This window comes from Microtus oregoni, unplaced genomic scaffold, assembly GCF_018167655.1.
Source record: "Microtus oregoni isolate MIOR12 unplaced genomic scaffold, Mior012 000007F_ref0000211, whole genome shotgun sequence".
NCBI classification, from domain to species: Eukaryota; Metazoa; Chordata; class Mammalia; order Rodentia; family Cricetidae; genus Microtus; species Microtus oregoni.
This window is the reverse complement of record NW_024543066.1, coordinates 20,307,251-20,836,899: the sequence shown is the minus strand read 5'-3', so window position 1 is coordinate 20,836,899 and position 529,649 is coordinate 20,307,251. Positions and strand designations below refer to the sequence as shown.

Here is a 529,649-nt window from a genome sequence, read left to right as displayed (position 1 = left end):
CGCTGCAAGGAATGGGCCACTGTATTTCAATTTCAGTTTCGTTCCTACTCTTCCATAATCAAAGATGACTTTTTCTGTATTTTCTCAAGCAAAAATAAACTGTCTCAGTTTGCTTTCTATTGCTGTCACAAACATCACCAAAAGCAACTTGGGGAGAAAAGGATTAATTTCTTACAACTCACAGTCCACCATGAAGAGAAATCCGAACAGGAACCTGGAGGTAGGAACTGAAGCAGAGACCGTGGAGGAGCCCTGCTTACTTGACTTGCTCCTTAAGGCGGTCAGGTTCCTCTCTTATATAACTGAGACCCCCCTGGGGGGGGACCGCCCATAGTGGGCTGGGCCCTCCCACATCAATTACCAATCAAGAAGATGTTCCACAGACTTGTCCACAGGTTCCGTCTTCCCAGATGACCCTAGTTTCGAGAAGATGCCAGCACACGCGTCTTGGCAGTGCCTTTGTAGAAAATCCAGCAACACGGTCTAAACTGTTCTTTAGCACCAGTTTGCAATCGCCTAGAAAAGAAAAACATCTTTCTCTAGAAAAAGAAACAGAATCAAGAGACAAGCAGAAATACAATGGAGACAAACTCTAGAGTCCTTGTTATGAACAAGTCTGCCCAGGGTTTGTTCTTATCTATTTCAGAATGTTCTTACTTCACCTTTATCCAGTCATCACGCATTTAATTATTCTTATCAAGACTATTCTTCTCAAAGGTGAGCTGGTCTCTTCTGGACCCCCACACTTGGAAGTTCTTTGGAAATTTGTACTTTTTTCTCTCCTTTCTAAGCTTCATTAAAATAGATTTACAAATAATCACTGTTGGCACCTTAAGAGACCTATAGGCATGCAGGCCAGTGGCCCTTTTAGGGTCGTGGATAAAAGGACATGATTCTGCTGCTCATTCACCTTGATCTTCAGCAGGCAATGCCTTGGGAAATGCACAGCTCGCCTTGAAAGAGCAAGAAACTTTATAAGGTTTGGACTCAAGCCCCTGGGGTGCTCTGCTCACAGTGGCTCATGTTGCCATAGGTTGTGTTGATTATGACAAAACATTCTATCCATTATGCTGAAAGATGAACTAACAAGAGCCCACATGCCCTGAGGATGTTGGAAGCAGAGTTGAGTTGCCGGGACTTAATTCCTTCAAACATACGTACATGTCGCAAACGTGCACACATGTTCGCGTCCAGCCAACACAGTTCACAAAATTCACTGTGATCCGACAATTCCTCATGGTGTGCAATCTGTACCCCACTTACCGTGCACATCTCTCGTGTTAGTGGACAAACACATTGATCTCCTGTCTCCAGAAAGCCCTTAGTGTGGTGCAAGAGGCAGCAGCTGCAGGGTAGGTTCAGGGCTACCACCTGAAGGCCATCTGTGGGCCCCAGGGGGAACCTGTCAGGAAAGCTGCAGTTTGGACTGAGATTGGTTCTGTGAGGGAAACACCACTCTCAGAGGGAGCAGCATGTGCACAGGGAGAGAACGGAGGACAGAGAACATTCTAGGAACCGTGAAGGATGAAGTAGAGTGTGGCATAGGGACGAATCATCCCAAAAAGGAAGCCGGGAAGGCAAAATGGGGGCTGGGATTATGAAGGACCCTGTAAAGGTGATGTGTTTTCCCCGTACTCAGGGCAGGAATCAACAAAAGGGTTAGGGTTAAGCAAGAAAAATGACTTTTGAAAGTCACCTTGGCTGCAGCCCTGAGAGGCAGTCGGGTCCAGGTAAGCCAGGAGGTTGGAACTGGGCAGGACACGGGAGTTTGCAGAGCACTGTAATGTGAGAGGAAAAGACAAGAGAGTTGAGGGCAGAGGCGGTAGAGAGATTAGATTGACCATAATAGAACCTAAACTGAGGAGGAGAAGGGACATGCTTGGCACGGTCAGGTAAGTCTAGTGATAGTTTTGGTGGCTGGTCGGGAAGCTTTCGAAGGATTTTTGAGTTAGGCACTTGCATATGATAATAGAATGGAGGACAAAGTCATTATAAGGAGAAGTTCAAAGATATAAAGGGTCAGAGGGGTCACCTCTGTACTTACTGAAACCACCAGGAACCGGGGTTTGAGAGAAGGCTTAGCAGATCAAGAACTTGCTGTGTACTTATAAGGAACTGAGTTCAGATCCATAGGACCCAAATAAATGCCGGGTAGGAGTAGGGGCCTGACTGGAGTCCCAGCTCTCAGGAAGTAGAGACAGGGCAAGCTGAAGAATCAAATTAGCCACATCTGTGAGCTCCAGGCCTGGAGAGAGTGACTCAGAACCATTTGATGACATTGGAAGAATGAATAGCATCTACTGTGCTCCATTCTAATACAGTAATGACCCTGCAGGCAAGGGTTCCCACACTCCTTCTGTTCCTAGCAATAATGGCACAATAGCTTTTTTTTCATATCACCCATAAGCCAAAAAATCTAACACTGTTATTAAAAACAGATAAAGTCAAAAAACTTAAGTATTTGTGGCTTTACAGCTTGGTTAAGAAGCTTGGGGAAAAGTAATAGACTCAAATTGAAAGCAAAATAAGATTTGAATTTACTAATGCAACATCTGTAGCCTCTGGACAATGTACCACTTCTCAGACTTGGGACCATAATATCACTATTGTTTCTAATTCTATATCAGCAGGAAAACGCCAGGCACACACTTTACACTTAATAACCTATCATAATGAGAGGAACGAGTCCCTCACTTCGAGGAGAATCACCTGGTTGGGTGGTAGCAGCCAGATTTTTCCTTAGTGGAAATATATTTCCCCGTGTATAAGTTGTAAGTTGGCAATGTTTTCATCAGCCGAACGTCCTCTCCAGAATCCTGTCATCTAACAGTTTTTACGTCTGTCGGCAATCTTGTCTGAAACAACTATTTCATTGAGTTAAAAACAGGTTTTTTTTGTTTTGTTTTGTTTTAGGGGGCATTGTTTAAAGATAGGATTTCACTGTGTGGCCCTGGCTGTCCTGGAACTCACTCTGCAGACCACTTTTAGAGAGGTAGAGAAAGGGGGACACTGGTCTCCAAAAGAGGGGAAGGTTTCAAGGAGGAAAGACCCACTGAGGCACGTGCAGCTGTCAAAGTAAGGACTGGAAATAGGTGACAAAGGCTGGCTTGAAACAACAGAAAGCAGGAAACAAAGAGGCAGCCCCAGGTGATTCTAATATTAACACTGCAGGGCAGGCCACATACCCAGGAGTCGTTGGGCAGCGCAAAGTGAACCCAGTGGTATTTCTGGAGACTGTGTGTCACAATTGGATTTCTTTGGGCACTTTTGTCTTATTGGTTATTTTAACTTCCTTGGGGGGGGGGTGTTTCTTGGTTTTATTATTGTGTTTGTTTGAACGAGAGAGAAAGAACATAAAATTGAGTACATAGAGAGATGGAGAAGATCTGGGAGGAACTGACAGGGGGAAAACATGATCAAAGTATATTGTATGAAAAATGTTTTTACATAATAAAAAAAGTCGACACAGGAGAGAAGTAATAGTGTTCCTATCTAGCAACTGGAGAGGGTGACAGGACTAGACATATTCTGTTTTGTGGTTTCTTTGTTAACTAAACATATTATGAAGATGGCTTCGGGACCCAGTCAATAGGGTTTGCTAATGGACCACCTGTAGTGTTTAAGGTGGATAAAGAATTGCAGGCTTGGGGCCCAAACAACCAGAATAATGGGGCTGCCAAGCAGAGATGGGGCAGAGAGAGAACAGACCTCCAGTGGATGTCCTGTTTTTAGTCTCCTTATTCCTGTACTCAGTGAGACTCCGTGTCTGGTTCTCAAGGGAAGGTGGGATGGTTTGCCTGCTCCTCGCCAGAGGCCTTGTGCAGCTTCTCCTATCAGGCAGCCACGTTGTAGATGGTTGATTTTCAGCTCCCACACTTTTGTTTTTGTTTTTGTTTTTCGAGACAGGGTTTCTCTGTGGTTTTGGAGCCTGTCCTGGAACTAGCTCTTGTAGACCAGGCTGGTCTTGAACTCACAGAGATCCGCCTGCCTCTGCCTCCCGAGTGCTGGGATTAAAGGCGTGCGCCACCACCGCCCGGCTAGCTCCCACACTTTTGTCAGCTCCTCTTATCTTCTGTTGGTCCCCCCCCCCCCCCCGTGTGTTTAAGTTTCCTATGGTTAAGAAGATTCAGGGCTGGAGGGACGGCTCAGGAGTTAAGAGTACTGCTCCAGCAGAGGACTGGTGCTCGGCTTCCAGCTCCCATACTGGATGACCCACAGCTGCCCATAACGCAAACTCCAGGGGATCCTATACCTCTGTCCTCCACAGGCCCCTGAAAGCACATGCGCACACGCATGCTGAGACACACGCATGCAACCAAAACTAAAAATAAAATACCTTTTTAAAAAGAATCTACTTAAGGCCATTCTTTTGGTATTTGCAAAGCACAGACAATACCGTGTTCTATACAGAGTTCAACTGGCAGCCTCCCTCTTTTGTATTTCTCAGATACAAACTGTGATTATTAATATTTGTGATCAACTTGATTGCATTTGGGATTGCCTAGGAGAACCATCTCTGGGCCTGTCTTTGAGGACATTAACTGAAAAGGGAAGGACCCATCCTGATCATGGGAGTGGGGTCGGGGCTTCAGTGGGATTAAAACAGGAAGGAGGATATAGCCAGGTGAGTGGCAACAATCATTTCTTCCTGCTTCCAGACTGAGTTCAACATGACCAGCTGACCCAAGCTCCTGCCACTGTGCCCTCCCCAATAGGATGGGCCAAAGTAACCCCTTTCCTTGTCAGGGACTTGGTCATAAAATTAACAAACAAAAACACAACACATACAAACATCCTTCCATTCATTCATCCATTTCTGCGCTTGCTTTTTGACAAAATTGATTGCTTTCAATTGCTCAGTCGGTCCTCTCAAAGCTCACCTTGGGTATTTCAGAGTTTCTGCTTTGGGTGAAATGATTGGCATAGGTTTCCTTTGTCTTCACTGATTCTCTGTCCTCTGCATGAAGCACGGCATATTATTTATTACTTGCCTGAGCACTCTCTTCGGATATCAACTTGGAAAAGCCAAAGTATATCATATAATCATTTTTAAACTGCAAAGTTTTGGGCTGGGGCGATAACTCAGCCCGAATTAAAGCATTTTCCACATACAGATGAGACCTGAGTTCAGCCTCCAGAATCTGTCTAGGAGTCAGGCACAGAAGCAGAGGGGATCCCTTGCTGCAGCCAGTCTATCTGAATCGGGGACTTTTGTGATTAAACTAGAGGCTCTACCTTAAAAATTAGTTGGAGAGAGATTGAGGAAAACATCTGACATCCATCTTCTGGCTTCCACCAAGTGCGAAAGCTCACACGCGCGTGCGTACACACACACACTTCAAGGACCACTACTAAGACCTTATGAGTACATATAAATGTTCGTGGGTCTCTGGGCATTTGAATTTGAGCCAATACTGTTGTGGAAGTTATTGATGACAGTAGAGTCACACACACAAATCCATATGTGCATTTGTCATTATTCTGATGCCATTTATCTTAAGTCTCAGTTGAATGAGTACCTGACTCACCTAGGAATCTCTTGGGACCTCTTCATGAAATTTCAGGCTTGGGGGTTGGCAGCAGGGGTATGAGGGGGGCAAATCTAAAAAACCTATTCTTGGAATGTCTTGCAGCAAAGGAAATCCCTCGACTTCCTGCAGAGAACGTCCTAGGCCTGGCCCCTTATTTTAGTGCAGATTTCCCGAACTCTGTGACCCAGGCCTAAGTCCGGAGTAGATCCACCTTCCATTTCATGCCTGACTCGAGTTGGTTTCAATTCCTTAAAGGCAAGAAAGACTAAGATTAAAGATGTACACACAGCGTTTCATCGATCAGGAAGGCTGATCAAACTTTATGTAGAGAGTTGACGTGACCCCCTCATTCTCTACTACCAGGCCTAAGTTTAAGACCAAGAGCTCTCATCTCAGCTTTCCCTGGGTAAGCACATCCCCATGGCCCGGGAACACTCACTGGGCCTGTGTCTGGCTGTCCCATCTCACAGAGAAAAGCTACATAAGCTTAGAGACCTTGTTTATCAGCCTTTTCTTTTCTTCATCAAAACCAAAGAAATGAAGGAGGAGAGGAAGGGAGGAAGGGAAGGAAGAAGAAGAGGAGGAGAAGGATAAAAGGAAGGGAAAGACTGAAGTGATTGATGAGGTTTAGAAAGCCACCATTAACATAAAAGGCATAAGGATCAAATCTGTGGATTAAAAGTAAGTGCATTTTCCTACACTGGATACCCCAATGACGCGGAATACCTGCTTTAGATCCAAGGGGTCTTGTGCTGAGTCTTTCTAGAACTGCAATCCAACACAGAAGAAAAGCCCAAGGGGCAAATATCCCCAAAGTTATACACCAGATGAAGGAAGAACTGGAAATAAAACCCAGGGACTTTTTACTGCCCATGTTGTCAATAATAACTCTGGGGGCCTATAGCGACATTGAAGGATGGAGTCTATTTCTGGTTTTTATGGGAAGATTTTTCTTTTGTGGGCATTTCAAGCTCAAATACTAAAGGAGAGGGGGAGGGATGCACATGGTATGAAAATGACAGCCAGCCGGCAAACACGAGCAACCCTTTAAATGGAAGTGCAGCTCTGTTGGAGGAAGAGCCACAGACAGGAAGTCAGGAAGCAGGCTTCCAGTTTTGACTCTGCCACTAATATGCTGCTAGCTTTTTGGACAAAAATACCTTGATTGACTTCTCTGGGCCTCGGGGTCCTGTTCTGCAAAATGAGAGCGCTGTCATAAACAATGTCTCCTCCAACTGCAAAACTCTATGAGAGCTTAAAGTTTTGATAGCAAATTAAATTGAATCAAAGAGATGGTTATATCATGTGGTACTGAAATTGCCAAAATAATATATCTAATACAATTTTTAGGAAGCCAAAATGGTCACAGGAAAATATATTTGATTAAAAGTAGATACAACAATAGAGGGATTTTTGTTTCTGGCCTTTAAAAAAATCCTGGGGAACCTAGTAAGAATAAAGATAAGGGAATTACAAAAGACAAGCAGACTTAATCATTATATGAATTTAATCAGGGGAAGATTAAAAAAAATCAAGAGGCTCAATATTGCAGGCAGCATCCATAATCATAAGCTTTTTAACCATACACACAAGACATCAAACACATCGCATAAGGAGAAAAAAGGGTTCAGAGTACAAAAGGCATAAAGGAAGGAAGACTTTGAAAAAAACAGTTTCATTACTCACAAAGGGAGAGGGGTGGTGAAGAGCCAAATGAAGAGCCTTGTGCTGGGAAGCATCGCTGACATCCAGGTGGCAGAATCAGGGGAGTGTGGTGGTAGAAAGGATTATTAACAGGCACAAGGCATTCCAGCTGAGCAAAGCACAAGCTCAGATGTTATTGTCTCAAGAGTGTTCAGCGCAAAAGCAGCAAAATAGATGAAACTCGTAGAAGAAATTAAGAGACAAGAAAGTAATAGGAAACAGAGACCGACACAATGCAAAGAAACATTCCAAATTAGGAGAAGCGTATTTACCCAGATGAGGGAAAAACAAAAACAAACAAAAACTCCACAAGCAATGCCAAAGGAATCAGAAGAAAAAGTATAACAATGGAGACAGACTGTAGAAAAATGGCCAAAAAGAAAGGAATGTTAGTGGAACCTTCTAGAAGTATCATTTGTTCTCAGTTTTAGACATGAGTGAGTCTCATTATCCCAAACTTCCTGTGCTTCCAGTTGTCATTGCTGTAATTACTGAAGGGGACATTTTGCATACAGTGATTTGGGGCAAGGAGAGGGGAAAGCAAGGATTACTTACAAAAAATACTAGATGGGAAATTATTTTCCAAGAACAAGCCAGGACCTAGAAAGGGCTGACGTCGTCTGGACAGTGGTGGCGCACACTTTTAATCCCAGCACTCAGGAGGCAGAGGCAGGCGGATCTCTGTGAGTTTGAGGCCAGCCTGGACTATAGGACAAGTTCCAGGACAGGCTCCAAAGCTATAGAGAAACTCTGTCTCAAAAATAAAATTGGAAAAAAAAAAAGCTGATGTTAGAGTCAATCCAAGACCCAGGAGGGAGGAGGAAGATGGCTTCATCAGTAACTCTAGGGTGAAGACACTGGGTAATTTCAGGGAGGAACCTAAAGAACTGAGTCGCACTCCAGACAAGATGTTGTCACAAACCAGGACCCTCTGGGACTGTATGTCATCTACAGGGAGAGGAGACTAGAGAGAGGCTAGGGTTCCATTGGGTGAAGAGCAATCCTGTGCCTCTAGCTTGTAAAGGTGTTTGGTATCTGGTGAGTGACAAAGTACCTTTGTTTCTTTCTATGCTCAGACAGTGTTATGAAATGACCTTGATTGTTCATGGTTTATGATTGCCCTAGAGTGTGTTGCCTGAGACTGGGATTCTGTGAGATGGTTTAGATCTAATAGAAGAATGCCGGGAACGGCGTGCCTCCCTGTGAGAGTCTGGCCTCCTTCTGACTTCCAGGGACTGGTCCTCCCCAACCCCTGTTTCTTTTTTTATTTCTCCCATTTTGGTCAGGCCACTAGATATTAATTATGATATACATGTTTATTCTACTCTCAAGGTGCTATTGATCTGAGTTGTTTTTTTTTTTAAGTTACATTCATGTGATTTTTCTTGATGTTGTTTTAACATAAGATCCTTCTATGCAGCCCCAGGTTGGCCTGGATGTCATGGTTTTCTGCCTCTATATCCCAAAGGGGAAAGAAAAAAAGCTTTGATGCTATTGATTGACATGGGAAAACTATCCTTTTCACCCCATGGTTGATCCAGCATTTATCTTCCTGTTGTGATAACAGTTGTTGAAACTCTGATGTCACAATGACCACAAAGAAGCATTTAAGATTGGTTAGGACACATCAGTCATCGGCAACATAGACAATGATCGGGAGCAAAATGACAATTAGTCTTTATAATAGAGCTTGAAGCCATGGGTCTAGATTGGGAAACCTAGGCAATAAAAACATGGCCCATAATCTACCTGAGAGAGATAGATGGCTTTCTCTTTCAGTGTTGTTACAGGCTGTACTCTGTATCCGTAAGTACTTATGTGGGGGATGGGAGAGCTGGCTGCAGCCCAGCAAGCCTCCCGCTTGGTTGCTTAAGAAAATATAATTGAGGGCAATACAAGTGCCCGTGACAACCAATGAATTTAGACTAATTTCAACTCAGTTCTCTCATTGCTCTATTCCCATGGTGGGATTCATGGCTGTCCGAAGAAGGAATGGGCTCTATTCCTCCTCAAGTTCTCCCAGCTGATTTAAATCGATCTTCTTTGGGGACGAGGGGAGCCGCTAGGTTTTCTGGCTGAGGAAGCATGGAAGAATAGTAGTTTAGATATTGAAGACCCCAACAATTGCTCCAAATGCACAGGATCCATGAATATTTGGTGGAGAAGAACCACCAACGTCCTACTGACAGACAGACGCCACCTGTGGAATCACACAGGCCCCCCTCGAAGCAGATGGAGGTTTCTGCAAAGGTGATACACTGTCATCGGCAGGTAGCCGCAGCTCCAGTTCTTACTCCTGATCACACAGGCTGGGCTGATCAAACTGTAAGGATTGCAGGACCAATGTCTGTGAATTTAGTAGTTGGAATTGATGATTTGAAGGAAACTTGAGTACCAGAAAGGATTTTTTAAAATTTCTTTTTGAAGTGTATAAAGAAAAAGTTTTGTTTATTTGTTTGTTGTTTTTGTCATTCTTCTTAACAGCATCAGTTAAGGGATCACAGATTCACAGATCCACTGGTACCAGAGCAGCAGCTGCAGTCTGGGAAAAAATGGTGGAATAGAATTTTGTTCTGTGATATGGGAGGTCCTTCTGTCTATGTGTTGCTTTTATTGGTGAATGAATAAAGAAACTGGCTTGGCCTATAGCATAGGAAGGTGGAGTTAGAGAGCCACCATGTAGCCCCAATGGAGACAGACGCTGGAACTTTAGTAGGTAAGCCACAGTCATGTGGCCATTCATGGGTTAATAGAAATGGGTTAAATTAATATGTAAAGAGTTGACTAATAAGAAGCTAGAGCTAATGAGCCAAGCAGTGATTTAATTAATACAGTTTCTGTGTGATTATTTCGGGGCTGAGCATCTGGGAACCAACAAGCTGCTCTCTCCTTACTACAGTTCTGATTAAGGGACAGGAGCCCAGGGTATCTGAAATAAAAGGATGAAGGTAAGAGAGACCTGTACTAAGAGGTCTCGTTGATGGAGAGAGCATGGAGACAACATGGAGAGAGGAGGGAAATCAGAAAACAGTCGAGGAATCTGAAAATGTATCTTGTTTCACGACCATGGATAAAACCTGTCCATGCCGAGGGTCTCTCTTTGTTCCACCACCTTGGGAAGTCCCTGTCCATCTCTGAAGTGGGAAATTTGTGGCAGACTCCCGAGAACCCTCAGTTTCAGGTCTGAGATGGAATGGCAGTCTGGGGGCCAGGTCTGTCTTTTGAGAAGTGGAATGGGAATGGAAGAACCATGACCTTGGAGTTGCACTGCTGCGGTGTCCACTAACTATGCCAGATCAGGTCCTTTCTGAGGGGCAGCAACAATTTTTTTCCAGTGTTTTCCTCAGAAGTCTAACCCTTTGTCGTGCAGAGGCCATTTAGAAAGGGATATCTGTCTAGGGATATTAAATCTGGAGCTTTGGAACAGGCCACAAGACCTTAACTCCACTGACACCATGTTAGGGGTACCACTTCGACCTTACCAGCACACAGGGTCTCACACCTGCACAAATGGGAGCAAAGACCTCATCCATCAAAGACTCATCCATAGTTCCAGGAAAGTCCTTAAATGTACCGACCTTGCTTTTTGACTCCTGTAGTTTGGTTTCTCAATGATTAGCTGTTCCTGCTAACCAAAGTGTGTCAATCAGGATGTGGTATTGTGCATAAAAGAAAGAGAATGGTGAAGTTTGGGGCTGCATGATTTGGGCAAGTTCCCCGTGCGGTCACCAGCCAGCACTGTCGACTTTTCATCTGGCTTTCAGAGGGTCTGTGTGCTCTCTGGTGAGATAACCCTGTGACATTTTCATTTGTAATTCATTGTATCTGCTTTCAAGAGGGCAGTTAGTAGTATAGGGCTGCTATAACAAAATGCCACAGACTGGGTGACCTAAGGCAACAGAAGGTCATTTTCTTCCACTGACGCCTGAAATTACAGTACCTCACTCAGAGCCATGAGATGTATGGAGGACCAAAAAGGGATCTACCCTTGCCTCTCCCTCCTTCTGAGGGTTCCTGACAGTCACTGGTCACATGACCTTCCTTTCTATGTGTGCCTTGGTGTACATATTTACAAGGACACCTAAGCTTGAGGTTAGGGCCCACTACTCCCCAGTGCAACCTGAGAGCAACTGGATCACATCTGCTTTGAATAAGGTCACACTGCCAGGTTTGGGCTTGAATATATCACTTTAGGGGAAACAATTCAACCTGGAATAGGTAGGATAAAAGGTTGTGAATAAAATTTCCAAACACAAAACAATTGGTTGCTAGAAAATAAAGGGCTGCTCTGGGGGGGTGGGGGGGGTTGGGTGCTTACAGACATTGGAGGTGGTGCTAATGCTTCAGGGTGGAGGTGGCGGGGTTTGTAACAGCCTTATGACTGCATTTTAGGATTCTGTTAGTTCTCCTGTTTTCTCCCTGGGAACTGTAGATGATGCATTTCGGAGTAAAAGACAAGTTTTTGTTCTTTATTCAAATTACTAGTAAAATGACTGTCCCTTTCAGTTTGGGGATTTCCAAAGCTACAAAATCAAAAGTGAGACTCCGGGGAGACAGATCAGTGGGGAAGAGCCCCTGCTGCTCAAGCCTGAGGACCTGGGCCTGAATCTCTAGAAGACACACAAGCATGGTTGTGCCTGTAACCCCCGTGCTGAGGGAGAAGGAGAAGACAGGGTAATCTCTGGGACTTGTTGGCTGGTCTCCAGCCTAGCTTCGGGTTCAGCAAGAGGCCATGTCTTAAGGGACTAAAGGCAGAGAGGTCCTCCTCTGGCCTCCCTGCATACAGAGACACAAGCACCCACCCGTGTGTGTTCATACACACCACACACAAAAGAATTTATCTGCTCTCATTTTCTCTCTCTCTTTTTTTTTTTCCACAGTGAGACTGGTAGTTCTCTGGCAAAGAGAGGCTCCACTCTGCTCTGAGAAAAATGGACAGTAACCAGTGTGCTCTCATGATCCGGTGAGGGAGCACTCCTGTAAAGTCCATCTGGAGTGTTCAGGGGGCCTAGAAGTTTGATGCTCGTCCATGTCTAGTCTAAATGGTTTTGCCAAGATTGTGTCTCTGACAGGTATGACACATTTTGGAAGCATCCTCAGCAATATCTCTAAAATTAGCCTGCTTATGTTAATCTAACACTATTGCCAATTGATTTCTGCTATTATGTGTAATGTCAAGAGAAGCATTTTTACTAAATTTCATATTCAGTTTTTTTGACGTTATGTGTCAATTATCTCCAAAAGAGCCAAATATTTGTCTGCAATGAGCATCTTATTTTTTTCCATTTTTTTAAAATTTTATTTCAAATCAGGAGTTTGTCTCTGACTTAATAATACCTTCTTCAAGTCTCTTTTTCTGTTTTATTATACGGACACTTTCTTGGTTAATGTGGCCTTTTTTTTTTTTTTTTGACATAATGGTCAACTGAAGTATTTCCTGAGATTCAGGGATTTTGCATTTTGAATGCCTTTCCACTTAAAACATTTAAACAATTATACCTGTGTGTGTGTGTGTGTGTGTGTGTGTGTGAGAGAGAGAGAGAGAGAGAGAGAGAGAGAGAGAGAGAGAGAGAGAGAGATGGGAGAGAGAGGTGTAGGTGCCATAACAGTTGAGCAGAGGTCAGAGGAAAACTTGTGGAAACTGGTTCTCTCCTTCTACCATGTGGGTCCTGGGGATTGAACTCAGGCTGGTGGATTGGTGGCAAGTGCCTTTACCTGCTGAGCCATCTCCCTAGCCTAATTGTCTACTTTTGTGGTAGTTCCCCCACTTAAATAAAAGGATATATATATATATATATATATATATATATATATATATATATATTTTAGTGATGTATGTATGTGTTTGTATGGGGTCTGTTTACATGCTGGTGCAGGTGCCTGAGGAGGCCAAAAGAAGGTACTGGAAGCTGGGCGGTGGTGGCGCATGCCTTTAATCGCAGCACTTGGGAGGCAGAGGCAGGTGGATCTCTGTGAGTTCGAGGCCTGCCTGTTCTACAAGAGCTAGTTCCAGGACAGGCTCCAAAGCTACAGAGAACCCTGTCTTGAGAAGAAGAAGAAGAAGAAGAAGAAGAAGAAGAAGAAGAAGAAGAAGAAGAAGAGGAAGAAGAGGAAGAAGAGGAAGAAGAGGAAGAAGAGGAAGAAGAGGAAGAAGAGGAAGAAGCAGCAGCAGTAGCAGCAGCGCTGGACCCCCGCAGCTGGGCTGTAGGCAGTGGCGAGCCACTTGACATAGGTCCTCTACAAGAGCATTATGTGCTCTTAACTGCTGAGCCATCTCTTCTGATCCATTTAAGTCTTTGTTCTTTTCCTCTTTCCTAGTTGGTATATCTAGGAATGCATAATTAATTTAGCTTTTCAAGTTGATTTGATTTCTAGAAGTACTTTGTATTTCAAAGGTAAATTTGGACCTATATCTGCATAACCTACCTGATTAACTTCCAATTTCTATTTTTCAAAAGAAACTACTCACAGAATTAGGTCAGGGTTGTCTAGCGACATGGTAACAAATCTGTATAAGATGTAGGGCAGAGGTGACTCTAATACAGACCTGAGCAATCATGCAGCCCCTTTGGGTGAAGGGTGAAGGAAGGGAAACTATATCGCTGGCACAGTGATGTTTGATAGAAAAATCAAACCATTGCATGGACTGTCAGGCAGTTAGCTGAGAGATGCTTCATTTCCTCCATCGGGAAGAGGGTGTGTCCATGAGGTCCATTCAACCAAGCGGAGAACCTGGCTCAGCCTCAGCCTCAGGGCTCCAGAACTTCACTGGTGTTGTTGGCACTGCTGCCTAATTCTGAAGTGAGGTGACCGTGTCTTAGCGGCTGAACCAAAGGAAAGACTAAAGATCATAATGGTCTTTGAAAGCTGATTTCACAGGAGTAGAACAGAGGTATCTGAAGATGCGGAGGACAGGGTCGGGAGAGGATGGGGACACAATGACCAACGCATACAGAGTCATAGTTCAGAGAAGTGACTGTTGCCGTTCTAGAGTGATGACAGTACTGTCATCCAAATTTCAAAATTCCTAGAAGAGTGCATTTCAAATGTTCCTGCCACTGAGAATTGAGAAGTGGGGGCTGGAGAGAGACTGCGGTTGAGAGCAAGCACTGTTCTTGCAAAAGACCTGAGTTTGGTTCCCAGCACCCTCATCGGGCAGCTCATGACCGCCTGTAACTTCAGCTCCAGGAGGTCTGATACTTTGTTCTGGTTCCCCAGGCTACCTGCAGTCGGAGGCATATACCCGCTGCCACACACCCACATGTAATTAAAAAATCAAAAAAAAAAACTGTTTTATAAGAAATGACAAATGTCTGAGGTGCTGCATTGCTAAATACCCAGTCTTGATCATTTCACAGTGTGTGCACACATGCACACACCACTCTGTACATCACTAATATCTGTGATTGTGCCGATTAAACAAACTAGAAGAAACGCAAATGGGCCTCAGCTGAGTCTCGTGTAATTGATCAACACTCGCTGAATTCAGATCGTTGATGAACAACCAGGGAAAAGGGATTATGTTAATTGGGCACTCCTGTTTGGGTGCCCAGGCAGAGCTGTATCTGGGTCCCTGAGGGCTTCATGCTTATTTTGCTAGGGTAGAGTTCCAGGAACTAAGGACATAATTCATGGAAAGGGGATTTGGTGTGAGAAAAGGTTAGTACCAATTTCCTGGGACATAGAACCCCACCCCAGGAATGCTCAAAGTCATGTTGTCGGTCTGGGAAAATTCTGAATTACACCATGAGGTTTGCCTCCTTGTGGCATGGCATGGCATGCTACAGACAAGCAGACTTCTGTTATTATTGCAGATTTTAATTTTTCCTTGAAGGCTTTATGTCTCTCCTGAACTCAGCTATGTAATAGAATGCAAAACAGTCTTAAACCTTTACTTGTTTTTTTTTTAAATAGCAAAACATCATCTACACCTATTAGAATAGACTCATGAGGAAATCTCAATTCCTTGAGTTCCCAATTAAGAGCCCGAGAATAGATAACACAAGAGGAGTCTTAATACATGCCCGAGTGAGAGGCCAGGTGCCTTGTGACTTTCCTATGAGAAGGGAAATAAACATTGACTGCCTGGATCTAATAGGGTGCTAACAGGCATGCAGAAACTCATGCCAGTGAAGAGAACAACTTGGGTAGTATTGAAGACAAATGGAATTTGGATTGAGGACCACTGGAAAAAAAAGGAACCACAACCTTATGTATGGACTGTGGTTTTGCATGAATTGATATCTATGCCCTCGAGGGCTTTTTTTTTTTTTTTTTTTTTTTTTTTGCCTGGACAACACCAGAGGATTACAAGGGCTGGTGCAAGGAATAATGAGTCCCCGGTTTATAAAATCCACAGTGGGAGGCAGCCCTTTCTGAACTCTGCTTTGAAGGGTATTAAACAGGAACAGGTAATGATATATAAAAGTCAGCTCACACCTTGAAGGGTTTGGTCCTTAGAGTTCATTACCAATAAAACTCTTGTCCAGAGGTAATCAAAGGCCTGACATACCTCTTTAGACTAGCTCTGGGTCAACTTTTCTTGACTAGCAAAGCACCATCTAAATTACACCACCCAGAGAATGAGGATGTGGCGGGGCGGGGGGGGGAGCCCTTGGCTAGCGTGCCCGAAGTCCTGGATTCCACATCCAGTGTGATAAATAAACTGTGTTACTGGAGAGATTGGTGAGAAGCCTTGCCTAGCATGTGTGAATATCTGGCTTTGCTCTCAGCCCTACCAAATACATAAACAATTCATAAATAAACGAGCAAGACAAGAAATACGCTGTGCTATTGGAGGACCCTGCATGGGAGAGTTCACAGCTGTTTTCAGAAACAGGTCATCTGCAAAGCATTTGTTTAACCGTGCCGTTTACATGAAGGATCCCTCCTAATGACATTGAGTAGTGTGGTAGAGAGAAGTTTGTGTTGACTGGCAGAGGGCCAGGAGTTACGGCCATTGATGAGGAGAGGGAGATTCTGAGCACTCTTGCAAATCCCTGAACAGTTTAATGGCTCCGAGGAAGGTGGATGAAGACCCTGGCAGAACTGAGAGCCGAGCAGGGCTCGCACCTACTAGAACGGTTTGCCTCTGTCGTTGCTTTGTTATTGAAGCCATGTATCCTTGTTGACCTAATGCAATCACTGGAAATTAACCGCGGGGTCTCTTGATTCCACTTTGGAATAACAAGAAGGAAGTGGTAGCTTGGTTTCTTTTTTTTCCCCCTTTACTTTTCTTTCCCTTTCTTTCTTCCTCCTTTCCCCCACTTCCTCTTTCCCATTCCTTTAATAGAGTCTCACTGTATATAACCTAGGCTAGCCTCAAATTCACTATCCTCCTGCCTCAGCTTCGTCAACATTGCTAGCATTAGAGTTTTATCCCACCACTTCCAGCACTTTTTCCTTTTGGCTTGGATGAGCTGGTTGTTTTGCCAGTACACTCCCTGAATATTAAGGGAGGGTAGCTAGAAAATGCCTACGTCAAAGGGTGAGTTTTACATTATCCCCTAGCCTTTGACAGCAATTTGTCCCCCATTTCTAACTTAATCTTTTAAGAAATGGCAAATGCAGTCATATATGTGTAAATGTTTAACATCGGTGGCTCTTCATTCAGCAAAATCCTCTGGAGACTTATCAGCTGTGGCGTGTATCACGGATTGGTTCTTTCTTATTGATGAGTCCATATTTTTAATACTTATTTATTTTGGGGGGATTATAATATAATTACATCATTTTCCTCTTCTGTTTTCTCCTTCCAAACCCTGCCATGTATCACTGCTCCCTTCCACCCCTGTTAACAGCTTCCTCTGATGTTAAAATATTAACAACTCAAAATAGCTTCAGGAAGTCCCTGAAACCAGCCAGACTGCCTCCCAGCAAGAGTAAGCAGTAAAAGCTGAGAGTACCTCTGAGCTAGAGGAAGAGAGCAGCAAAGAAGACTCTGCGACCAGACCAGCTGCCTGGGAGAAGCAGCAACGAGCTGTCCAAAAGAGGTTCGGACCAACAGAGTCACCTGGAAGGGACGCTCTCCAACCTGTTGAGCTGTCTGCAGGCTGTGCAGTGTGCTCCAGAGTCCCAGCTCTGTCAACTGTCACCCATACTGAGGTGGATTTTAGTCATGTGGCTTTCTTTGCATCATTTCTGTTCCTGTAAGTAACCCTTTACCCATATTCCTGTAAGTAACCCCAATAAAACTCATTGGTTCACCAAGTTGGTCTTCATCAAGGTCGTATGTTGTGGTATTTGGTCTGTCATGGGTTCCCTATGCCATATATATGTATATAATGTATATATGTATTCTTAAATACATGCATAGATCCTGCTTAGTCTGTATAATGTTACTCGCACGTATGTTTTCAGGGCTGACCAGTTGGTGTTGGGCAATCATGTGATGTGCTCATCCCTGGGGAAGACCCTTTCTCCTGCTCTCAGTGTTCTCTAGTTGCCTGTGGTTCTCTGTCTAGGGTTGAGACCTGATTTTTCTTGTTCAGTCATTCATTTATTGAAGGGGAGCTAGGCTGTTCCCAGTTACTCATTTATTAAAAGGGGGCTAGGCTGTTCCCAGTTATTTGCTAGCATGAAAAAATGGATATGAACAATCATACATAGATTCTCAAGAAGGAAGTGGTAGCTTGGTTTCTTTTTTTTCCCCCTTTTATTGGGGTTACTTACAGGAATATGGGTAAAGGGTTACTTACAGGAACAGAAATGATGCAAAGAAAGCCACATGACTAAAATCCACCTCAGTATGGGTGACAGTTGACAGAGCTGGGACTCTGGAGCACACTGCACAGCCTGCAGACAGCTCAACAGGTTGGAGAGCGTCCCTTCCAGGTGACTCTGTTGGTCCGAACCTCTTTTGGACAGCTCGTTGCTGCTTCTCCCAGGCAGCTGGTCTGGTCGCAGAGTCTTCTTTGCTGCTCTCTTCCTCTAGCTCAGAGGTACTCTCAGCTTTTACTGCTTACTCTTGCTGGGAGGCAGTAACATGCCCAATTAAAATTAAACACCTCATCCTAACATGGGGTTTCCCCGTTTACTTTTCTAAACTGCCCTTTGCCTGTGTGCCACACCCATCTCCCCTCTACCCAGGGGCGGTCCTTTGTCCCTTCTGGACAAATACCCCTGCCCCTTTCCCCCTGCCCCTACTTCCTTCACCACCACATCCTAGACTGCTCTAACATAGACCATCCGTTTTTCTCCCATTAAAAATCACACCTGCAAGGTCATTTGCTACCATTTTTCTGCCTGAGTCAGAAAGCAGCCACTTTTAACTTTTCTGTGATAACAGGTGTTTGGGTGTGGTTTGTGCCCACCCCCGCCTCTGTTCCAGGGGTGGACCTCCTTCAGATGCTCATGTAAACATGTTTTCACTTAACTAGAATAATGCCCAGGGGTGCAATTATAGAATCATGTGTCAGTTGCATGTCTAGTTTTGAAGTGAACTAGTGTGTGTGTGTGTACGCTCGCACACGTGCTCTTGGGAGCATGCATTTCACAGTGTGCATGTGGAGGTGGGAGGACAGCCTTGTGGAGTTGGTTCTTTCCTTCTCTTTTTACATGGATCCCAGGGATGGAGCCATCTCTCCACTCCACAAGTCTAGTTTTGTAAGAAACTACCAAGCTATTTGCTAGATTTGTTGAGCCATTTTCTGCTGCCATCAGCAATATGTGTGTAAGGTTTCTTCACATTTGGGTTCACATTTGGGTCCACATTTGTTGTTTATTTTAGTTTTCCACTGTGTGTGAAATTGTACCTCACTGTGATTTTGATTTTTCAGGGAGACTGTGGAGATTTCTAGAGCCTTACAAATATTGAGCATTCCTTTATCCCCGAGCTAAGCACCCAGCCCTTCAAATGATGCCGAACTCCATGATTTTACTAGGCTGATGCTGTTCTTCACGACGTGTCTATTCCTATCTTTTGCTAAGTTTTTTTTTTTAAACACATTTATTTTTTAGGGGGCAGCATGCACATGTCACAGTAAATGTTTGGAGGTCAGAGAATAACTTGTAGGAGCTGATGCTCTCATTCCACCGTCTGCATTCCAAAGATCCAGCTTAGATCGTCAGCCTTGGCAGTAAACACCTTTAACTGCTGAGCCATCTTGCCAGCTCAAATTCTGATTGGATCGGTGGTGTGTGTGTGTGTGTATGTGTGTATGTGATATGTGTATTGTGGTATATGTGTGTGTGCATCTGTTTGTGGTATATATGATATATGATGTGTGTGTTGTATTGTGTGGTGTGTATATATATATGTATGGTGTATGTATGTGTATTTGTGGTGTGTGGTATGCGTATGTATATGTGGTCTGTATGGTATGTGTATGAGTCTAGAAAAGACTTCTGAATGCACAAATATTTTCTTCCAGTCTATAACTTGTCTTGTCATCTAATTTGAGTCTTTCTTTTTCAAAGACTTATTTCTAATTATGTGTATGTGTGTGTACATAGGAATGCAGTGGCCTTAGGAGGCCAGAGGCATTGCTTCTTCTTGGAGCTATAGTTACGGGTCATTCTGTCTCGCCTCTGGGGGTGCTGGGAACCACAATCGGCTCCACAGAGCAGCTGCTCTCTTACTGGCCGAGCCCTCTCTCCAGCCTTTTTTTTTTTTTTTTTGGTTTTTCGAGACAGGGTTTCTCTGTAGCTTTGGTGCCCATCCCGGAACTAGCTCTTGTAGACCAGGCTGGCCTCGAACTCCCAGAGATCTGCCTGCCTCTGCCTCCCGAGTGCTGGGATTAAAGGCGTGCACCACCACCGCTCTCCAGCCCTTTTTTTTATAGCATATAAACGTTTCTTCTGTGCTTTATCTCTTATACAGAGATTCCAAGATTTCCTCCAATATTTATCTCTGAAGATTTCTTGTCTTGTGTTTTGCCTTTGATTTCCTGATCTGTCTGGAATTACTTCTCAGATCAAGAACAAGGCCGAGCCCAGGTGCTCTGCTTTGCTTTTCCTGTGGACCACGATCACGCCTACACCATTTGTTGTTGAAGCTAGCTTCCTCCTACTGAACAGCTTTTACATCTCTGTCTGACATTATTTGAGTAGGCAATGCACTTGAGAGGGCGCACAAGCCAGCAAGTAGAACATATCATTGCTCTTCCCTCTGCCAAATGAAATTACTTTCATCTCCAAATGCTCATTTTGGGGTCTGATTGGGAAATTCTTCTTTGATCATTATTGTGACCCTTTTCCTCCCAGGGTGGTACCAGACTCCAAGAGTTTCATGACCCGTAATTCCAGCTTTAGACTCGAGGCTGTATGAATTTCTGCCCTCACTGCTTTCAATGATGAACTCTCATATGGGACTATGAGAGAAATAAACCCTTTCCTCCCCAAGTCGCTTTTGGTCAGGGTGTTTCATCACAACAATAGTAACCCTAACTAAGACAGGTGTGAAACCTTAAGACCCACTTTCTCCAGTCCTAAAGGTGACTTTTCCAAACAGTGCCAGTTAGGGACCAAGTGTTTAAACCCATGGGCTTGTGGAACACATTTCATATTGTAACAAAAGGAACAGTTAGAGATTTCTGTAAAATAAATAAGTAAATGAATAATGTGCAGGATCCATCTATAGGACATCTAAGAGGACTACATCTCCCAGCCTTCCTTGCAGGTAGTCATGGCTTCCAGATGAAGCTTGTCTAGTGAGAAAGAGGTAGAGGCCATCTCTCCAGCTCCCCGTCCCTGTATTTTTGTACTATTTCACATCTAATAGGAAGGTGACGGCAGCTCAGGGAAGGGCGGGGATTAAGTGTCTCAATTCTCTCAGGAGCATCGAAGACAGCTCCCTTCCGCCACAGGGATGGTGTGCATGCAAGTGAAGAGAATTCTGTCATAGCATCCACTTAGCTGGCGGAGACAGTGTATTGCAGAGGCAGCTCAGAGGGCAGAGAAGAAATGGGCCAGTCTGAGGGCAGAGCGCAAGTCTGGTGAGAAAAGGGTGTGGGGAGGGGGCGTTCTGATGGCAGTGGCCAATCACTCATGACTTTCTCCCTACACATTCACAAGCTGCCACTGCTAGGAACATGTTAGGTAAAGAGACATTTGGGAAAGTCCAGAGCAATGGTTCGCAACCTACCTAACGCTGTGGCCCTTCAATACAGTTCCTCATGTTGTGGTGACCCCGGACCATAAAGTTATTTCCATTGCTACATCATAACTGTAATTTTGCTACTGTTATGAATTGGAATGTAAGTATTGGTGTTTTCTGAAGGTCTTAGATGACCCCTGTGAAAGGGTCCTTTGGTCCCAAAAGGGTCGCGACCCACAGGTTGAGAATGTCTGAAGAAGCATAAGTGGTAATCTCAGAGAATGTGCAACCCAGCCTGGGATCCAGAGCTAGGCTCCGTCACTGAGCTAAACACTAACACTACCAACATGACTGACATACGTTATTTCTATGAGAGACCGGCGCTTATTTGTAGGGCTTAATTAATGGACTTCTAGAAATAAAAGTGGAACCCAGAGAGCGACATTTCCTACTCTTGCCACATTAGCGAAGCCTCTGGCTGCTTTCCTTCCTCCCGTTACTCGGATTCATTTACTGGCCATTTAGTTGGTAGGCCAGAAATGCAAATGAACAGATGAGAAAGTCCTCAGCCTCCAAATCTAACTCAGCCTTGTAGCATTTGAATTGTGCACACAGGTAGTACAGGAGCAGGCAGGTCACATACTCCCAAAGCATAATGGCACAGAATATACATTCCTATTCCAAACTGCAGGGAAGGCAACATAGGGAGGAAATACTGGACAAAGGCAAGACCAAAAACAGGCTTGGCAAACTCCGAAGCTCCATGTCTGCTGTCAAAATGGTCTTCACATCTCCAACCCCATTCAGCTTTGTTGACTGCAGAACACTGTTTTCTCTTGGGCTGGTCTACTCCCTGTTAGCAGCTTTCCTCTGCAACTCTCCCACAGTTCTGGCATCTCTAACATTGTGGGTTCTCCACAGCAATCAGGCTTCAACTTTACAGCTTCACACAGTGGCCTCTCGACTAGATCTCCTGACACATGCCTGGCCTCAGCAGCTTTCCTTAGGTGTGGAGGGAGATTCCATGACCCATTTCTTCTATCCTTAACTCTAACGCCAGAGCCATGTGGCAGAAGCTGCCACTTCTGCTGCTTCCTGGGGCGAGAACATGGCCCCTTGGTTCAATTACATCTTCACTAGCCTAAGCATGACTGCTCTCCACTGCCTAAATTTGGCTGTTTTGAAACTTGCTCTGTAGACCAGGCCAGCCTTAAACTCAGAGATTCACCAACCTCTGCCTCCCTAGTGCTGGGATTAAAGGTGTGCCCCTCCACACCCAGCTCTAAGCTTTCCTTAGTTCCTTTTCAGAAGTTGGGAATTTAGCTACGTGGGACCTTGCCCTGAGGTAACCACTCTCTTTATTCCATTTCTTAATTTGATTATGTCCTTGAATACAGAATTTAGGTACATTCCACTTTCTGGTATTCTTTTTCTCCTCAAAGTTTTCATTTTGGAATTTTTCCTGTTCAGCTTGTTGCTTTTTATTATAAATCTTTATAGAGTTATCACTAAAAATCACACAGTAGACTCTGTACTAAGCTCTTTTAAGATTTCTTCTGCCAACGGAATTAATCCAAAATTCTCCACTTTAGCCTCAGGCAGACTCTTTGGACAGGGGCAAAAGGCAACCACTTTCATCACCAAAATATCACAAGAACAATCTCTAGGTAACATAGTAAAATTCTTCTCCTCTGCAGTCTCTTGAGGTAGCCCCTCACAGTTCATCAGATCTGTCCTGGGCTCCCTATCTGGGGAGAATAGACGTGTCTCTCCAAAAATGTTTTTGTCACACAATATAGGCTGCACCCCTCTTCTTTGGCCCTGAGGCAAAAGAAACCCTTCCTGGGACAGGTAAGATGGTTCAGCAGTTCAGATGCTTGCTGCTCTTGCAGAGGACCCAAGTTCAGCTCCTAGCCCCCACATCAGACATTTACAACCACCTGCAACTCTAGCTCCAGGGGATCTAACACCCTCTTTTCCCCTAGTAAACTCCTGCACTTGAACACACACACATGTACACGCACATGCGCGTGCATGCACGCACAACTTTAAGAAGAACATCTCTCTGCAAGTTGCTTTTGTTAGGTGTTTTGTCTCAGCAATGGGCTATGTAGCTAGTTCTCACAGAGAGCCGACACAGGTAGCAGCTGAAGGCTGGGTTGAGGTAGGTATGGGTGATAAGGAGTTCCCCATGTGAAGCTGAAGAAGATGATCTAAAGTAGAAAGATGGAGTCTGGAGGCAAGGATGAAGTCCAGTGATGCTTGTTTAAGGACTCCCAAGCAGGCCCAGTGTGATTGTTGCACTCTGTGGAGAGGAGTGTAATGAGCTACATGGGTGAGGGCTCAGTTGTCCGGAGTCCCACACATTGCTAAAGTTAGCATTTTCTTCTAAAGCAGGAGTTCTCCTCGTGTGGGTTGGGGCAGAGGTGGAGGTTGCTGCTGAATATTCTACAGCAGAGAGGGCAGCCCAAAGTCGGCCAATGAACTTGTAAGATGCAGCACAGAATTATCATTACAATTACTAAAATACATGTGTACAATTTAACCCAGCACTTAGGAGGCCGAGACAGGGAGATGGCAAGTTTGAGACCAGCTTGGGTTATGTAAAAAGACCCAGTGCCCCCAAACCAATCAACTAACCAAACAAAAAAGTAAAAATCCAGTGCAGAAGTCTTTTCCTTTTCTCCGCATTCTAATCATTGCCACGGCATTATTTTTATTTGCTACCCAGTGTTGTTCTAAGTAGAGAAAATCTAAAAAAGTGGAAATGATCAGCATGTGGTGTCCCCTGTATCTTCATATTGCACAGAGCTGGTTTTGAACGACAAATACAAGGATACTTAATTCGCATGTGGAACCCTATTCATATTTCGTAGTTGGCCTGTGCGTATGTGTTTGTTTTTCCAGGAGAGTGGTAAGGGTGCGCAGAGCTTGTGTGCCTGCTGTTCCCTCTACTGCACAGCGGCACACTAACCCAGCCGCTACCTCAAGGAGGAAAAAGTTAAAGGAAGGGAACTGGGAGCTGTCCTGGCTTCCCTCCTCTTCCCTGCCAGGTTGGATCATCCAATAAAAGACAAGATAACTTGTTTAATTTGAATCTTGAGAACAATATAAAAAAATTCAGTATAAGTGCGTCTCATGTTGCTTACCTGGAATTCAAATTTTAACAGACAACCTACTGTTACTAGTAAAACCCCCTTCTGCTCTGTCTTTCAAGCTTGGGGGTCAAATCTAGGGTTTTGGGTGTTCTAAGCCAGCGCTCTACCACTGAGCTTCCCTGCCCCACCAGCCACAAAACTCTGCTTCTGTATCATTGTTTTCAGTAGCTGACAAGTTCAGGGATGGAACGTGAATGAGAGAAGATGTGTTAGCTTAGGGATGGCCATTGCCCCCCCCCCCATCAATTTTTTTTAGAGCATTCAAAGCAAGTTTCCGGTTGGAAAGCATCTTGTAGCTGTGAAGGGTCCTGCTTACTGAGTAAGTTGAGTGATTCTCAATCTGTGGCTCATGACCCTTTGGGTTGAATGACCCTTTCACAGAGGTCACTTAAGACCATCAGAAAACACAGAAATTTTAATAAACATCTACAACATTATGATTCATAGCAGCAGCAAAATCACAGTTATGAAGTAGCAACAGAAGTAATTTTATAGTCGGGGTTCACCACAGCATGAGGAACTGTATTAAAGGGTCACAGCATCAGGAAGGTTGAGAACCACAGGCTTACTCGGTCACGAGTGTAGCACAGTTCTTTCTTGCTTGCTCTGATTGTCACAGAACCTTCATGTATTTTGTGCCCACTAGAATTCTGTGCTCATAGGGCATTGGGACTGTCACCAGTCTGCAAACAGAGCAGCGAGGGCCATGGCTGTGGCTATCAGGCAGGTTCCCTGCTCATAGACATACTCTTTGGCTCTTCTGTATTTAACTTATAGGTTTAAAGATGATAAAGATGGTGACAATGGAGTCTTCAAGCGTTAGGGCCTCCTCTGAGTGTTGTATCTTGTGGGACTGCATCCATTACAAGCCCAGGAACTCAGCCCTACGTCTGGCCACAAATGCCAATAGTACTAAGGTTGAGAAGCCCAGGTCTAAGGGAGACAGGGAGCCTGAAGAATGAAGCTAGAGAGAGGCACTGTGAGCAGATTGTACTATAGAATAATGTTTGTAGACAGAACAGAATTTGGATCCAAGAAGGAACTTGGGAAGTGTAGCTTAGTGGAAACTGGATATGAAAACATCAATGCAGATTGAAACAATTGCACATGGTCCCCTGCGAAGGCACTGGGTGGCATAGTCACCTCACCTTGCTGTGTGTCAGACTGAGATGCTATGTGATGGAGTTGGTGACTTGTGTTCAGCACCCGTGTTGGATGGGAAGTGTTTAAATGCTAGAGTAGTATTCAGTATGGGGAGGCACCACCCCATAGTAACCCACAGCACTGAGGCTGACTGAGAAAAAAGCAGTCTTGTCTCTGTTACCAAGGTTCTCCTAGGTGGCTGTTCACTGTAGTGACCTTTAGGCTGCTGCTCCAACGCCCAGAAACCCTTCTCCCGCTGGATAGCAGCCATTGTTTAAGGGACTGCTCCCAACCCTGACCCTAGAGATGAGAACTCATTAGTCTAAGCTAGCAACGTCAATCCCACCTGTCCAGGTAACTCAGGCCTAAACAATTAAACCTCAATGTCACATGGCCAGAGGGAGGGAGCAGCCAACGACTGGAACCTGGGATTTTTGTCAGTGTTACGGACCTGCTGACTTCTTCCTCTTCTATGGAAACAGGGAGGCCTCGTTGCTACGAGCAGCCACACTGTCATATCGTCACCATGAGACAAATCAATAAAAACCAATACTAGAAGGAAGTCCGAGCCGGGAGTACTGCGCCTAAATGGAGGTACATCACTGGCAGAATTATGTCTGGAACCTTTCTCCAATGGCTTCCTTGCTGCTTTATGGTTTCCACTAGTTTTCAAGTCACTGAATTGAACTCTCTGATAGTCTCAGCCCACTAAAAACCAAGGAGACAGGAAAGCCGTGCTAAGGAACAGAGAGAACAACACTACTAGATGTCGGGAAAGGGCGTGGCTTGCCATTGTCAATTGGTGCACAAGGCAGCCACCGGCTGTGGAGGTGGGGGTGGGGCTGCATGGTTTATCCACCTTCATATATGAAGGACTAAAGTTACGTGGAGGAGATTTCACCACGTGTGCAGAAGACTTCTGTAGGATCAGTGACCTGTTAGTCCTATGGAGCAGTAAGGTCTCTGATGTTAGGGTGCATCTGAACTGGAAGGTTGTGCCCAGTGACCCCCTGCACCCTCAGGGTGTGGTCCGGTTGTAGTCAGAAGGCCTCTCCCCTCCTCTCTGTCTCTCTCTTCTAGTTTCTGTCTTGTGCAGATCCAGTTAGTAGGAAGTGCCCCCACGATTCTCTACCCAATGAGTTATATTTTCTTGGGTCTGGGACTTTGATAAGATTTTCAACTCAGATCATATCATGTTACTATCAAGGGAAATTTTGAAGATGTAATTAAAGCTAATAGTGGCTTGGCTTTGAGATAATCAAAAGGGAGATCATGCAGGTGGGCGCACCTGCAAGCCATTCCTTTAAAGGCAGTGCGTTTTTTTCTGGCCGGTTGAGAGAGATCAGAGAGGCTTGAAGCCTAAGCAGGTTGGAAGTGCCCTTGTTGACTCTGAAGATAGTTAGCTACAAATTGGAGCCCGAGAGAAGCCTTTCCATGCTGAGGGTGACCTGATCAACACTGGCAAGGACGTGAGGCCTCTGCCCTATAGCTACATGGGATGGAAGGCCACCAACAACCAGAAACAACTTAGAAGTAGCTTCTTCCTCAGCCCTGCTGGGCTGACACTTGGGTTTCAGATCAAAAGTAGAGAACACAGACATCTATACGGACTTCTGACCCACGGAGTCGCGAGATGATAAAGGGGTGCTATTTTAAACTCTTCCGTTTGTAGTAATTCATTAGCTAGAATTAGCAGACTAATAAGCCCATCAAGGTGTCAGCCAGTAATTCCTTAAGCGGTTTTTAATTAGGAACTCGGGAGGCAGATGAACCCAAACATGCAAATATACATGCACGCGTATGGGAGGTACCTGGTGGGAGAGGGAGAGGATTTGACTTAAGGGATGTGTTTAGCCCCCCCCCCCCCCCATTTCCTTATGCTACTAAAACTGACGGTTTCAGGAGAGGTGGGATGCCCCCAAAAAAGCAGCAAGGGATTTTTTTTTTTTTAAATCTCTCTGGTTGTGGGAATTGTTCAGGTTTTAAAAGATCATCTTCACCTTTGACTTCTTGTTTTAGTCTGCAAGTTCTGGGAATTCTCCGCGCTCAATCTGAAACAGGTGCAAAAAGCCATGAACTGTAAAAGTTTGTTTTGCTACCAGGCACACATAACCCTCATAGGCAAAGGGGGCCTCCTGAGGGGCCTGTAGAAACATGTCGATGAAAAACATTTTCCTGAGCTACTGGGTGACCCTCTAAGTGACAAAATGCTACATTAGAAGCGGAGTAAACCCAATCTAAAACGCTTATTTCAATTTTATGCATTTTAGAGTCACAGGACTGAAAGACAGATTTTTTTAGAGCGGCTGTGGTGACATAGTGGCCCACTCTACCTTAGAGTCCACGCCAGGCAGTCAGCCATGAGTGCCAGTCAGCCATGAGTGCCAGTCAGCCATGAGCATTGCAAAGGAGGTGTTGTGGTTAGCTTTCCTGCTGCTATGCTAAACACAAAACAGCAACTTGGGAAGGAAAGGGTTTGCATGACTTACATGTCTCCATCCCAGTTCGTCATGAAGGGAAGTCGAGGCTGGAACTCAAACAGAACAAGAGCCTGGAAACAGGAACTGAAGCAGAGACCAGGGAGGAACGCTGCTCTCTGGCTTGCTCCCCGTGGCTTGCTCAGCCTGCTTTCTCACAACTCAGGACTGCCATCTGCCCAGGAGCTGCACCTCCCACAGTGGGCTGAGCCTTTTAAAATTAGCAATTAAGAAAATGCCTCACAAACATGCTCACAGGCCTCTGACTGTGGCATGTTTTGGGCGAGACTTCCCTCTTCCCAGGTGACTCTAGGTTTGCATCAAGCTGACAGCTGAAGTCAAGTATGAGCCCTTTCTTTGTCTGAGACAAAAGAAAAACAAATGTTCTGAAAGCAAACGTGTGGCTTCTGGTTTTCTAGTTGACCACCCAGGGGCGTGTGCTGATGTTGTTAGGTTGGGGAGTCGGGATGCAAGACAAACAGCGGAGCACAGAGGTTTTTTTTTTATTATTTATTTTTATTTTATTTGCATTGGTGTTTTGCCTGCATGTATGTCTATCTGAGGGTATCAGATCTTGGAGTTTCAGATAGCTGTTAACTGCCACGTGGGTGGTAGGAATTGAACCTGTGTCCTCTGGAAGAGCAGTCAGTGCTCTTAACCACAGAGCCATCTCTCCAGCCTCCCCCCTCTCCCCCTGCACAGAGGGTTTTTAAGGCAGTGTGTAGAAAGTAGCTCCCCCCTCACTGTTGGGGGAGGGTGTGAACCTGCAGATGGTAACAGATCTCATGTATATATGTCATATTCTCTCCTTATACCTATGATATACTTGACTTTATAATCTAAGCCTAGAAAGAACCAGTGATAAATAATAAAAATAGAACTGCTTTAACATTATACTCTATTCAAATTATGCGAATTTATGGTGTCTCTCAAAAATCTGTGTGTGTCTGTTGCATGTGTGTGTGTAACTGTGTAAGGGAAGGTGCAGGTGCTTGCATGCTTGCACATACGGAGGTCATAGGTCGGCATGGGTGTCTTTCTCCATTGCTTTCTTCTCAGTTTTGGAGTCGGGGTCTCTCATTGGGACTTTTTACCAGAGAAGCAGACCAGTAACTGCGGAGCCCCAATTACTGGCTGAAACAGCAGTAGATTCAGGAGAAGCTGCTGTGCTGGAGGTAAAACCACAGCAAAGGGCTTCTTTCTTGGTGCTGGATATAAAACCATAAACCTAGACCAGATCATTGTAATAAGAAAAATGTTTTCTAGACATGAAAAGTTTATAGAACAGGAATAACCAACCAACTCGTTCTTTTGTTCATTCAGCTGTTGACTCAGCACCACAGAAACTAATACCCTTTGCGGACCAAAGTCTAGGAGAATGGGGAAAGTTCCTAAGTGTGCATCTGCACCCTGTCTGGTCCTCGTCCTGTCCACAGCCCTCCTGAATTCTTGCCTTCTAGAACATCTAGAACTCTTGCCTTTTCTTTTTTCTGTCAGTTTCAATGCAGCAGTTTCAGGGCAAAGCAGCTACATGGAGACTCTCAGATCAAACCCATCCATTTTCAGAATAAGTCTCTCTTAGTCTAGGGGAAAGGCCTAAGGAGCAAAGATCCTGAAAGCTCCCTGAGGGCCTCTATAGGACCAGACCAAAGTGGGAAACAGTTTTTCTTCTATATGACACATCCATCTTACCATTTCTAATGATGCTCTGTGTGGTTTAAATAGAAATGGCCCCCACAGGCTCATAGATTTGAATGCTTGGTCACCAGGGAGTGGCACTGTTAGGAACTGTGGCCTTGTGGGATGAAGTGTGTCTCTGGGGGTGGGCTGTGAGGTTTCCAATGATCAAGCTAGGTCTAGTGTCTCTCCCTTCCGACTGCTTGACGATCAAATATAGAAGTCTGGGCTCCTTCTCCAGCACCACATCACCCTGTATGCCTCCTTCACAACACCTCCCAAATTTTGGGGGACGGGGAGGATAAATAGGAACCACTGAAACACCTCCATTTGTGGCTCAGACATTTTCTGTGTTATGTGTGTCGGCCATTGCTGAATTCAGGGTGTGAAGCTGAATTTTTACACCCGGACAAAGCAGAATAAAACAAAACAACCCATTCGCTATGATTTACAAATTGCAGGCACCTAATAATAATAGTACCTTGCATTTCTGGAGATCTTTTTTATCGCGATTCTCTTTCCAGACAATAACTAATGAACTCGCCAACTCCCTCTAGGAATAGAGACACATGCATTCCCGCTTAATTTACATGAAATGAAGGAAAAAGACATCACGAAGTGGCGCTCCATTAAATCATAATTACAACCTCAAGCCCAAGGTAGACATATTGAACTAACTCTCCCAGGGAGACTGTGACTCTCATCCATTGGGAACCTTCTACTTTGAGTCTGTCTTTCCCTGCAAAGGGAGAACAAGAAATACGCACATTAAGTTCACCAGCTCAGGGCTCTGGGCTTCGTTTTAGAGCCACACAGCTTTGTATCAAAGGCTGGGGCAGTGGGTGGTCAGAGTCCCCTGCAGGATTCCTTGTCTGCTGGGCCTTCCCTTTCTCTCCAAGACAGGATTCTTGTGTCTTCCCTGGTGCTCCATCTCTCTGTCACTCCTCCTGTCCAATGGGAGGAAATGAACGTGACAGGCGGGCATGGATGTGTGGAGTACTTCCTGTGTGAGGAGGGAATCATGGGCTTTTTACAAAGCGCTTGGAGGTGGACTTCTGGGGGACGGAGCAGCCTTCCAAGAGGTCATGAGCCGTACTTCCTGTCACTGGCCAGTCTCATGGTCCACACAGTCAGCACTAAGGATACTTTCCACATGTCTTGTCACATATAACCATTATTACATGGAAGAGACTCCAGCCGCCAGCTGAGAACATTGAGATGTCTCAAAGTCCTACATTTGTAATGCCTCAGGTTAGATAGCTGCTCCCTGACGAACCTAAAGACTCTGTGTGCTGCCTTCCTATGTGGGTTCAACAGGTAGCTAGAGGGGACTATTACCCTTTACCTGCACCCCACTGCTCAGCCGAGTCAGTGGCCACAGCTCAGACCAGGAACTCCTATCCACATTCCCCCGAGGTGGTCCAGTTTTGTGTCCCAGCATTGACAGCTGTCTGGGCAGTTTTCTCATCTATACTGTGTTGCTAGCATTGGCTCGGAACAAGCTAAACCAGTGGTTCTCAACCTATGGGTCGTGACCTATTAGAGATGGTGCATGACCCTTTCACAGGTGCAGCGCACAGCGCCCGTCTGTGCTCTATGCACTACCATACAGTTTGCCAGCTTCGGGCAAGGGGCTGGAGATTGAAACACACAAACACACACCAACAGAGAGACACAGACATGGACCTTTAGTCACTGGTACGAAGCCCTTTATTCAATAGCACCATGGAGGCTCAGATACCCAACAGTCAGGTGGGCCAACAGGTGAAAACCTTATCCTCTGATCCTCAAGGCCAAGGCAACATGTGCTTTCGAAGCAGAGCTGGTAAACAGCTTTGACACAGCTTTCAGTAACTCAAATCAGAAGTGAAGATCTCTAGCAGGGAAGAGCCGCTGGAGGCCAGGACTCCAAATGGTCCCAACACACAGGGGTTGCCAGAAAACAGAGTTACATTACACTTCACAAAAGTATCAAAATTACAGTTATGAAGTAGTGATGAAAATAATTTTATGGTTGGAGGTCACCACGTGAGGAGGAACTGTATTAAAGAGCTGCAGCATTAGGAGAACCGCTGCTCTAACCTGAACTTTTTTCTCTCAAAGCAATGATAGGAACTGCTTTGGCATGGTCTGTCCATGCCATGCCATTTCTGCCTCCTGGTGTGTGTGTGTGTGTGTGTGTGTGTGTGTGTGTGTGTGTGAGAGAGAGAGAGAGAGAGAGGTTGCCTTTCTAAATCAGCCCACACCATATATATTGAGATAGTGTCTCTCACTCTTTTTTGTTGTTTTTGTTTGTTTTATTGTTTGTTTTTTCAAGACAGGGTTTCTCTGTAGCTTTGGAACCTGTCCTGGAACTAGCTCTTGTAGACCAGGCTGGCCTCGAACTCACAGAGATCTGCCTGCCTCTGCTGGGATTAAAGGTGTGCGCCACCACCGCGCAGCAGGGTCTCTCACTCTTACTCAAGAGCTTGCTGACTTGACTCTTCTTTCAGCCAACTTACTCCGGGAGTCCCCTACCTTTACCTGCCCGCCCCAGCACTGGGGTTATAAGTGGTTTGCCATTTTTGCTCAACCTGGGGAGCCTAACTTGGGTTCTGATGTTTGTGTGGCAGGCACTTTACCCACGGGGTATTTTAAAAGCTAAACTAGAGATGGATGCACCCATACCACTTCATAACTCGGTGCACAAGTATGGCTGGGGCAACAAAGGGTAAAAAACCAAATCAAACCAAACTAAATGGAGAGTTCTCCGGGTCCCCACTGGACATGCTCAGTAGAGAGATGTGCTAATATTTCATAGGATGAATGGCAGAGTAAATGGGGAAGGGCGGGCCAACCAGAAGTGGCAGCCAGTGAGCTGCCTCAGCGAGAGTTCCGGCAATGTGGAAGATCTCAGAAAGTCAGTCTGATGAACCGTGAAGAAGTGCAGGCCCCTGAGATGCAACACATCCCATCTGCATCCACCCCAAGCCTTCCATGGAAGTCTCTGCCGCAAGCAAACATCAGGATGTGGAGTTTCTAAAGGGGAGAGGAGATGAAGACAGCCATGGGAAGCCAGGTGCAGGGAAGGTGCATAGTCGTAGCTATCGGGAAGGGACGTTTGCTTGACTTCATGAGTTTGATACGGCAAGACCTTATGTCAAAGAGGTCAGAGGAGGAAATAATAAGAACTGTGGTGGCAATAATACATGGTTACCTTAAACAAGAAAGAGTGCCTTGCTTTGAAACATCTGGGATTGCAGAGGCATGCCTGGAAGACAGGTGAAGACCAGGAGCACTATGAGGAAGGAAATGACAGGCCAGAGGGCATGCAGAATGAGGAAGATGGGAGACTTACCATTTCAGTGTGCTTCCCAGATTTCACATTTTGGAATCAATCCCAAAGCAACACTGTTGAGAGGCAGAACCTTCAGCGGTAATTGCTTAGTGAAGCTTCTGCCCTCATGAAGAGATTAGTGCTCTTGTCATGGAGTGTTTTCCACATAAAATGAGGAGTTTGGCTTCCACTCCCTTGGGTCTCATCTCGTGACACCCGCTTTCATGCTATGATGCACTGAGAAGGCCTTAGTCAGAGGTGGTCTTCAATGCTCACTTTTGCATTATCCACAACCGTGAGCCAACTAAACTTCCATAATTACCAAGTCTGTGGTACTCTGTTGTAGCAAGATGAAAGAGACAAGGACAGAAATGTTCCAGCCAGTGACAAGTTTGACTGGCAAGACTATGGGGGAGGTACCTGGGGAATGAGAATCTCTTGTGACCAGGTAGACACAACCACCTCTTCACCTTCAGGATGGGAAGCAAGTCAGAGGTGAGTGCTCCAGCCCAGAGGTAAGCACCCTAGTTTAGATGGCTGTATGGAGAAGTTCTGTGAAGCCTGGGCATCATCCGAAGAGCTGGTGTACCCACTGCATCCAAGGGGCCAGATGCAGAGTCAGGACATGGAAGGCTCTCGGTGGCCACAATGAGAATGCAAAGGTAGAGTTGAGCACAAAACCAATGTCCTGGTTACTTTTTAAGCTGTTGTGCCCACATACCTGATAAAAAGCATGGGGAGAAGGTTTATTCTAACCTGCTGCTTGGAAAGCAGAGCCCATCACGGTGGGAAGGTGTGTCAGAACTTAACCGCAGCACAAGTGTGCGGCTGGGCTCCTTCCATCCGGGCAGACCAGGACTCAGAGAAGAGGGAACACGGGCTGCTTCTTCTCTCATTTGTATCCAGTCTGGGGCCCCAGCCTATGGGATGGCCACTCCCATCCAGGGGGTCTTCCCTCCTTGACTAAACTTCTCTGTGATACACAGTCCTGGACAAGCTCAGGGGTGTGTCCTCTGGGTAATTTCAAATCCAGCCAAGTTGGCAATGAAGGAGAACCATCACAGTCAATAACCCCAAACATTTGAAGACAGCCATAAAAGACAGTCATCAACCTCATCTAATAGGAAAGCTTACACCAAAGGAACCTAGTTAATAGAGCAGACAACAAGAATTTGGCACACACATAATTAGACTCCTTGGAGAGAAATAAAATGGTATTACCCCCATAAAAAGGGAGGTTTAGAGAGAGGAAATGAAAAAATGGATGATTGAAATAAAGATCTCTATAAACGGGCAGAAGCAGTGAAGCTGAGAAGGGTGTGGGGGCGTAGGGCTGAGCCAAGGAGCCCCTGACCAGCAAGAGTCAGAAGCTGAGCTCCCAGGTTCCCAACTTTGTTCAACAGATAGAAAGCCAGCAATGGAAGGAGAGCATGCTGCCCGCTGCAGAAAAACAGTGCCCCAGAGGGAGGAGCCCCACAGAGGAAGCGCCTACAGACAGCTGAGCAAAATCGTAAACACAGCTAAACAAAACACTCTAGCTAAACAGTCACATCCAGGTGATAGTTCCGACCTCAAGGATGTGTTTGCAGACTCTGCAGGGCTAGGATCAAAAGACAAAACACCTCAAAGGAAGAAAATTTTATTTTAGATTCTGGTTTCGGAGTTTTTAGTTTGTAGTAGCCAACGCTGTTTCTAGGTGCAGATCATGGTAGGGGGCGCCCAGTGGACAGGTTCCTTTTTTTTTTTCCCTCCCTCCCTCCTTCCCTCCCTCCCTCCCTCCCTCCCTCCTTCCTTCCTTCCCTCCTTTCTTTGTTTTTCCAGACAGAGTTTCTCTGTGTAGCCCTAGCTGTCCTGGAACTTGCTCTGTAGACTAAGCTGACTTCAAACTCATAGAAATCCACCTGTCTCTGCCTCCTGACTGCTGGGATTAAAGGCGTGTGCCACCACCGCCTGGCAAGGAGTTTCTTAAATGGAGCTATCGGAAAGAACCAGAACAAGACAGAGTTTTAAGGATTACTTCCATCAACTAAAAATAATAATATCATGTTGTGAATCCATCCAGGGAGGGATTGATCCATTAGTTAGATAGAGCCTTCAGGATATAGTCACTGCTGGGGACCCCCTTACAGATATACTCAGAGGGGTCTTTACTCACCTCTTAGGTAGTTCTTAATCTAATCAAGTTGATGGGAGAGCTCTTATTGCCGCAGAGAAAGCATGGAAGACAAGGAGAATTACCTCCCAATTTCTGGGGAAAGCATCCCTAAGTTGGAATTCCAAGCCAGGTGTTGCAGTGGGTGTGCATAGTCTCAAGCACTTGGGAGAGTAAGGCAGGAGGACCATTTGAACCCAGGAATTTGAGACTAGCCCGGACAACGTAGTGAGACCACTGTTTAAATTTTAAAAAAAAATCCATAGCAAGCAGAATTAAGACGCCAGAGCACTTGCTACTTGTAGCAAATGTTGTATATCAGTTTCTGAATGTTCAGAATTTTTACATCCTCAGATCTGATCTGAAAGAAAAACTTACAAGAAGCATTACAGGTTTCAATTGCTGTGAAGAGACACATCCACTTCTTGACTATCCAATTCCTGACTATTCTGAATGATTGATTCTGCTATGAAAAAATTCATGTAGCTGTTTTAAATGGATTCTTTTTCAATTCTCTCAGATATATGCCTGGGTGTGGAATTCCTGGTGCACATAGAAACTCTGTGTTTAACTTTTTGAGGACCCAGGAAATTTACCCCAGAAGCTACACCATTTTGCACGCCTGACAGTTGGCTGAGCTTTCATAATTAATAAGTCACATAATAATAGTGTGTAATTACTGGGGAGCCAATGGTCCTGATGAAAAAGTCCAACTGTAGGGGCATAGTTCAACTCGTACATGTTGTCATACCCAGTTGACAAGGCAGCTAGCTTTGGGTAAAATGGAATGGGAACTAAGGAGAAGTCTTATCTATCTAAATCATATACCTATAAACAAAAATAATTTCATTAAAAAATTTTAAAAAGGAGCCGGGCGGTGGTGGCGCACGCCTTTAATCCCAGCACTCGGGAGGCAGAGGCAGGCGGATCTCTGTGAGTTCGAGACCAGCCTGGTCTACAAGAGCTAGTTCCAGGACAGGCTCCAAAACCACAGAGAAACCCTGTCTCGAAAAACCAAAAAAAAAAAAAAAAAAAAAAAAAAAAAAAAAAATTTAAAAAGGAAAAACACAATGGTGGTTAATATTAGTTTTTAACCTGACAGCACTGAGAACCATGCAGGAGACAAGACTCTGGGACATCTGTGAGGATGGTCTAGAGTGGGTTAGTTAGGCTGGCCTGTGAGGATGGTCTAGAGTGGGTTAGTTAGGCTGGCCTGTGAGGATGGTCTAGAGTGGGTTAGTTAGGCTGGCCTGTGAGGATGGTCTAGAGTGGGTTAGTTAGGCTGGCCTGTGAGGATGGTCTAGAGTGGGTTAGTTAGGCTGGCCTGTGAGGATGGTCTAGAGTGGGTTAACCTCTGGCACGTCTCTGAGGGATTATTTGGGTTGAGGCAGCTGACCCTCCTTACCTGTGGGTGTTACCATTCCATGGGCTGAAGTTCCAGACTGCATAGGAAGGAGAAGGGAAGCTGAGCACCAGCGTCCATCTCTCGCTGCTTCCTGACTGTGGATGCACTGTGACCAGATGCTTTGAGTTCGCATTGATGCGCCTTCCCCACCATGATGGACTGGACCCGAGATCTGTGAGCCGAAGTAAATCTTCGCTCCTTTAGGTTGGTTTGGTCAGGGTATTTTTTATCACAGTCAATGGGAGAAGAAACTAACAACAGTGACCGGTGAGCCTTTTGCATTAAATATTTTTATTTGTTTTTGAAAATTTTTGTTTCTGGGTATTTTGCCTGCATGTATGTCTGTGCACCATCTTGTATTCATGGAGGACAGAAGAGAGCATCAGATCCCCTGGAAATGATGTTACAGTCTTGTGGATGCTGGGAATTGAACCCTGGTCCCCTGGAAGAGCAGCCAGTGCCTTTAATTGGTTGAGCCATCTCCCCAGCCCTGCACAGAGTATTTTCAGTTTTTGTCTAGTGTTTGTACTGTGGGAAAGTAACGGTTTGCACTCGAGGATTGCACATTGTGTGAGCGAAGCTTTGGCATGCATAGAAACGAAAACATCTCTTAGCAAGATTGTCCTAGGCCCTCCAAACGCTGCTTCATTTCATCTTCACTCGGAGGCAACACCGTTTCTAACTGGGAACATTCTCAGACTGCTAAGTGTTTCTTTCAAAATCTGGCATCTGCTGTAGAAGCTTCCACGGACACATACTTCTTTCTGGTGGGTGAGAAGGTAATTTATTTGGCAGGTTGATTATATTTAACCAAAAAACCCTGCTGTGCCACATGAGACCAAACATCTCACACTTAAGAAACTCAAGACACTAGGGTGTACTTGAGACAGATGCCAACTTCAAGGTTTACTAAGACATTAAAAAGGCCATTCTGATGATGAGTTAATATTTGTCTCTAAACATAAAAACTTCTTTTAACAAATCCTAAAGGCTCATTCTGTTACAGTACAATAAGAGACGTGTCCATTCCAGGAACTGCGCTGTTTGAGTTTCTTGTGAATCGTAGGAACAGTCATGTATGTAGCTCAACACAGTAAAAAGGCGGTCTGGGAATCATAGGAACAGTCATGTATGTAGCTCAACACAGTAAAAAGGCGGTCTGGGAATCATAGGAAGCCATGTATGTAGCTCAACACAGAAAAAAGGCGGTCTGGGAATCATAGGAAGTCATGTATGTAGCTCAACACAGTAAAAAGGCGGTCTGGGAATCATAGGAACAGTCATGTATGTAGCTCAACACAGTAAAAAGGTGGTCTGGGAATCATAGGAAGCCATGTATGTAGCTCAGAACATAACAAAGGCCATTGATGCTCCATCGTCTTTGTACCTGGGAGTTTTGGATTCAGACAAAACACAAGTTCCCACTAGAAAGAGCCTTACTATTAGACGGATGTGGTACCCACTCCTCCATCCGCTGTGGAGTCATGATTTGGAAGGGGGTTGTTTACTCTGTACGGGAGCAACTTTTATGCTTTGAGGAGACATTGAAAAGGGGGTTTAAGGTTTCACTGTTGGATGCGGCTATGAGCAACCACCAAAGGAAGATATCAGGCTGCAGGTTTGTGGACATCTTCGAAGCAGCCTGGGAAACGAGGCCCCTTAGGGCTTGCACTGCCAACTCTGGATCCACCGCGATGTCCTTGGCAAGAATAGTCATAGGTTTTGGGCAGTATGCGTTCTTTATTAAAGCCACTAGTCTATTAATTGCTTGTGTTAAGATTCTTGTCACACACTCAGACACAGGAAACTGCACACAACTTCATCAGAAAGCTTGATGCCTCATGGAACCACTACTCAGATAAAATAGTGACTATCAACGCAGATTCTGGATATTATGACAATATCTAACCACACGGACAAGCAGACCAGATGAATGTCGCATAGCACAGATGAATCTGAGCTGTTTTAGAGCAACAGGACAGAATACAGAGATATTGGATTGTATAAATACAGCATCTCCATCACTGCTCTGTGGACATTTCCACAAGTCTCATTTCTGTGCAGAACTGACCTGTTTAAATTCCCTTCGGTCCCTTCAGCTATCTCCAGGCTGGTCCCCACGGGAGGCACAGATGAGGGCCCTGTAGCTTGCCTTTGTGACTGTTAAAGCTGGATCACTGGCCAAGTCTGGTGGGAGGTAAGCACCGTGAACTGCTGATGGCTTCCCCAGGACTGACACGCAGAACTGGAGATGGTTTTTGGCCTGACGGTGTTGTCCTTTGCCTCTGGAATACCGAATCCGAGCTGTCAGCCCCAGGACCAGCATGAATAAACATTTCTCTAAGCTAAGTCGGCACCTCTGTAATATGGGAAACAGCTGAGTTTTAAATTCCTTTATTGACTAAGGTCAACTTCAAGGGTGCAACTTGAAACTCTTACAGAACCATGAAAACAAGTAATTGCTCCTCTCTCATAGGAATATTCCTCACACTCTGCCTCAGAAAAGGTGACGGCCAGCTGAGTGTCCAGCTGGTACAGGTCTTCCTAACAAGAATGTGCTGGTACCTAGGATGTCCCCGCCCCAGCCAGGGTCTGAGAGTCACCTAGGGTGACATCTTGGGCTCTTGTGGGGGGAAAGAAGGCAGTTTTTTATTTGAACTTAAATCAGGGTAGGTCTCCCAGTAGCCATTGTACTTGCTGGGGAGAGAACAGGGAGGGTATCTCTAGACCGTATCAGAAAGGGCTTTTTTTTAAAAAAAAAATTAATTTCATGCTTATTTTGGTTAGACTCAAAACATTGGTTTGGAGATGCATGGAAGACACATTGGCCCTGGGTCTAATTAGTATTAGACAAGAAGTAAAAATCCCTATGCGTAGGGCTGTGACCTAGTGGTGTGAAGTTATCAGTTGGATCTGTTCCATCTGTCCAGATGCTGGGGTCAGAATGTTTGGGGTCTAGTTGCATGTCACAAAAAGCAGCGAGTTCTCACGTATGTTGACATTCCTCTTTCCTGGCTCTGACTGAACTTTCCCCGGCAATTAAGTGATTATGTCGAGCTGCCACTTAACCCCACTAGAGAAAACCATTCCCTTTCCCGTGGGAGGTTTCCTCTTTCCAAGTCCCCTGTGATAGACCTTATTTCTGGGGGGACAAGCCTCTCAGAGCAGCTGTCCACCTCCCACCAAGAGAACTTAATCTCCCCATCTCCAGGGTAACGCCCGAGAGCACAGGGAATGGGATGGGGCTGGGGATCTCCGACCCCACCATGATTCTTGCACTGGAGCACTGAGTGGCTACAGTGGTTTTTCATGGGAGGTATCAGGTCATGAACCCCAAGTCACTTCTTTCCCACTGACTTAAGGCCAAAGCTGGGTGGTGATGAGGGCAGAAATTCGGTTGTGATACCTCTTACTGTTCCGATGGGGCTGCCTACAACCAGAAAGGACTCCCAATCCTAACAACACACATGGATGTTGTTGAAGATAGTTCCCAGCAACTATGTTCCCTACGTGTCCTTGCTACTCTCTTATGTACTTGAGAGTGGGGTTGTGGCTACCCTGTGGTCAGTTCCAGATCCCACCAGAAAGTTCTCTCTTTCACATCTCATGCCTGATGCCTGCAGTGTATCTCCTTTGCCTCTTCCACAATAAGGCCTTTGCTACTATCCGATTTGACACTGAATTTACTATGTAGCTCAAGATGACCTTGAACTCACAATTCTCTTGCTTTAGGTTTTCAAGTGCTGAGATTATTACAGGGCTATGTCACCATTTCTGGTATACAGTGATGCTTGAAGCCTGTTGAGTGATGAGGGGACCTGAACACGTGTGATCTATTGATCCTCACGCTCATTAAGTGGGGGTAGTCGGTGATCGGAGCCACACTTCACAGAGGCCAGTGAAGCAGGAAGAGCAGCTTTCTTCAAGGGCTAGGTGTCGCTGGGTGGAGGAAAGTGCTTAGGCACTCAGTTTCTGTTCTGTGGTCCCCAGCATCAGTGACTTCCTGCTTTACAGTTTTATTTCCATCTCTCGGACTTATTCTACTAAAGGACAAGCTACTAAATCTGACTTACAGAATTTGCACCCCAAGAATAACAACACAATCAATCCAGTTCTCCAAGGGGCACATTTTGGAATTGAACTGGAAACCCCGAACTCCAGGGAATCAATTTGAAATCACACAAAGTGTCGATATTCCCATCACTACTAGAAAGGGACTGAGTAATGACTCAGAAAGGGGTGTGTGCATGCTAAAAAGCAGCATCAGGTTCTATGTTCAGAATCACTGACCTCTCAATTACCTGGCCACATTGTGGTACTCATGTTCTCAGGCAAAGGTCACAGAGGAGGCTCCAAGACTCTGCACACACCTTTGGCTATAGTGGATGGAACATCATGCCACTGAGTCACCAACAGTCCTGTGTTGGGGATTTTCTCTTTGCTCATCTTTAAATAAAGAGTTCATAAAGGCTGGTGAAAATTTTAGTTTTCTGAAAATCTGAAAAAGCACTGAGGTCTGATAAGGAAGTAGAATGTCATAGTGATTTTCATCAATAACAATGAGAGCCCCAGGCGTGAAGGATACTTTACATCCTATCTGGGTACCAACCATTTCTCTACAAGCTTTCCTATTTTGAAAGCAAGCAGGAAAGAGCCTGGTTCAGTTTTTCAGGGCCTCATCAATACTTCAGATGCTCTGTGGACTCCTCTATCTTAGATGCTAATTGTTTTTATTTGGGACTAACACCTTAAATTCATCCTTCATGTCACTGTCTTTAAAACTGGCTCTAAGAGATGAACTTTCCGAATCACACACGGAGGTTTAATCCCTCGATTCCCATTACTGCCAAGAGCTGTGACTGGAAATCCCTCTGCAGCTGACCCCAAATTTACCCCTTGGTGTTGAAAGTGCCAATTAAATAATAAAACTGAAGCCGTGGTCAGATGTAATTAGTTTGAGAATAGAGTTTTACAATGTGCCTCATGCCAAGCAAACAAGTTAACCGTTCCAACGACAGACACAACGATTTGGACAGAGAGTACCGAGTTCTCAGATCAGAACTCCTCTGTGTTGCTAGTCAGGATGTGCCCTTCTGGGAACGGGAAACCGTGGAAACAAATGCCAGCTCCAAATGGTTGAAAATGCAGTTTCTGTGGCCAGGCTTCCCTCCCCTCCCTCCCTTACGTTAAAGAATGTCTTTCAAGACTCTGGTTGGTCTAGGCGTGACTGAGAGCGAGGTGTGTTTTGAAATAGGATTCTGACAGCAATAGACTCCAATGGTGTTACCAACAAGTTATCTGACAGAAAGGCAGTTATGGTTTGGAAGGTTGCCCACTTCTGAAAGAGTACTGCTCTCAGCGGTCCCTAGTAAGGACAAGTCCCCTGTCCTAGCCACCTTTGGGAACTAGGTGGGTTTCCTGGTTGGCCACCTCTGCTTGGCTGATGAGAGCTGAACTGAGCTGGCCAACCTTTTGTGTGTTTTCTCTCTAGACCGTGGGGACTGTGTCACGGGTCACAGTGGCTAAGATACCCGAACCTGAGGATACGGACTGGATCAGGTCAAAAAGTCATTTTGTGTCTGTTATTTCTGCTTCTTCAGCTTGGGGAGGAGAAGGAAGAGGGAGGGAGGTAAGAAAACAAGGCTGGCATCCTCACCTACGTAGGTACCAGGTCACGGTCCTAGCCACCGCTGGTCTAATATTTTAGCTCAATCCAGAATTCCATTATTACCTCAAGCAAGTATTGCAAACACGATTCTACCATGTTGTTGAAGTTGGAAAAGCCTGGCACAAGAAGAAGAGCTGACTTGTGCCATGAAAGAGTGTCCATTACAGCAGAATCTCGGGGCTGCCACTCGAGCAGGCATCTAGCCATGCAATGGCCAACAGGAACCTCTCCTCTCTGCTTTCCTCATCAGCACTCTTCAGCATACCCCCCAAAATGTGTGGGGGGGGGGGGAGAAAGGAAGGATATATTTGGGTAAGGAAAATGAAGTACTGAACGTCAACATTAATGATAACGATATCAGACTTAACGATGATGACCCATGGAGGCTACAGAGAAAGCACTGGGGATGGAACACAGTGCGGGGAGCTACAGCATGTGTGAGGCCCCTAGATCAACGCCTGGAAGAAGGTAAAGGAAGGAACAAATAAACAAATGAGGGAAAAGAGAGAAAGGAAGGAAGGAAGAAAGGAAAGATTCAAATGGCCTCTAAATCAATTCCAAGCTGGGAGCCAGAATCCTGCGTTGAAAATATTTCAACTCTAAAGTCTCCTTGTAAAATATTAAGAGAAACTGGTGAACTTCTTCTTTTTTTAATGTACAACTCGATTTCTCTCACGTACAACATAAATCATTTAATGTGTTGTTTGCAACCTTAGAAAGGCAGACATATTCAATCCAAGTCCGTTTATAAATTCCAATTTCGTATGGATTAAAAACTACAGATAAATTAAGTCACAATAATATCCTGTGCATGCATTAAGGCTGGCGACTGCTAAGGTCTCTGGAGTATCTACAAATAGGAAATCACAACGCAGATCACTGGGGCTGAAGAGTATCTACATCATTAAAAAAAAAAAAACTTGCATTTTTTTCCTCTCTTTTTCTTTTTTTGGCGATACAGATTTCAATGGTAACTCTGGAAAACTGTGAAAAATGTTATTTAAAAAATATATATGCATATGCTACTGCACAGTTTTAAGGATGTGATTCATAGATAATGTCGCTGCATTGACTGGTTTTATAACAAGGTGATGTGGACACGCAGTGACTTATACTCAGTATTAGGCACTAGTAATATCTGTCAGGCGTACTACAGGTCTGTCAGCGGTACTGTAGATATATATTTTTAAATGTATGCACTTATACAGAATACGTCTATTTTGTACGGGTGTCAGAGAGGCACACATCACTCTTATACAGCACACACACCATTGCTGCAGATACAGGATACACTTTAGTGCAGAAGGTCTCATTGCATTGCATACCATGTGTTTAATGTAGCACATAACTTGTCACCTGTTTAGTGTGTATTTCCAGTACATTCCTCTCAGGAGTGGGTCCAAGTTCCCATTTGCAAAGTGAACATTTCCAGACACACCTGTCCTAAGCAAACCTTTCTGTCCGGGCTCATCTGCGCAGGACACTCCTATATGCAGAGTACTAAGGCTGAAGTTTGTTAGGGTCACCTGTAAGCCACCCCATTTCAAAGGTTAAGTCTAACATTGTGACAAGAGGTGGCATCTACTCAGGTCATGGGAGAGAAGACCAGTTGGACTTTGGTGGAACGTCTTCAAATAGAAACAAGGGGTAACAAGTGTTAGTTTAAATGGAAGCCCTCTGGAAGGATCCTTCCAGATCTGTGATGGCTGAGCAACCACAGACTTACATCTTCTACACTTAGGCATTATTTGCATCCCTAGAATGAGCATGTAGGACTTGTATAGATGTACGATGTGTCAATTTGCAAGCCAGCCTAAGAAAAGGAACATGCAATGGAGGACTTCCATGGTATCCAATGGAAGATGGCTCCTTAACAGAATTATAAACATGGAGTCCCATCAAGTGGAAGATGGTTTCTTCATAAAATTACCTATCCTGGGCCTGACACACGCTCCATGGATGGGGTGAGACAGGGACAGGAGCTTTACGCTCTGACTGTGTCTCCAGAAGACCAGTTTCTCCACGTTTATATTTTTTAGCAGGAGTGGGGGCAGCTCCCAGTGTGTTCATCACATCTGCACTGGAACAACCAGCCAGCGGCCACCTTTGCAATTTGATGGGGCTTTCCAGGGATGCGGACTGCATGAGTGTCACAACTAAGCCTATAAATTTGGAGAGAGGCAGGACCAGAAAAGCTCCCCAAGGTTGCGCAGAAGCCCTTGAAGGCATCCCTCTATGTGAGAGTTTGAACTTTTCACCAGATTTCACCGAGAGCAACTAGAACAAAGTCCCACTCCTGCACAAAAGGTGATTCAAAAGTTCTTATATTCAGATTTACACATAGGATAGATCACAAACCTGCCAACACTTAGTGAAAGGGGTACATGGATCGCGCTGTAGAGATAAATATAAACGTAGAAATGGTGGGGCGTTCTCATTTCAAGAATCTGAAACCCAAACTGCTCTGAAATTGACAACTCCTTGAGCAGTGATAAGATGTTAGTGGTGAATCCCATACCTGCATCATGGACATAGCTTACAACCGATGCTGCAGACGCTGCCTTCATGGATACAAGGTACAGATGAAACATAAATAAATTTCATGTTTAGACTTGAGTCCTCTCCCCCAAGATACCTAATTATGCATCCACAAATAGTCCATCTTAAAAAAAAAATCTGGCTCAAAACATCCGAAGTCCATGTACAGCTAAAAATTTCAAGTGTTTGAGGGTCAAAGCCAAATGCAAATCCCGTAATTCAGTTTGGTAGGAATCCAAACCACGGTCAGCTGGTTTGTACAATGTTGAATCTGCTTTGGGAGCTGGGGAATGAGGGCAGTCTTATCTGCCACCTACTGAGAAGGCTGACAGAATGGTTATGTGAACAGAACTAAATCCACAGGGAGACGGTGGAAACACAGGACACACACTGTGGGACCCTGCCACCTTCAACAGTGGAATGCAGAGATGGCCTTACCTATCTTCCTCTGGTTGACGTGGTAGAGTAGGGACAAGTAAACCCAAGGACATTAGTTTGTCTTTAAAGTGTGGCAAGATACACCTTGTTGGCAGGACTTGTTTCTTTATACTAATATTTTAGGTCCTCGTATATTTGACAAGAATACTAAGTCTAAGGTATGACAAAACATGAGAAAACAAACTTCAGACAAAAACTGTAAACAAGATGCTGAAAAACTAAATACATAAACTCAAAAAAAAAAAAAAAAACCCAGCGACAACAACAACAAAAACCAACCCAGAAAAAGAACCATGGTCAAGACACACACAGACTAGATGCTCAAGATATATGCAAGACACTCGGGTCGTTGCTGCTCCAGAGTTGTGATCATCAAAGGGACCACTTCCCCTGCACTGGAAGCAGCTTGTTAATGAAAGCCTGCAAAGCATTCTCCAAACTGAGATGCACTTGGGCCTGGAGCCACCCACTGTGTGCGGACAGTGTCACCGCGGCAAACCGCTCCCAGTCTTGTAGGCAGCGGTCAGATCTAGAGATGGCACCGTCTTCGTTTGGCCGAGACAAGGTGCGAGAAAGCTACTGTAGAGAGGAAAGACTTGAGATGCGCTGGCTGATGACAACAGCCACACAGAGTCACAGTGGCAGCAAGAGGAGGCCCCTGTGCCTGGAGGGCTTCTTGCCACAGGGGCGGGCTTTATTAAGAACCAAAATGAGCCGGGCGGTGGTGGCGCACGCCTTTAATCCCAGCACTCGGGAGGCAGAGGCAGGCGGATCTCTGTGAGTTCGAGACCAGCCTGGTCTACAAGAGCTAGTTCCAGGACAGGTTCCAAAACCACAGAGAAACCCTGTCTCGAAAAACCAAAAAAAAAAAAAAAAAAAAAAAAAAAGAACCAAAATGGTCACTGTTGCTTTTGTGGTTGTTGAGCTATCCCCAAATCCTGGTGCCATTTTTATACCATGTGGGGACAAGGCAAGGGAAGTTTGTGGGACTCCGCTGGCTTATAATGTGTTCAGTTCAGTAGCTAATGAGGGCCGGGGGAGGGTATAAGAAGAGGGGCAAGGCATTTGGTAACATGCAAACTAGTGAACTTCTGGCACAAAAATAACTGACTTGTTTCCATTATTCAATTACTCATTAATATACAACAACCAAAAGTAATTGGGGAATTGTATATAATACTGAAAGTAATAATATAAGAGCTAGGTTAAACTCATCCAGCAGTTATGATTTGGTGTGCTGGATCGCACCAGGTTCAGCAACACATGAGATTTTGGTGGAACTGTCTAAGAAGGCAATGGCTTAGCACTGGGGGTGGGATGTGTCTGTGAGAGCGTGAGCACACACGTGCTATGTGGATTTCCTCCAGTGAGGAACCTCTAATCACTTGTCTAGCTTGGGATTATAGGAACCGGACAAAACGTGTTTTGAAGAGCTGTTGATCTTACACACACACACACACACACACACACACACACACACACGCAGAAAGCTTCGTACAAACCCACACCTAACACACATGCCCCATAAAAGAATCACTGTTGGACTCTGAGGAAACGTTCACCGTGGTTTGGGAAATGCTGTGGGCTGGGAATGTCAGTAGCACAGTGTCCAGAAACATTGAGCCACCGAGGAGAGGAGAACGCAGTCTGGCTCAAGGGCATGGTCCCTAGGACAGGTGCGCGCTGCTCCGCAGCCAGTGCAGGCCTTGCTGGGAGTACTGGACCAGGTGTTCCATGCTGCTGTGCAAGGTGACAGGTCCCATGAGCAAGTCCAGGTCATTGAAGAACTCTAGGAGACAGAGAGACATGTGATGGGGGAGGTCAGGGCCTGGATAACTTCAGAAAGAATCCGCTCATCACTTTACGCATTCTCCATTGTTTATGTGGCTCGGCATCTCCCGGGAACAAAATAAAACCCCACATCCCAATAAATGACTGTTTATGGGCTCAAATAGCAAAAGATCTGTATGTTCCAACTACCTTCTTCCGGTAGATAGACGCCTTTCCTCCATGTCTGTGTGACCCAGCTCTCCATTATCCCACCACCAACTGTCACGGCCTGAGCCCCTGAAGGGGGTCCAAAGAGTGGGGCTCCAGGGCAGTCAGGGGTCAGTCAGGGGTCAGGACCAAGCAGCCACCACTGCTGAAGCTGCGTTCTAACTTGGGACAGTCTCTGTTTGCTGGTCTCCTTTATTTTGTACCTAGGTATTTTCTGGGAAAAGTGGGTAGAGGAAGGGAAGGACAAGCCAGATGAATCCTCATGCCCTGCTATCATGGGTGAATCACAGTGCTTCTCGGAAGGAAGTGTCCCAGGCCACTTAGTGTATATGTATGTGTGTTTATATATATACACACACACACACACACAGAAAGAGAGAGGGGGGAGGGGAGGCTCAAGAGAGACTGAGCTCTGCAGGTGGCTGGGAGAAGGAATCCAGGCACAGGACAGAGGAAGAACAGGACAGGTCAGGGTACGGGTGAACAGGACTCAGTGTGTACCCTACACATGTCACTGAGACTTCTGGTAGGAGGCACCTGACAGGTGGTGGGCAGTGTCATCTGGAGCCTGGCTCGCTCGCGGTCTCCTGGACTGCAGAAGACTGTCCCTATACATCTGCCTGCTTTGCTTGCCCACCTGAAATATCCATCTCGGTCCACTCCAGCCATTGAACTCTGTCTTTTTCAAAACCGTCTTCCATGTAAGTTCTTCTAGCAAGCTTCTCCTGGGGGCCTGAGGCCTCCTAGCATTTCCACTGGACTTTCAACCTTGCTTGCCCTTGTGGGTTTATACTATCCTATGATTATTACTATAATCCTGCCAGAATGTGAGCTCGATGGGTAGTCTTTCCTATTGCTGGAGGGCGAGGAGCGAATTGTTCAATTTTTATATATCAAGACACAATGGGGTATGGCAGCTCATGCCTGCGATTACACTCCAAAGACTGAGGCCGGAGGATTATCATGAGTTTGTGGCCAACCTGGGCTACATGGCGAGTCTGAAGCCAGCTTTGGCTACCTAGTGAGTTCCAGGCCAACCTAGACTATAGAGTGAGTCCCTGTCTCAAAAGCTAAAACAAACAAAAACAACAAAAAAGAATCTTTCTTCACTGACACCCCCTGCCCCAGTTTAACTTCTATAACTCTCTCTTAAGCATGTAGTAAGAGCTGGGCAGTGGTGGTGCATGCCTTTAATTCCAGCACCTGGGAGGCAGAAGCCAACCTGGTTTACAAAGTGAGTTTCAGATACCCAAGGCTGTTACACAGAGAAACCCTGTCTTGAAAAACCACACACACATACACAAACACACACAGGTGTGCACAGAGAAACGATTTACTGTAACACTATTTGTCACAGTAGAAGAAGAACTAGAAGCAACAGAGATGACTGAGACATCAGGCTACTTCATGATTCTACGAGCACCATATCACAATAATGTCATACAATTGTGACTGGCCACCGACTGACGACCGCAAAACCTTCCCCTCTATATTTTCCTATGCTCCTCAGTGTAGATGGTAAAAAGCTCGTAATATTCATACTCGTTCATTTCATATATTTGATATTTTTGGAGTCCCCAACTGTGTTCTAGGAACTAGGCTACGTCTTGGGGAGCACAAATTAAAAGGAGATACGGTCTCTGTTCAAGAAGTTCATTGTCTAAACTGGAAAATCCCACGTGTGCACACCTACACCTGCGGGTATTGCCGTCTAATTGACTCCACATTCTCTTCCACAGTGAGGGTAAGAGCAGGTTCATGCAGCAGGTGCCAGTTTTTCCTTCTTCCATAAACCATGAAATCTGATCACTGATGCCCCTGGGGCAGCTTTGGCCCCACCTGGTGGGTTCCCATCCCCCACAGGTTATGCATACAATGCACACACCTCTGTTCTCCTTGGCCAGGTTGTCAGCCATCTCCCAGTAGTCATAGCTGTGGAGGATGCTGTTGGTGATGCTGACGTGATTGGCTGCCATCTGATGAATGCGCTGGGGGATGCTGACGATGGTGGATGGGGACAGGGCATTGGAGCTGGAGAGGCTGCCCTGAGACCCCACGGAGCTGGTGGGAGAAGGGTTGGGAGACATGGGGGATGGGCTTCCAGTGCTCCTGGAAGAAGAGAGGTAGAAAAGCCAGAGTGGAGAGGTTGGGAGCAGGCGAGCCGGGCGGTCCCCCCGGGGTAGCGTATCATGCCATGCATGGCTTTCTGTTTGGGGAAAGTGAACTTACTTGCCACTGGACCCCCATGGAGACGGGGCTTGGGCAGCTTTCGATGAATTCTGCAGGGAGATAAAAATGTGGATAGTAAGTGCCACTGGCTAAGGGTAACCGGGGGACAGCAGCATATTCTAATGTGACTGAGCCAGTAACCACCACCATTGTATAGGTCAGTGTGGAGTCACAGAAACCACACCTGGGCTACAATCACAGGGATACTCTTCCCTCCGTGGAAGCCAGTATGTATGAAGGAGTGTGCAGATGTGTATGGACACATGTGGACACATGTGCCTTACCCAGTAGAGTTTTCTAACAAACAGACTTTAGGCCCAAATCATCCATAATTGCAAGGGTCTGTTGAATGCTGAACCAGACCAATCCAGAGCTTTTATTTTATTTTTTTGAAATGAGTCTAAATCTTCTGGAAAGAGTGGGAACTCTTCCCCACTCCACGATGAGATGATGAGGACACCCTATGTCTAAATTTAGGGATCATTTACAGAGACTTTCAGAGAAAGTGTGTTGTCAGATTCTACTGTTTTAAATTATGAAGTTCAAAATTATCCCTCTTAATGCTGGGTGTGGTGCACACCTTTAATCTCTGCACTCGGGAGGCAGAGGCAGGCAGAACTCTCAGTTTGAGGTGAGCCTGGTCTACGGACTAGGTACTAAAACAGCCAGGGCTACACAGAGAGATTCTACCTCAAACAACAACAACAACCATCAGCACAACAACAAATTATTCATATTAAAGGAATAAGAGAATATTCCTAAAGTGATAAAGTTTCAAATATAATTTCTAACAGAAAATTTAAAAATTCTGACACTTAGTGATACCTTATTATTAGCATAAATATTAGCATAACTAATAGCACTGACAGGTTTCATTATAACATACAATTTTCAGTTATTTATTTTTTTGGTGGTATTGGATACTGAGCCCATATGTTATAGGAAGGCAATCTACCACTCAGCTTCATCTGTAGCCCTTGATGGACTTAGGTAGCCTGATTACATTTCGTGCACTGGGCATCTGCATCAGGCATTTGAAGGTTTAATATTTTGCATGTATATGTATGTTTGAATGTGTGTGTGTGTGTCTGTGTGTGTGAGCATGCCATGGTATGTAGAGGTCAGAGGACAACTTGTGGGAGTCCGTTCTCTCCTGCTATGTGTGGGTCCTGGGGACTACACTCAAATCATCAGGCAGACTGAATGCCAAGTGCCTTCATTCACCAAGGCAGCACACCAGCCCAGCACAAACGTTCAGAAAGTCCTCCCTTAAGCAAGGGGCATCACCAAGTACAGACTATCAGGGGAAGTGACAGTCTCGGTGAGGCTTGTGCTATTTCTCCTTTCCAGGAACGAGCAAGCACTCGGCGATCCCTAAGACAATGTGCTTCTGGCAGAAGGAGCTTCAGGAAGTGACAGGCTGTCCAGTATCAGGGCAGGAGCTGCCAAGATGGCAAGAACTGGTCTTTCAGGCTCTCAGTAGTATAGACACAGGGCGGAATCACAAACCGCCACTTTTCCTGGAGAGAGCTAGAACAGGAATGCCGCTAGGGGATCCCCTCTCCTTTCCTGTCAGAATGGGTGACACGGCTTGCTGATGGGAGACTCCTCACTTATGTTCCTTCTGCTCAGCACTCTGGACAGGAGGACAGAATGTGGGAGAGGGAGAGAGGCCTAGGGGTTGCAGGAATAGTTTAAGAAAGGGTTTTGAGTGGGATGGAAGTTTTCTGGCTCTTGCCCTATCTGTAAGCATCATGACCAAAGCACGTTGGTAAGACTAATGTTTTCTTTTCAGAGACATCTATGTACTGCTAAGGCATATTCTCCACAGTCAAATGATCATTGTGAACCAAAGGCTTCAGGCCTCAAGCAATGTTTAAATGGTCCTTGAAGTCTAGAACCAAGGGCACCTACAAGTACAAAGCTTCAACACGAAGGACATGTCTTGGAGATCCACTAAAAAGCACGTGGTCAGAACTGTAAGAAAAGGACAGATCTGAGATGTTCCCATCATGAAGATGGCTAAGAGGTGGGATGATGAATGCATGCTGTATCTGGTGGCATCTTACGGGCCCACGGTATATAATATATCAAAGCACTGCACTGTACACTATTAATAATATAACCTGCCACTTACAGTATGCTTCAAGACATAGAATTGATGGAAAGCAAATGCCAGTAACTCAAGTAACAGAATCTGGTTTACTGTTCTGTTCTTTTATACATTTTGTTCCTATTTTTGGACTGGATACAAACATTAACAACTATTCTTGATTCCTTAGAAGCTGGATCATGGAATTCAGTGTACTTCTTTATTCAAGCATTTTTGTTTTTAACTTTGCTATGGTTCATCTCTTAGACTCCAAGTTCCTGAAAATCATTCCCCCACATGTGCATGTGTGTTTGAGATAGGCCTCACTCTGTGTGTGTGTGCGTGCATGTGTGAACGTATGTGTGTGTGTGTGTGTGTGTGTGTGTGTGTATGTCTGGCCTGGAACTTGCAATGATTTCTCCTGATTGTGCCTCCAGGGCACTGGGATCACAGACAAGCCCACCATGCCTGGTAGGGAAAATCTCCATGCCGGATCTCATGTCCACGATGACCAGGGGTGCTCAGCAGCAGTCAGCTAGAAAGCTGGTAGGGCACTAGACACAGCCTGGTCATTTGGTCGGTCTCTGAGGTGTGTAGATTGGCGATAAAGGATTGAACATGATGGTCGTGTGCTTGTGTGTAATAAAGGAGTGGTGGAGACAGTGGTGGTGTAATTTCAGACAGAGAAGAAGCCCAGGCGTTTTGAATGAATGACTGACTTCAGGATCGCTTTGCAATGCTATATCCAAAAGGTGATTTTTTTTTTTTTTGAGACAGGGTTTCTCTGTGGTTTTGGAGCCTGTCCTGGAACTAGCTCTTGTAGATCAGGCTGGTCTCGAACTCACAGAGATCCGCCTGCCTCTGCCTCCCGAGTGCTGGGATTAAAGGCGTGCGCCACCACCGCCCGGCCCCAAAAGGTGATTTTTGTTTGTTTGTTTTGTAGTCTTCTAGTGAAAATAATTTCATCCTCTGAGATAAAAAGTTGCCATGGTTGCAATTCAATCACTATCCACATTGCTAACAAAGATCTCTGAGCTATAACAAGCCACATCCTATCTTTAAAAATAACATTTGCATCAAAGATTAAATCAGCTACTAGAGACTAAGGGGAGTGGGTCTCAGTAGTTACTTCCAAGAATTCTACATAGACATAAAGAATTATAGCTGTTCTAAGGACCAATGCCCAGGTCACTGGGGGCGAATAATTGGACACTCTTTGTTTACAGGTTATAAAAATAATGACATGAAGGCAGGGGGACAAATATCTGGGCTCTCAAGGCCCGTTCTCTGAGCTCGACAAGCCGCAGTGTGTCATAAAGGGGGTGACCGTGGAGGACGGAGAGGACAGGGTTAGTCTCAATGCAGTGGGCTGCACAAGGCCTCTCACAGAGAGCTGTCAGGGAGACCGTGCGGCACAAGCAGCCACGGTGCTTATTTTCCAGAAAGTACCTTGAAATAGTCGATCAGTGCTTTTGAATACTTTACAGCGTGGTCCCTTTTGAGTCGAAACATCCGCCAGTATAGGAGAGCCAGGCATCGGTAACTGCGGTAGAAGAGGGGACATGTTGTGTCCTTTGCAGGGAAGCTTCAGAACAGTATTTCCATCACACTTACACATCTAAAATGTTCCCATATTAAGTACATGCACGAGTATTTGATGCTCCTTTCGTTAAAAAAGCATAATTCAAAATCTATAGAGGCCTCCATACACATCTGGCATTTACCGCCAGATGTGTAAGGGCAACTTTCACGGCTCTTTGTTGAGAACAGGGTCAGGCCGCTTTCTCCTCCCACCACCAGAGGGCAGTCTCTCTCCACGAGAGGCCGAGGGAGCGCTAGCCCAGAGCAGGCACCGCTTTATAGGGTGAGCTATTGGCTTCGCAGACAGGACAGCAATTTCACAGATTTTTATTACCTCTGCTTGTTAACGCTTTACTAGATTGTAATGAGTTCAAATAAAGCGCACTGCAAACAACAGAAGTACCAATCTCAGGCTAGTTACGCTCGCCTATCTTCTACAATGTTCTGTATAATTATTTATATCAAACTTATATTCCAACATTAATTATTAATTGCCATAAATTTATTAATCCCATCATGGTACTCCAATAAAGAAAAGGGCATATTTAGCATTTTCCCGAGACTAATTCTCTCGTCCCCCGTGCTTTTCACTCGTAATTCTTCCCTCGGCTGAGATCAGGTATTGACGTGCTAGAATCCGAACATGCCCAGCACAGCCTGATCCAGCTCGCTAGCACTTCAGACTCCAGATGAAATTATGTCAAACAGCTCGAGACTCTTGTGTTGATGTGGCTGTTATACTGTCTGAGACGCCATTTGATTTTCTATCTCTCAGATTAGATCGTGAGCTCAGTGAACCTGCCGAGAACAAAACACTGGCTACGTGGACAAGGCCAGGAGAGACTCAGAGAGGAGGGGCCTTGCAATGTGAGGGATGGGATGGGGCCTTCGGAGCAGACCTTGTGGGGAGTTACCACTGCACAGCCCTTATGACTGCAGTCCTAAGCATAGGAAGATCGATTACCCATTAGCCAGTATGAAAGAAATGATTTTATTATCTAAGTATATCGAGCTGCCCCTCAGTTCAGGGTATCGATAACTCTAATGGATTGTGAGTATCCGTACATACTGATCTGGCATGCAAAGTAACTCGCCAATGATTCTGACCGCACCTAAAGCGTTAAACACAGGAAAAACCACACTCAAATGAATGAGGGAGGACCTACTTGGTTTCACTTATATTTTTACATGGGTATGTGTGTGCATATAAGTATATGTGTGTGCGCATGTCTGTCCATGCACATGTAGAGGTCAGAGGTCAACACTGGGTGTCTACTGTTCTTTACTTTATTTCTCTGGGACAGGGAGCTTGCTGTTTTCGGTTGCCCTGACTGGCGAGGGACCCTACTCATGTCCCGATCCTCTGGTCACTAAGCTTGGGACCAGGGGGCTAGAGGTGTCTGGAAACACAGGGCAGCCTGGCACCCTGCTCGCAGAGCTGAGGATATACTTACCAAAGCGCAGCTAGTTGTTTGTCCTCTGGGGTAGCGTTGGGGCCTGAGTGGGTTTTTAGTCTCATGGCATACCTTAAAAAAAAGATAAAATAAAAAAAGTCAAGAAATTTAGGAGTCCTTTCTGGCTATCAATGGAGCCTCTTCTATGATGGTCTCTCTCCACCCCACCCTCACACGTTCTGTGCCTTTTTTTTAAATTTATGCACTTGTGTGTGTCTGCATGTGGGTATGTGTGAGTGTGGACACCTATGGAGGGCAGAACTGGGTCCCCTGGAGCTCAAGTCCTAAGTGGCTGTGAGCCATTTAATGTGAGTCCTGGGCCTGGCATGTGGGTCCTCAGTACAAGGGGTAGGTGTTCTTAGTCACAGAGCCGGCTCTCCGGCCCCATATGTGGGCGTTCATAGTGTGTTAAAGCTCGCTGACAGTGCTACTGTGGTGACTGGGGAGGACTTTGATGAGGCTGTGCCACTTCCCATTCGCTAATGACACAGTACAAACTCCTCTGAGTGCTACACGCTCAAGAGCCATTCGTCAGCATGGTAAAGCATCCACTTTTCTTCATCTCATCTTCTGCCGAGTCACCGAGAACTTGGATGCCTAATTTACTTTTATCTGCTTACATGAAACTCTTTATCTGATGACAGGGTAGCTGTCTGCAACACGTCTTCCTGTCTAGTTTTCTGTGTACTGACAAGGGTTTTGAGAAGCAAGTGTCTTTCTTGGAGTAGGAGGCCTGTGGGCACTGCTTCCTCTCAATGAAATATCTGCTCACCTGCTCAGAATCCTGAGAGACGAGGCATTGTGTGCAATGGTGAGAGGGTCCCAGATTAACGTCCCATCTCGGCTACTCACAGAGTTCAGAAAGATGTACTGACATCTCAGTGTCTATTTCCTAATCTGTAAAGTGAGACTAATCCACCAGTCACAGAGCAGGCAGAGGTTAGCCCAGCTGGTTTGTGACGCTCTTGGCGGAACGCGTGCTCTGCTGAAAACGGCGGAAACAGTAATGCCATCCTCTTGCTGTAGGTCTGTAGGTCCCAAGTGCATCCCTCTGCAGCTTCCCCAGGGCTCGTCCTGGATAAAACCCTGCCTGTGTGACCTACAGCCCCTGACTGAAGCATGGAAGCCTTTACTGCCCCTTCATCTATAAAATATTATCTTGAGTACCAGATGGTGCTATAAATTTTGTTTCACCCATCAAATATGATTTACAAAACTCCCTGGAAGGAACAGTTTACTGTGTACACAGCCACACTTCTGGTCTTTCCTCCTAGACATGCCGAGAGTGCTTCGTCCACTCTCTCCCTTTTATTGAGAAGTTCCCTCAGTTTTTAAAAAAGTATTTTTTAGTTGTTTTTTTATTAGTTTACAAATAATTAGGTTACATTATGGCATTTTCCAAATAAATTTTTTTGGTGCCTCCCTTCCAACCCTCCCCTCACGCTCTGAGAAAATGAGAGGGAAATCTAGGGATTCCTCCTTCCTCTTTACCCAGTGTCAGCCTGACCTAATGCTGGACAGTCTCTTCTTTCTGTACTTCTACCCTCTCCCATGGTCCCCATTCTCCCAATTTATTCAGGAGATCTTATCTTTTTCTACTTCCCATGTAGATTAGATCCGTGTACGCTTCTCTTAGGGTCTTTATTGTCTAGGTTCTCTGGGTTTATGAATTGCAGGATGGCTTATCTTTGCTTTATAAGTATACTACACATTTTATAATGATGTTATGATTATCTTTTTCTCACCCCTTCTGAGAGGTAGAATGAATGAAAACATTTACGCATTTGAATGGTGAGGACTGAAAGCAGCGGCTTGTGCGATTGGGCAACCCTTCTACCGTGGTCTTAGATCTCCACTTTTAGTCCCTGTTGACTTCTAATTTCCAAGCAGCTTAGAGAGTCCATGAATCCCACACCTACCACTTCCTAGCTGAGGGGACATGTCCCAGCTTACTTTGACATTGTCCCTTCCTCGGATAGTCAAGGCTTTGTGCAGGGGACACCTGCCTCGCCTCACACAGAAAACAGGGAGGCACACCACGTGAAATAAGTTCCTTCCCATTCTTATTTTAGGAAATGAACACTGGTCCCCAGCGGCCGATACTGCAGGCTGCGGTTCTTTTCTTAGTGTTCCCCACATGTACTTCTGTATACGGCCTTCCTGCTTCCCCCCCACAGCTCTGCGGAAGCAGACCTTACCTGATGAGCTCCACCGTCTCAGAATACATGGTGTATGGGGACTTGGATTCCATTGGGCCTTGTTCCATTGCATTTCCACACTCGATGAAGGACAAGGCTGCTTCGGCATAGTTCAAGGCCTTCCCAAACTTCTCCACCTGACCAACACAATCAGAGGTGTCTTCCTTTCTAAGAGGTTTTTTAATTTGTTTTTGTTGTTTTTTTTTTTAAACAAGGGGCAACACCATACAGTTTATATGCTTTGAGAAACCCAACTTTTGAGCTCCAAAACCCCGTGAAATGGAGCTGAGAGGAAAAATAAAAGAAAAAAGAAATAGCTATGTAGCCCTTGTTGCTATCCATAGCTCATTTCCCATGGTTTCAGGTTCCTGTGGTCAGCAAGGTCTGAAAATGTTATGAGGAGAATTCCAGAAATAAATAATTCATGAGCTTATATATTTTATTATCACAGCTCCCTATTATTGCCCTACATTGTTATTAGTTACTAGTTACTGCTAGTGTCTTCCTGTGCTTAGCTGTATATCACAGACATGCATGTATATGAAACAGAGTGTGTAAATCTCTGAGCCATCTGCAGCCTCAGGGCATGCTATGGGAGCTTGGAGCCTACCTCCCTTGGATGAAAGGACCTAGTAAATCCTCGCTAGTTATTTGCTCCAGTGAGGCAAGTGAGTGGAGAAGTCACAGGACACCTTCCTTCCACTTTGCCAAGCTCCCTTTCCTTCTCCCCAGTGGCTTGGCAAATTCACTCCCTGTCCTCTCTCATGGCGCTAAACGTGTGTCCAAGTTCACAGGTCTGGATCCATACTTGGGCTTCATGCCTACTTTTTCCAGCCTCACCAACGATGGTGCAGGGCCCTGATCACTGTCTCATGTTATCTGGGACTCTGCGCCCCCACGTGCGTCACTATTCTCAGGGCCCCACGAAAGGGAAGACGGAGAAGAGATGAATGGAGATTTACCTAAGGTTCTATATTTCACTTTCACAAAACACGACCCAGAGCTGAAACTCAACCACAAGAACCTCTGGGGTTCCCCACACTGTATATATTTATGCTACTCAGCACAGAGGCTGCAGCACAGTCAGCTCAGCAGGACACACCTGGAAAGACCGGGTGTCGCTACTGTCTCTGCAGCAGCCATGAGTTGAATGTGCACCTGAGTTCTCCCAAGTCTCGAGCTACATACGGAGGCTCTGGCCCTAGACACCACTGCTCTAGGAAAGTCACATATTCCCACCTTGTGAAATCACCTTTGTTTTTCCATGATTTGTTCATCAAAGAAACAAATCACATCCCTACTCTAACTACTCTCAGTCCTACTACAAACACAAATAAATATAAAAATAAATCACCAATTTTCATTAACAATGATATCTCTTTGAAAATGAATATAAATTAAATAGCCAAGGTGGTGGTGGTGCAGCCTTTAATCCCAGCACTCGGGAGACAGAGGCAGGTGGATCTCTGTGAGTTCGAGGCCAGCCTGGTCTACAAGAGCTAGTTCTTGGACAGGCCCCAAAGCTACAGAGAAACCCTGTCTTGAAAGAATATTACTAAATAAATAAATAAATAAATAAATTTTTACTCATTAATAAATAAAAGTTTTAACACTTGTAAGTCATACCATATTTTGTGGCAATGCTGTTAAGGAATTAATTTCATTCTAAAGCACTTAATTTTGGGGTACATGTACTTGATTCACAAAAACTCATTCTAGGACCACATAAGACCCTTGGAAAGTGAAAACTGTATACCACAGAATAGCTCAATATGCAAGGCAGTCTGTGATGGACAGAATACCAACAGAGGAGTCTAAAGCAAGAAGATGGGAGGGGGAGAGTGGGGGGGGGGCTGCAGAGCACCAGGGGAGGCTTCAGGGAGGAGACTGAGATGTTAGTGGGAGGACCTGCATGACTGGGCTGGACTTGGGGAGGACACCGAGGGTGTGAGCGGACAGACATGTGGGCTGGCATGAACGAGGTATGATGAGAGGCTGACAAGGGATAGGGAAGGAAGAGTTGGGCAAGATGGAGTTAGGTGAATAGAGCCAGGAAGCCTTGGATGATGGCTTCAGGTAGCAACTTTCACCATATTTAAAATGATGATTTAAAAGTATGATGTTTTTGCCCCAAAGTGGCCATGCATTAATTATTTCCCTTCCTTCCCTTCTTCTCTCTTTTTAAAAACAGGGTACTGAAGAGACAGAGATCCACGCATCAGTTTCTTTGGATGACCTTGGGATTGTGGGGCTGTGTGGACAAGAGCTGTCTCGTGCGACTGTCTCTATTTCTGATACTCACTGGCTATGTCCACATGACCCCAGTGTTCCCTGGCAATTGACGTCAGGTGATAACTGTGTGGTGGACAATGTGAGGCACGTTGGGGGAGCAGCGCTTAGGATTTAGTATCTTCCGCACCAGACTCACATTCTGAAAGGTATCTGAGACACCACCTTTATCTCCAGCCCCCTGACTGATCTTTGCTATGAATCTGAAGGAGAAGAGGACTAGAGTTTCTAGGAAGTAAGGCATCTGTTTGGAAGAGGCCTGGTGAAATCACTGTGTGATCTAAGAAAACAAACAAACCCAAACCAAACAAACTAAAAGTCTCTATTTCTTGTCCAAAATCCTTAAGGTCTCCAAAATAGATCACCCAAGTCAGAAAAGCTATCTTTCGCAAAGATCACGTCATGTTGACTTTAAGGTTTAAGTGTGAGTGACAGATGAACACAGGAAACACTAGTCATCCTGAAAAGAGATTTGTGGGACTGAGCCAAGGAAGAGCTAGCTAGGCTAGGTAGAGAGGAAAATGCAAATTCAATTTATTTCTAATAGCTCCGCCCACTGACTCCACTGGTTCTGGTTACTATTCAAACCTTGAGACTAAATTGAAATATTCATTTATCCAGGGCTTTCTTCCAGTTCGACATTACCGAGTGAAGTCATAATTTATTGGGCTATGAGCCTTTGATTATATAAACATCTTCCCATTTAGCAGGCCCAGCCATCCTTGTAATAGATTTTATAATTACCCCGGCTATATTGCCCCAGTGATGAAGCTGCAGCACAAACACAATTTAGACGAACAAATCTGGAAGGAAAAGGGTCTCACCATCGCATCTGCTTTATGCTTCATCCGTTTAGCTTCTTGCATAAAATAATCTGCACTACGAGGCCTACAAGGAGAGAATATTAGATGCCATTATTGCTTAAGTGCAAGGTCTGTTGAAAATATGCTTCTCTTTCATTCAAACAGAAGGCACAATTTAAAAACTCTGTTTAATATGGAGTCATGTATACTTTTTGCACTTTCAAATTACAGCCTGTATATAAAGTACATTATTTTTCTCCTAAGTTAGCAATTCAAAACCCACTCAATACATGTAGATAGTCTATATTTATAGTTGCTTTAACGTGGTCCCTTAGTGCCTAATTTGTGAATAAGATTTTTTTTTTTTTACTGTAGGGATAAGAAAAAAGTGGAAACCTCTTATTTTGCATAGTCTCTACAGAAAACCATTCCCCTTCAACTTAAGAACTGCAAATATATCCAGTAATCATCTCACGGAAATGTATGAGTGACAGTATTTATCTGTTCTTATGCATGTGTCGTTTATATGCGTAAATAGTTTCTAGAGTTGTGTGCACATACAGTTAATTGTCTTAAAGCCTCACAGTGAAAACCCAAGAACTGTGATGGAGTATGATTATGTTTCAGTTGTAATGGAGTTAATTGTAAAATGATGTCTACCTTGTAACAATGCAAACACGGCATGTATCCTCTAGGGTGCTGATTAGCTAGCTGGTAAACAGGAGCATTAGACGCCTGTATTATTAAAGCAATAACCCTGGCCAGTGCCGATCCTTCTGGGAGATGAGGGTAATTTGTCCTGAGACCGATCTGAACGTGCACAACAACCCTAAGTCACACTACACCACCCATCATCGGTTGGTGCCTTTAAAATGTTTAGTCTAATAGATTAATTTTAAAAAAAACCTTTTACATCCTTTAGATGCCATCAGCATAAACTTCTTTGTATTCCGTGTGTTAGGTGATCAATAAACTTGACCTACTCATAAACAGTAAATAGCAGCCAGGGGATAGGATGTCACCAGAGAGATTAGTCATGGACTGTTTAACCTATTACGATAAGCTTATTTTAAACTGTCTTGTTTTAGATTCTAATGGGTCATTTACCTCACTGGAATACCAGGTAATCAGAACATTCCTTTATTCAAAGAGATCAGAATGCCTAGAGAAACAGTAATGTGCTATGACAAGAAACACGGGTTGACCAAAACATGACATTTTATTCGTCAAAGTGAGAAACAAAATCAGGACCAAAGTTAATAATTAGTTTTGGGTCAAAAACCATGGGATCAACAAAAACAACAACAAAAGGACCTCATGTCCAGCCTTTTTTTCTCTACAAATACTGACAGAGTTGTGGCAGTCTATTGGGACTGATGTGTTGGTTTGTTACCACAAGGAAACGACAACACAACCATACGGTCTCCCGAACGTAACTGTCTGTCTGTGGGCAATTGCGCCCTCCCCATTCTCGTTCCCATGCAGGTCCAAAGCTTTCCATTCCCCTGGATGGTCTCTGGTGTGGCTGAAGGTTTCCTCAGTAAGACGGGCCTGCTGCCTCCACCTTTGCTTTGCTAGCGCATCGCTGAGGGACCCACAATTCCACTTGAATGGCTTTTCAAATGCCTTGACAGTCTTTGGCTACATACCGACTGATGCGAATTTTTGGCAATTTTCACCGTTACTACTTGCTTGCTTTTGCTTTCAAACAGACTTCCTGGAACATTTTTAGATTCACAGAAAGACTGAGTAGAAATTATGCAGTTTCCACGTATACTCTGCCCCACGTAAGTACAACCTCCTTCATTATCAACATCCTGAAGTGACGTGAGTGTAATGGTTCAAAGTGACAAGCCAGTGGTGACAATCAGAAGTCCACGGGTTAGGGATCAATGCTAGATGGTTGTGATCCTGCAGGTTTGGACTCATGACATCCAAAAAGCCACGATCTCCTGTTGAGTCATGACACGCATCTGCTGGTACAGCATCAGCAGGAACAGGCGTGCTGCTGCGTTTGCTCTTTGGCTTCCCATCCCATCACAGACGATCAGAGCTCACCTCTAGCCCAAGCCTAGACTCACTGCTGAGCCTTAGATCCCAGGGCCTACAGCTGAGGAGAGATTAGTTTTCACCGTCTCTCTCTTGTTGCCAGATGTGTTCAGGCTTCCTGTTAAGCGTTCTTCTTCTCTTAAAGACATACCACCCAAGTTGCTTTTATCAACTCTGGTTCTGGGTTCAACTCCTCGGCCAGCGTTTCTCAAATACTGTTTCTGTTGTGTCTCCAGTTCCCAAATCAATCTTGGGGCTTCGTAGGTCAAATCTTAGCTCAGGTTAGGTATTCACCAGGGACGATGAGTAAAATCTGGGGCGGTTCCATCAATTTTGATGGCATGCCACTCCTGTTTGGAAGCTTTGTTCTTCCTTTCCCGTGCCTGGAATATTCTGCTCTCTGCTCAATCACTGAGTGTTCACCAAATCTTATCAGGAACTAAGTCTGACCATTGCCAGGAACAGTTCCTAGGAGCGTCACCCATGCTTCTCACGGTCTTTCCCACATCACAGAGAACTTGGCTATACTATACATCGTGGGTAATTAATTACCTTCCAAGTTCACAGGGCTACAGTCACGGCATGTGGGCAGCTCGGTCCCTGGCGCATTTCAGCAGGAATCATGCTGGTGACCTTTGCGTTCTTCTCCAGCCTACAGTAATCCTTGAATCGTACTGGATTTCTCCCGAGCCTGCGGGAGAGTGGTGCCTTCTGAGAGGGTGCAGCATCATGGCCAATGAGCCGAAGAGTGTCTCCATGGCAACTTGAAATTCTTCCCATCATTATCTGCTCTACACTCTAGTATCCAGGTTTGGTCATTTTCTGTGTGTCCTGTTTTGTAGACCTCACCACTAAAAGATTGTCATTTTAAATGCATATTATTCTCATGGGGAAAGAACCTCTTTTGGTCATAAGCTATGGCATCTTAGACTTCACAGGCTTTCTAATTTACTCTTCGAGATGGCAGTAGCTGATAGCCACTAATGTGGGTTCTTCAATCAATGTTTTTACCTGCAGCACAGGAATGCGCTTTTCAAGCCTGAGACGAGGCTGAGTCACAGCACACAGCGGTGCCTGGAGGGAAGTAACTCATCCCATTTGCTGACCGGATCCTGGCAGTTACAACTGTAACCTGCCACACTAAAAGACAACCCGGTGCCATCTATGGACCATTTACAAACACGCTCGTTAGAACCCCTTTTGCATATAATGGAGGGCTCACTGTACTAAGCATGGAAAATTGCCTGAAGATTGGCCCATTTTCTCCACTCAGGTGCTTTCTATTGCTAGGCTCTTAAATCAGGCCATTATAAAGTCATCGGGACCACTGGGATGCCACTCACTCAGACTGTCCAGGGTGGCTGTGGATGCACACTAACCTGAAGGCATTGCTTTCTACAGCCATATACAAGTCAGAAGGAAAAATGAAATTGCCCTCACTGCTGTCACAGGTACAGAATCTAATATATCAAAGGTTCTGAAATAAAACCTAATCATCTCCGCATAAAATAGATTTTCCATTGAATCTGCCTTTACGTGGGAAAAGTAGAGTTTTTAAACTTCTGTAATATTATCACTCGCATTATTTTTCATAGTTCTTCATGATGGCCATGAACACACGAATAAAAGTGCAATTAAACGTTGTGAACGCAACTGCATTCAGTGGCTGATGGCGGAGCCGGCGCACAGCCATGTGCATCTTTGTTCTGAGAGGTCTCTGTAAGGAAAGCCATCGGTGTACGTTTTCCTTCCTCCTTTTCTTCCACCGTCGCCACCTACAAACACACGGCCTTGGCTCTGAGCCGCTGCAGGGTGCGAGGGACCTGACATATCTCCTAGCACGCGAGCTTTAGAGGCAGCCTTTGCTTTTTGTTCTCCTTCGTGGCTGAGGGGGAGAGAGAGATGAATGGTCTCCCACGGAGAGGCTGGCACACTGCTTTCTGTAATTCCTACCTCTTTCAAAGGCCGTCCTTCCACAGAACAAGTCTGTTTTGTGCAAACTGGCAGGGATGAGAGCTCACTGTGTTTGAACAAACAGGTTCCTGGGTGTGGAGTGATCGGGACAAGGTTTGCTTGGAGAAACTGAAACCCACATCAGACGGAGGAGCAGCAACAATGACAGCCAACGCATTTTAGTCTGATACCCCCAATGCCAGCTGATGTGCCCTCAGGGTGTTACTGTGCCCTCAGCCCTGAAGTGCTTGTTTCAGAAGGAGACTGACCATGGAAGGGGTTAAATAGTTCTCTTTCACACACAGCTGCTTGGTAGTGCTAGCTTGCAGAACTGGGGGGCACATCCAGGGCTTCATGCATGCTGGGCAAGTGTTCTGCCACCTGTCCCCCTCCAGCAGTCACTGTTGGCGGGGGTGTTTGAGGCCGGGGGACTCCCAAGGGCTAATGTTGGCTGTCTGCACACACCCCTGTGGATGCAGGTAGATGGTATGTAAGCCACAAGGATTCGGGCGCAGCTTTCATCCCTACAACCCTGACATGGACTGGAACTCAGAGTGCCAGGAACCTGGCTTCTCAGGAGGGGAGTGCCTTCTTCATGCTCCCCATAGGACTTACAGTATCTTTTTCAAGTTGTGATGGCTAAGGGAGGCAAGCTTTTAATCACTGAAGAAACTTTTATTGAAATGGAGAATCATCGGTCTCAGTGTTCTTTCTTCCTGGGTTGGACATTTAAAACGATCGATTATAGCAAAGCCTGCAGATTACAACAAGAGAGAGATGTCCCTTTCCTCCAACTTGGAGTTTCTCTTTTTGTTTTCCCATTGGTCAAAATAAAATAAGGGCCCAGCTAGAGACATGAAATTCACAATGGAAACAATTCCTTTGCAGCAATGAGGAAAGGGTCTCCCCCAGGACAGCAGTGCCATGGAAAGGCCCCCAGAGTGCCCTGCCTGGCTCTCACATGGCCTATGCAAAAATTCTGGTTGGCTTCCTTTGATTAAATCATGCTGCCAGAGATTCAACCTCTCATATACGGGAATCTTCCCATCCTCTATAAAATTAAAATCCTTTTAGCAAGGAGACTGCTGCACATAATTGCATTACAAATGTCAAGTGCCCACCCCTCCTCCCACTCACATTTTACAAGCTCACGGTCTTCAGCACTGTGTGTCCCAGGGAGTCTTCACTCAGTGCCCGGAGGGTTAGATAGCTCTGCTCCTATTATTGGTGTCGTGGGGACAGATGGGACATTTGGTGGATTGGCTGAGCGCTCTGGTCGTGACTGCCTCTTGTATGTGAAATATGGGCAGGGGACAGCACATCCTTCAGCAAGCAGCAGGCAGTGCTGGCCTCCAGCCCTGCTGGCTTCCAACGTAGCAATATGGCTGGTGGGAGCCGGGGCTTTATTTCCTGCCGCCAAGCCTTTCACCACTTAGCTCCGTGAATTCGGGACTCCTGGATGGAGGCGTCCCATCCCAGATACCTCTCAATTTTCCTTGGCCAAAGCTCCCTTGCCACTAATTATGACACCAGATAATATATAGCTCAGGGCTCGGCACTAATAAGACCCGTATCTGAGCTGCGAGGTGAGGCGAGCGTCGTCACTCCCTGACATAAATTCTCACAGATTTTGTCTTTTAAAGGAAGAGTCTGTTAATCACGCCCGTACCACCTTCCCACGAAGGCTGTGGAGTAGTAGCTGTCACGCTTTCCCTGCTTCTGCTCAATGTCAGGGGAGGATCCACACAGCCGCCAGTCTGCACTCGCCCTTACCAAGAACAAGCAGACCTTGATTCCAGTTCTGAAGTGAGTGCTAGCCCCTTCAGTTCATTTGCATCCCCAAAGCTTAATTGGTAAGAAACACAGGAAATGAGATGTGTAAGAACAGGGATTTAAATGGACTTTCATGCAGGTTCACGGAAAAAGAGAAAAGATAGAAAAAAAAATCCAGGGCTTCCCTCTGGGAAGGATATTTATAATTCAGCCGTGTTTATTCAGTGCTCATTCTTGACAGCCTGGTGGATTCAGTTGTTGTTGGAACTGCATGTTTATTCAACCATTAACAAGTGTTTATAATACAAAAGGATGAGCTTCTTTTTTCATTCTTTCTCTCTTTCCTTCCTTCTTTCTTTCAAGCTACATGATGCAGCTTGAAGAACTAAATGACAGCCTGGCATCTGGTCCTCTCTGGATGACTAACTGGCTCTCCACCAGCTTCTCAGTTGCTCTGGTCCTAATGATCTGGCCCTTTCCCTTGTTTTCCTGGCAGCTTCCCTGTTCGTCTCTGTGCTTGCTGACACCTCAGTGAATATAAGCCAAGGAAAGTGACAGGAGCTGAGGACTTTAGTGATCAAGGAGGCTGTCAGGGCAGACACTGTCAGGGTGAAAGCAGAGGAAAAGGAAGTGAGGAGGGAAGGAAAAAACAGAGCCACGTGGGGAAGGAAGAGGCTCATTGTTGTTGTCTGCCTAGGGATGGTACCACCCACAGTGGGCTGGGCTTCTACATCAATTGGCATTCAAGACACACCCACAGAGACCACCACTTTCACGGAGTCGATTGCTTAACGGAGGTTTCCTCTTCCCAGGTGTGTCAAGTTGGAGCAAATTATGACAGAAGGGAAGGGAGAAAAGTAGGGTAGGAGAAATAGGACAGGAAGGAGGAAGAGGAATAGAAGGGTGATGAGAAAAAGTGGGGAAAGGAGGAGATGTGGTTCTAGCGGTCACAGGAGTGGTCCCGTCCATGTGCTTTTCTCTCCTGACTGTAGGATTATGGCGAACATCATATCTTAGCTGTTGCCTGTACCTGATACTCAGTAGGCACTTAATACAGCAGCTAGACATGCACAACATTTTGCGTATGTCAGTGACTCTGATCTCTTGAGAGATAGCTATTTTCACGGTTTAAAGGAAGAGACAATGTTGGTTCTTTGCCTTTTGGGTTTTAAGGATTGTCTCACGCTAGGCAGTGGTGGTGCATGCCTTTAAACCTAGCACTCAGGAGGCAGAGGCAGGAGGATCTCTGTGAGTTCAAGATCAGTCTGGTCTACAAAGTGAGTTCCAGGACAGTCAGGACGGTTACACAGAAGGCCCCTGTCTTGAAAAAACAAAAAAAACAAAACAAAACAAAAACAAAAACAAAAAACCAACCAAACCAACCAACCAAAAATCTTCGCACAGCTTTTTCTAGATCAGTGGCTGTTTGAATTGCATGTTTATTTTACCACTAGAGATTTCACATCATTTGGGGCAAGTGGCCACAGCTCTCCATGTAATGGGTATTTAAGAGTGCTTTTCTATTTCATTGTACCATATCCCTAATAGAAGGCAGTCCCGGCACAGTCAGCAACCAGAATTACACATCTTGCCTACAGGCAGAGCCTCTCCATCGGTGTAGGCAGGGAACATATTGAGAAACATTTCCCCCTATTAAAAAAATTCAAGAAACTTCAGATTGGCTATAAGAATTGGGTTGCTGCTCTTTCTGACTTAGTCTTCAGTTCTGAACATGGAAGAAGTCATTGAATTAATTCTCTCATAAATTCTTCTTTCTTTCTTATCTTTATCACTCTTCCTAAACCATAGCCCAGAGATGTTTGGTGTTTTGAATATCCCTATGTCTAATACGTCTATTATTAGCTATGACAACCAAACACAAGTTCCACAATGACCTTAAATATCACTTTAATTGCCTCTGTTTTCAAAAATGGCTAACTTTCACAGGGTCAATCACCAGCACAAAATCCTAACCTGATCCGAGGGAAAATGAGCACCCGCCATTCTGCTCAGCAAAGGGAAAGTGAAGGGAGGTAGGTGGAAGAGTAGTTAAGGGAGGGGAGGATTGCGTGCACAGAGTTGGCATGTAGTTGCAGTAACCACAGGAAGAGACCTGAGCCTTGTGGATGTCCATGTAATTCCCCAAATTCAGATAACTTGGCATGTGCTTCTTAAATGAGACAAAGATGTGCATTTGACTTCCAACCCCCAAACTCTGTGCCCTGGTTGATGTATAAAGTAATATTAATACTTAAGAGACTCAATATGGGAAGCTGAGAGAGAAGGAAATACCCCATGTTTATATTAGGGCTGTCAAAGAGTGGGCAGGGGAGCTTGATGCCTGATGCTCCCGAGATGCTGCGTCTTATGTGATACCCCCGAGGAGGGGAGCACAATAGTAGTCACTGATACTATTATTTTCTTCTGAGGAAGGCTGGGAGATGTTGGAACCAGTTTGTATTTTGACTTCCAGGGGGCTTAGGGCTTGTAGTCTGTCTCTGCAGTTGGAATGGAAGCCAGCAGCAGGGCAGGAATCTCCTGCACGAGGTTCCTGGAAGACTTCAGTTATCCTGCCTCACATGGACATGCAACACGCTTGTGGGTCAGCTAACAACAGAACGCAGGATTCAGGCTGAGCTCGTGAAACTCTATCTCCTTCTTCTAGGTGTTTCTTGACCCTCTCCCTGGGGGCCAAACGATCATCAGCATCATCTCAGCCTTTCTGACTGGGATCGTTCAGCCTCCTAAGAGCATGGCTGGACATTCTTAGCCACCATCCCCGCCTTTATCCCTTTAAAATGACAGCGGGTACGGAAGATGCATTCTGTTGTTAGCAGGAGAAGTGGACAAAGGATTCCAGGCTGCTTTTCCCACATAAGGTCTGTTTACACTCTTAACAAAGAGCCTACATCTTGGGAGAAAACAGCCTTCAAGAGTAAACCACTATTATTCTTTTGCTATTATAGTTTACAAAACCAAAAGGACTTTTATTTTCCTGATCGCACAAAGTCACCAACATCCCATAATATATACCCTTGGAAATAAGACTCGCTGGAGGGGCTGGAGAGACAGCTTAGCAGCTCTGCTCTTGCAGAGGACTGGAGTTTGGTCCCAGTATCCACACTGGGCAGCTAATTGCCTGTAGCTCTAGGGGATCCATGAGCGCCCATGCTCATGTAACACATACCCAGACAAATATACATATAATTTAAAAAAAAAAAGACCCGTTAGGGAAGTTTGCCTCAGTTTTTTTTAAGTTTTGGGTATCAATTCCATAAGCCCTGGGGATCCTGCTTATTCAGGGGTGCGTATTAAGTTAGCGCTTTGTTTGAGAGGGACATTTAAATTACCATATCATGCAAGGGCAAACAGCCACATCATAAATAAGAGGATATAATCTTTCCTTCTACTTTCTTTCCTCGCCGCACTAAGAAGGTCCAAACTTACATGTCATCGAAGATCAGCTTCTGCCTCTTGCAGTCCCTGTGGCCATTGGAACCTGGAGACCATGGCTCAGTCTGTGGCCGTGACTTAGTATGGAGGATGCCATTTTCGGAGCTGTTGTGAGCTGCTTTCTAAACAACAAATAACAGAGAAGTCACTGAGACACTGGCCACCTGGCTGAAAGAGCCATCAGACAGCACACCTTTTCACCTACAGAATACTGCCTGTTGACTATTAGAAACGATGGTGATTTTGTTTCAATCAAGAAAAGGTAATACAGGCTGTGTATTCTTTAATCAAAATACTGGGAACCACAAGGGGTTGAATATTTAGTGGATGGAACCCAGGTCTAAGTATGAAACTCATCTGTGTTTCCCCTTAAACAGATAGCAGTTATATATACATTAAAGCAATTATCTGCAGTATGCTTTAAACCAGTTTTGTGATTCTTTTCGGCTCTGACCTACCATAGGGATCAGGTGTGGAATGATCCATTTGCTGAATTACGTTGTTTTCAGCAAGTTTCAGATTTTGGAGCCCTTTGCATTAGGGGTGTCCAGCCTGTACGTGTCTAAGTCTCAGCCTGTACATGAGGACTTCTGCACCTGTTGTCAAATGCTGTCCTCACAGCAGCACCAAAAGGGAGGTTGTATGCTTCTTTTACGGATGGGGAAATCAATACAGGTCAGGTTAGGCAACTTTCTCAGGTGCTAATAGTTAACAGTGTGTGGAGTGAGGGCTTGGGTTCACAGCTTCATGGTGACACAGAGGTAAATCTGCTGAGTGATCACCATAGCAGCATAGCAAGGTGCCCGGCCCAGGACAAGGACCTGCTCAGAAAGCACCACTTAGTGGATGAGTAAGTGAAATAAGCCAATGGCTAAACCTCTCAGCACACCCCAGATGACCACGATACATGGATATGAACGTGAAGGAGACGTCTGCTTTGTTTTAAAACCTGAACAGATAGCTTTTCATCCCGTGTTTCTCTAGGAGAGTCTCTCTGAATTCTTCCTGCCTAAGATTAAAGATAATTGCTTCTAAATGTGGCTGCATAGAAAGGCACCCTTTGAAGATATGCTAAGACTCAGGCTCCCATAGAACCTTCTGCCAACTCTTTTGCATCTTAAATCCATGGGGAAAATGTTAAGTACTGGTCCCTGCCTAAGATCTTTCTTTGCATAGACCATTTTTTTTTGTCCAGGATAGAGTTTCTCTCTGTAGCCCTGGCTGTCCTAGAATTAGCTCTATAGACCAGGCTGGCCTCGAACTCAGTACTCAGAGATCTGCCTGCCTCTGCCTTAACTGCTGGGATAAAAGGTGTGCGCCACCACAGCTTGAAGCATAGCCCTATTCTTAAGCTTTCTCTCTCTAGCCTCACAGAGCCCTGCTGGCTTTGACAGGCACAGGGTGAACTCAGACAGAACATCTGGACTTACAGAATACCCTGGGCAAGACGCCGCTTTTAGAGGCCATGTGGAGGAACTAAATTGATTGTCAGTGATATCTAGAGAGACCTGGGTAAAGAAACAGCTCAGAGAGATTAAGCAACTGGCCCAAAACCACACTGAAGCTAAAATACTCCACTCTCACCCAGGGGAACGTTAGAACCACTCTAGAATGGACGGTGAAGGGCAGTGTTAGAAACCTCCCGCTTTGGCCATCTCACTGATAGAAAAGAGCAGGCCAAGAGCCCTGTAATGTCGGCCCGGGTTTCAGCCCCAAATACACGTGCGCCATGTATTGGTAGGACATTTTCCCAGCACAGAAACTGGCTGGTTTAAAACTCCCAATTTTCGAGTGGATAGGGGATGGAATGGGGGGAAGGTGGAGGGAATGGGAAGAGAGGAGTGGAACTGGGATTGGTATGTAAAATGAAAAAAAAAAGATAGTTTGTTTTCTTTTTATAAAAAATAAAATGAAGCAAAAATTAAAGGAAAAAAACCTCCCAATTTTCTTTGTCTGGGGATGGTGTTATTCTGGAGTCTGAAATAGTTTCTAGAGGCTTTGTAAACAGAAAGGGCTTTGAATTTCCACTGGGCAGGCTTCTTCCTTCGTATTCTGGTGAGGAGAGAGGAGGAGTACATCTCCTCTGCCAGATCTCCCTGGAAGTCGCCTTCAGGGACTCAGCATGGGGCCTCCAACATGTAGGACAGCGTGGTGGGCCGACTCAGAATTTCACTCTAGTTTACTTAGAAGAGAAGGTCATCGAAAAGACAAACCGTGAGGTCTCCGGCATGTGACTGCAGCTGGCTGTCAGCCTTAGGCTTTTTGTTGGAAGAGGCAGAAGTCAACATCCCATTGCCGTGAGGGCGGCTGGAAGAAGTCAGGTCCTCGCTGGAGTATTTGTGTTTACAGGCATCAGAGAGTGGCGAAGTGGGTGACCGGAGCATTTTTTCATTTTTGTTTATTGGTATTGCCAAGCTGAAAAGAGAAACAGCAACAGAGTCTCGCAGTCTGCACAAGAAAAAGGGCCATGCTTCTTGTACAACCCAACCCCCATTTTAAATCTGGTGGCAGGAAGAAGCTTCTTGGGAATTATTATGGCACTAGGACCACAGAACACAATAAACAAATCTCATGCACGGGTTCTTGCCTCTATTAGGACACACAGCAATCTTGACTTCCTGCCAGTGTAAGACTAAGAAGAATAACACATCCACACTTTTGATTTCTTCATCCAGGTATCTACAGACACCGAACGAACAAGCTTTTCCTCACAATGGTGAGCAGCTTGGGAAAGCCAATCAGCAGTCAACAACAGTAACTAAACCCTTAGTTTTTTAGAGGGCACTGGCCAGCATCTGAGCTTGTAGGATATAGTCACAGAATGGCAGTTTTCAAAGACCTGAAGCCACCTTCCAACAGCTAAGTTTCTGAATTCACCAGAGACTGATCAGAATAAACACAGAACAAAGCAACTGGTACCTGAAACCTTATGTTTACCTTAAAGACTACTGTCTATTCTTAAACAGAATTTCTCCAACATCAACCATTAGAGAAGGCAGATTCACTTATATTAAGGTCTTAACAGTGATGATGATGCTTATTGCTAGGGATCTGTGTGTTCTGCATTAGGAAAAAGGATTGTTTGTGGAGGAGATGTTATCCTGAAATAGAGTCAATCACTGCTAACTAAAGAAACACGGAGAATCAATTAATACAGTTTACAAACAACAACTACTACAACAAAATGGTACAACCAACGAAAATTTAGTTGTGACTCGGGCTTATGACAGGTTCATTGTATATGCTGGTTATCAGAGCAAACAAGCCTTTAAAGTCACTTCAAAAAGCAATTTCCTTAGTTGGTAGTCACAGTGGGAACCTCAAGTACTAGCCTCTAAAACAAACAGCAAAGTTTTTTAAAACATCACGCAAATAAATACACGTGGAGACAATTTCTAGTTCTAAAAGTACTGTGTAACATGTTATAGGCAGCTGTTCTGGATGAACCCAAAGTTGTGTCTACTGAAGGGAAGGAGGCTGTTGTTAAGGATGGTTGTGAAAAGCCTAGAAGCCATCATTTCTTGACATCTGAGTGAAAAAAGACCTGCTTCTAAGTATCTATTATTTTACATTCTTTATGTGTAATGAAGAACAAACTGCGACATTAAATATAATCATGGGTATATATGACTGGTGCCTCTTCACTGTTGCAAGTTTACATATTCAAGTGGGCCAAAGAAGCATCCTATGGAGAGCCTCCTAGCTGGGCGATCAGCTCTGTGTTCTCCTGAGCTGGTCAAACAGGCAGTAGAATCACAATTGCAGAGGTTCGCAGATCACCCTTTCCAGAAAGAACTCTGTACATTTTCATTCATGCTGTGTCATTACTTAGTGTCAACAAAACAATCAGATCTGGGAGGCTCTGCCAGGCAGTCATGAGAGCAAGACTTTTGAGGTCCATGAATCTGGATGGCATAAAGTTCCACCCTCCTCTCTCACTAGAACACTTCCTCTAGTTAGAAGCAAGGTTAAGCTGGATCATCTTTGCAATAGCCAAGCTCGTGTCTCAGCAGAAAGCACGGGTCTTTTCTTGCTATACTCCAGTTGTTTCCGACACCTTGCAATATCATTTGTGTTCATTGCTATGCAGCAGTTATGGCTCTTACTAGATGGGAAGGTCATTTAATGCACTGATGAATGCACAAAGAATATTTGGGGGGCAGGGTCCCTTCATGCCTGTTTTCCTAGTCCGTGGGAATGCACAGAAGACCGTGGAAGCCCTGAATCTGTTCCCTCCTGTGCAGGGTTTTGGGAGCATCCTCAAGGTAATCCCCACCGCGCATGGGCCTGTGTGCCTCTGGTCTCCAGCCGCCTCTTTGCCTTTCAGCACTGCTCTACATCTTCCCCCAACCTTTCAGTTTACATTTTTATGTGCTGTGCAGAACCATTAATCTCCCCTTAAAAACCCTCTGTGTATAGTTAGGGAGAGTGAGAAGTGTCTCAGCAGAGGAAAAGCGGGGTCTGTGCTGAGGTGCTTCTAAATGGAAAAGCCTCTAGGACTGATGCTAAGAGACTTGCTTTCATGAATGCCCGAGACCTTGCCTGGCTGGAGGACCATTTATCACAGAGGGAGGTGGTGTGTGGTGGCCCGGTCTGCTCCTTTAGAGGAGTCACTGGGTAGCGGTTTGACCTTGGAAGCACAGATCCTTTTTAAGCCTACAACCTGTCTACACCCACTAGCTTAGGTGTAATTTTAGGTTCTTATGGTCTTATATCCTTGTCAGTTACTATTAAAGTAGTAGCTTGTGAGGTTTGGTTATCAAGTTTTGGGGGGAGAGATCATTGGGGAGCACAGAGTTCAGAGTTGTGTATACCTGGTCATTGGTCTCTGGTTACAGGTAAGGGCTTGATACAGCTTTTGGTTGACTTGAGGGAAGCAAGCCAGCAGACTCAGGTTAGAATAATCAAAAGGATCTTCTATTTCCTCAACACAATGGCTTTCAGATCCGGTGTCCCCATCCAGCTCACAGCTACCTTGGCGGAGGGGGGAGGAACCAGGCTTACCTGTTGATGTTCAGGTTGCAGTGGCTCCCAGACAAGGTGTTATTAGCGGAGGCGGCCAGGCGTGAAGCACTCTCCTTCTCTCCTTGGGCCTTCTTTATCTCCCTGTAGTCATCTTCATTGTCACACTGGGCGGTAAGAAGCAGAAGCCAATCAACTTGGGACTCTGAGGGCCACCAGTGAGCTGTGGGGCACTGCCTGTCACACAGCAAGGCCTCTTGGGTGTCCCCACCCACCTTCTCTAGAGAATGAGGCAAGAGCAAAGCCCCTGGCATAGGCACCATGGCACTCACATGTGCTGGGCTTAGTATGGGTGGCTTGGTAAAGGGAACAACATGAGGTGGCAATCGGAACTTGGATGATGAAAGCCACTAAGTGTGTAGCTCTGCAAAGCAGCTCTGGTCTGGATTACACCGTGGCATCTCTATCACTCATCCCTGCATTCTTGGTATCAGAATAAAGCATACAAAGTGTGTTTCATCTAAGCTCATGAGAACTTCAATGGTGAGAAAGCCCAGCTTCGCCTTGGTGAAAGAAATGCCTTTAGTGACCGGCAAGCAGAGGCTGCTGCCTGGTGTGCTTTCCTTCCAGCTTTCTGGCCCCGAACATCTTCAAGTTCCTTTTGATAAAATAGGACTTGGGATGGGTTCTTGCTACACGGCAGTGTTTGACTCTACAGTGTTAGGCTACAGAGGAAATACACTGCCCAAAGTGCCCCTCCTGGGGAGACAACGAGAGCCATCTCCAGTGTGGTACCCTCGGAGCTGTATGGGGGTTTTCAGGAGAAAGAAAGCAAGTATCAAAGACAGAGAGAACCTGACTCTTAGCTATGATTGTGTCGCAAAGCCTCTGCCAACAGGGGATCCTAGAAGCTCACGTTGTTATCATGGCCCCATGAAGGGTCCAAAGCAAACTGTAAGCCCTTGGATCTCAGGTATAGGGCTTCAGCGGGGCGAGAGCCTGCTCTGTCGGTCTGTGTAGGGAGTCCAATCACCATTTGCCCTTTCCAACCCTGCCATGGAGAATGGGAGGCATACGGAATAACAATGTTCTCTACTAAATGGGAAGCTAGTTCCCCTGGTCTTGGCACACAGGCAATTGGTACAATTGGTTCTGTAAGGTAAAGGTACTTGCTGCCAAGCCTGGCTACCTGAGTTCAGGTCCTAGGGTGCATATGGTGGAGGGAGAAAACCATCACAGGTGTGTCCTCTGACTGCTACATGCATACTGTGGCATATCCATGAGTGTGTGTGTGTGCACACACCCACACCAAGACACACACACACACAGACACATATAAAACACTGAAAACAGGCCTTTGTGTATGTATCAAGAACAAGGGAAGTAGTTGCCTTTTGGTGGTCCTTATTTCTACTTTGTAGAAATGAGCTGTTTAGTGCTATTCTGTGAAGAAACACACTCTATGCCTGTATAACAGATTTCCTTGCTGGTAATAAAGATGACTGTCACCAGGAAGAGACTATGCCTTTGACATAAACCCTTCCAAAATGAGGAATATCTTCATCTTGGCCAGGAAAGAATTCCCTCATAAACATTTTCTTCCAAGTTATCTCATTTAGAACGTGTGTGTGCGTGCACATGTGTGTATGTGCACACGTGTGTGCGCGCACACACACATGTGCACCTGCATGCCTCGGTGCTCATGTGGTCAGAGAACAAAGTCTGGGAGTTTGATCTCTCCTTCCATGGTGAGTCTGGGACTGCTCAGGCCCTCTGAACGGCATGGCCCAAGAGCTGATACTGGCTGAGTCAGTTTGCCCCCACCCACCACTATTAATGAAGGAATTGAAAAGGCTGTAAAATCCATGTGTGCAGAGTCTCTCTTTTTGTTGTTGACAGAACAGATTGCCCTTTGGAAACTGGAAGATGGCTATACAAAACTCAGGCTGATGCATTACTGAGTATGGGAATCTGGGCCCAACAACTGTCTGGGTCCATTTCAACTGACATAACCTTGGAAAAGTCCTAAGTATTCAACAGTATCCTTCTCAGGGACGTTTGCATGTAGTAACTGCTGTTGGTAATGATGGCATTTCAAACAATCCACAAGTAGTGCAACCTTTGGTTTGCTGCTAACTGCTTTTGCTTTGTGGTCTGAATTAGCTTGTGTGTGTGTGTGTGTGTGTGTGTGTGTGTGTGTGCACGCACGCGCGCGCGCCTGTGTCTGTGAGCGTGCATGTACCTGTGGAGGCCAGGGTTTGACTTCGCGTGCTAGCCATCTTGTTTTAGGAAACAAGATCTTTCCCTGGGAACTAGAGCACTGGAGAATGTCCCAGGGGTCTGCCTGTCTTCACCTCTCCATGCTGGGATTATAAGCATGCGCCTCCCTGCCCAGCTTTTACAGGAGTTCTGGGGATCAAACTCAGGTCTTCCGGTTGACTGGGCCAAGTCCTTTACCAGTGGAGGTATCTCTGTAACACTCCAAACGCAGCCATGGAAGGGGTTGTTAAAAGTCCTCAAACTTGGCTTGATGGAGGAAGTATTTCCCAATTTGGAAACCTTCAAAACTGGCTGTGTGTCCTTGAGTCACTGCCAGAGGCTGCCTGGGCTCTCCCATTCTAGAGATGCCTGTTAATCCAAGTCTCACTTGCCCAGTCTATCCATTCCTCAAGTGCCACTCAACCCAAAGACCATTGTACCTACAAACATCCTTCCTCCCCAGAGTCTGATTCCCAGCCCTCCTCTGCCTTGAAGCTCTTTCTCATCACTATGGGAAGGAACACCTGCTGGTTGACACCGCTGGCTGACCTCAGGACAGTGGATTTCATCTTCCACTTCGGCCAACAGCCTTACATTCTAAGAGGCATTTTAGTGGATGAGTGATTCCACTGTCAACATTATCCTGTCCATCTCAGCAAGGAATGGGGTTCACCATATGTTCAGTCTCCCTGTGCTCCATGTTCAGCCTGTATCTGCACACGCAGTAAATGCTGCCCGTATAACCATTTCCTCAGGCTGGGCCAGTACTTCCCTAGATCACTATATATGTATATCTATTACTTATGCAATGGTTGGAGGATACACAAGGACAGCCACCTGAAGCCCAGCCCAGCAGCTTATCTATGGTCTATCTCTAGCCCTCAAGTGCAAAGAGAGCCAGACTGTCCCTCCCAAAGCCTCCCAGCTCCAGGCCTACCTTGCGTTTCCTCTTGGATTTTGGCAAAGTCTTTTCGGCAGGTGTGTCTAACGCATGGCTGGCTGGCGCACTGTCATTGTCCTTGGCTGCAGGAGCACTCAAGATCCCAGGCTCCTGGGACAGGTGTTCTGGGATCCGGGACAGGAGGGTCAGGTCAATTTTGACCCAGAGAGACCTGACCTCATCACTGTCCTTTAGAGGAGAAAGCAGTTCATTCCGGCCAAAGGGGACCAGCGTGTAGAACTGTTCCTCTAGCTCCTTGGCAATGTCACTGGTGGTCCTGGCGTTGATGGAGCCCACAGGGGCCCGGGAGGTGCTGCTGTTGCTGCTACCGGCCTCCTTTAGCCGAGGCTCGCTCCCAGCGGTGGTCTGAGTCTTGGACAGGACATATTCCTCTTGCTCCGATTCCAGGTCCGAGTCCGAGGAGGAAGAGGAAGAGGAAGACTCTGTCTCAATAAATTCCTTGGATTTAGGGACAATTCTGCTCAGCCCCCGTGTGCGCCTTTTTTCACAGGTCACGGAGGAGCGCAGCTCCTTGCGGTGGCTGGTCCTGCTGTTACCACAGGGCCTGGTTTTGGGAGGCTCTGGGGGTCCCACCACACTTGCCCCCAGTGTGTCTGGGGCCACGGGCTCCTCTGGCCGGTGGCAGTTGGCACTGTCCCCAGCTGAGGTTCTCTCTGTGCGCCGGGTGGGCTTCTTGCCCGCTGACCTCCTGGTGGGTGCTGGTGCACTCTCCGTGGGTGCGCTGGGCACTGCAGGTGGCGGGGCAGCTGTGGTCACAGCCACTGCGGCGGCAGGAGGAGACTTCTGCTTTACACTTTTGCTGCCAGGGGCCTTGTTTGCGGTCCTAGGTCGCTGCTCCTCCTTGCAGGCAGTCTTGAGGTCCTTGTCTCTCAGGCTGGCTTGGCAAATCTCAGGAAGTTTCCCGCAGTCCTGGCCTTCATCTTTCACGGGCGGGTAGTATTGATTCCTTTCATTTTGGATCAGAATAGGTGGCTTGTGAGGATTAACTTTGTTTAGCCATTTATCCAGCTGCCACTTGTTAGACGACGCAGGTTCGGCCTGAAAACAAAACCGGGGACAAACAAAACAGCTTTTACAGCAAAGCTCACTTAAAAGGGGCCCTGGCTGTTTTGATCTTGACATTCTCTAAAATTGAACGGTCTAACAACAAACGGTGAAAGGAAGCCCAGGTATGTGGGGCAGCCCTCTGCTGGCACAGAGGATGCCCAGCTGGCCCCTGGCAACTAGCTATCCAGTAAGCAGTTTCAAGTCCACTTAATAAAACAACAGGACAGCCCTGCTTCTTTCCAGCTTACTCCTAGAACTGTGTATGTAGATATACCATTATATATATATATATATATATATATATATATATATATATATAAATGTGAGATTAAATTTGAGATTCTGTTAATTTAATTGGGAAGTAATAACTATGAGGCCCTGAACACTACAACTTTTTTTGGTTTTGACTTGTCATCTTTGAAAAAAATTTGTGAACCCAGGATCATCTCCCCCCATTAGCATACAATTTATATGGAGAAAACAAGTGCTTACTGACAATAGCAGCATCATTGGGAGGGTGGCTCACTGGCAGCAGGGAACACCATTTTCAAATGCACCCGGCATGCCCTGTATGCCTTGGCAGCCTGACTGCATCTACCCTCAGCCTGCTTCTGCCATTTCTTCTGCCACGGTCTGCTAGGAATGTTTGGGCACGGATGACTTCAGAGACCGCTCCTCGAGGCAATTTTGCTAACTCAGAGCAAATCACGGGAGGTTGGAGTTTTCAGACTCTGACCTACAGATCAGCTCATATGGAGGGTGCAGAGTGTTCTGAGACAGAACAGGAAGGGCTGTGTTGATTCCCCTCTCCCTCCCAAAGAGGCCTATAGTTTTGAGTGTGTAAGGACTTAGGTTCCAAAGAGGAGAAAAGTTACGATTTTGCAGAGAACGTTGATTTCTGGAAAAAGCTCACTTATGTACTGCTAGGATTTAATACAGTAAATAGAAAAGATGTCTTCTGTGAATGACACAGGGCAAACATTTATAGAGTCAGAGACACTTTTTTGTTCCCTGTGTGGTTTCTTCTTCTCTGAATCCATGGTGTCACTGCTTCTGGTGCCGGACACTAGCCTAACCCAGCGGTTCTCAACTTTCCCAGGGCTGCGACCCTTTAACACAGTTCCTCATGTGGTGTTGACCTCCAACCATAAAATTATTTTTGTTGCTACTTAACTGTAATCTTGTTAGTTATGAATTGTAACGTAAGCAACTGTTTCCCGATGGTCTTAGGCGACCCCTGTGAAAGGGTCATTCGACCCACAAAGAGTTCACGACCCTCAGATTGAGAACTGCTGGCCTAGAAGAAATGCGTCTGAGTCAGGCCTACTTACCCTGCTCATCATTTCTATCTATCTATCTATCTATCTATCTATCTATCTATCTATCCATCATCTATCTATTTACCTACCTATCACTTATCTGTCACCTATCAATCATCTATCTATCCATCCACATCTACCTACCTACCTATCTATCATCTACACCCTATCTATCATCTGTCTACTTGCCTACCTATTACTTATCTGTCATCAATCAATCAATCAATCATCTATCATTGTGATGGCACGCTGAACCTTGCACCTGCTAGGTAAACAACACTCCTGATCTCCACTTCCAGACTCTGAGCATTGTGTTTTAAACTTGTCAGTCATAAACCTAGAGGCAGAATCAGTCAGATTCTTTGATGTCAGAGGAAAAGTTTGCAACATAGGAAATTCTAAGATCCTCCCTGGCATATCAAGACGTATTTTTCAACAATGAGGTGCATATCGTGAGCAGAGCTTGGGGCTCTGAGTGTAGTTATATATCTAAGTGGGCGAGGAGAGGGCTGTGTCTGAGATACGAGGTTGCTAGACAGGTCTGCAGGAGTTGAGGGCACACCCATTTAGGGAGATGGGAAACCTCTGCTAACATCAGGGGATGGAGCCAGCAGGAACTGGCCACAGTATGGTGTCCACCAACCACAGCTGTGCTGGGGAGCAGGGACATCCTGCTGGTCGCTCTTAACACCGAGATCAGCTTAGTCTCCCTTATTCCAAACACTTTGGGCCATGACTTCTTCAGGTTTTGTGTTATTTTTGGACTTTAGAATATCTGTATGTAATTATGAGATCATTTAGAGATGCAACCCAAGTCTAAACGAGCCCATTCCCTATGATGAGATGCCATACTCAGCCTTAATGAAGGGGAGAGGGGCTTGGTCCTGCCCCCAACTTAATGTGCCAGACTTTGCTGACTCTCCATGGGAACCCTTACCCCCTGGGAGGAGTGGATGGGGGGTGGGGAAGTAAGTGGAGGTGAGAGGAAGGGTGGGAGGGAAAACTGTGATTGGAATGTAAAATGAAATAAAAAATTAATAAAAATAAAAAAGTCATTAAACCATATCTGATGGCATGTGTCTGTGAGTGGTGTGTATACATGCGTAAGTGTGTTTCAGCACACACCACAGCATGCATACAGAGGTCAGAGACAACCTCTTGTGCTAGCACTCATCCTCTACCTTGCTGGAGATAGGGTCTCTGTTGTTTGGTGCTGCTGATGGCTAGCTGGCCTGCCAGCCTCCTTCCATGCATTTTCCTGGGTCTACCTCCCTCCCATCTCTCTGCAGAAGGCCTTGGAGTACAGACATGAGCGGCCATGCCTGGCTTTATGGGGTTCTCAGCTCCTCACCCTTGTGCACCAAGCACTTTACTTACAGGGCTACCTCCCAACCTCCTGGCGGTAATTTTGTACAGTTTTAAAAGCAGCTCAAGGGTCCTGGAGTTTTCCACCTGCGGCCCCATGGTGGCACTCTTTGTGGGCTGCAGACTTTAGAGCATTTGGATTGGGGTACTCAAGCTGTTATCTTCTTGTTGCCTCTGAATGTTATACGTGATTTTCTGCTTTCTTTGGCTGCTCCAGAGAAAGGGAGGAAGAGAAGCCTGCAGAGGATGCCTCGCTTAGACTACAATGGAGGCAAGTGGGAAGATAAGGGACACAGAACCGCTTCTTTCCAAGGGGGCTCCTGAACCTTCTGAAGAGCATCCGAAAGCTAATTTTAGCTCCTTTTTGGCACAGAATCTGGCTGGCCTTGAACTTAATAAGCAGCCTTGAATAGCCTTGAACTTCTGACCCCCTTTCTCCTACCTCCCTAGGGCTGGGATTACATGTGTGAGCTACCACACTGGGTTTACATAACCTGGGGGATGGAACTCAGGACCTCATGGATGCTAGGCAATCGGTCTACTGATTGAACTGCACCTACAGCCCCCTGAAAGCTAATTTGATGGCAAATATGCATAGGTTCCAAGTCTGTCTCCCCAAAATGCTTTGTGCCATGTGGTCTGTGGAAGCAGCAGGGGCCTTGAACAATGGGTTTGTGTGGCAGAGAGGGCTCAGTCACCAGACAGAGCGCAGCACTCAGATACTTGCCGCTGTGTTTGACACTAGGTCCCCCATCGACCCCACGCTTCCACAGCTCTTGTGTGAGACAACACAGAAGTCTATTTGTAGCCTAAACACAGCTGCATGTGGGGAGAGTCTCACTGGAACCTCAGAGCGGGACCATTAACGGCGAATTGTAGAATTTCATACACTTAGGACGGGCCCACTGCCAGATGTACTCTAGGGTCATTTTTTTCCCTCTTGTACTTCACAGCTGAATGAATCAGTCTGAAGTATCATTTTCAACACATCACTAAATCACATTCCCTTTCTCAAGGGTCTACAATAACCTCCTATTGCCTCTTAGACAAAATCCAAATTCCCAGACTGGCATTCAAGAGCCCATCATCTTGGAATCATCTGTCACTGCTAGAGCACCTACAGTGTGCCTCCCACTCTGCATACCTCCTCCAATTTAATCGTTACAGATAAGGAACGCTATCTCTAATTTGTGGATGAGGCTCAGAAAGGCTAAGTGACACGCCGTGGCTGCACGGTTCCCAGGCTCTGCCAGGTGCACAGAGTGGGTTCTTGCACTTGCTGACTCCCCTCCCCCACACTCTGAGTCGCCTTGTGAAAGGGATCTCATTCTTCTGAGAAGCGTCGGTCCTGAACCTAAAAACAAGAGTTTTAGATATGCTTTTCAGAGAAAACATGACTCTTGGCAGACAATGTCTGCTGTTCTCTATGGCACCCAGTGGCATAGCCTTTGGGTGTTTGTTTCACGGGCATGTAACGTGGAGCATCAATGCAGTCTACACTTCTTTCAGGCTAGGGCCAGCTCTTTTTTATTGCCTTACAACAGTCACACCAGGGCTGGGAGCTTGATGGCCATGCTTCTGCTCTCAATCTATACTGTTTATTCCTCAGAGATTAGGGAGAAGTGCTGGAGCCGTGGCTGTCATGGTGGAGGGGAGGCCACTGTGGTCACGGAAGCTCAAAACAATTGAGTGATCTGAGACTTTGCATTCCAGCCCACCACCATGCACTGGTGATACCCAAATCCTGAGGTTATCACTGAGACTTCTGCCCAGGGTTTGGATTTGTTTTCTGGCGGCTCACTGGGTTCTATGTATGACCAGAGCTCTCTGCCCTGATCAGCCTTTGGGCTGATTCACATACAAGCTCACCATGAACATTCCCACTTCATTCACCCCTTTACAGCACACACTGCCATGTGGCTCAGAGGTGCCTGATTAACAGACTGTGCTTCTGTTAGCACAAGCAATGTGCTTCACGTTTCTGCTGACTGTAAAAAGGAATCTGAAGTGGTCTTTTATAAAATGTATTTTCTGCTCAGGTCCTTCATGAAGACCTGTCATGGTCAGATCCACCAGGGAACGGTCACAATGGAAAATGTAGTTTTATAAGAGCAGCATCTAGGGCCCAGAGGTATCCAGTATAAAGACATGACATTAACCTGCTTTATCCAAGAACTCATATGATGTGACCAAGGTCTTTCTGTAGGGACTCTGGCAATCCTGGGCCAGGAATCCCTGTGTGCAGTCAATGTGGCAGCTGCATGGAGAAGCAGATTCCACCCATGAGAAGCATTGGCATGAAAGAGTATATACCCAATGCCAGGAAAAAAAAAACCATGCAAGAAAAACCAAATGAAAGTCAAATGAACAGTCTAGCATAGGGCAGCCCAGAGGGGATTCACAGCTATGTACAAGCTGACAGAGGCTTTTATGTGATGGCACTCCAAAACCTGGCCTGGCCATGCTGGGGTGATTCACAGACGATGAAATGGTTTGCAGCAATCATATGCAGAAAGAACAGTTTGTAGGAGTATCGGTGGGGCAAAGGAGCTTTCTAAGCACTGGCAGAGTGGAGGAAGAATGTGAGGACATCCGAACACGAGTGCTTCCTCCACTTCCATGAGAAGGATGGTCTGGAAGAGAAGTGAGGGCCAAGGCCATTTGCTTCAAGGCTGCAAAAGTTGAGTCTGAGCAGTGGACTGAGGAGTGTGGTTGTCAGAAGCTGGCCTATCACACGAGGCTTGTAATACAGGGCTCTGTGCTGTCTGCTAGGTCGTCTAGGCCAGCCACCTCCAAGAGAAGCAGAGTCTCTCTGCTACCTAGGACTGTGATGCTCAACTCATCCACACTGTCGTTCCTACAGGCTACGTGTCTGTGCTCACCTTGGGTTAAAGGGTGAGGCTTAAAGAACCCGACTCTTACTCCAACAAGTACACACATCCTTTGCAGCAGTAAGGAAGACTGGGTAGTGTGGTTAATGCATTGCTCAGCTCCTGCTTTCCCTCCATAGAGAAGGAAGGAAGTGGAAATCTCATATGCTCTCTCACAATTCAGACTTCAGAGGTCCCCCTCTGTAGCCAGGGACTTCTGAGAGCTTCAGAAAGAACTGACAAAAGCCTCCATCCACCGCCCAGAATTGCAGGTTTGATGCTTTTACAGAGCACATTGCTGCTCTCCAGTCAAACTTGAGGCAGCTCAGGAGCCCTAGTCACTTGTTACTTTAACCAACCAAGTCACAGAGCAAAACCTGGGTAGGAGGCTTCAGTCCCCGCCCCTTTCGATTCACCCCACCCCTGGCTGGTCACTGTCCTGGGATGCAGAACTTTTCTTTCACTTTCTCTCTTTCCCCCTTTCTGGTAAAAGGTACTGAACCCAGGGCTCTGTGAATGCTAGGCAAGTACGCTAGCATGGACTATATGCCTAGCTTTATTATTATTTATAATTCAATATCTCAATGAATTGTAGTAGAAGGTGGATACTAATAAAGCTCAATTACCTCCTGTATTTTATTCTCCTTAATGCCTATACTTTTCTATTTCAGATAATTCCCATTGGAATGCTAGCTCTGGGCCAACGGGACATTTTCTGTCATGTAACTTAAATTCCCAAGCCCAGCCAAGTACTACGGCTGATGGTTCATGCATATTTACTGAATAAATTCTGAATGAATGAATGAATGGTGAGGGGGGATAGTGGCTCAGATTCTGGGAATAGTCAGGGTAAAATGAATAGGTAGTGTAGCTAACTAGGTCTTCGATCTTATGTCTAAGGACAGAGGCAGATACAGAGACACACACAGCTGGGTAGACAGGTGGGAACTCCGTGGAGAAGAGAGAACAAACTTCTGAGGAAAGGCTTGTTTTAGGATGAATGGCGAGTTTGCCATGATGCAGAAAGGGGCCGGAGAGCAAAGAAGGGTTGTGGGGGCATAGAACAAAAGCCTGCACAGGTGTGAGGGGCCCTCTGTGAACTTGGAATGGGGACGTAACTCCTCCAGGGGTGGCACAGGTATGACACGGGGTGTGCATGCTCCACAAGGTGCCCACACCTGCTTTTCACAGGTGAACTTTTCACGAGTGGGTCTGCCTTCGTGTCTCAGGGCCTATTTGGGATCTCGGTCCCTTAGCACAGAGGGTATAAACAAAGCCTTTCACCCAACAACCCACAGTGACGTCAGCTGTGTATATTCTCAAGAGGAGGCAGTTTTATTCATTATTTAGAAACCAAAGTCTGCCCTCACAGCCCCACAGGCCTGAGGACCTGGTTCTCGGCCCCCACCCAAGAATCCCCGGACTCTGAGTTACTGTTTAATTTCCTCCATTCCACTGAAAGTAGAAACAGCAATGGATTTTATTGGTACCTTATAATGTTTTTCTATGAGGCACCTAAATCTTCCCCTTAGATACCGATCACAGCTGTAAAAGGTTTCATTATTATTTGTAGGTGCATGCTAATTTCCCCCTTTATATTTTCACAAAGAAAACACAGTAAGGGCGGTTTTATTAATATTTATAGCCCTTGTTCTTCTGATCCGTGACAAACTGCAGAAAGGTAAGATTCTAAGCATGCCCAACGCATAAAACTCTTTGGCCTGTGATTTATGGGTGGTCACACTTCCCAAGTGACAAACTTCTCTGCCTGGTTATTGCTTGGGATGACCCTGAGGGGGAGACCCCAGCCATGGGTTATTTCCTGCCAGTGATGTTTATAGCATATGTGGAAATTTCTGGAAGCCGAATAGAGATTTTTAGACAGTAAAAGCTGATGCTTTGTCATCACGAGACAGGGAGGAGGGGACACAGCCGGGAATAGAGAGCAGAGTCCCACAGCCCACAGCTTGTTCCAGGTTGGGGGACAGCAGGACGGTGGGGTAGGCAGGCAGTATGAAAGCCAGGGCTGGAGGGTCGCTGGCCTTGGAGCCGGAGCCGGAGCCAGCAGCTGCTGCCTACCTCGGGGCTGGAGCAGTGTGGAGGCTTGCTGCCCTCGCTCTCACTGGAGCTGCTCTCGGTCTCGGAGTCGGATCCAGAGCTGCTCTCTGAGTCGCTGGAGGAGCTGCTGCTGCCGCTGCCGCTGCTGCCGCTGCTGCCGCTGCCGCCGCCGCCGCCGCTACCCTTGCTGGATGGCACAGAACCTCTGCAGTTGGTCTGCTGGGCCACAGAGCTGCCGGTCCACCAGGCCCCCCAGGAAGGAAAGGGAAAGAAAGCCAAATGAGCAAACAGGAAACACCAGCAGGCTGCCATCCTGGCAAAGGCAAGGGGAGGCGCAGACTGCACACATCTGTCAACCAGGACCTAGACTCACACGGCAACCGTCAAGACCCAAAGCAGCCAAAACCAGACAAAATTAGGCACAGAATTAAACCCAGAAGGAGCAGTCCCTTTGGTCACTGGGCACTGGCTAGATGTGTGGCGACTTCAGAGGAAGGGGTTGTACCAGCCTGGCACTTGTTTCAATGTTGCTGCTGTTCTCAGAATGTTTTTTTTTTTCTTCAAATGCATCTCTGATTCTGAACACCTACACAAATTCAAGAAAACCCCAAAACCTCAAAATATTTTGCAAACTGTCAAAAGTAACGTTATCTTTGCTTTAGAGGGAAATGTCAGATGGAAAGGAGGCTGCCAGGAAGGCTACAGGGATTTGCTGTTTCATGGCCTGCTGGAAGCTTCCAGAGAATTTGGGACTGTCAAAAGTTAAATGGCTTGCTTCGTTCTTTTTTTTTTTTTTCCACTGTGGAGTTCAGTGCTGTAGTCATTATGGATGCTGGCATGGTGTGTGAATGGTAGCTTCTGAGTCCTTCACGAAAGAGTGGATGATCCTTCACAAACACATCTTTACATCCTACATTTAAAAGAATCACCCCCAGAACAGTGGCTTTATACAGGCGTCTCCAGCTGACACCCAACAAGAACACATGTGTTAAAATCTGTTACATCGTCCCTTTATGCTCAACGGCAACAGGAAAATCTGATTCGTACTTTCAAACAGTAATTAATTAACCACAAAAATCCAGATATCAAGGATCCACCAAAGAGCGCTTCCGTCACAAATGAAATGCCAGTATTACATATTACTCAACCTTTTCTAGGCCATCTATGAAATTGAACTGAAACATTCCTGGATGAATCCCTCTGAGGTTAAGCTTTAATCTCAGAAAATGCTGGTCACTTTTGAGGTGTCTGTAAGAGTCTGTTTGCCACTTCCCAACTGTGATTAGAGGCTTCTACAGCACTGAACTTCCATGAAGAATGAGGTTTGGGGGCTCCTTAGGGTTTATGGTCTCAAGTGCCAAGGAGCTCAGGCATGGTAAAAGCTTCCTTCCACCCATCTCTTAAATCTCAGAATGCTCTGCCCTAAGGGGAATCTCATAAATACTGGAGTCTCTGCTTCTCTTATGGAAACCACAAGAAAAGAAACCATCCCAGGGAATCTGGCCATAAAAGCACCTTTGTGACTGGCAGAGTTAGGGAAGCTGACTTGAACATGAACACTCATGCTGGCTTCCACGTCTTCCTGCTAGTGCCTTGGTCTACACATACTATCTGCCTGAACCCTTCACCATCACACAACACCTGCAGGCTCAGCGGCAGAGATCTGGTTTCTGGTTTCAATCCTGTCACTGGTGTCTGACGTTGAGGGAGGGATCTGGGATTTTGAGATGGAGAGGAAAAGAGACAATTCATGTTGACTGAATAATATCTTTTCCTCATGAGTGAAATCTACCTTCCAGGTGACTGAATGGTGAAGGCTACTCTCAATAGGATTATTGTCACGGGAGGGGGCTGCTATCAATGGAGCTATGGAGAACCCCTAAAACACACTCGGGTTTTTTTTCCTCTCTCTCTCCCTCACACCCACCACCACCACCACCACCGCCACCGCCGCCGCCACCACCACCACCACCACCACCAACAACAACAACAACAAAAACACACAGAGAGCAAAGGTGCACATAGCCCAGAATATTTTTCCTCATGAAAAAGATGGTAGGGACAGGCAGCAACCACAGAGGTAGATCTCCATGCCATACTCTAGGGTGACATTTCCTGAAGGCCAGGAAATAAAGATGAACAAAGGTTATTGTGATCAGTTTTATAAAATTATGGTCAACGCCCTCAATCAGTACCTGTTGCTTGTTCGAATCGACACGGTGTAGAGTGTACAAGCACAGTCAAGGTGGGTGGGACTCAAATATCTCAAACACACCTTTGAGATATGTCCAGCTTTATTCTGGGGGGACGTGCTTGCTAAGGCCCTGACTTAGTTGACAAGGATGCATCCCTTCTAGAATCTGGCCCAGGTCTGAATACAGGCCATAAAAGAAAAGACCCAAAATGGAAACGAAACACCCTGGATCTCATAGATAAGCTGCTGCCACAGCTTCCGAGTGACAAATGACCAGGGAGGGGTTCCCTGTCATTTCCTGGGATGGTGACATAAATGTTATAGGCTTGAAGGCTAGTAAACACTTGGTAACATCTCAACAAATACGCCTGTTGCCCAGCCACCACCAGGCCTGGGTGATCACTGTCCTTTAGTGGTAGCATCTCCACTGATAGCAGCTGGACTACAGCTATGACCTCACAGGGGAAGCAAGGGACATAAACAGTGCTGAGGCATTTCTCCAGGACAGAGTCCCCTCTCTCCTGTTGTGGAATGTTATTTTAAGATGTGTTACGGTTGTTTAAGCTGTGGAACATCTGTTTAATGATGCAAAGATGAGCTGCATTCTTTCGTGTTGCATTTGTTTAACTCTGTGAAGCTGTGGCTCTTTTCCTGTCTTAAAACACCTGATGGTCTAATAAAAGAGTTGAACAGCCAATAGCAAGGCAGGAGAAAGGATAGCCAAGGCTGGCAGGCAGAGAGGATAAATAGGAGGAGAAATCTGGGAAGAAAGGATAGAGGAGCAGGATAAGGAGGAGGACTCTAGGGACCAGCCCAGATACACAGCAAGCCGTGGAGTAAGCCATGAAGCCAACCTGGTCTACAAAAGCTAGTTCCAGGACATCTAGGACTGTAACACAGAGAAACCCTGTCTTGAAAAACAAAAAAACCAGAAAAACAAAAAATAGAGAAACCCTGTTTTGAAAAACAAACAAACAAACAAAAACAGAAAAACAAAAAATAGAGAAACCCTGTCTTGAAAAACAAAAATCAGAAAAACAAAAAATAGAGAAACCCTGTCTTGAAAAACAAAAAACAAAAAACAAAAACAGAAAAACAAAAAATAGAGAAACCCTGTCTTGAAAAACAAAAACAAAAACAAAAAAAACCAGAAAAACAAAAAATAGTGCTGTTTATACCAAATTCTTTTGTTTGTTCTCCTTCTTCCAGGAGCAATGTCTCTATTTTACATGGCTTTTGATGCTCTTCATGGTTGAGTCCCTATCATGACTCCAGCTTCATTTCAATGAGTCTGCCCTGGATCCTGACCACTGTCCATGTCTCACCATCTTGGTGGGCTACTGCCCATTCAAACTGAGACCTTTGTACATGCTACCTCCCGCTTCACAAGTCCTTTCTCCCTTTCTTCTTCTGGCTTCTTCCTTTTACCCATTCTCTGAGGACTGGGATGAAGTGGTATCCTCTCCTGGTGAGCTTTGCCCAGTGCCCCAGATTCACCTGAGGCTTCCTCCTCTGGGTTTGTCTAGCACATTGCTCATTGAGCTACTGATCTCACCAAGGACAGGAATGGTTATATTATTCAAGCCACACAGATGGACACACACACACACACACACACACACACACACACACACAGCTTCCCTAATACTTTAGGGATGCCCAAGGATTCCATCAAGCTACCACTTGCATTATGGGTTGATAACTGAAAAGTTAGTATCACAGGGTCTAGCAAGCAGCATAGAAGAGAGAAGTATGCAGATCTGACGCCTAATGTTCAGCGGTAAATCCTGGACCCTGGAATTCCCAGTGGGGTAGGTACAAGATTGGAGGGGCTTCTTGGGTTTAAGGTAAGCCCCATTGCCAAGATCTCTCGGCTCTACAGTTGTAACAGTCCAGTGAGGTAAGGTGTTTAGACTTTCCAGAGGAAGGCCTCAGTCTGGTGGTTGGATCAATTGTCCTAATTGAACATAGTGCTAGGAATCTGAAGTTTTAACACATTTTGTTGCATTGTAGCAATGAAGGGCACCTGTGGGCCAGGTCACAGGACTAAGAATCACAGGTGCCCTCCCGACAGCACTCTAGAAGTTGGGGTGGTTCCAGTGAGGACAGACAGACCACGACACTCAGCTAGGGATTAGACAGGCAGAAAACCACAGCAGACTTGTTCTCATGGCCTGCTTGTTTTTCAAGGTATTTATTTATTTTATTTATTTATTTATTTTTTTTTTGTGTGTGTATGTGTGTGTATATGCCAATGCCATGTATGTATGGTTGCAGAGATGGAATTACAAACAGTTGTGTGCTGTCTGATGTGGGGGTTGAGACCCAAACTCTTAACTCTTGCTTTGAAACACTGAGACACCTCTTCAACTTCTATTAAAAAAATTGCATTTTGTGATGATTAGTGATTCGTTCAACACTGTAAAAATATTACAGTGACCTTCCATGTGTCCTCCATGCAGTGGTTACATTTTAGGTAATAAGATGGATCGAAACATCAAACCACAAAATGACAACATCACAACATGGCTCCAGCTCTGTGTTGCATCACAGGCTTGGATTCCTGCCAACACATGGGGATTCCCTCTCCAGGTTCCACCTGGGACTTAGAACCACAGCCTCTTTTCTGCCACTGCCCCGGTCATGCCAGTGCCTGGCAAATACTGATCTCTTTGCACTTCCAAAATTTCATTGTTTTGTAAATAAAACACTCTATAAGGCCTTTGTAAAAATCAGATTTATTCCAATTACCTTCATATACGTATGTCCTTATGAAGCAGGCCCTTTAAAAACACGACCACCACAATGTGCTGAGACCCACTTCAGTTACTGGTATTTATCAGCAGTCTAGTCCTTGTTGCCCAGTTGTATTTCATGGTCATTTAACCACTCATCCATGGAGGGACATTTTGGCTGTTTCTAGCATTGTGCTATTAAAAATAAAATTGCTATCAATACTTTTGTATAGGGTTTTGTGTAGATGTAAAATATCAAGGAATATGCTGAGTTTTAGGATATGTCACTTTTTGGAAAGATACTTTCAAACTATTTGAATACTTAAAACTTCTTTTTATTTTACGTGTTTGAGTATTTTGCCTGCATGTATGTCTGTGCACCATGTACATGTTTGGCAGCCTCAAAGGCAGAAGAGGGCACAGGATCCTCTGGAACTGGAATTATGGATGCTGCTAATCAAATCTGGGCCCTCTGGAAGAGCAGCCAGTACTCTTACCCACTGATCCACATCTCCAGATCTTGAACACATTTTATATTTTCTCTATCTTTCTGCTGTTATTTGGTGTCAGCCTTGGGGGAACTGAGATGTTTATTACTACCTTACTCTGCATTCAGTCTCTGGTAATTTATTTTACTTTCAAGTTGACTTAAGTCTCTGACACTAATATAGTGACCTCTCTCTTTTTAATTTAATTTTTATTTCTTTTAAATTAAAAGCTTAGTTGAAACCCAGCAGTTGTAAATATTTACAAAACACAGGATGATATTTCAACACAGGTGTCCACTATGGAACAGTCACGCCAGGGGAACGGCATTTCTAATGTAGCTTCACCCATCAGATGCAACTTACAAAGTCTGCCAGAGGAAATGAAAGACGAAAATGACTAAAATTCACTATATACGTGCATGAAATTGACAAAGAATAATGAATAAATAAATAAGAATGCCCAAGGGAAGGAACATTTCTTGGAATTATGTTTCACATTTTCTTTTTTCTCTGTTCTTTGGATATGTCAAGGTCCCTTCTCCCCTCATGGAAGACTTCGACTGTCTTTAGCCTTTCGGGTGAATCTGCTGGTTTTCCTGCTGAAGTGTCTGTCATTCCTGAAGGATTTCTCTGGATATAGACCGACAGATAAGACAGTTTTCTTCCTTCAGCACTTGAAAGTGATGTGTGACTTTCTTGGGGCCTCCACGGCTTCACGATCCAGTGTCACTGAAATGGCTTGAACAGCTTTCCCTACACGTGTGGTAGTTGTCTCTCACTGCTTAATTTTTTTTAAAAGACAGTATCTCATGTAGCCTAGGCAGGCCTCAGACCGACTATATAGCTAAGGAGGATGATTCTGATCCCCTGGTCCTTCTGCATCTGCCTCCTGGGTGCTGGGATCATAGGCATGAACCACCACTGCAGGTTTATGCGGCACTGGAACAAACCCAGGCTTTGAGCATGCCCAGCCAGCACTTAACAGCTGAGCAGCATGTCTATACTCAGGAACTGACCTTTGTTGTTGAAAATCTGACTGTTGTATATGCATCTCTGGGCATATGCTACGGTGTTTCCAGAAGAGCCGAGGAGAGATGATGCTGAATGAGGGCCCCAGGCTGAACCAAGGGGCTGGGGGAGTCGACACACTGAGGCCAGCTGCGCCACCTTTCTGCTCACATAGCTACAGCTGACCTCCCTACTGCAGTCCTGCGATTGATGGACTCACAAACCTTCCTCTCTCACACTCATTTGGTCAGGTATTTTTGTGGCAGCAATGACAGAAGTAACTCATGTGCCCCGACTTGGAATTCTTTGGCTTCATCCTACCTGGGGTTCATTTAGTTGTTGAAAAACTACAGGTTTGTTTATTTTTTTTTATTTTTATTATTATTTTTTTTTTTTGGTTTTTCGAGACAGGGTTTCTCTGTGGTTTTGGAGCCTGTCCTGGAACTAGCTCTTGTAGACCAGGCTGGTCTCCAACTCACAGAGATCCGCCTGCCTCTGCCTCCCAAGTGCTGGGATTAAAGGCATGCGCCACCACCGCCCGGCCCAGGTTTGTTTATTTTGTAAAAATTGAAATTTTTATTAAAAATTCAGTTTTTCTTTGAATATTTTCTGAACCAGTTTTTCTTCACTCCTTTTAGGACTCTGATGGTATTTTTGTTGTTGTTTTTCAATTATCGTTCTGCTGGTCCCTGAATGGTCCTCTATCTTCTAGTCTACATTTTTCTCTGCTGTGTCACACAAGCTGAATTTGTAGCAATCCTTCTACTTAGCATCCTTAGTGCCGGGACTACAGGGTATGGGCCACCTACCATGGCTAAGTTTGCTGATTTTATTTTTTTTTCAAAGATGCAGATAGTAATCTATATTATAATCCTAATATTTTATGGCTTTGCTTATTTCTACATTTTCAGGTTTGTCTTATGACACTGTTACTAACTTCATGAGCTGAAGGCTAACTTCAGCTATTTTTTTTTATTAGTCACAGAGCCACTGGAGACTTTCCCTTTGCCTCTTAACAAACTATACCCATGGCTGCAGGCAATCAGCAGGCGTTTCTTTGCTTTTCTTTCTCAATAGTCATCACCGTTCTCAAGCCAAACCTTTGATCAAATGCTTATTTAGATGGCATTTTCACTACAGGATGAACGTTATACTGAGGTTTATAAAGAGAAGAGTAGGAAGGGGCTGTGGATTAGCATGGGAGAATGTCGTATTCTGGAGGAGACCCTGGGAGCTCCGTGAGCAGACGTGGACAAGGTGAGGCGTAGGGCAGGCAGCGTGACTCCTGTACCCAGAACCAGCGGCATGGGAGTTGGTTATGGCTTGGGTGGAGGTAAAGGCCATAAAGAAGACTTATATAGCACTGCGCATGTCCCAAAGGGCCCCAGAACCTTCTGCTGGCCCTGGAGAAGGATAAAATCTGACAGAACCTGTCACACTCAGCAGGAGAGAAATTCAGTAATATAGAAGGTCCATAAACTCGGACATAAATTATGCCTCTTTTACTGCGGATGCTGTTGCAGCAGTTGAGACATTTTTGACACAAACAATAGAGTGAAGGTCTGGCTCAGGCCACTGAGCCGTTCACACAGTCCTGCTGGGAGTGTGGGGCTGTGTCTAGATGTCAGCGTGGGAAGGGCTTGTGTGCATAAAGCTTGACCACTGGTTTCCGATACCAGAGGGCAGAGATGTCACTTACGAGGGTGCCTGGTCACCTCCTAGGTTTGTATCCTTTATAGTGATGAGCTCTCTCAGCTGAGATGGGTGCCACGGCATGGGGCATCTGCCGCAACAGTGCCAAAGCATTCTTGAGTTTGAGAGCCTTGAGTCTACACTACTGACATTTAGGATATGGTGAGGGGTGTTGTCTTCCTGATGGACCAAGATATAAAAACTATTATTTGTTGCTCTGGTCATATTTAAACTATAATTTTACTTTCATTTGGATAGAGGCCTTTATGTCGTCCAGCCAAGAAGAATGGCACTTCATAGATAAAAGGAAGAATACAATAATAAGCAAAATTCCTCGGCTCGCTCCTCAAACATTCTTGGGCTTGTCGACAGTTTTTAACAAGTAATATTCTGTATTAAATATACTACAATACAATGTATATAAAATAATATTTACTAATTTAGTAACTAAGGCATAGGTAAGAAGTGTCTATGTAAGTATTTTCTGTTAATATTCACATATAAGAAAAAATTTATATGGATACTTATGGCCTTACCAACACAGGCCACTCAGCTACAGTCTGAAGGGGCCAGCCCAGAGTCCTGCAGGGTCTTCCCCCATCTAAAATCCCAGTTCAAAGTATGAAATGCTCCGCTGTCATTCTCTGCCCCCGAGAAGTGCAGAAACCCTTCCCAAGGACACACCATCCTGAAGGCGGGGTCAAAACACTGTGTCCTCCTACTGTCCTAGGTTCTAACTGAGAGATGGGGCCAAGAAGCAGCAGCTGTCTTTGAAGACATAGTCACACCCCTTGTATTGGGGACAGTGTGTCGTGAAGTGAGTACTTTAAGGGTGGAATTAATTCTTCTACTGAGTAGTGGTAAGAACTGTGATGGAGCCTGGGACTTGTGAAGAGAGCTGGGACCTGCTAGGACAACTCCTTCTCAGCAGAGAAGGCTGAAGATATATGGGCTATCCAGGTGATGATGAGAGGCCATCTGGGCAGAGGTGAGGGAGGAGGCCACGCCAAGGGCCTGGCCTGGGCCACACTCCAGCTGCTCAGAGCCAGTGGCTGTTCCACATGGATGGACAAACCTCACGTGCTTCGTTTGGCCCACTGTAAGGACAATATGGTTGTCTTCCCTCATTCAGCCGTTTTCCCCTGGCCTTGCGGCTGTTTGACGTGGGCATAGAAAGTCTCTGTTCCATGCTCTTCAGCCACCTGCAGACCAATGAAGTGCTGAGAGACTCTGGGCTGTGGTAATTTATCGCTCTCCTGAGCTTCGCTCTAACTGTCTGGGTTGTCCACCCTGTCTGTGCATAGAAGAAAAGTCATTCTGAAAGACATCTGTAGGAGCCCTGGGTCCTGTCAGTCCCATGTCCAGTAGAACAGCCCACGAAGAAAGATGTCCCTTGAGGAGCAGCTCCGGTGCCTTCCAGCAACTATAACATTGACAGCCACATCCCATTAGATACCTGCTACTCCTGACTTACTTACAGAGTGCTAAAATTTACTTCTATACATTTTCAGTTCCTGAGACAGTGAAGTCCCAGACTGCTGACCAATGGGAACTCTAGACCCCACGCATAACTAAAAATTTATCTAAGATCTCTGACTACATTAAAAAACAGAAAACAAGCCGGGCGATGGTGGCGCACGCCTTTAATCCCAGCACTCGAGAGGCAGAGGCAGGCGGATCTCTGTGAGTTCGAGACCAGCCTGGTCTACAGAGCTAGTTCCAGGACAGGCTCCAAAGCCACAGAGAAACCCTGTCTCGAAAAAAAACCAAAAAAAAAACCAAAAAAAAAAAAAACAAAAAAAACAGAAAACAGCTTCACTGGGATACAGAGCTGTTTGTGGACCATACCATCCACTAACTTCGTTTCCACCACTTCTAATAGAGAGAATGCTGGCATTTGTATGATTCTTGAAAAGTATTTTCAAGCCCCTCTCACGACTTTCTCAATAGACCTATGACTTATGTAGGAAAGCCAGCTCTAGGGCAGAGCAAAGGCTCAAGGGCCTGTCTGTTCCAGGTCAAATACCATGTTACCAAAACACAGAGTCTGGAACCTGGGGCTTGGGCTTGTAGCACCCTGTGCTGTCTGAGGGGTGCAACATTCCAGGCTAATGGGAATCAGTCAGCAGCTTTTCTGGCCCCAATCTGGGTTATTTAGATAATTTTGCCATATAGGGAGGACTAGTATACAGGCTTTTAGAGTCAGACCTGGACAAACATTTTACCTACTTTGCTTAATGGCTCTGTGACTTTGGGGGAAGTTACTTATCTCTCTGAGCCAGATTTCTCATGACTACTAAAGGGTTAATAGTTGAACAAGCTTCATAGTGTTGCTGGGTAGCCCAAATGAGAAAATGTTCTAAGTGTTCTTAGCACCGTGCTTAGCATATAGTTAATGTTATTATTTCTTCCCCTTTATCTATCTATCTATCTATCTATCTATCTATCTATCTATCTATCGAATTTTACATACCCACCCAGTTCTCCCTCCCTCCCCTTATTATTTCATTTTAAACAGAATTAGTATTATTCTTCCACCATGGCAGCTTAACCAAGCAGGTCTTTCTATAGTTTACGGATTGTTTTCTAAACATTTGTTTTCGTTTTGTTTGTTTTGGTGGTAGGGACTGAACTAGGGCCTCCAGAGTTAATAACAAAGGCCCTCTATCATCGAGCTGCATCTCCAGCATTGAGTTGACCTGGTTCTTACCCATACTGTCCATCTGAAAATGTCTTGGAATCCCACTATGCTTGCTCAGGAAGGGGCTTGTGTAAGAATGATTAGCATGGTGCAAACATTTAAGATGCCCAGCAAATGAGCCAGCAACAGTGCCTCTGAGGGCCTCCACGTTAAATCTCAGGGACCTGGATGTTCCCGTGCAAAGCCTGACAGCTCTGATCAAGGATAAAGGAGGCAGTGGGAGCTCATAGCTAGGCAGTGCCTGGATCTTTCTCTGAAATGGTCTGGCAGTTGAAAACCCTCCTCCTCGCTCAAGCTCTGTGAACAAAGCAATTCCATGTCTCTCCTGTGTTTTAAAGCAAATAAAGTCAGCGTCTAAGTGTCGGCAGCATGTGATGTTTAATTTGCATCTCACTCAGGGGCACAAGGTTTAAGGATGGAGGGCTGAGGGGACAGCGAGGGGAATCCAATCACAGACTGAGATCCAGACTTGTGGCTGAATCAGCTCCAGCTGTGATCTTGTCAGCAGTTGTAAACTGAGCTGGGTTCGTTCCCAGGGTGAAGATGTTCAGGACAAACCAGTAAAATGTCACTCAGGTGTGTACTCAGGGAAGTACCATTCTTACGGCCTTTTCAAAGATGAGACAAGTATTAATGATTAGATTGTGTGTGTCTGGAGACAGGGATCAGGGACCATAACCAAACAGAAACACACACACACTGGAGACAGGTTTTGAAACCAGAGGCCCCAAGGGAAATGTTTCCAGGACACACCAGTTTAGAGGCTCATGGTCCTGCCCAGGAAGTAAAGGCCTCTCTGTCTTTCTCATTGCTGCTCTAGGTTTGTGTTTAGGCTACAGCCATCACACTCAGTGGATGGTATAGAGGAAGGAAACTCTGGTTTGGTTTCTCTTATGTAACTCTCTTGCCTCACTGGCTTGAATGTTGTCACACGCCATGACCAAATGAGCTGTATACAAAGTTAGAACAGTGACATTAGCTTAGAAGGGAACACGGCTTCCAGGCTCCGAGAGAGCCAGCCCTTCTGGTTTTCCTGCAAAGAGCTGGTCACGGGATAAGGCGAGTGGGTAGAGATGTTCTTGGCAGGGAATCTGATCTTGGGCATCTTCCTCATGCTGGCAGCCCTGCCATGAGTAAGACAATCTAATCATCCCACCTGCTCAGAACTGCTACGGTTCCTGCGGGAACTGAGAGTATGGGTTCCACCATGGCCAGAAGCTAGTGAGGGGATGCGGAGGTGAAGGGAGTGAGGTGAACGGTGATCAGGCCATGGAGCACTATGCTCTCAAGGGATTAGCGCCATTCCTGAAGGGCTGGATTAGATGTCTTGATTCCTCCTTAACCCACATGCCCATTCTACTCACTCTTCTACCATGCTGCAACATAGCTGCAGGATATCTGCTAGATGTCAGCACCGTGCTATTTGGAATTGCTAGGGACTAGAATCATGAGCCACATAAATCTCTTCTCATGATAAAGTACCAAAGACCAGAAACTATGTTATTGCAGTAGCAAACAGATAAAGACAACAACTGACAGGGTAAGCTTGTCAGGCCTTCCTGGCAAAGACTCCGGCAGAGCCATTCATTCAGTCAAGAGTCTCCATGCCTGGGTTCTAGGCTCAGTTCTAATAATACTTCACTGCGGGTCTCAACTTCCTTATCTGTTAAGAGAAGGGCTTGATTATGTGATTTCTACGGTATTTCTTTCTTCTAAAAGACTTTAAGCAATACATAGTTAATTCCAAACAAAACTAGATTACCCTCACATTAGTTACTTATTCCCAAAGCTGACGGTACTAGAATTTCAATCTACAAGTTAAAGTTAACTTACACTCTTAATTCCTTTACTATTCTCCAGGCAGGCTGCTGAGCAGCTGGGGGACAAGTTAATAGATGACTATAAAATGCTTCCTTGTATTTTCTTCCATACTTGCATATAGGAGCATCATGTAGCATTTAGGCCTATGCCACTAAGTTCCTGGCTTCACGGCTCCTAGGAGTCTAGATAAGAACTGGCATTGCCACCACTGTAAGTACAGTCAGCCCTGTGCACATGAGATTCCACATTCACAGGTCTAACCAATCACAGGGGACTCCATATCCACAGAGTCAACCAATCAGTGATCAAAATATATTAACCCAAACCCTGCATGGGTACCGAACATGTAGAGAGCATTTTCCTGTTAATTCCTAATGAGTGTGGTATGGTGGCCACTTAACACTGCCACTGTGTTATGGGTCACGAGTAATATAGAAAATGTGAAGAACATGGGAGGACGTGGCTATCACATACTCTGCTGTTAGACACGAGGGATTTGAGAATTAGTAGGTGTGGGTATCTGCAAGGGGTATCCCAGAGCTAGTCTCCATGGGTGCGGATGGATGGCTGGATGGCTGTGCTCTGCCTCCCAGATGTAGGCAAAGTGACTTTAGGATCTGTCTGTGGTCATGCTTGACTAGGGAACTTTTACTTGTAGTATTGGGTCAATAAAGAGTTTTCCTCCATCATAAATTTGGTGCTGCTTGTTACGTACTCATATCTGGCTGAGGCACAGGAAGCACAAAGTTAAACCATGTCCCTGTCATTGGGGGGTCTGAAAGGACTGGCAATGTGGAGTCCTACGTGGTACGATGTAATTCTTAGATCTAACTGAAGAAGGGGGAAGAGGACGAGTAAGGTTTGTAGAAAGGAATCCCTGGGTGCAGTGGGACCTGAGCAGAGCCCTAAACTCCAAATGAGAGCAAGAGAAGAGGCAAGCTTAGGGCAAAGTGGGTGCAATGGGAGTGACTTGGAGGCTGTGATCACAGGGATAGCTGTTTGGGGGAGAAACCAAACCTGGCTCAGGCCAGTGAGTGGAATCACTATCCTCTGTCCAGCCTCATGGAACCAATGGTCCTTCTATTTGGAAACATCAGTGGCAAGGAAAAGGGCTGAAAAAAATAAGGTGGGGTTGACTAGCTTTCTACATCGGGTAAAAGAGAAATTCTACAAGTAACCGGCATCCACAGAACACTGGTTTTCATCCCCTGAATACCCCAGTCCTTTCTGCAAATCAGCGTGAGAGTAACACAGAACCTACTTGTTTACTTGATTTATTTATTCTTCATTTGTTGTGTGTGCCTGTGCCACAGAGCATGGATGGTGGTCAGAGATCGAGCGAGGGAGCTGGTTCTTTCTCCCTTTTCACCATCTGAGCCCTGGGGATCAAACTCGGGTCTGGCTTGGTTGCAAGCACCTTTACCTGCTGGTCCATCTCCCACGTCCTCTCAGGTCTCTTAAATCCTATCACTGGGACATTATCAGTGCTCTATGAATACCTGTTATACGGTATTGCTTAGGGAATAATGACCAGAGAAATATGTTTACGATTCATTCAGATGCAGGTTTTTTTCTTCTACATATTTCCACTTGAAGTTGACTGAATTCATGGAAGCTGAACCTGATTTGGAGAGGGGCCATCTTGAGTCAATCTAGTCAGAACACACTGGATGGTATTTCTATAGTCACTGGTAGAGTGGAGGCTCTCCTGCAATTCCTGTGCTTCCTTGTGTGCCCACTCTACCAAGAAATCTACACCTCAGAGGAGGTTAGGGATGAAGGCAGCATCACACAGACTTCTTGCCTGGTCTTCCAGTTGGGCATGACATTTTTATTTGCTATCTCTTTTGTGCTCTCTGGGCTCTCAGTGGTACTGTGACCTTCACACTGGGGTGTATTAGGCTCTTAGATCTGAGTGGGGAGAAGTTCAGTCCCACCCAGCCTCGCACCGAAGTGCAATCATGTAGACATCTAGCAGCAGAACACCGCTGCTGTGCGTGGGCAAAGGTTGCTGGTGGGCCCTGCCATGTACTTATGCCCTCATGAAAAGCGGTGCATGATGGCAGCAGTTACTGTGTAGGATGGACAGAGGAAGGCTAGGTGGGGTCAGGGGGCTGGGCAGGGGAGCTGGTGGATGTGAGGAGAGGCTAATGCTCCGGAATATGCTCCATTGCTGCACTTGACCTCACTTACAAATCAAAGACAAAATTACTATGAATTTCAAGATGGTAACCACGGAGCACTTAGTCAGGTGTGTGTGTGTGTGTGTGTGTGTGCGCGCGCGCGCGCGCGTAGACAGATAGCTGAGTGCAGAGCCCCGTGAGAGTAGAAAGGTATCTAGCTATTCTTGCTGGTAGCCATAGATTTCTTCTGTCTTTGTCTTCCTTTAGAAGCCAGGATCCTGACATACCAGCCTTCTGAAGGGCCCAGGCTCTGTCTAGTGCCTTCCAGCTACCCAGCTGTCTGAATGTCCCTGCCTGCTCACTAAAGCAGGGGTGGGAGAAAACGTCCCGGACTATCTCCAACTTGGAGACAGCTTTAGAAACTCAGTGGAGACAGGGCTTGAAATAAGCTGGCTCTCATGTAATTAAAATAATTATGAATGAAAATTACTACTTCAGTAATTGCTTTATATTATATTTACTACCATTTCCATTGTGTAACTTATCTCATTAATTACTGCTGGAAAAAAAAGTTAGTCAATGAATAATTAATATGATGTGATATCCAAGGGAGAAACAGTGCTTAAGAAACAGACTCTGAAGGAAAGCATCACCCACACAGTCCACTAATGAGGATCTCCCAGTACCAAGGCCATTACCCGAGAGTAGGGCCCTCTGCTTATAGCCCGCTGTGATTAGAGGTCAGGGGGAAAATCTCTTTAGCCTGAACACAACTGGAAACAGATCTAAAAACCTTCAGTGGCTTCTGCTTTATCAGAAGCAGACAGTACTTCGCATGGCTAACTTGGCAAACATACAAATTAGAACAGCACTGCAAATGAACCTGGTGCTGGTGCAGAAGTGGCCTACACGTCAAAGACAGTGGGAGCCTGACGTTTCCTATGAGAGCATATGTTGTGGGAAGGGAGAGGACAGGAGGTCAGCCAGGTGCCCCAAACTGCAACCTCCAGCCAGATTTCCAAACAGGCCCAGCACCTGTAGGGAGCTGAAAATCAGGGAAATCAGTTATCAAGGAAGGCATGGAAAAGCAGGGCGTGCTGGTGTTGTACATATGCCTTGCTACACACCCCTTCGAGATCTCAACACTTCCCTTCCTTGTTTCTTTTCTAAGTCAAACATTTATTATTTTATTTTTTGAAATTATGTGTATGTGTGTGGGTATATACATATAAGTACAAGCGCCCACAGAGGCTATGGGATCCCTCGCAGTCAGAGTCAAAGGGAGACGTAAGGCACCCTCTGTGGGTGCTGGGGACTGAGCTCAGGTCAGTATACAGAGTATACAGTATTCAGAGCAGTGCACACTCTGAATGGTGGAGTCACCGCTCCAGCCCTTGACTTTCCCCTATGCAATTTCCAGCAGAGATCAAACCATTTTACAGAACATTTCCTTTTTGATGGTATTTGAATTGAAACATGGTTTGTATGGGATTTCCAGATGAAATGCAGGACACCTGTTGAGATTTAACAGATGCACATCGGATAGAAGGCAACATCAAGAAGACATTTATACCATGAAATTATCCACTGTTAATGGATCTTGATGGGCTAACTCTGGCAACCTTGAGTTTATGGGCTTTCCTGCTCATCCTGTGTAAAAGTGCACACGCACACATGCAGCAAAGCAGGAAATGAGGGTGAGTGATGCAGGAGGATGAGTGACATGCAGAAACTGCATCACCACTAACTGCCATGCAGGAGACTGCCCCCTTGAGTTTTTGCAAAATGTCCTGTGGCAGGATCCTAGTTGGGATGATGGGTCAGAGTATTAATTACAATTAATGACAGACAAGGAAAGCTTGGGGACCTGGGGATTCATCCTTCAAGTTGCCAGAGTTGTATTTTAAAAACAACTTAACACAACAGTTCATATGTGAACAGTCAGAAGATGAAAGTAGCACAGTGCTGAAATATCATGAGTCCACTCCAAAGCCACGAAACTCAGAGTTAATATGCTTCCTGGGGTTTCAGGATGAGCAGCAAATCTTATGCGACCACTTTCCTACTGAAGTAAAACCGGTTCATGGCTTGATGGCTGAAACACCATCTGGCTACTTCTGATTCACAGGAACAGGCTAGCGTACTTGTGTGTGTGTGTGTGTGTGTGTGTGTGTGTGAGAGAGAGAGAGAGAGAGAGAGAGAGAGAGAGAGAGAGAGAGAGAGAGAGAGAGAGAGAGATCAAAGCAGATTTGGCCCAGCCCAGGTGTACAGAATGCTGTTACTAAGGGGTCTGCAGAGCGCTACAACTGGCACGCTCTGTGGCATGTGGACAGAAAGACAATGGAGGATGCTATCCTATTAGCAATGATGTTGGAATGTAAATTGTAGTATTTTATTGGAAAGAAAACTGTCCCGCTTTCTAGCCTCTGCCTTCCACACTCACACTTCCTGTGATCTTTTACTCATAGTCCACACAATGGTGGGAAATTCCTTTGGAAAGCAAGCCCTCTTCTGTAGACCATATATATTTATTTGTATGCTGAGCACTGAACGCAGGCCTTGCGCATCTAGGCACGAGTGCTTTACTACACGCCTAGGCCACACCTCCTATTGCACTAGACACAGCTGGCCTTTAAAAATGCAGTGTATAGGTGAGGGCTCTACTGCTGAGTTAGCTGTGTGTGAAAACACCACAACAATGTTGTTGCTCCATATGCTAAGAAATGAAACAGTGTCTAGGGTAGTGCCTTTGTCTGTTCAGACTGTTGTAAGCCTTACTGCTTAAGTAAGATACTCACTTCTTGACATTCTGAAAGCTGGAGAGTCCAAGATCAAGGTGCTAATACATATGCTTGTTGGCGAGAGCTCTTTCTGGCATGCCTATAGCCATCTCACTGTGTGCTTACTAAACTTCTTCCTGTTCATGTTTTCTAGTTGCATCATGGGAGCACATGACCTTATTTAAATCTAATTACCTCCCAAAAGCTCTCACCCCCTAATTCTAAGAGACGATGGATGAGGGCTGTAATGGAAGAATTTGTAGAGTGTGGAGGCACAGAAGCACTCAGACAGCCTTGCATGCCCCTGATTCTCTAGTGAACTGTCTGTTCCAGGCTTCACCACCCACTCCCTTTAGGAGGCTACTCTTCTATCCCCAGGAGAAGATCTTTATGAGCATCGTCCTCACCAGGGGAAGTTAAAAGCCTGCTGAAGTATGATGGGGAGTCACTGAGAAGCTTACACAGACAGGGAAGGGTAACACAGGAAGGTGGATTGCCAGTGAAACCCTACAATGGTGCCAGAAAACGTAAGGCCATCTGCAGGAGCCTGTCATAGTCATGAAGAGTTTAGTAGACAGTCTTCATTGTTCCCTCAAGATGTGAGCCAAAATACCAGACGAGAGATTTATTAAAATCTGAGGTGCTATCATACTTTAGCAGCTGTGCTGCTGAGAAGGCCACAAACACTGCACAAGGGTTCTGATTTCTCTACAACCTTGTCAACCTAGTAAAGAAAACCTTGTCTGTACTAATAGAAGGGTAGAGTCATAAATTTGGGTATATGGGCTCACGTGTGCTACTACAGTTTCAGATCCACTGGGACCGGGCCACAGAAGCCAAAGGTACTGAGCTTTGTGAGTCACACACAAGTCTTCTGAGGGACCCAGGTGTTGTTTGTAACCTGTCAGCTACTGATCTGCTTGACTACTGCTGGCAGAAAAGTAAAGGTAAGGAGAATTTGTTGGACGGCCTCCAGGTAACCAAGATGGCAACAGTTGGGAGATTAAAAAATTCTCAGTGGGGACTAAACTTTAAATTGGAGCTGTGTGTGATAAAAATAATTCTGGATGAGAATAGCCGTATTAGTAATTTCTTTTACATGACAATGTTTACTACTGCTGCTCCTTTGAACCTTATCAATCACTGTTACAGTGGTCCCAGGTTGGAGGTAAGGGATTAAGAGGAGAGAAGGAACAGGGTGCTTGATTTTGCTTTTTAGCACCAGCATTTTGCTAGGGCAAGAAAGTCGGCACAGCTGATGGTTGGTCTCCAAAGCAATGATATATGGGTGGGTGTACATTTTGAAAACCTGCTGTATATTTGAATACAATCTGTCTTTCATTCCGAAGTGCTGGTGAATAGATACGAGATCTCCAGCCAGTTGGAAGGGGAAAAATCTCCCTAGGAACAGAAATCTTAGGAGACAATATTGACTTTCTCTTTTTTCCGTCTCACCTCAATCTGTCTAAGCAAGTGGTTCTCAACCTGTGAACTATCTACAAAGACGTTTACATTATGATTCACAACAGTGACAAAATTATAGTTATGAAGTAGCAACGAAAATTTTACAGTTGGGGTTCACTACAACATGAGAACTACAACTTCATTCAAGGGTTGCAGCATTAGAAAGGCTGAGAAACACTCGCTCTAAGCCCAACCAGTGCGCTTTTCAAATGCTTTGTCATCTCCTATTTTAAGTTCAGAGCATGGAAAGACGGCTGAAATTCCTGGACCTGCTTGCTTGGGTGGAACGAGCTAGGTGAGGCATGTTGTACCACACAAGCCTCCATCTAAGTCCATCTTCTGGGGAGGAGAGCTGAGCAGTCCTGGCCCTGGGTGTAGCCCTCTTGTGCACGCTGTGTGTGACTCAAGGAGAGCTGAAGTGTGTGCTGTTTTCAGGACCTGAGTAGGGTGGAGAGGGAAGGAGGTCCCAGGCAACCAGCCTGGGGTGTGGCAGGTCTTCCCTGTCCAAGGACACTTTGCCCTTGTTGTGGGATATTTTGTTCACACTCTTACTTTCTGGAGATTTGACAATAAAGTTAAACCTTGAATCCTGGGGTGGAGTCAGCAACCGGCTGACTGGAATTTGTCATAGAGAAGCCAGCAGTTTGGATAGAGAAGACACACAGGAAAGAAAGGGTGGGGACCTGAGTTTGGCATTTCTTTTTTTTGGTTCTGAGATGAAGGAAGAGACCTGTCTCTTCCAGTGTCTCTGATCAAAAAGCAAGGTCAGCTAGTTGCTACTCAGCCTCTCTGAGTTAGCAGGCTTTCACCCCAGTCTTTGACTCTCGAGTCTTATTGATAAAAACAGCAATAGAGAATTAATTTAAACCTACATATTGTGGCTGTGGCAGAGCTGGGGCCCAGGACTGGAAGCCCCACCAGGTCGCAGCCTGAGTGTCCAGCAGGTAGTGACTGTGGGTCTTGTGGGACCATAGGCAATCATTAAAATATCAGTATATTCGTGCGTAGCTACTAAGCTAAGAGAAAAACATCAGGCCCCTTCAAACCTTGGCTCCAGTGGGTTCCACACCTTACTGTGTTCATTAACTTTGGGTGGCAAGTGATTCAACAGTTTGAAACTTTAGTTTCCCATATGCAAGATGAGGATAGTAACACCCAGAGAAGAAGGTTGTCTGGGGATGATATGGGATGGTGACAGAGATGTCAGCACAGAGCTTGAGACAGCAAGCCAGCATGCGATGCCAGGAGGAGAGAGAACCCAACACCCAGAAGACCATGTACCTTTCCAAGAGAGGACGCATTAACAGCTTCCTTTGTGTTCTTCTTCCTACCACACTGAGGGACGTTCATCCTTTTACAATTGCAGTAGCTAACTCAATTACAGTGACTCACAGAACTAACACTTCAATTTGCCACGCTCATGTAGTGTCTACTGTTACTTGCCTTGGCTTTCTTGAGCTCTGGGATTAGGCAAGCTGAATAGGGTGAGTGTCTCCACTGTAAGATGAAGAGCTGTGACCTCAAGTGGCTCACTGACTCACTGGCTGTGAAGAAAGCGCACCTAGCCAAGGAGAGCTGCATGGGAAGCGGCAGGGCCTCTGACTCTCAGCCTGGGCAGGTTTTCAGAAAGCCCTATTTGATTTGCTATACCAAGGCCAGCAGGCAGGTCAACCTGGCCTGTAATATACAAGAGGGGCCATGACTTTGGTCTCCACAAGCTTGTTTCAACATTTTAGCTGAAATGACTACAGTGAGCAGTCACCCTAGATCCCGTCTCTCAGGATGAGAGGAATAATAATCAGAAAACCATACAAAAGGAAACCAGACAATCACAATGGCGAAGGGGACAAGGCTGAGAAATCCACATGGGATTTGGTAGATCCTCAACACCAGGATGTACTTTGCAGGGTTTTGGTGTTGCCCAGGGAGAGCAGAGATGGACACTGTATGTTGCCTGTAGGAGGAGGATGTGGTGTGGCTGCCAGACACTGGCCTAGGAACCAGCACAGGACAGGGAGTTGGACAGAGAGAGAAAGGTCAGGCTGCTCCAGCCAGTGGGAGCACATTAACCTTTCCTGGCAGCAGGGAAGTTTAGTGGCTCCAGATCACAGTCATCGGAGGCCAGCTAGCCAGTGCAAGTAGCCAGCACCAGCTTGAGGCTGCCTCTGTGAAGGAATGAAAGGAACAGGTCACTGGGAGGGGAGGACTTCTCGAGAGGGGCAGGCTCTGAGACTGTAGTTTCCAGCTGGCTGGGCAGTAAGGTCTAACTGGCTGTGTGATCCCAAGTTCAGAGAGACGCTTGGCTAAAGGACAGCTCTGAGAGGGAAGGGCGGTTATGGAGATGGAGGTCCTGCCTGTTAGGCTCAGAAAGCCAGAGAACGAGGACTCCATGGACTTGGGAGATTTCAAATGAAAAGGAACTGCTGCAATGATTTAAACAAACTCCCATTTTAAACAACTAAGTAGTTTGAGTTTTGAACAAAACACGAAACAATAAGCCCAGCCTATGACATGGCTTACCACACGGTTCTGCATGTTCCTCTCACTGGCTTCCTGGGGCACTGACAGGGACAGCAGTGTTCAGAATCACATGTGCACTAAAGACACAGTGCTTTTAAAGCTGCTCTTGTCAAACAGACTATTGGTGAGCTGGGGAAGACAGCTTAGTTGGCAAACATAAGGACCTCGGTGCCATCCCCAGAACCCAGGTGAAAGGAGAAATCATCAAGGGTACCTGGCCAGCCAGCCTGGACAAACAGGAGAACGCTAGGCCAGTAAGAGATGTTTGCCTCAAAACGTGAGGTAGACAGCTCCTGAGGTTGTTCCCCGGCCTCCATACTCACATAGTCCCCCCCACCCAATACAGTTTCTTATCCCGGGATTCCCTTTGGGTTCTGCTCAACTGATCACACTGGGGGCACTGAGAATGACAGCTACATATGCTGAAGTTCAAAGCAAGTGGGAACTATACGTCATATCTTCACTGGTGGTCCGTTTAAACATTCTGAAACAACTGGCCAGCAACTACCACACTTACCACACAATAACACAGTTCCTGCAGGGCAGTAGTCTATAATCAAAGCAGTTGGCAACAAGGTATAGGGGAGTGTCTCTCTCATAAATATGTACTTATAAAGTTCTATTTTTTAATACATAGCCATGACAGGAAAAATATATTTGTTATACAATAGCTTTTTTTCTTGGCTCTTGTGTTGAAATGCCACATGTACCATTGTGGTGGTTTGAAATAAAATGCTCCCCCAAAGGGAGTGGCACTATTAAGAGATGTGGCCTTGTCATTGTGAGGCAGGCTTTGAGGTTTTTTTCCTCAAGCTTCTCTCAGTGTGACGGTCAGTCAACTTCCTGTTGTCTGTAAGCTGTGGAACTCTCAGCTATTTCTGCCTGCATGCTTCCATGATCCCCGCCACGATGATAATGGACTAAACCTCTGAAACTGTAAGCCAGCCACCCTCAATCAAATGTTTTCTTTACGTGTTGTTGCTTTACAGCAACACAAACCCTAAGACGACCATTTTGTGTAAATTTAAGTAAAATTAAATGAGCCATAAACATGAGACACATAGAACACCCACTACCCTTGGTGTAGAAAGGACAGCTATAAAGGTGTTCAAAGGCACAGGACTCGTAAGGTGAGCATTCAAACTGCCTAGGCTCCCACAAAGCCAGTACGTGCAGTAGGATCAAAAACCCACTGCAATTGTTCTTGAGTTCTCAGTATTCCTCATTGTCCGCTATGTTCAGCTAGTCCGGATTTATCCCATGCTTTTTCAGACCTAGGCCAGCTGGCCTTGGTGAGATCCCAATAGAACATCCCCATTGTCTTAGTGTGTGGGTGCACCCCCCGTGGTCCTGAGTTCCTTGCTCGTGGGGACGAGGCAGAAATCCTTAATAAATAAATAAATTAAAAAAAAAAAAGTAGAAAAGGGAAAACTAAAAAAAAAAAAAAAAGGCACAGGACTTGTGGACCAAGCGACAAAGACTAAGCAAAAAAAAAAAAAAAAAGCCTGTGGTTGAAATGTCATGCCTCTGGGGACTTTATCAAAAGCCTGAGAGGACGCATTCAGCAGCGAGGGAACACAGTGTGGGATGATACTGGGTGAAATGAGCCAAGGGCAGCGTGTTCAATTGTCCCATCACTGAAGCATGAGGACCTGGCTCCCTCTGGCCCTTCTGAGGGTTTACCGAACACAGGGTGAACAAGGTGCCAATCAGCTGTGCTCCTCAGCAGTCACTGTAGCTGGAGGAGCAGGACAAGCAGTGAGTTAGCCTCTGCTTCATCCCACTCAGGAAGGCCAGGGTCACCTCTAATCCTATCCGAGTAAAGAGTGCTTCAGTGGGAACCCAGGACCTCAAAGCCACGTGAGGACACTGATCACTGCTATGTAGGAGAGGCCACCTTGGAACTTCCCAAATTTCCAACAATAGAATGCTTTCAGATTTCAATTCTTCTTCAGATGATTCAGTGTAATGTGATGTGATGTGATGTGATGTGTGTGTGTGTGTGTGTGTGTGTGTGTAAGAGAGAGAGAGAGAGAAAGAGAGAGAGACAGAGACACACAGAGAGAAAGACAGAGACAGAGACAGAGAGTTGGGGTCGGGAGGGAGATGTCTTAGCACTGGGACCCAAGTCTACTTGTAAAGTCAATTGTTTCATATATCCCTTATACAGACATTCTGAAGGCAATTTGAGATGGTGTTTTAGGTAACACTATACATGAAGCAAGGTTTCATAGCAGGGAATCTTCCACTTGTGGTGTTAAGTTGGTGCTCCAAAAATCTTGGATTTTGGAGCATTTTGGATCTGAGATTTTGGATTAGGGATCTTAGCCTGTATCTGCAGACCTATTCACTTTCATATATATATGAAAAATTTATAGAGCAAAATAGAGCATTTTCATATATATATATATATGTATATATATTACTGTGCAAATACATATCACATATTTTAACCATCTTCCTCATACACATCACTGGTACTAAGCAAATGCATGTTGCCACAGACATCACCCCTATTATTCTTTATAAAGGAGTCGAAGTTCCTCTATGTATGCTTCAACTTAAGTCACCCATGAGCTGGGGCTCATGGCAATTTTGGGCATTAACTAACGGGTTAAAGCACTTTCACCCAGAGGACCCTGGGGCTAACTCCTCCCTGGCCAGACATCAGGTGACAAGTCTGTATTAATCCTCAAGTACTCTCAAACCCACTAAACCATTTTAAAGGGCAATTAGTGGCTTTATACAACTAGTTATTTATTTACTCAAAAGCCTGTAACTTCTTCCTGGACTCTCTTCTGCTGCGTGAAATACATGTTTGGGACCTTTTAAACTGTGTATTATTTACCTGATACGACTCAATGGCTTCTCTGGAGCCATTTAGTTTTATTGTGGAAATTAGTACTGGGGGGCGTGTGTAAAAGCTGAGCTTTAGATCCTCTAGCCTGTGGATGCCCCCCTTGTTAATGTCGTGTTAATGCAGTTGACTGGGCTAACGGCCACCCAAGGGCTGTGAGGCACAATTATGTGGTGGCCCTATAGGAGCGGGAGGGGGAGGAGCAAAGCGAAAGGTCTCTGCTTGTGAGTGCCGATGGATATCACAGGGCCCTGTTAAGGACCAGAGAGACTTAGCACATTTCGCTCTGTTCATGGCCCCACACAGTGCTCTTCCTGAGAATGGTGGTTTGATTTTGAAATAATAAGGATTATTTGTTCTACAGTGAGAAAACCAGGCCAGTTCTTGAGCAGTTATCAGGAAGAGTGTCAGAAATTGATCCAGAGGAGTCTTCTACATGAATGAAGATGATGCTAGAGACACCGTTGTGGCCAGTTCGTCAGAGATATGCGTGGACCTCATCTAGGGCCCTAGGGGAGAACAGGCTAGAACATGTTACACAAGAGTGGGTGAGAACTAGCCAGGGCTGTTTGTGGAGACTTGCCGATACCAGCTTTCCTCGGATGGACAGATAAGCTGTTTATCGACTAGTTATGGCTTCCCAACAGACCCGTGTTCTACTCTTCTCTTCTGGGTGCTAAGCCTCTAGGAGGACTTGAGCCAAAGAACATCCCCTGGTACCTGGGTGACAGGTAGTTCCTGAATGCTGTGGCGGTGGGGTTATCTCCCTGCAGGAAGAGGGACAAAGCACCCGTTCTCTATTAGTGCATGTGGTTTGTCCACAACCTAGAGGGAGGCCATGGTCCTTGCCCTGCTTATTGTAACTGGAAAAGTTTAGACCCAGATGTTGACTGCTTTACCCAATTCTCACTGTCCTACTTGCTTTGTTCTGTGATGTCTACCAAAGAGGAGAGAGGTCAGGGATGGCTGGGCCAGGATGCTTGGAGCAGGATGCACACTCTTGGACTATTTGGTTTTAAAACGCATGAGGGGGCTGTGGAGATGGCTCGGCAAGTGAACACACTTCTAGAGTTCAACCCCGGACCCCGCTCACTGTGACCGCCATTCACACACCTTGTGTGTACTTGTGTATGCCCGTGCTCACACACAAACACAAACAAACAAAAATAAGTAAATAAAAAGGCATGCGGTTGGTCAGGATTACATGACGGTTCACACAGAGCGATACCCGCTCTTTAAGATGGGGCTCCCATTCTGAGGAGCTGATGGGATTGCTGTGTGGAGCTGGTTCCACCCCCACCCAACACTGTGCTCTTCTCTGGCCACCCTGCAGCCCAACACTGTCCAAGCTGATGCTTCCTCATTCTCTGCTCCACTCCACTCCCGTCCATAGCCATTAATATAATTTTCCTTCGTGCCACACTTAAAATGTCCCTCAGTTCCCCTTTCTGGGCTCTGAAAGGACTCCGCTACATCACATGCCCTGCCTAGGTCACCGATTTCCTCAAGGCTTGACGGGGGCAGGCAGTCTGCTTACTGAAGTGGCTAAAGGCATCGACTCCGGGGTCAGACCGATTGTTCTGGTGCTCTGAGATGCGGAAGAAAGTTGCCTGAGTCTATTAATAGAAACCCAGATGCAGGAGGATTTTAGGGAAAGCAGTTTAGAATACGAAGCGAAATGGAATCCTATTGACAACAGCGTCTCTTTATAGCCCTAATGTTGAATCCTTTCTTCCTTGCTGAGCGGGCTATGGTGAGGATTAAATGAATAGTATCAATGATGCCCTTAGCATGCTGACACACAACTGTTCCGAGAGAACACTATGCATACCGTACACATACAACTCTACTTTCTTTGCCACGTTCTAAGCACCTGGGGAGTGGGAGCCACAGACAGCAGAATCTGGTGTCTTCAGACACCAGAATATAACCACATTCATTCATTCATTCATTCATTCACTCAATCATTTGTTCATTTATGCATTCATTTATCCACCCAATAATTTCTCCCCTGGTTGCCAGGTAATACTCGAGGGGTAAAGAGATGACTAAGGCAGAAATAACACACGGATGCAAGAGGTGGCTAGGCCTACAGCAGAGGTCCCTGACATTTCAAAGCTTGCTTTGTTGCTTTGTTGCTGTGTGGAGGATAGCAAAACTGCACTGGTTGGACCTGAGTTCTAATCACAGCAGGGCCGCTTGCTTCTGTCATATCACCTGCGCGTGGTTGAGTTTACATTCACCGTTTTAAAAATCTGGTTTTGTTTTCAGGGTTTCACACACCTCTCAGGACTGTTCTGAAGACTATAAAATGATACAGTAAATGGGACAGAGCTTCTACATGCAATGCTCTTTGAAAACGTGTGAGGTGCACGCTATCCCAAATCTTCATGACTAGGAATCCCTTGCGTTAAAGAGACTGGAGAACATGGGCCCCACAGAGACAGCTGATAGTCAGAGCTGTGAGTTTAAAACTTCCTTAAAAGTGCCCCATCTCTTTGTGATGCTTAGCAATCAATTGGGCCAGTGAGATAGCTCAGCAGGTGAAGGTCCTTGCCACTGAGCCTGAGTTTATTCTTCAGGATTTACAAGGGGGAAGGAGAGCATGGACTTCCTCAAATTGCCCTCTCACAGACACAGGACCCATACAGCACGAGTGTCACCCATGATACATAAATAAATACATGTAAAATGCTTCTAAAAGAAGGGACCGATTAGTAGTACACAGTCGCTGCCGTTCTCCTCTCCCATTGGACAGAACAGAACCCGGAGCACCCTTGGAAGCTGGTGGCCCTCTCCAACGCACTAAATTCCCTTACTTCAGCTGAAGCTGCCCCTGTGACTAGACCCCCCCCCCCCCCATCCCCCAGAAGAGTCTGGAGAAGAAGCGCCTGCCAGCCAGTCCCTCCAAACAGGGACATGTTTCTGGACACAGGTCATTTCACATTCCACTCTCTAGGTGGAGGTGAAGTTCCCGAAATTGTAGGCTATTCATCATTTACTCAATTTCTTTCTAGACTTCCCCACGGAAAATAGGACTCCATGCATGAAATTTATCTGAGAAAGGGAAAACTGGAAAGCAGCGAGCACAGGAGCAAGACCAGCCTCTCTTTTCGTAAACCCAACACTCGGCCGGCCTCTGGCTGCCAAAGCCCCGAGCAGAAGCCCTTCTCAACTGATGTACTTCAGGCAGGGCACTGCACCCCACCGAGCATGCTGCATGCGCTCAGTGCGGATGGTGGAATAAATGAATAAATCCATGGCAGTTGTTTGGATTTCAATATAAATGGATCTTGGATCTGAGAATCTGCCAGATGGGCAGACAGGTTATAGCCTGGTGATGTGTCTCCAAAGCTATAAAAATGTAGCCATGGCTGGAGCTGCACACAGGCATTTTAGAAGATGATTATATGCGCAATTTAAGCGCATGGCCATCCCTGCCCTCCAAGTGCCATTGCTTCAACGGCTGCATGGAGGTTGGCTTTCTTGATCCTTCCTCTTCTATTTTTTTTTTTTTTTGGAGACAAGCAAATTTTTTTCCCTCAGCCCCTCACATTTCTAACAGAGTGTGATTTATTCATACAAAATTATGCTCCATTTTTATAAAACCCAAGTTGCTGCAAATGATGCCCGAGGTTCCACAGAAAATATTAATTCCTGATCTGCTGCTATAAAGCATGCCTGCTCTCCGTGCAGAGGCTCTGTCGCCCCAAGACAGATGGAAACAGTCTCAGGGTATGATTAACTTCTTAGTCCCGGCAATTTCCTCGTGCTCCTCTGGCCGCAGACTTCCAGATTGACCTCCAGCTTCTCTGCAAATGAACAGTCGCTCGGATTGATAAATCACACGATCACTTCTGATCAGAGTTGTCTGCTATTTACTACTTCCAGAGAGAAGTTAATCATACCCAAGGCTCTTCATACACGGCATACACATCTTTCCTTTTTAACAGCCCTTTGCATATTCTCCAGGTTACGGATAATGTGGTAGCTTTTGCAGTGTGGACTCTGCACCTTTATACACAAACCAAGTGTCCATCTGTCCCTCTTTCCTTCATCTGTCCTCATACCCAACAAGGGCAACAACCCACAAGAAGAAAAGGCACTTGAGATGATAAGGATAGAACACCCGTGCAAACTAATATCTACTAATTGGCTTATTTATATCTTCAAGAATTTTGCCACCTTTTCCTGCCCTGGTTTACCTCTTGTTTTCATCATTTGAGGACACCAGTGGGCCTCATACTTCTCAAAAACATAAAACAAAAACCTACACTCAGGTATAGAAAAGAACAAAACCCATACCAGTCCATCCTCCTACAACACATGCTGTTGTCTCGGGGGGAGGTCTGGGTAAACTGGGCTGCGGTCCAGTTTCTCACACTGCCTGGTGTACTCTGCTGTGACTATCTGGACTGAACTACAAACAAAGTCCATTGCTAGGGTCGATATCTGATGTGGTTTTTCTAAAGTTAGGCAATGGATGTATTATATCTTTAATGTTCCAAGACTGATTATTGATTATGAGACACCCCAAACTTTCGAGCAGCTGGCCTGGGTATTAAGCTCCAGCACACCAGGGCACAGTAGATTGACTGCAGATAATGATAACGGACTGCGTGCATTTGGAAAAGTTAGAAGAGGGCTAAAGAGATGGCTCCGTGGGTAAAGTCACTAAGCCTGATGACCCCAGTTTGATCTCTGAGACCAAGGTGGAAGGAGAGGGCCGACTCCACACACAAGCATGCTGGCATGGACACAAAATGTAAAAAAACCATTTTAAAAAAGCTAAAGTAAAGGCATATGAATATTTTCAACAAAGAAATGATGTCTGAGGAGACAGATGCTGTAAATTTTTTAAAAATTTATTTTACTTTTATGTGTATGAATGTCTTGCCTGCATGCATATATGTGTACCAGGTGCATGCCTCTTGGGTCCCCTAGATCTGGGGTTATAGAGGGTTGTGAGCCACGATGGAGGTGCTGGAAATCAAAGCTGTGTCTTCTCGTAACTACTTAGATATCTACCCAGCTCCAAGATGTTTTTAATTTAAGTAAAATATTACACAAAGTGCTCATGTATCAACATATCATGCCTATGAATATGTATAATTTAAAATGTACAGTTAAAAAAGATAAACTTCACTTTAAGAAGTTTAGTCTATATGATTAAATATTGGACTTGTGCCTCTTTAGTGGGTAGGATGTGTCTTTAGAAGACAAACCAGGTAACTTTTGAGATTGGAAAGGAGAACCTTTGTAAGTCCTTGGATACTATCACAATCATTAGTACCCAAGAGGCATGAGAACCCCACTCTATCTTAGGAAGGGAATGGGAAACTCGTTCCTTTCCTTTCCCTATAGTAGGCTTTGTTGGACCAGGTGTCAAAGCATTGGAGGGCTTTCTTCCAGCTGACCTTACAATGCAAATCCAGATCTTCCCAACAACCTGGTCAGCAAAACCTTGCTTTTTCATCAGGACCACAATGTCACCCTTGGTAAACATCACTGTACCCATGGGCAGATGGTTAGAAAATGTTTTGGGAGTGGAGTAAGGAGTTCAAGGAAGCATGGTTGGAGCCAACTGGGCGTCTCTTCCCAATTCTAGAATCAAAGAACTTAGAAAACAGGCTAGGTCTGAAAAGGGCTTTGTCATTTGGATAAAAACGGAAATGCTGTGTAACTGTTATGGAATTTTATAGAAAGAAGTGATAATAGGCTAAAACCAAATATAGTTTAGAACGTCAGAAGGGTCTCTATAATTCGGTGTAGGACAGACTGTGATGATTTGCACTGTCAACTCGACAGGAAATAGAATTACTTAGGAGACAAGTTTCTAGGCATGCCTTGAGGGAAGGCCAAAAGCAGGTTAACAGAGGTGTGAAGACCCACCTAAACTGAGGGCAGCTCACTTTCACAGGCTGCAATCCCAGACCAAAGAAAAAGGAGAAAGTGAATGTTATCACTGCTGGGGACACTATTGACTGGCTGTCCCAAGAGCCTGCCATGATGGCTTTCTTCCCATGATGCTAAGTAACTATGAGCTCAAATAAACTCTTCCTTCCTTAAGGTGCTTTTTCAGATAGGTTGTCACAGCAACCAGTAATTAATAGACTATTCCATGCTCTAAAAAGCTACTGTGAGTAGGTCATGATCTGGGGTGATGCGTTCCATTCAAAATCTGACAGACAGAATATCAAGCAAGTCTGGAAAGATGGCTCAGTGGTTAAGAGCACTGCCTGCTCTTCCAAAGGTCCCGAGTTCAATTCTCAGCAACCACATGGTGGCTCACAACCATCTGTAATGAGATCTGGTGCCCTCTTGAGGAAGAGACCTGGTCAGTTGTCCTCATCAATTTAGCAACTTAGACCATGAAACCCAATATGGACAAGTACAGGCTGCCCATGCATGCATGCTTCAGCATTGCCAAGGCATAAATTTCATTCATTTTTTTCATACAATGATGTGGACCCAATGCACAATGATTTTTTTCTAAAAATATTGGTTTGGTTTATTCAAAATGTAAAGTAATATGATAGGAAAAGGCAGCTGCCATGTGCCCAGTTACCATTCTCTAATTTTCAAAAAACTAGAAAATAATGAATCCAAAGAATTCAGTAGGTATTTTTAAGTCCCAATTTTGAAGAAGAGTTTTATAATTTATTTTTTTCTTAAAAACAAACAAACAAACAAACCAGGGCCTTGCTGGTTGGCCTGGAACACAATTATAAAAGCTGCATATGGTGGCACACACCTCAGGAGGCAGAGGCAAATGGATCCCTATGACTTCAAGGCCAGCCTAGTCTACACAGCAAGATTGAGGCAAGCCAGGGCAACACAGTGAACATTCTGCAGATGATTTCAAATGCTCTCATGTAAGCCCCAGAAAACAGAATGTGTTTCAGAGGAGGAAGGGATAAACTTCTTGATGAGCTAAACAAGCCAACCACAAGATCTCAGTTTGCCCACGGCACCCTTATCTACACTTACACATACCTTAAAGGGGTGACCAACCTGCAGCCATGAGCTGTGTGTGCCTAGGGACGGCTACCAACACAACCAGCACAGACTCCTAAGCTCATGAGCTGTGTGTGCCTAAGGATGGCTAGCAACGCAACCCAGCATAAACTTCTAAGCTCACTTAAAACATTTTACAATTGTAACTCAGTTATTTGGTTTCTGAACACAAATTTTGTCATAATGTTGTGTCACAACATCAAAAGGCTTGACAGGCCTACAGGCTTGTAACAAGACTCTCAAGTGGCTCTGAATGTTGAGAAATATGGAGACAGGAGCTTCTCACAATTGCATCACCAGAGCAGTGTGCTAACCCAAGCCATCACTTGGAAGTGAGGCTAGTTACTCTAATTCTGAGTAAAAAGCTTCTGGATTGAATAGTGGAATATCCCTACTATACTGGGGAACAGGGGAACAGAGACAATGGGGACCCCTCCTTCTGGGAGGTCACTAGCTTGACAGGGGATTTAGTGAGAAAATAAGAAAGAGGTCAAAGGGTTCCTCATTAAGATCTAGCCACACTGGCTTCCCAGGGCTAAGGCATTTGAGGAGAAACATTTGAATGTCTCAACTAGTTTCTGATGCACCCTGTACGACTTTAAAGGGAATGCCTATTTTCTTAAAAGATGGTTTGGTTCATTCTAACAAAGGTTGTCATGACGCTTCTCATTGTATATATACATAGTTTTATCAAGTATATATTTTTATATTAGAAACTTCATCCATCCAAAGGGGGTAAATCAGTGATTTGTAGTATATCAACAGTGTTCTAGAAACACTGATATGATATAATATCACAAGCTTTTCATGGTACCTCCCAAAAGGAAATATTACGTGTATTAGTAAAGGTCATTGTATGAATCTAAGCTTCCCTTGCTGTTCAAACCATTTGAGTCAAAGATTCTCATTTCCAAAGAGAAGATAAAAACTAAGAGAGAAATATGTGTAGGGAGAGTCTAATTATGCCACACAGTGAGTTTGGATCCTGGGTTTTTCTCTCTGAGTTTGATCTCTCTGATCAAAAGGCCAGAAGTCACGCGTTTGTGGGCTTCCCAACAGCAGCTCTGTATCACGCGGCAGCCGCTCTTAGAGCAAGCACACTTAGGTGGCTGTCACTGGGTAAAGGTTCTTTAGCCAAAAGAAACAAACTTAGGTTCGGGCCTCCTCAGAGGAAATGCTTTTCACCCACGTGCTCCAGATAATTCACCTAAGCAAGGAGCTGTACCTGGGAGGAGTGCCGGGCTGATCTGGTTTAGCCAGTAACCACACATTCTGAGAGAAAGAAGTCAGAAGGAAGGGTGGGGCAAAGGCTGCCTGGCCAATACTACTGAGGTGTGTGTCAGTCAACTGAGACGCATCACCACACACCCACACACACCTTCGTCTGTTCTAGACAGCGAATCTGTATTTCTCCATTTGGCACTCTCCTTTCAGAAAAAGCAGGGTGCAAATTCCAGTTGAGTAATGCAAGGCAGGAGAAACAAGTCGAGACCAAGAAGTCAGGTGGGAGACCACGAGTGGCTGGCTTATAGGCATACAACTCGAGGAAATCTTATCAAAAGGCAGAGTCCTCTGGGTGAAAAGATATGGAAAGAGTGAAGAAAACACCTCAAAATAAATGAAGTACTTACTGCTGAAAAATGAGCTTGGCTCTCAACCAACTCCAAAGTTCAGAATTTACTGCACCACTCAGGCCTTTCCCCTAAGTTTCTGGTCTCTTGTTTCACGGCACAACAAGGGATTCTTCGTACTTTATGTGAAATACAACAAGACGATTTCTGCAGTAATAAACCCCATGCACGCATGGCAAATCCAGGCACGCAGAATGTTTAACATCCCAGTCCACAGATTCTTTAGGGACAAAATCCGATTATGAATTATATGCCACAATAAATAGGGCTCAATGTTTCATAAAGCAATTTATAGTTCATAAAAATGACAAAATGTACCTGTCAGATAGAGCGCGGAGAGCTGTTCTCTGGGCTGCCTGCTGGAAGAAAGGACGGAGATGTTTATTTAATATTCTGACTTTTAAATTATGCGCTCAATCAACAATCTCAGAAAAAGCCTGTGTCCCACACACATTTTTGTCAAGTAACTGTTAGCAACACAGTAGTAGAAAGCCCTGCTGTGTCACGAAAGGAAGGTTCTGGGTTATCCTGCACCAAGGCACACTTGCCCATAAGAGGCGGAAGTGGGGGAGGTGCTAAGTACTCTTCCCTGGCTATGTGGGGGCAGTCTCGGGAAACACGGCGAAGACCTGAAGTGATTTTTTTTCCTACCCCTTGAAATTAGTTTTCCATTGCTTTATCCTCATTTCCTGTAAGAAAAGAAAATAACTTTTTACCAGCGGAAGTGTAAATCTGTGTTGGCATGTGTGTCTCTGTGTTGTGTGTCCGCTGATGTGCATATGTGAGCACACCTACGGATGTGTGGGCAGAGTCCAGAGGAGGACACTGGTATTTTCCTCTAATGCTCTTTGTCTTGTTCCCCTGACTCACTGTCTCTCAGGGAACTTGAAGCTCTCCATTTTCTCCAGTTCAGAAAGGCTGGTTGGTCATCAAGTTCCCTGGATCCACTCCTTTCTGCTGATGTTGTAAGCATATTGTGGGCATGCTCAGCTCTTTTTCATTTTTGACTGGTTTTGTATTTTGTTTTGTTGTGTTCTTTTACATTTACTAAAGGTCTCCATATTTGGAAAGTGGATGGCTGTCTGGGCAAGAACACAGTATTATGAGATCATTGTTATTTTTAGGCACCGTCATGATGTTGTGACAACAGTTTTGTTTGTTTGTTTTCTAAAGAGCTTTTAGTGACCTGGGGAGCTGGCTTGTTTGGTAGAATGCCCGCTGTACAAGCAAAAGCATTAGCGTTTGGATCCCTAGCATCCTTGTGAAAACACGCACACATGCGCATCTCAATCACTAGTTTAGCCCAACCAAAGAGCTCCAGGGTCAGTGAGAGACCCTGCAAAAGAAAAGAAAGAAGCCCTCCAAAACTGAAATGGAGCGAGTAGGCTGACTAGCCACTGTTGTCCTGTAACCAATCTGGTCTCAAACACAGTCTTCCTGCTGGTGTCACTCAGCCCACTTCAAACTGACCCTCAAGCTGATGGGCTGCCATCAAGACCTGCATTTGACACCTCTGTGCTTAAGCAGGCTCTGTGGATGCCTGTGGTCAATGAGGCTTATCCTGGGCTCCCTACAGACTCACCCTTGGTTCTGACTTGAGGACAGCTTCTCTCAACTCTGCAGCCTCTTTAAGCCTTTTCTGAGCCACTTTGTGATGGTGTATTTTTACATTAGTGTGAGGTATAATGTGTGGTCTGAGAGTTGATGTTAGTCACCGAGACTGGAATGGAGGAACTTGAGATTGTCAATGGGTACCTATCAAGCAAAATTAGGAGCAAATTGCGGCCAACGAGACTGCTGTACTTTGTAAATTTCTGGTTACCCAGTAAATTCCAACATTAAGGAACAACAACAAAAAACATGGATAGTGACTGAAGAAGACACCTGACAGTGAGTGACCTCTGACCTTCACATGTAGGAGCATCTGCATACATGTGTGTACCCTATCAACCATGAGGGATGGGACTAAAGATCCAGTCTTAACTTAAAGCTAATTGACTCTTTTCTTCCTTGCCTGCCTCCAAAGATTCTTCCTGCTGACTTCTAGGACAGGGTGCTGCAAATGTTGATGAGTAGCTGGTTGGAAAAGGATTTAGAGAGCAAAGGGAGACAAACAGAACCAAGAAATGGCTGTGCACACCTGAGGTGCATCCCATAGAGTGGCCCCTGCTAATGACCTTGCAGGATTATGTTGGCGGGTTCTATCCTAAGGTGTGTGGGAAGTCTGGGACAAGGGTGGCTTTCTTTTAGCAAACCCACAGGATGCCGGCTTAGAGACTGGGCACTCACCATCCATTAATGTCTTTTATCATTCTTCCAGTCTGTCAGTGAGCTGAATGTCACTGTACAGTCAACACTATGGGACTCAGCACAACTGCTCAAAGTACTATTTACTTATTTTTAAAATGCTTGATATTTGACTGTACTTCTCATTGTATTTTTCATTATGAACTACTCTACAGAGGACAGTCACCATCCATTAAGAAAGGCAACGAGAATGCATTAAACATTTAAAATCACTCTTAGAAAACAGGTATATGACTTTACCTAAGCAAGGAGTGATTACTGAGAAATTTTTGAGCCTACTCTCCTAAACAAAACCAAATCCTTCCGTTTTGCACCCTGCCTTAATTTATAGTTGGAAAATAGTAGAAGAAATAAACATATATAAAAATATATAGCCAAGAAAAAAAATTACTCAGGTGACTCAGCCTGAGAAACTGGTCGTAAACTAGATGGACGGCCCAGTTCCACTCCTTCAAGAGTCGCATCGCCGTGACCACACTCTCCTTCCTTAATCTCTCATCAGCTTTTCCTCTAGCTTTCCTCTGATTCAGTCTCCGCGGAGCAGCTAGAGAGGGTTCAGAGAATGCTCCACTGATCTTTCCTGAGTGCATTAGTCATTCATGAATGACTCTGAAGCTCAAGTCTCTAAGACAAAACAAGTTTTCTGCCAGAAATAGTCACTCTCCAAGCTCCCCTCAGGAGATGACATCCTCTCTCTGTCTTTATCTTAACAAGGCTGGCGCTCGGAAACATAATCAGCAGATATTCTGGTTCCAGGGTATGCTAAAGAAATTACAAGTCACAATCTGTTATTGAAAGGAAATCGAAGAGGAAATTAAATGCCCCTTTGTAACTGGGTCTAGCACAGGGCAAGTCCATAGACACTGGGGTGGGGGGTGGGGATAAAATAAAAGGAAGGAAGAGGCTGACATTCAGAGGTGGCTCAGAGCCATCCAGTTTTGTGATGTAAATAGAATTTATGCCTGGATTCATAATTAATTTAATGATGTGTAGGCACTGGACGTGGCATAGGTGATGGGAAAAATAGATTAAGGTCTTTATGGTATCTCTTTGAGTCTGGAGGTGGGGCCGCACATGAAAGGTCCACAGGCACACAACACATAACACAAAGACCTGGAGGAAAAAAGAGAGGATGAGTCCAGAGACATGGGGGAGGGAAAAGGAGAGCCATTAGATCAGAACATGGGGGAGGTGAGAAGGAAGGGCTAGATACAGAGAAAACAGCGTGAGAGTAAAAGATGCATCAGGCTTAGATCCTGGCTCAGGGGAGAAACTGTACAAGGTCACTGTGGTACAGCTCAGCAGGGCAGCAGGACCATGGCGGAGCAAGAAGAAGCCAATTTCAGGGGCAACGGAGGTCAAGTGTAGGCTTGTGGTTGTATAAGACAATAGGAGATCATTAAAGGGTTTACATGGACAGAAGCTGGATAAAGCATGCTTGTATATCCTGTGTAACTTCCTGTGGATCTATAATAAAATACAGTGTATATTTTCTGATGTCACACTGGATTCTGTTTTGTGTGGCAATTTAGTTTAGATAAGAAAGGACTAGATGTGAAGTTATTACGAACTATCTGACAGCAATGAAGATGGGGAGAACATGGCTATACTCTGCAGTTCTAATAGAGGGGACTGTCTCTGGTAGGATATGGCAAGGCAGGTCAGAGATGGCACTGGCACCAGATTTCACGCCTGCGCACTTGACGTGAACAGAGACCACTGGTGGAGATGTAGGATGGGGTGTGGGAGTATGGGTAAACGTAGACGAGGTCTTGTGCTGTTAAGTTCAGTCCATGTTGCATGTTTACACAGATGGTGGGTGACAGCAGGAAGTAGTAGACTAAAGTTGTTAAACACCAAGCAAACAGAGACACCAATAATAGGGTGGGAGTGGCAGCTCCGTCAGTGTAAGGACCTATGCTTGCACCCCAGAGCCTGAGGAGGAGATACAGTGGCAGGCACTGATAATCCCAGCCTGGTGGTTTGTGGGGGGACACGTATCCTGGGGCTTACTATTCAACCAGCCTGTCCTAATTTACAAGTTTCAGATAAAATGAGAAACTGTTAAAAAAAATGAAATAAGTAGAAATAAAGGTGAACGAAACCTGAGGTAGATCTCCGGCGTCCTCACACACAGTCCCACTCACAGACACATGAATACGCATGCACACATACCCGCCCCTTTCTCGTACACTGTTCTGGATCCTCACTTTGCTAGTGTTACTCCTCTTGGCGGTCTCCTCCGTAAGCTTCAGTACTGTTCGTTTCTAGAGACGCAGTCTGAGAAGCCTTCTGCTCAGCAGGCTTCCTCCTCATCCTGTTCTGTACCACGGTTAGGCAGAGCCAGGGAGGACAATAACTTAACCTCTGTGTAAGAACACTCTGAGAATGACAGGGGATGCTAACCAGATGGCAGTCGGGGGAAGGAGGAGGAAACTGCCTTGGCCGGGTACCCTGGGTTGTCTGGTTGTTCTAATAAAGACTGGTCTGTATGAACACTGCTCGCTCTTTATGAAACCCACATTGAGTAGTCGTACATGGACAAGGCAGAATTTCAGAGGTGACAGAACTCATCAGTAAAGAAAGCCAACGGCTGAATCAGGGCAGCAGAGGACAAACAACTGTGGCCCTTGAAATTACAGGCAAGCCAACATGTGTAAGGTTTTCTGGTTCTTTCCCGGTGCTTCTCCCCTGATTTAGACCCCACCTAACTCTGAGAGTTTTTTTTGTTTGTTTGTTTTTGTTTTTTGTAATTGTTTCTTTGGCTCGCCACTTGGTGCCCTACTCCTGGGATTCTGGGTCTGTAACAGGATGAAGTACTACTCATCTCTGGGGAGCTTGCCACTTGCGCAAGATGGTATTTTAATTTTGGCTTCCTATACTACCTTTAAGATGATACAAGACAGAGAACTTAGTGCATTCTTCCTCACACGTGAGGGTGTGAACTTCTGGGCATGACTAAGGCTTCTGAGGGGTTAGGGAAGGCATATGTACTTTTGTTAAGCATTTCCAGGATGTTCTACTCCCTGGAGGAGTCATATTCTGAATTACCTATGGCTCTGTTGGGTTCTGCAGGCCATTTCCTTTACAGACGCAGAGTTTGCTGTTCATTTAAGAGAGAATTTGATCTCACCACAACCTCGCCAACAACTCTAGAAGATCACGACAGGACTGCCTAAAGAAGGACAATCCTGGCTGTGTTAGGTCAGGGTAGGACCAAAGGCCACTGGAGAGTAACTAGGATAAACCTAATTGATACATGCTGCTGGATAACAGAGAGCTAAACCTACTGACCCTCTGAATTGAGAGGGGGCTCTTGTGTGAGGGTAGCACCAACGTCTGGATTCTGAGAAAGCTCTGGGAAGACAACAGTGCCTTCTCAGAGGAAGGCAGCACATACATGTCAGTGCATGGCTGCCCACATGTTTACGAAGCCAGCTGAGCCTCTCGGAGAGAGTCTACAGGATGCTATGCCTTTACAGTTCTAGTTCTCGACAATGGGAGATTAAATTTGGAATGTGGATGGTGACACTAGAACACAGGTCTGAATCACTGGCAACCTGAATGCAGCCACAATTTGCACAAGACCCAAATGGTGATGAATTATTGATAACGGTCATTTAAAAATATACCCCAAATTTTAATTGATATGAAATATATTATATTAATGAAGTCCACTGTGATATGTGTTTATGATATATGATATGTGTTTATGATGTTCAATGATCACATCCGGATAACAGCATCTTTATGATCTCAAACATTTATACTTTCTTTGTGTCAGGAATATTCAAAATCTTCTCTATCAGCTATTTTGAAATATGTGAACAATCGTTGTCAACCATAGTTACCTTTATTCTGTTCTAGAACATTTGAAATTATTCCACTTGTCCGAATGTACTCTAGTCCCATTAAATCATCATCCCTCCATCCTTGCCTGAGTCTTCCTCCTGGGCTCCGGTCCTACTACAACTTCACTGGGGCTCTCTTTGCTCTAGCAGTTGGATACTAGGATGAGTCATTTCTCACTCTGTGAGCTTCCAAATGCCTTTGGAGCTTTTACAAACGTCACATATGCTACCTTAGTATGATGCTTTGGTGGAATTCCCTTAACGTCCCGCTGGACTTTGTGGGTATTCATTAACTGTGAATGCAAGCGCAGTCTACACGTTACTTTCTTTCTATATGAAGACCACACAGGAAAGTGAAATAAATACCTTGGTAGCTTTGTTATAACTGCCATCTATGACGGAAAAAAACCCATATCTAAGCCAGAATTTACGTTATATTCAAACTCTTCTACTAAAATATACCCAATATTTGAGAGTAAAAGTAGGTTTGTAATGATCAAGATTATGCCAGTTGTACCTTCCAAACCAATCATGCAGGAGAAAGAGGAAACACTTCCAAGTACATTACTGGTGTTTGAATTTTCACTTCCCATATGAACATAACTCTGCAGCCACTTATGGAAGTGTACACACTCTTTCTAGCACTGCCTTGGACTTTTAAGAACAACACCTTAAGGGGATGACAAACACAGAGACAAGGCTGATCCATCTTCCGCAGAGAGAAATCCTGGCTAACCTGTACCTTCCACACTTCAGGTGTGGTAATGATTGTGAGTAGTACCAAATATGAGCCTTTCCTATCAAATACTATAAAACTTAGTTTTAGGATAAGGAATTAAAATCTTTTTGTCTTCCTCACTTGGTAAGACTTTTATGCAAATGTTTCAATCATTCCAACCCAGTAAGACATTGTTTGCACAAAGACCCAATGCTCTATTATTGATCTTGGTGGCCTGGAACAGTAACCCTTTCTCCCTGTAACCTTTCCACAGCCTCCTTCATGTCTTACTGACCAGTTCTAATTAAATAAGAATGTGAGGTCTAACCCCAGCCAATGGGGAAAAGACACAGCTACTAACTGTTTTAGAATAAAAATCAAGTACACTTTTCTCTTTCAGGGTGTGTTCATTCTTCCAAGCACACCCTACTGATTAAAAGTAAAGTATTTTTTAAGAGAATGGTGGTCTCCTCCTTTGCCACCCCAAAACACATTTCTAATGATTCGGGGGCTCTGTCTGGGAGCCTAGCTCACCTATGATGTGCTGTGGACCCACTTTTAACAACTGTCTGATCTGTTTCTTAGAGATGATTTTATTCCATTCAACACAACCAATGGATTGATAGAACCGGGAGGTGCCAAGAGCCCTTGGATGACAAAAATGGCTTGTCTCTGTGCTTCTCCAGGCTAAGAGTCTCCTGAGAAGAGCTGTGCTTCGGAGATAACCAGCCCCACACATGAAGGAAAATTAGGACAACAAAAATGAAAACAAAAATTTCCAAATGCTATCTGGACCAAACACTCGAATACCTGACTGCAGATAATTCCTTTGCTGCAGGACCTCTCCCCCACCTGGAGAGATGCGACAGTATACGAAGACAGCAGACAATCTAGACGCTGGCATTCCCCCACAAGCTAAGGAAGAAAACAAACACAAATCCCCCAAACTCGGCATCATGGAAGTCACAGCACAAAGGGTCATTCCTCCCAGTTTAAGGAACCTGTTCTGGAGGGAGAATCCCACTTTCATTGCCAGCTAACAGTGCCACTGATCGGTAGGCTGAAGAATGGCCCATGAGCTACAGAGGCTGGTTTCCCTGAGCTTCTAGAATGAAGGGTCTGGGTGGTGGTACTGACATCTGTTAATAACAAAATATTGCCTTAGTTAAAAAAAATATAGCTCCTTGTGTGAATTCTACAGTTTTAGCAAACTCCATGGTTTCCTGTCTTTGTGTTAATCATTTGTTTGCCTACATTCAGTGGATCATCTTTTAATTTTTATATAATTTTTTACATTTTTCAGATTTCCATTCATGGTGTTGAGGTTGAAGTCAAGGCACATTCTTCAGCCTGGGCTTATATAAATCTCACTGAGCCCCAAAGAGAAGGTCTCTAAATCATTTTAGGGAACAGCGTACGAGGCTTTGCACATTTGTGGACAGTGAAATTTAAGTTAACTATTTCAATTTTGGAAATTACAGCTGACTTGAAGTGTGGCTTTCAGGGGCTTCCATTATTTGATAGAGAAATTTTCATTTACTTTGGATGACAGAAAGGTTTTGCTTATAAAATGAGTTACCTAACTGCACGGTAGGGCTGATACACAAACTCACCCTCCTGCTGAGCACCTAACATTTGCTTCCTTGATTGTGTTCAAGTTCAACTTCCTTGAGTTCAGATGGGTACTCGTTCCTAGACAGGTATGACAAAGAGCTGACAGGCAGGTGTCTTCAATTGTACTTCCATACTGAAGGGAAACTATCTCGGCAATACTATCAAATTGAGTGTTTACTCAGGAACATGATTACAAGACTAGAAACAGAACCAAATATAAGCTACTCCCCCCCCCCCGGGTGTTCCTGTTAGGTTTAAAATATATACCATATAGCCTTTTGCATCGTCCTTCAGAAACAAGGCTTTTTCTGGCAATGAAAATTTACTTAAAGTTTTTGTGGTTAAATTAGCACAATAAACATTACTAATGTGTAATTCATCTTGAGCAACAAGCCAGCAGCTTGCATGGACATGTGGAGCTTAGTAGGCATTTAAGACTATTCTTGGAATGATTTATGCAAAATATGTCTAGCTCTTGTTTGGATACAAATAACATCTCTAATACACTTCATTTCTCATGGAAGAGAAACTTGATTTTGGAGCCATGCCCCCCAAACCTGGTCCTGATTACTGCTTCCACTCCTGTTTATATAATTCTACACAGTTTTGGCTGGATCCAAGCTCACATACCAGGGTGTTGGCTTTTATGAATCTCCTGGGATGCGAATGTCACGCTGACTGGATGAACTCTGGCCACAAATCCCAGACAAGCACAATGACTCTATTTATTCAGACTTGGCTGCCTGAATGCAGATTGACTCTGTGTGTAATAAATTTTCACAGGCCAAGAACCTCCACATCAACCAAGCTGAGGCCGAGAACTAAAAAAAAAAAAAACCTCACTGAGAGGAATTGGGCTGCAGAGACCTCTCCTTCCCGGCTGCATTTCATTCCGTGACCGCATCATGCGCTCCCTGACTGACACGCACTGTCAATGCCTTTAAAGTTTTCCTTTTCAATGTTTTCAAAGCTCTGTTTTCTGTTATGCAGTTGCCATATGAAAATGAAACAAGGGGGTGGGGATGAAAAGCAGAAACCTGCTTTTAATAGCTGACCCCGAGCTGGCGTGAGTCATCAGTGACTTCTTCAGGCCTGAGCGGAGAACTGAGATAGGGCTATTTCTCTGCCACTCCGTAAGAGGCCAAATGAAACATGATGGCTGCCCTGTGGAGCTCAGCGGCCCTCACCTGCAGTCTGGACACGCCAGGGGCACAGAGGCTTTGGATTCTTCCTGACAGACAAGATTATTACTCTCTGCATTATAAATAAGAAAATAATTATCTCTTTAGCTTGCAGATTTATGTTAATGACATAGATATCTATTAAATTAATTGTATGCTCTCCAAATATTGATTGGGGATTAAAAGGTAACTTTCCTTCATTGTGTTGAGAAATCAATTAGGCCAGTAGAGAAATTCCCCTCTACAGATTAAATCCGATGATCGCCGTCTGTAAAATTACAACAGTCAGTTTAAGTGGATAAACTACACTCATTTGAAGAGAAAAATGCACTTATATAATTAAAATGAAAAGGCTGCCCAATCTCTGTGGATAATGTGGTTACTTGGAGCTGCAGGCACAGACGTCGCCATTCAGAGTGGATGGCTGTTCCCTTGCTCTCCCTGAGCTCCGGATTTGTCATCTTGGAAACGCTGCGAGCAGCTGACGCTCTCTCAGTTACTGCTTGCCAAAAGTCTCAGTCATGTGTCCCTTTCCTCATGCCTCAGCTGCAATAATCCTGTCTAGAGATTTGCTCTGTCTCATTTCCTAAGCTTTCCCCAGACTCAAGAGGCAGAGATTATAATTTTGACCAGAGGGTGAGACACGCACTAGGATTCCTCTCTCTTCCAAGTCCACCATGGAATTCCTTTAAGGCACAGAACCACTCATGGGAAGTCTTCTGATTCCTTCACAGTTTTCCAGGGGACAGTTAACTGGTGGAATCTACTACATACACATCCAAACCAGGAATCTGTTCTCAGATCTGCTCAGACCTCATCAAGTGAAGGATTCTAAGAGTCTTTATGACAGAATGCTTTCATTTCAAGGGTGTCACAGCCACCTTATAAAGTAAACCTTGCCATAGTTGAGGACACAAAATTCTGTTATCTCTGAGAGATACAGTGAGGAGATCCCATTCTCTTGGCTTTGGTGGTGTCAGCTGGAAATGGCTGAGAAAACCTTGTAACCTTAATAATGCTTGACATAAATGTCAAGCATAAAATGAATGTGTGTAGGAAATGTGTATAGAACTTCCATGCAGATAGTATAGACACCTTTTTCCCCCTCAAGCAGGCATGGTATCTGTAAATTCATGTATAGCTGCCTTATAATCTTAGGTCTTATTTTTCTCCTGTCACTCAACATGTTTATTTAATGTTTGGGATTAGAAAAAATATCTGTGTTTAGTAAGAGAAATAAAGGCAGAACAAAGGTCATCTTTGCTTTTGGATGTTAGTCCGTAGGCCCTTAAATCCCAGTTTAAGCCAGTGTTCTATGTTTATTTATGCATCCATTCAACAGAGAGAACCTCTACTGAGCCAGACAGACTCTGTTCTCAGCGATTTTTCGGTTTTGTTGATAGGAATAGCTACTGTCTAAAGTAAACACATGCACTGTAACCAAAATTAGAATGAGGTCCCCGAGAAAGGGTAATTAATATTACTGAGAAAAGGACATGCCATGGTCTCTCTGAGAAAGTAACTTTATGTACTGTACCTTCAGGAGCACAGGTATCAACTAGGCAAAACACAGAGCAGAGGCCTGTGGAAGCCCTGAGGAAGATGAGCATGGCTTGATGGAAGAACTGAAAGAGGCCCATGAGACTGAGTGCTGGAATAAGCTCAATGAGAAGGGGGAGGTGTGGACAAGACTGGACTGTGGAGGCTGGTAGAGGCCATGGTATGAGCATTTCATTTCTCTCCAGGAGGAATAAAAATCTCTATTTTAGATCAGAGCTTGCTGAACTAAGAGCACTTGCTGCTCTTGTGTGGGACCCATGCTTGGTTCCCAGCACACACACTAGGCTGCACACTAATGCCTGTTAACTCCAGTTCTAGGGGATCTGATGCTTTCTCTGGTCTCCATGGTTACTGCATGCATCTGGTAACCATACAGACAGCAAGATACACATATAAATTAAAAATAATAGTTTTAAAAAATAAATGATTTGATCTGATATGCATTGTAAAAAGATCACTGAGTACCAGATATTACAGAGGTTGGAGAACATCAAGATGACAGTTCACACAAGGCTGGTTTAAATTAGTTAGGATGGAAAGAGGCAGGCAGACTAATATTTAATTTTGGAAGTTACATTTACAGGAGTTAGAGAAGAAAGGCAGATCTGACTGAGGGAGAAGGATGTTATAGTCATATTTTATTTATGTTCTAACAAACCTTGTCTAAAGATCAGAGTGCAAAGCTAGCCACACTAGTTAGTCAAACAGGCCAGGCAGCGGTGGCACACACCTTAAATCCCAGCAGCCACACTAGTTAGCCACAGAGGCCAGGCGGTGGTGGAGTACGCCTTTAATCCCAGCACTAGAGAGGAATATAAGGCAGGATGAGACAGGAACTTATGCTCTTTAGAGTCTGAAGATTTTGTAGAGGTAAGAGCCCTCTAGTGATTGGCTGCTTTGCTTCTGATCCTTCAGCTTGAATCCCAATATTTGTCTCTGGGTTTTTATTAGTCGTGCTACAGGATGTGAAATGCTGTCTTCAGGTCATGCTATAGCCATCACAAAAACCCTGATCTCACAGCAGCTACAGTAACCTAAACTGGGAAGGCCCAAGAATGGGCCTGCCAACAGCCAATCATGGGTCAGAAAGGACTCATGGGACGCCCATCTTTTCCCTGCTGAACTACTGGCAACTGATGAAATCTGGGGGGCAGGGGAGACAGTCATTGTTTTTACTTGCATACTAAAAAGTGAGCCCACCAGTCTCTAAGGCAGAATAAGCATAATACACTACATACACATATGGAATTATTAAATAAACTTAATCAGTAAAAACAGTGGGGGAGTTATGATTTTGTGATTACATAAGAGTATACTTTAGATCCAAATAGAACAGCTTAATATAATTAATGTCGATAATTTAACTTAAATTATCATATGCAAAAACATTGTTTGGAGTCTTTTTGATTACTGTGTAAAAATCATTCATTCTGAGTGTTCCTTTTACAAAAACATAGACAAAGGTTGAAACACAAGACTAAAGGGTCTGACCAGTACAGTACAGTGTTACCAAGGACTGTAGACTGGGAAGTAGACAATAAAATGAACGATTCGGTTGACTTTAGAGAATGTGAATAGTACAACATTAATAATGAGTTTCTTTTTTTTTCTTTTTCTTTTTATTAAAATTTATTTATTTATTAAGGATTTCTGCCCCCTCCCCGCCACCGCCTCCCATTTCCCTCCCCCTCACCCGATCAAGTCCCTCTCCCTCATCAGCTCGATACTGAGAACTCAATAATGAGTTTCTTAAATTGCATTTTCACTGGAAGTATTTCCTGCAAACAGTTCTAGGAAATGTTTAGCCTGTGAATCCTTTCTCTAATATAAACTATCCACAAATTGCGTGCTTAAACCCATTTGTACCTAGCTGAGCCTCTCAGTGGTATAAAATAGAGGTGAAATCATTTCTTTTAGTCACATAGATGAGAAAACGAAATTAGAAGTGCATCTGTTTTACATTTCTTCGATGACTGCTGAGCTCTGGGGATCTGACTGCCTGGCATAGACATCTAGACACAAATTATTGCATCTCCAAAATTCTCGAAGTCTAGGGGTCCCTTATGCTCAGCTCCTCTTCCTCTCTAGGGATGATCTCTGTTTGCCAACTGGGTTCCTAGATTCATGGAGTCTTCTTGTACCCGGTGCCTTAGCTTGTCTCAGAAATAGGAGAAGCCTTCTGTGACCCCATGTGAATGCTTACGTTCTGCTCAGCCACACGTCTTAGTAACGTTCCTCTGGATCTTCTCTCCCCTTGGCTTGCTCTCTAGAAACACTATTTGTATTTGCATGCCTAGACAGCAAATCACACACACACAACATTTCATGACACCTTCGAATCAAGTTCACGATTTCAAAATCAATTCCGTGGCACATGCATTCAGCCCAGTCACATAAAGATGACAGGAAAAAAGAGAACCCTCCAAACTGTCTCTCTAACCTACCCTGTTCGTCCAAATTCAACAAAAGGCAATGTAGGTGACAGGGGCAAATGAAAGGAATGCAGGAAAATCTGTCTTCAGTGTTTTGAAACCTGCTTTAAGATAGAAATGTTTCCTGAGATACAGAAGTGAATGTGATGAATGCTAAGTGGATATTTTTTCACCTTAACTGACTGATCAGGAGACTATTTATAGCCCCCCTGACTGATGTCTCAAGCTGGTAAATCAACAGCAAGGGAGACTATTTCAAGCACATTTATCATTTAAGACAAACAGCCGAGACCGCGCGTGATTATTTTTTATTCATCATCTTCGCTCACCTCTGTGCTCGCTCCTTCTCACTGTTAATAATATCTGTATAAGGCTCCTCAATATTTAATGGTACAGCCTCCCCACTGCATGCTGATGAGTGTAAGGTCACATGTTTGATCTCAAGAAGGCCGGTTATCTTTTTGCAAAAGATGTAAAAAAAAAGGGGGGGGGGATCTGCATTTCCTAGGGAAGCCTGATTCTATCAGTTTTGTTAGAAACACTATTGTTGGTCTCTATGCCATTAAAGGAGAAATCACAAAATGAAAGCTTTTAATGGGAACAGAGCTCAGGACGTTTCAATAGACTGGCCCAACCACACAGAAACTCAGGAATGGCAGCACAATGCCCGGTATCACAGCACAGCTTGGTTTAGGGTCTCAGTTTACCCTCATCTGTGCCTCATGGACAAGATAGCAACACACAAGAAAACCTTACCTGTTCACTCTCTTCATCGTCACTACTTAGTTTAAGGTCATCTTCAAGCATTCTGAAAAGAGGAACAGAGAGATGCAAACACTTAGATTCAAAATCCTTCAATACTGATTTCTATTCCCCCCACCCTTGTATTGCAAGTCCCCTGATGTACTTAGGGAAGAACAGATAGTCACAGCACGAAAATTAACCCTCATGGCAATCACAGGATGAGATGGGGCTCCCTCAGAGTTGGCTGTTGTAGAAAAACAGAACCAAACAGGGACTGTTCCCTGGGAAGTTTAAATTTCATAACTGTTTATTCAGTGTTTTCCAGGCTTAAGAGCTAGGCTGTGTCCTGAGGCCTGTCTGGGGATGATCATGGTAAAGGAAGTGGGAGAGCAAGCAGAATTCTGCTGAGGGCCATGCAGCCATAGTGTTGAGTCACGAGTGACATTTATTCAGGCCCCTCACAGCGTAAGTGCTGGAGAGAATGCCTACTCCAGGATCTGCTGAGTAGAAGGCAGGGCACTTCTGAAGAGTCCACGAGGCCCTTTCCACAGGTCACCATCCACCATGCGCCCTGACCTGCGGCAAGTCCATGAGGGCCAACAACAGACAGAGAAGTGCAACTGTGTACCCTACTGTTCTTAGTGACAAAACACAGCTCCTATCAGTGTTGTTGCGATTAGCTCTTCAGAGTGCAGCTGTTTCAGATTCGTCCCTTGCCAAGGGGATCTTGCTCAGAGATGCACTCTCTAAAATGTGCGCAGCGCACTCAGAGCTGTTTGCCTAAGAGCAGGGAGAGTCCACTGGCGCAAGCCCAGGGCTCCAGACACTGGTCTGGAAGCTGTTGAGCTCTTGTATCTAAAGACCTCAATGTCTTCCTTTAAGTCAGCTTCTGAAGACTGCTACCAAACGTGCCCATCATAGGCAGGTAGTTCTATTTTAATGCTATTTCAGTGACTTTGGGGGTAAAGTGGGGACCAGGGGCTGTCAGGACATGGACCCAGTTATGAAAAGTTTAAGCTCTGGGGGTAGGTGGCATACGGCACCTTGTTCACCCCATGGAAGGTGAAGGGTATACCTGGCGATCCTGCTTTAGATTCCATGAGTCTAAGAAAACGGTTTCTCCCATCACTCAATGTGGGAAAAAAAAAATCCTTTCTATTTGATCAGAATCATCTAGAAAAAACAACTGCAACTGAACATGTGTGTTTTTTGGCCATTATCTCCTATCCACAGGGCAGAACACAGCATTTATATTGTATTAGTTGTTCTAAGTCTGAAGGGAAGATTTAAAGCTATGGGGAAATGTGAGTTCGTTACATGCAAATCCAATGCCATTCTGTAGAAGGGAGTAGAGTGTTCGCAAATTTTGATATCAGAGGAAGGTACTAGAACCAAACAATCCCCCATGGACATCAAGAGACAACTGTATTTGCTTCTGACAATGTGACAACAGGGTCTCTGAACATTTAAGAAACTCACAGAGGTAAAGAGGCTGAGAAATAAGGATGTTACAACGAAGACTACAAACTAGGCCATGTGCTCTCTTTGAAGGTCTTTGTTGATGTCACCTAGTGACTACAGTAGGGTTATGTATTTTAGCTTCTAAAAGTTGATTGAGGTCTACAGAGGTTAGTAAACAAGCCTGCTAGCCCAGTATCTAGGGAGGCCTGCCCTTGGTTGGTCACACAGGCGGAAGTCACTAAGGTAGACTTTAATGCTGTTTAACAACAGCAAAGATGTTGATAAAAAACACATAATAAAATTAAATTTTGAAAAATTGATACCAGAGACCAGAAGCCTAACCAGAGATACCGAGAAGTGGGATTTTACAATCTTGATGCCTACAGAGCTGTAGACTGCTAGATACAGCAGCATGGTGGCTTCACAGAAGAGTGAGAGACAAGTGACCGAGATTCTTGACACCTCCAGGATGCAGGCAGGACATTTTAACGTACAATGAAGTGACTGAGACTTTATACATTTTTTTTTTTACTTAAAATCTGCTAAGACAACAGTTTCTCTTTTAAAAAATATTGTATGTATGTGTGTGTAAGTATGTGTGTGTGCTTGAATGTGTAAGTGTGCCCTGGTGTGTATACTGCAGAGGGCAACTTGCAGGAGATGATTCTCCTTTTCTGCCATGTGGGTTCTATCTAGGGTTCAAGTTCAGATTGTCAGACTTGGTGGCAAGCACCCTGCCTGCAGAGGCAGACCAAGACAGGTGCCCACTGCTCCACTGCTCAGCCTCACCCTACTCAGGTACTGCTACTCCACGGAGCACGGTTGATGGGAAATTCTTGAGATATTTGTCATATGAGGCTCTCTGAAGACCCTTCAATCCTTTATTTAAAGGTCATTTCATGTTGCTCCACCTTAATGGCTTTAAAACAAATCTGAGTTTAATTGAGCTGTTTGATTTTCAGTATTATTTCTATAGCATGTGCTGCCACTGTCTCTACCTATCTCATATTTAAAGCTGGAGACTATGTCTATTAAACATGAATATTGTCTTCATTAAACATATCACATATGCAAATATATATTCTTGCAATTAGTGTTTCACAGTGGCCTGTCTCTTAGAGTTTCTATGGTGGTTATAAAACACATGACCAAAACCAACCTGGGGAGGAAAGGATTCACTTTATCTTAAAGCTTGTAGTCCAGCATCCAGGGAAGTCAAGGCAGGCACTCAAGGTAGGAACCCAGGGCAGGAGCTGATGCAGAGGCCATACGGGGAGGGGGAGTATTCCTTACTGGCTTGCTTCCCAAGGCTTACTCAGTGTACTTTCAAATACCATCCAGGATTACCAATCCAGGGATGGAATCTCCTACAGTGAGCCACACCCTTCCACATCAATCCATAAATTAAGAAAATGCCAAAAACCGGGCGGTGGTGGCACATGCCTTTAATCCCAGCACTTGGGAGGCAGAGGCAGGCGGATCTCTGTGAGTTGGAGACCAGCCTGGTCTACAAGAGCTAGTTCCAGGACGGGCTCCAAAACCACAGAGAAACCCTGTCTCGAAAAACAAAATAATAAAAAAAAAAAGAAAAGAAAATGCCTAAAAGTCTTGTCCACAGACCAATCTGTTGAAGGCATTTTCTCCATGGAGATTCCTTCTTCCCAAAAGACTCTGTGTCAAGTTGACATAAAACTAGCTAGCACAGTTTGCAACTGATACCCTCTGGGAAAGGGAAAATCAGTTTTCTCTAATGGAGTGTACTGGTATATCAACACAGTCCAGAGCAGGCCCAAGAGTAGTCGACCAATACAAAAAGAACTCCATTTGGGCCTGTTCTTTGTTTTGGCATGGTTTTATCTTATAGGTTTTGGTTTCCCCTTTTGGTTTGGAGGGGTGGGAAGTGAAGGGGAAGGGGAAGGAAGAGGGGGAGGAATGTAGGGAAAGGGAAAATAATCAAAATATAAACATATATAAAACTTTAAAAAACCACCTAGCCAACACAGCCTATCTATCAGACAGGCCTATCCATTACAGGCACTCCTAAGCAGTGCACTCCATGCCTTAGAACACTGGAGGAAGTAACAGGCATCTCATTTTATTCCTTCTGAAGTCCTGTGCTCTGTCGGTTATTCTCTACCACCTGGCTGGGTAATTTTCATTAACAAATGATTGCCTTCCCATCTGTGGTTATTTGGAACAGCTTTTGCCGATAGCATTCTGGGGAACTGGGAAGGCTAGAGAAGCTCTTGTGTGGGAGGTGATGACTAACTAAGCACATCCTAGATGAAGATGAACAAGGTGACTTAGCCTGGAGGCAAGTGGAAAACCCAGAATCAAGACGAGGTGGTCCAGATAACCTAGCAATGTCCCCCTGGAATGTATTCTGTTTCCAGGATCTCTACATACTCTGAAGAAATTTGGTTTAAAGTGAGATGGTGTTTGCTCATATGTACTCATTCCCAGGACCTGCTCTGGCTGCTATAGTGGAATTTTCATGATTTGCTCCTGCCATGTTCATTCCTGAGAGAGAAAAGTAACTGCTTCTTCTATTCACCTGCTTGTTTTTAACTAGAGACAATGATATCAGTCTCTTTTCTTACTTATCAAGTGACCTTGCTACAAAGGTCCATCCTCTTTTCAGAACTGCATCTCATTTTCAACCATATATGATCCTCAAAACAGTCACTCTTACTTAGAAAATCTGCCAATCCCAGGTAAGCTATGGGACGATGGGATGTATCCATAATTCAATCAACTGCCTTTTCTGATAGCATCTTTATCTACATGTCATTAATGAAGAGAAATCAAAGACTCAACAGTAGAGGAAGCAGTCAGAGGCACGGTGTGAGATTTGAGGGTGAAGGACTGGGTCTTACGGCAGCTGTCAGGCTGGCCTGCATTTCAGTTTGACGTCTATCACTGACTAGTTCTCTGAGAGCTAGGAAGTCATTTACCCTCTTGGGACACAGTTGCCTCATCACTAAATGTAAGATGGAGACACTCTGAATCCGCTGGTTCTTTCCCTTTATTCAAGTCCAGGCAGACTGCTGGAGAAAGAGAGCATCTAGTCAACAGGATGCCAACAGGCAACCAAGGCATTCAACCCAACAGTCTATAAGGAACTGCATCCTGCTGGTATCCACAGCAGCGAGTCTGGAGGTAGATCTTCCTCCAGGTAAACCTTGGGATGACCTCAGTCCTGGATAGCATTATGTTTGCAGTCCCTGACAGGTCCTGAGCCAGAGCACCCAGCTAAGCCAGACACAGATTCTTCACCAATGAAACAATAACATAATGGATGTTGTCTTGAGGTACTAGCTTGAGGGGTAAATTGTTAGGCACGGATAAGTAACTGGTATGTTAGCAGATAGTAGGTATTTAGTGTGTCTCTTCTTCAAGATTGCCCCCAGTGACTTGAGGTGAACCTTTGTAGCTCCAATTTAAGACATCCAACATTAGAAATAATGTGACACATTTCCTAATAGTGATATTAAAAATAAGTGGGTGAGACTGATATATTTGGTTATTGTCAATACGGTACTTCTGTATCATAGCATGCATATATATAGTGCCCATCAGGTATATGTGGCTATTGGGTAACACGGGTTCATTTACTTATATATTTTTTTGCCAGAAGGTGAGGTGTTCAAATTCCCAGAATGTCCTCAGTTCTTTTTGTCTCAGCTCTCTTAGACTGCCTGATAGGGTGTTTGGGACAAGCCTGTGGAAGTGACGACTTTCCAGAAAGTGTGTAGTAGCTAAGAGGAGCAGAAGGCACACTTCCAACGGCTGCTCCCTTTGCCCATCAGCATCCTTGTGTCTCATGGTGTCTGAGCCAGATGTGTCACGGACTCATCTCGCTGTTAGTTCAAATGGGTGTATGCGTGGCACACCACAATGCACCTGCAAACCATGACCTCACCGAAGAGCCCGGACACGGAAACTATGACAACTACAAGGGGACCATGGGGGGGAAGGAGCTTTGGGCAATGGATTGAGGGGTCCTGTCCTGGGAGAACAGAACTGTAGGAGAGCTTGCAAACACAACCTGCAAAATCCTGACCACCTGGCAATTGAGTCTTTGCCCTTGCTACCCACACTTCATGGACTTCCCGTTTCTCTCGGATGTAATAAAGGCACACTGAGACTATTTGAAATTCTTAGTTTTTTTTTTTTTAACTGTGTTTTCAAGTGCATAACTTGTTCTTTTCACTTGGAAATAGAATTCTAGCTGCAGGAGCTGGCAGCCTGAAAAGAATCAGTTTGAAAAGAGGAACACGCCCCCCCTTTCTTGTGCACTCCATAGTCCTTCCACCTAACCCCACCCCCTGAAATAGCACCCCACAAGTGCCACATGCTGCTTGTGTGCTTCTGAAAATGTGAAGACATTCCGTCTTTTCCATTTAGAGCAGCGCAGACCACGGTGATGAGGTCGCATCTCCCGAACACATTAGACTTTAAGATTGCTTCTTCCTGAAGGAATTACAGGAAAAGAGGGCTGTACGCACGCTATCATTTCCATCAAAAGACAACAGAGGCTTAGAAACCTCACTTTCACAGGAAATGCTTTCTCTGTGTGACGGTTTTAAAATTCCTACCTTTGTTACACCGACTTCTAAAAAACGAGCTTCCGAACTTGGTTTTCCTGTGTTAAAGGACTGAGTTTCTGGGATAAGCGACTGTAAACACCGTATGTATAAGAATATGATCTCTTCCTGGAGGGAGAATAGTGGAGAGTTCAGAGGGCCCAGGCTAGAGGCATAAAATGCATTTGGCTGTACAGATCCAATGACGGACATTTCTCTACTGAATCCTCACTGAAGAGGAACCTGTACTTAAATCAGAGGGGTATTCATGCATATCCATCTAACTCAAGTCTGGGACACTGAATATTAACTCCTATCAGTTAATCAATAAGCTTGGTACCTGTTCTGCTTGCTAACTAATGATCTGTTTAACTGGTAACTCTTGACGGCAAATGTGCATTGGCGTTAGGAGGGTCATAAACGCTTAGGTTAAGATTTGTTCTTCGGTTTCGAAATTACCAGCGTCTGTATTTTTTTGTGGCTGTTGTTATTGGCATGTTAATTGTGAAGAGAGTCCCTAATTAAGGGATTTGTTTGAACAGGTAGGCTGTTAGAATTAGGAAAGAGGACAAAGCATAATCTCTCAATTAACAGATTCATGCACTTTAAGCTCATCACAGCGCCCGAGAATGACATCACATGGTCATTGCTGAGTTTTACTGCACGCTGGAATCCCCTCGGAATCTTTAAAGCATAGTGCTACTGGCTTCCCCTCTTCCTGCATATTCTGACTTAATACATCTGGAGTGCAATCTGAGTGTCCAGACTTTTTAAAGTTCCCTGGGTGACTCTAAACTGTAATGAGGGTTAAGAACACTACTGACAGGATGAGCCAGACACTGCACCAGATGAGCTAAAGAATAGCCCCTTGACCTTGGGGAAAGTCCACCTCAAAGGTTTAGTTGGTTCATCATAAATTGGGATGAATGAGACTCAAGTCTCAAGAGAGAAAACTTGGGTTACCAGTTAACCAAAGTATGTCAACTCCACAGGCTTGCCGAGGGGCTCCCTGAAGGTGTAGGGCAGCCAATGGTGCTTCTAAACATACTGACTTGAGGGCCACATCCCTAGAGTGGCCATCAATATTTTTGATAAACTCACATGGTCAACCCATTTGTTGAAACCTAGTCACCAGCATTGTGGTATGATGATGTGGGAGGTCATTAGGTTATTAGAATAGGGTTATCGTGAATGAGATTATCGCCCTTATGAAGGATCCCAGGGCTGGCCATGCGACACAGTGGCAGATGCCTTGTGTTATATACAAGATCCTAGGTTCAATCTCCAGTTCTCAGCAACACAAGATCAACAAGCAAAGTGCCCAAAGAGCCCTATCATATGAGGACTCAGCAAACATAGGTGCTACCTATGAACTGGAACGCGGGCCCTTTCCAGATGTTCAGTCTAGTTCCCTGACTTTTGGCTCCCTAGCCTCTGTTGTTTATAAGCTATATTGTCTAAGGTACTTTCTAGGATATTTTGTTATGAAAGTCTAAGTGGATTGAGGCACACGCACCCCAAATACCTTAGCTGTAACGGAGACTCACTGCTGTAATTCTCACTGCATGACTTCTCACTTCTGCGCTGAGGCCCTCACTAAGCTGTAGGTAGGACTGAGTGACTCACTCTGCACCTAATTTTGTGTCTAACTAGAACTGTGTACTGAGTTACTTGATTTGCCTTTCCCTCACCTTCTATGTGAGTAAGAGTGTGTCAGGGCTAGGGATGTAGCATTAGTGGCAGGGAACTTGCTTGACATATGAAGCCCTTCAGTTCTATCCCTCCTGCACTTTTAAGTGGAGAGAAAAAGCCAATGCTCTCAGTGAAGCGGTGTGCTCAGGGGCTAGTAAATGGCACAACCCCATTATTACCCAGGAACTAATTTAGGAATTGTGATGCAATTTAGAGTTCTTCAGAAACCACTGGCAGCACAAGAGAATCTGACGTCATTTCCTGGCCTGTTGTTTAGCTTATAGGAGGACACAGAGATTATTTGGACTATCATGACTTCTCCCAACTGGAGAAGTTCTCAAAGTTTCTTCAAGACCAAACAACGCAACATACGGCATTTCAGGCATGTGGAGACGCAACACCATTCTTTCTGTGTCACTAGGGCCAGAGGCCTTGGGACTACATTTCCCAAAAGCCCTATCAACACCGTTGGGTTGCTTGGAAAGTCAGAGAGTAACAATCACTGTTGTTCCCAGGGCAGAGAGGCAGCTGTACCAGTTTCAGCATATGGCTGCCATAACTCCCGTAGAGGATCCCAGCATCACTCTGTGTAAAATACTTGCAGGCATGGTAGGCATCTGAGATTACTGTTAGCAGTTTTCTGCAATTCTTGCATTTATTGCTTCTCTGCAATGACTTTCTGATTACCAATTTCTCCCGATTGGCTCCCTGACCTAAGATTCCCTCGCCCGCCTGATGAGCTTGGAAGCCACCAATTCTTTATGTTAGTGTCTTCCTACTTGAAATACCTCCACAGGCGTCTCTTGTCCAGATCAACTCTGACCCACATGTATAATAAACAGCAAGAGGTTTGGAACCAGAAAGCCTGATGCACTACTTCATGTCCCCATTTTATCATACACTAGCTATGTATCCTTGTCCAAAGAACTTAAAATTGCTCTGCCTTGGTTTCCTGTTTGCCTTCTAGGAATGCCGTGAGAATTACACTGGGAAACAAAGCACATTATATAGTGCTTAGCACACAGTAACCACTCATAACAGCTCGGTATTATGACTGGCATTTTATTACCCATTCCATATTATTACTAACTGTGCTACAGTTTAGGTCCATTTTATTGTTTCCAGCACAGATCATAGATAGCTAATTTATTCACTATTTCCAAAGAATACATTTTTTTTTTTTTAGGAGCCAAATATATGAAGTTGCAAAAGTCTCTGGCTCACTGTTGATTGGGGATAGGCAGAAAAGAAACCTTGTGAGGTGATAAATGATGGCACAGGGCCGTATCTTTTTTCCTTGTCAGGCAATTGCGGCCCTGTTTTCTTTCCTAGTAGGCATATTCTCTGGTTTGTAAGTCTCCAGTATTCTATAATTCTCTTCTGTATCTGCTATAAATTCTTTGGTATCCTTCCCAAGCTGCCCTGAAACTAGCTATACAGCAAAGGATATCCTTTAATTCCTGATCCTCCTGCCTCTGCAGAGTCACAGAAGGACACGGCCCACTCACTATACAGACTATACCAATATTAGCTCCAGCGCGAGTTGCCACTTAAAATGGTTTGGGTCAGAACTGTTCCCTGCACGTGGTGTATGGAAATACTTGGTCCCTAGGTGGTATGCTATGGAAGGCTGTGGAACTCTCGGGACAAGGCCAGCAGAAGAAGGTTTTTAGAGCAGACCTTGGGGATTGTTAGCATGGCTCCCTTTCTGCTTCTTGATCTTTAAAAGGTGAAGGAGCAGCAGCATCAAGTTCCCACAGCCCTATACCAGGCCATTTATCATACTGTCCCTACTATGATAGATAACATTCTCTGAAGCCTTGAGAAAAAATACATTAAGTTGCTTCTGTCAGTCGTTTTTGTCACAGCAACAAGGAGGTAACTAATATACCTGTTTTATGAGGAAAGTTCTGATATCCAAGGCCTAAGATTATCGAATACCTTTCTAATACCTGAACTCACTTAATTTGTATCTTTCCCAACTATATCTTGAAAACAAAAAGTCATCTATCTCCTTGTTTTAGATATTCATGATGCCATTTAACATTTATCAAAGAGCCCAATGTGGTGACACAGGCTTATAATTCTAGCACTTGTCAGAGACAGAGAGCAGAGGGCAGAGGGCAGAGGCAGACAAGGGGGATTGGAGCTCATTTGAAGCTGTGATAACTACATAGCTAGTTTTAGGCTAGCTTGGGTTACAAGAGATAACTGTGTCAAAAAACCAACCAACTAACCAACCATAACCAATCAACCACAACTAACCAACCAACCACAACCAACTAACCAACCAATCAACCAACCAGCCAACCAAATATCCACGGAAGCTGTCTAACCACTTTGTCCTAAGCTGTGAGTGGTCTGTGATGGTGACATTTCTGGAATTGGATTCTCCCAAGACACAGTCACCAAGTGGTCTAGGTTCTGGAATCCACACCCTCAACACGTTCTGCTTCTTGTAACTTGAAAGCTTTTGCACTGATCCACTAACTCTCTCTGCTGCAAAAGTAATAAACTTGTCATTTAAATGTAAAGAGGAGAAAAAGACTTTTATGAACCATATTAAAGAAAATGCATCCTATTAGCCATTCATTGGACTTGGAGATTGGTATATGATCCTCTAAGACGTTCTCATGAATTTGGCTTTAATGTTAACACTTTTGTAATATGTAGCATATTATGTCTGCTACTTCCAGAATTTTTCATTATAAAAGTAATCCAGGTGGCTTGAATATATAAAACTACAATTTGAAAAACCTCATCTATGGAGGGACTAATTCAGCACTTAAAAAAAAGTGAATAGACTTGAAAATTAGGTCAGGTATATTAAATATCCTAAATCTATTATCAGATATATACAACTCGTTTTCGCCAAGGGAAGCATGATTGCTCAGTCAACATGAATCACTTTCCAGAATTTTTGGAGGGGGAGGTTAGTAAAAGAGAACACATCAAACAACCTATATACATTAAGCCCTGTCACACTGATTACAGACAAGGTCCTTATTACAGGGTTGGAAGCAGGGTTCTTTGGAACGGCCATATCTGAGGGTTAGGCAGGGCACAGTTGCAGCACCAGGCATCTGTAGCCCATCCCACATTTTCATATATTCATCGCTGGACTTCCAGAGTGCAGAAGAGAATCTCAAGTGCCAAGAAAATAAAACATGCAGAAAATTTTAAGTGGGCTTGAGGATCTTTGGGACAGATACGGACTTTGGGATAGCAGTGCTTCTGCCTGCTGCTTAGGAAAACAAGCAGGCAGTCTTGAACACAGATTATCCTGGAGTGTAGGGCATGAACCCTGCCTAAATGGGTCTGTTCACTGATGGAGACAAGGAGTGAAAACAGACAGCACTGCAGTTCAAAATGGCCATTTTCCTGTTTTTGGCGAGTCAAGAATCTTGGGGAATATGTTTTGATTAAAACGGCAGAAAATCAATTGCTTTAAGGTCAACACTAAGTAATATCTATTTGTAAAGCTTATCTTTGAAAACCCCTTTCCATTTGAGGCACACTTCTCACCCCTGGGACTCAGGGATCCAGCTCACTCCTTTCTGAGTGAGCATGCAGAGTCCCTTCTGAGTTGTGGCATGGGTTTCCTTCCTGCCTGCTGTGACATTGTTTCTCTATACCCCATGCTGTGGGCATTGCCTGTGAGAATTCACACTGCATCTTGAGAGGCTACTCAAATCCTACCCTGTTCTAATAGGTCTGTAAGCACTTACAACCTATAATTGCACCAAACTACTAAAAAAGAAAACTCTAACAACAGCAACAATGATCCTGAAGGAATGATGCTCCTGGGAGATTCCAGTTACAGTGTGAACTCAGGTGGACAACCGTACCTTCATCTTACATCACTGCAGCAGATGCTCTCAACCATGACCCCGAGGGCCTGCTGGAAATGCAGAGATGGGCATGTCCAGTTGACACCACACAGCACTGGCTCCCATGGGTCCTTAGCACAGGAGCTTGGCCCGCTGAGAACAGAGCCTCAGCAGCTTCTACCTGACATGTGTCATCCCTGACTTTTCTCCACCTTTATATTTTGAAGCAGGGTCTCTCACTTAATCTCCGAGCCCACAGATTCAGCTACTCTACCTATGTGCCTTGTTCTGGGGAACCCCTGGACTCTGCCTCCTGAGTTCTGGGACTGCAGAGGAAGCTGCCCATGGAAGATGGAAATTCAAATTCTTGTCTCTGCGTGTGTGTGGCTAGCACTTCATGAACCATGTACCCAGCCCCCTTGAAAACTTTTACAAGAGTTCCTTGAGTGTTCCAAGTATGGAATATTAAACCCAGAGTAAACAGAAGGCTCTAGAAGATCGTGAAATACAATAACTTGTACAGCAAAGACAAGTGTTCTTAACATAAATTTACTTCTTGCTATTGTAGCAATTTCATCATTGTTACCCATTTTTACATTTTAAACACACAGCTAAATGTATAGGAATAGGCACTTTGTGAGGCTGCTTTTTTCCCCCTTTTCTTTGTGGTACTGCAGCTTGTACCCAGGGCCTGACCTTGCTAGGCAAGCACTCCCCTGAGCTACATAAACCTCTACTCTCACGCTCATTGATTCCATTTGACCACCGACAGACCACACAAGTGCTACCTAAACCAAAGTGCACTCTAGGACAGCAGGGCCACTGGGTTTGTCTGATGAACTAGGGCAAAAGGAGTGAGTGATACTTCTAGTCAGGGAGCCCAGAGGGAATGCTGTCTGGCCTCAGTGTAACACTGCAAGCCTTCAGGCTGAGCTCTCAACACTGTGGAGCATGGGAGAGGCTGTGGGGATTTGCCTGCAAGATGGAGAGGTGTCAGGATCTCCTGAACTGAGGGTCTAGCACACGGCATGGACACATGGGCGCTTAAAGAGAAGACAGAAATTAGTGGGTCAACTGTTGTTATTTCAAAAGAAACTAAGTTTTAGATTTCTAGGGATGTTTTATTAAACATATACTGTCCAATCGCCACAATGATATATTTATTAGGATGCTCTGGCTTTAGTAAAGTATGAGAGTTCATAAAAGCATTCACGGTTTTTCACTGTTAGCAGTGTTCAAAAAATGACATGCTAATTAACACTTTACTAATAAGTTTTGTGTTAAGTGATTTGCCCAGATTGCAGGCTAATGTGCTCTGAGCATGGCTAGAATTGATTAAGCTAAGTCATGATGATAGGTAACATAGGAATAGTACTTATATTTCTCACAGAGTATTGACCTGGCATGGGTTTCCTGGGGATCAGCTCATTTGAAGTTAAGGACTGTTCACACTTAGTACTTTATTTCCACTACTGTCAAGATCTAGCAGCTTTGATGATGCCTTTGGCACAAATAAGCCAAGACTGACACACCAACGTAAGTCCACACCTAATCCTGATTTATTGCTTCTTACCTAATAGTCCCTTTATGTTCTTTCTCCGCTTTGGGGGTGGTGGTAAATAGTATGTTTCTCTTTAAGCTGTCCTCAAACTTTCCTGCCTCAGCCTCCTAAGTGCTGAGACCACACACCAGCTATGACTCTTGGTTCTAATGATCTCTTTCTGTCCCAGGCTCTCCCCAAGACAGAATGTAATACTTAGCCAGCATGTCTGAGTAGGGTCCTCTTAATTGTGATAGCCTCTTAGACTTGTCTGGCTTTTAATGTTTTTGACCATTGTGAGGAAAGACGGCCATGCATTTCATAGAATGCCCCATATTTGGGTTACGTGCTGTTCTTTTCCTGGTTACATTTAGGTGATAGGGTTAAGACGATGACCCCAGAGGTAAGCCGCCATTCTTCCTACATCTGATCAAGGCTGTGATGACCCCATAGGTAAACCACCATTCTTCCCACATCCAATCAAGGCTGCATGTTGTCAGTATGACTTAGCACTGATGTTAAGCTTCACCAAAGAGTGGAATTGGTGTCTGCCAGGATTTTCCACCACCTTAAAACTATGCTTTTACTCCTTCCTCAGACCACACATGGAAGACCTGAGCAAGATTCACACAGAAGGAGAGAGTGATGTATCATCTCCTCACAGGGCCCCACCCACATAAATTATTTGGAATTCTTTCATATAGGATGTTGGTCTATTTCCACGCCTCTCTTCCCCCCATTCACTCCGACATCAATATGGCCTTTTGTATGCTTCTTTTAGTTTGTTTTTTCCCCTGGTGAAGATGGGACCCAGGGCACCATGCATGCTCAACAAGTGCTCTAGCACTAACCCCAGCTCCCGGCCTCTTACATATTTAATTTCTACAACAGGTCGTAAAACAACCCTAGTCAATTGTTTCCAAAAACCCCATTAAGAAGTTCCAGATCACAGAAGAAGTCAATATGCAGAGAATAAAAGGCTATGGGGTCTCAGCCTAAATGGCATGCACCACATCTCTCTGGAGGCCCAAGGCTCAGGAGGGACCTTCACAGACGATGGACTGGAAGAGTCAAGAAGCAGCAGATAATGTCAAGGAAAACAATGTTTTCCTCACAGAACAGGTCAGCTGCACATCTGAACTCACAGAGATTGTGGCAGCATGCATAAGACCTATGCAAGCTGAAGTCAGACAGAATTCCAGTGATGGGGAATGAGAGGAGCTTCATGTCAAAGCCCACCAGTATCTCAGGAGCTGTTGGAAGGGGAGTCAGTTTTATTTAATGATGTGGCCCCTGGTAGATGGATAACAAGCCAGAGCAGGCCCTGCTCATGAGAGTTGTTGGCAACACAAACTGGACTCAATGGGAAAAGAAGAGAAAAGCTGGGTGGATACAGAGGCGATAGTAGAGATGAGAGGAATCATATGATAAAGAGTCATTGTGTGATATTTTCAAAGGATTGGTAAAAACGCTATTTTCCATCAGTCTTCGCTGCCTCTGGTAGAAGCAGGGAAAGGCCGAGAGGAACAGAGCTGGTGTGTGTTACACACAGCTGCCAGGTACAGATCAAAGGATTATGTCATTATCCAGACAAAAGTGCTGAAAATTAGGCCCAAATGGAGCTAGCAAATCCTTCAGATTGTTGACCACAAAAATAGATTCCTTTTCAGATTACAGTTATCCACATGTCCTCACGTACACGCGTATGCTGTCGAGGACATTCAGTTGTCACATCAAATACACACGTGTGCTTGTCCTGCTTGGTCACTTGGGCATTCTCTACTGGTCATGCTCCTTGTAGTTTCTGTGACTCCCCTGGTTTTCCTTCTTTATCCACAACTTCTCATTTGGGCTGCTCCCTGGGAGTTTCTATCACCTGAGGACCTTGTTGCCGGTTCTCATCTCTTTGTATGACACTTGTGACCGCTTTCACCCAGTGCCAGCTCTGCTGAGCCAGCTACACGGGCACCTCTAGACTTTTCTGGAGGCTATAGCCCCTATTCTATCTTATGAGGTAGTCTCAGAAAAATGCTTGGCATAGAATAACCACATAATCGACGTTTGTTGACCAAACAATTAATCTGTATTTGGGTGTGTCTCTTCGTTTTCCTGAAACTGAAATTCATTGCCTGCTTACTTAAAATTCAACTGTCACTCCTGAGTGTTGTATTCAGTGTCACTGTTATCCACCCGACCGTCTACATCTCCTTCCTGCAGACAACACAACTCCTAGTGGTGTCTGTTCCATTTCTCTGCCCCTCTCTGGAAACCCCCTTCTCCTTTTCTTTGGGATACACAGTAGCTCACATGTCACCTCTCACGGTGACAGCTCCCTTTCTCCTTGCTTCCAGTCGTCCCCCTGGGGTCTAGTTCTCATCTTCCCATACTCCACGTGAAACTTAGTTCCCACTGCCTGGCTCCTGAAGGACCACAGCTCTTTCAGCCCTGCCTCACCTGACCCACACTGAAACCACGGCAAGCCTTTCATGGCTCTCATCTCTGCATCTTATCAGTGTTCCTCCTGTCTGACGTTTTCCGTCCTCCCTTTCCTTATGTATTATTCAGAGGATGCCCAAGGGGCACACCTCCCTGCTCGGCGACCTGGATTAATTTCCCTCTGCTGTACACATGTCTGTTAGTGCACTTTCTACCCTATGTTGTAATTATTTGCCTTCCCGTCTCCTGAGCCACAGCTGCCTGCATCTTCCTCCTTTCTGTGTCTCTGGTGTTTGGGAGCTCTGGAGAGTTATCTTGTCACACTCTGAGAAAATGGAGCTGAGGAGCCATGTGAAAAGAAGGAAAATGCTCAGGCCACAGACCGCGACTTCGGGAACCAATGCCCAGAACTAACCCCACGGAACAGCCTGCTCTGCTTTGAAGCTATTACCACTTAGTGACTATCAATAAAATTGCCAACTAGACCTGAAGATTAGATTTATGTAGTATTTATGTAGTAACTTCCATCACTCACCAATCGGAGAGGACTACCTCCCTGAAGCACCCAAAGGGCCAATGAATTTCCAACATAATTTGTGTGGATTTCTCTGTACTACTAAAATTCCCTAGACATATCTTGGCCTTTGCTTGTATATCCCAGATTGCAATCCCAGTCTTTTTTCTGAATACAAATACTTTCATTATAAATTTTATTCTTATTGGTGTTCGATTCTGACAGGGTATTAGCATTTAAAAATAAAATATTTATTCTTTTAAGATTCATATATCTATACTATGTATTTTTGTACCCTTCTCCATTGCCTTATGTATCTTAAAAAATACAATAGCAATCTAGATCTCTAATAGGTCCAAATGGAATAGAATACAATTAAAATCTTAGTAAGCTAAAAATAGTGATGGTAAAGTATGGAAGTCTATCTAAAAGGCTGTTGGTCTGTTTCACAAGGATAATCTTACTGATTGTTACTAAGTAGAAACTTATCAACTGTGTCAACTTAAAAAACAACCAGTGGATGGACCAATCTGTCAATGGTGGAGTCATGCCAATAACAGTAAGGGCTTTTTCAGAAACTGCTGAGAACCCCAGGCCTCCGTGGGCTGTGCACTGAAGACCAAATGGCTGTGCAATGCTGCTCTGGAGTGCAGGGCTGTGCACTGAAGACCGAATGGCTGTGTACTGCTGCTAGGATGTATCACAGAAACAAGTGGGCATGCAGAGAAATGCGACTTTTTTTAGTTAAAATTTTCATAGTACAACCTACGATTTTATAGAAAGAAGTGTGTTTTTTTTTGAAGACTTTATATATGGTGGGGTTTCCTTCTTCCCACTTTCTCCAGAGTGTTGGGAGAGACAGGAGACTCACTGCAGGGGAAAGGCTGTTTCAGAAGGTGTGTAACTCATGTCTATTACTCAGGAAAGACTCTGGTCCTGCCGCGGACTACTAGGATCTACAGCATGGAAAGCTTTAAGGACATTTCTCAATGGTTTTCTCAGGGTTCCTAAAAGAAAGCTCTGGACGCGGTGGTTGGTACTCAGCCTCAAGAGCTGCCAGTGGCGCCTACAGGTGGGGTGAAGTTAGAACAGCTTGGCTCTCCCACAGCCATGTGTGACTACCTGCGCTGCCCTGGCCCACATCCTATTCCTGGAGCAAGGCTTCCTCCTGTTCACATTCAAAGAGGACTACCAACTACTTCCATTCCCAGGGCCCACCTCTAGTGGCTAAGCTTGGCTCTGATCCTTATTGAGCTCTACCATGAGCTTGATACCCCGCTGTGTGCTGAGACACAGAACAGTGCATTCTGCTCGCCTCTTGGCCTTGTCCCTTTACCTGGCTACATGTTCTTCATTCTTATATTTAGACACCCTTATTGGCGGAGTGAGAAAAGGCTACTGGGGGTAGAAGATGGGGGCTGTGTCTGGGGTCAATGAGTGATGTACACAGGATGAGCTCAAGAAGGTTTGGGGGGTTCTCTAGGCAAGGCGAGAAGGGAAGCCTGATCCCATATCCTGTGTGCAGTGTCTTCTCTGCAGACCCCAGTTCGAAAATACACTCCAAGGGCCCACCCCACACATGCTCCCCTGTGCTGTACATAGACCAGACATCTCCATCTCCAGTTAGGAGGGATCTGCTCCAAATCCTATTAGGCCAGTCCCTAGTGTTTCCCTTCTTCTCCAAACTCCTTCAGGATTGAGATCATGTATTAAATGCCCAAATTCTTTAGAGAGGTGGAGTATCAGGTCAATGAGGAGCAGACTCCGTGTAAAATCTTTGAGCCACACCAGGCTCTGGAAGGTGGCTCTGGCATGCCCTGAGCCCTCTATCACAGCTCTTGTCACCTTACACTGAACCCAGTCATGCCTCACCTCATCCTCGGCAGGACACTCTCTTTTAATTAGAGACAATGTCAGCTTATTATTTGTTTTGTTTTTCCACGATTTAGCACAGATCCCAGACAGAGCAGGAACTCAATAGCTGGGCAAATTCCCAACCAAATCAATGGAAATTCACAGACCGCTGTGAATCCACACACAGAAAGGAACTGGGTGAAATAAGAGACAGAAGAGATGAGAATTCTATAATTAACTGTGGCAAAGCTAGCATTGAGTGTGGCTCTAGTGTCATCACCCCAAGCATGGAACCTTAAATGTGTTTGCAAGACAAGTCTTCTTCTCTGTATATACTTCAGTTGGATGCAACTTTCTATATCTATGCACTGAAAAATGATGACAGTAAGGTGTTAAAAAAAAACCAGGATGTGGCCAAATCTAATTGTCATATGGAAACTGTTCACACATTAAATTTTAATCAATGTACTACTTATAGCAACTATACACACACACACACACACACACACACACACACATAGAGAGAGTTAAAACGTTAACATTTTACAAGTCAGGGGGATTTTAACTAAGGAAAATTGGACGGGTGATAGGTGAGAGAGAAATAGCATTACTGATTACACCACACACTTCATCACCCTCGGTGGCTCTGTAGTAACAGGGAATGGAGGCCTGACACATGGCTCAGTGGAAATGCATGTGCAAAGCACAGTTCCATCTTCTCGAGCCCCCATCCCACCAATAACTGTGAGATCCAGTCAAGTGGTTAGCTCATGTTTCCAGTTTGGCCCTGTCCTGTGATTCAAGGTCCTCAGCTTTCTTTATTACCAAGAAAATAAAGTTATTAAAAATATTTTAGGGAATAAAAAGGACCAGACAATTATTTGGCAAAGAAGAAAAGTGCCTAGACAGTTCATTTTATTTCCCACACATTACAGTTTTGGCTAAATCATCCTATATAAAACTCCAGTCTTTTTCATGTTAAATTTACATTTTCATTCCTGAACAGTTTGTTATAACATTCTAGCCAAGAAATTATAGAGGGATATTTTGGTCTTTCAAAGGGTTTTTATGGACTCAAAATAAAATTCTGACTAAAAGCCATGCTTACTTCACTAACTGGACAGCAGATGTAGAGCAGGGGGACACATTTGGTATGTCGTGAGCAGTCAGCCACCGCAGTAGCCAGAGGAGTTTAGCATGCTGGGCTTAAGGGAGGGGAGAAAGGGAGGTGTATGTGAGTGTATGCTGAGCCTGGAGCAGCCAGGAGAAGCCTTGGTGGAAGGGCGACGAGGCTCTTCAGAACAGGGAGTCTGGCTGTGATGTACTGCAGTCGGTACATCTGCTCGTCCCGAATACACGAAGCCCATAGTTCTTATCCCTGGCACCACACAAGCAGACCAGGCAGCACTTGGGAGGTAGAAGCAGAATGACTAGGGCCATCCTTGGCTACATATGGAATTTGAGGGTCAGCTCAGAGTATGAGGTACTGTTTCAAGACAAAACAAACAAACAAAAGGTCCCAGGGATGCCTGGTAATGCCTGGTGATTACGTTGAAGTAACTGATACATGTTACTTCCCATAACCTCTGTCCATTCACACATTGATTGATCTGAGAATAATGATATCTAATAGAAATATAATGTGATATTCCTATAAAATTTTAAATTTCTATCAGGCATATTAAGAAAAAGAAGCAATTTTAATTTGAAGAAAGCCGGCAGAGTCTATGAGTTTTAGATCTGAGGATTCAACCCAACGTAAATAGAAGAAAAAAGGCATCTGTACTGAACCTGATGGCTTTCCCCCCACCATCCATATTCCCTAGACAGTACTATGGAGCTATTTACACAGTATTTACACTGTATTAGGTTTGATTATGATTTGAAGTATACAGGAGGATATATCTATCTATCTATCTATCTATCTATCTATCTATCTATCTATATATATGTTCTATACAAACAGAATTCCATTTTCTGTTAGAAGACTCGAGCATGTTTGGGTTTTGGTATCCTGGAACCAATCACCATTGATAATAAGGATGCCTATACATTTTATTTAACCTCATATAGCATATGTGATCATTTCAACACATAATAAAAGCTATCAATGTTACTGTTTCTATTTTTTTTTCATGTGGCATTATCTCACAGGGCATCTCAGGTCAGACTGCCTATTTTAAAACACGATCTTAGGTAGCCTAGGTTGGCCAAGAACTGGACTCTTAGGGTGACGTTGAACTTCTGTTCACCCTGCTTCCATCTGGATTTCTGGGATTCCAGGCCTGTGCCAATACCTCAGGTGATGAAGTACTGGAGACGAATCCAGGGCTTACCACATGACGGGCTGGCTTTCTACCAGCTGAGCTCCATCTGTAGGCTGCATATTATGGGTGCTCAACAGCCACCTGCACTTGGTGGCTCTTTGTTGGACAGCGCAGCTGTTATATGCCCAGCTAGGACAGGCTTTCCTATCTGGGGGCTTAGGTCCCAAACCCCACTCTTCACTGGCAGAGTATAACACTAATGCCTTCAGTCACTGACAGTTTGATTCATTTTCTTCATTAGCTTTCCAACGACCAGGCGAGTCCTGCCAGGGACCTCCACCTATGTGCAGGAACACATTCTTCTTAATCAGGTCTCTTGAGGGAGCCTGGCCATGTGCTCTTAAACTGCAAGGAAAAATAAGCTGGGGAATGTCTTTCTGATTGGTGAGTGTGTGTGTGAGCGGCTGCCAGCCATCCTGAGCCTGCCATCCAGGATGGAGGAGCAGGGATGCCTCTGCACCCACTTTTCTCCGTTGTAAATGAATGTGGCGATTCCCAACCACGCCAATCCATAGACTTATTAAATGCAGAGCCCAGCACTACATTTATAATTTTTTCTTCATTTGCAATATGTATATGCAAGGATTTATAGGCACTCATGGACATTTTAAGGCCACGCAAGGAGGGAAGAAACAGACAGTGGAACAAAGTAAATGTGAGGATAAAGATGTCCAGCTATCACATTGTTTTTCCTAGGCCAGAGAGCTCTCAGAATCTGAGAAAAAAGATAGCTTGGAGGAGCACCCCAAGCCACCCAGCAAGGCTTTAGTAAATACAAGTTGCCTCTTTGCCAGGGATGATAGGCATCCCTCAGTCTGACTACCTCAGACTCCAGTCAGTTGTCCAAACCCTTGCAGGCAGAATCGATTATTTTTCTGGTGAAGGGTACAGATAAAATCCTAAATGAACAGCCTGTAAAGTTAGTCTGACAGAACAGCTCATAAAATCTTTGCCGCTCGGAAGAACTGTAGAAAGTTTCATTAACATAACGCTTCATTCCTGGCTAGCTCCTCCAACACACTGACTGTTGCAGAGGTCGCAATACAGAAAGCTGCAATCACTGTTTCTCAGATAATAGAATACAATAGGGGGTGGGAATCTATCCTTCGAGTCTGTTACATATCTTTACATTGCATTACATTTATGACTATTAATGTGTGCAGATGTGTGTGCTTATGTGTGGACATGCATGGGGAGGTCATGTGTCTGTTACCAGATGTCTTCCTTGATCTCACTTAATTTATTTTTGAAGGCATGGTCTCTCATTGCACCAGGAGTTAATCAGTTCAGCTAGGATGGCTGGTCAATGAGCTGCAGGGATCTACTGTCTCTGTCCCTGACTCCCTAGCACTGGGGTTATAGCTATGAGCCACTGTCCCTAGCTTTTATGTGGACATTGGGGATCTGAATTTAGGCCCTCATACTTACACAGAAGGTACCTGAGTAACTGAGTCAGCTTCCCAGCCCTACGCTGCATTTGATACATGAAAAAGTCTAATCCAGGGTATGTCTCAGCAACGTATTCTTACAAAAAGAAGGTGTCATGTCATATTTTTTATTGTCTTGACCGCACTTGCTTCTTTGTGCACTAGACACGTGCTGGCAGGGCTGAGACTCAGGAAAGCGTGAAATGTGACTTCTAGCTCCATCACGAAACAATTTCACCAGCCTTGGGGTATGAGCCAGCACATGGCTAGCTCCCCTTGCTCCTGGCTCCACCAAGCATTTCTTTAGAGACTCAGAAGTTCTGAAGACACCAGGTGTCTCGGCCAAGACCTCCCATCATACAGATTTGGTTTCAGGGAAAACGTCCATCTGTCCCTTAGTGAACAGTCTAGAGGAAGTAGGAAAAGCTAGAGAAGACCCATTCAAGGATTTTATAAAGACTCATTTTAATTTTTAATCATATGCAAGCATGTATGTGTGGATATAAGCATATGTGTGTCAGAGAATGTATGGGGTCCCTTGGAACTAGCTTTACATACGGCTGTGAGCCATGTGATGTGGGTACTGGGAATTCAACTCTTGCCTTTGCAATAGCAGCATTTGCTCTCAATTGCTGAGCCATCTTTCCAGCCCCAGATTTGAGCATTTTAAATGCCCAAGGGAACCCTGCTACCTACTCAGTTGGGTGGTATGCAGGTAGATGAGATGGCCCATTGTTACCTTCTGTCTTGGGGGTTGTGCGTGAGAGTATAAGTATATGGTTGAAACTGAAGACCCCCTGCTAGGAAGAAGACCTTCTAACCCAAAGTCCACTGTTAAATGCCTAGAGTTTTTACAGAGAAAGAAAATTAATGCAAGTTTCAGGGCTAGAAAATAAAATACAGACTTGGGTTTCTGTACATACCTTGAAGGTTAATGCTAATTGATGCTACATCCATCCTCTCTTATAGTAGTATATTATTTGTTTTAATAAATAAAGCTTGCCTGATGATCAGAGAGCAAAGCAGCCATACTAGTCTCCAAACAGGCCAGGGAGTGGTGGTACACAGCTTTAATCCCAGCACTTGGGAGATAGAGGCAGACAGATCTCTGTGAGTTCAAGGCTACCATGGGTTACACAAGATAGAATCTATCTAAAAGAGAAACAGAGCTCACACAAAGGTGATCTTAGTACTTGGGATCACACACCTTTAATCCCAGTGCTAAGGAGGTGGAGACATGAATGATATGGCTGGGCGGAGAAAGGAATAATAAAGGGGAAGAGACAGGAAATCAGTGAAGTGTGGAGTCTGAGGTTGGTGGAGAGCATTGTAGGATCACCCCTTTGTTTATGTGAGCCTTGGTAGAGGTGAGAGCTCTCCAGCGGCTTGGCTGCTTTGCTTTTCTGATCTTCAGCTTGAACCCCAATTTCTGTTTCTGGATTTTCATTGTTTGTATTATACTCTCTTCCCCCTGCCCCCCCCCTTTCTGGTTTGTTTTTGTGTACATGTGTGTAAGGACAACCTCTGGTCTTGTTCTTTAGATGCTGTCAACTTTTTCTTTTCTTCTCCCTTCCTCCCTCTCTTTCTCCCCTCTCTCTCCCTCCTCTTCCTTGAGTCAAGGTCTCTCGCTGGTCTAGAACTCATCCAGTAGGTAGGCTACCTGAGCACTGAGTCCCAGGGATCCCCTTGTCTCCATCCCTCAAGCACTGAGTTACCACATCTGGCTTTTTTTTTTTTTAAACCAATGTTCTAGGGTTTAACCCAGGAGCTCATGTCTGCAAGGCAAGAATTTCTCCCAGCCATAATTGCTTTTTCCAAACAGGCCACACACTGTGTTTTTAGAAAGGCTCTGGGGAATCAGAACAAGAGGAAAATGGGTGACAGGTGCTAGGAACATCTTTTAGGGTCTCTCAGCCCTGATAGGTGTTATGAGTGTAGTCAGTGAATCTGTGTTCTCTGATTTCTGTCAACCAGAGAACCACACACCGCCTGTGGTTCCTTACAATGTGAACAATAAAACCAGCTCCACCTCCTAGGGTATTTCTACAGACAACATAATAGAACTGGAGGGGTTTTTAAGAGCATTATTTTGTGAATAAGAGTAAGCTTCCCCCCAGACATGTCATTCTGTGAATTTACATGTTGTCAATAAATGAACTGCCTGTACCCTAAAATATCACCAAAACCCAATTTCAAGTGTGTGTGTCTTTTGAGGGGTTGGACACTGACAAAGTGTTATGCTTCTCCTGGCCTTGATTGGTAAGAACTGGACCACCGTTACACTTCTTCTTAGCATGAAATTCCAGTCGCATCCATGCAACATCAGGTTCTAGCCAAGCATCTTGCAACTTTCCTTTGCATTACTTTTTTTTTTAAATTTGTGCTTTTTGAAATGTTCATTCCTCAACCTGCAGGATCGTAACACTTCTCCTCTGAATCCTCTCTCTAAGGGAGTCTTGGGACCAAGCAGGCTGCCTGCAGAATGCTGACCCAGAGTCTGACTGACTCATGCTTTGGAAAACTGGGTGTCAGGGTGCTGGGATGTTGTTGCCATAACACTGGCAGAATTTGGAAATTCTTCCTCAAGTTTGACGCCAAGGGTGTTGATCCTGGCTAACTACTCTAGCAAAATATGATCCAATGCCGTTGACTCATTTGGAAGATCTGGCATGCTTGGGTATTTGATAATGAGAAAACAGAAAACTTTTGTATTGGTGTAGCAGCTGCCAACAATTCTTTTAAGAACCATTTAAGCACCTGATCATTTACATATTCACCCAGCAATTTATAAGGTTCCCATAGCTCATTTAACATTATTTCCAAGGAGAGATTGTTCCATGGTGCTGACAGACTCTTATTAGCAGTCTTCAAGTAGGCCTAACTTAATTTTGCTTTGGAACCTGGAGAAACCTGGTAATATGTTTTCAACTAGGTGATAACTCGATATTGTATTAGTTAATTGAAAGAATCTAACTATACCATTTGAATTTGGACTATAAACTATACATGCTTCTTTGTTAGGCTACCAAGTCATAGACAAAACTTGGACACATAAGGAAGGGGGCACATGGCCCCTGTAAGTAAAATGAGGCATATTTAGTAATGGCATCAAAAATCCATCCTATTACCTGGGTTATTAAAAGTGATAGAAAAAGTATGTCACCTTCTAATGAATGCTAATGATCTTTTTTTTCTAGATCTGCATTAATCAATGAGTCAGATTTTAGGGAAAAAAATACCTGAGAGATTTTAAACTAAGATTAAGCTTGTGTCTGAAGCCACAAGATTTAAAGTTATGGGTGACCCATGACAGTCTTCCACTAGTTTGAGTCCTGTGTTAATAGAGAACTCAGCTCTCTACCCCTCAAGCACAGGTATTAGCCAGGACCATGGCCATAGGTGGTGGGGATTGTCATCCGCAACACTGCTGACCTTATGGAGTTGCTCTTTGGAGTCACCACAGTGCTTTCTGTTCAGAACTATTCCCAGGCAACAGCTGAGAAGCAGTCAACAGGACGTGCAGGATTCTAACCAGCTCTATCTAGCTCCTCCTGGCGTTCCCAAGACACAGGACCTCCCTGTACGGAATTCCTGCCTAAATTTGGTATGGAAGCAGCTGCTTTTACAAATAACCTCCGTGGTTTCTGAATAAGCACCCACCTTGACTACCCAGACAGAGAGAGTATGTCCATGGACACCACCAAGCAGGATGACTTGCTTCAAAATATTTTACTATTACTCTCACCGCCTCATCCTTGGTGTGTCTGGGTTAAGACACCCATTCAAAACCTTCAGTGAAGGTGGCAAAGATGGCAAGATGAAGGAATGGAGAAAAAGTGAGAGTCAGAGATTTTATATAATATATATGATATAGATCTTTGTGTATCTATGTGTAAACAAGTGCACGTGTCAGTCAGGTGTCATCAGTGGCCAGAGGACGGCATCAGTTCTCTTGATGCTGAAATTACAGGTGGTTATGTGATAACTGACACAGGTGCTTGGGAACCAGACTCGGGTCCTCCTGAAGAGCAGTAAGCATTCTAAACTGGGCCGTCTCTCTAGCCCCTAGAAATGATAACTTTAAAACATATTTACACTTTGGTTTTTAATAGTTATTAAAGTCTCAGTCCAAATAGGTTTGTCAGCTTGGTTTAAGAAGTACCCGGATTGAATGGAACACAAGGAAGAGGCAAGAGGGAATAAAAGTATCAGGATTTGGAAAATTCCAGGACTTAATGATAATGTTCTGAAGGATGCTCAGAACTGTGTTGCCAAAAGCCAGCTTGTTACGTATTAGTGGATAAGGACGAGTCTGAAGGAGAGAAAGATCAAAGATAGCGTGTCTTCTGAGCTGGGGCTAGCCTTCATTTCAGCAAGAGGAAATTGCCCGGCTTTAAACAAGTCAGCCATGTGCTTTTAGATCTTTCGGAGCCCAGTGCATTTCATAAGCTCCCAGGACCATGTTATGTCTTCACCCAGGACAAAGGGACAGCAGATGCTGACTAACAGCCCATCCAGGATTCCAGGGGATTGAGGATAGGCAAAGGAGAGCTGAGCTAGAAGGCAAAGGCAGACTATGTGTTTGAGTGTGTCAGATGTGTGTGTGTACCCAAGGCAATGGTGGACAATGGTAGCTAAATATTCACATGGCACTCTGGTACACTTTCAGTTTAGGGCACAGAAGACAGGCAGCACACAAAAGGGATGTTTGACGATATGAACAGAGAGAGCCAAGGGCAGGCCTGGGCCCAGGAAATGAAAAGGAAATATTCCAAAACTTAATGCCTCCCTGAAGCCTGATACGCGGGGGAGACCGGAGGATTCTGCTCTGTTTTCACTTGCTATTTTGATTATTATACAGACTGAGACTAGAAGAAAGCATGTACAAATAGAATCAGTCTATTTCTTTAGGTTTCTCTTTGTAGTCCTGGCTGTCCTGGAACTCACAGAGATCCGCCTGCCTCTGCCTCCCGAGTGCTGGGATTAAAGGTGTGTGCCCTCATGCCTGGCGATACACTGGTGTGTTTGTTTTAAGACACAGATTCATATGAAGTTGCCACAGGACGCACATGTCCTGAGCACCCTTTTACTGGACTCTGTCAATGTAAATGTCTTTGTTTTCGGCACTAAGTATTGGACCTGGGCCTTAGACATGTTATAAATGTGTTCTATCTTTACAACACCCAATATCAGCATTTGTCGTGACCGTAGCATGTTGTTGAAACTAAGTGACTGCCATTGGATTCAATATAGTGCTTGTTCAGGTTCTAGCAGTTATACATGTGTGTGGATGAGCACACATGAGACAGTGTGCAACCATCTACCCTTTTTAAGACATTTGGCCTCACCATCTCTACAAGGTCCTTTCAGCCACATTGGCAGTCACTCCTCATTCCCATCCAATGATGACCAAGATCCTCTTCCCATCTTTATACTTAGATATCGCACAGATACTCCATACATCTCGATACATGGAGAATGGAGTAATTCTTTAGGAACTATCCTCTTCTCCACTCAGCCCAAGTTCCTTGAGACACGTCCAACTTATGTGTTTCAACAGTCCAGACTTCTTACTGCTGAGTAATATATGAAGCTGTGAACATCGAGTTAGTTTCCAGCTCGGGACTTTTACAAATAAAACTGCTACGAACCTTCATGTACAAGTTGTGTGAAAATGAGGTTTCATTTCTCTGGGATGGAAGCCTGAGTGTATGACTTCTGGTCCATTTTTTTTTTTGCCATGAAAAGAACTGCCAAACTATTATTTTTTGGAGTGGTTGTAGCATTGTACATTTGTAGCAGAGCTGTGTTTAGTGATCCAGCTTCTCCACATCCTTGCCAGCATTTGTAGTTGGCGTGTTCTTTATTTTAGTTACTGTGATAGGTGTAGGAACATCTTATTGAGGCTTTAAGTTAGACTTTTCTCAAGGATCAAGAATGCTCCCTGTCTTTCCCTCCATCTCTCCATCACCTGTACCGTCCGTCTCAGTGAAGTATTTATGTGCCTTTCATCCATTTGTGTAGCTCGAAGGTTTGTTTCTTTAATGTTAAATTGTTTATGACTTCTTGTGTATACTAGGTACCCATAAATTTACTGGGTATAATCAGATTAGGTATATGGGAGTACGTGCACAGGTTACACACTAATACTATGCCATTTTAAGGAATTCTGCTATCCTCCTGAAACCAATCCCCACCCTGAAGACCAAGGGTTGACTGTATCTTCATTTGATGGCGAGTAAAAACACCAAGGCAAGGCCAGGTACCTGCTATACTACACGTGATGGTGGAGGGAGAAACTGAGCCAGAGAAGCACTGCCACGGAGAAATGGCATAGGGTCTCATGAGAGAAACAAGAGAAAACGTCAAAAGAAAATCAAGAGAAGCCACTCTGCATACAGAGAATGGCATTCACAAAGGAGCAGGGGAGGTTTATCTGGGGACATATGAAGAGAAATAGCAATAAGCTTATTAATTTGTTTGGTGCTTTATGTGAAGTGGGAATGAGGTCAGAAAAATATAAACCTACAGGTCGCAGCTGTGTGGTCTAGCACAAGCAAATCCCAAGATTCAAAACTCCCAGCATCGTGAAAAGAAAATTAATGAAACAAATAACCAAGGGACGAGCACACAAGATACTAAATGAAGGCTAGAAATCTGAGCAGAAATCTTAGTTTAGTTACTGAATGTTATAAACAGATAAACAGAAGGATGACTATTATAGTTACGGTGTGGGTGGGCTCCTGTTTGTTCCTGCCCCCTAAGGTCTTGTCCTCAGGATGGCACTGTTGAGAAATGGAACATTTAAGAAGTGAGGTCCGGTTGGGAAGAACTTAGTCCAATGGGGGTGATGCTGTCTCTGGAAGGAAATGCTTATCTCTGGGATTGAGTTCTACAGAGAGTGAGTCGTAAAAGTCTGAGCTGAACCCTCGAATCTCCCTGTGTTTCCTGCCTCATTTCCTCTATCTTGTGCTCTTGCCACAGGGATTTGCCCTGAAGCACTCCCCAGAGATGGGTGGTGGTCAGGAACAAGTTTCTCAATCTCTAGACCTACAGCTAAACACACAGCGCCTCTTACGAAGTTAGCTTACTTCAGTTATCTCATAAGAGGGGAAAGCTAACTAATACACTGTGGTTAATGGGTGTGACTGATTTTATTTTGTTTGGGGAAAATCTAAATGTATAGAAGCGGAGCTTCCAGGAGAACAAGATGGAGGTCTGAGAGGAAGGGAAGGGACTAGCGGGAACCAGACAGGCCTTCTTTTGAGATGGGAAGGAAGCAGGCAAGTCCCAAACACACGGTGTGGATGAAAAGCAAACTCTATGCAAAGAATTCGATCGAGTTAGGATGGTGGTGGATTTCTAATCTAATTATCAAAGCCAACTGGGAAAGTTACAAACCACAGATTCCTTGTCCCAAGCTCAGTCACACAGAATGAGACTAATGGATGAGGAACGGGACCTTGCACCTTGAAGTATCTTCAATAATTAAGATAATTACATCACATTTAGAGCTGCCTGAGTTCGAACATTTCCTTTCCCTCTCCTCTCCTCTCTTCTTCCCGTTTCCTCTTATTACTCCATCTTTTGTAGTACTGAAGAATACACCCAAGGCAAGCACTCGACCACCGAGCTACACGTATTACCACGGCTACTTTTCCTTTCTTCTCTCTGGCCCTCCCTGCATCTGCCTCTCTCAACATGTTTCACTGTGACATTTCATGCACACTCTGTTTCTGTTGGTCCCCCTCCCCTTCTGCCCCAGGCCTTTTCCATTTTTAGATCACGTGTGTTTTATCACCTTCTGCTCTCCATGCTTTCTTTAAAGACTCTTACTCCTTCTAGTTTCCTGACCTCTACCTACATTCCTTTTACCACACACACACACACACACACACACACACACACACACACACACACAGACACAGACATACACACTGACAACACACACACACCCACAACTAGAAGACTGAATCTGCACACGAGAGAGGAACATGTGGTTATTGGTCTTTCTGAGTCTGAGACACCTCAATATCCATTTTCCTGCAGATTTCCTAATTTTATTTTTCTTTATGGTTGAATAAAATTTTATTATGTATATTTTACCACATTTTAATTATCCATTCATCAGCTGATGTATTTCTAAGGTATTTTCATTTTCTGCTTTTTCTTGTTCATTTGAGACAGAGTGTCACTGAATTATTAATAAATCAAAACTTAAAAAGCTGATAGTGCTGGCGAATGCTTTTGGCCCAAACTATTTAGGAGACTGAAGCAGGAGGATTACTTGAGTCCAGGAATTAGACACCCAGCCTGGGCATAGCAAGATCCCATCTCAAGCACATCATTTCCTACTCCTATAGTTGTGATTTGCAGTTGTTATTAAAATCATAAATGACTCCAGGCCTGCTGTCCCAACTACTCAGGGTACTGAGGCAGGAGGATTGCCATGTTCACAGTCAGCCAGGGCTGCATGGTGAGTTCAAGTTAATTTTATTTATTCATCTATTCTTTCAAGCAGCTTGTGTGTGTATGTGTTGTTTGTATGTGTGGGAGCGAGCAGGTGAGAGGCTAATGGTGGATAGCTTCCACATTCCATCTTATTTAGGGGACAGGATCACTCTTGCTGAACTTGGGGATCTCTGTTTTGACTAGCCTGGGTAGCCAGTGAGCTCCAGTGATTCTCCTCTCTCTATTGCTCCACCACCAGGGTTACAGGCATAGACCATCACACTCGGCTTTTAGGTGGGTGTTGAGAATTTGATCTCAGGCCTTCAAGCTTGCACGGCAAGCACTTTATCCACTGAGCCATTTTCCTATCCCCTAATATTTTAAAAAGCTTCTCCAGTGGTCTGACCTACATCCTGTCTATGATGACAGCTGGGAGGCTGGACTGGAGGAGAAACTGTTTGGTTGGGACACACCCATTGACCCCTGCAACTGGCCACAAGATCACCTGGAAATTTTTTTTGGTTATCTCTCCCATCAAAATGGCACTGGTTTATAAGTTAATTGTCACAGGTTGGCCATGTGGCTCCCTGTGGCTTCTCCCTGTGATTTCTGCATGCCGCTATCTCTGGCCCTTAGGAAAAAGACTGGCTTTGGGAGCTTGTTGAAGTCTCTTAAACGGAAAGCATGCAGAATGCTGTTGTTCTTTGAACCAATCCCACAATGACCTTACGAGAGTTAGTAAGGTGTGGGACAAATCTAACTGAAAAGCTGAAAGGCAAAAGAGATGATGCTTTTTACTGGAAGATGTATAATGAATTTGGTCAAGAAATCTCTTGCATCATATGTTTTTTTTTTTAAATAAATCAGCAAAGATGCAAAAAAACACCTATTAGAAACAAGAGGCTCCCATATAGTTGTTTGGTTTTAGGGCGATGTTAAACATCTCAACAGTATAGATTCTTTCATACCAAATGAAAAAGTGACCCAAGGCCGATGCCACCAACACAACGCTGCCATGTGTTAGACTGCAGCTCATGGCACAGAGACCACCCACCTTCCTCTTTATAGGACACTCACGCTAGCATACCCAACAGCCAGTACAAACCTGCAGTCTATGCTTCCCCCACAGCCACCACAGTCCAATACAGGAGACAAACCAGTAACGCGAAATGACTCTTACCCTGTTTGAGGCTTGATCCAGCTGTACTTCAGTTGGCCAAAGCCTAGCACACGTGACTGAAATAACACGCTCAACATTCCAAACACTAGTTCCCCCCACGCACAGTTAAAATCCACCTCCTAGGAACAATGTCACAACGTGACGTGTCCAGGGTGAAGGCAAGAGGTTTCTTGGTTAGAATATTCATCTGCTTAGAGATAAAGGAAAAAATAAAGAGTCTTGAGTTGTGAGTTAATATTTTTAACTTGAAAGAAAGAATAAAAAATCTTCATGCTTCACACCCAGTCCGGTTTTTTCAAACAGGGCAAATTCCTCTTCCTACCGGGTACTGGATCATTTTCTGCTTTTTAGCACGAGACAAACAGAAGGTTACCGCGAAGTTTCAAGGGAGTCCTAGAAACAAGAGCTGAAGTCAGGTACCTTTCCTTGCTATCCCACTGCCAAAGCATCTTGCGGGAAAAACAAAACCTGCAATTAATAAAGGGCCGCAGTCTTCCAACCAAGTCCCAAGGTTAAGGGTCTTCAGGTTCCAAATCTTCCCTTCCTGGATGAGCAGTGGTGCTTAGTTGTGAAGAACAAGTTCCCTCTCCCCTCTCTCTCTCTCTCTCTCTCTCTCTCTCTCTCTCTCTGAGCAAATATTCAGGCTCAAAAGTCTGTGAAACAGACATTTTCCATCCTATGACCTCAGTTTTCAGAATTTAGTTATTTTACTTGGCAGGTATCCAACATTCATTCTTTCCTACTGCCTCTGTCTCTCTCCTTCTGTCTCCACTTATCTCTTATTCTTTATTCATTAATACTTTAAGACATTTGGGTCTCGAGTATGTGGTGTCTGCAGAGTGTTAGAATTAGTGAACGAAACTCAAGGGACTCTCCACTTAAAACTGGAATTTTATGTAAAAAAACAAGTAAGTAATATTTTTGTATATGCATGCCCTAAATATTGCACAGGACACACACTGAAATTATTCCTTGTTTATCTGAAATTCCAATTAACTGGGTGTCGTATATTTTACCTGGCATCTCTATGTAGAGGTTGAAGAGAGGAATTAAAAAAACAAGCAAACAAACAAAGAAAGGCATCCATTTATAGCTCCTAGAGGAGGAGAACTTTGCATCCCTGCTCTGAGTGCTCTCGGCCTCAGACGTTATCCACATCATCCCTTTATCTTCACTGTAACCTACCACGCTAAAATGACAGCTCCTCAGAGCAGAGCTCATCACGACATGAACAAAGTCCAGCTTGGTGTTGGGGTCTCAGGGCCACTCAGGTCTGCACGTGTACCAGTGTCCCCAGGCAACAGTGAGCCTCAGTGCAGCTCCTAAGTGCAAGCTTGACACTGAGTATCCACGGAATATTTCTAAGGACAAGGGATCTGTTTTCTCTCTTCACAGGTACTAAGCATGATCAGCAACAGTGAAAATCAGAAAACAGAACAACGGTATTAAAATGCTCTTCAGAATGTTATAAAATGATCACTTAGCAGATATTTGAAAGAAAAGATGAAATATTGCTTTGTTTCAGACATCTAAAACAAAGGGGAAATATAAGAAATTAGACACCTTGCATTTATTATTAATTGACAGATACGATTGAACATTTGAGAAAATCCAGAATGACACAACATTATTAAATTCTGTTTGGTTATTTAGAGACATATCAATATTCATTGCCTTGGCAATATGTTGAAGTCTAGTGGCCAGAACAGACGATCCACAATGGTGTCCTGAAAATTATGGGCCAGGAATCAAATCCTAGCTTGATTAGAAACCTCTCACGCATGGACGCCTTTTCTGAGAAGGGTCCTCCACCCCAAAGCCTAGGAGCAACACTGGCATGGTGCTCAGAATAGTGGTCAGTAATGCTGGGGTGTGAGGATCATGTGACCCAATCACACTGAAAATGAAGGTAAAAACGCACAAAATCGATTGAAGTCTACATTTTCACAAATGGCCCACGAAAAGCAATTATGTCTTGTGGTCAAATGCATGATTTTTTTCTCCAAATCTATGAATATTTTATGTATATACTCATTTTAAAAAAATTCATTTTTCGGAGTATAGCTTCTGAAATTTTCATTACATTGGTCTAAGAAGCAAAGGCATATGGTTGTTCATTCTACCTAATTATTGGTTATTTTTCTTTTCTTTTATGATTTTATTATATATTTATCTTGGGAACTCAAAACAAACAAACACATAAAAAAAATAAAACCAAAACCAATACCCCTATCTCATATCCCTTAAACATAATTAGTCTAATAGATCTAAACAATCTTTTAATTTTTGTGTCAAACTAACTTTCAAGTGAACTTACCCAATGGCTGGGCTTCCTCCTATATTAGTTCACTTTCTGTTACTACAGTGAAATGCCCTAGGCTGGGTAACTTTTCAAAGCTAAGAGGCTTGTTTGGCTACAGGTTCTAAAGGGTTCTGGAATCAGCTTGGTTTTGGTGAGAACCTTGAGGCGGATGGCAGTAGCAGCAGTAACTGGGTGGGTAAGATCACATCATATAACTAAAACCCAGAGATTTAGGCATCAGGCTCAGGGTTTGCGATGCACAAGAAAGTAGCATTCCCTTCTAAATGAACACAACCTCGAAGAACTGAAGACCCTATCAGGTTCCACCTCTTATGTTAAATTCTCCTTCATTCACTTCCATAAGCGTCTAGCACACCACCACAGAGATTCAGCATCTAGTACATGAGCCCTTGGGCACAAACCACATCTAAACCATTGCATGCCCGTGGTCACTTCAGGTTTGTATTTTAAATGTAATTCAGTGTCTGTAGACAAAGTACTTTCTAGGGTTAAAACCCCGGCCTGAGCGCTACAGATGGCTCAGTGGATAAGAACACTGGCTGCCCTTCCAGAGGTTTGATTCCCAGCACACACACTGTGGCTCACAACTGCACGTAACACCAATTCAGGAGATCTGATGTCCTCTTCTGGCCTCCTCGGGTACTGCATGCACAGAAACACATTGCAGGCCAAACACCCAGGCAGATAATAAAACAATAAAACAAAACAAACCCTCACAACAAGGGCCTGTCTATTGCACCTGTGTGCACGGCTCTCTGGGCCTCTATTTCTTCATCTATGAAACAGAAGGGCTGTTGTGTAGTCTGAGTTGCTATGAAGATTCTGAGCTGCCTCACCTAAAGGGTGACTCGATGCTTCACTTCACATCACTGTCCCTATTATACAAACAAACCACTGTAAACAACACATTCAGTGTACAGTATAGTGTCCACTTAGTATATAGCATGTCACCTTTTATGGTGTGAATGCTTAGAATTCCAAAGTCCTTATTTTTAAAAATTGAAAGCAAGAATTTTTTAAAATTTGAATAAAAAGGCAAGGGTAGGCATGCGTGTGCAATTTTGGCCATCTGTCCTAACCCTGCATGTTTTGTTCTGGGGGTACTTCAGTCATGGCAGAGATAAGGCAGAAGGGGGTCATTCCCTGTGGTAGCGCCTTAGCGGCAGAGGCTGAGACAATCACATTCTCTGGGGAGACGCCGTGGGCACAGCTTCACTGAGACACCTTCTGCCAGAAGCAGAGGGCTTCTGAGGTGAGCAGGTGGGCTGAGGCTGGGAAACCACTTTCTGCTAGAATTCCAGACTGTTCCTTGGCTACCTCTACCACCGTGCGGGATACTGCAGGCACGGATGCCTGGAGCCTGGCTCCCCCTGTATCCTCGCAGGCCCTCCTGGAGGCCACTCTCTTGTCGGTAGGTGGGAGAGGCGGGCTGTAAGAGCTTTTTAGGGAACTATCAGCCCTTTGTTTAGAAATGGGATTTCTTCCTTCACAACTGCTCTTCTACCTCAGAGGTCCCCCGTGCCAAGCCACAGACCTAAAGCAGTGCCTGTCAGCGGCCCTGGAGCCAGGCAAGCAGCCAGACTCCTGGCTCTGCTGCTGGCAACTGTTCAGCCTCAGGGAGTCAGCTCACTGCCTGGAGATCCTGTTTTCTTCTTGTGTAATAAGAGATGTAACAGTATAATAAGATACTGCATGGGATTGTCCTGTGGATTAAACAGAACAATGTGTCTAGCCGAGTGCCTGGCACCAGGTAGGTGTTTATCTACGGGGATATCCTACGTACCAGGTGTACAGAGAAGAACTGTGATATGGGGCAAGGGTGAATTTAGTGAGCTGTGTGTTTCAGAGGTTTCTATCTGAGACTGTGTTGGAGAGGGAGAACAAATGGAGCTCAAAGTGTTTCTGAGAGAGAGTGCACAAAATGGAGAGGGAATGTGTGCCAATCATTCCGTGTTCTCAGTATCAATTCATTTACTCATCTCAGTACTGTGGCACCGTGTAAGGGCTATGCTCTGAATGCTGGGGCCGGGGCAGGCACCTACAAAAGAGCGTGAAGAAGCTGTAGGAGAGACAATGCTGTGCCAGGAGAAAACACAACCAACCCATTAATGTCAGGCATTATTTATTGTCTACAACAGTCAATAAAAGTGGTAACAAGAAACATACTCTTCTACAGCCAAGTGTCTCCTCCAAAAAAAAAGTTACCATCTGCTAAGGTCACCGTGACTCAGAGCAAATGAAGCTTGCCAAGACAGTCTCTGTGGACTGAAAGGGCTCATTGCAAAGGTGCCACACCTTCTTCTAGTGTAGGGCACTGCCAATTGTAGTAATATGCCCATCACCAGCTGTGTGTGTGGTCTCCTTAGGAGTCACTAGAAACCTTCTCCCATCACAAAGAGCCCACACGGCTCCTTTACAAGCATGACTAGGCTCTAAGATTTTCTAGGTGTCAGTTCTTTTATCTAAAACTTTCGGAGGCCCATGAAGATGTTCTTGGACCTTTTGGGGAGTACTATCTGGGTGTGCACAGGCCAGTTCTGCCTTGGTTGTGTTGCACAGAGTAAGGACTCTGGAGATGACCTAGTGGATAAAGTACTTGCGCAAGAGTGAGAGGCTAAGTTCTGATCCCTGGAACTCAGGCAAAGCTGCATGGAGAAGCACATATCTGTAATCGCGGTGCACCGAGCGTGAGATGGGAGGGCAGACACAGGAGAAGCCCTGGAGGTCTTTTAAAGAATGAGAGTCTACAGACTGACCAGCCTCGCATACGCAGAGGCAATGAGAGACTGTGTCAAACAAGGTGGATGGTGAGGCTGAGCACCAGAAGCTGTCCTTTGGTATACGCGCCATGGCATATGACTCCTGCTAAGAGTAGAAAAAATAAAAATTGCAATTTGAGACTTCACAAGTCAGGAATAGTCTACAACACACGATGAAATATTATTTAGGCTTGAGAAGGAAGAGATTATACCACATGTGGCAATATGAATTAAAACTGAGTATATCAGCTATAACAACAAGCAAACAAAAACCACTATATTTTTTTACTCATCTTAAAAGTAGCCCCATACAGGTGGAATGGACCTGGGGCTGAGAGCCGTGAGATGGGGCTGAGAGCCGTGAGATGGGAAGCTGCAGTTTATCTAGTATGGGAGTTCAGCTCTGGGTCAGATGATGAACACAGCAGCAAGCCCCTGAGAATGCACCTCATACTACTAAACCACACACTTAAAACCGGCTAAGATAATAAATCTTACATTACAAAGTCCAAAAGACAGTCAACAAAAAAACCTTGAGTAACCTAGATAGCCTCTAAAAATAAGTATGTTTGATAGAACCCAGGAAGAGAAGTGTGAGTCCCCAGAGAATCAAACAGGAGAACGGATTCCTTAATTTTGTTAGTGGCTTCTCTCTACTGACCCTTGTGTCCAAGCCTCCAGCCAGGTATAAGATCACAGAAGCCAAGGTTTCTAGTCTTGCTCTGGGAGGACACAATTTGTAGCTAGCATTTTTGTATCATCATACGAGAGCTGATCCAAGACGACCTAACGCCCGGTCTCCCTCCTAGGCAAAATGGACAACTTTGGCATGTTTTCTCCTCCAGTGGGTACCGGGCCCTGTTTACTCTTCGGTACATACAGGCTGCTCGTGGTGGCCTTTGAGTGATCCATGCTCCTTCACAGACCTGCATCTAGCTTGGGCATCTATACACTGAGTGGTCTGAGGGTGTCTGGGGATGCTGAGGAGCCCTCTGCTCATTTTTCATCGTTGGTGTCTGAGAGTGGGTGAAACAGGATCTGGCCAGTCCTTTCCAGCAAGCAGTGTTTTCCTGGCTTTCTCAGCTCTCCAGCTAACAGGATACTGGCAAATCATTTCAGCAGATACAGAAAGGAGGTCTCCGGGGACAGACACCTAATAAGCTGAAAGATCAGCCACAATTCATCATTTTACACACAGGTCGCTGCAGCCAAAATAAATATCACCATGGTTTCAAGTTTCTCAGGGGGGAAAAACGTCCTGCTCTTTTGAGGAGGGGACATTCTCCAATAGACTTTCATCTCTCTATGATTAGCTGACCAGTTTGTGTAACTTCATTATTAAATGTACATGTATACGTGGCGTATTTCTTTATATGGTTAGCAGCCATTTTCTACACTCTTAACAATTTAAAGGTCATTTTGCTATGAGCATGGAAATTCCAAACAGGCCCTTTCCACCCTATGAACAAGCTCTCTAGTGGAACTCGATAGCATGCTACATACCCAGGTAGACTCACGCAGGCCCACATCCCTAGTCAGCGATGCCCATGCCTGGCAAGATGTTTTAAAGAGAAGTCAGCGGTAGAGTTGGTCTACAGCCTCCCCGGGTGGGCATGCATTCTCTCTGGAGAGAGGCAAAGTCATGAGGTCCTGTCCTGTGATGGCTTGGGGAGGAGTTTGTTGTTCACCATCCTGGAGACCACTGGAAATCCTTTAAAAAACTTTCTGCCACTTTGTCTTTAATACCCTTCATTCTTTCGAAGTTCTCTACTTGTTTTAAAGAATAAATTAAGCTTCTAATAAAGCTCTGAACAGCCACAGAGACAGGGCTGTTTCCAAGCTTTTATACGCCATAAATACCGTTATAATGGCAGTAACAATGAGTTATTGGGTGCCGGCTTAGTAATGGGCACTTTCCATATATTACCTTTTGAAGAAGGAACATTTCATGGGTCGCTGCAATTTAGTCTAGCTTATAATAACTTCCAACACTTTTCTGTACAATGTAGGCACCTGGATGGGCCATTTCCTGCTGCTTCATTTTGGCTTTCTTTTTCTCCTCTTAGGAGTTTAACCCTTTTGTTTGCTCCTATCACCCTGATTTAGGAAGGTCATTTTTAATCTTCATTCTTTCGAGGCATACTTACGTGAGCCAATTGAGGGACATCCACAAATGTAAAAGAACACTCTCTTGGGGTTTTGTCTGCATGCCTGAGCCACGGCCTCTGACCTGAGCGTTCATTCTCCTTGACTGGCAGCCCTCTGCAAAAGCCAGCTCAGCAATCCGCCTAACCTGTGGGCTTTGCAGGGTCCTGGGATTCTCTAGCTGCAATGACTGTCTAGCGGTACTCTGGCCGCGTCCTCTTCAGGGTTTACACTATAAATTGTTTTTCCCAGGATGGTTACCATGTCTGAAGGAGGACATGCAGCTTTGAGACAGTGTGACACTGGCTGAGAACTTTGCTGCTAGGATTGGAGTCTTGGGTTCGAGTTCTGTCTTTACCACTGTATTTATTTAGAGCAAAGTAGATAGGTTCTTTCGCTACATATATTCACTACTGTGTATTTGCTGTTGGCAATTATATTCAAGTCATAAAAATGGAGATGTAGTAGTGTTTCATCGTGGATTTAATATATATTCCTCTAGGATGAGACTAAGTTGTAAAATGTACCCTTTCATATTAGTGGCCATTTGTGTATCTTCTTTGGTTTCTAAGTTGCCTATCTAAAGACCAGGATATTAATCATCCTCTTTTTGGGAAAAAAAAGGCTTATTATTTGATGGGTGTCAAGCATTAAGAACTGTAGCTTAGCTATGAAAGTGCTCAAAATAGGGGATTATCAGTAGAAAACCTGTACTGTAAGTATTTTTATTATTTATACCTTTCCTTTTCAATATAAAATTTACACACAGTGAAACACACAGTTTTCTCTTCTTTTCTTCCCTCCCTCCCCTTCTTATCCCAGACTGACCCTGAACTGGCTACCTTGCTGAGGATGGCTTTCCTTGAACTTCTAATCCTCCTGCTTCCATCAGTCAAAGCGCTGAGATTAGACATGTCCAACCAGCCCTGGTGCATGTGGTGATAGGGGTCAAACACAGGGCCTTGTGCTCGGGATGAAATCACGTTACCAAATAAACGACATCCTCATCCAAACTGACAGAGAGATCTTAACTGTACACACAGTACAGGGAGGGAGTCTTGGTAAACGTGCACACCCTTGTTAGGCAGCTCAACTCGACACGAGCATTGTTCTATTACTCTAGCAGTTGTGGTCCCTCAGTCAGCCCTTAGCTTCTCATAGCAACTGATGCTAGGAATTCCACGTCCATACGGTAGTTTTTCCCTGCTTACACACGCTTGTGTCTGGTGTCTTTATTTCACACAGCACTGCAGTGCAACCCTGTTGCGTTATATGTTCCTGTTGCTTCTAATTGGAAATATTATTCCACTGTATAGACATATTACAATCGTTTATCCTTCCACCACTGGTGAATATTGGAGGTGTTCCATTTTTACCTATTATGAATGACAATGCCATAAATGGTTTGTACATATCTCCTTAAGGTCCTATGTTTTTATTCTCTCCTATGCTAATTCCCCCAAATAAATGTTAGGTGATACAGTGAGTGTTTGTCTATAAGAGCTTTAAAATCATTAAACATTTTACACCAGCAATATTGGATAGTTCCCGTCACTTCATCACTTCACCACTGCTTGTTGGTCGCTGTCAGTTATTTTAATTCAACTCACAAAATCGAGGAGGTAGTAGTGTCTCATTGTGGCTTTAATTCGTGTTTCCCTAGGAATACAATTAGTAACATGCACCCTTTCACCTACTTAGTGGCCATTTGCATATCTTCTCTGGTATCTTTGAGGATTTTTCCCACTTAAAATGTTTGCTATATTATTATGGGAGTATTCAGAGTTCCTTATATATTCTGAATTTGTCATTTGCCAGGTTATGAGATTGCTTAGGCTTGTCCTGTTCTTTTGATGGAATAGTTTCCCTGTGTTGTAGGTCAATTTACTAGGACTTTTCCTTCTCTTGTCCAGTTTTATGACTTCTGTAGAAGACTTTTGTCTAGTTCAGGCTGTGGAGGCACTGTTCTATGACTTCCCCTAGACGTTTTGCCATTTCAGTTTTATACAGAGGTCTATAATCCATCTCGGCTGCGTGTGGCAGGAGATTTGCTCCCTCACTGGTTATCTTGGTATCATTTGGTGAAAGGCTTGGCTTTCTGGCTGGCCTGCTTTGCTCCCTGTGCGGAAGGGCAACTGTGTGTGTGGCCTGCCTTCAGACTCTTGCTTTGCTCCACAGATCTGTCTACTTTAAGTCAGTGCTACATCATGGTAAGTTTCTATCATGATTAAGTTTTGAAGTTGGGTATTTATTGACTGATGCCCTTGCTCTTTATCAAGGCTCCTACGGTTAACTATCTAGGTTCTCTGCTTTTGTGTTATTTTTCCATTAATATTTATGCCCATGATTTCCTTTTCTTGTCCTATGGTACTGACAACGATCTCCAGTAGAATGCAGAACAGAGACAACAGCCACAGACAGCACTGCCAGATTTCTGTCCTAGGAGGAAAATGTCTGGACCAACATAGAAGCAGGTCTTAATGTTTTATAGATTCTAATCATCAGCGTGAATGTATTTCCCATTAGTCCTAGTTAACTCATTTTTAAGAAAATTCATTTATGGGACTTAACTTTTTTTTGTCATGTACTTTTGCTATACCCACTTATATCTCTTCTTTATTTTATCAATATTGTAAATTACATGAACTCATTTTTAACATTAAACCATATACTTTTATAGTAAATATTACCTAGTCATAATAAGTTATATCCTTTCCCTGAACACTAGATTGGATATGCTAATGCTTTAAAGATTTTGTATAATGTTTTATGAGGCCCTCCGGATTACAACTTTCTTTATACGGTTAAGCTGATTCTGGTGTCAGGTTACATAGGTCTCATACAATGAACTGGATTTCCTTTCTCTTACTTCCAGAGTCTGTGGAGTGCTGCTAACTCATTGATGGTGTTTCATTTGATAAGCATTTTTTATTTAAAAAATATGACCATTATCAGCAAAACTATCCTACACTGAAGGTGTTTTCCTGTTTATGAGAGGCATTGTTGCATTCAGATTTTTGAGACCATTATGATAATTCTATTTCCTTTTCAACTTTTGATCTAAGTTGTCAAATTAATTCCCAAGTAGTGGTTCATATCTATTTATTACTAATTAAAGATTCATAGGAGATATGAAGCTGTCTTCTCTCATGGCCTGTGGAGGCAATTTGTGTTTTCTCTTTTTTGCTAGATCAATCTTGCCAATATGTAAATTTCACCAACCCTTAAAATTTTTTTATTAATTATTCGTATTGTTTGGTGATCTCTACTTTTCTATTATATATTTTACTATTAATTTTAGGTTTAGTTTCTTCTTTTTTGATTTTTTTATCACTTTTTTGGTTAGCATATAACATAATGCATTTCATAATATTTTATCTTTTTTTAAAAAACTCAAGAACAATGGCAATGGGTTTTTGATCCTACTGCACGTACTGGCTTTGTGGGAGCCTAGGCAGTTTGGATGCTCACCTTACTAGACCTGGATGGAGGTCGGTGATCCTTGGACTTCCCACAGGGCAGGGAACCCTGATTGCTCTTTGGGCTGACGAGGGAGGGGGATTTTGTTGGGGGAGGGGGGGAAATGGGAGGCAGTGGCGGGGAAGAGACAGAAATCTTTAATAAATAAATAAATAAAACATTTTAGTTTTAGAGACTTGTGTATGCATCTGTGTGTCTGTTTGTGAGTGCATGCACATGAATGCAGGTGCCCACAGAGGCCAGAAGTGTTAGATTTCCTGTGGAGTTTGAGGTACAAGTGGTTGTGAGTTGCCTGATGTGGGTCCTAGGACCTGAACCTGTGTCCTCTGAAAGAACAGTATGTGTGCTTAGTCATTCCTTGATGGAGGAAGGTCATTGGTTAAATAAAAAGAAACTGCTTGGCCCTCATTGGTTAGAAGATAGGTGGGAGGAGTAAACAGAACAGAACACTGGGAGGAAGAGGAAGTGAGCTCAGACTCCACAGCTCTCCTCTCGGGAGCAGATGCCTCAGGAGAGACGCCATCCTCTCCTCTCCTGGGCAGACACGCGATGAAGCTCTGACCCAGAATGGATGTAGGCTAGAATCTTCCCGGTAAGCGCACCTAGGGGCGCTACACAGATGATTAGAAATGGGCTAAATTAATATGTGAGAATTAGCCTAGAAGAGGCTAGATAGAAATGGGCCAAGCAGTGATTAAATGAATACAGTTTGTGTGTTGTTATTTTGGGCATAAGCTAGCCAGGCAGCCGGGGTGCTGGGGACGCAGCCCCGCTGCTCCTATTACTACAATTCCTGTTTTTCTAACTTATTAATATAGAAACCTAAGTTACTGATATTGACCTTGGCTTTTCCTCATATAAGTAAGTAGAGTCTTAAATTTCTTATTGTCCTCACTGTCTTAATAAACTTTACATATTTTTTCATCAACTGTAGTTTTATCCTTGTTCAGTTAAAATTACATTCTAACTTCATTTGTGATATATACCTTGATGCAAAGAATATTTAGAAGTGTTATTTAATGTCTCAGTGCTGAGGTTTAAACGATACTTATTTCCAGGGACTTACAACACAATCACTCTGTGTGAGATGGAGCACGAGCCACGGTATTTTCATACTCAGAAGCGGAGACTTTTTTCCACTGCTCACCGCCAGGCCAGCCGCAGCAGGCGTTTCTGTGCCTCTGGGAAGAGTCTGTGTTTGCACTTCGTGGGTGTAGCACTGTCTGCACACTTAGGGCAGAGTGGCTGCTGATGCTCATACAGTCCACAAACTAGTGTTTTACTTGTATTTCTCTCAATTGCTATGTACCAGGGGCTTCTAAGTGTCCTGGCACTCACCATACAGACCAGGAATGGCCTTGAATTTGCAATGATGCTCTTGTTTCTGCTTCCAAGTGCTGGGATTGCAGGTGTGTCCCACCATGTCCAACTGTAGCCACAGTGTAAGCCTTCTCAGCCCCTGTGGAGTTTATAACTTTGATGCTGGTCTAGTTAGTTTTTGTCATAGTTTTGAGTCTGTCTGTACATACATATTGATGGCTATCCCGAGTCTGTCTGTACATACATATTGATGACTATACTATCTTCCTCATTAGCACTAGGAGATGTCCTTTTTCAGTGTCTTACAGTTATCATGTCCTTTGTCTTCAGGACTATTTGGCAGTAGTATGAAGACATTTGCTCCAGTTTCTTGCATTTGTTACATAAACAGTTCGTCCTTTCTTATTTTCCTTTTTTTGTTTCAAGGCTTCGATTTATTTGTATTTTTATATTTGAAGTATGGACGTGTGAACAATAAGTAGTCTTGATTTTATAGCTAGCGTGACATTTTCCCTTTAAGCTGGAGTTTTTGATGTATTTACATTTAATACAGTCATGGTAACCAGACTTCGATTGGCTAGTTTTCTATTGTTATCTTCTGTCTTTTGTTTCTGGACTTTTCATGGTATCATCATTTGTGTTAATCTATTTTTTAAAATTTCTGCAATTACTTTTAGATGAGGTCCAATCAATACTTGTTTCTAGTGATATCCCCATGTAGTGCACTATGTATAATTATAGTGTACTTAGATTTAATATTGTGCTACTTCACATGAAATGTAGGACCTTCGTGTTGCTTTTGCCATATATTTTACTTTTGTATACATACAAATTACAAAATATCATTTTTCATTGCAATAAGATTTTTTTACATATTCATATATTTATATTTTCTGTAGCTATTTATTTGGTTTATAATTCCACATCACTATTCATCATCATTAAATGAAGTCAGGACAGGAACTTAAATAGGGTAGGAACCTTGAGGCAGGAGCTGATGAAGAGAAAACAAGGAGGAGTGCTACTCACTGACTTGCTCAGTCTGCTTTCTCACAGAACCCAGGACCACCATCCCAGGGGTGGTATCACTCACAATGGGCTGGACCCTCTCCCATCAATCACTAATTAAGAAAATGCCCTACAGTTTTGCTTCTAGCCCTATAGTTTTGCCTGATCTTAAGAAGGCATTTCCTTAATTGGGGCTCCTCCTCTACAATGACTTTAGCTTGTGTCAGGCTGACCTGAAACTAGCCATTGGATGCCCTGGAACTGGAGTTATAGGTGTTGTGAAGTGCCTGACCTGAGTACTGGGACCCAAACTGTAAGAACAGTATGTGCTTTTTACCACTGACCTGTCTCTCTAGCCTCAATTTGCTCTCAAAGCTTGATCCTTCTGGGTTTAGGGAAACTGAAGTTTTACCCAAAACCTGTATCTTGGGAGAGAGTTGAATTCACAACTGAGGCAGTAGCTGCCATCTCTGCTGGCCCCTTTCAGCTTTCTAGTTATTGTTCTCACTGTGTATCGGTATCTTCTCCACAACTATGCAAATTAAGAGCCATGAAAGCACTTGGGGGATTTATACATCACTGTCCCTTTCGCATGGCTTTTCCTTTATGAAATGTCTTCTTCCCCTAATGGCCATGATCTTTCACAACTGGCGACTTCATCCTCTGACATCTCACACCATTGCAAGTGTGGTTTCCCTCCTTGAGTTCTTTCTGCTTCTTGTGAATGGCTGAGTGTCCCCAGAGGAGGGGCAATCCAAATGTAGTTCTTATTCAATTCACTTTGCTTCTTTTCTGGACCAAATCTTCTATACTCTGCCTTAATAATTTAGACTTCAGATCATTTTCAAATACTCAGAGGAGGGGGAGTCAACTATCATGAATTTTCCTGTCGTTAATGTAACCAAAACTCTTTCACAGATATTTATGGTTTTGTTTGTGTCTAAATACTAAATTGCTCTTTTCATCTTCTTGAATCCTTGGATCATTAATCCTGAAGGAAATCTCAGGTATTTCCCCAGTTCCTTTGTCCTACCACGCAATGCACTTCTGAAGCTCATTATAATTAGCAAGGAAGAAGGATGCTTACAAAATGTGCCCTGACTCCCAACGCTACGTATTTATTGAGACAGGATTTGCTATGTACCTGTGGCTTCTAGGTGTCCTGGCACTCACCATACAGACCAGGATTGGCCTTGAACTTGCAATGATGCTCTTGTTTCTGCCTCCCGAGTGCTGGGACTGCAAGTGTTTCCCACCATGCCTTGCCCAATTGTAGCCATAACTGAAGTCTTTTCAGCCACTGTGGAGCCTGTAACTTTTCATCTGTTTTATTCAAGCTATTTCCCTTTTCCCCATTCTCTGAAATCTGTACATTCTGTTCCAGTCAAATTCTAACTTCTATGCATTCCCTTCCCTAAGTGGCCTTCAGTGTTATGGGTGGACTTGCCTCTCCCCAGCAATCCATATGCTGGAGTTCTAACTTTAGTATCGTGCTGGTTATTTTACACAGCTGTGACAAACAGCTGAAAGAATCGTTTAAAGGAGGAAATTGCTTATTCTGGTGCACAGTCTCAGAGGGTCATCCCACACTTGTTTGGTCGCATGAGCTTTGGCAGATTATCATAGAAGTGGGGACACGTGACAAAGAAAGTAGAGAAAGGGGAAGAAGGGACAAGAACAAGATGCTCTCAAGGATTTCCTACCATGTGAACATCTTCCAGCTAAGTCCCAATGTGAATGTCTCCAAAGCCTTTTCAGCTAGTGTTACTAGCTCGAGGTAACCAAGTATTTAAAACTGGAACCCATGTGGGACATTTCCTCTTCAGACCAAAACTATTGTCTGGGAATGTGACCTCATCTTGAAATAGGATCTTTATGGAAGGAATCGTATTAAAATGAAACCATCAGGGTTAGGCCTAAAATTAACAAGGTGTGCCTCAATCAATGTGGCTGATGTTCTGATAAAAGGGGCACAGAGAAGGTTGCATGCAAGGAGGAAGGAGATGTTGGGAAGACAAATGGAGAGGTGAGGACACAAGGCCAGGAATGCAGGTAGCCCTCACTCACAACAGTCAGAAGGGAGGGACCTCCTGAACCAGCTGTGGGAAAATACATTTCTGTTGCCTAAGCCATGTGATACTTTCTAACTAGCCCCTGACTGGTACTCATCTCTAACAAAAGCAGTTCACTACTTTCAAAATTTGTTTCCAATTCATGGCCTGACTTTGTCTCAAGACTATACATTCCTAAGTATCATAGGTAGGCACATTTATGCCCTAATTTATCCTTTAAATTGGGAAACCTTTCTGAGCCCCAGACTCCTCATATGTAATGTGGGCAGAGTGTTATTGCTATGCCTATCACAGTAAAACACGAATGAGGGGTACATATCTGTGTGTCTGAGTATGCTTGTTTATGTAAGTGTGTACATATACATGTGAGTAGGTGCATATAATATCATCTACACGAATATCAATCCTACCCACGTCTGAGGCATCCTTGTGCTGTTCGTCACAGTGTTCCTTTTGCTTGACTACAACAGAAGGACCGCAGAAAAGCTCTGAGAGACTCTCAAGACTCCCAGTCCACAATGCCCCACGTCTAAGAGATCCTTGCAACCTCAGTTCTGTTTTTCTGTTACCTGGTTGGAGTGACAACCATGAAGCAAGAGACAATGGGCCACTTTGGGTGAGGAGGCAGGGAGGTGGGCTGAGGACTTCCTATCACCAGAGGTCTTAAACTTAACTCCTTACCCAGCCTACTTATTTTTACACATTAGGAGACACGAAGCACCAAGCAGTGGAAACTGACATTTTAGGGAGCAGATGCTACAGAAATGCATAGGGAACAAAGAAGACCATTAACAACACATCAAACTACTTGAGTAAAATTGGTGTCTAGTGAATGGGATTTTTAGAATATGTAAAGTTAGGTATAGTATGTGACGGTTTACTAACGTCTTTTTGATGCTATTTTGTCTATCTAGGAAATGATTTTGTTAAGAATTTGAAAGATTGCTACATTTATAATGATCAATGTTTTATCAAATGACAAAACACAATGATTTCACCACTACTTCTATTGGTAAATGCATACTCCATTTGTGCATTTTATCCCGTCCAAATTGTACTCAAAATAACTACAATTTTCAGAGACTCTGCCCTTTTCAGTTCTCTAGAATGCCTCCAGATGGCATTAAAACTCTTCTCCCATTATATTCTACAGCATAACTTAAATTTATAGCAACATTTTAAGCACTTAGAACTGTCATATCTAGTATTTCATGAGAAAATACAATGAAACTCATTAGAACTTTCAGAGTAGTATCGTGAGAGACACAACCTATAGTCATATCAACTACTGAGCATCCAGCCACCCTGTGCAAGCCAGAGGAGCTCTACAGATGAAAAGAGATCTGGACAAAAGATAGGACAAAATAGATAAGACAAAAAGATAAGACAAATCTGCACCACAGACTGTGGCTGCTAATAGGGAGAGCAATGATCCAGGAACAGACACAATCAAAGTCATTTTTATAATAAACATCTTTCACTCCTCAAAGGTGATCAAAATAAATGTTTTCAAGGAGGAAGACCTTATGGATGCTTATGAGGCTGAAACGGCCGTTCGTTAGCTTATGCTTCACGGCCATTATGTACTGCACTGGTGTATCAGATAACAGGAATGATAGCGCTACTGTATGACATCGGCCACCCACTGGTCTGGAGCTCACGGAGGCAAGACTGACTAGCTGTTGAGCTCCACGCATCTGTCTGTGACCGCTCCCCCAGTGCTGAGATTCAAAGCGCACACCGTATGGCTCAGCACTTTACCAACTGAGCTGCTTCCTGAGCTCCGGGGATCTCAACGCAGTATCATATTAACCATTAAAAACATACGTATATTCTTTCAGTACTGAGAAGGGAAAGATGAAAATGCAAAAACGAGACACCTTCTAAATGTCTTTTCTCATGTTTAAGAAATACTTTACTTGAAAACATCAATGAGCTCTTGAGATCTCAGAGATAACTATAGTTGTGTTTGCCACATATTTCAGAGGTGGAACTGCAGATGGCAGGCTTTTTAAATGACTTGGGTACTTCACGGCCACGTGGGACAGAATGTCTTCCAGTATGCGTAGAAAGTTCAGCAAACCTTATGTCAGTGTTAAAAGTTTCCAGCCAAATTTTAAAGGGCTTATCTCCATCCTCCCTTAGTATGCACTCTCCAGTCTAATTATATTCCCACTTTATAAAGAAGAACATTTGCATTTGCAAGATCTCCTTTCCAATGCTAAGGCATAAAACCTCAAAGTGTGTCTGTACCCGAAAGCATTTAAAAAGACATTATCATGAAAAAAGAGAACCATGGGCCTCCTTCCACTATGATTACCACCATTACAAGATACTTGCCCTGTTTCATTTTATACGGCATATTAAAGAACAGTCATCTCAGAGAGAAACGTGAAAGACACTTACGATGTATTCGATGTGCCATTGTCTGGACTCTCCGGCTCCGCGTCAGCTTTCTCTTAAAAAGGAAGTGGAGAAAAAACACCAACATCAGTCTCCCAGTCCTTAAGATTTAAGATTAAACATATTTCTATGTTCCTATTAACAAGCTTTCAAAATGGGCAGCGGGAGGCTTTTAAAACATCTTTTATTGTTTGGGAACCGAATGTGAAAAATAATTTTGCTTTGGCAATACAACTGCCCAGGCCCAGAGCCTTGAGAGGTACCAAGGAGCTATTGCAAACAAGCAGAGACAAGGCGTGCAGACCTTGCCAGAAGATGAATATCTTACAGATGGAATCAGTTTCTCTCCACTACACTTTACAGAAAGTTTAAGGAAATAAATTCATTAGCATTGTACATCCAAGGCACTCTGAACTTTGATCCCTTCTGCTAATACAAGCCAAATGGGGTCAGGCTGAAGTGGAACTTGGAGAGAATTTCACAGAGCACTGGGGCCATAGCCATGAAATGTCCAAGAATTTCACCCCATGGAGAACTCTGGCAGCAGATTTTGGGGCTCCCAATAAAAGCCGAATAAGATATAAACCAGAAATCCTTTCTGACCATCTGAGAGGCAAGTAAAAGAGCATCTCCATGGGACGTGGCTATTGGGGATTTAGTTTTAGGAGTCTGGAAGGAGTCCAAATTCTTTTCACATCAGGCATAAGGTAATACTTAATCCTGGGCCAACTGTGGTTTGAAATGTGCACCCTCATTTTATAAGGAGCTCCTCTGGTTTTGTGGCAGCAGAAGGGGTAAAAAAAGCTGTTCATGCTATGGCTACTACAGAGGGCTCTGCAGTGCCAAGAGCTGGACAAACCCAGCACAAACTTTTGAGCGGCAGGAGACAGGCCCAGTGGCAGCAGCTAACCTTCTTGGCTGTTGCTTTCAAATCAGGCCTGACAGCTTCCAGGACCCTCTGCTTCTGCTCAGCCCCTTCTACCCAAACACTTATCCTATCCAAACACGGGTTTGTGGCATCATTTGGGGAACGACCTCCTGGATTACACAGCGAACCTCCGAAAGAAATTGTCCTAACTGAGCTCAAAAGCCCACCCGGTATTTTCCTACGGGAGATGAAGCAATTGTGAGGAGGGGAGGATAGCTGCACACAGCTACCTCAGATATAACTCTGCTGTGTGTCTATGCTGTGCCAGAACTCTTACAAAAGACAGTTACTCAGTCCCAAGCACGTCCAAAGGAAAGGGAAAAAAAAAGCCCAAACACTTATGTTGATATCAAGCAGACTGGTTGGTTCCTGACCCAGGTAAAACCATGTTGAGATAGAAGCAGACACAACAGCCTTGATGCTTGCTCTAACACCTCGAGTTTTCTGTTAGTTTGGGTCTTCTGGGCAGAGCAGTGGTAAATTCATTTAGGAGACATGTAAGGTCTGGTCAAGTGGCCTGGAAAATAACCTAATTTAGTACTTTCCAGAATCATTTTCCCAGAAGAACCCCCATTCCTGTCACAACTCCAAAATACAGCCACAGCACCTGTATTATCCAAGACAAAACTAAACGAGGCTCTAATTCTTCTCACATCCATTGACTCTCTTCCCCCTCCCCTGAGTCTGGAGAAGTGGGTTACATTTCCCGGGGAACAGCTGCCAGCAGTTACACCAAGGCACCATTGTGATGGAGGACTAGACAAGATACGCTTCCCAAATTTCACATCAGAGAACAAGGGATCATTACGAGACGAAGGAAGACCGTGATTGGATGTCTGAGTAAATGTTTTACCTTGACCAAGAATGCTGCCAAGTAGCCCACAGGCTGAGAGGACCCAGGTTGGATTGCACATGGGCCCTGAGGGCTGGAGGCATCGTGGGCTGTCTTCAGCACGGGGACAAAGCTGCAGCTGATTGTCTCTGCTCTTAGCAGCACTTATGTTGTGGCAACAGGGAAAACAGAATAAGGAGGGCCAAAAGGGACATTTATAAGAGCAGTCTGATAGCGGCTGCTCTCGGCAACCGTAGTGCTCAAAGAGAGGGACCCTTTCTGGGGAAAAGCAAGGCCAAGATTGAGATGGGGATTACAATTGTTTGTTGTCTTTCAGGAAGAAAATACAAGCAAATTAAACCCCCAACATCTTTGAAAATTTAGGTGATGCAATTTCTGAAGTTCATTTGAAACGTTCAAGGGCTTGAGCTACTGAGAATCGTCACTACTTCATCAGGCCCCTAGGGAAAGTGACAGGGGTGAGGTAACCAAGTCTCAAGACCAAGAATTGGCAAGTGAGTACCTGCACCCTGCAAAGAAGATATCTGGGAGCCACCTTCAAGTTAGCTCTTGGATGCCACCACTTTGGTCTCTTTGGGAGAGAACGTGCATTGTTCATTAAAAAACAAGGCAGAAGAAGAAGTACAAGGTGGTCATTTTGCATAAAGAAATAGAATCACAGAGAGAAGGGGAAAATGAAGCACAGAAAGGAACATACAGACATATGTGAAAATGTATTATGTACATATGCATAACATATATAAAATATTAGCCTTTTTTACATTTTAACCAATGTGCATATGCGTGCGTGTGTGCATGCGTGTGTGTGTGTGTGTGTGTGTGTGTGTGTGTGCGTGTGTGAGGGTGAGGCATGCCTGCCATGGCAGGTATGTTCAAGGACAATCTGTGGGAGTTGGTTCTTTCCTTCTACCTTTTGATTTCTATGGTGGATCCCATAGATTGAGTACAGGTCATCAGGCTTGGTACCAAGCATCTTTATTCACAAAGCCTCCATCCATCCATCCATCCATCCATCCATCCATCCATCCATACTCCTCCTTCCCTTCCTTCCTATCCACCCATTCTCCCTTCCTTCCCTCTATCCGTCATTCCAGCTATCCACCATTTGTGTGTGTGTATGATACATGTTTTCAGTTTTACAGAGTCTTCTGATGCCCACCACTAAAATGGAAAGTAGAACTTTAGGCTGAGGGTAGCTTAGAATTTTTATGTAACAGTCGCCATTTTACGGTACAGGCATGAAAACAGCTCACTCAATAGACCACTCAATGACAGTAGCTTCCTCTCTAACTGATTACGCATACTGAGGGCTCTTGAGTGCCTGGTATTCTGCCTGGCAGAGGTAAAGATAAAAACCCAAATCTAATTCAGATTGTTTTAGAGACACCAAATGCACTGCTAGTGTCACAGTGGCCATCTTCCTGACAGAAAAAGAATTTGGACATGTGGAGTCCAGTGCTCTTTGTGTTCTGTTGTTATGATCTGTTATCTTGCCTTTTAAATTTTGGAAGAGGAAGAACATGAAGTTGGTACGAAGGGAGGAGGGGAAGATCTGGGATGGCTTCGAAGAAGAAAAATGAAAATGATCAAAACACACTGCAAGAGAATTTAAAAAATAAAAAGGATAATAAAAGAAAAACTGCTCGATATGTAGTTTCTAAGACGATTATGAGGAACTACACCTTGCTTTTAAAATTTTAACTGAAATGTTATTGAAATTACTGAAATGCCAGAAAAGGTCCCCCAGATAGAATTGTATTCTGCTGAAGTTTTCACAAAAGACCATCTGTCTGTGCTGGACTTTTCTTCACTGTCCATCATGGGAATTCACGCTCACAGCGTGAGAATTCGACCATGAAAAAAACCAGCAACTTCACTCGTGTTTTCAATTCTGTTATCCTTCAATTATTACTCCAATAAATACAAATATTTTATAATTTTAGATGTATCTACTTTAGATTTTATCTGTTCTCATTAATGTATTAAATTTTCCCTCTAATCTATCACCATGCACAAAACTCAAATCCAAATGGATTAAAGACCTCAATATCAGTCCGAACACACTGAACCTGATAGAAGAGAAAGTGGGAAGTACTCTACAGCACATGGGCACAGGAGACCACTTCCTATGTATAACCCCAGCAGCACAGACACTAAGGGCATCATTGAATAAATGGGACTTCCTGAGGCTGAGAAGCTTCTGTAAAGCAAAGGACACTGTCACTAAGACAAAAAGACAACCCACTGACTGGGAGAAGATCTTCACCAACCCTGCAACTGACAAAGGTTTGATCTCCAAAATATATAAAGAACTCAAGAAACTAGACCGTAAAAGGCTAATCAACCCAATTATAAAATGGGGCACTGAGCTGAACAGAGAATTCTCAACAGAAGAAGTTCAAATGGCCAAAAGATACTTAAGGTCATGCTCAACTTCCTTAGCGATCAGGGAAATGCAAATCAAGACAACTTTAAGATACCACCTTACACCTGTCAGAATGGCTAAAATCAAAAACACCAATGATAGCCTTTGCTGGAGAGGTTGTGGAGAAAGGGGTACACTCACCCATTGCTGGTGGGAATGCAAACTTGTGCAACCACTCTGGAAAGCAGTGTTTCGGTTTCTCAGGAAATTCGGGATCAACCTACCCCTGGATCCAGCAATACCACTCTTGGGAATATACCCAAGAGAGGCCCTATCATACAACAAAAGTATATGCTCAACTATGTTCATGGCAGCATTGTTTGTAATAGCCAGAACCTCGAAGCAACCTAGATGCCCTTCAACGGAAGAATGGATGAAGAAAGTATGGAATATATACATATTAGAGTATTACTCAGCAGTAAAAAACAAGGACTTCTTGAATTTTGCATACAAATGGATGGAAATAGAAAACACTATCCTGAGTGAGGTAAGTCAGACCCAAAAAGAGGAACATGGGATGTACTCACTCATATTTGGTTTCTAGCCATAAATAAAGGACATTGAGCCTATAATTCATGTTCCTAGAGAAGCTAAATAAGATGAATCCAAAGACAAACACATAGGCATCCTCAGGAATATTAACCTTCATCAGGCGATGAAAGGAGACAGAGACAGAGACCCACACGGGAGCACCGGACAGAAATCTCAAGGTCCAAATCAGGAGCAGAAGGAGACGGAGCACGAGCAAGGAACTCAGGACCACGAGGGGTGCACCCACACACTAAGACAATGGGGATGTTCTATTGGGATCTCACCAAGGCCAGCTGGCCTAGGTCTGAAAAAGCATGGGATAAATCCGGACTAGCTGAACATAGCAGACAATGAGGAATACTGAGAATTCAAGAACAATTGCAGTGGGTTTTTGATCCTACTGCACGTACTGGCTTTGTGGGAGCCTAGGCAGTTTGAATGCTCACCTTACGAGACCTGGATAGAGGTGGGCAGTCCTTGGGCTTCCCACTGGTCAGGGAACCCTGATTGCTCTTCGAGCAGATGAGGGAGGGGGACTTGATCGGGGGAGGGGGAGGGAAATGGGAAGCGGTTGTGGGGACGAGGCAGAAATCCTTAATAAATAAATAAATTTAAAAAAGAAAAAAAAATTTTCCCTCTATAATTTTTTAATCTTTTATTTCTCACATTAAGAAAGAGAAAGATTTATATGTTCTAAAGAAAGAATAGAGAATAATCTCCTATTTCTTGACTAATCAGCTTCTTTTGAAAAATAATTATGTATTTTTATTTACGTGTATGGATGTTTTGCCTGTTTGCATATCCGTGCACCACAAAAGTGCAATGCCTGTAGAGACCAGAAGAGGGCATTAGATCTGTCAGAACTGAGTAAAGACAGTTTCAAACTGCCATGGGGGTGCTGGGAACAGAGCAACTGCTCTTAACAGCTGAGCCACCTCTGTAGGCCCTCGGCTTCTGGTTTTTATACAGTGTAAAGTGAGGAGGCTCGCCCACATGTCTTTTCCTTCATCCTTTCTTGTTCAACACAGTCAAATTTTAAAATAGTCTGTTTAATCATAATCATTAATAAGCCATCATAAATATTAACTTAGTTAATGAATTGCTCATAGGTCCATTAGAGAAATTATAAACCAATAACGAGCACTTTCAGTATCATACAAGTATTAAATAATAACCAACAAGGGAGTAAGAGATGACTCATGCAGAAGGAACCCCTCCCTCCTCATCTGTATAATGTAAATGCTCCTGGCACCTGCGGACAGTGGTTCTCTCTCTGACAGTCCATCATTCCACGGGTTAGTTTTTCTCAAGTCAAGGCCAGGCCTTTCCTAAGATTTCTAAACAGTATGCACCTTTAGTGCACATAAAATGCGTATATAATGGATGCGTATAGGTAGTTTTTAAAAATTAAAATGGACTATGAGAAAACCTTCCAGGCTGGAAATAAACATTGGCAAGTAATCCTGTGCCTCCTGAGTGGGGCCAGCGGACTGCATCCTCTTTCCTGCCAGCTACCTAGAAAGAGGATTCCAGTTAAGCCTTCGCTTTCTTTTCCGGATAGGTTTCACCACCCAGGAATACATTCTCAGCCACTGCTGTTTCTACACTTTACATGAAAGGTGTCATGCTGCCAGCTAGTCTTCGGAGACTCACTTCGGATGCTCAAGAACAGCTTTTAGGGTGGACACAGCCCTGGGTTGGTTCAGCCTCGCGGCTAGCAGCATCAGCTAGCTACAGAAGTATACTGTGACCCATATGAACGGTGCATTTGCAACACTCATGAACACCTTTCCCTGCAGATACTAGAAGCTCTGGACTACAGGGCTTTGCTATGTCCCAAACTAGTAAGTCGAAATTTACAATCCTTCAGGGAATACAGCAGTGTGGAATGGAATTTCACTGTGATGCCTGCATGCCTCTGAGAACCAATGAGACTCAGATTTTGTACTAGCTCTTTTGCACCATTTTATAAAACCCAGTTTTGATTCAATGCAGTGACCTATTGTCCCAACACACACGGTGACCTTTTAAGCACCAGAAACACAAACTATAAGCCTAAATAATAAGAGAAAGCATCCCAGTGTTTAGCCTTTTTGCTTTTCCCGCTGGTATTTCTGACTGAACTATGTTTTTAACTTCAATGAAATGATATTTGTCAAGAGCTTCCTTTGCCATCTTCGCATTTACCAAAGACACAAATAAGGTGCTCCATTACCACCCTCTAAAAGCACAGTTTTACTGGTCTTTGTAAAATACCCGAGGTTAACTTCTGTACATGATGCGAGGTGAGACGTAATTTCATTGTTTCCCATCCCAAGTATTCCAGCATGAGACACTTGCTTATCCACACTGGCCACTGTACTAGCTTCAGTGTGACAATTCCCATGCATTCACGGTCCATCACTCCACTAGTCTAGCTACCTCTAACGTGTAGCTTTGGTTGTTCTGATGTAGCTGGTGAAGACAAGGTGCAAGCTTCATTCTTTTTCATGTGTTTGCCATTCTCATCTTTTGCTCTATCATATAAATTACAGGCTCAGATTGCCTACTTCTATCTATACAAATATTTGAACTTGGATGGCATTGCATTGAATCTACAATGTACAGAGAAGGATAAATTTTTACATCACGCCTTCTAATGTCTGTACCTGATACTAGTCACTTTATTTATTGAAGTCGTCTGTAATATTTCTCAATAGTTTTTAAAATTTTTCATCACTTTCTTATGTAGTTTATCAGGTTCATTGCTTAGTAATTATTTCTGTGCCAATGTCTGATATTTTTAGCTGTGATTTTTCTTTTATTTTTAAATCAGGAGAATTGATTGTGAATAGAGCATTGTTAAATCTTCTTATTAATTCAAATAATTCATCTGTAGGGTTTTTCAGTGTTCTATCAATATATTGATGATTACATCATTTGGGGAGATGAGTTCTGATGTTTCCATTCTAATAAACACTACATCTTCTTTTTTCTTAGTTTATGGCCGTGGCCAAGGATTCTATCCTGAGGTATCAGTTTTGAAACGGTGCCTTTGCCTAAGCTGTTGAGGGTGCACTTAAAGACAAAGGGGAAGAATTCCTAGGAACTTCTTCCTTAAAGACACGCGCAACTGTTTGTGGAGATGAGTTAGTCTTCTATGCCCAACTTGCTAAGACATTTTTTCTAAGTTACATATATAGAATTTTATCAAATATTTTTTCAATGTCTTGGATTAATTCTATCACTATTTGAACAGAATCTGATTTTGAGTTACCAGAAAAAATAGGATTTCTTAGCTCTTATACTTTGAAATGTATTTTATACACTGCTAGATTTAATTAGAAACATTCTCTTGGATGCTTATGCATTGGGATCATTAATAAAATCAGTTACAACTTTTCTTTCTTGTACAGTTCTTGTCGAGTGTCGACATCAAGGTTATGGTGGCCTGAGGGAGTGGGGAACTGCCGCCCTTCATAATGGACTGTCCAAAAGAGGGCGCCAGCTCGAAGTTACTTCTTGCTGTTTTTGGTGGAATTCCTGGTAAGAAGCAACCAGCTTTACCACTGTGTAAAATGATTTTACTTTTAAAATGACTAAGCCATTTTTTAGATAAATAGTTGTATGATTGTTTAAGTTTTGTATGTGAAATTTTTATATAAAACACATAATTTCTAAAATTAGTCACTATAAACATATACTATAATAACGTTCATTTCATCTAATTTTGCCTTCAATTACCTAGCTTTTAAAATAAAAAAGTTTAATATTTATGTATCTGTGTATAGTTTTTAAAATAAAAGGGTTTAATATTTACTTATGTATCTGAACATAGTTTTTAAAATAAAAAGGTTTAATATTTACTTATATATTTGTGTTAGCCACACAAGGTCAGAAGAGAGTGTTGAATCTCCTGGATCTGGGATTACATGTGGTTATGAGTTGGGACCAAACTCTGGTCCTCTGCAAGAGGCACCCACTCTTCAATGTGAAGTCACCTTTCTAGCCTGCTAGATTTCCAGTTGATAACTAGGTTCCCTCAGCTAACTGCAGCTATAATTCCACTACCTGTTCATTTCCACTGCTGCTACTGTGAGGTCAGATGGAGGCGTTTGCTTGCTTTCTTATAAACAAAACTTCCATGTCTTGCAGTAAAATACACACGTGGGCTTCTTTCCATCTGTCCCGTCAATATCACTTTGGGTACAATGAACCTTTGGGTTAGTTTTCCATCTGGATAATTCTCAGAGGTCACGCCCTTCACTACGGGCCTTGTCTCACCTGCTCTGGGAGTTCTAGACAGGTGTACGGCAGACGGTCCTGCCTCATCCCTGTGCTTCTTAACGTCCCTGTTCTTTGTTCCGCTTCTGGCCTTCTTATGCTGCATTCTTCATATTCCTTAAGTTCAGTTTTCTAATTCATTAGTCTTTCTCAACAATCTCAAATGTGATATCAAACCTGCTCAAAGAAAATTTAATTTCCATTTTTCATTTATATAAATGTGACTTAGTATCTCTTCAAATTTTCTCACTCTTTACTCTATTTCTCATTTTTTATTCTACCTCTTCTGTAATTCAACAAACATTCTGAGTTTCAGAATTCAAATACAAGAATTCTGATTTTACTTGGTAAAATCTTTGGTACAGACTCTTTTTTTTTTACATAAAGTGTTTTTTAAAAATGTATGTTGCTTATTTTCTTGGGGATGTTATTTGAGGTTTATTTAGTTTTTGACTTGTTTCTTGTATTCCTATCAACTGGATGCTGCTGTCCTGGTTGTCTGTTTACTTTAGCCTCTTTTGACTTTTCTTATCTGTTTATCAGTAAAACAAAGAGGTTTCAATTGTATATGTCAGATTTGGGTCTTGAACTAATATTTATTGCTTTTATGAGAGTCTATTAAATTTTTATTTTATTGATTATTCTTTTTTTTTTTTTTGGTTTTTCGAGACAGGGTTTCTCTTTGGAGCCTGTCCTGGAACTAGCTCTGTAGACCAGGCTGGTCTCGAACTCACAGAGATCCGCCTGCCTCTGCCTCCCGAGTGCTGGGATTAAAGGCGTGCGCCACCATCGCCCGGCTTATTGATCATTCTTAAGGTCATTTAATCAGCAATTTATTTTTCACAGCATTCTGTGACGATGAATTACAGGTCCTTCTGCAGACTGAGCTACACTCACGCCTCTGCTTCTCTTTGCCCAGAATGACACAGATGTCCTCTGTGGTCAGGGCTCCTCTCAGTGCTCACTGCTGCTCACAGGTCTGAACAGGTCAACTCAACTGAGGTGTTGATTTCTGCATCAGAGCACTGATGGAGCTTTCTAGAACACCTGTGCCTTGTGGGGAGTGAAGGGTTGATCGGCAACAGGAGAGGGTATGTTGGCTAGAATGTTGCAAGAGAAGAGGTGAGCTGGGAGTCCAACACCTCCTTTTGCTTCCAAACAAGGCAGGAAATACTTTACTTTGCATGTACAGAATTCTTGATTAGTCATCTTGCTGACAAAGCTGACCCCTTTTCCAGCACCGAATTATACCCACTCCAGATCTAGCATCATCTTAAGAGTCTAGTTTGTTTCTCTTTAGGATGAGATCTAGTAAACTGCTCATTTCTTAAGCAAATATTCCTGGGGTTTTGGTTTTTTTGAGCTTTTAAAAAAGAAAATCAAGTGGAAAATTCTATGTGCACTAGCTAGGATGGAGACTTAGGGTGACAGGGATGGAATGGTCCAGCTGTCCATCATGACAATTCATGCCTGCTGTTCTCCTGGAGACCTACAGCCTGCCCAGGGGCTCCCAAGGGCTCTTCCCCACACTAACACACACTCTTCGTTGCTTCTTTTTCTGTCCAATTTATAATTTCATTGCTCAGGGCTGTTCTTCAGTAAAGGTCCCTTTCCTGAACTAGGGCTGCTGCTAATTGACTTCCATTTCTACAGCATCCTAGTCACTGAGTGAGGATTCCAAACTGGAGAGGAGGAAGTACTTAAGATCAACCTGCCACCTGAGCAAGCATTCTCCCAAATTATAAAATGCAGACAAACACCATGTGTTTTCATATGTGAATTATACAGTAACATACTTAATATCCCAATATTATAAAATAGAAGCTTATTAAACATCAAGAACTTGTCACAGAAGAATTACAAAGAATCCTCACTGGTACCCATGCTCCCAGAAAGTCCTGTGTCAAATTGCCATCACCCCCTCCCCAATTGACTTTTCTCTATCTGTACATAAATGTTATGGAATTTCCCAGTACACTGTGTGGACATCTTCTCTCCCAAACTCTCCTGCCTTACAGGCGTCAAGAGGATGAGTCTCAGTTCCACAGATGCCTCTACTAACTCAGAGTAATTTTTTATCTTCCCATAGCTTTGTAACTAGCAAAGGCTGCCCTGTTCCCAGCCCACTGGCTGCTTGAGACGCCAACAATGCCTGGTCTTCATGAGTTTGCTTTTAAGACACAAACCGGGAGCTTATGCATTTTTAATGCCACAGACAACATTAATAACAACTTGTAGGGCCACAGAAGAGAATTAAAGCTCTCCTTCACAGAATGCTCCCTCTCTGATGACAGAGTTCACATGCTTCATCAACCACTGGATTCAGTATGGGGACCCCTTGCTGTCCAGCCCAGCCTGCCTATTTCTGGAAGAAGGTACAGTACATTTAACAAGTGTGTGTTTCCTTAATAGAGTCTAAGGTCATTTACTGTGACGCCTTCTGTTTGGGTTTCTTTGCCTATTCATTTTCTTTTAATTTAGGCATCTAGTTACATGCCTTTGAATTTATTTCCTTCACATATACTAGGGACCAATGGAGCACGGTGCTCCTCTCTTCTGGAATCCCCTTGACATGCACTACTCTATGCGTTGGCCTCCTCCCCTTGAATACCCACACTCGGGGTCATCAAGAGCCTCACTGCACATGTAGGAGGTGCCTAAACAAAAGGCTCTCTTTTTTGTGTTGCCTGGTGGCTTCTGTAAAACCTACTTCTCATCTTTCCCTGCCCTCTCCACAGAACGCTTTAGAGAAAAGTTCTTACTTGGATTATTGTGTCCAGAGGATACAAGTTGGGAGTCCTGAAAAAAGAAAAACAAGAAATATCAATTAATGCTATTATTTCCATTTTCCAAACTAAAGTTGAATACATGATATATTACTCATTATTCAGAACCAAGTCTCCATTCAAACCTCTACCAGCTATTGTCACGAGACACATCTACATGAGCGTGCTTGTTAAGAAGTCCTGGGAGTACAGCTGACAATCGCAGTCATTTTTCATTATTGAATTTTTGTTATGTCTTATTGAGGTGATAATTCACATCATACAAAACAAACATTCGGAAACAAGAAATTCTGTGGCTTGTGGTACTTTCAAGTTGTTGAATGACTGCCACCTCTACCTACGTGCAAGCACCCCATCACTCAAGCATTAAGTCCCCTACCCTTTAAGCAGTATCCCCTACAGCCCCTTTCCCTGTCCCTCAGCCCCTATCTGTTCGCATCTGTGTGTTTGGACTTTCCCATTCTGGTATCTCATCTACCTAGAACCACACATCTGTGACCTTCTGAGTCTGGCTTCTTCAGTTAGAATGCTGCACTGGAATTTCATTCTTGTTGGAACTGGTATCAGTAGCCATATCTTCACCCCTCCCTCCGTCATCTTCCTCTCTTCTTCCTTTGGCAAGGTCTCACTATACAATCTATGCTGGCCTAGAATTTATAATCCTCCTACCTCAGGTTTCTGAGTGCTAGGATTATCGGTATGTGCTATGGTTCATTTTATGGATGAATACTATTGGATATGTAAGATGATATTTTATGCACACACCTGCTGATAGAATATAGTGTCTATATTCTGTGAGCTGTGCTGCTGACTGAAACATACACAGCTTCTGTTTTAAATCCTTCTCTGTATATACCTAGAGGTAGAATTTGGGGTCTTATGAAACTCTTTGTAAATGTTTTGAGAAGCACAAGCTGTTTCCTGTGATGGCAGAACCCCGTCATTCCTATCAGAAATGTATAAAGGCTCCGATCTCTCAACATCCTTGCCAGCACTTACTATTTTAATTGTTTTTTGTAGTCATCTCTGTATGGGAAGAATGGCATCTCGTTGTTCTTTTTATTTGTATTTGCCTAAAAAACTAAAGATGTTAAACATTTTCCCACACAGTTGATGACTATTTTCATTTTTGAAGAAATACCTATTCAAGTAATTCATCATTTTATGTAGTTATTTACGTTTTTGTTATTGAGTTGAAAGAGGTCCTCACACAGTTGATTCTATATCCTTACTAGATATATGGTCTGACGATAATTCCCCCATTTTCTAGTATTCTCCTATTACTGATAATGTCCTCTGATGCACATAACTTTTATATTTTTATATTTATTTAATTTTTCTTTTGTCATTCATACTTTGGTGGGTTGTATTTTAGAATCTATCACTGAATCCAAGGTTACAGAGAAATAACCTTGTGTTTTCTTCTATGAAATTTATGACTTTAGTTCCCAGCTTTAGTCACTGATACATTACATTAATGTCTCTGGAACCAACTCATTTGCCTCTGAATGTGTCCTACTTCTAATATCTTTACAGATGACGGCTGCCAGCCCCATCTTGACTGGACACACTCTACTGAGCAACTGTGATCTCATTGTGATGGACACAAAGGTTATTATGCAGAAGCATTAACTTGCAATGGCATAAATCCAGTATTACTCTGTATCTTAGATTCAGTCACTACTCAGGTAAATAGATTGAACCTGCTTTTATTTGTATTAAAATGAAATGCAAACTTCTGTCTTGAGAATTTAAATTTTCTTTCTCTGTAAAATTGTTTTTTTAACATAAAATATAAGAGTGAGTTATATAAGAAGATGGTAAGAGTGTAAATAAAAATGTGTACCAGTACATAAAATCTAAAACTCCTATATAATTCTGATATGTGGAATAAAAACCTAGTGAAATGGAATTAACTACTAATATATGATTTGATGTATTTCTACACCATTTTGCTCTAGGAATGCAGTTGCTATCAGGCAGGGGGAGACACTTAATAGGACCAGTGATATTTAAATCTAAGTAATAATGTCCATTTTAGAAAGGAACTCCTCCGGGATAGGATAAAATGAGCCAGGCTGTTGGGTAGGAGCTGTGTGGCCAGAGTTACACAGAAGCCCAAGGAACCTTTCTTAGTTAATAATGAGCTATTTTCCTTCAGAAGCGCAACGAGTTTAGTTCTTACTCTGGAACTCAGCTTTTGGAAAATCAGAGTGTGAAGATGAAATAAATAAACCACTCTTGCAGTGACAGGCTGAAGCCTAATCTGCAAAGAGACGCTGGCCTACTTTGGGTACATTCTGTAATACAAAAAAATAAATGTCCACAATTAAAGACTCCAGATGGGTTGGTATGCTCTTCTTCTCCAATTAATTTGGAGTTTATATATGGACACAGTTTGTTTTAGCTTTAATTTGTAGAAAACATTTTGGGCCTCAGTCAGTCAGCTTCTCCGTGCTCAGCGTAGGTGGTGGCTCTAGGCGGAGGAGACTCGCCATCAATGGACAAGGATGGTAACTGGCATGGATTTCAGCACTCAGCCTGTTCTTCTAAAAACAGACAGGGAGGCCTTTTCTGATTCTCTGCCCACACTAACGGGAGTAGGATGCTCATTTGCTGATCTATCCGCAACTTGTAAGACAGCTACTGGCTTCCCCTCTTTTGAAGCAGAGAGTCAGAATGAGCTCACAGTTCACAGGAAGCTTCATTCCTACATCCCAGAAGATCAAATTTTAGCTAAAAAAACCCCTCTGATTAATGACTTATTATTTCATTTTGCATGGGGGAGAGAAGGAGAAGCAGAATATACTTAAAATAATTGCTTGCAAAAAATCACTACAGAAGATGGTATAGAAAAAGATATGAATGAACTCAGAATTTGTTCCTACTGCACTGATGTCTTCTGACTACCAGATTAGCTCAGAAAACACTAACTCATTAAATTCCAATATTTCCAGGTTGTCATCCTTTGGGTAGAAAAGCAATCTCGTGTGTGTGTGTGTGTGTGTGTGTGTGTGTGTGTGTGTGTTGACAAATTCTGGGATCTGTTCTCACTTTCTGCCTTGTTTGAGATAGTGTTTCCCTTGTTTGTACTTCTGCACTACATACGCCAGGCTAGCCAGCCCACAAGTTTCTGCCTCACCCTGTGAGCGCTGGGGTTAGAGGCTTGCTATTGATCTGGCTTTTTACATGGGGGTCTAGAGATCTAAGCTCAGGCCATCAGACTTGCACAGCAAGCACTTTTACCGAGAGCGCTCTCCCAGGCCCTGACCATCATTCTTAACTACAGCTGGCCCAGCGAGTCATTAGTCTGTTCTTGATGCATTCATTTCTTTAAGAAAACACGGATGCTCTCTGAACCCTGATAAACTATCTGCCACCCTTCCTTGTCCAGTTAGCTGTGAAATCCCAGAGGCCGCCACAGTGTGGAATTGTTCCTTCTTCAGGAAGCCAGTGCCAGGTTGGGTGAATGCAGAAGGAGGTAACTGCTTTCTCCAAAGGGCCCAGAAGCTGGGGTCTTTTCCACCAACTATCCAGACACCAACATGCTTGTGGATTCTGCCTCAGAGACTGTCTCCGCTCTGGTGATTCACCTTCTGTTAGTGCACTCCTGGAGAGTGCCAGTCCTTTTCACCATCTCCCTGACCTTTCTGTTAGGCTACTTAGAGACTATGCCAGTGAGTCCTGTGAGTCAAGAGTGAGGGATGCATGTGAATGACTAACTCTGGCTAAAAGTGATGTCACGGGGCTGTCTGAGTGCTTCAACCTGTGTGTTGTGCCAAAGTTCCCTCTTGGGACATACGTCTCACTGGTTTCTGTAATTCAAGAGTGTCTTGCTCTCTGAGATCTTCCTGACTCTGAGCGAGACTTCGTTGCTTCTTTGTTTTATTTTCAAGTATGAGATTTTAAAAAGAAAACTATATTGATGTATAAAAGCACACATGTAAAAAGGACACTTGATAAGGTCAAAAGAATCTTACTTTGATGATTGTTTTAATCCGAGCATGGCTCTGTAATAATTGATAAAGAAACTTCACTGAGACAGAAACAACAAACAAACAAACAAACAACAACAATAACAAAAAAACCCCCACCAAACTGCTGTCATCTCCTATCAGGACATCCTTAGGTTTCTGTGCTATTTCTAGCTCATCAGGGCCACACACTGCACAGTGGGGAGAATCAGCCCTTCTGCCTTTAAAGATGACTTAGTTTGAAGTTCCAACACTAGAACTATTATTTGGCATCTTGGGAATCCTGAAACCCCTTAAATGTAGTATTTAACTCATAAAAAATTGTGATTTTGCTCAAGATAGAAATTACTAGGCGCACTGGTGTTCGTGAGCGCCCTTTAGTGAAGTATGGTAATGAATAACATGTTTCATAAGATGCATCATGTCATTCCAATCAAATGAAGACCCATCAGCCCATGTAGAACTGTGATGGTCAATCTTAATTATCAATTTGATAGGATTGAGGAGCACCTAAGAGATTAGTAAAACACATTTCTGGCTATGTCTTTGAGGGGTTTCCAGGGTTATTTAGACCACGGGGCTCTGACTTGTAGACAAACAAGATGGTGGAATTATTAGGAAATGGTGATGGTGGGAGGTAGGGTCTAGGAGGAGGAAGTAGGTTACTGAGCATGTCCTCTGAACCATGTCTTTTCTCTGCTCCCTGCTGTATATGGGGATGCTCTGCTCAACAGGCCCTTCCCTCCAAGATGAAGGAATCATCCGAAACTGGGAGCCTACAAGAGCCCTCTTCCCTTTCACTTGCGTCTAGAACTCTGGCCACGGTTTTGAGAAAGGAACTAATCTGACTGCCATGAAAGGAAACTTTGGTAATTACCATAAGATGTCACTGACTGTAAAACAAAAGCCAATTCTGGGCCTCTTGAAATGAGCTGTAGATCAATGAAAGAAGAGGATTTTCAATATTGTTTTGGAGGAAGGTAGTACTCATACTGGTATGGTAAGAACATTTCTCTTTTAAACACTTTATTTTTATTATTCTTAAAAATGAAGTACATGTGTGTGTGGATTTGCATGTGTAAGAGCAGGAGGGGATCAGACGCCCTGGAGCTGTGAGCTGTCTGACATGCCAAGTCCTACTTTTGTAAGAGCAGCAAGTTCTGGTCACTGTTGTGCCCTCTCTCCAGCCCTTGGTGTTGGTAGTTCTTAAAAATAATGGCTTTGCTGAACTTTTTGAAGTTGACTCCACTCACATTTCTCCTTGTTTGTTCATTAGTTCATCACTAGAATTACCAAAAGCTAGAAATGGAAAAAAAATTGTATTTTCATATGACTCTTGAAGCTAATTAACAAAAGAAATGTAACCGTACAACTCTGGTAGGATTTGTCCACTCAGTAGTCACTTCAATTTCCTCAAAATATCTATCTATCTATCTATCTATCTATCTATCTATCTATCTACCTACCTACCTACCTATCTATCTATCTACCTATCTATCTATCTATCTATCTATCTACCTATCTCTCTCTACCTATCTGTCTGTCTGTCTGTCTGTCTATCTCTCTATCTCTCTTTCTATCTACCTACCTACCTACCTACCTATCTACCTACCTATCCAGTATAAGTGTGTGTGTGACGGTCAGAGGATAACTTCTATGAATCGCTTCTCTTCTACAATGCAAGTCATGGGGATAGAACTTAGGTACTGATGAATATTTTGTTTGTGCTTTAACAAATAAAGCTTGCCTAAAGATCAGAGTGTGGAGCTAGCAACTAGCTAGCCATAGGGCCCAGGTAGTGGTGACACACACCTTTAATCCCAGCACTCTGGAGGTGGAGGCGAGGCAGAGGCACCTCTGTGAGTTCAAGGCCACCCTGGGCTATGCTAGATTGATCCAGTCTAAAAGAGAATCAGAGCTAAGCAGTAGTGGCTCACACCTTTAATCCCAGTACTTGGCAATCACATGCCTTTAAATCTCAGCACTAGGGAGGTGGAGACAGGAAGGGATATGGCTGGGCAGAGAGAGGAATATAAGGCAGGAGCTCACAGCATTCAGTCTGAGGACATGCAGAGACAGGATCTCACCCCCTATGGTCTGATGACTCAGTAGAGGTAAGAAGAACTTTAGTGGCTGGATGCTCTGCTTCTCTTATCTTTCACCCCCTAATATCCGACTCTGAGTTTTTACTATTAAGACCAATTAGAATGTGTGCTACATCTGGCACCCAACGTGGTCCTCAGCTACAGGTCTTCAGGCTTGGCAGCAAGCGCCAATGCCTGTTGAGGCATCTTTGCTGGCCCCAAGCAGTCTTGTTTCCTTTCGTTCTGCGTCAATAAGGCTCACGTTGACAAAATATAATTTATAGTTAATTTAAATGTTTCTTTTTGAGGTGATGTGAATCATGAAGCCTTAGTGCAAATATTCATTGGGAGATGTGAGGCACGCCAGCAACCTGCAGGAGATGTGTGATAAGCCGTCCAACTGCGGGCACTTCCCTTCACACGTGCTGGCTCTCATTCTCTTTTCTGGAGAGTTAAGAGGAAGGCAGTCAATTCTCATTTCTGTAATGATGCTAGAATTCTGTGCAAGGCTTTGAAAACCACTCAGCAAGAATAGTTCCAGATGAGGGCTGATCCGCCAGATTCATCACTCCTAGCCACGTGAAAGCGCCCAAGATGCCCCTGGGTTGGGATGTGTATTCCGACCCAGACTGAAAAGCATATTTCACTTTCCAGCTCTTTATTTGCATTTCAAGTTATGAGATTGCTGCAAAATGAAGGGGAAAGGGGCAGAGAGAATTCATTTTCTTCTCTCTTGGCTGAGATACCTGGTAATGAATGGCAGCCAATTTACAGGAGTCATGGATTGTTTTCTTTACCAAATCCAATTACTTTTGAGATTTAAAGAACGAGGCAGAAATGCCGGGCAGGGTTTGTCTAGGGAACTGTGACTCCAAATCCAGTCCTGAGAGGACAGAAACGAAAGCCAAGTTCATTATCAACTGACTTTGCTTTAGTATATATCTTTTAATACTTAGACAAAATGAAGAGATTTTCAGAAGTGTTTAGCTAATTAAATTAGTGACACTGGAGAAACTCAGGATGTGTGGTGCAGTAAAATTGACTTTTCCTTTTGTGAGAGCCAATGACACCCTTAATCTTAATAAGGTCTTGGCTCCATTATTTATTAGTCGTTTTGAAGATTTTTTTTTTGCCCCTCAAATTCCATAGACAGTTCTAGCTCAATAATCCAAACATTAGTAGTCTAATCAATTGGTGGCACTGTCCAGTTGTCAGTGCATTAATCAGCGAGGTAAGGGTACAGAGAGAAGCACGCTAGAATTGGCCACCAGCAGAGCCAGTGGGGAAGCACCTGCCTCCGTGTTCGGGGGCTGTGGACTCTGCCCTAGCACCACACACAGAAGTAGCGCACTCTATCGTAAACGCTAATAACTATCTTTGTAATAGGCAGAGTCCTGGCAGCCTCAAAGATGGTGAAGCTGCTAATTCCACGGCCCAGCGAATATGCCACCTCACATGGGAAAAAGGCAGTTATGGATGTAATTTGGCTAATGATTCTAAAGTAGGGAATTATTCAGGGAGGCCAAATATCATTTCAAGATTCCTGATAAGACAAAGGAGGATGCTGGAGGAAGTTAGAGGAGCCAAGACAAGCAGAAGTCAGTGATGTGGGAAGCCCTCTGTGTGCGGTGAATATGTGTTGCTTTATTGGTTGACGAATAAAGCGGCTTTGGCCTATGGCAGGGCAGAATACAGCTAAGAGGGGAAGCTACACTGAGTACAGGGAGAAAGCAGGCAGAGTTGTGGGAGACACCAGCAGCGGCTCGATGAGTGAGATGTCAGAGCAGTACTGGTAAAGCCACTGGGCACGTGGTGATACACAGATTATTAGAAATGGGTTAATTTATATGTAGAGCTAGCCAGTAAGAAGCCTGAGCCACCAGCCAAATGACTATAATTAATATTAAGTCTTGGAATGATTATTTCATGTTTTATTCATATTTTCCTGCGGGGACTGGTGGGCAGGAGCAAAACCAGTCCCCTGGGACTGGATGGGACAAAGAAAAGACTTCCAGCTTCAGGTCAGAGTAAAAGGAGCCCTTAACAAGGAAGCTTCCAGAAGCAGGCAAAGGAAGAAATGAAACTGTCCTCGGAGACAACCTAAAATGTCCTTGGAGACCACGTAAAGAGCAGAGCCCTGCCCAGGGCCTGATTTCAGTCAGCAAACCTGACCTCAAGGCTCCGCCCTCCAGAGCAGTGAGACAAATGTGTGCTGTCCTCAGACACTAAGTGTGTGGCGGGGTTACTGCAGAAGCAGGCACCAGCTCCATTTTATCCTAAAAGACAATGATCAGTATTCTCAGCCAAGCTGTTTGAGAGGAGGCGTTAGTAAGATAGCCAACACTCCTGGACCATAAATCATTTACAGGCTCTTTCTCAGGGACTCAAAACAAACAAACAAACAAACAAACAAACAGACCAAAAACCTAGGGATGAGTTCTATACAACCCCCACAGGGGTCCTAAATAGGGTAGTTTCCATTCATGTTTGAAATTCTCTGCCTTTTGAATAAAAAATAGTTTATTTCTCAGTAAAAATAAATTAGCTAACGCCTAGCTATTTGTTTTTAAAGGTGGATTTTTCACAGGTGTATCATCATATGTTAGATCGCTGGAACATGCTCACTTTGCTAACATGAATACACTTTTGGGCGTGTATTTCCATGCTCACTACAGGCCCCAGAAACTGTCATTCTACCCTCAGATACTGTAAGTTTGACTATATTAGATTCTAAACAGAAGCAGAATCATAAGCAATAATACAGCATTTTTCTTTCAGTTTTGGCTTATTTCATTTAGCACACACACAGTACATATATATTTATATACACATATATAAATATATATTAGACCTTATGTAAATGCACCATATATCTGATATATGATATGCATGTATACATGTCATATACATGACATGTGTGAATGAAATGTAGCATTAATATACCAAAAATCAAACTGTAGTTAATATTATATTGATTGTATCATACACTTAAAATTTGATAAGAAGGCAGATCATATGTGTGTGTATGTGTGTACGTCCCTGCACACATACATGCACATGCATGTCAGAGTGTGCCTTTGGAGGTCAAAAGACAACTTTCAAGAGACAATTCTCTACTTCTACCATGTGGATGCCAGGGATTGATCTTAGAGAAGCAGGTCTTGCCGGCAAGCACCTTTATCCTATTGAATAATTTTACTGGCCCCTTTACTGTATTTTAATTTGTTAACTATAATTCATAATGCCATCAAAATGACATTTTTGCATTAGCACCTTAAAATCTCAGTGTCACCTTAGGAGTTAAGTTCCTACTTAAGTATGTACATGGAACTAAATAGAACATACTTTGGGATAGGAATAGGAGCAAAATATGCTTTGGGATGTGCCCACTTCTATCACAACAGTGTCATAGATGTGTGTATTTTAGAAAGCCCAGCACTCAAGAGGCAGAGGCAGGAGGATCTCTGTGACATCGAGGCCAGTATGGTCTACACAGTGAGTTCCAGGACAGACAGGGCTACACAGGGAAACCTGGTCTTGAAAACAAATAAATAGTTAAAAAGAAAAGCTTGTCTGACTGCATTCTGGGTAGCCATGGGTTCAGGTCAGATTATGTGCAGATTGTGACACTTTTTCTTTCTGCTCCTCTCCCTCTCCACCCCCATCCTTGTCCTTTTTTTTTTTTTTGAGACAGAGTCTTAGTATGTTGTCAAAGCTAGTCTTTGAAGTCCGGGGTCAGAAGATCCTCTGCCTCATCCTTTCAAGTAGCTGGGACGACAGGTGTCTTACCATGCCCAGCTTAGTAGGCCTGATTTACATAAGTTATTGAGAAATGTGTGTGTATGCGCGTGCGCTCCTGTATATGAATAGTGAGGCCTAAAGACACATTTTAAATTCCAGGGAGAAAAATGGGCTTATGTGTTAACAGTGCTACAGTAATTTACTAACTGCTACAAAGATGAAAGCTATTGTCTCCCAACTTCCACATTTTTTAAAATTAAAAAAAATGTTAGAATTAGAAATAGAGACCATTGTTAGAATGTTGGAAAAGGGAGGGTTTTCTTCCCTCTGACAGAAAAATTAAACACTTTTCTAGATAAAAGGCACATAAATAAAGTTACAAAATGATTCCATTATATGTGCTAGACAAATGAGTAAGATAAGGGAAGTAACTACAAATCATTTTTATGAAGTGGCAATGGATGTGAATGGGCGATCCACAGAGGAAGAATAGCCACTGCTGAAGCTAGAAGTAATTGGGGAAATGCAAATTAAAACGAGATATCAACTTTTCATCCATCATACGGGCACAATGATAAACCCTGGATAGTATTAATCATTGGCTAGGATACAGAAAAAGACTTCCTGAAACACAGCCAAGTGTAAATGTGGTTTCCAGGGGTTCAGTATCATAATTTCTGTCCTGACTGTGGGCAGTCAATGGCCGGCACACAAGGGGACATTCACAAAGAGTGCCTTTGGTAATGGTGTTTGTAGTAATAGATCATAAACAATAGGCCTACCTCTACGAATGGAGTAGGCAAATCTACACTACCCAATATTTTGCTACTCTCCACAGTCACTCAGAAGGTCTTCCCAGTACACTTGGTTGAGGGAAATATAATCAGCTCTTAGGAGGCTCATTGGGAGAGTGCTTGCCTAGCAGGTGGGAGGCCCTGGGTTTGACTATTTGCAAGAAAGAGAGGGAAGGAGAAAAGGAAGGAGGGAGGGAGGGAAGAGGTAAAGAGAGAGCAGTCAAAGTCTAATTCTTAGAACAGAATTTATTTTTTTGATAATGGAAATGAACAGTTATTTCAATGATTCACTCTAGAAGGTTGTGATATTTCTATAGAGAACATATTGGCTGTGGAATGTCATTGAGTTTCCTACTTTCCTTCCTTTCTACCTGTATAATTTGATCTTTGATAAAGAGTACTTAGCTATTTAGAAAAGTCATGGGAAGCATACTAGACTCAGGAATACTTTAAGTGTGTCTTGTGGCTGAGTTCCTTTAGAAGACATAGGCATCCCTTTTAAATCTTAAGAAATTGGATAAGGATAGGCAGAATTAAATACTACATGCCTCTAATTTTAAGGCATTCATTTTAAGATTAACCATTAAAAACAGTTTTCTGGTGTATGGGAATGGGGTGTGGACACAGGATCTCATTGACTGTGTGAATGGTTGCAAAATGCTTTCCAATCTCACAAACACTTAGATTAGATCAGTCTAACCTGGCGGTCAAAGGACCCTTTTATAGGTCTCCCAAGACCATCAGAAAACACAGATATCACATTGTGATTCATAACAGTAGCAACATCACAGTTATGAAGTAGCAATGAAAATAATTTTATGGCTGGGCGGGGGGTCACCACAACATGAGAACTGTATTAAAGGGACTTAGGTAAAACAACCATTTTCAGAATACGGAAACATGAGGTCACAAGCTTGTTCACTGACCCATCTCAGTGAACACACACACACATCCTTACAAACTACCGAAGGCCAGAATCACAGGCCTCTGACAAACGTCTCAGGGAAAGAGATGCCGAAGGGCCAACATCCCATCCGTGACAAATGTCCATACAGCACAGGTCTCTCTCTTGTGCTACAAGTGCTCACCTTATTTGGGAATGGAAACTTGCTAGGTTCCACCTTGCCAGGAGCTTGAATAGCAGAGAGTGGAGGAAGCCAGGTCATCTCCTAGAGGTGGGGGAGAAACAAAGAGCATTTTCAGAGGACTCAACAGCAGACGCATGAAGAGGACTATGTGGGCATGCTTCATAGGGCACGGAAGTGACAGGAATAAATGAAGGCCAAGAGGGAATGTTTACAACAGAGACTTGAAACTCATCCTAGAACGGCCAGTTCTTGACTCCAAGGTTCTCTCTAAATACCTTAAAAGGAGAAGACCCTCTCATTTTTATGCTGTTCAAAAAGAGGTTCGGATTATTACACAGAATTCACAGGATGTTTCTGAAGGCATACTTAAGACAGTAGAATCTTAGTGAGTTTTACTGGATGAATTGTCTAAACTATTAGAGATAAAGAAGAAATTCCCAACAAGTTCCATAAGTCATTGCACTTCATAGGAAAGGGGGGGGGGTGAGAGAAACAAGCCACATACACGGAGTACAGAGAGAAATGATGTCAACTTTAGAAGACAGTATTAATACAACTTGAGCTCAGGGTGCAGTCATCCGTCACAGGCTCTCTGACACTGCTCCTTGAGCTACGGGAGAGGGAGGGGGTCGTATTGCTCACACTATGCATTTTCCTTCAGCTGCCATCAATAACGTATTAAGGGATTGAATTGACTTCTGATGACCGAGGGAATCAGTATAGTTTGAAAACAGGTTCTGAACCCTACATTTTAATTGGCCTTCACTTTCAAAACTAAACAGGAATGAGCCAAAGTTGATGTTTTAAAAGGAAAAGACTTTTTGCTTTGTGGAAGAGAGGTTGTGTTCTCACCAACCTTTGGTAGGTAAGGTGTTGAGAAAGGATCCATCAGGGTTTGGGAAATCGAAGAATGGTCTGTGGCTTCTTTCCCCAGGAACCCTCTTCTGCAGAACCTCAGATGGGGCAGATTTCACACAAGTTCCAAGGGAGGGTGAGTATTCTAAACCATCCAGGAAGGGTTTAATGGACTTCCACCATCTCCCGCCTTGACACATGTCACATGCCAGAGGGTTTAGCGATAAGCTTTCCACTGGTCCCTTCTCCAGTCTGCACACACCAAGTGACCCCACGTCCTTATCTCCTCATACCTCTCCTTTGAGGAAGTAGGACTGCTGGATTTGTACTGAGGGGGCATCCTTGCTCCCCAAGTAAGAAAGCTATCAAGACACACATGGGTTTTCTTTACTCCCACTAACATGTTCTTTCTATCACTTGGCTCTTCCATAGTATAATCTCTCCTTTTTTCTTCACAAGTTTTCTCATTTACTTTTTCATTTAAATTACTGGCTAGGATAAAGTGGTGTCAAATCTTCTACAGAGCAAGCTAGTCATCAATTATAAATACTTGACCCGTTTTTTTCCCCCCCTACGTTATGAATTGTCTGAAGTGTCCTAAGGCCACTCCAATTACTCGGTAGCTTTCTTTGCAATCAGTTTTTTATTCACAGTGTAATCTTGAGGGGTCAAAATAGATAAATAAAATATAAACTAATCACTCATGATAAACACCAGACTTGTATGTACACCCCCAACACGTTCAACTTCCCTCCAGTTATTGTATGCTCTTTTTACATCAGCATGTTATATATGTTATGCAAATTTTGTGTTTGTTATAAAAAGCCCAAAGATGAAGTATTTGTGTCCTTCTAGCTCTTCAGAAGTAAGTGACATAAGAGGTTAATGAACTATAAATGACTGAACTTTCTTAAGAACGTGTCCTACAAGTAACTTCTCGCAAGAGGCACTTTCAGAAAGGAATTTACTATACAGTTCACACTAAACAAAGCTAGCAAACAAGCTTTAAGAAAGCACTGAGCAGTGATCCTAAGTAGAGCTGGTGTCCTCCTGTATCTGTATCCAGATCCCTGACTCAGTCCCTGTAGAACACTGACCTGTGGGCAGGCACAGGGCTTGGTCCACTGAGTTACAGCATTAGTGTATCAGCCCTCCACCGCGGATACTCACTGTCCACTACAGTCACCCTCCACCGCGGATACTCACCGCCCACTACAGTTAGTTACCCTCCACCGCGGATACTCACCGCCCACTACAGTTACCCTCCACCGCGGATACTCACCGCCCACTACAGTTAGTTACCCTCCACTGCGGATACTCACCACCCACTACAGTTACCCTCCACTGCAGATACTCCTCTTATTCCAGTAACACACGAGTTCCTTTCTCAGGTCCTTCCAAAGCATTCTCCTTTTCTTCCTTCAATTCTCAGAATTTGTTGTTTCATGCTGTATTTTTTATATGTACAAACCTCAATCGATGCTTAGATAGATACTCCTCAGATACTCCTCTTTCATGCGGAATAAAAATCATACTCAGGAGACACTCATACCTTCTTTCACGAGCATCCTATCTCAACAGAATCAACAAATGGGAATCCTAATAACTGCTCACAAGGGTGCTTAGAAACACTTTACAAACACAAGCCCTTAAAGGACTGTAAGTTTTTCCGAGGCAAAGGAGCTACTTATGCTAGTGTGGGCTAAAGCATTTTACATAGTAGGTGCCCCACAGAAGCTGAGTGGAGCTGAACATCCACATGTCAATGCTAACTTACTTGCTAATATTGATTTAAGTACTGCCAACCATGTCAATAGGATTTATCTATCTAACAAATCCTATCAAGCAAATCAATGAGTAGCATGGGTAAGAGATGCATGAGACACCCAAGTATATAATAATTTCCCAAAATATTAATTTTTATGACTAGTCAAGTAAGTTTCTAATGTAATACAAGTATAAAATGTTTTATATGTATAATGTGCAATGGCTTTATGAGATACACTGTGTTCCATTGAAATTACTTACAAGGGGCAAACAGACATCTCTATTTCTCATCACTTACTAGCTGAGCAATTCACAGCTCAGTACGCCATGTTTTAAAGTTTACTATCAACTGGATCTCTGCTTTGATATCTTAGGAGCAAAGGGAAAGGGAACATCATTTCCTGAGTCAGTCCCAAAGATTAAATGAGATAATGGGCAAGATAACATGGCATAGAGCCCTGTATCTAAGCATTCATCAAGGGTATCACTGGTTACTATCACACTGTTTCTGAATTCTTGCCTTCACAATGAGAAATACAATTTATTTCTAAGCTTCAGTTGCTTAAGACATAAGAACAGATGTAAGTAGCTGTTTAAAAAATATCGAAATAAGGTATCATTCATATATAATCTAGAGTTTAGTTAGTAAGTATTTACACAGATTGTATGTTATTAGAACTGAAGTTATTTAAAAATTATGATTCCTAAGGGTGATTTGCACTTTATTTTTGGGGAAAGGTCCCTAGGTTTTCTGAAAAGAATGTATCTGTGACAAAATAAAAGAAACTGATGAAGTAATAAGACCTGATAGAAATGAAATTTGTAACTTATTTGTGGCACTGATTTAAAGTATGAGCAAAGATTCCCCCCATCACATGATATTATCACTGCTATTGGTTATTCTACATGACCCTATTGCCAAAGACACCATATATTTACATCAGGAAATCAAGCCGGTGCTCAAGTAGAAGCATCACCATCACTGACTAGTATTCATGGTGCTAGAAGTACCACACAAACTAACAAAGGAGAAAAGTCATCATCTACCTCACACAGCTCAACCTCTGTAGCCTGTAACAGCAACCTGTCAGCAAGGTATGACCACTGGTGCAATAGTGGCACAGACGTTATGAGATAACCTTTAAGGCCTGCTTCTCGAATTGCAACCCACAGTTGACACTGTTAATGAGGCCAAGGACCTGACACTAGACAGATGGACTTTCTATTAGGGGAACAGCTATTATTCTGCTAGATGAACAAAGGAATAAAATGATTCCTAATGACACATTGCTATAACCGGAGATCAGTGCACTGCTGAAGCATAATCAGAGATGCTTCTTACAGGAAATGGTAGTTAGCATGGAAATGCATAACTGGACAATGTGCCGAGAGTGTGGGAGCCCTCAGCTCTAAGTGAGGTGTCCTTATCAAACCCCTCCCCTTAAAGCTCAGAGATCTATGTGGAAGTGGAGGCAGAAATGTTGTAAGAACCAGAGGTGGTGTACAACGCCATGGGAAGAGTGTTTTCCAGGCACAACAGGGCTAATGCATATGTGAACTCAGGGACTGTGATAGTATACAAGACCTGTATACATTCAAACAAGACAACATCCCAACATGAAGAAGGGGAGATGGCACGAAATTCCACCCCTAACAAGAAGCTACTTGGAATTTGTATTGGGTGGGGGAGAAGCAGTTTTCTTCAATGAAGTGAATACTCCAGACCATGCCTCATGCTTAGGAGTAGCTGACCAACACAAAGTGGATTCCATGGATTGTTTTTGCATGTGCTCTTTTTTGTTTGTTTTTAAGAGAGAGAAAGAACATGAAGTTTGGTGTATGGGTGTGTGGGAAGAAGATCTGGGAGAAGTTTGGGGGAGAAAAAGAATATGACAATACATGTTCTATGAAAATATATTTCGAATCAAGAAATAAAATAACAAAGAATGAGCAAAGGTAAGAGTTCTCATTCTTGTTCAGTTTTTCCTCAGCTTGCCTCACATTATCTTCATTATAGAGAAGAATAAATGTTGTGTCAAGGACAGGGACTCTCAGCCCTGCATCCAATGTCTCCAGCTGCACACACTCCTGATACTGAATCAGTCCTTCATCAGTATTCTGCACTATTTACAGCAAAGTCCCCCTTGCCCATAGGTGATTTATTCCAGGACCCCACAGGGGAAGCCTAGACCTGGATCACAAAGGACCCTATATACTATGTCTTCTCTTGCGCATACAAACCTGCCATCAAACCCTTTTATGACAGAGCCATTGCAACTGTAAATTCATAGGAGCTATAGGTGCCCACATGGAATTCTCTCTCTCCCTGCCCAAACTGATGGCTACTGATGGCTATTGGGATGAAAGAGTCACTATCTTCAGATATATATCCCCCTGGTGACCCTACCAGGCTCTCCTGGTTAAACAGATTTGTCACAAAGCAAAAATACATTAACGTGAAGAAGGGAATGTAGGGTAGAGGGATAGCAGGGGTAGGAGGGAGAGGTCTGTTGGCAAAGGGTGGCCATCTTCACAGGGTGGGTGACTACAGCTTTGTTCTTGGAAACATTCTTTTCTCAATAGGACCATGGATTAACTCTGTCACTTGGGAGTAAAAAGGTTAAATGCTGAAGCTGCTATATATGTGTGATCCTGGTAGTTATAGCTCAGAGCAGAATTTCATTTTCAGTTTCCACACTAGAATAACCACCCGGATTTTCAGCTACTTCACAGGTATCATTCATGCTATGACTCCCATCATGCGAGTGTCACCACCAACAGATCACGATAATTTTCATTACCCTGCCAATTTCTCCTGTACAGGCAGCATACAAGAGCACTGCCCTCTGGAGAAGGGGGTAGCATTTTTCCAAGTCTTGGACTTGGAGGGACTGGTGCCAGTCTGGAAATAAGAGGAGAAAAATAAATGCTCTTTATCTGGTAGATCTGAAGAGTTTATCTTAACCGTCAACCCACATAGGGCGCCCAAGGAAGAGGCCAGCATTGGCCTTCACATATACACTTCAGGTCCAGGCACGAAGGTTAGCTGGCTTTTCTCAAGGCAAGGCAGCCAGAGCCAAAAACAGAAATTCAAAGATATCTTAATCTACTACTTTATGGTTGAAGGGCCTAGAGCTTGGCAAGCAAGAAACAATGCAATGCCAGGGTGTTGGAACTCAATGCAAGCTGTCTACAGTGAAGTTGGTTTGGCATCAAGGGGTAAAAATGGACAGTCTAGTGGAATCAGTCTGAGAAACAGCATTCAACTCCAATTTCAAAGACTAACAAAAATAATAAAAATCACCTGTTTTTTTTTTTTTTTAAATGGAAACACTACTCACAGAAAGCTTCTGGACAAAAAGCAGTACATGCTGGGGGAAAATGTACCTTCTAAAAATATTTACTTAAAAAAAAATTCTACAGTGAAGGTTGCTAAACTGCCAGGGGCCACAACTGCAATTGATTTGTATGTGGATATGAACAAATGATTGATGATAACTTAAAGACAGAATTATAAAAACCATAGTGAATTTTTATTTCTTGAAACTTAAAATGCAGGAACAGGGTCAGTGTGAGTCAAAACTAACCACGAAGGAGAGCCTTGGGTATTAAAGAGAAATCATTCTGAGACCCCACAGATATCAAGAGCTGTCAAAATCGTCCTCATAGTACATACCATAGTAGCTGCATCAAGCCTGTGCACATCTTCTCAGACACTGTAAATCATCCACAGATGACTTTCAGTACCAATACAATGTACTTTTCACAATACTTGTGAAAAGCTGTTGGCGTATACTGCCAAAGAAATAAGAGTTTCTATCTGCTCACCAGAGATGCAGTCCTTTCTGTGAGTATTTCTGATCAGTGGATGATTGGATTCAAGAATGCAGAGCGCAGTGATGCTGAGGGCCCTGTTGCGGGAGGTCCTTCCGCTCCTCCAGCCAATAGCCGCTGAGATACCAGCCTATTGGGGCATGGTCTCTCTCTTTAAAAAAGCGGTGTCTTCCCTCCTCGCTCTCTCTTACTTCCTGCTCCGCTTCCAGCAACTAGACTCCTTCCTGATTGCGCAGAGGGCTGTTGTCTGGGACGGTGATCTGTAAGTTTTTTCCCCTTTAAATAAATACCATCTTATTAATCATAATTCCAAACTGCTGTGGGATTGTTTGTGACTTATGCCTTCACCTGGCTGCCCAATGTGTGGACAACTGTATCCACAGAAAGCCTGAGAAAGCTTGGGAAAGAATAGAGTAAAGCATGCTTTCTTGGTAGCAGCAATTTTGTGGGTCTGCTCTGCTTGCTAGAAGCAAGCAAGCGATCTCATCTAAGAGAGGCTTCCTGACTCAGCTTTAGCTGCAAAACCCTGCAGCTCTTTAAAGAGGTCCTGCCACGCAACACTTAAATGGTGTTGATGAAAAGCTGAATGCATGCTTTTTGGTTTTCAGCCGTAGCAGGAAAAAAGCTGCGCCTTTTAAAAATGCTGGCTTTCTGGGCTGTCCTGCCAGGGCAAACTCTGACTGTTTGAGGCAGGAGGGCCGACTACAGAGAGAGGACTTAAGTGTTGTCTGTGGACATATGCTGCAACTTACTTGCTGGCACAGACCTTGAAATGCCATAGAGTTGTGGCAGTAGACATGGCTACAGCCAGTACCTCAGCCATGAGGCTGGAAAGCTAAGGAATAGGCTGGATCTAGCTGCCAAAGCCACGGCTTTAATCCTACCCATATTACTCCGTAATTTTAAGACTCATTTGGTCACAAAAAGAGAGATTCAAAGACAAAGAAAATTTCTAAATGATATACAGTGTGTTAAAAATATATGCAGGCTAAAAGTTAAAGTTCTGAAAAGTAAAAAAAGGAAGAAAGAAAGTAGTTGGGTGTGGTAGTACACACCTTTAATCCCAACACTTGGGAGGCAGAGGTAGATTGACCTGGAGTTGAACTCTGTGACTTCAAGGTGTGGTAGCATACACCTTTAATCCCAATGCCTGGGAGGCAGAGACAGGCGGATCTCTGAGAGTTCAAGGACAGACTGGTTCACAGAGTTATTCCAGGACAAAGATATACAGAAAAACTGTCTCAAAAAGTAAAAATAAACAAAATAGAGTTAAAATAAAGCCGTACAAAGATGGAAAATAAACAGAGAATTTTGATATTGCATGCTATTATGCTCTCTTTGAATTGTTTGAATGCTGAGGAAGGAGCAACAGATGCCAAAAGATATTTGTTTATAAATGCTGCTGAACTAATCCAACATAGATATTTTGAAAATGCCTTGACTTTGAAATTTGGATCTAAGGACATGATGCTTTGGAAAAGAGTTTCTTATTTTGTTTTCACAGAGGGTGAGAGTCTGTGGATTGCTTCTATCCCAATAAGGTATGATGGACCACGTTCTCCTGAAGGGTTGCTGTAAACACCTTCAAAAAATTACTTCACTCAATTGCCAACTGAGATGAAACTAGCACACAGGTTATCCCATAAAAGACTGAATAACAGCGCCCCCATTCAGCAGGAAGCAGTTTGGAGAGAAATGAGTGTGCCCATATTCCCAAATATTGTTTATAAATTTTTTTTTACATTTAAAGGGGGATATGATATAGATATGAATAATTTACATTGATAGGGATTTTGCTTTAGTGATTTAAATTTAAGGTCAATTTTGTTATATGTATATGTATTTCTGATCTTGATTAAGGTATTGTGATTGTGTAGTTCACTTAAAAATGTAATGTATATAGGTTGTTAATAAATAATCATAATAGTCAAGTTTGTAGTTATGTTAGTTAGATTTTCTAGATGTACATAGATATATTTTAGATAGACATTCTTCATATCTTTCAAAGACTACAGAATAGGACATTTAATGTTTTAATAACTTAGGGCTTTTCATGACAATGAGACACGTCTGCTCCTGGCAGCACCAATCTACTTCAAGAGGAAGATGAGCTTCGAAGAGGATCCTTATGGAATTTGATAGCCATTTGGGCAAGAAACTGCTCTTGCCTGAACTATTGCATAAACTGGACACAGAGAACCTGCAGAGAGAGGACTACTGAACTTGCCTAAAGGTGAGATGATCTTTCAGGGTTCCTGATTCATGAAAGAGTCTGCGAGACATTCTGCAGGACACAGTAGATAGTGACTGAACTGCCTTTGAATTTTCCTGCTTCATGGAAATGTCTGCTGGATACTATGGGCCTGTAGGCCGAAGATGGATGCCCCAACGGTACAGAGAAACTTTGGGTGACTGTCCAGGCAGCGAGATGTCTCTGTCATTTCTAGAGTTTGAAAGTTGCTTATTTCTTGTTTGCTTAGGTAATATTGTATCTTTCTGGAGTCTTTGATGGAGTTGAAGAATAGTTAGTTATAGTTATAGTTTTCCTTAGTTATGATAAAGATAAAATAGATGTAAATATTGTAATTTTTACTTGATAACTGTTTTGTTATATGTAATTTTGCTATGTTAAAGTTAAAGCCTTCCTTTTTTTTTTTTTTGCTTAAACAGAAAAAGGGGAAATGATGGAGAAAGGTCATTGGTTAAAAAATAAAGAAACTGCTTGGTCCTCATAGGTTAAAACATAGGTGGGAGGAGTAAACAGAACAGAATGCTGGGAGGAAGAGGAAGTGAGCTCAGAGGCCATGCTCCCCTCTCCCGGGCAGATGCCATGAAGCAAGCTGCCAGGTCAGACATGCTGAATCTTTCCCGGTAAGACTGATGCTACACAGATTATTAGAGATGGGTTGATTGGGATATGAGAATTAGCCGGTAAGGGCTAAAGTTAATGGGCCAAGCAGTGTTTAAAAGAATACAGTGTCCGTGTAATTATTTCGGGTTTAAAGCTAGCCAGGCGACTGGAGCTGGGGCGGCAGGAACACGGCCCGCAGCTCCTACAACAGGGCCCATGATGTATCTTTTGGTATCATGCAGAAAGAGCATGCCATGTGGATGGATAAATGCAAAATACACAAGGCCTGCAGACAGAAACACTGAGGGTCCCTCAGAGCTGCACAGCATGCCTGCTTCCTTGCTTGTAAGAGTCCCATTTGGCAAAAAGCTGAGGACAAAAAGCACGCAGCCTTCATTTTACTTGTACTGTCTAAAGTGCTGCTCGATGAAACAACACAGATCCCACACAGCAGAAAACCCACTTTTCATCTCTTGGACTTGAGCTGTCCCCAGAAACGCAGAATTCTCCACCTAAAAGAAAGTCAAGACATGACTCTCTGATTGTTGTTTTCATGTTAGAGGCCTAATTTTGGACCTTTGGGAAGATCCCATGTTGCAGGTACAGTTGTATCATTGTGGGGTGGGAACACAGGAGAAACCCGTTTTACTCTCTGGTACCCCAATGTTAAAGGAGTCCTTATTATATATACTCAGGACCTTTTGCAGCAATTAAAAAAAAATACACTTTAAACTTTATTTTTAAATGCACCTGGCTCTCTATGTCACTTTACTACTTGTGTTTAATAAACACTAGAATTCCCATTCCTCAGTCTATGGGTTGTTTTTATAACTCTTGGTGGAATACAATGTTAAAGAAGGAAAATTTAAATTGGGTCCTCAGAATTTAAAGCAGACGGCTTTGCCATGCAGTGCACAGCTGCCAGGCTAGATGACTCCTGTTCATGCCAGGTGACAATAACTCCAATCCACACACCCGTTAATCTCCTATATGTGCTCCTGATGAGATACGGTAATTGGATTAATTTGAAATTAAAAATTCTTTTTAAATCTAAAGAATATGTATTTGAAGAACACTGGGGAGTGTTTCCCAAATTCTGAGCCTGGACTTGGTTCTTCTCTGTGCCGTTTCTGAGAATCACATTAAATCTAGGTGGGCAAATTGAGGGGAAAGGTCACGGTATTTATTAATTGTACTGCTATCATCTTATTTTTGACTCATAATACCTTTTCAGAACAGCATAAATACACAGAAATTAGTCTCCTGATAGACACACAGGTTATAATTAATCTTTGAACTATGGTTTGCAACCATCATATTGCTCTTTCATACACAGCTAAAGGAAAAGATGGCATGCATTACTCTGAAGAGACAGGAAGATTATGGGGGCAAAAAGGGAAGAGGTGGTAAACACTTTTTGGCCATGTTTCCATGTAATCTATCCTCAAACCCACTTCCATAAGCATGCAGGGAAAACACATTTGACAAACTCCTATGTAGTCAATCTCAGAAGGGCGGAACAGGACCAGGGCTGGAGTATGGGGAACCTCAGGTTACACTGGTCCTGTCATAGACCAGCTGAAAGACCTTGCGTGGATAGATTTTCCCCAACTATTACTGCTGTCATCTACAAGATGATACTAACCATAGCTAAAGGATTAATAAAAACAGTGGTAAGTATACAAAGCATCCGGAATGTCTGTCACACAGCATGTACTCGGTCAATAAGATTTATTAGTATAATACCAACTTTATAATTACTGTTGGCAGCTTTTGGCTTGGGCCCTGTGAAGAGAAAGGATAAATAAAGGAGGCATTTATGAGTTTGTTTTTTAATCTATTTTACTCAGTTAATTATTTAATATTTAACTGGTAAATTATTCATAGTCAAATAAAAGGCATAATAAAAGTATGCTTATTAAACAATAATTTGCTTTCCCACTCCCTTGCCACTGAAGGGAGGGAGAGTGAGCCTTTGTGTCTGGGGTGTCTCTCCAAAGAGATACGTAAGAGCAATCAGGGTCCACCATCTTCTAAGAGCTGGTGTGTGGTGTTTAGGAGCCGGAAGCATCACCTTTAAGCCTATGGAAAACCCCCCAGCACAGCACGGAGAGGCTATGAGAAGGTACAGCGGTCTGAGCTCTCCTCGGCTAACTGCAGAGCAGTGGAACATGCTGTGAGCACAGAAGTGCAGGCTTCTGCACTGTAGTGACAGGCCAGGTGACGGGCAAGACTGGCCACAAACAAACCTGAGCTGCCGGGACCAGGAGAAAAGCCCCAGGTATGGTGCACTTCTTACTCAAAGTGTGAAGGTGAGGCCAGTCCTGCCCACGGCACAGGTCCATCACCTCTCAAATGTTTCCCAGCTATGGTGCCTTTGACTATTCTAGCTTCTGTCTCCAGGAGACTCCATTACTTGCAGAGGATGCATTTCAGGACTTCAGGGAATGCTTGAAATCTTACATATAACTGTGTTTATTCCTATGTATACACCTACAAATTTAACAGCTCCTCCTCCCCCTCTCAGCTGTGCTTGGGGACACTGTTAAGTAATGACCTAAACACCAGCCCCGTGATAGGATGATGGTGGATTGTGATAACCAACAGGGCCACTAAGTAATCAACAGGCTGGTAGTGTATGCAGGATGAACACACTAGACAAAAGGAAGATTCATCCTAGGTGGCATGGAGCAGGGCAGGGAGAGATTTTATTACATGAGTCAGTTTGGGGCACAACTCAAATGGTTTATCTACAGTTACTAGATAATACATCTAGTGCTTCTGGACCTTGGTCAACCTTGGTGAAGCTACCAAAGACAAAACTGCAGATGCAGGGCTTACTGTGCTAACGTTATCCAAACACTAGGTGGAGAGGCGACTGTATCACTGAGTAGCAGTGGCCAAGTCAGCAGGAATGTCTATCAGTCTCAAGAATTCAAGACAGGTTGACTTTATAGGAAATAGCACCAGAAGTACACTGAACACCAGCAACCATCCAACCTCTAGGGCATGATTCTTTAGCTGCACGAGATGTCAGATAGCAGGGTCAAAATACAACAGATTGACAACTATTCTGTACGGTTTTATTGTGTGGTTTGTCTTTCTGAAGGCTCACTATGCTGTGATCTTTCTACCTTCATCTGCCTGCATCCTAGGATTTGCAGGTATGCCTTGCCACCAACTACTTTATTAGAAGAAATGTGAGCTTATAATCCTAGAAGACTGAATTTGCAAAGCTAGTGGAAGAGAACAGCTGAAACCAAAGGGAAAAGAGGAGAGGTGTTCCATCAATAAGAAAAGAATTTCCAGGAGTTGGTAAATGATGCTGATCTCACAGAGACTGTCCTATAGAAGAAGGCCAAAAGGATGCACCAATCTGCAGGAGAGCAAATAGAGAGTAGATTTCACAACATTCTCACTAACAATGATATCTCCTATCTTAGATGAGGCTTGTAACCAGGAGAAAACAGGACGACTTAGCAGAGCCAATCAGCTCAGTTTCTATGAGTGCACGTGAGTTTACATCCAACTGAACCCATACTGAGCACTGGTGGTGGGCTAGGTACTTCCCTAGGTCTTAGAACATTACAACACAACAGAAATACTTCCTGTTCTTAGACAGTGTAAGGTCCAAAAGAAGGACACAATATACATAATATTCAGCTATGTGTCATTTTGTAATATAACAGAAGACAGTATGCACAGTGTACAGTAACACTATAACCATTAAAACCGTGTCTTAGAGTGTGGGTCAACACATGCCATTCAATGAATTCAATACCATATTACATACATACATAAATACACATACAAACAGAGATCAAAGGACCATCTTCGTAGATACAGAAAATGCAACCTTCAACATTCCTCCACAATATAAGCTCCAAGGAAACTAGGGAAACAGAACATATCTCAACACAATAAAAGCTATAGGTGACAAGATATACAAACTGAAATGTTTGCTCTGGAATCAGGAGCCAGACAATGCTCCACTCTTATCCAATACTGCTTGCACTTTTAGCCAAGGCAATAAAGCAAGAGAAAAAAGAAAAGGAAAAAAAAAGAAAGATAAACACTGTACTTTCTTACATATACAGACTCTAGATCTAACTTAACACGTACACATAGACGTGCAAGCAGAGAGAGAAAACAGGTTGTGGAAGAGGTGACAGAGGAAGGAGCTGTGGTGGTCAATGTGAGGAAAGCACATATATTGTAATGTCATACATTATTTTATACACTAATTAAAAGTATTTTTAAGCCAGGCGGTAGTGGTGCATGCCTTTAATCCCAGCACTTAGGAGGCAGAAGCAGGAGGATCTCTGTGAGTTTGAGGCCAGTCTGGTCTATAAGAGTTAGTTTCAGAACAGCCAGGACTGTTACACAGAGAAACCCCGTCTCAAAAAACCAAAAATAAAAAAAAAAAATTAAAATCAGGAGCCAGGGAAGACAACAACAATAGCACCGTGCATCAGCACAAAGGCCATCTCCTCAAATTCTCAGCTGCATTTCTCAGGGCCATTTAGCATCTTAAGCGGGGGTGGGGGGGATGTCTAGGGATCCCAGGCCTGGATGGGGCACCTGCACCCTGTGTCTTCACTAGAACCGTGTGGGGGCTCCTGACTTAAGACTTTTGTAGGTATGTGTCTCTATTCCAGATTTGATGTCATTTTTAATGTCACATGGGATACGTGGTCTGTTTAGATCATATGATCTCACTTTAATTTTTAATGTAGTTACATAGTATCTTCATGGTATTTTTCTGCTTGGATAAATTATGCTTTTTATTTGAAAGTGAAACATGAAAAAAAATTTAAGAGCAGGAGTGTGGAAACCCTCTAGGATATTAACATCTATGAAGTCTACAGTGAACAGCACTAAACACTGTGTACCAATACCACTTTCACATGAATACAAACTAACCTGGAAGTCACACACGAATATATGCATTTGTATTCATTTGTATGCACCTGCAACTGTGTGGATGCATGTGGGCTGGTGCAGGAGCCTGTTGCAGTTTCTCCTCCCACTCACTGATGTGTAATGGGGTCATGCTGTTGGGTGATCGTCTCTCTCTCATTGAACACCTCCATTTCACAGTACCACCTAGGATGTACCTCCTTAAGGGATGCCTGGAGGTGACGCTGTTTGTTTCACTCACGTGACACAGCTGCATTGTGGTCATTTATTTCTTCATCACTACAAATGATGCTTTGGCTAAAATCCCTGTACCTGTATCTATTTGCAGTTCTTTATTCTTCAATAGCATTTATTCTTTGAGTAAATTTCTAGTTCAAATGGCATAAATACTTACGATTTTAATATATTATCAAAGTTCCCCTTTAATCTATCAATTTATATCTCCCCAACATTGTACATCTTCACAGACAGTCCCTGTTTCTAATCATTCTGATATTCTCTTTAAAAGATGTTTTTTACATTACTGCCAATCTTACAGGAAAAAGATCATTTCATTGTAGTTTTAACCATGCCTTTAATTATCAATATACCGCATTTATTGGATAGTCACTTCTTATTCATATCCCTTGCCTGTTTTGATGTATGAATATATGCCTTTCCACACTGTTGTTTAAAGACTACTTTGGGAACACAGGAAATTAATGACTTGTTTTACCAGTTATACATACATAGAAAAAACTCCCGAGGTAAAAATGAGTAAGATACTTGGAAGAAAAGGAATAACTTTTGAGGAAAAAAAAAAGGTGAGTAATAAAATTTTACTGCTGAGAGGCGGGCTTAATGCTTTTCTGCGTTGCACAGTTACAAAAGCACATGACAGGCACATTTCACTGCCTGGTGGTAAACTTAATGCTGAATCAAAGAAACAGATTTCTAAGCATATTTGGTGTGATAAAACCTTAAACAGGCCACCACAGTAATGCTCCTCTTGAGCCCTTAGAAATGCTAACAGGAAGGCGATTGTCTCCCAGAAACTCAGCATGGTGTCGGCCACCAAGAGATACAGCAGAGACCAGAGATGGCAGCACTCTTGTTCTTAAACTGCTGGAAGATAGAAAACATGCCAGGCCAAACCTCTAAACACACACGCACACCAGCCCTCCCAGCATGCTGCTGACTTGTTGGGGTGCTAAAGTATCTGCAACTCTATTATGGTAACAGTTTCACAATATTGTGCATTTACCAAATTGACTATTTCATATTTTTTTGCAAATTTCTTATTTAACATCATGAGTTCCTTCTGCAGACAGATGCATTATATGGAAAGTATACAATGAACCAATTGGCGAAATGTGTCATTATTTTCCTATATTCCCAAAGTATTCCTCGAAAAAAAAAAGCCACGAAAAATGTACTTTCAGATATCATTGAGTCACATGTTGGGAACAGGCTGCATTTTGGCACAGGGATACCTCTATAAAGATGTGAAAATGGAGTGATTCCCTGGAGTAGAACTATGCACTGCAGATCAGAGCAGACTGGTTAAGAGAAGCCTGGGCAGATTTCAGGTGGAGAAGATGTAGCACGTTTGGGAGAGGTTAAAAATCCAGTGTGACACCATGACCTTGTGTGTGGTAGTGGTGGTGGAGGCACTGTGGGGTCCAGACAGATAAAATACCAAAAGAAAAGGAGTGCCCAAGTCACGGACAGGCTGAGAACCAGCTATTCTGATTTAGCCGTGAGTAGTAAGACACCTCAGGTCTGCATGCCTGCCGCTCCATACTACACAAACTAGAGCAGCCAATTTCCAAAAAAGCAAGTTAAGTTTTATGTGATTCCTATGATATCCATGTCTTAAAATCATGGCTCTTCCAGATACTTCAAAGGCCCCAGAGAAAGAATCACATCACATAAACAAGTAGAGGTAACACTGGATTTAGAAGGAGGACACTTTAATTCAGGTCTCAGAGCTACAGAGAACCATGGAACCTAGGGGTTAAGTCTCTCCAAGCAAGGATGCCTGCTTATAGAAGACTTGGGTGGCCTACCTCAGCCACAGAGTCACCCTGCAGCACATCGGAATGCAGTCTATGTCATCTTACTCCCATTTGTAAGACTGATTAGAGCATCTAACGGGACAGAAGAGTCCGTACAGGTAGCACACATATCCTTCCGAATGCAGAACGGTTCACTTCAGTAGGGCTGCACACACAGTCCCGAGAGATTCACAGCACTCCGAGCCTCTCACAGGTACTCTAGGCTCTCTTCTCTGACCCCGCATGCAACATGATTGGGACAAAAGAAAAAGACAGGAAGACAGTAGTAGTGTGGAGATGTGGGCCGGGTGTCAGGGGCATGAGTATACAATTGGAGCCAGGACAACCTGCTCTGTCCCTAGCCAGACTATGTACTTGGCTCATTGGATATCTGGCTTCTAATCAGTGAATTCCATGAAAAGAGAATATAGGAGTCAAAGTGTTTACAAAAAGGAGAAAATTGGGTGGGGCAGCTTTCCTGAGTGCTAGAAAGTATTTACTCTGGAAATGTGTAAGGTATGTCACCAAGACCCTCCCACTCTCAGGTTCTGCCATACTTACCTCATTTTCCCTGTGACACTTGTTCTTTCTTCTCTTTTTAGGGGGCATAGTGGCATTTTAAAATGTACTCTCACAAGCCTGAACTGATTTGGTTAAAGTCCACTACCAGTTTACATCAGAGTCGAACCTCCTGTCTTAATTTGTAAATTCTCCTCTGCATGAAAAAGCTAAGGTCTTCATCTCCAAGTCATTCTCAAACCAGGTGTCACAAAAGGTGCTGCCTACAGGCATGGTAGGGTAGACCACTGGGAAGGGAAAGAGACAAGCATGGAGTATAGACCACAGGGAAGGGGAAGACACAGGCATGGTAGGGTAGACCATAGGGAAGGGGAAGACACAGGCATGGTAGGGTAGACCACTGGGAAGGGGAAGAGACAAGCATGGAGGATAGACCACAGGGAAGGGGAAGACACAGGCATGGTAGGGTAGACCACAGGGAAGGGGAAGACACAGGCATGGTAGGGTAGACCACTGGGAAGGGGAAGAGACAAGCATGGAGGATAGACCACAGGGAAGGGGAAGAGACAAGCATGGAGGATAGACCACAGGGAAGGGGAAGACACAGGCATGGAGGATAGACCACAGGGAAGGGGAAGACACAGGCATGGTAGGATAGACCACAGGGAAGGGGAAGACACAGGCATGGTAGGGTAGTCCACAGGGAAGGGGAAGACACAGGCATGGTAGGGTAGACTAGAGGGAAGGGAAAGACCATCAGTCCTGATGTAGACTAAAAGCTGACAGTTAACTTTCCCAGCCTGCCAGCCTGTATCTTGGGATCATTTTAGTCTGAAGGAATACCTGAAACAAAGGGTCCAAGAGCTAATGTTGTGGCCTCCAGCTGCTCCTTGCTTGAGTCTCTATCTGGCTCATGGGAAGAAGGCTCAGCGAATCCCACCTGCAGGCTTCATTCAGACCTGGCACGTTACCTTCAGATCTCACCTTAAGACCCACATTACTCAGGAAACCTCTCCCGTCTACCTCCTTTTCCTAAGTACAGAACAGGCATGTTTGGGGTAACATGGCTTCCGATGCCCCCCTTTCTCTGTATCTAGAGCACTCACTGTTTGCAGTTCACAGTGGGTCCACTGAGCGGGGACACAGGAAAGCACTGAGGGATAAGCACTTCGTTTTGGTCATGGCCTTGTGCTCAGAGACTGGCTTAGAGAGGAGAGAGGAGCTCCTTAGAAAACCATGGAGAGTTAACAGGTGAGAGAGCTCGAGTTCCACCACGCTTGTTCTGCTCACACTGTTTCTGGCCTCTCTGTGTACTGTGTATGTATAGATGGATGGAAGTGTGGGCGATCTCAGCAGTCAGAGTGGGACCGAATTCAGAGTGTTAAGCGCCCCTTAATAAAGTGGTCAACGAGACTGAGCTCTTCTGGACTGGAATCCCAGGCAGAGTGCTCAGCCCCCGGTGGTCTCAAGTTGTGAAAACTAACTGAGGATTTCTGAGATATGAGGAACACATTCGAGGATTCAGTTTCCCAATTTCCAAGGACTGTAAGTCATTCCTAGAAGAGATTAAAAACTCCAAACATATTTTCCCCTAAAATGAAGCTACTAGCTATCACCGAGAGGGAATTCAATCACTATCTACTGACCTGACTTTCTTCACAGGGTGGCAAACCTTAGTCCGGTTTCATGCAGCATAAAATTCAAAACAAATCTGATGCTTTAAAAATATCAATCTCCCACAGAAGGACAATAAAAGAATATATCAGCAAGAGATGGGAGAAAAAGAGGGAAGGGGACCGCTGGAAATACACTTCTCAGAGGGGCTTCAAATCACACAGGGAGAAAAGGGAGCACGTTCCACATCCCTGGGATCTCTCATAACCGCTCGCATTGGCTGCACATAGCCAGCAGAGTCAGAATTATTTTGGGAAAATTTCAAGAACTTTAAAATAGAGATTTTGGATTTTTTTTTAAAGAATAGGGGTCAGTCTGTTTACCTAGTATAGACAGATGGCTGTGTTTATGTACTCAGAGGAGCAATGCAGAGAGATTCCAGAGTTCCAGATGAGGTGCCTTTGCCAAGAATGCGCTTCAGGTTGGCAGAAGGCAGACACCCTGTATTGGGTAAATATTTAGCAACATGCAGGAATTTTCAACACTAATATCTCATTTGTAGTGGAGCATGCTTTACTTTATAGCCTGATGCAATCTCTTTCCCTGTTCTGTTTTACAAGCAATGATAAAAATCAAAACATAATCACCTGTCGAGGATGACTCCTGCACCTGTGAAGTGCATGTCAAGCTGCAGTCCTAATGAAGCAGCGGGATTGGGCGTGGGAAAGCGGGGCCCTTCCCACTATCTCCACTCTGGGCTCACAAAGGAGCACTGGCATAACAAAAACAAAAATCTACTAAAATAATCTTTTATTATTCAAGTCTGTGCAACAAAGAGTTCCAGCTGGAGCTCAGTGGTCGCCTCCAGCCAAATTCGAGTGGGCTCAGCTCTGAGGCATATGAGAGCGGCCCTGCCAGAGGGAGGGATGAGACCACCACCAGCACCAGCTGGCTTTGTGCAGGGCCATGTGCGGCGTGTGTCCCAGGGCACAGAAAACACAAATAACAGGCTCTTTTCTGAATGAGCTGACAGCAGGCAGGCAGACAGGAACCTACCAACACACGTGTACGGATAGATGTAATTCCCATAGTCACAAGCCACAAATCCAAATGCCGCAGTGGGGGGCAATACGTGGAAGGGAGTGACATCGGAGCTTGCTGTGAACACATCAGTCAGGAACACAGGAAAGAAGCAGGGTGTAAAACAACAGACCGGGACTCCGTGCCAAGTTCCTGTAGGGTTCTCCTCTCCACCTGTCTGTGACCCAGGCACCTCCTAGGAGAAGGCCACTGGAGATAGCTGCCGGCACTTTCTATCCAGAGCAAAGTTTCCATTCCCCCAAAGTGCTGCACCGTCCCGCCTACTTGAGACCTGGACCAGCTGGCAGCAGACCAAGGCTGTCTGTTCCAAGGCCTGAGACCCTACGCCATGGGCATCAGTGGACTGTGCTATGATGGGCTGGGGCTCAGGGGCAGGGTCCTGAGGAGTCAGGGGTCTTCTGGCTTTATCTCCAAGAAGGAGATCCTGCCTTGACACTCATGCCCCTGAACTGCAACACAGGTGTATCATTCTCATCTGCCTGGCTTTGAACATTTCTATTTTAAAGTTACTCTCCACCTTCTCTATCCATTTAGTTCCTTTGTTGTCTGAAGCCATGAAAAGGCTCTGAAGAGCAGGTGTTTGCCAGGTGACTTCCCTGCAGCCCCTAACTAGATGCAAACACATGGCTCAATCAACTGGTACCAGCTCTGGTGGCCTTAGAGAGCAGACATGCCTTCAGGCGGTGGGAACACAAACTCAGCTTGCACTGCATTGCAGAAGCAAAAAACCCAAACCCTGGGAAATTTGCAGTATATCTTGCTAAAAACGGTAACATGAAAGTCCACCTGGCCTGGTCTCAGTGAATAATAAGGACATGCTTCAGCAGATTTGTTCCAGGCCAGAGTCCAAAAGTCAATCGATCTCTGAAGTGGGAGAACAGAAAGACCACTGGTTGCAGCTCCATCCATGCCCTATCCCATTTCTACTCTTTCCCACTTTCCCTTATTCTTCATTCTTTATTTAAAAACATATGCTTGAGGGGCTGGAGAGACAGCTCAGGTGTTAAGAGTACTGACTGCTCTTACAGAGGACCCAGGTTTTATTTCCAGCACCTCCACCATGGTTTACAACTGTTGGTAAACCCAGTTCCAGGGGATCTAATGCACTCTCTGGCCCTGGTAGGCAACAGGCGTGCAAGTGGTGCACATAAATACATACATGCAAGCAAAATACACAAACACATAAAAATACAATTTAAAGAACAATTATTTTTGTTTGGGATTGCCATTCAAACATATAGTATGTTTTGATCAGATCTATCCCCCATTCCCCCTACAAGTCTCCATCTCCCAATAGCCTTTACCTCCCAATATCATTTGATTTTTTTTTTAAAGCTGCACTGTGTCCACTTAGATCTGCCTGCATGTGCATGGGTGTAGCACTATCCCCTCGGGCATGGGTAGCTGCTTAGGGGCTATATCCAGAAGGAAGCTAACTCTCTCCCACTTCCAGCAACTCTCCATTGCCAAGAGCTCCTCAGTGTGGTGGGAGCAGATTTGTTCCAGGCCAGAGTCCAAGGCTGCTTTCCGCTGGCTAGACCTTGTGCAGGTCTCTTGCGTGCAGTGTTCACGTGTGTAACAACTCTGTTACGTCCAGCAGATCATTTCACTGCAGACATTCATGACCTCTTTCCACCCCTTGTTTGAAATGACCCCCGAGTCTTGTGGAGATAGAGCGTGACATAGATCTCCTCTTTAGAGATAAGCCCTACATAGTCTTTTATTGTCTGCACACTGGTTGTCAGTACCCTTTATTCTTCCCTCTCACCAGTAAATGACAATTGTCGGCATCTTACAGAGTTCCAGGCATTGAGTAAAGCTCACAAATGTTTGTTTTAAAATGAAGAAGAAAGGAAAAATGATGGTTGGATAGAAATGGAAGGTAACAGTAGTAAATACATTTAGAAATCTCCAGGAGTATTCATGTATATATGTATCAACATAATTCCACCCAACTTTCTACAGTGGACTAGGACAATGGCAGCCTGTCTTCCCTGCTCCCATCCATATTTTCCCATCTATGTGTGTATCAATACTTTTTGTCTAAGTACTCACCTACCACCTTACTGACCTACCATGAGTTTTTCTATGACGGGATCTTTGTGTATACAATCCATACTTAAGTGCACACACATGGGCACACACAGAACATGGAAGGTTGTTTAGAAAAGCCACCTGTATATAAGTAGCTTCTCTAACATTTGCAGATACCATTGTAATGTGCAAATCTCATGGGACTTGTAGTTTTAGCATTTTAACTAAAAAACCAAATGGTATCCAATGGGCCCAAAGTGAAGAATAGCTCTGTACTGTGCACAAAATGCCTTTAATGAAGATATGATCAATAACCAGACAAGAAATACCCAAATACAGCCCTCCTCAGTGATGAGAACAAGAAGCACCGAGAAAGCTCCCTAGGAACTCACAATAAGCAGACAACAGTTCCTTAACAGATTCGTGATTTGAAACTGCATTTTCTCCTTCCATGAATTTTCCTTTTCATGTTCTTGACACAGTCCTTTTCACAAACGCCTCATGTGTTCAGTCCAGCTCCTGCTGCCTTTACTTTCATTGCCTATATATTTATATATTACCAGTAAGTATGACACTGGCTATGGGTTTTTTGTGTGTGTGTGTGTGTGTGTGTATGTATGAAAACTGTAAAATCTGTACCATACTTTATATATGTAATACACACACATATATACACACATGTGAAATAAGAACACCCTTTATAGATTAAGGAAGCTTAACTCTTCATAATTTATTAAGTGTTTTCATCATTAAAAGCGTTGGGCTTTCTCATAATCTTTTTCAGTAACTATTGAGAGTATTAGGATTTTTTTGTCATTTATGTTATAGTAGTGGTATATTATTATACTGTTAACATATAAAATAAAATTTGAATTCATGACATTATCTTAGTTGTATATACTTCAGGGGCAGAGTGTGATATTTTGATAGACAAACGCAATATGAACTGGTTAGGTCAAGAAACAGAACCATGATGGGAACCAGCATCAGAATTTCCTGATTTGATCATCACACATTGTATACATATTTCAAATTATTATACTGTACCACATTATTATGTAAAATTATTACTTGATAATAAAATTGTAAAATGATTAAGAAGACAGAAATGGTAAAAACAGTTCTTAACAGGAAGAAAACCAATATACTAGCAATATCACAAATCATCAGTACAGTGTTTCAGAGAATTTTTACAAACACTTTTCAGAGAAATTCTGTAATAAAAAAAAGCCCTGAGAGATTGTAATTACAAATTTCCATTTCACAAGCCAATATGCTGAAGCTCAGAAACAAACGACGTGAGCCAATCAGGTCTCCTATTTGCAGGCTCCACAGACACAAAGAGAATATATCATTTAGTTACACCGAATCACAGCACATGTAGATCTATCATATGATCTCATCAAAACTAGATTCTCATATCATCAACCCCAGCGAAGCTGCAGAAGCACCACATGGTCACCTGTCACCATCCCTTCCTGTGCATCATCTTTATTGCTATAGGAGCAGCAGGATTTCCTCCCTCATCACACGCTCTTCGGTGACAGTGCTTGACTAACTGTCCCATCTCCCGATCCTCGTGATAGCCGACCTGCACAGAAGAGCTGTCTCCCCTCCATCTGTACTTGGCAGAGTGACAGGGTCTGCCAACCTGGTCTCCATCACTTTCAGTCCTCTCCTGCACTGCTGTTTGAGTTGGTAATTCACTCCTTCATGAATCTGCACTTAGAGTCCTTCCTTAGTGGGCTGCTCCCTTCCTGTTTCCACTGCAAGGTTCTGGTTCTTCTGATTTTCAGCTGACTGTCCATCCAAGACCCCGACCGCATATCCACACCCCATACCTCCCAAATGCTTACATTCTGAGTGTTTCCATCCTGGGAAAATTCACTTCTGCTAATGGACATTGCTTTGGTTTCCACACTTGTGTGTTTAATATCTCCCAGCATCCATTTGCTACGTTCAAAGTAAAGCTTGAGATCTCTACTAAAAACTTGCTTCTTCCACAATCTTTCCCATCTTGGTCAATGGTAACTTCCTTGTTCCCGGTATTCAGAGCAGTCCTGGCTCATCTTAACCCTTCCCACTCTTCCAGTGTGAACATGCAGTCATCCATGAATCCTGTCAGCTCCACTTTTCATCCTGAACCACTCTGACCTATGCAACCACCATATAAGCAAGGGTCTCACATGTCTTCTAACGGTGGTCTATTATCTCCATTCCTTTTCTCCTTCAGTCTCTTCTCTCTACAACAGAGTTGTCTTCTGAAAACAAAACGGATCACCTCATTCTGTCAAAAACTTCCAGTGGTCTCTTGCAGAGAGAATAAAATCCAAGGTCCTTATGGCAGCCTACGAGCCCTTGGTGATCTGTTCTCTGGTTCCTGGATTGACTTAGTTCCCATTATTCTCCCTTTGCTAAGTGTTCTCTAGCTACGATGACCTCCTTGCTATTTCTCCAAACCAGCAAAACATGTTGCTATCTTCTGCATATGTCCCTGAGCGTGGACACTCTATCTCAACAGCAGCTCACTTACTACAATGTCACTCAACTGTCACTTCAGAGAAGAGGCTGTGTTGGTTTCTGTTTCATAAACAACACTGTCTAGTCACTCCCCTCACCATGCCTTATTTTTCTTTTCAGCACTTATCACCAACAGGTGTTAATCTGATCAATAGATCAGATATCAGTTTCTTGTTTCCTTCACTAATATGAAAATTTCATTCCTGTATCATCAGACAAGGCTCTGTGAAAAAGGGCTTGCTGCCAGTTTCTTTAAACAAAGGCCTCTATTTCATTGGGATATTCTTCCACACAGAGATCATATACTGTATTTTGGTCTTACTTGCTTCCCATCATTCTCTTTTATTGTCCTCTTGATGGTTCCCAGTGTCTTCCCAAATTGTGTCCCTTTCAATTTCAAATGGTCTCCCCCAACCTTCCCTCTCATAATCTTAAGTTTTAGACGGCCTGGGGGGGGGGACATGCAATATTTGTCTGAGCCCTGTTCATTCTGCTTTATATATTGTTTAACCAAGTTTACTGAGGATGACATAATATCATTCTTACAGTTAAATAAAACTCCATTGTTTATACACACCACATTCTCTTTATCCATCTGTTCACAGGATCAAGGATGAGTCTATATCTGCATCTGTTGTGAACGGCACTGCCGTCACACAGGTGTGTAAGTATCCGCCATGATACACTGGCTGAAGATTCCTTCAGCGATATATCCTTCTGGGTTGTGCATAGATATAAGCATCCTACGCTAGTCCTAATACAAAGACTTTTATTAGACCCTTTTATTAGATGGATACCCCACAACATCCATCCATTAGTGGCTGTTTCTGTGCTGCGAAAGCAGAAGTGAGCAGTCAGAAACGAGACTCTGTGGTCCTCAAGTCCCAAAGCATCTACCACCTTTACAGATCAAGCCTGCTGACAATTGGATTTCTAAGGCTCAGCAGACAGTAGAGATCTGTAGTGGAGGCATCATACTGTTCAATGGATAAGTGAGCAGAAGAAACAATGAGTCTATTAAAAGGAAGTGGTGGCGCACGCCTTTAATCCCAGCACTTGGGAGGCAGAGGCAGGCGGATCTTTGTGAGTTCGAGACCAGCCTGGTCTACAAGAGCTAGTTCCAGGACAGGCTCCAAAACCACAGAGAAACCCTGTCTCGAAAAACCAAAAAAAAAAAAAAAAAAAAAAAAAGAAGACCAATGCAGTACTAGTAGATGAATCAAGTACTGTAAATTATAAAGAGAAAAATGATTTAAACTTACTATAGATCCACACATAGAAAAGAGATGTATTTCTTCTTTCTGAGCGCTGAGATTTGAATGTGCTTCCTTTGGTGGGACGTGAGGGAGGTACTGAGATTGACAGTGGAGGATGGACAGATCTCAGGCAATGTCTTAGCTAGGATTTCTACTGCTGTGCAGAGACACCATGACCACAGCAACTCTTATAAAAGAAAACATTTAATTGGGGTAGTTTATAAAACATCTAAGTTTATATGGGACTTTACTACTTGTGGTAGTTTGAATGTAATCGCCCCTTACAAACTGATAGGGAGTGGCACTATTAAGAAATGTGGTCTTGTAGAAATAAATGTGCCACTGTGAGGGTGGGCTCTGAGGTCTCCAACGCTCAAACCATACCCAGTGTGGACACAGATTCCTGCTGCTGCTTGCAGATCAAGACGCACTATATTTGCCTGCACCCTGACATGACCTATTATGATGATAAAGGACTGAACCTATAAACTGTAAGCCACACCAATTAAATGTCTTCTTTTATAAGAGTTGCCATGGTCATGGTGTCTCTTCATAGCAACAGAAACCCTAAGACACCACTTTTGTCCAAAAAAAAAAAAAAAAAGCACATACACAGCAAAATTTGGTGCTAGAGAAACACGAATCCTTCTTTCTTTTTCTTTCAATTACTGATACAACATTTTGACTTGCCAGCTCCCCTTGGGCCATGCCCCAGAGCCCTACAAGCCCCAGTCTATCCCTTTGCACTATGATTTACACTTAACATGGACAGTCAGGGGACACCAGAGGGGCTTCCCATAGATGCTGACCAAAGCCCTGCAGGGTACACACCGGAAGGCTGGTACACATCATAAACTAGGAATGGAACTCCATCCCTTTTATGTTATCTTTTTAAAGACCACCGTTTTGCTGAAATGGGGATGGGTGAGAAGGAGAGCAAAGTGGAAATGGTAAAAATAAAATCAGAACTTTTCAGAGACAGCATAAAGCTCCACCGGGTACTCACAGGCCTCTCCGGCCAAGCTACAATTCACTGTAGGACCAGGAACCTCCAACAACCCTAGGCAATTCCCCAGCAATGTCAGCAGACTGGCTTGGGTGTATTCCCTGTTTCTCTCATGCTCTACCGTCACCATCCTATCCAAGGTCCAGGCCTGTCTTGATGCTGGACATTTTGAATTGATTATCTGCAGACAAACAGCGCCATCCCCACACATACACACTCAGGCCATTTAGGGAGAATTCAGAGCCTAGACTTTTAAAGGTACTCTTGGTGTTTCAGAATCTTAAATAATGAGTCCCTGTCTCACCTTAATCAGCATTTAGAGACCCAGAACGAAAGGCAGGGGGCCACAAACGCTTCCTTTGGTTCATGAGTAGACAGAGGACCTGTGTGTTCCCAGCTTGGACAGTTACCAGACACATGACATTAAACATCCCCAAAGTCTGTCTTACTTTTCTGTTTAGAGACATTCTTAGAGATTCAGGGAATATAATGAGGAACATGATAGGGAGTGGCTTCTTGGAACTCAAACCCAGGCTGGCAAGGCAAAGAGGAGAAACTAAGATGAGAAAAATGTCACTGTTTACTCAACTCCAAAATGTCACCAAAAGCTTTTCTCCACGGGGTGCACTGCTAATCTTATCTCCCAGGGGCTCTTTAGTAGTCCCCTCTCAATCTAAAGGGACGAAAGTCCCTCCACCCTTCACTGATACTGGAAACCCGGGACATCTGTCTGTTACAAACCTCCTTCTCAGAGGGTATGTCAGACAAAGCCCAGGGGAGGGTAGAGGTGTCAACTCCGCAGTTTTGTTCTTGCGGCTTCCTTGCAATGTGAGCAAACTCACTCTCTCTCAGGATGTGCAGAGCAGGCCTCTTTCAGAGGAGGGCACCGCACTCTTCCGACGGGAGAGTAAAGAACTACACAATGTGAGAGGGCTTCCCTTTCAGGTTTACAGTGCTCTAAGGACCAAATCAAGATCTCTCAGCTAAGAGAACCAGTGTTCGAATTATCTGCCATTCAAAAGGCAGGCATAATTCATGATGTGGTGCACCCAAGGATTCCTAAAGGCATTCTGGGAAAACACCCAGGGACCATTGCAGGTGTCCAGAAGATAAGAAACTTTCATATCACCAGCTGCCCTGGCTTGGATGATTATTTCAGCTTCAAAACCCTTAGAGAATTGAACGCAGTATCTTCCAACCTGATCCAAGCCTACATGACCCAGAATTCCCTGGGCTTTATCTCCTTAGACAGTTTCCCCAAATAGAAATAACCCTAGTGGGCTGCCTGAGCCTTGTAGTCTCCAGCACCCCAAGTTCACCCTGGAACATTTTTTGGGTTCTTAGGATATGCATATCTATTTACAAATAGCAAAACTCTGCCAAGCCCAAGCATACTACAGATTTAGAGGAACATACATGGGGACCACGTGAAGGGCCAGCAGAAGTCACAGCACCATCAGGAGATGCTAAGCACGGAATTCGTCTCCACAGGAACCAGAAAGGCATGAGAGCAAAGGGTGACCCAAAGGTCAAGGGGCCAGCAAAGGAAACCATGTATGTTCATTTGTCATTGCATGTTAATGTGAAGTTGAAGCAGCAGGAGAGGTGATGTTTCTCAGTTCTACACGTGCATGCTATCAGCAAGTGGGGGCGGACAAGCTATACAAGGATCTTATCACAGCAACAATCTTCTACTGAATAAAGTGGGCTTCAGTGCTCGTAGCACTTTTTGTTTGGGGATCTAGAGTAAGAACATTAAACACACGTAATTGATTTAAAACTCAGTCCGTGTTCTTCGAATTGCCCTTTTTCGGAGTGTCTCCTATCATGGGAGAGTCTGAGGTACTAGAGTTTAAATATCTGTAATAACACAACAAGGAAGCTGTACAAGTTTTCTTTCTTTGCAAACGTATTATTGCTGTCTTATTTTTTAATTTCCTCGTTCCTCAATTCAGGTCTGCAGTTCTACACTAAGACAATCTGAAATGTAGTTTCCTGGGCTGTATCTGGAGTGTGTACACACAGTGGTGATACTGGGACTCTTCTGAGGTTTAAGTGTCTCATTCTCATTTATGACCTGCCTACGCCAAGGCAGCTGATACTGTTCTTAATCACGTGCTGTGCCCAACTTGTAAACTACACTTTATCGTGGATATGTATGTCCAGGAAAATGCTATCATATTCAGAACACTGAAAAGAGCAGGAACAGAGTGAGCTCAGGTGAGTTAAGTTTCCCGACTGGCTTATCCGCTTTTTAATCAGCCTGGGGCGATGTCATTCCTATTTCTAATCTACTAGAAGCTCTGCAAGAAGAAGCCTATGTAACAGGGAATTACAGTAATGGAGCTGCCACGCGGTTTCCCATGAATATGCCAATACTACATTCAAATTAAGTAGCCAACTCTAAATTTAAAAACACAGCATCAAGGTGAATTCAACCTACCTTTGTTATGATAGCACTGGCTCAAAACTCATCTCCAATCCTCCAAAAATCAGCTAAACACAGGAAGATCACAACCCAACTAGCTCCTCATTCCTCATTTTACAATGGAATCTCACCAGAAGACCCAGGAGACAGTAAAATGGGGATACTTTTAATTCGCTTCCAGTTTCCAGAAGCTATTTAAAAGGTACAAGAAGCCTAGTAGATGAAAAGCTTTCTGGCCTCTCTTCTGGCCCTAAATCCATGGAAAACTTCAATTCAACAGGAACCTTCCAAGTCTTCTCTGGTGCTCCAGAAATTCTCGGGGATAGAGTCTGTTTAAGCTTTCAAGTTATGTATGAAGAACTTGGCTTTTAGAAACATGCACCCCTTTTGCATAGTCTCTGTCCAGCATCCCCCAAATATTCCTTGGGGATTTCCATTTCGGTTTTAAGCTCTCTTTGCACAGCGCAGGGGAACAGAACTCGAGTTTTTAGCTGACCCACTGTATTTAGAGACACCTGCAAGTTTTGCTTCATGTCCTGGGGAAAGTTATTTCACGTCTGAGCTCCATTTCCTCACGTGGAAATGAGGACTGTAGGAATGAAATCCTCCTGAAGGGGTATCACACTGCTAACTGTGTAACCTGTATATGATTCATGGAACTAAAGGTCACATAAAATGTCAGTCCTAAAGCCACCTTCAGCACACCGATTTGCTGTTCAGAAGAACTCACCCATACCTCTTGATTCCAGTTACCCACAATCAACCATAGTCTGAATCCATTAACAGAAAACTCTGAAAATAAATATTTACATATACCAATATGAATGTATATAATAAATGATACATACATATAATAAATTTTATTATAGTATAACTGTTCTATTTTATCATCAATATGGTTAATATCTTGCTGTGCCTAATTTAAACACCGCACTTTATCATAGCTATGTATATCTAGGGCATAAACAGCATATCCAGAGTCTGAAGCTTTTAGACAAGATATTTCCTACAAATATGGGGAACTTTGGTAGCTCCATAAATGTTAGTTGTGATTACAATGATTATAGGTTGATGAAATTCTAAGGCACAAAGAATATTGAAAATTCATATTTTTTTAAGAAAAGTTCACCCTTAAAATGACAAAAGTTTTCTGTTGTTGTTGTTTCGTTTTTTGAGACAGGGTTTCACCATATAACATCCCTAGCTGTCCTGGAACTAGCTCTGCAGACCAGGCTGTCCTCAAACTCAGAGATCCAGCTGCCTCTGCCTCCCAAGTGCTGGGACTAAAGGCCTGCGCCACCACGCCCAGCCGACAGAAGGTTTTTAAGACCAACATTTTTCACATTCTTTGTCTTTGTCCTGAAAGACAGAGAGGCGAGTTCAGCTGAGCGCTGTGGTGAGGAACTAGGCAGCCAATAACTGTGACTGCCCAGATGCCAGGGCGTGCAGCCATTAAATGGAATAGATACTGAACTGCTGTCCTGGCTTTTATTCCACAGTGCAATAAAGTCAGATAATGAAAAAATAAACTAGAACTTCAAATTAATCCTCCCATGCCAATTTGCTGTAAAATATTTGGAGGATTTGGGCTGGTTTTAGGATTGGCCTCAACCTGCCATGGAACTCTGTGGAACTTGAACTGCAGTGGCTGGGTTCCCGCCACGCCATCTGTTCCTGACACTTGGTCTCATTAGTAAGACTGCTTTTATCGATACACACAGTAATGCTTCTCGTACCATCTTAGCTAGGCATTATTTATGGTATCCATATATACAACAATATTAACACAGGCAAGCACCAGGATGGATACTTGAGGGCATCATTAAAATCAGCCAGTGTTCAGTACGAGATTTAATGATGATTTAATAGTATTAAATGAGAAAAAAAGCGCCCTTGGCCTTTACATTCTCATTTAAAAACATATAAAAGAGCAGTAACTCAGGCAGTTATACTTCTTGCAAAGATTTTGCTCTAAATCACAGATGGCAACGAGAGGCCGTGGCCGCGTGCTGGCTCACACCCTGCTCACTCTGACCGAAGCCAGAAGTGCTTTGTTGGGTCATAATTAGCAAAATGCTTGCAAACTCAACCCTTTAGATCAGAGACCAGCAAGTGCCAGGCTGAAGTGTAGAGGGTACAAGTAAGTGAAAATGATGGTGTGCACATTCTCTCAAGGCTCCCCTGTCCAGACAGCCATCTTCCCGCACAAAGCACCGACACGGAGCTGCACCTGAACATGCAGTGGGAAGGAAGCATTGTGCTTCTGTCTGCTGGGAAAGCCTTGCAGCTTTGCTCTCTGGCTTACAGGGCTTTAAGGCAACGTGCTTTGTGCACTCAGCTCCCGCCTCCCCTTGCTGCCCACAGACAGGTCACACGTTTCTGTTTCAGAAACGTATCAGTGAGCTGCCTAATTCGTAATTCTCTGTGATATGTAACCTGAAGAGGAAGACAGCAGTTTGATGGGACATCATTAGGCTGGGTTTCAAAGCTGGATGGGGGTTGTCTTGGCAGAGTAGAGAGCAACCTTGGAGTTCACTGGGAGACAGGACAGCCTGTTTGTTGGGTTACAGATCAGCTCTGTGGCCAAGCTCCTGCCAGCCCCTGAATTAATTCCCTATCTATAAGCTGCCTCCTAGGCTCATTCCAGTTCTGTTGTATTTAGAAAACAATAGCCAGACTAGATCACATTATGAAATGCCTTATTGAAGACTTGTCATAATGTCTTTAAGAAGCTGTTGATAACCAGACTAGTCCTGTCTTCCTTTCTACAAACCTTAGAAACAATGCAAATGCCACCAGAACAAAATGGCTATCCTCTCTGAGAACAAGAAACAGACCAGTCGGAACATTTACTGGGTTAGGTGTGCAGCCCAGTTTCTTTCTTCCTGGGGTATCAGGAGAGGCTTTACTTTTGAAATCTCACAGTGAGCACTGACAGGTCATGTTAGGGGAAGCTGATGGTCACACTATTCAAGGAAGCTGCTGCTGCTGCTGCTTCCGTGGCACGTTCCAGTGCTAACACGTTCCTCCCACACTTGCTCAAGTCTTGTTGGGAAAATAAACATCCGTGGCAGAAGCAAATTAGAAGAGAGCTACAAAATGATGTTCTTTGCATTTTAACATAGATTACAGAATCTTTCAACTACTTCCAACAATGAAGGCAATGTAGAGCCAGTCAAAATTACACATGCATGGACTCTGGTGATGATACCTAAAATTAGACTGTGGATGGCGGCTCCTGCAAAAATAAATGTGAAGTGATTGCTCATCAGAAAACCCATACGTTCCCATGCAAACCTCTCTTGCCTGTGATAAGTTCTTCCATCAAAATGACTACTCAAGCATTTACCAACTGCCCTCGAAATACTGCAAGTTAATGTTTCTCATCCGAGAATATGTACACAGCACAGATAAGGGAAGAAATTTTACAGCAACATCAGAGTCTTGAATTCTCTGAAAAGCTCATATAGTACAGGCAGGGCCTCAGGAACTTTCAAAACATGACAGAGAACTAAGCTAACATGGTAACAACAGTGTTAGAACCACAGCATCCACACCAAAGCAACCAATTTGCTAACAAGGCTACCTTACAGTACCCAACACTTCACACGGTGGCCCAGTGCTTTGGAGTTTTGAATGAAATAAACAGAACCTCTGTGATGAATGAGATCTGATTTCCCTCTGCCTAGTGAAGGAATTCAAAGACATATTCATGATCTGAGGATGCAAGGCTTCTTTTAAGGAGCACTGTTTGCTTTCATTATTTTAGCAACAATATCCATTAAGTAGCTACTGAATTTGAAGGAGCCTCTCAACCAGGGCCTTGATGGAAAACGTTTTAGGAGACAGGGCTAAAGAGATACATACTACTTGCACCTAGTGGGTAAATGTCAAAGGTGCTGCCACAATGTTACAGTGCCTGGAACTGTCCCTGTAGTAAGAGATTACCTAGCTCAAAATGCTAACAGTTTCAAGGCTGAAACCCTGATAGATACAGAAGCCAGCAATTCTATTTAGCTTAAATACATGAAAACATACAACTACCTAAAGGCTTGCAAACAACAACAGATTTACTTACAAATCCCGGAAGTGGAAACTCAAAAAAACCTATTGACAAACGAACAAATCTATTACGTTAGACTCATTCAATGGAGTATTTCTCAACATGAAAAAAAGATGAACCCAGATATGTAAAATATGGATGAACCTCAAAAACACTTTGATAAGCCAAAGAAGCAGGGCACAAAGATTATATCTTATTTGTACATAGACAGGCAACATTCTAGGACCGCTGCACAAAATTTATCTGTGGTAACATGTTGATGGTGGGAGAGGAGAGAGGTTCAACCATTCTTTCTTCCTGTTCTTTACACTAGAGTCTACATACTTACCCTTAAGCCTGTGTGAGCTGCATCTGCCAGGTAGGCTCTCAGCAAGCCCCAAATATGCTCCAATTCTTCCTGTAGTTGCTTTTTGTTGAGTTATGTGGTGTCATGGGATTGAACCTTCCAGTATTAGGAATTTTCCAGTTATCTTTTCCTTTTTTATTTCTAAATTCATTTTGAACTGGAAGGGTATTTTCTGTTCTTCAGAACCTTCTAATCTATGGAGGTGTGTTTTATAGTTCATACATAGTCTACTTAACCAACTGTGTCATGTGAGGACTTGACAGAGATCACTGGGTACACAGCTGCTAAATGGGACATGCTAAGGTCACGGGATGAAGCCATTAACTTGCTGCTACTGGGTGCAGGGATCATGTTGACATGTTTGCTCGAATTTTAAGATCTTCGATGATCCTACTAATTTTTGTTTATGTTTACCTGCCAGTAACGAGACTAAAATTGTCACGTTGTTTTTCCTGCTATTTCTACAGGGTTTATACCATGTAATGGAAAGTTCTTTTTATCACATACAGGCTTTATAAAGATTGTTACATAATTCTAATGACTGGTTACACAATTTTTATTATTTTAAACTTTTCCTCTGATTCTCTGACAATATTTGTCTTGGAGTCTGTTTTTAAAACAATGCCTCCTGTCACTGTTTTCTTAAGATTTGTATGTGCATAAAATTTTAAATTCTTTGTTCTGGATATCTTGATTTATTTCCAAGGCATATAGGCGGCATGCTGGTGACCTCTGCTTTGTTGTATCCACTGTAATAACCTCAAACTTTTAAGTAGTGCTGAGGTAATTTTTTCTTTAAAGCAATTATAAAATTACGTAGTTTAAATTGACTTCTTTGATAGCAGTTTTCTCTCTTTTCCCTGCCCATTCTTTGTTTTTTAGGATTAGGTGAATCATTCTTTCACATTTTTCTAGACTACTGGCTGATTTGCTGTCCTCTGTTTAATTTACCTAGGTGTTCCTCTGTTCATGATCAGCATCTATGACTTCCCAGATTCTATCTGCCATCAAGTCACAGCACTAGCTTATGTAAACAAGAGCTTCATAACTCTTGTGACTTCTATTTGTTTCTCTCATCCTTGATTGGTGCGGGAGAATCGTCTGTATTCTGTCAGTAATGTTTTAAATAAACGTTGATTGGCCAGACAGGAAGTATAAGTGTGTCAACCAGACGGGAAGTAGAGGCAGGACGATGAGAACAGGAGTATTCTGGGAAGAAGAAAACCCTTTCCACAGTCCTGCCTAGACCCCAAAGAAGCAGGATGTGAACTGCCCCGCTGAAAAGGGTACTGAGCCATGTGGCTAACATAGATAAGAACAGTGGGTTGATATAAGAGTTAGCAAGAAGCCTGAGCTAATGGGCCAATCAGTTTATTATTAATATAGACTCTCTATGTTATTTTCTTTGGGACTTGCCGGCTGTGGGAAATGGGCAGGACAGAAACCCCAAATAGCAGGCCCAACATGTTACACTTGATACTCTTTTTTTTTTTTTTTTTTTTGATTTTTCGAGACAGGGTTTCTCCGTAGCTTTTGGTTCCTGTCCTGGAACTAGCTCTTGTAGACCAGGCTGGCCTCGAACTCACAGAGATCCACCTGCCTCTGCCTCCCGAGTGCTGGGATTAAAGGCGTGCGCCACCACCGCCCGGCTACACTTGATACTCTTAAGAAGTTCATTTTATTTCTAAATATGTTACAAATCCCTCAAAGAATTGCTATCTTTTTGATCTATGCTGTCAGCTTTTTAAAACAAAATTAAAACTAAAAAAATTATAACCATTATTCCTGTAATTCCTTGTTATTTTACATAGATACAAGTTCCCACCTGCTATTGTCTTCTAGTAAGCCAATTTTTATTTATTTAGTTTAATTTGCTTCAAAGAGTTTTCTCATTATTTGTTGAGTAACTAATTTGCATTCATTTTTGAAAGCTGTATTTATTGGGCAAAGATGTCTGGGGTGACAGTGTTTGTTTCTCATACTTCAAACATATAGCCCAGTAATATTTCCAACAACAACAAACAAACACAACTATTTCCTGTCTATTTACCTGTTAGTGATATTTTGCCCCTTGAAAAATTTAAGACTCATTAATTGCTTTTTATGGCCACCTTGCTTTGGTTTTGTTGAACTTTCTGGGTCTGCAGGTTTATACTTTGCACCAACAACTTAAGACTATTTATCCAGATTTTGCATTTTCCTCTCTCCTACCTCTAGTTCCTATTGATGCATTTGAAAAAGCCCAGGGTGTGAAGGATACAGGTCACTGAGGACTGATACCCTTCACCCTGTGTGTTTTCAATGTTCCTATTAGGATAGCTTTTGTGACTATGTTTTAAACTTTGTTGGCTTTTCCTTCCTTTCTTCCTTGATCTGTCCCTCTCTCCATTCCTAAACATTTAGTTCCTCAGTATCATTTATTTCCTTATCATAATAGGATTTTCCTACCTACATCAAAATTACTGTTTGTGAGTATGAGGATTGAAACAGCTTGGCATCTTATGTTTGGATATCACATTTGTTGAGTTTCCAAACCAGTCCCCTCTTAGCCCAAATGGTATCGAAAAGTGTCTGTTTATGAGTATATCCATGTAGTAAATTCAGAATGCCAAATTAAGAATTTTCTTAGTTTTGAAGGATCTACTTTGTATATATTTAATGTCTTTCATCACTGCTGTATTCATCTATTCTTTTATAGCCCTGAAGCTTTTCTAACCCAATGTGAAGCTTTATCTGATCAATTTTCATTTCCATAAATATTTTCATTGGACAGTACTCTTTTGTCATGGGTCACATGTCTGGCTTTCTTGTCTGTCAGCATTTGGAATGGACACTTACTAACATCATGGATGCCATACTGGTGAATTCTTTATCTTTCTTCCTTCTTTTTTCCCCTCCCTTTCTCTCCCCCCCCGTCCCTTCCTCCCTTCCTTCTTTCTTCCTTCCAGTATTAAAGTTGGGTCTACGAAAAAACTAGCTTACTTGTGGGGTGTTCTTTTAAGGTTTTGATGAATTTTTTTATAAAAATATTCCAGGTTGTTATCTGAGAGCTTATACTTCAGTTTGTTAGGATAGATCCAATCCCTTCGCACTGGGGGTGTTTTAGCTTTGTTACCAAGGCATGGTCTTCTAGTGTCAGTGCTGTAGGTTTTAATGAGGTCTTTTCATTACAACTTGTGAAAATTTAAATGTACCTCTGCTGAATTTGAGTACTGGGACTTACTGAGCTCACAGCTTCATGGCAATTTTTATTTGCAGGGCCAATGGAGTTTTATATTATGCATGCAAGGATTAACATTCAGACAAAGACAGAAGGAACCCCTGCCCCCAGTGGAGACTTTTGGGCTCTTCAGGAGCATGCTGTCACTTTTGACTTCTGTCATCAATTCTAGCCATCTAGACCTCTCCAAACGATGTTCTATTTCAAGGCTCTGCTTGAATGTACCCCAGCGTGCTGCATTCCAGATACAGCTACGGTGATTGGTGGAGTCACCTAGTTCTCTTTCCCTCACAGTTTCCTGAGTCTGAATGGACTGCTGCCCAATTACTAAAACCAGTAATTTAAAGGTTTCGTATCATTTCTTAGACATGGCAGGAGGGTAAGTCCTACGCTATTCATCACTTTGTCAGAGGAACCAGAGTAATTACTCAACAGTGTAAAGATGATGATGTCATTCCCAGCTTAACCCCATCCAAGCAGGCTATATGTTTTACTGTCTACAGTGGGATTGTTTCTAAGGTGTTAAAACATTAACAAGAATGGATGTCTGAAAAGCAACTCTCTCCCTCCTCATTCCCTACAAAACTTTCGTCCTGCAGCTCTAATGTCTCTACAATGTCATTTCGTTTGCTCATGACAATTCCCTTCTGCTATTCATTGGGAAATCTCCTTTCCCCTCCTTTTAGCCCTCTAGGTGCTGAGAATATCATCTTGTCCATGTCATGTTTTGCATCTCAGGGGATTCCATGAGCTTATTGATTTGTTTGCATTTGTGAGGAACTGAGAAAGGAAAAAAAGATATATATTGTAGAATGTTAATCTAGAAGGAATATTTGTGAAGTTGGTAAGATATAAAAGGTAGAGGCTACCTAGGAGACTGTCTAGCACCTATTCTCTTGTTGGCTGTCACCTCCATGGCTGAGGAAGCCCACCTAAGGGATTGCTGGAGTCAGTTCACTTTTCTTCAAAGAACCGTGAGTTTGTGCTGACTGCTGCCCAATACACCCAATCATCCTTCTTCCTTTTACATTCCCAACTCTACCCAAAACCTCTGCAGAAAAACATAATTTTAAAATCTTAAGTTTTATGATCTAAAATCCCTATTGCTGAAGACACCCTGAACCTAAGGAACAGGGCTCAAAGACCCCTGATCCAGAAACGAACCGAACACTTCCTACCTGCGGACTAATTTTCCTGGTGCCACAGGGCACCATGCAAACTTCCAAAGGAGGGAGGCAATCGAAAGTCCTACTCAGTTATGACACCTATGGACCACATTAACTGCCAGCATGGTATAATACCAGTAAGGGTACAGTAGGGGCATACATATGTTGGTGGTAACCTTTTGCTCTCTAGTTGGACTTAACACCCTCTCAACAAGAGAAGATCATGCCTGGTACTGGAAAGCTGGCCAAATATTCAGCACTAGTGAAGTCATGGTTATTGGTGGAGAATACACAATCACTAATTTATTAACCTAGCATAATCCCTAAGAACAGTCCATAAGCCTTTATCTTGATACCCACAGACCAATGTAGTCTTCACTTCTCACCAAGGTAAATTGTCTGCAACAAATGGAGACCACTACAGAAAACCACAATCGATCAAAATGCAGAGTTGTCTAGAAATCACCACATCACGTCATTAAGTATGTTTTTGTATCTGGGCAATAGAATTTGATTTGAAATTTTGCTATTTGGAAAAAATACATGCAACAAGGGCGTTTGGGGCACTGGATACAAAGCAATCAATGGCATTGATTTCTGAGAAATGGAAGACAAATGGGCTAAGCTGTGCTGCTGCCCCAGTTTCCGGCATGAAGGTGATGTCTAGGCTAAGGCACAACGAGGTAAAGGCCTTGTATATTGTGAGCTGAATATCCAGGAAGAAAAAGTTAACTGAAATTTCCAAAACAGGGCACCAGAAAGAGAACTCTGCACAGTCAGAATCTTGGGTATCTGCAGAAGGGCTCCTTCAAGTACTGAAAAGACAAGTGTGTGAAATATAGGGAAAACCAGTGGAAAAAAAATCAAAGATGAAACCTTCGGCAGGTGCTCAGTCAGGCTGGGAACAGTAATTGTTCTCAAGAAGAAGAGAGGAATACTTCCTACTTAATGGAGCAATGAACAAACATTCACAAGAGATTCCACATACACACTTGTACATCCATGTATAGTGCAGCAATATTCACACTAGCCAAGGTATGGAATCAGCTGGTGAATTCTTTATCTTTCTTCCTTCTTTTTTTCCCCTCCCTTTCTCCCCCCCCCCCCCCGTCCCTTCCTCCCTTCCTTCTTTCTTCCTTCCAGTATTAAAGTTGGGTCTAGGAAAAAACTAGCTTACTTGTGGGGTGTTCTTTTAAGGTTTTGATGATTTTTTTTATAAAAATATTCCAGTTTGTTATCTGAGAGCTTATACATCCATCAATAGACGGATGATGAAAATCGTGATATTCACAATAGAGTTTCTATGACCATATAAAGAATGAAATTATATCACTGCTGGATGGATGCAGCTAAAGATCATGTTCAACAAATCAAGTCAAACAGAAAAAGATGAATATAACATTTTCCCTCATTTGTGGATCACAGAATTCTTTAGAAATAAATTAGCTATATATATGTAAAGCGTGTGTGTGTGTGTGTGTGTGTGTGTATGTGTGTGTGCGCGCGTGCCTGTATATGTGTGAGGAAAGCAAAAGGAGACTATGGGGAGAAAAGAGGTGAGCAGGGTAAAGAAAGGAGTGGGTAGAGCTAAAGGGAAAGCAGCAGAGGGGTGAACGAGGTCTTTCTATGAAACTCAAAGCTATCTGCAACCAGCATGTGATGACGAGGAAAAAGAACAATGAAAAGAAAGTAGAAACCTTGTCTTAATAGCAGACAGGAAGTAGCCTTAGACTAAATTATACCTTTTTGCACCTAACAAATTGTGGAAACAAGACTCAGCAGGAACACACCATTTCCTTGTGACTTACAATTGTATCTCAGAACATGGCTTAAGATTTGTAGAAATAAGAAAAAGCAAAGTTCTAGTTATCATTCAAATGAAGGTTAGCAGACATGAAAAAAAAAAGTGGGCCGCAAGGGCCATCCAACCTAGGACTAATATAGAGATCTGAATTCTTAGACATGGCTATGCAGTGGCTATAAGTGTGATCTATACATCTACAAAAGCTAAGCAGATACATGAGATTTAATATACAAAAATTACCCAATCCAATATAATATACTAAACGAAAATAGACATTGAAATGCAATTAATGGAAGAACAGACACTGCAAAAGGACCAATGAACTTAATGACAACACTAGAAACTAAGCAAGATAAAACAGAAAAAATACCAATAAACTGTGGAATCAATTTGAGTATGTCCTTAGGGGCATGAAACTGGACTCCATAAAGAAGGAGGGAGGCAGAAATATATAATTTAAGAAATGATGAAAGAAAAACCTGATTTTGACAAGAATTATAGACCCACAAGTATATTAAACTCAAAAGTTCTATGATGTGGGATTTCCCTGTGTATGCTGTGAATATGACTGGTTAATTAATAAAGAAAACTGGCTTGGCCTGATAGGGCAAAAGAATAGAGGTAGGCAGGGAAAACTAAACTGAATGCTGGGAGAACAAAGGGAAGAATCAGAGAGAAGCCATGTAGCCCCTCCAGAAACAGACACCAGCTGAAATCTTGCTAGTTAGCCACAGCCACGTGGCAATCCACAGATTACTAGAAATGGGTTAAATTAAGATGTAAGAGTTAGCCAATAAGAAGTGAGAGCTAATGGGCCAAGCAGTGTTTTAAATAAAACAGTTTCTGTGTGGTTATTTTGGTTCTGGGCAGCCAGGAACAAACAAGCAGCCTTCCTCCTACAGTTCTAAGCACATGAAATATGAAGAAAGCTACGTGAGGACAAAGTAAAGTTACTCAAAGCTAGTGATGAAGACAAAACATTAAAAGCAGCCAGAGAAAACATTAAATTTAAAAATATAAAGCCCAAGTATTTGTGAAGACATGGAGTAGTGGATTTCCTTTTCCTGAAAGCAGAAATGGTGTAAGGCTTTGCATAACAGTTTGGTAGTGTTTTTTTTTTTTTTTTTTTTTTTTTTTTTTAAATAGCGAATTTAACCCTCCCACTTCAGTCCTGGGCATCTTAAAGACTTTTTGTGTCCTGTAAACATGTGCACACATAATAACAGTTTACTTGTAATAGTCCTCAAACAGAAACAACCCGAATGTCCTTGCACAGGAAATGGACAAAGACATGTGTTTGTGATAATAGTATAAACAGTAATGACTGTAGTGCTTTTCTGCTCACCATGAGTGACTTCACGTGACTACTACAGATATCAGGCCTCCCATTTTTATTTTATAAACACCTCTATTCTAAAGATGGTCAGTAGACCTAAAACCTCAAGGGCTTTCCAAAAGAAGTAAAGCAAGCACCAGGCTCACAAAGTGACCCAGAACACACAGGGACAGTGGCACTGCAATCAGAATCAGAGTGAGCAAGGTGAATAAACACACAGCCCATCTTCTGGGACAGGGCCAAACTCACTAAGTTTGTGCTCCTGTTTGAATGTGCTGAACCTAACTGCAGATCTCAGAGGATTCTGGCCGTCAAGAGATACAAGTATTTTGAAGTGTGAGAAGACAAGACGAGTGGGAGCTAAGTGATTCAGTTTTAAAACTTTTGCGTTTTGTCTGAGAGGAAAATACTGAAGTAGTAGAAAAATTACCTGTTGGAAAATAAAATTGCTAGTTATACAAAAAATAATTACTATTGATGCATGTAATAATTTAGGTGAACAGCATAGTATTTATTTGGCACGAAAGAAACCAAACCAAGGAAGAGAGTATGCATTGTCTGATTCCATCTACCGGAAGCACTGGGAAGCCAGCAGTAGAAGCAGCAAGCAGACCAGTACTGAGGGACAATGGTCTTGTACCTTGTCACTTGTATTGGTTTAATAAAACACTGATTGGCCAGTAGCCAGGCAGGGAGTACAGGCTGGGCAACCAGAACAGGAGAATTCTGGGAAGATGAAAGTCTCAGTCTGCAGTTGCCACCCAGATGCAGAGGAAGCAAGATGAGAATGCCTCACTGATAAAAGGTACCAAGCCACGTGGCTGATGCAGACAAGAATCGTGGGTTAAAGTAAATTATTAGAGTTAGCAAGAAAGCCTGAGTTGCTAGGCCAACCAGTTTATAATTAATGTAGGCCTCTGTGTATTTCTTTGGGACTGAATGGCTGTGAGACCTGGTGGGACAGAAACCTCTGTCAACAGATCAGTGGACAAGTACAGAGGGCAAAAGAGAAGAACCACAAAAAAGACTCCGAGGAAGACCTAAAAATGATGGGCATATTCTTTAAGTTGACTGTGGTCAATATCCCCAGGAAAACACCAAAAGAATCCCTGTCACGTCTGTCTAAATATGTATAGTTCAATAAATGTTGATTCTACTTCAATAAAGAAAGGCAAAAATATCTCCAACTTCAGCATGATTCTCTTTAACATAGATTTCATGCATGTAATACTTTCTGAAAACCCCCATAAATTCACATGCATCAAAACTAGCTACATAATTTTGAGACTATAGTTTCAAAACATGTTAACTTCAACTTGTTATTTTATGGATAATTTTGTTCTGTGACCCTTGTCCAAATGTATTATACAGCATTCTGTTAATGTAATCTACATTTTTTTTTTGGGTCTTTAGACTTTAGAGTCAAGAAAATGAAGCCAATTAATTATAGACACCTTCCCTTTCCTGAGCGGCCACATGTTCCTACCTATAAAGAACTTGGCCTCTTAACGTCACCAGAACAGCCTGGCTGGAGGAGCCTGCTCTGGTCCAGTTCTCTCCAACTACCACCAGCTAACACTCACTTCTAGGACTGCCCCTCCTGACTTGGCTCCCCAAGCCCCAGCTCCTTGGTCATCACTTACTTCTGACAAGGAAACTGGAAAAGAGAGCCCGATGTTGTAGCTCGGGTTCTTTATGACTGTACATGGGATTCTCCCTCACTCCAAGTCATTAATGACTCCAATCCCTTTCTTTCCTCTCAGACAATTCCTTCGCCACTCTTCCCACAGCCATCTTCCGCAGAACCATTTCCTTTGTTAAATACATGCTTATGCAGGTTTTCACATGTGTATTATGTACCAATTATCATATAATTACATAATTACTGTAATCGGATTTAACGGCATAATTAGAATGTGTAATTATATAATTAAAACATGTAATTACCAAGTTTAAAAAGTTATGGAAATTATTTTTAAATGAATAATGCATGTATGAATAGGCAACTTTTAAAATTTGCTACCCAGGCCTTTGAAAAATAATTTTAACTGGAAACACAATTAAAGATCTAGGAAAGGGGCACGAGGGATGGCTCGGCAGTTCGGAGCACTTCCTGCTCTTGCAGAGGACCCAGGTTTGGTTACCAGCGCCCACATCAACCACTTGGAATTCCAGTTCCAGGGCATCCTATGTCCTCTGGCCTCCATGGGCCTATGCATGCACGGAGTACACAAGAAGTCATATAGGCATGTACACACATGCGCACACACACACACACACACATAAATGAGTAAGTAAATTTTAAAAATCTAGTAAAACTACTTTACAGGATGTGTTAGAAAAAAATCTTAAAAGATGCTACTGGATTTTAAAACAGACATAGGAAAACATCCTTATCAAGTGTACATGAGGTCTACCTACATCCAGTAACAGCTTTCTTAATTTCAAACATCTGAGTGACTTACACAGATGGTAACCCAGGAAATGGTGCATCCATTTCTGCCCCCAAAGTCCATGCTTGGTTTCAAAGGCACAGCGTCACTTTTAAAAATAAATGCTGACTAACATTCCCTTTATAGTAAGAAAACAGCCTGCCTTGATTAACTTAACATTGGATGAAACTACTTTGATTGTGGAAGCAGCAATGTGAGGGCAGTGTTTCCTCTGTGCTGAGAATAGAATCAGGCTGACCCCCACCCCCGGAGGGACACTGAAGTTAGTGTTTGCTGAGAAAGGGGGGGCTGATAAACTGTCCAAGCGTCAGAAAACAATCTCGACCTGTGCTCAAGCGAGTGGACAAATAGGCTCAGGGAGTCATGTATAAAAAGAAAACACGAGAGTAGGAAGGGGATGGCGGTGGTAAGAAACTGCTGCTTTTCTATCAAAGGTTCCAGAACCTTGACCTCTGTGCCATTAGCCAATCACATTAGTGGAGCTCCCACGAATAGAATGAGATACTGGAGTCATCGGGAAAAGGCAGAGGCTATTTTGACTGGGGTTATCTACTGGCTTATTTGGGTTCTGGGTACCATTTTCACAAAAAGGTATCACCTTGTGGAATTATTTTCCCTTTGTTCTTTGCTTCATGTAACACCAGGATTATTCTTTTCTAACATGGTTGAAGAATGGAAGAAGAAAAGTTTCGGGGGGGGAGGGATAGGAGAGGAGACTAAGGGTGAAAACATTCATTAATAAAAAGTCATTATATACATGAGTGAAACTGTCAAAGGAGAAAAGACGGGATAACATGCATGCTGTTGAAACGGAAGCCAGAGCAATGAACCAAACACAGACGATATGGGCAGCAATGGCTTTTGAAAACTTTTCTGAAAACACAATAATGAGTCATTATAATTCGGTGCCTGAGGAAATGTCCTCATCATCTAAACCGGTAATCAATTATTGATTTTCCTGACCACAATCAACACAATGGTTGGGATGATTACTGTCTGCATGAAAATCCCTTTCTCCTCAGGCCCGCCAGGAACACTTAATAGTAGAGTACTTATCCCATTATCTCATAATTATGCATATGGCTGCTTCTGTGCAATGATCCAGCAGTGTAAATGCTCAGTGCAGGGAATGTTTTCTCACCTGTGCTGAATGTCTCAGGTGTATACACACACACACACACACACACACACACACACGCATGCAGGTGTACATGTGCGTGTATGCACCCCCACGAGAGGGGGGGGGGGGAGGAGGGGGAGGAGGGAGAGGGAGGAAGGGAGGGAGAGACAGAGACAGGTAGAGCTCACAGATCCTTAAAAACTCACCAAGATTGATCTTAACAATAGCACAAACAAATGGAAGTGCCTCACAGTAGTAACGGGCTGTGTTACTGTCTGCAGTAAGGCACTGAGTAAAGAGATAAAGAGCCAATCACGGAGATGCCACATCAGAGAGAAGTCCTAATTTTAGTTTTCTGAGGACTCTGTATACTGATTTCCACAATGGTGCACTAATTCACACTTCCAACAAGTGTATGAGTGCCCCCTATTTTTGCATCCTTGTTAACATTTATTAAGTCTTGATGACTTAGGCAAACATCCTCCTTCATGTAGCCTTGTTCGGAAGTAAGTGGGTAGGTGGAGCCAGCACACTGTCTGGTAGACAGAAAGCACTTTAGATTCAGTGCTAGACCCCTACAGGAATGCCACTTACAACACACGGCATAGTAACACTGAGTGTTTGTGCCCCCTCTCCAAAATAAATCCTTATTGTTTCTGGAAATAAACATGACATTTATCATGGAGCTGAAAACGAGCCTCTAGAGTTAGACATTTGAAGGGGGATGGGATCCTCTGGGGCTTTTGGAGGACAGAGGGTCCTCATGCTTAACCTCAAGCATGCCGAACTCTGGGTATTTATTAGTGGCACCACTAGGAAGTTCTTTACATCCATCAACAAATACCGACAGAAGCTACCATCTGTATGTACATGTACTAATGTCCCAGTGAATGAAAATTGGTTCATCTGAATACTAGACGCCTCCTTAGAAATGAGCAATCAGGACCTGTGAGTGGAAATGGAGAAAATGTCATAGTATATGCAATGCAATCTGATTTATTGGTTCTTGGGTGGGTGCTTATGTGTGGGGGAGTACCCATGTGCATTTGTGTGGTGGCCAGAGGACAACCTCAGGTGTCAGTTCATAGGTACACTACACTGTGTGTGTATGTGTATGTGGCAGGGAGGTGGGAGACATGGTCTCACACTGGTTTGGAACTGACTAGCCAGTGAGCCCCAGGGACTCTCCTGTTCCCACCTCCCTGAACTGGAATTATAAATCACACTAACATATTCAGCTGTTTAATCTCTAGCTTCTAGAGATTAAATTCAGGCCCTCAGATTGCATGACAAGTACTTTACTGTTTCAGCTTCCTGTTGGTTCTTGATTAAGTCTGATAAAATCCCAGCAGCCATTTGGGTAGGACTGAAATAGCCATGACCGTAATGTCCCAGCTGCTACAACATACTCAGTGTACACACTTTCTCTGCAACAGAGAATTCTTATGTCCCTAAATAAACTATTGGCTTTTCTGATATTCAATTTGGTGGAAAGGTATTATCATATTAGACTACTGAGTCCCAAACCGTAAATCCTTTTCCTGCCTTGGTTTTTCACTCTGAGATCAAAAGAGCAAGAGAGCCTTCTGCAGGTTAGTGTGTGTCCTAAAAGTAAGAACGGACACTAGGAGATGTTCTGACTCTGGTAAGACCACAGGTTCTCCTCTGCCTCCATCTGGCTCCCATGGATAATGTTCTCTCTCACGCAGCCTCCTTTATCAAGGGACCAGCCACAGATCCTGTTGTTCTGACGAGCTGGTCACAGCCTCCTGTGAGAAGCAGAGGTCACCTGTGTTCTGGAAGGGTGCCCCTGCATGGCCCTGTGTGCTCCTCCCCCAGGAAGTAAATCCATGCAAATCACAAGGTGCTTCGCCTCACTTGTCCAGCACGGGTGCTGTGAATCTGACCATCACTGCGACTTTAGGGTGGGAACCCTTCCCTTACACCCAGAGTGAATAGAAAGGAAGGGACCAAAACGGTTGCCCTGGGAAGGAGGCCTTAAGTCTCTGCTCCTGGAAGTTGACCTTTGCACTCTTCCCACCGCTTCTCAGTACCAGTCCTAGACACCTGTGGGAATGGCTCTGGAGTCACCGCAAAGAATGAACAGAAGCCAACAGAGCTTCTGAGATGTAATTCGGAACAAAGAAATAGACATCCTTGGGGTGTCAAGATCACTGACGACAGGAAACTGATTCTAGAAAGCAGGTTAAATTGATCTCATCACCAGGTTCATTCTAGGGCCTATACCTTATTCTACTGTTTGTTGTGATATCAGGTGACAGGTACCAGAGCTCTACCATCTGTGTAGGAAAACAAAGGGTGATGAACAAGAAAATGGATGATAACTAATGCATGCGATCTGGTTACAGAAATAGACTACCACCTCCCACCACTAAGCTCACGGCAGAACTTCAATCAATACCCTCCGGAAAGACCACAAGATCAATGATGAGGATAATTTAACAGAATTAAGAAGTGGCTTTAGGAAACAAAAATAAGAAAGTCCACATAACTGCAATAACTACCTTATAGGTTGCTTAGCAACAAGATATAAAAATGATATATAACGTCACGAACTTAGTTTCCCAAACAGAAACAGCGCCCTGCTTCGGCAGTGCTATAATCTACTTTCACCAGCTGGAACTCCCCGGGGACCATTACTGCTGCCATTTTCCATAACACACTCTTAAACAATCATGTGTTTCTGTTAGTGCATTAAAACACTGGATTTACTTAATGGCTACCCAGCGATACTGCAGCCACAGGAAGAGAGGGGTTTTATTCTATTTTCTTCTGCAGATCAAGGTTCATTCCATGATCAGGGGAAGCCAACAGGCAGTGAAGGGTATGCATCCAAACCCAGGGTGACAACAGGGAAAGACACATGGTTTGTCTCTGTGTGTTTTGACGGTGGACAGGAAATAATGTTACTCAAATATTTTTTTTTAAATCACAAAAGAGACGTTTCTAGAGCACAGACAGCCTTTGAGGTTCCAAGGCATATCTTAGGACATGGGGGGAGGGGGGAGGTACAGCAGAGAGGAAAGGTAACAGCGGAGGTTTTAGGAGACACAGTGTTAAAGGGGTGGGGATTAAAGTGTCCTGCTCTCAGAGGTGATGGGGTAAGGTGGGAATGGAAAGGTTTTTGCTTCTAAGGCAGCTGAACCCCCCAGCAAGTAGGAAAAGGTGAAGGCGAAAGGGGGTATCACACTCACGGCTTCATTCCATCGTGCTATGTCTTTAAACTCATTTTACAGAACCAGAAAATGAAATAAGCTCATGGACATTATGTGACTTATCCAGAGACACTCAGCTAACAAATCATGGAGCTGGAATTCAAAAAGCTGTCTTCAAAGGTTCTGTACGCCTAGGGGCAAAGGTGGCTATGAAAGAAGGCAGTTGTGCGGGTTGCCAAGCGAGGGAGAAAACCTACTTCCTATTAACATGAAAGCAAACAAAACCCAAGCCCTTCCTCAGTAAGTCCTGCTGTACCTGTGTGCACACTGGACTTAGAGACCTCTGTGACTTTTGTGAGCTACCTATTCACTGTTATGTGTGGTCATTAACTCTGTTAACATAGGCCTGTATGTTCTGCTTCAAGACAGTGTTCTGCTGAATACAGGAGCTCTCCAGTAACTTATGATAGACCACTTGTGGGTAGGACAAAGGTCACTTCATTTCATAACATCCCTAGTGGATGAACCTATCTCACCCACAGTACTGTCTTCAACATCTGTGGTGGAGTGTAGTAAGTGCTCAGTAAGCATGCCCAGATGAGTTTTATACATCTGGAATCCAAGATCTTCCTAAAATACTGATGATCCTCTGCATTTGAATCCATACTGGTACCTGTAAAACAACCTCACAATGATAAATAGATCAGAACTACGGTCACTGGATGCTAATCTGGAGTGGAATGCTCAGTGTGAAGAGCGGGTGATTAGAGGCAAAGATAACTCAAAGGCAGCTGAGCATCCTCCTAGTTACTATGCAACCCCATAAAGTCCTGCATATCCCCTGCTTCCCTGGCCACTAACCTCACCACACCTGTTCCTTCACCTAGGAAATCATTTTAACACACTGTCAAGCAGTCACCAAGTATTTATGGAACACCCACAGGGCACAGAGCAATAAACTTATGGCTTACTTAAGTCAGGAAGTGAAGTGACAGCAAAGCGGAGGATTAGTCAGAAGGCCTGGACAAACCAGGCCCAAATGGAGGCATTAGGCTGCTAATCCTCCAGCGGACTGGGGTGAGTGTTGGCTTTGGTGATTTCTTAAGCAGCACCTGATAGATCATGCTTCTCTGCACTAGTCAAGCTGTGTGCATGCGGCTTCCCACCTCTGAGGCTCAAATCACCTCCAACATAGTGGGCTAAAGCAACACGCATTTATGACCTTAGACATGAACACCCAGGTGTTGGCAGGGACATTTTCTGTACTGGAAGCTCCAGGGGAGAATTTCCTCTTTGCCCCTTGGCACTCCTAGAGGACAAATACGTTACCTGGCTTATGTCCTATCCTTTCTCTTCAAAGTCAGCAAGTCTTCCTCATGTTCCCTCCTCTCTGGTTCTCTCTATTTCTACACTATTTTACATCCAAGGATCTTTGCAACCATATTGCATCTAGAAGACATTCCAGGACCATCTCTAATCAGGTCGGCCGATTAGCAACCTTAGTTCAAGTTCTCACCCTGTAGCCTACATGTGTCTACATGTTCTGGAGACTGGGAGGAGGAGGACATCATCTGCCTGAATTTATCTGCCGAGATTAATGAAGGACCACGCATTCTATGGGTATGAACCAAGGACCTCTGAGAAGACTGTTTATTCCTCTGAGAACTTAATGTTCTAAGAGGAAGGTGATAAATACATAAAGTATTGGTTGCAACCAAAAATAGCCTTACATATAAAACATGACTCACCATCTACAAAGCACTTTGACATCCATCTCTCTTGTGAGCACCTCATACCTACTCTGCAGGACAGGTAAAGAACATATGATTAGCTCTGATTTGTAGATAGGAGCACTGGGGTGAGGGAGGATTTTTCATAAGGCCATAAAAACAGCAGATTCCAACCTAGGGACTCAGACATCTGATCCTATGCTTTTTCTGCTCTCTACTCTGCGAAGACCTCATGGCAAGTGTCCCAACGACTATACTGCCAAAACCAGAGGTCCTGCTTCCCTTCTGTGAATAGAGAAAGAAAACAGAACAGATGTGAGGTTGTCCAGAAACTTCAACATATAATTCATGCTTCTTCCAGAGGAGCTGAGGTTCCAGGCACCAGATTCTCCATTCATCAGTCCAGGGCTCACCGCTAGTCCACATTGTGGACAGTGAGAGGATTAGAAGGGTTGCTTCTACAGTCACCATGGCTGAGAACTGGAGATGTGGTAAAAGGACAAGCATCCTTGTTGTAGGTTTCCAGTCTCTGCATCCCTAAATGAGACGAACACCACTACACGATGGCTTTGGCCTTATGTGAAAAATGGTTACTAGGCATATATATCCAGATAATTTTACATCTCACCACCTCTTATAATATTTCACTTAAGTTTGCCATGCTTTTATTTCCCCACAAAGCTTCATCATTTATATGGAGAATCCACAATCAGAAATGAGTTTGCTCTCCCTTGGCTCTCCCAGGGTTGCCACACTCTCTTCTTTTAGAAGGAGGAGACTGACCCAAGAGATGCCATGATGATGAGTGAGATGTGACCAATTAGTAATCAGGTAAGATGTGTAGAAAGGATGGCAGAGGAACAGTTGTTACTCTGGTTTTTTTCCCTCTCCTTTCAAGAAGTGGGCTACTGAAGAGGGGGCCTGCAGTGGCCTCTACATGGACGAGATCCCTCCTGGGGTGAAACATTACTGTCTCCCTTCCACAGACCCTGAGGGCGAAACATCGGCAGAAGCCACAGATCCACCAGCACCTGCTGGCCCTTCTTGATAAAGCCACATGGGACTCAGCTGTGAGCAGCCTCTGGCCACAGCATCTTTTCAATGTAAAACCTGCTAACCCCCAGGACCCCCAGATGCTCAGTGTACACATCCTTCGTGACTCCCATTGGCAAAGGATATGGAAAGAGACAGCCACTGATCCAAAGGAAATATGTAAGTGTAAACATATAATGGGAAGTCGAGTGTGCCTCTCTTAATTGCCTAACACAATTCCCACTACGTGCATAAATTGCCATTCCCATTAACAACACCATGAATAATAATCAGTTTACTTTCTGACTTGTATCTAAATATACCTTCTATATGATTTCATCTCTTATGCAGCTGTTTAGAAGCAGAACGTCTAATTACAGTTCCTATTAGTCAACATTAATTTTCCCCCCTTTTGCCATGGAGCATATGTAATGACTGATTTTCTAAAAACAGAATTTTTTAGCATATGGAACAAATCGTGTTATTATTAATGCATTCCCAGATGACTCTGCATTTCAATTCCCTTAATTATTTAGTCATTGCTGATTATGTCTTTTTACCATTCATTATGCCGTTTCTTGCAACACAGGCAGTTTATTCATTAAGTGTCGAAATGAAAAGCTTGACCTCCAGGAAAAAAAAAAGATAATCAGGGAAACTGACATATTTTTAAAGGCCTGAGTGTCCCCTCTTGAACGTTTTCAAGCTGCAGGATGACATGCTCTACTCGAGTTTTTCAAGGGCATCCCTAGGCCCTAACAGCACTGCTGGAGGCAGAGTCTGGAGGAGAATCAAGACGGAAGGTATGGAGCGACTCACATGAGACATCACAAAAGATTAGGCCATGACCTTAGCTGCACCACCTCCACGTTCTCACTTGAAAAAAAAAACATTACAATATGTGTCGTCGGTTGTTAGACCGGTTTTATTCAAAAGCTAACACGATGTTTCAAAAATAGTTAAGCAGCACTGAGGAGCTAAGGACAAGAAACATTTACTTAAATTAAAAGAGAACGAGCTCTTAATGAGGATTCATTGTGTCCGCTGGCTGATCCCACTGACGTTATAAAACCCGACTTTGACCCTGACTATTTAATAAGGCTTGGGTACTGTGATCGCCATGCAGATGCTGGCTCGTTATTTCTGTGAGGTCTGTGTACCCCATCTGAAACCAAATTTACTGCAAAGATAAAACAGCGAAGGGAAAAAAACATGAAAGGAACAAGATGGTCGAGAATGTGAGGAAGGAGGTGAGGCATGTCAGCTTCTATTCGGATAGGGCCTTAACGAAGCTGTTAATTTGGGATGGAGGAATTCATAGCAAGATTATCTCCGGGCTTCCCCAGGTAGATAATGGGCACTATATAGCAGCCCGCCCTCGTGTGGAACAACTGGTCAACCTTTGATAAGGCCTGTTTATCTTGTTGCCAAACACGAGCCCAGATGATGGTGCCAGAAATGAGTGCTACTGAGCATGATGTTATGACAGAAAAAAACAACAAACACCAAATAATCAAAGGTGAGTAGCGAGCCTGGGCTGGGCGAGACTTGCAATGAAGTGAGGGGAGGGAGAGTACTAGACAAAGTCGCCAGAGTGCGATGAAACTTTCCCTTTGGCCATGTGGTGAAGGGAAGGACAGTTCCTCCAAGTCTTTGTTTCCTATTTCACAGTTTCTCATCTGACTCTGTCCTATGGTTCTCCTCTCTCTGGCGAAACCACCTGTATTATCTTTCATGCTGTCTACCTTTTCTTTAGGAGCAGTGGATTAACTGTGGTCATTTAAATAGCCTGTTTGGAAGTTCTATTATCCCTGTCCTATCCGATGCTGATGGGGAACGCTGCTTTGCCTCCATTTCTCCCCCTTTCGGATGCCTCTGCACAACCACCCTCCCCGACAACCATATTGTCATATCAGTATATACTGACGTAAGCATATTCTATGTTCTGCCATGAAACCTTGCTCCAGTTGTTTTTTGTTTTGTTTTGCTGTAAATGGAGGTCTGTGTTCATGTATCCAGGAAATGAGCTACATGTGAGTTCCCTCTGGGACTTGCAATCAGCCTCCCCCGTGGCTCTGAAACCTCCCTTTACACAGCTCTCCTACTTGCACCTTGCTGTTATTTTGACTCAGTATCCAGGAGTCCGGAAGGAAAGATATTGCCTATGCTCTGATTGCTACTCATGTGTCTTTGTTAAGCATTCTCGCCCACTCTCCAGGTAGGAGGCAATGCACACTGCAGTATCTCACCCTTTCCCCCCATCCTTCCCTGGTAAGGCAGGCTTCCAGCAGGGCCCCTCGAAATGCACTTTAGGTACCCCTCCTGCTTTTGTGTCCTAAGCCTGACAGAGGAGATGAGTCTGTGTCTCGGCAGAGGCTGGTAGCTGGTAGTCCCCTCCCTCCGCAGTAGAGGGATGCAGTTCTCCAGGCTGGCCTTCTGTGTCCCTCCTGCAAGCTGAGGCTCTGATCAGAGGGAGAGATAGAGGAGATGGGTCTGGATGGATGCTCCCAGGTGAGTGTCTCAGGATTTTCCTAGGTATCTACTACAGGTGTCAGGTAGAGACAAAAACTTCCAGAGGCAGCAAACCTTCCAGTATGAATGGCCCCCAACTGTGAGGCCACATTTGACCTCTAGCAAGTATTTCAGAGTTTCTAGCTGGGTGTCTCACCAGTGTTGTGGCCTTGATGAGTGTCTCATGTAAACACCACTCAGGTTGTCCCCAAAACTCCCCTCTCTATAGCTCAGGCTGTTTGCTCTGTAACTTAAGTTCTCTTATGAGTTTTGTAAAAATTGTCAAATTGTTAATGTTCTGGTCCTCTGCTTCCCACACCCCAAACTTACAGTGAAATTGGTGCTCCTACAGGCAGTCAACTCTAAGCTGAAAGATTGGTAACGTTTTGGGAAGAACTTTATAAAGTTCTGTGCAGTTAATTCCCTTTGATCTGTACCCCTGGCAGAGACATGCTGACCACGGTTGTGTCAGCAAAGAAAATCAATCATAAGACACTACTTTCAATGCTGAATATTCATTTTCAATGCAAACACAACATCATGAACTAGTCACACAGATGAGAGTTGCCAACAAAGATAAAGATAAACTTGGTAATTTTAGACACTTTTTAGTTCCTATGAAGATATAAACTTTCTATAAGTAAAATTCCACGGCTCCCTTAAGAGACAAAAAGCCATCAACCACCTGTCAAAAAATGGTCCACCAGGGGGTGCAGTCTGCATTGATTTCTGTTACTCAGTGTCTGGACCTGAACTGTGGTTCAAAAAAACCACTTTGCAAAGAAATATCTCACTGCTTTGTAATTAATTCCAAGAAACTCTATTCTCTATGTTTTATCATCTGACAATCATTTTCAAACGATTTCTAACACTGTTGTTTTGCAAATTAATGCCAACTTGTAAAGTATTTAAATTCCTTAGAGAAGTTTGCATTATTGTTAGTTATTACCAATAATCACTAATGCTCAGCAAATAAAAAAATCTAGCGAATATCATACAATTGGCTTTTCTAGACTGAGATTTCTTTACGTGAACTTCATTTCTAATAAAATCAGAAAACAGTCATTTTAACAGTAAGAATGTTAGCAGCTAACAGCCATTATTTCCACCGTAAAATGATTATTTTGGTCACAGGTTTACAAACTGGTTTACCTCCAAAAGCACCTATCAAGAATGAAAACCCACTGTTAGGCATGCCGGTTCACTAGGACATGTGACTCTGCATGTTTATATAGCAGGAGATGTTACAGCCATGCGCAACAACGAATGAGAACAACGGCTTTGCCGTGGATAACGTGCACCACACCGCGATCTATACTGTGAGCAACAGAGCCTGGGCTTCTGCACCACAACCTCACTCGCTGTCTCCTCTGCAGAGGCCTTTACTTGTTCCCCTCCCTGGGAAAGGAAACTGCTCTCCAGTGTTGATTTTCCTAGGGCTGACATGAGTAGTACTACTTACCACAGAGCTCACAGACCGTAGGACCACCCAGGCCACTGCAGGTAACAGACTGGCGTTTAAAGTTGTGCTGCCAAGTAACTAGCTATGTTTGCCCTGAGCCGATGTATAGGACTATCAAAGGTGTCTCCATGCTTGCCAGGCCCCTTTATGTGATGGCTTACGTAACCAAAGCCTTAGTCCCATCTCATAGACAAGCTCGCTGCTTTTTGTCCCACACAGATACAGCAAATGCAGCCATGACATGTTTTCATCAGGCTGAAGGGAGTGAGGTGGATGAGATCCAAGGGTCTTGAGGTTCTTTCACTACAGTTTTATATAAAACCTACAAATACTCTCCCATATAGTTTACATCATCTCTAGACTACTTATAATATCCAACACAAAGTATCAGATCATTATATTGAAGCCTTTGGGAAATAACGACATGAAGCAAGTCTATACATGCTAAGTATGGATGTGCCCATTGTAGGTCTAATATCACAGCTCAGGACAGAGACACGAGGCAGATGATATCAAACATTAATTACCAGGGAGAGCCCATTATCTGTGAAAAGGGGAGGGAGGCCACAGGGGCCCACACCCACAAACCACATGCCTTCAGTGAAACTCTTGGTGCATATGGGAATCCAAGCTGTGGGGCTTGCCTTCTGAATCCTTCCTATTCCCCCACACGCATGTGGAGCCTGGCTGTACTCTGCATGGTATAGAATGGTCCCAGGCTAGATTGGGGGGCGGGAGACTGGAGTTTAAACCCCAACTCTGTCTACTACTCTTTCGACCTGGACGACTGGGATAACACTACATGAGTGAATACGGTAACTGATGGGACATTAAGCCAGAATGCAGGAACCAGTGGTTCAGGCTTCCAATAATGGAGCTCATTTAGTCCAAAAAAGCCTTAGCTTTTAAGGAGAAGAAGGTTACTTAAAAATATTGGCTATACAGGCTCCTTTCATGTTTAGGAGTGAAAGGTCTAGTCCCTGTCACCGAGGCCCTGTGAGTTTTCCTGACACTAAGACACTAGGCTTTGGGAGGGGATGGAGGGATGCTAACACCCAAATGATTGCTACTCTCATTTCCTAAACATTCCTTCTAATTTACTGAATATTTTGTTCTCTGCCCTTTTGGTTGATTTTCCTCCAGCGGTATGTGATTTTGCTTTTGATGTGGCACACATTTTAAAAACGCATTATTCCACAGAGGAGCCCCGCAGCCCCTGGAGCTGATACTCTGTCCCCTGCTTCTTCTTAACAAATCTCCCTTTGTGTTCTTTTGTGCTGAAGTGATTAATCATTTCACTATCCAAGGGCTGCTGACAATCTTTCCAGATGACTCCAGCTACCATGACCTCTCCCCCCACCCCTAGCATCAACACTTGTTTCTAACGCTCTAGGAACCTGCTTTGGGGTCTTTATTCATACGCAGTGGGCTCCCCCTTTCATACAACAATACCTAGCTCCATTTTCATCTCTTGTCTTTTCTCCCCCAAGAGTTCAGGGCTCAGGGTGTGCAAGGGGATAGCGATGGCTTCATTGAGCAAACGAGAAAATTGGAAAGTTAAAAAGTCAAGATGATAAAGCTTGCTTTGCAGAGCAGAAGGGAGGTTTTTATCTCTCTGACCGAAGAGAACCTGTTGCTCCTCCTTTTCAGGGCGCACGATGGCTGAAGGTTCTCTTCTCCCTCTTCTGAGCTTCAATCCTCTCTGAATACTCTGTATTTACGTCCAGCCTTGGCCTCCTCAGGCTTTTAATCTCTGATTTGGTTTCCTGAGACGCAGTTGGGTAGGATTTGGGGGCTGGTAATTTAAACATAAGTGTTCAACAGCAATTTAACCTAACTTTAAAAGCCCATCTGTTTTGTCTTCTTATAGGTATATGCTGTTAAGTTGAATTTTAAACGCATTAGAGAAATGACCCACCACTGTTATCCCGAGAGATGAGAAAGCTAAACTCTGAGAATGGGTACACATATCTGATTATTCTGAAAATGTTTGTCAGGAGTAGATACAGTATAATTTAAAGTATGGACTTTATATGTATAATAAATCTATACTTGAAAATATTAAAAAGTAGCCATGGTCTAGTGTATTGAATCTATTGCATAATAGATTAATAAAAGGCATGTTCTGAATTTCTGGGGTCTTTGTTTGTTTGTTTGTTTGTTTTAACCTAGGCTCTTGTGCACATGAGGCAAGAAGTGAGCTGCACTCCAACCCTCTGATCTTAATATTTTAAAGCCGATTTCAGAAGCCTAATCAATATTCATAGACAGACACCTGAATGTGAGAAAAATAAAACCCTCTATATATTAATTTCATAGAACCACAAATCCCTAATTATTTAGTTACCATAAAAAGTAAAGATTTTATGATGAAAACTTTGTTAATAAAAGAAATTTGTAACAGTAAACAGGGAACTGCCCATCACTTTCCATGAAATCCCCAGGAGAGAGAAAAGGCTGATAAACAGCATGTAGGGACAGGGAAATAGGACAGTTTGTGTTAGTATACAACAGTCCATTCTAAACCAGCGATGGCAGACACAGTCCGCTGACATCCTCAGAACCCAACCGTTCTGAGGAAGGCAGTCTTTCTGAGAGACACTGGCCAGAAAACGGAAGCACAACCTTTTTCTAGGAGTTCTAAGATACAAACGAATAGAGCCATGGACAAATGAAAAGAACTTCACGTTTAATAAACATTTAATTTAGGATAGTAAAGAAACCGGACACTGGGCTACCTGTTGGAAAATCAGGGGCTGTGAGCACCGCTTCCTAGCAAACCAGAACAAAAGAACGCGCCAACGCGCCAGGCGTGTTGGAAACGTTCTGAATCAGTCGGAGTTGTGCTCACTGTTTCCTCGGTATTTACACTTCACAGCATCCAGTGAGCACAAAACGAGGCGTTATACATCCACAAACCAAAATTAGTAGAACTTAACTAAAAACACATGGGTGCAAGGACAAAGGAAAAATTAGTTTCATAAGCTCAAATGAGCTAGACATCCATAAGATTACAGGAGCAGGTAAAGAATTTTGCCTGATTTAAAATACGTAATAGTTATCAGGATAGATGCCCTTATTTTCAAGTCTTCCAATTCTTCTGTCATCAAGCTATCATTCTCTCTGTTAGAAATTATTTTTCAGAGATCTGTGTACATACAATGGTAAATTGCAGCAAATCAATCTAATTCTACAACCCTCAATTTGGAAAGAAAAAAAAGTAACAGAGAACACTGCATGTGGTTTTCATAATAAATACAAGTTTTAAATGTGAGCCCTGAGATGATCGCTCTGGGTGGATGTTTTAATTTTTCCAAGAGATGCTTTGCATAGACCACATTAGCAGTGAAATCGCTGTGACTCGCAGCCCTTGATTCCACAGTAGCAACATGCTAATTAACCAAATTATCCTCGCAAACTTATTATCTTGATTTCTTCAACTTGTAAAATTCATTATCTATCAAAATGAAAAACCCAATCTCATAAAAGATAATCAAGACACAAGTGGCAGATACAAAAGCCCTGGGCTTTCCTGACATGCCACACGCCGAAGTAATGGCTATATCCCTTTCTATTTCTGACCGCCGATTACTACAATTAATTTTCATCTCTCTTGCACTTCTGCGCACTGTATGCTGTGTGACGATTCTTCTACATACAGCGGTACTGACGGTCCTTAGAGAAGAACTGTTTTAAGGGGAGATCTCCTTAAACACTTTCATTATAGTGTGGGGAGACAACAGGGTGAAGAACAGGAACAAATAACAAGCACAGAGTGAAGACATTCATTCATTCATTCATTCATTCATTCATTCCTCTTTGTTCTCTCAGCATTTATTAAGCATCTCTTTATGTGGTGGTCATGTGTCAGCCCTTCAAGACAGATGGACCAATGAGGGATAAGAAAGGCCACCATGTAACAAGTATTGCAGTATAAATTCAGGTTCTTAAGAACACAAACTTGAAGCCTCTATCTCAGACCTGGGGAAGGAGAAAGGTTCTAGAGGAAGTGCTATGTCAAGTAAAAAGGAGTCAGGTGGGTTTTTTTTTTGAAGATAAGCAGGGCGGAATCCAGGAGTCGGGTGTGGGGAGTGGGGGCTGCAGTGGTGATGACACCCGGGTAGAATAGGAATTAAAGTGTGGGGTGCAGGCTGGAGAAGCACGGCTGGAATAACCATGCAGGAGTGGATCACAAAGGACTCTGCAATTCACATACAGAAATCTGACTGTTCTGAGCCTGCGGGGGGCGAAGGAAATGCATGCTTTGGAAAGCCAGTTCTGTCTGCACCATGGAGAACTAGTTGGAGGGGGGCTAGATGCCAAAGGTTAGTGGGGAGCCTTCTGGAAGATCTAGGCAGGGAAGGATGGTGCCCTGACCTGGGCAGGAGACGGGGGGGGGGGGGGGGGGGGGAAGAGAGAGAGAGAGAGAGGGAGAGAGAGAGAGGGAGAGAGAGAAACTAGACCTGTTTGAGGAAGCAAGGGCTGACAGATCTGGGAAGAACTGAATGAGATGACAATAAGAGAGAAAAATCCAAGTGTGTTAGCAGCCACATGACCGCAATAATTCACACTGGAGGAAAGGGTGGTAGAGGTGTGAGGTAAAGTTAAGGGAGAGGTGTTCATGACCCATGGAAATATGGGTAGCTGGACGGGTGAACATGAAATTCAGGACCCAGAGCTGTGTTCAAGTCATGCATCCGACATCTACCAGCACTTGGAAGCCTTTATCAGGAGCCAAGGGATGGTAGTGTGCCTAAGAGAAGAATGGCAGGAGATAACCCAAGGAAACCTGCATCCAAAATGAATACAGGAAGGAAGGACCACAAAGCAAGGAATAAATAAAGCAGGGTATAGTTGGGTGAGGTGGTAAAAGCTCACAGGTGCTGTGGTGAGCATCATCTCTGTAATTCTTGATGAGCATGCTCGGGGCCGCGCACGGATTTACAGATATGGTAGATGAAAGCTAGGCAGCGAAGGGGTGAAGGCAAGCAAAGTAAAGCTGCTGAGAGACTGGCCTACCTAGGAGGGAAGGAGGGAAGAGCCCCAGGGAATGTGGCTCTGGAGAAAACCCGCTCCTTTCCTATGATTTAGCTGTTGTTGTACACTGAAATACTCTGGAACATTTACAAGTGTACTCTGAGTGCGGAAGCTAGCTGGGAGACCGTGGTTACAAGACAGTGGAAACGCTTGCTACCTCTTGAGTCACCTTCAGCAGAGGATGGGGCTTGATCACAGGAGAGGATTGGTCCCAAGTGGAAAGAGAGCACAGAGAAGGTTAGAGGGCTGAGACAGATGAATGCAAGTGTCTCGCCTGGATCACAGGGCTACAGGAAGGTGGGGTCTGCTGGGTTCACTCAGAGCTGTCCTGGTAGCCAGGACCGCGAGAAGCTGAAGTCAGTTAGTCCTAGCACATCCAAGGGAGACACTGGTCTGCCTAAAACAGGGAATGTGAAGTGTCTGAACAAGTGAGGACACACTGGGGCAGAGGGCACATCAAGCAAAGACAGCCCAACCTAGCTAAACCTTCCCAAATGCTGGTCACACCAAACAGTTCTTCAGTTTGAAAAGCTTCCCCTAAGCAGAAAGCCCAACAGATATGGGTCCAACATCTAAACAGATACAGAGCGTCTGGGGTGGCAAGAATCCTATGAGGAGGATGTTAGGAAAATCTTACTAAAGAGCTTCCTTGGGAGCTGGGGTTAAATTGGTTGTAGATTGCTAGTTAGCCCATGTAGGTCCCTGGGTTGGTTCTATCCCAAACACCCTTGCCCCAAAAAGGTCCCTTGGGGAATTGAGGGTGAAGGTTGAGAAAATACTTATGAGGATAAGGTAAGATTACCAGATGCTCTGTCTGGGAACATCATGCTGACAGTGAGCTCTAATCGGGGGTGCCTTGAAGGAAGAGAGCATTGCTATGATCCTACCCTAGAAGGCAGGTCTGGTAGAAACCAGGGGCCCCACCTCCTACTGCATGGCATAGGGTCCATGCTATAGCCTCCACTGCTGGCTGCTTGGACATGCTACTGCACCACTCCACAGACCTGAAATAACCCAGAGCAGCTAAGGCCAGTAAAGATACGGATCAAGCAGGTATGCTGGTCCAGCTAGCAGCAGAACCCGTCTGAGAAGATGGTCTGACCTTACTACGGCCATGCAGTTCACACGCTAACACTGGCAAAGATTCTGAGGGGCGGGGGACACAATGCTCTTAGGGGATCTGAGCGGTAATGGTACCAGGACAGGGCTTCGTGAGGTAGCCTTGAGGACCTATTTGCAAGTGCGATCTGTTTGATGGGATTTCTAGGTCCAGAGTGAGAACTGAAAATGCCAGGCAGAGAAGAAGTGGGCCACAGATGAGGGCTCCTTATGCTGGGGGTTGTCTGACACCGAGTTTGCACACACATAAACACTTCCCAGATATCTCTGCAAGCAAGTGCGGTCTCATCTGTCTTCACAGTTTAAGTGCTGACGTCACTTTAGCAGATATATTCATGTCTAAGATGCTTCTTGATTGGGACCCTAAGCCTTCTCAATGCCTTATGATACAATAACTCTAAAGCTGATGTTCTATGTTGTAAGTTTAAGAAACTTTCACTTATCAATTTTTTTTTTACATATATGAGTGTTTTGCTCGCATGTCTGTGCACCGTGTTCATGCCTGGTACTCATGGAGACTAGAACAGGACATCTAATCCCTTGGGACTGGAGGTACAGATGGTTGTTGAGTGGCCATATGGGTGCTGGGAATTGAACCTGGGTCCTCTGGAAGAGCATGAATGCCACTAACCATTGGACCATCTCTGTAGACCCTGTTATAAAGTTTTCAAAGTCTGATGAACATATATAGTTATTAAACATATAAATGTTCTATGTTAAATAATAAATCATTAAGAAAAATAAAATCAGGAACTAAGGATGTGGCTCAGTCAGTATCAGGAGGCTTGCATAGCACTGGCAAGGCCCTGGGTTCCAGTCCAGCATCTTAAAATTTTCACTAGAGAAGAGCACTTGAATGAAACCCATACTGAAAACAGATTGTGGGGGTCAGGGGTGCAGTTGTATAGCGTGGAACATACTTGGCAGGTGCAAGCCCCTGGGTTCCCTAGCAGTAAAATAAAATTTGTATAAACATTGCATAATGTATAAATCAGTAAAGACACACTACCCCTTTAAATGTCTATCATTTCTTTGTTGTAAAAAGAGCATTTGAAATTCTTTCTCTAACTTCTTCTGTAACATATAATGTGTCATCCTATTGCATGACACAACACCAGAATCTAGTTCCCCTAAAACATATGTTATTTTTTAACCTGTCAATTCAAAGAAATGAAATAAAAATAAGTGATGTCTTTGAGGGTGATTTGTACGTTTTAAAGTATGACTTCCTACTGTGATTTTGTCTGCGTTAATATTTCATGCTCTACGAAGACAACACTGCAGCGGTAAATCTCACTTGCGGGCACAGACAAGTCTGCTTACTTCCTAGCACACGTCTCTCACGTGAGCACCTAATTCTTCTGAAACTGCTCCCGTAAACACAGAAAAGGTAAAATAATGAGGACAGCCCGAGCATTTTGATGGGTCATAGGAAAGGCAATGGGTAGGTAGTCCCGCGGCCTGGGCAGAGAGGCGAGCCAGATTACCACTTCAGCTTCATTCTGACCCCACCATCTCGTTCCGTGCTGGCGGGGGCTGGACTCTGCAAGCCACCCACCTCGGAGTGCTGATGTGGACCGGGGCACACCTCTGCTGGCTCCCTCTTCTGTTCTCTTCTACTAAACTGCTTCCCACACCCACTGAGCCTCTCCTGTGTGCAGCAGGTACCCAGGACATCAAGCACACTGACTACTTTCTGGTCTCATATATGGAACACATATAAAAACGGAATGCTTCTGACGATGCAGTCATTACCGCAGTACTGAAATTCCCAAAGGGCGTCATAAAACCCTACAGCATTACTGCAAATACTGACAAACACTCACGAACATACTGAGGTGCCTCCCCTTGCTAGGACAGAAACTAAAACCTCACTGCTGACATTTTCCTGGGTAACTAACTCTACCATCCAGAAGTGACGGCATGGTCCCTAACTGTGCAGCTGACAAGAAATGAAGATATTGCAAGCTGACGCAGTATGTTCTCAGAAGGGGCTCCAGAACCCAGGGTTCCTGTGGCTTTTACCCCAAAGCCTATGGGGTCAGACCCACCTCTCTTATAGAGACTGAACTCCTTTAGAATCAGAGCGTAGCATGTAGAGAGTGGCCAGGTGGCCCTGCAATGAGTCACCTGGACACCCTTGTCAGGTGGGATGTAGTCCTTTATACAGGACTTCTGGACTATCAATGTTTTTTTTTTAATTAAAAATTTATCTACAGATGTAAAGTGAAATATAAACATGTGTAAGTCTGTCCTTAACATTCAGATGGCCCAGGGCAAACAGAAAACATAAAATACAACACTATGAAATGCCTGAATTTATCCTTGCCTAGGATTATAGTTTGCTTTACTGAACTTTCTATATTAACATCTGTCCTTCCTTCCTTCCTTCCTTCCTTCCTTCCTTCCTTCCTTCCGTCTGTCCTCCCTTCCAAAATTTCCTTATTTTATTTTATGTGCATTGATATTTTGTCTGCATGTATGTCTACGTTGAGGGTGCCAGGTTCCCTGGTGGATTACAGACATTGTAAGCCTCTGCATGGGTATTGGGCAGTGAACTGAGGTCCTCTGGATAGGCAGCCAGTGCTCTTAACCACTGAGCAATCTTTCCAGTCCCTAATTTCTTAGTCTTGTTTCTTTCTTTCTTTCTTTTTTGTTTTTGTAGCCTGGCAGTATTGGAACTCTTTCTGTAGCCCAGGCTAGCTTCGAACTCACAAAGATCTGCCTGCCTCTGCCTCCCAAGTGTTGGGACTAAAATTGTACAATGCCACTGTCTGTTTTTCTATAATAAATAATGGAATATATTAATATTATTTCTTGACAGGTCTCCCTGGGTTGATTTTTGTTATTGGTGGGCTTCAATTTGCCAAGAATTAAATCTTTAGTGTTGGAAACAAATTAAAATATTATAAAAGAAACAGTACAAACTTTCATAAAAAGCCGCTCTGGCCTGCAGTAAAAAAGAGGTGACCTGAACCAGTTCTCCAAGTGACCCAAACAAGCCACTGAAAACAAGGCATCTCTTTGTTTCTCATATTCCAGTGGGCAGAGAGTAGCTAATATGTTTCCATCTGGGGCAAGGAGCTCGGAGATGTCTGAGCACAAGGCCTCTGTTGTCCCGCCACCCGGAGTCTGGCCATGTGACAGGCTGTACTGATGTGCATGCCATATGACATTGCTCGTGATGTGCAAACCTCTCTGGGGATGCTGTGTGGCGGGATCTTCAGCTTTTGGAAAACTATGGGGAAAAATGATTTCCATGCACTCGCATCAAGTCCATTCCATTATAATGTCAGGAAATGGATCCCTAGAATCTAAACAAGTACCGTTTACCCCCTTCATATAAACATAAGTATGCAACTCTACGCAAATCCCCATGATGGATACCTCACAGCGCACTAGAATTAAATTAGTGAGTAAAGATGATAGCCAGGAAGGGAATCTGTTCAGATGCTACACTCAAATAGGCTCTAAATTCAAACCAGAATCTCAAGCACTGGCCCCAGCACTTTGTGGGGGTGCCCTCAGCAACGCGTAATCTAAAACCTTCATGTATAAACCTTGGGTATCCTGGATCCTAGCCCTGCACTCCTTCCACTATGTTGTAAATGGCTTTTATTGGATGAACAAATGGTAATGCCATTCTATGTTAATGGATGGTGCTACGAAAGGCGCTAAGGTATAACACCACTTGAGCCTCCCGGGGGGAAAATACAGGACAATTTGCAGAACTGTCTACGGTGAGCACATGTCAGCCACGAGGGCCTCAAGCACTTATGGCCCATCGCCACAGAATTCAGTGATAATTTCGCTCCTGGATAAGAGAATTCTGTAACTATGCACAGATTTATTAGGTCCCAGGATTAAAATTCTCTCAGAAAGAATAAAAAGTAATTGTACTTTAGAATGCATTGTAATATCCACATGATTTGAAAACAGTCACCTCAGCAAAACTAAAGGAGGGGAGAAGATGCAGAAGTTAAGGGCGCTGCTGGCAGTGTGAGCCATAAACCTGTGTGAGTATGGCAGGTGACGCAAGGCATGGTCTGGCGCATTCATGTTGCCATCACATGGAAACGGGAATCCCGGCTCCAGCAGAAGGCCTAGCTTCCTTCCTTCCAATCGCTGAGAGCTGGCCCTGACTCCCCATCCTTCTAAGCCTTTACCCTGCCGTTCTGTTCCACTTATGCCTCACTTCTGTTTACAGGAGGAATTTCCTTCCTGGGCCTTTATGTTCTTGTTTTCCTGGTTTCTAGCCTCTCTCCTAGAAAATGTAGTGGATCTGTGGTATTATCAATTAGCTCAGCCATCTGCTGTGATCTACACTCACCTACCTGTTCGTCTCTGCTCTTCAGATGCCCCAAATGCCCTTCAACTTGGTATGTCTATAAATGGATTCTTCTTCCCCCTCCACCTAAAATAGGAGTAATCCTAAGTGCCCCCACTGCTCACCTGGAGAGCGTCCCTCCCAACAGCTCTGCTCCGCACCATTTCAATGGTTTCCACCCTTACTGCTACGTCTGCTTACCTTTTCCCTTCACCTTCCATGGCTGTCAGAACAGGAAACGGAAATCACCAATGTGACCATACCACCCTATGGTCCTTCCACGAGACCTGAACACACACGCCTGAAGGGCCAGCACTATCCAGCCCCTCCTATCTCTATCCACCAACTTTCTAGTCACTTTGGTCTACCTGGTGCTCACAGTGCTCTGACGGGCTGAACTCTGTCATTTCCTTTGCTGGGGGCCCCCATCATTCCTCAGTTCACGTCCTATTTATCTTGTAACTACCAGTGAGACCAGCCCCAACCACAAGAAAGGTCATACAGCATATGGTAAGGTCACATCAATTCCTGAGAATCTGTCACAGCTGGTGTAATGTACTTCCTAACTGGATCTCTGGAATACTAGTGTCTGCCTCTGCTGGCAGGCAGACAATTCTACCAGGGCAAGGGGCCACATCTATTTAGCCCACTACCGTTTTCCTAGCTGCCTTTCCACACAGAAAGGACACGAGAACTCCAACTGTCATCATTTTGAGCCATTTTTAAGGCCCTCTGCTTCCTTCACAAGAGAGCACTATCCCTTAAACAGCATGGCCTCAAACAAGTACTCCTGACGGCCTTGACCACATCAGGTTTCCCCAAGTTAGTCACAGGGCAGAAAAGTTATGAAGAAAATTGGGCATTACAAAGGCTATCCATAGAAACCAGACCTCAAAAGGACAACCAACCACAGCCATGACTCAGCAAACGTGGCATGGTGGCTTTTATGGTTTTCACTCGGAGGGTTCTTCCATTCCTTTCTTCGGTCTCAGAGGGGTGCTGGTGTGTGTCAGATATGCAGTGTGCTGGGAAAAGGAGCCCCGTGCTTGTGCTAGGAGGAAAGATGACTGTGAAGAGTCACCAACTGAGTGAGGCAAGGGACAGTAAGAAAAAGGCCAGGTCTCACTGAGGACACAGCATCTTCCAGTAACCCCTCCATTACCAACTACCTCCAGCAGCACCTGAAGACTGTGGGACTTGGCTTAAGGGATTCCACCCGTGACTGATACCACTACCATTTCTCTAGTACAGGACTTCTCAAGGGTTCTAAGAGGATAGCTCAATTAATTCACCATCTTCTCATACAGCCGCCCCACACAGGGCCAGTTAGTCCATCTGTGGACACTAATCCACCCACTCACAGCTCCAGTCTTCTTTGTGCCCCACGTGCATGGAGGGGGCTGTGGCAGAGGGAGCACCAAGTGGGGGGTTGTGAGCCACTGTTGTAGGAGGGTTAGTAGTGGGGTGGATGGAGACACCAAGGCTTTCCCTAGTTCTCTTTAGAAAAAGTCAAAGCTCTGAATGTCACTGAAGGAATCTGCTTTACTTAAAATGAGTTTCAACTTCCTACAGTGTAACTTTCTGATGTGTAAATTATGTACATCTTTCTTTCAAGTCCTGTCTACAGGTAAGAACAAAAAAGGCCAGGGCTGAGCAGGAGAGCACACAGCCCTGTAAGCCCAGCAATTGGGCAGTGGAGGCAGAACCGTGGATTCCAGGCTGTTCCCCGAGACCCCCTCAGGAGAGCAAGGAAGAAGATGAAAGGAGAGGGGATGACAAATGACAAATTTGTCCAGAACGAACCAAAGATGATATATGGAGGCATGTCGAATCACACAGGGGGAGAGGTAGACAAACACAGACAATACAACCAACCAAAGGCGTGTGGAGTTTTTAGCCCCAACAAGAGGAAAATAGGAGAGGTTTATCAGCATCGTATACTATCCACTGTTTAATCGGAAACAAAATAGGCAATATAAATTTTTAAAAATAAAATACGGACTCAATATAATTGAAGGTCAGAAATGAGGCTTCATGTTTTAAAAAACAGTTTTCTTCAGAGGAAAAAATCATTATGAATTTTTAAAAATACTAACTTTCATTATTCTGACCAACTTGTGAATTTAGAAAGATTTATTTGTGAAGTAATACTTTTCGGGAAGAAAAATATCCATTTTTGAGAACAGTACGGGAAGGTATGAATTGTAAGTAATTATATAATACTACTGCAGTGTGTTGGTAATTCGCGAAGAAACACACAGGATGTCCAAAAGGTAGAAACATGTTAATGTTCTCCTCTTTACAGGAAGTGACTACACCATCTAGCGTAATTTATTTTGGTGTTTTGCCCAGTGTGATATCAGATTTCTAAGAACTGTAAATTTTTAGGTGATTTCCCCTGAACAAAAATACAAGTGAAGTAAAACTATGGGTTGATGGCAGCTTCTTGATTATGAGGTGGAACACTAGGGAAAACATAAACACCGTGCAAAAGCCCAGCCTGCCCGTCTGTGTGTGAAACTGGCTTGAGGAAGGCAGTGGGAAGGATGGGCAAAGTGAGCACCAAAGAAATTAATAATGTGCAACACATATAGAAATACATCCCAGAAATACATTCGCACTATCTTAGGTCAGGCGCTCTGATTCTAATGAAGCTCAGGTGAACAATCACAAGGCAGCCCCGGCCTGAGTCAGAACGTAGCACTAAAGGTTGCGTGGGTGATAAATGGGTGCATACAGATGTGAGTCCTGCTATATTTTTCATCTAACATCTGGGTTGTTTTTTTTTTGTTTTTGTTTTTTGGTCATCTAGCTCATCACTTTAGCGTCACCTCAAAGCAACAGGCCTGAGTGAGCTCCTAGAACCCTGAAAGGAATGGCCACTCCAGGAGGTGTCACACAGGTGACTCGGATGAGTGTCCTCAGACCAGGTAAACATCAAACAACAAACCATGAAGGAGCCCTTGGGTAATGTGGCCACAGGACTTCCTTCTGTTGGAAATCTGTGCGTGGCTGACACACTGATACGATTTTAAAAGAGTATCCTTACCCGAATTATTTCTTCCACACAGCTGTTGCTCTCTCCAGATCTACTCTCCTGAAAGCAAAGGAAAAATAAATTAGTCTTGATCAAACGGAAGGATGGCCACAAAGAGGATGACAAGCAAATTTCCAAGTTAGTGGGGCTGGGGGGCAGGGGAGTAGGCAATCTTGGCCTAAGGGAAGGTTGAAGGCAGGGAGTGCTGATGAGGAGTTTGCCTGGATGGCCAGTGCTCACTGGGCATCATTGTGCCTGCTTCCCCTTTCTTGGCAGGCAGAGCCACATGCATATGCATGTCCTCAGACTCTGCTCAGAGCTCTCCCGCTATGTTCATTTAAGTGGGGAAGTTCCTAGAAACACACACAAAAAAGCTCCACAGTTCTGAGAGCCATCCACCCTGTGCTTCATTCAAGTGTGGAAATCACTGACTTTACCACAGAGCAGATCCAGTCTACCCGTGAGATACACGCCATGGACCAGATGGGTATGGTGGTTACCACAGCTTAAACAGAAGCCTAGTTCCTCACAGCCCTCAAATCCTACCTCTGAGAGGCAGGGTGAGTCTAAAACTAAATACCAAATGAGAGCAGCCACAATCCTCTGGGCACTGCCAAGTACGCTGGTGTCGGATCTCACCAGAGCCACTTGCTCTGCTGTCATGCTTGTACTGTAGGCAGCTCCGAGGTGGTGGCCTCGGGTCACAGCGGATTGGAGAAGATGTTAAGCTCCACAGACTCTTGTTTAGTTACCGCTGGTTACACAGTCAAGAGCAGAGGACGTGGTTTTATGGGAACATAAAAGCAATGAGCATCTACTGTTGGGTGTGCAGCCTGTGGTCCCAGGGAAGTCATTCTGCGGGTCCTGTAATTCAAGGGTGCCAACCACAGCATAGTGTGACATACCAGAATGGGACATTTTTGTGCTCTGTCAATCAAACTCACTGCCCTTTCTTCACAACTCCTTTTCCTCCAGGAACGCCATCTGTGCCTTCTGTAGTTTCTGTAGCTAATTCTGAAGCATCCGTTGGGTCATAGCTCACCCACAGTTTCCTCAAAGTAGATATACTTGACCCTGGCGTTCTCAGTATATGCCTGTCTCATCCTAGCTCCTCACAGCTGCAATTCAATACCCGGAACTATCCCCCTATTTAGAACACACCCCATGTGCGAAGTCTCTGTGTCACTCCAAACTGGGTATATACTGTCTATAATATGCATGTCAGCTGATGTCAACCTAAGGAAGGAATGAATGCATTTCCTTTCTGTGGTCCTCTTATTTAAACTTGTCTTTTGTGAAACGGTCTTCCTACACAGCCGAGGCTACTCTGAAATCTAGCATCTGCCTGCCTCTACCTCCCAAGTTCTGCGTATTATATTCATTACCACACCAGGACACTTCCTGATCTTCTGAGGTACATGAATGTACTTCATCAGAATCTACTTACTCTACAGAGATGGATGCCGCCTCACTTCTGGTCAGCATGTTAGATGTGAAAAAGTCTCACAGGTGACTCCAACTTCCTCTGACATAGGATTAATGATTTGTCTGCCTCTGCCAACTGAGGCCCAAAAAATTGACATGACTTTGAAAAAAAAAAAGCCCATAAATTACCACAGCATAGACTAGAGTGTGGGATGCCTGACGTCGAGCTGTAGAAATTCTGATTGACAGATGTTCCCCAATCGTAAGCACTGTCCTTGAAATAAGCCAACTCTCACAGCAGGCATAGGCTAATTTGTTTGAGAAACAGAAGCTTGTGAGTAAGAGCACCAACGGCTACATAGAAAAGTCTCCGTCAGGCCAGGGTCTCGTGGGCCCGTGGAATGGCCCCTATGGTGTGTAATGGGAAGAATTAGTGGTCTCAGTTGGAAATTTTATCTTCAAACCCACAACCACTTCCCTTACATTCAAGTCTCCAACTGCTCTTCCGAGAGGACACACTGACAATACAAACACTAAACTCTCAATATACTTCCTATTTTCTACCTTAGAAACAATTAGAAGGGAAAATGTGGTCTCACATGACCCAGGTACTACAACAACTTACTGAAAACACTCCAAATTACACTTCAGGTTAAAGTCCTTAACGAAGCCTCCTCTGAAGGCAGAAACAGATCAAGAGACAGAAAGTCTGCTGTGATATGGTTTCCTAGAGATGTCAGAGAAGCCACGCCCACAAAGTCTCATCGACATGGCTGCCTACACAAGATCTGTACAAGAACTGCAGTGACAGACAGGCTAACATGGAAGAGGAAGTCTCATGGGGTCTTCACCCTAGACAGAGAACTACAGGGACTAAGAATGCTAAAGTAGGAGAAATAGTCGTCCCCAGAGAAGAGCACACCAGTTGGTAATCTCATACAAGTGGTCATCCCTGAAGGCATATACATACAAATAGCATCATATGGATTGAGCAGGTCATATTTATACATTTAGGAATACACACACACATTAAAGAATTAACAGCAATAAATTTGAGAGAGAGCAAAGGATGTAAGGAAAGGGTTAAAGATAGGAAAAAAGGGGGAAACAATATAATTATATTTTAATTTAAAAAAAAATGAAAAAGTTCTCTGAAAATAAAATTTTAATTTTCCTCGCCATGATGTATGTAGGGGACCAACTTTTCTTCCAATGATGTTCCCTACTGCCCTCTAAGTTCCCACTGCCTTACTTTAGGAAGGGCACACAAAGAGAAACGTGTAGCGGATGCACTGTGGAGCACTTCTGTCCCCAATGGCGATTGACTACATAGGATTATGACATTGGTTCACCTTAACGGCAGTGCAAACCAGGATAGACACAGCTGACCACCAAGAGAAAGTACCAAAGTGAGGACCAGACAATGGGCTTCCAGTGTCTGTCTGAAGAAAGTCCCACTCTTGAGTCAGAGCCTGAATAATCTGAGCAGAGTGACCCCCTTGTGTCTTCTGTTCAACAGTTCTCCTGAAAACTCAAGAAGGGTACCTCAAAAGAAGTACTCTACTGGCTTGGATCTTCAGGGCTCCAGAGACACTGGGGTGGACCCATGGGGCACAATATCGAAGCAAGTCTGATTCAAAAGGCACCCAAGAGTTTTTTCCCGCAAAATCAATGAGTTTGACAGGGAAATTATCATCCAAAGAAGTAAAGGGCTCCTCTATTCAAAATCACCACAGCAGCAAGAGGCAGCCAAGGCAGGAACCACACATGCCTTCAGCAGCCTCCTAGTGACTTTTCTATTTCAGGCAAACGTCCTATGCTCACTCCTGGGGCTGCCTATAGTGGAGCTGAGGTTCATGTTTCAAGTGGGGAAATGGAAGGATTCTGATAACATTTAGGTGAATTTCTTCATCTTTTTGATGCTACACATTATTCAACACTTAGCCATGGCCTATCAGTCAACTAACCTCCACATTATAGACAAAGAAAAGGGAAGGGAAACCGGAAAGGAAGAGTCAAAAGCCATTGTCCTTTCTAGCTAGTAAAACATATAGGAAGGGTATATATCCTCAGAAATGGGACCATGAAATTCCACTCAGCCTTTTCCAAATGCAGAGAAGGGGTAGGACGGGGAGTAGGAGAGGGAAAGGGACAGAAAAGCTTTCTGCCTTTTGGGGGATCTTTCTCAAGTCTGAGTTCTACTATTGTGTGCTTTGATTATATTTACAGTGTGAAAACTTTCTCTGTTTATGAGCAAGGCTAAAACGTGCATGTAATTTACATCTCCAAAATTGTGTTTGCATTTTTCCCAATAAAATCAGTGCTTCCCTTGGAAAGGTACCCACTGAGAAAGAGGCTGCACAATGTAAATTTTAATTACTCGGTGTTTTTTGTTGTTGTTGTTGAGGTTTTGTGGCTGTTGTCTCATGCTGAGTTGCTGTGCTGTTGCCCCGTATTTACTGTGACTCTGATGAACCCCCCTTCGTTTTTCTATCATTACATTCTGAAATCTGTCAAAACAGTCTCACCTCATTGAAACTCCAACTAAACTTCAATTAAAAGCCAGCATCCCTGGCCGATTCTCCTCCGCAGCCTTGGTTGTTACATGCCATCCCCGAATCCTACCGCTCTCACACACTGCACACCCTGCCAGGGAAACGCGAGGACTGAAGTTCTGGGAAAGGAGATCTCAAGAGGCAGCCAGCAGCACCGTGTCCCTGACAGCCCACGGCCTTAATTACCATGCCGAGCACAGCACACTGGAAGGAGCAAGGCTTAGGGAGAAAAAGCTCCATCAAATCAGAGTGAAATGGCATTTCATGGCAGAGGAGATGAGCTGCACACAGGACACATTTTAAAAACAGTTTAACTCTTCATCAGACACACTGCAAGGAAAAACCTCACCACGTCTCTGACAGCAAATCCTCAAAAGGCACTTGAACATTTAGAAATTGTTTATAACACACACACACACACACACACACCTAAATATTCCTACAGGACAATTTAAAAAAATCTTACTACTTTTCATTTACAAAAAACCTGAGACAAAGAAACTGGGTATTCTATCAACACTATTAAAAAAAAAATCCCGAAGATCTAAGCTAACACCAGGAAATACCACAACTCTGTGGGAGGCCCCATTTCTAAGATTAAGTCCTGGTGTAGCCCTCGCTCTGAGTACAAGATGACTGTGACCAATGAGGCAGATGACCCACAGTGTCTCAGATTTTGCTTCTCTCTGCCTATCCTGACATGCCACCATCCAGGGCTTTACTCTGCTTCCCTGTATTTGACGCTGGAGAGCCAGTTTCATCTCCCCTGCTCAGCCTCCCAACCTCACCTGTGCTGCTCACCCATGCCCCTTCCGCTCTGCCATTTCCATGCAGCTCAGCCTCGGTAATCTCACCTAGCATCACCACCAGCAGTGAGACATCCAGGCGCTCAGAGAGAGACAAGCAACCACAAGATAAAAGGGGTGGAATAAAGGGCGATCATAAGAGGTAAAAAGAGCAACAGTGGAATTATCATTACCAGCTGAAGGGCAGATTGCAGAGTCCAGGGGTTTACTGCAGAATGAGGAAGAAACAGGGCACAAGCAGACCATCAGAGTAAGACAGTTTAGGAAAGAGGGAAAGAAGCAGGCCTCTCACAGTTGGAGATCCTCAACCCACCCCTGCTTTTCCCTAACAAACTAAGGGAACTACCAACCAAAAATAAATATAAACTCATCTGAAAGGAAATAAAACGTTTGAACAAAAAAAAAAAAATCACATAAGTCTAAAATGATAGATACAACAAACATAGAACACAAGTAAATAAAAACACATGAAACTGGAAACTTTTTGAAAAAAAAAACTCATTTATAAAATAAGCGCTTGGACTTAGAGGCCTGAGGCAATAAGTAACATAAAAAAATCACCTTCCAGCCAGGTAACTGAAGTATTTTGAAAGTTTTTCTCTTTCATGTAGAAATTTTTAGAAAGCAATGCAATTTTTTTTATTAAATTAGAAAGGAAGGGAAGTCTCAATCTCACATGAAAATAAATACAAAACCTCTAATACATTATTAACACATATCACTCCACAAAACATTAGAACTAATGGTATGTACTCCAGGAATGCAACAGGAGTTTAACATTTAATTTTAGGGATCTTTGAAAGTATCATATCCCAGGGCAAATAAGTAAAACTGTGGTCAGCTAAGCCTGCTGAATTCTTAATCATATACTTGGTAAAACCTACAACGGTTTACTTTTGTTCTTAAAAATGGCAGCTGACAAAATGGAAACCAGTGTGGAGAGGGTCCTCGAAAGGCTGAAAATCGATCTAGAACAAGATCAAACTATACAACTCTTGGGCCACATGGTCAAAGGACTAGATACTAGTGACACTTGCTCATCCATGCTCACGGCTGCTCTACTCACAGTAGTCAGAACTTAGAAACAGCCCAGATGTCCATCAGCTGATGAGTGGATAATGAAAAGCGGTACATTTATACAATGGAGTATTATCCAGTTGTTAAGAAAAATAAAATTACGAAGTTTTCAGGTAAATGGGTAAGAGCTAGAAACAATTATCCTGAGAGAGGTAGCCCCGAACTTCCCACACCAAATATTGCATATTTTCTCTTTTAGTTGATGTTAGCGTTTAGACTTTAGATATGCGTGTTCCAACTAGAACAACTGAGAAGGTTAGCTAGTCAGAGACGAGGGTAGGGGTCTCTAGTTCTTCTTCCCAAGAAAGGGGAAATAAAACAAAGTATTATAAAGAGATAAAGGGGAAAGTAGATGAGGAGGATTAAGTGCAAAGGGTGGAGTAAAGGAGAGAATACGAGAAGAGCCAACCAACATCAAAGAATTTTAAAAACCGTACAAAAAAAACCTACAACTGTAAAAGCTTTCTAAGAAATAAACACATATGAAGGGAATTTAAATAATGGGAAAGAATGATGCCAGCTAGACATCTTATGACATCAAGTAAAACAACCCCCCTGCAAGGATTGTATTGCATATTGTTGAGTCACTGATCAAATGGGTCCCATAGACTACTCCCCCAAGTCAAAAGCTATTGCCAAGGTTATAGATCATCCTTCACTATCTGTTAGTAAGATCCTACTGCTGAAGACAGCACTTACTATGACACTGAGCATGGAGAAAGTGAGTTAATACACAACTAGAAGCTTTACTCCATCTGACTAGCATTCATGGTGCTAGAAGGTACTTTGCATACTACCAGAAGAAAAAAAGTAATCATCGATATCATTCAGCTACAAACTGAGACCTACAGTGACTGGCCTGCAAGATTTACAGGTCCAACAGTGGCACAAATGTTACGAAGGTAACCAAGCACCCTTTGAATGGATTTAAGGCATGCTCCATGAGATGGAACCCATACCTATCACTGCTAATGAGGTCAAGAACCTGAGACTATTATCCCTAGGGGAAAACCTACTGTTTTCCTATTCTCCTAAATGCACATAGCAGCAAAATGACATATCAACATTTCCACAGATCAGTGCATTGCTAAACCCTAGACAGAGAAGCTTCCTCTTGCAGGAAATGTAGTTCACACAGATATACAACTAGACAATGTGCAAAGAATGAAGGCTCTGGAGCACCCAACCCTAAGTGAGGCTCTTTATCAAAGCCCTCTCATCAAAGCTTAAGGACCTATATGGAAGGAGATGTGGAAAGATTGTAAGAACCCGAGTTGAGGCTGACTCCAAGAAAACAGTGTCTTCCAGACACAGGACTGATGCAATTATGAACTCAGAAACAGTAACAGTATGCACAAGGCCTGCACACAATCAAATGAGAAAAAGTCTCAGCAAGGAAAATGGGGGGTGGACACAAAGTCCTTCCCATAATCATTTTTGATTGTTACCTGCAAGGAATGCTTTCTCTAATGGAGTGACACTGGGTATATCTACCACACTTTAGGGCATGCCCCCACTCTAAGGAATAGGTGGCCAATACAAAAAAAAACCCAATGGGGTTGTGTGTGTGTGTATGTGTATGTGTGCACTTTTTATTGTTGTTGTTCGTCTTACTGAGTTTTTGTTTGGGCTTTGATCTTTGTTTTGAGAGAGGAGAAAGAGACCATGAACACTGAACATAAAGTTGGGTAAGGAGAAAGGATTTGGGAGAAGATGGGAGAGAGAAAAGTATACGGCCAAAATATACTGCATGTAAAATACTTAAACGAATGGTGCTTTTGTGTAATAGCATGAACAATTTTAAACTATGAAAATCTCATGCACTATACAAAGAAAAATAAATGAGGATTAACTTTAACAAGAAAGGACTAAGGTATGCACAAGAAAAAACTTAGGGAATCCACTGAGAGAATGAAAAATCATACCTGATGGATGCAAATACCTTTGGACTCTAACACATAATGTGAAACCAAATAAATAGAAGGAGAAGAAAAATAAAACAAACTGCATTAGTTTAAAAAGATATAGCTAGGCATAGTGACTCATCGCTGTAATCCCACACTTCAAAGGAGTGTTGTCACAAGTTCAAGGCCAGCCTGGCAGAGTTGGGAAAGCCAAACACTATTTTAAAGTGTGCTACCAAGCAGCATCAGAGTATTACTTACAATGCACATGTCACTCACATTTATTTATAGAATATTCCCATCATTCCAAAGGAAAACCTCCCACAACAAACAGCATCGTTTTAATATTTTACTATACTAACAAATACACTATAAACATTACTAATCCAACAATCAGAAATTCAAAATGCTTTCATTTTTTGATATGATGTTATAAGTCGAGAATTCCGCATTAGACCTCATGTAGGATCCAAGTATGTGCACCAAAATCACTTAAAATGTCAGGCTATGCATGTGAGTTTTATTTGAAAACGTAAATGAATTTCATATTTAGACGTGAAAACTGTCCCCCAAACATCTTGCAGACATTAGATATTTTAAGACATCTGAACTCTGCAACACTTCTGGTCTGTTATATTTTGGGCAAGGGAGAATCAACCTATACTACCCTTTAATGAAAAGAATAAAACAAAGAAACAGTCTGGGCTTCACAAACAGTCTATGCTTATATAGCAAGTTACAGATACTCTACCTCTCATTATTGTGTTCAGAACCAGGCTCTAGCAAAGCACGTGGTACAACCTCAAGGGTACTTACTATATGATACCTGTTGAATGACAAAATAAGTGGCCAATATACTTATAAAGAAAGCGAGACTTTTTTTTCCAAATCACAATTTCTGGGTTTTGGGGAGACGGTTTAGTTTATAAAGTATTTAACACAAGCATGAAGACCTGAGACTGCATCCCCATTTTCCATGTAAAAGGTCAGGCGCAGTGGCATGCTTCATAACCCTGGTGCAGGAGTGTGAGAGAGGCAGACAATCTCCAGAAGTCACTGGCTAGTCATAGTATAGGCCATCAGTGAGCTCTGGGCTCAGCTAGTGAGCCTGTCTTCACAAATAAAATGGAGAGTGACAGAAGAAGAAACTATCCCATGACAACCTTTGGTTTCTACATGTGTGCATACATCTATATGCCCATACAAAAATGCACTCATATAAACACTATACATGGACAAATAAAATAATAACAAATACCACGAAAAATTAAAGTTCTGAATATTGTAAAAAAAAAAAAAACCTGGGTGGTCATCTGTATCATGAGAGATGTCTTCACTTTCCTGAAAACAGTAACAAATGATGGCTGCCTTAAATCTTAATTCTTAGAATATCAACATTTATTTACTTCATTAAAATTAAACTTATACCTATTAGCACATACACTACTCATAGGAACTTAATTCCCTAATTCCAACACTGGCACCCATAAATCAAACCTTTCATGAGTAAGCAATATTAGTAAAGGGTTTCTGGCTGAACCGCCCCCTTGTGAAAACTTTAATATGAAGTATCTTGAACACGGGAAAGAATGTCGCAAGTGGCGAATTCCACATCTCCTCTCCAATGATGCATCATGATCAAAATGCAGGTACATAAACATGTTGCATAAGATTCTCTATAGTCCTTGTGTGTAGAGTACACAGCAACCACGGATTTCACTTAGACTTAGTCTCACCCATGCAACATCATCGTACATATGAAAATATTCCAAACTTTTTTTTAAAAAAAGCAAATTATGCAATGCTTAATCCTAGTAATTTTTAGATAAGAGAATCAATGATTTAATATCCCTATCAGACTCTTAGCAACAGGATCAGGTCACCCAGCTATAGTTATATTTTGATAATGAAAGCTAATGATTTCAATCAATGCATGCATGCAAGTTTAGTGGTCTGTCAGTGTGTTTCCCTTTGTCAAAACCCTATTGATGTCACGAAGAAATAAGAACCAGAGATAGTGACTTTGCATCTCGGCCACTAGTTGATATAGAGTGCTTTTCTGTGGGGCCATGTCTCAACGAAGTGGCCAGTGCTGGAAGTCAGGGTCACCTTCCACATTGCCCGGTCAACAAGGGGTAAAGAAATCACAAGGCAGTCATAAATGAACACTTGTAATCGACATCAACAAGAACATGGCAAGACCTCTCCGTTCTTCCATCTCAAATCACTCCTCCCAGCGAGAAGACCAGCAGGCTCAAGAGAGGTGACAAGACTGAGCCGTTCAACACTCCTCTCCAGGCAAGCCTTCAGGGAGACATCTGAAATGCACCATTTCCTATTTAGTGTCTTCCTGAATCTCATCCTGCCCCCAATTATCTATCGGCCTCGTAATCTAATAAAGAACAGATAATATGCTCTTTGTGAGCGTCAGAAGCTTTGCTGGTAGAACGACTCTAAAACACATCCACTTAAAGGAGAAAGAAAAATGCCCAGGAAAACACATTCAGTTATCACTGGTCATCAGAAGCACATTTTCCTTCTCCAACCATGAAATTCTAAACACAGAGACTTGCAAGCTGGAAAGAGTAATCGAATGTGGCTGATGAAATTAGCCAATTAAAGAAACTTAGGACTACTCTAATTTGTGTCCCCAGGTTAGACATATAATCAATCCTCTTTCAGCCAGGAATGGAAACGGCACCGTGGAGCTGTGCATTTGACAGTACAGGCTGAAATTCTTATCCAAAACATTCTAACCCGCGTTTCCAATTTCAGGTTCAAATATTGTGCTAGTTGATAAAAGCAACCTTAGGAGGAAGGTTTATTTGGCTTACATGCTATAGGTTATCAACAGGAGAGGCTTAGGCAGGAACTTGAGTCAGGAACCTGGAGTCAGGAACTGACGCAGAGACCACACAGGAATGCTGCTTGCTGGATACACTTTGTGGCTTGTTTTGTTTGCTTAATTATACAACCCAGGGCCTCCTGCCTAGGGGTGGTACCATCCTCAGTGCCCAGGGTCCTCTTAGATCAATCATTATTCAAGAACATGCTCCTCAAAATTGCAAAATGTGCTGTCTGAAGGAGACAATTCCTGAGCTGACATTCCCTCTTTCCACTGACAAAACATAAACCAATACAAAAATACATCCATGAACTATGTGACCTCAGCAGTGGAACCCAAGACTAAGCATAAAGTTCACTCATGCTTTGTTTACATTAATTTTGCATGCATGTGTATATGTGCACATGTATGTGTCTCTTGTGTTTGCGTGTGGGTGCAAGTGTGTGGGGAGTGCATATGGAGGCCAGAGGACAACCTTGGATGCCATCCTCAGGAGTTCACCTCATTTGAGGTGGAACTCTCAGTGGCTTGGACTTACCCAATTACACTAGACTGACTCACCAGTAAGTTCAGGGACTCTCCTGTCCTCACCTCCCCAGCTTCGGGATTACTAGTGCATACCACCAGGACTGGCATTGTCCCTAGGTTCTCAGGACTGATCTCCTTACCCCTGTGAAGAAGCACTTTACCAACAATCTACTTGGCCCTTACGCAGCTAATAATTTCCTATATTTTAACTGCAAGCTATCGTTGTGGAATTTTCCACTTGAGGCACCATATCATTTCTCAAAAAGTTAGGGATTCTGGAGCATTTTAAATTTCAGGCTTTTGGACAGATATAGGCCCCTATATTCTCTTTGGAGCAGTCCATTAATTTTATTTGATTATTTTTCTAAGCTAAATAAGACTCAGAGCACCCTGTCATATGCAATGGCTGCTGAGTCTTTACCTCCACTTTCCTTGACCCTCCCCAACAGGTCTCAGGTCTCTGTGATCTGACAGAAGGCTTCCTCTGTCTACATGACGTAACTATTTCTATGAATGCTCTCCAAGGAGACATGAAATAAATATATGCAAAAAACAAATGAAAACCCTGCATCCAGCTGACGTGAGCAGAGGGCAAAGCCTGTCGGAGAGGAGAGTTAAGAATTACTGGAGAACGAGACTGAGGAATTCACACCTCACATTGTTAATAGCTGAAAACCTGCAGAAATCAAGTTTGGTATTCCTTATTCCCGTATCTAAATGCTTAGTATTTAACGATGGTACTTTTTGTTATTTGCAGCTTTACATTGCTGAGTCCATCATCATAGTTTTTTGCCTATTTGGGAAAGAATTTGCAGGTTACCAGTAAGAGTTCTTGAGGAGACAAAAACTTTTACCTTCTCCCTCTGATGTCTATATGCACTGAGCAATTTCTGGAGACACAGTATGTAGGTCTTGTCATGAGGCAAGTTTGTTTGCTTCTGGACCATGGGTAGGCTAGGAATTAGCTGGGCATTAATCATGCATTTCCCTCTTATCTGGGCAGGCTCAGAAAGCCCCTGGAAGTGATTGCTCATCACCGAGTTTCCATGAAGAATGTCACTGAAGCAAGTCATCTTGTAGTCCTCTCTAGAAAGTCCTTTCCATCATGTCTTTCCGTCCAAAGCCTCAGGGTGAGATCTGGCAGAAGGGTTCATTCTGTCTACACAACATAACTATTTCTATAAATACAGCAATCTTTGTACCTCCATCCTTCATGTAGCTCTCATTCCACGGGAAGAAGTTACCTTTAGCAAAACAAGAGTTTGCAAAGAAACAGACATCATACCATGGCATACGACACACGGATACCATGACAGCTTCTGTGTACATAGAAAGTGAATATGTCCTCTTTAATATCCCACTAACACCATAAGATCAGCTCCATAGTACACACAGAAAAAAAAGCCATTTGCATAGGCCATCCTTCTTCTCAAGTCTTTGGCTTCTCTCTCTCTCTTTCTTGCAAGGGATGATAAGGCACACTGCAGCAAGAATCTTCGATCTCCAGGGGTTTGCTTCTGGACCATGTGTCCAGCAACCACATTTACCCAAACCAAAAATGCTAGGTACAAAAAAAAATCTAATTGTTGTCCTCCTAATGATTATGTTGCAATGATTTAACAAGAAATGAATGGCTTCTGTAAAACCAGCAAGAACAGCTGAATTAAGTCAGAAAGAGTACATGAAAACTGTCAAGGTCCTTCTCTAACACCATGGCTTAAATGCTTAGAGAAACAAAGGTAATTCCACTATCTGCCGACCTTTCTCTCAACACAATGAGCATCAAAGAATAAGAGGAAGTTTGGGACTTGATTTCTAGCACTGAGAAAACAATTGAATGTAAGAAAGTTTCCTTAAGACTGAATATGGACACTGAGAAGTTAAGTGGGAGTAAAGAACTGAATGACAAGGAGTATCTAACTTATAGCCACAGGTGACAGTGGGGAAGCCTGCAGGGCAGTCTACAGAGTAAACACGAGTGAGGCCAGCCTCTGCTCAGGCAGAGTTTAGAGTGTAATTCCACAACAAAAACAGACATAGAGCAAAGCTTACTTCAATTTGCCTGGCCTTAATTGCAAAGATAAATCAGAAGGGATTTCATAGCCACTTTAAACGGCAGCTTCACCAACAAAAAAGCCAAAACGATGTCTCAAAAATACCACTGATGGCATCAAAAGGACCTGTTGATACGGTTGTTGCACCAACCATGTTTAGAGAAATATCCCTGTAGCAGGAAGATGCATCTCCACCTAATAGATGCCCAAGTTTGCTATGGAATTTCAAAGATTATACCAGAATTTGAATGGTTTAGCGCACAGGAGTCTTCTCACGAGGTTCCTGGGCTGTTCCTACCTTTTCAACACTTCAACTTTCTCATTCTGTATTATTTTTAATTTAGCTTTTAATTTTTTTACAGTGTTTGTGTATGTGTGTGTGCATGCACATATGCAGATGCCTGAAAAGGCCAGAAGAGGGTGTCAGATTCCCTGAAACTGGAGTAAAAGGTGGTTTGCTGTGGTTTGATCAAGGAAGATTCCTGAAATCCTGGGGACACCACCCGGGTCATTTTAGGTTCCTGTAAGTTCTCTTTTCATAATTAGAACCTCCAAAAAAGACAAGTCAGGCAAACGTGCAGGTTCCAGGTTCCAGGTTCCAATCAGAAGTCAAATGAGTAGAATAGTTACAAACTCAAAGATACAAAATCTGTTCTACCTTTAAGGATATTTTCATTGAGCTGGGGGGAGGGCACATCTCAGGGGGCTGCATTGCATGCCAGGACCCATGGAGGAGCCTCAACACTGAACAAAACCAGAACGTGTAATTCTGGATCTCGCCAGTCAATGCTTGTTTAAGAAAAGGTTGAAAGGCAAATTGCCAGACAGGTTGGTGAGTTATTTATTTGTGAATCTCCTAAAGAGATTATAAAGTCTATTTTGGTAGTATCAGCGCAAGAGTATTAAAGAGTTATGACAGTGTTCAATAAATTAGCTGAATTAGGTAGAGATTTGAGAGATCAGATGTGTATTGTTTTATTATGATAAACATGGCACTCTATCACAATCCTGCTTACAGTTTTTAAATTTGAGTACTTCAGCTGCGTGCTTAGCAAATTATGAAAGATTTTATCCACAGGAGTACAATACAGTGTTTCCTCCCAACATACTGTGAAGATCAACATAGCAACAACTTGCAGCAAACAAGTGGTTAAAAATCAACAGTCAGAAAAATAAAATATTTAGGCAAAATGTTTTGGGTTATTAATCCCTGTTGGGTACCTATGATATCAATATAAGGTTTGGGTGCTGGAGCTTGAGCTGTAAGCCACTCCTGGAAGGTGAAGAGACCTCTGAGCAGCAGCATGGGCCCTGCCCATCCAGAGGTTCATTCCGCTGTAGTGGAGTGAATTCGTTTTGCTGTGTGATTGGGTTATTAAAGAGCAAAGCCACACCACACGGCTGCTCATCCTGAGTAGCTGTGTCTCTTTCTGCTTGGCTGCCAAGAGCCCTGCTGAGGACACCGGTGTCATGAGGGCCACCAGCCCTTATGAGATGTTAATAAGCCTCTTTATTTTATGAAGTGCCAGGTCTCAACAATAGTGGTTATGACAAAGGACCAAAACACAGGTGGAGCCTTGTTTGCTAAGCAAGTGCACTGGTTCTCGTAGACAAGCCAGGTTCTCCGGGCTAAAGTAGCAAACACTGGGAGATCCGCATATTCTCCAGCATTGTTGATCTTCTACTGTGTGCACAGAGAAACTTCAGCTGCCCCTTTCCTAATTTCCCCTTTCCAAATCTCTCAGTTCTTATCTGTTGTTTTTGCTCTGTTTTGTGTGTTTGGGGGGGGAAAAAAAGTAGTACTACAGGAAATCATCAGTGTTTTTGTTTTGTTTTTTTAAATTTCCGTGTCTGCTGGAATTTACCTTTTATAATAGCATCTCCTACTCTGAACACTGTTTTGAGGTGTCCATGGACTCACTGGTGGAGGAAAGAAACATCAACTCAAAGCACACAGCTTCTTGCTTTTTAGCTCTTTTTGTAATTTTGGCTATAGAGAAATCAAAGTTTTCATTCAAGTGAGCCGGTGCCCCTTTTTCTCTCCCCAGAAACTGTAATGGCTATAAGCTCTACCCAGTGAAGCCAAGTCTAAAATCTCCTAGACACGTGGTCACAGTCATAAACCTTCAACTCCCATCGCACTTCTGAGCTGAGAGATGGGATTTGTTATTCTGCTAATAAACAACCTGCCAACACTTCCAACAATTAGAGCAAATGGTCCTTTTCTAGATACAGCAGAGTGTAACCTTCAACAGTTAACTTTTCTCCTTCATTTGCTCTAAGACCAAAGAGCTCTGGCCTGAAGTCACGGAGACAGTTAATGCAAGGCATCGTATGCTTGTCACGGACTGGGAGTAATGATGATCAAGGGCGGAACACACCAAGGGGAGGTAGTGAGACAGCAGCTGGGCATGGCTGGCCTGCTACATTAACCACCCCGTGAGCTGAGCAGATACCTCAGCAGTCCCCCGTTTCTCAATTAGAAGACACCAAGGCATCTTAATAGGGACACTGGTGGGCTTAGTGCCATTGTCACATGCCTTGAAAAGGAAAGGCCTGGAGTCAGTGCAGATCGATAATACAGCCTGTCCTGCTTCCTGCTTCCAACCTGTTAGGCAAGGAAATGCCTTTATGTGGGCAATAATCCCACTGTGCCCCCAATGAAATGACGCCCCAAGAGACTGTCTATTTAGTAATAAACTGTTGGGTTTTAGAACAAAAACATCAAAACAAATAGAACAGAACAAAACCAATGAAGTAAGACAATCAGAAAGGTGGGAAAGTCCCCCTTGAAAACACACCAGAATAAGACAAAAGTCAAAAGAGAGAAGGAAGCAGCCATGCCCAGAGCACTGGCTGACTTGTAATAGTTCCTAGAAAGTTGGCTATTGTTTTTAACTCCAGTGCTCATTGATTCACAGAGGACTGGAGCTTTGCTGGTGCCCTAAGTTAAGGGTTGAACAAGCAGGGTCTACCTCTCGTGGGACTGATATTCTGTGCAGTGGTCAGGCAATAAACACGTACACATGACTACGATAGAAAATACGATATGCCTAAAGGAAAGTAAAGAGCAGACTGAAAGTGCTGGTACTTTAGGCTTCCTCTCAGCACTAATGTACCTCTCATCTGAAAGGACGATGAGGACTTTCTTCCCCTCATCATTTCCTGAGTGGAAGTCCTAAGATGAGAGCATACGCTAATAACAATGGGTATAAACGCCAAAACAAAATGATATAAAATTGAAAAGCTATTCAATATGCAATCGCCATTTCCACATGCCCAAGACCCTATTTATAATTTCATTGCAGCCATTCTGAAAAGGTAGAGAAAGAATCACAGGTTTTTGAAAAGAAATTTTGCAAATAACATGGCAGTATTGCAAAATGCAAATGTAAACTCTGCCGAGCCATCTGCTCAGTATTACGGCAACACTGGGGAAGGCTCTGAAAGAAATGATGTTTGAAATCATTAAAAAAATAACATGTCAAGTTTAAAATACTCAAGGATCTTAGAAGCAGCATCAACACATTCAGCAACCATATGGCCCTACAGCAGGTTAAAAAAAAAATCACCCTGCTTGTGATTTCTACTTCAGCCCAATGGTTTCTAAAGCACGCCTCTTTTCTCTATTTGAGTACTTTCCCCCCATTGAATTCCTTAGTGTTTACAATTTCTTGAATTGTACTTGAATACAATAAGCATTTCACCTTTTCTGAAGTAGAAGATGACGTGGGGAGCGGATGGATCAGCTGTTCCAGAAGACGGGACTTGGAGGCAGCAGGGAGAACTGTTGAACACATCTTGTTTTTACCACTGACTTAGGAGACTGATTAAACAGTCACAGTCATAACTGCTAATCTCATCAGAGAGTACGAATGTCCAGGCGCAGGGCAAAGTGCTTCTCACTCATCATTCAGTGATCCCACTTCTGAGAAGCATGTTCTATTATTACCCACATTTTGTACAGGAGCATCTTCCTCAAGGTCATACATGTGACATGTGGCAGGGCCAACTGTGTAAACCCCATTTCATGGACCACATCTATGCCTTGCGATTATACGTGCCAGCAATCAGTGTTCATGTGGCTGTGGGAACAGATGCATGTTGATTTTTCAAGATTAATATAAGTCTCAAGATTAACAGTATTTTCAAGGTTGAAAGCGCCACGAGTATCTCAGGGTAGGTGCTTGTCGCCTTGTCTCATCGAGAAGAAAATCAAAAAGGTGTGCCTTTAGCCCAACTCAAAAGAACTGAGTAGTGGTCTAAAAGAAAATAATCTCCCAGGGACAAAAGACACAGTAAGAGTTACAGCGCTCAGAAGACGCAGAGCCAATGGAGGAAACAAACATCTGACATGACCGCAGAGCACTGAGATTAAAAACAGTTCCCCAAAGAGGAATCACAAATGGCTTAGAAGGATAAAGTCAGCGTTTTTAGTCATCAGGGAAATAAAGATCAAAATGAGTTTGGGATTTCATTTTACACCAGCCAAAATGGTCAAGATCAATAAAACAAATGATAGCTCATGTTGGTGAGGATGTGGGATATGGGGGACGCTCGCCCATTGCTGGTGAAAGCGCAACTAGTACAGTCACTATGGATGGCAACGTGGCGGTTCCTCAGGAAGGTGGGACTAGATCTACCTTCAAGATCCAGCTATCCCACGCTAGGACATATACCCAAAGGACGCTTCCTTTATCCCACCACAGAGACACCTGCTCTGTGTTTGCTGCTACTCTATTCATAACAGCCCAAACTGAAAACAGTCTAGATGTCCATCAATGAATGAATGTATTAAAATATCTGGCAAATTTACACAATGTAATATTACTCAGCTATTTAAAAAATGACATAAAATTCAGAGGTAATTGGATGAAGCTAAAAAAAATCGTATTGAGTGAGGTAACCCAGACCCCAAAAGTATGTATTCACTTACATGTGGATGTTAGCTGTTAAATTAACTTTATTTTTATGAATTTTCTGTTTGCATAAACATGCATGTGTCAGAGTTTGTATGTGTTTTCTGTGGCTCTCCCCCTTTTGTTTGTTTTTGTCCTATTTTTATTATTATTATTATTAACATTATTATTATGAGAGACAAAGAAAGGTTGTGGATTTTTGGGTAGAGAGGAGTTGGGAAGGGAAAACAATAATTAGAATATATTGTACAAAAAATCTATTTTCCATTATTAAAAAAATCCTTCCCTTGTATTCAGTCAGCAACCTGAAAAGTCAGACAGATTTTCCCTCTTATGCAAATATTTTAATAGTATTTTATAATAATTTTTATTATATATATATATATATATATATATATGGTCACTGTGTTACATAAGGATATTTTCTTGCAAATCATATTGTACACTCAACATATTCCACCCCCAACACTCCAATATCCTTCCCTTCCATTACTCCCCTTTGTTCCCAGAGACAATTTTCTTTTACTTACATGTTATGTATGTGTGTGTCATATACATATGTAAGAATTTATATATCTGTATATAATCTATGAGTCCCAAATGGTAAACATTTGTCTTAATATTATTAGGGCTTGCTTTATTTGCTTGATATGATTATTTCCAGTAATATTAATTTTCCTACAAAATGATATAACTTCCTTATTTATGACTTTAAAAGTATAAATACCACATTTTCCTTATCTATTCCTTTGCGGCTGGATACTCAGGTTCGTTCCACAAGTTAATTATTAAATAGTTGAGGCTAACTAACAAAAGATATTTACAAAATTATCATGTAGGCAGTCGTTAGAGATGACATGTCAGACACAGAACCTACAGCACCTACACCAAGGGAAGAAACCCCATTCAGCTCTAGATGCAGAGTTGCTGTTGGAGGAAAGCTGCCGCTTCTGAACAGAGGTAGACCAGTTATACCTACCCAATCACCAAAACAGCACTGAGCAGACACCAGACAGCCTGGAAAATCATTTCAACAAGTGTGATGGAAGAGCAGCCTGTTACCTACCAGTCACATCACTGTTTACATTTTACTAAATATCAGTTTTACTTGGGGCTGACCACTCCACAGACACGTATTCTCTACACTTTAACTGGTTGCGAGTTTCTGCATTAACTGTCATCTATGATAAAAGGACATTTTACTGATGAGGTCTGAGAGCTGCACTAATCTATGGGCACAGAGAAACAGATTTAGAGAAAAGTTTGATACTATGTCTATTTAGATCTACAGGAGGGCTTCTGAACTCCCCAATCATGGGTTCTTGGTCAGAGTTATAGTACCTAGTATACATTTCCTCCTGTGCACTGGGCTGCAAGTCTGACTAGAGAGTAATTGGTTACCCCAATGACATTTATGCCACTATTACAGCCACAGGCAGTGCACACCTTCCTAAAACTCCAGTTACGGGGGATCTGAGCTCCTTCTGGCCTCCTTAGGCCATGTACTTGTATGGTGTATAGACATACACAAAGGCAAAATACTCAAATACATAAAGTAAGTAATTTAAAATTAGCAGATTCTGTTATACACATATTCTGTTGTCCCCAAAAGATATCAAAACAAGAATAAAAATATTAAAAGAGATGAAGACATAGTTAAAATATTATATTGGGATTATTTTGTATATAGTGTACTACAGGTTCAATATTATGGAGCATTTAGGGATTATTCTACTATATTAGTATATGAAAGATTATGTTTTAAAATTCAAACAACCATCTTACAAAAAAATACCTTTACCTAAAACCTTTAAAAACAAGCAAGCATTTTTATATACTGTGGCATCTTTAGGAGCTCATCTTAATTCCAAAACATAGGGTGTGTCACTTGGGTATGAGATTATACAGAGTTATGTCCTGGCCCAATTAAAAGTTCCCAAAGGTTTCTGGAGAGAGTATATTCAGGGGAAGGTGGGAGTTTGAACTGGAATTTTCACATGGAATTCATCTGTTGCTGACAATGGGGCACGCAAAAGAGGACCAGTACACCCTCTCCTTCACCTGAGAGTCTGACAACTCAGAACGAATGAGTCCTACTAGGCATGGGAGCATGTCTGTAGTCCTGGCTACTGCAGAGTCTGATGCAGAAGGATCACTTAAGGTCAGGCATCTGCAATCATCCTGGGAGACATTGTAAATCCTATCATAAAATGAGGGGGAGTGCCAGCCATTTCCTACTTAGTAAAATTTTCCTAGAAAAAGAACACAGAGATAGGTCTTTTCAGCTATTGAACAATTTGCATAGGTACAAAGATTTCAAGATTGCTCAAATGAGTATTTATTTTTTCAATGGGAAAAATCTGTTAAACTGATCATTCAGTCTAAATAAATGAATAGTCATAATTGGTATCTATGTTTGGGGTCCCTTTTGCAAGCTGTTGCTATAATTGTGTCACTCATTTACAGGCATAACCGAGTGACTCAGAACGCAATACTGCACCCTATTTATTTGCATTAATTGTGATGATCACAGTTGGTTTGTAAGACTGAATAATATTTAACCCTAAAATAATTATGTTGATTATCAAGCTATTTTGTAGCATATAGTTTTAATATAACCATCGCATTTTCAGATGAGCAACTACAACAGGGCTTTTCTTTTCTGGGTCTTGCTTTACTTCCAAGAACGCAGGGGTTCTTCCAAGTCATTCAGCCAGGCGCTCATTAGGAAAAGAAACTGAAGTGAATGTGCCATGTGATTTTTAGGTGCCGTAAACACTAAAATGCAAGAGCGTAACACGGGAACACATACACTCGTAAATGTGCCTTGGATCAGTTCCAAATTCTGCTCTGGATGGTGAGAACTCCCAACCATCCTGTAGGCCCTACTCACGCCACCCTTCTGGATGGCCCTATAAAGAGTGAATCGTCACCTTCTTTGCTGTCCACTCAAAGACTGTTGTGCTGCTCTCTTCAGGTATCTCCTGCACTACCTTTCACACGGGCAAGATCTCCTCAAATGGACCTTAAATGCATTCAATACAGGATTTTATTAGTGTTTTCCTCCCTAGAAGCAATGAAAGAAACTTACCTCTACTCTACTGTCCTACACTGAATGTTGCTTAGAAAATATTCACCCTCCTTCTCTCTCTCAATGGGTGGGTATCTCCCCCAGTCCTCAAATCTGGTTGGTCAAATGACTTTGCTTTGAAGCCAAAGGGCTGAGGATTAAGATGTATTTGCTCAGTAGGCCTTGCCTTCCAGAATCTCCTGACATCACCATGAGAAAAGGATTTGTCTTAGGTAGGCTGAGAGTGAAGGAAGAAAGAATTGTAGAACAGATCTGTGCAGTTTTAAACAAGGAGCTGGTCTTAGCAGTTCCTTCTAGACTGGCAGGCAAAGCGACAAGAGCAAGAGCTAATAACTGGGGTGTTTTGAATCTCAGCATTAACTGACTAATACACCCACTTTATTAACCCAGAGTCAATCACATTATGGAAAATCCACCAATGAAAAACAGCTCTGCTTTTCCTATGCCCCGAGCACATTTGAAAACGTGGAAGCATTTTCTCTATGACCGCTCTCCGCTTGCCTAGTCAAGCGTTTCCCCTGTCAGTCCACTCAGGCTTCCATGGCTCCCCTCAGATCACATGACCACGTGTCCCTTCAGAGCTGCATCTGCGAGCACGTCATCCCACACTCTGCCCTCTACAGTCACAGAGCTCTGAATACAAATTTCTTTTCTCCTTTGAGAGTGAGCCAAATTACCTAGAATTGTTAAAATTACCCATTGCTGGGCTTATTCCAGAACCACTGAGTCAGAATCTCTGGGCCAATGGTTTCCAACTTAAAACAAGCTCCCTATGAAACTCTTCTGTTACCCCAAAGTCTGGGAAAGACTGATGTCTAGATGTGCCAACTTATCATAACCCAGCCAATACCAAATCCCAGAGGATTTCAATAATCACTATCACCACTGCTATCTGATTATCTCTTAGTTTTGTTTTTATGTTTGTTTTCTATCTGCTTTAACACATTTCTTTTTCTTCCCTTCCCATTTAATGATATAAGAATTCAATTAAAATCAGGAACTTTAGAGGATTGAAGAGAGGGCTCAGCAGTTAAAATCACTTCTTACTCATGCAGAGGACCTGGGCTCAGTTCACAGCACCCACATGGTGGTTCACAACCATCTGTAACTCCAGTGCCAAGGGATCTGATACCCTCTTCTGACCACTCAATGCTCTGTTTTGACCTCAGTGGAGCACTAGGCAAACACACGCTGAATATATATACAGGCATGCAAAACACTATTAACATAAAAAATTATAAACCCAGTAACTTTTACAGAGATTATCATAGTAGTCCTTGGACTATGATCATATGCCAAGAATATGACCACTTACATTATCTCAATGTCTACTTTTTCTTTATATAGTTTTTCAAAACATATTTGGGCTAGGTAGAAACCATACTCAAAGTACTGTCCCTGCATTTCAAATGCTTTCAAATTTCATTTTTTATTGAGAAATTTTAATTGCTTAAAAACTGTAAATATTTTTGAGGCATACAGTATAAATTTGACATGTAATAACTATCACAAATTAGCAAACACATTTATTAGTATCTACCACTAGCATTCTGTGTATGTGTCTGTTGCTTGTCATGTCAGGCAAACAGGACTATCACTTAGACTGATCACACTGTATATCAGATTCTCCAAACCTGTCTGTTTAATAACGGAGTTTGCAGTGTCCCTATTGCCAGCACCTCACCTTGTGTGTTCCTAGTTCCCTCCTCCAGCAGAGCTGCCTCGTATGGAAGCTAATCACAAGCCTGCATCCTTTGCATTCCTTGCGGAAACAGAGCAGAATCCTAGAGCGCTGCCAGTCAAATGGCGGGCACTGGGAGACTGCGCTAAAAGCGATGCTGCCCCCGATTCCATTTCATCTGCTACTCGGGAACTCTCACTGGAAGCGTGTGATGCAGGAAGCATGGACAAATGACCGAGAAGATTGGCTTTGGGGCTCAATTTCTGGATTTGCATTCTGCACACACCGTCTGATTCCCCTCTGCACAGATGGGAACGCTGACCCACTGTATGCACCTGTAAATCAGGTGAGTTATCACCTTTCAAAGGGCTGCTGCTACTGCCTGAGTCAGTACAAGTCAAGATTTGCAAGTTGTCGTATTTTTAATCCCTTAGTGTATTCCTGACTTCTATTTAATGGCTCCCTGTTTCCTTAAATGTTTTAGTTCAGAATATATCACCCACGATGTGTACGTACATATTAAGAACAGTAAAATAAATGTTTGCATGCCCGAACAGTTTAAGATGCAGCATTCAAACAATAACCGTTAGACTTCCCATGCTTCCATTCACCTCCTCATCCCTTTGCTCGCCCAGATGGAGCACATGCCATTCCCATGCTTTCCTTCATAGTTTTACTACATGTTTTTATTACTATCAAAATAACTTTCCAAGTTGCTCATAAATTATTCTATGACCCATTTTCCTGCTAACAGTCCCCATCTGCCACCCTTTCTCTGCTCTCTCCTCCACTGGGTGATTGCAGCAGATTATGAAAGGTGTTTTGTTCCCTGCACTGGTCAAATTGTTTTTTCTTCCACTGGTTGAGAGCTCCTCAATGCTCCATTGTTACAACCTGGAGTCACTAATGACAGATGATTTAAAAATCTTCAAGATCCTTTTTTTTTAAAAAAAAAAAAAAGTCCAAGCATTCCACTTCCTCCTTAAAAGCTGAGTATGACTGCATTTGCTTTTTTAAGTTGCTGAATCAAGTGGCAGACTTCTTAGGTTTCATGGGCCTTACTTGGATGAATACACTACCCAGAATGTGTTCTTTGCAGAGCGGTATTACACTCATAGAAAGCTCTGAGTGTGTGTGGGGGCGGGGGGATTCCCCTACTGGCTGTGACAGAAATATGCTGCAGAGTATCTTTATAGGGTCTAAGTTCCATACTTAGGAAAGATCACACGCTCTATCTCAACCCTCTCACCCCAGGTGAAAGAGCATCCTCATAAACCCCCGATTATTTAGATCCAGTTTGAGAGCCCCATCTAAATTCTCAGTGTCCCCGGGCTGTTTAGGTCTACGCCAGCATCCATCCAGCAGGCTGACCCAGTGTTCCGTAGTGTGGCCCTGAAGCTGGCCGGCACGACACAGGTAGGAATTTCACAACCCTCTCTTGGTCTCCATGCTTTCCAGCCTATGCAACAGCTGAGTGTAAAACAATATTTTATAAACACTGAATAGATTTTTTTTTCAAGCCCACTGATGCATCCTTCTGTTGAAGGCAAAGACACCACAAAGGGGCTCAAATGAGGCTGTGATTACACTCATTCAATTTTCTCTTCTCAATTAAAATCTAGTGCCAGACACCAAAGGTTTCCCCTTCCTGTCTTTCTACTTTTAAACGGCTATACTGGCAATTAAAAAGACCCCTTCAGTCATTCTGCACTACTTTACTCTAAGCACTTCCTACAATGTAATGACCCTATTTTGGCAAACTGGTATCACAAGGACTTTTTATTAAAATAAATACAGTTTGAAATAGAACACTCAATAAATTATCCTGGCAGATGTTTTCCACCAAAGGCACTACAGAAATCCAGAATCAAACCATCCCCCAGACAGCATCCCACCTTGCAGAGCAAAGACTCCACTGTTCATTTTGTACAGCCATTGATTTCTACAATATCGTCAAAGAGGCTGAAGAGGAGAACCGGGGGTCTCTAACAGGCTGGTGTTGTGTTCCCAGTGCTTGCCCAGGGTTTTTGTAATGGTCTATTTGAGACACAAAACAAAATAGGAAAAAAACGGACATGAATAAAAATTATTCTTTTCTGAATGTTTAACTGCTGTAATGTAGGAGTAACAGTTCTGTGCTCTAAGTATAAGAGCATCGTATGGGCTATGAAGTCAGATGGTGCCCTGATTTAATGCACACAAACTTCAGGATCCAGATCAACCCATGAATCTCAAACCTCGTTTTTATAAAAACAAAACGGTCAGAGAAAATTCCACTTAACTCCAACTCTAATTCTTTAACCATGAAGCAAAATATCTTAAATATAAGTATGACTTAGATATGCTGAAAAATATTTGGATTCCAATGGTAATTCATGATTTGTATAGACAGCATTATAGGAAGCACTGAGAAGTTATTAATGTGTTTGTTGTACTTTGATCCCCAGACACAATAAATATGCTTTAATGGAGACTGCATACACAGCAGACCCTTGTTAAGCAAGGTATGCAGAAACAACTGGGCTGAGCATGGGGCTGATGTATGAGCCAGCTGACAGCACTCAGTAGAGCAGCCTGAAGTCAGATTAGGATGGACACACAGGACAAAAGAACATGACGGGCTCATGATCTCTTTTCATTTGCAATCCATATGCTACAAAGATGCTGTATCTTCATAGGAGCAGAGCAAACTCTCTGTACTGGAAATGACACAGAAAGACACAAGATGTAGGAGAAATGTTCACATTGTCAGCCTATCTAGTTGGTACCTCAATTCTATGGAATCAACTTCTGGAAGGAGGAAGAGAAAAATGGTATTGCTGCAGCACTGGCCAATATCTCACACTACTGGTGGCATCTGACTTCATAATGAACCACAGAGATTTTAAAATTATGATTACGATTCCTTTAGCTTCTTTTCACCTTATGATACAAAGACCTTCATAATTGCTGTACAACATACAGAAAACTGGCAGACAAAAGGTGAGAGTCTCTTCCCGAGGCCCATCACATCCTGGGCGCCATATAACAGTTCTCACAGCCATACCACCTTGTTAATTCCCTAAAGATGGCATTAGAGGTGGCAAAAATGTTTTCACAAATGTATCTCCGTTGTGGCCATGGTTGAGTGTCACGACAGCTGCCATCTTGCTCAGTTATTTAAAAAAAAAAAAACAGAAATGAATTTGTGAATGGTTGTAACCATGTACTTAGTTCTTTGAGAGAAGCCCTCAAGATAAATGCTATAGACAACTTATCAAGGCCTTACGACCAACTGTTCCAAGGCTGATTGCTTAGAGCTGCTCTACATGAAACCCACAATCTAGACTCTAAAATCATTCTGTTCAAAGAGGAGCCACCCTATCAAAAGTAAGTGCTGAGAAAAGTAATTAAGTATTAGTTAATAGGGATTCTCCAAGTAATGTATCAAGGAAACAGACTGCAGTCTCTCCCTGGACTCCACTTCACAGCACAGCGTTCATGAGACATGAAATAGGATGCAAGGCCTTGCATATTCATTCTTTGGGAGTATGGCTGACCAGATTCAGCATCACCAAAGAAACTCCAAATAAAACCAATAGGCAGTCACGCATGTTTTGCAGCTGAAGACTTAGGAGTGACTTGAGTGTCACCTCTTGCTTCTTAGGCATTGTAATATGAATTGTTTTCAAGCATTGAGTAAGAAGAAACGAGGTTACGAAAGATCCAGTTTTAAAACTCTACAGCAGTATTTGGGGGCCACCCATGCTGCAGAGAATGTGTTGAGGTTGGGTGGAAACCAAACGCGAAGCATAAAGTATATGAAATACTTTAAAAAAGTTAACAGAGTGGGATGGATAAAGAAAATACTTCAGGGCCTAAAGGCAAAGTTCAGCTCCTGGGACCCAGACCTCACACGCTGGAGAAGGGAACAATTGTGGCACATTCCAGCCATTAGAAATAGGACAGCTTCTCTGAGCAGGGTCTCCCAAATCAGGAAGACAATGGGCAGCTTTGTCCAATAAACAATGGGACCTAGCAACGGAGTGAAGGAAGAATCCTCAGTGACAACTAACATCAGCCACAAGTAGTTCGTATGTTTGACGACAGAATGAAACTCAGACCTCTTGAAGCTGATGGGCCAATACAACAAAATGTAACAGAACACTTATCAATGGGTCTTGACTTTAGATCCCATGATGCAACTCCAGGGACACAGGAGTTGAACCTTGGCAGTCCATGGTCATATGGTTGGGAGTCAACAGTGAGGCAAAGATGATGACATTTTTAATTTGATTAATTATTCAGAACAAAAAAGGGAAAAGACCTACATACAGACTAAAACCAGCAGTGTACTAGGTTTGGGATGTCACCTGTTATAATGAAAAGCAAAGTGTCCTTATGTCCAGTGAACAGGAGTCAACTTGTGATGGTTAACCTTCACCATCACATCACCTGAGAGTCACTGTGAGTGTGTCCATGAGAGTATTTCTGAGAGAAGTTTAATTGAAGAGGGAAGACCCATTTGGAATGCATGTAATATCATCCCATGAGATAGTCCAGGCTGAGGTAAGAAGGAAGGAAAGTCTAAGGCACAGAACTCACCTCTCTGTGCATCTAGACCGCTGGGCTAACCCAGAAGTACACTATGCTCCCATCATCATGTGTTCCCTATGTGACAGACTGCACGTGTCCCCACTCAACTATCAGCCATAATAAATCATTCCTCCCTTAGGTTGCTTCTGTCAGGTGTGCTGTCATGGTCCGAGAAAAGTAACGAATATACCATGTACTAGGAAGTGTATAGTGAGAAAAAAAATCTATGAAAGTTATTAAAAATGTCCATTCTAGTGTGTGAGAAAGAAAGGTCATCATTTAACACTCTTGTATCTCAAAGAGTGTTATTATGGATAATAAATTAGAATAACTCTATAAAAATATTATAGGCAAAGCTAGAGCCAATATTGGACAGTACAGTCAGTCTTAAGTATCTGTTGAAATCCTACCACATCAGTCAACACTGGGAAGAGGCAGAACTCCAAGTGAAGGGCAACTTCGCCAATACTTAGAACTTTCCAGAAACTAAAGTTCCAATCTGCTGGAGACACTGGGGGCCAACTACTGAAGAGACTGAGGGAAAAGTTAAACTTTCAGGCACGCTGGATGCACATGCAACAGATAAGCTTTAAGCTCCTGACCTCAGGGAGCTTAGAAGCATCCACAAGCTATACCACACACTTCCTTCATTCAATTCTCTTAAGAAAAACACAAAATGATTCAATGTTGAAGAGAAGCACATGGAACCAACACCACAAAATGTAAACAGCAACAATGCTTATTCAAGAGGGCTTCAGGGAACTTGCAAGCCAGGCTTGAAGACATCATCCTCAGAAAAGACACACAGCCATGCCGGCAGACCTGGTCAGGATAAGATGCCTACGCTGCAGGTGAGAAACTCACATGACTATCAGTGGACGCTGATGTCGTAGTCAACAGTGGTCTGGGCACCTGAAGGTATTGCCATCCCTGTCAGCGTCTTCACCTAACCCTTGTGAGCACCCACTTCTAACGTTTATAAACCCAGGAGGATGAACCCAAGTGTCTGGTCTGGGTCACTGGATACTGTACAAACATTTAACAGTATTGAGAATTATGTAGCAAGCTTAGTGACCAAGAATAACTTACAGGTATCACAGGCCTGGAAGAAAACTCCAGGGGTCAGAAAGAATATCAGCCCATCTTCCCAGGGAATGGTTTTCCAAGAAGATGGCCAACAATCCCCTTTCCCTGCAAGCCTTGAGAGAAGGTCACTGGCTAAGTTCCTTAAACACGTGAGCATTACAATTGGTAGAACCTTCTCTGATACCATTTTGCTCTTTCTCCGAATCCTCCCTCCCCAAGCAGTGTAGACAGAGAGGAGCTCACCATCTTCCAACCAGTTCCACTGTGGTTTCAAAGGATGCTCCAGGGGTCAGAGCCAGGGTCACTGCCCTTGTGACAAAATGCTGTACCAACAGCACATTCTGGGTTCTGAGTGACAATACAGAACACCAGATTGTCTTCAGGAAGTGTGATCATGCTAATCATGCCCCCAGGACAGGTGGGCACAAGGAGAGAGAGTGCTTAGCTTAGCTTTACCTCACAGCTGTCAAGCTGGGCCCTCTCATTAACACCCACGGCTCTTTCCTTTCTTTCTTGTAAGGTCCTTTGACTACAGCTCATGTACTTCAAATATGTCACTGAAAAATGCACAGATGGGATCCACCAGATCATGAGAATGCTTTCACAGCTTTGGAAAGTGTGTTGGGTTTCTTTCCTTTAGAAATTAAAAAAAAAAAAAAATTCTAAATTCTAATTTCTAGCCCTTCCCACCTTCTTCCTGAATGACAAAGAGGCTTCGGCAGAAGCCAGTGTTCCCAGAGCTGATAACTATTAGGGCAATAATTAAACTGGGTTCTTTTTTTTTTTTTCCTTTTAAACCCAAACCCGGCTAATTGTCTCTGCTAATCATGCCTTCCTAGTCTACAGAGGCTCACATCTGAAGCTCATTCGACAGTAGCTGCAACCCACTCACATTCAACTCAACACCAGCCCAGAAAAGGGGGACAGCAGGGAACTTAGAGGGGAGCCTGACAGGCAGGCACTGCCCTGAGGGGGTGTGTCCTGAAGTGGGAGGCAGTAACACAAGGGCAGAAGCCCTCTAGCTCATTTTGAAAGTTCTGGAGGAGGAGTTGGGTTGCTTTCTGTCTGTTGAATCAATCTCTCTCTCTCTCTCTCTCTCTCTCTCTCTCTCTCTCTCTCTCTCTCTCTCTGTGTTTTAGTGAAAGAAATAAGACAACAATGCACAGGGAGGAGATCTCAGATGGTGTCTTTCTTGAACCACACTGCTTCCTGAGTAAGGTCTATGATGCTCTGGCTAGCGATAAAGAAGCAAGGGAGATGTACAAGGTTATGCCACTTTGGGTGCACACTGTGTTCTCCTGTGATGACGCTGTCTCATGAAAATGGGAGCTATCCAGCCACGTCTTGTTTTATTTCTTTCAGATGCATGTGTGTGTTGGGGGTGGGGGGGGGGGTGTCATGTGTCACAGCATGAAGTGGGGTTCAGAGAACAACTTTCAGGAGTCAGTTCTCTCCTTCTACCATGTGGGTCCTGGGGACATAACCCACTGAGCCATCTTGTTGGCTGCCACTTTTAATTGAAGTTCTGCATTCTAGACTTCCAGGTGGGATCGGCCACACCTCCTGGCTCATTCAGAAGTTTCACTTAAGTAATTAATGGTCACCACATCAAGCAGACGACCACAGATGACCATAAACATACTCTCCAGGATGGACAGGGTTAACAGCCTTCCCCCAAAATTCTCTACAGAATGTATTAATAATGGCTTTCCATTATTAATAATAACACATTATTTTTGAAACTCAGCAAGGACCATTCATTTTTTTTTAAGAAGGGTATTTCCTCAAGCACAATTTTCTTGGTACCTTCAGTGTCATATGCCAGGTGTGTGTGTGTGTGTGTGTGTGTGTGTGTGTGTGTTGGGGGGGTAAGGTGAGAGGAGAGAGTGGACAATAACTAGGACTCACAATTTATGGCACAAGCCCACAATCCAAATATCACTGTCATTATCTTGGAGGTTATAACTGTCCTGAGAACAAACTTAGGCTGTAAATTACTCTAGAGTTGTGAAGGCTGTACGGTGGTAGCACATGCCTTTAATTCCAGCACTGGGGAGGCAGAGAGAGGCAGATCTCTGTGAGTTCAAGGCCAGCCTGGTCTACAAGAGCTAGTTCTAGGACAGGCACCAAAGCTACAGAAGAGAAACCCTGTCTCGGAAAAAAAAAAGTGTGAAAAAGCATACAAACACACCATTTACTTTACGCTAGGAGGGTGACAACTTTGTTGTCTTGCAAAGGGACACTAGTACACTGTAGAATCAGCATTCAGGGTGTGCCAGACATCAATCAAAGTCAAAGTGCACTAACAGAGTCTCACCCCAGAGGGTTAATGTTATAGGAAAAATTTGAAGGGGACGCTGGATATCTCAAGAATGTCCCTGGTGGATACACTCTTCTCTGGGAACTGACTGTAAGCTGTTCCTTAGACCCAGAGAGAGTAGAACACAGTAACGTTCCATAAATGACAAACTAGACAAGGGAGAGAGCTGGTCCTAAACACAGCAGTGAGATACTGGCAGAGGTGGCACTTACAACCTAATGGCTCCCTTAGCATGTTTGCAAGGGCCCCACTGAAGAATTTATAACAAATGAATTAGGTCATATACCTTGCCCTGCAATCCTTCTAGTTCAACAGTAGTGCTGGGCTAAACAGATCCAAGCAAACTATGGTCCTCCTTGGATTCTGGGCTACCCTGGCCATTCCTTATCATGTTCTGCTCAAGTTCATCCTGTTGGGTGACTACCTCTGAACTCGGAGGTCCACCAAAATTACACCTCTAAGACTGAGACCAGAGGCAATGAGTGACCTTCAGCTCTCTTCTCCCACAGTGGGTAGAAGACAGAACAAGGCCATACATCCTCTTTCACTATGCAGAACAGAGATTAGTCAAATGAGGTCACATTTGAGCATCCTGGCCCTGAAAAGACCCTGGATGGGATTCTCTAGATTTTCTCACACAAACTCCTTTGTGCCTCCCAGACAATTCCATCAGAGATAGAGGTAGGCTCACTAAGTAGATGGATGATATCTCCTAGTAGATGCCTTTCTGAGATGACATGTCACCCATCTTCAGAAGCGCATCAGGTCCAGTAGTCTTTTAAAAAATACTCAACACTGCAAATTTGCGTTATCCTTGCACATGGCTATACTAATCTTCTGGTGACCTCCCAATTTTTGCCTATGTGCTGCTGAACTGACACACAGTGACCCTTCTTTGTAAGGATTTTCTCGATGTCAAGTACACAGTCAAGAACCCTGCACATAGTGGGAACTCACTCCAACTTCCAACAGCTGTTACTGTCACCATGCTTGCTTGCTTCTTGCTTCACTGAGCTCTCTCTGATTCATCCTGTAAATGGACTGACAACCTGGGAAGCTGATGCAAGCCACTGTTCACCTCCATTGCAAGGGCACTTCAGATGTCCCTTCAATGTTGAGCTGCCATCAGCAATTAGCCAAATAGTATTTCTTTACTATGAGCGTAAGATGTTTTAAGATATGATACAGGATAGCTGTAATGTGACTTTGGAAATCATATCAAAACCCATTAGTCTATCTTATACTTTGAGAGAGAACTTCGCAAGTGCACAGTTTGACCAAGCCTCTCAGGTCATGTGGAAGTTTTTGCTCACTGAGTTATACAGCTCTCCTATATGTTAGCATCCTTCACAACATCAAACCCAACACACATTTGTGAAGATCACCACTGAACTTGCCAGGAAAGTATTTAATATGCTACTTGTAAGTTAAAATAGCTCCTGCTGGCAAATATAAGTTTTCCAAAACTCTAACCTTTATCGTTTATTTGCTCAAATTTTATCATTAGTAGAAAACATTGTCAGTTATTTCCCTCAAAGTTCACTCCAAGTGTTTCTGACAAAATGTTTTCCAATTACCCAAGTTCAAATGCCACAGATTGTCTCTCAGCCACTCTTTAAAGGAAAATAGTGACTCAGAGGAGGGAAAAAGCCAGCGTCTCTCAAGACAACTGTGCTAGCTGACTGAACTAATAATGGTGCCAAAGTACATCTCTCATTTACAGACCACCAGGAAGATGTGTTCTCAGTCACCAGCGCTGGATAAAGTCAACAGTGTTTGCTAAGTCACCAAATACTATAAGGAAAACTAGAGATTTTAAACAGCATCCACATGACCACACATAACACATTTGGGCTCTCGAAACACCAAGAGAGGGGTGAGATGTCACTGGGCCCTGGGCCTGCCGTGCATCTTCAGACCTCCCTTGTTCAGCATGGTTTGCAGAAACAGTCACGAGTGACAAAAACGTTTGTTTCTTCAGCTAGAGAGGTAAGAAAACCATGACTTTCTCTTTTCTTGTTCATCATGTTTTCTTGACAGCATTTTAAAACATTCTAATCAAAGCAAATATGGATATAATGTGGAATAAAATACAAACTTTTGGCAATAATTTCTGTAACTGAAGAAATACAACTCACTGAAGTGTGTGATCTGGATCATGGAGGTAGTGAGTGGTGGGTGGAAGGCTACAAGGGACTTTACCTCAGACAGCAGAGAAATCATACTATATAGTGTACCTTAGATCAAAGTTACATTTCCTGAGCAAAATGTGATCAATCTTGGTAGTTATAAAAGTAAAGGCGACTGTTCTTAGGAAATAGATTTATATATACATATATGTTAATATATATAATATTTCCCTCAGTGGCTGGGAAAATGAGAGAGAGCAAGAGGTGGAGGGGGAAGAGAGAGAATATATGAATGCGAGCACAATCAAGGATGCACAGGCAAAGACAGCCACTCAATATGGTCAACTTCCCACAACTACAGATATTTTTAGCCTACCGATTCAACTAACTACAAACATAAAACTATTTGACAGAAGTATTCTCACATGTTTTTTTAATCATTATTCCTAAAGCAAGACACTACATCAGCTATCTACCCTGCATGACATCATGAATAACCCAGAGAGGACAGACATTAGACAGGAAGTATGTATGGTATGGGTCACATGTACAAACTACAATATTTAATACAGAGGCTCTGAGCATTTTATAGTTTTATATATATAGACATAACTCTGGAACTTGAAGAATGACTTTATGCATAGCAAAAGGTCAAAAATTACTGAGCTTGGCCAAAACTGCTTTGTTTGTAACTTTTCTTACATATTATTTCAAGTAATAAGACATTCTCCTGAGAATACTCATCTATCACAGCTCATTGGCAGTCTGCTCCCCCCTCCTCTCTAAAGCCTCTTACACCCTCCATACTGTGTTTCAAGCAGAGCAACCACAGGACCCTAGCCTCCCACCCTACAACAGGGCCAACAGTAGCCTTCCCTTTTCCAAGTGCCCTTGATCTTGCTGAGCCCTGGGGTTCTTCTCTTGCCAGGGATGTTCCTCCTCAGAAGTACAGCCCTGCTCATCTCCCCTTCAGATAGTGGACCCACCATCCCATTTAAGGGAGCCCCCCCACACACTTCTTCTGGATCTATTTCTATTTATTTACTTACAAATATTATTATTATAGCTAAAATATTTATAATGACCTGTATCTTTATAAACACTAGAAAAGAGACCTTCAGTTTGGGATCCCCAAAGGATTTGTTGGAATCAGGATATATAACATTTAGCAGGAGCTCACTAAATGCATACTGTCTAGAGGAATAACGATATCCCCAGGACATGCCGACAGTAGGTACTCAGCATTTCCTACCACTAGGGAGTGCTGGATATGGCAAGTCCGCCATATGGATGTAGCGGTCAAATGACAATGTAAGCAAATGAATATGGGAAGTGTTCCTTTAAAGATTGGATTCTGGAAGAGGAGGGGCCTCTCTGACTATCTACTGAGCCCCATACATGGTTTGGCCTGCATTTGTCAGGCATGCTCTTTGTCATTCACTCTTTAAATAGCCCTGGTGTGGCTCTTGTTCCATGACTCCACAGAGCGGTTCATGAGAAAGTCACTCAGGACCTGATGCTGCTGAGCACAAGGGCCTATTCTGATCTCTAGCCTTCCTACTGTTGTAAGCGATGCTCGGCAGAGGGGGTCCTCTTTTTTACAACGAACGCTTTCCAGGTTTTCACGACATCAATGGCTTCTGGTTTTCCCTGGTTCTCCCTTGTGCTAGCACTCCTTCAATAATTTCAGTTCAATGGTACAAAGGACCCAGTCCAGGACCTTCCTCATTTTTCTTACACACTCATTCCCTAGGTTTGGCTGGGCCTGCTGGCATCAGCTATTACCCAAACCATGACTTGTGATTGTATATCTCCAACTTCTTGGGGAAGCCCAGGCTCATTCTTCTATAAGATAGTCACATCCATTTGAGTATCTCAACACATACATCTGTAACTAAACTCTTGACCTTCACTGCTAAATGTCTACCATTCTCTGCCAAGCTGAGATTTCCCTAGAAGTTCACATGCTGAGTACTATATCCAGGATGGCTTCAAGGTTGCTTTCTGAGATGATCCAGCCTCATAGAATTCTCCATTCAGGACTTGACCAAAATCCTCAATTTTCTCAGGGTCCCCCAAAGATAACCAGTGCCCTCGATCAGAAGGAAGTAAGTCTAAAGAACAATGCCTACATTCCCAAAAGATGGGTCATGGGCATTTATTATCATTTAAGGGGGGGTGGGTACAAGTTGTTATTGGTAATGGTCAAGAAAAAAGCTGAACAAATAAGATTAGATTCAGGGATCTCATTCTAAAAAGAAAACAGGGGATACAGAAATGTGGTAAAGTGAATTAGAATAGAAAATGAAATAGGTACAACCTTTTAGACTCATCAAAATAAGATATATAATGGAATATTTTCTCTGAATTTGTCAAATACTAATGGACTAGCCATTGTTAATGTAATTATTGCCTATATATAGTTAGTGTACTTATTGTATTTTTTTATATTAGTTATACCCTTTTTTATTTTAGACAAAAGGGGGAAATATGGTGATATTTTGTCGTGATCTAACAAATAAAGCTTGCCTAAAAAAAATCTAGTGCAGAGCTAGCCATAGAGGCCAGGCAGTGGTGGCACCTTTGATCCAGGGCTCCGGAGGCAGAGGCAGATGGATCTCTGTGAGCTCAAGGCCATCCTGGGCTACGTGAGAACAAATCAATCTAAAAGAGAAACAGAGCTCACACCTTTGATCTCAGCACTAGGGAGATCTCAGAAGTGATATGGCTGGGTGGAGAGAGGAATACAAAGCGGGAGGAGAGAGGAGCTCAGAGCATTCAGTCTGCGGTTTCATGGAGACAGGGTCTTGCCCCCTTTGGTCAGAGGATTCGGTAGAGGTAAAAAGTATCTCTAGTGGCTGGCTCTTTTACTTCTTTGATCTTTCAGAATTTACCTCAATAACTGGCTCCAGATTTTTATGATTAAGACCAGTTAGAATTCACGCTACTGACTTATTCCATAAGACAGAACAACTCCATCTCCTAAAGATATTTTCCATCTGCACATGCCGAGACATTTCAAAACCTTGGGGTCTCCTAGCTTGTCTTCCTCTCTTGTAACGTATTTCCCAGATTTGACTCTTGCTCTGCTTCATTCTTTACACAGACGCCAGACTGTTCTGTGTAAGGGCAGAGGGATACAACATTCCCCTGCTTAATACCAACACCTTTCATGGGCTGAGGTCTTAACAACCAAAGGTCTGTTGACCCATCCCCACCCCAAACCACTCTGCCTCAGGACAACTAAGCCTTGGACATACTGACTTCCTTCAGCTTCCATAAAGTATACACACGGTTCCTCTCTTAAGCCATTTGCACCTTGTATTTCACAGTCCAGGACACCCTTCCTTAACCTTTTCAACTAAGTCATTCATGGACCCTCATCAATAATAGGCATTTACAGCAAGATTTCAAACAGCACTTAAAATTTTACTGGTATAAAGTACAGTGCAGACTAGTAATTTTGGGGATAGTAAGGCCTAGGGTGGGGTAAGGGGAGAAGACAGGAATATAAGGCAGCATATATGGAGATCAGGAAGGTATAACCTAAGTATATTTCCGAGGCAGCAAAAGACAGGTTTGTAGGAAGTTCTTGCTTGCCACTCATCTTTGACAATGGTGACAATTAGTAGATACCCAGAAAGGATATGCTGAGGGACCCCGTCATCTGTTTCTAGTTTTCACAATTGATGATTGGAAAGTGACTGGAATGTGGGATGGGAGGAAGAGAGGAAGAAAGTGAGCCCAGTTAGGAGCATACACTTGGGGGTATTGGCCTGACATTAACTGGACCACCTCCCACTGTCATGGGGCTGTAGGGAGCACTAACACTGAAAGTCGGCACTGTGGAAAACTAGAGGAACTGACAAGAAGTATGAGGAAAGAGGCCCCAAGGACCTCTGGGTGGGACAGTGGGAGTCATTACAACTGGTGACATTACAGACAGCCATTTCCTTTATGATGAAAGTGTCATCAGCACTTTATTAAAGACTCTATCATTCCAGAATTCACAGCATGCTGACCAGACACAGAGTCAGGCTATTTCTGGAGCACAATGAAAAGATCAAAGGACAGCACAACACATGGTATAATGTCCTACTTAGTTTACCAACTGACATACCTGTGCTCCCAAAACAGAGCGACGGCACTTAGACATGAGATGCTAATTTCTTCCATTCTACTCCAAAGAAATTCATCAAAGACTGCAATCTTCATGCCACAAATATTTATAGAGCCCTCTATATGTTGGAACCCATGCTAGATGCTGGAGATAAAGAGGCAGCGAAGGGACCTCAGATGTTATGGACGAAAAGTATTCGTTCACAATGAACAGATGAATCAAAGGAGTCACTCTTCCTCTGTCACACGCCACACCACTCTATCATTCCACTGTAGGCCAACTGACCTTGGTTATCTCTCACCGAACGCTATTAAGCGCTCAGCAGTTAAGTCCTATGTTTAAAATAAAAAACAAGCAGCCAATAAAATGTGATTTCATGACGGTGAGCAGTGGGGGAAAAACAAGACGAGGAAGTTTCCATGACATTATGACAATATTTCCATCAACCATGGATTTTGCTTCAGTCTAGAAGAGAATCAAGGCAGCTTGATTAAGGAACAAAAATCTTCCAGCCGAATTTCAAGAGGCTAAATTACCACATTAAGAAGAAATAGTTCTTACAATGAAATTCTGTCCTGTATGATCACATTTAATCAGATTTACAAAAACAACATGAGATAGGGAAAAATTCCACTCCATAATCACTTAATTATTGGAATACACTAGAAGTGTTTTAACTCATTCATGATGGACTGCTAAACACAGTATCTTCTAAAGTCAATCAAAGTCTCGTGATCTCTTAAATACACTACTTTTCAACAAGCATTTTAGGTTAGCTGAAAGAAAGAAAGAAAGAAAGAAAGAAAGGTGTTTTCCAGTGTTCAGTCAATAGCTATTATTTGCATTGTTTGTAACTATCATGCTTTCATGGGTCTCTGAAAATTAATAAAATAAAAAAGTGAAAACTTAGAAACAGGCAAAATCAATTACCTAAATAAATCATCACCAAACTCTTGTGTGAACATGTGATGTCTCCCAAGAAAAAAGAGTGTCAGCATATATGAGCCAATGCTTACACACAAAATCTAATCTATTTCAGAGTTTCTAACTTAGAACGCTATGGTAATAAACTGTAAAGACTTCAACAGTAATCTTCTATATACATCGTGAATAGAAAGCACCTTTGAACACAATTGTTTGGTACTTAATGCCAGCAAAATATTCTGATAGATGTGTCTCGTCTTCAGGTAATTCCACCATTGTATAACCATCAAGAGTGCTCTTGAACAGATTTTGGTGACACAGGTAACCCCATCCCGGTAGCACTGTGATGCAACCAAGCAGGTAAACCTGAAATACCTGAGACTATTGCTAAAGCAACACAATGTACTGTTTTATAGCATTTTTAGGAATACACTCAAAATGACGATTAAAAGATGTGGCAAATATGTATACCAATAACATCGTTATATACCATTGTGATCAAGAACATGACCAAACATAACTGCCAGTGTGGTCATATGACCATAGTTCAATAGATCACAGTTACACTGGCATCATCATAACCATGAGATCAATTCTGTGGTCCAGGATGTTATGACAGCCACAGAACTGACATTTCAGCTTTTTATGAACTTAGAGGTTACAACTGGTCCTTTTTGAACAAAACACCATTATGTGGTGCATGACTGTCTGAATTAAATGTAGGCAGAAGAAAAAATAACTTGGGCAGCCGAAAGGCTGCAAAATTAGGTCACTTTAGAGGACTGCCAGGTTGTCTTTATGTGCATTAAAGTCTACGGTCACGGGCAGTCCAGGACGCTGCTTGGATTCTTCCAAGGAAGTGATAACTTACAGGGCTGAAAACAATTCCAGAGCGGGTCATGGTGACAGAGACATAAAGCACACAGTTCTCAAACTGTTTTCCAGACTGGATTCTTCAACAAAGGTACCTATTATTTATGCTTTTGAAAGGAGTCTATGATGTCCCTCCGAGGTTCATAATGAGTTCTGCAGACTCACGGAATTCCTTTCCTGAAATCATTTCCTCTCCCTGAACTGTTAGGTCTCCTCCATCCGCCTTCCAGTGTTATTGAAATTCGGAGTATGAACAGGATTGTGTGTCCATCTTCTGAGCCACACTCACTGACTTCCTAGTGGCTCCATAAATGTACATCACAACAGTATCGGTCATATTAATGCAGCACTATGAAAACCTGCAGCGTGCTTATCTGCTTCCTCCGCCAGTTCCTTGAGGTATAGCATGTAACCTATGACTAATTTCTCCATTAACTCTGGTTAGAAGAAAGGCTGAGGGTGCCCTGTCAAGGAATTCTGACCTTTTGGGCAGGTTAACTTAGGTCAGATGGGCACAAACAACTGATCTTTCTATACTCATATTTTGTCAAAGGAGTAAAAGACACTGGTCAGCAGTTCACATGTGGTCAGGTTTATAAGTCATTAGATCCTGCCAACATGCCTCAAGACCAGAACTGTGTTCTTCTGTGAGTATAAAAAGCCCTTGTCTTAATGCCATGACCTCTCTCTTGAGTTTTATGTTCATTTTAATTATTTTTAATGTCCATGGGAACAATTAAGTGGCTGCACACTCTTTTTAAGAGGGATGAGCTATCCTTAATTATCATTGTGACTTTCATTAAAATATAAAAGTCATTAAGGACCAAATGTTAAAATATCACCTAAAATAACAATGAAAGTAAGAAGATGCTTAGATGTTCGTTCAACTGCTATGAAGCCACACAAGTAGGAACTCAAATTTCAGTTCTCTGCAGATTTCTGCAGAAGATATTAGCTGCAAATACCATTTGATAGGAGAGCTTTAAAAGAAGAGCAACAAGGATAAATTTTCATGAATTCATCCCTGATATTTGTGGGTGGCGTTTTTTGGGGGAGAGCTGGGTGGTTTCCACCTTTATATAAAAGAAAAATAAACAAACAAAACCCAAGATGATGGGTGCCAGCATGTGTGACTATGGGAGGACACAGGTCCATCTGCACCTCAACCCAGTGAGTGCGGAACCCCCACCCACGTCTGTGTCTCATGCCTAGGAGGGCCCCCTGAACCCTGAGATTTGCCAAGACAGCTCATAGAGATGTGATTCACCCAGGTCTCTGAGTCAGTATTAGAGTTGTCTTTCCTCTTAGGAGAAGCAGACAGACACTTGGCCTTTCAGAAAACCTCTGGGATGAGTCACAGGGGGCATGCACTGGCATCGGGAGGTAGTGGGTAGAAACCAAGGCTTGAAAAGTGGCTGAGTGGAATGACACTGTGTGAACGCATGCGCACATGTACATATGTACACACACATACATATATACATGCACGCACACACGCACGCACGCACATACATACATACACATATATACGTGCACGCACACACGCAGCACATCAGGTCACATGGGCTGGCTCTTTTGCAATGCCATCAGGAGAATCCCTCATCCCAGGATCCCTGGTATGCACTTCTTCACACATATATAGGCCTCCCACTCAATTTCAAAAGGGTGCTACCCACCCTGGCAAAAAAAAAAAAAATTAAGCCTACATAGTAGCTGGGAAAATACACAGCCAGGGAGACAGATGGCTTAGGGAAGAAGCAATCTGGAGCTAAAGTGAGGGTGTGGGAGTAGAAATGTGGGCAGCGGAGATCAGAGAAGAAAGGACGGGCGTGAGTGTGCAGTGACAGATGACAGAGTGCTGTTTGGGACAAGCAGAGGAAGCAAAGGAAATGGAAGTAATGTATTTATGCATAAGGGCTGTATCATCATTAGCAAAAGTTCCCTTCTGTCTACTCAGTAAGTCCCGCTGCTTCAGACGGAGGCAGACAGCAGTGAGCGCTGGCTTTGCCGAAGAAGCAGAGGTGACTTGCTATCCCGACATGCTTGCTATTTCTGATTGAAACGAATCCAAACTGAGCTAATTTGTGTACAGCTGCAGGCTATATAAACACGGCTGTTTAGAATTCTTTATAAAGTATAGGCCTTTGTACTCAACACTTCATCGAAGTTAATAAGTAGGTGTCAAACTCTGAATTAAAATTCCCACAAGAGGACACAGCACAAAGGACAATAAAAATGATTTTTAAATAATCATAGGGATAAATAGCATCTACTTCTGACGGATGTAAGTGCTGGCATAGAATGTTATTAGGCTACCGACATTGTCTTTTGTTCAGGAAGTATGTTTTATTCTCTCGCCACGTCATTCATCATCCTAATGAGCCCTCAAAATGTAAATTAAATAGCAGAGACAGATCCATTCGAAAAGCATCTTTAAAAAAAAAGGTAGGTGTTATACCATTTTTCTATTTTTATTTTCTACTTGTGTATTGGTTCAATTTTCTTTCATTGAAAAAAAAAGCCCTTAGTACTTGAACACTTCATGGGGTAAGTTCATGCAATTCATATTTTCCGTAAACAGTTCATTCATTCTCCAGTTCTCTGGGGCCAACGATTTAATATAAAGAAAAGAAAAAAAAAGAAATCTCATTTTAAAATGGTGTGCCCTGTAAATGATGTTTGATCCCAGAAAATCTTAGAAGCCTGTGCATGCATTTACTTTTTAGTTTTATTCACAAGTGATTTGGTCCAAGGAAACCCTCAATGGGAAAGGATTAGTGGAAATTTCAAACAGCTTTAGTTTACTGAACTGAATGCATTAATGGCTAAGCAAACACCATTTCAGCCATTAATGATAAAAGAATAAGGTCATGAGCCAAATTAGTTGCGATTTCTTGTTATGTATCGATAAGAACATTACCCATTCCTATGATGAATAGAGAAATCAGGGTTTTCTACTTGACCTGAATTTATTCATGAGCACACACAGGAGTGACTGAGCCGCTCTGCTGGGGAGGGGGCACCAAGGAAAAACAGACAGAGAAAGGAAAAGAGCAGCAAATCAAGCCTCATTTCAGCATGATTGGTCCTCATTTGCCTCTCCCTCCCTCCGTCTCTCTACCCTCTCTTGCTGCAGCCCATAAATCATTCTTTGCAATCTCGAGCTGTCCCTGCCTGTGTGAGAGCTTGGCTCACCCATGCCTCTCTCCAGCTCATCTTCTGTGTGGGTGAATGTATATAAAATGAAGAGACAAATAATTGTGCTGTTGAGGTTTGCCTGATGTCCAGGGAACAGCCATTAATCTGGGCAATGGGGCTTTGGAAATCCCATTCTGCAGAATGAATTATCGTTAAGCAATGATAGGCATTCTAAAGACACTATATTTTTATGAGGTCAAAATGAGGGGGCAATAGCCCCAAGGGAAGGCTGAGAGCATCCAGCTGTGAGAGAAGCCACCTACTGAGTAGCATTACATGGAGGCCTGGCTTCCTGCCAGGGCAGATCCAGCACAGGCTTGGTTGGAATAAGCCCCCAAAGATAGTCTGGCCCATGCATTGGGGGAGTATTCATTCCCTGTGATTGCACCCCTGAGAGCCCACAGTAGAAATGTGGCCTCCCTCTTTTTATGGATGTATGTTTCTGGGCAAGGGAAGTACACAGAGAGTCTATACATCTCTCTGGATACCCTGTTCTAAAATATTTACTTAGCCATATATAATAGAGAAGGTGCTTTTTAAAACAACAGAGCTGAAATCAATGCAAGCCTCAAGACTGTATGTACCCTGAGAGTGGGCCACGTGAAGAACAGGAGTTCCAGCCTAGATGTGGTCACCACATTCCTTCTGGTTGATTTCTATTTAAAAAATATGATAGGCACAATAATTAGTTTCTGGTGTAAGAACTACAGTGATTGGTGAAGAAAAAGCTCATGCCAGGGGGTGATGTGGCCTTGGAGATATGCGGGTGACCAAGAGACAAGCATGCAGGTCAAGGGGTGTTTTAAGCACTGATGTGAATGTTACTCCTGTTAAGGAGAACAATGTTTTGTTCTATACACAACTGAACTAGGAGGTAGAGGTGAACAATGACAGACAGATCTTTAAAGTGAAGCTGAAACCTCTTCTAGAGTCTGGGAAGAAAACCAGCTAGGATATCAATAAGCTGTTTTATATTTGACTACGAGCAAGTAAAACAATATATGGACCAAAAGGGGGAAAAGGCCTATTATGAAAAATGGGCATTTTAACCTTTTCAATACATTAATAATTAATATGAATTTGCGCCAATATGGAATCTTCATAAAAACACGGAACTCTCACACATAAAAACCTTTCAAGTATAAAAGAAATAAGCTGCCCCTGCAGGCTTTCTGAGGAGATTTCCAGAGAAGAAGGCTCTCGCAGCTAGGAGGTATAGACTTTTAACCAGATCTAAGACTCCGGGTGAATGACTGACAGTATCACTAGGAAGTCTACAAAACAAAACCCATGCTTCATTAGTCCCCCAGCTGAACTCGAAATCCTCTGGCTCAGAATAAATCTCAGCCTTTAAAAATAAATTCTTTGCTGAATTAACATCTCAGAATCATTAATCTTTGGAGTGACCCTTCAGTTTCGTTTGGAAGAGGACCACCGCGTTTCTCAAAGGTCTTTTTTCTCTTTGGGCAAACCAGGGCTTCAAGGAGAGAAGGAAGATAACACACTCTTTCTTCGGTCACTTCCCCGCTTTCGCCCTCGGGGTGACTTTCTTTCCCCTTTTCCCCCAAAGAAACACCCTAAATCGGAAAATCAGCAGAGAGCTGTATACTGAGGCAGGATGAGAACTCAGCATTAGGAATGTGTGACAAGAGGACAAAGCCAGGTAAAATTATTATTAGACATTTGAGGCAGAAACGAAGCCTGATCACTGGTTAAAATTTTATCAGGTTACATTATTCTTCATTGCAAGGACCTTGTTTATCATGTAGTACATGATACACAGAACTCAGTCTGATTGCCCCCCTAAGCACCCACAAAACATGAAAAATGTACACACTTATAAGACCATGAAAGGGTCACATTTTTTTTTTTTTGTGCACAGGGGACAAACAGTGACTCCTTTTGTCTACTATGTGTGACACTAGCAGATAGATATAAGCAGAAATTGGCCTTACTATTACACAAGTAAAAAGTGAATTAAGGGGTTGAATGGTTTTTTGGTATGTTTGCACAATAATGACATGATTAAATCAAGCTAATTTAAGCATATCTATCACTATCCCATGTGCTTATTTTTTATGTGGTACAAAAAATTAAACTCTGCTCTAAGCAATTTTGACATATGCCCTATTAATATTATCTAATCCCAGTGTTGATCCTTGGGTATGTCTGTGCTGTCCATCAAACTGCATGAGAAGATCCCCTGAACTAGCTCTAAGAGGAGGCTCACACCATAGATTGAAGGCTTCACTGTATTCACTTCTTCCACTGACCTCCTGGCCTATCAGAGTCCTTTCTCCACCCAGGGTATTGACTGGAACGCTCTGTGTGGTGTTCTCTAGCCTAAAATGATTCCTTTGGAACCTGGAAAACAGCCCAGCACCTTTCTAAGCAACTTCACCTTGAATTACCGTGTTGACGTTCAAATGGAATTTTCATCATTTTGCTCTCCATGCTTAGCAACCTTCAAAGGCTCTCTTGCCCCTAGAAGGAAAATCTAGTCTTTAGAGCTCAGGGCAGTCAATGTACACCATGAAGCCTATGCACAGGGCATCTAGGCACTTCCACTGAAGAGTCTATGAGCCTTCCGGTTGGGGGAATCCACTTAGCCTTCCCAGCTCTCTCAAACTGTCACTAAATACTTCCCCCTCTGGGTTTTGAATACTCTTAGTGCCAGAAAGATATTATAAATATTTGCAATAACAGGCTATGTTAAGTATTGTGATATGGTCATTACACAATGTATACATTTATCAAAACAGCACACTACACCATGACTGTCACAAGTAGAAAAGCTAACCAATTTTCTACCACAGGTCCGTTTGAAACCTGTCTTACATATTAAGGCTTTTTGCTTTTCTTCCTCCTCAAAGTCTACCCTTCACACCCTTGTACTGGGCCTCCATTTTTTGCTGAGCTACAAGCATGCCACATGGAAACTGTACTAGTGTCTCCCTGAGACCAGGGGTTTCATCTGGTGTCCTCATACATATACCCTGAGTGCAACACAATGTAAGGCCCACACAATCGACTCAAATATTCTTCAGCTCTAAACACTCCTTTCTTATCCCTGTCCCCAACCAAAGGCATGCCATGCCAAGGTATTCTGAAATGCTGATATGTGTTTAAAGTCAGTGGTTTCCAGGGAGGACTGTCTCAGGAGAAGATGCTTGGTCTTTCAAATCCTTGCAATTAGACTGCTGGCCCTGTCAAAAATTGAAAAGCACAAGATCTTGAGCCTTTTCTAGTATATGACGCACAAATGTGTTCTGTCTGTTGATGCACTGCATCATGATCCTGATTAGACAGCTGCTCTGTCGGGTCATTTGCATGAGTCCATCTGTAGCTTTAGCAGTAGAGCATACTTAAAAGACTGGCGATCAACCGTATCATAGGAGAAGACGTCTTCACCTGCCTTGTCCCTTTACAAGTAAAGGGAAGCAGGATGCATACCTAACAGAAACTAACTTGATTTCCTCCTTTACTACGGAACACACATCTGTCCAGAACTGGGATCACATAGGCAGTTAAGTTTGGTTTAGTTTACTCCTAATTATTGGATGGAACAAGGAGGAATGAGACCTGACTCACGGTACACTTTCTTGAATCCTTCACATAAACATAAAGAACACTCATTTCAATAAATCTCTCACGAATGCCTGTCTACACACAATCCCAAGCTCATTTGTTTTCCCAGTCAAATCTTTTCTACCTTCAGAGAGGTTGAAAGAACCAAGATGTGCAGACTCACTGCTTGCTTGAAGAGTCTTATACTTGCTTCTCATTAGCACACTCCATAGCTAGCAAAGTCCTTACCTTGTTGCACTTGTCAGTACCTGTTGTGGAATCCTTCCTTTTCACCAACCAGCCTTAGCCTATCTATATCACCTCATGGATGCCCGATGTATGATGCTAATGGCTAACTCAAACACTGGTGCCATTGCAACAATAATATTTATTTTGGAGATAGAGGGAGCCTGTGCACAGTTCGGCAACCATACCAAGCATGTCCATGAAGTCCAGATGAGGAGCGGAGCTAAGTGAATCCTGGTCTCTGCTGGCTGCCTCCTTTCCTTGCTAGACCAATGAAAAGCTGGGCATTCACCACTGGGACAATGAATGGTTGCCTTGAAGACTGTTTTAATGTCAAGTTCCCTGGAGTAAGGACATACAAAGGGTCTACCTACAGGCTACACAGAAGATACTTCACTGGCCAATCTAAGAAAGAATTCACAGGCAATAAGGCAGACACAAATGATATATAGAGTGACTGCTGCAGAGCAAATTCCGTGATCTCTTCTGATTATAGACTGGCCAAAGAACAAAGCGGATTAATGAAAGCTGTGTGCTGCACTAAGACATGGGGGAGGGCGTCTTCCTTAAAGGCTTCATCTGTTAGACGTCAATTTAGAAAAACTATTTTTGAACTATTGGCTTCTACTCACACCTGGGCCAATCGGAAATATTGCTCTTCCCTTAATTAAATTTTGAGTTACTTCCAATTTCTGAAATATCCTAACTTATTTCATAGCTACTGGAAATAGGACAGCCGAACTCCATGTCACACCATCGTGTGTGCACCACCTGTCCACAGTTCAAACTCTGAGGCGAGGTTCCTGAAAGCACTCAACATGCTGACAGGAGACAACTGAGTTCATCTGGGCACATCCACCTCCCCTGTCCAATTCAGGCTCCATCCCTAGAAAAACAACCTAAGAAGCTAAGGCAAAGAGCAGTCATAAAACACAGCCCCGTGACAAAAATACAGTCCCTGAGACCAGAAGAGGTAAAATATACTGATTCCTTTTTGAAACAAGAAATTATTGAGATGGGAAACCCATGGTTAATTGAGTCATCTTTCAGTATGAAAAGACAATTTCTCCAGGACAGGGGGTCTTTTTAATAATTGGTTTTCCAGGCAAATTTTAGTTTTGTATGTGTTAACTCAGACTCTTTTTTGTTTATGAGGCTCTGTTTAAGACAACACATTGTTTTTACTCATGAAAATGCCAGTGAGTGTGACTAGAAATTTGCTTATCACACTGTAATATAACTACCATCTAAAGATATCTGCCTTTTCCAGAAAGAAAAAGCTCTACTATGTATTATATCTACTTCCTCTTCATCAACTTATGTTTTAGATTATGTGGTGAAAATAATTATCATAAATCTGCTTTTACTCTTCCCATTTTCACAGGGTATTTAATTTCAGCAACCCTGATTTTTCCTTTTGTAAGGATTTAACCAATCATCCCTATTTCTGAGAAGTGTGAAACATGTATATCCAAACTGTGGCTTTTTACCAAAAGAGCGCAGCTGTCTTGTCCAAGCATCGCAGCTTTTCAAGGAAACATCTGCAATGCTATGTGTGGGCCTCCTTCTACCCAAGAGGCCAGTGAGAGCAGAACAAAGAAGTCAATGCCCCTTCAATCAATAGCCGTCACGGGCCCATCTGTCAACTTCGAGAATCTTCACTTCCAATGAGGCTTACACCATTAAAGTAAGAAAATCAGACTTTCCATTTTCACTAGTTTTGAGTAAAAGACGAAAGAATTTGACTCATAACCAGAAGGGCGTAGCCTCCTGCTTCAAACCTTTAAGAACTCATGTTTAGGCTCACATTCTAGAAGTGGAACAGATGTGCTAGCTGGAAATGAAGGAGCCAATTTACCAATTCTTTCCTTTCCTCATCTCCTGAATCGATCCCCCAACAAATCTGCATCTTGTGAAGAAAAGGAAAAGGTTTTGAGGCACGTTCTCTCAGATGTCATGAATAATAGATTTGAAACCCGTTTATTAGCAGAGGTGCTGGTGCCATTGTTTCTGAATGATGTTGACACATGTCCTCTCAACATGTGCTCTCCCCATGACAGATTTATAGGCAGGACTACAAACATCACGTAACACACACATAACCTCTCCCTAGGGCCTCAGGCAGTCGTTCACAGCTCTGAGAGCCTATAAACCTAATCTTTTCTCTCTCTTTCCTTTGAAAAAAGGCAAAATTATGAATATGAAATTAGATGCAGAAGAGTGGAATAGAGCTTATGGCCCAGAAGTCCTGAAATTCATGCTTAATTTCACAGACTCTCTGCCACTAGAAAACACTTTCCAGGCAAACTCTAAAGAGCTGTGCCTTTGATTTAGTCTTCTGGTCCCTGCCACCATTGCCTCCTGCTCCTGAGATGTTTTGTGTAAATGTGTACAGCAAAATATCACAGGGTATCAGCTCAACTACAGCGTCTGATGGCTGGGAAAACTTCAGGCAATCAGTCACTCTCGGCCATCAGTGACGGGACATAGCATGGAAGAAGGGCTTTGAAAATTCCTAACATAATTCAGGAGATGGATGGGATTTGTCATTAGGTATAGACTGGAATTTTTAATACATAATTTATGCAGTTGGCCCTCAGTCTATGAGCTAAGCATTTGTGGGTTCAACCACACATTGAGATTATTGGGGAGAATGGTGTTTACTCTGAACATGTACAGACTTACAATTAATTTCTAAATGATATCCTATCTCCAGAATTTACATAGCACTAATGTCTTGTGCCATAAAAGATGATTTAAAATACATGGAAGGCCATGTGTACATTTGGATGTCAACTAAGCATGCAAAATTTTATACAAAAGAGATTAGAACAGCCAAGTGTGTCCACAGTGAGGTCCTGGAACCAGTTCGTCATACATATGAGGTATGAGGGCGACTGTATGTTTAAGCAATTTGCTTCTAATAATTTTAAAGTATTCATTTTAATTGAAGTAAATCAAATATTTAAAAAGAAAGAAGACATGAGAAGAAATAATATGGAGACTTTTAATGTTGATTAAGTCACAATGTGTTGACATCTCATTTTCAATAAGGACTATTTCTTCTCACTTTCAACAAAGACTATTCCAAAAAGCAAAGTCCTGTCTAGAGCAGATATGATGTCTGACCAAACAAATCAAGTATTTCTGTATCTGGGGAAAAAGAAAGCCCTGGTGGTCATGAGAGAGGGAGGTACTTTGTTACTTCTGTGAGTCCATTCCTTTTTTATAGTTATATCCTCATGCATGCAACCCCACACTGCTGCTCCCCTGCCCAGCTGTCCTTCAAACAGCAGGAGGTCAGAGAACAGCCTTTGGTGTGCTCTAATTCTGTCTGGGTAGAAGTGACCTCCATATGCCCCTGGCCTACCAGGTGCAGCATCTCTGGCCTGCCAGCTGGATCTTCCCCACCTCCATCCTGGGATGCAAGCGGACAGGGAGTTAGCTTCTATGATCACTGGAGCCTAACACTCCCAGAACTGATATCTTCTTGATAGCAAAGCTGTGGGGCAAGAAGGGAGCTTAAATCACAGGTTTCTCTATCATGGAAGTGAAGCGAAAGCAACAAAGCTGGGGACCACTGATAATGCGGAAGGCAGTTTATCACACCCAAGAGGAGAGGGCATGTGCCACACTGCAGAAGGCACATCAGAGAAGCACCGACATTGGTCAGGAGGTAGAGGAAAGGGGGAAAGGTGTGAGCAGGAACTTTCCTATCTGTGCTCTGTGGAGGAACAGGGAGATGGGGCAAGCAGCCTTAGAAAGGAGCTTGGGGGATTTCAGGTGCTTACGGTTATAGGGGTAACCTCTAGGTCTCTGGTACTTTGCCCTTTCATGATGATGGCGTGGATAGGGGTCGAGAAGGTGGAAGTCCAATAAAGGTGGGGGCTGGATTGTGGGCCTCAAATTGGTTTCTTTCAACAGGACAAAATATGCTTACAGCAGTTGGCTAGATGTTTGGTGCTTTAGGAATTACCAAGCCTTGGGAGGATCAGGTCCTGTAAGGTCAGCAATGCCCTAAGATATCAAAACATTGATGATTCCAGATAAATGAACATCGTCAGAACAAGGGGAAAAGAACAAGAAACAGGTGAAGATGTCATAGTACACAGAAAAGGTGGGCAAGTCCACCCATTTTGAGTGGATGCTGTGATAGAGGAAGGAATCCTCTCAACTGTACTCCAAGTGTCAGGGAGGCCTTACCAAACACTCCGGCCTACTCCTTGACACCTGGGCCATAGGTGCAGATGGAGGTTACCTTCAGCATTACAAAAGCATATGCACGCCTTTAATCCCAGCACTCGGGAGGCAGAGGCAGGCGGATCTCTGTGAGTTCGAGACCAGCCTGGTCTACAAGAGCTAGTTCCAGGACAGGCTCCAAAGCCACAGAGAAACCCTGTCTCGAAAAACAAACCAAAAAAAAAAAAAAAGCATATGCAATGTCACTGCGGGAGGTAACATAATCCCATTTTATACACAAGAGGACATTTGAGAATCCAAGACCTTAGACGTACTTTTCCCAAAGACAAATGGCTGCACAGACTTGCATGCAAGTCTAGTTCACTCTGTCTCTTAGACCCTTTATGGGCTCCAAAACAGAAAGAGAAAGCTGTAATGTCAAAGTTTAAGAACGACTAGCTAACTTCCTAAAAACATGAAGGGTTGTTTCTCTGATACCTATTCATTTAAAAGTTCATTACACCTGAAAAAAATGCAGGCTGTCACTGTCCCAGTGACTCTTAAGCTTGCCTGAGAATTATTACAATGAGATCAAGGATGAATTAAGTGACTTGTATTTAGACATATAGCTGCAAAATATATTTATCATGGGCTATTGGTATATTTTGATCTTATGGATAGGACAGTGTGGGCCTCCAAAAGGAAGTGGGTCTGCTGTCTCAGGTTTGAGAGGATCCTGCCTGGGTTTATCTGTTTTGAGAGCAAAGCCCCTTCTCCTCTCATTCCTGTGTCTGGTTCAGACGCGCTGGGGATCAGACCCACTGAAGTAACTGGCTCAGCATGTTGCTTCCCACTCACTGCACCATTTGAGACTTACAGAGGGGATTGCATGGTTCACAAAGAAGGCGGCAGTGTTCCCATACAAGATAGATGCTACATGAAGTTTCTGGAATCCCTGCCTTGAGCAGTACCGCCAGGTCTGTGAAGTGTGAGACCCAGGTTCTTGTTTGAGCATTGCCAAAAGACAAACTCCTGTCATGATGGCTTTTCTTCTTCTTCTTTAGGAAGGATGGAACTTGTTATAATGACGATACTGAGGTTCCATGACAGTAATTCTCTATGTGTATACATGTTAACATTTACATGCATGCGTGGGTGTTCCATATTTACATATGTGTTAAGACCAGAGGTCAATGCCTAGTGTCTTCCTGTGTTACTTTCTATTTTATTGAAGGTCCCTCTGAATCTGGAACTTACAGATTGGCTAGGGTCGTTTACCAGTGAGTTCTGAGGATCTGTCCATCTGTCTCCATCTCCCCACTTCACCAATGCAGGTTAGAGATTGGTATGGTTATATATACCAGGCTTTTAATGTGGGCACCAGAGATCCAAACACAGATCCTTATGCTTGTGAAGCAAGCACCTTATTCACTGAGCCATTTTCCCAGGCCTTGGTCCCATGACATTTAAAATTTTAGTCTACACTAGAAACATAGGTTCCATTGAAAAAGGGAGTAGCGCTTAGAGCTAAATAATATACTTTAATGAGCCAATAATAAGTGTTGGAGGCTCAATAAAAACAGAGGTAGATTAGGTAGCCATGAAGAATGGGCTACGAAGATGGACTGCTGGATTTGACTCCAAGAACTTGGAGAGAGGCTCCATGAACATTGTCTTTCTCATCTGCTACATCGATGGCAACTCCTAATGCAGACAGTTACTGCTACAATTCAGTTTAAATGGAGACAGCAATGCTTGGCCAACAGCAGGCTCTCCGCAAGAGCTGGTTTGAGCTTTTAACATTTTTGTAAACTTGACAAGAAACTCATCCATTTAACAAGAACAAGTACTCCCTAAAATTAAAGCTTATACTCAGAGATTCTTGGAATCTCCAGCTTTGTATCTCTATTGGTTTTAAGATTCCAAATGACTAGAAAACTAAAACTCTCTGTTCATATTCAGCAATGAATTGTCTCTAAATGCTGAGCTGCATTATAACCTTTAGAACAATATTACTTAGCAGGAGTCATAAAAGTTAAGTATAAAATGATGAACCAAATCTTATAGTGCTGTTTACACTACAAAGTTTAAGGGAAAAAATAAGTATTTCACTCTTTTATAGCCTGTTTCCTGCCCATCATTTGCTTTTGTAAGTAAAGTTTTATTGTAACACAGTGTAAAATAGTATTTATGGCGGCTTGCTTCATGGTGACGATGAGCATTTTCAATGGAGGCAATATGGACCGCAAAACCAAACACATCTACTATTCAGTCCAGTGTGGCTCCTCAGCAGGTCCGTTGTCGCTCTTAATTCAGTTCATATTTAGGCATTCATCTTGGCCCATCACTTTTATTTATTTTTCAATTATATTGTGAAAGCCTATTAAAAGCTGAAGACTGATCCAGCTACTCTTCCAAACTTACAAGAAATTATAAGATATTATAAGGTCTATGGAAGGTGACAAGAAGCAACCAGTCCTGGAAGCCTTCCCTGGTATTACCACATCTTTGGCTGACCAAGAATCATACTGTGTTTTGTCCTTAGTCCTTTCTTTCTTCAGGCCAACATCTGGGCCTGCTGCACTGTTGCCTCTGGCCAGCATTCTTGTCCCTGGTTGCTGAGTGAACCCATTCATTCCCCTAGGGGGCTTCTTTCTCCACTCAACACAATCTACCAATTTTTCAGTACTACACTTTCATTGCTGCTTAAAATGCTATCAACTCCAGCTGCCCATGAGGTTTGGAATGTAACACCATAATGACCAGGATTCACACTCAGTCTCCTGTGGTCAACAGGGAGACAGGCAGGCCTTCATCCTTCTCCCACCAGCAGCCCAGCCTCCCTCCTGTCGTCACCTCCTCTCCCCTCAAGCTTCTGCTTTGCTCACAACACCTCCAATTAAGATGATTTCCTCTAGAGGTCTCCCCCCAGTACTGGGCCCACAAATGTCTTTAGTAAGTACATAGACTTGGCATGCCTGGTTTTAACAACACCAAAGAATATGCAAAATATTGAATATCAGCAGGGGTGGCTACTTCTGGGAAAAAAATACCCTTTTTACCTCTTGCAAGCCCACATTCACAAATGAACAACCGTCCTCCCAACTCTAAATTTTAGCAAGTTTACATTGCAGTTCTTTGAAACAAAGGTCACTTGCTCAGCTACAGATAAATAAAAATTCACAAGCATCTTCAGGAAAATCAATACAGGTACTAAAAAATCTAAGTTGATAATAAATTTTAGTTCCCCTTGCACATAGCTGAGGAATGTCACTACTTACTGGCCCTGCTGTAATATCAGATATCTCAGAAGAGTATTGATTTTGCCACTGAAGTGTGACTAAAGGGATAAATAAACTGCTCCTGGGGTCAATCGATCCATTTATCTTCACCGGTATTTTATAAAAAGTCAAAGTAGCATAAACTTTGATAAATAAATGTTATCGTGACAGAAATATTGCTGACATAAGGACTTGAAAGAAGAAAGAACTGACAATTCTGACGCTCGAAAGCCACACAATTGGCCTCACATTTTAGCACGAACAGCCACGCACACACAAATAACCCTTCAACTGCTCTACATAATCTATGTGGCCCACATGGATAAAACACACAGGGTCAGGAGTCAAGGCCTTGTGAAACGAAGCAACAAGGGGGAGATATAAGGGAGTCATTTCTATCCCCTGATTAATCCGAAAGGAGCTGTGAGGTCTCCAAAACAGACAAATGTTTCTGGATATTGTCTAGGTATGTTTTTGGAATAGCAGAGTGATTTGGATCTTCAGAAATCAGGATGGGGTACTCTGAAATGGCATTTTAGGGCTTCCACTTAACTGCACCACAACGATCCCATAAAGATTTCAATGCAAGGCCAGCAAACTTACAACGTCGTGCCTATAATAGGGTATTAGGGCTCTGGAAGAATTTTAATTCAAGTGTGGGAGAAGTGGGGACCCTGTGAAGGGGCTGTAACTTAGCATGAGAAATTACACTAGCAGTGCTTGGAAACAGTGTGCAGAGACAGCATTGCCATCCAGTGATAAACAAAGCCTGGATCATAGGAACACACTGGCTGATACTGCAATGTCAGCCCCATAACCAGTCGAGTTAAAATTACCATACCCCAGGGAACACCCAGCTTTCGGGATGTAGAAACTGCTAAAGGACTGCAAATTTAGTTTGGACCTCAAAGGGCTTTCAAACTCGAATTTTTTTTTCTCAGTCTTAAGGCAGAGTGTTTAGGTCCTCGCCAACCCCTGCCCCTCCTCTTGGTTAAAACCAAGGGTCCACTCAGGAGCTCTTTCTTTTCCTCCTTTCCTTCACACAGAATCCTGGGCCACTGCTGCCACAAAGCCTGGCCCAGGGAGGCCTTTCTCAGGGACTCAAGAGGAAACCCTGCTCAGTACTTGGCGAGACTCGAATCTCCTGCAGGCTGGTGTGATGCCCAGCAGGACACAGTGGGCACTTGATACAATGGCATTTACTGACTGGAAGTGTCTGGGTGGCCAGACTGGGCATGGGATTCTGTGAAGGTCACAGGATGTTGGCAATGTGGTTAGAAGCAGCTGTAAAAGCTGCACTGGGCAGGAACAGAGTGGTAGCCATGGGTACAGTCAAAGGGAGGAAAGCCCATGACGAAAGGCTGTCTGGCAGGTTTGGACTATCTCCACAAAATAGGGCTGGCACATTCTCATGACAGCAGGCTGCTAGAAGGAGCCCAGAGTGCACAATGCCGCTCATTTTCCAAGGCTCAAGTGCAACTTAGCTGCAGACATAAAATCCTGTGCTTTCTTCATAGCACAGGTCCTTCCATGTCATCTGAAGCAATGAGTGAGTGCACAAGAGTATGTGCATGTGTGCATTTGTTGTGGGCTTTGAATTTACTGTCAAAAGTCTCCCTGATATTCTGATACCAAAGAGAACAGTTTGATAACTATTTCCATTTAGCAAAACAATATAGTAGGCTACCCCTGTAGTCTGAGCTCCCAAGCCAGGCACTCTTGGCTAGACAGTGTCACACTGCCCTCTAAGTTCCTATCTCTACACCACAGGTTAGTACAGCTCTTGGTAGCTCTTGGACCATGTCAGGGATGTTTCCTTTTGATTAAGGCAAAATCCCACAACGGGTCAAGGTACAGCGATAAATGTCTAGAGCGTGCTAATCCACAAATAGAACATGCTATCACACCCATCCCAGAGGAATTAGGGACCATCATGGAAGAGGGGATAGAACAACAGCAAGAGGCAGAGGTTGGGAAGGGCCAAACCGGAAGAGATTCCTCTGGACATGGCAGGACCGCTGAACTCACAAACTCCTAGCAGCTGTGGTTGCCTCCCAAGGTTCACTAAGAGTCAGTCAGTCAACCTTATCAGATAGAAGAAGAAAGGAGCTCAGGAACTGAAGAACTTAGCTGAGGGCAACTGACAGCTGCTGGGGAGGGAGGGTGCTTTCTTTAAAGATGTGGTCCCTAGTAGTTAGACCACACTCCAGTGGATGCCCATAACCATAGGTACCTGTGCAGCACAAAGAGAACACGGTAGGTTGTTTGGTTAAGAAGGCATGTTCTTATACTTGTGGTCACTGTTTCAGGGAATGGTACATCCAACCACTGTATCTGCCTGAGCTAGGAACCTGGAATCAGTCTCAGCCCACTTTCTCCCCAGTTTGCCTGAAGACCTGCCTTCTCTATAGATGCCTTTCTGTTCTTGTAGTGTTTATTCTACTTATTATATCTGGTCATTCTCATCTCATCTGTAAAGTCAACTTCCAACCTTCTATCTCCTTCTTTGGGGTTGCTGTGGTGTGAATGTGGATGTGTCCTTCAAGGGCACATGTACGAAAGGCTTAATCCCCTGACTAATACTACTGGGAGTTATGAATGTTTAGGGACTGGGACCTCAGGAGAGGTTTTTATATTATCAAGGACATGCCTCTAAAAGTTACTAATTATCCATATTGACTCATGCTCTTCCTTTTTGCTTCATGACTATCAATAACTATATCTGTATCTATGTATGGTTTGCTCTGCCAAGTGTGTCAGCCATGATATGCTACTCTTTCCATAGGTAAAAACAAACAAGCATTGGGATCAGTTGATGGCCTCAGATAATCTCTAGAACTGAAAGCCAAAATAAATTTCTTCCTTATAGGTTAAGGATCTCAAGTATTTTATCACGGTCATTCAAAGCTGACTAGCTACACACTGATTTTCTCACTAAAGTCAAAGTAATCTTTCTAGAACACCCACCTCACCAGGTCAGCTCCCTGTTTAAAATCCTTTGACAGATGAGCCCTTAAACCAGAGGGCCAACTGCTTGTCTCAGCCAAGAGAGCACTTTATGGTAAGGGCTCAGAGCCCTCTCTTTCAATTCTTGTCATCTCTGTGCCCAAGCTCTTCCCGTGTCCAACTACATTCTCAGGGGTTGCAAAGCTCCTCCTCCATTCTTGTACATCTTTTAGATCTTTGATTGGGTGTAATATTAATCTAGTCCCTTCATGATGGTCCCATACTAGCTGTTCCTACTGAGCCCTTTGTGTGGCAGCCATTAATGCTGTTTAATACTTGCCCATCACTGTTAAAAATGTAAGCTCATGCACTAACATATAAACTTCAATAGACAGCATCATTTGTATCTGAAAACTCGCAAAGTTGAAAAGCTACATGCTACAATGATTACAGCATATAATATGACATACACCTAATGTGATATATGTGTAAACAGGGGAAATATAACTTATCCTTTATGGGCACAGAAATTGGATAATCGTTTAAAATCAATTAGTGATGAAGCTAATCATTAGTGAGGGTTTTCAGATAATGTTTTGAACATACACAAGCACACACATAGCTTTGTACAGGTCTGGATATGTTTAGCTGAATTCTGGGACTGGCTCAATAATGCAGGTGTACCTCATTTTATATGACAAGCACGCTATTACAACTTCATGCGAATCAAATTTCTGTGAATCAAGGTTGATTTAAAATGTCCCATTTGAACAAATTTCATGTAAATTCTATGTTAAAGGGAATAATCACCTCCAAATGTAACTTTCTTGAATAAAACAGACATTCGCTACTGGATTTAATTAAAGCAATATTATAAAGTGATTAAGTAGATTTCCCTCACCCTGTGAAAACCAAAGAGAAACCAGTGATACAAGACAGGTACACACACATTACACATTACCAGCATCCACCACAATACAAACAACAACATGATTAAGCTGTCTGAAAGCTTCTTATGCATAATGAGAGGAAAACATAGGAAAGTTAAGCACTTAGACTCTTTGAAATCCTGTTTGATTTACTAATTCAGTGTTTTCCTTTTATTAAAAAAGACTATTCTGAACTTACAATTACCAAGGAATGTCTCTCTCTCTCTTCCCTCCTTTCTCCCCGCCCCCACACAAAGAGGTATAAAAGTCTTAAAAGTACCATCTCAATTTTTATAAACAAACATGAATATGTAGAAATAAATTAAAAGGTATTTATAAGGTAGGATTATTATACTTGTACAATTACATCCCATCTGAATAGTTCTTAGATGTTGCTAGTACCACACACCATCGTCATATGTGCCATTTAAGAAGATAATGTTCCCCCAGAACATTGTGATTCATAACAGTATGAGACGCATTCCATATTTGGGGGTGTTCAAATGTGAGGAAGCATGCACCCTGAAATCAACACTACAGACTCATCAGGCATGTTTATGGGGTATCCCAGCACATGGGACGGCGATGAACAATATTGAAACTCCTCATTTTAAAGATGGGGCATTTGAAATGTAACAAAATATTAATTTATCTTTTATCAGTGAAAATTGTATCTATCAATAAAATATTGTAATGGTGTAGGCTGAGTTTTCCTTACTCAAAATGCTTTGGGCCAGAAGCATTTTTGTTTGAACATCAGATATTTTTTTCTTCATATTTAGGAATATTTCTTAAACATAACAACGTATCTTGGAATTTGAACCTGAAATTTATGTTTCATGTGACCTTACACCTATACCCTGAAGATAACTTTACACAATATCTTTTATTAATTTCATGCACAAAGCAAGGTGTATGCTGAACCATCAAGCCTAAAGGGTTGTGTTGGAAACTCTGAAGTTTCAGATTCTTTGGCAGTTTTGGATTTCAGATTTTTAGATCATGGATGCTCATCTACAGTTGACTGACAGACTAAGTTATGTCTGCTTTAAAAATCACAGTTCATATATTTAGAATGTAGTAGTAATAACGAATATGCAGGCTCCCAGGAAGTGCATAAGAAGTTTAAGACATACAGGGAAAATCACAATCAATTCTGTATGTTTTATTTAACGAGATCTTGGAATGCTTTATCTGAATGTGCTCCTCTGAAGTATTGTTGAGGTAAAGGTGCCTCCAAGTTTTAGGCTAAGAACTTTCCTTGAAGTGTATCTTGTGTGCCTGAAGCATCTTACCTGATGGAAAACACACCCCGTGGACTTACTTTCTCATCATACCCATCTGAATGGAAAGGTGGCCTAAATTCTAACTACTGAGGACCTGACGATGCTACCAACTCTGAGGATCCCTGGGCCAGCAATGGGAATCCCTATTTTGTCGATCTCCCTTGTATTGATTTCCCTTAGCTGACATCTTCTGGCATCCTCTTAAACCACTCCTACTCTATTCAGAGAAAGAACTCTGTAGCATTTGTTTTTTGCTCAAATTCCCCAAACCATCTTACACAACTTCTTTACTGATTTCATTTCACATCTGAAAGCCTTGCCCTTGTCTTTCACACCTGTTCTGCCTTCCTGAGTTCGTAAGTCTGATCATGGAAACTACCTGTGTTGTTTTGGGTAGTTTTCCATCTGTCCTCTGCTGGGAGTAAAAACTAGGGCTCCCCCAAAGCCTGATCTTCAACACAGAAATGTTGGCTCCGCAGGTCGGAGACCAAGCTTTCCCTCTGTATCCTCCTCTGTGCACTGCGAAATGGTTTACGTCTCAGGAACAACTACACGAGGGCGTCGTGCCCCACCTTTACAGTAGAATGCATGTCTCCCGTGAAATGGCAAGTCCTTCATTTCTACAGGCTGAGTGGGACAGCACTTAGAAATGCATTCTACTTGGCTAAATTTAGACTGCAAAGAAAAAAAAAAGCATATCCAAAAATACCCTCTGGCTTAGGGCTTTTTTCATGTGCTTCTGAATTAATTTATTGTTCACCCTTCACTCCCAGCACCTTGTGAGACAAACTCCAGTAAATTCAGAAAGATCAGGCCCTGAAACCTGCAATTTTAATGCTCTGATTTAGACACCTAGTGCCTTTGTCAATTACAAGACAGCTCTCTTTCTATTGATCTATTTTTCAATGTAAGTAACATGGCAGCTTGGGAAATTTGTTTCTTTCTTCAATAATGAGCTTTGCTTTTGCCACTTTCCGATGACCCCACCCCAGGAATCCCTCTCCTTTGTATGAAGTGGAAGACATCCCACATGAAGATGGTCAGTCACAAAAGCCTTTATAACAATCCAACACTAACTTTATCTACATGGCCCTCTTTGCCAGGTGTCTGAAGTCCAAGGCTTGATCCCTCTCCATGGTGGTGAACAAGCTTCTCATGGACTATACCACCTAGTATCCACCATTCTGACTTCTCTTTCCCCTCCTTTCCTCCCTGCTGCTGTGCCTCTGGCTTCTTCTCCCCAGAACTCTTGTCCTGCTCTTCTGACTGTTCTCCACTTTCTATATCCCCTGTGTCCCTCATGGTAGCATCCAAATGATGAGACTCTGCTTCCCGGAACATGTGGGAATCTGACGGTGCTGTACATTCCAGAGGGTATCTGCTGCTCTCCCTCACACCTGGTGCCCGGGTCTTGACAGAGCTGCCATTGGGACGCCTGCTCAGGCTTATAGCAACCTAACTTTGCTTGTTACAAGAAGAACCTACACGATATTCCTGACGGCCACGGTGATCAACCAGGAGGGCAGGCAGTGGCCTGTGCACTTGCTTCAGAGTCATTCACAGAGCCTCTCACTGCATGCACTCCCCGCTTCCCCCTTAGAAATTAGGAGTACACTGCTGTCAGCTCTTTACTTATCTTAGGTGCCTAATCCTAAAACACGCAGTGGAGGACTCGCACCAGTTTCCTGTTTATTCTCTCCGTCCTAGTGTGTTCATTCCTGGCTCCCAACCCAGGAAGAGGTGCTTTGTACATTTCAACACATTGGTACAAACAGCATTACCAGGCTTTTGTTTCCGGTTTTATTTTAAGAACTGTAACAGATATTCATGAGTTTAATTTAACTGTCTACTTCCTAGCAGCCACACTTGTTAAGGGCTGCAATAAAGCAACTGAGAAATTAAGTGCTGCGCTTCCTCACACCGTAAGTCATACGTTACTTTAAGAGTCCCATCATTAGGAATGCAGCTGGCACTCGTACAGCGGTGCAGCTCCTAATGACGGCGGTTGGTTTTTGTCCAGATGTTCCCAGGCATCACACCCTCCTCTGCCACTAGAGAAGCAGACCATACCATTTTTTTTTAATGATTGTTGCTATTCCTTGTGCTTGATAAATAAGCTGATATGCTCTCCCTGCATGATAAAAGAAGATGAAACCCAGTCCTGACTAATGTGTGGCTGGAGGCAAGAGAGGAAAGAAACTCAAATAGGTTCTACATACCTCTTACCTCTCACTCGGGCCAGCTGATGTCAGGCCATTCTTACATTTCTGGAAGCCAGTACAAAGTAATGAGAAAAGCCTAAGTAGAAACATCAGTCGTCAGACACAGAACCATGGTGACCACCCATGGTGCATTCCTCATGCCAGAAGAGTTCGTGATCATGCCAGACCTTAAACATGGTGACGTCGGCTATTAGGGCAGTCATGATTAGGATAACACCATGTTAGGGTGGCAGAATCCTAAAAGTCCCACAAAGTCAGCATTACTAACCCCTGCTTACAGAGAAGGAAGCAGAAGCAAGAGGGTTAGGAGATATTCCTAGTTATTGAAATAGGATACAGTAGAGGTGGGCTTCAGACTCAGAATTTTTCAACCACCATCCGGACTCTTAAGGACTTCCATGTCAACCAGCTTACTCTGGCCATGTCCAACTGCGATATCTGTTCATGTAAAATGGCAAAACTTCAGTTCCCAGTTACCCAGAGAGAGCTGCCATTGTAATCAGTTGCTGCAGTTAAGGTATTTTATAGAAAAGATTAAAATCTATAGTCCCCTTATAGTCAATTTTGTCTAGAACAATGGTTCTCAGCCTGTGGGACACAACCTCTATGAGGGTTGAACGATCCTTTCCCAGGGGCCACATATCCTGCATATCAGATATTTACATTACGATTCCTAATAGGAGCACAATTACAGTTATGGAGTAGCAATGAAATAGCTTTATGGTTGGGGGTCACCACAGCATGAGGGACTGGATTAAAGGGTTGCAGCATTGGGAAGACTGAAAACCACTAGCCTAGAAGTTTTTTTGTCGTATGCCTTTGTCCATACAGTGACCACAACATGAGAACACAGTGCAGTAATGAAGAGGACACCACTAGCCCTGAAGTCTTCACTGTTTCATTACATATAAATGCTACCACACAGCCAACAGATTAAGTTACCAACCAAGCCTTTAAAATTCTGCAGGAAACTGAAAACATGCACTATAAAAGGTGAATAAGAAATGAGAGGATAACACTCTGTTCTTTAACCACTGCCTGGACAGAAGCCGGTCTGCACACAGGAAGACACCAGAGTTCCTCTCCACACGTGGTTTGGTTTAATATGATTAGTGTCCAGTGAGTGGTCTCCTTGGAGAAGCAGAATGGCAACAGCCTTGCTCTTCAACCGAGCACATTTTGTATTTCCAAGATGCTGTATATAAAAAGGTGGTTTGAAAATACTTCCAGCTGCATCCCATGAGGGAAGAGTTGACAACTGTAGTGGAGGCCTAGGACAGGAGAGATGCTTGGCTTTCTGATAGGCAACAGGCAAACCAGCAAGCCAGCTCTAAAACTGTGGGAAGTGGGAGAAAATGAGCAAAGTGGGCAAGCGGGACGGGCTGCTTGAAAAGAGACAAGTACCCAGTGGGTAGTTCTGTTAAAGGCAAGATAAACTGAAAGGCACCTCAGATCAGAGGCCGGCACTGCTCACTGGAATCAAGATTGATGTAGGAAGCATTCCTCTGTCAAGTAGGAAGAGAAGGGAAAGGCTGATCCTTGTGGACTTTCCACGTGTCCAGTACACACAATATGTGTTTATTACTAAGATGGACATTCACTAAAAATTCAGCTTTTTATTCAAGCCTAAGTCCAATGATCATTACATAGAATGGGGGAAAATGAGTAGTGGAAATTCCATCAGGAGGCAAGAGAAGTCACCCCAAGCCTGCAGTGTGAGTCAGTGAATTGAAGACAATATAGGTTATTTAACCAGAAAAGAAGAACTGCGTCTCTAAACTAGCATCTAAGGAATAATATCTTGGCAACACTGGAAATACTTCACTTTTATCTTGCACACAGAGTGACTGAGTTTTGCAAGAACTTTTTAATTATGGAAAATGGTAAAAATTACACACAGCACAACAGAATTGGGCTAATTTTAGGCAGCTTACACAGATTCTCATGTATGTTTAACTTCTTTTCACCAAAGGCATGGCAGATAAGTGACCAAGTGTACAAAGAAGGGTTGACTTTTGCCTCCATTAAGGATAAAAGAAGACCTGGACTATAAAAGGGAAAACAGCTAGACATGTCACTAAACCTCAGTTAATACGAAGTGGCTAATGATGGTTATTATCATCATTTTTACAACAGCAGCCACGCATGGTAGCTTACTTCTGTAATCCCAGCACTCAGGAGGCTGACAGAGGCTGCACAATGAGCCTGACAGGCAGTGTATGTAGATACGGTTTGTATAAATGAAGACGTCTGGGTGGCTACCACAGTATCAGCACGTGGTCTCTCTGCAATCATCAGCAGTACAACTCTTAAAGCACAGGAAGATGGACATCTAGGTATATATTTGAAGGATAGGTGGATAACAGGGAAAAGCTATATACAGTTATGAAGACTGGCCATCCCAGTCCACAACGCACAGGACAGACTGTCTGGAAGGGAGGTTGCAAGTGCTCAGACCCATCCTTGGGTGGAATTCTTCTCCAGGGAAGTCTCAGCTTTATCTTAGGAACCACTGAACCGATTATACCAGGCCCTCTGATCATTGCACCAGGGTCCCAGATCATCCAGAAACTGGCTGTAGATTTTAATCTTTTCTGTAAAATACCTTAACTGTAGCAACTGATCACAGTGGCAGCTCTCTCTGAATAACTGGGAACTGAAGTTTTGCCAAGTTTACATGAGCGGATATCACAGTTGGACACGGCCAGAGTAAGCAGGTTGATGTGGAAGTCCTTAAGAGTCTGGTTGGTGGTTGAAAAGTTCTGAGTCTGAAGTTCACCTCTAGGTCCAGAGGGTAATCTTCTGGTATTAGCAGATACTGCATACACATGCAGGCAAAACTACTCATACACATGCAGTTCTTAGGACTTATGGTTTAAACATCAGTTGTCAGGCTAGCCGTGGATATGGAGGAAGGAGCTGCAGAATCATTGGTTCGTTACCATGAAAAGTACATGCTGCTGACTCTTATGAAGTGATCTGTCCCAGCTAACCACAAAGCTATTGGAGCTCCTGAAATGATCGCCTTTAACTTCATCATCCAAATCACTGTGCCATTCACGTGTCTCCTCCTCAGAGAAGAATGGGAAACGACTTCCAAAACCTCACACCCTTGTCGCCTGCTAAGTGAAGGTACCCTGCAGATGGACTCTAAGCTTCCTAGTAACTGAAGGGAAAAAGGAAATGTGAAAGGTGCCAAGTCTCCTGGTTAAATGTCAACCTACCAGCCACTCTCCTTGTACTCATCCCCTCTGGCAATGGTCTCTAGGATGTTCCTATGCTTCCGAACTCACTGTGAAGTTGGCTGAGCAACACTTAAATTGCACACGAAAGCAGGCTGTGAATGCAGATGTCTTGTGTCATTTGCAAAATGTTCATTCCAAAACCCAAGCTGCCATGCTACCACCGTCCACCTGTAAGGATGCTTACCAGAGACTGAGTGACATGAGCTGACTTGGGACCACCAAAAAGCCAGAGAGGCTTGCTCCCAAAGCATCCATAGCACAGGGACAAAATCTGCTGCTCTCCATTTGACATTAAAGAACTGTGACGTTGTGCCATGGTGTTGAGTTCTGGGAACTGAGTATGTGAAGGCAGTTTAACATTTACGAGCTTGACATGGTAAAGGTTAACTTCTCTGATGATTCATCAAGGTGTCTTGTTAAGAGTGGCAGAATTATGACTGGCAGAGCTATGGGCTCAAGGGAAAGAGAAGAGAAGCATGCATGGCCTGGACGCTGGGCCTCACCAGAGGATTCCTTCCAACTGATTCCGAGATCAATGGGAGTAATATATTGTTTTTAGCCCAAAGCAGAACACGGTTACATTCACATTCCTGGAGGAAGAGTCAGTCCTAACTTTACAAGTGATTGGCTCATAAAAGGCTTCATTTATTAACATTAGAACGCAGCATTATTAGAGGCTTAGGGGGGAAATCAACAGTAGCCCATGGGAACACATTTACCCATAGAACTAACCATCGATAGACTGGTCTTCAGCTTAAGCGTTACGTGTGATGACAAGCACAGGCCATAACTGCCACTTGGTCATTTATGTTTATAAAAATTACGAGTCAAGATCACAAATGGGGCATATACACTTTCAAATATCATACAGCTTGTTATAACAAATCCTCAAATTTACAAACAGGCTGCATGCCCCATTAAGACCCAATAAATAGCTTCTCTGTGCTTTTCTTCACCAAGACCCCTTCCAGTCATACAGAGCTTTCATGAGACCACAGTTGTATATAAGTAAATGTGGTTGTGCTAACTACTAACCAAATTCATGAGACCACAGTTTTATATAAGTAAATGTGGTTGTGCTAACTACTAACCAAACCAGTCCTTGAGATCAGCGTGAGAGAGACACCAAGTCACACATTCAGTGAAGAAACAGCAAATGCAGTGGTGAGCAGCCTCTCACAGAGCACTGCACCCTCATACCACAGCAGGGGAAAACTACCTCTTAGCTTACTTTTACATGAGGATTAGTTTTTGCCTGGGTCAAACTGTATGTCAATGAACAGATGAGATTACTGTTTTGTTGTGATACGTTTGGGTGGTTTATGCTACAGTAATAACTAGCCACAACGCTCCATGAAAGGGGGATGCACAAAGGCACGTGAGGGTGCCCTCTTTTCAGAAGCAAAGACTAAGTGGACACAATAAAAGAGACAAAATAGCCTCCATCCACACACCTTATCCCCCACGAACTCCAACTGTGTTACAGCCTGGACTTACAGCTCTTCACTGCCATCATCTTTCTTTCGAAAGCTTTATTTATTTTTACCTTATGTGAATGAGTATTTTGCACACTTGTAGGCATGCACAGCACGTGCTTGCCCATTACCTGTGTAGCCCAGAAGAGGACACTGGATTCCCTAGAACTGGAGTTTCAGGTTAGCTGTGGGCAAACATACAGGCATTAAGACCTGAACTCTATGCAAGAGCAGAGCAGCAAATGCTCTTAATCTCTCAGCCACCTCTCCTGACTCCGCTGTTTTACCTTTCTCCTTCAGGGCAGAGAGCAAACGAAAGCTGTGGCGCTGAAGTGATTTAATGGAAAGGAAGGGGTCTTCCGGCCACTCCTGCCATCGTACCTCTAAGCCACAGCAAACTTGAGGGCAAAAGGATTACACTAAACAAAGGTTAAATAGTAGGTTTGTTTTTTTTTTTGTCAAATAAAATAGCAATTTTGAATGAGTATTGCAATATTCAGCAAAGAAGTAAATACACTGTGCAGTGAATGCAGGCTTCCTGCTGTCAAGGGAGAAAAGCCCTGGAAACACAGAGGGGAGGGAAGACCAAGATGAGCAGTGCGATGAACTGGAATGGAAGATGTCAGCATGAACTCTGACTCTGTATTAAATAGCTGGGTAGGCAGATAGGTGGATGACAGTCACTGTCGTACCAACAGATGTGTGCGTGTGTATGCAGACGTGCATATGATAGTACATGAAATATATACGCAGCACACCTCTGCCTGCTGAAAGCCTCCCGAAGCAGTAACACTCGGGTTCTGAGCACACAGAACAATCAGCACCCTGGTCTCTGAAGTCCATCCATACAGAAAGAGGCACTCTCTTGAGAAATGATTCATTTCACGTCTAGAGTTGCTAAATTACAGGATAATTCTAGGACATCTTGCTACATGTACCAGAGACAAGCATAATGAAGATATGTCTCATGGAAAGAAGCTAGCCTGAAGGGCATCGTCCACTGGTCAAATCTAGTAAACATTAAAATGCTGTGGATGAATGACCATAATCTAAAGCAAAAATCCATGAGTTCATACGGATTAAGTGTATTTAAAAAGCAGAAGGAAAAAGTCTTTCTTTCAGAAGAATTCACTCTACTAAACAGAAATACCAACTAAAACCCAGAGAAGTGATAGAAGTGATGACACCATTGTAAAACGAGCTTTAGGCAAGCAGTGACTGAGGCAAGGACCATCAATGAGTGAAGGAAAGCATGATGGGAAACGCACCATCTACCAGCCTCAAATGCACATGCTAATAGTACTTACTAGCAACTACTATGGAGAAAATTGGCAGGAGCCACCTTAACCAAGTGACTATGCACCTATGGCCCATCCTAGGCCAAATCGATGACACCTGACTCTGAGCACTGGGTCACATGATGATGCATGTCAATACCCACAGGAGGGCTTAAGATGCTTCGTGGCATTTGGGAAAATCTCTCCCGTATATGTTCTTCTCTTTCCCATCTTTTTTTTCTCTTTGGGACAGGGTGGTGCTATGATCCAGGATGGTCTTGAATTCCCAGAATCCTGCCTTAGCCTCTCTGCCACAAAGTCTAGCGCCCTCCATCCCTGAAGGATATTCCTGGTTACCCAAATTCAGCACGACGCCAGAAGGCAGGAGGATAAAGAGTGGTTCTTATATTAGGTTTCCATGGCACTGAAGGTGGAGTGAAGTTGTCTGGAAAAACAAATAGATTCTACCCGCTCCTAATACTCCTTCCTTGCTCTCCCTGCCTCTGTAACAGCATCCTAGGACACCCTCTGCTCTATGACATCCTTCTTCCCTGTGCTAGCCTTGTCTGCTGGCCCTGGACTCTAAGCTCATGCTATGATATGATATGATATATAAATGATTCAAATTCTTTATTGATTTCAAGACGGATTGCTAAACAGGCGATCTGATTTTTCAACATTAAAGGAGACACAACAGTGCCTCTCACTGCGATTCTTGGTGCTACTAATGGGACTCTATCTCATTAACAGTGACGGGAATTCTGCAGGAACTCCATGAGACACAGCATTATCTAGTAAGAAAAGTAAATGATGGGAAACAGTTTGCTATTTGACAGGACCCTGCATTATCTGCCCCACAAAAAAGCATACAAAAAAAATCTGTTGGGTATTTATTACTTGGCTGTAACTTGAAAATATTACAGAAATAAAAATCCTAGGAAGAAGAAAAAAATCCTAACAAATTCTTATAGAGCCAAACAGCAACATGCTAAAGCACCATCAATTCTGATAAAAGAAAGGGGGGCTGAGGAGAGAAAACATAGCTTTCTCCTTCAGTGTGCTTTTCCTAGGGGAAATAAATAATTTACTGTTCCTTCAACCAAGCGATTCTCTCCTATTATTTAAAAAATATGTTCCGTTGCCTCTGTAGAACAAAGCAGAGAGCATGCTCTCCCTGTGTGCCCTAGCACTGCCACAGATCTCCCGGACACAAGGATGGTAGCTTGAAGTCACAAGGAAAAGTTTCCAAGTACCATCTCGTTTCAGTGACAAGGAGAAGCTGAGGTCTGAAATATCCTGAACTATTTAGATAATTCTGAAGGCTGTGTATGGTGCCTCACACATATAATCCAGTACCTGGGAGGTAGGGGCAGGAGGGTCAAGAGTTTGGGTCAACCTCAGCTAATAAGTTGCAATAACTGACGTGAAATTACTTTTTCATTGCATCTCACATTTCCCTAAACCCTACGAGGAAGTATGTCCTTTCCCTGAATATTTATACGACTTCAAATTCTTTGGCACCTCCAAGAGCAGAATAACAGACCAGGTCACTGTTCTGATGTCTGGGCTCCAATATTCTACAATAAAGGATGTCCCTATCAGAATAGTACCCATCCAGCCTAGGGCACTGCTCGGGATATTAATTGTTCCTGCTTTTTTAATCCATTGGCACATTTCATTAATTCATTTGCTCGTTCTGAAAATAAATACTGATGAAGTGAAACAGACAGAAAGGATGCAAGTATTCAGGACGGCCATGCACAGGCGCCATACAGAACCGCTGTCTCAGCACACCACGAAGGGTGAATGTACCAGTTATTTGAAATCAAATTTTAATGGAAGTAGCTTCCAACAGCAAATTTCTATGTTTCTATCTCATTCTCAGAAGGTACCAAAGAAGAATAGAATCGACCAAAAAGCTAATTCAATAGAAAAAAGTTTAGTATGAACACAAAACATGTTGTTTTCTCTGTCACCCCAAACAATGCTTGCACAAGACCCTATACCCCTCTAAGCCTCGAGGGGAAAGGCCATTTTAATCTGGGGCATAAAAATACTGAGCTATTGTGATATGAAAGGCAGGATGTGCTGTCCATCCCAATCACTATGGTTATGGCTCATGGTGCATCTCAGGATACTGTCTCCACTTTAGGAGTAGGGACAACACTCATCACTGCCCCTCCCAGGTAGGACCATGGAATAATTTCTCTCTATTATGCTCTACCTCACAAAATAAATGGATAAAACTACATTTGTAGCATCTTATTTTTTCTTGTATGGATGACCCACGAGCATAAGACTATCTCAAATATAATGAGCATGTTTCTCACACCAATGCTCATGGCTGAACACACCAATTAAAGCTAGATGCTTAATTTTCACATCTCAAATGAAGCTAACCATGTAAAGAGGACATGTTGTATGCCCTCTTGTACATATATTTACAGAGGTGTTGCTCTGGCGATTCTAAAGTGAATTGTGAAATTCTTTCTAAGAATACACCCAATTATCCATGCAGCTGCCATGAACAGCAAGCAGCTATTCTGGCTGAGGTGATTTTGGGTCTATAGTTGACTTTTGTTCACATTTAGAAAATGGATAATAAGTTCAATCTACCTCATAGGTTTATAACTATTTTTTATATTTAAAAATTGTATTTAAAGCCATTCATATTAATTACACATTCTCCTCTTCCTAATTAATCAGAAGCTCCATTAAGTCCAAAGGTTAAAATACAGTATCCCGAACTTAATTCAAATACGTAGAAGAAGGTACCAGGACTTTTATAAAATAGAAAACTGACAAGCAGAAAAGAACCAACAAAGCCATAAATCAGTTATTCAGGAATATTAAAAACATTGGTAACCATTCAGCAATACTGATCAAGATCTGATAAAAAAAAAAGTAGACATCACTAATATCAGAATAAAACAGTGGATTATCACTACAGACTGTATAATAAGTTAAAAGTATGAGGGAATGACAATTGACTCTACAAATAAAATGAAACCTGTTGCTTGAAAACATGATTTACTAAAATTGATACAAAAAGTAAAAAATATTTCATATCTACCAAAAATATTGAACACGCAATTAAACAGCATTATAAAAAGTTAAAATACTTTCTACAAAAATATTTTAAAATGAAAAACATTCTGGAATAAAATTAAGAAAACCATATTTGATCCTTTTACTTGAACTTTATACTTAAAACTGTATTATTACTGAGACAGCAGAGATAAACAGGCAGAGTCACATAGATGCATGCATCAGAAGACTCAATATGTTCAAAACACCAATTATCCCCAAACTGATCAAGAGGGTCAACATAATATCAGTAAAAATACACTAGTAGGATTTTCTCAAAAGAAAGAATATAAAAGTAGATTTAGAAACAATCATAGACCTAAATGTAAAGGCAAAGAAAAACTAAATAAGGGAAAGATCATATCACTTCTGTAACAAGCATTCTACCGAGTAACCCATAATCACAGTCTAATGGTGAGAAATGCTTAGATAAATGAAAATTGGAGATTATTTTACAAAACAATCTCTTGGAGTAGTCTTCAGAAGTGTCTATGTTATAAAAGGGGCGGGGGGGGGGGGGGAAGAAGGCTGAGGAACTGAACTGTTGCAGATAAGAGGAAGGCTATGGGCTGAGAAAATGAAATGTCACATAGTATCCTGGACTCTGTCTGGGACAAGACATTAGAGGAAGCTGGTGAAATCCAAACAACGCCTGTAGTTTGTTTAAGAGAGTGTAGTTGTCAAGTTGTTAACTTTGATAATTGTACTATGGTTATGTGAGACACTAACTTCAGGAGAATCTGGGTCCAATGTAAACAGACACTCAGAGTACTTACCAGAGTTCAACTTGTGGTATTTTGACTTTACAAGGGTACAGAAGCAGTGTGAATCCAGTAGAGACCAGGCTTCAAATGTGATTTTTTTTTCCCTCAGGCTAGCCACATTTGGGGCAGGGGTCCCAGGCAGCCTTAGACAATAAGGGTACACTGCTGCTTCTATCATGCGTGCTGTCTTACGATGTTTGGGGAGGGGCCTTGGCACACTAAACACATTTTAATATTTCAATCTATGTTATTTTCAACCTATAATGCTTTTTTTTACTAAGACATAACCCCACTGTACATTCAGGAACACCTGTACTAAATTTCTGAGGTTTTAGTTATTTTAAAGTTACTTCAAAATTAAAAGGGTTTAACAAAGTTGTCAGAACAAATAATATATTACTTAAAGGGAACATAAAATGTAATGTATACATATATACTTCCCATTCAGAATATAAAAAAATTCCATTAATTGTTCATTTTTAAAACAACACAAGAAAGATAAAGACTGAAGAGGCATTTAACAAATAAAAAAGGTAAACAAGCAGCTAACAAGCCATGTGAAAGGACATTCACCATCACCTCTGTCATAAAACAGAACCACAGGACATCAGCACCCACCAGAATGATGAACTGATGAAGACCAACACCACCAAACGCAGAGTGGCCAGAACGCTTCTCAATTCCCAGCAAGTTGTAAAATACTAAAATCAGTGGATTTAAGAAATGCTGCTGCAATTTATTAAAGAGGTTAAAGAGTCTGTAAGCATCAATTCTACTTCTAGGCATTTATAAAAAGAAATCGAGCCACATTTCTATCTATAAGCCTGTCACACAATTTCCAGATCCATTTTACTCACAATACCTCGAAAATAAAAAAAAAAAAAGTTCAGATCTTCATCAATGGATCAGCTCAATTACCATGTATTCACATAACAAAATGAAAGACTCAGAAACGTTATGCTAAATGAAGAGAAGCCAAAGTCCCACAGTATGAATTAATTACCATGGATCTAGAACAGGTAAAGCCAACATTTGGTGACAGAAGTCAGGTCAATGCTTGTGACTGGAGGACAGGGAGAAACATTAGAGACAACGGGATGGGACTGACAGGGATATTTGAAAACTGAGCCTTGTTTTGCATAGATACTACATTTCAAGAACAACGTAGTACCACTCCTAAGGACAAAGGACCATTACACAATCTTCTCAACATGCTTTTCCTTCGTGCTACTTCTGTGAAGGTAACTCCCACAGTTCCTTACCTCTAACACACTTCTCTTGATTGTACTATGGGTTGGTAAGGCAATCTTTTGGGGGCTCTTGCCCAGGGCAGGTTACTGCTCTGTTGCAGGCCTCTGAGAAGTTGCTCAATCCTGAATATCATAGTCACATTGCTTCATTCATTATGACCAATGTGCCATCTGGGACATGAGCATTATTAATGTCCCTTATTTTACACACTTTTAAAGAACATAGACATTCCCCATTCCCTTGGCTTCTTCCCTTGGTTTTACACCTCCAGAAGAGTGTAGAACCATCATGCCAAATTGAATCCACTTTCCGAAACACTCTTTTCCTCACCGCAGGCAGCAGGGCTCCAGTACAGATAAGATAACACGGGGGCAAACTGAAGATAAGATACAACTGTGGTTTTGTTTAGCCCTGATCTGCTGGGATCTTCTCACAGCTGTCGTCGCTTCACACCAAACGCCAAAGTCCCTCAAAGTTAAATGGCTCCGTAGAGAGTCACGGGATTGCGTGCCTAAGTGTCGACAAGGACTTAGGTCTGCACCACATCTGTGATGCGTAGCGGAGGACAGATTGTCAGCTTCTCGATAGGAACTTTCAGTGTTGGAAAGCATATGGGAGAGCTGGAAAGAAAGATGCTTTGGACCGAAGCGCCAGCAAGTATTTCATTTCACATTCTACCTAAGTATTCTCAGGAGGGGCGGTTATAAGTTATAAAGAGCTAAGTCATGATTTTGCAAAAGAAACAACAATGACTGGAACCCTCTGAGTTCTGGCTGAAATGGGAAGTCCACAGAATTCATCCAAAGGATCTTAGAGCACAAGAGACAGTCGTTCTCCAAACTGCATATGCAGACGTCTAGGGGGCTGACTGTGTGAGTCATTCAAATCACTTGTTACAGTAGAGCTTTTGCAGTAGCAATTCTATTTTGCTTTGGGAAAAATATTCTCCAGATAGAAAAATGTTGATGTCCTTGGATTATGACAATTACACACAGAACAAAGAAAGAGAAGACACACCCGTCCCTGCCAATTTCCCAGCATGCACACAGTGAATATTTGGATATACTTGCTGCATACCATAGAATTCACCTTTTTAATCTTTTTAAAGCTTTATATTTATTCATGAGACTTTCACACATATATTCAATGAAATACAATCCTATTTGCTGATAATTTTCCCCAACCTTCCCCTTATTTCTTTAGCAAATTCTCCTCCCAACTTCATAAAATAAGTCCAATTAGTTCGCCCATCTGTGCATGGGTGAAAGGCATGGCAATCCTATAGTGGCTATATCCCTAGAGAAGAGGATTGATTCTCCCTCCCCCAGTAACTATCCAGCACCAATACCTCCTCATTAAAGAATGGGGGCTGGAGATTATCCACTCTCTCTAGGCTGGGATTTTGGCAGGCTTGTCCTTGTGCTGTGAGCCCATGAGTACGCTTGTGGTATCATGCCCAGAAAGCAGCATAGAATTATCTTTTAATGTTCTAACTATTATTAATAAAATTAAACAAAGCTAAAGAAAAAAATAATTAAAAATTGCTTGTAGAAGATAAAGTCCCACTTTAAGAAACATCTCTGCTTCCTGGCTATGAAACAGAGAAGAGAGACTGACTTTTACACATGAACATTCCTGTGAACAAGCCTCCTAGCTAGGACTCTCCGAAGAAGCACTAATCGCAGCCATCCCCCAGATGTTTGCATTAATGCTCTCACTATGAGTTCACCGCTCTGTATTCAGTAGGTGCCACTGAACAACGCTCTCTACTAGAGGAGGAAGGGGATTTTCCTTCGGTTGCACAAGCTTACATTTTTCTGGACATTCCTCCCTCCCACCACCAATGTATTTCCTCTCTGTTTAATACAAATCTGACATCTCTGTCAAGGTTCTACCTGTGTGTTGACTCCTTTGGTTTGTCTTTCTGGAGCCTGCTATTTCTATCACAAACTATATTGTTGCTATACCCCTTACTTCAAAGCCTCAGCTGAAACACATGAATTGTGCTCTCTGCCCCTCTCCAGTCCTCTCTGGATTCTTCCCACAGTGCTTACACAGCACTTTGCAAGCAGTCTGTGCTCACTAAACAATAGCTGAACTCCTAACCTCTTCGCTGAAGTCTGGAATATGTAAGAGGGCTGTCAAGACGAAGGGAGCAAAGGAATGGAAGCGTTGCATCCAAGTGTAGCACCATCCTTCTGTCTATCATATGGTTTATAATCTCTGTTCTGCTCATCGCCATAAATCAACAGCAATGTTACAAGATCAACCTCATACATTTCAGATCTAGAAATTGTTAATATGACATGTAAAACCGCAAGTCCTATTTTGCCAACTTAATTTTGCTTTGTGTACATACTCCAAACGGAGTTTCTATTTTAGAACTATAGCATCAAATGCAAATGATAAATCTTTTATAATAATTATCATTATCAGTTGTTTTTCCTTTGCTCATCCAACTTATTAAAATTCCTATCAGACATGGCATGGCAAATAACTCCCATTTCTTCAAGCTTACTAGTGATACACCCATATAAACAATGCTAATAAGTATGCTTGCCTCAGAGAATGCAATCTATCCTAAGAAACAGTTCTCACCATGGCAGATCACAAACTAGGATTCTCCACTGCTTTTGAGAGCCTAAAGCTCAAGGAGCACTTATTATAAATTCTTTCTGTTATCAGTACAGCACGTAGAAGGTACTCAGAAGCCCTGCAGGACGAAGGGCCCACAATTAGTCTTAGACAGATGGAGGACAACTCAAAGATGAAGAATAGTATGGTGAACTCAGCCTTCCACTTCCATGGAAAGCTGTATTTCCATGCTTCCCATGGGGTCCAGTTCATGTCATGAGTTAGGCAGTTGAGTGGAGACTGTGATCCAGAAGTAAAGAACGCGTGGAGAGTAGAGATCCGCATGTAAAGAATCCAACTGAAAACCCAGTCCCTGACGCCACTGGCTCAATCCAGAGAAGAGACTGTGAGCGTTCACTCCAAAGCCCACACACTGCACGCCCATGCCCAGAGACTTGCTCTGTCTCATGACGATGGATCAGGAAGCAATAAAGCTGAGGTGTGTGCTGATATCCTCTGCACACTACAGGGAATGCAAGCCTCCAACCTCTGCAAATATTTTCGTTGTAACCTGGAGAGGCTGCACATATGAAAATGATGTCATCATTCACACATTGGGTAAACATGTGTAAGGCCCCAACTTCAACTGTGCAAGGAGTCAGAGATTAAAATAAATCATGCAGTCTTCCTGGAACTCTGAGCGACTGGGCCATCGTCCTCACATAAGCCAATAGGTACAACAGCAGAGAGCTTGGAAAAGGTACAGTGTTGGGGAGAGCAAGGCCAGAAAGGAAAGGCTTGGAAAAGGTACAGTGTTGGGGAGAGCAAGGCCAGAAAGGAAAGACAGAAAATGTGCAAGAGCAGAAAAGCACCTCACAAGAGCCATGATTCCGCCTACCCTTCTCTACAAAACATGGGCACACTTGGAGCATGTGGGGAGTCGAGTGCGTACACTTCTCACTTCCCTAAACGCTCCAGGAAAGAAGTTTTTCACGTAATAAAGTCCCTACGTCCGAACTACCCATTTCCTATCATTGAATGGACAGAAACACGTGCTATCCCCACACACAGAGTGACATACACTAGAACAAACAGACTTCTTTCTATGAGAGAATTTACGGCTGAGGGCCACTTTGACTGGGTATGGTTTTCTGACTTCTGTGGCTCTATGGAACATGTAGAGGAAGGACAGAGCCTGGCAAACACACAGGGGTAAGAGTGTTAAGGTAGGTGGGTCACCACTGTCAGGCCACCATCCATGTCTTCAAAACTACCAAGCCCATTCAATAGTGTATCCATCAGCTCTTTCTGGAAACCTGGTTTCTTTTCTCTTCATACATTAATTTAAAAAACTCTTATTATTTTATTTACATGCATATACTTGTATATATTGTGTTATGTGTGTCATGTATGTATTTGCATGGTATATTTGTGTGGGATGTAAAACAATTTGCAGCAGTTGGTTCTTTCTTCACACATGTGGGCCCCAGAGAACTCCAGCTGTCGTATTGATACTAAGAGCAATTACCTGAGTCATCTCACCTTGCCCCTTAAAAATACAGCCTCTGAGGTCAAACACAAGAATTCTGCCTACCCATGCAAATGTCTAAAAACCACAAACAAACAAACGAAAAAACAACAGCACAAAACTGCAGAGCAACATCTTAGTCAGATGACGTCAATCAACGGTCATGGATTTCTACCTTTTCCTCCCTAGTCCTACAGTCATATGCAGAGTGTGGGTGTCCGTCCCGGAATTGTGGAGAGCATGCGTGCCTGCCTGCTTAAAGGGAAAGATAAAGAGACTGAACCCTTTGTCTCCCCACTTCTTATGCCCTACCTGTGCAAGCCCAGGTTTGCTTCAAAGCCAAAAGGTGGGAGATGAGCAATTAAACAATTTTCCAAAGGTTTCCAAGTGAGTCATAACCAAGCCTGCTCAGACTCTCTGTGGCTTTAAAATCTTAAGAACCCGAAGAAGTGTCCTCATCAGAGAGGCCTGAGTGTGTGTACTGGGAGCCCCCCGCCCCGCTAGAGCACACGGGAGGTGGTTTCATGTTTCAGAGTCTGTGAAACAGCCATTGTGGGACAGATGTACTGACTGAGAAAGGAAATTAAAGCTTAAAACTAAAGAAGTCCATGAAAACCTCAACGTTGTAGACAAAGAACATTCTTTAAGTCTCTCTGATACGCATACAGGAAGAGAGCAATTCTTCAATAAATGCAAGTCCCCCATCTTCAGTGGTTCTGACAAGGGAAGGCTGTGTTTTCATAGGTCACCATTGCAGCATATACTTGCCTAATTATATGTGTAAAACAAGAACAGGCTGGACTTCGTCTCTCTCGGTGTCAGAACCTGAAAGCCACTACCCATGAAAGAACCTCCCTCCTCCAAAAGCTCTGTAACTCAATCTGAACCCACGGAGTTAGGAGGCTCTTTTTATCATATCACTTCAGGGAGCGAGGCCAGTCCTACTCATTCTTCAGTGGGAGACACAGGAAGATGCCAAAACACGAGATCCGGCCCTTGAGGCCCTGGCGATCTGCTGGGTAAAGTAACACCTCCGTTGGGGTTGTAGACAGTCCCGTCCTCAGTTCACATGAGCGGGGAATTTTATCAACCCTACTGTCAGGACTTGTCAAATCAGTCTGGTGCAAACTCGTATCAAGCTTCCCATGGTTGCAACAATCTTTGATTAGGAGAACTTTGATCACAAAGCGCTCTACAACAGCATGTGACCACAGGAATTACACACATAAATCAATCTCTCTCATGCACACACACACATACATGAATGCACACACGCTTGCATGCACACTTCGCAGGAGTTACACTTTCACATCCTGGATAAAATGCTATGGATTATAAAGTCAGCATTTGAAACAGCTGAAAAATAATTTACATCAGTTTAACCCACTGATTGGGGGTTATGATTAAGGAAACGATACGGATAAACAGAAGTAAATTCATTAAATATTAGAAAACTATTAGCTCCTTCACCATTTACATAATCACAATTAATTAAACAATTTCTTCTGGTTTGGATGAGAAGTGCTCCCCTCTCACAGGCCCTCATGTCAAAGAGTTGGTTCTCAGTCTGTGGCAAGATCAGGAAGTGGTGAATCCTTCAAAGTGGGGACTAGTGGTGTTTTTTTTCTCTTGAGAGCAGTATAGGGGCCCCAATCTCTCTCTCTATCTGCCAGCCCCTGCCTCCCTCGCCCCTCTTCTCCTCCCCACTTTCTGCTTCCTAGAAGCCATAAACAGAGAAGCTCTGTTCCACTCTAGCCCGTGTGCTCTGCCTCAGCACAAGCCGAGGGATGAACCAACCAACGACAGACTCAAACCATAGGCCAAAATAAACCCTTAGCTCCTAACAGCCACCATCTCAGGGATTCTGTCACAATGACAAAAGGCTGACCTATGGAACAGCGTGGCTCAAAACCAAATTGGGGCGCAGAACTCCTTTATTCGTTACCAAGTCTGGATGCATTTCTCCTTCACTTAATGAGACTATTGGTTATTTTTAATGAATCTGATTTCTTGTTCTCCCACATTTTTCAAATTAATCACCCCAACACTCCAACCTTCTCCAACATACATTACTTGAAGAAAAATGTTCTCTTGAAACAAAGCATCTTCAGATGCCCCGTTGCACTGACTTCATCTGATTTAGATTAAAGCTCATAGGCAATAAACTACAAGGCAATTCAGAACTTTTAAAATAAATATGATTTACGTCCAATATTTTGCAAGCAAAGATTTCTTTAGTAAAGTAGTCTTAAGCCACTGACAAGGCTGGGCCACCAACAAATATCTAACAGTGAGCACAGCATTATAGCATTCAGGAGAAGTGAGCACAGCATTATAGCATTCAGGAGAAGTGAGCACAGAATTACAGCATTCAGGAGAAGTGAGCACAGCATTATAGCATTCAGGAGAAGTGAGCACAGCATTATAGCATTCAGGAGAAGTGAGCACAGTATTATAGCATTCAGGAGAAGTGAGCACAGTATTATAGCATTGGGGAGAAGTTTTACAGGTCCTGTGATGGAGAACAGGGACTAAATGCACTATGACGCGCATAGGTCTTTTTTATTTTATTTTATTTTATTTTATTTTATTTTGATCATAGTTGAATTCTACATGTAGCTCAAGAAAGTAGTATTTGGGTGTTAAAGAACTTTTGTTGATATACGAAAATTGGTCACAGTTCTTTGAGACGACAGTGCTCAATGTACAAGTAAGGGTTAGCGGATATGCTGTTTAACTTTGTATCTTTCAGCCAAGAAATGATAAAGTAATGTTTTATATATGCAGGGCAAAATTTTTTTAAAAAAATACTTCTTCCTTTAAGGTTGCACTCTGTTAAGCAGATAGGCAGGCAGCGCAGCACACACCTGCCTGGGGAAATGTGGATTGCAAGGACAAGATGACCCTGAGATGGCAGGCCTGTGCAGTGAGCCTGAGCTACCAGGGTGCTCCCTCCTTAACCTGAGTGCTGAGGGGTGCCAATCACACATGGTGCATGGCAGCTGAATGTGAAATCTGATGCTGGAGAAGGCATTTCTCCTGAAAGCTGAGACAGGCCCTCTCTATCCCTTCCCTGTCTTGCTACTCTCTTCTTCCCTCTCTCCAAGCCTCCTTCTCTTCTTCACTATAGTTTAGAAATTTGGTTACACACTGAGACACTAAACTTCTAATAGTCACCACTTTGACATCGAGATTGAAATTCACACGGAAGCAGGCCTAAGTCACAGAATAAGTCTTAGCATGTTTTACCCTCATTTAATTGTGTAGCTGGTTCAGTTTTAAGATGCTGAAAAACAATGAGTGTCTATGATGACCCCAGAATCGGTTTGTCTAATAACAAAATGAGAACACAGATGGAACAGTGCTCCCCCACATCACACTGCGTGGGGCTGGCGTTAGGTCTGGATGCGCTGAGTCAGGACCAGGACTCATCCACTTGTGGAAGTTAGAAGTGACTTACGCATCCTGTGTCCAGGCAGCTCTCAACCTCTGGCCACTATAGAAAAGCCAGAGTACACAATTCCCTTTATAGAGAGAGAAAATACTGATCTGCATGGCCAGGCGGGAAAAGGCCTGCTGGGAAGGCTGGTGGAGAGGGGGAAAAATGCTGGTGGAGTCCCTTCTTCCTTGTTCTAACTACGGCAGCCCGCATCTCCTGTGCACACTGTCTTCCAAGATCCCATGGATACTACCAACTCTCTGTATACTATATTTCTTCCTACACACGTACACACCCCTACGATAAAGTTTAATTTATAAATGAGGCACAGTAAGAGGTTAACAACAATTACTAATGATAAAACGGAACAATTATGCCCATATGCTGTAATAAAAGTAATTTAAAACTCATGAATTATTCATTTCTAGAATTTTCTATTCCGTGTTTTAGAACCACGGCTGACTGTAGGTAACCAAAACCATGGAAAGTGAAACAAGAAAGCACTAACATATTTAAAATAATGGTTATTTATGTGCATTGCTCCGAGATAATTTGCATCATGAAGTTTAATCATGTACTGTATCTCTGGGAGCAATTTTGTATCAGTCTTTATACCTACAAAGGTCAGACACCATGGCTAGGCAAACAGCTCAGTGCTAGATCACAGGGTTAGTACAAAGGATTGGGTGCAATCCCCACTGTCCTGTACAGGTTAGGTATGTTCATCTTCCTTGATCTCATGTTATAATCAGTGTAAACCCTGCTTGTTTTCTTTTTGAGAAAGAATGTTTCGGGAAGATATTTCTCCTCCTTCAATGTTTTCTGTTTATGAAAGAAAACAAGCCTTAGAAGCAGTAATAACCAAGACTATTCTACTGCAGATGTCTATTACACACCATCCGTCTGCAAGGGACCAGGCCAACAGTGCTGACTTTCCTTGCCCAGGGACAGCAATAGCCTGGGTTCTATGCCATGTCACCCTCCAAATTCCATGCAATTCTATGTGTGTAGGAAGAAATATAGCACACAGAGTGTAGAATTCTGTCTGTTCATCCTGACTGCCCAGTTCAGTCATGAACTGGGATGACAAGAATAGTCTTCTGAATTTGTCTGTCTGGCATGCAATAAATGTAAAAGCCAAAGGTTCCTGTACTACGTGCTATACAGTACTATGCCTGTAATACCCGTGCCACTACAAGACGGTATGCAAGTGGGAACCAGGCTTGAGACTTAAAAACACAAAGACAGAGACAGAGACGCGGGCATGGGTCATCTTTGGTACAAGAATGCCAATGCCCCATTTACTGTGCTCAGGGGCAGCTTATATAGGGATCCTTAGCCAGGCCCAGCTCTTGGATCTTTCAGCTGTAGGTCTCATCAGCCTGCCATCAAGGTCTCATGCTTAGAGCAGCAGCAAGCACAGGTGTTTCGCTCAGTTCACTCCAGCAGGCAAAGGGTCTGAGGCAGGCAAAGAAAGTCAGGGGGCCAGGGATCTACAGCTCCCAACAAGGGTTCCAGCCTAGAGATCAGGTGGTACTTTCAGGAGTTCAAAGGCTACTCAGAGAGGGAAGCAGGTTAGGAGTTCCCAAATGACCCTGTGCAAACAGTTGACCATGGCCAACCACTGATTCTCTCTCCCTTTGTTCATGTGCTCCAGGGATCCTGGACTATTCCTTTGTCTGGTCAATTGGCGACCTAATATATGGTGCAGCCCTTTTATTACTATGTTGAATGTGTTCCTAGAAGTCACAAAGCAATGAAGTAATTTCACAGAGAGGCAAACTGGATTTGCTTACCAGATGATAAATATCTATGTTGATAATGAGAATAGATTTATGTTTCCAGAAAGGCATGTGATGGAACAGAGAAGGTGCTGTGGCGATTGGAGCCATGTATTTACAGTAATGAAAACTTCCTGAGATCTCTTTCAGGCAATGCAACATGCTGAAAATTAAGGATGCAGAGGCTTTGTTTGTTTTGAGGTTTTAAGGTCCATCAGAAAAACAAGGGAGGGGCTTTAAACTGAAGGTGTGATTCCAAGTTAAGCATCTGGAAGGGACTCTTCAGTAGAAAACTAATTAACAAAGTACTCAATGTCTGGAAGGAATTAACAGAAAAAGTCCAAGTAGGGCTTCAACTCTCTGCCAATCTCCTCAGAACATGCCAACTCTCCTCAAGTCCTCATGGCCATCTCTGAGCTTATTCCATGAGCACAAACTTTGGGGGGCATTCCCAACAGCTCCAGGATAACCAGTCATTTCTCAAGAATGGTTTAGAAGAGCAGCGTGGGGAACAGTAAGGGGCCTTAACCACACACACAGCAAGTGGAGCTAGAAGCTTGCTCAAAGTCTTCTTAGTAGAAAGAGAGCAACTGCTCTTTCCACTGTGTGTCTGTTGAGTAATGACCTAGACAGCATCTATCAAATCAATTGTGAGGTCTCTCTAGGCCTAAGGCATAATGTGCCTGATCATGTAGTCTTAGATTTTAAATTAAGCAGTCAAGTTTAGAAGGTATATAGATAAGAAATATGAGTTTTCATAAAGTTCTCAACATCAAAGTGTCCGAGTTCAAATCTTCTCTTGGTGGGACCCAGCACAGAAAGAGCTATAGAAGCAACTGCTTAAAGCAACAGGGCCTCCAGGATACCACTCCCATGCCCTGAAGTGAATGTTCCAGCATTACCCCACAGGAAGAGAACTGGGTAGGAGCAGAAGGAATAACCTGCAAAACGCCCACATGGGATGGAGTTAGGGCAAAGGGGATGCTTGACCAAGGTCCTGAGAGAAAAGAGACACTCTGATGGTCAGCTTTCCTAAAATGTTACATCAACTGAAATGTCTGCCTACCTCTGTCATTTCTCTTATTTTTTTCCAGTTAGTTTTGAATTCATGAAAGGAAGAAGGGGGTGTATTTGTGAGCCTCCCAAATGCCTGGCCTCTCTGTTAATGTAAAGAGGGAGGCGGAGTGGTCCTCAGTAATAATGTAAACAAACGCTACCACCGCCAGCCTGCACTGGCACTCTTTCTTCCCATCTGTAGGACACCCCAGCCCCAAATCGCTTTCTATCTGAAGTCTGAGCAGAGCAGCCACCAATAAGCCAGCAACCTGAAGCATTTCCTATTCATTACTTTGCTACTGGTCACTAGCTATAGTACTTTAAGAAAAATTCCTTCTTACTTTCCTTAGTCAAATAACTTATCTATGGTCATTATTCTCACTCATTCATTCTACAAATATTTAATGAGCAGCTTATAACTCTCAAGGGGAAAGGGGCAGCACTTTGCTTAAGAACTGTCTCTGAAATAATAAAGTTCTCAGAATAATAAAATAATACCATGAGCTTTACACTGAGAAGATACAGTTTTGCCTTAGTATTTGGAAGGAAAGGGATTTCAAAGCTCCAAGGTCTCCAGAGACAGCAGGCCATGCATCAGTTAAAGAATGTGACAATCTCTTATTTCATACGATGGCTGCAAACCTTTGATATTTCTTGGAATCCACAGATGTCCATGAATTCTATACAAAAGCCCCATGGTATATACCACCACTACTGTCTTGAACACACTATCAAGGAGAATACATTTGTACTTCGTCCATCTCAATAAAAGATGTTCATAAGGTATCAGAGTGCTTAGTAATACAGAGAAGGAGCTGGGAAAACTTATTCTAGCCATGAAATTCTATGAAGTCCTAGTCAGTAACCAGCCATTTTTGGTGACAGGAGTTCTAAGTATCAGTCAGCAGAAGCAAAATTAAGAAATGGAGGAATGGAAAGTAAGAATTCAGATAATGATAAAAAGTTCACACTCTGAATCAGAGGAGGAGAAAAACACACACACATCATGGTTGGTTATGGAGCCTGGGGAGATAAAGACTGACGAAATGGATAGATATTCCAAGGAAATGCAGAAAAGAGATGAAATCATAACCAATCCACCACTTGTTTCCTTCCGTTTGCTCTGTTTTGCCCTCTGCTTTTCCTTTCTGCTTTCTTAGGACCTTTGGGGGAAAGCAGATTGGGTTATAAACCAGGTATTAATCAGAGGACCTAAATGGGCCAGTGTGGAAAGATTAGCAGCAGCATCCATGTGTGGTGCTGGGCTAATCCCGCCTTGGAAGGGGTCCTGTGTTGGCTATGGCTCCCAGGAAGCCCACAGGATGGCCGTCCACCAGCTCCGTGAGCTAAGGATCATCACCTGGCCTGCTCTGAAGGTAGGGTTTACCATTATCAGACCACCCAGGAGCTGAAGGGACAGGCAAGCCAGCTAAGTTTCAGGGAGATAGCCAAGACACATGGAGGAGGATTACAGAACAAAGGGATCGCCTTATCTGTCAAATCCGCATACAAGCCAATACAGACAGGAGGAAATGCAGTGTGTGCTCATGAGGTTTATGGGTTGGAACCTTTTCAAGTTTTTGGAGGAAATCACACAGTGGTAAAGGAACAAAATGTAACTTCAAACTCAGACCCAGGAAGGAAAGAGGATTAACATTTGCTGTATTTGCTGGCTCTGGTTCTTGGGGAGAAATTCCTAGAGACGGGACTCAGGATTCTACTTGTTAGACACAGTGTGCCGGTGACTGTCATCAGGGGAAGATTTCTTCCTTCAGTAATTACTGGCCTTCACTCTCTCCTCTCATCCTTATCCAAACTGGATGTATGTCATCAATGCCTACATGGGATACCACTGTAAGTGTATAGTCCAGATGCATGCATCTGAGGATATCACCCCCCACACATCTGGACTCCAAAAAATAACATTCTAAAATGAAAATGTATTTTTTTTTATAGATAGGCGTAAGGCTGGAGCTGCGAGAGAAAGGAAAGAAGACAGTCACAGAGTCACTGGAACATACAGAAGAGTTGCAAGCAGAGATTGTAACGGAAAGATCTGAGAGCAGTCATAGATCCTAGGAACCTAACAATTCAAGAGTGCTGGTGGAAGGGGGACCCTGCTGGCCGGGGCATGCTAGACTACCTGGGTTTGTCTTGGGGAAATGTGTTCACTGCTTTGGGAGTAGAGTGCTCAGTCCAGTTCTTACATATAGAAACTTCTTGAGGGATGGCAACCACTACTACTCACTAATCCACCACAGACAGACGACACCTGCTTTGTCTTCAAGGAAAATACACAGGCAAGACAGACTTGTTAAGAGCAAGTCAGATGAACTACTTGTCTTCCTGTTCCTAAGTCTGGCCTTGGTAAAATAAATATAGAAAACTATGCTCCAGAAACTCATATAACTATACTGAAGACATAATGAGTTCATCCAGGTCAAATGCTCAGAACATTACAAGGCACACGATGCACAGCGATGGGGAACAAGAGGAGGAAGAAGAGGAGGTGGCAATTTATGTGTTGGTCACGCTTGGCTGGGTCAGACTTTCTAGTTATCTGCTCAACTATGAGTCTCAACATCTTTGTGAAGATTTTTTTTTTGTGAGAATAACATCAAAATCAACAGATTTATAAGACTTCAGTTGTGCTCCATAAGAAGCACAAGTTTCATCTAATCAAAGCCCTCAGGAAAAAACAGGTTGGTGTCTCCCAAGGCAGAAGGAATTCTGCCAAAGTACATCATTTAAATTAGAATGCAACAGCAACTTTCCTTGGGTGCCCAGCTTGCCAGCCTACCCTGAAGATTAGATTTACTAGTCCCCACAGCAGTGTGAGCCAATTCAATAAAACCAATTGATTGATCAATCTATTCCTGATTTCGATGTTATTGTTTTATAATTTTAGCACTAAGAAGGCTGTGCAATGAGAGGGAACAATATTTCTCAAAAGTGCAGCTTAGATCCCTTTTCTGGAGCAAGAGTCCTGTTAGGGAAGGCTCCTGTGTAACTGCAGAATGTCAAGAGGAGCTATTATTGCACATCTGCCTTTCTCCTTTCTAGCAGAAAACAGCTACCAGTGCTCAGTTACCACAAACTTAAGGAACGCTCTGACTTTTGGTGCTAGTGTGAGGCAAAGATCCTTATACTTAATTGAGCTAATCACATAAAGGAACAAAAGAAGCCCATTCTTCAACTGAGGGGAGAAAGGTCCTTGTTAGTTCTCATCTTCACTTTGCTCAAGAACTCAGATCTTTTCGACACTAAGGCTTGTTCCCTTAAAATTGATACATGCATAGGAAACAATTTACAGATATCTGTAAACTGAAATGCAATATCCAAAGATAAGAAATCCACCTTCTGCACCTGGCTCCACATAGGCTGTGCCTCTCGGGAGACAAAGAAATGGTCACCATCTTTCTCTCAGTTCCACAGATGAATACCTTGTACTCTTTGTTCAATCTGTGCTTCTGGAAACATCTGACATGGGGGTTGTTCCTGCTGGATTAATGAGACACTTTAAATGTGCAGGGCGAAGGCTGTACTTCTCTCATTGTCTGTTTATGGCACTAATAAGAACCACTTTGCAGTTGTCAGTTTCCTATTGGGATAATGCTAAGGTTTTAGGAGTCCATAAAAGCTTTATATTTGAGTCTTGTTCCTAAATGATGACTCTATTGTTCAGGCGGGGCCCATAGCACTGAGATTATAGCTAGATCTGTGGCACCATATTGAGTGAAAAGCTAATTTCAGAGAATTCTCCTTGACAAATGCTGAGACCTGAGACTTCTCAGGACCGTCTCTGCCCAAATGCACATGTCACATGTGCTAAGTCAGGTAACCTGGATTCTCTAGAGCTCCTGCACACTTGGATGGCAATGCCTGGGGTGTGTGAATGCTGTCACATCTAACCCACTTACCTCTGTGACCAGCGAGCATGTTATGCATACTCGGTGATGATACAGAATTTTTCTAATTATCACCACAGTGTCAAAAATCATCATCTGTATCACGCTGTTCCTCCTAAGGACGAGAGACAACCAAACGATCTTTGATAGAAGCGCAGTTTGCTACTTTGTCCCCTATCACGAAGCATCTGCTAAGGAGCCTTCTATGAGACAGGTGTTAAAGAAATCAAGCTTAGTTGACTGATCTGTCCACACCATGAAGCAGCTGACTCTCTACTGGGGACTGCAGCAGAGTCCATGCCATGTTTACTTTAAGACATCACTCTCCCATGAAGCAGACACAGACTAAGTGCCTACTGCAAGCTAGGATTTAATGATGAGTTTATGTCCTAGATGGCAAGGAAAAGAGAAAGTCAAAGAGGACAGGAAGAAAAATAATGAACAAGAATCTTATAAAAACAAGGATGAGGTCAACCACAAGTGACCTTTGGGATTATTTTAGCTATGATGACTCAAAATTCAATATTTGATCAGAGAGTCTAAACTAAGAGAGCAGGTCCATGGAGAACTTTGAGAAGGATGTTCATAGGAAAAAGAAAGTACAAAGCTTCCAAGCAGACATAAGGTGAGCATGTTGGAGAATAATGCCACTGACTTACACAAATGACCACCTTGATAGAGAAGAAATCAAGGGAAGTTGCTTAAGTGGGCTTTGCAGCAACCATTGCTCCTTTTCCTCCTAGAGCCCCACATTCTCATCAAAGAAGGCACACAGCCGATTACAGCCGCCACAGTCAACCACCTGGCCTACAAGCAGGTTCTGAGACAATACCGTCTGAGCTCCCTTCTCAACAGTTCCTTTGCCCCGAGAAGTAATCAGATGTGGTCCAGGGGAAAATATCAGAAGAGACCCTTCTGTCTCTGTCTGTTTTAGAAGAAGATGGGCCTTCTCAGCAGCCCAGTTATTTCAGCTGTCCAGGTAAGTCTAGACTCTTCCTTCTCAGCAGCCCGGTTACCTCGGCTGTCCAGGTAAGTCTAGCCTCTTCCTTCTCAGCAGCACGGTTACTTCGGCTGTCCAGGTAAGTCTAGACTCTTCCTTAGCACGGTTACCTCGGCTGTCCAGGTAAGTCTAGCCTCTTCCTTCTCAGCAGCACGGTTACTTCGGCTGTCCAGGTAAGTCTAGACTCTTCCTTAGCACGGTTACCTCGGCTGTCCAGGTAAGTCTAGACTCTTCCTTCTCAGCAGCATGGTTACTTCGGCTGTCCAGGTAAGTCTAGACTCTTCCTTCTCAGCAGCACGGTTACCTCGGCTGTCCAAGTAAGCTCAGCCTGCCCCCAGCTCGTTGACCAAGCATCACCATGCATCAAGCTCAAATGATCAACTCACATTCATTGATATGTTTTAGGTCTTCAAAGGACCCCTACTTACAATTCATGGAAAACTATTAGGAAGTAGAAATCTCATGAGGTAGGGTGGCAAGGGAGATCTTCCAGTCATGGAGAAGTATTTTCAAATGGGAAAAGGACACTCGGTCCTTTAGTCTTTCTTGATTCCATGCCCTGGTCACAGAAGAAATTTCTCTCAGCACAATGTACTGCCTTGCCACAGCCCAAAGTCAATAGGGCTAGGTGACTGTAGACTGAAACCTTCACAGCTGTAATTGAAAATACACCGTTTCTAAGTTGTCTCAGTTATTACAGCGTAAGAAAGCTGGCCAAAAAACTCTTAGTTAGGGTTTCTACTGTTTTGGTAAAACACCATGACCAAAAGAATCTTGGGAAGGGGGGTTGTTACCGATAGCTTGTAGTCTATTATCCAGGGTAGTAACTCATGGCAGGAACCTGAAAGCAGAGGCTATGGAGGGTGCTGTTTACTGACCTGCTGGCTCATGGTTTGTTCAGCCTGGCACGCAGGACCACCAGTCCATAGATGGATCTACCCAAGAGGGCCCAGGCCCTCTCATATCAATCTCCAATTAAGAAATGCATTACACATGTGCCTACAGGCCAGCACTATAGAAGCATTTTCTCAACTGAGGTTCTCCCTTTCCAAAAGATTCTAATGTGTACCAAGTTCACATAAGCACTAGCTAGCATACTGACCATATGCCAGGTCAATGGAGAAGAGAAAGGATCCCCGGATATCCAAGCTGCAGAAAGTAGAAGGTATGAGAAACAAATGGGACCTACCCTTACCCTGAACCATCCTCCTTCAACATCTCCGTGACAAGCATCAAGAACAGTGACACGTCTACTTCCGGATTTAGGCCCCAGTATATAACCATTTAGAAAATGAAAACCCCAAAACTACTGTAAATAGTCATAAAATACATATTCCTAAAATATGCACATAAAAGAATGGAGTTTAAATGGAATTATCATATAACAGTGAAGGGAGCAATATCCCAACTCTACATCATGTTACTAAATAAAACATCCAGGACAAAGTATAGATTACAACTTTTTGAGTCATTTACCCCCACTTCTATTCCACCCCAAATACTACAGGATGACCATGCCCAGTCCAATCCACTGGTAATGAGGGGCTGAGGTCTGAGTTGCTCTGATTCCTCTACTACCTTCCTCCTGTGAGCTCAGACTGACCCCAAGCATCCTGGGGCCCCTTTCCTCCCCTCTGTGCCGCAATGAACATATGCCAGTAGCAGTAGTTTCAGTCTTTCTTCTCCCTCAGATCTGGTCCCCTGTTATCAGCAGGGAAGGTGATGCAGGTGAGGCTCATCCTCCAAACAGCCTCCAGCTGACCCTCCAGCCTCCTTTCCTGGGCTGTTATAGACGGCTCAGCTCCTAAGACTGGTGTAAACAGCCATTATAGAAGCCATTCTCCTCCACAGGAAGCAGACTTCCTAGAAGATGCTTCGGGGTCCAAAAACAGGAGCTGTCAACAAAAACTTCACCAGTGCAAGGCACTTATCGGAAATTGTGTGAAGTACATGACAGGGGGACAGGCCACACAGCAGCAGAACTCCGAATGTCACTCTAAATATCGTGCTGAATGAATTCTACAAAAGACAAGATACGTGCACAGCCCAGTGACTAAATTCAGACAGGTAGAAATTCTTCAGTCCCCTTTCATGATATTCTATGCATTTAGCAAAAACTTAATCCCACGAAACCTGAACCCTTACTGTGGGCTCCTAACAGCCTACCTAACACAGCCCATCTTAATTCTCAGGGCCATAACCTAGTCCAAACGTTAGATTTTCTGCTAATGTCTTTCTTGAAGGCAGAAAGGTTTTGCTTAAGAACAAGGAAAGCCGCTTACTTTTCTAACTCTCAGTGACTTGAAGGAGTCCCCTCTAGACTGGTCAGAAATGCAAAGCTTCACAATGCAGGTTCCCCATTCTGGGCAGGACCTCAAGCTGTCTGTACTCCGGATGCTGCCTCTTCTACAAGGAGGGCCTGGCCACCCGCGACCTGCACTGTGGGGTCCCCACAGAACCCGGCAGCTTTTTACAAGCACACCTATAACTAAGTCTGACATTACTCCCTAGGTCCCCCATCCTCCACATGCTGTGACACATTCTCCTTTCTGGAGTATTGTTGAGGAACCTACTTATCATTATATGCGAAAAGCTCAGATCTTTGATATTTTGTTTTGTCCTACTTCATCCGTAACAAGGAAGCTCAACAGATGAAGGATATTGGGGTAGAAAGGAGGAATCAGGTGCCTGCACAGAGGGACAGATTCTCTTCTGAACCCCAAATGGAGTTCTCAGAGATTCTGCTTACCTAATACAAAAGTTCTACAAGCAGAGTACTTGGAGACCCAGGAGTGAGCCACAAGCATGCAGCCTCCTCCCTCAGTCTCAGACTGCAGTCCACACAGAATTAAACTCATGCTGGTGACAGGGTGCCAAGAACCTGTGCATTTTCTAGATGTTCATCACAAACATGAGACAATGCGCATGGCAATGAAGACGCTAACAACCCTGACTTGATTAGCACACATTGTATACATGGATCAAATTATCACACCATGCCAGGGAAAACGCTCATTTAAAATAATAATAGCTAAGAAATAAAATAACACATTTTTATATACACAACAAAAACCCAAATCCTAAAATTTGCTCATACCACACTCAAGCCCCACAACTGCAGAATAATGCAAAGAAAACGAAAAGAAGAAGCCAGCAGCATTCCTATCCAGTCCCTCCACCATAAAACTGTAGCTGGAAAAACACAAGCGGAGACACGACAAGGATTAGTTAAAGTTTCTGAGCACGGCTCCAGATTCACACCTGCTCATTCCAGGAAACAGGATCTACCTGGCAAAGTCTGATTCTACTTATGAGGTTGTGCCACACAGATGTATGGGGGTGGGCGGATCAGACAGGTTGGGATTTATTCTCTTGGCTCTGCTACTTTCAAGTAACCTGGAGCATGCAACTTAGTCTTCAGAGTCCTCATCAGCAAAAGGAAAATAACAGCACCAAACCGATGGGGCTACCTAGAACTGAGGGAGATAATGGCATACAAATGTATTTAACACATCCTTGCATGGTATTTTATTGTAAATTTTGTTTTCTTTGAGACCCCTAAAAGGAAAGAGGAAAAACTCTGGAGAAGTATGTTAACTCTACTTGGTGTATGAACGTTATAATCAATCACAGGCATCTCTACAACCCTTCCACAATTCTTAAAAGACTGCTTTAGACATCAAATAATATAACAATGTATACACACCACCACACAATAACCATACTCAGATATCTGCATCCTCTCTACTACTTAAAAAACCACATCCACTCCTATATTGTCCCTAGCCAATTACAAAAAAAGAATATAAAGTCTAGCATTAACAATTTGATGTATCAGGGACAGACAACATGTTACTAATGGAATAACATCAGCTACCCCTTAAGCACAAGAGGGACCACCTCAGCTGAGCTTGAACAAAGAATAGCATGATCCATCCTGCAGAAACATGAGCTGTAACCTAACAGCAAATCAAATGGGTCATTGCCCTACTTCTGCATCCTACAGGGATTTCTGCATTTGTGATTAGGTTGTTGATTGATGGTGTTTTGGGCTTCTTTTCTTAGCCTGTCAAAAGGGAGAAAACTAGTTAAAGAAAACTGGACGAGCTATAGCGAATAGTTAAAAAGAGATTTCAGGAGAGGAAGAATGAAAATATGACATTTTGCAACTGAATAAATATGTTTTGGCAAAAGAGATATAAAGTCACTGAATCCCGTATGTGAGAGACTAGGGCGTGGGAGACAAACATTTGGTCTCAGGATGAATGATGACAGTCACACTAAGAACAATGAAAATAACGTGGCTGGATAAAATGTAACAGGATTTTTTCCCATTGTCAACAAGTTGCTCTGTTCATGAAATCATTTTGCCGTAGACTCTCAAGAAAGATAGATTTTCATTGGTTCAAATTCATAGATGAAGATATAGCCATTAAGCTAGTCAAATATTTCAATTACACATAATTAAAATAGTCAGAATTATAAACAAATATGATTTACGTACAGTTTTAAATAAACTGTACGTAATTTATGCTTCTAGCTCTAATTCACAAGAATTTTAAAAATACAAGGTCTCTTGACAACAATGGAAGTCTAATTTGTAGACAGAAAACCAATACCCAAGAAATGCATGCATAAACATACACCTGTGTTTCTTATTATGTGGTCAAATAGAACTACTGCAACGAGAGGTCCAGCTTCCTTATTGATCAGAAATGAACTGATGTCTAGAATTGTAAGAAAAATTATGTATTTTATAGTTTAACAATTTTATGTTCTGATTGCAATGATGTACTTATCCTTACACAAATGATAATTCTTCTCAAAGTGGTTTTCAAGCAAAAACTGTATGGCTATACTTGAGAACATTTCAACTGCATCTGACTAGGGGGTGTTTGCAGTGGCTGATCTGTGTAAGGCACATGAGTGGAAAGGTATAAAACACACGTGTGTAGGGAGACTGGGGAGAGGCCAATTTCACAACTGGTCTAAGTTTATTAGGAATCACTGCTGTATCATAGCGACTTCTGGCTTTTTCTGCAAGCCCAGAACTGGCGGAGTTCCCTGGAGTGACGGAAGAACAAACAAGCCATGCTAGCTTATCTTCTTTACAGAGCAGGATGTGTGTGTGAGTTTGGTCTCCTTCCTCCACATCAACAAGATCTTCACTCCAAAATCCACTGGGTTGTCTCATCTCCACCATGGACATAACTTGCCTGTCCCTGCCCTGCCCTGTCCTGTCTTTTCTCCTTTCTCTATCTTCTTGTCCTATACACTAGGAGTTTTAAGCTTTAATAGGAGAATAAAGGTGTTTTTTGAATGTGGGTACTGCCGTGAAGTAGATTCTTTACCACTCCTGAACACAAACAAATCCCAAAAGTCAAAGAGTAAATTCTACCAACAAAGCCAGCAATGTCTTTTGATACATATTTTGCATTCTATAAATTCAGGGAAATTCAGACTGTGATATGAAAAACGCATTCAATTAACAACTGGCAACTCTGACCGTCCCAGAGAGAAGACACTGCTAGAACGGGCAACGTTGCTCAGTGGGTAAAATGTTTGCTGCACAACCCTGACAGCCTGAGTTGGGTCCCCGAGACCCATGGTAGAAGCAGAGAGCTGAGTCCTGAAAGTTGTCCTCTGACTGACACATGCTCTTTGGCGTGCATGAACCCACACCTCACCACACACACACACACACACACACACACGACCAAAGTAGCAGTAGTAATTGAGAAAGTGAAAAAAATTTCAAAAGAAGATACTGTTTACATTTTTCTACACTGGATTATGCAGTAGGGCTCATCTGACTTGTAAGTATGGAAGCAGAGGCTCTATAGTTTTGTAAAGAATGGTGGCATAAATGCACCAATCCTGAAATTTCATTAACGTGTTAACAAGGTAATAGTGTAATACACAAAACACCGTGTAGATTCAGTGTTTAGAAATGTTTCATTTATCACCAAGGTGATGTAATAAAATGAGGACAATAAAATATAATTAAACATTAATTACAGAAACTATCAAAAATAATTGATTTGTACAAAGCAAAGCATTCCTGTTTAAAAAGTAGTTGATGAATAATAAAATATATACAATACTCCATCCTCTAGATGTAATTATTCCAAGGCAGCAATTAAATTTATAGAAAACTGTTAAGCTTCTTCTGTGATTCTTTACTACTAAGAACTCAAGGCATTTTCATGGAATTGCTTCCAAAAAAGTTCTTATGATTGTTTAACATCCTAACAGGAGGCACAGCCATAAGCTCAAATATGTGTTTTATAAATAACAAAAAAAAAACTTCATGCTCCTACGACTCCTCTGCATGTGTTGCATCTCTGGTTCCCACAAGACCAACTTCTGCTCTGCTTAGAAATGTTTAATTCCCGTCGAGCCGAGTCTGAGCACACTTTAATAGCAAGAGAAAATAATTTCAATGCAAAAATAATGTTCTGCAAAGCAAATGGTAGAGTATTTTTAATAATAATTATCATGCCAAGATTTTTATGCCAGTTTGTTTCCTTAACATTTAAGGAAGCAGGACCAGGCCATAAAATCATTCCAGAGTCCTTATGGGAAGCATTAAGTTTTTTTTAGAGGGTATAAAAATCACCCCTTTGGATTTTTTACAGCACACTCAGAGTCCAGAGAATTCTCTACAGATAGGCAGCCGTGAACATAAGCTTTTGTACACTGCTGTTGGAAGCAGAGGAGGCTACAGATATTAGATACCAAAAGTTTTAACCACTGTAAAAAACGAAGAAAGCTTTAAGCAAAATAGATGCGCATAAGAATATCAATGGCAGACCAAATGACGTCTGAGAACCACACTGTGTGTTAGCGTACACACACAGAACAGCCACGGAAAGCCACTCAGATTGCAGTTTCCCCTTTGTCTACTGTTTGCCTTCAAATGATGTTTGAGAGACTTTTGCTTTACCGGGGTATTTTCATTATACAAAGTGATGGGGACCGTTCTATTTCCCTGGGCTCATGCCACGTTCTCTGTTCACATTCACATCTCCCTCATCCTCTTTTGCATCTTGCTGCCCCTCCCAATGGTCTTCTTTCTCATGAATGGTACCTCTTTCCCTTGAATGTCTAAATTGTGTGTGTATATGTGTGTTCAAATATAGTTCATTATATGAAAGAAAGACACAATGCATTATTTTAATCCAAAGTTGCCTCAAACACAGTGAGAGTAGCAGTCAATTATGGAAAGAATCAATCTATGAACGTCTGTCGAGGGAAAACGGAAGGGTGAGAGACAGGACAAAGGAAGGAGACTCTGCAAGCAAACACCAAGGCCATCCTTTGTTGATGTCAAGGGGGAGCCTGGGTCCTAGGATGAATGACTACTTCCTGAAACAGAGCTCCACAGAAAGAAGACATAAATTACAATATGAAAAGCCACTAACTGGGGAGTCTGTTACTGCAAAAGTCCAGGCCGCATAAGCCCCCTGAGTGAAGCCTACCATCTCCTAGATAAAAGCGAAGTGGAGCTGGAGGATCTGATTCTGAACCAGTACAAGTTCCCTTGGCCTGCAAAAGCCTTGCTTTCACGGTGAAGGAAATGCAAACGACTTGGCAGCATTCCTTAAATATGCCAGATTCTGACAAGTCAAAATTAGAACACTAAGGAAATTCCAGAGACACAAGTGCTCAGCATCCATCTCCATTCGTGACAGCACATCAAGCATCCCTGAGAAAGAGGCAGGGCATTATTCCTGCAGTGTGCAATCTCAGCAAGGCGGTTCTGAGTGGAATAGGAGATTGAATAGGAAACGACAAACTCCCAGACATTATAAAACTCACCACTGCTGCCTTGACTGAAGAAGTTTCAGTTCTACACCTTAAGAATTACAATGTATAAGGGGTCAAGTGTACAGCAAAATACTCTAAGTACCTACTCACATAGACTATAAAATTCACAACTACAGAAGATGGCAGACACAGGTAAGAGTGGTAGTCGATAAATACCAGGCACCAGCTAGAGTCTGGGCCGAAAGACAGCATGCACAGTCTTGAGTATGTAATTTAAATAGGAGTCTACATCACATTCATTAACTGCAAAGATACCTTCCCAATCGTGGGGTGGGGCCACAGATGTGCTTGTGGGCCTGCGCATTATTACACAGAAAGCAATTATCTGCCTTAATGCATGTAGACCCTACCTCCCAAATGTGAAAAAGTATTTGCATTATTCTTTAAAAATTTTTCACTCATGAACAAAAAGGTTGTATGTAAAATAAATGAAAAAACAAAAGAGTGATCCAGCGTGATACTTCTCTTACATTCACTTCCATAGAGAGCCAAGTGAGAAAGAATATATGTATATATATATACATATACATACATACATATATGGGGGGGGACCAAGGAGGGTAGAAGGAATAAAAGAAAGGTGAGCTGGTACATTCCTTAATAAGATAAGGAAGATGTGATGAACCACAAAAGCACCTGCTTTCTGGTATTGAGCCTCCATAGAGAGAGTTCTTGGGGCAGCACTGCCTCCTAAGATGGGCTGGAGTTTGAAGGGGACCAAGGAGACTTTTTCACGTTGGCAAGATTCAGCTAAAATAATTTGGAACTGACAATAAAGTACCAAATTATCGGGGTGTCAAGATCTCTGATAGATCAAAGTTTATCCCAAAACAGAATGTGGGACGGGGACCACCCCTGTTCTAGCTGGCAACCTCCCAGCATCTGATGCCAGGCAGAAAGTGTGTCTCTGCAAGGTAGGTCATAGCCTCTGAGCAGGCAGGAAGGCTGCCAAGAAGACTCAGCGCTAAGCCACCATAGCCACACAGCCAATGCTATTTGGGTTCGTGGATGCTCAGAGAATGCCTCACTGACTTGAGTCTCCCCCACCGCCACCCAACTATCAAAACAAGGAGACTCACCCAGAAGGAAGGCCATGGCTGGTGTGCAGCACCCTGCCTCTGCATAAAAGGATATTTTAAGGTCCATGCGTATGTGTCAAGGGGGATGCTGGCCAAAGAAAAGCCAATAGAAAGACAAAGTTTTATAAGTGTTGACAATCTTAGGGAAGGTAGCTAGACAGCCTGGGGAAAGTAATGCAAGTAAAAAAAAAAAAAAAGTTATTCTTAAAAATTCTGAATGTCCCTGGCACGATTCTACTCGATAAATATTTACTAAGCAACTTCCACGTGGATAATCCTGTTACCAGTCACAATACAAGCACACACCAAGTTTGACAAGAAACAGTCCCTTTCCTTAGAGAGTCTGCAATGAAGTGATGGAAGGGTCAAACAGAGGCAAGTAATGAGTATCAAGTAGGCCTTTGGGAGGACAAAGCACCACTAGGTCTGACCTGCAGGCAGGCATGACTGCATTTTCCTAGGGAATGTTTTTGAAAAATGGACAGTATTCAGAGAACCAGACATTCTTTTTTGATTTTTTAAAGAGAAGTCAAGAAATAAAAATACTCTCAAGAATGGGACAATTAAGTAGTCAGTAGAGAATAAAATATACAGAAGGCCACAGAATGACAAGAAAAATCTAGCTTTGCCAGGGAAATGGGATATAACAATAATAAAAGGTTCACATGCATAAGACATCTTTCTATGGCATATCTGCATTCATAAACAAATCCTACGATTTGTGCTACGATTAATAGAGTGCTCTCCTTCTACAGTCAGGGAAGCAAAGGCCACAAAAACAGACCTTCCTCTTAAGGTCTCCCTCCTAAGTAACACTGTTTGGCCCAGCACTAAGTGCTCAGTAGCAGAATGTTGACTGTTCTTTCAGACACACGCACTTATATTTTACAGTGCACAGCATAAATACATATGGCATCATTATTAGCATTGTTATCCTGAGAATCAGTCACATATTTCTCCCTTTTCTGTTTGTAAACAAAGTCTATTCCTGCTAATGCATGTTTGTAATATGTGCTTTGGGTTTTTATTTTATTTTTATTTGTGTTTGGGGTGGGGGTGGGTATGCACACACACAGGTTCCCACAGGCTAGAAGACTGTGTTGGATCTCCTGGAGCTGGAGTTACAGATAGCTGTGAGGCCTCCAACCTGGGTGCTGGGATCCCAGCTGGGGCCTCCTCCAGGACAACAAGTATGCTTAACTACTGAGCCGCCTGACTATATCCTTTCCGCTTTTACCGTTTTGCTGGGATGCTAAGGATCAAATCACAGGATCTTTTATGTACTAAGTAAGTGTTGTTTGTACCATTGAGCTATGGGCTCTCGATTTTTCAAGACAGAGAATTAATACATAGTTCTGTCTAGCCTCTAACTCTCGATCCTCTGGCCTCAGCCTCCCAGCTGCTGAGACCGAAGGTCATTCACACCAACATGCCCACCTGTTCCCCATTCTAAAGCCTCTGTGAGCTTTACAGGGCACCTTCTCCTGCCACGCTCACATGAAATCCTCGCGAAACTAACAGTTCCCACAGTGTGAAAAACACAGCAAAGGGTTACTGTATATTTTGCTCGCTTGTTACATTCAAAATACCTGTAAGACATTCCTTTGAACAAAATATGATCAATATCTGTTTCCTTGTAAAATAAACTTAATTTATGCAGATTAAGCCAGAGCAAAACAATGTCTTTTTGTTTCCTTGTTTATCTACTACTTGATGATCCACAGCACTGCTGAAGTAGCTCTGGCAAGATAAACCTAAAAGTTTATCCTAAAGAAACAAAAACCCCAGTAGTGTTAATTTCTGGTCAGTCACTCTTCTACAGTCATCTTAAAATGCCTAAAATGTAAATGATAACAATAAAATAATGGTAACATGGTTGGTGTCCACTGAGACTTTTAGGCTCAACTAGAAATATCAGGTCATACACACCTTAACACACACGTAGCTGCTGGAAGGAAAGCAGGCTTCCTGAGACTTCATTTAACATCATGAATTTACAGTTCTTTTTTATGTTTACTGAGAAAACCATGAGCACCATATGGACTGACTCAGGGATATCCTGCTGGGATGTTACATTTTCTCAGCAATATGTTAAGTGTGCTCTCCTTACAGCAACCCCAAATGCCTTCCTCCTATTAAAACCATGACCTGACAACCAAACCTGCCCTCTAGGTGCCCTGTCCCATTGCTTTTTCTTCCCTTGACCCTTATACCTACAAAGAGGGATCCTCCCATAGGAACAGGGGCTTGGGGCAGCAAGCAAGAGGCAGCTACAGGTTCCAGATTAGAATAGAAAGGAAGACCTAAAAGGAGGACCTTCCAGTCCAACATGCCAAGAGCATCTGGCTCTACCTCTGCCAGCCAGCCACCCTTAGGCCTGGTGGTTTTCATTCTGGCTGCCAAAGCTGTGACCCACTTTCATACAGCCATGTGATTCTGAATGCCCCACAACCCCCTTGCATGTGATGAGATTACTACCTGCATCAAAATGAGAACCACGAGGAGCCAGGGAGACATCTGCTCAGCTTTCAGTCTCTGCCTTTGGGTTCTTAGCATGTGAGAGAATATTCAAAGTCACCCATTTCCCAGGGGTACCCCAGAACCTGCTCCTCAGTGCCCAGATGACTTGGACCATGGTGCCCTGCTCTGAGATACCATTTCCTAGTTTGCTATTTTATTCTACCACCCAGAAGACTTGTTCCTCTGAACAGGGGCACTCTAACTACTGCAAACCTGTGGTTATGAACTGCTGGAGTCAGACTGAGACATATTGATCTCCCCTCTCCCGGAGCCTGGGTATTTCCTGCTTGTATCACCCGGCAATTAATCATATGTTGCCGTGAGCCATCTGCGGCTTCACTTTGCCATTTCCGTGGCTCTTTGTTCCCAGCTGGCCAATCCACTTGACATAAAAAGGTTGGGGAGATTCCGTGTCTGTGTTTTTCATGCATTAAGACAAACTCGGCCTTAAAGACATGGATAGATCTGCAGACTTCTGATCTAAGCCAAATGGTGTAGAATGATTCCTCTTTGATAACCCGACAAGGAAACCCTGGAGATAACACAAAGGGCAAACTAAATCTGAACAACAGAAAGGCAAAAGACAAGTTGTCTGGGATGCTGGGATAGGGGCAGGGAGTGCAGTAGGCTTCTCACACTTGCCCAGGAAGTAGAACAAGGCAATCAAGACCTGGCATTCTGAAACCCACAGTCTATAGCAACAGGGTGGGGACATCCTAGGTAGGGATATCCCTTCTATAGACTGGGAAAGAATCCCAGGTCAACATCAGAACCATAAGAGGCACGGATCAATAATCACTTGACTGTCAAAACACAGAAGAGAGAGATCAGCACCAAAACACTACAGCAGAGGTTGTCAGCCACTAATACTAGACCTAGCAATGCTTGTCTTGTCCACCAGGCTTGAGCTACCACATGGCAGCTAGGCACCAAAGAATGGAATCACCACAACATCCAACTCAGAAAACATTTCTGATTCATGTCCTCCCACACATTGAGACCTCACTTGTCCCATCTGGAGGCACTAGTGGGACCAGCTTGGGAAACTCCTTCTTTGTTGACTGAGTTTTCGGTCCTGCCTGGTTCCGGCAATCATTAAGTCCAAAAGAAATCACACAGAGGTCTATATTAGTTATAAACTGATTGGCCCACTAGCTCAGGCTTCTTATTAATTCATAACTTTTATTAGCCAATTATTCTTATCTGTGTTAGCCACATGGCTCAGTAACTTTTTCAGTGAGGCAGTCACATCTTGCTTTTCTGTTTGGGTCAGGACTGCAGAGGAATGGGCTTCTTCCTTCCCAGAATTCTCCAGTTCTCATTGGCCGGCCTCTACTTCCTCTCTGGTTGCCCACCTATACTTCCTGCCTGGCTACTGGCCAATCGGTGTTTATTTAAAATATAATTGACAGAATACAGATAATTGTCCTACACCATTCCTTCACAAGCATTGGCATGAGATAACCCAAGCAAGCTACCAAAAGAGCATTAAAAAGAGAGAACCTATTTCTGTAACAACCAGAATATTAAAATAATGGGGTTTTTTGTTGTTGTTGTTTAAATTACCAAGAACAAAGAAACTCAAACTTGGTAACAATCAAATGATATTAACACTGAGGTGATCAAATACTGAACTATCAGAAAAGGGCTTTTAAAGCTAGCATCATAAAAATACTTCAGCAGGAGTCGAAGAGACGGCTCAAAAGCACACACTGCTCTTACAGAGGACCTAAGTATGTTTCCCAGCGTCCATGTCAGGTGGCTCACAATAGCATGTTAACTCCAGCTCCAAGGAGTCCTTGTAGACTTCATCTGGCTTCTGTAGGTATTGCACTCACCTGCACAAACCCCACATAGGCACACACACATACACATGATTTAAAAAAAAAAAAACTTAAAATGCATACTTCAGTAATGAATATTTAAAAGTGTTTCTTCAAACAAAAGGAAAACAAGAAAATCTCAACAAAAATAGAAGTTATAAGGATAAGCAAAATTAAAGCTGTATAATTAGAAAAATGGGGTAATGAACTCCAAGCTACTGGGTCAGCACAACAATAACACTTTACAGATTATGTATTGTTTTCACACACCAAGACAATCCGAGACCCAAAGTCATTTTGAAGTTGCCTGTGGATCTGTGGTCTACACAGAGCGGTGGAGAATCATGTCCCCCAACTCTTCTTGCAAGGATTGAAGACATATCAATCAACAGAGAAGGCAACCTACAGAAAGAACTGCACAGAGCCTCGCGGATCTGTGGGATAATGTGAGAAGGATTCGCTTTTAAAATCATTAGCATACCAGAAGGAGGAAGAAAGTATAGATAAAAAAAGGATTTACTTAGCAACTCTACCTAAAGAACTACAGGCAATTAAAGAATCGGGAGAAACGATTCTCCCCAGGAAAGAACACACTGAGGAGTTATCCAATACCAAGTGGTCAGATTTGAAAACCAACTATGTTGGTGTGTAATGTTATGCAGACTAGGCAAGTTATACTTACGTATTTAGAAACATACACATATATACATATACATGTAAAAATGATTATTGAAAAAGAGGTCAAGATTTTGAAAGAAAATGTGGAGTGATATGTAGGAGGCTTTGAGGGAGAAAAGGAAAGGGGCCTATGATGTAATTATAACATAATTTCAAGAAATAAAGAAAATAATTTATAAAATAAAATGAAGATTCATAATAACAATTAAAATAATATAATTTTGATGTCTGGAAACTTCTATCTCTATAACTCCCTGTATTGATCAAACTAGGTAAACTCCCAAAACAGATAAGTCCCTCAAAAATCTATAGCAAGATTCATCATAATTGAAGTTTTCAACCCAAGGACTGAACAAAAATCCTTGAAAGACACCAAAAAGTAAAGTTGATTCACAGCAAGGGGACGGGCACTTCCCATAAAAGCAGAGTTTTCATCTGGAACATGGCAGGGGGAAGAGGAGGCACGGCAGGTTTCAAACACAGCTGTCAACTGTGAAGTCTGTATTTGGTGACAGCATCTTTTAAAAACAAAGATAAATAAAGACATTCGAAGATGACGACAAAGCAAAGCAGCAGAAGCAAGCCTGCCCTTAAAGAATGGCTACAAGAGCTTCTCTTTGTAAAAGGAACAGCAGAATAATTCAACTGATCATTGCTGTGGCATAAGCGATTCAACTCCATAGAGCATGGCTGCTTCTGGGGCGGGGTGTCTACCTTTAATGGCAGCACTTCAGAGGAAGAAGCAGGCAGATCTCTGTGAGCTGTAGGCCAGGGTGATCTACATAATATATTTCAACTAGCCAGGGCTACCTAGTGAGACCTTATCTACATAATGTATTCCAGCTAGCCAGGGCTACAGAGTGAGACCTTGTCTCAAAAATAAAACAAAACAAGTCAATTCACCCCAGATGAAGAAGGTATCTACAGACCAAAGAAAACATTCCATCTAAGTCTAGCTTGGTGCAACAGCAAGTTTGATGGATTACATATAGAGGCATCCAGTGGGTCAAATAGGCACTGGGAATACATAATTATATCACTGAAAAACGTTACTTGAAATGCTGAGTGACCACAAGCTGTACCACTGGGGAGGTCCCCTGGGAGACATATGGACTGCCAAATTACCATAGAGCCGCAAGTCCCCCTTCAAGCTGCCACATCCTATATAACCTCAAGTAGAGAGGCGTTTCCTGAGTAACTCAGGAAGGCTCCATAGCCCCATGAGCTCTGTGAGCCTTAGAAAACTCCCCTTCCTTCCACAAGAGAATGTTAATAGGCCTTGTGTTGCAAGAGTCTTGTGAAAGGGATCATATTAATAAGTGAATCTCAAGAAGATCTCATGTTAGTGACCACTGCTATTCTGACATAAATGGTCATGGTTAGCCTGGAGGAAGAATTATACACCACCATGTGATGTGGCACACAGTGGCCATAGGACAAATAGTTGAAGCCGCTCTATAAGAAAGGGGAGAGAAGCCGGGCGGTGGTGGCGCACGCCTTTAATCCCAGCACTTGGGAGGCAGAGGCAGGCGGATCTCTGTGAGTTCGAGACCAGCCTGGTCTACAAGAGCTAGTTCCAGGACAGGCTCCAAAACCACAGAGAAACCCTGTCTCGAAAAACCAAAAAAAAAAAAAAAAGGGGGAGAGATACTTAAATGATAGCAAAGTTTCTATAGGATACCTAAAGAAGAATGATGGGATAGAAATGTGTGTCTGTGTATTGGGTTAATAACCAATACACTAACAAAGTTACACAAAGAAAAATTCTTCAAAAACACCCTAGTCTAATTATTAAATGTGGAGTAATTCTTAAATCTCCAAAGAACTTTTTAAAAAGAGAAACGAGAATTAGAAACTTCTAGAAAACAGTAGAACCAGTGACTCAGTGATGAATGTACATGTAAATGCCAAAACAGGACACAGAGATCGTCATACTGGATAAAGTAACATGTTCAATTTCCTACTGCAAAAACTGGCAGTATTCTAAGCATACTACCATGGGGAAATGAAAACAGGAGGCCACCAGGAGATCTCCCATGCAAAGATCGGTTTCCTACAATGTAGAGGTGGCTTCTACTGAGAAGTATAAGATAGCAGTTTGGTGAAGAAAGCTCTACAAAGAGGAATATTGCATAATTACAAAGGGACAGCAGTGTAACTATACACACCAAGCAACGGAGTTTAAAACGCATGAAGCAAAATGGAAAGCACTAAGGCAGAGAGACAAATCAAACATTATAGCTAGGTGCCCTGCCTCCAATAGTAGAACTACAAGACAAAAATCCGTCTGAAGCTACGCAAGAGATGCAATCAACCAAGAAGACTAAACTGGAATACTTTAAGAAAATTCTACTTAGCAACAATATAACCAATCCTTGACATGTCTGTGGATTAGTCATCAAGGTATAGTATATTTTGTGCCATCAATCAAATTTCTACACATTTAAAAGAAGTAAAATTATTTGGGGTATAGTCTCTAGACCAGAGGTTCTCAACCTATGGGTCGCAACCCCTTTCAAAAGGGGTCTCCATATCAGATACCCTATATATCAACCGTCTACATGATTCAGAACAGTAACAAAATCACACTTATGAAGTAGCAACAAAACTAATTTTGTGGTTTGGGGTCACCACAACATGAGGAATTCTATCAAGGCAACATAGTCTTCCGAAGGTTGAGAGCCACTGCTCTAGACTATCACAGACTAAAACAAGAAACTGATAGCACAAAGACAGTAGGGCTATCTCCAGACACTCAAAGATTAAATGCACACTTTTACACACTTCAAGAATACTTTTAAGAAGAAATTACAGAGTAAAAATCCATAGGACTTTTGAAGACATGAAGAATCAAAATATGCAGCACGTAGCTGAAGAAATGCAGAAAAGGGCACAGTACTAAACGCACACAGGAAAAGGCCTCAGTGTAAGATGTACACATCCTCTACAGCACAGCAGTACATCAAATCCAGCAGATCGGGCCGCACATAAACGAACAGCACGATGACCACGGGGGAGTTAGCCTGGGGCTGCAAGGACAACAGAGAACACCTTGGTATCAGTGCCAGAGTCTCGGTTCTGACATGTACAGCAAGATGTCAGCACTGTAGGAAAGTGGGAAAAGGCTACCCAGGAAATCTGTGTATTGTTTTACGGCTATGTGTATAACTGCAGTGATGTCAATATAAAATTTAATTAAAACGTCTGTGGACGCTGAATGTAATTCAATTCAACCATCAGTTTTTATTCAATCACGTGAAGGAATGAAACCGTCATGGCTGTCTGTATGACTTCAGTATGACTCTCTAGAACCAGAGCTTGAGAATGTTCTCTGAGATTCAACAAAGTGAATGAAAGATAAACTATAAAAAAAAATCAACTTTCCTAGAAGAACGATGATTGCTAGACATACAAGCACTCCAGAAACCGAGGCAGGGAGATGTTGGAAGTTCAGGGCTGGCCTGTGCTACATAATAAACTCCAGGTCAGTATGGGCTACAAAATAAGGCCCTATCTTACAACAAAACAAAAGCCCCATGGAGAATGAGGAATGGCAAAGAGTAGAATCAATAAAAAGTCAGCAGAGTTTTTGAGTTATTGATAGGGCTTTATCATGATGCTTATGTAGAAAATAATTGATCTTGATTTAAATAACTTTATTAAGACAAATACGAAGTAGAAAAAAGGAAACAGATTAACAGTCTGCTATGGAAAATTGATTATGGAAAGAATTAAATTAGTTTAATGATGTTCCCTCAGGAACTTTATGAAAATTAATTCATGCTGGGCCAATTCTGATTAAAATATTTATATTTATATTAATAAACTCAGAGTCAAAATATTCTTTATCCCAATGACATTACTGAGTTTCTCACACTGACTAAAGACAACTGTGCCTTCCAGTGCGCACCCTGACTTTGCCTCTCTCCAGCTTTCCACTTGTTTTTCTCCACACAGCACCTTCACCCGTCCCCAGGGCTCCATTCTCAGTCCACTTTGTTTCTACACTTTTAAGATTCATTTCCACGGTTTAGATTATGTAAATGTGGGTGTGTGTGCTATGAATAGATGTGAGACACCTGATAAGAGGCTGGGAGCAGAATTCAGGTCATCTACAAGCACAGGAGGTGCCCTTATCTGTGAAGCCATCTCTTCAGCCCCCCTTTTATTTATTTATTTGTTTGTTTGTTTGTTTATGTATACAATATTCTTCCGTGTGTATGTCTGCAGGCCAGAAGAGGGCACCAGATCTCATTACAGATGGTTGCGGGGATTGAACTCAGGACCTTTGGAAGAGCAGGCAATACTCTTAACCACTGAGCCATCTCTCCAGCCCCTTAGCACAGGATCTTACACAGTCTAAGCCAGCTTCTAACACCTGGTCCTCCTGTCTCCACTCCCAGGTGTATTCCCCTGCTGGATGTCCTTAAGTTCTGTCTTCGTCCTCCAGCTCCCTATTTCCTCCCTTCCCCTGCCTCCTCCACCATCACTCTTCAACCTGGATGAGCTGAACTGCACACACATCTTGTCATCATGGTTACCCTCCAGACCAGCGCTGTTTCTGACGCCTGCTGGACTCTACAGACAAGAACTCCTTCCCAGACTGGACCTTGTGTCATTTCCCCATTTTACCAGGTGCAGTGGTGTGCAGGGGCTGGTTCAAACCAGCGTATGAACCGATGATGAACATCTCAGCTCAGTTCCACATATTGTCATTCCCATAGTAGACTCAGATGGCTTTGATCGGTGTTTAGACCATGGAAGCTGCTAGACACGGCAAAGCAGAAAGCGGAGCCCTCTTCTCTTTAGAGATGAAATTACGCCACTGCTTATAAGGTACCACCATCCTCAGATTATGCAGGAGTGGCATTTACATCCCCATGCTTTGTCACCCCACTAAGTCTGACCCCACACATTCAAATAATCACCATCCTAGTTGAGTCCTGTTTCTGGAATATCTCCCATGTCCTCCACCTTCTCTCTAGACTCCTAGATCAACCTACCAGCAGTGCTTGCCATGACTATGTTAGAGGTTCCTAACTTCCTCTCTCCCTTTAAATGCACCATTATGTTGTAATGGTGCACCATTTTCTAAGGAAATCAAGTACTAAATCTTTAGCTACAGTAATCGTTAGTTCAGTGAACTAACCCATGCATTTACTTTTGTCTGCCTAAGACTTGGGCTTTGTATTCCCTTAACCTCTAATGCTCTACCTTCGTTCTCCCCTAGAGACCCATTCAGCTCAGAAGCCCCTTTCCCAATCCCCTACCAAGAATGGACTAATCCTTCCTTCCTGCCGACACAACCTTTGACAGCATCACTATTGTGTTCTTCTGGCCTTATGCTTCAGTGTCTCCCATATGCCAAGCTCAGCAAGCAATTAGCTTCATTTCCATCAGTTTTTAGAACCTGCTTTGCCCTTAAGTGATGGAGATTCTGTTTTTCTTTCAACCATGTATTTTCTTCATTTTGCTTCCCTAACTCAATTTAATTATCCCCAAACCAAAAGCATTTAAGACTTAAGAATGCCTACTCTCTGACACAATCATGCAAGATGAAAGGATATTTAACCTCAGGCTGGGTGTTCCAACTGCCTGCAATTAAAGCACTCCATCTCCCTCATTCTCCCCACACACTTGGGTTGACTCTATGATTAAAAAAGAAAACGATTTCATTACAGATAATTTAGTTGACATTTTTGCTTTGGTACAACTTGAAGCTGAGATGGCTTTCACTGCCACAAAATAATTTAGCATGCAGTAGCATCAAGCAACACAAAGCAAGAGTGCCTTTAACACACATGAGTCATGGGTAAAACAAGATGTGAGCCACAGGGAGGTAGGAGGGTTTGTCATAAAATACCTGTGGGAAGCCACAGCAGCTTGGTGCAGGGAGGAGGAATGTCCTCTGCCTGTTGCCCTTAGCTCTCCACTTTTACCTCCTCCTCCTTCTCTTTGTTCCCCACCCCCTTCCAAAGCAGCCAAAGCCATACCTTCTTGGTTATGTGCAGAAATGAAGCCGTGTGTCGCTGCTTGACAAAGAAGCTAAAGGATGTGTGGGAGCAGAGAGCACACAGCATGCTTTGGAGTGGGAAGGAGTCAACTGACCTCTGCCCCCACTCCTGCAGTCTCTGCATGAGCCCAGAAGCAGCCTGGAAGAGTGGAGGAGCAGATTCTGCTTCCAGCTGTCCTCCGCAGGAGTCCAGGAGGGGAAAGAAGTCAGGGAACAGACTGCTGCTTTCTACTCTGCTCTGTGGGAGTCAATGAGGGGCAAGGAGGGGGGAAGCAGGCTTCTGGTTTTTGCTCTCCCCCCCCCCCCCCAGTTTCATGCTGTTTGGTACAAAAAGAGGGAGTTAACCCAAGCACCCCCTCAGGTGTGCACTCAGCCAGCTTCATTCATGACTTTCCCAGGTGTCCAACCACAAAGTTTCTCTATTTACACCTTCAAAGACAACACCCACACTTGTCTTTTCTGCTGACTGGTGACCTGAGTTGACCTTGTAGAAGAGGTAATTAGTCCATGTTTGGGCATCTCTTGCATAAAGGCTTAAACTTCCTTGTCTGTGGAGACACAGCTTACTTATTCCTTCTCTTTAGACTTTCAGTTTTTCTCGAGTCTTAATGAAGTCATTACACACATTTATGGGGTATTGTATATTTCAGTCCATGTAAACAATGTGTAGTGATCAGATCTGGCGAGCGGCATATGATCACCTTAGACACTTATAATTTCCTTGTGTCCAGAGCATTCAAAATCTTCTCTACTTCCTTTCAGATATGCAATTAATTCTTGCCAAACATAGTTACCTATTATGCTGTAAAACACGAGGAGGTAGGTATTCCTAGCCAACAGTCCTCTGCATTTGCTAACCATCCTCGGTTCCACCACAACCTTCCCCAGGAAAGGATCACATCAGTACTTAGGCTTCTGAATATAAATAAGAACACACGGGGTCTGTCTCTCAGTGACTGATTCATTTAACTTGTCAATGACAAGTTATTAGTCTAAAACTGTGTGCCACTTCGACCAAATCACGCAAATACAGATGAAGATGAAGAAAAACCTGCCAATTCAAATAATAATTCTAAGTGTGCCTATTATATTTTGTAATTAGGGTTGAGATTTTATAAAGAATTGCCACACTAGTACCACACATTTGAATAGTGTTAAGAACACAGGCATCTAAAGGTATGAGCGACCTACCCCAGAGTCTAATAGCTGTCTTTGTAGCACTCTAGACACAGCCTAAGAGGAAACATAATGTTATATAATGTGTTCAATTGGTGCTGTTCTCTAAGTGGTAAAGGACCCTTCTGATAAGGGACAGGCATAGAAAGATGCTTTTCTTTTGGACGTTCACTCTGTGGCTGACAGAAAACTGATATTATCCTCCTGTAGTTCCAAAGGAAGAAGTGTCCCTGCTGTCTTCTGCAGAACTGCTCTCACCTGTGACCCTGACATAGCCATTTTCTCCTTTGTGCTTTCAGCTCTCCCCAAATGCTTCCTCCCCTTTCCTGGAGCTTAGAAACTCGCCAACGGTCATCCCACCTCTGTTCCTGTCTTCATAGTCTCCCCTAGGCCTCCATCCTTTCTCCTCCAGACTCAGCTCCCTTATCTTCACCGCAAACCTTTCTTTACAATGAAAATATCCCCCAAACCAAGGCTAGTGGTGCATGTCTATAATCCCAGCACTTGGGAGATAGAACCTGGAGGATCAGGAGTTTAAGGATGGCTGTGGCTACAGGAGACCCTAGACTCAAAAAAAAAAAAAAAATCGTGCTTCATCATAACCTGCCCCCATCACTACACTGAAATCTTTTTCACTGACTTAGAGTCTCACAATAGCCCATGTTTTGACAAGCAGGCATCATCGGACACTGCTCACCCTGGCCCTCTCTTCTCTATGCTCTTCTTCCTCCACTCCTAAATACTGCTTATCTACCCTATCCTGCTGCAGGGTACCCAGTGCCACTGCTCCCAGTAAAGAAGTATTTTTACTTTCCTATTCTTCTTGCTCTAAAGAATTAGCTTCTGGAAGAGACTACTGAACATTTGAATGGTCTTATGATTATCTTGAGGACCTTTGTCTATAACAACTAAATGTGTCCTTTGGTTTTCCACTTAAGATTTTCTACCACCAGCCCAGCTTCTGCATTCTCGTGAGCCACATCATACACACTTCCTAAATTTCCTAAACATTTGCATTTATATTATTCAAGACAAAGGTCATTCTCACCTTGGCCAGGGAAGTTGTTACAATGATCAAATGGCTTTAAATGGAGCTGGGTACAGTGGCATACCCCATAACTCTATCACTCAGGAGGCTAAGGCTTGAGAACTGCAAGTTTGAGACCTGCCTGGGCTACATAGGAAGACTCTGTCTCGGTGAGTCAATCAAAGCTATAAAAGGCTATAAATGCACAAAGCATTGCTCTGCTATACCCCTATCATCCTCATGACATTAAACACCTGTTTCCAAGACTAAGTCACGGGATCAAAAAACCAGGTCTCCACTTTCTTCCCCCTCATGTTCACTAGCTGCTTAGACTTTAGATACCCCTCTCCTCTAAGATATCATGGGGTGCATCCCCCCACCCCCGTCTAGTTCATCTTTGCTTTACTGCCCAGATTCCCACCCATCAGTACTTCCTTTGACAAGAGTTTCTCAGAAATCAGTCAGTACTCATTTCTTCCTCCTTTCTCTGCTTCCCCTAGAACAATCTTCCAAAACGGAAGTCCTACCACATTTCTTCCCATTTCTAAACCAACGATGGTTCCCCCTGTGTCTAGGGAAATACCAAAATTCTTCTCATTTTTAAAATTCTCCATAACATAACCATTTCTCTCCAGTTAAAATATACATGTCATATCTCCCCTCCTCCTTGCAAGCTTCTTGAAAAAGATTGTGTGTACATATATACATACAATATATGCATGTACACATATATGCATATACATGTATACATTTGAGTGTATTGTGTTTATATATACAAAGTATAAACATATATTTAAACATATATTACAAATTGTAAACATATATTTGAACATATATATGTTCAAAACATTAAATGTATGTTAAATGTGTTTTTGTATAATTCATACTATGCAGTCCTCTGTTGACTGAACACACAGTGTTTGATCCATTGTGTACTGAAAACTGGAAACTGGATAATACAATCATAAAATATAATCTAAAGGTCATTTTGCGTTAAAGAATAACTCATCATCTAGCCCCACACTGCCAAGGCAGACCCAAGGCCAGACCAAAATATGAGCAACAAAAGTCAGTGTATTCCTTGGAGGTTTTAAAGCAGTATGAATGATCTGGAAAATACCCTGAAATCCAGCTACAGGAACTTTACAGTCGAAATAAAAAAGAAAGATTCATATTGATTTCCACTGTATAAACCACAAGCAAGGAACCATAGGAATTTGACACATTAGAAAAAGAAGTGACCTAATTCCATCACTGGATGCCACCATGACATGGTCCTTCCCAGTGACACAGAAATCTTCCGGTCCAGGTCTAGTGACCAGATACCAGATGGACAATGGCTCAAACAGCAGGAGACTATAATCATGGCATTAACTCTGGCACTGAAGCCAAAGACTGTTCAATGAATAGGCCATGAGGTCAGACCTCTCTAGGTTTGGGAGATACAGCTGTCATCTTCTAGATCCTCAAGGTCACAAGGAAGCCAAAAGACCTATTTAGCCAAAAACAACTGCAGCACCAGCCAACACAAGATTACTGACTACATTCAGAATGGGTAAAGTTAGTGCAACTCTTGATTTATGAACGCCTCAGACAATGTCCATCTCCCTTGTCTGGTGTATACTGGGCAAGCCCTGTGGGAATCAAAGTGTGGGTATGTGAGATGCTATCGAGAGAATTCAGAAAAGTCCAAAAGAGTGACACCATACACAGAAAGTTGTAGAATAGCATTAATTTCCTCTTCCAGATTATACCTCGATTAGTTCATTCATTCATTTGACATATGATTATTCTCCTTCCACAGCATACTAGGAACTTTTACGTGCTGAGCACAGAGAAGTAATTAAAACAGACCCACCATTTAATTCAAAGAGAAGTCAGGCAAAAGACTTGCCTATAAGTAACTGTAGATAGTGCTAAGTAAAACAAGAAATTTATGATACAGGAGAAACAATAAACAATGAAGGACAGGTATAGGATGGTCAGGGATCTAAAACATAATGGACAGACAGACAGACAGACGGATGGACAGACAGATGGACAGACAGATAAGATAAAGGTAAGGATAGTCACCTGGAGGTAAGGGCCACCTTTCAGATACTGTGGCCACTGCTGCCCCGTAAGACTACTAAATTGATGTTAATTCTGGACCACCAGGACAAAGAAATGACTCAATGTATACCTGTAACCATGCAAGCCATACTCCCTTAGAGAACAGAATGCCTTTGATATATGCCGTCTTACCAGAAATGTCTTAAAACTGTACATGGAATTTTGAATGTGTGTCCTGGTATATCATTTCCAATTTCTAAAGCATTTAGATTCACAAGCTCCTCCACTCATCCAGAAGCATTCAGCATACATGAAGATACTCTTCTCAGTTGTCTCTGGCAACAACCACCACACTAACTCTGGTCATGCGTCTTTTTATTATACCACAGTTGTGCCTAAAATCACTTATTAGGCAAAGCAATTCTTCATTAAGATTTTACTTGAGCAAAGTGTGTCAGATTTCAGTCGCAATAACAAAACACCCTAGATAACCAACTTATAAAGAGAAAAGATTTATTTTCATTCAACATTTGGAAGCTCAGTCCATAAGCAGCTGTCCCTGATGCTCTGAGCCTGTGACACTGTAGCCCATCATGACAGGAATGTGTGATCCAACGAAAACCACTGACAGCTGGGAAGCCAGGGTCACCAGCCCTTTCGATGGCTCGGCTCTGATGAATTACAGACCTCCACAATGTCCTTACTCTCTTGTTTGTTTGTTTGTTTGTTTTGAGACATGGTTCCTTTGCCTAACCCTGGCTTTCCTGGAACTCACTCTGTAGACCAGGCTGGCCTTGGACTCACAGAGATCCACCTGCCTCTGCCTCCTGAGTGCTGGAATTTAAGATGTGCGCCACCACCAACCAGCAGATGCCCTACCTCTTAATGGTCCCATCGCCTCTCAAGAGTCATAGTCTAGAAGGCAAGTCTTCAAAACACAGGACTCGAGAGGACATTCAGCGTTGACTAAAGCAGAGCGGAAGCACCACATCCAAGATTCCTACTACTTTCCTTAAGGATTTAAGCACAGTAGAAATAGAAGCAGATGACCAAGTTTTTTCACAGACTCTGCCACTACTATCTATATTAATTATGAATACTTCATGAATATTTTTCACCCATAGGCTCAGCTAACCACCTACAATGGATGACTTTAGTCTTATGTTTTATGCATATAGGAGAAAAAGCCACTTAAAATTGACCCAAATCTTCCTTAAGCTTGATGGTCCTCTATCTGTACAGAGGAGAAGTATGGTTAGAAATTCAGCAGCAATGAAATAATTCTCACCGTTTTCATTGTGGGTTTTTAAAACTACACAGCATGATCCCCAACTGCCTGATTCTCATTCACAATGTTTTCCCTTTTCTAGGTAGAGTTTGGGGTGGGAGTTGTATTGTGATTTGCTTCAAACCAGTTCTTTGGTAGGAAGTGCCTGATGCGGATCCAGGTATTTTTACATGCACTCTGTCCCTGCAGCTATTGTTTTAATTAGTTTGCCTGCTTGGCAGCTGGCCCTGTGCGGTGGGCTGCTCTGGGGCACAGGTGTCTGCAGAGGGTTCCTCTTCTGGAACACAGGATATAATGAGCCATTTCAGTAATAAGAGTCCTGTATCAAGCCAGAAGCCTGAGCACTGAAGAAGCCCCCAGGCACTGGAATTGCTCATGAATTTCTAAAGATGCCTTTTGAATTTGCATTTAAACATAAGTCCCCAAAAAGAACTATTTGACCTATGATTGTCTGACCTGGGGGTGGGGTGAGGAGGGAGGATAGAGGACTTTGAATATTGAATACGTACAAATTACGATAATGCAGAAGGAGCAGAGTCAAATGTATGGCCATGTAAAATGCCTATGTCTTCTTGCAACGCCTACTATTAAAAAAAAAAAAAAAAGACTTGTTTTCTTTTTTCCCTTAAGCAAAAATGTGATAGGGGGGAAAAATTAAATTAAACGAATCTTTGTAATTCCTATTTGATTAAAACTCTGATTACTCCTCATCTTCCTGCTACCTAGACATCAGAAACCTTTGCGAGGGCCGGGATTAGTTGGTGCCTAGCGACTTCATACAATGGATTGAAACCAATCTAATTTAACACCTGTGTGCTCATCAATAAGCGCACTCAAGCACAAAAGTGAGCACAGTGTTGAGCGATTTTGACACCGACTGCATGACAACCGCAGATTCTGTATCCAAACACTCCCAGACAAGAAGCTAATTGCAGCGATGAAAGGCACACCACTGAAAGCATGAGTAATCACTACCAGGATCCACAGACAACCTGTTCTTCACCAGCGGGGTGCTGCTACCACGCTTCTCTAAACGCTGCCTCGATCTATCCCACAACCATTTGTCTCTCCAATTAAAGAAATATGTAAATGTTTCCCCATTAATATATCTGAGATGGTCATAGTTCCTTTCTGGACACACAGACATAGTTCAGCAGTCAAGTATGAAATGAACACACATGTCGGCGTCTGTCATCACACCGGAGATGGAAGGCTACGTCACGAGATCTAGCTGATTTTCTTCTCTCCCCGGCACACCCTCGGTCCCTGTGAAATGGAAACAATGCCTCCCTGGGCTGCGCCACACAAGATAAACTCTCAGAGCAATGGGTGCAACCCCGGGTCTGTGCCCAGAAGACAAGGCAGGCTAGAGGTAGTTAATAACTCATGCGCTGAAACCCTACAGCTCAGTCACTACAGGAACAGTAGGAGTTTCCACCTGCAATCATCAGTATGAGTGGGCCAACACAGAGGCTCGCAGGAGTGACAAGCGTGCAGAGACAATCACATTAATCTATTCCCAGGCCAGGATGATTTTCTGTTTCACACGATTCTTTAGATCTTTCTTCCTGATGGCAACTATAAAACAGCAAGGAGCACATGGCTGACTTGAAGCTGGAAACTACCAAGGGCCACAGAATCACTGATCTCTTATTTCTTACCACAGTGAATGAGTGTAGAATTAAATATATTGAAAACAGACAAAAGCTGGGCGGTGGTGGCACACACCTTTAATCCCAGCACTTGGGAGGCAGAGGCAGGTGGATCTCTGTGAGTTCGAGGCCAGCATGGTCTATAAGAGCTAGCTCCAGGACAAGCTCCAAAGCTACAGAGAAATCCTGTCTCAAAAATAAATAAATAAATAAATAAATAAATAAATAACAGTCAAAACAAAACACATTGACACAGAGAAAACCTGGCAGTCTATCAAAAATCGCCCAACTATCTAACAAAATTCTCTACTCATTATTTATTTGCTTGTTAAATGCTGACAGTGAGAAAGTCTTCTGCCTTCAAGTCTGTGGGTATAGCCCTCTATGCATGAGCACATAAATATGTATACAGACTAAATACTAGCAAATGAAACAGTCTCCTATGGCATTTGGCTATCTGAGTGGACGTATAATGAAAAGCTGTCTAGAAAAGGGATTTTCCTATGAGTTACATGCACGCCCATGTTAGAAAACAGGGGCTGAGCAGATGGGCCCCGGCCTGTAAAATGCTTTACTTGCAAGCACGAGGAGTTGAGTTTGATTCCCATGTCCCAATGTTATCCCAAATATCTCAGTACATTATCTCAGTGCTGGCTCAGAGGTAAGGTGAAGAGGTCTCTGAGCTTTGCCGGGCAAGTACCTGAACTTGCTTAGCAAGTCTTAGGTCAATGAGAAACCTAATCTCAAAAAGCAAGGTGGACAGACATTTCCTGAGGAACAAAAGCCAAGAATATCCTCTGGCCTGGTCACACTTGCATGCCTACCCACACACATGTGCACATGCACACACATGTACATACACACAGATCCTCTCTCTCTCTGTCTCTCTCTCTCGTTAGAAAACAGATGCCAAGGCATCATTAACTGATAAGGAAACCCAGAATGCTGACAAGCTGGCCTTGCCGCACCTACATACCTAGCCAGTATCTGAGCTGCTTTTCTGCATTGTGAGGAAGAGGCTAAAGCCAACTCTAGTCAAGATTAAATTCGATCAGCTATCATGAAATTCTGGTGGGAATACCTCAAAGATGAAAAAGCATTTCCAATTTAAATTAAATCCAATTTCCAATTAAGTCACAGAGAATTATGCCTTCAATAAGAAACTGTTTTACTTTGTCCTTTTATGACAAGAAAGACTTTTTGCTTTGTGGACACAAATTAAGAGTTTTATACAAAATGATTCATCTCCACCTCTGATTAAAATACCTCCTAGCTTAGGTTTGGGAATTCAATTCTGAGGTCCAAGTATTCAATGGAATTCTACAAAGAAGTTTCTAAGTGTGTGTGTGTGTGTGTGTGTGTTTGTGTGTGTGTGTGTGTGTACGTGTGTGTGTGTGTGTTTCTAAGTTCTTCATATTTTATCAGGTTTTCAAATGGGTCTCTTCCAGATAGAGCTGAGGTTCTGGCAAAATTAAGAAGCCCTTACTCTAGAGTGCTTCTCACAGTGTTCCCTAAATCTCCAAATTTGACATAACTGCTTTTTGAATTCACAAAGATTATCTTTAAGACACACACACACACACACACACACACACGAAGGTGCACTCTGGCTCCTGCCAGAAGGGAGCAGGCAGAGAAACAAGATTCTGCAGGGGTGACAATGCAATGGCAAAGCTTTTGACTTCACGCCAGGCGGGACAGACTTCAGTGTTATCGCAGAGAAACAACTACTATTTGTTTGCCTCCCCCTTGCTTTTCTCATATCTATCAAATTTGAATTACACTAGCTAGCTTTTTCTTTTGAATGCAAGTGGCTACTGAAATCGTTGCTCCTGGGGAGAAGACAAAGCTAAAGGTCAGTATTAAATTGGCTTTAAGATACAGGAAGGTTTCAGAGAGGCGTTCACCAACAAAACGAATGGGCTCTGAACTAAAGTATGAAGAACTTGAACATATGCTAAATTACCAACATAGTTGATGGTACTAAAGGAACTAGGCAAAATGGTTTATCTAAATTCCCAATTCTGTGGGAAGTGTGCACTATTAGACAACAACCTGTAACAACATGGTAAGACCCCTATCTCAAAAACAAGACCAAAACAAAACATCAACAAAACTCCTGGGCTAGACCTAGTAATGGAGATGACTTAAAGATGTTTCACCATTCATAGTTCCCTCCTGGCCCAGAAACACAAGGGCATACATTACTGGAAAGACAGAGGATCCTCTCCCCGGACAAGCTATAGGTACATGTACGTGCACTAGGAAAGTGCGCTAACTGCTAAATATTGTTTTTTCACCAGACTCATGTGTTGGAACCTAACCTTTCAAAGTGACAGCATTAGGGCATGGGACATTTGGAGATGACCGGATTATAAGGGAAGTTGTCCTGCATGGGGTTAGAACTGGTAACAGAGGCACAAGACACCAAATCTGCCAGGACCTTCATCTTGGACGTCTTAACTTTCCAGACTGTGAGTGATGTGTTACCTGATGCAACATTCCAGTTTTTTGTTATTTCTGCTATACCAGACCAAACAGACTAAACTAGCAAGTAACGTGACCGAGACCAGGAGGTGTAAGAACCAGCATGAGGGCCCTCCAACTAGAAGGGACACGTGCAGCATCATGACTGAAGCCTATCAAAAACTCAAAAAAAAAAAAATGAAGAAGGCTACGAGACAAAGTTGTGTTCCCATTAGTCTCCTCAAAAAGAAGAGGACTGAGAAAAGCAACATCAGCCTGAGATTGCCAGAGCCCCAGCACCACCCTGCATGCATGTCCAACACACATGCTTATTGGGCAGCATTTGTTTGAAGGAAAAGGGAGCTGAGAACCAGCTCGTTTTAGCACGATATATCCCATGAGAGAGGCGTTCTTAGAAAAGGCCTAAGCTCATGGCGGCCATGGAACGAAAGCTGAGTAGGAAGATTTAGGGCCAAGGAAGAGTCCCATCAGTGTGATGGAAGGCCACTCGCATCTGTAGGGGCTCTTTGGTCCATTCTCTACCTTTAAAGCTTGCTTCTCGGATCCACCATCCTTAGAGTCAGCGTGTCCTTTCCTGATGCAAATCTGCCATCCGAAGCGCCAGCATTACCAAGAACTTGAATTCCATACAGCAATAAGCAATGTAGATAAGCAAATCCTGCTCTGGGTCTCAGTGTCTTTATTTCTCACCATCTACAGTTTTCAACTACTCCTTTGCATAACTGTGTGCCCTTAATTAAATCTAAGTTACCAGACGATTTTTTTTATGTGAAAACGCATGGTGATGTCTTTGGGTTTATAGCACCATTATTGTTATTGCAAGCTATCCAACTTCGGCTTATTGCATGACTTCAGTTAATAGAGGATTTTGATTTTCATATTCATAGTAGTAACATCACTTACGGAAATAAATGCTGTGCTGTGTCGGCTTCTCCCGGCTGGTCGGCAATCTCACTTCACCCTCAAGGGCGTTCTGGCATGTCCGGCCCAAGAGCCAGAACAGAACTCCATGTTTTCTTTCCTCAGTGTATAAATACAGGGATACCGTGGGGGTACAGATGAGCAAGAGGTGGCAATTAGAGACCCAGTGCGTCTGAGAAACAGCTATGTCAGAAGGACACGGGGAATGGCGGTGATTTTCCCATCCTGATATGAAGCAATTTTTTTTTTTTTATTTCAAAGGAGTAACAGACAGATACACCATAAGGAAGAATTTGATTTGTGGCAATTGCTTTTCTTGTCCTGATTCCATTAATGCCAGGTTTGCTGCCCTTAAACTCAGGGCCGTGTATTTCTTTCTTACTTAGGACTCCCTGGACAGTTATTATCTTTATCAATTTTCCCTTACCCACATCGATTCTGATAAAATTATATGCCTTTCAGTCACTGTATTTTATTTAACCAAAATATCCTCTGAAACTCATGCCTCTATAGTCGATCTAGGGAACTTGTAAGTCATAAGAGTTGTTTTTAAACATAAAAGTTATTTCTGGTGGTAAAAGTAATTTAGGCTCACTACAAGAACCAGCTGCTAAAGAACAAAAGGAGCTTAATCATACACAGCACCACCAACCCAGGCCCTCTCTGGTAATAGACGGCATTAGACTACATTCACAAAACTGAAATCATCCTCTCTATACTGCTTTATCTATTTACTTTTCATTGAAAACTTATAAAATATTTCCTCGTGACATTAAACATTTTACAAATTATTCTCTTTTACTTTTCCTGATTCATTTTATTTTATGCGTTTGAGCATTTTGCCTGTGTGTCTGTCTGTGTGCCACAAGTGTGCTAGGCATCTGTGGAGGCCTGAAGAGGACACTGGATCTCCTGGACATGGAAGAACGGATAGGCACTGAGAATGGAACCAGGTTCTCTAGAAGAATAGCAAGTGCTTTTAACTGCTGAGTCAGCTCTCCAGCACAATGACATGAACCTTTGTAAAACCCAGGTCATATCGGTATCAGAGATCTTGTCCCCTGCATTACATAGCCGCTCTTCTGCTCTGTTTATTTTCTTCACCTCTATCCCAATCTGCTCCTCTTACTTTGGATGATTTTTTTTTATTTCTACAAAATGATGTGATGAGGCATGTCAAGGAGATATTAACTTGTGTGGTTTTATGTTCATTTGTCCTGTTGTTCTGGATAACCGAAATATTTGGGGTATTATATGCCCCAGGCCTTTGACTTTTATCTTTCTTAGAACACTGGAGTAAGCAGGGAACTACTTTTCATGTCTTAAAGAATATCAAAAGATGGTCTCTAATTCTTTGTCTGGTTGGGTCTTTGTCTTTAATTTAAGAACAATTTTTTAAAGACTTGAACAAGAATGTGTATCTGTATTATTTCTCAACTTAACTTTATGGCGTCATTAGAAATTGCTGCAGTACCAGTAACAACCAGACTTGTTCTTTATTTTGAATCTGTGCACTGACTGTTGATCACTCAGACCCTTTTGACTGAAGGCCTTAAAATGATACCTATGAGAAGAAAAAATATGCCAGTACTTACCATTTGTCTGTCTGTCTGTCTGTCTGTCTGTTCTTCCCTGCTTAGATGCCAGCACATGGATACATGCATCAAAGCTATGATCCCAATAAGGCTCTTCTTCAAATCAAGGACATCACGCATGTGTTAGCAAAGGTAAAATGAGACCAAGCTACCACCTTGAGGAATTCAGCTTGAGATTCAAAGGCCATCAAACCAGAAGGAGAAAAATACAATTCAGCTTTAACTTCTAAGTCTCATTCTGACATACTAACTAAGGAAAATGTTCCTTATAAACTCTCTAGGTCTTAGGTTCCAACCTCCTGGACATTTAGACCTGGCACACTGAATTTATTGGAACTGTATAAAGAGAAGGAGAAAAAGAAGCAGACAATGAAGATGGGTATAGGAAAAGAGGCCTTTAACCAGGTAACACAATGAGAAGGGTGTAGGAGGTGAGGCCTTTAACCGGGTAACACAATGAGAAGGGTGTAGGAGGTGAGGCCTTTAACCAGGTAACACAATGAGAAGGGTGTAGGAGGTGAGGCCTTTAACCAGGTAACACAATGAGAAGGGTGTAGGAGGTGAGGCCTTTAACCGGGTAACACAATGAGAAGGGTGTAGGAGGTGAGGCCTTTAACCAGGTAACACAATGAGAAGGGTGTAGGAGGTGAGGCCTTTAACCAGGTAACACAATGAGAAGGGTGTAGGAGGTGAGGCCTTTAACCAGGTAACACAATGAGAAGGGTGTAGGAGGTGAGGCCTTTAACCAGGTAACACAATGAGAAGGGTGTAGGAGGTGAGGCCTTTAACCGGGTAACAATGACAAGAAAGCAAGACACCCAAGGGAAGAACTCAGACTGAAAATAAGACATAAAATCAAGATGGCTGAGGGAAATCTTTAGAATCAAAGACAGGGGAAACTTCACCAGTATAAGAAACTGAGAACACTCTTGAGTTCTCACTCACTTTGAACTGTCACATACAGGGAAGACCTAAAGCACATAGCATAATCTTTGCAAAATGCATAATACTCATAAATAGGCATGCTGGAAAAACCTAAACAGTTTAACACAGATGAGAGTCTCACCCTCATAAGGATTACTTCTATGCGGGTAGTTGATCGAAATTCAGTCCTAAAAAATTAGAAATGTATTCAGTGAAAACTAAATTCTGTTTAATCCCAAAAGCCAGGTGTAAGTGCGTGGTCATTTAGTTTTACTAAAGGGGACAACTTCATTCAACATAAGCCACCACCTATCCCAATGGTGGAGGAGACCGAGTTGGCTGGAGCCTACTCTATCCATTTTTCTTGTCTGTGCCATTCTTCTCTGGATGGTTTGTGGCTTTCCAATAATTTACATGAAAGATGATCCCCATATATATCTTGACCATCTTTGTTTTTTTCTTCATGAATGATAATATGATTCACTTACAGATCACATGGGAATTATTAATGTCTGTTATTATGATCACTATTATTATTATTATAAATATATCCTGGAACAGCATCAAATGCTCAACAGCATCTCTGCTAACCAAGCAGAGACTTGACCTTCAAAGGTCTGCAGTAATTCATCATCTAATGGGACAGCTTCAGAGCCACAGGACCTCTCTCCTGCTACCTACCGACTTCAAAGAGCTGGAGGCACAATGTGTCAGTACTCGGGAAATTCAGGTGGGAACATTCACTTTTCCCTGAATTCTTTGCACAAAGAGCTTTAGCAGAATAACCTACTTGAATAAATAATTGTTCAACATCAGTCTGGATTTAAAGTAAGAAAGGGAAGGATGCTGCCAGGGATTCAGATTTCAGAAGACCGAGTTTCGCAACACCACTAACTCAGCTCTGAGGAGAGCATCAGAATTCACCTAAACAGCATTAGCTCTTATTTCACTCATTTTGGAATAAATCCACTTCTACAAGCTGAGAAGATACCCGCTTTCAAACAGGAGAAAGAGGGTTCTTTCTTCTTTCAACAAAATGAAACACTATATGAAACGTTTCCCTCCCAAGGAGCAGCTTTGTTTTGAATCTTTGCTTTGGTCTCTCGCTCTTTAGTTTCACAGGGCAGCATAAGCATCCTTTAATTTCAACACAGCAAGCTTCGGGGTGAAGACGCTACCAGCCAGCTTAGAACAAATACCAGAGAGTGAACAAATGCACACATCTCTAAGATTGAAATATGAGAACCAATCACTTCCAACCAAATAGTCCACTGATTTCTCCATAAAAGGGGAGTCGCCAAGGCATTTTAATTCAGTCTGGAGTAGAAAATTTTAATACTAAAAGAGATCATCCCCACTCAGTTCCCATTTCTAGTTCCATGCAAAACCTTTATTTTATATGCTATGAAACACCTACAGGAAATACGTATAGTCTCCTTTCACGGAAGCTTGGACTAGGCATTACGGTTGCTTAAGAACTAGTCTAAAGGATTATTTTAATATATTTGGCTTTGTTTGGGCAAACTACATGATCATAAATATGCTATACCTCTGTGGATGTAAAAACAACGGAACAGAAAGAGGCGTATTAATAAATCCACAAATCTAAAAACAAAATGTACATTAGTTCCATCTGTGATACTTCTACCCAGTCCAACTCTGCCCACCCCAGCAAATCCCCCCCAGTCCACCAGAAGGATCTAGTTATTTCACAGACCTGCTTGCTGCCTGAGATTCCTGCCAGAACACTTAACAGCCCTCTCATTTGCTGGGTGATTTTATAGGTCTCTGGTGCTGAGCAGAGGTAGGACAGCTTATGGAATGTGAGACGCATAGATAAAACTACCCTGCTGTGTAGATTTAGTCCATTTGCACTGGCTCTCAGACAGAAAACAAATTGCAGCCTCTCACAAAAAGGTCCCTTTCTGCACTAGCAAGCTTGAAAAATCCAGGCAGAAATGAGTAAATCAAGCAACTTCACATCAGGAGGGGGGGAAAATGGCCACCACTCCAACAGCTGCTCTCGTAATTAAGAACAGATTTCATCACTAAACTCTCGCTGGTTATGTCCACAGCAAAACAAATACACAGATGTGAGGCATTTACATACTAGAAAATTTATCCCAGGCAGCCAAACCACATTTACCTTTTGTGCTGGAGAATGTTCCCTTAAAAATATTATCCAATCAATGGCACCGTGTAAGGCAACGTCCAAACCTGAATACAACTACGTTTCCGCCATCGTCTTGCAACTAAATTTATTTTGGCATTGTACCAAATTCACTCTTCTTCCTTATTTAGAATCACAATGGACTGCCATGAACACGACCTCTTTCAAATAATGAAAATGTGCTATGCATTTCTTTTACTCATAAAATTTGCTAAATTTATTGCTGCCTCATTTGTCCATGTGTTAAATGGCTGCATGGCACACGCAGTAAAAGGAATCACATTTGACCTTTGCAGAGGTAAATTGGTGTGAAGTTAAATCAGAGAAATAAAATTAATGAAACGGTAAAAAGTGATAGGCAAGGGTGAATTAATGGACAGCCACTCTAGTGCCATGAGAAAGAGTAACCTCTAATTCATACAGCATGGATGGATCAATCTCACAACTAAACAACAAAAACTAATAATACAAAGTAGAAAGAAAATGAGCAAAAATAACTTTGCTGTTAGAAGTCAGTAAAGTGGCCTCACTTGGCGGGGAGTGTTACTCAGCAGGAGGGTCTCTGGAGGGCATGTCCAAGTGGCCATGCTCCATGGCTTAATTTGGGTGATGGGCTCACAGGTATGTTCACTGCACAACTATTCTTCATGTCGTTTACTTAGGATCACGTTTTTAAAAACACAACTTGTTCTTCTACAATGAGTCATGAAAATGGAAACAAGCTAAGGAGTGAGCAGGGTTTCCTGACTTGAATGTCAATCCTCGGCTCCCGGGGACATGTTTCAGCTGCAGGCTCTTCACAGAGCCTCCATCCTGTGCTCAGGAACCATCAACACACTGGGTCACAGGCTTTTCTCTCTGAAGGACTAAACGGGTGAGATGTTGCAGTTTAGACTGCTACCCTAATACCAAGGACCATCTCGTATCTAACACCTGAAACTGATTTACCCTCCAAAGGTGTGAACGGTAATACTCGTGTTCTGCTATGCAACGCGTTACTACTATTACAGTTCTAACAAGACAGCACTTTAAAGCATGTGGGTTTCAACAGAACGTGGTTCTAAGTGCATGCCAAACAATGACTTATGACACTCTTTTACATACAAGACAGAAATCTAGAGATGTAAAAAAGCTAACCTTGACATGGAAAAGCAATTCTAAAGCCTGGTCGAGCTGGCCGACTAGTTCCTAAGACCTCTAATACCTAAAGCATGTACAGTCATCATGTGTTATTAAAAATACCTAAAACATGCACAATTGCCACGTGTTGTTAAAATGTTTTGAATGCTCACTGCCTTGATCTTATATACTGAATATAGGAGGTATTGAATTGACACTGAAAAACCATAAATGTTTAGATTTAAAATTATCCTCAGACTTGAAATACTCCCACCACTAACATATGTAAGTGTAGTTTGTTGAGGGTGGCTGGTATTTAAATGGTAGAGTTTTCTGTAAGAACTGCACTTTCCCCAAGTGGAAACTGAGCGGCTGAGCAGCCACTAGGGTACCAGAGTATAACTTCAGAAGAAAAAAGAGAAAGCAGCAAGATGTCAGGGCAAGGAAGGTGGTGAAAAAGAAGGCAGTATGTCTATATAGGCTTTTAACCCAGTTAGGTCTTTGGCAAACAGAAAGGGTGCTCACACTGCCAACATAACCACACACACTATGCTCTAAGTGGCTTCACGGCTGCACTTCTCAATTGGTGACCATCAATGCATCAACCAGGACTCAAAGGTGAAAGAGGTTCTTTATTCTAAGACGAGGGTCTGGCCAACCTCCTCTTTTGTGTTTGTTCATCTATTTCAACGTGGTTGCAAAGGCTGTGTTCTCTTCTGAAAGCATGATCCTGTGCAGTGATTAATGCTGAAACCATTAAACCTCAAAGCAAAGAGGCTGGAGAACCATGCTCGTCTTGTAATTCCTCGGTCACATACGTGCTTGCCAAGGGAAGTCCTAGAGATCTCAAATAGCATGACAACACACTCCACAAATGACATGCATCAAAATACCTCCCTGCTAGAAGGTTCTCTCAACTACAAAGATTCCAGAAACAGATGGCTATATGTGGGGCTGCTATGTTAAGCTAAGGCTCCAGAGGTTCATCCACAGACCTTCCCATTGGGATCAGTTTGCAATTTAGCTGGGGACCCAGGATGGTGCCAAGCTCCTTTAACGTTTCATTTTAACTTAGCAGTTTTAGCTGGAGTTAGAATGTAGACTTTCACTCGCATATGGCTGAGCATTTAATTTAAAGAATTGTTTTAGAGCCAGAATTTCAGGAAACGGTACTGTCTCCTTAATGAAATTAACTATTTCAAATTCGTATCGATGCTTAGAGGGCTGGAATTTTCCCATTATCATCTGCTACCCCAAAAGGAAGGCTTTTCTCCATGATCTCACTCTTTTAGTACTCGTGTGTTTCCAAAATGTATTCTCTGGTGTTTAAGAACTTAAAGTCCAGCCAGAACGCTGACAGGATGTACAATAGAAAATGGACTGTTTTCTCAATCTCCAGCCAGGGACCTTTTGTGAAGGCAACTGATGTGTGATTTCATTACAACTTTTCCACTTCCCTCCACATCGTTTAGGGAGCACCTGCATGCTCAGCACTGTGCTCCATACAGAAGATACAAAAACGAGACCGAGAAGGTGGGAGCCCCCTGGGAATGCATGTCATGTGAACTGATAGGAGAGAGAATGATGGATAAATGAGCAGAAGGAAGGATGGATAGACAGATGGATGGATAATAGATTAGCCATAATCCAAAAGACAATGACATTCAAGTTTTGGTAAGAATTTTCCTTGATAAGGTTAGAAAGAATGGACTGGAGATTCTAGGATGGAGAAGTTCACTGTGAACGCACAGAAGAGGGACAGTACACGGCATGGTAGGGGATGACTATTACGTTTTGAGTGTTCCCAGAACAACGTTCTGGGATTATAGCCAAAGGGGTGGTTAGTTTCCAATTTTTAAGGGTCCTACAAATGGATTAAAGATTTTTACCTAGTAGGTCAGTATTTTCTAGAAAACAATTCCCCACAATACTATGAAGTGTTGTATTTTGGGGATGAGTTTGTTTAGGGAGTGATATACCCTAGAGTTTTTCAGAGAGCCATAATATACATAAGTATCGAGTATAACTTGAATACCCTTTTCAAGAGAACTCTGACATTCGTCAAAGTCAGAGTTCTAAAGAAGAACCACAGGAAACAGTGAACATGAAGAGAAGTTAAACAGCTACTGGAACTTCAATACCACGATAAAATTTAGTTTCCCTTTACCTTATTATAGGAAAATAGAGTCTTGTCTATGGCTGATATTGAAATGAATGTCTAACGAAGTTAGAAAGAGATTAACGACAAGAAGTTATGAGGAAAGGAAACACAGGAGCAATCCCACTCAAGGGACGTCCTAAGATTAAATGAAATGAGGGTTAATGGCAGGTAGAGACGAAATAACAAAAGCACAAAGGTTCTTGCCTAGAGGCCGTGGAGGAGGCCTCAACACAGAGCTTTGGAGGAAAGCCCTATTTTGCAGAAAAGTCAGTGTTAGAAAAAAAAAACACCTTGCTGGTTTCATGCGTTCTCCTTTCAATTTTAGTTGCTATGGTATGTTAACTATAAGAACTGGGGATTCTTACAACAGTGTTCAAAAAAAAAAAAAAAAAAACAAATAAACCCCACACCCCTAGCCCAAGCAGTCACTTGGCACATACAACGAACCTGAGTGACACACGGTCCTTTCTCACAGAGGAGACACCCTGGAAAAGGAGTGGACACAGCACACTCAGAACACCCAGCACAGGACACTCCAGGAGAAATCACTTCATTGCATATATGCCTCCAATGAATCAGTACAGGGTCTTAAACACCTTAGTACACGATACAATACTGTACTGAATAGATTGGGACTTTCAAGTGTCTCAGGTGATGGGGAGAGACTCCTTATGAATTGTGAAATTTTGTTGCACAGTAAAAATACTGTATATTGAATACTACTGAACTACATTCACTTAAAAAATGGTTAAAACAGCCAAGGGTCACTGCTTTCAAGGTAGAGACGCATTCTTCACAGGGTGGGTGTGAAGAGCTCATGTCTCCAGAGCCCTGCTGCCAAACACTTAGTCCTAACAAGATTAAATGAAACGTCTATAACTGTGGGAAGCACAGCTAGCTTCTAGGAGGGATGGTGGGATGAACTGAAAAAGAAAATAGAATCAGTAATTATTGTGAAAATGTGTACATTGAGATGACCTGCTCAGTCTCTGTCCTTCACCTTAAATACTCATTTTTTTTCATTTAAGCATGGACATATTTTACTTTGTGACATTTGGTTGTAGGCCTTGTTTAACAGCTAAGACATCTCTCCTGCCCATGCTTTAATGGGTAATGTTAGGATATTATGGTTTACTAAATAACTGATTATATATTTTTATTTATGTGTACACATATGTACATATATGTTTATTATATATCACACTTCTTCTAGCTATTTAATCTATAAAATACAGCTTGGAGGAGGAAATGCAGTCATAAACCTGTTGGTATAAAGATAAGCAGTTTATTTAATATCTAATTAAATGTGGTCACCAGAGAAATCACAGCTTATGAAACTTTATCAGAAAAAGATTAATCCATTTCAAGCTCAACCCAAATGTCACAAGAGAACTCATGAATTTAGATAGGAATCCACTTATTATCCAGAGACGTTCCCATATTGACTAAAAGAAACTGGTATTCCTGGCTGTATTTATACCTACTTCTATCAAATTCACACATTTTGTGGCAATCCTTGAATAATTACCAAACCAGAATAATATAGTAATGAATGTTTTTCTAATTTTTAAAAAATTCTAAAATATTTCATGACTTTGTGGGCTTGATTCATTCAGGAATCAATCCAAAAATTCAAACATGGCATTTTAATTAAGAAAGAATTCAAAAAAAGTGAATGCTACACAGCTATATGCTGTTAAAAAGGGGGGAAAAGGGTACTGAGAATGGGGGTTGTAGAAAATTATCCCATCAAGAACTCACAAACTCATGAGCTGTTGGGGTATGCAGACAGACAGGAAGACAGACAATAAGAAAGACAGAAGCAGTCATATCTACTATGATAATGAAAATGGAATCTGGACACATGATTGCTGTGCTGGCTGGATTTCTGTCAAACTGACATGGGCTACAGTCATCTGAGAGGCAGAAACATCAATTAAGAAAATGCCTCCTAAGATCAAGCTGTAGGCAAGCAAGTAGGACATTTTAATTTGTGATTGATAGAAAGGGTTCCACCTATTGTGGATGGTGCTATCCTTGGGCTGGTGGTCCTTGTTTCTATAAGAAAGCAGGCTGAGCAAGCTAAGGGGAGCAAGTCAGTAAGCAGCTATCTATGGCCTCTGCATCAGCTCCTGCCTCCAGGTTCCTTCCCTGTTTGAGTTCCTCCCCCAACTTCCATAAGTGATAGCCAATGATGAGGAAATGTAAGCCATATAAACCCTTTCTAGCCAAGCTTGCATTTGGCCAATCACAGCAATAGTAACCCTAACTAGGACAACAACCCAGCAGAAAGACCTGACCTTCCAGCCTAAACCTGCAATTGGGTGACTCAGCTGAACCAATGGGAGGCAGCACCATTATAGACAGGCTATTCTCATCCCTTCCCTCATCCTCTTTATGATGATGGAAAGGAATATGGTCTACCTGGAAGCATGGGGACATTGTTTTTTTACTGTGGGAGAATGCTCTTGTATACTTTAAAGATCTGGCTTACTAAAACGCTGATTGGTCAGTAGTCAGGCAGGAAGTATAGGCAGGGCAAAGAGACTAGGAAAATTCTGGGAAGAGGAAAGGCAGTCGTCAGCCAGATGCAGAAAAAGCAAGATAAGAGTATTTCACTGAGAAAAGTTATCAAGTCGCGTGCATAAACATAAATAAGAATTATCGTTAATTTAAGTTGTAATAGCTAGTTAATAATAAGCCTGAACAATAGGCCAAACTGCTTATAATTAATATAAGCCTCTGTGTGTTTATTTGTGACTGAATGGCTGTGGGACCAGGTGAGACAGAAACTTCTGCCTACAGTTTGCATGTATGGAACAGTGTCTATAAATTAATACGGCTACTCGAAAAAAAAATAATAGGGCAGTTATCCCAAAAACTAGAAAGAGAAGTAGTATGTGATCCAGGAATCCAGTACTGGGTATATACAAAAAAGAACTAAAATCAATTAGTCAAGCAGTATGACCAGCTCTGTACCACTGCCATACAGGACTTGTCAAAGTGGCTGAGTCATGGGAGTAACTGAACAACAACAGATGACCAATGAAACACTGTGTCATGAAGCATTCACATACTCACAGGAATGGTCCCCAAAAGGAAAGAGATGACAACATTCATGACAACAGGGAAGAACCCACAGGACACTGTACCAAGTGAAACAAGCCAGACAGAAAGAGACAAGTGTCTCATGGCCTTACTCACGTGTAGGAGATAATAAAAGATGCCTTCTCGTGGAAGTCAAGAGTCACAGGGCTCAGGAAGGTTGAAGAGGACATGAGAGAGGACACAAAAGCTGGTGGGTAGGCACCAAATTTCAGCTTGGAATCCATGCTGGTGCTCTAACACAGTGTGAGATGGCTACAGTTAACACTACTGCACTATTTCCAAATAGTCAGAGGAGAAAGATATGAATAATCTCACCACGAAAAACTGTAAGCATATACCAAATCCTCTGACTATATTATTGATAATGCATGGATGTGTGAAGCCATCACTGCACCCCATGAACATGTATAACCACAGTGTCTATTACCAAGAAAGAAAAGAGTGGAACAAAGGGAACTCAAGCCCGTGGCAGGACGGCACAATGCAGAACACCACCTCAGATTCAGTGACAGACACTACACTCCTGTTTTTGCCCATCTATTTGGAATTCATCACATGGACCAGCTTCACGTTCTACTAAACGTGTGATAAACAGAGTGACTTCCTAAGGATTTCTGGTATAGGAGAACATTCCTTAAAAGGAAATTTAACTATAAATCAAACAAGTAAAATGAAGTTTGGTGTGTCCAGGTTTTTTTTCCATGAGAAGTAAATTCTATCAACAAATTAATCTTACAATTGAAACAGAGAGCGTGATTATGCTCTTATGTTACTAGAAAAATGATTCATGCACTTGTGGAGAGGCATATTTCTAAATAAAGCATAAAACTATATAATCACGTGATAAATTATTGCATAACTTACAAAGTTAATTTTAACACTAATGCAAAACTTATGATGAGCCAATTTTTTAAAATTCAGGGACAGCAGAAAACAGAATAGAGAATGAAAATGGAATCACTAGCCAACAGGAAGTACTTCAAAAAATGACTGAAAACCACTGAGAAAAATCACAGCTCAAAGCAGAAAGGAGCTCTTGAAAGAGACAACGTGATTCAACACAACTCCTTCAGAGGAAAATCCGAATGCACACCCTCAACGCTTTCCAAATTCCCTTGAACTTAGAGGACAGGCCTACAGACTGAAAGAGCACTCCTTATTTCAAAATTTGTTTAATTACCTTGAGTATTCCTTTTTATTATTGTTGCTATTGTTGCCGGTGCTTGTTTTTGTCTTTCAAGACAGGGTTTCTCTGTATAGCCCTGGCTGTCCTGGAGCTCACGCTGTAGACCAGACTGGCCTCAAATCATAGATCCACCTGCCTCTGCCTCCTGCATGCTGGGATTAAAGGCATGCATGCACCAGCACCCTCTGGTGAATATTATAAAATTCTTTAGGTACTTAAGTACAAAGAGCAGGTAACCTGTAAGAAGAAATCATATGAGCAAATTCAAAGAATATTTATCAACAAAGCTAAAGAGGGGCCTATATGATGAAAGTGATGTGTATGAAAGAGAAGCAGGGAAATGGCTCAGCAGGTGAAAGTGCCTGCTGGGCCAGACTCACAGCCTGAGTTCAGAGCCCTGGAAGCCATATAAAAGTAGGACATGATGGCGTATGTCCACCATCCCACCACATGCAGCTAGAGGAAAGCAGGTGGGAGACTCTCTCAGAAGCTCATGGGGCAGCTATTCTGAGGCACAGCACAGCAGCAAGGAAAGATCCTGCCTCAAGGTGAAAGGAAGAGCCAATACCAGAGGATGACCTCTGACCTACACGTGTGTACCTTTGTTATACATGTACCCTTCATGGAGAAACACGTGCACACACAAACGAAGAAAGAGAGGATGCTACCTGGAATTAAGGCCCTCTCTTACACAACCATTTGTCCTGGGTAGCGGGATTTGAACTGAATATGAAATTTTCTTATTTTCATTATTCAAATTATTTAAATAAGCATGATACCTATTAATAAAAATGAAAAGTAGCTAAACAGAAAACATATTACTAACAAGACAGATAGGCTGAAGATATGGGCCAGTAGCTGAGAACTTGTCTAGATGTGCAAGGCCTTGGGTTAGATGTCAAGACACTAACAAGTAACCACGTTTACCAATTATTGTTTAAAGACGAACTAGCCTAAAAGGAAGTATTTGCCAGAAACACTGGAAGGAATAGTACTATAGGTAAAAAAGAAAAAGAAAAGAAAAAAATACACAAAAGTGTTCTAGAAGGAGGCCCGCAGAGCAAGCAGCCCAGGGTCCGGTCTGGATGGAGACAGCACCTCCTCTGATGGGATGGCATATTAGAACTGCATTCTGATCTTTTAAAAAACAAATTGGTCTCTCTGTATTTCAACTACAGAAACTCAATACCCATAACTCTGGGTTAAAATAATTCACTGTTTTCTCTAGAAGATCATGGTAAAAGAATAATGACAAGGAGCTCGCCCCAGGAGCCTACAGTCTATGAGGACAGTCCAGATGCACATAGCAATAAAACACTGATAATAGAGAGATTCCAAAATTCTCATAGTCACAGGGCTTGCCCTAGGTCTGCAAGTGAGGAGAGGGCATTCTTATGTAAGATTTGTCGTCTCCCAAGAATATCTTATTAGTGCCCACATTACACAAAGATAGAATGCCTACACTTTTATTTGAAACTACAAAGGATGCACTAACAAACCCATTAAACTGATAGTCGACTATCCAAAATAAAACTTAATGCCTTTTAGCAAACTAAATTTCAGGTGGATAATATTTTATCTTTTATTTACATTTTTATAACCAATTTAAACTCTTTGTATTTATAGGAATGGTTTATCTAACAATAGTTTTTATAAAAAAAGATCAAAAGGAGAAAGAAAATTTTAATTTCTCTACTAAAATAAAAATTAATTAACAAACTAAGACATTGCCTATTATACTATTTAGGTAGTGTTAATTTCTTTTTAATACTTGAAAAACAACTTACAAATATTTCCAAAGAAAAATAGGTAAATGACATGAACAAAAATGCACAAAAATCTGTATGTGCTCAACATCTCCTCATTTCAGAATTAGAAATTAAATGTTTAAGACAATTTCTTAGGAATAAATCATGAAAATATAGACAAAATTCATCTGTAACTCTTTATTAAATAACTTATATTCAAGAGAAAGCTTTAGAATACTTAAGTGGTTACTGAAAACATTAAGCAAATAAATTTTGAACTGAATGAAGCAAATTGTAAGACAAAGCTCCTGAAGTTATCCAACTCTATGATATGCAACCTGTGAATCCCATACATTGACTATTTACAGCTTCTCCAGTGGAACTGATGAAGTGTTTATGACAATGTGGAAGATAAATGTGATGACTATCATGTATATATCTTTATCTCAATTTAAAAGACATAAGTATAAAAAAATCAGAAAGGCCTATCCCAATATTCTGTATGTATATTTCTCCAAAGTATAATACAATTTAATTCATTCATCTTTATGTTCCTAATGTTATGTACGTTTTACAACTATTATTTTCAAAACCTTTTCTTCACTTGGCGCAAAGAGTTAGTTGTTCATAAGCAGAGTTTCTAAGTCCTCTTTCTGACCTGTCCCAGGAACCCGAGACTCTCAGCAAAGTAACAAGATTTCTGTGCAACTAATTCTAACAACACGGGGGACATGGCTACTTCCTTCCTATCACCTTCTCTTGCAGCTTCTAAACACTGCTACTATGCTGTCTTCCTTCCTTCTAGTCCCTTCTCTGCTCACTCAGAGGGTTCTGCTCACACTGACTCCTTCCTGTAGCAAGGGCTCAGCTCTCTGCCTTGTCCACACTTGCGTCTGTCAGGGTGAAGGCGACCTCACTCAGTCTCAGTGGTCAGTCACCAAGCGGACCCCCAAGACCCCAAATCTACGTCTCTGACCCAGAACGGCCTCCCTTCTTCAACAGCGCCAAGACCTGCTGGCGCCAACCGCCTACCTCATTTCACCTCCTCACCTGCACAGCTAAGCGACATTTCAAATTTAGGAAGCTCAAGCCAATTCTTGTTTTTTCACTCCAATCTGTCGTACGTGCAACCTTTCTCATCTCAGGTGAAAGCATCTTGTTTCTCTTAACAGCTCAGGTCAAAACGGTCCTCGGTTCTTCCTGTCACCACTCAACTCTCAACACCTGGTAGGCTCTCCTTCCAAATACTTCTGGGACCCAACCTTCCCTTCTCAACACCCTCAGGACCAGCGTGTGACGTTCTATCTGCTCTTCCTGATCTGACAGTTTGACTGGAATGTCCCACAAGCTCACGCTTTGAACGCTTGCTCCCCAGCAGGTGCCCACATTGAGAGGCTGTGAGGTCTAAGGCCGGGTTCTGGGTGGTGGAAGTCGTCACCTCAGATGAGTTCTTAGATGTTATATAACCTGGCCCTGGCTCCGGTTGCCCTCTCTTACTTCCCAGCCTAATGCCGTGTGAAGGAAGAGCTGCCTCTCACTCCCAGCGCCATGTATGGAGCTGTTCCTGGCATCCTCTCCAACCAGGAACCAAAATAACTCTTTGCTCTCTCAATTTGACTCAGTAAGGAAAAACATACACAAAACCCAGACAAATATTCTCTCCTTTGTTTCTGCTGGGTACTCAGATACAGAAGTAACTAAAATATGCCTCTGTGGGCGCAATAACCTGCAGTCGCGTCTCCTGCTTCTACCTCTGCTCTGCTCTAAACCATTGCAGATGCAACAGCAAGGCTGACCCTTTCCATCCTAGATTGGTTCATGGCATTTCTCCAGGCCAAACCGTTCAATGCTGCCCAAGTTTTCACTCACGGTAAAGGTGAAGAAGTCCTTCCCGTGCCCTAACAGACCTTTATGCCAGTTCATCTCCAAGTCTTTTCTTCTCCTGTATTCTATTCCAAATTTCTGTTTTCTGGCCATTCCAATGTGAGGAGGTATTCTCCCGTACAAGCCTCTGCATCAACCATTCATTCCCCGCTGTGTGGCATGCTCCTGCTCCCGGGATCTTCCTAACACACCTCTTTCTTCTTCCACACTTCTCACCTTTTCAATGATTCTCCTAAACACCCTTCTTCATTTTTTAAAAGATTAATTTTATTTTTATTTGTGGTGTGTGTGTGTGCGTGTGTTTGTGTGCGCACAAGTGTGTACAAGCAGATGTCCAGGAGGTCAGAAGAGGGCATGAGATTCCTTGGAGCTAGAGTAACAGATGGTTGTGAACCATTTGATGTAGGTGTTGGGAACGTAACATAATAAAATGGTTAAAACAGAAATTTTAAGATAGTAATTAATTCAATTGGTTATCATGAAGCAGAGAAGGCTACTCTGGAAATTGATGCTCAAATGCACTTTCTCTTTATTATTATATAGAAAAGAGTGGAATGATCCTATATGAGATGCTGAACAAAGGGACATAATAAAGACCCATTCAACAGAAGTTAATAATCAGAGGAAGGTAAAGGGACAGAGTCAACAATGATTAAATTCTAGGACACAAATGAAGATAAGCATAAGGTTTTTTTTAGTTTTTGATTTTTTGGGGGGTGGGGAGTTGTTTGGTTTTTGGTTTTTTGAGACAGGGTTTCTCTGTGTAGCTTTGGAGCCTGACCTGGAACTTGCTTTGTAGACCAGGCAGGCCTCAAACTCAGAGATCCGTCTGCCTCTGCCTCTCAAGTGCCAGGATTAAAGGCGTGCACCACATGAGCCCTAGGAAGGGACAGAGCCATTTACAGCTGGGAAGGCGGCCCTCGTTGGGGCTGTTGGCTAGATGTTTCCCTTTGGCTCTGAGGACCAAAATCAGAATAAGCTTTAGTAGGAGTGACACAGACAAGAAACCAAATGCTCATGGGGGATTCAGGGCCCTACATTGCTTTGAGAGTGCCAAGGACCGTGGGAGGGGAGGAAGCTGATCTCCATTTGTTGTCAGGCTTATATGGACAAAATGTGTACACCTTTTTGTTTTCTACTGTGTATCTGCGTGTTACACAGACAAGGGCCAGCCTTTCACTGTGTTTCACAGTCATGCTAGAAGCTATGACACACGAACTCTGCATGTGGCGATGTCTCTGAAGGAGCAATCTGTGAGGCAACAGATAAATATGTGAACTGGGCTTGGCAAATCCAGAGCGCTGCATCCCCACGGGTAACTGAAATGTGAATCATGGCAAGCAGGGCTGATAAAAGTGCAGAACGGCGCACAGAGGAAAAGAGTTGGGGGCTTTCTTAGAGGCACAGGGGTTGTACTAACTGTGTTCTGGAAGGTTACAGTCCGTTAAAACTTCATTCATGCAGCAGAGGACAGGGAAGCATGGGCTCACCCTTCCTACCCCACACACTCTTACCCTCCTCATCCTACATCCTCTCAGTCCAACTCTCATCCTGTGGCTAGAAAACAAACCACCTCCAAGAACACACACTAACTCACACACCCACAAACATACACACACAGAGAAACACACACAGACACACAGAAACACACACATTCAACACTCACACATTCACAAACACACACACTCATACACACAGAAACACACACACTCAACACACATTCACAAACATACACACAGAGAAACACACATATTCATACACACACTCATACGCACAAATACAAACACACACACATTTATACACACACAAACACTCCACACACAGTAGGGGTAAGCTCCTGTTGTGAAGACCACATGGAAAAGGAGGGGCAGGGGAAGGAGGTAAAGAGGGAGAAACAGGGAAGACAAAGGACAAAACATCTCTTCAGAGCCACTGCCTGCTGAGCATTTGCTTTTGAGGCCAGAACACAGCTCTAAGACTCGTTTTATAGGTGCTGTGTTTACATCAGTAAATATGGCTCCCTACCTCCTCAAAACAGCAGCAATAAATTATGCATCGGGGAGTTTCTAGATCCTCTTCCCATAAAAACCAGTAAGAACTTCCCACAAAGACAAACTAGAGAGGCTCGCATGGGGAAGTAGTACCGACTGGAGAAGAGTGCATTCGACTCACACTTTTAAGCTAATGAGTTAATTTAGGAAGAAACTAATGAGCACAAACGATGAGTTGGGCACAGCTGACGGAGCAAAAGGTCAAGACAAAGCCCTGCCTTTATAGATCTTCTACCCCAGTGTATCCAGAGCTTTCCCCCAGATTCGGGCTGTCAATCTGAGGTTGGGTGCATCAGGAGGTAGAATTAAAGTCAATAAAGCTATTTGTAATTATAACGCATCATTACTTCCAGGATTTCCCCTGAATGCAGCCTGCAGGCCAATCACTGTTCTAGATGTTGGATCAAATATAAACCCACCCACATTGTACAGTAGCTGTTGACAGGGTTTATCATGACTCCCTGTTACAAAGTCACCACCGGCTCTACCAGCCAACTCCTTGACTCTCAAATCTGGACGGTATCTGCAGAAAGAAGGATCCTAGACAACAGCGCTCCTGAAGGCACACCTGTCCTGAAACCTGACTTTAGGGCAAGATAGAACTGTGTAGGGTGGAGAGGTAGTCAAGAGGTTGCAGGTCATGCGTGCAGCTATGGAAGTAGACTGGAAATAGCACCAGAGAGACTCTTTCCGTGTTCTATAAAGGTATTGCTAATGCTGGGTAATCACATGGAGATAAGTGATTCTGCTGCTCAGCCCAATTAAACATGCTATTTAATATGCTGTGCCTCCAATAGCTCTGATCAATGAGTCATTCTAAGTACTCACTGCCTGAACACTTTAACTTTTCCTCCACCCAAATCTTGTTGATTCTGTATTTCATTTAGCTGGAAATAAAGCTCAATGATACAACAGTTCACAAAGAAAAACACAGAACAGACAAAGAAAAAGCAAATATGATCCCAGACTTGGGAATATTTCCCCCAGGAGGCCAGGGGGCTTACCACTGAACAAGGGAGAGTCACGTCACTGGGGCTTTGTTAAATTAACCCAAGGAAATCTCAGAAGTCATCAAGATTTTGGTTATTAAACACGCACAAAAAATACTTTTTCAGAATCCTCTCTTCCTCCCCACTCTTTTCCTCCCTGCCTCTGCGAGACTCAGCCACACACCATCTTGCTTGCCTACTCTGATTTCTATCACTGACACAGCTAACATCTGCCAGGGGTTACTATGTTGTCTTCCCTTGTCACATTGCTTCACTAACCACCCCTACACCTTGCATACACAGACACACACATATACACACACACACACACACACACACACACAATCTCTGCCACAGAACTATTGCCATTTTCTCAGTTCTCGCAGGTACAAACTGAGTATACCTGTCCACAGTCACTTAGCTAACAGGCTGCAGACTCGGAATTTGAACCGAGTTCTTGCTTGTCGCCAATCCATGGCCGTCCTGTGTCTTACACAGCTGCGCAGGACTGCACACGTGCTTTCTGACCAAAGAGGGCTGAAGTAAACATAGTGAGGCCTCTTGCAGGACTATACGGCGACACCAAACGCAGAGGCCACGGACTCCTGATTACCCCCACATCTGGAAACATCACACACATAAGGAAGGCTGTGGTTTCAGAGAAGCCAGACTTGCAGTCCTTCCAGATGTTTTCTAGGGGAGGGGAATTTACAAGAAGGGAGAAGAGAGACTGGAGAAACAAAGCAGGCTTGCTAATAACCTCCTGCTGGGGCCTATCCTCCTGCCTCTACCCTCAGAAGTGGTTTCCCACCTTTAGGCTACAAAAATTTAGCTTTCTAATATCAATCTGAAAGATCCCCGGGAGGCAAGAGAACAGGAAGTGCACCTTCATACAGGGGGCCTATTTTAATAGGCATTTTTCAATCAAGGATTATAGAAACCGAAGTCATTTTTAGTTTAGTATCTTACCTTTTAGGATGTGCTGGCTAAACATAAAAGGGCTAAAAAGCAGAAGTATTTCCATGTGCTAACCTCCATGGTGACCTTCAGAATTTCTGACCCAGATGGAACAAGAAATGCAAGTGCTTTCATGATGCATGTGAGTTGAGTGTTTGACTCTAACATCTGATCCTCTGGAGGACAAGGAAGAGCCTGATGTTCTCAGAGGGCAGGAGGCTGTGCATGTCCACACGCATGGTGTGAATATTCTCAGAGGATGGAGGCTGTACATGTCCTCATGCATGGTGTGAATATTCTCAGAGGGTGGAGGCTGTGCATGTCCGCATGCATGGTGTGAATATTCTCAGAGAGTGGAGGCTGTGCATGTCCACATGCATGGTGTGAATATTCTCAGAGGATGGAGGCTGTGCATGTCCACACGCATGGTGTGAATATTCTCAGAGGGTAGAGGCTGTGCATGTGCACGTGCGTGGTGTGAATATTCTCAGAGGGTGGAGGCTGTGCATGTCCACATGCATAGTGTGAATATTCTCAGAGGGTAGAGGTTGTGCATGTCCACATGCATTATGTCAATAAACTCAAGAGGGTGGAGGCTATGCATGCACATCTCCATGGTGTGAATATTCTCAGAGGGTGGAGGCTGCGCATATGCACACTCATGAGGTAGATGTCCTCAGTGGGTGGACCTGTGTGTGTGCATCTCCATGGTGTGGATGTTCTCAGAGGGAGGAGACTGTGCACAAGCATGGTGTGGATGTTCTCAGAGGGTAGAGTCTGTGCATACAAACGTTGTGGACAGGATGAAGTACAGAGAGTTAAACATGGTGCTAAGCCACTCTGTCCCAAAGGACCTGCCTCCCCTTGTCATGGGAAATGGAGAGTGGAGGTGAGAAGGATGGGAAGGAGGAGATTACAACAGATAGCAAAACTGAGACTCCTGGCTCCACAGAGCCCCCTCATTTCTTCAAGGAGTAATCTGACAGCATACTTTGATTTGAAAACATTATACATCTCAATTGTAATTAAGAAATTCCGACTGGCGTGAATATGTAATATACACTCTGTTTTCGCACATGCCTTTTCTCCCGACAGGCTGGTGCCGACTTTAATTTGGAAGAAATCCATTTTCATACAAAGGTAACCAAGAGTGACAGGAAATAGGAAGCCTACATCATTTATCTTCTGTGAACTTGGAACAAAATCAGTTAATTGCTTTTCTGGGAAGCTATTTTGTAGAATCATGGCATTTCGTTTTTCTACTCACACTTGTGACATAAATGGTGATTTTTTTTTTAAGAAAACGCTGGTCATGAAAGTGCTATGTTTAATCAATATATCTTAAACTATTTCAGTGCACATTTTAACAAAGCAAATCTAATCAGCCAAACAGTTACTCTACCCTTGTGGATGAAGTATCAATCACAACTAAAGCTCCTAACACAGTTCATTAACTGACAGTCAAATTTAGAGATCTCTTTCCAGGTCAACAAAGCTATGTGTGATAGGGTTCGCTTCGCCCCTTGGACTTTAAATACGTTCCCATGCTAGCTGTCAGGAGTCTGTGCAATAGCATATTCAAATCACTGCCATGAGCAATGAGATGCATAGGCTGTGGAACAACTCTGCAGATACTGCAAACTTCCCAAAAAGCTGACTGTCATCTATGAGGACACCTTGGCAAGCGGGGGCCTGCATTAATATGCTTCCTTTTGATTCTTCAACCAGCAAGTAAAAATAGTATGCTTTTCCATGGCTTTGTCATGTATGTGCCTACCCCATACAGCCCAGAATATAAATAGGTACTAAATTCGGGTCTGATATGAAGTACTTTTCCAAATAAAAGGTTATTATTTTAATAACGATTTCACATTACCCCATGAGTCGTAGACTGGAAGATCGTTAAACTAGGCACACTTAAATTTCAGTGTCCTCAATGCCCAGGAAGGGTCTTAGAGATGTATTTACATAGATGTATGATTTATAAAACTTGCAAATCCCGCAAAAACTGTATCTGCACCTCTACGTTAACAGTCCCCAAAGGCTCAACCTGCAATAATGTGAGTGTGTGTGTGTGTGTGTGTGTAACAAAAATAACTCACTTCAATTGGAAAATATTTGCCATGACCTGTCTTATGATGTTCTAGAATGCATGTTTCAGCCATTTGTTAAGTCCCCTGCCTCTCACCTAACAACAGATACGTTTCCAAGTGGCACTCTAGGGGAGTCTCACTTAATGAGGGGTGGCGTCGAGAATAGGAGACTCAGCTCTAACAACAAAAATATGTTTTTCATTAAACCCAAAACTGAACTGGGATAAACCAGCTAAGAGGCAGGTGTATCGGTTAAGGAATCCTCCTGAGGCCTTTAACTTCCACATCAAACTGCACTAGATTTTTCTACACTAATTACCCATTATTGGAGAGTAAAGAATTATAACAAATAACCTTCTGTGGCAGCAGACAGAATGAAGCCATTGTAAAGGAAAGAGCACAGGCTTGATGGAATATAAAAACAGGCAAAAGAGATTCCAAATTTCTCCATTTTAAAACAAATAACAAGATTGTTCCACTACAAGGATGGTGTAGATGAGAGAATGTTCTTGGGACTAGAAGACTGATTTTAAAATTAGTTGGCACTGTGAACTACATTGCAAATTAAAAGGCTAAGTACTAGAGATGGATTTATTCAATACATAAAGATAGATATCCTGAAAGCAGAGATCACACTGTAGATTTCTATTATCTCAAGTCACATTGCACCAAGGCATCAAAGTGACTTTGTTAGGAGGAAGGTACTTACACAATGCCTAACATCTATTTGCATGCATATTGCATGCATGTGAGTACACGTGTATACACACACACACATACACAAACACACAAACACACACACACACACACACAAACACACACACACACACACACACACACACACACACTTCCAGTTATCTCCTTATCAATGCATGCCTGGCCTCTTTGACACTCTCAGGATAGAATGTGGGGAGGCAACAGACTGTCTGTTCTCAATGCTGTGTATAGGAGCAACAGAACAGTTTCTATGTATCACTCTGATTTCTCACATTAGGCCTCCTTCTTTCAGGCATGACCTTGTAATTATCAAACTCGTACAATACATCGTTGTCCCCACTCTGGGATCCTCGGAGGGCATCATGTTGATGTCCAGAGTACTGGTAATTCACTAAACGCCTTCTTAATACCGTGCAGGTGTCTGCACAAGGCTACACTGGGTTACCCAGAACTAACGACCTCACTGGATTCTAAATGAGTAAACCGTTACCTAAGAAACCAAAGATGATGCAGTAGGAAAACATAATCTCAACAAGTAGTCAGCTAAAAGGAAAGTTGTAAATGCAACCCTGCTGGCTTAAGTTGGTCACCACTGTTCAAGGATGGGCTAAACATTCTTTGCCAACAAAGATCATTGGATGACAAGCACAGAAGCAAAGAGCCTGAGGAATTCAGTTCAATACTGAGGTATCCATGTGTTTCCTACCAACAAAGGCCTAGGGAACAGGTGCAGTTATTTTAAAGTTTGATCCATGTCAGGCAGCCCAACTACCTGTAATTCCAGGTCCCAGGCATCCTACATCTCTGATCTTCATGGGTACCTGCATTCACATGCATATACCCACACATAGATACACACATAATTTTAAAAAAATAAAAATAATTATTTTTTAGACGCCTGGAGGAATTACAGTTTGCTTTCATTGTTTCTAATGAATCCTGCTTCCTAATTGCTAGAATACATCATAAACATGCAATCAAAAGAAGCTACTGGTGCACGTCACCACATATCCTAATTAAAACCTTAGTAAACACCTCCTGGAGTGCAAAAGACTGTCTCTCTCTGAGTGACAATCTCTAGGTAACAAGGTTATCTCCCAAGTGGCCCATGGGGAGTTCCAAGAGAAACGCTATGCTCAGTCTTGTCAAAAACACAACAGGAAATGCCAAATCCTTTGTTTCTTTTGGCTAATAAATTGGATTAAGATGTAAAGAACACTCTGGTCACATCATCACTCCATCTTTAAAGAAGAACATGTCAAAGGGAAAAACGGCTTTGCAGTTCCTAAGGACACTGCTAAAGGAAGACAGCCTCACCTCCTGTGCTACATCGCAGGGAGCAAACAGAAGCAAAGGCATGCAGTCGTAACTCCTCTTCGCATGCTCCTGACAACTATCATCAATCTGGAATACGGCATGACACGTGCTACTTTAAAAAAGATTGCTTTCCATCCAGATTCACTAGTGGTTCAAGCAGCCAGTCACTGCCTTTCCTACAACCTGTCCAGAGCCAGGCTTGTGTAGAATTCTCAGACTCAATGCATCGACTCCACACATTATGTAATGCAATGAACAGGGTCAAAATGTAAACCAGGAAGAGTATGAACTGAAATACTTTATCCATCCGGAGAATGTGCTCACAGAGCCGAGTATTTTTATATCACAAGAAAAGTCCACGTAAGAATTCTGTTTAACTAATATGAGTGAATCTAAATCACAAGTCTTCTAAAGGTGTGGATACCTAATATACTGGAATATCAACTAGACCCACTATTGATTTAATACTTTACAAATTCTTATAAGACTTCCTTTAAGAAGTTTATCATAAAACTTTTCAAAATTGATAAAAAAAAATGTTAAGAGTTCTGAACTATTTTACAGGGAAAAAAAAAAAACTTAGCTCCTTGAAAGCTGAATTACAGCCTTTGAAGTGGTTTATATTGCTGTTACATATCTTAGTCAATCCCATCTCGTTCATGAAACTCTATGAACTCAACTGAAGGAGGCATTCCTTCCCTAAGTAATTCCTACACATGCACAAACACATACATATATATGTACATATATTTTCAGTACTTAGGATAATCCTATTATGATGAATTTGAGAATTTTAACAACTATAACTTTGGTCTGAGGGCTACAAAGCTTATCACATCAACGGAGAGGTGAGAGGGTAGAAACACGAAAACTGCATTTTCATGCCATGCTGCTAATTTGTTGCATGCAACTGACAATGAAAACAGACTCACCTCTCCTTGCTTGGGGATGCTGAACTTAGCAAGCTTGGCTTTGGCTCTGGCTGACTCGGGTTTGTTGCCTGGGACCCCTCTGTAGGATGTGCAGTGCACACCAGTTTCTGTGGATGACTTAAGCTTGGGAGACTCATCAGGAGCCTGGTCTTGGCCGTCCATGGGCCGCACATACGCTGTTGGTTTCTGCTGGACCAGGCTGGGTTTTGAAGCCAAGGATGGAGGAAAGTTCTGAACACAGTGTCCACTGCTGCTGTGCTTGGCCGCCATGGCAGGGGGCCTCTCCTGGGTCTGAAGGCCCGCCTCCACATTGCATACTTGCTTGGCCCTTGTCTGCTGTCTGCCGACACCATCACCAAGCAAGGTCCTGAGAGAGCCCTGTTGTGCTGAGTTGGAAGAAGAAGGCAGTGAGGGTGAGGATGAGGGACTCCACACACACTGTGGTTCTTTGAGATCTGCGCAAAGCAACTGCCTTATGCCCCTCCTTACCTGCTCTCTGTTGGCCGTCAGACGATGAGTGCCCAGTCTTCTGCCAGCCCATGGTGCCCCTCTTACTCTGCTGCACAGAGACAGCTGCAGGTGTGGAAGACGCAGTGCTACAGACAGATGAGGACTGGGGCTGGGCTCTTGACTCAGCTGCAAAATGCTCATCTACCTTGTTCACGGGAGTCTGGGGAACACCCGGCTTGGGGACACCGACGAGATGGCTCTGGTTGGATCTGTCGGTTAAAAAGTCTTTCATTTCGTCATAATTTCCTAATGTATTCTGAATCCGGTTGGAGAGTTCATCCCCCTTGTTAGTCTGGAGAAATAAAAACAAATCCATGATACTAGAGAGTCAAGACATAGGTGCCAGTGAAGTAACATGCCCAAAACAGATAGATTCAGAATGAGAGCTGAGGGAGGAAATCCAAGTTTTTTTGGACTCTGAAGATAGCTATAAGCCTCCATTATTCAAGAGCTGGAAACTTGTAATAGATAGCCTTGGGCATATTAAAAAACAAGAAAGCTGTCCTTGGTATATCGCGCCATAACCAAAATATATTTGTTATTTTATATGTATGTAATGTGGAAATTATAAAATTTACTCTTATAACTTCACAAAATGGTCTATATTGTCTTTCTTGGATTAGATTATGGTTGTTTTGCAGAAACACTAAAAGCTTTTTTTGAAAATTTAGATTTGGCTCAATATAGGTTTGCTTCCAAATTCTAAATAAGTAATTATTCTTGCCAGGAAACACAGTGTGTCAGGCTAGAGGAACTTGGGTAAACTGAGAAGTAATATAAGATCAAATATGCAAAATTCTCCCACCCTAAACTGTCTGCATTGCATGCATCCTGAAATATCTGTGAACCTTGGAAGACACTCCATTTTGGAAAAAAGGTGAACTCTGTGAGTACAGCAATTGTGTCTCAGTAGTTGGACTTCAGGTAAAACGAGAAGGGATTTTGCAACATCTTATTTTAAAAAATTATATAAAGTGTGTCTGTGTGGGAGGGAGGGAAGGAGGGAGAAAGGGAGGGAGGGAGAAAGGGAGGGAGGGAGGGAAGGAGGGAAGGAGGAAAGGAGGGAAGGGACAATTTGTAAGATTCAGTTTTCTCCCTCCTCCATCTGGGCCCTAGGGATCAAACTCAGGTCTTCAGGCTTGGTAGCTGCTACCTCCCCTCACTGCACAGTCCTGAAAAACCCCAATTTCATTAGCCCTAACAGGTGCCTTGATCCTTGCATGGACCACAGATATCAACTATCTAACCTAAACCCTTTTAAATAGTTTTTAAGAGCTCAGAAAACATAACAGATGGCATTAATCTTAAAACCAAAGAGATGAAGTCTGAATTATTGATAAAAATCCTAATAAGTGAGTCTTAGTGTTACACTTCACCGATGAAGTAAAGGAGCCCATGGAGCCTTGCAAGCTAAATATCATTATTTAGGGGTGGGGCTATCTTCCCTGGCTAAACAGACCAAGAACTAACTGGAGTTTCTTGTCGACTCCTTCACAGGACATTCCTGGCAGCTACAGGGGAGGTGAACAGCTGAAAACCATCTACCTTGTAGGGTTCACTGAAGAGAGAGTAACTGGAATTAAAGCCGCCACTGTCCTGCTGCGCTTCCTGGCTTCTTCTTTCTCGTTCTTTCCTCCGTAATGCACTCCTATCTGGTTCATAGACGCTGCACCAGGAGAAAGGAAAGAGAACAACCCCCAAATTAAAGAGCCAAGCCCAAAGTCACAGACACCCGGTTAAAGGACAAATGGCAGTGACAACAGGAACACAGATGAGCTTCACGTCTGGCTCGGAAGGCCAACTGAACTCCATGCCTGAGAGTCACATTCTCCCAGAGGGAAAATCCGCAGGACAAGTTCCAACCAGACTTAGGCTCCTCTGCCTGGTAGTGCAAGAAAGGAACTATGAGGGGGGGGGGGGACTTGATCGGGGGAGGGGGAGGGAAATGGGAAGCGGTTGTGGGGACGAGGCAGAAATTCTTAATAAATAAATAAATTAAAATAAAAAATAAAAAAAAAAAAGATAAAAAAAAAAAAAAAAGAAAGGAACTATGTAAGCAACTCTGACAGCAGACTGAGCACCTTGCTCGGGCCCGCGGTAATTACTTGGATGTGTAAATAGAAATTATGAGCCTACTTCCTCTCATGACACTGCCTCTGAGTGTTATATGGGAATGCGCCTGGCTGGGATTGTGTGTGTGTGTGGCATGTCTGTGTTTCTGCAGTGATTCTATCATTAACTAGCTCCCCAAAGAGCTGTTAAAACCCATGCTGCAGTGGGTTTCACAGTTAAGAGCCTTCTCCTGATCTCTGTTAATCAGTCAAGTCGGCAAACGACAACGGAATCAATTCTTCCTTTTGATATATCTGACACTATCACGCCTCCCAACCGTAAGAAAAGAAAATGCGCTAGGAGAAAGGGGTACAGGCGGCAAAGGAAGGATGGAAAACTGAATTATATCACTGTCATCATGAACTAAGCCTTTTGGCCGAAGAAAATGAATCGTCTATTTGCCAAAATACAATCACGGAATGGCCAGACACCAAACCATTGGAAGTACGAAGAGGGAAGTGTGCCATTCCCCTCCTAAGGAGAAAATAAAGGGGTGAATACAACTAGTGATGAGAAAGTGTTCTCTTCCTAATGAAAGGAAACACACTGGCCTCCGGGCCTAGTGTAAGCGTGCGGCGATCAGGGAAGCACGCATCCCCAAGAACTGGCACTGCCCTCATTTCCCAGCAGAAGTAAAGAACGAGAGTGGTCTAGGGAGCAGAGAGGTGAGCTGGGAGCCAAGACACCTACCCACTAATTAAAATTCTCCATGGTCCAGAGAGGAGATTTTTAAAAAGCCACCCCACCTCTTTACCCCTCAGTGTCTCCATTATGAGGCAGGGATTTCTTAGGGCATTGCTGTACGGTCAATGATGGTAGTTGAGAAGTGCTGGGACATTTAGGAGTCTTGAAATCCGGGGTACGGCTATTAACATATGGTTAAAAATAAAAGGATCTGTGGGTTCAAAAGAACTTTGTGAAAATAGTAATATTTTAAAAGTTAAATAGCCTTATTTTTGTCATGTAGAGTCAGGGAACACAAAAACATGGTGATAAAAAAAAAAAAAAGTACTCCTCATGCCAGTTCAGTCCATGTGGCCAGGACATATTTAAAGTCACTGTCTGTCGGGTGACACTATACTTGCTTGTGGCAAGGCTACTCCTGCCCCTGAGGCATTTAATTTAAATTTAAAATTAGGGGATGCTAAAATATCCGAGCAAGGAGGTCATTAGCATTTTAATTCATCCTCTTAGTACATTACCCAAAGTTATTAAGCTTGAGAGCCCAACCAGTGTCCTTGCATAAAAAATCCTCTACCAATAGGGAGGCTCGGCCTTCCAATGTCACAGCCATCTTCTGAGCATGGGTGAGGTGATGGCAACCAACCCAGTAGGGACCCTCTACACATTCATTCACAGAACCTGGCTTCCAAGCCAAGGGAGCCGCTGTTACTGGTAGCTGCTGGCCAGATGAACCCCCGACTTCTGTAAACAACCCCATGGGTTTTACACAATGACAAGATGGAAGACACACGATGTATGATAGAATCATGAAGTGGACTTTAAACAACAGGGGACTATTATCAACTTCTATCTTTAGAATGATGTCGACTGGCATTTACAAATAAAGAAAGGAAGGAAAAAAGGAATGGAGGGAGGGGAGGGAGAGCGGGCCTTGCATTACATGCATCAGAACTTCCCTTCTCTGCAGCACATACAATAGTGAGAGGATGAAAGCAGCACCTGGGTGCTACCCATCAGACAGACACGTCTACACACGTCATGCAGGCCACCCTTAGCCAGGCCAACTAAACACAAGACTGGGGCGATGCGTGGAGTGCCTTATGGAGGATGAACAGGCAGGTGGTCGTTCATGACAGTGGTTGGGCTTCTGAAGAGGCCCCCACACTCAAAGTTATACCTCCTGCATCTGCTGGCTGATGACTGAAATTCCAGAACTAGGGAATCATTCCTCTGGCTTAAGATGTCTTCACCCCTGTAAAAAAATACAAACACCACAAGAAGAGAAAACACTTTAAACCTGACGAGCCTGCATTTGGTATCTGTGCATGGACAGGCCTGAGAAGCATTTCCCTCAAAGGCCTAAGGGAAGCGCCAAACAGGAGGTGCAAGAAAAAAAAAAGGTTATGAGCAGAGAAAAAGTTAAATGTCTAAGATCAAAGGGGTGGACACCAAAGTCAGATCAGTGGCTATCAGATCAAGTGTATTTCCGGGGTTTTAGAATAAGAGTCAGATCAGAATTTAGGAAATTTGGAGAAGGGTGAGCTCTTCCTGCTTAAATAAACCCCTCACTCCCAGCCTCTTTGGGTTTGAAGAGACAAAACAAAACCATTTTAAAATGCAGTCCATGGCTAGACAAAAGTTTCCTACGTGCTTCTGCCTGGATGACCAGACTATGGCTTCTGGCAGAAAAAACCGAACACCCTTAGGACATCAAAAGGTCGATGCTATGCATCCAGGCCATTAGGTGACACCACATGGCCCAGCGCAGGATCACTCTCACGTCGTCAGAGGAGAGGAAAGGAAGCACAGAAAGAAGCCCTGCTTCCCAGTGCCTTTTCTTTGGTCTATGCTTCATGGAGCTCTGTAGCCTCCACCGAGCAGAGGCTTTTTCAAAGGTGACACACCCATCCGCCTTGTTAAGAACCACAGTCCTCCTGTGCTATGTCAGGCCTGAGGAGCGAAAATATCACCTGCTTACAGCAAATGACACTCTAAGAGAAAGGCAGGACTTCGCAATTTCCATCTCTCCCTGGATGTCTTTACCTTCAACTTTCCACCAATGCTCACACAGGCAGCAACTGCTTGACTAGTCCACCTCTGCAGTAATTACAGGAAGAACCCGTGCAGGCGTGCAGGCGTGCAGCAGCCAGCACAGGGCCTTTCTCTTCATTTCTCACCATGAAAGAGCAGCTCCCACCCCTCACTCCCATGCCTCTGGAGCAATGTGAAGCCTATGCCATCTGCTTGAGTAGCAAAGAAGCCATTTCCCTCCAGGTGCAAAGTTGGGTCAGCTTCCTGGGGATGAGGGACCAGTTTTAGATAATCTTCGTTCCTGGCAGGCTGGTGTACCTGTTAAAGCTAGTAAATGCCACGCTGTTTCTTCCCGGCTAACAGATGGTAAAATCTCTATCAACTGTTAGGTTTTTCCTTGTTTCCATAAAAATTACAAGAGTCATATTCCTCAAATGTATATCACCAAATGCATTTATTTATTTTGCACAGAAGTGTGGTAGTCAACTGCCATAATGTTATTTATTATTTATTACAAATGCATAGCAAACCCAGAAAAATGAATCTTTGAAATCAACTCCTTCTAAAAGACTTATTTTTAGGTTTTATAAAAATAAAAACAATAATGAAGTATTTCTGATTATTCTTCATTTACTTGATTTTAATCTTTTAAGTCAAGTCCCATGCAGAACTCAAGCCAAAGCCAGTCACGGTACATAAGAGGAAACATCCAGACAAGAAAGCATCATCATCTCCAAAACTCATCTATTCCTAACTGCAAGGCAAGGACATGAACTAAGTAACAATGTTTGTGAACCTAGCGGCTTCTTCCTGTTGCCGAGGAAAACAATCAACCACCCACCCATATGCCCATTAAGTGTCCTTACAATATCAGTTAGACACGGATAGAAAGGGTTGATATTATTACTAGACTGATGTTTCAAAATGAAGACCTCTCCATCATGATCACACATGTCCATTACCCCAATCCCTGGAAGGTAGGAACAAGAGGATGTGAGACCTATCTCAAATAAACCAAAACAAAGCAGGGAACTTAGGATAAGAGTTAGACACCAAAATATGGGGTTTTTTGTAGTTTTTTTTTATTGATTTTATTGAGCTTGACATTTTTCTCTGCTCCCCTCCTTGCCTCTCCCTTCCCTTTCAATCTTCTCGCATGGTCCCCATGCTCCCAATTTACTCAGGAGATCTTGTCTTTTTCTACTTCCCATGTAGATTAGATGCATGTATGTCTCTCTTAGTGTCCTCGTTGTTGTCTAGGTTCTCTGGGACTGTGATTTGTAGGTTGGTTTTCTATGTTTAAAACCACCTATGAGTGAGTACATATGATAACTGTCTTTCTGGGTCTGGGTTACCTCACTCAATATGATGTTTTCTAGCTCCATCCATTTGCCTGCAAATCTCAAGATGTTGTTATTTCAGAATATATGTTTTAAAAGGACATCATGCAAGAGAGACAAGTGTTTTGGACTCCCAAAATATTTTATTCCTCTCTCCCAAGAGATGAGGAGCTGCCCACAAACCAAGAGATAGCTGAGCTATCTAAAGCCCAGGTCCATAAAAGATGAGGATGAATGAACAAGAAACACAGGCCTCACAGAAGCAAACAGGACAGATGAAACAAAGAGGAGCTATTTCCCATGCAAAAAGAACAATGAAGAAAAGTATGGTAGCAGTTATAATTTCTTAACAGTTTCCAAGCAACAGAAAATTATCTTTTCCTACCACACACACGCGCGCACGCGCGCACACACACACACACACGGGTTACCACACAACCTAGAACTACAGCACAGACAAACAACAAAATTACAGACTGTAAACAGTGCTAACTAGGCTGATGGCATCGTCAATGTCGTCAGAACACTGCCCACTCATTAGCCTACCCCAGTCTCTCTACGCTGCCCTCCATGGAAGAAAGGGTGCTGATGAGTACAGCCAACAACGCCAGCTGAGCCCAGCGCTTGACCTAGAGGTCTCAGCTGGCCAGGAAGAGCTGCCTCCTCCCTGGTGTACTCACTCATGTGCAGCCCACCCACATAGGAATGCTCATTCCAAATAAACTGTCATTTCCCATGGAGGAGGCTTGTCAGCGAAGGGTGTATGGAGCCAACTTCAGCCCTTGACTGGAATCATGTTTTACTCTTTATACAAAAATCGTCCTAACTTCTGGTAAGTCTCCAGAGTGGGGGTTCTGCATTCATCATTTTCTGTTGTTATAACAACATACCTGAGGCCATGTACCTTATGAAGAAATGAGGTTCATTTAGTTTGGGAGGCTGAAAGTCCAAGGTCAAGGGGCCACATCTATTTAATCATCAGCGAAGGCCTTCTGGCTACATGACAGCATAATAGACGGCATCATATGGAGTACGTACAATTGAGAGAGCCAGAGGCCTCACCACCCAGGCCCACTTTTGCAGCAGCTCACTCTTGGAAGTAACCAGAGTCTAGAGAAGCATAAAGCCCCTTTCTACAGTGACCATCTAGACTAGACCCCACTTTTTCAAAAGTTCCAGCCCCTCAATACTACCAAGCTGGACACCTTGCTTCCATCATGGGGACCTCTGGGGAATTTACTCAAACCATCGCCCAATCACATCAGGGACGAGGCAAGAGCTGAGTTTAAGAGGTGAGAGTGGCCATCTCTTGTCCTATAAAGAATGCTGGCCGGCTAACCATAAGTTTAAAAGGCTCCTTTCAAATACCAGAAATCTGGCTCAGTCCATAACCAATTCCTGAATTCCAGATGTGAGGGAGACGATCGGAGCTATGACCAATCCCCCCTACTGCTGAGAAGCTGTCTCAGAAAGAGGAGAGAAAGGAGAAGGCGCTCATTCATCAGCAGTGTGCGTACCAGGTCTTCCAGGCACTAGAGATGATAGCACAGACCGGGGTGGGAGTGGGATGTAGATCAGCTCTGGGCTGGGCCTCGGAGAGGGTTGGGGAGAAGAAGAACCATCCAGGGTACAGAGACACAGATTGCTGCTGATTGGCTTTAAGAGTCGGGGAGGTGACCTTTGCCCTTGGCAAACAACCTGACTTCCTTAGCTAGAATTCTATTTTCAGAACTTCACGCCCTTGTTTGCCTGCTGCTAGCCTGCCATTGCTGCTTCCTCCACAATGGGTTTCTCTGGTCCCTTCCCCAAAGCAGTGGATGAAAAGCACTGCAAACACCCTTCCCTTCTTACATTCTCCATCAAAGATGGCTAAGTAGCCTACTTCACCGACCGTTTTTCAGTACCTGGCCAGCACACCGACAGGGGCATGGACACCAAGAGGGAGAAGGAAAGCCATGGGCGGCAAGGAGAAGTCTGTGCCTCGCAGACTGCTGCTCTCAGCTGGCAACATCAAACACACACTCCAAATTTATAACAATTGTTTTAGTTTTAATGAGTCAAACTAATTACCATCTTTTGTTACTTATAAAGCAAACATTAAAAGATCAGTAGCCCTGTCTCCAAAGAGAGAAAAGCAAGGCAGTCAAAATGTTACTTGTAAATCCCCTCCATCTATAGAGGTGCTGGACAGAAAGGCAACCGGGATTAAAGAGAGAAGCCATTAAAGAAGTGAGGGGCGAGGTGGGACGGAGCTCCAGTTTGGAAAAAAGACAAAGTCCCCCAGCTGCAGCCCCTTAGGGCTCTAAGCGGAGCTTATGAGGGGGCTGGTGAGGCTGGTAATGAGGGCAGTAACATCAGTGAGGGGCAGAAGGCCTGTTGAGGGGATGGGTGGCAATGGTTGTGGGCAACGGTTAATTTTGATGCAACCTAGAATCCCTTGCAAAGAGGGTTTTAGTGGGGGATTATCTAGATCAGGCTGGCCTATGGGCGTGTCTTGCTTATTAATTGATGTAGAAAAACCCAGCCCACTGTGGGCAGCACCATGTCACAGGCTGGGTCCTGGACTGTGTGAGAGTGGAAAAAATCCAATAAAGAAGCAAGGAAGAGTCTGTTCTCTGCGCTAGACGGTAGGTTTGGTAGGACTAGTTATCTGAGTTCTTACCTTGGCATTCTTTCCCACAGTGATGGACTGACCATGACTTGGAATTGTCAGTTAGAGCAGGGTGAGATGGGTGTGTAGTGCGGTGGAGGCTGGTGGCGGTGGTGAGGGTGGCAGTAACAGAACAGTGATGACGGCAAAGGGTGGCGGTGGTGAGGAACGATGATGGTGACGATGGTAAGGGATGAGAGGACGGTGGTAAGACTGTAATATCCAATGATAGTTATAGGCTTGAGGGAGCTGGTGAGGGAAGTAACCAAGGTGACGGTGGCAGTGGTCACATGCCTGCTAAGGAGTGCAAACCACTCATTAACGTGCACAGCAGTCCCACAAGTCCCCCAAGAGCATCATTGTGTCTCTGCTCGCTTATTCTGGCTTTTCCTTTTTGAGTAAAGCAATTTCAGCTCCACGTTCATTCTGCTTGCCAGTCTTATGCAAGCTGCCTGCATCAGCCTGGAAGTGTATATCCCCTCTTCCTTGTTTGTCTCCAACCGCAAAGATTATCTCCATCTTATTATCTTCCGTCTGGAGGGACTCCTCTGAGAGCATTTATAGACCTCAGCCTTCGGTCTTCTGACTGCTCTTGCAGAAAAGCAATGAAGCTGAAGGCATTCCACACCTGAGTCACCTCAATACCGTATTTTGGGGGTAACTGTAACATCGCACCTAGACAAACCACCCACAAACATCCCAAGTAAATTTGAAGGTGATGTATGCAGTCTTCCCAGACACATCTGACTTGTGTTAAATTTTCCAATAACAACAGCTACTCCAAATGGACTTCACATGAATTATTTCATTTAATAATCCTGAAACTCCCAAGAGCCATTATCCTCATTTTCCAATGAAGAAAACAAGAGGCTCTAAGGTTAACTAACTTGCCCCATCCCACAGGCAGCCAGTAGCAGCTCTGCAGTTAGAAGCCCGGCAGTCTGGCACCAGACTTAGAATTCCTAGACTCCATTGCTCTGCCTCCCTAGGGACAGCCCCCTGACAGGCTTTGACAAATGGTGCCCCCATCCTTTGTTAGTAAATGCCAAGCTGAGGGGTGTTAATTTTCAAATAGTGAAAATTCTGCTCATTCTTTTAATGTCTGCTCCTGGATTGATACAATGTTACAAATTCTGTAGGGAAAAAAAGGGCAACTCCCCCCCCCAAAGAAAAAACTTGCCATAATCACTTCCAGTGAAAAAACACTAGCAATGATCCAATATCCTGTCCCTGAACATCCTCACATTTCAAGAGCTTTAATTTAAATCCATTTCCCTAGATTATCCCATCCGTAAGGTGGAATTCTGTACGTGGAATTCCTTAGAAATTATATAATACCATAATAAGAGTATTTTGTAACTAGCACAGCAGAGTTGCTGCTGCGACCTGGAACGAAAACACCTCACACCAAGTTTTTACTGATCATTTTCTGGGTCCAAATGCCATTCTATCTCCCTGGAAATGAAGACTTTCAAATCTCTCTCGTAAATATCCTCCGGTGAGTTCTGAGAGCGAGAGATGACAGACAAATGACAGCTTTGCATTTCCAAGGGTTAAATGTTTTTCCTGAGGGAGCCTAAGCCTCCATGCCACGAGAACAAGTGTCAGGCGCTAATGGAATTGTTCCATGATAAATAAACTGCCAGGCTGGATGACAAGCAGCTTTCAAAGAGGCTTTCCATATAGTCTAACCAGCAGAAGTTAATTTGAGTTTCTTAACAGGACCTCTTCCTTCACAGTATAAAAGTGCCTGGGGATGAAGCAATTACTCTGATTTACCATCTTCTCCATGGTAGAATATAAAGATGCTGCAAACCTCACAAAAGCAGTAACTTAGCCAAATGGGACTCGCTTGCAAAGTCCCTACTATGCTATTTCCAAGAGTTCCCGCCCTGGCAGCAGCACAGAGTTGCTATCAATCACTGGTACCCAAGTGGAGGAGGGCGGAGGAGGATGCTTCCTCTCAGGGCTGTGCATGTTAGAGCCCATAAATCATTTTTCCTCCAGCAAATGCTCAGTTAAATTTCATCTTCACTTTGCAGCATGTTTCTCAATTTCAGCTTCTGGGAAGTTGAAGAGTCATTTACAGATGTGTCACGTTTTACAGCATGCCTGTGTTTTAACCAGTATGCTTGCCCACACGTTGACTGCCTTGGCCACTCTGGGTCATGAGCTTGTGCCTCGGGCTTGAGAGTGTAAGGGTGGCCAAGCTGATACTACAAGGAGATCAGGCTTCTGGGCACAGAGCTGGAAATACTGAGTTTTAAGGAATGGGCTGTGCTCTCCTGAATCCAACCCTTCAACTTGTCTGCCCAGAACCACCAACTGGTGGAAAGCGGCTTTCTGCAAGGGAATGAGTCAATTTGGGCTACTTCTAGCTGCGGCACTCAATTAATTTACCTGTCAGGTGCAGAACTATTTGACGGCCAGGAGGAAATCAAGCACAGCCAACTTCAAAAAGGATACACATAGGCCCAGATACCATTGGGTAATACAGTCAGCCTAACAGAACAACAGTTGGGATCTTCCACACAGAAAACATGACTGGGAACTACGAGAATAACTGTTGTTACAGGAAAGTGGGGGAAGGCTCTGTTTTGGTTCAGGACAGCTCATCAGCTTAACTGGAAACCTCAGTAGATCAACAGGGCGAGGAAGAATAAGGTGAAATTTTTGTAATGCCCTCAGGCCCCGGCAGAGAACAAAAAACATTCCCTGAGAGATGATGTTGTGATCATCACAAAGCTGGACAGAGATGCAAAGCAGAAGCTCAGCTCATTGTTGCAGAGCATCTACCAAATCTGGCAGATGCTCGCACTACTTTGTGTCCTGCGATCCCCTCCTCACCTACTGCAGCCACTACTTCACTCCTCCTCGCCCCCTCCCACTTTCCATAGACTGACTTAGCACCACTTTCCCTGTTTTCCCATGGTCTTGGTGTTTTGCTGGCCCCTCTCATGCTGCTCTTCCCTGTCTGCCAGTTTGGTGCAGAGCTTTCTACACTTGCTGGCTCTCCTAATGCTCGGTCTCCTCTGCTGTTTACAGGTAGCTTTCTTTGCAGGACCAATCCATGGCCATCTTCACTTCCTCCTCACTGCTAACACTGTCTTGGCCTGGTGTCCATTCCTGAACCCTGAGGTACTGAGCACTCCTAGGCCCCTTCTGTTTCCGCTGTACCACTCAGGGCTTGAAATGAAACCTCCATCTAGACTAGATCTCTCCTCCCATGACAGTCTTTCTGCCCTGTTGTGAGATAATGCTCTTGTATACTGTAAAGATGTGTCACTCGTATTAGTTTAATAAAATGTTGATTGGCCAACAGCCCGGCAGGAATTATAAGCGGGACAACCAGACTAGGAGAATTCTGGGACAAGGAAAGGAAGAGATACAGTTGTCATCCAGAAGCAGAGTAAGCAAGATGAGAATGCCTCACTGAAAAAAGGTACCAAGCCACGTGGCTAAACACAGACAAGAATTTGGGTTAATTTAAGTTGTAAGAGCTAGTTAATAATAAGCCTGAGCTTTATGATTCTGGAACTTAACCATCAAGGAAATAATATTTACAGGTGATTTTTGAGCAGCTGCCTGGTGATGGAAGCTTCTAAAGGAAGTTTATACTTACTCTCATGTTTTAACCCCTGTCTGTAAACCTGTTATATAGCAATTACCACTGTTTAAAAAAACATTTTAATAAATAACCACATAAATACAAAAGTGAGAGAAAAACTCATGTGCCATAAACACCATCATGATCAGTTTAAAGACCTTTCATTGATAACTTAAAAAAAATGTGGGGCTTAGAAATTTTCAACAATTTTCCCAAATCACAAAATCATTACAGTCAGGATTTTCATTCTATGCCAATTGTGGATAGTAGAAACAATGTAAGCTTTAAAATGCTATACTTTCAATTTAAAAAAAATATACACTTATATGTAAAAAATATGTAACAAGCAAAGCACCTGCTAGACATGAAGAAAAAGTCTGTGACTACAGCCTCCACACAGGAATAGTGGAGAACATGTCTCTGGCTTCCAGTGGTGAAAACTCTGCAGTCAGCTGAGCTTGACTAAGAGGAAAACATTAAGAAGTATGAATCATGTGAATTCCGTGGCTCTGTAACTCATTTTGTGTTACAGACAGTAGAGATGATTAATTCTAAATATCCATATAACACAGTGGCAGCAAAGCAAGGGGTCTTCCCATAGCTGACGCCTCACTCACAATTCCCATTCCCATGAGGCATATGATCTATCACAAAAGTATTGTTTGACCCCAAAAACATTATATATGATGGGACTACGATCATATGCATGGTGCAAAGTATCACAACCCTTCAAGAGATACTGCAAAGAGGACTTGGGGCCTACCATGCTTCCTCTGCTTTTCTGCTCCTTCCAAACTCTTTCCCTTGCCTTCCTGCCACTTCTCTTTATGTTCCATACACAATCAACTAAGTGTAATGGGAGTTGGGGGAGTAAATACAAACAGCTCCGTGATACTAGCATAAATTTGCTAATGTAAAAAGGTCTTACAAGGAAAGCAAGGGTTGGGCAATCTAAAACAGGCGAGGTGGACATTTGGTAGCACATAACCAGACAGTCATCAAAGAGACATTTCGCATCTCAATTCTCTCCTGTCTTGGTCTCTGTCTAGACAGCATCTCTTAGTCCTCCACTGAGTCAGCAGGAGGGAGGCCACCAGTTCTGCTAGCTTCTGGCTTCTCAGGGGGCTTCCCTCACTAGAACTTCAGAGTCTATGGCTGTGAGAATTAGCTGAGCTTTGTAAGACTGGCACAAAGTCCACAGAAGTGCCATCTTATCCTTTTAAATCAAAAGTCTGTGTGTGTTAACAGAGGATAATTTCTTAATGGGAAGCATATTATAGGTTGACCTTCTCTAATCTGAAAATCCATAATCTAAAACATTCTAAAATCTGAAAACATTTTGTAAGCCATCAAGATGCCACCAGAGTCTACCTGGACCTCATATGGTAGGCCAGAGTCAAAACACAACGTACTAAGTATTGTACAAAATTACCCTCTGGCTAAGTGTAAAAGATACACCCTAAATAAATGAATTCCATGCCACACTTATGTCCTGTTCCCAGAGTATATCTTTATTATATACAGAAATATTTCTTAATTAAAAACTGGACATCTAAACACTTTTCCTTCCAAGCATTTTGGATAAAGGATACCCAAGCAGGAAAAAGTTATCAAACTTGAAGATTTCTTGAATAAGAAGCAAACAACTTGGAAGCAGAGAAAAGGGAAGACAGAGGAAAGAGTCTCATTGAACCAGAACGTTTCTTATCAGTGGACCCATAATTACCAAGGCCCTGAATCATTTAAAAGCTGGGCCTGGAATGAGGAGACCCAGTAACAGCTAAGGAATGGATAAGCCAGGAGCCACTCTGTGCCTTAGGCCTCCTGGTCAAGCACAGGTAATAAAACTAATCCACACATCGACCAGTTTCTAGGAAGCAAATGAGGTAATGAAGAGAAGTATGTGAAAACATCAAAGTGCTCTGTCAATGTGAAATATTACTAATGCCTGGATACATGGTGACTAAAACACCCACCATGAAGAAAGAAAACCCACCCTTCCCCATCTCAGACAGCAACCTGGGCAGCCCATCATTATATACAGACCTTGATAGAATATTATATTTAGAACTGTATACCAAGCATGTGCAGGATTTCACTTCAGCATTACATATTAATTGTAACACAAAAGCAAATTTAAAACCAATTAACTATTCAATCTTAAGGGAACAGTGAAGAAATTATAGTGCTACACACAATTGAAAACTATGTAGCCATGGATGGAATGGATCTAAATATGAAGATATGAAAATATTCAAAATGCATATTAAGTAGGAAAAAAGTTGTAGAAGAACATAGACTCCTTTATGTAAAACAGTCTGTGCATGAAGGTTTTAAGATAACATCTCTGAGAAGAAGCATGGAGAACTGACTAAAAAGGGAAGAGATTACATTCGGCTTCTATTAGTGGCTATATAAGCACTTACTGCTTTTCTACTTCAACATACTGTCTTTAAAATATGGAGGAGGATGAGAGTTTTCTGTTCTCTGACTCCTGAACTAGCAACACGTACAATGCAAAATTAAGATAATTTATTTTTAAGTATACCACAGGATTATGTGCCACTTCAAGACCAGAATCCTTGTTCTTCTCTATTTAGGATGAGCTAAACCATTCTTTTTACAAATGTTATCTGTAGACTTTGACTCCAAACAAACACTATGCTGTTCAAAGACATCCTTATTCTCTCTGTACTGAGGCATATGGTTTTGTTTGGGGAAAAAATACTCTATTTATCTTAATAGTGACAAGCTGCATGTACTCCAACAAACTATAACTTTCAGCGAAATAATCTACATTCTTTTCAAAGATGACACAAGGCAGTAGGTCTTCAGTTCTTCATGAACTCAACTTGTCTCCTTCTTCCAAGAAAGAAAAAAAGAAAATTAAGACTACCCACCAGTGCACAGAAGTGCCTGGGACTTCTGACTTGTAGGAGCAAATTACTAGATGACAAGGACATTAAGAACTCTGGACTCTACGCTCCTGGCTACAGACCGACTGACAGCCCGCTCCCTACTTGGCCTCTCCCCATTCAAATCTCTATCTTTATAATCCCACCAGTACTTTTTGGTTTTTGTATAAAGCCACCTCTTTAATCTTTCAGTAAGCCAAACCTTGTTTACCACTTGAGAATGGATAATTCCTATTAAGTCAATAATAAGTAAACTGGATTTTTAGATCAAAGTAACTTATTCTTAAGATTACAGCGTGCTTCCTTTTTTCCCCAAATATTTATATTCTGAGCAGTTGTCACTGACTAGTGTCCACAGATCTTCCATACCAAGGAAGCAATCAATAACGCCACACCACTCTAGCATTGACTTTGAGCGTGTCACATTTTCTTGAAGGTTAAGATTAACAGACTCTCATCCTTTCTCTATGAAAATATTTGTAATTCTAAAACTTCAACATGCCATTTCCTGGTCATATAAAAATTATTAAATACCTTGAATTCTTGAAAGAATAATAAATATTGAGAGCTACATATTTTCATTGATAATCAGAAAAATGCAAAAAAGGTAAAACCATTTTTCCCTATATTATTGGAAAAGATTTTCCAAAATGACTTAGAGAAGTCTTCTTCGGTGGGGCTCACTGCCAGGTGACCCTAGTAGCCCACACAGTTGAGGGAGATATCAGAGTAGACTTAATGAAGATAACTTTGTAACCTTATAGGACTTTAAAAAAGAAACTCTACCCTTAAAAATCGCTCCCTAGGAATATAAACAAAGTAGACGGTCAAAAATCTGTGGATTTATATCCTCTCATTTTCATTAAGGGGTTTTATATATAAGAGAAGGAACTAGAAAAAACTATAATGTGCAATAATCAGAAAATAATTAAATCCTTATTTATAGAACCTTAAAACTCTTGTACTTGAATATTCAATGACACAGGAAATGCATGGTCCAATGTTAAATGAGAAAAAAATGAGAGACGATAATAGTCTTGTTCAAATTATGCAGTGATAAATTTGTGATGAGTATATATGTTGTGTAGGCATGCACACTTACATAGAAGGAAATCTAAAAATGTTATTAACAGATACTCCTGAGCCACAAACTATAAGAACCTTATTGACTTTCGTATGCACATTTCTTCTGAATTCTTTATGTTGGATATGCATTATTCCTAACACTCACTAGCCTTTGTTTTGAGACAAAGTGATGGTGAGAATGTAGAAAACTGAAATCCTTGTGAACTGTCATTGCCATGAGAAACATTAAAACCAGGAGGATGCTATGACCTAAAAATAAATTATATATCCAAAAGCACTGTCTCCAAACCATTAAAAACAACATGACGCTGTGCTATCCAAAAGCACTAGAAGCAGGGTCTTAGAGAAACGCACACCCATGTACACAGCCACGTGACTCCACAGCCAAGAATCAGGAACAACCCTAGTGTTCCCTGACAGACCGATGGGTCAAAGAAGTATGCCTTGCCATACAATGAAATAACATTCAACCTTAAAAAGATATCAGATTTTGTTATGAGTTATACAATGTTATAGGATAAATTATGTCCCATCTCCTAGAACTCACATGCTGGAGCTTTAAGACTTCAGGATGTGACTGTAGGATGGGTAATTAAGTTCAAATGAAGTTGTCAGAGCAGGTTCTAATTTCTAATCCAATCTGACTGGTGTCCTCATCAGAAGAGGAGATCTGGACACAGGCACCAGGGATGCCAGCGCACAGAGCAAAGGCCATGTGCAAAAGCAGCAAGAGGCCAGCCACCTGCAAGCCAAGAGCACAGACCGCAAAGGAAACTGAGCCTCCTGACATCTTGATCTTAAGCCTCCAGCCCTCAGAGGGGGAAGAAAACAAGTCAATACCATTTAAGCCAAGCAGCCTTTGGCATTCTGTCAGTGTGGGCCTTGAAGACACTACGCTGAGTCAACTAAGCCAGCCACAGACAGACAGACTGGATGATTCTACATATACACAGTACTAAAATAGTCAAATTCAATGAGGCAGGAAGGGAAGAGATGAGCCAAAAGCCGGGGAGTAAGGAAATAAGCACTTGTCTAACAAATGTGGTTGCTGTTTACAAATGAGAAATCCTAAAAACTGGTTCCATGACAGATACTGAACTGAACTTTAGAACACCTAAAAAGGACAAGCCGGTAAGCGTCTCATGGCGTACAGAGAGACAGTTTACATAGAGAAATATCTTTGATATGTGCACGTGGAGAATTAAAGGTACAGCAATACTGAATTATTACCCCAAACAGAAAATAATAATTACATAGTCAAAAAAAGAGACTTAATTACATGGATTCCTGCATCATCTGCTAAACAGATCTAGAAACATTAATAACCCATTTACAATACGCATCCTGTTACTGTGATCTAACACCTGGCCAGAGCAATTTAAGGAAGAAAAAAGTTTGTTTTGGCTCATGGTTCAGAAGGATCTAGCCCATCCTGACACAGACAAAATGGCGTTAAAAACACGAGTTTGCTCACCTTGCCTCCGCACTCAGGCAGCAGAGGAAGATGAAGCTGGTGTCCAATCAGCTTCCTCCCTCTTGCCCTTTTGTGCGGTGTGGGACTCCCTCCATGAAGTGGTGTTGCCCACACTTAAGGTAGGTCTTTCTTCATCAGTTACTCGTCTATGTAAAAAGCCTCACAGACATACTCAGAGCTAGACCTCCTTGGTGTTCCAGATCAAAGTACCTTCCCAAAATGTCCCAACCATAGTAAGTTAAGTTCTTCCCTTGTTTTTCTTATTGTTTTTTAATGTCTATTCATAGAATATAATTTGATCATATTCTTTCCCCTCTGACCTACCAAATTCTATCCAACCAACATCATATTCTTATTCATTCTCTCCTCCATCTCTCAAAAAAATCAAAACAAACAAAGTATCAAAACGAACACACACACATAAATGGAAACCCCATTTTGTGTCAGTCAACTACCCTGAGATAACAGTAAGCATTAGCCATAACTCTCCAAGATCTTAGTTTCTATGCATATGTGCACGGGGAGCATGCATGAACAGGCATGCAAGTACACACATATGTGCGTGTGTAAGTGCATGGCACAATGTCCTGCTCTGTCATTCTATGGCTTATTCCCTTGAGACTGGGTACCGCATTTAACCTAGAGTTCACTGATTAGGATAGACTCTAGGTTGGCAGGCCAATGAGCCCCAGTGGTCTTTGTGTCTCCATGCTGCCCCTTTCCCCATGCACAAAGATCACTCACTCACACACACACACACACACAGACACACACACAGGTATATGCACCCACATCCAGCTTTGTATGTGGACACTGGTGATCTGAACTCATGTCTTCCTGTTTTCACAGCAAGTACTCTTATCCTTCTCCCCAGATACTAATTTATCTTTTTCTAGTACAGGGTTTCAGGAGCACAGGTTGGCCTAAAACTCACTACATAGCTGAGGATGCCCTTTAACTCCTAATAGCTGATCTTCCTACTTCTACTTCCCAAGCGTGGGATTATCAAGTATGCACCACTGTGATGGGCTTCCTAGCTTGATTTGTAACATCATCATCCAAACAAAAGAATTAGGGTTACTTAGAGAATTAGCAAATTTTAGGAGTAGGGTTAAAAAGAAAATATATAAAGATTGGTCTGCGATACCTTGCTATGCAAAAAGCAGGAAGTTGCTCAAGATAACAGTACCACGATAGAGTGTATCTATTAACGGCACTCAGGAGTCAGCTGAAACATCTTCCATTGGCTAAAGCTAGAAAAATCTGAACAAGTTCAGAACAAGTAGTACTGGGTTACCTAAAGCAGGACACTGACAAAAACAAATTCTTAAACACATAAGTAAATGGGGTAAGGAAAAGACAGGATGCATCTCCCGTGCAGAAAAATTCCAAATGATTTATTTGGATATTCCATGCCTTTAAGCACCACTCTTTAATCTCTAAGAACTATAGCTACATGTAACAACATAAATATATGTGATAATGCAACACTGAATGAAAGAAGGAGAGGACACCTACTATATAATTGTATCTCTACGGTGTACAAACTAAATGCACAAAGTGCCTGTAATTTATAGTCTTGGGATTGAACATAATGGCTACCTCTGGAGAGGGGATAAGGATAATGATTAGAAGGATGCCCAGGGAGAGTTCTGAGGTTCTGCAACTTTCTGTACAATCGGACCAGTGATCTGTGTTCTGCTGATGCTCAAATCAACTCACTGACCGCTGCTTCACACTGTGCACAGCCAATTGCAGCTGTGGGCTGAAGCCCATTCTGATGCAATGTGGGGACTGTTTTTTAACTCTTCTCCATATGGTAATCCAACTGACTAAGCGCCAGTCTTTGAAAAGACCACATGCCCTCGAGGCTTTGCAGAGCCAAGACTGGTAATATTTCAGGTCTTTTACACACAGGGAGAGAGAGAGAGAAAGAGAGAGAGAGAGAGAGAGAGAGAGAGAGAGAGAGAGAGAGAGAAGGAAGATGAGAAGATCATTCCTGTCTATCTTTGCACTAACACTACATGACTGCAGATTTAATAAAGTTTGTGAAGTAAGTCCTAGAATGAATTTCCAAGACTGGCTTGTCATTCCTGATCTTTTGTACTTTTAATCCTTACACTGCAATCAGTTTGTCATCATCCAATGATAATTCCACATACGACTAGAACTCATATGGAGTTCAGATGTATTATATCTTTATGACTTCTCTTGTCAAATGTATAAGCTTGAATGTGGAGCTTCCTTTCAAAATCCACACATTCACCAGGCAATGGTGGCACAAGCCTTTAATCCCAGCACTTGGGAGGCAGAGGCAGGTGGAGTTCAAGGATAGTCTGGTCTACACAGCAAGTTCCAACATAGACTCCAAAACTACACAGAGAAACCCTGTCTCAAAAAAAATTATGTGTGTATAGCATGAGCAAGAAATGAATCTCATTATTAAAAAATAAAAATTGAGAGCAGAAAACAGCACAGAATTTTTATTTCTCACATTATCTTCAAGTAATAATCAGCTCTGATTTGCAAAATGGTCTGTGAATCCTTAACAAATAAGCATTTCCCACTTGCTGTTTCTCTTAAAGGGAAAAATCTATACAGATTTATCAGAGTTCATAGAAAATGCAAATTCTGTAGCATTCTTCTACAAAACTTTGAAGAACCTTTACAACCGTAATTTGTACACAGATAATAAGCTATACATCTGTAAAATCCTATGACTCTTCAACATCTGTCTACTTCTCCACTGCAGTGCATAAATCATGCAAAGGAATTCACACAAGACATAATATAGGCACCAAATTATTTTGATTTAATTCTCAATAAGAAGTGAAGCAGTAACTTGTTACTTGAGACTGGAGAATCAATACCAAATGCTTGTTCTTAGATTGCTTATCACTCCACTCATGCACGGAGCTTGAAGAGCTGACACATTAGCATTGACAAGGGGATTGCTCTATTTGTTTTCCAAAGGTTTTCCCTGCATGACTCTATACTTAGTTTTATGCCAAGGAAAATCAATTTCTTTATTCAACGTGTCAATCTGAAAACACACATAGAAACAATGATTCTATGGCAACCTATAAAAAGTACACTGAACAGTACTGTAGGATGAAAAAGGTAAAACATTGTTTTATGCACAATATAGAAACAACAAAGAATTATCATATCAATAAAATTCTCATTCTTCTAAATATAAGCTTAAGTGTAAAAAAATAAAACAGAAATGAAATCTAACCAACAAAATCAGTAGGACAGACTAGTCTCTATTCTCAAACAAACCAATCTCTTCATTTCAGAATTATTTAAAAATTTCCTCAGAAAGATTAGCTTCTGCCAATACAAAAATTCAGAGACACCTAATTTTTCCTTTTTAAATTTGTTTAATCTGCAAAGGCTTTCTAGACTATAATATTGGTGCATGTTTATAGAATATCAAAAAAGAAACGTTTTTCTTTCAACTGTGGTTTTGAGTGATACTAAAATATACTTTGCATAATAAAGAATTGATGTGGAATTACAGATGCCAGGCTTTTGATCTAGCACCCATAAAAGAGCCCTTTAAAAGATATGTACAAGCTACCAAAGCAGAAAGCAACACAATACACAGGCCCATTATCACATGCACTCACCCAACAAGGTCGCTCAAGCCCACTGTGTCTGACGTATTAAATGTCACCAGCATTAATTGTTTCATGTGAGTTTTCTTTTATTTTAATGGATGAGTATTGCTCCCCGCCACTGTGAGGACCTGGCTCCTGGCCTCTGGGAACGACTCAGATCCTTTTCTTGTTGCTCATTGCTCTGGGGATCACTACACACCCAAACCTCAGCTCCTGTATCCTCACGGCCACCAACAAAGCGCACAGCTACAACGTGAGTACTTTACCTGTGCCAGCCATGTCCCTCCCCCACCCCTTCTCTACCCACATACAAATCCCTCCATTATAATTATGGTCTGGCATCACTTGCATGCACAAGTTACAATGTGTTTTACAGATACAAGACCCAACCTAGCCTCACATCAATTTTACCAAAACAAAGATGTCAGGAAAACGTACTTCACCCTACAGCATCCTATAGGAAACATTCTGTTAGCTAAGAGAATTCTCACAGAGCTAGCCAAACTTCCTCTCTAGCCAGAAGCCTTGCTGGTAGACAAGGAGCTTCCAAACCACAAAGAATGAATCATATCAATGCAACCAAAGTCACCAGGCTCACCAATTATGAGCAGGACCACTGCAGTCAAATGACTCCTCAGGAATCCGATGGCCCTGAGGCTCCCACAAACAGAGCAACCTGATCACATCTTTTATCCAGTCTTAGTGGAGAAGGCTGCATATAGGTAGCACACACTCCAGATAGTAGGCTGCCCTAGAGAAAGCATAACTTGGAGTCACAGGCTCCAGGGTCAGTCCTAGCTCTGCCTTTCTGTTTACAAAAGCAGCTGATGAGGAATAACCATCCTTTTTATCCCTGGATCCTAAAACGTAGCTGTGTCTGCAACACTCTGAATGTGTCTGCAATACTCTGAATATGTCTGCAATACTCTAACGTAAAGGATGGGGACTGACTTATTAAGCACTTGGGGTCTCTGGGTAGAGCGTTCCAGATGTTGAAAACTAAGGACCTAACACTGTGATGCATGCCTTTTTATGTTGAGATGCCTTGAAAGTCTAGGGAACTGGTAAATACGGACATTATCTGTATGCTGTAATGTTATAGGGTGTGCCGTAAGTGCAGAAGCACGGAACTGAGATGGTAGTGCTTGAACAAACATGGCCTGGACAACCGAGTTTTTTTCTCGGTCCCTTGAATTCCCTCATCTACCTCTCAGTTGCTCCATGCACAGAGACAGGTAATTTATATGATTCTAACCAAAACTGAAAATGCAGAGCAAGCTTTAAGAAAGTAAGTGTTGTTTTTCAGACTTTAGTGGTGTGGGAGGTCCTTCTGTCTGTGTGTTACTTTTATTGATTAATGAATAAAGAAAATGGCTTGGCCTATAGCAAGGTAGAACTCAGGCAGGAAAAGCTAGGCTGAATGCTGGGACAAGAGGGTTGGAGTCAGGGAGAAGGTATGGAACGCCACCTGAGACAGAAATGCCCGAACCTTGCTGGTAGGCCACAATCCTTGTGGTAAAATATAAAATAATGGAAATGGGTTAAATTAAGATGTAAAAGCTAGCCAATAAGAAGTTAGAGCTAACAGGCCAAGCAGAGAGTTAATTAATACAGTTTCTGTGCGTTTATTTCAGGAGTCTCGGCAGCCAGGAAATAAGTGGCCTCCTACTATACTTTATCACACTCTGTACTGGCAACTGTCTCCCTCTTACCTTCAGGTCACACGGGGTCTTAAGGATCTGACTTATACTGGTCTCCCCAAGCCTCCACGTTTAGTAGCCATAGAACTGCCCCCATGTGATCATAGCCCATTAGTGCCTCATTAGCTCTTCTAGTGCCTAACTTCATGATATTAGGACGAGATGAAGAAAATAAGATTTTTCAATATGCTCACTGTGGGGGTATGAAATAATAGATAAAATATTCAGAAAAACAGGACAGATGAAGAAAATAAGGTTTTCAATACACTCACTGTGGGGTTATGAAATAAGAAATAAAATATCAGGAAAACAGTTGGGCGTGGTGGCACATGTCTTTATTACTAGCACCAGGGAAGGAGAGGCAGGTGGATCTCTCTGAGTTCAAGGCCAAGCAGGTCTATAAAGAGAGTTCCAGGACAGCTAGTACTCTAACACAGAGAAACCCTGTCTCAAGACAAACAAACAAAAACCAAAGACCAAACCAAAACAGGGAAAAATATTCAAGGAAAATACATTTTCATCTTTTCTTATATTTAAAATAAATTATTCCAACTCATTGAATTAAGGAATCATGATTTCTAAATAAACCCATAAAACAAGAGGAAAACAGGTCTTCCTAGTTATTAAAGCAATGAAAAAGAACAGAAATATATACTTCTATACATCAAAACACTACCACAAAGTTAAAGAACCAACAGTAAACTTGGCATAGTCATTTATAACTGGCATTTTACCACTGGGAAGCCTAAGGCAAAAGGGTCAGGAGTTCAAAGTCATCCTTGGCTTCACTGTCTATGCCTTTGAGACCAGCCTAGGCTACACGAAACCTTGTCTAAAAGGAGATACACAAAGAGATAAACTGAGGGAAAATATTTAAGACAGAAGAGGTATTAATATATATAAAGATAATAAACATATAAAATCACAAGCTGGAGTTAGGACATGAGTGGAAAGAGAGAGAAAGAGGTGAGGCTCGTCATTGATGCAAGAACAGAAAATTGCAAACGATAATTATCACTTTACCTAGCAGGCAGGTAAATAACTAAAAATCATGGCCCTCAATCTAGATTATTCTAGCAAGAAATTGTATATGTTCCTTCTGGCACCAAAATGGATAAATCTTTCTGAAGGGAAATTTCACAATTTATCAAAAACTCTATATAAAAGTTTACCACTTCAAATCAATACTTTCATCTGTAAGAATTTGCTAAAGGGAGATAGAGACTTGGCTCATCGCTCAAGAGGATGGGCTGCTCTTCCAGAGAAGGAGGACTCGACTTCCTGGTCCACTCAGTGGTTCACAACTATCTGTAACTCCAGTTCTAGGCAATCCAAGAGTCATCTTGCGTCCTCAGAGGGAACCAGGCTCACAGGTGGTATGAAGACATACATGCAGGCAAAACAACGTACACATAAAATGCATCTCAGAAGAACCAAAGAAACTGTCGGCAGTATATGCAACACCTTCTCATGAAAGTACTCAGCACAGCACAGGCTCATGTAACCATCAGAACACTAGGAAAGGAAACTCAACAGGACGGCTAGACAAGCTGAACATTAGCAATCTGTTCTCAGAGCAAATGTAATGATATCTAGTGATAAATTCAAGATTGAAAACTCTACAAGTATAATCCATACATATGAGAAAGTATCAAACCTGACCATGCATATTTCACATACAGAGAATCATGTGCTGCTTCACAATGGGGCTGCATTCTTAGAAATGCGTTGTTAGACAATTCTGCCAATGTGAGCATCATAGAGGGCACAAAAAAACAAGGCAGCCACCATGTCACCAGACAACGCAATCTTATGGGACCACCACATGCATGACAGCATGGCTAGCAACATTCTGAAGTACAACATAACTATGTCTGTGTATATCAGAGGGGCTGGGAAAGAGAGGAAAGGCACGGGGAAGGGGAGGGGGGAAGTAAGGAGAGAGGCGGGAGGACAGGACACCTACATAAAAAGATCTAAAACAATGCTCTCAAGTACAACTTTAAAGGGTTTTATGAGTTTGTTTTTCTTGATAATTATATGAATTGGGACTCTATAGATATCATAATTATACAACTAAAAGAAAAACTTTCTAAGTTGATGCTTCAAATCAGAAAAGCTTTGGCTTTGTCCTCTCATTTAGAAAGGTCTCATCAAGCCACGAAGGACAAAAGGCAAATACAAAGATAAAAGAGCAACAAAGGCACAGAGAGAGACAGAGAGAGAGAGAGAGAGAGAGAGAGAAGAGAGAGAGAGAGAAAGAAACAGACAGACAGACCAGTTCAGGGCCCAGGGATATCTCAGCAGAGGTGGTGGCATATCTCCTGTCTGCTTTTCTGCATGACAAGGGGGCTGCTTCTTGCCCAGAGATGAAAACAAAACAACTCTTTATTCCCTTAGCTCATTCTCTCCAGGATTACAGAATCAAGACCATGTCTCACATTGTTCTAAAACTGAAAAGCAAACCCAGGAATATCAATACCCCCGCACCCTGGTAACACAGAGACACTTATCAGTAAAGAAGCTGGACGAAGCAAAGAGCCTTTACAGAAAGTCACCAAACAGAGGAAACAATCTCGACCATTTTGGGAGCTGGAAACACAAAGACGGTTTTGACTTTACTGCCCACGTACTTTACAAACACTGGGGAATGGGAACGAAAGGCGGCACATAGCCTACAACTGGGGGTACAGAGACTGGCACCAGTCCCAACAACTCCCGTGACTGTCACCAGGACAGACGTCTGCATGGGGAAGTCCACCATGGAACAAAATATCAGTGGCTTAATCTGTGTCTTTGGGACAGGAAAATGCAGCCTGTTTCTTTTCTTGCTTAATTGGGGTTGGGCTGGTGTTTTGGATTTTTTTTTTCTGCTTTTAAATTTTTCTGAAATCAATTTATTTTACTCTTATCATGAGAAAAACAACTTTACAGCAGTTTTGAAATGTATAATTGGATAAATGAAGTACCACCTCCACTTTCCTGTTCAGAAATCTATGCTGGTGCTAGAGAGAAAGCTCGGCACTAAGGGCACTTGTGCTATTGTGAAGAACCGGGCTCAATTCTCCTCACTCATCCTGTTGAGACGCTCTCAACTGCCTGTAACTCCAAGTGCTGGAGGAACCTAGTGCCAAGCACCGGCACAGACAAGCAGATACCACACACCCCCAACACACACACACACACACACACACACACACACACACACTTAAAAAAAAAATCTACCATCGCTTCCTAGCATAGTTCCTCTCAAATTCATTTTCTTTCAAGGGATTTCCGCCAGATTTGATGACTGGACACTTCACATGACATGGAACTCCCTGACCTACTCTTTCATGACTCTCCCCAAACACTCCTGCTGTCTGTCCATAGCTAGATCTCCAGGGACTGCTCCCAGTGTACAGCACTCACGGGTCTCTGCTCACCTGACTCCGGTTAAAACACCAGCTGTCTCTCCTCCATAGCGAGCCCTCAGGCAGCAGCTTGCCTTCCCATACACTAAAGCTGTTCTTATTTTCTCTCTAGGATGGAGGCACGTCAACTTGCTTCTTCACAACACTTGATGACTTCCCTACAAGACACTGGGTGAACATATGAGAAATACACTTCCACCTTCACCATTCTACTTCTTAGACATCTCCCATACAGTCTCTCTTGACTTCCGCCTGATGAACATCTGATCAGCACCCCTAGCCCCAAAAATCCAAATGCTGTGCCTTCTTTCTGAGGGGTCAGACACCATCATGACACAATTGTCCCTATTTCACAATCTCACCTTATCACAGAAACACACCCGTATGCTCATCTATCTTATTTTTCTTGTTGGACCTTTCTAAGTCTATAGTCATTCACACCTAGATGCCCAGTGTTTTTAAGTACTGTGGCAATTACTCCTTACAGCCTACCCAATCAGATTGCCATTTTCTTACAGAGAGACAAAATGGGACGAATCCCATAGACGTGTCTTCACACAGTGTGCTACAAAAAGGAAGACCCCCAAATACCCAGGCTACAGCATTGTCCTATTCCAGAAAGACAGCCATAGGGGTGTGATTGTTTTACTCTTGTCCTTCCAACAGCTCCTGGAGACCTCAGCACCATATACAAGACTCAGAGAGCCCACAAGTCCAAGAACACAGTATGATCAACAATGGGAGAAATGAAAACGCTGCAAGAGGGTCTGGAGAGATGGATCAGCAGGTAAGAGCCCTGGAGGTCCTGGGCTTAATTCCCAGCACTCACAGGGCAGCTCACAACCATTATAAAAGTAATCCTAGAACTGAGATCCCATCACCTGCTATACAGATATGCAAGCAGGAAAAATGTCTCTAGAATAATACATATTTATTTCCTAGGCCTCTGTAAGACTAGAGTGAGCTTAACTTTTCAGACGGTTGCATTCAGCAGCTCCTTCCACAGGCAATAGTTATGGTAGCAGCAAACCCATGTTGGAACTCAGGAGCACAACTTTCTAGATTCCTACCAACAGAGAAATGGTCAGCATCCTTAGCTGCGAAGTGGACACAGTCACGCCTGGCCTGTGTATCTTTTGGAGAAAGGCAAGTCATTACCCTGTCATTTTGAAGCAGAATTTATGTAAAGGAGCTGTTTAATTCTGCTAGACAACACAAGAAAAACTGACATCAGTGATAAAACATTAAAATCTGTAGATCGTGCTCTGCCAGAGTTGACTTTGTTACAATTATTGCTAAACCTTATTATTAACTTCCTTCAGAGTCACCAAGGTGTAGGGTTTGGAGTGGTGGTTCTCCCTAGTGAGGTGAAAGGGTCTGGATTACTAACTTGGAACCTCTCCCTGGAGGAGAGAAGTGGATACCCTTCACGTATCTCAATGTCCCTGTGGTCCAGGTGGCAGAGACTCACTGCCAGCACTGCCCAGTCAACACTGACACTTGAACGCTCCTCTCTCCCTCGTCTGACAGTTAAGCCAACCCAGGCCTCTGGATCTTCTCAAAGAAACCAACGGTGCAAATGTGTATAACCTCACAAAAGTCAAACTTGAATGTGACTGATGGTTCTGTGAGACATATCTCACAAAGGTGTTCTGTCTTCTAAATAAGTTCCAAGTCCACAAACATGGTGGTACATTCTATAGAAACTTCTGATGATGGACCTTACCCCACAAAGGGCTGTGAACTCTGGGAAGCAGGGCCTTTGATGCATGCATTAGAAGAGATCACATACATACTGTAAGAATACATATGCAGGGCACTATCAAAGTTTACCTTAAAGACATCATGCTAAATAAATAGCTATTCTGGTAATGGCAAAGGAAGTCCCGATTTGGAGTGAAGAGTCACCAAATCTGCCAGTGTTTAGTGTTCAGACAATGGGCAAGAAGCTGAAGTGAGACTTTGTGCATGTCTAATTAATCAAATAACCTCTGTGCCACTTATCTTCGGAACTGGCATTACAAAACCCCCCTCATGCCCCGAATCATATAAATCCCATGGTTTCCTATTCATTAAACCCAGCTGGGCCCGTGCTGATGTGTCATATTTTGACATGTAACCACAAGGGATGCACAATCAAAATTAAGAAGAGACCTTAGCTGAAATTGGCATGCCCTACTCCAATGAACAATTTATGCCCACACGTGGCTAAAGCTGCATATTTCTTCTCCAAATGATGAGTATTAAGCAGGTAGAAACACAGACGCACACAATCCAATGGCGCATTTTGCATAAAACATTTCCTTCAGCTTTCAACCAAACACGTAGAAAGGATATTTACACCACAGCTAGTACGCAGGCTACTATTACACAGAATTACATGCAGACTTCCAATACTATGACCATGATATTTACTGAATAGCCCTGCCGTGTTAATGACATCATATTCTTCCCGTGCTTTACACTCCCCATGGCTTCCCTCTGCATCGAGAATTGATGTCAAACTCATCACTATCACCTGCTAGGCCCCTACCCTGTCCTGCTACCCACTCCTCATCCTACAACCTCAGCACCCCCACCACACCCCCGACCCACCATAGCTCATACTGCCCTGCCATGCTGGCCTTCCTTCTTTGTTCTTTGTGTCTTGAACAGCCCTGTCCCTGCTGTTTCTTTTGTTTCCAAGGCTTTTCACCCAAACCTCTGTGTGGCTCACTTCTCCGATCTCAGGTCAAATGTCACCCTGCCAATGGGCCTCCCTGGCCACCCCAGTGAGTGCTGGCCTGCACCTGCCATCAATCTCTGTCACGTCCTCATCTCCCATCTCATTTTTCTTTACAACACAAATACATTCCAGTGGGAAGCACTCTGCTTCTGAGGGATCATCTGGCCACCAACACGTAAGAACACCAATCGCTTCCACCGCTGTGTCTGAAACCGTTACTGGCATACAATGGGAACACGGCGCTCATGTGGTACATAAGCTACTGTAGATGAAGCAAGCTGTAGACATGGTGCAGATCCCTGTGGAGGCATCAAACGATTAGGATATTAATGGACAAACAGGCAAGCGACACAGAAATGATGGTTAGGTGATGGGATCTGGAGAAACAGGAAAACCCACTGAATCCAAGACAAAACAAAGACCTTGTGCTGTGCTTTGGACGTGGTCTAGGTGCTCCCCATGGGTGTATTTGTTAGAAGTATGGTGGTAAGAGGTGGGGAGGGGGTCCTAAGAGGTGGGGCCTGCTGAGGGTGATTAGGTCACTGGCAGCGTGCAGAACTGAAGTGGAGTGCGCTCCTAGGACTGGCAAAATGGTTACTTCTCTTGAGGAGGTTTTAAGGAAAAAAATGAAGCCTCCCCTGTCCTCATCCTGGTATCCTGCCTCATCATGTGACCCTAACCACTCACCTGTGCTCTTTGATCACAGTATGACCCATGCTCTGAGATGGGATGTAACTGGAGGGATGGTGACAGAGCTGGTTCCATGCAGCTTGGACCTTCAGCTCCCAAAATTGTGAGTTAAGTAAGTATTTAGCCTCCACAATTATTTCAGTGACAGGAACGCTCTAATACACCTGCACCAAGACGACTGAGGTTTGAGATGGAAGAACTGGAAGAACCTGGGTGGATATATGAACTCACACACTGCCTGAACCCTCAGAGTTGCTCAGCCAATACTTCATTTGAACACATACATGAAGAAAGATCTCAAACGTAACTTTAGGTTCCGAACACATACATGAAGAAAGATCTCAAACGTAACTTTAGGTTCCGAACACATACATGAAGAAAGACCTCAAATGTAACTTTCGGTTCCTTAGCTGATGTTTTTAAAGAGCCATTCCCGTACAGTTCCTACTGGCTGCTCTCTCTGGTAAAAACCTACTAGACGTGCGGGCGCTGAACGGGAAGCTGGAGGAAATCCGCCCGCGAATACAGGTGAAAGGCAACTCGGAAGAATGTTTCGCTAAGTGGGAAGGATGTCTTTTAATCCCTAAAAACTTCAAAGAGGCTTCACAAGTGCAAACAGACTTCAGCTCTTCCACATTTTTCATGCCCAGAAACTGGGACATTAAAATGCCAGGAACCCCTTCAATATCAGAACCGTGTGATAAACGCTGGAGAAACTCTCCAGCGACCAAGATCACCCCTGCGGAGCTGCCAAAGAACCAGATGCTTCCGTCAGAAGGGTATCAATTTGGCTCTGAATAAAGTTGTGGCCTCATCCCCAAATGAGAAGGGCAGGTGGGGATGGCAGTGTGGGCTGCTGTTCCCCCACAGCCTCGGGAAGCATCCTTCCCTAAGAGCCAGACTGTGCTGCTCCCCAGCTGGGAGACATGTACAGAATACACAGCTCCGCTGCACATAAGAAATGGGGACGGGGAGGGCTTGGGAGAGGGCAAAATGTGCAAAATGAAGTGATGTTGCGATGTCCAGAAAGGTCCAAAAAAACTGGACTCGTGTTTTATTTTTAGAGAAACTGAACATAGATAAATAAAAGGTCTCCACAAGATGCTAAAACATAAAACATTCTTAGCCACCAATGCACACAACAGAACAACTGTTTTCACGACTGCGTCTGTTCGACACATCAGGCAGGAGAATGGCGAACCTGTAAAGGCACTATTCATGGGTATCCGTCTCCACCGACTCCGGGGAAACCAGCATGAAGACTGGGGTGTTCTAACAGTTACTGCGGTTTTCACGTTTTATGCTATAAGGAGGCCCAGTCTCCAGCTCTACATTTGCAGCTCACAGAGTTGGTTCGTGTTTAAATTCGCTGCCAGAATTATTTTGTCGCCGTCTTTAACCCTGGCCAGCCCCCTGAGAGCACATGTGCTCTGGGCTTTTCTAATCAGCAGCTCGCACCTGAGCATCTGACTCCAGTAATTAGATCTCGCCACGCCAGAGTCCTCTCTTCCCATCTGGCCACAGGGTCTGGACTGAACACATATCTAGGAGCTGTGACTTCAGCCTTTTCACTACTTCCCTCTGCCACAAGGCGCCTGGGTCCTCGATTGCCATGCCCTTGGTGCCTGAAGGGCATAGCCCACATTTTCATCTCTTTCCTGCCTTGACATCTATCAGGATCCTGTCCCAAGGAAGATAGCCCCTAAACACTCACTTACTGACACTAACACTCTGTTCATGTTGGGGAAAACATTCTGATTGAGATAGCTTTCTCTTTCCATCTGCCTCTGTCCACTAAAAGACACGACACGCATTGGGGGTGGTAACAGCTCAGTGTGGAAAAACTGAATATTCCAAATACCATAGCCTTCTCTCTCTTCCTTCAGAGCCTCGGTTACAGAATACAACAGATCTCAAGCTCTGTAGCTGTTTTCCAAGATGCTTTAAAAAAAAAATCCGAATGCCAACGTAAGTTCACTTTCCTGACCCACTACTGCAGCAGCTGAAGGGTAACATAATAAAATTCCCTAGGCAGTAAAGAAAAACGCACACCGTCTCACCTCCTTCTCTGTGGATGGGCCCGATGTTTGCTGCTTCGCTGGCCACCGGATGATCGGCGTGGCATAAAACTGAGTATTCAGCGTAAACAATGAACCTCAGAGGGTGACCTCTGAGCTTTGCTGTGGGAGTACTTGGTAAGTTTACGTCACTTGAAAAATAATCTATAAACGTGCCAGAGGAGAAAAAGCTGTGTCCCGAAAGGCTTGGCTTTCTAGACGAGGGCAGCCGGCTGCTGTCTGGCCCTCCAACTGGTCAGACCCTTGCCTTGCACTATGAGGTAGATACGAAGGGGCAGGCATGAACCAGCTTCAGGGAGCACAGGATAGGACAGCTCTCTGCTCTGGGAAGGAAAGCCTCTGGAGCCCCAGGGACCCAGAGGATCAGTTCCAATCTTATCAACAGAGGCTCACATGCACCTCATTAACTTGGCTGTAATGGTGCTGGTTGAGAAGACAGCAGAGGGAGGGAGGACAGGCCAAGGCAGTAGAGGCGTACAGGGGAAGCCACTGGCAGTGTCATTATCCCAGGGTCCAGTGCCAGTCAGAGACTAAAAGCACCAGAAAGCCAAGAGGAGTTGAACACCAGCAACAGCCAAATTTCTGCTAGAACTCTGCCTCTACAGCATGGTTGCTCTGCGTCTATGGTTACCTGCAGCAGAGGTTGCATCTGTGGACTCCTGCTCTGCATTTAGAGTTATCTGCAGCAGGGGTTGCAACTGTGGATTTCTGTTCTGCGTGTACAGTTACCTGCAGTATGGCCTGCAATTGTAGACTCCTGCTCTGCCTCCACAGTTACCTGCAGTGGTGTCTGCCAAACTGTGGGCTGTTAATAAGCAGAACAGAGTTCCATTACTGAGCTCCCACCACATGCGACCTCTCTGTATTCTGCTAAGGAACACATAAGCTCCCCCTCTAAGAGCCTCAATTAACATTAACCATTTTAAGTGAGGTCCTTCAAAATATGCATACACCTGCCTTTAGGAGCATCCGTCAATACTGATCCATGGCTTAGGGCAGGTAACTAAACCTCTTTGTATCTGTAAGATGGGAGTGGACTAATAGAATCAGTGATGCAAAAATGGCATATAATAAACACTGGATATGCTGAAATAATATTTTAAAAATAACACTGAGCATCTTGCTCTCACTGAACATCTGAAACAGTAAATACTCCAAGCTTGCAAATACTTTAAGCATTGCGTCAACAGAATTTAGATTTTTCAGATGAGGGGTGTTCAGCTTCTGTGGGACAATGGTCTTGTACCCTATAAAGTTTTGTCCCTTGTATTGGTTTTTAAAAACGCTGATTGTGATGGAGGAAGGTCATTGGCTAATAAAGGAACTGCCTTGGCCCATTTTATTGGTTAGAGGATAGGTGGGAGGAGTAAACAGAACAGAACGCTGGGAGGAAGAGGAAGTGAGCTCAGTCTCGACAGCTCTCCTCTCGGGAGCAGACGCCTGAGAGAGACGCCATGCCCCGCTCCCGGGATGAAGCTCCGACCCAGGATGGACATAGGCTAGAATCTTCCTGGTAAGCGCACCTTGGGGTGCCATACACAGATGATTAGAAATGGGCTAAATTAATATGTGAGAATTAGCCTAGAAGAGAATGGGCCAAGCAGTGTTTAAATGAATACAGTTTGTGTGTTGTTATTTCGGGCATAAGCTAGCCGGGCAGGCGGCTGGGGGTGCTGAGAACACAGCCCCGCCACCCTTATTACTACATGATTGGACAGTATTCAGGCAGGAAGTATAGGCAAGGCAAACAGAATAGGAGAATTCTGGGAAGAGAAAAGGCTCAGTCTGCAGTCGTCACTCAGATGAAGAGGAAATAAAATGAGAATGCCTCGCTGATAAAAAGGTACCACGTCACGTGGCGAACACAGACAAGAATGATGGGTTAATCTGAGATGTAAAAGTTAGGTAATAAGAAGCTTGAGCTAATAGGCCAGCCAGTTTATAATTAATGTAGCCCTCTGTGTGTTTCTTTGGGACTGAACGGCTGTGGGACTGGGTGGGAGAGAAATCTCTGTCAATACTCAATCAGAATCTGTCTAACTATTCCCAAATCAGAATACCTCTAACTTATGAAATGCTTTAGGTTATGAATGTTTCAACCTGCAAACCTCTATGACTTCCATTATGGTAGCTACTGGCCAAGTTACATGTGCACACAGTTAGTTCTTTTAGTACTCGCTCAGTGTGCTTTATTTGAGCAGTGAGCTTCGAATAGTATTTGTTCATATTCTGTGAAGAGTGCATTCTTTACTTGAGGGGCCTCAAACTCAGTCCTCCTTCTTCCCTGCCCTATCCTGGAATTATACAAGAGTGAACACAGTAACAGAGTGACTTTTCTGTCTCTCAATAAATCCTTGAGTTTCCAAACTTCAGAGTTACTGAAACTCAAAATTCCCAAGGGCCCAACTCTAAGAAAATCCTAATTGATCTAAATAAAACAAAATGAACATGGTTTTAATTATTTCTAAAATCTACTGCATATATTCTTGACATTTTTACAAAAATCTAATCAGAACAATAATTTATTGCACGTTTCAAAGCAGCTAAGAGACAATTCTGAGTGTTCCAGCACAAAGAAACTTGAAATGTCTGAGGTGACAGATATGCAAATTACCCTAATTTAATCATCTGCTCGCTGCACATATGTCAAAATCTCACAATGTACCCTACAAATATATACAATGATGTGTCAATTAAATAAGTAAATATGCCATCTAATTGCAAAAATACAATATCAAAAGATGAATACCCATAAAGAATATCAAGAAAACCATTTTTGATTTAAAAAAAATGAAGGGATATTCTTTAAAAAAAAAAATGACCCACTCAGTTAGAGTAATTAAAACCTTGAGTTTAAACCGTCAACACTCAGTGCTAAACCAATGCTTATCAATGCAATCATGGTAAAGCTCTCCAAGCCCTCTCCCATGTGCTGACGAAACCCTCCACCAGGAGTAAAGAAAGCATCCTGTCCTTGGTGTCAAATTAAACTGCAGAGCTGCTTCCGCTGTTCTCCGCTTTGTACTTTATATTAACTAGCACCATAAAAGAAAGCCTTTAAGATAATATTTATTTGCAGAAACAAACATCGATTCAAGGCACTTAGAAGCACATATGTGTATTGAGGGGGAGCACTAGAGGGAATCCTAGTATTTTATCATGTCATGGGGACTATTACAATGTACCTGGGTATCTCTCGGCTCAGCTCATTCCCCATAATTCATGTCAAGCTTTACCACCAACCAAAGTCATTCTCCTGGCATACCTGCATATTATCCACAGTAATGATGCCGGTAAATATCATGTCAGGCTGTCTAAGATTACATAAACATGACATAGTTTGAGAAGGGATGCTTCTCTGCAGCTTACAAGTTAACCAAGATAAAGCCATGACAAACATCGTAAGCTATAAATAAAGACATCCACCACTGTACTGCACTTATTCATGTCTGGGTTGAACAAATGTTAATTACAGAGAATTTGAAAATGGGGCTTGTTAATGTCATTTTTAATTTAGCATGTTACAGTGTAAATGTTTTCCATTGTGTTAATTTACACCTGTTATCACAAGCTTCATTATTAGGTTTACAGAGGAGCAGCTCTCTGTGACTCTTAAAATTTGCTTAAAATGGCAGAAACAATTACTAATTAGAAGGGCATGTTTACCTTAATTATATTTATTTCCTAGTCTAGTTTTATACATACGGCACTATGGAAGTGTATGATTTCATTAGTGAAACCAATTTATCACAAGCAATTTCTCAAATGAGCATTGTTTTAAAGACTGCCGCATATTCTTTCAGTGCTTTCCAAATCCCTTGGATGGTATCTCTGCAGAGACATCTACATGGAATCTCTCACTCGTGACCCCAAAGCTCTACTGGTTCCCTTAGCAATGGTAATTTACCTCAAGAACACTAACGCAAATGTTAAGACATGGTGTGCAAATATGCAAATGAACTCAGTGCAATTCTATTCAAAATTAACATGAAGTTTATTTACTGGTATTTATACTCACAAATTTCACTTAAAAATTCTATTCTAAACATAGGAAAAGGAAATTTCCATTACAAATCAAATGACACAGAATGTTTTTCTCCCTAAAGTCAGCCTGGCATTGCATATACAAGGACTGTTTGAGGGGTGGAAGTCCCATGCTGGGCACAGAAATCAGCAATGCCAAGTTCACAGTTGGGTAAATTTGTTGATGACTTTTCTCTCCACAGCAACACACGTAGCACCTTCCAGTACTGACATCCAGTAGAGAAGAAAGCTTCCTTGCCAGTACTAACTTGATTTCTCCATGTCCGGTGACCAAAGTGTGTGTTGTCTTCAGCAATAGGGTCTTACCATCAAATTCTTGTAGGCAAGAGCAGTGGCAACAGACAGAATTGTATGGGGAGATCTGCAGGATACCCCTGAACAATAACTTGAAGGATCACATCACACAATTATCACTGGGCTTTCTATGTGGCAACCTATGGCTTCTGGAAGGGGCACTGTTCTGTAAAGGGAGTCAACTGGAACTGGGGAACACTTCACCAGAAACTGTTGGGCTTTGCAAGACAGTACATGTCACCAAGGGCTTTTGAAAAGCGAGGAGATTATTCTAGATTAAAGAGCTGTAAGAACTAATTTTTATATGAGACCCTTGATTGGATTTGTGATTTTTTTTAAGGAAATAATACTTACAAGGACAAATGCTGAGGTGACTGGTAAAACAAAAATACAGAGTATAGACTAGATAAAATTTTACTGCCGTGAAACTGCTGTTTTCGTGGTAAGAGCAGGTGAATCTACACAGGAAGTTAGAAACGGATGGTCAGGATCTGCAGGCTCGTCACATGTCCAGCCAACAGAGCAAGAACTGTGAGACAGTTCACTTAGCATGCCACAGTGTAAGTGAGCCTGCAAACATTGGGGGAGGACACCCCTGTGTTCGCTGCACCATTTTCAAATGTCTCCACAAGTTTGGAATTCTTTAAAATCACAATCTGAGGAAACAGAAGTAGTCATAGAGTCAGATGAGGGGCCAAATCAGGGGTACCTTTCACATAAGTCCTTCCATAGAACTTCCTAGACACGTTAGTGCATGGCTCTCAATGTAAAGTTCTGAGCAGTGACGTTAAACCCAATGAGAGGACAGCATTAACCCATGTAAATGGTTTCCTGTCCTCCCTCACAGTATCCCTAGACGTATACTCTAATCACTTATATTTTTTGACTCAACAAAGCATCTATGCCCCAGAATAGCTAAGACATTTTGTACAGATGCGGGCATCCTACGCCAGGCCAAGTTGAGTGATCCTGTACTTGTTAGAAAAGATGTACCCCTAAATGTTTGGCTTAATTTTCACACAGGTCCTCTCTGTCTTAAGCATCCATGAGAGTTTGGTTCCAGGATCCTTTCAAATGCCCCAATTCTTGAATGCTCAAGTCACTTCTATGTGTAAGCAGCTAACCTACACAAATCTCCCTTTACAGATTAAACTGTTCCTAAAAGATTTACAATACCTAGTAAAACGTAAACACCAGACAAACAATCTTTACGCGGTATTGTTTAGGAACAGTGACAAGAAAAAAGTTTATGTATCTTCAGTACAGATGTGATTTTTTTCCCCAATATTTTGATCTTCGGATGGTTGAAATATTGGGTACTGAACCCATGGATGTAGATAGCTGACTGTATTTACTTCATTACAGTATTCTACATTTAACAAAAACATGACTTCTTAAAAGAAAGGAAGCGGTGCCGGTAGGATCCTGTTCAATTGAGAGAAATCCCCTAGGATCCTAAAGGGGTTCGAACCTCTCATATTTCCATGCCACTCACAGAGATGTATACGAGCTTAGCCATACTCACCGATTACCATACAATGCAATTATATAGGCAATCTCTTCCAGGGGTCCCTGTGGCAAAGAGCCAGTGAGAGGACAGTCCCACTGAAGGAAGTCTACAAGAAGACGGCACACACCAAAGTACACACGGGCTAGAGTCCTCCCCTAGAGAGATGTAAGTGCTCAGATGGCCACAGTTCTTGTAAATGGCACAGGACTTTCCAGTAACTTCACCATTTTAGAAGGAAGATACGTCTTAAACTTCCAAGTTCTCTCAATGGTTTGTCCATTTCTCTTATCCAAAATAGTCATTCAAGGTGTCTTCAGCAGGACATGGTGGTACAAGCCTTTAATCCCAACACCCACAAGGCACAGACGGGTCAGTCTCTGTGAGTTCAAAGGCAGCCTGCTATAGATAACAAGTTCCAGGTCACCCAGGGCTACAGAGGGAGACCCTGTCTCAACCTAGCAAAACATAAATAAAATTGGGTTTTTAAAGGAAGCAAAATGATTATTTTGAACCGGAGCTGGAAAACACTAGCTCAACCAGTTTAATGCCTCTGGGGAGGGAGCAGGGGCTGCTATAGTGACGAGCAAGTGAAAACCCGGGGAGCCAATAAATCAGCAGCTCTGCAGCTTTCAACTCTGGTCTCAAACATACCGCACTTGCAATGTTCTGAGGCCGAAAATAGATCTTCTCTCTCCAGAAAAGGAAAGAATTAGGATGAAGCAAAGCTTGTCAGGAGAAACAAGAGAGGCTGGAATTGAACCTGACAGTGGTATCTTATCACTCCCCTTTCCCAAGCTACAGAGTTCAAGTGATAAAAATTAACATGGCTTCCATTTCTTATCTACTGTGAGTGTGGAATCAAACTGAAGCCTGGGGAACTGAACAGCATGCAGGGTGTGTGTGTGTGTGTGTGTGTGTGTGTGTGTGTGCCTCTGAGCTCATGTGTGTACATCATACACTGTGATGTATTTAAAGGATAACCCAGATAAAGCGAGGTTGCTAAAGTGGGGTCAATTTCATCAAAATATAACCCTCCCCTTAGAAGCCAGCAACCAGAGTAATTAGATTACAATCTTTCCAACACTGTGAGGGGGATTTGATCAATTAGAGCCAAGATCAGTTACATTATTTGGTTTACCTAAGTAATGGACCCGTAAATGCAATCAATACTTCTCCAGGCTGTGAGCCTCCAAGACCTCAGATGCATTCAACAAAACACAAATGGGGTTTTCAAAGGATCTCAAGATGTTCAATCACAGACTAGGACTCGGGGCTAAGGGTCGAGGCAGGGGAGTAAGAGGTGGGGCGGGGGTTGAGGGATGGGAGCAGGAATTAAAGCTTGCTGTGTGGATTCTTCATGCCCTCCCCTCATTTGCATGTTTTTACGTTTCTCGTCTTTCACAGTTCACAGGGAATTAAATCTGTAACATCAAGAAGCCTTAATCCCAGAATGAGCAATCGTGTCATCTTTCAATGTCTCTGGAAAATGACAGTATTAAAACTTGGTGGATAGGGGAAAGAAAAAAGATTAACATTTCATTTTTTTTTTATGTTTGGAAATACACCAAACTTACAAAGTGACAGTATAAAGAAAAATAAAGGACGTGGTCCCCCCGCCCCCGTCCATCCCTTTGTCCACATGAATTTAGAGAAGGGGAATAAGAGTATCCTCTCTAAAATCACCTTTGTTTAGACTAGATCTTTAAAGGGGGCCTTGATAACACCAAATTCTCATAGTGCCTACACTGCCTGGCTCTACTCTATTCTAAGCTATCTATACTTAATTTAGAAATTGTCATTCAATTGCTAGGTCTGCTTGCCACCAATTTAGGGACTAAAAATAATGCATCTGAGAAACTCCCAGTGTTTTTCTGAGTCCACAGACCATTATCCTAAATGAAGTCTGCTGACAGAGCCGGACAGAGCCAGGGGCAACTGCTCACTTGTCTTCCTCAACCTCCTGGTGCATTTTGCCTGGGCATGCACACCTGCGATACGCAAAGCTCTTATCTATCTGTCATTTGCTTAACACACTTGTGATAATTAGAGAGCAAAGCAACTAATTCCTGGCTTCCTCGAGAGTGGGGTTTGTGTTAAGTGGGGTTTGTGTTAAGAGTAATGCGGCAAGAAGGGAAGTAGAGAGGAAATTTTATCCTGAGAGTCTACTCTGTATCGCTCTGAAGTCTCTGCAGTCATGATGAAGAGACTCTGAGATAATCCGAAACAACAGGTAATCAAAAAGTCATTTATATTTACCTTTTAGCATCAATTAGCTTCCTCTTGGCAGCCGTTGGAAAATTATGTTTTACTCAAAAGTCAGCCTGTTGACTTTATTTATACAACACCTGAACCTTGTTGGGTGTCAGCATGTTAGCCACCACGGAATTTCAAATTTTGCTGTTTGGCAGAAGTTGGCTCTGAGAACAGCATTCTGAATGACTTTATTGTCACCCCTAAAATTGGATGTGCTCAAGGCTATGAGTATAGGGGGAGAGTAGTATGTTAGAAATTGGTTTTCCCTGTCCAATTTCCCCTGTGATGCACAAAACACATGGGGTGATCAATCTTGCCATTGGTGGAGCGGGATGCTAATGTGTCATCTGCACAGCTAATCACCTAGGATGGTTCTTGATGCAGAGCATGGTGATGAAGGTTGCCAGAAACAGCAACCACGGGACCAACTTGAGTGTCCTGCATCTTTCTGGCCAAACCTGCTGATTCACCAAAAGGAGGTCACATGCTAAAAGCTCTCCCCCATGGGATGTCCGATGGTGGTCTTCTATTCCCTAATTATGTATGCTAGCAAGACATCTGACTGATGAGCCATCTTCTTCATCCTCTTGAAGGCTCAATTTTTCTTTCTGCTGTTCCTTGACGAGGGTGAATATGTATAAAGTGCAGAGCCCCAAATCTAAGTATACGAGGCAAAGCTGTCACCTAAGCCACACTGGCCACTTCTGCGTGGACCATCTTCAGCCAAGTGCTAGGTGCTCGACATTCTAGATGATCTAGGTTTTCCCTTCTAGACATGGATCTTCCATTCCTTTTAGCAGTCAGTTTAACCAATCCTGGAGGTAGAAAGGGCCACAGAAGTCATTAACTTGACCTCTATCTATCTACTGAGCAATCTGGCAGCAGGAATATGAGTCTGTGGATTGAGTACGCTCGGATTCTGGAGCCATTCAAGACACTGACTCAGAAAGGACACCACTCTGAGAAACTGATAGCCTCTGAGACTATTTTCTCATCCGCAAAGAGAATATGCTGCACTGGGTGACCACCATGGGGCAAATTATGTGCGTCAGCTTGGTTAAGCCATCAGAAACCTAGACATTCCAAACACGATTCTGGGGGTTTCTGTGAAGTTGCTTTCAAATGAGGCTAACATTTAACTTAAGGAAACTAGCCTTCCTTTTCTAATACGAATAGGCACCATTCCGTCACTCGAAAGCTTGAGGAAAACACAAAGAATGACCGTCCTACAAGAAAGAGAGAACTCCTCCCACCTCCTAGAGCTAGGTCGCCATCTTTTCCCTTCCTTTGGACTTCAAATGAAACATCAGCTTTCCCTGCATGTCAAAGCAGCCAGCTTTCAAAACAATTGGTTCTCCTGGGTCTCTAGCTTGCCAATTTACCCTGAGGAGCTAGAAACTTGTTAACTTCCATAGCCATGTGAGTTTGGTACTAAAAATAAATTTCCTTAAAAAGATAAATAGTAGAGATGCAGTAACCCACCGCACTGGCCCCGTTTCTTAGGAAGACCTTAGCACGATCTCCACTGATGTTTTTGCCGGCAGTTATTCGTGTCTGGTGGAAACCTCCTAGCAACAAGCCTTACTGCCTCGTCTAGCTATCACCACGCTTGAAGAAGAATGTGGCTGGCTTCTTCATTAAGTATTATCCTCCTTGGGAAGAAAAGCTGAATTAGCTGTATTCACAGGTGCGATAGAGTCTGAGCGAATACAGAAAAGTCTTTATCTTTACTTTGCACAGAAACTGCATAAATGCAGGCTACAGTGTCCTCGGGTGTTGCTATTGGCTTTAATGCATTTTGTTTTTCTTGACTATATCTTTAGTAAATGGTGGCTCTGCAGTTAACCCTAATTCCTATCCACATGAATTACAGTGAGGCCAAGGTACTCAATGCTTCCACAAAATGACAGCAATTTACAGCAGTAGTCAACATCAGCTTTACTACTTTGGTATTGTAACTTTTGCACAGCCTACTCCCTCATCGAAAGGACAACCCTCCTGGTTTTCTCCTACAGAGACGGTTTACATACCACAGGCTCTAACAGGAAGCAGAGATGGCACCTGACCCCTTGCACAATTCTTCGTAGCACCTTCCTCCTGGCTCAGGGGTCTTTAGGTCTCACTGCAAGTTGCAATCATGCCAGCCCAACCCCAAGAATTCTTACTCAGTTTTAAGGGTAGGAGTTAGGTGTATAAAGAAACGAAGCCAGGGCATTAATAAAAAGCATTTTAAGCAATCCTAGCAAGCCAAAAATCAATTTTTAAAGATCCAGAGAGAACAAATATTTTAGGCTCTGTGGGCTAAGGAATCCCTGCAACAACTGCTCCCTCCGCCACAGTAGAATGAAAGCAGCAAAGACAATAGGTATGCACCTATGTTCCAACAAGACTTTATTTGCACAAGTAAGTGGTGGGCTATACATGTGATTAGACCCAGTTTGTGGATTAGTCTACTCATTACCCCGTTTAGAAGTGGTTGCTCAGCAAACAGAAACGCATCAAGCTACATGAGTTACCTAGCTCACGTTTCTTCTTGTCTGTGGCATGGGAGACTCTCAAGTGGCTCACAGAGATCAATATTCTCTCTCTCGCTCTCTCTCTCTCTCCCTCCATGTAGTACATTAATGATCCCATGCAAACAAGGAAAAATCTTGTTCTGAAAGAAACCTGTCTGTCCCACTACTCACTGCAGTTTTACTACCAAACACCAGCTCAATACTGCTAGATCTCACCCACCTGCAGTTCTTAAACCATTTTTCCCCCTTGTAAAGTGGGACACACAGGTTGAAATAATTTTCCATCTTCTGCAATTCTATTCTCCTTGACTGTCTAAAAGTATTGTCTAAAATGGCTCTGCAATCAAATCTCCAAGTTCTTCCCTGCCCAGGAGACCTGAATGCATTTTTTTCTGAGTGCATTTTTTAGCAACTCTCATTATCTTGTCTATCTCAGGCTTTAATTTCTCCTAACCATGTTTACTCTGCCCTTTCCAGTTTGAAGATCATTTTCCTGATAAAGTTGATAGAATCAAAATAGGAGTCCAGCAGTTCCGCTCTCTTCCTTCGTCTGTTTACAATATACCATCTGTTCTAAATAAGCCTATGTCACTGGGGTTATTTTGGCTTCAAAAATAATTGTTTGAAAATGGCTATGTACATGTGACCAGCCATGGTTTGCCTGGGACAGTCTTGCACATGTCTTTGCCCTGGGGTAACCATTAGCAGAGCCCTCGTGCCCAATGTGAACAGCAGGTTCTACAGGGAAAGCTGAAGAAATGGTGAAGTGTATCACAGGCATCCCACCTCTCCCAGTCTCAAGAATAAGAAAAAGGCATCTCTGTTGAAATGCCTACATCCGCCATTTACCAGGGTGACCTTGGAAAAATTTCTTTAATCTAATGCTCGGTTTTGCTCTATAGAGTCTCTACGCCTATAAAATGATTAGATGCATGATTAAGCACTTCACATAGGGCACACAGCACACAGCAAATGCTCAATAGATGCTACCAATATTATTATCAGTAATATGCTTGTCAGTATCATTAGCATCCTCGGTGCCCTCCACGGTACCATGGCAACTGCGACCCCTTCTTGGTAGAGTCTGCTCTTCCTCTTCTCTCAGTGTCACATCCTTTTCTCACCAAGCTTTGCTTCTGGGTGCAAACTCCTCGCAATGCTGTCAAGTCTCTCCCAGGTTATTCAGAAAATCCTTAAGTGCACTAGAGAGTCGGGATGTTTGAAAGCTTCCCCTCGGGGCAAAGAAGCGAGCAGCATTTCCAACCAGCAGTGCTGCTGAGCTTCTCTGGCAGGAAGGCAGACATAACTCCACGAACCCCCTCAGCATCTGTATCTCCTGGAATCAGCGTGGACCACCATCCTCGTGGATCCCTTGGGAACCCACCATGATGACCACAAAATGGGGGAGAATTCAATGCTGAAATTGCTTCAGTAAACCACACTAGCTAGAGATTCTATGATTATACCAACACTCTGAGAGAAAGACTGATCAAAGGTTATTTTCAAAAGGCACCAGGGAAGGGCCCCACATGGAGTGGGGGGAGAGGGAGGGAGAGAGAGGGAGAGAGAGGGAGAGAGAGGGAGAGAGAGGGAGAGAAAGGGAGAGAGAGGGAGAGAGAGGGAGAGAGCACGCACTAGCAGTTAGTAGCAGTTACCAAAGCAGCAGCCAATTATTAATGCCAATGTTCCAATAATAATGACAAACGTTTTACAAATGTTACGTGATACGTTTTTCTCAACAATTCTAGTAGAAACTGAGGATCAGAGGACTAACTCCAAGGACATAACTGGGAAATGACAGAGACTGTATTTACCATGGATCATCTCTACCCAGAGATCACTCTCTGGTTTCATCATGTTTGTTTTTATGAAGGTGATCCAGTTCCGTTTCCAAATTTAAAAAAAAAAAAAGAGCCTCTATAAAAGAAGTAAATATAATAAACATATACCTTTATAGTCATGTATAAACTTTACTGATTAAACCAGCAAAGCTGGATAAAAGTTGTATATTGAAAGCTGTGTTTTATATAACAGAATACATAATCCGCACAATGTCAGGAGCTTGAAGAAGGTATGTATTATATAGTTGGTGAGGTTCTCTCTGGATCATCCTATGTTCCAGCAGGAGAGCACCCCAGGGCTTTAAACTAAGACACAGTACTCCTAGCCTAGTCCATGCTTCCACTGCCCATATAATCGTGTATATGACATTTGGTGTCCCAAGGGTTTCTGGAGTTTAATTTATATCTTCTGGGTATGTCTTTTTTCAGTAGACCATAATGGACTGAATGCATACCCACATGCAACAGGATGAAATGGCAGCCTGTGTAAGGAAGCCCCGAGACTACATCCATGTTCTCAGCATCCTAACATCTAAGACTCACTGTACCCACTCAGACACTTGTGGCTAAGAGCTACTGTGCCCATGAAGAAAGGACAAGCAGCTAGATCATGAGGAAAGGCAGGCACAGTCTGAAAGGAATCATGTAAGGCTTCTATGTTCTTGCCTTTCATGGGAGACCACTCCTATCCCATGTCTCCAGAAATGAAAACACGGGATCATGTGTGATGCTTCTGGAAGATTGCAGAAGAGACCTGGTGTTCAAAGTTTTATTGTGAACGGGGCACATTTTTACCCACTGAATAGTTTATACCCAAATCACTGATCCCTCTGTGGGAAAGCGAAAGACCTTTGCAAAACTAACAAAAGAAAAAATAAGGCGGTTTTCGTTAAAAATTAAACTACCTGTCAAAGACTATTATGTTTAGAAGTGTTCCTTAGGAGATGACTCAGTGGGTAATGTGTTTTTGCAGTGCAAATGTAGAGACCTGGGTTTAAGTCCCAGAACCCACATGAAGTAAGAATATAAATCCATAATTCTAGAGGTAGGGACCTCCTGAAAACTTGAGGGTCAACCAGCCTGGAGTATGTAGCAAATAGTAGAAGGCTGCCTCAAGCCAAGTGAAAGGCAGGATTAACATCAAGGATGTGCTTTGTCCTCTGCCTTTGCCATAGTAAACACTCTTCTGTCTGTATGCACATCACACACACACACACACACACACACACACACATAGCTCAGAGAAGAAGAAAACCTGCAAATCATCTTATAAGAAACTTATAATGTATAAACATTTGTTTGTTTGTTTATGAGACAAGAGTCTCACTATATTTCCTTGGCTGGCCTCAAACTCATAGGTATCAGCCTCCCTTTGCCTCCTGAGTTCTTATATTAAAGGCATCTGCCACCATTCCTAGAAAATATACTAGAAATTTGCTTCTGCTTTATTTATTTTTAAATTTTGTATGTATTGGGTGTTTTACCTACATGCAGTTCTAGGAACCATGAGCATACAGTGCCCAAGAAAACCAGAAGAGGGCATTGGATCTCCTGGACCTGGATTTACAGACAGCTGTGAGCCATCACATAGGTGCTGGGAACTGAACCTGCCGCCTCTGAAAGAACAGTCAGTGCTCTTAACTACGGAGCCATCTCTCCAGCCAAAAGATTTATTTTTTATTTTTATGTTTATGAGTTTTTACCCATGTGTGTAAGTGTACCATGTGCCTAGTGTCCCTGAGGCCAAACCAGGGAATCAGATGCCCTGGAACTAGAGTTACAGAGAGTTGTAAGCCTGCATATAGATCCTGAAAACCAAACCTGGCTCATCTACAATACCATCAAGGGTTCTTAAGCACTGAGCCATCCCTTCATCCCCTCTATAAAGAATTCTTCCAACACCATAATAAAAATAAAAGCAGCCAACCTAAGATGGGCAAAGGATTTACATAGATGCTTCTCTAAAGATTTATCAACAGCCAATAAGTACTTACAAAGGTGCTCGCTATCAGAAGTCCTCAGTGATACTCAAATCAATATCATAATGAGGTACTCGATACGAGACTACCTATACTCCAAAGGAGAGGTGATAACAAGTCTTAGGCTGTGCAGTGAAAGCCCCATACGCTGATGGTAGGAAGGTAACAGTGAAGTCAGCAAGGTATTTTATTTTATTTTTAAATATTTATTTATTTGTATACAGTATTTATTTATATGTATACAGTATTCTTCCTGTAGGCCTCATTACAGATGGTTGTGAGCCACCATGTGGTTGCTGGGAATTGAACTCAGGACCTTTGGAAGAGCAGGCAATGCTCTTAACCGCTGAGCCATCTCTCCAGCCCCCAGCAAGGTATTTTAAAACTGGCTGTGGTGACGGCTGCAAACTTCTCTACCCAAACCATTGAGCTGCATACTTATTGCACAGATGAGTCCTGTGGTACGTGAGCTAGATCTCAACACAGATGATTAATTTTAAAAGAAAAACTGTACACATTTATTTGTTTTCTAGATCCAAAGTGACTTAACAAAGAAGTGATGACGAAAGGGGGGTTAATACAACCCTAAAGCAGTGCTTCCACGCGGATGAGAAGTCAGCAGAGCATCGTGTGCCACGGAGGAAGACCATGACCCAGGATCTGACACAGAGGCCTTGCAAGTGCATTTGGCAGTGGACAATGGAAGCCTATCTGGCATAAAGCACAGGAGAGAGCAGCCTCAACATGGCCAGGCATGTGATGTCTCTTTTTTGCCATAAATAAATGAAGCTCTCAAAACAACACACTAAACATGCATCAGTCAGGCCATCCAGGAACACTTAGGGACACCAAAGGGTCTGGCACACTTAAGTGAAGACATTACTACCAAACAATCCACGAAGTATGCCCGCTATCCTTGAGTATTTCAACACCGACCACTGAAAATAGATAATGTCCTCTGAACTTGCTCAGCTTTGAGCCATCTGCAAACCTGCCACCTTCAGTCACTGGGATAGGACTAAAGATACTGGGAAAACAGTGAATGCTCTGTCGACAACCTAGAGAGAATCACGTGTTAGAGCGCTCTTCCTCATAACCACTTCCAAAGAGTAGATACTCAATAGTCAGAAATACAGTGTCATAGAAAGGCCGTCTTACCTAAGGTCACAGAGCTAGGAGGAGCAAAACTGGATGTCACACCTAGCAAGTTAGGCTCCAAAGGTCAGGCCTTTAACCATGAAGGTCAATATACTTCACTGCGCTGCCTTTTCCTCCACATCTCTTGTCTCTCCTATAAGTTAATCAAAGGCTTTGCTAAAATTCATATAATACTGACACACACACACATACACACACATAAACACACCTCTTTGACAGAGTCATGTGAAACTTATTTAATTATTTTTATTTGCAAATACTGTACATAGAACTCTAATACGCCCCTTACCTACCTTACTTTATTGTGAAAAAAAAAAAGTAAAAAACTCCTTATGGAGTTTGCTTGCAAAGTTAGAGCTGGGCAGATTTTTCGACAACCATGTGTCACTACTAGTTGAAGCTTGATTTACATCCTTTATCCCTTTACAGGTGGCAGTGGCAAGAATGAAGTTTAGGTTTCTTTGGGGGGGACCCTCTTATCCACACATCACACCACCAACGGGGTCAGGGTACCCTTTCTCGAGTCTTAGGAACCTGAACAGTAAAACTTTCTGTGCCCCATACTGTTTGCTTAGATCCTGGGAGGCTTACTGGCCTGGCATGTGGCCCATGCCTAGAGGGCAGAGGCTAGAGGAAACTGTACCTCATTCCATCCCCGAGTGGAGCGATGGTGCCTTAATCAGGGGAGGCAGATGTAAAATTGATGGAAAGGTTTCCAAATGAGCCTACCTTGCCCTAGAGACCCCTCCTTGGGTGATTCTATGAAATCTGAAGCTGAGAAAGACATGGAAAAAAAAAAAAAAAAACAAGACAAAGGATGCCCCACCTAGAGCTAACTAAAAGGGTGGGGAGAAGAGACTGCCCTTTTATTCCAGCTTGGTCTTCCTGAAGTATGGCAAGCTAAATACTCTGGGGTCAACCAATAAAGTCAACCAGAACATGAACTTAAAAACTATTATTATTTCATTGGGATCAGATCAAGCAAAAAAGAAAAACGTCTCTAAAATGGGGGCAAACAGCAAGCAAGCAATAAAAAGACGGGTGATGAGCACAAGAAAATGAGGGATCCACTGGCGGTACTTATTCCAACACCACCCTGGGAACTGCAGCCTGGAGTTTATGATCAGGTGGTCCTGGATTATTATACTGAGACATCTGGAAGGTTCTTAGATGGCCCAAGACACAACATGACTTCTTGCTTAAACAAAAGCAAATACTTTTTAGAAAAGCATCCTAGATTTAAGGCCCAAGGCATTTTTTCTACAGATTAAGATCAATCGAAGATGAGCTGGCAATTAAGGTTTACTCAAGACACATGGAAACAAAACAGCATCAGCACTGAGGAGAGTCCAAGGAAACAACAAACCACAGATGTTAACGTTCCAGGGACTTCAGACGTTCCAATTACTAGATCCAGAACACAAAATAGCCACACACAAAATTCTAAAGAAGCAAGCGACAGAATCTCAAAGACAAGCAGGCAGAAAGGAGTACCAAAAATGACCAGGCATGAGAAAAGCAGGGCAGAGGGAAGGCTGGCCAGGGGCAGGAAGTTACAGATAGAGGACAAATGGTTCTGGTGTTCTGTTGCAGTGAATAGCGGTCACACAATAATGTACTGTATATTTCAAAAAGGCCAGAAGAAGAAACTATGTTTCCACCACAAAGAGATGGTGCCAGAGGAGATGAGTTTATCCTGCCTTGAAAATGACATAATGTATCAATGTAGTTAAACATCACGTGCTATTCCATAAATGCACACTATAATGTCGATTTAATTTTTTTTAGTTACAAGATGAGAAAAATGATCAGGCTTTATGAAAACTGAGAAGGGTTATGGCCAATGGCGCCACAATAATACGAATAGCGCTCATTGAACTGTACATATAAAAGGGGCCGAGATGGTGAGTTTTCTCCAATGAGTTTTTACCACAATTCTTTAATGAAATGAACAGGTTGAGTTTACAAGAACTGGATCAACATTTAAAACAAACACCCTATGGTTATTTGTGGGGAAAGGAGGAAGCCCCGAGTAAGTGAAGTCTTGAATGAATGTGTGTTATCGACATGGGCATAGCCTTTCCAAAGACCCTAGCCTCAGATCCATGAGAAAATGGCAAAGCTCGGCTTGGAAGGGAATGGCAAAGCCTCTGGTCTGGGCTGTGTGTGGATACTGACAATGTGAGTAGAAGACGTTCACCACAGCGTTCTCCCCACAGATGTTTAGGGACCGAAGACTACTAATCTACAGAGAATGCTTTACCAAAATTAGCTAAATTTGTCAGCTGATCCAACTAAATAACTTTAACCCCTTTGTTTACCTATAATGACCTCAACTTCTTGACTCTAGCGTATGCACTAACCCTGGCTCTCTGTTCAATTCTATGCAATAAGCATGATGAGCCTCCAGGGGAGTGTGGTTTCCGCAGCGGAGAGCCCACCCAGTCTACGCAACCCCAGCTTTCTGTGCATCTGTCTTTTTCTTTATTCTCTCACCACCTTTAGCTAGACTGAGTCCCTAGAGGCCAAGTAAAGACCCGGAAGTTATTCAAGTTAAAAATTTGTTAGCAGATTATATAGCATATTAGCCAGAGCTGAAAAGAGAATTAATGAACTAGAAGGAATGGATCCCAAAGGCAATTCAGGGAAACAAGGAAATGAAAACACAAAGAATGTGTTAACCTGCGGGGAAAACAATAGGAAGTGCTGAAAGATGTCCAATCAGATGCCGGAGGGGAAAGAAAGGTAGAAAGGACGAAGGGGGATGACGGACTTTCCCAGACTGCTAAAAGACATGAAGCCACACACACATTAGTCTGAGTAAATAAACCAAGGCTACTGTGAACCTGAAAAGATGAAGAGACCCAGCAACCCAGCCAGGGAACAGAGCAGTGAGGGAAGAAATTCTGTTTCTTCAGCAGCCTGACTTCCCCAACTCCTTCTCATCCCCACTCACCCAGCAGGAAAGAGCAGCTAGGACAAGGAGGGTGATGTAAGACACTAATGCCACTTCACCCAACAGACTCGGGATGCCCACAGCCAGAGCTTAACTGGGCAATGAACCAAATCTTACCTTTAAACAAGTGATGTTTCTGAAGTTCTCACCCAAATATTAACACTTGACTGAATTTTTTTTTTTTTTTTGAGACAGGGTCCAACTATGTAGTCCACTGGCCTGGAACTATGTAGGCCAGGCTGGCCTCAGATTCAGAGATCTATCTGCCTCTGCCTCTCACAACTGGGATTAAAGACATGTGCCACCCTGCCTAGCATGACTGAACTTATTACTTGCTGCTAAGATGGTGTATTTTAACTTAACACTATTGCCTCACACAGAGAGAAAGGAACCTGGGTCACCCCTCCTCAATCAGATTGGTCATATATTCCTGTTACCTCTGCAGCAGCAGCTACCGAAAAAAAATAATCAAGCATACCCTGCTTGTGCTTCCCTGGGGCCAGAAACCACAGCAAGACTAGTAAACATGACCCCCACACTCACAGAAAGCAGCATCCCTTAGCGATCACTGAGGTGCCCATGCTCACCTCCACCCTGTCTAATGAAAAAGTATGCATCTGACAGAACCTCCTAAAAAGCGTCCGTGACATGTGCTTCGGTTCAAAAAATAAATCTATAGATACATTATGATTAGATACTCTTATATAATAACAGCGAGCCAGAAAAGAGGATGAGATAATGAATAATACCCCAGGGAAGGAAAACCCCCTTTTCAGCTGGTTTAAGTTGTGTCGATAATGTGCACACAGCATTTTGCATTTACCATAAAGCTTTTCAATTAGTTCCCAGACGAGTTAACCTTCTCACTCCCAGAAAACATAATTCATGCACATTTTACACCATGCAGCATCCTGCTAGCTATTATCCATCATTTACAAGTGTTATTTGTCTATAAAAATGACACTAAATTTTTGAAAAATGGGGCTGCTTTGCCTGCTTCTGGCTGTGCTTTAACGAATGGCACCAACGCAAAAGGCTTTAAGTCACATAAAAAGCAATTAGTCAGGGAAGCAATAAATATTTTTTAAAAGGATATAAACGATGGCTTGTCCAGATAGCCAAATGTCTACAAGCTGATACGCAATAAAATAAGGGCTGGCATGAAAGAGTGCACTCCATTACTTATTGTTAATAAAGTTGATCAAATTCCGTGTTTCTTACACAGAAAGGAGTTTAAACAGAAACACAAGCAGGATGTGCACATTTATGGAAAATAGACTGAAAGATCAGTAGCTCTGAAAAGGAAATCCATCAGAGAGAGAGAGAGAGATCCGTAACATATAACTGGAGCTCTCTCACAATGAATTTACTTTAATTAAATCTATCATGAGCTAAATAATATTTAGTTTCATTTAGCTGACAACTATGCCCAAAACATGAATTCCAGGACTAATGAGAAAACAATTTGGGGAAGACAAAACCATGTAACCAGATGCCTTCAGTATTTCTGATCCATCTATTCTAGGGTATTTTTGTCCTTCCATTCAAAAACCTGTCCTCAAAAGATCTATTAGGATCTTCTAAAAAAACCAAACTAGAGAAGCATAGCCCCACCGATGAGCAGTTTCCAAAGGCATCGTCTTCAAGGAGCTTGGCCTCTTATGTCACTTACCTGTCTAAAACTAAGTATGAGAAAGTTTTCCAAAAGAGGAAGATATAAAATTAGCTTCGTTTCATAGGTTCTCCAAGCACGCCAGCAGACAGCTGCCATTATTATAGCTCGCACGTCTAAATCAGTGATTATATACAATAGTTAAGCAGGAAAAGAAATGAAGGCAATTACAGAGTGGTAAAATTCCCAGGAAGCGCGTGTAGAGTCAATGTCGCTAAACAGTAGTTCACTCGTGGTTAAAATAAAAGCTTCCCTCCAGATATTTCTGGCATTCTGATTTGTAAGGAAAAGAAAGCCGGAAACCCATATGACTGTCTTAAAGGGGGAAACAGTGAGAGATCAATGAATCTAATTTTAACTCATTTTACTATTCCTTTTCAAGCTGAATTCTAAAACTTCCCTAAGTCAAAATGTAAAACAGTGTTGAATAAACTGAGGCTAGAATACATTAAAGGGGGAGTAAAACACCCCATTTTACATAAGCCAGAAGCCAAAAGACCCTGGAAGTGGCCTGGGCTTGGTTTCCATGGCCTTCTCTGTTCTCTGCCATTTAAATAGGGGCCAAAATGGCACTTGTAATCTCATTTTCCATTTCTTAGATGTGTTTTATTAACTCCTGCTTTATTGCAGCTAGAAATTCTAATTGCCCCATTGCAGGCATATCGTGGCTAGATGTTGATTACACTTTAATGTGCCTGTTCCCATCTGCAGAGGGAAGTTCTGGCAGACCAGTAAAAACGCCATTTACTTGTAGTGAGTTCACGCTAATAAAACCTAAGGAGAGCTTCAGAACACAGGACCCAGCATCCCTGAGGAGGGGGAGCACCCTCTCTTTCATTTTCAAAGTGCTTTGAAGAAACAAGATATCCTTTCTACTCGTTCCAAATGAGAATCAAACAATAGGGATCATTTCTGGAGTACCTTCTGATTTTCAGAACATTTGCTTGTGATCTATTAATTAGCCCCCTGCTCCTCTTTGCTCCTGCAGTGTGCCCCACAGGCTGGGGTTCTGAATGTCTGTTCCTCAGCTGCTGGCACTGTTTGAGGCGGTCTTATATTTTAAGAGGTGGGGCCTTATCTGATGGAGGCAGGTCACTGTGGAGATGCTGAAGGGTGGGTCACAAGTTAACCTTCTGACTCCCAGAAAACATAATTCCTGCCCATTTTACAGTATGCAGCGCTCTGATAGCCACGACCCATCTCTCACAGGTTCTCCTTTCCTATGCTACTGTGATCTCAACAGCCTCCGAGCCACCGGGACCAACATGCCTTCTCCACCATCGTGAACTGAAACCCTTTGAAACTGTGAGCCAAAAGAAATTTCTGTTGTCTTCAGTTATTTCAATCAGGAACTGTAGTCACAGAGACACGAGAGGAACTAGCATACTACACGCCATCACAGCACATCTTCAAAGGAAGAGGAAGTACTGTCCAACATTGGTATGTCACAGAGAATAAAATGGGACAGACAGGTTGGAGAGCTTTTGGAAACAGAACCTGGGAAAACTCTCACTGCCAACTCTCATTATTACAGAAACACTGAAACTACCCTAACAAGATACCCCTTCTCTCGATATCAAGCAGCCACACTCTCTCCTTTCAAACCCTAACAAAGCACCAAGCAATTCTCACTTAGCTACCCACATGAGAATGTAACTATTCACACTGAGACTCAGATTAAAGAGCACCGTTCTTGAGGTCTGGCGGATGCCCTACTCATTCCAACCCAGACGAATATTCCCCTTGACTTCTTTCATTCCAATCTACTGCCAAGGGAGGAGTTGGGGGGGGGGGCTCAGCGCTTCCCTTCCTGAAAACGAAGAGAACAAGCAGACAAGTGTGAGTGTGTGAGCCCATGCACGCAACTGTCATGGAGGCACCTGAAGCCAATCAAGAGTTATTTCTGTGTGATCAGTCTGCTCCCCAAAAGGTCAGATGATGTGGCAAATGCTTTTAACGATTCCACCTTGTCTAAACCAATACCACCAACAAAATTTCACCCACAGATATCGAAATAGCACACCACAGTAAAAGACTCTAAATTTCACTGACAAACTGACAGCAGCATTTGTAACACTAGTAACTAATAATTCATAAGAGCATAATATTGTTTCCTGCAACACATTCCTCTGGATGTCACAAGACTCCGTGTGTCCACAAGGCAGGCGAGGGTATTTACCAGCTGTTTCATAGGAGAACTTAGGACCAGAAATTTAAAACATTTGTCTAAGCCCTACATTGATGACAACATACAGACATGAATTAAGGTCTCCAAATTCTCGGCTAACTAAATAATGGCCCAGAAGAGACATACAAAAGTCAACACAAACAGAGTGCCAGCTGTTGACACTACCTACAATAAATGTTTGTTCCAGGAAAAAGAGTTCAAACAAGACGGGATAGAGTTTAAACACAAAAGGCTGAAGGGTTCAATATAGGAGAAAAATATGTTTGCTTTTAATACAGTGGAGGAACTGTTCATGAACAGTCTGCTCTTCTCCTGTCAAGGCCAGCCTCGTACTGCCCAGGGCTGCAAGATCACGAGCTACATGGACCTGAGACTGCGGATCACTATAGCACAACTGACTTTCCTCCTAATACCCCAAGTTCCTGTTGCGCTGTTGTTATGCCTCTCATGTGGAGTGTGAATGATCATTTTGGGCAAACAAAGTTTAAATGTGTGGTACAGACAAATGACTCAGAGATAGCTACGCAATGTAAAAACCAAAGAATATTAACTGAAAATCCAGGCAAGGCATAAAAGAAAAAAACATGAGAAAGAATCAGCTACAACAAAGGTTCCCGACAAACTAGGGAACTGTTTAGGATTGTTTGTGTCTGTTGAGGCTATGAAGAAATTTACTTTTGGAGGTTAACAGGAAATTATGTTGGCCTCTAACACAACCTAGAAAGGAAATACATCAACAGCAAGACTACTTATTACAAATACCCAAAGGGCTGCCATTAGCCAAAGTCGGGACTTCTCCTAGGCAGCTTCAGAGCTCAAAACTAGAAAGACAAAGGCAGGAGCCTGTGTGTCCCTAGCAGAACTTACTAATAATTAACACAGCTTATCCACAGCAGGGCTACCTAAAAACCTTGCAGCGTCTCCTTCCAGCTGCTGCCAGTGGACACTCAGGGGCCCTGTGAAGGATGCTGGCAGAAGGGCCCACCTTAGAATGTCCTCCAGAAACAGGAATGCTAGCACTGCAGGTGGTGGTTGAGGCAGCACGTGACAGTCACATCTACATGGGGAATGGCAGAATGCCATAGGACGCCATCACAGTCTCGTTTCCCTCACATCAGGACTCTGTGACAGAGAAGTCCTTCCAAACAACTGTGCCCTCGAAACCCATTAGTGACAACCCACAGGAACAGAGAGCTATCTTAAATGGTAATCTCAGTGGATCTATCTCTGTGAGTTCGAGGCCAGCCTGGCCCACAAGACCTAGCTCCAGGACAGGCTCCAAAGCTACAGAGAAACCCTGTCTCAAAAAACCAAAATAAATATAAATAAATAAAATGGTACTCTCTACACACTAGAACCTCAAAATCTTAAGTTTCTAGAGGCATGACCAGAACTCTGGACTTTTAAAAGCTTCCCACAATTTGGTAGCTGGCCAATTTTGATAACTATCAATAAACTTTTTTAACCTACCTACTCATTTGTAAAACAGGAGAGTAGTACCCTACTTGCATCATGGAACTATGTAAGTAAGATGTCCTCTCTGAGTTCCTGAGCAGGCTAGAGAACCTTTTACAAACGTGAGCAGTGTATGAGGAGTTCACGGCTGGCCTTTCCTGCTTTCTAACCGAGCCCTGTTCTTCAAGCAACGCAGACATCTGAGGCGAGAGAATTTCAATCCATTGAGTGGCGTGCTTTCAGTGAATACCACCTTGAAATTACTCGAGAAGCACTTCAAAGTTGAACAGAGCACCAAAAAGCCTGCGGTTTACTTCCCTTCTTTTGTAGCAATTACAAGCTGAATATATGAGTCCTTTGCTCTACAAAGTTTAAAATTCATATTTATTCTCATACACTGGGGTAAAGATTTTTAAAAAAAAAGACCTCATTTTTCTCCTTCGTATTCAACAGTCAAGTTCCTCATTTAAAATCCTTCAAGACTAGAAAAAACATCCTTGTCCTGACGTTCATATTGCTGCGAATGGCTTCAACTTTTTAACTGTAGAGTTGCTTCTTTTAGACATTGGGGTGTGTGTTAAGATACCGTCAGACAGAAAAGAAGAAAGGAGATAATGGGAGATATTTTATAACAAGTGAGGAAAACATCCCTGGGTTCCAGGATTTCTAGTTATTAGACTGCTTGGACAGTTTTACACACACACACACACACACACACACACACACACACACATTCATAACCACAGGCATGTGCACACACACACACTATAAAGCGGGATTGCTTAAGCACATCTAAAGGTTAAACTCCAAGGAGCTAATATGGATGTGAGAACAAGTAACTGTCAAACACTTAACCTTTCGCAGATTAAAACCGTCTGACTCACAGATGTGAGCAACACATCCTCGCTGTAATTGTTCTGAGTAGAAATCTGAGCATTTTTAGGAAACACATCACTTTTTTAGGAGCAGTCATGTTTATGCCCCAGGTCAACTTTCTTGTTCGTAAGAGAGAAAGAATCGCATTGCCTTTCATTTATGCTCAGACGCCAATTCCCCTGAACCCTTCATCATTCAACCTGCAGACGCACTCTTGAAGAGCTGTACGCTGAATTCTAATCATCAATCCCATTTCCACACTGTTCCACACACAGTGATTTTTAAAAATGCTTTATCTTCATCTCTGACTGATCTTAATTGGCCATAGCTCCTAAACCCTCTGCTGCCTGCCACTTCTCCTACGCTCATTTGCGTCTCATAATTACAAGTGTCAGTTCATAGTAGTTGCTCAACCAAGATTTGCTGAACGAAGTAATTATCTGAACACCTAGAAGATCTACTCCCTGAAGATCCTCTTCAGTAAAGTCTTTTGCATCCTAAACTGTTGCTGAAACGGCCTGCTAGTTATTTTTTTTTTTATTTTAGTAAACGAGATCTGCTTCACAATAGAGCGTCCTGTTTCTGATCTTCAGTACACAGCTGACAGGGATGAACATTCCATACAGCCATACTCAGGGAGTAGCTCTGCTTAGCACACTGTAGGTAAGAAACCAAACACGTACTTCAAACGGTTGCACAGTCTAGAAACTGCTGCACGAAAACCTGTGACGGGAAATGTGCTGCGACTTAAGGCTAAGCTTCTTCTGGTAAACAAGGGTCTAATAACACACATCCACTTTTTAAGAGAAACAGAATGTGCACAAAATGCTGGATAGGCTCAGAAATACAGAATGTTTTTTAAAACAAACATTGTGGATAAAAAAAAAATCCAGGAGATCTTTTCCATGGAAGTAGGAGAGATGGGGAAGGGGCTAAAGTCTCTGAATTCTAAGCACATCATGTGAGCAGGGTCTAAAATGTTAACTGTGAGAGATCCACTCGGCCATCTGTGAAGGATAAAGCTCCATCACATTGTATTCCAAACGCAGGCTCCTTAGGAATGAAGAAGACAGAGCACACTACAGCATACAGCCTCTTTACCACTGACTCATTTGCAGGGAACATGCGGTCTTCAGAAATCCTGGGCTAAAGGGATAAAACCTTCATGCTCTGCCTCAAGTCTGACACTGCACATGAGATGGCCAGTGAAAATATCTTGGTTCTGTGATGGAGGAAAGTCATTGGTTAAAAAAATAAAGAAACTGCTTGACTGGCCCTCATAGGTTAGAACACAGGTGGGTGGAGAAAACAGAACAGAATGCTGGGAGGAAGAGGAAGTGACTCAGACTCCACATCTCTCCTCTCGGGAGCAGACGCCTCAGAAGAGACACCATGCCCCGCTCCTGGGCAGACACATGCGATGAAGCTCCGACCCAGGATGGATGTAGGCTAGAATCTTCCCGGTAAGACCGGTGCTCACAGATTATTAGAGATGGGTTGATTGGGATATAAGAATCAGCCAGTAAGGGCTAGAGCTAAAGGGCCAAGCAGTGTTTAAAAGAATACAATTTGTGTGTTGTTGCTTCAGAGCATAAGCTAGCCAGGCGGCCAGGGTGCTGTGAACACAGCCCCGCCGCTCTTATTACTACAGTTCTGAAGGTGGCAGGGCTGGGGAGGTGACTCAGTAGATAAAGTGCTTGCCTCTCAAGAAGCAGAGTCAGGAAGCCTAGAGCCTATGTCAAAGTCCCATGGCTGCCTATAATCCCAGGATTGAGAAGGAAGAGAGAGAGATCCCAGGCCAAACTGGCTAGTGAGCCTTGGGTTCAGTGGGGGAAAAAAGTATGTCAATAAATAAAGTGATGAACAATCAAAGAAGCCAACAGACATCAACTTCAGGCCTCCATGAATACGCACATAAACATACATACATACATATGCACTCTACACTCACATGCACACACAAAACAAATAAACAAATAAGCACCGGTGTTGGTATGAGCGGGAAGTATAAGTGATGAACCTGAAGAATGACCTGAACAAAAATGCAAAATCATAAAGTAATGGGTTGACATTTTATGAAAACACAATTGTGTTGCTCCTGCCCCTGCCTACCCTGCAAATCAGCCTTTCCCCATGAAGACACTCTGTCCATTTCAGAGTCCCAGGGAGGATATATTCAAACACACCCTGCACAGATGTGGAGCTCTGCAGGTCATACTGGCTGTGAACCCACCTTGCTCAACTCGGCAACAATTACCACTTATTTTTATACCTTCTAATGCTGGTTACTAAATAGAAACAAAGAAATCTCTGCCATAGGAGATGGATGGCTAGCAAAACCACTCCCACTTTAACTACAGTGAGACACGTTGGCCTCCCAGGTCCATGCTCAGATGGCCCTCTAACTAACCTCTTGGCCTCTGAGGGAATAAGCTACAGATGGAGGAGGCAGGCAGAGAACCATGTTCTGAACCAGGCTGGGGGGTCACTGCCTAGGGTACACCAGGAGGCAAAGCCCTGATGTGCCAACCTCAGACTAGGAAGGGGTATGCCCTGAACGCACTCCTGTGTAAATCTGACAGCTGTCTCTGTTCCCCTTGTTATGAACTGTAAGATCCATGCCCTGAGAGCTGAGAATCTACCACATTACTAATATTGAACTGTTTGGTCTTATTACACTGAAGAGTGTTTGGAGCGCATCATAGATTTTCTGCACTCAGAAAAACATCCATCTGAAGCACACTTTCAAGACTGCCACTGCAGCTGCTCATGTCTTACCGTTGGCATTTTACTTTCACTTCCTGACACCGTCTTTCCTTTTGTTCTCTGCTTCTGTTCCTGCACTAACTGGCATGGGCAATCGAGTAAATATTAAAATATAAAGAAACCGCTGTTGGACTTCACTGCAAGATTTTTTTTCCAAAATATAAGATACACTTTAATGTTCACAGTTCAGACGTTGAAGATATACTGCCTAAACTCAGCCTCAGATAACGATATTGTACTGTAGTCTACCATATTTGGGTGGGTTGAGTTTTATAATCCCACCCTCCAAATATTTGTATGTTGAAGCCCTAACACACAGTGCTTATGGCTCAGTGAACTCTGGGAAATAGAAGACAGACAAATGAGAAAAGCTGCCAGGTGGACAGAAGAGATGTGAAATGCTGGTTTGGGGACACTGCATGCATCAGCTCACAGAAGCTGGGGTGAACTGCTTGGGGTCTATACAAGATCAAGCCAGTCAAATTTCTAGCATGGATAGGGGAGGGGTCCTGAGGACCTACCCTTACCACAAAGGAGCTTACTGGCAACTGATGGCTTCTGAGGAAAGGTCACTACCCTTTGAGGATGTGGCTATTTGTAAGGTGCTTATGCTCCAGTGGATGGCCATATACCAGTGTGCATATGGGCAGACTCAATGACCTCAGGTTCATTAATAGTGGGGGGAAAGGGCATAAGGTAAGGAGGGAGATAGGGAAGAAGGCACTAAGGAAGGTGCAGGAAGGTAGTAGGGGATGGGTATGAACAATATGGTAACATAAATGTTTGTACTTTCAGAGAATAAAAATATGTAGGGGGAACACTCGGAGAGGAAGCAGGCAGATGTGAAGGTAAAGATCCAAATGATACAGCTACAGGCCAAAGACTCAGCAACTACCAGAAACAGAAGGAAAGTGTCACCAGGCTCTCCTCTCCCTCAAAGTCCTCAGAGGGGACAAGCTCTGCCGATACCCTGATCTCAGGTCTCCAGTCTCCAATTATGAGACAATAAATACTTGTGGCTGAAGACAGTCTGTAATATTTAGCTACAGCAGCCTGAGCAAACTCATACATATACCTTGCATTTTCTCTGTCCACCCACAAGTTCAACAAAATGTGTTCTGTAGTTAAATAAAATTAACCTAGAGATAAACAACTGAAAGGCTAACCTTAAATAAAAGCAAGTTCACATGTCATCCTCAGAAGCTAAAAATTAAAAGAATAATTATGGATGTCTAATATTCAAAGGTCACTGCCTACAACTGAATGGTCGGTGTCACTGGCCTCTTCCTCAGAACCAAATTTATCTTTTTGCAGTTAAAAACTGTAAAGTGTCATATTAAAGTTTAAGGTTGTAAAGAATTAGCTTAATGTGCAAGAATGAAATATTTCTCTTCAGGAATAACCAAGAGGAGTGAAAAGATAAATTGTTAAATTATGGAAAATAAGAAGCTCTGAGCTACATTGTTGTAGTGCCTTGGGAAACTTGTTCAAAGACCTCCTTTCAGACACCGTAACATGGAGACGCTCAAGCAAGGCCCTTCTATAAAATGGCCTAGTATTTGCATGCAGCCCACACATATCCTCCCGTGTGCTTGAAATCATCTCAAGATTACTTGCAATAACGAATACAATGTAAATGTCATGTAAATAGTTGTACTGTGTGGTTTAGGAAAAAATGACAAGGAAAGTCTGTACCTGTTCGGCGTGGATACATTTTTAACACTATTTTCAATCAGAAGTTGACTGAATCCATGGTGTGGGACCCACAGCTGTAAGGAGCCAATGATGCTATTATGTACCACCACAAGAGCTCATCTCCTACAAATTAGGCCAACCCTAGAAGGCCATTGCCAGGGCCCTGCTGTGGCTCAGCCAAGCAACAGATACTACATCATTCAAAGCCTTCGTATCCTCACATAGGCAGATTCAGGCTCAGCCACATAACTCAGCACACAGAGGGCTCTCATGGAGCTGGGTGGGCTGCTACACTTGACTCTGCTCGAATTCCTCCCTCTAGAGAAAAGTCCTACTTCCTGGGATTCTAGATTCTTCTCCTTTCTATTCTCTTCCTGCTCCCTGTCATGGGTTCCTGGCACTCCTTGTGCGCTCTGTAAGGAAGCTGGCCCACCTTCCCAGCCTATATTTCAAACCCTAACCTCTCACCTACTACACAGCAGTCTCCAGAAAAACAGCTATGCTAATACAACTGCACGCCTATACTTTCCACACACTTATATTTAGGCTTGACTAAACACTGTTTTCACAGTTGATCCACACAGCGTGGAGAGACGAGATGACTTGAAAAGTAACTTGTTAACAGATAAGTATCTTAAAGAAAGTTTACACATCCTAGCATCTTGCTTACAACACTCTGATTTAGCAGGGCTCTTATCTCATTACACCTGGGAAAAGGTTAAAGCTCAATGTGTCTCTGAACTCTGGACCTAAGGGGCATTTAGCAGGCCAAGTGCTTCCAATAACACACACATAGGTGAGTCCTGAAGACTCAACAACCAAGACGAAGCCAAGGACAAAGCCCCCCAAATCACTACTGACCTGTTTCGCTTACCAACACAAATTCTGACCTTGGGAAATTAAGAAATATTTTGGAAACTAGAACGTAAATGACAAATCCACATTTGGGTTACGTGGAGAAAAAGGTAAATAGAGGCATCAGGAAGCCTGATGGGTAAAAGCGTTCCAATTTAAATATTAAAAATACAAAACAAAAAGTTCTCCTATCTGGGCAGTGGTGGTGCACAGGCCTTTAATCCCAGCACTCAGGCAGGCAGATCTCTGTGAGTTCAAATTCAGCTAGAGCTATATACTGAGGGCCTGTCTCTAAAGAAAGGAAGTATTTGGGCTCACAGTTTCAGAGTCCTCGGTCTACGGCCCCTTGGTTCCACTGACTTGGAACCTGCGGTGAGGCAGAACAGTACAACTGAGGACCTGAGGAGAGTTGTTAAGCACAGGCGAACCAGGATGCAAAATGAGAGAGGAAGGATCTTGGAACAAGATACAACCCTCCAAGGCATAGCTCTGATGAACTACTTCCTCCAATTAGGTCCCGTCTCCTAACTTCCTCTTCAGCTATCAATCTATCGGTGGATTCATCTGCTGGTAAAGTTAGCGCTCAAAATCCAACCGCCTGTTCACAGCACTGACTGGGGACCAAACTTTCAATATATAAGCCTTCTGAGGGGACATCACATATCCAAACCCTAAGACCAGGTACGCCATGGCAAGCGTCCTGACCTCCTTATCCAAATATTTCAAAACCCACTTAAACAACAGGATCATGCCATCATGCACCAAGCACAAGCGCCGAGGGGTAACAGTGTCACCCCTCTTCCTCTGAAAGTCATGAGAACTAAGGAAGCCAAGCTCATTCTCCGTGCTGTTTGCTTATTTCTCGGAACATCGTATGAAGTCTCCTAACTATAAACTTCTGCACCCAGAGCAAACACAAGAGAGCTTGTAGAATAAACATTTCTTCTGCTCCTTCAATACCGTCAGACCCAAAACCATACTATTTCTAGACAGGGCAACAATACTCCCCCCCCCCCAAAAAATAGTTAATTGGAGGAAATAATGAAGTAAATTTCACCATAATTAAAGGAAAACCTCAAATTCTCTATTTTACAAATGTTGCTAAATTTAACTGTTCTTTATAGGTGTTGGCTAAATTACCATCCAGCAGAGTCTCAAATGAACACATTTCCCATCAGTATCTTCTTTCTAAGATGTTCTGTGTTTTTTGAAGGCATGGTGCTGGCAGAATACTTTAGGGCCTGGAGGAGAGAGAGGCCCAGAGCAGTATGGCTACTTGGACGCACCAACATCACCAAGCAGCTCAGAGTCCTTCTGCAGACACAGGTCAGTGTTTCTCGCTCCAGGTTGTATGAAGTCTGGCTCAGAAGCAGGCCAGTGTCCTTCTATCATCACAGCAGACCATAGAAACCTACACGTCTTCAGGAGCCAGGTAAGTTTCTTCTGATACCACGAATGTCTCCCTCCAATCAGCATACAGACACAAGTCACTGGAGCTGACGGTGAAGATGTACCTGAAGTGTCACTGGCTTGTTCTCCCGACTGTGCCTTATCCTCAATTAGCTCCCCAACTACAAGCTGAGATACCTTATCTAATACAGTGGCAATTAAAATGTCACCACTGAGATAATGAGTACAGATTCCTAGGGCTTCTGCAGTCAGAACAAGGAAGACTGTCAGGTCCCTGTCAAGCTGCGTGCAGGAATTTCTTTTCTAGGGAGTGTTCTGATAACTTCCCAAGGCTGGAAGAAAGGCTTGCCTCCTGGCCTTAAACACCTCTACATCAAAGATGGTGTGGCCAAGTAGAGAAAAACTTAAAAGAGTGACCGACCATCTCAAATAACTGCAGCTCTGCTGCTGGAACTGCATTTATCTTTCCCTCCACATCTCTGAACTGAGAAGGGGATATGGGTTCTTTGCCTGTTTTCTCCCCTTTCCTGTTAATCACCTCCTGCTGGAACACCAGAGGCTGGATCAGGGAGGCTGAAGGTTCCCCATGAGTGATAAAGGTGATTTAATGTACTAGCAATATTTCTTCAGAGAGGGAAGAACAGGTCACACAGAGCTATCAACAATATGTATGTGTGGTAGGAAGAAGAATGGCTCCCCAAGGGTGTCCCCCTCTGAATTCCAAGAACCCAAGAATGTGTTCCTTTCGATGGAAAGGGAATCCTGCAGATGGGATTGTGTTAAGGATCTTGAGTTGGTTGGTTTTCCAGGTGTAACAATGAAAGGAAGAAGAAAGGAAGGAAAGGAGGGAGGAAGGGAGGGAGGGAGGATTAGAAAGTACAGTCCAGAGTGAGGAAGACAGAGAACGGGACAATGATTTTAAAAAGATGGGAAGTCCAGTCAACACTAGACACAGCAAGGAAGGAAAGTGTCTCCTACATCCTGACATTTTGAAAGGGTCCCAGTGAGATACACTTCCAACTTCTTGTCTTCAGAACTGCAAGATGATAGATAAATTTGTGTCCGTTTATGCCACAGAATTTGTAATGTCTCCTTCCAGCAGCCATAGGAAGCTAATGGAGCTAATTACTTCCTTCTTCCTGTGCTAATCAAACCAGGAGGTCTGGAAAGCAGAGCAAATGTGGAAAGGGGTCTAGCTGCTCCCTAAATCCCGTCTCTCCACTACTTCAGCACTCAACTGTATGTTCCGGAAACCAGCAAGGCAAGGGTTTTCACTTGAAGACACCTGGTATGAGAAAGTCAAGAGGCACTGAAAAGCAGAACCCAGTGGTTTCAGGGACACCATGGACATCTGGTTAACTGTGATTCTAGGGGCCCTCTAATACAGCTCTTAAATTTCTCTTCTTTTATTTGTACGGCCAAGGAATCTGTCCTTCAAACTCACAGCACTTTGGGACCCCTTGCAAATTTCTCCTCTGAAATAAATGTTTCAATTAGCAAGACACAGATATTTTCATATTTCAACTAGGAAGTTACCCAGACCAGCTAGCAAATGCATAACAAAGACAGGCTCCAGGAACCTTGCCTCACAATCCAGCCTCAGTTCCTGGCTAAGACAGGATCCTGTATTAGTAAAGACTGCAATCTTGACGCCTGGAGATTTGAGTTTCTGTTGAAATGCAGAAGGTATGTAAGTCAATACACAGGCTGTCAAGTTCTATGAATTCCATCCAGATGTTTTTATCACCTCAGAATCACAGCCTTTTCAGAAGGCTTGTTTTTTATTATTTTGAAATAAAACTGTATACTGTGAGCAGGAAGTGGCCTTAGAGATCATTACTTCAATCCTTCACTCAGAGAACTCTCTCTACAAGAACACCTCTCCAGCCCCTGGATTTGACCAAGAAGCACAACTCCTGCAGTGTCTCAGAGACGCACGGCTCCCAGCCAAGCATGGAGCCTTACTTTTTATGTAATCAGTGTTATGACTGAACACAGGAACATCCCCATTTAGCTTTAGAATGAACTGAGTTAAACTGACTTGTAGACATCTCTAAAAAGAATAAAGAATTAACATATCAAATGGAATTATGTTTTGTTTACAAGAGAGTCCCTTGGTACCTGTAGGAGATTGATTCCAAGACCTCCACAGATGCTAAAACCTGTGAATTTATGCCTTATCTGAATGGCCTGTGCATGGCCTCCTGTGTACTTTAAATGATCGTTAGAGTACTTATGACACCTAATGCAATGTAAATACTATGTTGATACCTGTGTTGTTCAAGAAGGGAGAAGAAAGCCTACATATGTTAGGTCTAACTTTTCCAAATATATTTTATGTATAGCTAGTTGAAATCTTAGATGCAGAATCCCGAGGTGTAAAATGCTAGCTAGAAAACACCAAACATTTTTCAAGGTTCTCAGCGAGAATTCATCAATTCTCCAAGGACACACACTATCTGAACATCCTTTCTGCCGCCACATTTTATTTAGCCAACACTGTACAATCAGTACTTGTTGGACTCTACCAAAATGGAGGCCCTGCTCAGCTCTCAGGATAAGAGGTTCTCTGCAGTCAGAAGCACACCTTCTTCTGACCCTTCAAGACTCTCCCTTCCACAGCATCGTGATGCTGCCATATACTGCCGAAACTTCTTCCTAGGTTCCAGCTTCCTTCACCAGCTTTGGCTGCTGTAAGTTCATTTCCCTCTGGATCCAGAGCAAGTCTGATGGCTGGATCTGCCATGTCTAGCTCTGGATCACTAGGACGTCACCTGATCCACAGTACAAAGAAATGAGCATCCCCGGCTGGTGAGTTCCTGAGTTACTGCCTATGAGATCTGATTTCCTTTGTCAGGAAATAACATCCTATAGGAGACAGAACACCTGCTTTGCTTCCAAATCACAATGACACAGAAGAGCACATAACCAAAGTCAATGCCATTAATGAGCAGAAATACCTATGCCTCAGTTTTCCCCGTCTGTATTAATTCCTTCAATAGAAGCAATAATACCTGCTGTGTTTACTAACGACTAAAGAGAATGAAAGCAAGAGGCTAGTATTTACTAGTCATTTTTAACTACTACTGCTTATGGTATTCTGGATATGAATTTCATCCTTAATGGTTCAAGTATTGCAAACTCGGTCTTCAGCTGGTGACAATAATCAGAGAGTGATAGAAACTTCAGGGAGGTGGGGCCTAGCTGTAGGGCATATGTCAGTGGGGAAGGTTCGCAGTGGTGTCTTGCCCCTTCCTGTCCCTACTTCTTGGCTATCATGTGATAAACATCCTCTGCTGTTTACCATGTTCTGTCTCCATAACATACCACCTCACTACAGGCTCAGAAACAGAGCCAAGTGACTATGGACTAAATGCCCTGAAACCATGAACTCAACGTAACTTCTGCCCTTAAGTTGTTTTACACACACACACACACACACACACACAGAATTAAACCAAGCTCGAATCAGCTTGCCTCAGGTGATACCTTAAAGAGAATAACAAATATTACCTACGTTAAACAACCAATTTATAAAGATTAAGAATCTGGAATTGGACAGATAGCTCAGTGGTTACTGGCTGCTCTTCCAGAGGACCAAGGTTCAATTCCCAGCACCCATATAGCAGCTCACAACTGTCTGTAACTCCTGTTCCAGAGGGTTCTGACACCCTCACACAGACATACATGGGGGCAAAATACCATTGCACACAAAATACAAATAAATATATTACTTTTTAACAAAAAGAGTCTGCATACAGTATTTCTTCCTCTGATCGTAAGACATCGGTTGTCCTCTTCTGGGGACAAAAGGAAGAAGAGCCTTCATCAGGGCAAGAACCTGACTCTAAGACAGCTCCAGTAGAAACAGAGGAGGAACAGATGGGGGCGGGGAATAGTGGGAGATAGGCAGAGGGTTTGGGAGGAGAGAAGGAGGAGGAAACTGTGGTCTGGATGTAAAATAAATAAATTATTAATAATAATAATAACAATAAATAAGATGACAGTCATAATAAAGCTGAGGACTAGAGCAAAGCCTGCCTGGAGGAGGACCAGGCTACATATCCCCAGCAGACAGCTGTCAGGACCGAGGAGGAGGTTCAAGATAGCAGCAGAGATCTGAGACCCACAGGGAGGTCAAGAACAATGGGGTTCAGAAAGCAGCAGAGCCACCTGAGCCACGGTCTGGAGCAGCAGCAATGGACCATGAACAAGGTCAACCAAGTCCACGGTCTACAGGCATTCAGGTGTTTACACAGGAAGCAAGGTAATTAGGGTTAAAGAAAAACACTACTTTGATATAGAAGCCTCTTTTTTTCTCTATCATCCTTTCCCAACAACTGCAAGTTGTCCTTTCTTCTCTCAGATCCAGAAACAGGAAGAGAATCGGTCTCTGGACAGCCAAGTCAAGCTAGACTGGACAGCAAGAATATCCCACATCAAGAACTACGTGCTCCCCCGGGGAACTTTCTCCCTCACAATGTTCTGGTGACTCTACTGTAGTGTGCCTGCTCAAATGTCCCCCAAGCCTGGACTCTTCTACCACCCGAGTCAGGGATGTGTGGCCTATGTTACCCCCACATCTAGATTCACTGGATAAAGGGGGGTAGGGGAACTTGAATTTGAACCCCAACCTCTCACACTGACTCTGACTTTATCACCTCCTGGAGTAGAGGGCCATTGATGACAAGATGGTTAGGTTTTGTCAGATGCTGACTACATGGTACTTCACTAGGTCGGCTGTGAGAATATGTTTCCTGAATTTTCACACAACCCTATTTAGAAGATAATATCTCGGTACATATAGTAATATGAAATCAGACTATAATAAAGGGCATTGACCACAGGTATGCCTGTGTTTGCCTTCTCATTGATCAATAACTCTTAGCACCTGTAAAGAATTGTCTTTTAGGGGAAAAAAAAAATTAAGACAGTGGTAGGTTTTGCTTTTAATTGAGGTTTGGGGGTTTTGTTTTGCTTTTTGACATGGGACCCCCTTATGTAGCCCAGCCTAGACTAGAATGAGTTATAGTGGCCTAGGTTGACCTTGAACTCATGATCTTCCTATCTCAGCCTTCCAACATCAGGATTACAGGTGTGTACCGTGTCGGACTGTACATTTGGTTAAGTTCCCTTAAAACAATTCTTATTGACATTTCTTCCCTTGATAGAGTAACTGTTTGTATCCAAATGCCTAAATACTTTTTCTTTAATTTCTCATTTAGAGACTTTTTATATAAAACAATTCATTCCTTTCTAGAAATGAACCCATGAAAATCTGAAGCATGATGAAATGATATTCATGCGTCACTGTCCCTCTATGACTAAACTATCTAGCTTCTGCAGGAACTGTAGCTGGGAACCCCTAACCCATGACAGTTCTTGGGAATCTCTGTATACTAAATATAGACAAGGCCCAAATCCCTGAAGTCTAACTCTGGCTTTATCATACGCACTTGCCAAAAGAATGTCATCCTGATAAGTCCTCAGGACTGGCCACACTTAACTGAATGTCCCCAACATGTCCTGGCTTCCAACTAACTCCTGGGGATAAATAGTGCACTTTGGACTCTTGCTGTCTGGCCACATTAAGAAGTCCTTGATCCCACCACGGCAACGAAAAGTGCATAGCCATCAATTATATTAAAACTGTTATGTGGTAGATCTGAATACTGTATAATGAAGGGGGAATCAAGGGCTTCATTACAGCTCTAAAAGAGACAAGTAAAGCTATTTGGTCATGAGTTTATCACTGAATGGCGACCCTCGGGGTAACTATAATTAATATTTGAAAAGCCCTTGAGATGGGGTATGGTATTCGTGCTTATAAAATGCCTTTTATTAGAGGCATTCCAATTCCTGAAGCTTTATATCCAGCACTGGCCCCTAATTTCCTTTTAAACACAGAAGACGGGCATTCTTGTAGCTGCTGTGCCTCACTCGGAGAAGGTCCGTGTCAATCAGCTTATTTGCAATTACGGCAAAGATCCACCACCTGCCTCCCACCAAGGCATAAGGAAAGAACAGAGGAGAGCACCCTCTAGGCTCTGGGGTTTCCCTGGCTTCCCGCGTGTGCTGTAGCCACAGCACTGCAAGCCTCCTGCTGGGGTAGCAGTCAGGAAGGAATGCGGTCCTCCTGTGCTCACAATCAAGTCACTCTGCCTTGCAGGATGGCTCTGCCGAGCATCCCTGTCGGTGCCCAAAGTTTCCACAGCGCCTGGAAACGCTAACAAAGGAATCCAGCTCTCAGAGTTCTCCAAGCTCCACCTCGGCCCTGGCTCCTCCTAATGGAAACCGGCTGCTGCCCGAGCAGCTTCCACTGGCACAGAAGCAGAGGTCATGGATGTCTCTGGGGGTCTGATGAAAGCTGCAGGATCCCTCCACAAAGAAGATAGAAAAGGAAGAAAGAAAAGCACACCGACGATGTGAGGGGTTCCCTGACCTCCAGGTTAAGGATCCTGGGATTTACAAGGCTGAAAGAGGAAGAACGGGGCTGAAGGAAAAGGAAGCACAGCCAGGAAAAAAGAGAGAACAGACAGAGGCAGCTCTCTCCTACAGCAGAAGCACTGAGAAAAGGGGCTCTCGTTCTGCATTTGACAATCAGGTGGTCTAGTTCTGTTAAGGTTCAAACTCCCTGCCAAACGCCACAGAGTTATGTGGCTTCATCTAAAATGACCCGTAAGCCCTAACCTTTGAGATCATTGTCCAGCCTATTACCATTCCCAGGTCCAATAAAGAAACACTGGGACCCAAATACAAATTTCTAGACCCCTTCCTCTGGAGTCTAGCCGATTCCCGAGAAACAGTTAGATCTGAGCAGCCTTGATCAAACTACATCACAGCAATTAGCATGAATCACTGTAGGTATCCGCTTTCTCTAGTGTTAAAGTGAGGGAAAAGGGCTAGAAAGAGGATTTCGCAGTCCTCTTCCAGAAAGAGCCAACATTCTGACAAGTCAGTTGCTTCACAATTCTGGTTGCTCTCCCACAGGACTGCATGCATGTTCCTTCCGAGTAAGGGTCACATTCTTTTCTCCGTATTACCAAACTTCACATGCGGTAGGTGCTTACTCAACATGAGACTCAGGGGTTTGGGTAGCTGTGTCCTGCTGATCGAAAAACTGAAAAGCCTGCCTACAGGCACCGCTGTGGCCAGGCTACTTGGTGGACCCCATACAGATACTGGGTAAAAATCTTGTACTGAAAAAGCTTCCTGTAGGATGTTAAAGATGCCAGAGCTTGATCTACTGTGGTCAGAAAACCATAGAAATCAAACCATTTCAAACGGTTAGATACCAAGAAAGTACAAGTTCTGACCTTCTGATTATTTGTCAAGGAAACCACAGAAAGCCATTAAAGGTAACACTGAGTTTGTGAGAATTCTGAGGCGTATTGCAGAACAGGACTGTCACGAGGACTTATATCTAACAGGACCTATGGGTGAAGAGGCTGGGACAATAATTTCTTTGACTGGAAGGCCGATGGGATAATCCAGGCAACAATTCAAGTCCAGATAAGGGATCTAGCAGCTTTCAGCAAGTTTGTTCTATGAAAAGGAGGTATTTCTAGTCGGGGCACTGGGAAATTTTCAGCGGCTGGCCACTAAACTTTGGGAACACGAAAATATCTTCTTCAGAAAATGGAAACCACAGTAAAAGAAACAGTATTTCTTACACTGATAGAAGACCTGATCGTTTCATTTCTAGATATTACATCATGTGATGCTCTCATAGCAGCCCTTGGAGATCAGTGACTTGTCCATTGTCTGCATCTCCTCAATGAGACAACAAAGCTGTGGAGAGGTCAAGGACCATCCCAACAGTGGAGCTGAACATAGGGTCTCAGGCCATGCACGTCACCGACTTCATGAATGACCAATCCTGTAGAGCAGGACTATAGAGGCTTGTGTTGATTTGTTCATGCTACTGTTTGTTTTACCTTGAATGTACAGAAGCAGAGTCACATATAACTGTGTTACTGCTTTGGACATTTATTTGGTCTTGCTTGTCCCCTAAGGCATTGGAATTTGTGAAGTGAGTTTAAAAAGAAAGTCCACAGGTTCCTACTTATTAAATATTTGTACCTTCCCATCAAGTACCATCATAGAGGGAGATGCACGTACCATTTAATTACTGGGCCCCTGAACCTCCTTCACTGATTAGGAAACCTAAGTGGGGCCAAAAAGAATGATTTTCATAAGGTCAAGACATAAAATTTAAATGTGTCATATTAAAAATATGTAGGAATTCCTTGAGCATATGTCAAGTTAAAATTCTTTAGGAAATCATTAGATAAAAGTTCTGAGCCTGAACACTTAGGCACATTTTAAGACTTGGTGATCCTTAAAGAACAGTCATTCCAAATATGGACAGCAATGAAGCCTTCATATTTCCACGGAGAAGTCTTGTTCTTTCATTTTTGTCTCCGACAATCATGAGCTTCCACTGTTAAAGAAGACACCGAGGGAAACTAGATTTCAACAAAGAAAGTCAACTAATAAAATATTACCAAAAATTATTCTGCTACACATTTATAAGTACCATTTACCATGGCCAAATGAGATGTTACAGGAATGTAAGGCTGGCTCAACAAATGACCATCAGTTACTCGCTTACACCATATGTTAATAGAATATCATCTCAATAGACTCTGAAAAGGATCTTTAACAAAGTCACTCCAGCACAGCAAAGAAACAGAAGAGAACTCTAGCCTAAGGGTATTTATAGAAAACCTACAGATAATATTACAATCCTAAACAACTGAAAGCCTCCTCACCCCCAATGATCAAAAAAAAAAAATGGTATCTATTCTAACCACTCCTATTTGACATTCTATTGAAAGTCCCAGCCTAGTCAACTGAGCACGAAAAAAAAAACCAACTATATTAAAAATGCAAAAACAAAATGGCTCTACCTGCACATTCACACAACCATGAACATATGAGATCTAAAAATACACACACCATTAGGATCTCAAATCCTAAGTAATACACACACAGTGTATCCTTCAAGTTTATTAAAGACAATTCTATCCATAAGCCTATTACAACAAACAGAAAACATTTGGTAGCCCGTGATACAAAAGGACCTGAAACACTTACACATTCAGTTTCATTCATCAAGACCTGTGACAGAGAAATATGACATTCAGAACTTACTTTGCTTTTTAAATGTCTTATGTAAAAGATCACTGCTTAGAAGAAGTAATTCCTGGTAGACACATAGTTCTGGAAACATGGAGGGAAAGAGCCTTATGTTTTTCCTGACAAGGAAACTAGTCATTTCCAATTACGAGAATTAGAAATGGTTTTGAAGTAGCAGAAGATCTTCTGGGCCCATTAAAGAACGGCTAATCTACTCAAGTTTTAACTCTATCTAATGGGTTTTCTCCCAAGTACTTTACAGCAGTGGCAGCCAGTTCAAAACATTGTATCCCAACGCTCACACAGATTAGAAAGCAATAACTCCATTTGTGATTGTTTATTTTATATTTTTACCTTATCCCAGGCTCATGGAGCTTAAATACCATTTAAATGTTTTCACAGCGCTGTTGTGTGTGGTTTCCTGCTTCAAACTTAATGATAGTATTCCAACAGCACTGAGAATATTTCTAAGTAATAAAACAAAACTTACAGGAAAAAAAAAAGTTGCCCTTTTCAGAAAATGAATTACTTCAGAAATTGCAGCAAAGGTAAAGGGAGGCTGAGCCCACACTAAATGCCAGGCGACTCCTTCATCTCCTCGACCTGAAGGCCATAGGAACACCCTCACGCTATCTCATCAGTGGGCAGATCTTCTCTGCTTGTTGTTGGTTCACATCGCTTCCTTTGCTCTCTAAAGATTTTCCCAGATCAAAGCCAGGTTCAAGGAATATAGGTCATGTTAAAAGAATCAATAAACATTTCTCTATAAACCAACTGATTCCCTTCCAATTAATACATTTATTTGACTTACAATTTTAGTTTTCCTATGACATGAAAAATTAGCTTATTAATTTAGCAATCAGGACCTAATTGAATATACAGTATTAAGTCTTACAAGGTGGAAGCAAATTTGCCAACTATGAAATACCAAATAACCACGTATTCCTAAACAAAACAAAGCCTCTAATATCTCAAGAAAACTTTGTCTATTTGGACTGAAACATTTCTATCCTGGTTTTTATTGTTGTTGTTATTGTGTGTGAGAGTGTAGGCATGTGTGTTTCAACCAATCCCCTTTTTAGCCATGGATACTCAAAGATGGGATAAACTTCAGTAAAAACAGAAGCACAGGACAAAATGTAAAGATATTTTATAATACAGAACACACCACATGAGAGCTCTCTACGCTCTTTTGAAATACGTTGCAACTTAATTTAAAAATACTGATTAATAATAATGGAAAATGCTGATGAATGGCTTGAAAGGCCATTATCACCACTTGCCGTGTCTCTGTCCCTAAGAGGACAACATGCTGGCTGGGGCCATCTGACCTACTGGTATGTTGGGCGAAGGAGATACTTTTCAGTCCACACTGCGGGGTGAGGCTTGTCTGTAGGACTTATTAGGTCAGTGGAACAGAAGCATGTCACACATCACATCCTGACAAAGTTCCTTTTCTCCTTCAGGATGGCATGTTTCAAAAGACATGTATTTGCCAATGTGGCCAGCAAAAACAGGCAGTAACTATCTGCAACTGTCGTGGGATAGAACTATACCTCAGCCACTGACATCTCTGGGGTGCTTAGGGCTTCAATATCACCTGACTGAGAAGCCCAAGAAAATCCTACTCTTGATGGAAGAGACTGATGGCCCAAATTTGGGAGGGAAATCTGTTAAAAGAGATAAAAACTTGATGACTCAGGCAGCACCTCTGAATGTCATTTAAGGAACAAAATAGATGTAGCCGCCAGTTCAGCTAGAAGAATTATTAAGCTGCCATCTAAAAGACCTACTGTGTGTCCACCTACTAACACAGACCTCATTTAATCCTGTCAGCAAATCAGTAGCAGTATTGCTTCCACGAATACGCAAGGAAACTGAGGCTCCAAGGGGTGAGGTGGCTGAAGAAAACACAGCTAATACAGGGACTGTTGGGATCTGAACTCCTACAGGTTGGCTCCCAAAGTCCTTGCCTTTCCAGTTACCAAATGGTGCCTCTCTGCAATTTTGCCTGCCAAGTGGATTTTTCTAAATCTTCCTTAAAATTTAATTTGTCTTGTTCTCAAAGATCTTTAAAGAAAGCATCTATGGTTATTTCTGACATCTGTTTCAATTTGTCACAGTCCGTTATGCCAAGAATCTATTAATTTTACTTTACCAAACTATCTCACGACAGAAATTAAGCCCGTTTACTCTTTCGTGTTGCCGAAGCAGCACATCTGTATAGGGTCAGCCCTCCAGCGAGAGGACAACCTGACTGGATGGGGAATGGGAGAGGCGGTGACAAGAGACAGGCTACATTTCAAAACACCCGACACAGGTTCAGGTGGCTTTCCCGAGGTAGTGTTGATAGTTTTACAGCTGCACCATCATCACTGTTATTAATAGAGTTACACTGAGGTATTACAATAGATGTGACCAGCTGTGGCAAACAGTTGTTGCCATTTTCTTCTACCATAAAACTTGTCAAATTAGTGGTTTTATGGGCATACAAATAATTAAGGGAAAATATATAGACACTGTGTTTTATACATAGTAAATATGGATAAAGAAGTGGAACCCAAAATGATAATGACCTGCAGACAATTCATGCACAGGAAAGCCTGCTAGTTAGAATTCCACCAGCCTACAATACTTGGACCCAGGATAGCTACTATGTTATTCAGATTTTTAACATTCATGATAAATCTCAAGATGCTTCATACGCATCAACTAACTCCCCTGTGTCTGTTGGAGATGTCTGTGGATACGCCGGATAGATAAAATAGATGTTTGATGTGTACATGTATAAATCTCACAAATATGTTATAGTTGATGAGACCCTGGAATTCACACTCGATGACAGTCATGAAGTGGAGCTTCTTATTGGACAGTGGCTATGGATACACACTTCCTGCGTGGACACACCAGCGCTACTATCTAGCCATGGGTTTTGTGGAACGTGCTATGTTCCTTCGTTTCTCCACGAAGCAAAGAAAAGTAGAACCTACTTCACAGGTTATGAAGAACAGAAAATAACAAGCCACCTTTAATCCTAGCTCTTGGGAGGCAGAGGCAAGTAGTTCTCAGTGAGTTCGAAGCCAGCCTGGTCTACAAAGCAAGTTCCAGGACAGACGTGACTGTTACAAAGAGAAACTCTGTCTTGAGGGGGTGGGGGTAAGCAAACAAAAAAAAAATGATACGTCTGAAGACTCATAACCCTTCCTTATAAATACTCATAGGCCAGTAGGTCTAACACTCCTCAACACCTATCGAAGGGCATTCTGTCACTAAGTGTCAGTCAGTATAAAATCCTGGGGCTCCTGGATGCCAGTCTTTTAAGTTTGAAAATAATTCTTAAAAATCCATTTTAAGTTCTCCACAATTAGACAAGTTTTCATTAATTTTTTTTTTCTGGTGACTTAGCCTTACCCAATTACTTCTGAATCAAAATTACTTTGGAAACATTCTAATTAAATTACAGATCGCATGACAGATTTCCGCAGAAGCGGCTGATGCAGAGCTTCTCACCAAGTCACTAACAATAGCTATGAGACACCTATCTGTTACCTTTCACGGCGAGGATTCCATCATACACAGCTCTGCGACGGCTGAGCAGCTTCCTTTCCTTGCAGAAGGAGAGAGAGGAGGGAAAGAGAGATATCCGAAGCAGGGGAGGAACATGAGGGAGAGCCCTTCACTGCCGAGGAATACGTTCTACTGTGGGCACAGTCCCTGCATCCTCATCTGGGAGCTGCCTCTAGAGGTGGTTCCCCTTCCCTCCAAAGTGAGACCTTTCCCGGCTCCACTTCACCACATCACTCACCCCTCCTGCCCACTCATGAACCATCATATCGTGTTGTCACCGCAGACACCTGGACAAGAGCATCCGGCCTTGAACCCAGTGTCTAGGCCTCATAGTTCTCCAGCTTCCTCATCCTCCTCCTTCTAGCAGACTGCTCCCCTCTCACTGCCCCACACATCCCGGGCCTGCTTCTCATCCTTATCTCACTCTTCCTGGACAGTCCTGTCATTTTCACCAGCACCCAAAGGCTGGGACTCTCCAAATCCTTGCTTCTATTCTCACCTTCGTCCTGCAGGTCAGGATCATCCAGCAACTTTCCCGTAAACTACTCTAACTTCACAGTCCACGTGCACTGAAACACAACCGAGTTAGATCGAAATTCTTCAGCTTTCCTGCTCAGTTTTCTCTTCCTACATTCTCCATCTGATCACACAAGCTACATCTCCCAGAAGAACACCTCTGGTCCCATGATCTTGCCAATCCAGTCCACCCTCGGGTTCTGACAATGCCATCTAAATGTCTCTCTACACTCTCCTTCCTCCCTGTCCTCCATGCTGACCTCTTGACTCTCCAGACATGGCCCCCTTCACAAAACTGACTCATCCATGTACCATGCCTTTCTAGAAATACAATCATGCAAATAGCAACCATTGTATTTACCTGCTCATTGACCTCCATGGCTGACCATCTACAAGAAAATGTTCCTTAGGATGCCATGCAAGGTCCTTCTGGAACTAGTCCCCACGTCATTTCCAGCTTCCTCAAATCTAACTCACCTTCACCAAGCACTGTTACCGCCTGCTGCTCCCCTCTGCCTTTGCTGACATCACAGTACCTACTATACCTCTCTGCCCTGATTCTTCCTCTAAGATCCACCGGTTGTCACTCATTCCAAGACAACATCCCTAAATGGTACCGCCTTTTAAACATCCCAAGACATCAGGCAGGTAATTTCAAAAATTGTTTCAAGCTAAAGAATAAACACATCATGAACTAGAAATTAGGTCTATTCATACTTCTGTGTCTGGCTGTACCAGAGGCAGCTCGTCGCAACCCAGAAACCTAGAGACCTAGAGAAAGAATGCTACAAAGAGCTGCTGAGAGGCCCTCATACTGTGCTGCATTATTAGGTCTAATATCTTAGGGTTCTAAAATATGGCTTTTATCTTACTGAGGGATATAAGTAAGGAAAAGACTACAAATCAATTACATAACTGATTATCTAAATATTAGAAACTGAAACACTAGTTTCCTTCCATACGATAAATATCCCCCCCCCCCCACTTTTAGGTTAGAATACAAAGTAATAGGTTTGTTTCATCATGGCCTCTTCAAGGATGTGTCCTTATACATTGTTCTTATTCATCTGCCCCCAAGAACAACCAACTGCCTCTCCAAATATTTTCTATCGGCAATTGGAACCTGGTACTCCACATTAGAGCTTTAAATCAGGAGAAGGAGGCAACTGGGTTGTAAATAAAACTCAACAGTTTTCCTAGAAAAAAAAATGGTATTCGGTTCGTACCAAAGGAAATTCTACTTATTTAAAAAAGGAAGGAAAGGCTGGGTGGTGGTGGCACGTGCCTTTAATCCTAGCATTCAGAAGGCAGGCAGGTGGATCTCTGTGAGTTCAAGGCCAGCCTGGAGCCTGGTCTACAGAGCCAGTTTCAGGACTGGCAAGCTCTAAAGCTACACAGAGAAACCCTGTCTTGAAAAACCAAATAAATAAATAAACAGAGCCCGGCAGTGGTGGCGCACGCCTTTAATCCCAGCACTCGGGAGGCAGAGGCAGGTGGATCTCTGTGAGTTCGAGGCCAGCCTGGTCTACAAGAGCTAGTTCCAGGACAGGCTCCAAAGCTACAGAGAAACCCTGTCTCGAAAAACCAAAAAAAACAGAGAAACCCTGTCTCGAAAATCCAAAATAAATAAATAAACAGACAGATAAATAAATAAATAAATAAATAAATAGAATAAAAATAGACAGACAGACAGTCCTTATGCCACAAGATAACCTGGCCTCGTGGGTTATGGCCATGCTTCAGGGAAGGACTCAGCAAGCTTGGCAGGCAGCTTGGAAGTGAACTCTCCCACGTAGCTCTACTAACTTCAGCTGTACCGTTGGAACCTGGAACCACGCAGCACAGATGGGTCACAGGCTACATTCCAGGTCAGAGGGCTAGGACTATAACCAGTCTACAGACATGAATTGCTAACCCCAGGGAGAAGGCATTCATTCAGGTTGGCTGAATGATGCAGTGGTCCCATTTCAGGGGACAGTGTAGCTCATTTCCTAGAAGACACCTAGCACACATATTCTTTTAGGAGGGTCTGCAATGGCAAGTCTTGCCTTAGCTTGAGTTCTTGTTTCTACCTCCCAGCAAGGGCAGGAGAGGGGCATTTCATAAAGTGAAAGGACCAAAGTCTCAGCATCCTGGGGAGACATGGAAAGTCTAGCAATGTCTGTCTACCAACTGGATTCGGAACACAGAGTCTCTCTGTAGGTAACCACAGAGTTGGCAGTTTGGGGATGAGTTGGCACGATGGGGATGCCTGCTCCTCAGGCTGAGTTCAAGTTCTCAAGATCTACCCACACTTTACACATCCAAAGTTCCAAGAAATGACACAGGCAGCTTCCATCCCATGGACAAAGGCTGCCTCCATCCCATGGGATATGGTAATGGGAAGATAAGCAAGTTAGGCCCTGCGCTCACAGCCAAAGCAAGGGTTTGAGTCAACAGGCTGTGTAATGGCACCCAGTTGGTCTCTGTGAGCTTATTTTCTTCTTAAGGTTCTCCTGACCTAACAGAACAAAGCTCTGAGTCTAAAAATGTCTTTTATTTAGTTATACTTGGAGACTGTCTATATGACCAACTACCCCATTATCTGTATTACATATTAATACCCAGATACAACTTGTTAGAAGACACAAACCCAGGCCAGATCAGTAACTACAAACTTGATCACCTTAACATGCACCTACTCTATGCACAACAGTCTCCTTTGCTGCTCCTCACAATATAAACAAGGTACATTCGAAGAAAATAATGCTGCATGCTCAAGATACGATTACACCAAATCAGTTACATCAACGGCCTGTGACATGCTAGGTAATAAATACCATGCGTGCAAAGAGCACAAATAACATTCATAGCTCCGACACTAAATACTTCCTGCAAGCGTTACCTTCACCAATTTGCAAGCCCTAAGGCCACAGATTTAAATTTGCCCCACTGTCCCCAAAGCCATTTTTCTTTTTCAAATCTGAAACATTAAATTGCTTACATTCTATCTTAGTCCGAGAATGGAAGTTGGGGGGGGGGGGCACGTATGTGTGTTCACATGTATGAGCACATCCCCATTAATAAAATACAGCCAATGACCTTCCCACAGACCTCATAGAATATGCAAAGCTAGCTATGCTGTGTTTCATTAGCCCCATAGATGCTTATTTTTCTATTGCAATAAGGTTGGGTTAAACAAGAAAACGGTAGTGAAGTTTCCCCCACCTAACTGATCCATGGTTATCCAGGAATGGCAGAGAGGAGGATATCTGGTCACACTGCTACAGAAGGTCCCTGACTGGGGAATCTAAATCCTACCCTTGGCTCCCATGGAGCTTGAGATGAGATTTCTCCAAGGACACTGGGAAAGCCATAATTTAGGGCTACGGCCACCAAGTAGGACAACAATTCTGTAAACTGTGGCTACCCTATAAGCTCCTGTCTCCACCCTTTCCTCCCAAAGGCAGAATGGATGAAAAAAAATGAGGACATCTGATATCCATTCTCGGCACCCAGGATGTGTCCCCACAGATCCAAGAGGTCTGAGGACCGTCTCAATACTCCCTTCAGATGCAGCAGCAGTAGCTGATCTAGGAGAAATGACAAGGACTGAAAGGCTATAAAATGGGATCGGTCTATTTATTACAAATTGTGTTTGCTCAGGTTTTATGTTTATTTCCTACTATGTCCCCACTAGGATATAAATAACCACCCCCTCATTCATCAGAATAGTATTTTTAAAAAGATACAGTGATAAAACAAATGCTGCCTCTAACTAACCTCCCAGCATCGGGATGTTACTATGCAAGTCTCCCCCAGCTGGAAAGAGAATGTGAAGTCTTCTGAAAGGGCATGTCTTCAAAGGCATGCTTTCGGGCCTTGCAAGTCAATGGCTGTTCCGTGACGAAGCATCATTACCCAAGAACTCATCAGAAATGTAAACCCACGGCCCCACCTTGGTCCTATTAAATTAAAATCTGTATTTTAACAAGATCCCTGGGCTATCTGGATACCCATTAAAGTTCGGGGGCATTCCCTGGATGTCTACTAAGTGCGCTAACCTCTACTCTCAGAACGGCTTTCTATGGCCTTGCTCTTTAATTCCTCTGGATATCTTCTAAAGGAAAAAAAAATGTGTTTTTCCAATTTGAAAACAAAAACAGATTATTTCTCTGAATTGGAGCTGATCTACTCCAGGAAAGCATTTTTCTATCTAACTGTCAGGGAGCTAATTAACATTTCAATGAACACTGACAGAAAACTTGTCTGTCACTTCATAACTGAGGTAAACAGCACAGGTATGACAAGAAAAATTTAACTAAGACTAACAGGCTCACATTACAACCCCCAGGGGGTTTCTGAAAACTAATTTCCTGCCCATAAAAAAACAAAAATAAAATTATTTTCAGTATCAAGGTAAGCACATAACTGAGAGTGGAAACGTTAGTGTGGTCTCCAAATTAGAGTCATTTTTGTTTACCTCCACTAACAATGAGCCTCCTGGGGAGAAATTATAGGAAGAAGTTTAAGTCCCCCCCCTGGCGTTCTCCACCTGTCAGTAGAGAGACTGCAGTGGGGGAGATACCCAAGTGAATACAATTAATGCCTTCTGCATGCTTTGACTCCAGCTTCCCAGGAATGAGAAGGGGCTCAGATGTTAGCAGCTGGAAGAAGTCTGTCCTAATGTGCGGCTCTGTCGCTGTGATAAATACCATTACCAAGAACAACTTGGGGCGGAAAGGGCTTACGGGCTACAGCCCATCATGAAGGGGAACTGAGGCAGGAACCTAGAGGCAGGAACCTGGAAGTAAGAATTGACACAGAGACCACGGAAGAACACTGCTTCCTGGCCTGCACTCCGTGGCTTGCTCAGCTTGCTCTCTTCTATCGGCTATCCAGTGCCCACACTGGACTGGACCCTCCCACATCGATCTTTAGTTAAGAAAATGATACACAGGGCTGGAGAGATGGTTCAAAGGTTAGGAGCACTGGCTGCTCTTCCAGAGGTCCTGAGTTCAATTCCCAGCGACCACAGGGTGGCTCACAACCATCTGTACTGAGATCTGGTGCCCTCCTCTGGCGTGCGGGCATACATCGAGGCAGAATGTTGTATACATAATAAATAAATAAATCTTAAAAAAATGATCCGCAGACATGCCTGCAGGCCAGTCTAATGAAAACATTCCTTGGACTGGAGTTCCCGCCAACCCAAGTTGTGTGAAGTTGATAAAAAACAATCAGCACAGAGTCACGGGGATAGCCCACCACTGCGGGCCCACTTATCCAGGAATGCCTTTCCCCATGACAGGCAACCACATCCCTGATCAATGCTCACACAATACTCTGGGGCATAGCCAACCCAGAACAAACCCCCACCCACCCACACATACACCTACTGTACCACCTTCAGACACCCAAAACCCCCTAGAACACCCCACGTGTGAGTGATTTTAGATGAAAACTCATCTCACTTCTTAGGTGGTGTGGTATCCTCGTGGCCTGCTATAACTGTGGGTTTCATTTCTAATGCACCTAAATTATGATTAGCCTGACATAATGTACTGAGACCCACAGTGCCAAATGAAGTCATGTGATGTAATGGTAATACAATATAGTCAGAGATCATGTAATGGTTCGTACGTCTTAAAAAGTTGCTAGTGCAACCATATTTATTTGCTAGACTATGATGCACAACCAAGAAAACCTAATCCCCACTCAAGTACGTGTCTGGGTTCCAATGCCAAGCAAAGAACTGTGTACCACACACACAGCTGAAGCAAACCCCATGTGGTCTTTCTATACGTTTCTTTGTTTATAAAAAGAAAAGACAATTTAAGGAAGCAAAGGGTCTAAATGAGCCATACTTGGCACTCACAGAGTCAGAGTAACTCATGCTTTTACTACTTAACATCACATCTGTATGAGGTAGGCCAGAATAAGCACTGTCGTTTTGTTTTAAGAGATGAAGCCAGGACTTAGTCTGGGGTGGGGGGTACTGCGTTGCCTGTCAATGGCCAAACAGACAGCAAGACTGAAGCTAGTTGAATTCAAGATCTCCAATTCCATTTCTAGACAAAAGGGATCAGCCAATGTTGACAGCAAATTTTATGGATGTTTTGCTTGGAAATGAAAGAAGGAAATATTATTTTATATAAAATGATATTGTGTTCTTTTATTGCCTTAATTTTGCCACCCAGGCTTTCTTCCCCCCGAAACAAAACCTAGACAAATCTATTCCAAATTTCGAAATCCTATTTAAGCATAAAATAATCTAGTACTTCATACTGAGAAATGGATTTGCTGTTCATAACTTGACTGTTATTTTAACCTATATTACGCAGAAAGGCCTGTTGAGTTGCTAATCTGAAGTGCCATTGATTAGACATTCTGGCTCACAGGGACATTCTCCCAAAATAGATCCTTAGCATTTTATAACCCTCCTACATTCCACAAAGGAGAATCTGGAACACAGGAAGCAACCGTTTCCTCACACGTAATAGCATCTTCATTGTCATCAAAAGGCATCTGATTAAAACCCAAAGACATCCAATGCACATCCTTTCCTTTATCCCCACATCCCTGTCTCCCACGACAGCACTCATCAGCTTCACATCCTGAACTAACCAGCCTCCCCACCTTGCTTTCCTCAATATGCCACACACAGACACTCCCCCTCCCCCGAGTGGCTGCCAGTCACTAAACAAGAGTGGTCCGTGCTCTCCTTCCTGCTTCCTCCACACTGCCAAGCACAATTTCGGAGGCAGGAATCTCTGAAAACAATTTCACCCTAGAGCCTGTTGAGGCCCCTCATTCCCTCCACCCCCCCACCTCTGTGCTCAGGGCAGGCTCGCGCAAATGCTTTTAACCAATGAAAGCCTCCTCCATAGACTACATCGTCACTTTTAGCCAATGAGAGTAAAGGTCAATCAGCTCCTGGAAACTCAGGATGCCTGGGCTTGGCATTCCCATCCTGCCTCGAGGGCCATGTTTGTCTGTTGGGTTTTCGAGACGTGGTTTCTCTGTGTAGCTTTGAAGCGTGTCTTGACAGGAGCTCTGTAGGCCAGGCTGGCCTCAATACCACAGAGATCCGCCTGCCTCTGCCGCCCGAGTGCTGTGCTTAAAGGCGTGTGCAAGGGGAGAGAAAGCCACAGAGAGAAGCCTAAAAATGTGAAAAAAAAAAAAAAAAGATCCAGGAACCTTGAGTGCCAAGAAGTTTTAAGAGTCGCCTGACATATGCAAAGCCTGGGAACCCTAAAGAGCCTTGTGGAAGCCTGCCCCAGGCTTGTTTCCTGGGAAGTGATCTGAAAAGTCAAGAGCATTGCTTGGCCATTGGAAGTGCCCTTAAGACATTATGGTGCTGCGGCCTACTCCTGCCTCCTCCGGCAGCAATGACAGGAGTGCAATGTATCCTCATCCTTCCCCAGATAGTAGCTTTCTCTTCAAATAAACACCACACTCCCTATGTCTATTTGCACTATTCCTTCCACATGGATTCTCTCCCCTTCTATTTCCTCCTTGAAATTCTACTTCCTCAAGATGTATTTCAGCGCCACGAAGCGATGCATAGTTTACTCTCAACAGGATGTGCCCATGCCCCCTCCAGCGGGCACTATCTGCTTTGTATTTCTGATACTTATGTAAACTCCTAAAAGACCCTCTCCTTTGTATCCCTTATAAAGGGGGTCTCAAATTGCAGGCTTCAACCCATGAATGAGAAAGTTTTAAAAAGAAAAAATACATTAGAAGATATCAGACTGTATCACACTTAGGATAAATGGTATCTCCTAGCACCCCTATTTCAGTTACATGTACTCATGTTTACCAGAGTACACATTTAGTTTCAATTTCAGTGTTAAACTTGCTTGTCAATGGTCTCAGTCCAAAACATTCAAAAGCCTGTAGTATCTCTCCAGCAGTAATGCCTACTTTGTGAACATCTACTGGATCGGCCATGCTGATGAATATGAAGCAACCCATGCATTACGATTTCTTTTGCCTTTTTTAAGTTTTATTTATGTGGATGTATCTATGCGGGTATATGCTGCAAATGCCCATGCAGAAGGCAATGGATCCTCTAGAGCTGCCGATACAAAGTTATATGAGCTACCTTGTGTGGGTGCTGGGAACTGAACTCAGGTCATGAGAAGAACAATAAACATTGTTGACTGCTGGGCCATCTGCCCTGTGTGTTACAATGTCAGAGGTTTGGATTTGAGGTGGTGTGGAGTGCCTGTGTGAAGAGAGGAATAGGGATGCTGGCTTGCATGAAGTTTGTGGGGTAAGACACAGCGTGAGTAATAGGCAAGCTCTTAATACTTCATATTTCAATCTTGATCGGCTTTCTCCCTAGTAATGAAAGGTGTTTGTATTTAGAGAAGAGCAAATATGAGCTGGTTTTGGAAAGTTTTCCTCATTTGCCCAAACCATCTCATGGTGACTCCTAGTGGGTACAAAGTTGGGTAAAACATGGGTTGTACATGTTGTTGTCTAGTTTTAGACTAGGGAGTCAAAAGAGTCTGTTTTTGGGACTAGGCTGGATGGTAGAGGAGGCAAAGGCAAAAATTGAGTCTTTTCATTATTATTATTATTACTTTTTTATTTATTACTTTTATATTTTTTAAAAGGTTGCCTTTGGAGGAGAGCTGACATAGTATCATCTTGAACAAAGGCTGGGAGGAGGTCTCAAGAGCTACTTTTTAGTGATCAAAGTGAAATTACCTATACTGTGTATTTTTTTAAACAGGCAGAGCCTAGGCATCATGAGATGATTTTGGCCAACTAGAAAAAGTTGTTTATGTATCAAAATAAATAAGAGTATCTTCCCAGGGGGAGGGGTTTGGCACACACCTTTAATCCTAGCACTCAGAAGGCAGAGGCAGGCGAATCTTTCTGAGTTCGGAGGCCAGCCTGTTCTACAGAGCTAGTTTCAGGACAGGTAGGGCTGTTATACAGAAAATGTCAGTCTCGGAAAAACCAAACTGAATAAATAAAGAAACAAACAAGCATATAAATAGATAACAAGAGTATCTTGCTATTAACCTGCCACTCCTCTCTTCAAAGACAGGTGTTTCTTTGGGGGGGGGGTTCTATGATGAAAGAAAGTACCCAGTGGTATTTATTTAAAATTTATATCTCTTTTCACAAGTTAATTAACAGGCATAAGTTCCTAACTCATAGTATTCTGTTTTCAGGGTTTTTTTTTGTTGTTGTTTTTGTTTTGTTTTGTTTTGTTTTTTTTTAAGATCAATACCATCTAAGGTTCTGGCCTTCTCTTTTAATATTTTGACACAAATTTAACTTGAAATCGTCAAGGTCTTACTTTGTAATTCTTTTAAAAGCCTCTCTTCATCACTTGGAATTTGCAGTATTCTGAAAAATGCATAGGATTGATACCAGAAAAGTGGGCCTTCAAGCTAATTCTTAATCAAGTCTGAACTGTGTGAACTTGGGCAAGCTACCTGATCGCTCCATCTTCAATTTCCCTGTCTGGAAAAAAAAGAAAAGAGAAAAAGACCAACAGCAGTACTTATTTTGCAAGTTTCTTGTTGAAGAAAAAATGAGCTAAAACATATGATGTACATGTCACTGATAAGTGATACTGCTTGGTAAATATCAGTTTTGAAATATCTGCTGTCATTTTTTATCTCACTATAGTTACCAAACCGTTAAAATCTATTTTCTCATCTACAAAATGAGAGTACTATCACTTACCACTTGAGATATTATCAGATTCAAACAAGAAAATATGAAAATATCAGACACACAGAAAGTAATCAAATACACTAGGTGTGAGTGATGCCTGTCTATTACCCCAGAACTCAGCAGGCTGAGCCAGGAAGATTGTCTTGAGTTGGAAGCCATCCTGGTTTGCACACCAAGACCATCTCTCAAAATCAAACAGGAGGGGGAGAAAGGGAAGGAGAGAGCGAGAGATAGAAAGACTTTTTTAATTTTTGATCACTCGGGAACTTAAAAGTAAACTATAAACATAAAATTTTTAATAAATCCTAAAACTGAGTTAGAAATGCCATGCAAAAAGTGATCCATAACTAAGAAAATGTCCAACACATTTGAAATGTACACTCAAATAGTTTGGCTTATCTTTAACTTTACCTGAAGGTAAGCTTTTGTAAATGTAAATTCTATATCCGCAAAATTAAACACTCTCTTAAGCCAAACCGTTCTACTGTCAACAGTCAATACATCCTACGTGCTTTCACAGGTCATAAAAATGTATACATATTGGAGTGGACAACAGCTTTACCCGTGCTTTCAAGTGGTGGTATATGCCTTTAATGCTAACACTAGTGAAACAGGTAAACTGACCTGTGTAGTTCAAGGCCAGCCCATTCTACAAAGCAAGTTCCAAGACAGCCTGGGCTACGTTGAGAGATCGCGTCTCAAAATAAATCAAAATAAAGAAAAAACAAATAAATAACAACAATTTAGATGAGATAAAGTTCTGGTCAATTCAGCAGAAATTCTGTGACAGAGTTCTGGGTCATTTGCCGGGGACTGAAAGACACAGCTCGAGCCCTCACCCCAAAAGGTCTACGGGTTATCACTGATCATCTCAAAATACAACTTATAAACACCTACGGGAGTTCAATTTGTACCAGAAAACGGGTGAGCAGCAAAAAAAAAAAAAAAAAAAAAAAGTATCTCAAAACAGTTAAGTTCTTCCCTTTGACTACAAGCCTGCCTAGATTTTAAAAAAGCAAAAGTCGTCTTTGTCGTCTTTAAAAGACAGTTGTTATCTGGAAAGCTATTGAATTCGTGCCAGAAACCAACATTTCAAAAGGTAAACCTGTAAAATAATAGCTATCTGTAAATGAAAGGCTGAAATAACCCCAGGAACAGCAACACAGTAATTAGCAACTTTTATAGAGTAATAACATGTTCCATATTCTCTCTACACTAGCTCTTTGAAGTTGCCAGTGTAATATATACAAGTTTTATTGCATTAGAGCCCATCCTCGTGTGTTTTATAGGCGCTAGCATTATGTAGAGCAAGCTGGAGTCACCATCGGATCTTTTATAAGAAACGGCCCGATAATGCGCAAGCTTTGTGTCTAGTTGATTTTGTCACACCTGTCTTTAGGAAAATAAAAGTCACTGCGAGCCTAAATCACTGAAAAGAGCCACATGGCCACATACCATCGATGTATGAGCCATAAATCATAAAGCAGTTTAGCTTTAAAATTGTGCACTGCATATTCATGTGCACACCACTTGCAGTTTTAGACACATGTGAACTCTTTACTGAATTAAAAAGGAAACCGCTCCACAATCAGCGATTACCAGAGGCAGAACAGAGAGCAGTTAATACGCTTGTTCCAGCAGATGTTCATTCCCGTAAATATTAAACATAACACAAGTTCCTCCAGGAATATACAAGCAGTAATTTTACCACCTGAATAGGGCTGGTTGGAAACATTTAAGAGGGTGGGGGGCAATGTGAGGGATGCTGAAGCAGCCAATGGGATTTTTTTTTTCAGACAACTGCAACTGGAATTCAGTTGCTTCTACCTGTGATTTACCTACAGAAGCTCCCCAGTGTGAGCATTCCAAGAATCAGGACCCCAAGTGCATTCCAGGCTGCTGGCTTTGAGCTTGACAAAAAGGGACAGGGGTGAGGAGTGATGAGGAGTTCAGTCCTGGGAAGGTGTGAAGAAAAGGTGCAAAGGGATTGTGAATCTCCGGGAAACGAGTCTCCCTGGGCCAAGGCCTCTGGAATTCGGGTACGGAGACACACTGGCCTCCTGCCCCGGGTGTTCACTTTTCCATCTCGAGTGGGAGTGGGTAGGGCGAACGGAGGGAGGATGCAGGCGCCAAGACTCGGGGCATGCAGGGAACAGGCTAGAGAGCATCCTCTCAAAGCACTTCGCAGCGGTACCAACTCTAGGGGGTCACAGGGGTGAGCCTGAGGTTCTCAGAGAGCTGGAAGGAGCACAATCCAAAGGAAAGGAGCTGAGAGGGGCTGCGGGATGAGGGACGGGTTCTTGGGCATCAGTGACACGTTCTAAAAATCGCTTCTTTTTCCCTCCACCCCTGCGCTCCTCCTCTGGCACCCAGACCACCGGCCCCTTGAGCTGGCGCAGGCAGCACCGAGGGGAGGGAACAGGGAGGGAGACCGACAAATTGACGGGAAGGCGGCCGTGCATCCAGCCCGCCAAGGCTGCAAGGAGCCGGCTAGGCGGGCGCCCCCGACCCACCCCACCCCCACGGCGGCGGGCACCCGGCGTCCCGGCCCAGGTGAGGGCGCGCGGGGCCGCCGCGGCTCTCCGAGCATCCAGCACCGGGACTTACCACAGCGACTCGAGGTCCCATTCCTGGAGCAGGGCTAAGTCGAAGCTGTCCATGGTGGGAGGTGTCAGCACCGCCGCCGCAGCCGCTGCTGTGTCCGCCGCCGCTACCACCGCCAAGGCTCGGGCCGCCCGCGCGCTGCAACGAAAGGCGCCCGCTAAGGTGCATCCCGGCCGCGCCCGAGCCGCCGCCGCCCGCCCGCCACCCTTCCCCGGCTCGCAGCGCCCGGCACCCCCGCGGCCCCCGACTCCCGGCCGGCCCGGCGTGTGGCAGCGGCCGGCGCACTCACCCGCTCGCCGGCTCGCGCGCAGGCACACTCGCTGAGAGACGTGAGCTCGACGCGCCGCCGCCCCCTCCCGGCCTGCGCCCGCCCCTCAGCCCCTCCGCCCCTCCGCCCCTCCCTCGCGGCGGCCCGGCCCGCTGCAGCCGCCGGCGCGGTGCTCTGCGCCCGCCCGCCTCTTTCTCCTCCGGGAGGCGCGTGTGCGCGGGCGAGGCCGAGGCGCGCGCGCGTCGTGAGCCCCGCGCCGCGCCCGCCCCGCGCGCCCCTGCGCTCCCCGCGCTCCCCGTGCGGCTCCTGGGGGTCCCGCGCCCTCTCTCTTGCCCTACCGCCGGCCTCCGGCTCGCCCTCATCCGCGCCCCTCCATCTCTCATGACCCTCGGCAGCCCCAAAGGTTGCAGGGGACGTCCTGCGAGAGGGAGGGGACGGCGAGGAGAGATGCTCAGTGGAGCCGGGGCCGGCCTGCCGCAGCCGCTTGCCTCTCGCCCTCGCCCTGGGTCCTGCGAGTACTTCCTTGGCCTTCGCGAATTAAGCGGAACCGGCGGGGCGCTGCCTCGAGTGGTGTGCAGCTTTGCAGACCTGGGGTGAATGGATGCTGGGAAGGAAATGCCCTGGCCGCCCCAGGCGCGGTGAGAGTTAACTGTGCCGCCCACGGCAGCGCCGAAAACAAATCGTTTCAAATATCTGGAGCCAGTAACTTAAGTGAAATAAAAGAGGAAGCGGGAAGGAAGCTTCTTCCAAGAAGACCTGCTCTCAGCTGCAGTTTGGCCTCGGGGGTGTTGGGGGAAGAGCAGGGTATCCCGCTACTTCTCAGCTGGCCGGTCCCTGGAAACCAGCCTCCTTTCTTTTTATTTCATACTGGAAAGGCCTCTGGGTTTCCACTACAAACTTCCCGCCGCCTCTCCTGTCTGCAGAGTGGCAGATTGTCAGCTGGAAGGATGATAAAGTACCACTGTGGCTTATAAAAAAAAAAAAATCAAGCCCTTGCTATTATTACTCCCTTGGTTTGAAAGAATGTTCCCCTCTCGCTCATTATTATATACACTTTGAGAGTGGGAAGTGTAAATGTAGAGAGAATCCATAGTCAACTCTACGCTTCTGCTCTAAAATGAGGAATCCATGCGGGGGCGCGGGGGGGGGGGCGGCTCTCCCCTGCTCTTGGCTACAGCTTCTGGGTTCCGGATTCCCCAGAATTCCTGGAGAGAGCGGCACTAAGTAAAGCTCACTGCTTACACCAAACCCGCATGCTTCGGGAGGCTTTTGCAGTGTGTCGCCCTTTGTTCCTTTTCTAGACAAGAAGAGCCACCGTGTGGGGCCGCCAAAAAATTTAGCCCCTTTGATAGAAATCAACCTAGGAGCACCCCTTCTTGACTTCACCCACACCTGAAGGAGAATTAACGAAGTTCTGGTCACAGATAGAAAGTCAAAAGGCCACTTCGAGTTCTTTCCTGTCTGAAACTGGACCACAAAGCTTTCGGTCCTATCCTTTTTTCCCCCCAGCTTTGGAATAAATAGTTCTTCTTTTATTAACATCCAGAAAGAATGCGAAAATATCAATCGTTTCTAAATGAAGGCAGAGTCTGCATCAAATGAGTCCGGAGGAATGGAATTGTTATTTTACAAGCCAACAACTTCCCTCCTTTACCCCCCTCCCCCGTTTAGTCGAAGGGTACAAAAGAACAAAGGGAATATGAATATAGGAAAAAGTACAGGTGTGAAGGGCTGGAGTCCAAAATCTTAGTCTAGAGTGTATTTGGAGAAAAGGGGGAAAATCTGCCTTACAGATACCTACTTAGCATAAGCCCTCTTGGAAATGTTTGCTCTGGCAAAAGTGAGCTATAGACATCACATGGAGACAGCCTTCCCAGGAACAAAGGCTGGGGATGGAGGGTGGAGGAGAGCGAGAGGGGAACGGCCCCTGTCTGGAAGAACTGCAAGTTCCAAGGCCTGAACAAGAAATGTGTCCTGTTCCTTGGGCTCCTGGCTGCAGCTGGGAGTCTTCTCCAGAAAGGAGACCTCCGCCCCTCACAGGGATCTGGCTTCCCTTCCCTTCCCACCACATCTGTTTATACAAAAGAGGCCGCTGAAGAACAAACAGAACCATGTTTACTGCGGGTCCCATGCCGTGCTAGAGGTTCAGGATACAGATTCAAGCTTCCTCGCAGTCACTGAAGATAAATAGGTCCCAGAAAAGGCAAGAAAGTAAGAGGGTTTAGAGCCTGGAAAGGAGATTTATTCATAAAAGGTCTCTCCAAAAAAAGCTATGTAGCAACTGACAGATGTATATTTGAATTTCAACTCTGGGGCCCGATGTTTACATTTAAGTGTACTTGAGCCTAAAGTAATTTCACTGTGGGTACGTTTTAAATGTTTCTTCACAAATAATGTATTTTCTGTTTGGGAACTTTAACTGGAGGACAGATGCATTAGTATTTTATTTCCGGTGGATGTTTCTGTGAATAGAACCCACTTGGAGAATGGGGGCTTTGGAAGAAGCCCAAAATGTTGTTATACATACTGTTTTTTTTTGTTGTTGTTGTTGTTGTTTTTTTTGCCTACGCTATGATGGAAATAAATTGAAAATGAATACTTTTCCCTAGTAAAATATAGACGGGTTAATGAGACTCTTGATTGGAAGAATTTACTATTTTATTCTTTATGGAGCTGTTGAGTGTCTGAACCAAATCAAGCACCTAGACTAGTCAAAATTTAAACCTTGAGACAAAGAAGACAAAAAGGTAGGGAAGGAAAGGGGGAAGGGAGAGAAAAGATGTGAGATGCTGGTACACTCTAGAATTGGAATGCCGGAACGAAAGGTCAAGGGGGTTGGATTTAGTGAGTTGTTGTTGTTGTTGTTGCTACTGCTGCTGCATTTGGTTTGGAGTTTTGATGGGTTTTTGTTTTGTTCGAAGGTTTGGGGGCTTTTCTTTGCTTGGGTTTTGTCATGTTTGTTTTTGTTATTTTGGAAAGCAAGAGACTGCCTAAATTTAATAATAATAATAACAATAATTGAAACTGTTGTAGCCTTTGTATATCCTGAAGACCCAAGGGGCTTTTCTCCTGAGGGAGAAGCAACTTGTCCTACTGGGAGTTGAAGGGAACCACCCGCATAGGAGAGGGCCACTGAGAAAGGACTGCCGGGTTTCCCACCCTGGAAGGCTGACTGGCTTTTTGGTTGGCTGATTTGTGCTAAATCCACAAAATAACGCGAGTAAGAAATGGATCCTGCTCAACACAGTGCACACACATGCTGTTGGCAAGGACTTCATCCTCATCCTGCTCCCCTGGAACTAGAAGCCTCTTGTATGCACCTAGAGGCAAATCTATGGCACCTCCCTGAGCTTTCCTTGCTTAAGAACCAAGAGAAACTTGGCCTAACATTATCAATTCATGACATTTTCAAGACATGACTGGAACTCAGAGATGGCTTTGGGGAAGCAGTACAATCAAAATCTCTCTCTCTCTCTCTCTCTCTCTCTCCCTCTCTCTCTCTCTCTCTCTCTCACACACACACACACACACACACACCATCATCAACATCATTATCATCGTCATCATAATCCTGCCATTCCTCTGGAAACGAGCTAGGTCTGTGGATGGCCTTCCTTGAAGATAACGGGAGCCTCCTCAAGCGCTCCAGCCGGTCCTCCCTCTCCTCTCCCATCACTTCTCACAACACCAGTCTTTCCTCGTCCAGGGAAGCTGCAGATACCTCACTCAGTCAGCTTCTCCTTCCAGAGGCTTCCAGGGTATTTGTAACTATATCTAGGGTTTGCAAATAACCCCTCCAGGCTTTCTGCTTGCAAATTAGATGTTAATATATCAAGCCCCAGGACAGAATAGATTTTTAAATCTAGCCCAGAGCTCCAGTGTCCTCAGGCCTTTCCTTTCCTCTTCATAGGTAGCTCAGAGGTGGCTCTAGCCAGGGATCCAAGGTACCTTTCTATTTTTCCCCCTTATTCTCCAGGTCCTGAGCAGATGGTGCGGCTGTGCTGGCTGTCATCACTCCTCCTATGTTTCCATGGAAACATGGGGCATAGGGACCATCTCTGCCTTGGGCTCCCTGACAGTACCCTCTAGTTAAGAACTCCACTATGGCCCTTCCTCCTTACTTTCCTGCTGTCCAGAGTTTTGTAGAATATTCTGGGCCACGAACAGCCAGGGCCATTTCAGAGATCCTCTGAGAGCATACTCCCTGCGAACGGTTGTAAATTGACTGGAAAAGGGAAGGGGGAGCCAATACCCTAGTCAGGTGGCTGAAGCCAGTTTGGGATGGCAACATATATGTTCCCCTCAGCCACCTTCCACAATGGCTGAGAATTGCCCAGATGTCAAATCGGATGCTTCTAAGGTTTTGTCTGTTGTCAGACAACGTATATTTATCGAGTGTGAGTGTACGACTGAGGTTTTACACAGTACTCACATCCTACCACCTGGAAATGTGCATTCCATTATTTTTTTTTTTTTTAAGAAAACCAGGTTTTCCCTAAGGAATGCACTTTCTTCAAAGTTTCCAACATCCTCCTGGCTACATAATTCATTTATATAGCCACTAAGACATTAATTAGATTCAGAAGTCCGTGGAAACAGCGGAGCTAGGCAAGGTCAGAGGGCAAGCAGGGCAAAGAAAAGAGAGGGGGGAAATGACCCCTGGGAGAGGGCGAGGAAGTGGAGGGAAATTTTTCATGCCTTTCAAGTATCAAACAAGACAAAGGCAATTTCAAAACGTGGTCAACTACCATAGCACTTTTTAGAGAATTAAAGTATTGCCAAACTTAGAGTGTGTTAATGTTAAAAACAGAAGTTGATTTGCATGATAGCTCTATGCATATACATCTTTGGTGTTATTGTTTTTCATAAGCTGCTACAAAGATTGCGGGGGGGGGGAGGGCTTCAGCTTATCATATCTTTAAAAAATAAAAACCAAGGCAGTCACTCCTGCTCAGGGTGGAAATACAAACAGAAAAGACCATCTTTTCATAAAAGTGTACCTCTTACCACAGTTCACGTATTTCATGTTGCACTGACTGGTTGGCAGGCGAATCCATCATTTCGTGATATGAGAAGAACAAGAATCAACCACCCAGACTAAACCATAATATTTCCTCTGGCTCTTCGGAGTGCTTCTTCAAGATGCACACCGGACAGCTTTGCAGGATTCAAGACCTATGAACCTGCTTGGGGTAGTGGATAACTAGCCCTACCAGAGCAAGCATCTCTACCCACTGTCAATGGATCCTGTTCAATGCATATCAATTCCATCTCATCCTCCCAAAAGCACATAAGGTATGTTGCCATGGTTTTCCTTTGCGAGTGAGTACACTAAGGAACAGATAAGTGTCACTAACCAAAGCATGGCAGATTGGGGATCAGATCTGGTAGCCACAACACCATATGCCACCCTGTAGCTTTTGCCTTAATTATCTATAGCATCGGAGCATCCCCATGCTCACAGGTGCTTAAATAATGAATGCAATGCAGACCCAGTCAAAAGCCAAAGGAAGCCCTCTACCCTGCTCTGCAGCTCTCCTTCCCGCCAGCTCCATTTTGGAGATCTGCCTGAGCACAGCATCAGTGAGACTCCCACACTCTCTCCGGGCTCAGGAGTCTTCCTTTGCAGCAGGAGAGACTGGATGGTCTTTGTCTCTGTCAGTTTTCGTCTCTGAAGGTTCTAAAAAATGTGAGCCTTCTGGTTTTAGTTGTTGCTCCTGAGCTCTGCCAGACAGGCCTCCCTGACGTGTGTCAGGAGAGCCATAAACCTTTTCTTATTTAAAGGTAAGACCTCCCGTTGGCCTGTAACCAATCTCAAGGTGTTGTTTTGTTCTAAGCAGGATGGCCCGGCTGTCTGTTGAGTGTTAACAGACAGCAAGAACAGTGTGTCCAGGAGGAAGTGACTTGGGTTCCACCTGGGGGTGGGGCGCAATATGGGAGAGAAGTCACAACTTGATTGAAGGTACTAAGTCCTTCCTTCAGCACAGGAGACGTGCTGGTGTAAATGTGATGGTCCTCAAGCAGCCTCCGGGGGCCAGTGACGGCTCCCAGCCTGAAACCAGAGATGATTCAAATTGTATCTTGGGGATATCAATAGAGAAAAGGGCAGCAGTGTAAGGCCCTCATAATATCCTTGGAATGGAGGCATCCCCCATAGCTTAGAGTCCATACCGGAGGTCTTCTCAAGAAACTGAGAGTAAAGCCTACCTCACCACAGCCAGACACAAACAAGCATGGCAGCCGCTGCCAGTTGTCTGGCCTATCTGTCCTCCTGCTTGACACCAAAACTTAAGTCTGGTTGGGAGAATGAAAGTCTGGCTGTTGTAGGTGGATACAGTTAGATACAGTTAAATCACTGTACTTCCAGTCTTACTTACCAAGAACTGGACATGTGACACAATTTTGACCAATGAGACGTGAGTTTATGCTTGCTACAGTTTCCCAGACTGTTCTTCTACTTGGAATGGACACTACCCTTTCCTCTAGGTGACTTCCTTCTTCCTGTCCAGAACTCAGTCTGAGGCTTGAGAAGGAGCAGCTGCTGTGGACTTTAAGAGCCAAAGCAGATGCTAATTTGGCAGATCAGAAGTTAAAAGGCTGCCAGTTCCATGTTTCTGTCTTCCTTCGGTTGTCCCGTCTTCTGGGACAACTATGACTACCTGACTACCTACATCTGTAGTGTGGGTGTGTCATTCTGATCATGCTTTGATTACTGTAGCTGACTGATTAGAGAAGCCACAACTCCCTGAGTGTACTGCACACATTGTAGTACAGGTCTACCAAGTGTCCCGGCTACCAAGTGACCCAACAGGAGCACGGTGCCAAAGAGCCAATTGTGACTTACAAAAGACGATGATTGCTTCCTTAAATACGATCTTGCCTTCTGGGCTCATTCCAGTTGTAAGAATGTCAATTAATAAGAAACGCATGCTCATTTGTCCAAAGACTGATTAATCCGGCTCCAGTATTTGTGGAATATTCCTTATTATTAGTTGTTCTTTATTTCCACATTATTTATTAACCAGGTTAAGTTATTGTTACAACCTCACAGGGATACTGAAAGATCCCAGTTATGGAAAACACTGAAGGAATAATAATAGGCAGGCTTTCTTGTGTTTTTGCCACATTCACAAAAATATGCATGCTTCAGACTTTGCCATTGTTTCTACCAATAAACTAATTACCACTGTATGAAGCTCGTTTACTTCAGAAGGAGTTTAGAAAAACAGCTAATTAAGTACAGTATTTTGAAATTTAAACTGCATTACAGGGTTAGACCCCTATAATGAAATTGCAGAAGCTTGAAAGTAAAGAGAAACCATAGCAAGCTCTCTGTAGCTAGTGGCTAGCCTCCTACAGGATTCGACATCTCCCCCACACCAATGGCGTCTGCAACCTTGGGGTGAGCATTTCTAACGATACGGAGCTGCCTCTCTCAAAACACCCCCTCCACCATTTCTGAAGAGTTCCGGCCTGGCTAGGACCACACTTTTCCTTAGGTTTATGGGACGCACATTGATTTCTCTGAGTTTTCCAAGACCGTCACTAGACTATAGTAAACATTGCAGCTCAGCATTCAGTCTCCCTGGAGCCCTCCTGTCAATCTTCGGTACAATCCTGAGTCTATTGGTTCCTATGATCTACTCAGTACTGTAGCAGAGAGAAGTCCCTGGGGATGTCATACAAAGAAACAGAGCTGGACACCGGAGTGAGAGAAATTCCAATTTCTTGCTTTCTTGAGAGAAGAGCGCTTCAGACAGAAGCTGGAGCTGACCTAAGAAGGAAAATGCTCACCAGAAGAGAGGGAGGCAGGAAAGTACTGAGGAGGGAGATACCTGACACTCTGATGGTCCCCAGGGAGAAGCCCCACAATGCGTAGTAGAAAATAGAGGGAGATTATGGGAAGAGGTTGGCAGTGAATAGAGGAGGAGTCTCTCTTAAAGCTCCATGCTAAAGAGCAACAAAAGCAGGGTTTCCGAGGGCAGCCCCCAGTGTTCTCTCATAGTTCCTCCTCTTCTCTAAAGCTTGTTGTAATTCTCTCTGCTTGGTACAAACAGTCACAACTGTACGAGTGTAGCATTGGTTTGGGCTTAGGAGAGCACAGAGAGAAACGTATCTACTTGGAACAGAGATAGTCTCGGCTGAGATGCAAACGCTGTCGCCCCTGGAGGAATGCAGCCCCAAGTCAGGTCTGTACTTACAGGGATGCTTTTCCAGGCACACAGGGCATGGGGTCAGGTCCCAAGGGAATGCTCAATGACCACACGAGTCATTGCAGATATTGATTTCCCAAACGAGCATGGAGAGCCTAGGATGTGTTAAGTAATGGGTCGAGGAAGGAGATAAGGAGACATTTGAAGTTAAAGATAAACGAACAAAAGTCTTAGTCAGAAGGATCGTGTCCATACACCCTTACTCACTTACTCATCCTTGAATTTAGCAAATATTTATGGAGCCAGAGAAGCAGCATCGAGGTTAGCACCATAAGTAAGGCAGATGTGTTCTCACCAAAGAAGCTAGATTCGGTTATGTTATAATCATTCAGACTATGATGAGGGAGGGACATGGACTCAGGGGGATCCATGTACGAAGACTGGGTAATTTGTATTCCAAATCAAGAACTGACTCATTTGGGAGGGCGTGTGAAAAGAGAACAAACCGCATACGTGGCATCCCACAGTACATATCAGTCTGCTGGGCACAGGAATGTCTAAGGTACCATGGAAGAAAGAATAGGTGGGAGAGCACTGGAATCCTTTTTGGAGGAGTTCTACTATAAAAGCCAACATCTGGGTTGATCAAATGGAATAAAGGCCAATGAGAACAGAGTGCTGTAACGATAGACGAGTTTTTCCAGGCAGAAGGAAAAGCACATGACAGACATCAGACGCCAGAAAGAAGCAGGCCATGGATCCCAAAACAGAGAAGGCTCTATGCGATCAGAACATCGCCTGAGGGTGTGGGATGGGCATGGGTGAGAGTAGACCAAGTGCAGCATCACAGAGAACGGAGGAGAAGAAACGGCACCAAGACAAGACGAGACATCGGGGCCAGGTGGTGGAAAGTCTTTCCGGGGTGTTGCAAAAACGTTGTTCGTGAACAGGAAACAAGCATCAGAGATTCTACAACATAGCAAAAGAACTCTCAGCTGCCAGCCTTGGAGACTACAGAGCTGAAAGAGGAAACGGCTTCTGAGAAGTCAGAGGAAGTGTTTCAAAAGCATTAGAAAAGTGGCTGATTATTATTATTATTATTATTATTATTATTATTATTATTATTGTTATTATTATTATTATTATGTGTTTTGTTTTAAGCTGTAAAATCCAGAAAGTCTGAAAACCCCTTCCTTAGGCACAGGGCTGGCCATCTCATTAACACAGCCTACAGCAAAATGAAAATGTAGCATCTTACTCATAAATTATGAAGAATGTCAAAATACTGACAGCAAGCTTTAAACTAAGACAAGGTCCTCCTGAGTGGCAGCCCTATAACTGCTAAGGCTACACACCCAGGCAGCTGCTCCATCCAGTAGCCCTGGTGACATCTTCCTGCCCTTGCACCTTTTCGCTGGCTGAGTGGGTAAATATTGGCTCCTTGGAGCCTGGTATCGTAAGGGCCTCCAAGCAAACTCGGAGCTCAGCCTAGACATCAATCCATAATAGAAAATTCTTTTCTTTTCTGATTATATTGCTAATAGATACCTAGGAAAGTACAGGCCATAAGAACAGCATATAAAGGAGAGGGTAGGCCCGATTTTAAATACTCTCCATTTTCCCTCACTTTTCAGTGAAAATCCTCAAAAACCATTTTTGTTTGCTAAACAAGATGATAGAGAGGGGAAATGGCTACATCGCATGAAAAATCTGACTTGGTCAGATTGAGATGAGAAGGAATGAGATTTGGAAGAAATATTTCAGCAGAGCTTCAGAAAGTCTTGTAAGACAATGCTGTCACATTTTCCATCTTCCTAATGAGTGAAAACAACAAGCTGGAATCAGGCGTAGTTTCAGTAGCACGTGTGAGGCTCTGAATCCAATTTCCAGCACCACTAAATAAATACATTATAAATAAAACATTAAAAGAGCATTCACTCAAAAAGATTTAGGGAGCCCCATGTAGGGTGTGAGGTGAGTGCATGTTGACGGGGTGGTTCTCAGGTCTTTCTGCAGATTAGAATTTCTGGGAGGACAAATTTCCAATTTGCCCCACCCCAAGATTCTTATTTATTCAGTGTGAGCTGGTTTGAGGAGTCCCTGCAGTGGGAAAACACATCACACATGTGTAAGTGTTCAGGCATTTTTAGTCTTATGACCCTTGTCTAAGTCCTTTGTGACTGCTCCATTTTTATTGGTCTGTTCGTCTATATACGTTTAGTACTACCACGTTCTAATAAACACCAATGGCTTGTAGAACCATGATGCCCACCTTCTTTATCAGTTTACCTTATATTTTAATCCTTGGAAGGAGTTACACTTTTCTGTAATGATTTTAAATTAAAAAAAAATTTAATAGTATTCACCAGTAAAATCATCTGAGGCTGGAGTTTCTGTGAAGGAAGATTTAAAATTATAAATTGAACTTTTCAATACTTTTAATTTTATTTTCTATTATTTTTGGTGTTGCATGTCTCAGAAATGCACATAAAATTGTGAAATTTTTCAAATTAATTGACCTAATTTCTCTTTAATAGTAACAGGACCTGTGGTTATCCCCACCCGCCCTTCTTAACTTGTCTTCTTTGTGGTTTTCTTCCCCCGCTTTGTTAGTCAATTGTCATTGCAACAAGCATGCAAGATAACTAACTTTAAAAGGAGAAAATATTTCATTTTGCTTGCAGTTTCAGAGGCCCATGGTGCCTCAGCTCCACTTTTCTCCGTCTGCAGCAAGGTACAGAGTATGATGGCAGGGAGCCAGGGTTAGAGGAAAGCAGTCCCTTACTGTGGGCACAGAGCACAGAAAAGGGAAAGACCAGCCTCTCAACAGTCTTCAAGAACATAACCCTGTGTCATGACTTCCTTCCACTAGACTGTACCTCCTACAGCACCAAGGGCCGTTGGGGAACATTCAAGATCCAAGTGTCAATAGAACACTATCCTTATTACTATTTCTAAAGAACCACCTCCTTGGTTCTTTGATCAAGGTTCTGTGTGTTTGTCTTCTATCTTATTTATTCTGCTCTCATATTTATAATACCTTTTATTTGACTCTTAACTGCTGATTTTTGTTTTTAATTTTATTTATCGATCTGGATTGTGGCTTGTTGATGTATAGCCTTTTTTGTTGTTATTATATCTGTTAATTTTCCTCTAAGCACAGACAAAAAAAAACCCTTATCTTTCTTTTTATGTGTGTGTGTGTGTGTGTGTGTACTTGTGTGTGTAGATACCTGCAGAGGCCAGAAGAGGGCACCAGATCCTCTGGAATTGAAGTTACAGGCGGTTGTGAGCTGCCTGCATGGGTGCTGGGAACCAAGCGCAGGTCCTCTGCAAGAGCAGTAAGCACTGTTAGCTGATGAGCCACCTCTCCAGTCCCAAAGCACAGATTTAATGTACAAATTTTTCATTACCATTTAGTTCAAAGTACAATTGTTTCTAATGTCTATTGTGACTTTTTTTGACAGATGAACCATTTATTCAATAGTGCATTTCTTAATTTCCAAATGTAGACTTTTCTAATTTTCTTTTCGAAAATATCTCACAGTTCAATTACATTTAACTATAGAGTATACATACCCCTGTCTATCATTTTGATACTCTAAAATGTGTTGAAACTTCCCACAGATATTCAATTTTGTAAAATGTTCTTGCGTGTTAAAAGTATATGCATTATGCTGTTGTTGGTATGATGCCCCTTACATGTTTATCAATTATGTATTCAAATTCTTTTGTGCAGATTTTGTCTACTAGATCCATATTTTTTAAGTTTGGTAAGATTTCTCATTGCAATTAGAAGTTTCCAATTTTTTTCTCATTTTTTTTCAAGCTTTTCTTTATATAGTTGAAGCCATGCTAGTAGGGGATTTATACTTCTAATTTTTTTTAGCCCTTTCATATCTTTATATTAAGAATGTTGCTTATAAAGAGAATGGGAGATGAAGCCAACCAATCTGTTTTAAACCCTTCCTATGATTCTATCAGCAGTGTGACCTTAGGTAGCTTCAACTTTCTCGTTCTCCTTTCATTGACAAAATTGGGCTAACGATTATAGCTTTTTTATTGGCAAATAAGTGCAATAATATTACAAAGATATATCTAGCATAAGCACTCACTTAATGAAAACTACTTCTATTGGACTGGAGCCATTTAAATGTTTGGTAATGCCTGCCAAGATAAACACTCCTAGGCTATGAACTTGTGTTGCTGGGAATTCCTGCTTGGTAATGCGTCCAAGTCTTAGCAGTGGTTAGGAGACACCACCCAGGAGCCCACTGGAATACTTCCTAGCCTTCTGGGGTCAATTACAAGTAAGTAAGGGAAAGTCTGGTATTGTCTGCATGTGGCCTTTGAGCACCCAGCCTGGTAGAGATGTGTGACTCTTACCTCCCTGCTTCAGGTTTTACAAATGCCCTAATTGTTTTCAGGGACTTTTTACTAGCTTCCTCTCTCCCCACAGGTAAGTCTTCGGTGCAGAGTGGAAAGGTCCTGTGATTAACCTCAAGGGCTCTGTTGTTAAAGTTCTTCTTTAAGCCGCCAGGAACTGTTTTACATGCCCAGAGATTATTCACCCTTTCAAAGACCAGTTCCCACTGCTGGCTTTTAAAAGCAGGTCCATTGAAACATCAGTAACTAGGCATCCTCACTGACCTCATGCTGCGTAATTCCTAACCTGGTCTTGACCCCAGAGTCAAAATCCTGTGAAAAGTCAATAAAAGCAGCAAACAATCTTGTGTTGTTCTTGGCAGACTTTCCCAAACAATGAAAGAGTTTAACAATAGTTAATTGTGGCTTAATAGTTGCTAACAAGCATTGAGTGTTAACGAAGTGGCAGGTAATATAGCAGCCAAATGAGGTAGGCACTGTCATTAGCCTTGTTCTACAGGACAGCCACTGTGTTTTACAGGGACAAATTATTTTACCCAAGGCTACAAACCAGCCACGGGGTTGATGGCTACTCTATGGACTCCCCAATAGAGTATTCGGCTAAGAAACCTTAAATTCTCAGCTAATGACAGAAGAAAGTAGAGGAAGGTTATGAAGGACTTTCCCACAAATTAATAGAGAGATTGCTAATAGCATCTCTCTGTTAAAATGGAGTCCTTTTACTTCTGTAGACCATCTAGAGAAGGATGGGGTTGGAGGACCTAATTAAAACAGCAGTAAATATCAAAAACAGCCCGCGGAGTCTAGAGGAGTCTAGCTGCCGATGGTTATCATCCAGTCATGTAGGTAATGATATCCAATAAATAGTCTAAAGCAGAAAGCATTGTTAGATCTTGATAAGAAGCTTCTCAGAGAGGCTCACAATTGATGAAATGGAAAGAAACACCCTTGTAAATGTAAGTCTGTGAATAATCACCTTCTGGGGACATGCAGGGGACAGAGGGATGAATTTGATTAAAGTGCATTGTATACATGTATGAAAACATTGTAACGAAACCCATTATTTTGTACCAGTAACATGTATGCTAATAAAGACGTCTGGATCCAACTAGAGCGTATACCCCCACACTATCTCTGACTGGGCATAATTAGTAGGAAACTATATTACAGATTCTGCCCATCCCCTTAAGGATTCCAACCCCAACTCAAGACTTGAACTCCACTTCTGAGTCCTTCATATGTTCTAGTTTTTAATCCTGTTAGGTAGGCAGCAAGCAAGCATTTTCTCTCATTCTGTGGGCTCCCTCTGCGCTGGATCAGTTATTTCCTTTTTGTGCAGAAGCTTTTCAGTTCCATGCAGTCACATTCAGAGGTGTAGAACCAATTATATATATGACATGAAAGCAGAGAATAGAATGAGAAAAAGAGGGGGGAATATGCATGATGAATACGGTCAAAGTACATTATATACTTGGAGTAAATTGTCTTTGTGAGACCTATTACTATGTAGAATGACTACACACAAATAACAACTATTAACTTAAAAGCTGTAGGCTAGGGATGCAGAGATGGCTCTGTGGTTAAGAGCACCTACTGTTCTTGCAGAAGACCCCATTACGTTCCCAGCATCCACATTGCAGCTCACAAATCCTCCGTTGCCTCATTTTCAGGGTATCCCACATTCCTTCCAGCCTCCGTGGGAACTGCATGGAAGTGGTACACTTACACACATAAATTAAAACGAAATAAGTCCATTTTTAAAACTAAGTCAGGTGTGACAGATGGCCCATGCCTGTAGTAATGGGGGCGGCGGGGCTGCGTTCCCAGCACCCCAGCCGCCTGCTCGGCTGCCCACATGGCTAGCTTATGCCCCGAAATAATTACACAGACACTGTATTCTTTTAAGCACTGCTTGGCCCTTTAGCTCTAGCACTTACAGGCTAATTCTCACATCCTGATCAACCCATCTCTAATAATCTGTGAGAACCGGTCTTACCGGGAAGATTCTAGCCTAGTCCATCCTGGGTCGGAGCTTCATGCCGGGAGCGGGGCATGGCGTCTCTCTCAGGCGTCTGCTCCCTAGAGGAGAGCTGTCAAGTCTCTGAGCTCACTTCCTCTTCCTCCCAGTATCCTGTTCTGTTTTCTCCTCCCACCTATCTTCTAACCAATAAAATGGGCCAGGGCAGTTCCTTTATTAGCCAATGACCTTCCTCCATCACAGGCCTTTAATGCCACTACATGGGAGGCAGAGGCGGGCAGATATCTTTGACTTCAAGATCAGTCTGGTCTAGCTAGTGAGTTCCAAGTCAGCCAAGGTCAGCTCCTTAGCGATGAGACCCTGCCTGTCTCAAGAGGAGGAAGAGGAAGATGATAAAGGAAAGAAAAAAAAGTTTTTAGGGAAGTTTTTTGCTTGTTTGTTTGTTTGTTTGTTTTTTTAAAGAAATGGCCATAGAAGAGAGGCAGAGAATTTGTAGGAGTGGAACAATGAAGCTGCCCAGTCAAAGCCATAAAAATTAAACATGTGGGGGGGGGGGTGGCACACGCCTTTAATCCCAGCACTTGGGAGGCAGAGGCAGGCAGATCTCTGTGAGTTCGAGGCCAGCCTGGTCTACAAGAGCTAGTTCCAGGACAGGAACCAAAAGCTACGGAGAAACCCCGTCTCGAAAATTAAAAAAAAAAAAAAAGAAAGAAAGAAAAAAAACCTGAACACATGAGCTTGTCTTGGAACGACAGTATCCAAGTTTTGACCCAGGTAGGTGTGAGTGGTTGAGAACAAGCGTTCTCTGAAGAGGAGAGAAAAGCAAAATGGTTCTTCAATATGTTCACTCGATGTTTCTCAAAATGTGATTTTTCCCCAGTTGAGCATTTCCCAAAATACAAATTTCCCAAATTTTAAGTCCCTTAGAGATTCATGACTCATATTAACAATGAAAGGTCCAAGAAGGTCAAGCAAAGGAAGCCACTTAACTTCACCAAGCTCAGTGTGCACCAGCCTTACTTGGCTTTGTATTGCTTTACAAGAACATCTGTTACCATCTCAGAAGACAGTGGGAAGTGGGGATTTCAGAAACTACCATTGAATTCCCTAGATGATGACTAAATGCTTTAAAAAAAAATATAGGAGCAATTTTCTAATAAAGTCATCATCTGTCATCAATGATTCTTCAAAAAGTAGATCTAGGGTAATGAGGTAGCATGACTTGTGTGACCAGGAGAAACCTCAGAATTAGGAAGAATTTGGCTGTCTTAGCATTTACCAAAATTATTTCTAAAGATGCCTACCAATGATTTGACCAATTGCAGAGCCACATAGACCTCTACAGCACTATCTTAGCATTTACCAAAATTAATTAATGCACTGTCTTAGCATTTACCAAAGTGAATTCTAAAATGTCTACCCATGATCTGACCAGTTACAGAGCCACAAAGACCTCTACAGCACCGAAATTCTGCCTAGACACCTTCTGACTTTGAGTGAAACTTTGTTATTCCATCTTCTCAGGGAGTGCTCAGTTCCTGAAGATGGAGCAAAAAGATAACGGTTTCTCATATGGATGGAGAGGTACAGCGTTCGCCTTACAGTTCTTGAGAGTCTGTAAGAAAATAAAGCCAGTTCACAAAACGTCACTTACTCCTGCTTGATGCAGGAACTCTGAGCACCGTGGCCTGAGAATATGTGTTTATCAGGCCTATTCAGTTTCGACTTTGGCTTTACCGTTGGCTAGCTTTCTAACCATGGCCAAGTCACTGAGCCCCATGTCCCTACTAAAGCCATAGAGTAAAACTATCCTGATTTTGACATACAGAAGAGTACAGGGTGATTGTGAGTCCCCATGATCCCAACCTAAAGTAGCATACTAGAAGACAACCCCCCCATACTCACACACACACACACACACACACACACACACACACACTCAGTTCTAAAGGAGAGGTCCTGCCAGACCATAAACCTACTAAGAACACACAAACAGCACATGATGACTTAACCCTTCCCTCTTAGCTAGTTAACTTGTTTTTATGTGTAGAGGTGTTTTGCTTACAGTATGTCTGCTCTAAATGCATGCCTGGTGCCCATGGATATTCTGGGATAGAGTTACAGATGGTTGTGAGCCTCCATGCAGGTGCTGGGAATTGATCCTGAGTCCTCTGGAAGAGCAGCCAGGGCTCTTAACTGTTGAGCCATTTCCCGAACCCAAACCCTTCTCCCTTAATAGAAATTCAAAACCAAGACTCACCACATATGACAAGAAAATGGCAGCCCATGAGCAAAAACACCAAGAGGCAAGAATGATCCAGAAAGAACCAAAGATAACATTAAAAGCACCCTTATTAATGCCAGAGGAAAATGATGCACCCTGGAGGTAAGAATCAAATGTGGTTGCAAAAGAAAGCACAGATTTCTTTTTAAAGTCTGGAAATCTTTAATTCAGTGGATTAGAAAATGAATCCAAGAACTCTTTACAGTCAGAATGCAAGGAAAGAAAGCCAGCGTTGAGAACTGTGAGGGACCTTAGAAAGTCAGGCGAGGTTTTCTTATGGAGTTGTGTGACTTTTATTTTTAAATCAAAGAAATAATTAAAGGAAGAATCTTTTCAAAGTTGAAGGACAGCATCCTTCATATTTAAAGGTCTTCTCAAATCCCCAGTACAATTATTGAAAACAGCAGCATTACCTGGTAAGACGCTGACTCCTCCATTGGCTAACAGTCACAGAATTAGGGAGTTACCCAAAGCTTCTAGACTCAGCCAGGTATTACTCGTGTGTGAAAGAAGAATGTTATTTTCATCAAAAGCATCTCAGCAAATTTGTTTTCCATGCATTCTTTTCTTTAAGGGTGTCTAAAAGATATATTCCAGAGAATTAAAACAGGGTTAAAAGTGAAGTTAAACCATTGTGTACCAGTCCAGAGCCCCGGGGGGGGGGGGGGGGCAGAAGAAATTGACACCATTACATCACAGGCTTCATGGCTATCAGTAAAAGAGAAGCATGGAGGTGGGGCTGAGGGATCAGGACCCAAAGTCTCTGGGGGGAAAGGAGAGCACAATGGAAGAGACACTTGTGGGAAATTAATCACAAGGACAAATAAAATAAGAAAACAACATTGATTTCAACTCTGAGAATCAGGCAGAACACAATAAACCCAAAAGTATAATGATGTCAGAATTCACAAGAGAAACAAGCTAAGATGTCGTGGCATTAGAATACATAAAAAACAAAGAGAAATTCTACTGAACCTTGCTTCTGGGAGCTTTGATTGGCCCACAGGTCATGGTATGAGACTCAGTTAAAACAAGATACTCTTCAGGGACCACTTTGATCTGTCTATGGATTATGGAGACCTGGAGCAACCTCCAGCCACAGTAGAAAGTAAACATTTATCGAAATAAATGTGACATGGAAAATGGGGAGGGGGTAGAAGAGAGGAGGGAGTTCCTGTAAACCAGTCTTCTAATGTGGGGGGTCAGAGATAGGCGACCAAAAGTCAATTAAACCAGAAATGAAGATGAGCAAAAAAAGTACAAAGAAGAAGGTGCTGCAGAGATGGCTCAGGCATTCAGAGGACCCAAATGTCCATTAAAGGTGTCTCACAACCTATAACTCCGGCTCTAGGGGCCCACCTTCTGGCCTCCATGGACACTGAAAGCACATGGTGCTTAGAATATGTGAAGGCAAAACACCCCCACACATAAACTAATGAAATCTTAAAAATACAAGGAGAATGAAGATAATAAGTATTAAATGCTAGGAATGTCTTGACTCCTGGAAGGAGAACGTAAAAATTATTAAGCTAAATTCTCAACATTTATCTTAACGAAACTCTGAATACGATCTATGGCTGACAAATGAACAACAAAAATAGAGGTATAAGTATGTCATCTGCGTGAAGCCAATGCAAGGAGAACAGAGAATGAAATCAGCTTCCTGAAAAAGGGACCATATCTTGTCTCAATCGGTCAATGATGTCTCCTTAGTTTCTGGATGGACACCGTTCCCATTACACCTGCCTAAAAATGATGAACGAAAAAGTCAGTCCTAGGATGGTGGTGGCACAGACCTTTAATTCCAGCACTCGGGAGGCAGAGGCAGGTGAATGTCTGTGAGTTCGAGGCCAGCCTCGTCTACAAAGTGAGTTCTGGGACAGTCGGGACTTTTACACAGAGAAACCCTGGCTCGAAAAAAACAAACAAGAGAAAAGGCCAGGTCCGAGAAACAGGGCTGGGGATGAGGAGGGCAAAAGCCAGGGCTGCGGATTTGCAGCTGGAGTGATTACCTGATGAACGTACTATTTCGATGGAAGGAGAATACTAATTGTGAAGGTGGGTGCAAGAATGGAGCATGCGTGGGGGAGAAGGGTGGGATGATGGGGATAATGTGGGATGAGGAAGGAATCAGCCAAGGAAGGGAACAATGCTGAGCTATCTGAAGATCAGAGGTCCAAAGACCCAGGAGAGTGGAGTGTGAGTCTGAGAGGCCAGCTCCCTGGACAGGCTGTGTGTGTGTGTGTGTGTGTGTGTGTGTGTGTGTGTGTGTGTGGGCATGTTGCCTACCAAGAATGCAATAAGCTGGTGGGTGCCTGTTTCCTCTGGGCTGATAAGACCAATGCCATGTTGAATCAGACTGACTGCGATGACCTACCTGGGGTCCTCCTGAGATGCGGCCTTTTACCATTCCCTTGTGGAGAGGAAAGGAGGCTCACGGGACTCACGAGGCCTCTCCCTTCACTAAGATCATGTTAACAGTAAACAATGGCTGGAAAAGGGGACTCTACTGTAGGGTAGTTGCCGAGGGGTCACCCATGGAACCCCTTCAGTAGTCCAGGGTTTTGTGAGTCATCCGTACTGTGGGCATGACCCTTCACTGAGTGAGAAAGTTGTCCGTGAGTTACCTAGGGAATTTTCTGGTGGTGTGGCTTCATTTGAGTTCCATGAAATAAACTCACTGGCTGAACAAGCTGGACATGGCGGGAGTTCTCTCTTCAGTTTATTGATATCCTGCCTATCTGTACAGATGGATTTTGTTTTTGTTTTTGGTTTTTTTTTTTTACACCTCCCCAGAAGAAGTCACATGGTAACCGGAATGCCGGCAGAATGGCTGGACTTCCCCATCGGGAGCATTGTGCTTGTCAGGAGGCTATGACATTGTTTCAGCAGAGAGTCAGAGAAATATAATTGAGACAGTTTGGGGCACTAACCAATAGCTGAGTATATTCTGTTCCAGAAGGAGAGGGGTATTTACCGGGCTCTTAGGGCAGGGGGCTGGGCCAGCTGTCAATATACAGGTACCCACTCTTCTCCTGAAGAAATACCTGTTCTTAGAAGACGGAAATCAACATGGAGGAACACAGATCCAAATTCTCACAGAGCACGAACGCTGTGTGGGGATTAGGCTGAGCTCTGGGACTCTAGTTAACTCTTCCAACCCACTGGGGTCCTTGTTAGTGCATCGAAGCAGCAATTTACTCAATGACAAGAGTTCATGTGCTTCCTAAGGCACGTAGCTCACTCCCAGGATGTTAGTGGTCCACCGGGGACTCCAACTCACTAATCTTTAACACTTGTCATAATTATTTTTCTTTCAATAATACTATTCCCCACCCCGAGAAACTCAACATTATCACATTAGAAATGTAGAAATAGAAACGTGTGATGCTTTCTTAATAAAATGTAGTCAGCAGCCTCAGGGAATTTCTGTAGCAAACGCCTCTGAAATCAATTATATTTTCTCATTTCTATTTCCAATAATTGAATGTTTTATTTCTTTATTTACTTAAGTTCTTTCAAAATGAAAAGGTGGAGTTGTGTTGACACACTGAGGGAGGAGGGTATTATTAATTAAAGTTGTTTAAAGTCTAAGATGAAAACAGTGTCGATGCATATAAATGAGTTCCAGCGGGCTGCTGAGATGTTCTTCCAAGTTATGGGAGCATCACCGGCAGCTGCGCGCAGTGGCAGGACCATAGGCATCATCCCATCATCTCTAGGATGTGCATCTGCAGACACAGTCCAGGCCACACAGTCAGAGGAAAGGCGAGTGATGCTCCAGCGTTTCGTGTCTGTGGCTGAGATGCTCAGAAATACGGGATTACTGACCTGAGTTTTGCCCATTTTAGCGAGAATGTCTGTTCTCGATCCTCTCTCCTGACACTTCAGAGAGGCTCTTGGTCTCATGGGATTCTGACATTACTTGTTTTTTTTGGTTTTTGGTTTTTAATGGATGTGTGTGCTTGGGGGAGGGGGGGTGTTCTCCTTTTATCGACTCGGTCAGAGGGGACACCAGCCCAGGGTAACGAGGTTGTTTGGTGCCACAGATCCACAACTGGAAGTCTGTCTCAGGGAAGGTCTCTATTGCTGTGACGGAACACCAAAAACAAGCTAGGGAGGAAAGGGTTTATTTGGCTTACACTGCTATTTCACGGTCACCATTAAAGGAAGCTGGGTAGGAACTCAGGCCAGCCATGAACCTGGAGGCAGGAGCTGATGCAGAGACCATGAAAGAGTGCTGCTTATTGGCTTGCTCAGCCTGCTTTCTTTTTTTTTTTTTGTTTTGTTTTGTTTGTCTCTGAGATGCTTCTTTACATTTTGATCACGTTTTCTTGAACTGTGCACATTGCTGTTATTCTTTTTCTTCCTTTCCCATGTATTTATTTATTTATTTATTTATTTATTTATTTATTAAAGATTTCTGTCTCTTCCCCGCCACTGCCTCCGATTTCCCTCCCCCTCCCCCAATCAAGTCCCCCTCTCTCATCAGCCCAAAGAGCAATCAGGGTTCAAGTTCCCCTCCCTCATCAGCCCAAAGAGCAATCAAGGTTCCCTGCCCTGTGGGAAGTCCAAGGACCACCCACCTCCATCCAGGTCTAGTAAGGTGAGCATCCAAACTGCCTAGGCTCCCACAAAGCCTAGAGAGGCCCTATCATACAACAAAAGAGGCCCTATCATACAACAAAAGTATATGCTCAACTATGTTCATAGCAGCATTGTTTGTAATAGCCAGAACCTGGAAACAACCTAGATGCCCTTCAATGGAAGAATGGATGAAGAAAGTATGGCATATACACATATTAGAGTACCACTCAGCAGTAAAAAACAAGGACTTTGTTAATTTTGCATGCAAATGGATGGAAATAGAAAACACTATCCTGAGTGAGGTAAGCCAGACCCAAAAAGAGGAACATGGGATGTACTCACTCATATTTGGTTTCAGCCTGCTTTCTTAAAGAACCCAGGGTGGCCCTTTCGTTCGCAATGGGCTGGGCCCTCCCACACTGAGCACTAATTAAGAAAACGCCCTAGAGGCTTGCCTGCCCCCAGCCCAGTATTATGGAGACTTGTCCTCAATAGGGGTTCTCTCCTCTCAGATGACTCTAGCTTGTCAAGCTGACATGAAACTAGCCAGGGCAGATCTTCTGATGACTGCCAGTCACTTCCTGCAGATTCCTGACCCCAGACCTTGTACTGCCTGACCTGTAAACCTCACACACGCCTCCACACTGACTACATAAATGCTGTGAGCTTCAGAATAAACAGCCTGGGAACAGCAGCTGAAAGAGAAGCATGGAGAAGCAGCTCCATCCCCACCTCAAGGAGTCCAGATCTGTCTGAAAGTGAGGACTTACACAGCATACAGATCTTGGCTCTGGCTTGCCAGTTCCCTTCCTCAGTCACTGGCTGTATGTTTCTCTCTGTGTGTCCATCTGTCTATCTGTTCATCACTCTGTCTCTGTTTCTCCTCACGCATTCCCATGGGACGAAGTCACAGAGACACCTGATGTCTTTCTGGTCAGTTAAGGACAAGCAGGATGACTCACCCAGGGAAGGCCAATTTCAAGTTAAGGCAATGGCAGCTCCAGAGCCTGCTCTAAAAAAAACATGCCACCAGCGATTTGCCAGTGCTGATTCCTGTTATTTGGCTCCAAGAAAACTCTGAACGTAGAGTCATGACTTGTGTGAACATGTCAATTTTCATAACCTTGGGGGTCTCCATGAAGACAGCAGTAGGCAACACTGGACTCTAGAGTTGAATCACAGCAGTTTGGGTTTGAAATGGAGGGCTTTCAAATATTCTCTCGGAAAATGGCATGGTGGCGGGGCTTCTGTGGCTTCAGTCATGGAACAGAATCATAACTGCTGATCCCAGCAAACTGAGAAAAGAGAGCACAGTAGCCCTAGCGACCGCTACCATCTCAGTTCGGAGACAGTTCATTTCCGTCCCCTTCCCGCGGATACATTTCTAGAGGACAGAGAGGAAGTAGGGTCAGAAGTCAGGGCCAGTGGTCAAGTGCTCCAGGCCATCTGTCACCTTGGCTAGTCTCAGTTGCCTCTCCACCAAATCCTGCCAGGAGTGAGCAAGCTGTGGCACCAAAGACAAGTCTCTGGCACAACCCAGGTCCATAGCTAACAAGCCCAGCCTTCTTTCAGAGTCTCCCTGATACCATTACCTTGTTACTAGGGGTACCCCCCAGACATAAAAGAACTGTCTCAATGTCATCAATTTTCAAACTAGAATCCTGATCTTACCCCCCTCCAGAAACCCGGGGAAATCATATCATTTAAACCTGTACCTCCTTCATCAGTTACACTCGCTAGTGTAGACTGTCAGCCGGACATAAAATTCAGATCATGTACTTGACACTATATTCCACGCAGAAATCCCAGCTATTTAGGCAAAACCATCAGCTTTGTAGTTTTCCTGGTATTGTGTTATAACTCTGTGTGTGTGTGTGTGTGTGTGTGTGTGTTTGTGTGTGGTATGTATACAGTCCACATTACGATCACGAAATGGTCAGGCCTTTCTAATGGGCAATTTACTCTCTGGGAAATCAACAAGGCCTGAGCCACATGCATGCTCTTTTCCAGGTTGCTCAGAGCCATTTAGAAAATTACTATTGTGATTCACGAAATGCTCCAGCAGCCTGAGGAATTAACCCTCTTCCTAATACGTCTAATTTACTGGTTCTTCAAGTAATTGCTGTGTTAAAGTTGCTGCAGGTCCAGTGTCTAAATAACAACACCGCAGCCACTGTTACTAAAATGGTAGTGGGCTCTGGCACCCCGCGTGCACTGTGTATAACCATGCTAAGTCCTCACAACAGCCTGGGTGGGAGAAGCATCATCGTGCCTGTTCTAGCTGAAGTGCAAATTGAGATGCAGCGTGAGAAGTCATTTGCTCATGCTCACTTGGCTGCTGGCGGTGCCTGGCACACAGGGAATGCTTCATGACTAGTG

General features: G+C 43.1%; 1 protein-coding gene across 2 annotated transcripts; it reads right to left on the bottom strand.

Annotated features, from left to right (window-relative positions):
- Window positions 1–46,127: 46,127 nt before the first annotated feature.
- Window positions 46,128–505,965, bottom strand: Aff3 (AF4/FMR2 family member 3). Of its 2 annotated transcripts, none has more exons than XM_041655779.1 (24): window positions 505,904–505,965; window positions 505,618–505,752; window positions 420,480–420,554; window positions 418,052–418,172; window positions 416,486–416,798; window positions 415,997–416,382; window positions 273,361–273,408; window positions 205,669–205,749; window positions 193,964–194,000; window positions 182,205–182,256; window positions 133,406–133,457; window positions 119,305–119,345; window positions 85,977–86,187; window positions 77,273–78,334; window positions 74,119–74,243; window positions 71,328–71,529; window positions 69,109–69,236; window positions 59,908–59,971; window positions 56,795–56,931; window positions 54,597–54,668; window positions 53,011–53,104; window positions 49,470–49,519; window positions 49,126–49,349; window positions 46,128–47,031 (listed from the first exon to the last, which is right to left on the bottom strand). In XM_041655779.1, the coding sequence occupies exons 2-24, from the start codon at window positions 505,668–505,670 to the stop codon at window positions 46,910–46,912; spliced, it is 3,750 nt and encodes a 1,249-aa protein (XP_041511713.1). In that variant the 5' UTR covers window positions 505,671–505,752; window positions 505,904–505,965; the 3' UTR covers window positions 46,128–46,909. The 2 variants fall into 2 exon arrangements, with proteins under 2 accessions (XP_041511713.1, XP_041511714.1); XM_041655780.1 differs by having other exon boundaries at window positions 119,305–119,342.
- Between the last annotated feature and the right edge of the window lie 23,684 nt (window positions 505,966–529,649).

Bases quoted from the DNA above. Each gene is read 5' to 3' on its own strand.
- Aff3 (XM_041655779.1), bottom strand. From the start codon at position 505,670: ATGGACAGCTTCGACTTAGCCCTGCTCCAGGAATGGGACCTCGAGTCG. The intron at 416,799-418,051 runs GTAGATGGTTTT...TTATTTCTCCAG, and splicing joins TCTTCAGTGAACCCTACAAG to ACTAACAAGGGGGATGAACT. The intron at 194,001-205,668 runs GTGAGCACTTGT...TTCTTTTTTCAG, and splicing joins AGTTTCCATTCCCAAATAAG to GACTCCCAACTTGTATCCTC.